The following is a 551,449-nucleotide window of genomic DNA, read 5'->3' as shown; positions in this document are numbered from 1 at the left end:
AGGTGTTGATGCTTCCCTAAAACATAGCAACGGCTGCACTGTCTCTCCCCCTCTCACCTCCCCTCCCCCCTGAGCGGACACCCCAGCCCACACGCTGGACGTGGCCAACATCTTCTCCGCTGACTGATGGGGCTCCCCCTGTGCCCGCATATCGACACTCCCCACACACAACTAACACTGGCACCGGCGAACACGCCTCATTTTAATTACAATCTGGACCCCTTTTCGGTTTTCAATTACCTCTCCTCCGCCTTGTACGCCTATAGAAGACTTTTTTAGTCATTCTCCCTCTTCTCTCCCCAGAATTATCCCACCCCCCTGTTTATACGATGGTTCCGTTACTGAAACTAGGGTACTATCACTGTTGATAAGACTCTTCTAAAATTTGCATATGTGATATTGGTAATTGCACTTCATCTGGCACTCAGTACCTTCCCACAAGCTACAGTGATGCATGATCCATCACGCATGGACAGCAAGATATACCCAGGAAGCGCGTCACACTGAGTAACACAAACAGACCCACACCTCAATCTGCTGTTATGTCCTTCTTAATGCTGTCCCCAACCACAGATGACACCACAGGTGCACAAAGACAGGAGACAAGCCGTATGCAGCCTCAATAGCCTAACCACGGCACCTACACGATACGTGAATACTCTCCCGAAATTTATAAGCAAACTACTGTTGAATGAAGCAATCACAATAATGATGTGTAGAGATTATAAATGCGGTATAATTTCTTTCTATAGTCTTCAACTGCTTCTTGTCATTATATGTACTGAATACAACTGCCATTGATTAAGAAATGCTAATAAAATATATTCAAACAAAAAATGTGTAGTGGCCACATCGAGGCGCTCCCTCATTGGGCTGTGTTGCGGATTGGTGAAATGACGTGCATGGAGCACATCTGTCCGGACCAGTTAATGGATTGGCTCTCCCTCGTATTCGTTGAACTCAACAACGACGTACTCCTGGAACTTATTGCCCAGGAAGCTGCACTTGCATTCATGGAGGAGTACCTACATTCCTGCAGCCACAACAGATTGTAACTCAGAGCACAGGTCCCAACACCTTGTTGCATCTTGGAGGAATGGTCACATATCCCACTACAACAGTGGACATGTCTGCATTCGCCTGGACTCAGGATGCATGCGCGTGCACCTACGCATGTTGACCCACTCCTGTGCAAGGTGAGGCAGTCCCATGGGCGGAGCTGCACAGCGTCGTTTGGCAATGTTCCTGAATCTGACATACTGCTGTAGGGAAGAGTACACACATGGAAATGTATTACAACATGTTACCTTGTTGAAACCTTTCACCTGCTCACTGTCAGTAGAGCACACAGTCAGCGCAGGCTGGTGGTACAGCACTATGCAGATCCCATGGGCAGTGAGTCGTGTCTCCTGACACAGGGCAATGAGCAGACGCCAAACATCACATGACTCATCCAGCGAGGCAAGGTGGGCTGAGAAAGTTGCCATCCGTAATGATTTGTGATAATTTTTGCCACCCCATTTCTCGCACCTCTACATGTTCCTATGCTGCCTGTTAGTGTCTGAAGCATTGGTCTTCATGTTGTGGCCCTTGTCTTGCCCGTACTGACACGCAAATGCTAATAAAGTCTACCCAACATCACAGGTGTTCAACTTCGATGAGTGATGATTAGAATGACAAATCGTGTGCCTCAATGAGCATTGTCCGTACAGGAGGGACTGACTGACGCATTTCACTTGGAGGGAGTCCCTATTGCCAGCTCCACCTCTGTGATCCAGACATTGTGGTTGGGATAGTTGCTGGTAGACCTGCGCTCTTACGTTTCTTCAGCAATGTGAGTATGGTGTCCAACTTCTTGTCATGTGGATCAATGTGATCCATCAAAGCAGGCTGTGTCCACACAGTTGAGTGTGAGTAGGTATGCGAAGAGATGTTCTGTTGTCACATGTGATGGGGATACTACTTTGGGCCTGCTACCGAATTTGACAGTTTTACACACAACTCTATTTAATACATGGACGTGGGGCTACATTGGGGGGTTGCGAGATTGTTGTTCATGAGCAATGAGGCCCCAGCTAGTTCACACCTTCACAGTCATCTAATTGGCCATGTGGGTCAGTGTCAAACATGCGCATTGATGTCATTTCCCCGGATGTACCTTTTTGTGAAATCAATGTCCCTACATTCATCCATACTTCTATACTTGATTGAACATAGACATGACACATATTTGTGATTTGCAATGTTTTATTCGCATTCTGTGGAGTGTCAGAGCTGAAGCTGTACATGGCCATGCCAATCCCACATTAGATGGTGTCCCAGGGGCGGGCGAACCAGAGTCCTTTTGGGAATGAAATGTTAATCGGAAGACGAAGAGTTCAGTCCGCTGCCTGATTGCTGTGTCATTGGTAACCAGAGCCGATATGGCAGTCCATGTCGGAGCCCAGGTGAATGTCGCAGAATGTTTCGGGGGACATTGGAAGGTGTTGTTCCAGGGTATGATGCAGAGGGCTTAATCAGGCAGGGAAAGGCCATATGGCGGGGATGAATGCTACAACCTCCTTTCTCACGCAGTCATTAGCATCCACATCATACTCCTCTGATATGTCTTCTGTGTCCGGTGTGTCAGGTGTATGTGGTGATGTTATGGCTGCATCACTGTGTGCCACTGATACATCAGGGGGTGGAGATGTGTGTTTCGAAGTTCCTGTAGCAGTCATCTGGGACAGGCTCTGTGGCAGCAATGGCAAGATGAGGATCTGCCGGGCATGGAAGATCCCAGCTACATCTCGCTGGTGTGCAGCCGTAGCAGCCATCCTTCCAGCCTGCATCCGCTCCATGTTCTCCATTATCATCCGCAGCTGTGCCAACTCTGTGCTGTCATCGCGGGAGCCTGTCTGACTAGACAGTTCTTGTATTCGAGTAATGGCTCCTGTGAGGTCAGCCAAGAATTGTTGTAGAGCATGGAACGGACTGTGGGTGTCCGTTAGGGACTGAAAGTGGTCCCTGATGGGACTTAGACACCCACGTATGACATCTAGTTTAGCTGCCATGAGGTCGAAACCCACCCGCACCTGTTCAGCCAGCTCCTTCTGGCAGTCTAACACACGGAGTTGGAATGCCATGTGTCTTTCCGTGAGGTGGTGTGAGCCAGTCATGGTGGTGGGTGCTTCCTGCTGTGTGGTCTGTGCAGGGGGTGGGCTCACCTCGATGCAGCTGGGCTGCCCTGCTCTTGGAGGTGGGGTGCAGAGGCTGTCCACGAGCTGTTGGAAGGTGTCGGTGCAGATGGCCAGGGGGTACTCTTCATCATCACTGAAAAGATACCTGGTCTGCTCTTCAGTAGGTGATGATTGTCCCCTTGCAATGTAAAGGGGAGATGCAGGTTAACATTGTGTTCCATGTATGTTAACGCATTGTGCATGTTTCCAGACAGACATCATGACAATGTACATTGTGACTGTTTTAGAGGAGCTGGCTATTTGATGGGAGACAGCAGACATTTCGACTACATGACGGATGTGAGGTTGTAACCGTACATTGTCACCTCACAGTTTCCTCCTTTGCCAGATTTCTGGCTAGTTTCTACGCATCAGCGGCACCAGTTGTGTCCTCTGTCATGTAGTGAAAGTGTTACACTTTGTACCACATTGTCGTCAATGTTGATGTGCTGTGATTGCTATGTGTGTGTGCTGCATTGTGGGAAAGTCGCCCCTGCAGCTCTGATTTAGGGGCCCCTTATCCCTTTGAGGCGGTGTGGCTTTGACTTGTGTGCTTTTACGGTGCTGAGATGTTGGCGACTTGGGTCATTTGTACTCTTGGACAGTTATTGTACTCTTGTGCATTCTTTGTCTGCAGATGTGTTGTTGACGTCAGGGGTTGTTTGTGCACGGGGATGTGTCAGAGTGTGACCTGCTAATTTGAGGATGTGATCCACACTGGGCCACCTCAATGTCGTGTCGTGCGCCATGTCATGTATTTTGACTGCAGCCATGCTATCCGTCATGCAGTGTCAATTGCATTGTCAGTCTGGTTCACAGAGCCGCTGCTTTGCTGGATTCAGCACATGTGCATTGGTAGGTTGTGGGATTGGTGATAGGGAGGGGGGGCCCTTTGTTCACATAGTGGACGGGAGCCTACTTGGTGTTTCTATGTGTGCTGCAGTGTGCCAAGGGTATCAGGGACATGTTCCACAATCATTGTGGGTGTGCAGTGTGCTACACATAATTGTGCATGTGTGCCATTGTGCCCATTTGGAAGTTACTCACCCTGTTGCTGTTGGGTCAGTTCATATCGAGCTGTGTCTGGGCTCCAAACTCCTTGCACCGTCTCCACACTGATGACTGTGGCCACCATTTCCTACAACTCATCCAGTTCCTCCTGCGACGCAGGACTCCCACCTCCAGTCGCCGTTGCTGCCTTCCTGTTGGCAGCGAGTTTCTGTTTGGTTTGGCTCTTCACATCATGCCAGCGCCTCTTGACCTCCTTCGTTGACCTCCTCAACACTCCGACTGCATTCACGTTGTTCACGATGGACTGCCATATTTCCGTTTGTGTTGCCAATGACACAGTGGAGGTTACGAACAGTTGTTGGTAGTCTTCTATCACCTCCGTGACGATGATCCGATCTTCCTGCAGACTGAACCCCATCTTCCTCTTCTTCTTGCCCTTCCCCGATCACGGGGTTCCTGGCTGTTTCTCCATGGGGCTTGTGGGGTTCGAGTTGACCTCTGCACTTGGTCCGGATGCATCCATGGTGCTACACAGTTTGATTTGATTTTGGTGTGCTTTTTTTGTTGCTTTTATAGTGCATTTTCGTGCATGACGTGTGGGAATTGCAGGCCTGTCGCTGATTTTTGTATCGCGATTTGGGGCATCGCAACTTTTTTTGTTTTCGTGTTTCGCATTTTTCCGGTGATGTGTTAATTTGTACGCGGTCATGTGAGGCGTGATCGTGGGACTATAGCATAGTGCCGCCGGGTTGGGAATACAACGTTAACATGCTGTTATTTTGTCGAGATAGACCCCGATTTGCAAAGTTGAGTTAAGCTAATTTTCCAATGATTATATCACGTTCTTGAGAATATCCCCCTTTGTGTATATCCAGGCTGAGTTGAGTCGCAGAGTGGCGTAAAGCGGACAGTGGACACATCTAGCGAGCCAGCCACTTTTAACCCTGAGAAGCATAAGTAGGTGGCACAATAGAACTGGGAATTGTTCAAATGCTGGTACGCTGTGATGTATTAGATGGAAGCGCGCATCACAACTATAATTGCATAATATTATCAAAGTGCAGGATCCTAGGTGGGCGCACTGGGTGTGTACTCTCAAAGCCTTTAACTCAAATGCTCAGCCTGGCCCTCATTCTGAGGCTCATTTTATGAGTTACATTGAATTAGACTCTAGTCTCTCTCCGAACTTGTGCTCAAGGTTTTTGGTGTCCACAGGTGCCCCTACGGGGCCAGGGCTCTCCCACTGGGAGCGCAGGCTTCCCATTGCAGCTTAGGGTGTCTGCTGTAAATCGTATGCCATGGTTCTGACGGCTCCAGCGGAGGACAGCTGTACTGGAGCACATGATGAGGGGCAGTCAAGGGTCTGGTGAGGGAGGAGAAGCACTGATGTTCCTTAGGAAACAGAGATATGGGTGGCAACGAAGTCAGAAGGGGTGAGTTTCATTTTCAGGACCGTCCTCACTGCTGTATCATGGTCCTAGGCACACACTACCAGACTTCAGCACCGGTCCACAGGCAGGACAGTCAACGGGTCAGGAGGCTCACAAGAAGCCACAGTCATCTCAACCCACTCAGGGTGGAAATTATACCTTGGCTTGTAGGTTTTTTCGAAGTCAGCGAGGCTGTCATTCCTCCAGGTCAGAGTCTAGTCTGGGCCCTGATCTAGGGGTCTAGAAGACAGTGCAGCGCCTTGCCTTCCAAGGGATCTTGGGTGGCAGCAGAGCATAGGGAGGTCTGCCCCCCAGGATGTTTGGGGAATGGGAGCGGCTCAGGCGTCTGCTCCACCCCTTTTGGGCTCATTGGTCTGGTTGGGCTATTTTATATCCCAACGGATATTTATGTCGCCATTTTGGTTCAACGTGGCTGGTCGTAGGCAGAACAGAGTTTTTTCTGTTTCTAGTTAGTGAGGGATTGTTGCTTTCTCTTTCGTGTCAAGGCACCCTCACGTTGGCCGTGCCTGTCAGTCCCTGATTCCATTCTAGTTGGGCGTCTAGGCATTTGCCGGGTGTCGTTGAGGGCAGGAGAATTCCACAGGGAGGCGAGTCTCGGCAGCTTGCATGTGATGCGGGAGATCTTCACAGGGAGGAGAGCATCATCGCTGAACCTGCTTGTGTTTGATCCTCGCCGGTACTCGACCGCATGTGAGAATCGGGTTGCTCTCGTCTTCAGGGAGCGGCCCTGATGCGAGTATTTTGGCGCAGCCCCCTCCCCTGTTGCCTGCACACCCCTTTTCAGGAGTGTATGAAGGCGTTTGAGGCCTCTGGTTATAGGGGGAAGGGGAGAGAATTTCCTGTGTGGGGGTAGAAGGGGGGCAGCCTGTTTTGGGCTCCCAGAGGCGCATCTGGAGCCAAGTGTTGTGCGGGGGCAACACGATCGGGGTGGGAGTTTTGCTTCTTCCATCGTCCTACAGAATTCAGAGGCAAGGGTTCTAAGAAGGGGTGAAAGGTGGCAATGCCTCCTTACAGGTAGATGGTGTTTTTAGGACCGGGGCAGTATTTGAGTTCGGCTATGCGTTGGCACGGGCAGTTGCCCCTGCCCGGACTGTCACCTTCAATGGAGAGGGGCAGCGCCCCCCTCTGGAGCACATCGGGCGAAACGCCCGATGGGTTCTTGATTCTGCCCTCACTCTTCCTTTGAGATTTATTCTCGGGTAGCTGCAGTAAGCAGAGGTTGGGGCTTTTAGGAGCAGGGGGCTGATAGTGCTATGCCCCCCCTCTCTTTAATTTCCTAGCTGGCAGAAATACGGCATGTGTCAGCATTTCACTCATATCTCATTACTCTGGGCATTACATCATATCATGTACGGGGGTCAGCTCCTTAGCTTTTCCTTGGAGCAGAGTGGCATTTTCTCGCCCACTCCCGGGGCACTTACCGGAATGCCCCCTTTTTTGGAGGGTTAGTTAGGTAGGAGAGGTCGGGTACATTAGGATAGTTCTGGGAGTGGCACGATCCCAGGGTGGCATAGGGAATATGAAGAGGCGTATGATTTGTGCAAGCGCGAAGGGGGGGTTCAGGTATTTTGGGAGGGGGGTAGGTTTTTCCGAATGGTATGCCGGGAAAGGGACAGATCGGGATACAGGCAGGGACCAGCACACCGAACCATGTATTTGCAGCGGGTTCACTTCTGCAGCTTTCTCAACACGGGAGGGCACTGTTCGGCTCCATTACCCCGTGGTGAGGAGAAGGCTGGGCCCAGTTCGGCCAGGCTGGAGCGTCGGGGTACCGCAAGATTACTGTCCTGCGTAGGCACCTTACGGCTTCCACGGTGCACCAGGCAAAGGGGGACGGTATTCCCCCTGGTGGATATCTACTCGGAAAGTAGCTTTTAGGGTATCGTATGGCTGGAAGGTTTGTGTACCACAAGACCACTGCCCTACGGAGGCCCCATTTGGCTTTGGCGGTGCACCAGGCCAAGGGGGAACGGTACTCCCCCTGGCGGCAATCGACTCGGAAAGCAGCTTTTAGGGTATGTTATGGCTGGAAGGTTGTGGACCACACGATCACTGCCCCACGTAGGCCCCGTACGGCTTCGGTGGTCTATTCGGAAAGCAGCTTTTGGGTATGGTACAGCTGGAAGGCTATGGTATGGGTTTTCAAGGTAGGCACGAGGATATATGGATAAAGGTAGAGTGCTTTGGAAGGAGCTACGGCAGAAATGGTAAGTGGTGTGCCGTTTTGGGTCACAGGTTCAAAGGATAAGCGTTGGGTTCCTGTTGATGCTGTCAAAATGTTATAAGGATTGGCAGTTATGTTCAAGGTAGGCAAAAAATGCAGCCACTCTTGGGCAGACACATGGAATATCACGACCTGACCTATGAGGGAGTGTTAAGTTGAAGATAATTAGGTGGAGGAACTGAAGGGGGGTGGGAGATCTCACCAATTTGTTTATGAAATTTTCCAGGTTTATTCAGCAGGCAAGCAGTGACAGAAAGGACAGTGGTATTGGGACAGCCGTGGAGACCCATCAAGAGGAGAACAAATGGGGACAACAGGTGGGATACAGAATGGACACCGGTTAGCATCAGGTTTAAGTCCACCAGCATACCTTGGGTGTCGAGTGTAATTGAGGGAAAAGCGTTGGAGCAAGAGCCAAGATGGGTTTAGGGTATGAGGGTAGGAGAATGCTGAGGTGGGGACCATAGGATTACACTACAGGAAGGGCCCGTAGCTGTGGATATACGGCATAGGCTGGCAATTATAGAGAAATACTGATACTGCAGTGCTGGCGGGAGCCTTAATTCCGGAGAGCACACACACAAGGATTTTGTAGGTAGGCCTACAGGCTAAAGGTCCAGGGGAACACCTTCTATTACCAATTATTATGGCGGAAGGCTGCAGGACACAGCCACACAAACATGCGTATGGGGAGCAATTTCTAATACCCGTAGTAACTTGGACCTGTATATACTTTGGAGTGTGGAAGTATATTATCAAAAACTGACGTCAATGACCAGGGGGTTATGGGAAACTGCTCACGCGTGGTCTGGGTATTCTCAAGCATGGAAGAGTCAACATTGGTTTTCAATCCAAGGGGTAACTCGCTTGGAAGTGTCGCACTGGAGGAGGCATGTGTTGCTTAATTTTTCAAAGTGTAATGTCATGGAGGACAGGGCATTTTGGGGTAACATGCCTCTTGGGGAAAAGTTTTCATTGTGGGGTGGCTGGTTTCCCAGGGATGGCTGGATATTTTGGGGCATTCAGGTGGGTCTTGGGGGTTTACTTTGGCATTAGTCCCACTATGCTGGATTCGGTGCACAGTGAAGCCTGTTTACTATAGTTATACAGCCAATACGATGGGGGATGAGGAGTGATTTGGGGTACATAAAGTACACGAGGGCTGTAATCTTAGGACATTGAGGTACATACGGTGGCCACGGAGGCCTTTGTTATGGTGGTGATAAAGCAACCACAAATGGGGATTATAGGTGATTTGGTGTGCATTGGGCTCTCGAGCAGACAGCTGGACCCAGGTTGGGGGCTGTCAATACATGGCGGTGAGATGGAACCTGAGGCCATGGCGGCCTGGTTACTAATGGTGATAGAGCAAACACGATTAGTTACGAGGGCTGCCGGAGGACGCTAAACATGCTTAAGCAGACTAGACCTTTGGGTGCCATTGGCAGTATAAAAGACCCCCTCACCGCCAAAACTAAAATCCACGAAGGAATGAAAGCTGTCGCTGAGTGGATGAAGAACAGCCGCCCGAAGCTGAACTCGGACAAAACGGACGTCCTCATCCTTGGCCCCACCCCCTCAGCCTGGGATGACTCCTGGTGGCCGACCGCACTAGGAGCAGCACCAACACCTATGACCATGCACATAACCTGGGGTTTATCCTCAACTGAATACTCTTCATGGCCAAGCAAGTCAATGCCGTCTCATCCTCCTGCTTCAACACCCTCCGCATGCTCCGCAAGATCTACAGGTGGATCCCCACCGAAACAAGAACGGTCACCCAGGCCCTCGTCAGCAGCAGACTGGACTACGAAAACGCCCTCTACGCAGGGGCCTCTGCCAAACTCCTGAAATGACTACAACGCATACAGAACGCCTCTGCACGCCTGATCCTCGACATCCCTCGCCACAGCCACATCACACCCCAACTGAGATACCTGCACTGGCTTCCCGTCAACAAGATGATCACCTTCAAGCTCCTCACCCACGCACACAAGTTACTCCACAACACCAGACCAGCATACCTCAACAGACGACTCACTTTCTACACCCTGAACCGCCAGCTCTGCTCCGTCGACTTTGCCCTCGCCACCGTCCCCTGCATCTGAAGAGTAACCACCGGTGGCAGATCGTTCTCCCACATCGCTGCCAAGACCTAGAACACCCTCCCCATCCTCCTACGGTAGCCACAAACCTACTAACCTTCAAGAGGCTACTCAAGACCTGGCTATTCGAGCAGTAGCACCCCCCCCCCCAGCACCTTGAGACCCTCACGTGTGAGTAGTGCGCTTTACAAATTTCTGATTGATTGAATGACTGACTGATTGAAAAGACAAGTAGACCAGTACGGCACTAGCACATGCTTGAGGAGCTTAGAGTTGACTTTGGTACCATTGGCAACCTAAAAGATACGTGGCCCAGAACGGCACTGGCACATGCTTGGGGAGCTTTGAGTTGACCTTTGAATACCATTGGCAACATAAAAGATACGTGGCCCAGAATGGCACTAATACAGGAACAGCACTAGCACAGGCTGGAGGAACTTGGAGTTGACCTTTGCGGCACCATTGGCAACTTTGTAGATACATAGCCCAGAATGGCTTTAGCACTGGTTTCAAGGAGTGTCAGAGGTTGTTGGGCATGCTCGAGGAGCTCAGACTGGACCTTTGGGGAACCAATGGCAACACAACAGACAGGTGACCCAGCACAGCAATAGCACATGGCACTGACATGCAGGGTATGACACTGAGTCTGTGACTATGGAGGGCATGTGTACGGGTAAGGATTAGACAGAATAAGCCCGGTTCCACGGACTACCAGAGGAGGTTGGGCAGTGCTGGGAGATCAGGGGCACACTCAGAGTACTTTATTTTATGACTCGGAGGTATTTTTAGGGGGTTGTCATGGTTTCCTTTTTCTCATGGGCCGGACTGTGTCTGGTGCCGGTTTCCCTTGCGGAGGCTCTATCGGTTCCTAGGTTTTTGGGGGCCAGAAAAAGGGGTAGTCCCCCTCCCTTTTTCTGGGTGGCCGTTGGCAGTCAAGTTGGCATGTTATAGCCAAGTTTATTCGTTATTGACAGAGGCAATCCAGGTTGAAAGGGAACGGGTAGACTAGTTTACGAGGTAGGATCTTTAAGGTGCTTTAGGAAGTTAGGTTAGTTACAGGCTAATAGTTTTAAAGGTTATGGTGGAAAGGTCAAAGGTGAAAGGGTAAAGTTTAAAGGTCAAAGGGCACAGTAGGGGTGAAAGGTTAAAATTCAAAGGTCAGAAGCTAAAAGGTCACTGTAGGGGGTACTGAATTGCAGGTTTTAGATGTTGCGTGGGGAAACCTTAGGGGTGGGGGTAGCGTAACATAGGTAAGAGTTTGTAAAGTGAGGTTGTAGTTTTGTAAGGCATCGGGCCAAGGGCCTTTTAATTGTGATGTGCATCTCTTTCAATAAAAGCGGCCTTTTTCACACTATTTCGGTGTCAGTGGTCTGTGCAGCTCCGCATATTCCTGAAGGGGGTTTTGGGGGGCAGCCGTGCGTAGGGAGGTCTGCCCCTGGGATGTTTGGGGAATGGGAGCGGCTCAGGCATCTGCTCTGCCCCTTTTGGGCTCATTGGGCTGGTTGGGCTATTTTATAGCCCTAGGGATATTTATGTCACCGTTTTGGTTCAACCAGCCACCATTTTGTGGTATTTACCGTGGCTGGTTGTAGACAGAACACAGTTTTTTCCCAGCCCCCCCCCCCTTTTTTACAGTTCTTTTTGGGGGGAAATCTGGGTTTTTGAGTTGGCTTTGTAGGTCATTCCAGGCCTTAGCCGCAAGGAAGCCAAAAGAGCTCCCACAGCCCGTGCCTTCCGGACCTTGGGCAATATCTTCTTGGATTTACTCAGGCCAATGTACAAAGCCATGGCAATTGTTGCACAATGCTATTGCATCACCTTGGCACATCTAGGTATGACCAGGTCAGCACATAGTATGTTTAGGAACAATGCTGTTTTGAAACCCATGGTACGGTACACTTCATCCTTATTGAACATTAGTGTGCCTTCTGGATCGTGCAATGGCCTTTATACCATTGGCATTCACCACAGTAAGATGTGCAATGTCTGGAAAGTACATGTATTGTTTTACAACTTAGTGTAACTGATATGGCAAGGACAGTATCAGTTACACATTGCAAACTATACTGAGCACTTGGCAGATATTATATGTAACAATGGACGTTGGAAAGTACCTCGCATCACACAGAGACATATGAATCCTTTCCTATTTGAACAGTTGGACGTCCATGGTGGACTTGCCACTCTCATTACATGCTCCCAATATCATAGAATGTGGAACTGACATGCACTCTGAATTGTTCACTTCCACGGCCATGTTCAGATGTTTATCCACTGCCACATATTTTCACATAGTCTGCCACTGTGATCATGGCGGCTCTGTTAAGCCTCTATTATGTGGTCCATCCCAGATTGGCAAGGTATTCTTCTTGACATTAGTCAGAGGCTGATACACATGCAACAATTAACATCCACCTTTCCTGACCTATTAATCACTACACAAAAGTTTATTTGTGATAGGGATGAGCAATAAATCTGGCAATTCATACAGCATCTGGAATCACACTTAGTCCTTGCACTACACAATTAGCATTGATTAAGGCACTCACTAGTGATGTTGGTGTGCTTGAAATCATCCACCTCATCAACTGTGTATGATGGTGGTCTACATTCAAGACATAACATGTTAAACAAATCAGTTAACTAAGAACACATATATTATATGCAACCGAAGCACATTACATATGAATCATTATTGGCTATGTAACCCTTCAGGTTGTAAGTAATCAAATGGCACAATTGACATGCCTGAATGATACATATCAGTAAGGCAGGCTAAAGTGTACATACATATGATGAGCCAAAACATGCAGCTGTCGGCCAATTTGCGTAACCAGTTCTTCAAACTCATTACTTCTATATTTCACTATGGTCGCTGTCTTTCATGAGTCTCTGCACCTACATAACTCCCATGCCATACTCAGCAAGGTATAGCAATACCCATGCCCTCTTAATTGTGACACCGGGACATGAGTACGTTACATACATCGCACATTATGCATATTTGTTCCAAAACTTAAATGAGTACTGTACCTGTTTGTGCTGCAGAGTGCCAGATATTGTTCAGACGTGTTCCATGCATTCCTAAGTATTTTATTGGAAAATTGTGCTATAAAAGTTATGGGATATGTTGAGATGTGTCATATTCAGGCAGGCATACCCTTACAGTACCATGTGAGTGGGCTCCCCTCTGACATACATTGATCCTCTTATACAAGAGGAATGTACAATGGGAGTCTCATGTAAGGACAGCTCCAGTGATTCTGGCCTCCAAAACACTTCCATGAGGCCATGCAGAGCCAGCATGCAGGATTTGCTATGCATTCAGAGGTTTGGAGTCAGGCAAGCCAGTGCAAAGCACAGCGTAGCCATAGTGGACATCAAGGAGCCATACCCTTTACATAGGACATGCTGTTCAAGAAAAGTGATATGTGTTTTGCCACATTCACAGGTTAGCTAAGCTGTGTAAGCCATGGCAGGTCTTATTAATGTATGACTACCGAGAGGAGGTTGCCAAGGAGGATCATCGGCACATCACTATGTGTCATTCAGTATTGTATGTGTGCTGCATTCCAATGGACACATATACAAAAGTGTCATACTCTTTGTGCTGAGAGCTGTCACTTCCAGTACAATACCAACCATGTCAACAATACACACACACATGTGCACTATAGGTCAAAGGTGCGTGTGTATACTAAGCACAACAAGGGGCTAAATTGCAAGCCACTGAGACCTCACTTTTTAACATATGAAAAGGGATGCACCTGCGCCGCTAGGGGCTTCTAAATAAACACCATTGTTTGTAAGGTGGTCCACTAAAGCTCAACGGACTGCTCCTTAATCAATGACTTCTGCCAATATCTGCATTTTCTCTGTCTTGCTGGCCAGCACAGGAGGAATCCTAGTTGAGCTGCGCAACACCATTATTTGTGAATTGCACTCCCAGAGTTTTGCAGACAACTTTGGGGCTTATTTACAAGGCCCTTATGCCGCAGGGGCATCACTTTTAATATGGGGAATACATGACCTCCCAGCAGTGCAAGGGGCTTATAAATAATCCCCTTTATGTGTAACATATGTTTTTGCAATAGCCCATCACAACTGTACCTGACAAATGCTTGTGGTGAAAGAAGCACTTCTGGAGCTGATCTGCACTACTTGGTTTGTCATTTAATGAGTTGTCTGGATGCGCTACTGGAATGTGCATCAGTTCAGTGCTTCCCTGGGACTCTTTTTTATAACCAAAAGGGACACTAACACTTGTGTGGCCCACCCAGTGTCACAAATAGCACTGGTGCACAGATCAGACCAGCGCTATTGCCGTGACATTGCCCTAATTTGCAGAGGGCATGGCTATTTTGTGCAAAAAGTCATGTGAGTCACACTTAATGTTACCACGATTCATCAATGGGTAAATGAGACACATAGGAAAACACACAAATCATATGTACTCCACCAACTTGGATGCCAACGTAGTCAAGTAGGTCTAACTCTGCCAACCACCTCGGCCCAGCAATATTTAAGCTAATGGACCGCCCGGTCAACTCCAAACAGAGTCTGCATCTGTTGCTGCACCTTCTCTCAGTGTTGCTTCCGCACCTCCACGGAGACGCCCAGGATTACACTTCCCCCAGTAGCTACCATGTTGGGCAAGTTTTAGGTCACCAGCCTCAGGAAGCTCCAAAACTCCTCATCACTCATGCGGCGAGCCCTACCCTTCCCAGGCAGGATCCCACCCAAACAACAAATGCCCAAACAAACAACCCCCCAAAAACCCACAACTAGCCCTATAACAACAGTACAGTACCCCAGAAGAAGAACACCAGACTGAACACAGGACAATACATAGCAAAACAGCACAAAAAGGACTTGAGGGACACGACAGGGACAGCAGACACAACTAGCCAGCTCAGAAGACAGCAAAAAAACTTCCCAGCACAGCAAAGACACAACCATTCAAAACCTCAGATAGTAAAACTGTGACTTAAAGTGAAAATGAAAGTATCTTCACATTTTCTGATTTGCAGCATGCATGATCCATGACATCACTTCCCTTTCTCCATAACATGACTTCCTGTGTGGATGCGTCATGTATTCAGGTGGTGCGTTGTTGTTTTTATGCTGCCAGTCAATATGTCGATTTTACACAGGCCAGACAAGGCACCATATGGTAAATCAGATGCGTCGGCTCGGATGCCTCATTTTTGGCTGACGCGGTGGCTGCAACATTTATGCTTTAGTCCCATGTGTCATTATTTTTGATGCAATAGGACAAATGTGTGTTTTTGTGTGTATTGCATGTAATCATTCATAGGGATTGCTGTGTTGGGTGTGAAAGGTAGAGTTGCCCTGCTCACTGTAACCATGCATGCTTTGGCGTCACCTCCTACGCGTAAATAACACCATAACTACACTCGGCATCAAGGCGGGGTTGCTTGTGCATTGCAGTGGGTATTCACATGCAATACTCATGTAGTTTAACATTGAGAATGCTGATGAGACTCGCATGGACCTGGCACAATCCAAAACTTGACAGATCCCCAGTAGAGCCTGAACAAGGATGTATCAATTGATGTAACCTTGGGTAATCTGTTTCCATGTGTCCTACATGCTGCTGCTCACATTGGCCATGTAGAACTATTCCATGAATGGTATATGTCAGGGAAGTGTTGAGAGAACCCACTATATCATGTTGTGTTTTTTTTTTTTTCGTCAGGGTGGTGGCTTTCTGTGTTTCGTCAGGGTGGTGGCAGCTCCTGGCGTCACTGGGGGCTTACGAGGCTTAGGAACCACAGTGCGCTCTGTGTTGGTTCTTGCCACTCGCTACTCGCTACTTCTGCATTCCGCATTTGCTGTTCCTGGCGCGCTGCACGACTAGGTGCAGGCGCCTTGTATTTTTTTATATATCCTGTTGTAATTTTTTATAACACTTTGCATATGCTGATCCTGGCGCACTGTACGATTAGGTGCAGGCGCCTTGTATTTTTTTTTAAAATTGTTGTTGCTCTCTAACATTCTGCATTGCTGTGGGCTTACCATCTTTTGTGGCTGCACACGCCCCGGTCCATCGCGGCTCCTCTGCCGTTGCGTGGAGGACGGCTCTTCCCCCACGGCTCTCTGTGCCGGTCGAGTGAAAGCGGGCGCCATCTTGGGAGAGCCTGAAGGACACGGAGACCAGACTAGGCGGTCTAGTTGTCCGAGGCTCTCCCGCATAAAGCGGCATACCTTGTGGAGCTTTCTGTGTTTCGTCAGGGTGGTGGCAGCTCCTGGCGTCACTGGGGGCTTACGAGGCTTAGGAACCACAGTGCGCTCTGTGTTGGTTCTTGCCACTCGCTACTCGCTACTTCTGCATTCTGCATTTGCTGTTCCTGGCACGCTGCACGACTAGGTGCAGGCGCCTCGTATTTTTTTATATATCCTGTTGTCATTTTTTAAAACACTTTGCATATGCTGATTCTGGCACACTGTACGATTAGGTGCAGGTGCCTTGTATTTTTTTTTAAATTGTTGTTGCTCTCTAACACTCTGCATTGCTGTGGGCTTACCATCTTTTGTGGATGCACACGCCCCGGTCCATCGCGGCTCCTCTGCCGTTGCGTGGAGGGCGGCTCTTCCCCCACGGCTCTCTGTGCCGGTCGGGTGGAAAGCGGGCGCCATCTTGGGAGAGCCTGAAGGACACGGAGACCAGACTAGGCGGTCTAGTTGTCCGAGGCTCTCCCGCATAAAGCGCACATGTGCTTCCGGAAGCGCAGCGGACGAGCGCAGCGGGCGCGACAATGGCGCACCGAAGTTGCGCCAAAGTTAAGCCCGTCTGCGCCCGTCCGCGGGCGACCGGGGCCAGGGGCACACCACTATGCTCGTTTCCTAACATACTCTTCAGCGCAATTGCGTTCCCTCCAATGTCACTGGCCGCTCAATTGTCTCGTGTTCAAGCCCTTGGTATTGTCCATTCCCTGCCCACCCTTCCCCCATCCCTCACCCCTCCACGATGGTGTCCTCCCCGTGCCCCTCTATCCCCACTTCCTCTCCCGTCACCTCTGTTCTCCTTTTGAACACAAGGTCTGCTGTCAAGCATCACATTGAAATATTTAGCCTCTTAGATTCCAACTCTCCAGACCTATTGTTTTTAACTGAAACATGGTATCGCCCAGACTCCTTACCCAGCGTCTTGGCGGCCCTCCCGCCCCACTATTCTATGCTCCGTGCTGACCGACTGGAGGGGAGAGCGGGTGGCGGGGTAGACCTGATTGCTCGCAAGGGACTCCATTTTCAGACACTTGCATCGCCTGCTATACCAGCAGCTGACTGCCTTGTAGTGCGCTCTGTTTCCTTCAAGACTCCAATTACATGTATGTTAATGTATCGGCCACCCCAGCCATCCCCTGGTTTTCTCACCGCCTTTCAGGACTTGCTGGCCACCTTGGCAGTCAACAGCGCCTCAGTCCTTGTTTTGGGAGATTTTAATTTTTGGCCTAATGACCCTGCTGAGGACATTATGTCCAAAGACTTTACCCAATTGCTGCTCAGTCTTAATTTTACCCAGCACGTCCATGGGCCTACTCACAACCGGGGCCACATTCTCTATCAGATATGGACATTAAATATCCCGATTTCCGCCCCAACTATTTCTCCCTGTACATGGTCTGATCATTCTCTACTGGCCTTTCTTCTGGACCTGAGTCTCACAAAAACACCTCTCTTCCCTAAAAACATCTGGGCAAGGAACTGGAACCGAGTCGACATCCCGTCTTTGTGTAATTCGCTAACTACCACCTGCCCTGATCTATCGGATTCGGCTCTACACTCCCAGGTTACCATCTTAGACCGCTGGCTTACCAAAGCCTGCGACCTGGTGGCCCCTCTGAAGCGGGTTACCATCAACCGCACCCACAATGCCAACAAGTGGTTCAGCCCTGGCCTTAAAGCCAAGAAACTGGAGGTGCGACAGGCTGAACGAGCTTGGAGGTTAGCATATTGCCCGACCCGCAGACAACACTATATTACCATCCTTAGTGAATATAAAAAAGACATCTTAGTAGCCAAGACAGAATACTTCTCGGGCGTATTCTAGCTGCGGAAAGCCAGCCACGTGAGATTTTTGCCACCGTCCACGAGCTGGCCTCATCGGATAGAACTTTGCCCAAGATCCCCCCATCTCAGGCCCTATGTGACTCACTCAATGAGCTTTTTATTGAGAAAGTAGTTTGCATTAGGGCCAATATTCCTCCCCCCTCGCCTACCTTCACCGATCCCCAACTACCTGGTAATAACCTGTCTCTTACGCACATTCCTGCACTGACTAGAGAATCCCTCCTCCCCCTACTTAGGCGTGTCAAGTCAGGCTCTCCAGCTGACATATGCCCGGCCCGTATTCTCTGTCAGATTTTCTCTGATTGCCCACCTCCTGCCCTCACCCTCCTGAATGATTCCCTCACACACGGCACTGTCCCTGCCCCCTTCAAAACCGCCACAATTATCCCTATACTAAAAAAGTCCGGGCGGATCCTGCCTCCCCAGCAAACTATCGCCCTATATCCCTTCTCCCGTTCTTGGGAAAGGTCGTTGAGTCACATGTCACTCAGGTGCTTAGCTCTTTTATAGAGGATAGCAACTACCTTGCACCCTGCCAGGTGGGTTTTCGTCCACGGCATTCCACCGAGAAGGTGATTATCTCGGTCATGGATCAACTCAGCGAGGGGCTCGATACCAACACTCCCCAGGCCCTTGTTCTCCTGGATTTGTCCGCCGCTTTTGACACGGTGGACCATTCAATTCTTCTGTCCCGTGTCGAGGCGGCGGGCATAGGGGGACCGATATTGGCCTGGCTCGACTCCTTCCTGTCTGACCGTACGCAAGCAGTCCATCTGGCCGAGTTCTCTACCCCGCCCCGCAGGGTGCAATGCGGTGTCCCTCAGGGTTCCTCCCTCTCCCCTCTTCTGTTTAACCTTTACATTTTTCCTCTTATTTTCGCACTCCAACAAATGAAAGTCACAATGTACAACTACGCTGACGACCTCCAACTCATTTTTATTTTTTCTTCCCTCACATCAGGTATCACTAGCTTCCAGTCCGTCATACTATTTATCCGGGATTGGATGAATGCGAACCATCTTAAACTCAACCCGGATAAAACAGAGCTGGTTCTGACTGGTGGCAGTGGTAACCCTTGGTCCCCCTCGTTCTGGCCCCCTTCTCTAGGTCTACCCCCCACTCCTTCACACTCAGTTAAAACCCTTGGCATCACACTTAATCATCATCTGACACTTCACTCCCATATTAGTTCTGTTGTCTCCTCTTGCTTCATTACTCTGCGTATCATTAGGAAAATATCTCGGTTTTTCTCTCCCCCTGCACTTAAACTTATCCTTATGGCCATGGTCCTATCTAAGATCGACTATGGAAACATCATCTACAATGGTGTCCCCGCTTACGCACTTCAACGCCTTCAACTGGTGCAGAATCAGGCAGCACGCCTGGTATATGGCCTATCCAAATCTCACCATTCCTCCCCCTTGCTTATTGCTTTACACTGGCTCCCTATTAAACAACGGGCCCTTTTTAAACTTGGATGCCTTACATTTCAGGCCCGGGCGGGCACGGCTCCCGCCTTTATAAACTCGGCCATTACTAACTACCGACCTTCTAGAGACCTGCGCTCGTCCACCAAATCTCTTTTGGTAATTCCTCGTTTTAAGAAACAAAGATCAGGAGGTCAGAAATTTTCGGTCCTTGCTCCTACTTTCTGGAATGCACTCCCGCCCCCTGTTAGACTTTACTCCTCCTGTATGGAGTTTCGCAAGGCCCTTAAAACTCTTCTGTTTCAGCAAGCTTTTAGCCCCTAGCCCCCTGTGCCCTTCCTGTCCTGTAAAGTAACCCCTAGCGCCAAGAAACTGCATAGTGTACGTGCCATCTATAAATTCCTAAAAATTCAAAATTCAAATTCAAATATCGGCTGTGTGACCTTGTGTCTGGAAGGATATGTGTGGGCCATGCACATTGTAATTGTGCATAGTCTTTACCACCAAGCATAGCCTATGATTTGTGGATCATGAGGCCAGTTTATCTAGGCACAACTAGTTAGTTGTGGTATAATCATGAATAGGTTTGACATTGGGACCCATCAGAATATATTTTTAGGTTGTGCGGTTACTTGAAGTTTGATGATGGCTATGCATTCAGACATGAAGTTCACCTGCGATTTTCCAACCAAATTCGAACACTATATATTGGGATGCATCAGTGCATGGCACCTTGGCTGTATTGACCTTGCTTTATGTGATTTCCGTTGCTCAATGGTTATGTATTCTGAATCTGGGTGTTGTGTCTTTACACTCACACTAAGGTAGTACTGATAGGAGCTAAGCTATTGTCTGTATCTGAGTGCAATACACCAACATGATAGGCTACATCACTTTGGTCCCATTGGCATATTAGCCTAGTGGGGCAAATGGGGCTACATTCTCACTGGGTAGACCCTGTTTCACTGGCAAAGTATAGTATGTTTCATTTGTATGTGTGATATGAGTTCTCCTAATGGGTTTAATATGTGGATACAGTTTTTGATGTATCATATAAAGACTGTAGGTTTGGGTCTGTGTTCCCATGCACATACTATGTTGACGACAGTCATCATCCTATGAGTGGACTCTACTATCGTCCACAAGTATGAGACTGTACAAATGGCTAGTTGTAGGAGACACATAGTCATAGCGCACTATCTACTTTACCACACCATTTTAATTGTGGTTGGCAATGGAGGACTATTTGCTACAGGTAGTTGGCATGCACCCTATTTGTTTGTACCAGATGTTGTACTATGGTGTTTTACACTATGCTACATACATTTTCTGTGGCAATTAGTAGCAGGTGTTATGTAATGTTTTGATGTTTACTGTCACTATGAAATAAAAATGCATGCACACTGGTAGTGCTCACATGTTTATTTGCATACATATGTACACAGTTTCATCTACACATCATTTTGTGACATGATACAAGTCACTCATGCATCAGTGAACAGATTGTGAATTATATGGTCCCTCTGCCGTGTTGCTGCTACTGATGGAATAGTATGATGTGGCTCCTCATCTTCCTCATCCTCATCGTTCAGCAGTTCCTGCTCCACATTGGCATCAGCCCATCGTAGATTTGTCTACATACAAATATTGTACCATTTGCAGCAAATAGGTGTAGTTTTGCATACCATGGGTAGCGAGTAGATCAATCTGCCCCCAGACATATTCAAACTCCTGAAGTGGGATTTTAGTACACTGAATGTTCACTCTACTATGGACTGGGTCCTCATTATGGCATGATTGTACCTCCAGTGTGGTTCTGTCTGTTTTTGTTCTTAGAGGAGTCATCACCCAGGGCATATCCTTGGTCAGCAGCAAAGACAGGAGGGGTAACATTTATTTAGTCATAACAAGGGATGGTCCCACATTCATGTACATTATATTATGTGTTCTGAATGACTCATGTACTTTGTATACTGTAAGACACATGCTATGACATTGTGTGGCATACATGCAAGTAGGAATGACTCTAAATGACTGACATTGCACTACACATAATGTTGTGCTGTCCTCTGTGATTCACTTACTATTTGTCATACTTTTGAGTGCCAATGTCATGAAGGTGATGATTTTTCAACAGTAAGGACAGTGAATTAGCCCTTAAATCAATCAGGGTTGGTAAAGTGCAGCTACTCACCCACGAGGGTCTCAAGGCGCTATGGGGGAGAGAGGTGTAGCTCCGTTGAGTGCTGAGGTCATCTGAAGAGCCAGGTCTTCGGGTACTTCCTGAACTGGAGCAGGGTAGGGACTTGCTGGAGGTAAAGGGGGAGGTTTTGGCTGCGAGGTAGGAGAAGGACTTTCCTCCTGTTCTGGTCTTGTAGATGTGTGGGATGGTGGCCAGAGTGAGGTCAGCTCTTGGGTGCGTGGAAGGAGAGGCGGTTGTTTAGGTATGCTGGTTCTATGTTGTGGAGGGCCTTCAAGGCGTGAGTGAGGAGCTTGAAGGTTGTTCTTCTTTTGATGGGGAGCCAGTGGAGAACGTGGAGGTATTGGGTGATGTGGTTGTGACGGTGTGTCTAGGTTCAGTCTGGCTGTGGCGTTCTGGATGATCTGGAGATTCTGAAGTTGTTTCCTGTTGATTCCGGCATAGAGAGCATTGCCGTAGTCCAGCCTGCCACTGATGAGGGCGTGCATGACCGTTTTTCTGGATTAGACTGGGATCAATCTGAACGTTTTTCGGAGGGTGTCGAAGCAGGTCTAGGATACAGCATTGATCTGGTGGTTCATCATGAGAGATGAGTCAAGTATGATGCCGATGTTTTGTGCATGGTCTGCCGGGGTGGGGGGGGGGGGGGGAGGGGGGGGGGGTGTCCGTGGGTGGGTGGAGCCAAGGATGAGAAATTCTGTTTTCTCTGAGTTAACGTTCAGGCAGCTCTTCTTCATCCAGGTGGCGACAGCTTTCATCCCTTCTTGGAAGTTGTGTCTGGCGATGTTGGGGTCTTTGGTGAGTGAGAGGATGAGCTGGGTGTTGTTGTTGGACTAAGAGACGATGTTGAGCCTGTGGTTTCTGAGGATGGTAGCGAGGGGGGCCATGTAGATGTTGAAGAGAGTGGGGCTGAGGGAGGATCCCTGGGTCACTCCACATCTGGTCTCTATTGGTTCTGAGAGGTAGGGCGGGAGCCTGATTCGCTGAGTTCTGCCTGTGAGAAATGAGCATATACAGTCAAGGGACTTGGATGCCGGCATCATGGAGTCTGGTGGCTAGTGTACGGTGGGAGACGGTGTCGAAGACAGCTGAGAGGGTCGGGAGGATAAGGACTGCTGTTTGGCCCTGGTCAAGGAGGGAGCAGTTGTCGTCATTGATGGCGAGTAGTGCGGTCTCAGTGTTGTGGTTCCTGCTGAATCTGGATTGGGAGATGCCCAGGACATTGTTGGCTTTGGTGAAGTTTTTCTAGCTGGGGGTTAACGGCCTATTCAATGACCTTGGCTAAGAATGTAAGCAGGGAGATGGGCCTGAAGTTCTTGAGGTCCATCAGGTCTGCAGAGGTTTTCTTCAGGAGGAGGTTGACTTCTTCGTGTTTCCAGTCATCGGGGAATATGGTGGTTTTGAGGGAGCACTTAATCATCTGGCGTAGTTCAGGTGAGATGCCGTGGTGGCTCTGTGGAAGATGTGGGTTGGGCAGGGGTCTGAGGGTGCTCTGGAGTAAATGCTCTTCATGGTCTTTAGGGTGTCTTCTGTCGTGAGTAGGGTCCAAGTGAGCAGGGTCTGTTGGGTGGCGTAGCGGGGTGGCAGCTGGAGTGGTGCAGAGGTCTTGGTTGTCGAAGTTGTCGTAAATCATCTTAATCTTGAGGTGAAAATAGGTCTATTGCAGAGGTCTTGGGAGGGTGGAAGTCTGTTGTTTTGCTGTCGGGTTAGGCAAATTCATTGATGATGGAGAAGAGTTCTCTGGTGTTGTGGGTGTTGGTGAGGATTCTGTCTTGGAGAAATTTCTTCTTTGTGGATCTGATGAGCTGGTGGTGTGATGTGGTGGCTACTCTGTAGGCGGTGCATGTTTCTGGGGTTCTGTTGTTCCTCCACTTCTTTTCGAGTCGTCGGCAGGAGTGTAGTGTCGTCCGGGCCTGTTGTGTTTTGTGGAGGGTGCTTTTGTGGACGATGGTGATGCCTTCCCCTGGGTGGGGAGGGTAGTATTTCCAGAGCATCTTGTATCCTCCAGGAATGGTGGTGTCGATGTCGGGAGCAGAGTTGGCATTGGTCCAGGTTTCTTTGAGGAAGGCGACGTCAGGCGTGTGGGAGGTCCCAGATTTCTATGGTGTGCTTGTGTAGGGAGCGTACGTTGAGGAGGATGCAGTTGAGTGGTTTGTGAGCTGTGATATCCTGTAGGCTGGGGGCTGCTGCTGGGGTCCGGAGGTGGGTGAAGGTGCAACAGCAGTGTCGACAAGAGATCGGGCCTTGGGTGTTGCTCAGCATTGATAGCTAGAAGCTGTTGCTGCATCTGGGGTTGAGAGCGTAGAGGATGCTGGAGTCATAGCAGAGGCAGGTCAGAGTTTCAAGGTCCCTGGCGCTGGCCGCGGTTGGGTCACGGAAGGGCACAGAATGGCTTGCTTTTGGTGCGGCCACCATTATGTAGGTGTCAGGGGAAGGGAGTTCAGCTGGGAGGTGGGAAGGACACACTGGCGTGGAGGGGCCGTGGGGGCAGCAGCAGCATGGACACCGTGGGAGCAAGAAGAGAACAGAGAGAAAAGAGGGCACGGAAAATCCAAGAGAGGCAGAACAGCATAAAATCAGAGTGCTCTCCCACTGGATCACCAGGCGCAAAGAGGAGCCTGTGGGTGGAGGAGGGCTCGAACACCCAGCAAACGGAGAGCTCAGGGGGCTCAGAGTGCAACACTTAGTGGTGGAGCTGCGTGGGGGGAGCAGTCACACTGACCAGTGCAGTAGTCTAGCTCATCTTGCAGGGCAGTGGGCGCCATTAGGTAGGGGTTGGGGGAGGGCAGTCAGCTGGGAGGTGGGAGTGGGAAGGACACACTGGGGGGAAGGGTCCGCATGGGCAGCAGTGGCGTGGACAACATGAAGAGCGAGAAGAGAAAAGAGAGCAGAGAGAGAAAAGAGGGCACAGAACAGCCAAGAGAGGCAGAACAGCAGAAGAGCAAAATGCATTCCCACTGGACCACCAGGTATGAAGCACAGGCAGAAGCCTGCAGGTGGGGTCGGGCCTCGAACAACCAGCAAATGGACAGCTCAGAGGGCAGCACTTAGTGGTGGAGCTGCACGTCAGTGGTCTAGCTCTTCTTGCTGCGCAGCGGCCGCCATTAAGTAGGGATCCGGGGGAAGGCGTTCAACTGAGAGGCGGGAGCAGGAAGGACACAATGGAGGGGGTGGGGCATCGGGGGCTGCAGCGGTGTGGACACGCAGGGAGCAAGAAAAGAACAGAGAGAGAGGAGAGAGAAAAAAGATGCAGAAAAGCTGAGAGGCAGAATAGCATAACAGCAGAGTGCTCTCCCACTGGACCACCAGTGATGAGGCGCAGGAAGGTGCCTGCGGGTGGAGGAGGGCCTTGAACACAGAGCAAATGGAGAGCTCAGGGGCATCAGTAGGCAGCACTTAGTGGTGGAGCTGTGTGGGGTGAGAGCAGTCACACTGACTAGGCCAGTGGTCTAGCATTTTTTGCTGCACAGCAGCCGCCATTAAGTAGGAGTCAGGGAGGGCTGTCAGCTGGGAGGCAGGAGTGTGAAGGATACACTGGAGGGGTGGCCATGGGGGCAGAGGCGGCATGGACAACACAGGGAGCAAGAAGAGAACAGAGAGAGGAGAGAGATAAGAGAGCAGAGAGAAAAAAGAGAAGAGAGGGCACAGAAAAGCCAAAAGAGGCGGAACAGCAGAAGAGCAGAGTGCTCTCCGACCGGACCACTAGGGAAGAGGCGCAGGCAGGAGCCTGCGGATGGAGGAGGGCCTCGAACACCCAGCAAACGGAGAGCTCAGGGTGCTCAGAGGGCAGCACTTAGTGATGGAGATCCACTGGAAAGAGCAGTCACACCGACAAGGTCAGTGGTCTAGCCATTGAATAGACAAATCTCTGACACTCATCTATGGTTTCTGTTACTCCAGAATTGGAGCTTTCATATTCACGTGCTTGAATCATTCCCCGTCCTCAAGACAGGAGTCTCCGGTATATAAAAAAGCAATGCTTAGTTGGATAGCAAACTGAAAAGAGGCCTAGGCCCATTTCCCTTTTGTAACTCATAACCTTCGTTATGTAAAAGAGACCAAACTTGTCCCTGAACCAATCAGAACTTCTCACCCTCTAGAACACTCCTGAGAAAACCTTTTGCCCCTCAGATTTCCTACCGCACGTTGTGCTAGGGAGTCTCCTTTGAGCTCTGCTCAAATTGTACTTTTTCAAGTTGATTTGAGAACTTTGTTTCTGAAAATTTCATCTGAATATATACTCTTCTTGGCTGCCTACTAGTTCATTCTTCTGCTCTATTTAGAGCATGTGCCACCTGTTCGAAGAAGAGGCTCTACACGGATGATCCTCATGCTGATTGTAGTTACTGTCTTTATCCGGATCATCGAGCTAAAGACTGTAAGGTATGTCGTACCTTTTCAAGTAAAACCCTGAGGGATCGTGAAGGACACTTTTTGATATGGCTTCAGAAGCTGAAGGCCAGAAAGGAGGTTATGTCCAGTGATAGTGATGAGGCATCCTCCTCTAGAAGAAAACCTCCTCATGCTCATTCCTCAGAGGAACGACCTGAGAATGCCCTCAAAAAGACCACTCAAGGGTCTTCTGGGCCCAGTCCCTCAAAATCTCCTAAGCTTAAAGAAAAGGAGAGTAAGGGACATGCTTCAGGAGAAAAACTACAAAAAAGACAAGTTCTGAGCTGTCAAAATCACCCCCTCAGGTCCAGTAACCCTTCAGAAAGCCATCATCAATGCCTCCTGATGTAAAATCTAAAAAACTAGCATCGTTGACTGGATCGTCAACGAGAAAATCTTCATCGTCGACGACAAAGATCAAGGTGAAGTTAGTTTCCAAGAAGCCTTCATTGACGGTTGGTTCACCGTCGACAGCGTCATCGTCGATGATGATTTTGACGCCTGTAACATCAACGACGGCGTCGATGATGACTTCTACAGCGAAGACAACAGTGTCGATGATGGGATCCTCGCTGCAGATGACAGGATCATCAACGGCAACAATGACGACGGTAACTAAGTCATCGATGGCGGATACAGCAGTACGCTTGGTGTCGACGGCTGCAGGGACGATGGTGTCATCAGCGATCTCGACAACAATCTTGTCGACGGCAAAGATCGAGGTGAAGTTAGTTTCCAAGAAGCCTTCATTGCCTGTGATGGTTGATTCTCTGTCGACGGCATCATCCTCGACAATGGTTTTGACGCCGTTAACATCAACGACGAGATACCAAAGTTGGCAGGGTATGTCCAGACGTGGGTCCCTTGCTGACTTTGCCACTGGATTCAAGCTATCCTGGCTGATGATGGTTGATTAGCCAGAAAATGGTCGCAGGATGCGTGTTTCCGGTTCAGGGAAGACATGGCTTGGCATTTCGGGCTGGATTGTTCCCATGAGGCATAGGGTCAGACTGATTTGCATATGGCCATGTCTGAACTGGGGTGGTGGAGCAAGCCAAAGAATGATGATGGTTTAAACCCAGATCAGTTGACCGGGGGTGAGTGTTTGATTTACTCCAACGCTCCGTCCATCATCCCCTTCGGTATCGCTTTGTTCGCCCTAAGATGGCAGGGTATGCCCAGACGTGGGTCCCTTGCTCACTTTGCCACTGGATTCAAGGTAGCCTGGCTGATGACGGCTGATTAGCCAGAAACTGGTCCTAGGATGCTTGTTTCTGGTCCAGGGAAGACATGGCTTGGCAGTTCGCGCAGGACGTTTCCCATGAGGCACAGGGTCAGACTGATTTGCATATGGCCATGTCTGAACTGGGGTGGTGGAGTGAGCTAAAGAATGATGATGGATTAAACCCAGATCAGTTGACTGGGGGTGAGTGTTTGATTTGCTCCAATGCTTCGTCCATCATCCCCTTTGGTATTGCTTTGTTCGCCCTAAGTTGGCAGGGTATGCCGAGATGTGGGTCCTTTGCTCACTTTGCCACTGGATTCAAGATAGCCTGGCTGATGAGGATTATGAACCCGAAACCGGTCCCACGATGCGTGTTTCCAGTCCAGGGAAGACATGGCTTGGCAGTTCGAGCTGGACTGTTCCCATGAGGCACAGGTTCAGACTGATTTGCATATGGCCATGTCTGAACTGGGGTGGTGGAGTGAGCCAAAGAATGATGATGAATTAAACCCAGATCAGTTGACTGGGGGTGAGTGTTTGATTTGCTCCAACGCTCCATCCATCATCCCCTTTGGTAAGATCAACAACGGCATTAACAAAGACTTCTACAGTGACGACAACAGTGTCGATGACGGGATCGTCGCCGACGACGGTATCGTCGATGGCAACAACGATGACGGTAACTATGTCGTCGACGGCGGATACATCAGTACGCGTGGTGTCGACGGCTGCATCTGCGACGATGGTGTCATCGGCGATCTCAACAACGATCTTGTCGACGGGCTCATCGACGAGAGAAAACACATCAGAAAAGCTGGAAATTACCAGGAAGAGGGGTATTACGCCAGAAATCACCTCCCCAAGCAAAATTACTCCTCTGGTGCCATCACACCTGCTGGAAGAGCAGGATTCAGAAGAGGAAGAAGATGAAGGACCCTTTGGCTACGCCAGTAGTCCCTCGCAATTACGTGTTAAGTGCCAAGAGGATGACTTTGAGGAGGGATACGGAGAGTATCAATATCCTCCACAGCAACATTATCACCAGGGCTACCAGGAAGAGATGGTTGGCATGCCCTATTCTTTAATGACGGATCTGCGGTTTATGCTGGTGGATGATAGAAAGAGGTTTCCACCAACTCCAGCATCTCAAGAAATACCTGCTCTGCACCCACGCTCCATCCCTACTCCTCCGATTAGAAGTAAGGAGTTACTGCCATATCCTGCACCTAGGTCACCTCAACCAGTACATCAACAGGATCCTGTCACCACTGATGATGACCAAGAGGAGGGAGAGATAACAGACCCTAAGAAGGAGTGGGATGATTACCTTATTCCATCGCCTTCATCTCCCTCACCCGTACCTATTGATTCTCCACCGGAGGACATCGGCGGTTTCCATAATTTGATGGAGAGAGCTGCAAAGAGGTCTGAGCTTCTGATGTCAATGACACAAACAGAATGTTTCTTGTATGATTTTAAGGAACCATACCAGAAATCAGTTTGGGCTATTCCGATTGTTAGCCATGTGTGAGAAGAAGGCTTGAAAGTCATGAAGACACCAGCGACAGTCGCACCTGTGCTCGCCAGACTGCAAAATAAATATAAAGCACCTTTAGACGCTCCAGGTTGTTTAGTGGACCATCCCAAGCCGGATTCGGTTATATCCCAAGCGACACAGCAGAAATCAAAAAATCCCTCAGCTCCTATAACAGTGCCTCCTGACAGAGAGGGTAGGCGTTTGGATAATGCAGGAAAAAGATTTTCGTCCATGTCTGCTCTTCTAGTTAAAGCGGCTAATGCCCTTGCCATTCTGGGCAGATACGATAGGCAGATGTGGTGTGACCTGACACCTTACATAGACCTCATCCCGGGGGATAATAGGCAAGAGGTAAGAAAGATCTTTCAAGAGGGAGAAAGGGCTTTGGCTGAAGTCATTGATTGCGCGATGGATATCGCGACCATGGCCTTCAGATCGCTTGGAGAAGCGGCTGTACCACACCGTTAGAGATAGTTGAGAGCTGCAGCTTTTGGACCAGAGGTCCAAAATAAGATTCTGGATCTTCACTTCGATGGGGAAGATTTGTTTGGAAAACATGTGGATGAGGCACTACAAAGTATCAAGCAGGATACAGACACCGTAAAGGCCCTAGGAACACTACAGGACCGCAAGGTGCCCTTTCAGGGAGCCCGAGGTAGAGGCCAATCATCATATAGAGGAGGATACCAACAGGGCATATACCGCTATTATGCCATATCTTCTCAGCCATACATCAGCAGTATGGTCAACGACAGTCAGGGGGCTATACAAAATCTGCTCCTAGAGGAAGAGGAGGTCGTCAAGGAAAGGATAATTCCAGAAGACAATGACAACCTTCAGGATCTGGCTACATGTATTCCTTTCCCTCCACAAGTTCCCCAGGGTGGAAGAATTGCTTCCCGTCTTCATCATTGTCAAAAAATAACAACGGACCGGTGGGTCCTCAATATAATACAATTTAGACATACTCTAGAGTTCCTTCAGTTTCCCCCTTGTACTCCACCGACACGTCAAGAGGTCGAGCATCTACATCAGATGAGTTGAGAGATTTGGGCAATGCTCCGAAAGGAAGCAATAGAACAGGTACCGATCTCCCTGAGAGAAAGGTGGTTTTATCCCCGTTTTTTCCTAGTCCAGAAGAATGTTCTCCAATGGGTTCTTATTCTGGACCTGAGATCTCTAAATACTTATCTTTAGAAGCAATCTTTCCGGATGGTGTCCCTCCAAGACATTCTGCTGCTCTTAAACCCAGGGGATTATATAACCAACTTAGATTTACGGGATGCATATTTCCACATCCCCTATTCATCCTTCCCACAGGCAGTATCTTCGGTTTGCAGTACCCAGAGACCATTACCAGTTCAAGGTACTTCCATTTGGCCTCAAATCAGCCCGAGAATTTTTACAAAATGTGTGGCACCAGTGGCGGATTTTCTAAGGAAACAAAGACACCAGGTGTTTCTGTACCTGGACGACTGGTTAGTCAAAGCGCAATCACGAACATCAGCCCAGTCGTCAACAGCGGCATGCATGCAATTGTTTGCCAAACTGGGTCTGACTCTGAATGCGGAAAAATCATCCATTCAACCTTCAAGGAACATCATGTTCTTGGGAGCGATTCTGGACACCACAGTAAACAAGGCATTTCCCTCCAAAGAGAGGCAACTGGGGCTAATATCTCTTTCCCAGGCGTTTGCAAGAAAAAATTATCTTTCAGAACGCTGTTACAAGTCGCTACTAGGAACAACGTCCTCTTGCAGTCCCCTCGTTCCTTTCCGCCGACTTTACAGGAAGAACTGGATCAGCAATGGCATCAAGCAGACATGGTGAAGATCACACCGACCATGGTCTAGGCAGTACCGTGATTCTGGACACCACAGTAAACAAGGCATTTCCCTCCAAAGAGAGGCAACTGGGCTAATATCTCTTTCCCAGGCGTTTGCAAGAAAAAAGTATCTTTCAGTATGCTGTTACAAGTCGCTACTAGGAACTACGTCCTCTTGCAGTCCCCTCGTTCCTTTCTGCCGACTAAAAATGCATCCTTTACAGGAACAACTGTATCAGCAATGGCATCAAGCAGAGGGATCCTTCAACGACATGGTGAAGATCACACCGACCATGGTCTAGGCAGTAGCGTGATGGACCCAAAAACAAAACATTTCAGTGGGCCTTTCCTTCCTTACCGAACAGACTCCACTGGTGATTACAACCGATGCATCCCTGGAAGGGTGGGGAGCATTCCTTCAGGACCTACAGGTCAGCGGCCGGTGGAAGTTACAAGAACAACTTTACATCAATTTGCTAGAGCTCAGAGCAGTGGGCTTAGTACTGCTGGCTTTCCTGCCAAGGATACAAGCATCTGCTTTACTAATAAGAACAGACAACACAACAGCGATGCATTATCTCAACAAACAGGGAGCTACAGGATCACTCTCCCTGTCTCAGGAACCTGAAAAAATATGGGAATGGGCTGTTCAACATGGAGTATCCCTAAAAGTGGAACATCTTCGAGGGGATCAGAATATCAAAGCGGACACACTGAGAAGACTAAATCAACCTGCCATGAGTGGGAGATCAACCAGGATATCCTGCAAAGCATCTTCTTCAGATTTGGAGTACCGACAGTGGACCTCTTAGCGACAGCTCAGAAAAAGAAATGCCAGTTCTTCGCAAGTTGGCGTCACCAACGGGGATCTTTGGCGAATGCGTTTTTGATGGCATGGTCAGGTGTCTTTGCCTACGCCTTTCCTCCGATTCCCCTCCTGCCACGCGTTCTTACAAAGATAAAGAAGGAACTGTGCAAAATAATACTGATCGTGCCGTGGTGGCCCAGACAACAATGGTTCACGGAGTTACTCCTACTGTTGGAGGTTCACCCAATTCGCCTTCAACCAATACCGTCACTCTTTTTTAAATAAATTATGTTTTTATTGATTTTCAAACACCCAACATCATTGTGAAGCATTACAGTAACAAGCGGATAAATGACAATATAATATACCACAAGTCGTTTCTCGATGTAACCCTCTACCAAATCCCTCCACCGGTGTGCCTCTAGAGGATGGTCGTTAAGCAATTAATGTGCATCAGAATGCAATACAATAGCAATCGTGAATCACAGTAATACATTACAGGGCTTACATATATCTTGAAGGTCACCTTTTATCCTGTTGATCGCGCCCTGGCTCATTCCCCTTGTGCTAAAGTGCCAGCTGGATCCTGACGGTCCTCTAAGTCCGAACGCTCCCCCGAACCTGGCTCTGGAGCTTACAATACTGCAACTAAGGCCTCCCATGCCCTTGCCGCCTCCTGTGCCTTGTCATTATTAATGCGTAGGGACTGCTGTAGCTGAAGAGTAACTTCGCTCCGCGCCCACTTGAGTAGCTCCGCCCGCCATCTCCCCACACCTGGCCCCCTCTCTGACCTCCAATGCATAGTGATTTCCCTCTTAGCTAATACAAGGCCCAGATCTAAAAAAGTACTTGTCACTTTTGTTTTAGCCGTATGTGGGAACCAATTCAACAAACAAGCGCCCGGGTCTAGTTCTATTATACGATCAGTTATATTACACAGTAGCTCCAGCACCTCCTTCCAATATGTTCTCAAACTCGTACATCCCCACATCATATGCTGGAAGTCGGCCCCCTCCAAACTACATCTCGGACATTGAGCGGACGCCGCACTGAAATATTGATTAAGCTTGGCTGGTGTCAAGTACGTCCTGTGCAGGACGTAGAATTGTACCAATTGAAATCTAGCATTCCTCGTGCTCTTCCAAGCTCTTCTGATCAATTGGGCCCACATCTTCTCTGGAATTTTCCTGCCAAGATCCACTTCCCACTTCTCCTGCAACAAGCTTAATGGCTCCAGGTCCTCCATCAACATGTGTTTGTAAAGGCACGTAATAGCCTTAACAGTTCCGCCGCCATTACCACATATTGGTACACCGTTGAGGCCCGCGGTTCTGTCAGACCATCCTTTGAACTCGGCAGCTCATGAAATTATCCCATGTATTCTAATGTTGGCGAAATCTAGTTTAGCCCATGCTTCTATTAAAGTGCATCTCGCTGCAATATCTTGATATAGAAGAACTTCCTCAGGACCATCGTTGTGGTCCGAAAGAATCATCAAACAATTTATGAAAGGATTATTTTGAACTTTTCCTCCCATAAAACCTACTCCACCTCTCTGGTAGGTGAACATCGTACTCTCGCAATTGATGAAGCAGCCCTCCAAACCAATTCACAGGGCGGACCTTAAATTCCTATTCTGGAAGGTAGCTCTTCTCATAGCGCTCACTTCAGCCAGGACAGTTGGGGAGATACAGGCTCTCACTATACAAGAACCTTTCTTACAAGTAAAGAGGACAGGATTGTTCTCAGGACTAATCCTAAATTAATTCCAAAAGTGCAGACAGACTTACATCTGAATGAACTGCTGATCCGTAAGAGATTTTTCCCTCAACCGTTCTCGGCAACGGAAAAAGCTCTTCACTCACTGGATGTTCAGCACTGTCTCTCAAGTTCTACCTGTAAAAGGCAAGACCTTTCTGCAAGTCTTCTCAACTGTTTGTTTCATAAAGTGCACCCAGTAAGGGTTTTCCTTTATCAAAACGGGGAATTGCCAGATGGATTTCGAGTGCAATACAATATTGTCAGCAGGCGGCTGGGTAGCCGTTGAATGCACGTGTTCGTGCTCATTCTACAAGAGCAGTGTCCACCTCCACCGCTTTGTTTGCGGGAGTACCTATCCAAGATATCTGTAGAGCTGCTACCTGGAAGAGTACGCACACCTTCACCAGGCATTACTGCCTGGTTGCAGCAGCTGAGAAGGATGTTGCAGTGGGACAAGCAGTACTGAGAAACCTTTTCCAGTGACAGTGAGACTTCTTTACCATCCCTCCTTCCTTTATTGGTTGCATATATACATTTTATTATTATGTATTTTAATATATGCAATTTTGAAAGATTCACTATATATGTGTATATATATTGTGGTCCGGCTCCTTCTTCGTCAGCTGAGCAGTTCCTGTTTGCTGGAGGTTGTCGGGAGTGCTTCGTTTTATATATATATATATTCACTGGAAAAACCATATGTTTCAGCCACGTTATAGTTAGGAATTAGCATTTAAAAAACCTTAGAAATTCACTGAAAAAACCATAGGTTTCACACATGTTATAGTTAGCTGGACATTTCACTCATACAAAGCCATTGAAATTCCCCCGTTATAGTTAGTTCAGCTAACTATAACTCGCGCGCCCGCAATGCACTGCTGATGACGTCACATATTACATCACTCATGACATGTTAGTTCAGCTAACTGTAACTCGCGCGCCCGCAATGCACTGCTGATGACGTCACATATTACATCACTCATGACATGGTCAGTGACATCACTCATGACATCTCAAATAACATCACTGATGACATCATCCAGTGAATGTGTGTCTCTCTGAAAAATAAATATTTTTTATATTTGTATATGTAAAGATCGATGGAAGAATAAATGGGTAAATAAGTGTCTAAATGGATAGTTTTTTGTAAAATGGATTGTATAACTGACTTATTAAGTGTATCTTAGTGAATACATGTATTAGCGAGTAATGTTTAAATATGTAAATATCTGTATCAGTGTCTCACTTTGTGTATAAGTGGCTGCATGGGTTGGTGAGTAGCTATAGGAGTGTTTATATGGGTTATTAGTTGTTTTTTTGAGTATCAGAATGATATGGTTTGGTGGGGGGTATTACTTAGCGCACAGATGCATGAATGACTGACTCACTGTTTGTATGCGTTTTGAAGACAGCATGTGTGCAGGACTGTATGGGTGGATGAGTGTGTGTATGGGTGTGTTAGTGAGTGAATGACTGTCTCAATAGTATTTTTATGAGTAATTACATATGTTTTAAACTAGTATATGTGAGTATTGATGTACATAAGTGAGTATATGTGAGAGTGAGAGATTGGAAAAGTTCCTGTATAAATAAGTATGTGTTTCTATAAGTGATTGTTTAAGAGAGTAAGTATGTGTAAGTTTCTGTAGAAGTAAGTGTAGTGGTGTGTGTATAGCTGTATATGCAAGTAAATGGATGTTTGATAGTTTATTTGCATGTGTGAGTATGTGTGTGAGTAACTCTATGGATGAGTATCGGTGTGTAACAGGATGTATAGGTGTATGAGTACATATGATGAGTGAGTACATGTATGAGTGACTATATAGAACTGTTGGTGAATGAGTGGATGTGTATGTAGATGTTGGAATTACTGAATAGGTTGTTGTAACTGGTATTGGTATCTCCATTTTTTTGAAAATGTTAGTTTCTATTTTTGAATGTGTGTATCAAAGGTTATATTAGGGTGAGAGGAGGTCTGCCACTCTTTCACAAGGATGATGTCATCAGTGATGTCATTTGAGATGTCATCAGTGATGTCATGAGTGATGTCACTGACCATGTCATGAGTGATGTAATATGTGATGTCATCAGCAGTGCATTGCGGGCGCGCGAGTTATAGTTAGCTGAACTAACTATAACGGGGGAATTTCAATGGTTTTGTATGAGTGAAATGTCCAGCTAACTATAACATGTGTGAAACCTATGTTTTTTCAGTGAATTTCTAAGGTTTTTTAAATGCTCATTCCTAACTATAACGTGGCTGAAACCTATGTTTTTTTCAGTGAATTTCTAAGGTTTTTTAAATATTAATTCCTATCTATAACGTGGCTGAAACCTATGGTTTTTTCAGTGAATTTCAAAGGTTTTGTAAATGATAATTTTTAAATGTATTAATTGTTATATTTTTTTATACTGATGTACTACATTGTTTTAAAGTATTTATTTTTAGATATTTTATTTTTACGATTAGAATTACTTTTCAGCATCAGTAGTGGGCTGAAAGATGCAGCACTGAGGTCTCTCCTGATAACAGGTGAGTAAATCAGAATTCGTAGTTCGGCTGATTTTAGAGGAATATTTTGCTCAATAGTGAAGGAAGGGGGCGGGGCCTGAGGTGACATGTGTGCAAACACGCCCTGTTGCGAGTTTTAAGTTGGGGAATTAAATCATGTTCAATCCTGAGGTCCCCTGTGAGCCAACTAGCCCACCAGGTACCTCCAGTATGCGCCAGGAAGCTGCATTGTAGAGAGGTGGTCAGAGGGCACGCCCCCTTTTTACAACACTCTGCAACGCAGCTCCATGGCGCTTACTGGAGGTACCTGTTGGGCTAGTTGGCCCCTAGGAACCTCAGGATTGAAGAGGAATTAATTCCCCAACTTAAAACGCGCCACAGGGCATGTTTGCACACATATCACCTCAAGCCCCACCCCCTACCTTCACCACTGTTCAAAAGCGCCCTGTAGAACGTTCTAAGTTGGGGGATTAAGTCCCCTTGCATACTGGGGGTCCCTGGGGGCCAACTAGCCCACCAGGAACCTCCAGTATGCGCCAGGAGGCTGCGTTGCAGAGAGGTGTAAAAAGGGGCGTGGCCTCATTACACCTCTCTGCAACACAGCCCCCTGGCGTGGTTACAGAGGGGGAACTAAATCCCCTTGAATACTAGGGGTCCCTGGGCACCAACTAGCCCATCAGGAACCTCCAGTATGCACCAGGGGGCTGCGTTGCAGAGAGGTGTGGGACCCCCTAAGCAGGCCTAGAGGGTCAGGGTGTATCTACCCTGCCCCCTTTGCGTGTTTTGCGCAGTTTCTTTCACTGCTTTCTTGGCTGCCAACACTTCCTGGTTTGGAGTGTTGACAGCCAATTAGCATAAAGCTTGTGCTCGGTAGGGTACGCATACGGTACTTCGTCTATAGATATATCCATGATTTTACTTTTGATTTTCTCAGGAACTACTGAACGGATTTACACCATTTAACAAAAAGCATAATCTGCGAACCAAATTCTACCTTTTTGCCAACTTTGGTGTAATTCCGTTCACCATTTCGGGCTGTAGCCGAGTCTAAAGGTCCCTAAGGAAAATTGCATGGGGAAAACACGTTTTGGGACCCCCCTTTTTTCTTGGCCCCCGCTTGACGAATCACCCCCAAACTTTCAGGGAAGGAGCAGAGCGTCCCATCTTCTTTGAGAATTTCGCGAAGATTCGTCAACCGGCGCCAAAGTTATTCCAAATAGAATGTTGCCGATTTCCTATGGAAAGTAGGTCCTAACTATAACTACCTACTGGCGACCGCCAGTAATAATAATAATCCACATTTGTAAAGAGCACAATCACTCGTTAGGGTCTCTAGGCGCTGGGGGCCATCGGGAAGATTAAGCAAGCTATTGCCCAGAGTCACATGGTGCTGGGCTAACCTGCCGCCGGGGATCGAACCGTGATCCCCAGATTCCAGCGTCAGTCGCCCTGGCCGCGGCGCCACACCTCTCCCCAGTAGGTAATTAATATATATATATATATATATATATATATATATATATATATGTCCAAACTATCTCCCCATGCGAAGAGAAAATGAGTCGCACACGGAACTTCGTTTTCAATTTTAAGCCATTTATTGTATTTGGACAGCAGGATTAGGACTTTTTCGACGCGTTTCGTTTCTTCCTGGAAACTTTTTCAAGATGTGTCCTGCACCTAAAAAAACATGCCGTACGTTCCCCAGTCCGATGTTTTAGCATTGTTTCACTTCCTCCGCTGGTATCTTTTTTAACCATTTCCTTTTTGCGCTGCATTATGGGACTTCTTTTTGCGCTGCATTGTGGGACACGAGGTTCAGACGGTTGTTACTTGGTTTGTAACCCTCCGGTGGGCGGTGATTAAAATCCTGTTGAACATTGTCCATACAATTCCAATATTTTTCGGCAAAAAGTTTATTGCTATTTTCAATGTTTCAATGTACATATGTTGCCTAGTTCCAGGTCTTAGGCGACAAAAAATGTGCTATGAAATACTGCTTGCTATTCTGATTCAGGCATGTGAATCTATGAAAGCTCCAATACTGGAGTAAGAAAACAAGTTACTTACCTGTAACTGTAGTTCTCCAGTATTGGAAGTTTTCATAGATTCACATGCGACCCACCCTCCTCCACTGAGAGGCTCACCTCGGGTTTAGCACGAAAGATGTCTAAGGCACAAGTGCTGGAAAATCTGAGGGGCAAAGGTTCTCACAGTAGTCTTCAAGAGGATGAGAGGTTCTGACTGGTTCAGGGAGAAGTTTGGTCTCTTTTACATAACGAAGGTTATGGGTTGCAAAAGGGAAATGGGCCTAGGCCTCTTTTCAGTTTACTATCCAACTATGCATTGCTTTTTTATATACCGGAGTCTCCCGTCTCGAAAGTTTGGAAATCATTCAGGCATGTGAATCTATGAAAGCGTCCAATACTGGAGAACTACAGTTACAGGTAAGTAACTTGTTTTCTTATTGACTACTATTGCCATTTCTGAACTGATACACGTCTGATTTTACAACCCGTAGATGGAGTTGGTGATGCTGCGTACTTCAGTCACACATATTTGGCTGTGAGAGTTGTAGTCAATGTTGTTAAATATGTGCTGCCATAGGGAAGGTAAAGAGTAGATATGTTATGTTATAGAAAGCTTGTATCGCGCACTAATACTGTAGAGTGTCATGGCGCGGAAGTGTACTAGGGCGAGGCAGATTTAAACCAATTAAGGGAGTTGACTGAAAAGGTGTGTCTTTAAGCGTTTTTTAAAATGTTGAAAATCTTGAGTAAGCTGAAGATCCGCAGGAAGCGAATTCCAAGCCACTGCTGTTTTAACACAAAGAGACTGGCCTCCCAAGCGAGCTCTGCGGAAACGTGGCATTACCATCCGGCATAAAGAGGCAGACCGCAGAGATTGATTGGGAACATACAGGGCGAAGCGTCTCCTGAGATACACAGGACCAGAACCATGAAGGGCCCTGTGCGCGAGGGTGAGAGCTTTGAATTATACTCGCTGGGCCACAGGCAGCCAGTGCAAATCCCGCAGATGCTGTCGGACGCTAGATCTCCTGGAGATGTTAAAAAGGAGTCTAGCAACAGCATTATGCATGGTTTGCATTTTTTTCAGAAAATACCCGGGATGCCAATGAACAGAGCATTTGCATAATCAAGACGGGAGAGAATCAGAGCACGGGCTACCGTCTCTTTGGCCTCTCTAGGGAGCAGAGGAAAAAACTTTCTGAGTGCCTTGAGGGTCCAAAAGCAGACACCAGTCAGTTTTTTTTTTTTTCACAACAAATTTTATTAAGTGATTAAGCAGCATAAGACACGTGGCTCCCCACAGTCAGGAGATCACCACCAAGCATCATGGTACATTTATATCACCAGTATTTGGTTCAATCAGTAGAAGGAGAAACAGGTCTTTAAGAATGAAAGCAAACAACCCCCCCCTCCCCTCCCCCACCACCCAACCACCTTCACCCCCAACTACCCTGCTACCCACCCCTTATCCCTCCCTAACCCCCTGCACGTGAGAATAGCAAGTACTGTACATTGTGGTTGTAGTGTGTTCGGCATGACACAGTTCATAGGCCCATGCGACATTCTCCTCCTACAGTTCTTCCTCATGTTCCACTGGGGGGTCCAGTTCCAACCCCCTATAGTCCGCCCGCCGCTTCCAAATCTTAAAATGTTTGCGGGGGCATCCTCTCGCTTCAAACACCGGGCGTTCCAATCCCATAAAGTAATCCAAGCCAGCCTTCCACGCACACAGGGGGGGGGCTCGTACTCCCTTCCATGCCCGGGCTAGGTCCCTCTTAGCCACGACCAGACCCAAAAACAGCAAGTGGCGTTTATATATATTTCCACCGACACCCTCCAGAATATGAAGCAGCCCTAGTCGAGGGGTGCGGGGAAGATCCCAGCCCAGCACTTCCGACAGGCAGCTCCACACGCCCCTCCAGAAACCAGTCAATCTAGTACACGACCATACAGTATGCAGCAGCGTACCTGTTGCAGCCCCACAACGCAAACACTCCGGAGATCCAATCAATCCCGCCTTCCACAGCCTCTCACGGGTGTAATAGGCTCTGTGCAAATATTTAAATTGGATGAGCCTAAGCCGCATCGCAACAGCAGTCCCTCGCGGGGACTCCAGGGCCTCCCTCCAATCATCCTCATCAAGGGGACCAACATCTGCCTCCCAGGTCTCCCTGAGGGGAAGTAGGGTGGACGAGCAGTGAGTGACCAGCGTCTGATAAATTCGAGAGACTTTCTTATCACCAAGATCCCCATAAAGACCTTAGCTTCAATCGGGCTAAATTCCGGAAGCGACTCTATGTCAGCGATGCTAGTTGCGAGCGCATGGCGAAGCTGCAGGTACCGGAAAAACTGGGTCCGCGGCATGTGGAACTCAGCACTGAGCTCTTGAAACGATTTGAGTGTAACCCCGGTCAGCACATGACCCAGTGACGAGATCCCAATTGCATCCCAGCTATCAAACCCCGCAAGGGAGGCCAGTTCTGGGAGCAACCCGTTGTTCCACAACGGGGTCTCCGCCGTCAGCTTACCCCACCAGCCCGTGTGACGCAGTGCTTGTCGCCATACCACTAAAACAATTCTCGTGACACCCGGCAGTGTCCGCCGCAACTGAGCAGAGTACAGTATCATGTGTAGTGCATTGTCCCCCATCAACGAGCGTTCCAGGGCGTACGCCGGGTCCCCTCTGTCTCCATACCACCACTCATTAAGCACCAACAATTGGGAGGCTTGGTAATAGGACAATAAATCCGATGTGGCAAGACCACCACAGTTGGGGACAGGAAGCATGTCCGCAGCGCAACTCTAACTGCCCCCCCGGCCCATAGGAATCGGCTTAAGACTGAGTTGACCTGTTGAAACCACCGGGGACTGATTTGGTGGGGATAGCTTTGCAGTTGGTATAGGAGACGTGGGAGCGCAACCATTTTGAATATGGCTGACCTACCAAAGATTGTGAGGGGCATCCGAGACCACGTCTTCACGTCTGTTTGAACCTTCTCCCAAACCAGCACTATGTTACGCTCCCAGGCGATGTCCACTGACTCCGAAAGGAATACTCCTAAATACTGCAAACCACCGGTCGCGACCTTCAACCCCAACGCCCAGGGATCCTCCACGACACCACCTCCCAACACCCACAGTGTGGATTTGCGTGTGTTCAGACAAAGGCCCGACACTTCCCCGAAAATCCGCATAATTTCCAACACCCGGGGCCCGGAGCGACACAGATCTGTAAGAAAAAACAGGACGTCATCTGCATATAGTGCAATTCTGTCCGTGAGGGTCCTGTTCCATACAAAGCCCCGCATCTGGGCATCTATACGCACCCAAGAGGCCAGCGGCTCCATCGGTAGGGCAAAGAGGTATGGGGATAGTGGACATCCCTGTCGGGTCCCCCGACCAATCTGAAACTTTCCGGAGACTGCCCCGGCAACGCGCACCGAGGCCGTAATGTCAGTATAGAGAAGTTTGATATACGAAAGGAACACCGGGCCTAGGTTAAGACGAGGCAGGAGCGCAAACAAGTACGTCCAACTCACGGAATCAAACGCTTTATCTATATCTGCTAACAGCAAAGCTGCCTGTTCCCCTGTGGCCCCCATCGCATCTACTGCCGCTTGCGCCCGCCGGATATTGTGTCTCGTTGCTCTTCGAGGCATAAAGCCGGCCTGGTCCGGGTGGACCAGATCCGTCACATATGGAAGTAGTCGGTTCGCTAGAGCCTTAGCCAGAATTTTTGCTTCTATATTTAACAAGGATATCGGGCGGTACGAGGCGGGGCTATCTGGGGGTCTGCCCGGCTTCTGAAAGACAACAACTTCGGCGTGTCGCCAGTCAGGCGGCAATCTGCCCTGCGTTCTCGCTTCCTCAAGTGCCCTACGGTAATGTGACCCCAGCTGGAGCTGAAACTTTTTTTATAAAATTCGCTCAGGAAGCCACTGGGCCCAGGTGCTTTCCCAGTATTGAGCTGTCCCAACGCATCGCCCAGTTCCTCCGCCGTAAGGGGGACATCAAGAGCCTTCCTGGTCTCCTCGGAGACCGCTACCGGGGGCAGGTCATTGATAAATTTAGCTACTTCATCCGCTGACAGACATTCTCTCGGAGCATATTGCGCCGCGAAGAATCTAGCAAAGTTCGCCGCCAGCTCAGCCGGGTCAGTAATCGCCACCCCATCTTCCGAAGTGAGGCCCGGCAGCGCAACCGGTTGGAACGCACGCTGACACAGCCGATGAAGCATGGTGCAGGACTTATCCCCCCACTGGTATACTCTGCTCCGCGTGGCCAGCCACGCCTGTCTAGCCTCATCAAGTAGTATAGTAGCGTAAGACTGCTGTGCCTGCAGGAGTAACCGCACCGCAATCTCGTCACCCCCTCCCCGACCGCGTTGTTCCAGGGATTCCACCAAAGCCGCAGCTTCCACAATCGCCTCCCGGCGTCGCCGACGGGCTGCCGCACACCACGCAATGTCCACACCCCGTATGGTGGGTTTCATCGCCTCCCACACCACCACAGCATCGATATCCTCCACCAGGTTTTCCTGCCAATAATGGGAAATCGCCCCTCTTAAATGCTGGACATAGCCAGGCTGCTGAAGGTGCCACGAGGACATCCTCCACCGGAACGGCTGTCGCTGCTTAAGCAGCTCGACTCTGATTGCCACTGGAGAATGGTCAGACAGCCCTCTCGGTAAGATCTCAGCCTCCCGCACCCTGCTCAGGTGGACACTGGGAACAAACATGTAATCCAGCCTCGAGAAGGAGCCATGCACTGCGGAAACATACGTGTACTCGCGCACCTTGGGATGCATATGGCGCCACACATCCACCCAGCCCATTCCTTCCACCATAGCATTCAACCGGGTTGTAGGGGCTGCTGTCTGCACTTCCTGCCGCCTCTGGCGATCCATACACACATCCATCACCTCATTCCAATCGCCCCCAACCACTGCCAAAGACTCAGGGATATCCTCCCACACCGTGAACAGCTTCTCAGACAAGGCCCACAGTAAAGGTGGAGGGGCGTAGACACTACCAAACACTACATGTTCAACCCCCACCATTCCTTTAATAAAGATATAACGACCCTGTGTGTCTGCCCACTGCTTCTCATGAACATAGGCCAAACTGCGATGCACCAGAATAGCCACCCCCCTGGACCCCCTAGAGAACCCGGCATGGAAGACTTGCTGGTACCCAAACCTCTGCAAGCTAAGCACCTTGGAACCCATCATGTGTGTTTCTTGCAGCAAGAGTACATCCGCTGCCTCCCTCTTCCCCCATCGTAGGATCGCCCCCCGTTTGATCTTATCGAGCATTCCCCTGACATTCCAGGTTATCATGCGTATGGACTCACCAGGGAGCCCTTGAGGAACATCAGCCATAGTCCAGCGGAACCAAACAGGTGGGACCTCTGCGTCACACCCACACACTTAGCACCAGTAGAATGTCAAAGTAAATCACGTGCAGCCCCCCCCCCAACTCCAGGTCCCCCCCACAACAACCTCAACTCCCAAACCTACCGCAACTATATGCAGTCCCAACTCACCCCCTACCACCCCCCCCCAACCCCCAACCCCCCACCCCTATACCTCATAGAACTCTGAAGTACCTGTCGCGGCATGGGTAACCTCGGGCCCAAAACTGAGGACCCAAGGCCAACCATACCAATGGATCCCAACCCCCCCAAAAACAGTGAAATCACCCCCCCCAGTCAACTCCCGATTTAACAGGAGGTCAGTGGCCCCTGAAAAGTAGCCACCCGGACCCCAGTCCACCATACCATACATGTACTAGGCACTATCTGGAACTGGTAGCAGAGGCAATCTTAGAGCTTCTGATCGACGGGTCCGTACGCCCCTCGTCAGCCGGAGTCCACAGCTTCCACAGACCAGAGCGGTCCCTCCCAGGTTCTCAACGGTTCGTCCCCGAGGGATCAGAGTCCATAGTTCCACTATCTCGTGGCACACTGGCGGATGCAGATCTCTTCCGCGATCTAGACCTCCGGTTTCGTCCGCCCCGGCCCGGAGGGTCTCCCCGGTCCTGCGATGAACCCCTTGAGCCACCCGGGTCCAGGCCCGGCTGGGCATGCGGCCTGACCCTCACCGTTTCGTCAGTCCATTTGAAGACGTCCTCGGGCGTGTTGAAGAAGTGTGTCCGTGACTGATAAATCACCCGCAGGCGGGCGGGATACAGCAGGGAATACTGGATCTTAAGGCCCCGCAGTTTGGCCTTGGCTGCTATGAAGGAGTGACGCTGTTGCTGCACAAGTTTGGTGTAGTCGGAAAATATCATGATCCTTTGATTCTCATATGTTATAGAGTCCCTAGCTCGTGCTTCTCGCAGGATAGTGTCGCGATCGTGGTAGTTCAAGAGTCTAGCGATCACTGGCCTGGGCCGCTCTCCCTCCGGCGGCCTCTGCGTCAGAGCTCGGTGTGCCCGCTCAATAACAAAGCAAGTAGAAAGAACCCCAGGGGGCAGCCAGCTCTCCAGCCACTGGGTCAGAAATAGTTCCATATTCCCTTTCTCGCACCGCTCCGGAAAGCCTACGAAGCGGAGGTTATTCCTGCGTGCGCGCCCTTCAGCGTCCTCCGCGCGGAGCGCGAGGCCTTTCTGAGATTGTTCCATCGCCGCCATTTTCTGCTTCAGGGTCTTAACGTAGTCTTCCACCACCGAAATCCTAGATTCCGTCTCCGTAATCCGTGCCACCGCATTCCGTAGGTCCTGACGTAGCAGGGTCACATCTGCGCCCACAGCCCCAATCTTGGCGTCCAGCATGTCCCGGGACTGGGTGATCGCCGCCATAAGCGCCGCGTTGTCCGGCCCCACTCCAGGACCTCCTCCGGAGGCCCCGGACCCTCCACTGGGCCCGGTGAATTTATCTATGGGACCATGCTTGGGGGGCCCGCCACCACCCCTGGTCATGGCTGCGGTCTGACCCCGGGGCCGCTACGCAGCAAGTGTACACACCAATGCAGGTTTTCGGACTTCCAGGAATGCCCAGCGTAGATCTGCCCAGCTGGTCCGCCACACCCAGGCGCCAGTGTCCTCAGCACCACTGTCGCTAGCACTAGGCTGGTTCCCCAGTCAGTCTCGGAGCAGATATCTCTAATTCGCAGCGCACTGGTCTCTGCACCGGTGACCCCTTGGCTCCGCTGTCTCGCGGTCCACCCACCGCCGGCCTCGCCGCTCCAGCTCGTCTAGTGTTGTGGGCACAGTCACAGCGGTGGCCGCCCTCCTCAGTACCACCGCCGACAGCACTGGCCCCAGGGCCCCCAAGGGGAACCACTAAGTGTTCGTAAGCCACCGCAGGGCCACGCCAGGCACGGGCACAGATCACGCCAGTCTGCTCGGCTGCCCACCAGTCCTCCTCACCAGGAAATGCCGGTACGTCATGTACAGTCCCTCAGGTAGGGCCCCCGCTCCGGATCTCAGCCTCCCAAGGTCCACTACTTCCCAAGGTCCACTCTTCACTCGCCTCCCCTGTGGTCAGTGCAGCAGCTCGGGACTCACACGTCGCTCCGCTGGTCTCAGGAGACCGCAAGCCCCCCGGGGAAGCCGCAGCACGGCCGACCCGCAAACTGGTCTCCACAGTCGGCAGCTCCAAAATCGAGACCCCGGCTTCACCGTCCTCTACCAGGCCGCCGGACGCCACCGGCAGTTCCGCCGCTTCACACCGCCCAGGGGCGCCACCGCCGTCACCGGAAGGCTCACTGCACCGTCGGACACACTCGCTCCCCAGTTGGTCAGTGGTATGGGTCTGGGGGCCAGGATAAATATACGGATGTCGATCGGGCCGGCGGGAGCTCTAGGAAGCTGCGACCGCCATCATCGCCCGCTAAGCCACGCCCCCCCACCAGTCAGTTTTTTAACATGGTCAGCGAACCGAAGATCCTCACTAAACCATACCCCTAAGTTCTTTTGCCGGGGCTCCCACAGAGTTAGGGCACAGGAAATCAGGGGGCCACAGAGTTTGTCCAAAGGTCAGAGGGAACTGGTTGTACAAGAGGACCTCCGATTTCTCCTCATTGCACTTCAGGGAGGCATGAGCAAGCCAGCGAAATACGGATGCAAGGCACGTCTGGGCGATGTCGGTGTCCAGATCCGAGCCCCTCCAGGTGAATAACAACTGGGTGTCATCCGCATACGCTATAATTTTTGCCCCAAGCTCCTCTGCCAGATAAATCAAAGGGGTCAAATAAACATTGAAAAGCAGAGGGCTCAGAGTAGAGCCCTGAGGCACCCCGTACCGAATTTCCTGACAGTGGAAAGACAGGGAGCCATGCAGACCTGCTGCGTGCGAGCATCCAAAAAAAAGATTTAATCCACTACCAAGCCAGGCCAGTAATGCCAATGGAGAAGAGCCGGGCAAGAAGCATCTGGTGGGGCACTGTATCGATGGCGGCAGAGAGGTCAAGTAAAATCACCCCCGTCATGGCACTTCCTAATCGCCTCCGACATCTCCACCAAAGCGGTCTCTGTGCTATAGGCAGTTCTGAACTCGGACTGGGCTGGATGCAAAGCTCCCAAAGATTCGACAAAAATCTCAAGCTGCCAAAACACAACCTTCTCGCAAACTTTGGCTAAGGCAGGTAGGAGAGAGATGGGCCGATAATTAGCTGGCACCAAAGGTTCCAGCAAAGGTTTCTTGAGCAGGGGTAACAGTTTGGCCTGTTTCCATCTCACGGGAACCGTGGTGGTCTGAAGGGAAAGATTGACAATCGCCATTACTTCGGGACAGACCTCCTCAGCCACCCCAGCAAGTACACGAGCCGGACATGGATCAATGGGTGAGCCAGACTTCAGAGATCTAAGAATGGCCAAGATGTTGGACTCAGCCGCAGGCGAGAATGAAGTGAGCCGAGGGATATGAGCACTAGGTATTTTGGGTAGACAAAACCAGGGGGGAAGCCAATACCCTGGCATGAGAACCCACACTGTCCTGAATCCCTGATATCTTATCGACAAAAAAGGTGGACAACTCCTCACACCATTGTTGGGATACAGGGAGAGTCTTTTGCTCCGCCCTCGGCGATAAAAAGCTCCTGACAATGGCAAAGATCTCCTTGCTGTTATTGCTAGCCATCGCAATCCTCCCCGCAAAGTAGTCACTTTTGGCTTTCCTAATAGTCGTATAATACTCCCTCTGAGGTATTCGCAGGGTTGCTTTGGTAGAAGAGCAATACTTCTGACGCCAACAGCGCTCCAGATTTTTGCACGCCAATTTCAGTTTCTTAAGAGCATTAGAAAACCAACGTTGTGAAGGAGGAGAGCGCTGTTTGCTACAACTTACTGGTTTAGTACAAACGCTAATGGCCTGGCTGATCCACCGATCAAAACTATTGATCGCCCCTTCAAGATCGGAGGCAGGGACCAGACGTAGCTGATGTGAAGCTTCCAAAAAAGCAGGTAGATTAATCTTCCCAGGAAGCAGGGTGGGAGGTGAGATATGACTTTGAGAGGACCTAACCAAGACCCAAGAGTACCTGATCAAATTCACATGCGACGCACCCTCCTCCCCTGAGAGGCTCACCTCGGATTTAGCACGAAAGATGTCTAAGGCACAAGTGCTGGAAAATCTGAGGGGCAAAAGGTTTTCTCAGGAGTCTTCTAGAGGATGAGAGGTTCAGACTGGTTCAGGGACAAGTTTGATCTCTTTTACTTAACGAAGGTTATGGGTTGCAAAAGGGAAATGGGCCTAGGCCTCTTTTCAGTTTGCTATCCAACTAAGCATTGCTTTTTTATATACCGGAGACTCCCGTCTCGACGATTGGGAATAATTCAGGCATGTGAATCTATGAAAACGTCCAATACTGGAGAACTACAGTTACAGGTAAGTAACTTGTTTTCTTATTGACTACTATTGCCATTTCTGAACTGATACACGTCTGATTTCACAACCTGTAGATGGAGTTGGAGATGTTGTGTACTTCAGTCACACATATTTGGCTGTGAGAGTTGTAGTCAATCTTATTAAACATGTGCTACTAACAACAAAAGAACCGGGGGTCTATAACGGAGCTTCAAGTACTCCGAGCTGCTGCAAAACTCCTACATAAGTGAGTTAGGCGCTAATAGAGCTACATAAGTCTCTATATCTGAATGTGTGCCAGGACAAACATGTCGAAGGACCTACTGAGATTGTTGGTAAGACCCGTACAGAGATGTGTTGGATTCCCATCAAATAGGTATGTAGATCAAATGTTCTCATTTGGTCATCCAAAAATGGGGTGGTATGTCTCTTGATCAATGAGACCCATCCATCGCCCTTACTCAATTGGGTCGCACCATCAATCGCTAAGGTACCCATGAACAAATGATAAAGATGGGATCGAGTGCAGTGCAAAAATCAAAAGATGTGTGAGTTTAAAACAAGGGGTAAAAGGATCAATAGGCAAAAAACTCTAATGTAATTTGTCCTTTCCCTCAAACAAACAAGAACAATGCAGAGGAAGCAGTCTAAACATATAACTGCATTTACAAGGCCAACATGTTTCAGCCGGTAGGGACAAGATCCCATGGCTTTCTTCAGGGCCAGAGTTGTAAGCATTAGCTACTGCATACATAAAGTGAACGTAACGACAATCTGTAAAGGATATACATAAATAGTCCAAAATCGTGTTCCTCTGTACCAAACGGTGTCTCTTACATCTGTTAACAAGAAACAAGAAATAAATTGTAGTAAGTCCTATCAAAACAGGAAAGACCTGGCACTGGCTTCTACTAATTAAGCCAATTTATTTTACTAATGTTACTCACCTGAATAGTACAGGGAGTGTACCTCACCTCTCCTGGAACCCAGCTCAGGAAGAAGGAGGCCCCGCTCTGTGAAGGCAAGGAAGGGGTAATGAACGGAAGGGTGGACAGTACTACTCTACCTCTCCCTCCAATACATAATATAGCCCCTATAACAGTCAAGCTTCACAAAGCCACAAAAAATCCTAAGGGTGGAATAAGTCACAGAGCCCATAAAAGTCCCAGGTTCCCAAGATCCATCACTTAATGTAAAAAGCTTTCCTCTAAATATGAGTGTCCTAAATAGGATGGAGCTAAACTGTAGCAGGTTTAGATCTAGGCTAGCAAAAGTTTGACAGACCAAGCCTGGTCTCATATCCCAGAAACATAGGTGAACCAGTCTATGCCAGCCCAAAAGAAAAAAGGCCAAGAATAAATCCTAATGAGCCACTAACCTGTCCGGCGTCGTCTCATCGCAGGACCCGAGCTTGGTGGAAGGCAAAAAATGGCTGCCCACAGGAAGCTTATAAAGGAGATAGGGGCGGAGTATCACGTACTCTCGCGGGATTCGATTGAACTACAGAGTGATGTCACAATCCACTGTGTTGTAGTTCACCCAAGAACTACAATTTGACATCATTACGGCCATCTTTTTAGTTTGAACTAGTTCAAAAATAAAGGTGCTTTATTTAACCATAGCGCAAGTGTTTGCAAGCGCGAAATAGTCGACCGAGCTGATGTCTATTTATAAAGATCCATCAAAGTGGTCTCTGATAATGATCCCCAAATGAACCCAAAGAAAGGTAGCCAATGGTGGGAAGGGGGGAGGAGGAAGAGGGGGGCTGAATCATCCGCCCCTCACTTCAAAAACTGAAGTGGTAGAGGGCTGTCAAAACAGTACAATATCGTGCTGTGCCTGCCATATCAGAATAATGATGTTGCTTGTTAGTTCAAACTCACATATAGGCAAACAGTGTGCCAAGGGTACATCTGTAGAGAGCCCTAAAGGACCAAAGTGAAGGTGGGTGACCCTAGACTCAAAGGAAACTGAACCTAATACCTCCCCAGGAGATTCAGTGGTGCAGACTAGAGCACACAGTGTCCCTAGCGAAAGAACTTCCTCCATAAAGTGTAGTCTAAGAGAAAGACCCGCAGCTGGCAGCTGCTCTAAACAGTAAAACACAAACAATTGAAGAAGGGTCTGAGGGAAATTTAAAGACCTGCCCAGTTCGTATCCCCCTAACTGTAATCCTAACAACAAAAGAACCGGGGGTCTATAACGGAGCTTCAAGTACTCCGAGCTGCTGCAAAACTCCTACATAAGTGAGTTAGGCGCTAATAGAGCTACATAAGTCTCTATATCTGAATGTGTGCCAGGACAAACATGTCGAAGGACCTACTGAGATTGTTGGTAAGACCCGTACAGAGATGTGTTGGATTCCCATCAAATAGGTATGTAGATCAAATGTTCTCATTTGGTCATCCAAAAATGGGGTGGTATGTCTCTTGATCAATGAGACCCATCCATCGCCCTTACTCAATTGGGTCGCACCATCAATCGCTAAGGTACCCATGAACAAATGATAAAGATGGGATCGAGTGCAGTGCAAAAATCAAAAGATGTGTGAGTTTAAAACAAGGGGTAAAAGGATCAATAGGCGAAAAACTCTAATGTAATTTGTCCTTTCCCTCAAACAAACAAGAACAATCCAGAGGAAGCAGTCTAAACATATAACTGCATTTACAAGGCCAACATGTTTCAGCCGGTAGGGACAAGATCCCATGGCTTTCTTCAGGGCCAGAGTTCTAAGCATTAGCTACTGCATACATAAAGTGAACGTAACGACAATCTGTAAAGGATATACATAAATAGTCCAAAATCGTGTTCCTCTGTACCAAACGGTGTCTCTTACATCTGTTAACAAGAAACAAGAAATAAATTGTAGTAAGTCCTATCAAAACAGGAAAGACCTGGCACTGGCTTCTACTAATTAAGCCAATTTATTTTACTAATGTTACTCACCTGAATAGTACAGGGAGTGTACCTCACCTCTCCTGGAACCCAGCTCAGGAAGAAGGAGGCCCCGCTCTGTGAAGGCAAGGAAGGGGTAATGAACGGAAGGGTGGATATGAGACCAGGCTTGGTCTGTCAAACTTTTGCTAGCCTAGATCTAAACCTGCTACAGTTTAGCTCCATCCTATTTAGGACACTCATATTTAGAGGAAAGCTTTTTACATTAAGTGATGGATCTTGGGAACCTGGGACTTTTATGGGCTCTGTGACTTATTCCACCCTTAGGATTTTTTGTGGCTCTGTGAAGCTTGACTGTTATAGGGGCTATAATATGTATTGGAGGGAGAGATAGAGTAGTACTGTCCACCCTTCCGTTCATTACCCCTTCCTTGCCTTCACAGAGCGGGCCTCCTTCTTCCTGAGCTGGGTTCCAGGAGAGGTGAGGTACACTCCCTGTACTATTCAGGTGAGTAACATTAGTAAAATAAATTGGCTTAATTAGTAGAAGCCAGTGCCAGGTCTTTCCTGTTTTGATAGGACTTACTACAATTTATTTCTTGTTTCTTGTTAACAGATGTAAGAGACACCGTTTGGTACAGAGGAACACGATTTTGGACTATTTATGTATATCCTTTACAGATTGTCGTTACGTTCACTTTATGTATGCAGTAGCTAATGCTTAGAACTCTGGCCCTGAAGAAAGCCATGGGATCTTGTCCCTACCGGCTGAAACATGTTGGCCTTGTAAATGCAGTTATATGTTTAGACTGCTTCCTCTGCATTGTTCTTGTTTGTTTGAGGGAAAGGACAAATTACATTAGAGTTTTTCGCCTATTGATCCTTTTACCCCTTGTTTTAAACTCACACATCTTTTGATTTTTGCACTGCACTCGATCCCATCTTTATCATTTGTTCATGGGTACCTTAGCGATTGATGGTGCGACCCAATTGAGTAAGGGCGATGGATGGGTCTCATTGATCAAGAGACATACCACCCCATTTTTGGATGACCAAATGAGAACATTTGATCTACATACCTATTTGATGGGAATCCAACACATCTCTGTACGGGTCTTACCAACAATCTCAGTAGGTCCTTCGACATGTTTGTCCTGGCACACATTCAGATATAGAGACTTATGTAGCTCTATTAGCGCCTAACTCACTTATGTAGGAGTTTTGCAGCAGCTCGGAGTACTTGAAGCTCCGTTATAGACCCCCGGTTCTTTTGTTGTTAGGATTACAGTTAGGGGGATACGAACTGGGCAGGTCTTTAAATTTCCCTCAGACCCTTCTTCAATTGTTTGTGTTTTACTGTTTAGAGCAGCTGCCAGCTGCGGGTCTTTCTCTTAGACTACACTTTATGGAGGAAGTTCTTTCGCTAGGGACACTGTGTGCTCTAGTCTGCACCACTGAATCTCCTGGGGAGGTATTAGGTTCAGTTTCCTTTGAGTCTAGGGTCACCCACCTTCACTTTGGTCCTTTAGGGCTCTCTACAGATGTACCCTTGGCACACTGTTTGCCTATATGTGAGTTTGAACTAACAAGCAACATCATTATTCTGATATGGCAGGCACAGCACGATATTGTACTGTTTTGACAGCCCTCTACCACTTCAGTTTTTTAAGTGAGGGGCGGATGATTCAGCTCCCCTCTTCCTCCTCCCCCCTTCCCACCATTGGCTACCTTTCTTTGGGTTCATTTGGGGATCATTATCAGAGACCACTTTGATGGATCTTTATAAATAGACATCAGCTCGGTCGACTATTTCGCGCTTGCAAACACTTGCGCTATGGTTAAATAAAGCACCTTTATTTTTGAACTAGTTCAAACTACAAAGATGGCCGTAATGATGTCATCTTGTAGTTCTTGGGTGAACTACAACACAGTGGATTGTGACATCACTCTGTAGTTCAATCGAATCCCGCGAGAGTACGTGATACTCCGCCCCTATCTCCTTTATAAGCTTCCTGTGGGCAGCCATTTTTTGCCTTCCACCAAGCTCGGGTCCTGCGATGAGACAACGCCGGACAGGTTAGTGGCTCATTAGGATTTATTCTTGGCCTTTTTTCTTCTGGGGTGGCATAGACTGGTTCACCTATGTTTCTGGGATATGAGACCAGGCTTGGTCTGTCAAACTTTTGCTAGCCTAGATCTAAACCTGCTACAGTTTAGCTCCATCCTATTTAGGACACTCATATTTAGAGGAAAGCTTTTTACATTAAGTGATGGATCTTGGGAACCTGGGACTTTCATGGGCTCTGTGACTTATTCCACCCTTAGGATTTTTTGTGGCTCTGTGAAGCTTGACTGTTATAGGGGCTATATTATGTATTGGAGGGAGAGATAGAGTAGTACTGTCCACCCTTCCGTTCATTACCCCTTCCTTGCCTTCACAGAGCGGGGCCTCCTTCTTCCTGAGCTGGGTTCCAGGAGAGGTGAGGTACACTCCCTGTACTATTCAGGTGAGTAACATTAGTAAAATAAATTGGCTTAATTAGTAGAAGCCAGTGCCAGGTCTTTCCTGTTTTGATAGGACTTACTACAATTTATTTCTTGTTTCTTGTTAACAGATGTAAGAGACACCGTTTGGTACAGAGGAACACGATGTTGGACTATTTATGTATATCCTTTACAGATTGTCGTTACGTTCACTTTATGTATGCAGTAGCTAATGCTTAGAACTCTGGCCCTGAAGAAAGCCATGGGATCTTGTCCCTACCGGCTGAAACATGTTGGCCTTGTAAATACAGTTATATGTTTAGACTGCTTCCTCTGCATTGTTCTTGTTTGTTTGAGGGAAAGGACAAATTACATTAGAGTTTTTCGCCTATTGATCCTTTCCCCTTGTTTTAAACTCACACATCTTTTGATTTTTGCACTGCACTCGATCCCATCTTTATCATTTGTTCATGGGTACCTTAGCGATTGATGGTGCGACCCAATTGAGTAAGGGCGATGGATGGGTCTCATTGATCAAGAGACATACCACCCCATTTTTGGATGACCAAATGAGAACATTTGATCTACATACCTATTTGATGGGAATCCAACACATCTCTGTACGGGTCTTACCAACAATCTCAGTAGGTCCTTCGACATGTTTGTCCTGGCACACATTCAGATATAGAGACTTATGTAGCTCTATTAGCGCCTAACTCACTTATGTAGGAGTTTTGCAGCAGCTCGGAGTACTTGAAGCTCCGTTATAGACCCCCGGTTCTTTTGTTGTTAGGATTACAGTTAGGGGGATACGAACTGGGCAGGTCTTTAAATTTCCCTCAGACCCTTCTTCAATTGTTTGTGTTTTACATTAAACATGTGCTGCCATAGGGAGGGTAAAGAGTGGATATCAGTGTGGGACATGACACTGTACACATGGCAGTGCACTGTGTCCACTATGTTGACAGTACACAAGGTCTTACGCAGTACAGTGCAACCGGTAGACTAACCACACTACTTGGGGACAGTGTAGGACATATTTTCCACATGATTCAGTGTCCAGGGTTTAGTGCCTGCGCTGGCAGGAAATGTGCAGCATTGCTCCAAGACAGGCACATTCTTCCCAAAATGACTGTGTTGTTGGCTGTCATGGGAGATGTAGTTTGTGCATGAGGCTGTACCTTGCTGCACAGTCTGGAGCTTAAGAGGACTGATAGAGTGGTTTGTGCATCGAAAAACGATGTGCACATAGGATAGAATGTCTGTATATGGTGAGTAAAGTAATGTAGCATGTTAGACATGACCATGCGAGGTTAAAATATGACTAAATTTCTGTTTCACTGGTCTGGGATAAATCACATGTTTCATGACCATGGGATTTACCTGTGGTCACACAGACTAAAGGAAGGGAATCCCTTACTTTTACATGGAGTTTGGACATAGCATTTGACATAGTGTTGCATTAGTTAGGCTCTTTCAAACAATTGAATGCACACACACAGCTTCATGTAGCAGTTGTTACCACAGGGCAGCATTGGATGTCATCTGACTGTGCTGACGTGCATTCAAAGTGAAGGGCTGGAATGTGCCATATTCCTAGCATACAGCCAGCCATTGGTTTATTTGCATACATACCATCACATATTAGTAACTAGTGCCAACACCCACTCCTTGCACCATGGTGCACGTGTGTCAGCGTTGTATCCTCAAATAATGTCATGGTCTCAGGGACACATTCCTGCACTAAAAGCAAAAGATCTATGCAATTTTCTCATTCTGTGTGTCCTGTGGAATGCAGGGCACAGTAATTGGACATGATAAACAGACATGTAATTATGTATCCTCATGTCAGCCTACCCTCCGGGGAGGCACACTATTTGCAAACAGTCCCAGGTTCCCTGATCCTTGGCTATGTGGATATGTGTTAGCTCTTTATTGGTGTTGCACGGGAAATGCCACTGCAAGGTCCATGAAACACATGCTGCACTTTGCTTTGGCTTACCTTACTGCATATCTATGAGGCTATGCAAGGGCAGGAGGATAGATTTGACATTGCCTCACTGATATGAGTTGGAGACCTGCTCCACCAGAGCATCACGACCAGTAATGCTCCAGCAGCGCAGTTCTATTGTACATGTGACCCACAGTGGCGTAGGCAGTCTCAACGAGTGTGACTTGTAGGATTGTGTTGCCAATATGCAATGTACTATGGTGCAAGTATGAAGGCCCACACCAACTATGGGGCTTATTTACAAGCCCCTGGTGCTGTCAGTGTGTCTCTTTTAACATGGGAAAAAGCGACGTACCGGCAGCGCAAGGGGCTTGCAAATAAGCCCCTAAGTATGCATTATCTCATCCAGCCCAAGACTAATACAGCAACGTATTCCAACATACTTGATTGTCATGTGGTCTGTGATGTGCTTGAGAAGTACTTACCAGCCAGTAGGCCATTCCCATATGTCCCATTCTGGAAGCGCTCATTGATGGAGGAATGACGGAAGATGAAGGCATCATGAGCACTTTGCGAGGAAATTGATGAAGAGGTTTAGATGGTCCATGATTGCCTGCACGTTCATGGAATGCATGTGTTTCCTATTGCCATACAGCTGTGATGTCGCTGCTTGAGGCACAAGTTTCATATGTGTGCAGTCCATTGCCCCCAAGACATGTGGAAATCCTGCAATGGCATAACAGCCTTGCTTGTTTTACTGTTGTTTTGGGGAATAGAAGTACTGGGGTGTGAGGCTTATGATGGAATCCAGGGAAGGAGGGAAGGAATTTAGAGAAGGAGGCCTGGGATACTCCTGCCACTCTTACTGTGATGGGTTGGAAATTTCCAGACATCAGCATGTGTAAGACAGCCAGTAGCTTGGCCTGCAGAGGGGTGTTGGTGCACCGCTGCGATGTTGTCTTAAGTCTTGGTGCAATCTGATGCAGGAGTCAGACAATGGACTCCCTCCTGAGCCTGTAAGGGACAATGACCTCCTCCTCCCCGAGGTCCATGAGGATAATCTCTGGCAGTATGTCCTCTCCCTTCTCCTGTGTTTCTTTGGTGGTAATGGGGGGTGGTGATAGTGGAGGTGCTGACGGTCTTCACGGTGCTCTGAGCTGCTGTAGAAATAGGCCCATGTTGCCTTTGAGCTTGCTAGAGTGATTTGGGTATATTCTGCTTTCATACCAGTGGACATGAATCATTGTGTGCCTGCTTTCCATAGCGGTAAAATACTGCACCTCTTTTGCCAAAGTAGCACCATTTTCCAAAATTATCAGTTTTGTGTGTGTTTTTTAAGGGAGAATGCCTACCTTGCATATCATTATTGCTATCTGCCACAACCAGAGCTGGCACTTAGACAAATTGGCCTTGGAGTTGAAAAAGTGACGTTAAAGAAAGTCCTCTAGTGTCACTTTGTAGATATAGCAATATATAAAAAGCTGACACAGCATCAAAATAATTAACGCTGAGGTGGCTCCTGCTCCTGGTCATTATGCTCCACATTAGTAAAAATGATAGAAGGCGTGGTCATGCAAGATCAGAATAGGCGTTTGAACCAGAAACTCCTGCCTGTCTGGATAAATCTTTCATAATCAAGCATACATCTTACACCAATACCTAGATGTGGGGCTAACTGAAAGACTATTGCACTCATTGATTTTCTTCGCAGACAACTGCTTTTACAGAATCTTTTTGGCCAAGGAGAGTAGCCTGTCTGAGCATACAGGTACAGCAAAGCCAAGGGACCTGCTGCTTTGCATGAGCAGAAACACTGAGCAGAGACACCCTCCACTTCTTTCCGGAGGAGGTGGCCTGCGACTGTAAAACAGAATGGGAGTATGGAATCAACTGCTGCACAAGTCCTGGTAAGGACCCTTGGAGCACCAGCCCTGAGCTCCCACCATCCTTGTACTGGGACTGACCATTCCAAATACAATGACAAACTTGATGAGACATGTGGGGTCAGCAAGATGCTTTGATAGGGCTGATCCTGTGTAATAATAAGAAAGTTAACCAACTATATATTTTCAAAGGGAAGCTGCTGAATTGTAGCAGCACCTTATCACTGAGGTAACCAATGCAGGTGGTTCTCACCCGCCAAACACAGTTGACAGCCAGTAGGCTCTAAGGAGGTAGACCCAGTCTCTGGTTTAGATACTGAAGTGTCACACTCCAAGATTGACTACTATGGTAAGGTGGTCTGACTGAGTACTAACTTCTGTCGTACTGGCAGTCTCTATTTGGTGGTGAGGAACTGGCTAGCCCTAGTGCCTCCTTTTCCCGGAAGAGTATCTCACTAGGACAAAGATGGGTATACCTAGGTCGCTGAGGCCCAAAACTATGATCCTAAAGGTACCACCTCATTTTATGTGCCTGGAGGTACCTCTCAGCTGTACAAGCTAGACATAATCCTGACGGCTGTCGGGGAGACGCATGAGGCCCTAAAACTAAAGATAAACAGTGTTCAGTGTTCACAGACCTTAACCTCATCAAAGCAGTAAAGCAAAATATATTAGGCAGAGATACAGAGGGTGAAACTGTGCTGATGACAGTAAAACTATTGATACAAGAATTGCAGAAACAAGTCACAAGATCTGACAGAATACGTCTGCTACCTGGAGTACAATGCACATGACGCAGAATGGCGGCAATGAGGATAATCTGACTTCCAGAGAAAGCTGAAGGGCCAAATATTGACCTGTGTCTTGAGAAATGGTTCAGCACTCTAGTTGCACCACAAGGGCTCTCCTATTTCTTCTCCAGCAAGAGAGCAAATAGGGTCCCAGTACCGTCACCAGAATCCACGTCTAAGCTGCATTCAATGCTGGCTAGATTGCTTAATTAGAGACACTGTGATCACCTTCTGCAGGCAGTATGGTGAATAGGACCATATGACATCCATGGCAGCAAGATATTCTTTCTGGATTTTATGACTGTGGTACAGCAACAATGCAACCTGTTCCAGGAGACTACAGAGCACATTAATTAATATTTCACACAATGCAATGCACCAAGGGAACTTTCTGTGCCATGTTCTGCAAAGGTGAGAGAACATAAATGCTCTATATTTACAAAGATATGGAGCTTTACTGCTCTCTCCTTGCACTGGTGGCACTGTGCTGGCTAGCGCTAACATAGGCACGCTTGTACCATAATACAAGGGTATCTGCCATGGGCAGGGTTGTTTTCTCCAGAAAGACATATCTTTCTGCACAAAGCGAATCCTTAGAGGTATTCTGCAGCACACATCGAAAGAATAAGTAACCAGGTGAAATAAGGATAATGTTACTTACCCAGTAATCATCTGTTCTTGGCATGTAGAGTTGTAGATTCACATGCTTTGCATACTCCTGCCATCTAGTGATGGGTCTGGATGTTTGCACTTTGTTTTTCTTTGACGAAGTCTTTCCAGTCACGAGGTAGGCGACTCTTCCTTTCGGTGATAGTGCACATGGACATCGACTCCATTGCTAGATTGTTTTCCCGCAGAGGGTGAGAATGGAGTTAGTAAGAGTAGAATAGAGATGTCCATGTGTATGTATATAAAGTATGAGAGAATTGCAACAGCTATAGGTACCAGGGAAGGCGTGTGGGCGCAGGTGAATCTACAGCTCTACATGCCAAAAACAGATGCTTACTGGGTAAATAATATTATCAGTTTGAGGCATGTGAGCTGTAGATCACATGCTTTGCATAGACTATACAGCAGTATTCTCCCAAAGGTGGATAACCTGTAGCTGTTGCAGTTGTCTGAAAGAGTGTCTTAAGTACTGCCTGGCCTACGTTAGCCTGTTGTCTGGTGAACACATCTCCGCAATAGAGCTTGGTGAATATGTGCGGTGTGGACCATGTTGCAGCTTTGCAGATGTCAGCTATGGGGATATTTCCTAAGAAAGCCGTAGTAGCCCCTATTTTGCAGGTGGAATGCGCCCTAGGGGGTATTGGTAAAGTCCGTTTTGCTTTTGTATAGCATGTTTGAATACATTTAACTATCCACCGAGCAATACCTGAATTAGAAATAGGATTGCCTTTGTGTGGTGGAGCAAAAGCCACAAAAAGTAGTTTCGTTTTACGAAATGGGTTTGTTCTTTCTATGTAATACAATAATGTTCTTTTAACATCTAACGTGTGTAGAGCTCGTTCTGCCACTGAATCTGGTTGAGGATAGAACACAGGCAACTCAACAGATTGATTGATATGAAAGACAGATACCACTTTGGGTAGGAATTTGGGATTGGTGCGAAGGACCACCTTGTTTTGGTGGATTTGACTAAATGGCTCCTCTATGGTTAGTGCCTGAAGCTCACCCACTCTCTTCAGTGATGTAATAGCAGTGAGGAAAGCAACTTTCCAAGTGAAAAATGTATTCATTTTTGTACAATGGCTCAAAGGGTGGACCCATTAGTCTGGTAAGGGCAATGTTAAGATTCCACACTGGGGCAGGTGGGAGTCTTGGTGGAATAACTATTTTGAGTCCTTCCATAAAAGCTTTAAAAACGGATACTCTGCAAAGGGACAGGTGCTGTCTGTTTTGAAGGTATGCAGCCATTACAGCAAGATGTAATTGTATGGATATGTAAGCTAATCCTGACTGCTGCAATTTAAGTAAGTAACAAATTATATTTTGAATGGAAGCATCTAGGGGATTGATATGGTTATTATTACAGTATATAACAAACCACTTCTATTTAACTACGTAGCAAGCCCTTGTAGTAGGCATTCAAGCCTCTTTAATAATATTCATACAGTCTGGTGGAAAGTTCAGGTAGCCAAACTCTAAGATTTCAGGTGCCAGATCGCTAGGTTGAGATCTTTGGGATCTGGATGCCTTATCTCTCCATGGCTCTGTGTGAGAGACTGGATGCGAGATTTAGTTTTTGATGAGGAACTACTGAGAGCGCCAACAGGGTAGTGAACCCAGGATGAGGGGCCCATGTGGGAGCTATTAGGATCAATGTGAGGCATATTTGTTTAAGCTCCCGAACCACTAGTGTAATGAGTGGGAGAGGCAGAAAAGCGTAGGCAAATATCCCTGACCAGTTCATCCATAGTGCATTGCCTTTAGACAATGGGTGTGGATTCCTGGAGGCAAAGTTTGGGCATTTTGAGTTTTCGTGTGTTTCGAACAGATTTATGTGTGGAAAGCCTCACATTTAAAAGAATGGGAAGAGAACTTGAGGGTCAAGTTCCCACTCGTGAATCTGCTATCTGCCTGCTGAGAAGATCTGCGAACTGATTAATCACTCCTGGGAGATGTTCCGTCAGGAGATAAATTCTATGATGTATGGCCCACTTTCATATGGCTTGTGCAAGGCACAACTGTATGTAATACTTAGCTGTCATGTTGTGGGTGCGTATCAGGACAGCTTTGCCTGCAAGGTGAGTCTGGAAGGCTTTGAGTGCTAGAAATACTGCTAGCAGCACTATATGATTCATGTGAAGTTGTTTTTGTTTTTGACTCCACAACCTTGAATGGTGTGAGTCTGGAGATGAGCTCCCCAACCAGTGAGCAATGTGTCTGCTGTTAGCACTGTTTGTGGAACAGGGTCAATAAAGGGCAGCCCTTTGGATAGGTTTTCTGGATTCAACCACTGCGGAGAGGAAAGGGTGCGGCCGTCTACCAACACTAGACATGACAACTGACCCTGAGACTGGTTCCACTGACGTGCTAAACATTCCTGAAGGGGACGCATTTGAAGTCTTGCATGGGGAACTATTATGATGCAGGACGCCATCATTCCCAGTATTTGCATATACACTTGAGCTGGTAATGACAGGTTGGTCTGAAACTGGGAAATTAGAGCCTGAATATTTCCGATTCTGACTGCATTGGAACAGGCTAGAGCTTTTTGAGTATTGAGAGTGACTCCCAAATATGTATGTGTGTTGGAGGGTTGGAGATGGGACTTAACACGTTTACTGTAAATCCCAGATTGTGCAGTAATTGCAGTGTTATTTGAGTGTGTTGGAGACAGTTTGAGTAAGAGTTGGCTTTGATGAGCCAGTCGTCCGAGTATGGGAAGACATGAATCTGCTGTCTTCGCAGGTATGCAGCGACTACTCCTAGGCACTTGGTAAATACTCTGGGGGCAGTGGTGACTCTGAATGGAAGCACTTCGAACTCGTAGTGTTTTACCGCTACCACAAACCTGAGATATTTGCGTTGAGCAGGATGTATCGGAATATGGAAGTATGCGTCCTTTAAGTCTAGATTAGACATTAAGTCACCTTGCTGTAGGAATGGCAGTACTTGTTGAAGTGTCACCTTGTGAAAGTGATCTGAATGAATATATTGATTTAGCTCTCAGAGATCCAGTATAGGTCTGAGAGAGCCGTCCTTTTTGCGTATGAGAAAATATAGAGAGTACACACCAGTCCCTTGATACTGTAAGGGCATGGGCTCTAAAGATGCTTTTTGCAGAAGAGAGTGAACCGCCTGTGTGAGGAGATGTAGATGCTCTGGTGACATTTTGTGTGAACGTGGAGAAATGTTTGGGGGATTGTTGGTAAGCTCCAGGCAATAACCAGATTGGATAATTCCTGGGACCCATCTGTCTGGACATGTGTGTAAGTCACCCCTCTGGCAGGCCTACTGAGTCCTAAAGGCAGGATGCAAAATATGGCAAAGGCAGGACATGTACTTTACATGTACGGACAGTAAAACACATGAAACAACTGTCTTTACTATTAGTGCATTTTGTACAGCGCACAAATGCCACGGGACGGATTGCCGCTAGGACTGATGGGTAGGCCTGCCAGAGGGGTGACTTACACACGTCCAGGGGAAAAGGTGGCTTTGCCATTGCTCTCAATGGCAATGTTGGGCTAGTAGTGCACATCTGCTCTACTAATCTGCAGTGGGGGGCTGGGCCACCTGTTTTACTTGAGGGACATCCAGGGTGGCACAATCGGTGCTGTAAGTCCTGGGATACCCCTCTAACTTACATACTCTGGGATACCATTTACTAGGGACTTGCAGTTAAGTTAGCCATTTCTAATTGGGTAAAGCCAATTCGACATACACTTTAGGGTTAGGGCACTGGCAATTCGGTCTGGTTAGCAGGCCTCTGTGCACTCTCAAAGTAGAAAAACAAGCAGCATCAGTCGAAAAACTTCGGGTGACCATACAAATAGAGGCATTTTCTTACCCCCAGGTTTACAAGTTTTTGTATATTTGGGTTTGCGTCAAATACATGGGTGGAGGTATGAGAACGCCATGCTCTTCCCATGTAACACCCAACAAATGCAAAGTAAGGCAAGGCAGCGCTATGCGCTGCCTTGCATTGCTTTACTTTGTATATATTAAACCACGCAAAGCCAGGCAAAGAGTCTTTGAGTGACTAGTAAATGCCAAAAATTATTTTGCAGTGAGCTGCACTACGAATGTGACACAACCACGACGGAAAATCATGGTAAATTTGATTGCTGAACTTCGAATACATGCTTACTCCAAGCCAAACTGAAAAATCCTTAACAGGAAAAATGTGAACTTCTTTACACACCCAAAAGCAGCTAAAGAGTGAACCAACAAATGGGCAGCGGTCGACAAGGTGGTGGTGGGGTGCACGAAGAGACTCAGGTGCACAAGAGACACAACCAACAAATCGTGAGCCCTACATAAACCCACACAAGAACAAGCGTTAGCTAAACACAGGGAGATAACGCCACTTCACATCATGATGCCCAAAACATTTAAAGAAATCATAGATTCCTCCGAAACATGCACACTGACACTAGAAATGACAAAATAGGAAGATGTGGGCCAAGACTCTGACCAACCCCCATCCCTAAAAGTCATTATTGTGAATATAAACAATTTACTATAAACGTGTTGGCAAAGAGGAACCACGCTACTCTTTGAACAGAAAGCAGTGGTGATTTGTGAAAGGCAGATGTTAAGTGCCCGACCCTGATAGAAGCTCTCTGCAAAGACACAGTGGTTGGGAGGAGCACATCACAGTAGCAACTGATTCCCGGTAGTTGACTGCTAGCAGAGTTGCACTAGGAGAGACTGGGGTGAAGCAGGAGCCACACATTTGCATAATTGCCTTTGAAACTGCACGAGAGTCTGTCAATGCTAAACTCTGAAATTTGTTCAGTTGAGTGGACTTGAGCAGTTCATGAGCAAACACAAGGGATACATTTATTAATGTTTGCAAATTCTCAGACAGCAGAAGATTGATTTTCGGATACACAACCATCATTATCTGTGGCTGTTCTTTTGAAGATCATGATTGGCAGAGTGCTAACAACATTGTCTGGGGCACAGTAGCTAGCATGCATACAACCTGCAAACGATGAACATAGTAGGGCTGGCCAAATACACACTCCACGCTTGGATTGTGCGGGGGTTTGGGGCATTTAATGGAGAACTACAAAGAAGCTTTTTGCCTATGTGCGGTGCTGATATTGCATGTCTATAAGAAACTCACCTATGAAAGTCTTAAAGATGGAACGAACAATACTAATATAGGACATAATCGCTGCATTGGTGGTACATCATGACACAACTGACCCTGGCGGCAGGTATGTCATAGCAGAAGGCATGCTGGACAGATGACGCCCTCCACTGCCTGGAACAGTGGTGATGAAAAACGTGAAGGGATTCACATTTTGGCAGCGCGATTGGAATGTGACAGATGCCTGGAATGCGATGAATTCAGTGATGCAGCAGACACATATGATTCACCCATACACAAGCTAAACTCCAGGTTATATATCATTTTACACTTTGAACACATACATAGGTCCATAGACTGGGTGCACAACCTCGGATAACAACCCAGTGCTTGTACTCCTGACATGCAGAAGTCAAATACGAGGATCCCAACATGAAAACTGCAGGTGTCATCTTCACAGGATGCACTGACCCAAACACAAACTGAGAGACTCACTAGGTGAGAAACAGTGAAAGTTGCACCTTTCCAAAACTACGGGGTTAATCTGCACCTGAGCCTAATCACTCTTGATGTTGGCCTTAGAAGGGAACCATCTAGACCACAAGTAGGAAACCGGGGCCAACAGCGGGAACAGGCACAGACATTCTCCAGTGTCCAGGACACAAAAATTGCATCCTGTGCATTCTGTGTTCTAGTGTGTGTTAAAGTACTCTTTGTCCTTGAAAGTCGAGCACTCACAACGGTTGAGGTCCACGAGCTCCAGATAGACCCCCAAACATGGTCCTACAAAGATAAGCCACCTGGAAATACCAAGGAAGTGGGAACACTGTTAGACCAGCATATACAATCTGAGGGGGAGGGGCCTATTTACAAGGATCTAGCGCTGCCATAGCATCATTTGTTTTTTATGCAGCCGGTGCGCAATCAGTGCTCCACACTTATCCATATTTACAAACTGACACATTGGGCCCAATTCGTCATTTTATAGAGACCCGCATTATTCATGCTCCAGGTATAATTTATGCAGGGTAAGCACTCCCAGGTTAGGCCAAATAGATCGGACGCAGTGAAATGTACAACTTTTCACTGCGTCACTCTACAACTTGACTGCATCAAAATCCATACGCCTTTTCAAACCAGGCATAAGGATTGACGCAGGACTTTTAATATGGGACTGCACCAGTCTTGCGACCAACTCCAATAATGCGTTACTTTAGCACCAAAAGATGAGTCAAAAGTTCTAACACATCCATAAATCCTTGCACCATGGAGCACTATATTATAAATACAGTACATCCATGGCATCGTTACGGCATGTGTGGCAGGCACAAAAATGTGGCGCATCAATGCTGATGCGTTAGTTCTTGTAAATATGTCCTCCAATGTCTTATTAGGGTAATAGCAAGCAGCTCTTGGGACAACAATTCACTGACAGTCACCACACAATACCTGCACAAGTTGGAAAGCATAGTGATATCTCCCATGCTGACAGAAGAGTGCTCTTTTCCCCTTCGACCCAATAACAACAAAGATGCAATTAGTGATACCCTACATCAACTGCACCAGACATTAGCTTTGGCAAATATTGGGAAGACACCACAAAACTGGACAATCATTGAACTTTGTCAAAGTATTTAAACATCTTGTACATTCTTTAATGTTCTGTTATAAACCAAGAGGTGCAACATCGAAACATGGGTTTCTGTAATTGATCAATCTTGCTAAATGTTTGATTGCATAAAATACTAATAAAAATATGTAGCAAAAAAAGTTAGTAAAGGACAAGTTACTTACCTTCCATAACGATATATCTGTAAGAGGCATATATTAGTTATAGATGCCTTACCTTAGAATTACCCGCAGGCGTCAGACTGGATCCGGAGAATTTTTCTACAGCAGTACAGTGATCGCCGGAACGAGGTCGCGGTATCTACTTAGACGACGCCCCTGCACGCTGATGTCAGTTCTTCACACGACATTCCACGCCAGAAGCGCAGAGCCATGCAAGACACTGACCACTGGTGCACAAAACTAGGCGCTTGAAAGGGATTTCCTTACTCTAGAAGTCAGTTCGCAGAACGGGGAGGATGGGTGGGGCGTTATGGAATCTAGAACTAATATATGTCTCTTACAGATATATCGTTCCCGAAGGTAAGTAACTTGTTCATCTGAAAGAGACCATTAGTTCTAGATTCCTTACCTTAGAATAGATACCCCAGCAATAACAACCCCGGAGGTGGGTCTGCGAACTAAGTTCACACCAGAATGTCCTGGAGAACGGAGTGGCCAAAGAAGCAGTCTCTCCAGACTTGACTGTCCAGGCAGTAGTGTTTAGTGAAGATGTGCAATGAAGCCCATGTGGCAGCATGGCAGATGTCATTGAGGGTGACTCCATATCCCAAAGCAGTAGTGGCTGCTGTCGCCCTGTTGGAATGGGCGCGCAACCCTACTGGAGGCTGCTTTTTCGCCACGGATTATAATGCAAAGAAAGACCCATCGAGAAATGGTTTATTTTTGCATGGCCCGACCTTTCTTGGTACCCACATAGCTAACAAAGTGCTGATCATCCACCCGGAATTGTTTTGTGTGATCCAGATAAAATTGAAAGCACACGTTTTAGATCCAGACAGTGGAGCCTCTCCTGCTCTTTAGAAGGATGCGGGGGTGGGAAGAAGGTAGGCAAAGTGATGGTCTGTTCTATGTGGAAAGAGGTAACCACTTTGGGAAGAAAAGAAGGTCTACCTTGTCCAGATGAACAGCAGGGAGAGGAGGTTTAGAAGAAAGAGCCTGAAGCTTGCTCACTCTGCGAGCAGAGGTGATGGCAACCAGAAAAGCAGTCTTTAAAGTCATGAGTCTGATAGGACAATTATGTAGCGGCTCGAAAGGAGCACACATAAGGTAAGTCAGAACACGGTTCAAGTCCCACTGGGGCATTACGAAAGGGATAGGAGGAAACAGGTGAGTAATTCCCTTAAGGAAAAAATTTACAGTAGGGGACTTGAAAAGAGCAGGCTGATCAGGAAGGCGAAGAAAGGCTGAAATATAGCCCTTGAGGGTGCCCAGAGCAGAACCCTTCTGGGCCAAAGAAAGTAGGAAGAGAAGAACCTCAGCAAGGGGGAAGAAAGGGGATTCACAGCCTTTGCTGCACAACATGCCACAAATTTGTTCTATCTACAGGTGTATACTGTTTTAGTAGAGGGACGCCTGGCTGCCAAGATAACATTACAGACTTCAGGAGGAAGGTCGAAGGCTGTCAACTGTAACCACTCAATCTCCACGCAAGGAGGAGGAGGCTGGACAGATTCGGGTGGAGGACCGTCCCCTGCTGCTGCAACAGAAGATCCTCCCAAAGAGGCAGTTGGATCGGAGGATCGATGGCCATGTTCAAGAGCTCGGGATACCAGACTCCTCGTACCCAGTCTGGAGCAACAAGAATTACATAGACCCTGTCGCACTTGATCTTCTTCAGCACTCTGGGCAGAAGTGGTATAGGCAGAAAGGAGTATAGAAGACCGCAACTCCACTCGCGATGAAAAGAGTCGTCTAGCGAGTGCTGCCTTGGAAATTCCAACACGCAGAACTGCTAACATTGCGCTTTTTTTTCAGTGGCGAATAGATATAACCAAGGCTCTCCCCACTGCTGAAAGAGACCTTGCACCACCTCCGAGTGAAGACGCCATTCGTGATCCATCAAGCACTGTTGGCTAAGTTTGTCGGCCCTGGCTTTCAGGGAACCTGCCAGGTGTTGAACCACCAGGGACATGCCCTGATTTTCCAGCCACTTCCAGAGACCAAGGGCCTCCTGACAGAGGGTTCACGACCCAGTTCTGCCCTGTTTGTTGCAATACCACATGGCAGAAATGTTGTCTGTGAACACCTGCATCACTCTTCCTTTGACAGAAGGAAGGAATGCCTTCTGTGCTAGACGAATCGCCCGACGGGTGTGCTGTCCCCGTCGAGATCTAGACAACATCAGACAGATTCCCCTGATGCTGCGCCCACTGGAACTTCAGGTCTCACTGCAGAGCCCGCATATGCCACCTTGCATGATCCACCAGAAGGATGCAGGAAGGCATGAGGCCTAGCAGCCTCAGGGTCATTCTCATCGAAATCCGGGATAGAGGCTGGAACATCGGTATCATAGCCCAAATATCCCAGTCTCGCTGTTCGGGCCGACAGGCCGGAACTGCACTGTGTCCAGAACTGCTCCGATGAAAAGGAGCTTCTGAGAAGGGTTCAGGTGCGACTTCGGCACGTTGACTTTGAACCCCAGCGAATGCAGGAGGTCCACCATAGTCTGGAGGTAGGCGACAGCCTGAGGCAAGCTCACCTTCAACAACCAGTCGTCGAGATGGGGGAAGACTGGAAGCCCTGATCTGCGCAGATGAGCTGCGACCACTGCCATCACTTTTGTTAACACCCGAGGGAAACTGGTAAGGCCAAAGGGGAGTATGATAAACTGAAAATGCTCGTGGCCTACCATGACCATAGGTAAAGCCTGTGGGCCGGCAAGACAGGGATGTGGAAATAAGCGTCCTGCAAGTCCAACGCTACCATCCAGTCGCCAGGGTCGAGGGCAGACAGGACCTGAGCCAATGTGTTATGTTATGTGTAGAGCGCTGAGACAGACAGGTGGCTACCGGGAAGGACATAGCTCCAGGTTAGAAAAAAAGCCAGGTTTTAATCAGTTTCCTGAATGCCCAGTGATCTTGTGTGCCCCGAGCAACAAGGGGGGGCAGCGTTCCATAGGGTGGGTGCCATAGCCCTGAAAGAGCACAACCATGCTCTCAGCCTGCGCACTCAGGGGTGTACAGGCCAAATGCACGTCTGCGGAGCGCAGGTTTTGGATCAGAACATAGGGTAAGCACAGCTCTTGTAGATTTTGGGGGTGTTGACCATGCAGCATCTTGTGCGTAGTACAGAGGGTCTTAAACTGGACTCTGTTCTTTCGGCAGCCAGTGGAGATGATGAAGCATGTTGGAGGCATGGTAGTGGTTCGGGAGGGCAAGAAGAGTACGAGCAGCTGCGTTCTGTGCGCGTTCGTCTTTTGGTTACGTTCTTGTTCACGGCGAGTAAGAGCCCATTGCAGTAGTATTGTCGGGACTGCACCGCCGATTGGACAATTGTTTGACGGATGGATGCATCAAAAAATCCCAGAATGGGTTTCAGGCAGCGTAAGAGACCGAAGCAGGTGCCTGCCACTTTTTGGGCATGACTCAAATGAGAGGGCACTGTACATCTGAACTCCTAGGCTCTTAACCACAGTTTTCGTTTGGGGAGGGGTCCCACGTCCGTAGGCCACCATTGGGTGTCCGAATGATGGGCATCGCGGCCCACCAGAGCAACTCCGACTTGGTGGGGTTCAGTTGCAAATAATTATCACCATCCAATCCGAGATGGCCAAAAGATCCTCTTGAAATTTGGCTTGGTCCTGTTTAGGATTGTAGGAAAAGGTGAATATCAATTGGGTATCATCAGCGTATATACCATCTCGATGTTCCGTGCTTTGCCCAAGAGGGTCAATGGACGTTATATAACGTGGGGCTTAGGACAGAGCCCTGGGGAACACCACAATCGAGAGGGTAGACACTGGGAAAAAAAGGGAGGGTCAGAATTGAAAGGATCATCGGGAGAGCCTGATTTTACCTTGCCAGACAAGACGTCGATATCTTTATGGTTTAAATCTTTTTATTGATTTTCACACATAGCAAAAAGAACAGGACCTCCTGCTCCATAAAGACAATGCGGTACAGACATCAAGTGTCAGCAGTAATAGCAATAATGACTATATGCTGGGAGCGGGTCAACAAGAGAGAATCTCAGGTAAAAAGAAAGGGGGGAAGGGAATCCAACAACAAACCCTTCCCTACTCCACCCCCACCCTCACCCCCTGTCCACAAACCATAAGATAGGAAGGAGAAATTGAAGTTAATGCCAGCTTTATGTGAGTCACCGTGGCACCATGGACGCTTCTCAGGGATCTGCGTGTCCACTAGATGGAGGAGCCTTAGGTATCAGGGGCAAGTCAGTTCCCTGAATACCGCTGTGAGCAAGGTCAAAAAAGGGCACCATAGTTCTGGAAATTCGTCCCCCCTACCCGCTAGTGTGAGGGATAACTTCTCCATACCCAACACCCTCCACAGCCTCTGGAGCCAGCCCGAGTGTGGGGGAGCCTGAGAAGAGCGCCAATGTGCAAGTATGTTCTGAGTGGCTGCCCCTAGGGCAAGGTGATAAGACGGCCCCTCTGGGATTTCAAAGGGTATGTCAGCGGGTTGGGTAGCCCTAGGATGATGTAAGCCAGAAAGTTGAGTGTCCAGATGAGAGTCTATGTCGTCGAGAATCGGAGCCCAGTATGGTTGGATTCGGTCACAGCTCCACAACAGGTGCTCCAAGGTGCCAACCTCCCCGCACCCTCTCCAGCATCTGTCGCTAATGTATGGGTCGAAGCGGTGAAGGCGCTCCGGTGTATAGTACCAATAGGTGGCGACTTTGTTTAGTGTCTCCATGAGCCCTGCGTGGTATGCCGAATGTCGGGCCCTATAGTATATGCCACTCCATTCTTTGTGTGAGAGGGTCCTGCCTAGCTCCCGCTCCCAACGCACCCTCCCAGCGTTATATGTATGGGTTGAAGCCACAAGAAGGTGTTTATACGGGTCTGAAATTAGTTTCTTGTCTGAGGATCGGGTAATCAGCCACTTCTCATAAGGGGTTAAGAGGCGCTGATCTCCAGGTTTGATTTGCGGCTGAAGTGCCCAGTGTTTGAGTTGTAAGTACTGCATTCTGTCCAATTCAGGGATGCCGTAATCTGTTCTGAGACGTGGGAACGGGATGATGCCCTCTAAGTCAAATAGGTGTCCCAAGGATCGGTAAGGGGAGGGGCGCCAGCTTGTAAACGCTTTGGGATCTAGCCCTGGAGTAAAGTCCGGGTTATTAAACAACAGAGTCATTGGGGAGGGGAATGTCGTCAGCTCGTGTGTGGTAGCAGTGCGATCCCAGGCTTCCAGTAATGTACTTGTGATGTAAGATGCGTAGAGGTTGGGTGGTCTGTGTTTCCTCCGAAGGAAGGGGATACTCTGTAAGGGCATGCCTGCAACCGCCTGATCCTGGAACAGCCAGTGTTTTTCGGATTCTAGGCGGTGCCATTCTACCAATTAGCGGAGTTGTACCGCGTAGTAGTAGAGCTGCAGATCTGGGATGCCAACCCCTCCTTGTTCCGGTGTAAGGACGGCGACTGCCTGCTTGAACCACGGCTTGCGACCTTGCCAAATGAAGTGCGACAGCTCCGACTGAGTCTGCTGGATCCAGCCTGTGGGAGGGTGCAACGGGAGTGTCTGGAAGGTATAAAGGATCTAAGGGAGAATCGTCATTTTGACGGCTGCAATTCTGCCCAGCCACGAGAAGGGGTAGTGTCTCCATCTGCCCAGTTCCCTGCGGATTTGAGCGCGAAGCCTATCATAATTAGCTGCGATGGTGGCTGGTATGGTGGGGACCAGCTGCACTCCTAGATAATGAACCATAGTGGTGGACCATTGGATAGGGTGCTCTTCCTGTAAGTGGGCTAGCGTAGCCGCAGATAACAAGATATTAAGGGCAACCGATTTGTCTGTATTGATCTTGAACCCCGAGGCCTGAGCGAACTTATGTAGCTCAATGAAAAGTGCCCGCAGAAACTGGGCGGGGTCAGTGATGGAGAGCAAGATGCCGTCCGTGTATAGGCTAATCTTGTGCACGTCCACCCCGAACTTAATCCCTGTGATTAGGGGTGGTGTCTAACTCTTCGTGCCAGCGGCTCCATATAGAGCGCGAAGAGAATGGGGAGAGGGGGCACCCCTGCCGAGTGCCTATACCTATGAGGAAACGGGAGGATGTCTGGCCATTGACCTGCAACGTGGCCCGGGGCAGGCGATAACAATTGAGAATGCGGGTGCACAGGATGTCTCAGAAGCCGAACCGTTGCAGGACTTGTTCTAAGTAGGGCCAGTGGACCCTGTGAAAGGCTTTTTCAGTGTCAATGGCCAACAACATATAGTCTCCTTGAATGCGGGACGCTGTTTCTATGAGGTGTAATACTCTCTTTGAGTTGTCACTTGTTTGACGCTGGGGAATAAAGCCCGCCCGGTCCGGCTCCACCAGTTGGGGCATATAAGGAGCTAATCACGTCGTGAGGATACTCGTATATAGCTTGATGTCAATGTTTAAGAGGGGAAATCGGCCTGTACGCACTGTAGCTAGTGGTGTCTTTCCCGGGCTTTGGGATAACTATGATTGACGCCTCCAGCATTTCCTCCGGGATCGCACCGGGCTGGGCAAATGTGTTAAAAAGGTCACGAAGCAGGGGGGCCAATTGATTGCAAAAGGCCTTATAAAAGGCTGCGGAGTAGCCATCCGGGCCAGGGGACTTCCCGAGTTGGAGGCGTGAGATGGCCGCGATAACCTCTTCTAGCCCTATAGCCCTATCTAGGTGGGCAGCCTGAGCGGGGTTCTGAGGGAGAAGCTGCGCGCCGTCTAGGTATTCTAGACTGTGCAACCTGTCCAGGGAGTCACCAGAGTACAGCTTAGCGTAGAAATCTCAGAAGATTTCCGCTATGGCTACATCGTCAGAGGTGAGATCGCCTCCGGATGAACGGACGGCTTGTACCCCTTGGCGCTGTCTCACTTCTCGCAGCTTATGAGCTAAGAGACGGCCACATCTATCACCTCCGGTGTAGTAGGAGTGGCGTAAACAGAGGGCAGCATACTCAGCCTTGTCCTGGTACAACGCCGTGAGCGGTTTGTGTTCTGTGCAGAGTTGGCGCCAGGCCCTGGCTCCGCCGGTGCGCTGGTGCATCTGTTCCGACTCCGCCACTCCTTGTGTAAGCTCCGCTCGCTTCAGGCCACGTTCTCTATTAATGGCAGAGGAGATGGCTATGAATCGCCAGTGAGGTATCTGGGTTAGCATTAAGGGCCAAGAAGTTCGATATGGCGGTTTTAATTTGGTCAGTAATGGAAACCTGGTGCAAAAGCGAGTTGCGGAGACGCCAGTGCCGCTGTGGTGGCTGCGTGCAAGGTAGTAAGAAAGAGGCCATGACTGGGGAGTGGTCAGATAGAGACGCGGTGAGGATGTCAGCATCAGTGGCTAGGGCCAGCAACGGGGTAGAGCACAGAAAGTAGTCTAGTCTGGCATAGGTCTTGTGGGCCCCCAAATTATAGGTAAAGGACCGGCTGTGGGGGTGAAAGTGTCGCCATACATCAACCAGTCCCAGATCCCGGATACATGTCAAACCGGACTGTGAGAGGGCCCCTACTTGAATAGTGCTCTGGCAAGAACGGTCGGTGAGGTTGTCAAAGACAAGGTTTAGATCTCCCCTTAGGAGCAGGTGCCTTTCGGAGTTGGCAGTGGCTTCTGTGAGCGCGTTGTGCAAGAATTTGTCCTGGCCTTCATTGGAAGCGTACACCGAGCCTATAATAAGGGACGTTCCAGCCACTAGGAATTGGTATATGAGCAGGCGGCCCTTGATCTCAGCCTCCCTCTGGAGTACTGTGCAGTGGAAAGGGCGGGAAACTAGGATCTCTACCCCTGCAGTCTTAGTGGAATGGGAGGAGAACAGCTGTATGGGGAAGGATCGGGATTTCATCCTATGGTGGTCTTTGTGCAATAAGTGGGTCTCCTGTAGGAGGCAGATATCGGCTTTTGAGTGTTCAAGGTAATTAAGGACAGCCCAGCGTTTGATGGGGTAATTCAGGCCCTGGACATTGAGGGCCAATACCTTAAGTGGACCGGACGCATCTATTGTGCGATATAAGGTGGAGTTAAAATAAATGCCAAGCAGCCAGCGTGCGGGGGGGGGGGGTGAGGGGAAGCTGCAGTGACGTGTCCTCTGAGGTCATATGCTCTGGTGGTTGAAAGGGAAATGTGGACGAAGGGGGACCCATCCAACAAAATGCAAAAAAGGAAAATCTAACAACCCCTTAACTAGAAAATCCCTAAAACCTGTTCCCAACTAGGGAAAGTGCCCAGCCCTCCCTAGCCCATGAACAACTTGAGCAAGAACTGATCGTGAAAAAAGTCCGACGAATGGTAAGACAGTCGTTCGGAGTCCATAACGTGGCCAATGGGAAGGGGTACTCTTCCCCCTGCCGCCCACTCAGACCAGCAAACATGCAGAGTATGGGTTCAGAAGATAGGATAGGCCACAAATCCCTCACCTATTCTCAGAGTTTCCCCCTGCGAGGGCCTCTGTGGCTGCAGCCAAAGCGTCCTGCTAGCCCTTGGCGATTTCCAAGGTGAGAGGCCTCCGAGGGCGCCTTCTTCTGCGTTGTCGTTGCCAGCCCGATGGGGAAGTCTCCGGCCCGGACCCCGAACCACCGGCATCCTCTTCCTCGCTTGGTGGGGTCAGGCCCAGTAGGCGACAGGTGTCGATCAAAGAGCGGAGTTGGTGGAGTTTGCCATCGTACCGAAAGATGAGGCAGAACGGGTGTCCCCAGGAGTATGAGATCCCCCGTTGCCGCAGGTGATCGGTCACTGGGCGAAACTGTTGACGTCTCTGAAGAGTGGTCAGTGGCAGATCCTGGTATAGGACCGGGGAGTGCACCTGGAATGAGATAGGATGGAGAGTTCTTGCCTTGGAGTGATCTCAACAGATCTGGCTGTCAAGACATTAGTACTTTGTGAACTTGTGCACTCGCACCCTCGTCGCAGTCTGATAGATGTTAAGAATAGTAACCCCTTATGTTATTGTTGTCATGTGGCTGTAGAGGTAGTGGTGGGAAGGCATGCAGGAATCCTTCTTTCAATTCCAGCAGCAGTGACACTGAGCAGTTGTGGTGGAGAGATCCAGCCAGGGCTCACCCCATTGATCGAATACATCCTGTGCCAACTTGGGATACAAACACCATTCATGATATGTGTTGGACTTGGCCCTTTTTGGCTGGTTCACCCCTAAACGTTTTGCCTTTTCTCTGACATGGTATTGGTGGTTTTAGGCCTCTGGGCACTTTAGCACTGTGGTCCAGTGTAAAGTGCGTGCGCTCTCTGTGTTACATTTGTAAGGTTGGCCTGTCTTCCCAAAAGAATGCATTGGGGATTACCTGATCAGAGTGTGTCAGTGGTAATTCCTGTTCTTCCTGTTCTGAGAAAAGCAGTGTGGTCAAGTCTGGTATGTATGAAATTGTGAGAAGAAATGCTGAGCAATGGTGTGCGCAGATGTATTGTGGTTATTTTAGAAATGCCACTTTTAGAACTTGGCATTTCTGTGTGCTGTGTCTGCCTGCCTGATGTGAATTGCATGTCTGGCTTGTGAGTGACAGGAGCTGGGAGGTGTGTGTGGCTCTAGGAGGGGCAGAGTGAGTCAGTGCTGGGCTGAATAGGACATCTGGGCTGGGAGTAGTGGGAGGGGTAATCCCCTGACTCTGAAGGGATGGTGCCTGCCCTAGTGAATGCTGACTCCGCCCCCTGTGGTATGTCTGATCACCTAGCCCCCACCTGACAAAAGGGGAAGAGGAGCTTGAAAAACAAAGTGCTCCAAATCCCCCCTGAACCAGTTGCATCTGGTTCCCCAAGCCCTGCGCTAAAGACAAAGAGATTGTGTGATATATATATAGGGGCTGTGACACCATGATGTTGTTCAGTTCTTGTTCCAGAATCCTGCCGGGGCGTGCTGCTGCTGGGGCCCGGGGGATGGGGGGCTTCCATGAGGGCTTGTCCTCTGGGCGCTGCATGGCCTCTTCATCTCTAAAGACTTTTTGGGACCTTTTACCTTGCTTGTGATCCTCCAGGACATTGGAGGAGATTGTTCTGCATTGCGTCCTGGGAGCGCTGTGCTTGTTTTCCTTTTATTTTACCAAGAAGAGGAGCGGGCTGCGCAGCGTTGAGCTGCCGCCCTTTTAAAGAGAATCCCCTCGTAGGGATTCCCCCACATTGCCATGGTAATTGGCGGGTGTCCACCCCGCTTTGATGCCACATTTACTTTCTACTTTAATAGCGGGTGCCCACCCCGCTTTATATATTTAATTTAAGAGGGAGCCCACTCCTCATTTCTGCCATAAAGAGATAACCGCCGCAGCCCGATCATTATTCCTGACCCGGAAGCCAGGCAGAGTCCGCCTGACTCCGGGCGGGTCCTAATCTGGAAGCAGCTGGCCAGCCAATGGCAGCGCGGCCCGCTGGAGAAGCCGCCCGGAGCTTCGCATGCTCCCTGTTGAAGTTCCGGTCCCAGGAAGGAGGACCGGGTGAAGGAAGAGATCGCCACATAAGCAGAGGTGCAGCAGCTGATTGGCGGAGCTCCCGTGAGCGAGGGAAGCCCCGCGCCGCGGGAGGAGACAGAGTGAAGCTGCCCGGTGAGTGGGGGCTCAAGATGTGTGGTGTGGTGCCAGTGAGGGCACCGTGCCTGTTTTCCTGAGCAGACCCACCGTTGCGGGCCGCTCCAACGTTGGGCATGTTTAGTTTACGAGCCTGTGTGGCTTTAACGAGTGGCATAATTATTGTTGAAGGGCCAAGAGGGGCCCGTGCTTCCCCCCACCCCCATTTGTCTACAGCTGCCCTGCTTGCGAGAGGGCAGCTGCAATATTAGGAGCATTTCGGTTGTAGAGCCCCAGTGGGGGCCCAGAAGGCACCGTGATGCCAGGTCCCTGTACTTTGTGGATTCACAACTGCACCACACCAGTGCGGGCAGCTGCAACCTTTCTGGCATAATTGCATATTTGTTCAAAGGGCACAGTAAGAGCCCAGGCCACGTTCAGCTTCCCAGCTGCCTAGCAAGTAGTGGGCAGCTGCAACGTTTAGGCCTTTATTTGGGGGCATTTTTGTGAATGAGATAGGAGTGAGATATACTCCTTTGCCCCAGCGCAATTGCGCACATGGATTCTGCTGCATTGGCGGCAGCCCTGACATTGTGGACACAGGGCATTTGAGCCCTTTTGAGAAGGCCAGTTGGACCGATAAGTTTGTAGGGCACTAGGCCCTAATGTGATTCATGTAGGTGCGCAGGAAATGTAATTCCTGTACTGTTTTATGCACCGCCATTTATGCCTCTAATGTGGTTTCACGATTATGAGGTTTTGCATACTGTGTTTATGTTTGAGTTATTCTCTACTGTGATTTATGCCCCTAATGTGAGTTATGCTCAGGAGGTTATGGTCTGATATGTTAGGCTTAGGAGGTTGGCGCAGAATATATTTCATGCCTAATGTGATACTGTGCATAATATGGTGTACAGGATGATGCGGAGTACAGTATTTGCCAGTAATTACTGGTTGTGTTCTACGTTTATTATATGTTCTACATTTATTATGTTCACTTTGTGATGGTTCTGACAGTGGTCCTAGTGGCCCTGTCATGTGCATATAATCCCCTGTAAATATTGCCCAGAGCCCGATGGCACAGTGTATATTGTGTGATTACTATTCTAATGGGTTTTATGATAATACAGAGGCTATTTTTTTTTTAAAAATGTAAAAGCTTTATTTTGTTTTATTAAAGAAAACAGAAGAAAAAAAGAGCGACAATCTCGCACATCGTCCCACGCAGGGGGCAATCATAGAGGCAGAGAGCAAGGGCGCGGAATTCTAGAGAGCGACCACAATTCAGCTTGGAAGGGCAGCCCAATGGAGTTAGAAGACAGTCCAGGCAGTGGACACCGCTGGACCACAGTTCAAGAGTCTCGGTGAGGTGGGAAGCTCTGCGAGGTAGGAATCGCGATACAGATACACCTCGCCTGTTGCATAGGCCCTTTCCATGCCTCATTTATCATTGAAGGTGCCGCAAGAAGACGAAATAACAAGAACATACTCCCCCCCCCCCTCCCCTCCCAGTGGTGGTGACAACGTTGACTCATTCACGCGTCCTGAACACAACACTCAGACCTGAAACAGATGGAGAGCCCGCACCGTGGATGGGCAGACTGCGGACGGTAAACCCCTGGAAAGGAAACGGACCAAAGGGCCCCAGCGGAACATAACGTTTTTGAAGTTGCCCAGGAAGATGTCCGCTACCCGTTCCATGCTCAGCAGTTTACACAACCTCGCATGCCACAGGGAGATCGCCGGAGCCTCCGGTTTCTTCCAGGCTGCAGCTAGAGTGAGTTTGGTTGCTCCGATACACAGCCACATGATCTTTTTGTTCGCTCGGGTCTGGCATTCGAGCTCCGGATCTCGAAAACTCAGCAGTACATGGGACATTGAGTCAGCTATAGGGTATCCAAGAACCTCCTTGATATGGGATAGGATCTCTTCCCAGTATGGGCGGATGATCGGGCAGTCTCACCAGATATGGCGGAAATCCCCAAGCAAACCACATCCCCTCCAGCATCTGTCGGAGGAGGACGGGAAGATGCGATGTAGCTTGGCAGGGTACAAGTACCAGTCCATGAGGGTCTTAAGGTGGGCCTCCCTTAATTCCACCGAGTGATTATGCGCAGCGATGTCCCGCCACAGGCGCGACCACTCCCTGTCCGAAATATCTCGCCCGAGGAGTTCCTCCCAGAGGCGTTCATCACCGGACACTGTGTCCCAGACCTTCAGGGTAGTGCCGGTGGGGGTACTAATGTATGCGTTCTTGGGCCGATCACCTTTGGGTTTCCACGCCAAATCCCAGATCGATCTCCCCGCTACACTTCTGTCCATATGCAGCCAATGTTTCTCTGAGAATTGTTGGGACCACTCCACCAAGACCCGTAACTGTGCGGCTTTGTAGTATAAATGCATATCGGGGAGGCCCACTCCCCCCTCCCCCCGCGGCCGACGTAGAGTAGCGAAGGAAAACCGCGCCCGGCCCCCCTGCTAGACGAAACGAAGCATCTGGGTTTTGAGGCGCCGGAAGAAATCAATCTCCAGTGGTATAGGGAGCGTCAAGATATAAGAGCTTGGGGAGAAGGACCATTTTAAGCGCGTGAATTCTACCCAGCCACGATATGTACTTCGCCTTCCAGCGCTCCAGGTACGCCCGAGTCTTTGCCAGCAACGGGAGGAAAGTTCGCGGAGTACAATTTCCCTATCGATGGAGTCAGCCGGATCCCCAAGTACAGGATGGAATTGGAGGCCCACGGCAGCGGCGTGAGTGGCCGCACTCGGTCCACCTCCGCTGAAGAGAGCGTAAGTTTAAGAACATAAGATTTATCGTAATTTACCTTGAAGCCGGCCACCTCTTCGAAGCGCAATAAAACCGTCTGGACGTGTGGGAGCGAATGAGCTGGATCCATAACAGATAGGAGAACGTCATCAGCAAATAGGGTAATCTTGTGCTGCTCTCCCGTAAAGGGGAGACCACGTATCTCCTCGTGCTCCCGCACAGCTAGCGCCAATGGCTCAATACTCAGGGCGAAGAGCAGGGGGGAGAGGGGGCAGCTCTGCCTGGTGCCTCGGGACATGCAGACAGGTGGCCATTCACCACCACTCTAGAGCGGGGGCTGCTGTAGTTCGCTCTCACCATCGATAGGAACTTAGCCGAGAAGCCGAAGGCGGCCAAGGTGTGAAACAGGAAGTCCCAGTCCACCCGGTCAAAGGCCTTTTCTGCATCAAGGCCCACCAGGACCGCCGGTATTCGGAATCTGTTGGCCTTCTCTATCAAATGGATGATCCTCCGTGTGTTATCATGGGTCTGGTGCCCCTTAATGAATCAAGATTGGTCCGGATGAATGAGTGCCGACATCAGGTCTTGGAGCCTACCGGCAATGATGGAGGAGTACAACTTGGCGTCAACATTGAGGAGGGCTATCAGTCGATAGGAGGAGCATTTGGATGGGTCCTTCCCTGATTTCGGAACAAACGAAATCACGGCTTCGGCCATTGATCCCAACGTTTCCCCAGCCTCTGCCATGTCATTAAAAAGGGAGACCAGAAAATCGCACACCTCCGTCGCGAATGTCTGGTAGAAGAGAGCGGTATAGCCATCTGGCCCAGGCGCCTTATGGGGCTTCAGAGCTTTAATGGCATCCAGCACTTCTGCTCTGGTGAATGGGGCTGCGAGTAACCCATTCCACTCCTCAGAGACCTGGGGCAGAGGAAGACCGCCTAGGTAGTCCCGTTGGTCCTCAGGGTCAAGGTCCTCCCCTGCATAGAGCGCGGCATAGAAGCGTCCAAAGAGATCATCTTTGACCTCATCCCGATGCTGCAGAGTCCCCGCTGCATCTCGGATACCCCCTGTATAGTCCCTTTCCCTCTTGTCCGGGAGCTGGCGAGCCAGGTGTCTCCCCACCTTGTTCCCCTGGGAGTAGGAGAGGTGCCGTAGTTTCAGCAGGGTAAACTCCGCTCTGTTGTAATAATGGGCCCTAAGCTTCCCCCTAACCGCCGTCAAGGGGCGAAGGGTCAATCTGGAAGGATTCAGTTTATGCGCTTGCTCAAGAGCAGTGAGTTCCCCTTCAATCTCCTCTCGTTCCTTCCGCCGCAATTTGTTAAGGTTATCATTGAGGGCCAAACAAGTGCCCCATAGTGACGCCTTAAAGGCGTCCCAGGTGGTGAATACCGATGTATCGGATATGGGATTGAGAGTGAAAAATTCCCGAATGGCCTTACGCAGCTCCTTACAGGAGGCCTCATCCCGGACAAGGGAGGCCAGGAAGTACCACTTGCGCTGCCCGTCATTCCTCGCCGACCAATGCAGACCGAGTACGAGCAGGCTATGATCAAACACCGAGAGCGGGAATATACTGGCGTTGCAGACATCTCCTCTAAGGGCTTGACTCAAAAAAATGTGGTTCAGGCGGGAATAGGAGTGGTGGACATGGGAGTAGAAGGTGTAGTCCCGAGAATGGGGATGGAGAGAGCGCCATCCATCCACCAGACCCAAGTCACCTATCAGCCGTTGCGTCTCAGTGGAGAACAAGCCAGTATCAGGTCTCTGATGGTGAGAGCTATCCATTTCCTTATGCCAAACCAAATTAAAGTCCCCCATCATAAACAGGACTCCCTCAGCAAAGTCCTCCGCTTTCCGCAGCAGGTCCTGGAGAAAGCTATTTTGGCCTGCATTCGAAGCATACACCACCACAAATCTTGCTGGTGCACCACAACGAGTACACCCACAGGGAGCATACTTCAGGAGAACATACGTCAACCAACACCCCGCCGACTCTCCCCCTCCGGAGATCTAAATTCTGCTAAGTGAGCCGGATCACATCCTGCTGGAGCTGGTGCACCTCCTCCGCCACACCCAGGTCGTGGTCCTCCAACGTGGTTCTCCGATGCTGTCTACGTCCCTCCTCACCTCACGAAGGTCCGAAGCAAGCTGGGAGCGGAGTTCAGAAATGTCCTCCTTAATGGCAGAGAAAAGTTCCAGCATGAAAGCCTTAGTGGCGGGCGCCTCATCATCTTTCAGTTTAGGCGAGCCGCTGGGACCGGGGGAGGCCGTCTGCTGGCTCCCCTTCGGTGGGGCATCTTTGCCCGGCTTCTCCTTACGGGGTTTGGTAGACATTGCGTCGCCTCCGACCTCACCCCCTCCAGATGGCGCGTTAGAGACGGATCCTCACCGTCGATGTGGATCGCCAATGGTCGCCCCGGGACTCCGCCGCTGTCGCAGTGTTTTAGAAGATCCAGCGCCGGCGTGGTGCAGACTAACTCAGGCGGCGCGGCTAGTCAGCGCCACTCTGGTCCAGCGCGTATGCTCAGCGGTTGGCGCCGGGTTCAAGCGGCCACAGTATACCACGAGTGTCGCGTCCCAGACCCGACTCGTCTCGCACTCTCTCTCCTCTCTTCGGCCCAGAGTAGGACGCAGGCTCTTAGAGGCGGTTCCCTCCTCACTCCACTCCTCCACATGGCTCTAGCAACCAGTTACTGCTCTTTTCTGTCAGGGCCGAGCGACCCCTGTGCACTCCCGCAGCACCGTAGGTGCGTTAAGGACCCCCAGACAGGGGTCGGCCCGTTCGCAGTACACCCCGGAGGGCCTGCTCCACGAGCATCAGCCGCCACCAGATCCGCTTCCAGGGGATGGGCGATCTGTGTAGGATCAACGGCCCCTGCCTCTTGCAGCATGCCTCGCCAGTCGTCTCCTCACCCCGGCCGGCGCCTGTGCTCCGCTCCGCTCTCCGCCAGGGGTCGCGTTCACTTACCCCTCGATCTGGGCTAGTCTCGTCCTAGGTCAAAACCAAGCGCTGGCAGATCCGGCCCGCATGCCCCTTCAGGGGCCCCCGGCAAAGAGGACCGCCGATGCCCCCCTGTGCTCCGCTCCTTACTTCCAGTCGGGGGGCTCCGTAACCAGCAACCCGCCCAACCGATATCCACAGCTCTGCCGAGTCAGGCACTGGCTCTGCTCCACCAATGGGCAAACAGTGGCACCCCGCAAGAGACAAGTAAGTCTGGGGACCTTGCCGTCGGGGTCTGCAATGAATCAGGGTCTCCCTCAGGACCGGGCAGCCGATCAAGGCCACCCGCAGCAAGAGATCGCAGTCCTCACCAGCTCACAGCGATCGGATGATAGACGGGCGGGAAAAGCGCCGCAGGGCCTCTGCCCATCCCCCAGTAGGCCGCCGATCCCCGGCCTTTCCTGCCAGACTCCCTCGTGTTCCACGTCGCAGTCCAGGCTTCCCCTCTGTCGTTCTCGGGGCAAGGAACAGCGTCGCTCAACAGACCGAGGGGTTGCTGTGCAGCGGGGCAGCCGCTCCGCCGAGGGTCCGGGAACCACGCCTCCTCGCCGCTCTCTCCGAGATCCACCGGTCCGCACCCGGCCGCGATGACCCAGGGCTACTCCGCTCAATCCAGACCGGGGATTCCTAGGCCTCACTACCCTGCAGGTCCCGCGGCCCGATTGCAGCAGCAGACTCAGCACTCCATCAGGGCAGATCGCCCCTCCGGACCTCGCTACACCGCCCTAGGGCACACCGCTGCAGGTGAGGCGGCGAATTCGAGCTAGTCAGAGGCTTTAAACAAAGCTAAGCAGATGGTGGCGCCGGAGGGACTCAGCAACACGTCCTACTCCGTCGCCATCTTGACCACACCCCACAGAGGCTATTTTTGATATAACCTTGTGTGGAGTTTCTTTTGTGGTGTGCCTAGTATGTTGTTGCTGTGTGCGTGTTGCATAAACGCTTTCCACATTGCCTCCGGGATAAGCCTGACTGCTCGTGCCAAGCTACCAAGGGGGTGAGCAGGGCTTATCTTTGGCGTGTAACTCCCTTGCCCCGACAAGAGTTGGGGTCTCTGCTTTAGCGTAAGCCTTAGCCAAGCAGAGATCCCATTTCTAACATTATGTGAGGCAGTATCTGCTAAATTAATCTTCCCTGGTATTCCTGGACCCCCGCCAGGTTGTTGGCGACTGAAACGATGTTCTGCTGCTCCAGCTACTTCCAGAGATGTAAAGCCTCTTGGCACAAGTCCCAGGACAACACTCAGCTCTGCTTGCTGCAGTACCACATGCTGATGCTGTTTTCCGTGAAAACCTGCACCAGCCTCCCCTTGATAGGCAGCAGGAAAGCCTTCATGGCCTAACCAATTGACTACAGAACGTGTCACCAAAATTGGTGGGAAACTGGCTGGGGGCCTTTTGTTAAACTATTATCCTGACAAAAGGTGGGAAGATCTTTGCAGACTACTAAGGTGGATAGGGCGGTGTCAAACAGGCATAGTTTCCAGGTGATTTGTGCATTTACATACTCGTTATAATTTTAAGGGCGAACCATTGACTCTGCTCTCATCAGGACAGGAAATTACTACGCTTGGCTGGAGTCCAAGAACCCCTATTGTTACCACCAGTAAGTTCCACACAATGAGATTGCTGAGAGCTAGTTGGAGCCCCCCCCTTTCTCAACCACTCTTCAAACGGGCCACCTGGCACACTACTAGTTAGGGGGATGAAGTCCCCTTGGCTGCGGATGGTCGTTATGGGCCAAGAACCTCTATTGTCACCAACAGTAACTCCCACACAGCAGGACTGCTGGGAGCTAGTTGGAGGCCATGCTGCCTTTTTCAACCACTCTGAAAACGCCCCTCCTGGTGCACTAGTTGTTGGAGAATGAAGTCCCCATGGATGCTGCGGGTCGTTGGGGGCGAGAACTCCTTCTGTTCCCAGCACTAAGTCCCACACAGTAGGACTGCTGAGAGCTCATCAGAGGCCCGTACCCTTTGTCAACCACTCTGCCACCGGGCCTCCTGGTGCACTACTGGTTGCAGGATGAAGTTCCCTTGGCTGCTGAGGGTCACTAAGGGCCAAGAACCCCTCCTGTTACCACAGGTAAGTCCCACACAGCAGGACTGAGAGCTCGTCGGAGTCCCGGACCCTTTCTCCACCACTCTGCAAAGGTGTCTTCTAGCGCACTGCTCGTTGGGGGATTAAGAGGGACAAAAAAACTCACTGCCCGTTCATGGGAGGGAGGGGCTCTCCTCTCCCGGACCAAGTTCGGCACTGGCGACCCCATCCCCCACCACCAAAATTCAATGGGGCAGCAAAACTGCACACCCCCTCATCTCCTAGGGCCAATTCCTGCCCTGGGGACCCAATCCCCCAGTGCCTGGCCCCTTGCTCCTGGATTACCTGGAGCCCACCCAGGGCACCTAGTGTACTACTTTGGGGACTGCAGGGTGAGTCTCAATGCCCTGCGGTCCCGGACGACTCCCCTCCTCCAGCAGGAGCCAGATTTGCTCCCACACATAGGGAGCAACCAAAAAGGCTGCCTGCATGTGGGAGCAATCCTTTCATATGTTTCCCTGCCCAAACAGACGAAACCTCCGCTTCCAGCAAGCAGGAGCAATTTGACAGCTCCTGCTTGCTATGAGTGGAGATAGTGTCTTATGTAGCTTGGCGGGAGCGGTCACTGCTCAGTTAAGGGAGTAAATGAGTAACTAACAAATTGCACATGCTTTCTATTGTTGAAAATTTTCAACCAACTGTTCAATACTCTAGTGATGCAGTCGCACACAGAATGTTATAGTGCTGTTGACTTACATCAAGGCACTTGTCTTTCTGTCTGTGCGTAAAAAAGCATTGCTTTGATAGGCTGTTCAATACTCTAGTCATGCCGTTGCACTAAGAATGTTATACTGCTGTTGACTTGCAGCTGGCATTTGTCTTTGTTCGTTAAAGGCCTTGTTTGACAAGTGTTGCATAGAGTGTACACTGCTGTTAGCAGATATCTTTTTAATACTCCGTTGTGTATTTCTCATGAGAGTTTCACTGTCTGCAATGTGGTACAGAGTAAACTCTCTACATCGAGGGAACACTGTTTACAGTAACCACTTTTCTATTAATATCAACTTCATATCTCAATGTAGGTTCAGTGACTGCGAGGGGTTTGATACAAATAAAAGCTTTCCATTCTAGGGCATTCATTTTGGAACTGGTGTGGAGTATCTTGAGGAACTTGGCTTTCACTGAATAGTTGTATACATATTGAACAGCGTGTGAAATGAGGATTTTCCATATATCTGTGATTGATTTTTAATATGAACTAGGCTAACAGTGACCTGTATGGTATAGGGAAAATGTTGCACAAAACACATGCTTGCTACACCTAAGGGAGTTGTATCTGTGATGGCATTAATAATGCGTCACATGATTCTGAGCTATTTAGTACTTACTTTCAGGCCTCTGATGCCATACTAGCTTGTAGAGTAATGACTACAAAAGCTGTTTTGATGATATTATCAGAGATGGGGTCCCTGATGCCATAGATCCCTCGACGAGGCTATATGCCCCCTCCCCTTATTCAAGATAGTGTGTCCCAGGGGGATGGGGTCCTCAGGGTCAAAAGATGCTCGGGGTGGGGAGGGGCGCACCCCTCCCTCATTAAAAGATCAGTCTCCAGAGGATGGAGCCCCCTTCCTATATACTACGTTTTTAAATGGTGTCTGCCATTTTTATTGTTTTGACGCAGTCCCGCAGGAGTCTCGGGTGGTAGCGGCAAAATGTGCTAATTTTTTTTTTATTTTGGCCCCAAGGGGAGTCCCTCTCTGTGCCCCGATGGGGCGGGGGGGGGCAGGGTATCTCTATCCTGTACCCTTGCATTATTATTATTTTTTTTTTAAGTTCAGTTACGAGGACTAAGTCCCCCAGGTACTGAAATTGTAATTGCAATTGCATTTATATAGCGCTTACTACCCCATACGAGGTGTTGAAGCGCTTTCCAGCGAGTAGCACGCTACTCCGGAACCCAAAAAGTATTAGTGGTGAATTAGTATAGGCAAATATGAAACTAATTTGAGCGGTGGGGTATGTGAGTCTGTTAGTTGAATTGAAAAAGATAGTGGAGGAACAAAAGAGGGAAGGGTCTAGATAGTGTTTATTTGGAGATCACAGCAGTAGGAGGTTTGGGATGAGTTAAGGAAAGCTGGAAGAGCATCTAAAAGTATATTAGGGAGAGAGATGAGGTATTGGATGAGGCTAGGAGGGATTCATAAAGGAAGGGTTTAGAAAGACTTGTTTGGGATATCTGAGTAGTAAAAGAGGTTGGAAAGGATGCAAGGAGGAAAGAGTCTAGAAAGGGTTATTTCGAAGAACATAATAGTAGAATGGATTTGGAATGAGTCAGAGAGTGGAGGTAGAAGATATATTGAGAGATGTATAGAGTGAGATATAGGGTAGTGCATTGGAGATGCTGTATTAGGAGCAAAGTAATAAATATAAAGATGCAGAAGTACATGGTAGGTATATATGTATAAGGAAGTAATATATCAAGATTTAAGTTGTATATAATAAACTCAGACTTTCATGTGTTGCTGTACCTTAAGCTAATTTGTTTTTAAAGTTTTCTTTCCATTTAATAATTCAATAGTGAAGCAACTGTATGTAGTTATGACAAAAATATTTTTGCAGTGACCTATATAATGTTAAATATAGAATGATATACCCATTTGTTGAGCAGACCTAATTAATATCTATATATTTATAAACATAGTTATTATACACATTTATACAAAGGAATAGACATATCTAGATACATACATATAATCGAAATACATTCTTATATACACAGGGATTTGCTGTACTTTATGTTTTTGAGTACAGTGGTTATTTGGGGAAGAGCCAACTCTTGAGTAGTCTTCTGAAGATAAGATAGTTATCCGTGGATCTTATGTTGGAGGAGAAAGAGTTCCATAGTTTGGCTGCTTGAAAAGAAAAGGATGTGTCATCTATGGGTTTTTTCATGTATGGTGGGATTTTGAGGTGAGATCAAGAGCGGATTTGGTGATTTAATTCCTGATGAAGAGAGGCCCTGTACCATGTGGGCGACACAAAGCAGCTTGAATGTGGGTCTTCTGGCAACCGGTAACCAATGTAGGACCTTCAAGGGAGGGGGGATGTGGGCTTATAGATTTAAATGTAAGAGTAGTCTGGCAGCAGAGTTTCGATTCTGCGGTAGTCTTCTCATAGTTGTTAAAGATGATCCGTGGTACAGGCTATTGGCGTAGTCAGGTTTAGACAGTACAAGAGAGATAGTAGCCTGGACCATGTGTGGAAATCCCATGTGGGGGGAAGATGCATCGCAGAGTGTTTATAATAATACAGCTTGAGCTTGTAAGTTTGTCACCATGGGCATTTATGGATAGCTTGGAGTCCGTGGTAATTCTGAGGTTTCGTACTTCCTTGGATAATTTAGGCAGTGTTGTCAGGTCACCAGGCCAAGCAGCGAGTGAGTCATATTTTTTTCAATCACATGTGAGTATTTCTGTTTTGGAAGCATTCAATTTGAGATGGCTCTATGTCATCCACTGATCCATGGTTCTGAGGAAACTGAAATGTTTTAGTTTCCTATGTCTTTTGGGCTTTTCAAAATAAGGAGTATTTGAGTATCATCTGCATAGTTACAGCATGCGAGGTGAAAATCATTGATCAGTGCCGGTAATGTCTTCATGTAGATGTTGAAAAGCATGGGTGAGATGATCGAGTCTTGAAGGACTCCTGCTTTTGTGAAGTATGATTTGGATGAGAAATGGGGAGGTATGGATGACATTTTCTGTTTTGAAGGTAGGATATGATCCAGTTGAGAGAAGTTCACGCTATGCCGACTTCATAGAGTCTTTGTATTAGAGAGTCATGGGCAACTGGGTCAAAGGTAGCACGGAGGTCCAAGAGAAGCAGTGCAGCAACCCCGTTAAGGTCAACTGTGTTCTAAAGGTCATCCCAGAAGGCAATGTGCTTCTTCCTGGAATGAATCCTGTACTGAAGTCTGAAAGAATGGAATTATCTTCAATGAGTTGTGCCTTCTCGGTGAACATTGCTCTTTCTATCAGTTTACCCAGGAAGGGTCCAATTGTAACTGGTGTGCAGCTGTAGGGGTGCAGCAGGTTCAGGTTGTTTTCTTTTGTAATGGGCGCATGAATGCCTTTTTTTTATATTTTTTTAGGTCTTCTGGCAATATTCCCATAGTTAAGGAATTGTTGGTTATTATTCTAACTGGTGAGGCAGCAGAGGTAGTTAGAAGACTTTTCTTGAAGTTTTGTGGTGAACATGAGTCAGAAGGGCTGCTGGCAGGCTTGTTTGCTTTGACCAGAGCCATGAATTGATTGTGTGATGTTTGTAAGAAGGAATGCAGAGGCCGTGCCTACTCTTGGAGGTTTTTAGGGGGGTGGGGTGAAGGGTCCGTGCTGGTGGTTTTCCTTTGTTTTAATATGGGTCATTAAAGTCTGTTCTAGTTCTGCACCTGCACACTGCCCTCACTGGAGGCTTAGGCAGGCTCATGTCATGACACACAAATCACAGACACACTTAGTTGGGTGGAAGCTCTCTAGGACAGAAGTCTACTGATTTGGCCCCTATGCCAGTGCCCACTCTGCACAGGTCTAGAACTGCTCTTGAAGAGGAGTGGAGCTTACAAGTCATGAAATAGGTGTTTGAAAAATGTGTGAGGTAAGCTAGTAATGCCACGAAGAAACTCCAATTTACTAGATCCGTATTCATTATCTTAACATAAAAACAGGCGTATGTGGATTTCAGTATCATTGCAAAATATACACTCCACACACCTACAATATACAAAGGTTCTGTACTTTGGTGTTAAAAGAGGATGCAGAAACGCCCCATACAGAAATAGGTTGAACTAGTTGAAAAAAAGGATGTACATTTTAATGTGTGTGTGCCTATAAATGTTTGGGTTCCCCCCTGGTAACCTGGAATAATGAAGGAAGCATCATTACAACAATGAATGCTATCGTAATCTAGCCATCTGTCATTAAGAGGAATTGAAAAGACATTCTTTTCTAGTCTAGTTGTCACATTCTACAATTTTGGGTTCACCTCACTTCTGGACAACCTTTGATCATGGAAGTAGTCATCCACGATCTTGGATCGGTACATTTCCGTTGACTTTCACTGGATTAGCGGTCATCTTGAAATAGAGTGCTTAATGTGTGAAGCCTGAGTGCAACAGACATGGTGCCTCAATGTGTTCCCCCAGGGAAGACCCTCACATTCCATTGCTCAAACACAGTTGGCGCAACTCTCCAACCGTTTCCAGATAACTGAATTTTGGTGAAAACATCCATCCTGGTGTATTCAGACCTGACACAAGTGAATCTCATTGGGAAGCAGATGTCAATCACAGCATGAGACTGAAGTGGGGATAGTTTGGGGCTCTAATAAATCTCTTCATCTGCCAAAGTAGAGGTAAGTTCTTCGAAGGCATATCTCCAAAGTAGAGGTACGTTCTTCGAAGGCATATCTCCATGCTTTAAAGGCTACTTGCTATGGAAAACCTTTCAACAGTATTTACAGCATGAAAAATACTACCTGCATTGTTAAAGAGGTCTAACGATCAAGCTCTTACAATGTACCTACAAATCTCAATAGTTAAAACAGAAGGGATGAGTTTCCTGAATCCCTTACCAAGCTAATGAACTGCCCAAGGTCAACCCACAATTTGTATAAAACCAGGTGGAGTGCTTTATTCCAATGTAAATGTTGCCAGCATCAGAAAAGTCATAACCATCTACTATGTTGCTAGCAGCCAATCATAGCGTCACTCCTGCAGGAGCCAATTAGAGTGCTTACTTCTGCCAGAGTCTGGTTCCCGCGGCAAGATGGTCCAAGGGAGAAAAAAGCACCTTGGGCCAATCGGAACGCTCTATTTTAAAAATGGCACCCCCTCAAGACTCTTCCAGACCCAACCGTCCAGATGTACAAATATTTTTAAAGCTTCATTTCTCATAAATTACTGAATGGATGTACGCCAAATCACAAACAGCTCAATCAGTGGATGTAGGAAACTGGGTTATTAATTGTCTGGACTACACAAGTAATAGGTTCACAACTGTCCTTACTGGGGACAAAGCATCCCATTGTAGCACTAGCACTAGACTCAAGGTAGAGAGGCAGAGCAGTCCAAGGCCTACTCAGGGGAGGTGGCATGGGCTAATATTCCCCATTTACTGAAACATAATAATAACACTCACTATATGATTGTTCAGTCAGTACTTTTTCTTTAGAAAAAGGATAAGTACCCTATTTACACACACTACTAAATACTACGCAATAATTTACAAATATATACATTGGCAGATGGAAAATACCATATATGGCATTGTATTATCTTTGACCCCACCCTAAAGGGGTCACAAACATATCAAGGGAGTCTGTTGTTTTTGGCAAGGGTTAACAACAAACAACCACATTTTAAATCATGATTGTGTAATTAAATGCAATGTCAAAAATAATACTATAGCACAAATGCAAGCAATACTGTAGAAACATATATACTGTAAGCATACATAATTGGCATCATTTAACCAATAAAGCATTTACAATCTCTCCATCCCTGTCCCAACCCTCCTGCACAGCATGTTGGGACAGTTCAAAATGGCATCATCCAGGAATCACTGGTCACATCAGCTCCTGGGGTCTCAGCTCCGCCCCTCACTGCCAGGGACTGGCACACTAGAAGTTGAAAGAGAGTCCCCCTATGAGTTGGCTCCAGTTGCCAGGGCTCTCTCCTTTGTACACCTGAGGGATTGATGCAGATCATTTGAATGTATATTGCGGTCGGGGAGGGAAATGAGTGAAAATTAACCTTACTGGTTGATGCCTGCAGAGTAAGACTTTCTGGGCTTCAAAGGTTTGAAGGCAATCAAAATTCAAAAAAATGTCCAGCACTCTTTAACAAAATGAAAGTGATCTGTTATTGTACAGTACAACCATAACAATTTATAATAAACAATATTGTAGCATGGTATTCCAATAATTACAGTCCCGGTCAATGACGAGTCTTCAGTGGAAGAGTGATAAAGTCTTTATTTGGTTCAACAAGCGATTCTTTCTTCATAAAAAACAGACTGTAGCCGATGCCTACGCGTTTCGTCCATCAAAGGACTTCTTCAGGGCTACAAATAACATATATTTACATTATTCACACAATATACATATTTTAATCAACACGACATCAATTTTAATTTTTTTTTTATTTTTTACCACAAATATCCTATACAATATATACAAGCTTTATACACAATTTACAACTCTAAGATTCATAAACACTGTTAAAAATTCCACTGAGACATTTTCTTTCTATACACTCTCTTTATGTATACACGTCCAATATAGGACCTTATTTATTTATATGATGGGACTATACAGTACTTCTAGAGTCTGGTGGGTTAGCATTCTTTCTCCAAAACAGAAATGGAAGGGTAGGTAAAAATGAGCAGTTTTACAAGAGGACTTTTTTTGATGTTGTTATAAAAACAACACCCTCAGAGGAAAGGTGATCCAAGCTCTTTTATTATCTCTATAAATCTCTTGTTTTCTTCATAGCTGATAACTATTAAGATTTTCTATTGTGAATTTAAACATCTATATCTAGACCATAAGTGGAAGGAGGGGAATATATATTAAATTCTTACCGAACTGATAACTGTCTGGAATTCTTGGTATATTGGAAGAAAAGTTTTTACTGATTCTTCTTGGGGTAACCATTCGTATTAGTTACTTCCTTGGCACATTAGGTGCAATCCTGGGTCGCTGATTTGCTATAGTAAAGGGAAAGTATGTTTGATTTGTATAAGTATCTTCCCTCAACTAAGTTGCAAGGGGTAAAAACGAGAATGATATCACTTTAATTGTCTGTCAGACACATCCATGACCAATTTGTAGTACATGATTTTTAACATACCTTATAAATTCAGAACAAAGTTTCTCCTGATTAATATCTCCTTATCTTTTCGATGATGAATAAACTGTGATCCGCTGGCTTTTTACAAGTCCATCATACTGAAAAAATCAATAAATAAACGAATTTGAATTTTATTCATAATCTATATTGTAGAACTAAGTTAGTACTTGTTTTAATCAAAAGGTGCTATAGCACATCAGCATTTTGTTGGAATAATTGTTGTTATCCGTTATGTACTTAATCAAGTTTAAAAAAAACCAAGACATTACATTATCTCCCTACCAAAACACTGGGGCAATTCAAATATTTATTAGGTACTAAAGGAAAGGGAAAACACGGCTGGTTCCTTGAAACTCAGTATTTTGGGAGCAGGGAGCAAAAGTATATAAGTCTTATGCACTATTGATATCCCTGACAGTATTAGCAATAAAATTGCGATTTTATTTGGACCAAAGGGTAAAAGGAGTTATATTTTGCTTTAAGAGAAAAAGGGATTCGAGGCAGAGTATCCCCTTACACTTACTTGCATTTCGTCTAGCAGCTTGCTTTCTGGCGTCGTATCCTGCCGCGGTTTGCGAGGATATACGCTATTCCCCAAGTTTAAATAGCCCGCTAAGGTTCACTGATTGAGAACAGCTGAATCTAATTGGTGTGCCGTCGAGATTTACATTCACGCGCGCACGCCATCTTTAAATGCCCAAGAGTGTAAGGTTTCATGCAGGTTTAAGATTATCCATGTGATTTGTTCTTAATTTTATCGGACAATCTCCTTACTTCTCCGTTTTTTCAATTATAAGGGTTATTATATCTATTATTAATAGTCGATAATTTCAACTCCCCATTACCGTTTACCGCTATTGTTTACAGCAGCAAACAGACGCCATCTTGGAACTGTAAATGTTGCTTTAGCTAATATCAAATGGGGGCAGAAGATCGTATAATTGCAAATATTTAAAGAAATCTTATGGTGCTACATGTTAGAAGTCATATATTCTTACAATTTGCAATCGATCTATTAGTTTCAAATATGATTTTAGCTCCGGGATTTTTATCATATTTAGCGTGCAGAAACTATTACTAATATTTTTAAAAAAGGGAAACAAATTTTTTCCAGCTTTCCCAACCCCATTGTACACATAATTATTTATAATACCATCCAAGTGATGAACATAAATTAGATAATCTAAAGATAGTTATCTTTGTTATCAAGTCTATGGCGGACGCCATCTTTGAAAGGTTCGGCTGTTATCATGTTGCAATATCCAACTGATAGTATATATAAGGTTTTGACAATAATTACAGTCCAAAAAAATATTTTTATATGGTCACTAATGATTTTTGTTTCATTGGATATCTTATTGGATATTTTTATGGGTCTTATATTAAGTTTTGTCGAAATAATAAAATAAAAGCAGTGCCTCGATATTATATATACCGATCAGATAATCTTTTATGATTTCTATAAAAGAAGCAAGAGGCTTAGATATTACATGATTATTTATCTCCAGTTTCCAGATGTAAAATAAAAAAAGAATCAATAGACCATGTTTGATCAACTGATTAGAAATCTAGCGCACTTATCACTCTATTGAAATTTTATGTTTCAATAAGAGTAATTTTATGTATTCTGGTCACCTTTGTATGATATTACGCCACCCTGCTAGTTGTCAATTCAGAATCGGGCAGGTTTATAGTGGGGTATATCATTTACAGCTACAAGTGTCATTTGGACCAACATGGTATTATGTTTATGTTTATTGGATGATGTCTGGATACATCATAGGAAATGATGCAGTTCATTATTTATATAAAGTCCTAGTGTTGTCGTCCGTAGTTGACAAATCCATCCTGCTTCAGCTTTTCTTAATTGTATTTCCCCGTTTCCTCCCCGTAATGGGCTTTTTATGTGTTCCAGGGCATGGAACCATATATCACTTTCCAGTGGGTGTTGTTCCTGTATATGGACAGCTACAGGATATTTTGCATCTTTATTTCTAATGGCTCGTACATGCTCTTGGATCCTAGTTTTCAAACATCGAACACTACTTCCCACATAGATCTTGCCGCAGGCACAGCCCAAAACATGTTATGTTATGTTATGTTATGTTAAAACTATATTTCTTGAGCGCACGGCTACCCAGAACGGGTGTCCCGGCGCTTTGGCAGAGTCCTAAACACAACCAAGAAAAACCCAGAGGCAGAAATACTGTAGACCCACTGGTTAGGCGGAAAAGAGGAACGTCTTAAGCTCCTTTCTAAAGGCCAGGAGATTGTTAGCCTTCCGGAGTGACAGAGGGAGCTCATTCCACAAACTAGCCGCCATGAACTGGAAAGACCGGCCACCCATCCGCACGCGTTTCATCACTGGTACCTCCACTTTAGCCAGGTCAGCAGATCTCAGACTCCTCCGGGGAACGTAAAAAGCAATCCGCTTCCTAAGGTAAGCTGGGCCAATACAGTGGAGGGCTTTAAATGCCAACGTGAGGACCTTGAACCTAATTCTGCAAGCGATAGACAGCCAATGCAGCCTGCCGCGCAATAGAGAGGCACTAGCTCTCCGTGGAAGGCCAAAGATGGCTCTGGCCGCCGAGTTCTGGACAATTTGTAGTCTGGATACCAGATATTTAGGCAGACCTGAGAAAAGTGCGTTAGCGTAGTCTAAACGCGAACCCACGAGTGCTTGCACAATGTTCTTGCGATATTGAAGGGAAAGCAGTGGGAGAAATTTCCTCACCATCTTCAAAATGCCGAAACATTTCCCCGCCAAGCCCGTGATGTGGGGACGAAAAGAAAGACTGTCGTCGAACACCACACCCAGATTTTTGACTTGGGCAGAGGGTTTCTCAGGGGGGAACATGTCGGAAGGCCACCACGATTTCCAGCCAGGGTCCTCCGCGCAGCCAAAAAAAGAGCAACTCGGACTTATCCGAGTTACATTTCAGGTTCTGGTGCTGAAACCATGCAAAAACAGCACTCAGGCAGTCTCTGATTCTGTCGCCACTAAAAACCTCTCCCTTCCTGCAAGTAAACAGGAGCTGGGTGTCATCAGCGTACGAGATGACCCGGGCTCCAAATGCCTCCGCGACCTTCGCCAAAGGGGCCATATAAATGTTAAATATGGTGGGGCTCAAGATAGATCCTTGAGGCACCCCCACCTCTAGCGAAGGCATTTCCGCGGAGAACGGTGGAGCCCAGATCACCTGTCGACGGTCGGCTAAGAAGGATTGAAACCAGTCCAACACCGTCCCCCGCAGTCCTACCTCCCTGAGTCTTAGGAGGAGGCCGGCGTGTGGGACGGTGTCGAATGCCGCCGACAGGTCCAGTAGGACCAACATAGCCTTTCCCCCAAGATCAAGCGTTTCCCTGATGGCGTCGGTCACCTCCACAAGAGCTGTCTCCGTACTGTAATTGGCACGGAAACCAGATTGGGAGTCATGCAGCAGTTTGTTCTTCTCAATAAAGGTGGTAAGAGTATGCTGAACATGTTTCTCCGCCACCTTCGCCAGAGCAGGGAGGAGGGAGATTGGTCTATAGTTGGCCAACTGTAAAGGGTCAAGCAGAGGTTTCTTAATGAGCGGGAGAATAAGAGCATGCTTCCATTCTTTAGGGACCACTCCAGAACTCAGAGACATGTTGAGCAGGGGGTTCAGCAAGTTGTTAATAGCTGGCGCCACCGAGCTCAGGCATTTTTGCCTGATACCATACCGTATGGTATGCGATACCCTACGGAGAAATGATCAGGGCCCGTAGGAATTGTAGCGAAAATCATAATTTTCAAAAACAACTTAGAACCATCAAACACAATTTCGGTGAGAGGGGATATTCTAAACAATGCCTTAAGAAAGCGGAATCCAAGGTACTTTTAGTAGAACGCAAAACTACACTTAAGTCCAAAGAAAATAGCTCCAAAAATAACAACAAAAGGGATGAGGTATTGTTCATAACAGAATATAATACCTACAGTGACCATATCTATAATATTCTCCGTAAGAATTGGCACTTAATCAAGTCTGGCTCTATGCCGGCTGGAACTGTTTCTGACAAACCCAAAGTGGTATATAGGAGAGGGGAAACCCTCAAGAAAAAACTATGCCCAAGCTATGTGACCAATACGAACAATAAACCCTCCTCCAAAAATTGATTACCAGTTAGGCCAGTAGGATTTCACATCTGTGGGTCGTGTATAGTGTGTAAGATTGGATTCAATAAAAAAATTGAGTTTAAATATAACACCTCCAAAAAATACAATATACGAACCTTTATAAACTGTAATACGACACATATGGTATATGTTTTGGGCTGTGCCTGCGGCAAGATCTATGTGGGAAGTAGTGTTCGATGTTTGAAAACTAGGATCCAAGAGCATGTACGAGCCATTAAAAATAAAGATGCAAAATATCCTGTAGCTGTCCATATACAGGAACAACACCCACTGGAAAGTGATATATGGTTCCATGCCCTGGAACACATAAAAAGCCCATTACGGGGAGGAAACAGGGAAATACAATTAAGAAAAGTGGAAGCAGGATGGATTTGTCGACTACGGACGACAACACTAGGACTTAATATTAATAATGAACTGCATCATTTCCTATGATGTATCCAGGCATCATCCAATAAACATAAACATAATATCATGATGGTCCAAATGACACTTGTAGCTGTAAATGATATACCCCACTATAAACCTGCCCGATTCTGAATTGACAACTAGCAGGGTGGCGTAATATCATACAAAGGTGACCAGAATACATAAAATTACTCTTATTGAAACATAAAATTTCAATAGAGCGATAAGTGCGCTAGATTTCTAATCAGTTGATAAAACATGGTCTATTGATTCTTTTTTTATTTTACATCTGGAAACTGGAGATAAATAATCATGTAATATCTAAGCCTCTTGCTTCTTTTATAGAAATCATAAAAGATTATCTGATCGCTATATATAATATCGAGGCACTGCTTTTATTTTATTATTTCGACAAAACTTAATATAAGACCCATAAAAATATCCAATAAGATATCCAATGAAACGAAAATCATTAGTGACCATATAAAAATATTTTTTGGGACTGTAATTATTGTCAAAACCTTATATATACCATCAGTTGGATATTGCAACATGATACAGCCGAACCTTTCAAAGATGGCGTCCGCCATAGACTTGATAACAAAGATAACTGTCTTTAGATTATTTAATTTATGTTCATCACTTGGATGGTATTATAAATAATTATGTGTACAATGGGGTTGGGAAAGCTGGAAAAAATTTGTTTCCCTTTTTTAAAAATATTAGTAATAGTTTCTTCACGCTAAATATGATAAAAATCCCGGAGCTAAAATCATATTTGAAACTAATAGATCGATTGCAAATTGTAAGAATATGTGACTTCTAACATGTAGCACCATAAGATTTGTTTAAATATTTGCATTTATACGATCTTCTGCCCCCATTTGATATTAACTAAAGCAACATTTACCGTTCCAAGATGGCGTCTGTTTGCTGCTGTAAACAATAGCGATCAACGGTAATGGTGAGTTGAAATTATCGACGATTAATAATAGATATAATAACCCTTATATTTGAAAAAACGGAGAAGTAAGGAGATTGTCCGATAAAATTAAGAACAAATCACATGGATAATCTTAAACCTGCATGAAACCTTACACTCTTGGGCATTTAAAGATGGCCTGCGCGCGTGAATGAAAATCTCGACGGCACACCAATTAGATTCAGCTGTTCTCAATCAGTGAACCTTAGCGGGCTATTTAAACTTGGGGAATAGCGTATATCCTCGCAAACCGCGGCAGGATACGACGCCACGAAGCAAGCTGCTAGACGAAATGCAAGTAAGTGTAAGGGGATACTCTGCCTCGAATCCCTTTTTCTCTTAAAGCAAAATATAACTCCTTTTACCCTTTGGTTCTCTCTGAAATGGTCCAAATAAAATCGCAATTTTATTGCTAATACTGTCAGGGATATCAATAGTGCATAAGACTTATATACTTTTGCTCCCTGCTCCCAAAATACTGAGTTTCAAGGAACCAGACGTGTTTTCCCTTTCCTTTAGTACCTAATAAATATTTGAATTGCCCCAGTGTTTTGGTAGGGAGATAATGTAATGTCTTGGTTTTTTTTTAAACTTGATTAAGTACATAACGGATAACAACAATTATTCCAACAAAATGCTGATGTACTATAGCACCTTTTGATTAAAACAAGTACTAACTTAGTTCTACAATATAGATTATGAATAAAATTCAAATTCGTTTATTTATTGATTTTTTCAGTATGTTGGACTTGTAAAAAGCCAGCGGATCACAGTTTATTCATCATCGAAAAGATAAGGAGATATTAATCAGGAGAAACTTTGTTCTGAATTTATAAGGTATGTTAAAAATCATGTACTACAAATTGGTCATGGATGTGTTTGACAGACAATTAAAGTGATATCATTCTCTTTTTTACCCCGTGCAACTTAGTTGAGGGAAGATACTTATACAAATTAAACATACTTTCCCTTTACTATAGCAAATCAGCGACCCAGGGTTGCACCTAATGTGCCAAGGAAGTAACTAATACGAATGGTTACCCCAAGAAGAATCAGTAAAAACTTTTCTTCCAATATACCAAGAATTCCAGACAGTTATCAGTTCGGTAAGAATTTAATATATATTCCCCTCCTTCCACTTATGGTCTAGATATAGATGTTTAAATTCACAATAGAAAATCTTAATAGTTATCAGCTATGAAGAAAACAAGGGATTTATAGAGATAATAAAAGAGCTTGGATCACCTTTCCTCTGAGGGTGTTGTTTTTATAATAACATCAAAAAAAGTCCTCTTGTAAAACTGCTCATTTTTACCTACCCTTCCATTTCTGTTTTGGAGAAAGAATGCTAACCCACCAGACTCTAGAAGTACTGTATAGTCCCATCATATAAATATATAAGGTCCTATATTGGACGTGTATACATAAAGAGAGTGTATAGAAAGAAAATGTCTCAGTGGAATTTTTAACAGTGTTTATGAATCTTAGAGTTGTAAATTGTGTATAAAGCTTGTATATATTGTATAGGATATTTGTGGTAAAAAATATATATTTTTTTTAAATTGATGTCATGTGTTGATTAAAATATGTATATTGTGTGAATAATGTAAATATATGTTATTTGTAGCCCTGAAGAAGTTGTTTGATGGACGAAACGCGTAGGCATCGGCTACAGTCTGTTTTTTATGAAGAAAGAATCGCTTGTTGAACCAAATAAAGACTTTATCACTCTTCCACTGAAGACTCGTCATTGACCGGGACTGTAATTATTGGAATACCATGCTACAATTTTGTTTATTATAAATTGTTATTGTTGCACTGTACAATAACAGATCACTTTCATTTTGTTAAAGAGTGCTGGACATTTTTTTGAATTTTGATTGTTTGAGACTTGATAGTCTTAGGGAGATCGAGGGGTCTTGGATCTCCAGTCCTTAGCACCTAAACTTCGTAGATATAAATTTGACACTAGTGGATAGGTGCAATCTCTCATAGCCTCAAACCCCTGTGCTTAGTGTGTATAAAAAGGTTTGAAGGCACACTAAAGATTTGCAACAAGGCCTAAGGACTCCTTGAAGGCCTCCATCTGCTGCTGGAGCGCTTGCTGACGTAGCTGCTCTGTGGCCGGTGACCTCGAAGGAGTATGACTTAAACCTTGATGCTAGCAAACCTTCCTTTTGGTACCAGAGTGGCAGACTGAGTTGAGTCCCACTAAGCTTTCTTAAGCTTGTGTTCCACTTACCTAATCTGACGATTTAGAGAGGAAAATAGAGCATTTGCTGCAACAGTCTTGTGATTAGGCCAGTGACTTGGAGCAAGACCTGTGTGAAGACCGCAACTTCTTTTTATGCTCGACTATCTCCCGTATGTAGTAGGACTGATTAAGTGACGTATGGAGAAATCCACCATGGCAATTTTAACAGAATAGTTATTATATATTCATCCTTGTCATTTGAGCACTAGACCATTAGATGATTTGAGGCCATGCCTTGCAGCTATTTATTTGATTGATTCTCATAGAACACCAGAATTTACCCCAACAATTTTATTAATTAATAAAACTGAAGTGCTCGTAAAAAATCGGGTGACTTTCACACAAGTTGCTTTCATATTTAAAAGTTTAAATCGATGTATTTTCTATCAATACAAGATGTGACCACAGTACTCATGATAAAAGGCCGGACTCCCTGCTGTACTAATACTGCTTAATTAAACATTTGATTTGATACAATTTCAGGTAACAGATTTAATACAGACGTTTGCTCGCTACTGCATGTTGTATATTTAGTTACTTACTGACAAACATGTTAGCAATATGTGTAGAAATAAAAGATGCTTTTTTTCACCACTGATGAAAGGTAGTTGTAGACTTACTGGTAGAACTACTACTAAAAGTAGTAGTGGGGCTTTATGTAGTAACAGTAGCTGTAAAATCCTAGACATAAACCTAGTAAAAATAGATTTAGTACTTTCAGTACTGCTTGTAGTAGTTTAAATGTGCAGTTGTAGCAGCACAATCTAGAGGTATGAGCAACTTAACTTTGATAACAGCAGATAAATTGCTAGTATTAGATCCACTACTTTCCAGTAGTAGCTCTAGTGTGAAATGCACTACTTCTAGTAAAGAATATGGGCTAGTTACATCAGTAGTAGTTTCAATATTTGCAGAATTACTATATAGACTACTACTGCACTAGTGGAGAAGTGTGGCTCACTGGTTAGAAGCAGCAGACCCTGAAGCAGAGGTCAGGCCCGGGACAAGGGTTCAAAACCCGACGTGGCAGGGTCTTGAGCTCAATGTCCGCGGACTCGATAATTCTTGCCTCGGTGCCTACTCTAATCATGGGTCCCACTCTGCAACTCTGGGCAATAGCTTGCTTAATCTCCACAATGGCCCCAAAAGCGCTGGGATGCCTGGCTTCACCTTGGGGGTGCCTTGGAGGGGGCATCTCACAGGGAAAGCCAGGATGGGTTCCACAGCGGTATACAGCGCCAGGATGCCCCGAGATGGGGCGGTAGTGCGCTTTACAAGTATACACACATTTACATTTACTAGTCTTGGTAGCATTGATGATAGTATTTGGACAATGTAGTACAAGTAGGTGTAGTCCTACTATTACTCCTAGTAATAGCAGTGAAATCAACACTGCTAGTATAAGTGACAAGGGACTACCTTAGCAGACCTGACATTCTCCATCGATATTTATATTGACTACCCAGGTGCTATTCCTTGCTATTTACTAAGTGCTCATCTCCTCTGACTTTTCTTCTCTTTTGCACAATATACCCATTTGTGTCTGTGTGTCTATGGGGCAGAATGAAACTTCAGCATTACTCAACTCGCCTATTCTTCTCTTCTCTATAGTAGCATCGTCCTCAGTAGTCATAAACTTAGAATATTCGTACCAGTGTGCAATGAGCCTAGACTATTTAATACCAAATAATAGAATGCTCACTTAATTGAGGTTAAAATTCAATGTAGAACAACAATGCTCTTTTGGGGATCAGGCGATAGAGTCTCTCCTCCTCTTTAGTAGGGTAGGGCGAAGCGAAGAAAATCAGCAGAGTGGTACTTTGGTTGACGTGAAAAGGAGTTACCACCTTTGGTAGGAAAGAGGCAAGCATGCAGAGAACCAATTTGTTTTGAAAGAAGTTGGTGCATGGAGAGGGCACAGAAAGCGTCTGAAGCTCAGAAACCCTCTTTGCAGATGTGATGGCCACTAAGAAGACGGTTTCGAGGTCAGAAGACGTAGCGAATAACTATGCATAGGCTCGAACGGCATGCACATCAGGAACGTTAAAACCAAATTGGGGTCCCATAATGAAGGGCTTTGGAAGGGCATGCATGGGTTTGGGTGTAGAACCCTGCTCTGTTGCTGCAACAAGAGATCCTCCTGAAGAGGCAGCCTGGTCAGAAGACAGACGCTCCTGCGCTGGGCTTGGCCCATGCCCGAAGCAGGCCTTCAGTGAAGGGTTTATTGAAGAAAAGGTTATGTGGGGGCAACTCCCGGTTGAAGCATCTGTGCCAAGATATTCATCTTGGCTGCCACAGAGGGCAGCGAAAGGATCTCCTCCTGATCAGCATGGCAATTGAAGCCCCTTCCTCAGTAGCCACTCTAAGAGGAGAGAGACTAGGCCAGTGTCTGGAGAGGTGTGGAGACCAATGGCATCTGCCAGTTATCTGCAGGCTCTTCCACGAGGTCGATAACGATAAGGGTCCTATGGTCCTCTCATTGTACCTCCACAGGGATCAGTGAAAGAAGGCACTCTCTCTGACTCAAAGGGTGGTGTTACGGCCGGCACTGGAGTCTACATTGGTCGACAATGGGTTATGCGCCGCAGTGGTGCTTCGGCAGCACTGGGAATGGTGCCACTGCAACAGGCTTTGAAGAAAGTTACGGTCTCGCGACCAGAACTGATCCGGATAGAGGAATTTATCCTGCAAGCAAGAATCCATTAGGGGCACCTGCCTAACTTGTGGGGCCTGAAGGTGCTCCAGAAAGGTTGGCCAGCCTAAGTATAAGATGGTGAGCAGACCCAGAAACAGGCTCTGCGGATGACGCGTGGGAGTAGGGCCGGGATGTGTGGAATTGTTTCCGAGCCTCCTCCGAAAACTTGAACCACACCTGCTCTTCAACTTCTTAGATTTCTTATGTGACTTACCAGACTACTTCAAACATGATGATGAGCACCTGGAATGGCTACATGAGTGGGCCCGGGACGTTCTGGGTGACTGGGACCTGGAGTTTGATGGGAGTCCAATGGCGTGGGGCGAACAAGCACTTCAAGGAGTGCTCCTGAAGCACCTTATGGTTCATAGGTCAACAGTCGGGGCATGCCTTGGAGTTGTGGTTCCAAGCACCAGAGGCAGACATGGTGGGTGTTTTTAACACAGATCTGCAGGTGACAACGCACAAGTTACTTACCTTAGGTAACGATATATCTGTAAGAAACAGTAGTTAGTATTAGATTCCTTACCTTAGAATATCCCCAGGTGTCAGACTGGATCCAGAAACTTTTTCGTAGCAGTACCCTTGCACGTCGGTAGGCGTCGTCTGCGGCTCCGCGTCCGGCGTCGTTGGCGCCAGAATGACGTCGCCGGAGTACTTAGACGCCGCCCTCGCGCGCTGACGTCAGTTCTTATACACAGCTTTTCCACGCCAGAAACGCAGAAGCATGATACAAACCAACACTGGTGCCATGAAACTAGGGCCCTCAAAGGGGACGACCTTAACCCTAGATATCGGTTCGCAGAACGGGGAGGATGGGTGGGGCGGTAAGGAATCTAATACTAACTACTGTTTCTTACAGATATATCGTTACCGAAGGTAAGTACCTTGTGCATCTGAAAGAAACAGGTTAGTATTAGATTCCTCACCTTAGAATAGATACCCCAGCAATACCAACCCCAGTGGTGGGTCTGCGAACCAATGATCACACCAGACAGTCCTGGAGAACGAAACAGCCTAAAAAGCCATCTCTCCGGACTTGGCTGTCCAGGCAGTAGGGTCTTGCAAACGTATGCAGCGAGGCCCACGTAGCTGCCTGACAGATGTCCTGCAAGGGGACTCCCCGGCCCAGAGCAGTAGTAGCCGCCGTGGCCCGAGTGGAATGGGCCCTCAGCCCAACAGGAGGCTTCTTCTTAGCCAAAGAGTAGCATGCCTTGATGCACAACATGACGTACCGAGAGATGGTCCGTTTGTGCACCGCCCGCCCCTTCTTAGCGCCTATGTAACCAACAAATAGTTGGTCATCCACCCGGAACTGGCGTGTGCGATCCAGATAGTATGAGAGCGCACGTTTTGGGTCCAGACGGTGGAGCCTCTCTTCCTCTTTCGAGGGATGCGGAGGCGGAAAGAAGGTGGGCAAGGTGACTGCCCGATGTGGAAGGCTGTGACTACCTTGGGCAGGAAAGAGGGTCTTGTCCGCAACACAACCTTGTCCGGATGGACAGAAAGGAAAGGAGGTTTATAGGAAAGAGCCTGGAGCTCACTCACCCTCCTGGCAGAGGTGATGGCAACCAGGAAAGCAGTCTTAAGTGTAAGAAGACGGAGAGGACAGTTATGAAGCGGCACATCAGTTAAGTCAGAACCAGGTTCAAGTCCCACAGGGGCATCACGAAAGGAACAGGGGGGGGAACATATCAGTGAGGCCCTTTAAGAATCTATTAACAATCGGGGACTTGAACAAAGAAGGCTGATCAGGTAGCCTCAAGAAGGCGAAAAGGGCAGAAAGGTAGACCTTGATAGTACCCAGAGCAGAGCCCTGCTGGGCAAGAGAAAGAAGGAAGAGGAGAACCTCAGAAAGGGGGGCAGACAGTGGATCCACAGCCTTTGCTGTGCACCTTGCCAGAAATCTGTTCCACCTGCAGGCGTATACCGACTTTGTGGAGGGACGCCTGGCTGCCAGAATCACATTACAAACTTCAGGAGGCAAGTCAAATGGCCTCAACTGTGGCCGCTCAATCTCCAAGCAAGGAGGTGGAGACTGGACAGGTTCGGGTGGAGGACCATCCCCTGCTGCTGCGACAGAAGGTCTACCTGAAGAGGCAGACGAATCGGGGGATCGACAGACATGCTGAGTAGCTCTGGATACCAATATCTTCGTGCCCAGTCCGGAGTCACAAGGATAACTTGGGCCCGGTCGCGCCTGATCTTCTTCAGCACTCTGGGCAGAAGTGGTATAGGCGGAAAGGCGTACAACAGACCACAGATCCACTCGCACCGAAAAGCATCTCCGAGCGAGTGCAGCCTTGGAATTTCCAACGCACAGAACTGATGACATTGCGAGTTTTCTTCTGTGGCGAATAGATCTAACCAAGGCTCTCCCCACTGCTGAAAGAGGCCTTGCGCCACGTCCGAGTTCAGATGCCATTCGTGATCCATTATGCACCGACGGCTGAGTTTGTCCGTCCTGGCGTTTAGGGAACCTGCCAGGTGTTGAACCACCAGGGTCACGCCCTGATGTTCCAGCCACTGCCTGAGGCACAGAGCCTCCTGGCATAGGGTCCACGACCCCACCCCGCCCTGTTTGTTGCAGTACCACATGGCGGTGGTGTTGTCCGTGAACACCTGCCTTCAGTGCAAACCGGATCCCTAGCAGCTCCAGAAAGTTGATGTGGAGCTGGGACTCCGCTGGAGACCAGAGGCCTCTGATCTCCGCCTCTCCCATATGGTCCCCCCAGCCCTGGAGGGACGCGTCCGTCACAACTACGTGCTCCGGCTGGGGTAGGGAGAGGGATCTGCCGCTGACTCAATCGCGGTCCGTGAGCCACCACTGCAACTGTCTTGCAGTGCCCTCCGAGATCAAGACATGGTCGGACAAGTTGCCCTGATGCTGGGCCCACTGAAACTTCAGGTCCCTCTGCAGAGCCCGCATCCGCCACCGGGCGTGATGCACCAGAAGGATGCAGGAGGTCATCAGCCCCAGAAGCCGCAGCGTCAACCTGACCGAGACTCGGGATAACGGCTGAAAGATCGGAATCAGAGCCTGAATATCCCGAACCCGCTGTTCGGGAGGATAAACCCAAAACTGCGACTAGTCTAGAACCGCTTCGATGAAGACAAGCTTCTGAGAGGGACACAGGTGTGACTTCAGCACATTGATGGAGAACCCCAGCAGGTGCAGGAGATCGGCCGTAGTCTGGAGGTGGTTGACGACTGTCTGGGGCGAGCCCGCCTTCAACAACCAGTCGTCGAGGTAGGGGAAGACTGAAACCCCTAACCTGCGCAGATGGGCTGCGACCACCGCCATCACTTTCGTGAACACCCCTGGGGCGCTGGTAAGGCCAAAAGGGAGCACGGTAAACTGAAAGTGCTCGTGGCCTAACGTGAACCGCAGGTAACGCCGGTGGGCCGGCAGGACAGAGATGTGAAAATAAGCGTCCTGCAAGTCCAACGCTACCATCCAGTCTCCCGGGTCCAGAGTAGCTAAGACCTAAGCCAGTGTCAGCATCTTGAACGTCTCCTTCCGGAGGAAGCCATTGACGTTCCGCAGGTCCAAGATAGGGCGTAGGCCCCCTTTGCCCTTTTTGGGTACCAGAAAGTAGTGGGAGTAACAACCACACCCTACTTCTGGCCCAGGAACGCGCTCAATGGCCCCATTGGCCAAGAGGGCCGTAACTTCCTCTTGTAGAAGCTTCAAGTGATCCCCCGACATGCGGTGGTACTGCGGTGGCATGGCTGGAGGGGATGCCTCGTAGGGGAGGGAATAGCCCCTTCGGACGATTTGCAACACCCACCTGTCTGATGTGACAGTGCGCCAGTGGAGTTGGTGATGGCGAATCCTGCCCCCCGCTGGCGTCACATCGGCCTGAAAGCTCGGACTAGGAGGGTTTTGAGGCGGATGCTGCAGGGGTAGGTGTGGACTGGCCTCGCCGTTGTCCCCGACCGCCGCCACGGCGGTTTCCACGTCCGCCACTGCGCTGGATGGTAGTCTGCGGCCCGTGGCTGGCAGGACGTGTGGGGGCGCCCCTTCCTTGGCCACGAAAGGGGCGGAAGGCAGCCGTTTGCTGGCGCAGGGCCGAATGGCCCAAGGACTTGGCCATAGCCCTGGAGTCCTTAAAGCGCTCAAGCGCATGGTCTGCCTTGTCGCCAAAGAGGTGACGGCCATCAAGCGGCATGTCAATAAGGGTGTTTTGGACATCAACCGAAAAGTTGGCAGACCTCAACCAGGCGTGGCGATGAATCGCCACCGTCGTTACCATCGCTCTGCCCAGTGAGTCCGTGGTATCCAGCCCACACCGGATGGAATACCGTGCCGCATCTCGACCCTCCGCAAGGTCTTGGGCGAGTTTAGTCTGGGCCTCCTCCGGACATTGTGGCAGCACGTCCGCTACCTTGTCCCACAGAGAGTGGGTGTAACGGCCCAAGAGGCATGCAGTGTTGACTGATCGCAACCCCAAACTCAGGGAGGAGAATACCTTTTTCCCGTATTGCTCATACCTCTTGGATTCCCGATCGGGGGGAGCCGTCGGGAATGTGGTCTGGGAGTTAGAGGCCTGGATGACCAGGCTCTCGGGGGTGGGGTGGGTGGACAGGAAGCCAGGGTCACCCGGAGCCGGGCGGTGGCGCCTGGCCACGTTCCTATCTACAGGCGGACCTGTAGCGGGCTTGGACCAAGTGCCCAGAAGAACGTCTGACAAGGCCTCATTAAAAGGCAGCAGAGGCTCGGCCGAGCTTGCCTGCAGTTTAAGGACCTCAGTGAAGAGGTTAGTCCTCAAGGCCGCGACGGGGAACTCAAGGCTCAAGGCCTTGGCAGCCCGCGTCAGCACCACACTATAGGCAGCCCCCTCCTCCGTAGCCACGGTAGGAGGGGAGACAAAACCAGTGTCGGGCGAAGAGTCCAGACCTCTGGCCTCCCCAAGCTCACCTGTCCAGTCCTGAGAAGACTGACACTCACGTGCCAGAGGGTCCTTGGACCCCTTCCAATCCTCCCAGTCACCCATCACCTGGTACTCAGGTTCAAAGGATGGAGCCGGGTCGTAGAAGTAAAAGTCTCCCATCGGCGTCGAGAGCGGCGCTGCTCCGACGCCGGACCCGAATCGAGGGTAGGACCGGGGACGGCGTCATCCTGGGACGGCGCCGGGGGCGACACCCTAGGGGCCGGCGCCGGCGAGGTCGACCGGCAACGACCCAGAGCCGGATCCGGCGGGGCCCTGCGGCGTCGGGACCAAAGTGGCCACCGGCATCGGTGCCGAAGCACCCGACGGCGCTGGGGCCGAAGCACCCGGCCCGCGTGGGGACCCAGTCGGGCCGCAGAACCCGACGGAGGAGCGAGCGACCTCATGGCCATGAGGAAGGACTATCTCCTCCGGCGTCGAGTTCTGGCCAGGGACCAGCGGGTATGGAGCAGGCCGCGACGCCTGCAGTGCCGGCGGAGCTGCAGGGGCGGTGTCGCCTGAACCCCCGGCCGCGTTGCGCGAGCGCCGGGGGGAGTCAGAAGAGCGATGGCGCCTCTTCGACTTCTTGTGCCTCTTACCTGAGGACTTCGAGCGCGAAGACTGATGACGACTCCCAGAACTGTGGTGACTCCGGCCCTGCGACCGGTCCCTCGACCTCCTTCCGGACCGGGACCTCGAGCGGCGCGGGGCTGACTGCCGGAGCTCGAGTCGCTTGCGGGACCGCTTCCGTCTAGCTTTGGACGTCAGGGCCTGGCAGTCGGAGCAGGACTTGTCGTCGTGGTCGGGGCCCATACAGTGAAGGTACCGGCGATGGGGGTCGGTAACCGTCATCAGTCGGCTGCAATCGACGCAGGGTTTGAACCCGGGCATCCCTACCGGCACCGTCGGAGTCGAGATACTTCGAAAGATGATCAAAAAGGATCGACAAAGTTAGTCAAAAATTGACTAGGGTACAACTTTTTCCGGATCGGCGCTTGCTGGTGCGGAAAAAAGAAGAACTGACGTCAGCGCGCGAGGACGGCGTCGAAGTACTCCGGCGACGTCATCCCGGCGCCAACGACGATGGACGCGGAGCCACAGACGACGCCTACCGATGCGCAAGGGTACTGCTACGCAAAAGTTTCCGGATCCAGTCTGACGCCTGGGGATATTCTAAGGTAAGGAATCTAATACTAACCTGTTTCTTTCAGATCACAGGGTTTAAACCCCACAGGGTACATCCCTATTTGCACACTGGGAGTAAAAGCTCAAAAGGATTCATCAAAACCCTTACAAAATAGTCCCAAAAAATTGTCTGAAGAAGCGCTCTCCGGACCTGCGCTGATGGCACGGAAAGTAAAGAATTGACATCAGCATGCTGGGGCTGAACCTACCTAGGCACCACGCACTTCACATCCAGTGCATACCCCACCGACTAGATTGATGCCACCTATCTGCACTCAGAGGTACTGCTCAAGATTTTCCACATCCAAACTAACATCTGGGGAATATTCTAAGGTAAGGAATCTGCGGCTAGAAGTCTATCACATTAGAGAATAGTTAGGGGGCAAATTATCTATGGATTATTTAAACTTGAAAAATGGTGACACTGTGAACCGTAAGAATTTATTGAGTTAGAAAACCATCGACCCCTAGGTTAACGTGTGTCAGGTTACAGAATTGTTTTTACAAATAAGCAACCCTGAAACTAAGTACTTTCAAAGAGCTACAGATCTAACACAATGCCAGAGTGTATGCATAATCACTCATCTGGTACCAAAATAATGTTTTTTCATTACTATGATCTTGACCCCTGGCAGGCAGTCTCAAAAGAGCAGGTTTCTGTTGCCTCCTATGAAGGCATAGAGTACAGCATGGAATTTAGAGAGAAAACTTCTCAAAAGACCCAGTAGCATTTACCTCTACCGGTACTGCACTTGATATACAGTGTGTTCTTTATCAAAGGTTTGACTATGTTGCACAAAACCTAGCTTATGCTGAAAATGGAATACATAACAATGCCCATACAGCATGGGCTTAAGCTAAGCAGGTGCAGACTGCCCAGACAAACTAAGAAAGCCATGCAATGGTTGGCCAAAAAGTGTGGCAAGACAAAAGCAATGAGGACCACAAAGACCTCAAAGTACTGCTTTAAACAGACAAACTGCAAATTTGGAGGAAAAAAAGTAAGCAAGGCCCTTAAAAATGGATCTTCTTTCTCTGTATATAACAAAAATAAAGGGAACAAATATTTGGAGACGTGAACAATTAGAAATTCAATAGCATATTGTATTTTTCACTGGTTCGGTGTAGACTGAAATTTAGGGTGTGGTGCACAAGTGACGGGAAACTGAACAGGCCAACGTTTGGTTGTTGTGATGTCCTTGCTGGCCTTTTCCTTACCATGAACAGCAGACCTTCACAAAAGAGAATCCAAGTTCTTGGGTCTCAACTAAATGTTACAAGTTTTACATGGAATATGCTACTTACCAGTATGCATCTGTTCTTGGCATGTAGGGCTGCTGACATTCATATCTGTGCATAGATCGCCGCCTAGTGTTGGGTCCGGATGATTGCACTTTGTTGTCCTGGAAGAGTCTTCGAAGTATCACGAGGTAGGTGACTCCTCCCTTGGACTACAGTGCGCATGGGCATCCTTTCCATGCTCAGATTGTTTTTCGCCATTGTAGCAGAGGTAGAGATAGGAAAGTAAGAGATGTCCATGCTAAAGATAATGCTGCAGCTGCGACAGGCGCCGGGGAGGACGGCGGGCGATATGAATGTCAGCAGCCCTACATGCCAAGAACAGATGCATACTGGTAAGTAGCATATTCCGTTCGAGGCATGTGGGCTGCTGAATTCATATCTGTGCATAGACTGAATAGTAGTATCTCCTCTAGCGGTGGCCACCTGTGCCAGCTGCAGCAGTTTGGAAAAGAGTTTTAAGGACAGCCTAGCCTACAGCAGCTTGCTGTTTTGCTTGCACGTCTACACATTAGTGTTTAGTGAAGGTGTGTATGGTGGACCATGTGGCTGCCTTACAGATGTCTTCTAGTGGAATATTTCCTAGGAAAGCCATGGATGCCCCCATTTTCCGTACAGTGTGTGCTCTAGGTGGAACTGTGAGAGTGCGTTTAGCTTTTAGATAACATATTTGAATGCACTTAACTATCCACCTGGCTATTCCTGACTTTGAAATAGGATATCCTTTGTGTTGTGGTGCAAGGCAACAAACAGTTGTTTTGTTTTTCTGAATGACTTTGTCCTGTCCACATAGTATAGTAGAGCTCTTCTGACGTCTAGCGTGTGCAGGGCTCTTTCAGCTACTGATTGTGGATTCTGAAAGAATACCGGCAGTTCAATTGCTTGATTAATATGGAAGTTGGATACGACTTTAGGCATGAATTTAGGGTTAGTTCGAAGTACTACCCTATTAGCATGTACCTGCATGAATGGCTCTTGAATTGTCAGTGCTTGCAATTCGCTCACTCTTCTGAGTGAGGTAATGGCAACTAAGAATGCGACTTTCCACGTTAGGAATTGCAATTCGCATGAGTGTAGAGGTTCGAAAGGAGGTCCCATGAGTCTGGTAAGCACTATGTTTAGATTCCAGACTGGGGAAGGAGGGTGTCTTGGAGGGATCACTCTTTTCAAGCCATCCATATATGCTTTAATAGCTGGTATCCTGAAGAGGGAAAGGTGTTGCCTGTTCTGAAGGTATGCTGCTATAGCAGCGAGGTGTAGTCGTATGGAAGAGTATTCTAAGTTACATCTTTGTAAATGCAAAAATGCAAGAGGTAGCATATAATGTTTTGTATGGAAGCGTCTAATGGGTTGATTTGGTTATTGTTGCAGTAAATAACAAATCTTTTCCATTTAGCGGCATAGCACGCGCGCGTGGTGGGTTTCCTTGCCTCTCGAATGATGTTCATGCAGTCTGGGGGCAAGTCGAGATATCCAAACTCTAGGACCTCAGGAGCCAGATCGCTAGGGGCATCTGATTGGGATCTGGGTGTCTTATTTCTCCACGGTTCTGAGTGAGAAGATGGGGTGCTAGGCACAGTCTTTGATGAGGAACCACTGAAAGTTCTAGGGACGTTGTGTACCATGGTTGTCTCGCCCATGTGGGGGCAACTAGGATCAGGGTGAGCGAGTGTTGCCGCAGTTTACGTGCCACCAGCGGGATTAGCGGTGCTGGGGGAAAAGCGTACGCAAATCTGCCTGACCAGTTCATCCATATCGCATTGCCCAGTGACTGCGGATGTGGGAACCTGGCGGCAAAGTACTGGCATTTGGAGTTTTCTTCTGTGGCAAACAGGTCTACGTCTGGGTGACCCCATTCCTCGAAGAATGGTTGGAGAACTTGGGGGTGAATCTCCCATTTGTGTATTTGCTGGCTGTGCCTGCTGAGCAGGTCAGCAATCTGATTGTCATTCCCTGGAAGGTGTTCTGCGAGTAGAAAGATGTTTTTTGGGATCGCCCACCTCCAGATGCTCTGCGCCAGATGGGACAGCTGTGGAGAGTGCGTCCCCCCCTGTTTTTGTATATAGTACATTGCGGTCATGTTGTCCGTCCGGATCAACACCGTCTTGTTGTACACGTACTTTTGAAAGGCTTTTAGGGCTAGGAAGATTGCTAGCAACTCTAATCGGTTGATATGCCATTTTTTCTGTTTGTTGGTCCAGAGCCCTTGTACTGTGTATTGGAGGAGATGGGCTCCCCAGCCTGTTAGTGATGCGTCCGCTTGTGGAACTGGCTCTTGGAACAGTCGCCCCTTGGAAAGGTTTTGTGGGTTCCACCAATGCAGAGTTGTGAGAGCGACTGTCCACCAACACTAGGTCTTTTAGTTGTCCACGAGCCTGGTTCCATTGCAGTGCAAGGCATTCCTGTAATGGACGCAACTGAAGTCTGGCATAGGGGACAATGAATATGCAGGAGGCCATCATGCCTATGAGCTGCATGAAGACTTGAGCTGTCAGGGAGTGTTGTGGCTGGAATTTGCGAATGAGTGTCTGCATGCTGGCTATCCTTGCTGTGTTTGGATACGCCTTTGCCACTGAGGTATCTATAGTGGCTCCCAGGTATTGTTGTATATGGGAAGGTTGCAGATGCGATTTTGCGTAGTTGACTGAAAAGCCGAGGCTGTGCAGCAACTGGATTTTTTTGTGATGTGTATGCTGCACACTCCTGGTAAGATTTTGCTTGCATTAGCCAATCATCCAGGTAAGGGTACATATGGACGTGTTGCCTCCTTAGATGTGCAGCCACTGTCGCTAAGCATTTTGTAAACACTCTTGGAGCCGTGGTAACCCCGAAGGGCAAAACCTTGAATTGGTAGTGTTGCCCCTGTATTGTAAATCTGAGGTATTTTCTGTGGGCTGGATGGATGGGTATGTGGAAGTACGCATCCTTGAGGTCTAGTGTTGCTAGGAAGTCTCCCTGTTGTAGCAACGGGAGCACTTGTTGTAGAGTGATCATGTGGAAGTGCTCCGACAGTATGTATTGATTTAGGGGCCTGAGGTCCAGTATGGGCCTGAGGGAACCGTCCTTTTTGGGAATAAGTAAGTATAGGGAGTATACTTCTAATCCCTGCTGATGGAAAGGGACTGGCTCTATGGCCCCCTTTTCCAGCATGCTTTTCACCTATTGTTGAAGTAGGGTGATGTGTTCTATGGACATAGGACGATGTCTGGGTGGTATGTTTGGTGGCGTAGAAGTGAGTTCTAGGCAATAACCAGACTGGATAATTTCTCTTACCCACCTGTCTGTGGTGATAGTGTGCCAGACAGGTAGGAACTGTTGAAGCCTGCCTCCGACTGGTGTTAAGTGTTCCGGAGGCAGCGGAAGAGAGTCACTGTTTAGAGGAGGCGGAGGCTCTGGTGTTATTGCCTCCACAACTCCTTCCCTTAGAATTGTTACCTCTGTAACCACCTCTGTTTGTGTTCTTTGTGAAGGAACCTTGTGTGTTACCTTTGTAGGAGGTAGAGGTTTGTGAAGCATTTCCTCGCGTGTTCGCTCTATATGAGGAGCGACGAAAGGAGCCCCTATGTTGCTGAAATTGCAGTGCACCCATGGACTTAGCTGTTTCTGTGTCCTTTTTCATTTTGTCCAAGATGGTGTCCACCGCGGGACCAAATAAAAAGTCGGGGTTAACTGGTTGGTTTAGAATGGTGGACTGGACCTCATTCTTAAAGTCGGAGACCCTTAGCCATGCATGTCTGCGAAGAAGGACACTAGTATTGATGGCTCGAGCTGCAGTGTCTGCAGCATCTAGTGCACATTTGATGGAGGTGTTGGAGATAAACTTCCCCTCCTGGATAAGATCATTGGCTTGTGCTTTAAATGGTTCTGGCAAATGTTGCATAAGGGTTTCTAGCTGATCCTAATGTGCTCTATCGTAACGAGCCAGTAGTGCCTGTGTGTTAGCTATTCTCCAAGAGTTGGAAGCTTGTGCAGCTACTCTCTTGCCGGAAGCCTCTAGGATTTTGGACTCCTTATCGGGGGGGAGGTGCTTCCCCCGTAGTTTGGGGTTGGCCCTTTTTCATGCGTTAGCAACCACTAGGGAGTCTAGAGGTAGTTGACCTTTGATATAGGTGGGGTCAGTAGGAGCCGGTCTATACTATTTTTCTATTCTGGGATTGATTACCCGTGCCCTGGCCGTGTCCTTGAAGATGTCAGGTGCATGTTTGAGGACGCCCTTTAGCATTGGAAGTGTTTTGCCACTCTTTTCTGCAGTTGTGAAAGTGTCAAAGAGGAAGTCCTCTTCTACAGGGTCACTGTGCATGCCCACGTTGTGGAACTGTGCTGCCCTGTCCAGGAGTTGGTAAAAGACTACTGTGTCGTCAGTGGGTGATGGTTTAGTAGGGTAATTGGGCACATCTGGTATAGGATGGGTATCATAGGGGTCTGTTCGCTCCTCCCAGGGTTCCTCTGGATCAGGATCCTGAGGAAAGTCATATAGGGGCTGTGGTTCATACCCTGTGTCCCCCTCATCGTCATCGTGGTTAGAAGGTGAGGTAGGTGCAGGTGGTGTGGAGGGCATGGTAGGTTGAAAAGGGAGTGAGGGCCTAGTGGGAGAAGTGCCAAAGTCCTTTTTCTTGAGTGGTATAGGTGAATCAGGAGCGAAGTCCAAAGGTCTCTTTTTCCTATGCAGGATAGTGACTTTCCCAGTATCTGGGTTAATGTAAATCTTTGCCTGGTCCTGGGATGGATCTGGGTGGAATAGTTCTTCCTCTACAGTCCTGGGTTGAGGCTTGGACCGTTTAGGGTCGACAGAGGCAGGTTTGTCGACGTCCTTTGGTGTTTTGCTTGATTTCTTGGGTTCGGGCCCAGATTTAGGCTCGACGTGTTGTTTCGGATGACGGGAACTTTCGGGTCGACACATTGTTTGTGCTCCGTAGGCTTTTTTGGGTGCGAGCCTTTTCCCGGGTCGACAGTCTTTTTCGGATCGACCGGTGTCTTTGGAGCTGTTGGTTTTGGGTCAACAGGTTTGTCCGGCTTTGATGGCTTCGGTACGGCACCGGATGCCGGGTCGACGTTTTTTGGAACCGGAGGCTTATTCGGGTCGGCGACCTTCTTCGGCTCGACGCCCTTCGGTTGCGTGCCCTTCTTCGGGTCGACCGATTTTCTGGGGTCGACGGATTTTGGCTGATCGGCCTTTGCGGGGTTGACAGTCTTCTTTGGCTCGACAGTCCTTGGCTGTGTGGCCTTCTTTGGATCGACGCCCTTCGGATCGACGATCTTAGGGTCGGTAACCTTCTTTGGCTCTGGAACCTTCTTTGGGGCGATGGCACTGGGCCCTGGGATTTCTGAAGGTTTCGGTTTCGGAGCCGGGCCGGGAGGCGGGGCTGTCGAAAGTCTTTTTTGATCTTGGCTAAGGCCTGTTGGCGATGCCTCGACCGGAGCCTTTGGAGACGGGTCAATAGGTGTCGGGGGCAGAGTACTCACGATTTGGCCCGACGGTAGTTCGTCGTCGGAGTCTGAGTAGCCCTCGACTGTGACGATCTCTAGGTCCGAGTCTTGAGCGTGGGCCAGCTCTTGGTCATCATCGAAGATGTTGTCCGGTTCCGGTGCCCGTCGCTGCATTTCTTGCCTGGCGGCCCTTCGGATCCGTATAGTCTTTTTCGATCGGAACTGGGCGCAGGCCGGGCAGGTTTCTTCCCTATGGTCTGGGGAAAGGCACTTGTTGCATACTGAGTGTCTATCAGTATGGGGGAACTTTGAATTGCATTGGGGGCACCTTTTGAAAGGGCTTCTTTCCATCGACGACGTCGACGACCGGATCGAGATGGAAAGTTGTATCGAGTAGAGAGGTACCGAACGGAACAATACCGACGAAGTCGAAGGCCTTTTGGCCTTTAGAAAAGTTTTGTTTTGATTCCGAGTTGGAGTATAGGAGTTTGCATCCGAACCCAATGGCGGAAAAAAACAATCTGAGCATGGAAAGGATGCTCATGCGCACTGTAGTCCAAGGGAGGAGTCACCTACCTCGTGATACTTCGAAGACTCTTCCAGGACAACAAAGTGCAATCATCCGGACCCAACACTAGGCGGCGATCTATGCACAGATATGAATTCAGCAGCCCACATGCCTCGAACAAAATGTTTCAATAGGAACAAACGGAGTAAGTTGCACTGACAATGACAACAGGTCTGTCTTTAATGTGCCAACACATGCAAATAAATACATGCACATGGCAGCCTTGTTGCATACTTGTGTTTCATGTGTTAAGCGCATAAAAGCCAGTCTCATCACTTACCTTGTCCTCAAAATGCAGACTGCTCCGTCTTCACTCACACGCAGCGCTCACACTACACCCAGAGATCACTCACGCTGCACTCACTTAGAGCGTGCACCCTATAATCACACAAGCATAGTGCTCACCCTTCACTCAAACAAAGACAGCGCTCACGACACTGCCAGGCACGGCAAGCACTGGACACTTACAAAGGCACCGTATTTGCCTACACTCACAGTGATCACCCTCTCAGTGTGACGCAAGCTGGAGAGGCAGAGTAGGGGGCTGGCGGGGAGGCAGCATTACAGGACGTGCCACGTCCTCAGAGCAGTGTGGCCTGGCGAAGAATACATAAAGAGATGGGAGGGCAGCATTGTGGGACCTATAAGGGAGGGAACAGGTGAGAGGTGGGAGATGGGGGAAGTTCAGGTGGAGGCGGAAGAGAGGGCTGATCGTGAAACCTGCAATGGGAGGAGGAGCAGCATAACCAGAGCTTCTGGGCCCACCCCGAGCAGAGCAGCCTGGCAAGGGAAGGAAGGGGCTGGAGGACAACATAACAGGCCTGCACGTGCTGCCGCACTTTTTGCGACAGAGCTGTATCACCACCTGGTTCCTGACTAATTCCCTTCTGGAACTCTGCAGCAAAGCCCAACACAATTAGCACAACGCAGAGTCTAACAACTGACCTAGGATGGCTCTGACAATCTTAACAGGCTGCAGACACGTGTAAATGCCATACCAATGAGCATTGTGGAATTCTGTACAGACTAGGTTTTATTGAGGTGACGATAATGCTCTAATGCTCAAGTGTATCAGTGTGATTTAATTACATTAGGGAAAACCCTCTTGGCCAATAGCACTGCAAATTGATGAAGGATTTATCTTGCATGCTGCTGCGTTATTAAGTTTTTAAGCAGTGTAAAAAGTGTGGGGAAACTGTCAGTGCAGCAAGTACTCATTTTTGGCACTAATTATTCTCAATTAAATCCTGTACTCCTGTCCACCAACATGTGGGCAAACCCAAAGCACCTCTCTTTAGAACCCCATAGGCTCTTTTTTTGGTTGATCACACAAGGTCTCGAGACAGCTGCAAAAAGCCAAACCTAAAAATGTGTACGTTTCTCCCATCTGTTCTTTTAATCACAGTATAGCACAAACAAGAAAATAAATGGCACTCGCTTGTACAAGACAAATAAAAAATTAAATATTTATTTGAATAACTGAGTTCAAGTTCGAACTGTAATGTTGGCAATGTAGAATTATGTTTTGAACTGATCACAAAAGCGTGCACAGAATGAATCTGAGCATTAGAAACAGCTGCATGTGTTAAAGAAACAAAAATAAACTCATGCTATCACTATACAAAATATAAAATGTTAAACACTTTCAATCACGGACCCGAATGTTTGTTATAGATCATATTTTAAAAAGATGTTACTATTCACATACTGAATGTTAAATGCACAGGAACTCTCTCCATCATTTGGTCGTCAAGATCTTTTTGCACTTTTGCGCACATTACAAGCAAGCAGGTATTTTATGGTTTACAATTTTGCTACTGATAATGAAAACATTAATAGTACGGTAAGAGTAATGTATAAAAGAGTTTCTTAAAACTAAAGCACTTCTCATGCAAAATCAGTGCTTTCTTTTTTAACAGAAGGCACCCTCGTAGCAATATTACGAATAAAAGATATACTTCTGAGATAGACTGACATTTATTGTGCAGTCTTTTACTACAGGAAATACTAATGTAACTAACTTTCTACAATAGCTACACAGGCATCAACAATTTAGCTTCATACTAATATTTCCAAGCAAATGTATTCTGCGTAAATGCTAGAGGGTGTACACAACTATAACCGCAAAGTATGAACATACCCCACTGTTGATCAAGTGGAAAGTATACGTCTAGTGTGCTTTTTACAGCCCCAAAAGAATTGGGCCAGTAGCAAAAGGACACTCACTGCTCGTTGACACTATAGTGATGTGTGTGAAAGAGAGACAACCCTTAAGAGCCACTGCAGCAAGAAAAGTGTCTAAAGATTCAAAATGAATCATCAGTATTTGATAACAATCTATTTCTTCAACTTAGAAGCTGCCTCAAAATTAGGTGCACCTTCAATTAATGTAACAGGAAAAAAGGCAATGAATCTTATTCAATTGTATTAATCATACCGGCTCGTAAAATGACCTAAGGCCACTGAGTGGGTAGACAACTAGATATATATATATATTTATATATTTTACAATTATTTCATTGTACTGTTCTAAGGAATAGATCTATTTAAAAACAAAAACAAAATGTTACTCGTTTCTAGGTTACGAAGTGGCTCCAGGCGTTGGGTTCACATTCTGTGTAGCCACTTGTGGTGCAACTTCAATAATTCGAGGTTTGTCTATAATTCTGGCGGTACGGTTGCCTTTTTCTACAATTCCAATTATCCATGCTTGATGGCCTTCCCCGTATTTTGGAGACTTAATTTCAGCGCAGAAACGTGCCGCCTGTTCACGTGGTAAACATATCAGTAGTCCACCTACATACAAGTTTAAAAAAAAACAAAGGGAAAAAAAGCAATATGTTACTTTTATAACATATTTCAAAGTCTACATTTTTTTTCACACGCTATAGACCTTTCAGTCTTTATTTCGGTCCTGGTCAATAGTGATCTTTCTCCCACAAAAAAAACGTTTAATTTCTCATAAAACGTGCTTATAGTTTGCTTCTCACCAATTTACATAATCATTCAAAATTATAAAGTTTTATTTCAATTAACGCATTTTGTAATTGCATATGTAACTCGCCAAGGACCAAGTCAAGTTGCCAGCAGCGTGTCACAAAATCAGAGATCCTTAACCCCTGCAGACAGTGCCAGGAGCCAATGAGAATCCAAGGATACACTGATGTCCATAGGACCCCTAGAGGGTGGGGCGGGTGTAGCTGCATTGCAAGGGCCTACGTAGCGTCTCAGAATATACTGTTATTAATTCTTAAGGTTCTCTTCAAACCATGGAGAATTACTTGCACTTAGGATGAGTGAAAAGTTGTTACCGTCTACCAAAGGTGAAAAAGTAAGGCACATCACACAGGGTGACAAAGCCTACAAATGCAGATTTTCCTTGTTTTCGACAGCCTCTGATCGAATGGATGTTAACTGAAAGAATGTAAAAGGAAATCGTATACGAAACATAGATCATTTTCAAAAGGAGCCTTGCATGGGATATGAACACTTCTTGTTTGGTAGAGACCTGCAGCCTTCCTTAGTGGATTAAAATGTAGGTGCACTGCACAAGAACAGCCAGCTCTGGCCACGTCATATCGTTTTTAGGTCGAGCATCAGCGCACATGCACTGTCTGCAATACCTTTTGTAGTCAATATACCAGGCATAAAACCTACTGCTGCTTACAATAGGCTGACTCCTGTGTCAGTCTTCTTTGCAGGCTCCTCAGTGGTTGGTGCTCCCGATACATCACTTCCGTGTTTCGCGAGGGAGCACCGGCCAAAGACAGTATCTTTACGCTGCAATTGTTAATAAATTCCTTTTGGGACTACTTTTTTATTTCCTCCTCCGGAAATGTGTGTTCTTCAGTGTCTCATGTATTTCAGTACTTTCACTGAATCAAACAAACAAGTTACTTACCTTCGGTAATGATATATCTGTAAGAAACATAGGTTAGTTATAGATTCCTTACCTTATAATTAACCCCAGGTGTCAGACTGGATCCATAAAGTTTTTCGTCAGCAGTACCTCTACGTGTCGGAAGGTGGCGTCGGTTGGTTCCGCGTCCGTCGTTGGCATTGTGGACGCCGGGATGACGTTGCGGTAGCTACTTAGATGCCGCCCTCGTGCACTGACGTCAGTTCTGTACACGACTTTCTGCGCCAGAAACGCAGAGCCATGCAAGACACTGACCACTGGTGCCCTGAAAGAATGTCCTTAACCCTAGAAATCAGTTAGCAGAACGGGGAGGATGGGTGGGGCGGTAAGGAACCTTAGAATAGATACCCCAGCAATACCAACCTCGGAGGTGGGTCTGCAAACCAAGATCACACCAGAAAGTCCTGGAGAACAGAACGGCCAAAGAATCTGTCTCTCCGGAATTGACTGTCCAGGCAGTAGTGTTTTGTAAATGTCTGCAGCGATGTCCACATAGCTGCCTGACAGATGTCATTTAGAGGGACCCCTCGTCCCAAAGCAGTCGTGGCTGCCGTCACCCTGGTGGAATGGCCCCACTTGAGGCTCCTTTTTAGCTCAAAAAAAAAAAAGGCTTTAATACGCAAAACGACCTATTTAGAGATGGTCCACTTGTGTACGGCCCGAACTTTCTTGGCGCCAACGTAGCCAACAAAGAGCTGGTCATTTACCCGGGACTGTTTGGTGCGATTCAGATAGAAGGAAAGCACATATTTTTGGTCCAGTCAGTGGAGTCGCTCTTCCTCTTTAGAAGGAGGCGGAAAGAAGGTGGGCAAAGTGATGGTTTGCCCGATGTGAAAGGAGGTGACCACTTTGGGAAGAAAGGATGGACTAGTTCTTAGGACAACATTGTCCGGATGTACAGCCAGAAAAGGAGGCTTGGTTGAAAGAGCCTGGAGCTCACTCACCCTTCTGGCAGATGCAATGGCTACCAGGAATGCAGTCTTAAGAGTTAAAAGTCGTAGAAGACAGTTGTGAAGCAGCTCAAAGGGAGCGCACATCAAATAGGTCAAGACCAAATTTAAGTCCCACTGAGGCATCATGAAGGAAATAGGAGGAAAGATATGAGTGATGCCTTTAAAGAAACTATTTACAACCGGGGACTTGAAGAGAGAAGGCTGATCAGGAAGCCTTAGAAAGACAGAAATGGCCGAAAGATAGCGCTTGATAGTGCCCAAAGCAGAGCCCTGCTGAGCCAAAGACAGGAAAAACAAGAGAACCTCAGAAAGAGGGGCAGAAAGGGGATCCACAGCCTTTCCTGCGCACCATGCCACAAATTTATTCCATCGGCAGGCGTATACCGCCTTAGGAGGGAGGCCACGCTGCCAAGATTACATCACAGACTTCGGGAGGCAAGTCAAATGACGTCAACTTCTGCCGCTCAATCTCCACGCAGGAGGTGGAGGCTGGACAGGTTCGGGTGGAGGACCGTCCCCTGCTGCTGCGACAGAAGATCCACCCAAAGAGGTAGTCTGGTCGGAAGATCGATGGCCATGTTGAGCAGGTCAGGATACCAGACTCTTGGTGCCCAGTCCGGAGCGACAAGAATGACTTGGGCCCGGTCGCGACTGATCTTCTTCAGCACTCTGGGCAGAAGTGGTATAGGCAGAAAGGCATATAGAAGACTGCAACTCCACTCGCGACAAAAAGCGTCGCCACACAAGTGCCGCCTTGGAAATTCCAACGTGCAGAATTGCTGACATTGCGCGTTCTCTTCGGTGGCGAATAGATCTAACCAAGGCTCTCCCCACTGCTGAAAGAGACCTTGCACCACCTCCAAGTGAAGACTCCATTTGTGATCAATCATGCACCTGCGGCTGAGTTCGTCCGCCCTGGCATTCAGAGAACCTGTAAAATATAATAGAGAGAGACCCCCTGCACCAGGTGAATAGGGTACTTTTCAACAGTAAAATCAAAAATTCCCTTGGCAAGATACTACGAAATAGAGCCCAAATGTTAGTATTGGACACTACTATTGTACAATTATGACAAAACATATATGTGTATATAAAAATTATACCAAATTAATTTGTATATTAAAAACAAACAATGCACAGCAAAAACAAATTAACATTCCATTGGCATATTATGCTAAAAATTGTCACTATCATAATTCATCTAAAAATGTTATATACTGCACAAATTCTCACATTTCACATATTAGTGTGAACAAAAAATATCGGCCTAAATAAAAACAGTACTATACAAATTGGCAATTATAAAAACACAAAAGGGGGGGGGAGACGAACAGAAGACAGTATGATTGTCATCAAGATTTGCACATCAAGTGTCAAAATTCAAAAGCTCAATTCTGGACACACTTAATTCTTGCAATACACAGGATGAGCTTGATTACTCGATTGTGCAATTTGTTGGCGCCAATGGAATGTTAATTTGTTTTTACTGTGCATTGTTTATGTTTTTAATATACAAATAAATTTGGTATAATTTTTATATACACATATGTTTTGTCATAATTGTACAATAGTAGTGTCCAATAGTAACATTTGGGCTCTATTTCGTTGTATCTTGCCAAGGGAATTTTTGATTTTACTAATCAGAGAACCTGCCAGGTGTTGAACCCTCCTGACGTAGGGTCCACAACCCCACCCCGCCCTGTTTGTTGCAGTACCACATGGCGGTGGAGTTGTCCTTGAACACCTGCACTACTCTTCCCCGGACAGAGCGAAGGAATGCCCTTAGCGGCCGAAGCCCCAGAAGGTTGATGTGGAGCTCTGACTTCGCCGGAGACCAAAGACCTCTGATCTCCACTTCTCCCATGTGGCTGCCCCAACCCAGAAGGGATGCATTTGTCACCACTGTGTGATCTGGTTGGGGAAGGGAGAGGGATCTGCCATTGACCCAATCCTGGTTTGTGAGCCACCACTGCAATTGTCGTGCAGTGCCCTCTGAGATCTAGATGCAATGGGACAGATTCCCCATATGCTGCGCCCATTGGAACTTCAGGTCCCACTGCAGAGCCCGCATATGCCACCTGGCATAATCGACTAGCAGGATGCAGGAGGGCATGAGGCCCAGCAGCCTCAAAGTCATCCTGACCGAAACCCGGGATAGAGGCTGAAAATCGGAATCATAGCTCGAATATCTCTGACTTGCAGTTCGGGGGGTTAAACTCAAAACTGCGTTGTGTCCAGAACTGCTCCGATGAATAGGAGCTTCTGAGAGGGAATCAAATACGACTTTGGCACGTTAATGGAGAACCCCAGCAAATGCAGAAGGTCGGTCGTAAACTGGAGATGGGAGACTACTGCCTGGGGCTAGCCCGCCTTCAACAACCAGTTGTCTAGATCGGGGAAGACTGGAACCGCTGATCTGCGCAGATGAGTAGCGACCACCGCCATCATTTTCGTGAACACCCAAGGTAAGGCCAAAGGGGAGTACGATAAACTGAAAGTGCTCGTGGCCTGCCGTGAACGGCAGGTAGCGCAGATGGACCGGCAGGATGGGGATGTGAAAATAGGCGTCCTGCAAGTCCAACGCTACCATCCAGTTTCCAGGGTCGTGGGTAGATAAGACCTGAGCGAGTGTCAACATCTTGAACTTCTCCTTCCGAAGGAAGTGGTTGACGTTCCGGAGATCCAAGATAGGACACAGGTCCTTGTCCTTCTTGGGTACCAGAAAGTAGTGGGAAGAGCAACCATGACCTACTTCTGGGGCAGGAACGCGCTCAATGGCTCCCTTGGGCAGGAGAGCCATGAATTCCTGTTGGAGAAGACCCAGATGATCCTCCGACATGTGATGGTACTGAGGTGGCTTGGCTGGAGGGGTAGCCTCGAAGGGGAAAGAGTAGCCCCTTCAGACTATCTGTAAAACCCACCTGTCTGACGTGATGGTCGCCAGTGGGGGAGGTGATGGCGGATCCTGCCGCCCACTGGTGATTGATGGGTCTGAAATGTCAGACTAGGAAGGTTTGGAGGCAAAAGCAGAGGAGGGGTTGGTGGACTGGCCCGGCAGCTGGCCCCCAGAACCACAGTGGTGGCTCCCACGTTCCCGGCTGCGCAAATGTTGGGAAACTTGCATCAGCTTATGACTCAGGTCGGAACGTAGTGGGGCACCCCTTCAGTAGCCACGAAAGGGGCGAAAATACGACTGCGCAGGGCGGCTGGAGAGGCCCAAAGAGTTGGCCATAGCCCACGAGTCCTTGAAACGCTCTTGAGCGTTGTCTACTTTGTCACCAAAAAGCGGCAGCCATCAAAGGGCATGTCCATAAGGGTGTCTGGACATCCCCAGAGAAGCCAGTCAATCTCATCCAGGCATAGTGTTGAAGGACAACCGACGTGGAAATCGTACGGCCTAGAGAATCGGTGGTATCCAGCCAACAGCTAATAGTAAACATAGCTGCATCCCTCCCGGCGGTAACAGCCTAGGAGAGTATGGTCCGGGACTCCTCCGGACACTGAGGCAGCACTTGCGCAACTGTGTCCCACACAGAGTGCGAATAACGGCCCAATAGACATGCGGTGTTTACCGACCGCAGTCCCAAGCTGGAGGAAGAAAAAATCTTCTTCCTAAGATGAACCAGCTTCTTGGATTCCCTATCTGGTGGAGCGGTACGGAATACGCTCTTGGAAGCAGAGGCTTGAACCACCAAGCACTCACGGGGGTGGGGTGTTGTGAGAGGAAAGTGGGGTTCGCCCGGGCGGTGGCATCTTGCAATCATCCTATCCCGGGAGCCCCAGTGTTGGGCCTGGACCAGGTGCCCAAAAGGACGTCGGTTAGGCTTCATTAAACGGCAGCAGGGGCTCCGAAGAGCTCGCTTTTGGTCGAAGCCCCTCTGTCAGGAGGGTGGTCCTGACCACCACTGTAGGGAGCTCGAGGTGGAGAGCCTTGGCCGCCCTATGCAACACCACTGCATGGGAAGCTTCTTCCTCCGTAGTCACGGTAGGAGGAGACTACATGCCAAGGTCAGGGGACGTATCAAGACTACTGGCATCCCACAGGTCCTCTATCCAGTCCTGGTCAAACTCCAACTGGTCTGTCAGAGGGTCACCTGACCTCTCCCAGTCCTCCTCCTCCTCCTCGTCCTCTGGGTGCCAATATAGCCTGAAAGGGACCCCAGGAGTGAACAGGGGCCCAAAAACCCCACTAGGCATCTGGTGACGCCGGTCCGCCTCCGTGTCCACATAAGGATGGGAGCCGGGGGCGACGCCGGTCGGAGACACGAACCGGCGTCCAGTGCGGGTGAGGTGCCGCGGGAAGCGGTGTCGGTGGAGATGTAATGAGGTTAACTGGTGCTGATCCGGAACCAGGCCTGGATCCATGGGGGGCCTGTGGCGCCAATGCCGGAGCCGCCAGCAGAGAAGGCCTTCGATCCCCAACCGGGTCCACAGGGCCAGAAGGCACGCCAGCGGTTTCGGGCTGCCCAAAGATGGCATGCATCGCCTCGTAAAACTGACGAAGCTGGGCAGGGGTCGTTCCGGGTCCTGGGAAAGGAGGGAACAAGTAGTAGGCCCTTCAGCGTCCGCACACGGAGAGGCAGCAGGGGCACCACCCGCATCCCTCGTTGCGCCAGCCAACCGACGGGGAGCAGTCGAAGAGCGGCTATGTTTCTTCCACTTTTTGCTGGGCTTCGACTTACCTGACCCCGAGTGTAAAGACTTGGATGACGAGTGGTGATGGCTCCGCGACCGGTCCCTCGACCTCCCACGCGGCCGGGACCTTGAATGGCAAGGAGCCGAATGCCTGCACTCAAGAAGCTTTCGGGACCGCTCCCTAAAAGACTTCGGAGCCATAGTTCGGCAGTCGGAGCACAACTCAGGGTCATGGTCGTGCTCCAGGCAAAAGAGGCACACGCGGTGCGGATCCTTGACAGACATTAGTGGGTTCAGGAAAAACAAGCCTTGAAGCCAGGCATACCTACGTGCACCAGGAGTCGTAGGACTCAAAAAGACGTCGACAAAAGTCTCTCAAAAAGTTCCGTCAAAAAATGACTGGAGGTACCGCTCTTTCCGGATCGGCACTGGCTGGTGCGGAAAAAGAAAGAACTTACCTCAGCGTGCAAGGGCGGCGTCTAAGTAGCTACCGCAACGTCATCCCGGTGACCACGATGGACGCGGAGCCGACCGACTCCACCTTCCGACGTACAGAGGTACTGCTGACGAAAAACTTTCCGGATCCAGTCTGACGCCTGGGGGTAATTCTAAGGTAAGGAATCTTTAACTAACTGTTTCTTTCTGATATGTGGAATGTTCATGCATTTATTAAACGTATGCCTGCTTTCGGTCTCTTACTACATTTTGTACACTAGATTTACACTTTAGGGAAAAAGTTGATGGACCTCGCCGGTTTTGTAATCCAGACAGGGCACTAAAATACAGAAAGGTTGACATAGACAGCATGCCCACAATCTCTCACCATGCTTGGCAATGCAATCAGTTCCTGGTGTTACAAATTTGACTTTTCCCCTCCTAAAGTCAATATGTTGGTGTGAATTGCTCACAAATCTGTGGTGCATTTTTGCTAAATCACTAAGCATACCAACCACATAGGAATTTATTTATTCCAGGCCATTTCAAAGCTGCAGGTGTGGGCAGAAGTATAAACCTGTGCCCAATAATATAACATGTATGGGATCAAATGAAACTTAGGTAACTGTATGAAACCTTCGGGTGCATAATAAAGCATAAAAAGACAGAAAGATGTGCAGAGTTCAAAAACACCATTGTGGTTTGATCACCAGAAATAAAGCATCCCTGTTTCGGAGAAGAGCGCATCTTATAGGTGACCGTTTTCACAGAGGACTGCTATGGAGCTATACCCTACTAAGATACATCAAATGCCCCAGAGACGCCGAAGCAAGCAGTACACACTCACTGTGCGTGTAATATGGTTCTATAGGGACTATAAACAATAGAACACTATGGAATTTTTAATCCCAGAAATTATGTTATCAGGCCTTAAGCTTTTCAGCCGCTGCCTCTGAGAAATAATTATAACACTCATTCTGTATTTGGAAAAGTGATGAGGTTAGCGTCCTGTTTGCAGCTGTTCATCTAAGACTGAGGGCTGTGGAGGGATTGCTTATGTCGGGTGTCTGTAACAGAAATTAGTGCACTACGAAAGATGGCAGGTCCATGCCAGGGCGCGCTGCCACGTTCATCAGCAGACACTCTAATGAGAAGTGGCACTGACTCTTGCTGGTGATGCTGAGCATTGCAGTTCTCCAGCCTGGCAGATCTAGGGCATATGCCTTTGTAATGCAGCAAAGAGTGCCCTGGGGAATGCGTCTCACTTGCTTTTAGTGGATTTTGGGTGAAAAGGAGGATATTTATATTCATATGCAAAACAGCTAGAAAAAAATAACCATTGGGTTGCAGAGGAGAACGGGTGGGGGCGTGGAAGAGGAAGAGGAGTACTGCTTTCCATTCAGTCAGGTTTTCAGGTCGAGAATCAGCATGCATGCACGGTCTGCAAGACCTTTTGAAGTCAATATATTGTGTGTAATCCCTCCTGCTGCTTGTCTGCAAGACCTTTTGTAGTCAATATACCTCCTGCTGCTTACCATAGGCTGACTCCTGAGACAGTCTTCTTTGCAGGCTCCTCATTGGTTAATGCTCCAGATACAACACTTTCGTGTTTCGCTTAGGAGCACCAGCCAACTACAGTTTCTTTATGCTGCAATTGTTTATATATTCCTTCAAGGACTATTTTTTTATTTCCTGCTCCGGAAATCTGGGGTCAGATTCCGAAAAGTTTTGCTTCTATTCATCATTTTAACCCCTTCGACGCTCATGACGAGCTGGGCTCGTCATGGCGTAGCCTCCTCGCACGCTCATGACGAGCCCAGCTCGTCACGTAAAGTGCGCTTTCGCAAAACCCAGCGTACGGGCGGAATTCCGCCCGCACGCATGCGGTTAAAACGTACTTCCGTGGAGGGAACAATCGCAAACGAACAGGCAGCATGGTTCAGCAAAACACATAGGCAGCATGGTTAGGCAATATCAAAGGAATGTTTGTGTACAAATTAGAGGGACAGTGGGGCTTTTTCCACTTGCATAGGAGTGGGAGGTCGAGCATAAATTGGGGTCCCCTTTTTGGACAATATCAAAGGAATCCCTTAGCCCTCGTGGGTGCAGTTTCAGCAGCACACCGGTTCTTGATGCTGATCTGCTGGTTACGGATGGGGCACGCCGACATGGAAGGTGAGTTCAGGGAGAACGAGGATTTATATTTCTGCGCTTGCGGACCAGACTGTGTGCATCACAGTGTGTCATGTGTGAACACAACACTGTATTATTATAATCTGTTCACAGCTTTATTTGTGTGACAATGTGTAGTGTAGTTCCAATAGTACCCTTTCATGCAGGACTTACGCTGTTTACGGAAAACATATACTGTGGGCTTGGTGGCATACTGACTCTGTACACCCCCACCGAATATGTCAGCTATGTTTTCGCATTAGCTAGCTCGCAGTGCTACTAGAATCTCCTGTTATCAGAGAGATTAGTTTTTGCAACTTTAGAGCACAATAGACCCATCGGAGTGTCATAAAATTCTTAAGGTTCTGAAGTCAGGTTCAGCCTCTGACCCTTGCCCGGCGAGGACACTGGCAGCAGTTGCCGAGGTCATTAACACAGAGGTGAATACCATGATCAATATGTCCCTTCAGGAAGGGGTGGTACCACAGGCTTGGAAGGAGGCCAAGATTCTTCCTCTTCTAAAAAAGCCATCGCTGGGACCCCTCTGCCCAGGGAATTACCGGCCTATTTCCCTCCTTCCTGCTGTGGCGAAGGTGTGCGAGAAGGTGGTCAATAAGCAGCTGACGGACTTTGTGAAAAGGGAGAGGCTCCTGCACCCTGCTCAATCATGGTTCAAGGCATCTCATAGTACAGAGACTGTGTTGGTGGAGGTGGCGGAGGTCATCCGGGAGAGCTTGGACGCAGGCGGGAGAGCAGCACTTATTCTGCTCGACCTCTCGATGGCGTTCGATATGGTCCCACATGCACTCCTTTTCTCTCGTCTGGCGAAGATAGGTCTGTCGGGCGCTGTGTGGGGCTGGTTTCGGTCCTTTCTGGATGGGCGTGTCGAGCAGATTTGGATTACGCCGTCCTCCTCCTCACCTCAACCGGTAACTACAAGTGTCCCGCAGGGTTCCTCCCTTAGCGTCCTTTTTTTTAATATCTATGTTACTCCGCTGATCTATCTGGCGGAGGAGTTGGGGGCTAAGGTGATGACATATGCTGATGATACTCAGTTGCTTTTTACCTGGGACAAAGACGTGGACTCGGTATTACCGGTGCAACACTGTCTGTACTCCATTTTCAAATGGTTGGCAGAGGCACAGCTTAAATGTAATGAAGAGAAGTAGGAGGTTCTGCTCTTTGGCAAATTCCCCCCCAATTTCAGAGAGCAGCTCTGGCCCCCCGAGTTTCCTTCACCTACTTCATCAGGGAAAGCAGCAAAAAAACTTGGGGGTATGGTTTGATGAATGTCTTTCCTTTTCGACGCACATTAATAAGCGGGCTCGATGTTACTTTGGCCTGCTTAAAACTTTTAGAAGATTTTTTCCCCCTCCTTCAGGCAACGAGGAAAACAGTTACCTGTGCGCTGATTCTGTCAAGGCTGGACTATGCCAATGCCCTTTATTCTGGTGTTCCTGGGTACCTGATGAAAAAACTGCAGGTGGTTCAGAATACAGCAGCCACACTTCTTCTGGGCATTTCGGCTAGAAACAGTGTCCACCAATAGCTCCGCTCTCTTCACTGGCTCCCCATGTTGGATAAAGTCACATTTAAATCCTTGACTCTGGTCCACCGTGCCCTTTATGGCCGTGGCCCTCTTTACTTACAGAGGCATTTCTCTTTTTATGTTCCCGCACGTTCTCTGCGGTCCTCGTCCCTTTGCTATGCTCTGGTCCCTCGTTTTAAGTTTCAGAGAATAGGGGGCAGTTTCTTCACTGTGAAGGCGACGACTGCCTGGAACGCCCTCCCTCCTGCGTGACGCTCCATCCAGGACCCAGTTGTGTTCAGGAGGAAACTGAAAACACACTTATTCTCCGGATAGTATTCAGTCTCCTCCTCTGCTAGGTGCCGCAATACTCATGAGTGGTACAAAAGGGGGTGGTGATGGACGGAGCATCTGAATCAATCAAGCACTCACACCCAGTCAAAAGATCTCGGTTTAATCCATCACCGTTCTTTAGCCCACTACCACCCCAGTTCAGACATGGCTATATGCAAATCAGTCTGACCCTGTGCCTCATGGGAACAGTCCAGCCCGAACTACCAAGACATGTCTTCCCTGGACCGGAAACAAGCTTCCGAGAACCGGTTTCTGGCATTCCAGCCGTCTTCAGCCCGGCTTGCTTGAATCCAGTGGCAAAGTGAGCAAGGGACTCACGTCTGAGCATACCCTGCCACACTTATGGCGGACAAAAGCTGTACAAAACCCAGATCTTTTGACTGGGTGTGAGTGTTTGATTGGTTCAGATGCTCCGTCCATCACCACCCCTTTTTGTACTGCTGTGGCCGCCATAAGTGTGGCAGGGTATGCTCAGACGTGAGTCCCTTGCTCACTTTGCCACTGGATTCAAGCAAGCCAGGCTGAAGACGGCTGTAATGCCAGAAACCGGTCCTCAGAAGCTTGTTTCCGGTCCAGGGAAGGCATGGCTTGGCAGTTCGGGCTGGACTGTTCCCATGAGGCACAGGGTCAGACTGATTTGCAAATGGCCATGTCTGAACTGGGGTGGCAGAGTGGGCTAAAGAACGGTGATGGATTAAACCCAGATCTTTTGACTGGGTGGGAGTGTTTGATTGGTTCAGATGCTCCGTCCATCACCACCCCTTTTTGTACCGCTTTGGCCGCCATAAGTGTGGCAGGGTATGCTCAGACGTGAGTCCCTTGCTCACTTTGCCACTGGATTCAAGCAAGCCAGGCTGAAGACGGCTGTAATGCCAGAAACCGGTCCTCGGAAGCTTGTTTCCGGTCCAGGGAAGGCATGGCTTGGCAGTTCGGGCTGGACTGTTCCCATGAGGCACAGGGTCAGACTGATTTGCAAATGGCCATGTCTGAACTGGGGTGGCAGAGTGGGCTAAAGAACGGTGATGATTAAACCCAGATCTTTTGACTGGGTGTGAGTGTTTGATTGGTTCAGATGCTCCGTCCATCACCACCCCTTTTTGTACCGCAATACTCATGAGTAGCTGTGCGCGTTATAAATTTATGTAACATAACATAACATAATAACGTCAGACTCGTGGAAACAATATACTACTTTTCACCCAGTCACCTTTGCTTGCTTGTTTTGCTCTCAGAGAGATACACAGAAGAAACAGTTGAGTGTGTTTACAATAAGAATTTATTGTACCGTAGTTCTTCTCATGTAAAATAAGTGCACTGCTACAACTATAATCCAGTAGCAGAGACATAGAACCAGCAGTACAGTGAATAGAAAATAGTATTGTTCTACCATTTTGCAATAGTCATAAACACATACATGAATATGAAATGCATTTATAAAATAAAGTGTGTACACCTAAGATGCCTGTCTAGATGTACTCAAGTGTACCTATCATGTGTGTAGGTGCGAAAGAGCCTAAGTCTAAGAGCCAAGATTCCTACTAGGATTTAGTCAAACCCTAATACCTGAATAGTGAGATTGTGGGACCTCGTCCTGGACTTGAGCTTGACACCCCGCAAGGGATCGTCAGACCACTGTCAGCTGGAGCAATGGCATGTCAGAGCTGCAGCGTCTCTGGTCAGTGTGTCGGCCATGAAGTCTCGATTCCCTCCTGCTTACTGATAGCAAGAGGTGCTGCATTTATGCAGTCTATGTGCGATGTTCCCCATTGTTTAGTATGAGAATGACGTTGGGGATTAAACCATGTGTGTCGATGGAAGAGATGAAGTGGACCTCCTGTGGAGTGTACTCATAAATTATTCATATGTCCTAAGGATGATGTCTTAGCAATATCGATTGGGAAAAAACCACCCTTGGCATGGAACTAGGTGAAAGGTTTAGTCCATAAAAGGCTACTGTCCTTATAAGGCGTTATGTCCATACAATGCAGTCTGTCCTTATTTGGAGTTATGACCTTATAAGGCTTATTCATATGAAATGATGGGGAGACGATGTACGGAAAGTGTACAATGTCCCCCAGACCTATATCAGGGTACCGATATGAAATATAACACCCACTCCACCTTATAATTAACAATGATGATACACATTTATAACGGTGTCAGTGCATAAAATCATCAAGCAGTCATTTAAAATGTTTCCAAAAACGTTAAAACTTCATTTAAAAACAGTTTAAAACGAGGAAATAAATGTTTTTGTGAAAGTTTGACATGTTTAGTGAAGTTCCGCAAATCACAGTTCTAAATGAGTTCGATCACACAAGTTGAACTACTGTAAGCGTACTAAGAAGGCCATGCTTTGTTATAGAAAGTGTCAATTTGAAAAAAGTTCTTTTGAAAAAGAAGGGGAAAGAAAAAACCGAATTTATTCCCAGCACACGGGGAGTCAGATTATATGTCCTGGCTGGGAGACATAACATTGTCGTTGCCTGCTGTCGTAGGGGACAACATTGTAGTACCTCGCAAGGCACTTAAAGTGTGCATAAATGAAAGTCCTCAGTGCTGCCAAGAGTTGTTGGTGAGGCAGCCGGTGCTGCATTTGATACCTCGGTGCCAAGGGTAGAGCTGAAATCCAACTCAGCCAAGGGCACCTGCGGATCCTCGAGGAATGCATGCGTTAAGATGGGAATACGCCGAGGACAGAGTCGAGCAAGGGACCGCAGTAGTTCCAGCCTGGAGTCTAAGTCCGCTGGCGTCTCCGTTAGAGGTGTCAGACAGCTGTCCACCCCGCCTTCTCCTCTGCAAAACAGGTATCGGAAAACAGGTACGATGCACTCTTCGAAGACTGGTCTGAATGACAGGAACCAATAAGCACTTAGTTCTCGAAGTCGAGGCGCACCCAGATGTTGTACCATGCACTCACAGTAATATCTTTCCAGGAGAGCTTTTTCAATCATGCTGGTGGATGGTCTGTCCGTTGCGAAACAGGTAAACGAAAATCAGGATTCCAGCAATAGCAATCAGGATCAGAGGTAGACTCACGAAAATGCTTCTGAATAAGGAGTGTATAAATCGTTCAGCATTAAGTAACTCCCATTCAAATGTAATTCAAACACTGGCGTGATCACGGCAGCTGGATTTCTTTTCATGTGGCAAGACAGATTCGAAACTGAACCACTACAGGCCCATGCAAAACGATACCTTGGCACATGAGAGAAACGCTTAAAGCGCTCTTGCAGTTAGTACCACTAAGAAACACTTCTTGATCCTCACTCCTGCATCAAAATCTATATGGTAAATGCCAGGATTTCTTAATGTATTCTTTACCAAATTTTTCATATTTGCCTGCCTGCCTGCCTTTGTTCAAGGCAATAGTGAAACTGAAAGGTCGTGACCGGGAGAGTGATTTAGCCGTGGATTGGCCATTCTGTGGATGGTAACTCAGCCACAGTGAATGGAAGCCTGTCCAGTTTCTTCAATTTGCAGCATTGCATATTTAGCTCCCCGTTGTGCCATTTCTATCTTTGTATCAGTTAGATTGTATTCTGAAAACAGAGACGTACAGTTTATAAAACGCCAAGGCACAAAGCCTGCACGCAAAGATTGTAGCGTCCAGCTCAATAACATAATAGAACGTAACTGTGATTGGCGGTGTTGTAATATCGCTAAATCCTGTTCCAGTAGGTCTATAGTAGAAGATACAATGTTGCCCAATAAATATACTCTGGAGGTCAAAGTTGTTAACCCATTATCCACCACAGCTAAAGCTTTTTCTAAGTTTATACGGTCTATTTCCTGTATTCTCTCTACAGCTTCTTGTTGGGAAATCTTCCAGATTTCCTTATAGGCAGCATAAATGCCTGCATATATGAAACGTTTTCGACGTTGTTTCCTAGGTCCTAGCAAAAAGTCCCTAAGATCCATGTCTTGTGAGAGTAAAGAGAAGTGTTGTTTAACTTCTGCAAGTGTTGAGGTTTCTAGCCATTCTAGGCACAACTTCCCAACACTATAGGATGTCACTACCACTGGATGTTCTCTCTGTACATATCGTGGGTCTGGCCTATGCATACGGAGTCCCTTGGTGATATGCAGGAACCGTTAATGGCATGGGTTTGGGTTTGTGTCTAAGGGCCAAACCACTCACTCCTTCCAATTTGGGGCTGATCTATTGTACTTTAGTATGTCGTCAATTGTTACCCCTTTCTCTGAAGAAGAATTCTACCACCCCTGTGATGGTGTAGGTAATTCTGGAGTGTTCAGGTGGTCCTTAGTCTTGGCTATTCCCAGACAGGATGTCTGTTGCACAGTATCATTTAAAAAGATAATCTGCTGTGGAATGAGGCATGCTCTTAATAGTGTCTCTGTACCCTGGACTTGCCAGTTCCATGAAACCCAAATCAATTTTCAGTCAATTTCGTCTTTCCATAGGTTTAAACCCTGTTCAGACAATTGGGCCAAAAAGGAAGCAGAGTAAACCCGTTTAGTGTTTGTCAGCATAATTTTCAGTGCTGATTTTGGTACACCCTTATAATAAAATGAGACTGGATCTGTGGTGTTGAACCATGAAAAGTATACACATTTCTGTGCAATCATTTGTGAACTACTTTTTGGTGGTGTTGTGCAATGTTCCCACTGATGATACTCAAATACACAATGGATTTGTACAAGAAATGATGACCACAATGTTGATAACAGTACAATTTTTCATAGTCTGAAGAACCCTCTAACATTTGATTATTAGAAAATGCAGCAGTTTTTTTCTAAATCAGACAACATGTTATTTACAGTTTCAGTGTACCAATCATCAGAAAATGTACTGGAGGTAATTAAATCACTTAATGAGATTTTAAATACATGATTAATTTTTAAAAGTTCGGTTGGTCCGAATATGTTGAAATCAATTTTGTCCCATACTATACCATCGGGTATAGGACCAGCTGTAATGTTCACTGATGACAAGTCTCTTTGTTCACGATGTGATGATGGCTGTGGCTTCAGTAGGATGTTGACCTTTTGGGTTGTTGAACCTTGTTGAAGAAAGTGTTCATTGATAAGCATACTAAAAGTCAATACTAAGCCTAGCCAGAAAATAAAAAACAATATCCCAGAATATACCCAGAGTTCAATCCAAGGAGATACCAGGTATGACGTTTGAAGAAAGAGAAAGAAGTTCTTTAATTCTTGCTTGAATGGTGTTTTGGCTGGCATCGTTTACGGCTCGCTTGGATCCAGGGAAAACGTATCCAAGCTAATAAAATAGCCAGAAGCTGTTAGATCAATTGTAGGAATTGCATCGGGATTAGTTGAAATGTCCCTTTTCTCTCGATGAGGCATGTTGATGTAGACGTCTGTATTTTGTCTAATTGCAACTTGTGAGTTATTCTGATTTTCATTACGTATTTGAATGTTTGGTTCAAGTGGAACAAGTTCCATAGCATTGCTGCTTAGTCCTGCATTCCTTTCAAGTGGCTCTTCAAACGTCATGAGTCTTTCAGTTTGAACTTCTTGGATTGTAGCTAGAGGAGGGCATCTGCTACAGCGGAGTCCACTAGGCCTACTGTTTAGTATCGGTCACATAGATACATTTTTTCTCCTTTTTTCTGGCAAGAGGCAGAAATAACACAGTTCTTGTTCCGTGTACTGTAAGGACTGGTACAGGTTTTCTGTAAGAAGGTCCAAATTCCTTTTTGTCAGCAATTTTCTCTCTGACCAGATCCCCGACTTTTGGGATCCAGACAGGTCTTGCCGTGACTACCTTGACTTCCTCAGTGGCGGTCTGCTTTAGATGGACATTGCTTTGTTTTGTCCTGGATTCATTTAGATTCTGTAAAACAGCCAAACGATTATGGATATCAAATGGTTTTTCATTCGCCACTGCGCCTTCCCAATCAAGATCAGGTACCCACATTTGTATCCCAAAGAGGACCTCATATGGAGTGCCCCCCCCCCCCTAGAGCGCTTCTTGGCTGGTTGTTTAATGCCCGCTGTACCACATATAGGTGTGTGACCCAACTACCGCCCTTGCCTAATACCCTAGCTGTTAAAGATTGCTTCAAGTCCCGTTTTTTTCTCTCCAAAACCGAATTTCCCTTGGGATGGTACGGAGATGAGAACTGCGATGCTACTCCCATTCCTTCCATGGCCCCTTTGTAAGCCCGAGAGTTAAATGCAGGGCTGCGGTCAGAGTGTAACGTGCTAACTGCATATGTACCGATAAAGACTTGCAAATCTTTTATAACAATTAGAGCGTCAGCAGAACATGGAGGCCATACCCATAGGAATCTCACGCATGATTCCACTGCTACTTTGATATATTTGTAGGCCCCGTCCGTTTATAAGGGGCCGCAGTGGTCCAAGTACACACATGCAAGAGGTTTGTCTGACTTCAGTAATGGCATCTGTGCCGGGAGTGCAACGGTGGAGCCTTTCATCGGCTGGCAGATGTCGCATTTCAAGACATAGTCTTTAGTTTGCTTAGTTAACCCTAGCCACCAATAGCGCTGTTTCAGTAAAGAAATAGTCGCTGTAACGCCTGTGTTCGCAGAGCCCAAACCCTTGTGTGCAGCTAATATTAAACCTTGCCTACAAACCATATTTGGTATTTCTCTATCCCCCACTCCAGGAATCTGAGCATATTGAATGTTTTGTGCATCTAACTTGTAGGAGTATTTGAGTGGAATTTTTTTAGGTACTGCTGTGCTTCCTTTGCGTGATGCGATGAAAGCTACCATTATTTCTCGGTCTATTCTCGTTTTTGAACAAGCCAGCGCAGCTACGGAAGCCGTGTGAACAACCCCCTTTGCGGCTTCATCATCAGCCAATGAATTCGCCTTAACGTGAACGCCATCACGTTGATGACACAGTGTATGGATCACGCGAGTCCTCGGTAGTTCAGATTTCAATTCCGCTACTTGTTCCCATAACATTTTGTTTAATTGTGCCACCTTTTGCGTTTTTAAACCCGTTTTGATCCCAATACTGTAAGTATTCATTGTATGACTGTAAACTGTAAAAAGAATCACACACGATTAGTGTGGGGAATTCTCGATCCATAATTACTAGTGCCAGTATGAGTGCTTTTAATCCTGCCAACTGAGTCGTGCAGTCTTCTAGAGATTGCGTTTTTGTGCAACTAAGATGGAACTTGCCATCACGCATGTGACCTTTAACGATAGCACAAGCCAAAAATTATTGCCGCTTACTTCCTATAGCCGGTTGCTCAGATCCGTCAGTATAAATAATATATTCATACTGATCTAGAGGCAAGCTTTTATTTGATAGAGGATATTCTTTTTAAAAAATATATTTTTATTTGCATTGTTAATAACTCAACATTACAGTCATGACATTGGCAGCATAAAATCCCCTAGTCCCTCTCCCGCCCCTCCCCAATGGTACTCTGCTTTTACGTCTTCATGTTGTACAGGTGCACTGTCCATCCATCCTAGTGAACAGGTAATTCTCAGCACTCTCTACCAACCCCTCCCTTTTGCCCATGTCAGTTCGTAGATTGTTATTGTGTACCTCCCCCTCCCAGCCCCCCATCCAGCCCATGATAGTGTCTCCACTTGGACCAAATCTTTTTAAACTTCCTAGGACAACCCCGTGACTTATAGGTCACCCTCTCCGCCGCCATGTAGAGATCTAGCCCTCTTCTCCACTCATCCACGTTCGGGGGGGGGGGGGGTCGATGATCCCCAGTGTTTTGCAATGCCTCTCTTTGCCACCACTAGGGCCAGAACTAGGAACACCAGGAGGGGACGTGGCAAGTCAACATCGTTGGTCATCCCTAATAGGACCAGTTTGGGCTCTTGTGCAATCGGTACAGCTAATACCTCACTGAGCTCCGTAAATACGTGGTTCCAGTAGGTTTGTATCACTTCACATGACCATATTATGTGATAGAAATCCCCACCTTCTCTGTGACATCGGAGGCAATTAGTGTCTGTTGCTTTCCCCATTTTGTGTAGTCTCACCCTGTCATAGTAGGTCCTGTGTAGCACGTTGTATTGGATGAGACGGAGCCTAGACTTAATCGCAACCTCACGCGGATGCATCAACACCACATCCCAATCTATGTCCTCAAGTACTCCGACCTCCTTCTCCCAGGTATCTCTAAGCTTCGCCAGGTCCCCCAGCATATTATTGGTTAACGTTTTATAAGTGAGTGAGACTGCCTTAGTTTGTATCTGTTCCTGCAGAAGCCTACCCGCTAGGTGTATATTTTGCGCCCTCCAAGCATGGCGCAGCTGGGTGTATTTGAAGAGCTGTGAGTGCTGGAGCCCAAACTCTGATTTCAGGGTCTGGAAGGGTTTTAGTTCCCCTTTAGCGATCACGTCCCCAATTGTGGAGATTCCAATATCATCCCACCGTTTGAAGCCTTGAAGTTTATGCAATTCAGTTAACCACTTGCAATGCCATAGTGGTGTCTGCCGGGTGGGTGTCTTTTCCCAGCCTGTGCGCTTCGTAGCCTTATTCCAGATCCGTAATGTGATGGCCATAGCCGGAAGCAGTGGCTTCCTTGCGGAGCCGCCATACAAGTAGAACAACAGGTTGTGTGGGGACAATTTATGTCGCTCCAGGGCATATGTGGGTTGATCTGCCTGTGCATGCAGCCATTCATTGATTGGGGCCATGTGTTCCGCCTAGTAGTAGGCTTCGAGGTTGGGGAGTGAGATCCCTCCGCTATATTGGTGGCGTTGGAGAGTGGTTAGTGCTATTCTTGGCTGTTTGCCAAGCCATAGATAGGTCCTGAGGTCTGAGTGAATTTTATTCAGTAGCATGTCTGGGATTAAGTAATACTCATTTTGCAGGGCATATAGATATTTGGGGAGTATGATCATTTTGTACATGGACGCTCTACCCAAGAGTGTCAGAGGTAGCTGCCGCCAGCGATCGATGTCAGCTGTGGAGTTTAGCATTATCCTCTCTAGGTTTTATTGCAGCGAGAGTTTCTTATCCAGGGTGATGTAGATGCCAAGATATTGGAAGCCCTCAGTGGTAACAACCAGTCGGTCTGGCAAAGTCGTCCCCCGGTCGCACCCTCTGGGGTCATACAGATTAGACTTTTGCAAGTTTATAGCATAGCCGGAATATCGGCCATAACGTTCCAGTTCCAGGAACAGCTCCGGGACAGTGGTGTCCGGGTTGGTGATGTATAGGAGTACATCGTCCGCGTAGAGGGATAGTTTCTCCTGTGTCAGGTCCGCATCCGTTACACGGAATCCGGTGATCTGTTGATTCTGTCGGACCCTAGCTGCCAGTATCTCAATGGCAAGTGAGAACAGGAGGGGTGACAAAGGGCAGCCTTGGCGTGTGCCTCTTTGAATTTGAATTTCGTGGGACAGTCTCCCGTTCACCCTCACTTTAGCACGCGGATTGGTGTAGAGGAGACGGACCCATGTCTGAAACTTTGGGCCAAAACCAAATCTTTGTAAAACGCCCTCCAGGAACGGCCAGTGCACCGAGTCAAAGGCCATCTCGGCGTCGAGTGAGAGAAACCAGTGCGGTGGCTCCCTATCTCTCACATCCTGCAGCCAGTTATGAGTGCGCCTAAGGTTGAGTTTCGTGGCCCTGTCGGGCAGGAAACCGGTTTGGTCCAGGTGTATTAGGTCCGGGATTACCGATCTCAGCCGCTGCGCCAGGACGGTCGCAAGGAGTTTCACTTCCGTATTTAGAAGAGAAATGGGCCGGTAGGACGCACAGTCCTCCTGTGGTTTGCCCTCTTTATGAATTGGGATGATTGTCGCCAGTGAGAGGTCAGCGGGGAGCCTTCCCTCCTGATATGCTCCCAGGAAGAGGTTCCTCAAGTGCGAGGCCAATATATCCGCCGTGCACTTGAAAAATTCCGCCGGGAAACCATTCGGTCCCTGGTAGAGGATATTATTGTTCATATTGCAGGAATGCTTGTGTTTTTAAACTTGGATCAAATCTGTATTCAACATCTGTTGCAGTAAAAGAATTATGTCACTGTATCCATCTCGGATGTAACGCTTTCGCATTTGGGATGCTGGCCTTTGTAACAGCTTCTAATGCCGGTACTGGAGTTACAACAATAATGCCTTTTCCCTGAGCCAGTGCTCTTTCTCTCGCTACAGCAGTCTGAACTGCTGTCAGGATTTTTTTTGTTGAAGTGAAATGCATTTCTGCATTTGTGTACAGGTGTGATTTGTAAGCGATTGGTACAGTTTCTCCTTCAATAAAGGGTAAATAAGTGTACCTACATTGACCCGCGATTATTCGGATCACTAAGTGGCGTACGTTTACGCGTGTTAGGAAGCAATCATGTCTTCCTGGATTAAACATAGAATATAAGTATGTTCATCTGTCCAATCTCTGGCTGAAAAGTCAGGTTTTATTAAGTCCTAGAAAGGTTTTACCCTTTGTGCGTGATCTAAAATGTATGTCCTGACGAAATTTAGGAATCCTGGTATTGATTGTAAATTTTTAAAGATTTTGGAGGCTGGAGCAGCACACATGCTTCTAAAAAGTTTGCTGCAAGACTTTTGCCTTCACTTGACAGATCTTATCTCAAAAATAGGACATTGAGGTGGGTTATTTTTTTTTTCCAGAACAAATTTTATTTGGTTTTAGCAGTTGACAGAATATAAAAGAAACACTGCTTCCATATTAGCAGGAGGACAGTGGAGGTGGGTTATTTTTGATTTTTTTTAAGTTGAATTTGTAGTCTTCTGCGGCAAATCCCATAATAATGGCGCTTTACCCTGGTCAAGTGCCTCTCTAAGTTGTTGTCTGTCACATAAATATCATCCACACAGGACAACACTTCATCAAATTTCTGAAGTAATTCTGTTACTCTTGCTGAAATGCACCCAGGCTGTTTTTATACCCTTGTGCTAGACGACAAAATTGTGGCTGGGACCCCAACGCACTGAATGCGGTTAGATACCTGCTTTCAGAAGCTATATTTTGGCAGAAAAATCCATTTGAGATATGAAGTGTGGCTTTGTATTTTTTGCACACAATGTTATTCATTAATGCGGCACTGTGTGCCTTTTGGATAGCAAATGTCTTTGTGCATGAGTTTAAATGTCTGTATTCTAAAACTATACAACATGTATTGTCTGGTTTAGCCACTGGAAACAAAGGATTGGTCATTGGAGAGGTACATTTTCCAACGAGTCCCTGGTACTCAAGTTGATCTAAGATCTCCCTGATGTCTTTTTTAGCTTCTTGCTTTATTGGCTATTGCCTCCGAGCATTAGGTGAAACTTTTAACGGGATCACGTGGTAGGTTGAGTTCTCATCCCACCCTGCGTGATTTTTGTACAATGCCGGAGCTTGGGCTACTGCCCACTCCTGTGACTATGTATGTTTAAGGTGAACGGGAACGATGTTGGAAAATGCATGAAAAATTATACTTTCTCCCCTGGGGCACTCCATAACGAATGCAGGCGGCCAATCTTGTTCTGCTAACAGGATGTCATAACCAGATGATACGTTTTTCCAAAAAAGACCTTTTACTTTCCTGGGCTTGTCCCCCTCCAACTGGAGTGTTATTTCGTATAACTTTTGTGGGACGCTCACACTGGTGTCTGGTGTTTCCACCGTGATGTAATCATTCAACTCCGCTGTCACCAGAAATTCCTTCAGGGTTCAGGCGAACTATTGTTACTTCTACCGCACGGTCTGGAATCATCAGAGCCCATTCCCCGTTCAGAAGTTGTGTCCCCAGAATTCTGTGCATGTCTGATTTTCAGACCAGCAACTTTCTTTTTCTTAAATTGAGGTTTTAGATTTTGCTTAAGTAAAGTCTTGAGCGCACTGCTGGTCTCTGGACTGTGTGCGCTCCACTCTATTTTCTGATTGTCCTTTTCTTTCTGAGCTTTTCTTCGAGCCCTGAAAGGAACGAGAGGAATGTGTATCAGTATCCTGATACCCGTCAGGTTTCCTAATGTTATCTCTATTCCTAAGGTTATACCTCTTTTCAGAGAGCTCCTGTGGAGGAGACCTACCTCGGGACTGAGATCTCTTGTCTTAAGAGTTTTTTTTTATTATCCCCCTTCTTTTTAGAAGAAGTAGATGTCTGCTTAGAAGTGTCCTCTTCGGGACTGCCCTGTAGTTGAGGTTTTAAAATTCTCCCCCCCCCCCCAAACTATCTCTGCCTAATTCTGCATACTCGGTACAAAAGGACGGAGCATCTGAATCAATCAAATACTCACACCCAGTCAAAAGATCTGGGTTGAATCCATCACCGTTCTTTAGCCCACTCTGCCACCCCAGTTCTGACATGGCTATATGCAAATCAGTCTGACCCTGTGCCTCATGGGAACAGTCCAGCCCGAACTGCCAAGCCATGTCTTCCCTGGACCGGAAACAAGCTTCCGAGGACCGGTTTCTGGCATTCCAGCCGTCTTCAGCCCGGCTTGCTTGAATCCAGTGGCAAAGTGAGCAAGGGACTCACGTCTGAGCATACCCTGCCACACTTATGGCGGCCAAAAGCGGTACAAAAGGGGGTGGTGATGGACGGAGCATCTGAATCAATCAAATACTCACACCCAGTCAAAAGATCTGGGTTTGGCCACCATGAGTGTGGAAGGGTATGCTCAGACGTGAGTCCCTTGCTCACTGCACCATCAGGATTCAAGCAAGCCGGGCCGAAGACGGCTTTAATGCCAGAAGCCGGTCCCCGGAAGCTTGTTTCCTTTCCAGTGAAGAATTGGCTTGGTAGTTTGGTCTGCCCTGTTCCCATGATGCACTGGGCCAGGGACAGACTAATTTGCATATAGCCAGGTTCTGAACTGGGATGGTGCAGTGAGCTAAAAAACAGTGATGGATCAAGCCCTGATCTGTTGACTGGGTAGGAGTGTTCTGATTAACTCAGATACTCTGTCCATCACCACCCCCTTTTGAAAATATTTTGGCCACCATGAGTGTGGAAGGGTATGCTCAGACGGGAGTCCCTTGCTCACTGCACCATCAGGATTCAAGCAAGCCGGGCCGAAGACGGCTGTAATGCCAGAAACCGGTCCTCGGAAGCTTGTTTCCTTTCCAGTGAAGAATTGGCTTGGTAGTTTGGTCTGCCCTGTTCCCATGATGCACTGGGCCAGGGACAGACTAATTTGCATATAGCCAGGTTCTGAACTGGGATGGTGCAGTGAGCTAAAAAACGGTGATGGATCAAGCCCTGATCTGTGGACTGGGTAGGAGTGTTCTGATTAACTCAGATACTCTGTCCATCACCACCCCCTTTTGAAAATATTTTGGCCACCATGTGTGTGGAAGGGTATGCTCAGGCGTGAGTCCCTTGCTCACTGCACCATCAGGATTCAAGCAAGCCTGGCCGAAGACGGCTGTAATGCCAGAAACCGGTCCCCGGAAGCTTGTTTCCTTTCCAGTGAAGAATTGGCTTGGTAGTTTGGTCTGCCCTGTTCCCATGATGCACTGGGCCAGGGACAGACTAATTTGCATATAGCCAGGTTCTGAACTGGGATGGTGCAGTGAGCTAAAAAACGGTGATGGATCAAGCCCTGATCTGTTGACTGGGTAGGAGTGTTCTGATTAACTCAGATACTCTGTCCATCACCACCCCCTTTTGAAAATAATTCTGCATACTCGGTTTCAATTATTGTGGGTAGTTCAGCCTCCTGAGTTAACGGGCTGACCTCCCTTAGAAGTTGGCGGATTGCCACAGATGCTTCTTCCCCTTTAATATTAGCTAGTATTATGGCTGATACCTGGTCGTAGTTATTTAAAAATGTCATCCCTAAGTTTAGGGCAGGTTCTGCTCAATAGTCATTTTGTATTTGTCTTAATACATCTGGTATTACTGATAATGAAGGGATACCATGAGTTCTTGTATATATGGCAGCAAAGACTGGACCCAGAAAGGTGTACTGTGGTGTAATCCCCATGGGCAAACAGATTGTTAACATTGTTTTTTCAAATGGTGTTGTATTTGGAAATACTGCTTCTAACTGGGTTATTTTCTGAGCTACCCAGAAAGGAATTTGTTCACGTTTTGTGGGCACTTTGCCCATTACCGCGAGTAAGGTTTGTGGAGTAATAATTTTAGTACTAGTGCTCTGTGTAAGAGCTGCAGTAGGTGTAATTACTGTAGGTTGGACCGCTAGTGTCCTTAAGACGAAGTGTGTCATGTTTCTGTAGAGTTTTATCAACTCTTTGAGTTGAAAAAGTAGTTCATCACCTGGCATTGTGTCAATGTCTGGATGTGGTGCATCGGTCGCTAATATTGGCCATCTTGCTCCAGGTCTTCCTAAAGGAACAAGCCTTGCTCTTGCTCTTATGTGGGGTAGGGCACCATTAAACCAGAAATTATGTTCCTGGAAAGTAAGCGAAATCTCAGTCTCCTCAAACGGAGTGTAAGCAGCTGGAACTTCTTCATGTTTGTAATAATGAAAAGTATTTGTTACAGCATCCGCTTCTGGGAATATAACCCATGAGTAGAATACCTCTGTTTTGAAATGTTCGTGTGCCTCTATCACGAATATTACTACACCTCCTCTGGGTGGTAACCTATGTTTGAGTAGTTTGACTGTAAGAGTTTGTCTTACTTTGGGTGCAATGTGTATTGCAGCTGCATCTTCCTCTTCATCAGGAAGTGGTTGCTCTAGAGGGTTTAGTTCTCTGTTCTCAACAGACATTGCGTTTAAGACACAAAATAACTGTCAAGGAAATTAAGAAAAGGTTTTATGCAAAGGTTTCATGCACAATTTTTGGAAATATTCCTTCAAGCTTGATTAACCAACAGCTCTCGCCTACTCAGCTGTGGCGGAGCATTTTCCCACCTACTCCAGACGTCTCTGGGTATTGTAAGTGGGGTCCCTGAGAATAAGCACGACTGAGCTACTCAGATTCTACTGTTGAGTAAGTGCGCCATGTATTTACCACATTGGGCAAACCATGTTTGACACGTTGGGTGCCATTAGTCCACATTGGGCGCCATGTAGTGTGGTTCCGACAGTACCCTTTCATGCAGGACCTACCCTGTTTACGGATAACATATACCGTGGACTTGGTGGCAAACTGACTCTGTACACCCCCCCCCCGAATATGGCAGCCTATGTTTTCGCATTAGCTAGCTCGCAGTGCTAATAGAATCTCCTGTTATCAGACAGATTAGTTTTGGCAACTTCAGAACATAACCTCAGACTCGTGGAAACAATATACTACTTTTCAACCAGTCACTCATGCTTGCTTGTTTTGCTCTCAGAGAGATACACAGAAGAAACAGTCAAGCGGGTTTACAATAAGAATTTATTGTACCGTAGTTCTTCTTATGTAAAATAAGTGCACTGCTACAACTGTAATACAGTAGCAGAGATATAGAACCAGCAGTACAGTGAATAGAAAAATAGTATTGTTCTACCATGTTGCATTAGTCATTAACACATACAAGAATATGAAATGTATTTATAAAATAAAGGGCGTAGTCCTAAGATGCCTGTCTAGATGTACCTAAGTGTACCTAGAATGTGTGTAGGTGCGAAAGAGCCTAAGTCTAAGAGCCAAGAATCCTACTAGGATTTAGTCGAACCCCCATACCTGAATAGTGAGATTGTGGGACCTCGTCCTGGACTTGAGCTGGACACCCCGCAAGGGATCGTCAGACCACTGTCAGCTGGAGCGATGGAATGACGGAGCTGCAGCGTCTCTAGTCAGTGTGTCGGTCTTTAAGTCTGGGTTCCCTCCTGCTTACTGATAGCAAGAGGTGCTGTATTTATACAGTCAATGTCCATATGTTCCCCATTGTTGAGTATGAGGATGACATTGGAGATTAAACCTTAAGAATAATTTATGAGTACTCTCTACAGGCGGTCCATTTCACCTCTCCCATCGATGCACATGTGCTAAGGATGACGTCTTAACAATATCGATTGGGAAAACCCACCCTCTACATGGATTTAGGTGAAAGGTTTAGTCCATAAAAGGCTACAGTCCTTATAAGGCATTATGTCCATACAAGGCAGTCTGTCCTTATTTGGAGTTATGTCCTTATAAGGCTTTTTCATATGAAATGACGGGGAGACGATGTAGGGAAAATGTTTGATGTTCCCTAGACCTATATAAGGGTACTGATATGAAATATAACAAAATTGGGTGAAGCATACACTACTATACTGAAGCATTGTGGTCCGTGGCCCTCAGGGTCAAAAGCTAGTGATGAAAGGTAAGCAAGAATGCTGCAACCACCCCCACAAGTTACACACTACTTCACACTCATTTAAGAGAGACAGAAACGAGCCACAATGGTGACTAGCTTGCAGGGCTGCAGTAACACTGTAGGCACTGACACAGGTCTGTATACTCACATTGTCATCCGCACCAAAGACAGGCTAGGACCCAGAGCGATGAATGCACTTGGTGAGACCATACCTGAATTCTTCCTAACACCCACTTTCTCTGCAGGTACCCACTTGAAGTGTTCGGAACTGGATGCCTACCTCTAGACCCTCCTAATTAGAACGCTAGTCAGTGCTGGACCTCCAAATTCCCCTTTGTGGCAGGTGTTACCATCTAGTCAAACCACAAACACCACGGTTTCCTAAAAAGCAGAGTCGCCCCAAATGAAATGCACAGGCTGCCATGTTTAGGTCTCGCTTAGGTAGTGCTTGTGGTGTCTCTGCGAGAAATACTGTATTCAGGATGTGGGCTTTGAAAGCTCTGCCCATTTTCAAGGACTGCCCCTGTTACATGTGTCGATACTCAAGAGCTTGTGAGCATTATTTCTTTCTTTAAGGTGGAGCACTGGAGACCAGTGCTCCTGGTTTACAGAACTCTGTTGTAAATAGAGCTGTAAATCTTGCTCTTATCTTGCCACGTTTGCTGTGCATTGAAAGACCGAGGTCTGATTTGGCTACAGCTGCCTCTTCCTTTTGAAACGCATGGCCTGGCGTCACGGTCCCTGCCTTCCTATGGCTGCAGCCTCCTCTGTCTCAGAACTCAACAAGAATTTGCAATGCAATGGTCTCGCATTTGCGAGAGTTTGAGCTATTGACATTGTAAATGACAATGCCTTTTATTTATATGTTTTGAAAACCTGCAAGCGGTGTGTAAACATGTACTTTGTACTTATAGTGCTTGTTTACGAGAAGCAAGGTTGGCAGTAACAGCTCCCCTTTTACTGCCAGTCGTGCTTTTTATTTTAAAACACTAGAAGGCGATCTATGCAATAGTGTGTAATCTGCAGCTCATATGCCTCGAACATACTTTTCCAAAAACAGAGAACAGCATGTAGTGCCCGTGTAAACTCACGACAGCACCACGATAAATCGCATAAATGTGCAGGAGACTTCCTGTAGCTTAACCACTGCCTGACAGCAGGACTGATGCGCATGTCACATGACACAGCATGTGCAGGAGCTCGTGGCAACAGATAGAGTTACTTACAATACACTTTTAATAATTGCAGACTAATAGCAAGTCTCTGGCTTACCCTGCATTCAGGGTAAACATCTTCACTTCGCCGCCCGCTTTTCTAGTCAGACACGACAAACTCAGTCGAATGCGCCTCACAGGGTCTTTTGGATGCCCTGCTCCCGGTCCAGAGTGGGTCTGTTTCTCGTCAGAAGAAATGCATCCTCAAGTCATGAAGAACATGATGTGTATAATGAAGGCAAGCTCTTTATTCAGAATACATCCAGACCGGGAGGAAGCCCGTTAGACCTGGCCTCCTTGTTGTGGTATCCCCTGACTTTTTGCCTCTACCTCCTGTATTTTTGACACTGCTGGATTTGGTTTTTGCTGATTTAGATGCTTTGGGCACTTTGCCACTGCTGATCAGTGCTAAAGAGCAAGTGCTCCCTGGTTAAATTGTTTAACCATTATTGACATATTTGTTTTACCAGTAGGTCCCTAGTAAAGTGCACTGGGTGTGCCAGGACTGGTAATTCAAATGCTACTAGTGGGCCTGCAGCACTAATTGTGCCACCCACCTGAGTAGCCCTGAAATGGTGTCTCAGGCCTGCCACTGCAGTGCCTATGCGCAGTATGTGAACTGCCATGTTGTCCTGGCCGTGTACACACTTGCCAGGCCCAACCCTTCCCTTTTCTTACACATTGCACACCCATATGGTGGGCCCAAGGTACCCCCCTGGGCAGGGTGCAGTGTATGTGAAAGGTAGGATATGTTTCAGTGTGGGTAACATGTCCCGATAGTGAAATACTGCCAATTTAGTTTTTTTCACTATTGAAAGGCTATCTTGCCCATAGATTAGAATGGGGAATGCTGTGTATCATATTTACCTGCGTATCTTCCCATAGAGGCAAGATAGACATATGGAGTGTGGTATTCCTGAACTCAGAATTTTAGAACGCATCTTTTAGGAAAGAAGGTTTTTAAATTCCGTGTCAGAAAGTGGCTATTTTCCTGTTCAATCTTTCTGTGTGCCTCTGCCTGTTTGTGTATTGACTGTCTGGTTTCTGAGTGACACGGGCTGGGAGTGGCTGCGTCAGCACTAGGCTGAATAGACCTATCTGCACTTAGAGTGAGTTGCACCTGGGCCTAAAAGGACTGTGCCTACCTTTCACAATGCTGGTTACACCTCCTGCGGTGTGTCTGATGGCCCTGGCCTCCCCTCACAAAGGAAGAAGACATGCCCTGGCAGAGGGCACCTAGAACTGGTTTGGACTGGATCCTTGACCCCTTACACATGTAAGAAGGAGTAGTTTCTTACCTGTAACTCCAGTTCTGTAGTAGGGGTATCTCTGTTATAGTCATAATCTAGTGAATAGTCTCGCTCATGTGCGGGGACCCCGGAGCAATCAAAAATAATCTCTTAAGCGGTCTGCTTTGCAGTCCTGCATAGACACTTAAGAGAGAATTAAAGACAAATAATGCAGCCTGTACATGCAAGGCTACACTGTCCAGTACTTCAACTAGAAATGGAAAGGATATTCCACCAATATCACATTTAAACCTGTCTGCCAGGTTTCACCATGGAAAACACTTCCCCCCTTCACCAAATCCTTGGAATGATAGAGAGGAAGGGCAGGACAGACAAGCCCCCATAGGCTGCCATTATGTGGCTTAAAAAGGGATACCGTGCCTTTAAGAAAACTTTCCAGAATTCTCCTGGTATTCCAGAATGCACAGCAACTCCCTCCACGTTCAGTTCTTTTTGGAGGTGTATACAGCTAGACCTGTAGCATTCATCATTGTATCCTTTTCTCCACCGGGGAGGAGGGCGGGCGCTTATGACTATAACATAGATACCCCTACTACAGAACTGAAGTTACAGGTAAGAAACTACTCCTTCTGTAGTAGGGGATCTCTGTGTATAGTCATAATCTAGTGACTAGAATGGCAAGCCCATCCAAAAAACAACCTGGCGGTGGAGAAAAAATAAGGCAACACCACTACTGTGCAAACAGATTTCTCAATGAAGCCTGCCCAACCTGAGCATCTGCCCTGGCATCCGAATCCAGACAGTAATGCTTAGCAAAGGTATGGACCGACTTCCAAGTGGCAGCCTTGCAGATCTCTGCAATGAGAACGTTACGAAGCAAAGCTGTCGTAGCCGCTTTGGCCCTGGTGGAATGAGCCTTAGGCTTACCTCCTACGGTCTTATTAGCTTTCTGATAACAGAGCTGGATACAAGACACAATCCACCTAGAGATGGACTGTTTCGAAGTAGCCAGACCAGTCCTAACCGACCCATAGTTAACAAACAATTGGTCGGATCTGCGAATGTCTTTGGTTTTATCCAGATAGAATTTCAACACCCTTCTGACATCCAGAAAATGAAGAGACCTTTCCGCTGGAGTAGAAGGATTCTGGAAAAAAGTTGGTGAAGTTATAACCTGATTAACATGAAAATCAGAAATCACCTTGGGAAGGAACTTGGGGTGAGTACGCATAACAACCTTAGCAGCATGAAATACAGTATAAGGTTCCTGGCAACACAATGCCCTGCGGGCCGAAGTAATGGCCACGAGGAACGCCGCCTTCCAAGACAGGTGCTGCAGTGAAGCATTGTGAATAGGCTCAAAAGGCTCCTTCATCAGCCTGGACAGCACCACAATCAGTTCCCATGCAGGCGAAGGAAGCCGAACAGGAGGGAACACCTTCTTCAACCCTTCCAAAAAATCCTTAATCACAGGAATCTGGAAGAAGGATGTCTGTGGAGGGCATTTTCTGTACGCAGTCAACGCCGCCAGATGAACTTTAATGGAATGGAAATTAAGTCCAGACTGAGCTAAATGCAGAAGGTATGGAAGGATGACATCTTCCTTGCAGGTTGTCGGATCAAGGTTCTTAGACATGCACCAGATGCAGAATCTCTTCCATTTGTAAGCATAAGAGGTCCTAGTAGATGGCCTCTTAGCCTCCTTCAATATGTCCATGCAATCCTCAGGAAGATTCAAGTGGCCATACTGCACTATCTCAGGAGCCAAGCCGCCAAACTCAACGACGAGAGGTTGGGGTGCACCATCTGTCTCCCGAACTTCGTGAGAAGGTCCGGCCTGCACGGCAGTAGCATGTGACGAAGGAGAGACCGGTGCAGCAGGTCCGTGAACCACCACTGTCTGGGCCATTCCGGAGCAATGAGGATCATCTGCGCCCTGGACTGGGACAGCTTGATGAGCACTGCCGGAATCAGGGGAATGGGTGGAAAAGCGTACAGAAAGCTGTTCGACCAGTTGATCCATAACGCATTCCCCAGAGTCCCCTGCTGATAATACCTGGGTGCGAAGTCTCGGCATTTCCTGTTTTCGGCGGTGGCGAACAGATCTACGTCTGGAGTGCCCCACCTTGCGGAGACGTCTTAGAGTACTTCATCGTTTATGACCCACTCGTGGTTTTCCTGAATCAGTCTGCTGAGGGCGTCCGCCTGAGCATTCTGCACACCTGGCAGATGGGTGGCCGTTATCGTCAATCCTCTGGCTAGCAGCCAGTGCCAGATCGCCTGCGCTTCCTGTGACAGAGTGCGCGATCTCGATCCCCCTTGCATGTTCAGATAATACATTGTGGTCGTATTGTCCGTCTGTACAAGCAGAGAGTTGGTCTGGAAGGACGGAAGAAAAGCCTTCAGTGCCAAGTGAACAGCTCTGAGTTCCAGGAAAGTATTGTGGTACGTGGACTCCGTCTGGGACCACAGTCCTTGGATCTGTAACGGTCCAGAGAGAAGCATCCGTCACGATAGTCTGAGAGTGAATGTCCTTGTGGAACGGAACCCCCTTGAGGAGCTTCTCCGCCGAACACCACGACCTCAGGGACTGCTGAGCATGCAGAGACAACTGTATCCTATCGCCCCAGGTCCCTCGTCTCTGGTCCCACTGATCCTCCAGACATTCCTGCAGCGGCCTCATGTGCAGGCGTGCATGCGGAGTGAGGAAGATACAAGAGGCCATCGACCCCAGTAGGGAAGACACCGTCCACACTGTTGTAGATCGAGCAGTCGTGAGAGTCTGAGCCTTCCGAAGGATCGATAAGCGTCTCTCCTCCGAAGGACACACGCTTGCTGACAACGTATTGATCGATGCCCCCAGGTATTGTAGGCACTGGACAGGAGTCGGGACCGACTTGGACATGTTGATATGCAAACTCAACTGTCTCAACAGAGCGGCCTTCCTGTTGAAGTGTAGTTGCGCTTCCTGGAAAGTCGAGGCTTTGATCAGCCAATCGTCCAGGTTTGGGTAGACAAACACCTTGTTCTTTCTCAGGTGTGCCGCCACCACCACCACATTGCACTTTGAAAAAGTCGTTGGAGCAGACTTCAGTCCAAACGGCAGTACGGTGTACTGATAGTGATTGGTGCCGACCAAGTGTCGCAGGAACTTCCGGTGTTTCCGTGTGATGGGCACATGGAAGTATGCATCCTGCAGGTCTATCGCGCAGAGCCAGTCTTCCCTTTGCAGCTGAGGGTAAATCTGGTGCAAAGATAGCATGCGGAACTTCTCCCTGAGAATCCATTTGTTTGCTTGTCGCAAATCCAGAATGGGCCTGAACGAATAGTTTTCTTACCTGTCGGTGTAGTTTTGCAGCTTGAAGATCTTTCTGGATTCACTATGCTGTGCATTATTCCGCGGTCTTGTGGTTGGGTCCGGATTCGTAGTCTTTTCTTTGTTTTTTGTTTTTTTTTGTAGCCCAGGTGGGCGTCGGCGTCACACTTCCTGGGTGTATTTCCGGTGACGTCGGCATGCTTCCTGCGGAAGCTCCCACTCTTGGGCGCCATCTTCGGGTTCTTTTTTTCCGTGTTTCTTTCTTTTCCGAAGTAATGGCAATGTTCTATTTGGGTGATATTTTACCGCTTTATACTCATAAAGTCCTTTCTCTTTTAACCACCTCTTCTCTCTCCAGCCTCATCTTTCTGGCGGAGGTGGGTGGGTTCGCTAGTGAATCCAGAAAGATCTTCAAGCTGCAAAACTACACCGACAGGTAAGAAAACTATTCGTTTTGCAGCGTGAATCTTTCTGGATTCACTATGCTGTGCATAGATTTTGTAGCGGTTTCTCATCTCTGTGGCGGCTGGGTGGAAGATGAGCGTTGGTTATTGAATATGTGCTGGAGCACCTTTTGTCCGACTTGTGCTTCCTTGTTCATCTGTATGTCCACACAGTAGTGCTTCGTGAACGTGTGCACCGAAGCCCATGTTGCCGCCAGGCATATGTCCTCTATGGGTGTGTTAGCCAGGAAGGCTATTGTAGCACCCTTTTTCCTAGTGGAGTGGGCACGTGTCCCCTCTGCTAGCTCTTGTCCTGCACGTTTGTGGCAGAGTTGAATTGTCTGTGCGATCCACCGTGCAATAGTCTTTTTGGTTACTGCCTTTCCCATAAAACTGTTTGCGAATGACACGAAGAACTGTTTTGATTTCCTGTGTCCCTTCGTCCTCTCAATGTAGTGCATGACTGCCCTTCTGGCGTCTAGGGTGTGCAGAGCCCGCTCTGCGCTATTTGTTGGTTTTTGGAAAAAACTCGGTATCTGTATAGACTGGTTCATATGGAATTTGGATACCACCTTCGGCATGAAGTGTGGGTCAGTCCTCATCACAACCCTATCATTGTGTATTTGTATGTAGGGTTCTTGTAGCGTTAGCGCCTGAAGTTCGCTTACTCTTCGTAAGGACGTTATTGCAACCAGGAAAGCTGTTTTCATAGTTAGCATCTTTAGGGAGGCCCTGTGAAGTGGTTCAAAGGGTTCCTTCATGAGTTCCGTTAGAACTATGTTTAAGTTCCATGCAGGTGGCGGCACCCGCTTGGGTGGTGCGATCCTTTTCGCTCCTTCTAGGAATCTTTTCACCACCTGTGATGTGAAGAAACTCCTGCACGTTTCTCCCCTTGTGTAGGCGACTATCGCTGCCAAGTGAACTCTTAAGGAGGATGAGCTAAGGTTCTTTTCCAGCAAGTGTGTCAGGTACTTTAGCACTGTGGAATCCTTCTTCATTTTATTGTGAAGTCTTTCTTTCCTGCACCACATTGTGAATCTTTTCCATTTCGCAACGTAGCACTTCCGAGTGCTGGGCCTCCGTGCCTCCCGAAGGACCCTCAGGGTGCTTTCTGGTAATCTCAAATGTGCAAACTCTATGTCCTCAGGAGCCACGCTACTAGGCTCAGGCTCTCTGGTTCTGGGTGTAGCACCTCTCCGTCCTGCATGGAGAGTAGGTCTTTCCCCTTGCCGAATCTGTGGGGTGCACACTGTGTCATCTCCATGATCTGCGACTACCATGTCTGCCTGGCCCACTGTGGCGCGACCTGTATCAGGGTCATGTTGCTCGCTCTGCACTTGCTCAGCACTCTGTGCATCAGTGGTATCGGGGGAAAGGCGTAAGCAAATGTTCCGGACCAATCTATCCATAGGGCATTCCCCAGTGACCCCTCCTCGGGCTGTCTGGATGCGAAGTTTTGGCATTTTGCATTCCGGCGTGTGGCAAACAGGTCCACTGATGGTGTTCCCCATCTGTCGAACAGCCACCTTGTCTCCTGAGCATTGAGCTCCCACTCGTGGGATGCCGATGTCTGTCTGCTGAGCCAATCTGCCTGTATGTTGTCCTTCCCTGGTAGGTGTATGGCTAGCAGGTCTATTTTGAGAGGGATGGCCCATCTCCATATCTCCTGCGCCAGCGTTGAGAGCGGGGCCGACTGTGTGCCCCCCTGTTTGTTGATGTAGAACATCGCGGTGGTGTTGTCTGTCTGTAGCAGCACCTTGTGTTTGTACAGTCTTGTTTGGAAAGCTTTCAGTGCAAGGAAGATTGTCTTCAATTCTAGGTAATTGATGTGCCTTGTCGCATCTGTTGGCGTCCACAGTCCCCTCACCTTGAGCTCCTCCATGTGAGCACCCCATCCCTTCAGGGATGCGTCTGTGGTGATGGTCACTGTTGGCGTTGGGGGTGTTAGAGGCTTTCCCCTTGTTATGTTCTCCATGGTCCACCATGTCATCTCCTTCTGCACTGCGTGCGTCACAACCACTAGATCCTCCCAACTGCCTGTAGCTTGTGACTATTGTTCCTGTAGCCATTCCTGAATGGGTCTCATGTGGAGACGTACATTGGGTACCAGGTGGATGCATGATGCCATCATCCCCATGATCTTGCTCGCAGTCCTCACTGTCCGAGCTTGTCCCTTCCGGTAGAGGCGAGTTTCCTTCACCAGCGCCCTCGCCCTCGCTGGGGAACACCTTGCCCTGTAAGGTGTTGATCTGTGCTCCCAGGAAGATCTTCACTTGTTCCGGCTCCATTGATTATTTCTTCCAATGGATGGAGAACCCCAGGCTTATGAGCGTGCTCGTCACTGTAGGTGCGTGCTGCTTGCATTTCTGGTATGAATTTGCTTTCACCAACCAGTCGTCGAGGTAAGGGTATACGTGTATTCCTTGCCTTCGCAGGTGCGCTGCGACTGCAGCGAGGCACTTTGTGAAGACCCTTGGTGCCGATTTTAGCCCGAAGGCTAGTGTTGTGAACTGGTAGTGGCTTTCTCCGATGGTGAACCTGAGCATATGCTTGTGCTTTCTGTTCATTGGGATGTGCAGGTAGGCGTCTTTGAGGTCTATTGTGACCATGAAGTCCCCGATCTGCAATTGCGGGAGCACCTCTTGCAGGGAGGTCATTTTGAATTTTTGCGTTCTTATGAATTTGTTCAGGAACCTTAGGTCCAGAATGGGTCTCATTGTCTCGTCTACCTTTGGCACCAGGAAGTACGTTGAGTATATTCCTATGTTTCTTTCCTTGAAGGGTACCCGTTCTATGGCCTGCTTCCGCAGGAGTTCCTTTGCCTCTTCCTGAAGACACTCTAGCTGTTTGCTTGCTAGTTGTTTTCTCCTTGGTTTTCTGCTTATTGGCCTCCCCTCCAACTCTATGCAGTAACCGAATTGGATGATGTTGAGGATCCATTTGTCTGATGTGATTTTTCTCCATTCCTGGAGGTAAAATCTTAACTTTCCTCCCACTGGTGTTATGTGGTCGTAGATGTCTAGCTTGTCTTGATCCCTCTGTACGCGCTGCCCCCTGGGATCCTTTCTGTGTGAGGGCACACAGAGTTTTTTGAAGTCACTTAGAGGTGGGCTGTTGTCCCCCTCTTCTATTCTGGCCACGTCCATTTCCTCTCCCTCGAAAGGACTGGCCTCTTTGTTGGTATTGCCAGGACTGCTTCTGCTGACCCTGCTGGGCCTGCGAGTCTGTCTGGTGCGTTTTTTGCAAAGCCTGGTGTGATGTACCTGGCTGGTTTCCACCTCTCCCGCCAGGCCTCTGTGACGGGGTGCCCCTTTTGTTGCCTCTGAACTGCAATGCTCCCATGGACCTTGCTGTTTCATTATCTTTCTTCAGTTGGCTGAGCTTCTCATCCACTGATGTTCCGAAAAGCGTGTCGCCGTTGAACGGTGTGTTCAGAATGCTGTGTTGCACCTCTGGTTTGAAACCTGAGATCCTCAGCCATGCGTGTCTTCTTTCAGTGACACCTATCATCATGAGCCTGCTGGAGGTGTCTGCTCCATCCAGGGCCGTCTTAAGGCAAGAATTTGCCGCGTTCTTCCCTTCTTCAACCAGTTTTTCGGCCTTCTGCCTGGCCTCCTGGGGCAGGTCCTTCACCAACCTCCCCAGCTCCTCTATGATCTGGTACATGTGTCTGTTTATCAGGGCGTTGGAGTTCGCCATGCGCCAGTGGGTCGCGGCATTCCGTTCGATCCTTCTGCCCAACAGATGCATCCTTTTGCTCTCCTTATCCGGTGGTGGTCCAGAGGTAGTGGGTACGTTGGCCCTCTTCCTTGCTGTGGCCGTGATAATGGAGTCTGCGGAGACCATCCCCTGAATGTAGGATGGGTCTTTTGAGGAATGTTTGTATTTTTTCTCTGTCTGGGAGTTACTGCCTTGCATGTTGCGGGCTCCCTGAATGCTTCCTTCCCCTGGGCCAAGACGCTGTCGAGCATTGGCAGGTACTGGCTCCTAGTTTGTGTTGGGAGCAATGTCTCCAGAAGGAAGTCTGCTTGCTGCTTCTCTTCATCGAGCTTCAGCTTGAATGCCACTGCGGCGGACCTTATTACCGAATTGTAGGCCCCGATGTCGTCCGGCGGCGAGGGCCTCGAGGGGTACGTGTCGACCGCCTCCTCCGGGCTGTCGGTCTCGACATCCATGTAATCCACCTCCTGTAGGTCAGAGGGGGCCGACTCTGCGTTCGTCCTGCTGTCCTCTTCCTCCCCATAGTTGTAGCTATCGTAGGGATTCTCGTACTCTTCCTGGTCGTCGACCACCTCGACGTCCGGGTCTTGTTCTTGTTCTTCGGTGACCTCGTCTTCCTCCTCGACCACCTCCACCACCGGTGGCTTGGTCTTGTGAGGGATCGTGAAAGCTTTCATCTTTGCGTCAAATTCTTTCTTCCGCTGCACGATATTTTCCATTTCGGCTTCAAGGCGCCTTCTCTTTTTCTCCATCTCGGCCGCGTGTTCCGCGTCGGATGGTTCGGCCGCTCTTTTCGGCGTCGTGCTTTTCGGTGCCGAAGTTTTCGACGTCGACGCCGAACCGGATTTCGGGTCTCTTGTCGGCGTCGGTAGTTTACGGTCCTTGTCCCTCGGCGTCGATCGATCCTTTTCGGGGACGATTTTCGACGACTTCTGCTGTTCAACAGCTCTCGGCGCCGGGGACTCCTTCTCAGAGGATCCGCTGGGCCTGTGAGTACTCGCGGACGACCTGGTGCTTTGGCGTCGGCGCTTTCGAGGCCTTGTCCTCATTTTTTCGAGACTCAGAGTCTCTCGGGTTCTTGGGGGCCGGAGAGTCTCCTACCTTATCAGAAGTCTTCGTGTAATCGGTCTCTACGACCGTGTAGCTGTCGTCTTCGGCGGCAGCGTTGTCCTCTTCCTCGGAAGACATCCCCAGGTCGTGGAGGGACGGAGTCGGGGCCTTCCCCTGCAGGGTGGCGTGCGCTACCCTCTGTCTCTCTCTCACACGAAGGGTCTTCGGGGTGAAGGCGGAGCAGGCGTTGCAGTCCTCGCTTTCGTGATTCACTGGTAGACAAAGGTTGCATACCGGGTGCTGGTCCTTCTGCGCATACTTGTGGTGGCAGTTACGGCAGAACTTGAACGGTCGTCGAGGAACTCTATGAATTCGCCTCTTCCTTTGCTGACTATTCGTCGATGAAGTTCTCTGGAGTCTTCTGATGACCTTCCTTGGTGATTTCTGTCTTTTCTTCTCTTCTTTCTCCAAAAATGTCTGGAGCCCAAACGGGAACGATCCAGACCCGACCGCGGAAAAAAAGAATCTGAAGATGGCGCCCAAGAGTGGGAGCTTCCGCAGGAAGCATGCCGACGTCACCGGAAATACACCAAGGAGGTGTGACGCCGACGCCCACCTGGGCTACAAAAAACCAAAAAAAAAACAAGAAAAGACTACGAATCCGGACCCAACCACAAGACCGCGGAATAATGCACAGCATAGTGAATCCAGAAAGATTCACGCTGCAAAACTCGTTCTTGTCTTTCTTGCGGACCAGAAAGAAGCGCGAGTAAAGACCCTTTCCCCTTTGAGACATAGGGACGTCTTCTATCGCCCTTTTCCTTAACAGGGTATCGGCCTCCACCTGGAGCTCGCATAGCTGGTACTGCGAGCAAACCGGTAGAATCGCTGGAGGCGGGCTGATGAAACGAAGACTGTATCCATTGCAAACAATATTCAGCACCCACTTGTCCTGAGTAATGTTTCTCCACTCTGCCAGGTAATGTTGGATGCTTCCCCCCACCGGAGCGGGTAACGGACGAGGGGGAAGTAGCACCACAGGGCTTAGACCCGGCCGGGCCCTTATTCGCTGCGGAGGACTGTTGTCCACCTCTGCCCATCTGGCGCTTCTGGAACGGTCGCTGCTGGTATTGCTGCTGCTGTTGTTGCTGCTGACCAGCCTGCCGACACCTGTCCTCTGCCCTGTGCCCCGTACCGCTGTTGGAACGGGCGGTAGGTCTTCCTTTGCTCCTTCGGCTTCTCTAACCCGACAGCCTTCAGGGTCTCAGCCTCTGCCTTCATGCGGGCCATCTCCTCATCCGCATGTCTGCCGAAAAGGGTCGCTTCAGAAAAGGGCAGATTGGCAACCCTCTGTTGAGCTTCGGGCTTCAGCGACGTCAGACGAAGCCAGGCGTGTCAGCGCAGGTTAATACCGTGGCAGTACCCGTGGGCTGCCAACAGCGAGGAATCTGCGCGGAGCTGATTATCTGGTTAGAGACCATCATCCCCTCCACGATGATCTCCTGGAAGTCCTCTTTGTGTTCTCTGTGCAGATGTTCTGAGAACTGCTGCAGGGACTCCGACAATGCTCTATCGTACCGCCCCAACAACGCTGAGGCACTGGCGGCATTCATGGACGTGGAGGCCGTACCACATACTCTCCTGCCCGCTGAGTCCATTAATCGACTCTCCTTGTCAGGAGGCACCGTCGATTATGGCGCGGTGGAATGTTGCTTCCTTGCTGCCGTCACTATCACTGAGTCCGGTACAGGATCCACACACAGAAAAGCAGGGTCCAACTCAGGGGCCTTGTACTTCTTTTGTAGCCTCGACGGTGCAGACTTCGTAGAGGCAGGCGTAAGGAAGTGGTCCATTGCTGGTTCTTCTAGCCCTGGCACCAAAGGTAGTAGAGGACGAGACAGCTGCTTTTTATGTAGGGTCTCGAATATAACGGAGGTTGAGGGCGTAGGAACCGTCAGCGTGATGCCCAGTTTTGCCGCTCCTCGCAACAAGACCTCCTGAAAGGAGGCAATGTCGTCCACCGGAGACACCCTCGTGCAAGGGGAATCCGAAAGAGTCGGGGAATAGTCCCTGGCACTAGATGACTCCGTGCGGCGGGACCTGGACCTGTCTCTCCTGTGACATTGTCTGGATCTAGTAGATGACCGCCTATCATCTCTGGACCTGCTCCGTCCGGAGCGGGACCTCGGTCTCCTTGGTCGTGGCCGATCCACTGGCCGTACAGGCACGGGTTGTGGAGGCTGAGGCAGCAGCTTAGGCCTTGGAGGGCCTGAGGGTGGCATAGGTAGATGTAATGAGTAGGACCTCGGAGGAGGAGGAGTTGGAGTCCTCGGAAGAGGTGTAGTCGTCCTCAGAGGCGGAGGAGGTGTAGGTATCTTCGGGGGAAGGCCCCTAGGTAACGGAGGAGGCGGTGTTCCATGCCTAGAGGGTGAGTAGGCTTGTGAGTACCCCGAGCCCGGGAACTTCTCCACCCTCTGTCTCTTTGGCTTCCGTACCCTTGAAGGAGACCTTGAGGCCGACCGTTTCCTTGACGAGCGACGGCACCGCCGCGACTGTGAGCTCTTGGTCGAAGAAGAAAGGCTGAAAACGGAGCCTTAGGACTCTGTCCTGGCCTTAGACCGTCTTCGGGACCTGGACTCCCTTCTTCCTGCCTCCAATCTGGTTCTCCACGTCTAACGCGTCGACCTCTTCGACGTCGAAGATCTCTTTTTCGACGTCGAAGATCTCTTTCTCGACGTCGAGGAACGTCTCCTCGACGACGAACGCCTCCTCGACGACGACCGGCGGTATCGCCTCGACGGCGAGCGCCGGCGTCTGTGAGACCCCTCTCGACGTCGGTGGTGCCTCGACGACGAAGTTGTCTTCGACGTCGACCTCGTCGGAGGTCTCGATGTCAATCCCATCGACGTCGAACGATGACGACGCTTCGACCCAGAGCTCTGGGGAGACGGGGAACACACCGTAGTCATGCCTCTCGACGCAGACGTCGAGGCCATCAACGTCGACAGAGAACGATGTTGTTTTCTGGCCTTTTCCTTACTGGGGAGCCCCCCAGAGGCCTCAGCACGGGCAGAGGAAGGAGCACCTTCATGCCCAGACCCACCTTGGTCACGCTGTCTTCGCTTCTCCAATCCTTGAAGCCGAGTCTTCTCCCTGTCCCTCAGGGTCCTGTTGGAGAACTGTTGGCAGATCTCGCAATCCTCTGGGGCATGAGAAAGGGGCAGACAATGAATGCACCCCCTGTGCTTGTCTGATTTGGCCTTCTTTCCAGCACACTCTGGACACCTATCAAACAGGGATGGCATATTTGATCTAGAGTGGCTAAACTTACTAGAAAAACACCAGCAAGAGCAGAAAGGGCCAAAAGACGTCGAGTGAAAACACTCTGAACACTTTTAAAGTGCAAAAAAGATTAGAATAACACCCAAAAAGGGAGAGCTCAATGCTCCAGGGTCCTGCTAGCAGGAGCCGGAAAAAAGAACTGAAAGTGGAGGGAGTTGCTGTGCATTCTGGGATACCAGGAGAGTTCTGGAAAGTTTTCTTAAAGGCACAGTATCCCTTTTTAAGCCACATAATGGCAGCCTATGGAGGCTTGTCTGTCCTGCCCTTCCTCTCTATCATTCCAGGGATTTGGTGAAGGGAGGAAGTGTTTTCCATGGTCAAACCTGGCAGACAGGTTTAAATGTGATATTGGTGGAATATTCTTTGCATTTCTAGTTGACGTACTGGACAGTGTAGCCTTGCATGTATAGGCTGCATTAATTATCTTTAATTCTCTACTAAGAGTCTATGCAGGACTGCAAAGCAGAGAGCTTAAGAGATTATTTTTGATTGCTCTGGGGTCCCCGCACATGAGCGGGACTATTCACTAGATTATGACTATACACAGAGATCCCCTACTACAGAAAAAAAAACTTTTGGGGTACAAGTAGCTGTGCTGAAACCCCAGTAAAATTTGACTACTTTTGCCAACAAGAGGAATCCCTGCCAAAGAAGATCAGCTGAAGAGACTGGAAAGGAAGACTGCCCTTGCTGTGTGTTCTGGGGCTGACCTACAGGTTGCTGTTACTACTAAGGAAGGGTACAGGGGACTTTGCTGTGTTCCCTACTCCTGCTTCAAGGAAGGACTTTGATGTGTGCTGTGTCCAAGAATAAGAGTCTCCAAGGGCCTGAGAAGTGCTGCCCTCCTCATAGCAAACTCAGGGACACAAAGGTTTGCAAGAAAGAACTATCGAGTTGGTGCTTTGTGCCTGTTACCTGCGCACTGCCTGGGGCTTCGTGAACTCAGCCTGTCTGCCTGCGTGTATTTTACTCGGTGTACGATTGGCACACAGTGGTGCTCCGTGTGAGATCTGTCGCGCTTCCTGAGCAATTGACGCTGTGCTCGGGAGCCCGTGCCCGTGCACTACCCAATGCCGTCACATAAGAAAAAAGGGCCGAGATCACCGCCGCCAGCCCAGTACAGAACAGAAGCAAAGCGCTGTGCCTGGAAAAAATCACAGCCGCCGGCCCGGGAGCTTTGTCGGTGTTGTTCTCCCTGTCCCCGCCTATGTAGAAAAGCCACGCTGGGATTGGTTCCAGCCTCGTGGATTCCCCCCCCCATCACCCGGAAGGCTCGTCCCGGCTGAGCTGCGCTACAGAGAAGGCAGCGCGAGGCGTCCCCTAGCTACCGGGACTCCCCACACTTGTGATCAAGGGCAGAGCCATACCAGAAGCCAGGGAACGTGGCCGAGGAGAGAGCTGCCCCACCGGAGAATAGTACGAACTGCTTAGCGCCTCTGCATTTAAAAGGTAACTGAAGCCTGCCCCTGGGGGAAACAGTGTTTTAACACGCTGCTGGTGGCCTGCCTTAGGGACAGTTAAATCCCTTTTGGGCAGCTGGCGCACGCCTGCACAGTCGCGAAGGAGTGATCTCTCAAATAAAAGTCGAGCACGCAAACGGAGTACCTTCCGTTCTAAGGTGGGGGCGAGATTTCATGACAAAGTCCTTTTTGTGATTGGCGCGATCCCACGTATTCGCTAAGGGGGGACTTCTGACAGGAACTTAAGCAAGCCCCAATAGCACATTCTGTGCTAAGAGTACAGCTGGGGCATTTATTTGATAAGGGCACCGTTTTTGAAGTAACTTCCCACCTGTTAGAAACCAGATTTTCACAGTCATAGGGAGCTTACAAGTGCCCCTATGTTTACAAATATGTTCTGTTTATAAGAGAACATTACCAAAGTGAACATTTTTCAAGAGACTAGTTCTAAAGAAGGAGTAATTTATGTATGTGCATTTTTGGACGTTTTTGATCTGACCTAAATTATAAAAAGATATTATATTTTTATAATACCTGGTGTAGTGTCCATTTGTGGCGATTCACTGTATTACTGTGAGTGTAGGTGCAAATACTCTACACATTGCCTTGGGGATAAGCCTGTTTGCTCGTGCCAAGCTACCAAGGGGGTGAGAAGGTGTTCTTAACAGTGTGTACCCCCTTACCCTGACTAGAAGTCAGGGTCCCCTAGTTGAACAAAGGTACTTACCTATGCCAACTAGAGACCCCCAGATCTAAAAGCCTTCCTGCAACTGCCGCCTCACACTTTCCAGATCGGAAAGCTCCCTCCTCTACCTTCCAAAAGAGGCTGGATGCAACACTGATCATTAATCTCAATGGGGTAACCCAGTAATGCACGAACAGTGGTTCTGCTACCTTAAACAAATTTTCACTCTTTTTATAGTTACAATAGGGGTGGGACTTTCAACAAATGATATATTGGCACAACACTGAAACAGGAAGACAAACAGTTTGCAAAATATATAGATGTATTGAAAAAATCATGTACTTGAAGAGACAACTTTACAAAACACATATCCAATATACACAACAAACATAGGTGATTAAGTACAATAGTGACATACAAAAGTTATAGATTGTGACTGTACACATCACGACACTACAAAATTTAAACAGAGAACGTTTCGACCCCTGTGCTGTTTGCTGTCTGGGGTTGGCCTGCATTGGATACTTTCTCCCAAGACTTAGCTGTTTTTTGTGTCCCCTGCTTGAGGAAGATCTCCAAGGGCTTTAAACTGAGCTTGCATCCTGTTCTGAAGATACAGGAACACAAAGACTTCACCATCAGCTCCCCTGAACTTCCCCCCTGAACTTCCTTGCTGGGAGTTCTGACCTGCTGTTGTTTTGGACCACTGGAGGCTGTTTGCCGCTGGGAGCTGGAAAAGTAACGCAACTTCAAGAAGCGTGATGCATCCGCACCCATTTCCGACGCCGAAGAAATCGACACATCACCTGCCCACTGCTCGAGAAATCACCACACTCCGCATCGAGTGCACCGATCTCCGAAGTCCGAGATCACCGCACCAATTCCGACGCAAGCCCTGCTGTGCGGCTGCAAGAACCAACACATTGTCCCGGATCGTTGCATCACATCGAGGCAGCCAGGTCTGTCGCATCACTGGAAGACGCAGTAAGAAACCGACACATCACCTCCCCACGCAGTAAGAAACCGACACATCACCTCCTCTTTGGTAAGGAACAGACGCATCACCTCCCCTGTGCAGCAGTAAGGACCCGACGCATCACCTCCCCCGGAGCAAGGAAACGACCCATCACCTTCCCCGGAGCAAGGAACCGACACATCAACTTCCCTGAGTATAAGGAACCGACGCATCAACTTCCCTGCGGCCCTTTTTGTTTGTGTGCGTGACGCATCCAGGGTACTTTGTGTGAAAAGTGTTGCATCTGCAATTTGCTTTGAACTGAACTATTTCTACAATTTGAAAGTCATATGTTTAATAACTTTATTGTGGATTTTTGTCGTTTTGGTCTTGTTTGGTTTAGATAAAGATTACTTATTTTTCTAAACCGGTGTGGTGTCCGTTCGTAGTGTTTTCACTATATTACTGTATGTGTTCACAAAAGCTTTACACACTGCCTCAGAAATAAATCTGTCTGCTCGTGCCAAGCTACCAAGGAGGTGAGCAGGGGTTATTTTAAAAGTGTATCCCTTTACCCTGACTAGAAGCAACAGTCCCTATTTAGACAAAGGTACCAGCCTCTGCAAGCTAGAGACCCCCATTTCTAACAGTTGACATATCCAGACAATAATCACGCGTGAAAGTATGTGCACTCTTCCATGTAGCGCCACAGCAAATCTTGTCCAACGGGATGCCAGCAAAAAGAGCAGCAGAAGAGGATACTGCTCTTGTAGAATGAGCCTTGTTCTTGATCGTAAGCAGTTTACCCGCCTTAGAATGACAGAGCTGAATAGTAGTAGCAATCCATTTGCAATAGTCCTTTGTGACAGTAGCACCAAGTCTTTGAGACTCATAAGAGACGGAGTTGGAACCTTCGGGATGAATTTAGGATTTGTTCTCAGTAAAACATAGTCCTCTGTAAAACTGAGATAGGGTTCTCGTATAGTGCAAGCTTGGATTTCACTTCCTCTCCTTGCGGAGGTAAGCGCGAGAAGCAATGCCACTTTCCAAGTGAGAAACTTGAGCTAAAGTTTTGTGGATTGGCTCATACAGTGGTTTCATTAGTTGAGATAGGACCACACTGAGCCGCCATTCTAGCGGAGGAGGCCGAATGGCCGGAAAAGTTCTGAATAACCCTTCCATGAATTGTTTGATGATGCGAGAGGAACAAAGAGAAGACGTATCGGAAGTGTGCCTGTATCAGGAGATAGCTGCAAGGTGGACCCTCACTGATGCATTAGCAAGACCTGACTTCAAAGAGCGTAGATAAGGCAAGAGTTGTTCCAGAGGTGAGAGAAGAGGGTGAATGTTGTTCCAAAGGCACCAAGAGCAAAAACGCTTCCGTTTTAATCTGTGCATTTTAGTGGTTGACTCAGCTCTAGCCTTGGACAATACATCCCTACAGTCCTGCGCAATGTCTAAATCTTTGAATTCATTGAATTCGGGTGCCAAGCATGCAACTGGAGAGAGGCTGGGTGTGGGTGCCGGATTTGTCCTTTACTCATTGTCAGTCCTTATTACTGGCAGGCGATAGGGCTTGGACTCAGACAGTAGGGTTAGCTCCGTGAACCAATGAGAATTATTCCGCATGATTCCCTTTTCATTTAAATTCTGGAGATGAGAGGGCATGGGGAAAGCGTAAGCGAAAATTCCAGACCATTGTTTCGAAAACGCATTCCCTCATGACCCTCTCACAGATTCCCTGCTGGCGAAGAAGTGGCATTTCTGGTTCTCTTGGGACGCAAAGAGGTCTAAGTTGGGTGTTCTCATTTCTGGAAGGTGGAGTCGAGAATAAATTGATCTAGTTCCCACTCGTGACATGTTTGACCTATTCAAGTTGGGTGTTCTCATTTCCGGAAGATGGAGTTGAGAATAAACTGATCGAGTTCCCAATCATGACATGTTTGACCTATTCAGCTCAAGGTGACTACTGGATTGTTTCTCATTCCTGGAAGATGTTCTGCCTTGATGATGATGTGATGCAGTAAAGCCCACTCCCAGATATTTTGAGCTTCCAAAGATAAAATCTGAGACCTCATTCCTCACTGCTTGTTGAGATGAGTGCATGCAGGTGGTATTGTCTGTACGAATGAGGACTGAGGATGCTCGTATTCTTGGGAGAATTAACCGAAGAGCCAAAAAAATTACCTTCAAATCCAGGAAATTGGTGTGCATCTTGGAGAGAGAGACTCAATTTGCCACTTACTTGAAGGTCCTGAAGGTGGGCCTCCCAGTCATCTAATGAAGCATCCATGGTCATAACAAAGGAAGTGGAGAGAGGAATGACAGGCCAACTCAGAGATTGCTGGCAGACTGCCACCAAGAAGTGTTTTTTTTATGATCGGAGTAATCTGAATAATATCCTCTAATCATCCGGTTATCTGAAGCCATTGCCTGTCCAACTGCTCTTGATAAGGTCTCATCCGTAGATGTGCGTGAGGCACCAAATAGGATGGCAGAGGACATCATGCCGAGAAAGAATTTGAGAAGACTGACAAAACCGAACTCTCCTTTGGATAGCCTGTAAGCCAGATATAGTATGATGTTCTGTCTTTCTGTGGATAAGAATGCCTTGTTCTGGAGGGTATTCAAAGTTGCTCCGAGAAACATTATACGTCTGGAAGGTGTGAGGATGGAGCCTTCACTAGCTAATCATCGAGATATGGGAAGATCTGAAGGCTTCTTAATCGTAGGTATGCTGCCACGGAAGCAACACACTTAGTAAAAACACAAGGAGCTAAGGGGAGGCCGAAGGGAAGGACTTTGTACTGAGGGGGCGGGGGGGAGCCTGCCACAATGAAATGGAGGAATCTTCGATAATTGGGATGGTTAGGAATATGGAAATACGCGTCCTGTAAATCGAGGCTGGCCAGAAAATCTGAATGGTTCAGAAGCTGTAATATGGAGAGTTACAATGCAAAAGGATTATTTTTGCAAGCAAGTATTTGTTGAGCTTTTGGAGGTCCAGAATGGGACGCCATTCTCTCAATTTCTTCTTCAAAAGAAAAAAGTGGGAGTAGAAGCCCCTTTCTCTTTCAGAGCGTGGTACAGATTCTATTGCTCCTTTTTGTAGCATGACCAATGCTTAATTCTTTAGCAACTGAAGATGGGATGGTAGAGATTTTTGAGATGGGTGAGGAGGTGGTATTGTGACAAACTCCAGAGTATGACCATATTTTATTATATCAACGACCCATCTGTCATTGGTAATTTTTTGCCATTAACGGAAATAGCGTGAAATGTGAGCTCCTCTGGTTGAAATGATAGTGGGAAGAGCAGCAGGCGCCGAGACCTCGTCATGGTTTCCTAACAGTATCACTGGACTGCACTGGTTGTTTCCGTCTGGGTTGCCTGGAGTAAGCAGCATGTGGTGGTGTACGATATGTTTGTTGATGCTGGTAGGAAGGGCAACATAAGGTATAAGTCTGAGGTTGGTGTTTTTGGGAACCTCCGCAAAATGAATAAGTACATTTACCATATGCTCCACGAAAGAGGGTTTTCCTGTATTGGAGCGTACATAAAGCCTAAGCCGTTTTGTTGTCTGCCTTAATGGTCTGAAAGGCGTCAGCAATATGCTTACCAAAAAGCAAATCGCCATCAAAAGGGATATCTAGTATTTTGCTTTGCACCTCAGGGCGAAATGTTGATGCTCTCAACCCCCCTTGTCGCCTAAGGACAGCAGCTCCAGCGAGCTGACAAAAGGCTAGAGAAGCCACATCAGTGGAGGCATCGATGATCTCTGATGCAGACCTCTCACCTTCAAGAAGAATTTTTCTTGCCGCTAGTCTTTTGTCCTCTGGAAGGAGGTCCACGTACAGAGCGATATTGGACCACATTTGGCAGTCTTTTTTTCCCAATATTGCTTGCGCGTTAGCCACGTGCACAGTAGTGCCTGAGGTGGTGGTAAACCTCTTGCCAATCTTATCAAGGAGCCTTCCCTCCTTGTCAGGTGGAGCAATGATCGGCGCTGAAGGATTCCTTAACCTTCGTTTGCAGCATGTGTTATAACAATCTGGTTGTGGATGTCCTATCAGACAAGCTGGCGCATAAGCAGGAGCCTTATATTATTAATTTATTCTATAGTAGGTATTGCTCTCACAGTCTTCCGAGATAAATCTTTAAAGTCATAAAGAAAGCAGTCAGACTACTCAACAGACATTAATAATTGAAAGGAAGATGCTGCTTTTTCCATCAATGCGTGGAAACCGCCAATGTCCTCTGGCGGAGAATCCGCTGAGATAGGGAAGCAGGTTTTGAGATAACGTAGTCTTCCCACTCATTGCCCGCTGGTCTTGCACCTTGAGGTTCACCTTCCTCTGTCTCCCCATCATCAGAGGTATCATGCTGCTGTGAAGGTTAAACACTATTGGTCATAGGCGATGTTCTAGGTGAAGGCTCAGACATGCGTGGCAGAGATGTCCATGGAAGCCGCGATGGAGGGGCACTTGATGACGGAAAAACTAGTATGATAGTCCTGCAACATGTCTAGCAATTCTTGACTAATGCCACAGGAAGGTGGACCATGGGTTAAGGAACAGGCTCCATGTATTGCATCTTTGCTTGTGGAGTTTGAAAGTCCTGTGGATAATAACCCTCATAGTCGTCTTCATCATCGTTTTGATACTTGATGAGAAGCTCAGAGGGACTGTGAACAGGGCCAAACATTTCATCTCCATCAGACTCCTTCAAAAAAGCTGAAGGTGGCAAAGGCGAAACCAATGAAGGATTTTTGGAGAAAACGTCTCGTCGACGGTGTCGTCGACAAGAACGTCGTCAACAGGTATAAAGGTGTTAGTTGTAACGTCGATGGTCGCTTGAAGCCAGGAGTAGCATACAGCGTCGTCAGCTTCGTCGATGGCAGAGGTGTTTGTTTCATCGATGAGGACCTAATAGGAACAGAAGACGAAATAGTCGTTGCTATCGCCGACGATGCAGGAAGAGTCGTTGCAGTCGCAGTTGAAGAAGAGGTAGTCGTCGACGGAACAAACATCTACGAGGATGTAGATGTCGACGAGGAAGCAGTCGTTGTCGTCTGTGAATACATCATCGAAAAGGAAGTCGCCGGCGGAGATGGACCTTAGCCTTTTGACAGCGCAGCAGTATCCTTCATCGACGATAAGAGTTTGACGACGAGACCATCGATGATGATGAAGGGGAAACATTCCCCAACGATCTCGACGGGACCCACAGGATGGTGCAGTCGAAGATACAGGGACCGTAATATTTATAGATAGCTCTGAAGAGGTTTTCTCATGCTTAGAGGTCAGATGGCTTTTCTCCTCAGTGTAAATGAATAAGGAGTAGTTTCTTACCTGTAACTCCAGTTCTGTAGTAGGGGCATCTCTGTTATAGTCATATTCTAGTGAATAGTCCCGCTCATGTGCGGGGACCCCGGAGCAATCAAAAATAATCTCTTAAGGTGTCTTCTGTGCAGTCCTGCATAGACACTTAAGAGAGAATTAAAGACAAATAATGCAGCATATACATGCAAGGCTACACTGTCAGCACAGTCTGCCAAGTTTCACCCATAGAGAAACTTCCCCCTTCACCAAATCCTTGGAATGATAGAGAGGAAGGGATGGACAGACAAGCCCCCCATAGGCTGCCATTATGTGGCTTAAAAAGGGATACCGTGCCTTTAAGGAAACTTTCCAGAACTCTCGGTATCCCAGAATGCACAGCAACTCCCTCCACTTTCAGTTCTTTGGAAGTGTTTAAAGCTAGACCTGTAGCATTCAATATTCCATCCTTTTCTCCTCCGGGGTGGAGGGTGGGCGCGTATGACTATAACTGACTGGTTTGTGAGTGACACGGGCTGGGAGTGGCTGCGTCAGCACTAGGCTGAATAGACCTATCTGCACTTAGAGTGGCTGGGAGGAGTTGCACCTGGGCCTAAAAGGACTGTGCCTGCCTTCCACAATGCTGGTTCCACCTCCTGCGGTGTGTGTGATGGCCCTGGCCTCCCCTCACAAAGGAATAAGACATGCCCTGGCAGAGGGCACCTAGAACTGGTTTGGAATGGATCCTTGACCCCTTACACATGTAAGAAGGAGTAGTTTCTTACCTGTAACTCCAGTTCTGTAGTAGGGGTATCTCTGTTATAGTCATAATCTAGTGAATAGCCTCGCTCATGTGCGGGGACCCCGGAGCAATCAAAAATAATCTCTTAAGCTGTCTGCTTGGCAGTCCTGCATAGACACTTAAGAGAGAATTAAAGACAAATAATGCAGCCTGTACATGCAAGGCTACACTGTCCAGTACTTCAACTAGAAATGGAAAGGATATTCCACCAATATCACACTTAAACCTGTCTGCCAGGTTTCACCATGGAAAACACTCCCGTTCCCCCCCCCCCTTCACCAAATCCTTGGAATGATAGAGAGGAAGGGCAGGACAGACAAGCCCCCATAGGCTGCCATTATGTGGCTTAAAAAGAGATACCGTGCCTTTAAGAAAACTTTCCAGAACTCTCCTGGTATTCCAGAATGCACAGCAACTCCCTCCACTTTCAGTTCTTTTTGGAGGTGTATACAGCTAGACCTGTAGCATTCATCATTTTATCCTTTTCTCCACCGGGGGGAGGAGGGCGGGCGCTTATAACAGAGTTACCCCTACTACAGAACTGGAGTTACAGGTAAGAAACTGCCTGGACAGCACCACATTCAGCTCCCACGAAGGCGAAGGAAGCCGAACAGGAAGAAACACTTTCTTCAAGCCTTCCAAAAAATTCATCACAGGAATCTGGAAGAAGGATGTCTGCGAAGGGCATTTGCTGTAGGCAGTCAGCGCAGCGAGATGAACCTTAATAGAATGGAAATTAAGGCCAGACTGTGCCAAATGCAAAAGGTATGGAGGGATGACATCTTCCTTGCATGTCGTCGGATCATAGTTCTTGGACGTGCACCAGATGCAGAACCTCTTTCACTTGTAAGCATAGGAAGTCCTAGTGGAAGGACGCTTAGCCTCCTTCAGTATGTCCATACAATCTTCAGGAAGATTCAAATAGCCTTTTTGCACTATCTCAGGAGCCATGCCGCCAAACTCAAAGAAGAGAGGTTGGGGTGCACCATCTGCCCCCCGAACTTCGTGAGAAGGTCCGGCCGGCACGGCAGCCATATGTGAGGAAGGAGAGACTGGTGAAGCAGGTCCTTGAACCACCACTGTCTGGGCCATTCCGGAGCAATGAGGATCATCCGCGCCCTGGACTGGGACAGCTTGATGAGCACCGCCGGAAATCAGGGGAATGGGTGGAAAAGCGTACAGAAAGCTGTTCGACCAGTTGATCCATAACGAATTCCCCAGAGTCCCCTGCTGGTAATACCTGGATGCATTTGCTGTTGTCAGCGGTGGCGAACAGATCCACGTCTGGAGTGCCCCACCTGGCGAAGACGTCTCCGAGCACTTCGTCGTTTATGACCCACTCGTGGTTTCCCTGGATCAGTCTGCTGAGTGCGTCTGCCTGAGCATTCTGCACACCTGGCAGATGGGTAGCCGTTATCGTCAGCCCTCTGGCTAGCAGCCAGTGCCAGATCGCCTGCGCTTCCTGTGACAGTGTGCGCGATCTCAAGCACCCCTGCTTGTTGAGGTAATACAGCGTGGTCGTATTGTCCGTCTGTACAAGCAGAGAGTTGGTCTGGAAGGACGGATGAAAGGCCTTCAGCGCCAAGTGAACAGCTCTGAGTTCCAGGAAACTGGTACGTGGACTCTGTCGCGGACCACATTCCTTGGATTTGTAACTATCCGGAATGCGCTCCCCAGCGGTGGAGAGAAGCATCCGTCACAATAGTCTGAGTGGGAATGTCCTTGTAGAACAGAACCCCCTTGAGGAGGTTCTCTGCCGAACACCACCATCTCAGGGACTGCTGAGTGTGCAGAGACAGTTGTATCCTGTCGTCCCAGTTCCCTCGCCTCTGGTCCCAATGATCCTCCAGACATTCCTGCAGCGGCCGCATGTGTAGGCGTGCATGTGGAGTGAGGAAGATACAAGAGGCCATCGACCCCAGTAGAGAAGACACCGTCCTAACTGTTGTAGATGGAACAGCTATGAGAGCCTGAGCCTGAGCCTTCCGAAGGAGCGATAAGCGTCTCTCCTCCGAAGGAGACGCGCTTGCTGACAGCGTATTGATGGAGGCTCCCAAGTACTGTAGGCACTGGACCGGAGTCGGGACAGACTTGGACATGTTTATGTGCAACCCCAGTTGGGTCAACAGAACGGCCGTCCTGTTGAAGTGCAATTGCGCTTCCTGGAAGGTGGAGGCTTTGATCAACCAATCGTCCAAGTAAGGGTAAACAAACACCTTGTTCTTTCTCAGGTGTGCCGCTACCACTGCCAAGCACTTTGAAAAAGTGCTGGGCGCAGACTTCAGTCCAAACGGGAGTACGGTGTATTGGTAGTGATTGGTGCCAACTTGGAAGCGCAGGAACTTCCGGTGTTTCCGTGCAATGGTCAAATGGAAGTACGCATCCTGCAGATCTATCACGCAAAGCCAGTCTCCCCTTTGCAGCTGAGGGTAAATCTGGTGCAAAGACAGCATGCAAAACTTTTCCCTGCGAATCCATTTGTTTGCTTGTTGCAAATCCAGAATGGGCCTGAACTCGTTCTTGTATTTCTTGCGCACCAGAAAGAAGCGTGAGTAAAGATCCTTTCCCCTTTGAGACAGAGGGACGTCTTCTATCGCTCTTTTTAGGTCTCGCTGGAATAGCATCCGAAGGATGCGTCCAGCTGGAGACGTATAGCTGGCCATCTCGGGGGAATTAGGGACAAGAGGGTGTTACGAGCTTTGCCGTGCACACTGTCTTAAACACGGGCACCCGCAGGGAGGGAAAGCACACGGGGGCGCGGCCACCGGCAATGTGCCCCGACGCACCCCTCTGCTACCAGAACACCGGCCCCACTTACCGGTAGGCTGCCGGTCTGCTCTGGAGCTCCCGTTCTTAGGGGCTCCTGCGGCGGCATCTCCTCATGTAGCGCGGGGCTCGCTCAATCATGCAGGAGCCCCGCGCAGCACCACCGGCTTCCCCTTCACCCGGGCCCCCTCGTGGGACCCGGGGCTTTCTGCAGCAACTCCGGTCTCCCTCCACCGCATGGGAGACCGGCAACGACAGCTAAAGTTTCCCCCAGGCAGGGGGAAGCGGAAACCTCGATCAGGCCCCGCCCACATCTCCTCCGTGTTTGCCTGTCTTCCTGCCTCGGCGGCCGCCAATAACAACGCAGCCCCGAGCAGGGAGGCGGGCACAGCGTCTCCCGTCCACAGTACAGCGAGGTAGGCTCTCGCTTAGAAAAATCAATTGTTTGGAAGGCATTGCACCGGGGATCTGTTTGTAATTACTGCAGCTTGCGTTTTTGCTGTAACGCAGCCCTGGCATCGGGAGGCAGTCTGTCCAACACCCTGGTGGCTGGGATCTGTTGCTAGGCAACTGCTTGTCGGTGTAAAATAAAACCTGCTCGGTGACTCTGGAAGATGCTATCTGCACAAGAGGATCCCGCGCGGATCCAGCAGCAGCTACAGGAGATCCGACAGCGAGGTTACACGTTTCCCTTCAGCAATCTCCTCACATATGAGGACGTGCTGCAAACTCTACTCCTTTCTCGTATTTTCTGATCACGAAAATGAAATAATTACAGTCAATTCGATCTGGTTTGATTTTATCCGGGTGTTCGGCCAGTTTTCTTTGCTGACCGTGAGGTGTGTGCTTTTCATTAATATTTCACATTTCGATGCGATTGGAAATCTCAAACTGCTCCCTTGTTTCTAGCACAGCGGGACTGTTGCTTAGAAATATGTTCTCCTGAGCTGTTTACCCACGTAAAAGAAAACAAACAAATGCACAGCAAAGCGAGATGAGTGCATGTTCAGGATATGTGCCTGCAGAGTCAGCAAACATGCTATTTGCCGCCTCCAACTTTATTTCTCCGAGTCCCCAGTGGAGGATGGATTGCATGGACGCTCTGCTCTGTTCATTGTGCCACTGCGCGCGACTGCTAAAATACCTGATTATTTTTAGAGGCGTATTTCAGAGTAACTGAGCAAATTTAATGGGAAGTGTCTCTAAAAATAGCCAGGGCGCCGTTTGAAACGAGGGATGCGCAATCCTTTTAGTTGATATTGCTGACTAAAAGAATAATGCTAAATTGGAAGCAAAGCCGCCTCGTGGGGCTTGAAAATATTTGTGTGAGACTTTTGGAAACGGAGTTGATGGGCAGCACTTTAACATTTGAATGTGTCGTGTAAATAAATAGACTTTCAACAACACAAGCTGTAACATAGGCTGGACAGTTTGCCAAATCAGATTGGCCCTCGAGTTTGGTGTGTGTGAAGGGGGGGGGGGGGGGGGGGGGGGGGGCGGGGAGTGGCATTCCAGGCCTCTTAGTGGCGCTCTGTAAAAACTACATTTCACATGACCTTCATGTTTTCACTACACTTCGTCGATTTGTTTATTGGTTTGGGAAACAGGGTTTGCGCGGGGTAACGTTACTAGTATCTTGGCTGTGTTTGGCCTGGAAATATGGTTCCTGTTTTTGTTTATTTCAATATCACCCCCTGTGGTGCACGGGCCACTCACGCAACGAGACCGCGTTTAGAACCCGTTAGGAGCAGGCCTAGGCGCTGGCTTGTTTGACCAGCTCTATGGTGGCCTGACTGAACATGTGTCCTTGAGTGTATACGGTCTGTTGCAAACCCTGCCTGTATAATATTCGGAGTTTTCGTTTATTAAAAATCTTTGACCTGGAGGGGGTTGTGAAAAATGACACTGGATTTGCAGTTGTGTGTAGGAGACTTTGCCTTCTTTTTAGGTATGTCGTTACCGCCACTTTTCAATTTAACTAAAACTATATATATACTTTTTACTTACAAAAGCTTGTTCAGCCAGCCCTCTTCATTCATTGGTCTTCTGTTGTGTAAGCCATATTTGCTTTCCTCACGCTGCAGTACGGGTCAAAGGGTCAGCACACTTTAGGCATTGGCTAAGTGCACTTTGAGAGACTGCACCAATGCCAGACTGTCTGGCTTTACCATTGCTAGTTACTAGTGCGTCGGCCAAACAATAATAAAGACATGTTGTTGTTTGTGGTCGGTTGCTTGTGACTGGTGTCTTATTCGTCCTCCCGTCTGCTGCAGTGAGAAAACACCCAGTACCCACCCAGCTGCTCGCTCTTTTACAGCACTGGCAGCAGCCTCGGGCCCACTTGCCCCTCCCTACCCTAGAGTAACCACTAAACACTACATGGCAGGCTCCATATGTCAACGGCAGTATTTCTTCTCTTTCCTTACCCTTCAGTGATTGAACATTTGGTGACATGAAGAGTATTCTGAGTCGCACTGCGCTCAACGCAACATACACTCCAAATACCACTCAATGCCACATCATTACACACCACATAATTACACTCTACTGAATGCAGCACACACTCCACACAATACCACTCAATGCCACATAATTACACGCCACACAATTACTTTACTGAATACAACATACACTCCTCATAATACCACTCAGTGCCACATAATTATATGCTACATCATTACTGCGCTCACGCAACATACACTCCAAATACCACTCAGTGCCATATAATTACACGCCACATAATTACACTGCACTCAATGCAACATACACTCCAAATACCACTTAGTGCCACATATTTACATGCTACATAATTACACTGCACTCAATGCAACATACACTCCAAATACCACTCAGTGCCACATAATTACACGCCACATAATTACACTGCTCTCAATGCAACATACGCTCCAAATACCACTCAATGCCACATAATTACACTGCACTCAATGCAACATACACTCCAAATACCACTCAGTGCCATAAAATTACAAGCCACATAATTACACTGTACTCAATGCAACACACTCCACACAATACCACTCAGTGCACATAATTATATGTTACATAATTACACTGCACTCAATGCAACATACACTCCAAATACCACTCAGTGCCACATAATTACACGCCACATATTTACACTGCTCTCAATGCAACATACACTCCAAATACCACTCAATGCCACATAATTACACTGCACTCAATGCAACATACACTCCAAATACCACTCAGTGCCATATAATTACAAGCCACATAATTACACTGTACTCAATGCAACACACACTCCAAATACTACTCAGTGCACATAATTACACAACACATAATTACACTGCACTCAATGCAACATACACTCCAAATACCACTCAGTGCCACATAATTACACGCCACATAATTACACTGCTCTCAATGCAACATACGCTCCAAATACCACTCAATGCCACATAATTACACTGCACTCAATGCAACATACACTCCAAATACCACTCAGTGCCATAAAATTACAAGCCACATAATTACACTGTACTCAATGCAACACACTCCACACAATACCACTCAGTGCACATAATTATATGTTACATAATTACACTGCACTCAATGCAACATACACTCCAAATACCACTCAGTGCCACATAATTACACGCCACATATTTACACTGCTCTCAATGCAACATACACTCCAAATACCACTCAATGCCACATAATTACACTGCACTCAATGCAACATACACTCCAAATACCACTCAGTGCCATATAATTACAAGCCACATAATTACACTGTACTCAATGCAACACACACTCCAAATACTACTCAGTGCACATAATTACACAACACATAATTACACTGCACTCAATGCAACATACACTCCAAATACCACTCAGTGCCACATAATTACACGCCACATAATTACACTGCACTCAATGCAACATACACTCCAAATACCACTCAGTGCCACATAATTACACGCCACATAATTACACTGCACTCAATGCAACATACACTCCAAATATCGCTCAGTGCCACATAATTACACGCCGCATAATTACGCTGCACTCAATGCAACAATACACTCCAAATACCACTCAGTGCCACACAGTTACACGCCACATAATTACACTGCACACAATGCAACATACACTCCAAATATCGCTCAGTGCCACATAATTACACGCCGCATAATTACGCTGCACTCAATGCAACAATACACTCCAAATACCACTCAGTGCCACACAGTTACACGCCACATAATTACACTGCACTCAATGCAACATACACTCCTAATACCACTCAGTGCCACATAATTACACGCCAAATAATTACACTGCACTCAATGCAACATACACTCCAAATACCACTCAGTGCCACATAATTACACGGCACATAATTACACTGCACGCAATGCAACATACACTCCAAATATCACTCAGTGCCACATAATTACACTGCACTCGATGCAACACTACACTCCAAATACCACTCAGTGCCACATAGTTACACGCCACATAATTACACTGCACTCAATGCAACATACACTCCAAATACAACTCAGTGCCACATAATTACACTGCACTCAATGCAACATACACTCCAAATACCACTCAGTGCTACATAATTACACGCCCCATAATTACACTCTACTAAATGCAACACACACACTCCACACAATACCACTCAGTGCCACATAATTATATCTATCTATCGCCCTCACTCTATCTATCGCCCTCACTCTATCAATCTATCAATCTATCTATCTATCTATCTATCACCCTCACTCTATTTATCTATCGCCCCCACTCTATCCATCGCCCCCACTCTATCTATCTATCGCCCTCACTCTATATATCACATCGCCACAACATCACTCAGCACCACCACAGCATCACTCAGGGGCACCACAACATCACTCAGCGCCACCACAGCATCAATCTGTGCAGCCATTCAACAACAACTAATTCAAATATGTTCTATCAATGTTTCAAGTTTTATTATAAATGTCACAAAAAAGATGTTAATATTTCACATCTATTCTTGGATTTTCAGCACAATAAAATACACTGAACATAATCTTCACAAAAGTTATTTACAAAACTTTAAGCTATTGCCATTATAAATTACAATAACTTTTATTTAAGTATTAATTATTAAAAAATAAATAAAAGCCATTTATTTGTAATATCAATACATGTAAGTCACGTACATAAAACACATATTGCATTACAAATGCTATAGGTGTCACATTTGCGAAAGCTATACCTATTAGCATTGTAAATGACAAAGCTATTCATTTCGCTATTTTCAAAACCAACACAAATACAAAATTTGTCATTTACAAGACCAATAGCTCAAACTTTTCTAATGCGAGACCTATTGCATTGCAAATGCTTGTTCTTAACAGGGTATGTGCCTCCGCCTGGAGCTCGCGCAGTTGGAACTGCGAGCAAACCGGTGGAATCGCTGGAGGAGGGATGAGAAAATTAATACTGTATCCATTGCAAACAATATTTAGCACCCACTTGTCCGGAGTAATTTTTTCTCCACTCTGCCAAGGGGGAAGTAGCACCTCAGGGCTTAGACCCGGCCGGGCCCTTGTTCGTGGAGGAGGGCTGCTGACCACCGCTGCCCCTCTGGCGCTTTTGGAACGGCCGCCGCTGGTACTGCTGCTGCTGCTGTTTCTGCTGTCCAGCCTGCCGACCTTGCCCTCTGCCCTGCGCACCGTAAAGCCTCTGGAACGGGCGGAAGGTCTTCTTCGGCTTTTCCAGCCCGACAGTCGTCAGGGTTTCAGCCTCCGCCTTCATGCGAGCCATCTCCTCATCCGCATGTTTGCCGAACAGGGTCGCTCCTGAATACGGTAGGTTGGCAACCCTCTGCTGCACCTCTGGCTTCAGTGACGTCAGACGCAGCCAGGCGTGGCGTCGCAGGTTGATCCCATGGCAGTACCCGTGGGCTGCCAAGAGCGAGGAATCCGCAGCCGAGCTTATCACCTGGTTGGAGACCATCATCCCCTCATTAATGATCTCTTGGAAATCCTCCCTTCTGTCCTTGGGAAGGTGTTCCAGGAACTGCTGCAGGGACTCCCATAAGGCCCAGTCTTAACGGCCCAACAGAGCCGAGGCACTCGCAGCCTTCATAGAAGTGGAGGCCGTACCGCAGACTTTCCTGCCGGCCGAGTCCATCAAGCGGCTCTCCTTGTCAGGAGGAACCGTCGACAACGGGGCGGTGGAGTGCTGTTTTCTCGCCGCCGTCACAATCACCGAGTCCGGTACAGGGTCCGAGCGAAGGAACACTGGGTCCGAGTCCGGGGCCCTGTATTTCTTCTGCAGCCTGGAAGGTGCCGATTTTGTAGAGGCAGGGGTGAGGAAGAGCTCCATGGCAGGTTCTCCCAGCCCTGGCACCAAGGGGCGAGACAGCTGTTTCTTATGCAGGGTCTCGAACATGACTGAAGTCGATGGCGTGGGCACCGTGAGTGTAATGCCCAGTTTCGCCGCCCCACGTAACAACACCTCTTGGAAGGAGACGATGTCGTCTACTGGAGACACGCTCGTCCAAGGGGAGTCCGACAATGTAGGCGAATAGTCCCGGGCACTGGACGAGTCCGTGTGGCGGGACCTAGACCTGTCCCTCCTGTGGCGCCGTCTGGACCGTGTGAAAGAACGACAGTCACTTCTGGATCTGTCCCTCCGTCTGGAGCGAGATCTCGACCTCCTTGGCCTCGGTTTGTCCACTGGCCATAAAGGAGGGAGCCTAGGACGTGGACGCCCCGTAGGTGGTGTCGGGCGATGAGGCAAAGAGAGATACCTTGGTGGAGGTGGCGGTGGAGGAGGAGGAGGTTTATGGGGAGGGACAGGAGGCGGTGGAGGCGTAGGATTACGCGGGGGAGGGTCCTTGGGCAACGGGGGAGGTGTAGGCGTCCTGGGCCGTGAGGGAGAAAAGGTCTGGGAGTACTCCGAGCTCGGGACTCTACCACTCTTCTTTTCTGCGCCGGCCTTGATGGGGGTGACCTAGAGGCCGACCTCCTCGTGGAGGAGCGACGGCGCCGCCGCGACCGTGGGCTCGTGGAAGCCGAGGAAAGGCGGACTACAGAGCCCTGGGACTCCGTCCTGGTCTTAGAACGTCCCCTAGATGTCGATTTTCTCCTTCTCGATGCTGACCTCCTCTTCGGCGTAGAGCGTCTCGGCGTCGATCGTCTTCTCGACGTCGATGATCTTCCTCTTCTCAACGTCGAAGATCTTCGTGTCGATGATCTCTGTCGAGTAGACGCCGAACGGCGGTGTCGCCTCGACGACGAGCCCCGTTGTCTTCCAGACCCTTCACAACGTCGATGGCGTCTTGACGATGAAGCAGTCCTCGACGTTGACCTTGTCTGAGGTCTCGACGTCACTCCCCTCGACGTCAAACGGCGACGTCGCTTCGACCCGGAGCCCTGGGGAGACGGGGAGCAGACGGTGGTCATCCCTCTCGACGCCGATGTCGAGGCTATTGACGTCGACAGAGACCGGGGTCGTTTTCTGGCCCCCCAGAGGCCGAAGTGCGGGCAGAGGAAGAGGCCCCTCCATGCCCAGACCCACCTTGATCTTGCTGTCTTCTTTGCTCCAGTCCTCGGAGCCGAGTCTTCTCTCTGTCCTTCAGGGTCCTGTTGGAGAACTGCTAGCAGATCTCACAATCCACAGGGACATGAGAAGAAGGGAGACAGAGGATACACACCCGGTGTGGATCAGATTTGGCCTTCTTCCTGGCACACTCAGGGCATTTGTCAAATAAGGAAGGCATATCTGACAAAAGAGTGGCCAAACTCACCAGAAAACTCCAGCACAGGGAAGAAGGAACAAAAACACGTCGAGTGAAACACTCGAAACACTTGAAAAGTGCAAAAAATTAGACAAAACACCCAAAAAAGGGAGCGCTCAATGCTCCAGGGTCCTGCTAGCAGGAGCCGGAAAAAAAGGAATTTCTTTTGCATTTCTAGTTGAAGTACTGGACAGTGTAGCCTTGCATGTATAGGCTGCATTATTTGTTTTTAATTCTCTCTTAAGTGTCTATGCAGGACTGCACAGAAGACAGCTTAAGAGATTACTTTTGATTGCTCCGGGGTCCCCGCACATGAGCGGGACTATTCACTAGATTATGACTATACACAGAGATCCCCTACTAAAGAATTATCTTTTTGTGAGGGAACTGCTTGCTTCATGACGGAAATTTTTGGAAGCATTTTTACTAGAAACCTCAAGAGATTCTTGAGATCCAATCTCCTTTGAGATCTTTCCTGAGAGGTATGTGAGGCAGAGTTCCCCTCATCATCAGAGACATCAGACTTATTTTTCAATCTCTGCAGCCAAATCAATAACTTACCTTCGGTCTTTAAGGGTTTTGGTTCAGAAAGTTCTACAAATCTTGCAGTCCATCACTTTATGCTGGGGGTAGAGACAGTAAGGAATATGCTACTTACCAGTATGCATCTGTTCTTGGCATGTAGGGCTGCTGACATTTATATCTATGCATAGATCGCCGCCTAGTGTTGGGTCCGGATGATTGCACATTGTTGTCCTGGAAGAGTCTTCGAAGTATCACGAGGTAGGTGGCTCATCCCCTGGACTACAGTGCGCATGGGCATCCCCTCCATGCTCAGATTGTTTTTCGCCATTGTGGCAGAGATGGAGTGTGATAAAGTAAGTGATGACCATGCGTTAGAATGAGTGTGAATGCTACAGCTGCGACAGGCACCGGGGAGGAGGGCGGGCGATATAAATGTCAGCAGCCCTACATGCCAAGAACAGATGCATACTGGTAAGTAGCCTATTCCGTTCGAGGCATGTGGGCTGCTGAATTTATATCTATGCATAGAATAAATAGTAGTACCCTCCTTATTGGCGGTTGCCCGTGCCAGCTGCAGCAGTCTGAAAGAGAGTTCTGAGAACAGCCTGACCTACAGCAGCTTGCTGTTTTGAGTGTACATCCACGCAGTAGTGTTTGGTGAATGTGTGTATGGTGGTCCATGTAGCTGCTCTACATATGTCCTCTAGAGGAATGTTACCTAGGAAAGCCATGGATGCCCCTAATTTGCGTGTGGAATGCGCTCTTGGGGGGAACTGTTAACGTGCGTTTAGCCTTTTGATAACATATCTGGATGCACTTAACAATCCATCTGGCTATACCCGATTTAGAAATTGGGTTGCCTTTGTGTGGTAGAGAGAAGGCAACGAACAGTTGTTTAGTTTTCCTGAAGTCTTTAGTTCTGTCTATGTAATACAGGAGAGCCCTTTTAACATCAAGTGTGTGTAGTGCTCTGTCTGCCACTGAATAAGGATTTGGGAAGAATACAGGTAGTTCGATAGTTTGGTTAATGTGGAACTGTGAAACTACCTTGGGCATAAATTTGGGGTTGGTGCGTAGCGCAACCCTGTAGGCATGAATTTGAATGAAAGGTTCCTGAATAGTGAGGGCTTGCAGCTCGCTAACTCGTCGTAGTGACGTAATTGCGACCAGAAAAGCCACTTTCGACATGAGAAATTGTATCTCACAAGAGTGGAGAGGTTCAAATGGTGGGCCCATGAGCCTGGTGAGGACTATGTTGAGGTTCCAGACTGGCGTAGGTGGGTGTCTTGGAGGAATGACCCTTTTCAGTCCTTCCATAAATGCTTTAATGGCTGGCACTCTGAAAAGGGATAGGTGCTGTCTATTTTGAAGATAAGCCGCTATTACTGCTAAATGTATCCTGATGGAACTATACGCTAGGTTACACCTGTACAGGTGCAGCAAATAACATATGATGTTTTGCGTGGAAGCATCAAGTGGATTTATGTTATTATTGGAGCAATAGATAACAAAACGCTTCCATTTTGCCGCGTAGCAGGCCCTGGTGGTAGGTCGCCTAGCCTCCTTTATGATGTCCATACAGTCAGGAGGCAGGTGTAGGTAGCCAAACTATGACCTCAGGAGCCATATTGCAAGGCTCAACTGCTGCGGATCTGGGTGCTGAATGTCTCCATGGCTCTGAGTGAAAAGACTGGGTGTGAGTCCTAGGCGCTGGTGGGGCACCACGGAGAGTTCTAGGTACGTGGTGTACCATGCCTGTCGTGCCCACGTTGGAGCAACCAGGATGAGCGTCATGGAGTGTTGCCTCAGTTTGCGTGCCACCAGCGGTATGAGTGGTGCTGGAGGAAAGGCGTACGCAAATTTGTTCGACCAGTTCATCCATATCGCATTGCCCTGAGACTGCGGGTGTGGGAACCTGGCGGCGAAGGCGCGGCATTTTGCGTTTTCGTGTGTGGCGAAGAGGTCTATCTCTGGATGCCCCCACTGCTGGAAATATGGCTGGAGCACAGCGGGATGTATCTCCCACTCGTGCATTTGATGGCTGTGTCTGCTGAGCAGATCCGCCATCTGGTTGTCTTTGCCTGGGAGGTGTTCCGCCATGAGGAACATGTTCCTCTGAATGGCCCACTTCCACATGCACTGTGCTAGGTGTGACAATTGTGGGGAGTGTGTCTCTCCCTTCTTCTGGATGTAATACATCGCAGTCATGTTGTCCGTCCGGATCAACACGACTTTGTTGCAGAGATGCAACTTGAATGCCTTTATTGCCATGAAGATTGTCATCAGTTCTAGTAGGTTGATGTGCATTTTCTGCTGTTGCGGTGTCCATAGTCCCTGCACTGTATACTGGAGGACAAGCGCTCCCCAGCCCTGGAGAGATGTGTCCGTCGTCAGTACTATCTGTGGCACAGGCTCTTGGAACGGTCGTCCCCTGCAAAGGTTTTGTATGTTCCACCAATGCAGAGAGTTGTATGCACGACCGGTCACCAACACTAGGTCTTTCAGCCGTCCTTGAGCCTGGTTCCACTAGCGTGCTAAGCATTCCTGAAGCGGACGCATGTGTAGCCTCGCGTGGGGGACTATAAAGATGCAGGAGGCCATCATGCCTATCAGTTGCATGAACACCTGCGCCGGGAGTGAGTGTTGTGGCCTGAATTTTTGAATGAGCACTCGCATGCTGTTGACTCTCGCTGAGTTTGGTTGCGCTGTGGCAGCGAGCATGTTTATTTCCGCGCCTAGGTACTGCTGTACATGTGCGGGGTGAAGATGGGACTTTTGGTAATTGAGCGAAAATCCCAGACTGTGTAGGAGGTGAATTGTGCGGGACATGTGGTCGGCACACTGCTGGGCTGACTTTGCTTGTACAAGCCAGTCGTCCAGATACGGATAGACATGGATGTGTTGCCGCCGAAGATGCGCGGCTACTGTCGCTAAGCACTTCGTTAACACTCTGGGGGCTGTAGTGACCCCGAAAAGCAGGACTTTGAACTGGTAATGCTGGTTGTTGATGGTGAACCTGAGATATTTCCTGTGACTGGGGTGAATGGGAATGTGGAAGTAGGCATCCTTCAGATCTAATGTTGCTAGGAAGTCTCCTTGACTGAGCAACGGCAGAACTTGCTGTAACGTTAGCATGTGAAAGTGTTCTGACAGGATGTATTGGTTCAGAGGTCTGAGGTCTAGAATGGGCCGTAGAGACCCGTCTTTCTTTGGGATTAAGAAGTACAGTGAGTACACCCCTGTACCCTGCTGTTCTAAAGGCACGAGTTCTATGGCGCCTTTTTGCAGCATGGATATGACTTCCTGCTGCAATAAGTGCATGTGCTCGGCGGACATAGGACGGTGCCTTGGAGGTATGTTGGGTGGAGTGGAGGTCAGTTCTAGACAATAACCGTGTTGTATAAGTTGTCTCACCCACCTGTCCGTGGTAATGCTTTCCCAGACTGGCAGGAACTGCTGGAGTCTCCCCCCGACCGGTGTTATATGGTCGGGGGGCAGTGACAAGACGTCACTGCTTGTTAGTGGCGGAGGATCTGGTATTATTATTTCCACGTCCTCTGCCCTTGCTGCTGTTCCCACGGTATCCACCCCTATTGTTCTCGTTATAGGTGGTTTGTGTGCCCCCCTTGGTGTATTGGGCTTGTTGCGAAGCTTGTCCTCTTGAGGCTCCCCTGTTACCGGAGCGACGAAAGAAACCGCCCCTGAACTGCTGAGACTGCAGAGCTCCCATGGATTTCGCAGTTTCAGTGTCCTTCTTAATCTTTTCAAGAGTGGTGTCCACCTCCGGACCAAACAGTAAGTCAGGGTTTACTGGCTGATTGAGCAGGGTAGTTTGGATCTCCAACTTAAATCCAGAGATGTGGAGCCAGGCATGCCTTCTGAGCATAACGCTAGTGTTTATGGCCCTAGCTGCTGTGTCGGCTGCATCCAACGCGCTCTTAAAGGACGTGTTGGAGATTAACTTCCCTTCTTGTATAAGCATTTCTGCCCCTTCCTTATAAGCATCTGGCAGGTGTTGCAGTAACTGCTCTAACGTGTCATAGTGTGCCCTGTCATATTGTGCCAACAGGGCCTGGGTATTGGAGATTCTCCAAAGATTAGCAGCTTGAGCTGCCACACGTTTTCCAGAGGCCTCTAAGATCTTGGACTCTTTGTCCGGAGGAGGAGCATCACCCGTTGTCTGAGAGTTCGCTCTTTTGCGAGCATTAGCCACCACTAAGGAGTCCAGTGGGAGTTGGCCCTTGATGTAGGTAGGATCCACGGGCGCAGGCCAGTACTTCCTCTCAATTCTTGGGTTCACCACCCTTGCTTTAGTGGGCTCTTTAAAAATGTCACTTGCATGTTTGAGCACACCTTTGAGCATAGGCAGAGTTTTTATAGACCTTTCTGATGTGGAGAACGTATCAAAAAGAAAGTCTTCCTCCACTGGGTCAGCGTGCATATCTACGTCATGGTTATGTACCGCCCTCTCAATCAGTGCATTGAATGCAGCAGTATCTTCAGTAGGCGAAGGCTTCATAGCATATGAAAGAGTATCAGGGGTGGTGTGTGGCTCAGCAGGGTCCACAGTGTCAGCCCACGGCTGGGACTCATCTTGATCAGTATCCATGGGATAGTTAAACTGGTCCTCATTGTCCCCTTCCTCCACATCCTCAGTGACATTTGTGGGAGAGTAGGTATAGTCCTGAGCATATGATTGCATGGGCTCATAAAGAACAGGAGAGGTGGTAGAGTCTCTCTTTTTCTTCAGTGGTATCCTATAATGTTCCATAGGCGCTTCAGGCCCGATCTTACGCTTGTAAATGGTGAGTCGACCCGATTCGGAGTCGATGTAGAGTTTTGACTGGTCGTCATGGGACGGTGGCTGGAACACAACGTCTTCCGACCGAGGCTGAGTGGTTGCGGCAACCGACGTCGACTTGGAGGAGTCGGTAGCCTGAGTATGTTGAATAGGTTTAGGCCGTGCTGTTGGGGGTAGTCCGAACTTTATCGGCGTCGTAAGCATCGGCGCCGGACTGATCTTCTTCGATGGAGTCGGTGTTTTTGATTCGACCGACTGCGACAGCTCAGCGCGTTTGAGGGCGCGCGTCGATTCGAGCCGTTGCTGCGCAGCAGGAACGCCCTTGGGCTTAGACGCGGTAGTGTCTTTCGATCCAACTTTCGGCTTCGGGTCGAAGGCTTTGACCAACGGTGGCTTTTTTGTTTTCGGATCGATGGTCTTCTGGGCCTCGAGTCCTTCGGAAGAGCCGCCATCTTTGGAACCGGAAGTCGACGGGAGCGTGATGTGTTTTACTGCAGACACAGGCGCAGTCGATCCGATCCTTGTTCGGCGCCCCCTTTCGATCCAGAGGGGTCGAGCGCACGTTTCGACTTGGAATGTTCCGAAGTCGTCGAGCCAGTGTCTGTTTCGATGTGGTGTCTTTTGATTTCGGTTTCGATTTCTCCACTGAGTGTGGTCGATCGACCGATGGCTCTTTGGAAATGTTCTTAGTCGGGCCTTGAAGCGGGACTAGAGAACGGTGTTGAAGATCTTGGCTAAGGCCTTCCGGCGATGCCTCGACCTGAGCCGTGGAAGAGTCTTTATGAGGCCCCGCTACTGCGGTTGGGCCTAGCTCCTCGCTTGAGTCGTCATCGACGGCTCCGATAGGTTGTACGTCGTCTCCTACCTCGACGATGTCTTCATCATGGACGTAGAGTTCTTCCTCGTCCTCGTTGTAGGTGGAGTCTGGCTCCGACGCAGGATCCGAGTGCTCCGGATCCTCTTCTTGTACATGTTCTTCGTCGTCACCCCGAAGATGTTCTCCGGGTCTGGCGCCGATTCCCGTGCCGACTGTCGTGCAGCGCGTCGAAGACGGAGAGTTTTCTTTGACCTGAATTTCGAACAGGCCATGCAGCTATCTTCGTCGTGGTCCGGTGAGAGACATTTGTTGCACACCAGGTGCACGTCGATGTGTGGATATTTAGAGTTGCAGACGGGGCAGCGCTTGAACGGACTCCGTTCCATCGTCAATCGTCGAGGGGCCTTTGGTGTCGAAAGGCAAAAAAACTTCCGAAGTCTAGTTCAAAGAACTAGAAGGTAAAAGGCACCGAACTAAAGACAATACCGACGCCCTTAAGGCCTTTTGGCCTCGAGAAAGAATAATTAGTATATATTCCGAACTTGAGTTAAGAAGTACATCCGAACCCAATGGCGGACAAAAACAATCTGAGCATGGAGGGGATGCCCATGCGCACTGTAGTCCAGGGGAGGAGCCACCTATCTCGTGATACTTCGAAGACTATTCCAGGACAACAATGTGCAATCATCCGGACCCAACACTAGGCGTCGATCTATGCATAGATATAAATTCAGCAGCCCACATGCCTCGAACATACAGTTCTTATGGGGGTCTTCAGCATGCAGCCTCTTCTTACTGCATTTAAGAATCCGATATTTTCAAGATATATGGCAATTTTGAAGAAAAAACTGAGTAAAACTCAGGGAGACTCCCTGTAGCACGACGTTCAGTAGAAAATCTTAGGAACTCAGCCTCTCTTGGGGGTACTCTACAGAGTGCTGTCACCTGATTGGCTGTTACTTAAGTTTTGTTCAATTATTTTTTTTTTTTTAACAAAAGGAAGTAGATACGCTATTGCAGTGACAGTTCATTGCGTTGTAGCCTAGGATATTATCTACTGCTTTTATAGGCATACCGAAGGGACGCCCACTACGAAAACATGGATGATTCAAGCATGTGAATCTATGAAAGATCCAGTACAGGAGAAGGTATTTTTTACCTACTTCAGTAAAAACTCTTTATTGCAGTCCATAGTAACAGTAACTGAGTAACACTGGGACCTCTTTAAAAAAGAGAATACAGCAGTCAACAGCTGAAAGTGTCCTGTTAACTTATATAAAGCGTTCCACACAGATTTTCATCAAGCATGAAAAAGATTTATAATGAAACCTTCAAAGTATGCTGTACCTGGTAGACTATGTGTAACGTAATGTTGGGTAGGTCCTACTATTCAGGAGGATCTGCGAATTGTTTGGGCAACTTAAACTAAGGGCTTGGTGTCTAGACTGATTCTGGACACCCCAGCAGGATGTGTTGGCCTAGGGACCAGCTAGCTCACAGTGCCACTATAAGTCCCCCTAACCTACCAGGGAGCGAACGGTACAGAACATTTCGCTCAGTCACTCATGCTCACTTATTCTCAGAGTAATATACAGAGAATACACAGTGGGACATTTTCAATAATATTCCTTAAACCTTCGTTATTCTAGCATAAAATACATGTTCTGCAATGATTAGTAGACAGAAGCAGATACACAGGATTGCAAGCACCAAAAGTGTAAATAGTAGATATAGTTCTACCAAGGTGCTAAACAATTGTATATATGCAGGCATATGGCCAAAGGAGTAATTTATGTGAACCCTACTCTAAGTGTACCTAGAGTGTGTGCAGGTGTAGACCCAAGAATCCCTCCACCTTGGTCATGAACTGGACACCCCTCATGAGAAGTCAGGTTGCTGCGTGGTGATTTCTCAGCATGCAAGGACCCTCTGTGTCAGTGGAAGTACCCCGTCTACTAATCTATTGGGATGTTAATCTTTTATAATAAAAGCAGGCTTGCGATGCGCACATAGATTAGTAATGTTATGGATATTTAGATAGCTCTGTAACCTGTGGATGAAGACAGTGAGGACATTTGTACATAGGGCAAAACAAGACTTTGTACATGATGTTCAGGGAGTTGTGATAAGGTTGCATGAAGCTGGATGTGAAAACAAGTTTAGTTTCAGAGTAACTAATCCAACATTGTCGTGCATGCAAATATGCGCAAAAGGTCACAGCGGGAAATGTTATTTGTGAGGACAATGTAAGAAATAAGCTGCTTTGCTACATGGACCTAACTCGGGAATAGAACAGTGATGCAGTGGAATAGTTAGGAAAACATCAAGCTGCTGTGGACCTTACGAATTACTGTGGCCACAAGTATAATGCACAAGCTCAAAGCAGGAGTAATGCTGCCAAAAAATATTGACCATGTAAAATCATCATTTTCTTGTCCTTCATAATGGTTATGGGATGACTAGTAGTTCTCACCTGATGTTTCAGGACATGTTCCATGCATGAGGCCAAACATGTTTCCACAAGCTTTGCTCACCGCAGCCATTTTAGCTAGTACAGGCAGATTATGAATTACAAACGAAACTTCGTTCCTCTGCTGTTTGGCTAAATTCTGTGCATGTCCAAGAATACCAAATCCTGTGATATCCGTAGCTGCATGTGCATTAAATGTATGCATAAGTCCAGCAGCTGAAAGAATTACATAGAAAAAAACAAGCTTTAAAATACTTTATAGTACAATCGTAGAAAAGAATGCATTAGAATAATTACCAACTTCCTTAGTCATTCATTAGTTTACGTTGTAGCAACAATGGAAAAGTGAAGCACAGCAGCGTTTTGTTTTAATAAGCACTTGTCTAGATTTATTTTACACTGTCCTCCCCTTAAAAGAATCTACAAAGGTTTGTAGAACTGTAGTTTTAGTAAATCCAGTGTTTCCGACACCACTGTGTCACTGTCTTATTTATATACAGGCAGAAGATGTAACAATTTCCTATTATATTGAAACCTTTTTCCCTGTTAATAGCCAACGATAACCGAGCAGAAAGTGTAGATTACAAATATCAATTTTCACTTGCATGTTTGAAGGAGTCCATTATTAAAAGAGGAATACTGAATTACATATTGTATCAGCTTCTGGGTCTCCAAATTCACAATCTCAGTCTGAGCTACTGAAACAGTGCCAACATTACAGTTAATAGGAATTATGGGTGTGGCTAGTCATTAGGTGAGACTACACATTTGGCTACAGAGGATCTATTAAAATATCTAGCTAATGCATTCTATCAGGAACGCAGAAGGAGGCTTTTAGTAAAAAAATAGTATGTTACTTACCCTGAAAGCATCTATTCGTAGTGAGTAGTGCTGCAGATTCACAATCTATACACACTCCTGCCATCTAGTGTTGGGCTCGGATTTTACAAATTATTTTTCTTGAAGAAGTCTTAATTGCTGATGTGACGTCAAGTCTCCTCCTTCAAAAGAAAGTGCATGTCCAACAGCTCCATAGTTCGATTGTTTATTTTTTTCCCTGCCATGTTGGCGAGTGAGGATGGAGTGATCAAAGATAGTTTTTGGTGTTGAACATGCGTGGAACAAGATCTTATGTGTATGTAATGATCCATACGTGTAAATTTGAAACCATCTTATACCTGACAGGGGGCAGGAGGGAATTTTTGAATCTGCAGCACTACAAGCTACAAATAGATTCTTACAGGATAAGTAACATACTCCATTCGTAGCACGTGTTGGCTGCAGATAGACATGCTATCCATAGACTGTAAAGCAGTACTCCTCTCGTGGTGGCTCTAGGCATTAGCTGGTAAAGATGCTTGAAATAATGTTTACAAGACTATTTGTCCTAGAAGTGCCTATTGTCTGACGTGGAGATCCACAAAACCGTGTTTTGTGAAAGTGTGTGAATTTGACCAAGTAGCTGCCTTACTAATGTCTGTTAAGGGTTTTTTTCCTAAGAAAGCCATTGAGGCATCTTTCTTTCTGGTAAAGTGGGTTTTTGGACTGGTTAGTCAAGATCTTTTAGCCTTTACATAACAAATCTGGATACACTTTACATACCATCTTGCAATTCCTGCTTTAGAAGTAACACGTTACTTATCCTGTAAGCATCTATTCATAGCGTGCAGTGCAGTAGATCCATATGCTTAGCATACTCCTGCCATCTAGTTTTCGGCTTGGATGTTTGAAACTTGTTTCTCTTCAAAGAAGTCTTTCGAGTCAAGAGGTAAATTAACTCTTCCTATAGTCTGTATGGCGCATGCTCATCGGCTCCTTTATTAGATTGTTTTTGGCTCATCAGTTGAGCTCAGGATAGGAGCAGTAGAGAGGTAGTAAAGATTAACATGCATGTTATAGTTTGATAAAGATAAGTGTTTAATTACAGTAGTGTGTACGTCAGTCATTAGATTCTGGGGAGAAGGGTGGGCGCATATGAATCTACAGCGCTACACTCTACGAATAGATGCTTACAGGTTAAGTGACAAGTTCCATTCGTAGCATGTGCTGCCGTAGATACATATGCTTAGCATTAAATGTAAAGCAGTGCTCCTCTAATGCGGTGGCTTGCTCGTGGGTGACGTAGATATTTGAAAGAAAGTTTGTAATACAGCTTGACCCTCTCTAGCTTGTTGGGTAGCCAAGACATCAAACCATAGTGTTTTGTGAATGTATGTGGGTTATTCCATGAAGTTGCATTACAGATATCAATTAACGGAATGTTTCCTAGAAAGCCATTGAGGCTCTCTTATTTTACATGTGGAATGAGCTCTTGGAGCTGCAGGTAGCAATTGATTAGCTTTGTACTAGTAAGTGTATTTGCATTTTACTATCCACTTTGCAATTCCTGCTTTAGATATTGGTGAGCCCTTTCGAGAGTTTGAAAATGCTACATAAAGTTGTTGAGTTTAAAACAAAAGAAAATCCTGCTGATGTAGTATATTACTGTCTATTAATATCTAGTGTGTAGAGCTCTTTCTGCCGCTGATTTAAGAAAGAAGACTGGGAGCTCAATGGCATGTTTATATGAAAAGATGAAACTACTTTAGGGTGAAATGATGGGCTGGTTCTTAGTAGCAATTTATCTGGGCAGATGTGGAAGAAGCTTTCTTCTAGAGTGAGCGCATGAATTTCACTTATCTGTCCGAGAGATGTTATAGCCACTAAGAATGCCATCTTCCATGTGTGGAACTGTATAGTGCATGAATGTAGTGGTTCAAACGTAGGCCCCATAAGCCTGGTGAGAACCTGGTGAGGAATTACTCTTTTTAATCATTCTATAAAGGCTTTAATAACTGTAATCTTATGCCTGTTTTGCATGTACGCAGCAAGTGCTGCTAAGTGTAACCTAACAGAGGTATAAGCAAGACCTGCTTGTTGTAAATGGAGTAGGTAGCCAATAAGGTCTTTACCATAGGGGACAGTAGTTGGATTTGCTTTACTAAACAATAATGCACAAATCTCTTAAATTTAGCTGCGTAACATGCCCGTGTGGTAAGTCTGCAAGCTTGTTTTAGAAAGCTCAAATTCTTGTGGAAGACTGAGGTACATGAATTCTAAGACATCAGGAGCCAGAACGCTAGATTTAATTGTTTGGGGTGGGTGACCCTTCCCTGGTCTGGAGTTAGAAGATGTGTCCTGATGGGCAGCATCTCGTGTGGCAGAACTGATATTTGTAGGGTTGTGACCCATGCTTGTCGAGCCCATGTTGACGCTATCAGAATTAGTGTGTGGGATGTTTGCGTGAGCGCCAGACCCATGTAAGGAATGAGTGGGAGGGCAGGGCAAGCGTAAGCAAATATCCCTGACCAGCTGATCCAGAGGGCATTGCCTTTGGATTGTGGGTGAGGAACATGGTGGCGAAGCTTTGGCATTTCGAGTTCTGGTGTGTGGCAAAGATCCATCTCTGGGGTTCCCCACTGTTGGAAGTATGAGGGGAGCAGTGTTGTAACAATTTCCCACTTGTGCACCTGCTGTTGCATTCTGCTGAGCATATCTGCTAAGTCATTGTTCATCCCTTGTAGGTATTTTGCTAGGAGGTGGCAGTAGCGATGTATGGCTCAGTGCCATATGAGCTTCGCTATACAAGAGTGCTGTATACTACACCCACCTTGAGGTGGAGATGTTGAAAAGCTTTGAGAGAACTGAATTGCAAGAATTTCTAGATAACTGATGTGGAGACATTTCTGCATTGAGGACCACTTGCAGCGCACTGTAAGATCATGCATATGTGCACCTCAACCGTGTCTGTATGCGTCTGTCATAATGGTCACTAGCTGAACAGGAGCTTTGAAGGGCCGACCCTGCAACAGATTTTTGCTATTGCACCATGGCAGCGAGCAATGGGTTGCTAGCCCTAACAACACTAGATCTTGTAGGTGCCCCTCCGCCTGAGACCAGTCATTGAAAGCATGGTTGTAGCGGGTGCATAGAGATTCATGCGTGTGCTACTATGGAGATGCATGAGGCTTATCACTGTTTTGACTGTGAAGTGACTATGTGGTTGAAAAAGAGATAATGCAAGCTGGAACTTTTGTACTCTTGCAAGACTGGGGTAAGCTTTTGCTGTGATAGAATCTAGGGTTACGCAGAGGAACAGGTGCTCTTGTAAAGGTTGGAGGTGGGATTTTGTAGCATTGGTCATTATGCCCAGCTGGTTTAGAAGGTTGATTGCCTTTGGAGTGTCTTCCAGACATTGTTGTTTGCTTGCACACTTGAACCAATCATCTAGGTATTGGAACATGTGTGTGCCCCCTCTTTTGAGATTAGCGGCTACTACTGTATGCCATTTTATGAATATTCTTGGTGCAGGAGTCACTCCAAATTGCAACACTTTAAATTGATGATGAAGGCCACTTACCTGAAAGTGTAGATAGCGTTGATGGGCTGGATGTATTGGTATGGGAAAGTAAGCATTGTTGAGGTGTATGGCTGTCATGAAATCTCCTTGCTGCAACATGACTTCTTGGAGCGTTAGCATGTGGAAGTGCTCCGACAAGGTGTACTTGTTGAGTGGCCTGAAGTCTAGTATACGCCTTAAGGTGTCATCTTTCGTAAGGAACGAGGAAATACAGTGAGCATACCGTGTCCCTGGTGTTGCTTTGGGACAGGCTGTATGGCTCCCTTTTGAAGCAGAGCTTGAATTTCCTCTTGTATGAGTGTTAGATGTTCCCTTGACATTGCTTGTGCTCGCAGTGGGATATTGGGTGCAAGAGATGCAAGTCAGAGACAATATCCATCATTTATTTTTGACAGGACTCACTGATCTGATGTAATGAGTACCCACTCTGGGGGGTAGTTCAGCAGTCGTCCCCCTACTATTGTTGAGTAGGGGGGGATAGAGAATGCAGATGGTCTCATTGTTTAGTGGAAGTGGTCCCCTTGAAAGGGGATCCACAACCTCGACCTCTGTATTGTGCTTTATAGTATGCTCCTTGGGTGCACTAAAGTTGGTAGGAGCTGTGTGGCTTTTGAGAGGTGGCTGGGTCTGTGGAGGTGGCAGTTTTGAATGCCCCTCTGTATTGGCCTCTCCGAAAGGAATCTCTGTGCTGATATGATTAAAGGGTGCCCATGGCTTTAGCAGTGTTGGGGTCCTTTTGTTTTTTTTCCAGCATTTCGTCTACTTGTGGCCAAATAGGTATACCCCATCGAATGGTAAGTTGAGGAAGTATTGCTAGACATCAGGCTTAAAACCTGATACTCTTAGCCAAGCATGGCACCTAATGATAATGCTGGTGTTATGTTATGAAATGTGTAAAGCGTCTGGTTACTACAAGGGAGTGTCCACATGCTAGAGATAAAGAGCACGGAGCTCCAAGTATCTGTCAGTCAGGATCTGCTGCAAGGGCTAATCAGTCCTGTGCTATTTTCCTAAATAGCCAGGATTTGAGATTTTTCCGAAATTGTACTTCTGATGGTTCCGATCTCATGTCCCAGGGCATAAACTTCCATAGTTTAGCTGCTAAGAGTCTAAAAGAGCTGCCGCCCCCAGGCGCATTGTATTCACTCTAGGGACCACCAACAGCATCGCCCCAGAAGATCTAAGGTGTCTGGTAGGTGTGTAGGCTTGAATCAGAGGAAACGCATATCTTGGGTCCCTTCAATTGAGTATCCGAAGCACAAACCAAAGTGCTTTGAAGGAGACTCTATGCCTGATGGGGAGCCAATGAAGTTCGGTAAGTTCCGTAATTTTAAAAATTGTCGATACGCAGCATTTTGAACCCTTTGAAGCATCCCCAGCTTGCCTTTGGAGACCCCAAATAAATAAAATGACAGTAATCAAGGTGGGATACCAGTAGGCCGATAATACGAGGCGCAAGAGGAGCAGGGAGGCCGAATAGAGACAAAGAGATGGCGAATTGAAAAAGACCGCTCACAAGAACACTTGAGGGAGACTACGCTAGTATTGAAAAATCCAGTCACACGCAGTCCCCTAGGCAGAATCCCTGCTTTTAAGGAGAACGTCAATAAAACCCCCCCAATTACGGTGGCTCCCTTGCCCTCAAATCAAAAGAATATACCGAAAAACCCAAGGTATCGGTGTCGGAATATATACATCTAAACTATAAGGAGGTACCCTGAAGGTTTATGAAAAGCCCCTCGAATTGATGACAGAGGAACATATTTCAAATTTAAAGAAATCTTTTAATTAATAAGGTATATACACTGAATAAGTACATCTAGGAATATGCCCTTGTTTCTATATTATTCAGCTAATGTATTTTTGTAGCTGTTGTTTGTGACCTGACATAACTCAAGAATCCAGAAACCACCAATATAATGTGCCCTGATATACTGCTCAGCTTATGAGATGTTCTCATCATGATATTATGATGTTTTTCAAACAATACAGATAGAGAAATAAATATGTAAAAAGAATTATATAATCATTGTTTCTAATTTTATGTTTTCTTTATTGAATAGAACCTTGTCCTGATGAAGGTATAATTACAAAAACCGAAACGCTGTGTCGACAACTTGTTTTTAATTGTCTCTTGATAACGTGTTATTCAATGTCTCTTGATAAACTGTATTTTATTATTATTGATGTGTATTTACACATTTTTTAATCTCTTTTTGTGGCACTATGACTTGTAAATGAGATTTTATATGAGATGTAATAAATTGCATAAATTCTATTAGACCATTTTTGTTTTTTTGCATATCTTGAATCTATAATGTGGTTTGCTTTTGTAAGGGTCTGTTGAGTTATGGTGGTATATAAATAACAATCCATTGTGTGGTACTATTAGGGATTTGTCCATTTCTTCGGGATACCAGTAGAGCCTGAATAACCATTTTCTTAGCTGATTCCGGTAAGAGTCCCAGAATCTTTCGTACAATCATTAATGCACCAAAGCAGGTAGCGACCGTAGCCGAGATCTGCTTATCAAAAGATAGTACTGCATCGAAGGTGACGCCCAAGTTCTTAACTTTAGGATTAGGGACCGTAGTGGGGCCCAATGCTCAAGGCTACCAAGCAGACCATATCTAGGGCTGCTTCCCGACCTCTGTTGTGCTGGTGTCTGCTGCATCTGAGGCACATTGAATTGTTGCATTTAATATATCCCTCCCCATCTCTACTAATTCTGAGACTCTGTTTGTATTGGTCAGGAAGGTGTTGTTCAATTGTGCCTTGTTATACTTGGAGAGGAGGCCTACATAATTTGTGATCCTAAAGTGGTTTGCTGCCGGTGCCGACACATGCTTACCTGCAATGCTATATTTTTTGCTTTCCTTGTCAGTAGGAGGAGCATCCAAGTAACTTGAGAGTTGGCCCTTTTCCTGGCCATGAGCACCACTAAAGAATCAGGTGGAGCAGGCCCTTTGATGTAAGTGGGGTCAGTTGGTGATGGTTTTTGTTTGTAATCAACCTGTGGTGTTAAGAACCTAGATTTTACAGGTTGCTTAAAATTCTCTGTGGTGCGTTTCAGCATGTATTTTAGGATTAGTAAAAACTGGACTGTGCGTTGAGTTTTAGATAGGGTTTCAATGAGAAAATCGTGATCATCCTCCAGAGTGTGCATGCTGTCTTTATGATACCTTGCAGCCCTGCGCAGTACTTTATGGTATGTAGTGGTGTTATCAAGTGGGGACGTTTTTGAAGGGTATAGATCAGGTTCGGTATCTCCTTGTAGATCTAAGTCAGTCATCCCATGGTTGATCTATATTGTTGGGGTTGCCCTGCGGGACAGCAAAATATGGTGTCATAGGGGTCAAAAAGATTCCCTGTACTATGCTCCCCTACCAAAGATGTAGTGGTTGACCCTTGTGGGTGGGTTTGAGGGAAGGGTTGTGGTGAAGTTGGAAGTGCAGAGGCATAGCTGGTACAGGCAGCAGAGGAAGATTAGGAGATGGAGGAGAGGGTATAGGTAGCGGGTGGAGTAGGTGGAAGAGAAGGTGGAGAGTGTAGTGGAAACTGGTTGCGGCTGGTACCTCTATACATTCACTTTTTATGTGGGGGTTTTTGAGGTTGAGACCCCATGATTTTCTTCTAAAAAGTATTTTTCCTCTTTGGCAGTGTCTCTGTAGGTGGGAGAGGTGGTTTGGTTACCACCTTTTCTGTATCCAGGTTTATAACCATGATTTTCTGTTTCTCATCAAGCTTTTCCTGTAATTTTGTCAGGATAGGCTAAATTGTGCACTCCTTTGGCTCTGTGGCAGTGCCTGGTGTTTTCTGTGCCAAGGCGTTTTCGGCATGCCTTGGACTTCTGCCGCCTCCTCGATAACATAAGAAACAAAATTCCACTTGACCTGTATTTCTTCTTTTGTATCTAAAAAGCACTGTGTCTTCTGACCCTGAAAAACAATACACAATATACATGCTTTGTAAAGAAAATGTTACTTACCCAGTAAACATCTGTTCTTGGCACATAGAGCTGTAGATTCACATGCTTTGCATACTCCTGCCATCTAGTGTTGGGTCCAGATGTTTGAAAGTGGTTTTACTTTGAAGAAGTCTTTCCAGTCACGAGGTAGGTGACCCCTCCTTTCGTTGATAGTGCGCATGGGCATCAACTCCATTGTTAGATTGTTTTCCCGCAGAGGGTGAGAATGGAGTTAGTAAAGGTAGAATAGAGAAGTCCATAAGTATGTATGGAAAATAAAAAATGAACTGCAACAGGTATAGGTAACCGGGAAGGCAGCTAGGCGCATGGGAACCAACAGCTATACATGCCAAGAACAGATGCTTACTAGGTAAGTAGAATTTCCCGTTCAAAGCATGTGAGCTGTAGATCACATGCTTTGCATAGACTATACAGCAGTATTCTCCCAAAGCGGTGGCTAACCTGTAGCTGTTGCAGATGTTTGAAAAAGTGTTTTAAGTACTGCCTGGCCTACATTGGCTTGATGCTTCGGTACACATCTACACAATAGTGATTAGTGAATGTGTGCGGTGTAGACCATGTTGCTGCCTTTCAGATGTCAGCTAAGGGAATATCACCAAGAAGGCCATAGTAGCCCCTATTTTGCGGGTGGAATGCGGTCAAGGGGGTATTGATAATGTTCTTTTTGCTTTTGTATAACATGTTTGTATACATTTAACAATCCAGCTTGCAATACCGGATTTAGAAATGAGATTGCCTTTGTGTGGTGGAAAAGTAGCAACAAAGAGCTGCTTTGTTTTATGAAAATCTTTTGCTCTTTCTACATATTATAGTAGAGCTCTTCTAACATCAAGTTTGTGTACAAGTTGTTCTGCTACAGAATCAAGTTGAGAAAAGAACACAGGTAACCCAACTGATTGATTGATTGATGTGAAAAGTAAAAACCACGTTTGAAGAAATGTGGGTTTAGTTAAAAAAACACCTTGTCTTTGTGAAGCTGAACGAAAGGCTCTTGTATAGTTAGTGCCTGGAGTTCACCAACTCTCCTTAAGAAAGTGATTGCAATAAGAAAAGCAACCTTCCATGAGAGAAATTGTAGTTGACACTTGTGCATTAGTTCAAAAGGTGGTCCCATTAGCCTTGTAAGGACTATGGTCAAGTTCCATACTGGTGCAGGTGGAGATCTTAGTGGTATTACTCTTTGTAGCCCTTCCATAAAGGCTTTAATCACTGGTACTCTGAATAGAGAGAAGTGTTGTCAAATGGATGTATAAGCTAATCTAGCTTGCTGTAAGTGTAATAGATAACAGATGATGTTTTGTACTGACGTTGCAAGGGGATTGATATGATTATAGTTACAATATATAACAAAACGTTTCCACTTTGCTGCATAACATGCCCTAGTAGTAGTTCTCCTGGCCTCCTTTAGGATATTCATACAGTCTGGTGGTAATTGTAAATAACCAAACTCTATGACTTCAGGAGGCAAATCGCAAGGTTGAGTTCCTTGGGATTTGGATGCCTGATTTCTCCATGGCTCCGAGTGAGGAGACTGGAGTTAAGATGCAGCTTTTGATGTGGAATTACTGACAGCTCCATCAGGGGGGTGAACCAGGGTTGACGTGCCCATGTGGGAGCTTTGAGAATCAGTGTGAGGGATGTTTGCCTGAGCTTCCGAACTACAAGCCGATTGAGTGGAAGAGGCAAAAAAGCATAGGCAAATATCCCTGATCAGTTCATCCATGGGGCATTGCCTTGGGAGAGCGGGTGTTTGAACCGGAGGCGAAGCTTGGGCATTTTGCATTTTGAGCTGTGGAGCATAGGTCTATGTGAGGAAATCACGATTCCTGAAAATAGGGAAGAAGAATTTGGGGATAAAGTTCCCACTCGAGGATTTGCTCTCTGTCTGCTGAGAAGGTCTACAATTTGGTTGTTTACTCCTGGGAGGTGTTGTTACAGGAGATACATTTTGTGATGTACGGAACATTTCAAAATAGCTTGTGCTAGGCGTGACTGTTAGAGAGAGTGCCCCCCCCCCCCCCACCCTCCCGTTTTAGTATGTAGTACATAGCTGTCATGTTGTCTGCGCGGACCAAGACAGTTTTGCCTATAGGTCAGTTTGAAAGGCTGTGAGCTCTAAAAACACTGCTAGTAGCTCTAGATGATTGATATGTAGGCTCTGTACTTTAGAGTCCATACTCCTTGGAATGTGCGAGCCTGTAGGTGAGCGCCCCAACCAGTGAGCAATGCATCTACTGTTAGCACCGTCTGTGGAGCAAGGCCGAGAAAGGGCTGCCCTTTGGATACATTTTGTGGGTTCCGCCACTGCAGAGAGCGATGGGTTAGGCCATCCACCAACACTAGATTGGTTAACTGACCCTGCGACGGGTTCCACTGACTTGCTAAGCATTCTTAAACGGGACGCATGTGAAGTCTTGCGTAGGGAACAATTATAATGCAAGACACCATCTTGCCTAGCACTCTCATGAAGACTCTTGCTGGCAATTATTGGCTGGGCTGCAATTGAGTGAGAAGGGACTGAATACTGTGAATCCTGGCTGTATTGGGAGAGGCTAGAGCTTTGTGAGCAACTATCGTGGCTTCCAGATAAGTTTGTGTGTTGGAAGGCTAGAGATGAGACTTCAACGCATTCACTGTAAACCCTAGTTGGTGAAGTAAGTGAATAGTGGTTAGAGTGGGATGGAGACACATTTGGTAAGTACTGTGGAGCCAGTCGTCCAGGTATGGGAAGAAATGGATTTGTTATCTCCTCAGATGGCTGCGACTACTGCCAGGCACTTGGTAAAATCCCTGGGAGCAGTGGTGACTCCAAACGGTAGTACTTTGAATTGTTAATGATGACCAGCTATGATAAATCGGAGGTCTTTGCGAAGAGCCAGATGAATTGGAATGTGGAAATATGCGTCTTTTAAGTCTAGAGTAGACATAAAATCGCAAAGCTGTAGAAGCGGGAGCACTTGTTGAAGTATTACCATGTGGAAATGCTATGACAGTATGTAGAGGTTTAGTACTCCGAGATCTAGAATAGTTATCAAGGAGCCGTTCTTTTTGGGGATGAGACAGTACAGGGAGTACATGCCTGTCCCTTGATGTTGTAACAGCACAGGTTCTATGGCTCCTTTGGAGAGGAGAGACTGGACTTCTTGTTGAAATAGATAAAAATGTTCTAGTGACATTTTGTGAGAACGTGGTCGTATGTTTGGAGGATTGTTGGTAAGCTACAGGCAATAACCAAGATGCCTAATACCCTTTGTCTGTGGTGATAGATTGCCAAATGGGGAGGAATTGTAAATGACGTCCCCTGGCGGGTGTTAAATGATCAGAGGGAAGTGTAAGCAAGTCACTGCTTGATGGGGGAGGGGGAATTACGCGGTGTGGAACCCTTGCCTCACCCTTTGTTGTTGTTACCTCTATATCCTTCTCTAAAGAAACCCTTTGTAGAGGAAGATTGACTGATGCCTTTGTAAGAGGTCACAGTATTGTCAGAGGACATGGTTTTCGACCCTCCACGGTAGAAGGAGCAACGAAAGGAGCCCCGATTAGAGGGATACTGCAGAGCTCCCATAGAATTGGCTACCTCTGTGTCTTTTTCCATTTTTTCTAATGACTTATTTACTTCTTTTTTTTTAAGTTTCAAAAACCTTTATTCACGTAGTGAGCATATCACACGGCATACAGCCTACAACCCGGAGGCCGGCAGCATATCATAGGCAACAAGGCATCATCATCTGATCACATCATACACAGCCAATAAGCGGACACCCCGGAGGTCCGGCGGCAGTCAAATAACATGTAAGGTAAGCATCTCCAGGTTATCTACCGCTCCGTCGGTCTGAGCCCGCCTTACTGCCCTAGCGTATAAGTGTTTAGTGTCTAGTCAACAATTGCTGCGCCTACCCCTCTACGATGCAGGCCTAAGGTCAGAGCTGGTGGTAGGTCCTTCGAAGTTGCAGCAGCCAAGTTGTGGAATACCCTTCCGCTGGAACTCAGGCAAATCAGTGAACTCCTCCAGTTCAGGAGGAGGTTGAAAACATGGCTATTCCCCACACTATAGCCTAGTCTCAGCAGTTGTGTCCTGTGGTATTGTCATTTCTGATCCCTCGGTATCACCGTCCCACCCTTTCTCTTGCGCCAGGATGCCTGTCAGGTGATTGCGCGCTCTATAAATTCAATAAATTAAATAAATAAATAAATAAGCTAAGGTCTGATACACAAGAATACAAATTCTAACCCCAACAGCCCTCTCCCCCTTAACTCGCCAGATATTAGCCTCCTTATCCCATCATCTTGGAAGTATATGAACTTACCGCCCCACCTATCTCACCTCAGGAGCCAACCCGAACCCACTATGTTCTGTCCGTCTAAAACGAGCAAGTCAGTGCAATGCAGCTCTCCCTTCAGCTCCACGTCTCTGTATAGACACTAGGTTAAATCCAAGGACCCCGCCACCGCCCTCCCTACATACATACATACAGCCGTCCTTGCCTGTTATGTTCAACCTATACACTATATCTCTTAAGTTCAGATAACCACCCCTTTAAGCCCGCCCAATCTCCTCTTCAATCCGTCCCTGTCCATTATTACCTCGCTCTGTGTTGTTCCCTCCCAGTCCCCCGTGTGCGCTCCCTGTCCAACAGCCGCCTCACCCCGAGGTAGCTCCTCACTATCCCCAGTGTGTAAATATGTCCGATACAGACTCCAAAAATTCTTAGGGCGGCACGTAGGTGGAAGCAGCTCACTGTAAATTTCCGATTGTGTGCAGCAATACAGCATATCTCTTGCCCATCTCCTCTTAGATGGCAACGGTCCCCTCATCCAACATATAGCGACCAGCCGCCTGGCTATTAAGAAGCCCATATCTGCCAGTCGTCGCAGTGTAACCGGAAGTGGCTTGGAGTAACCCAGCAGCGCCAGTGCAGGGTTAGCCGGCATCTCAATTTCTAAGATCACGCTCATTTCCAAGAACACCTCTTTCCAAAAGTTGTTAACACCAGGACAGCTCCACGCCATATGCATGAAATCTGCTTCCTGCGCATGGCAACGCTCGCATTCAGCCGAACGCCGAAGCCCATATCTATGCAGTCTCTCTGGTGTGTAATAGACACGCTGCAAGTATTTGAAATGGATCAGCCTATGCCTTCCATTGAGAGACAGCTTCCTCGTGTTTGTGCAACAATAGTTCCACATTGTGTCATCTATCGGTATTTGTAAATCGCGCTGCCACGCCGTTCTAGCCTTCGAGTCATGTTGTTCCTTTTGTTGCCGTCCTATCTTAAGTAAGTTCGTGACCAGCTTGCGAGGAGTCGCAGTTCTAATCACATAAGTGAGTTCCGGGATTTCCGGCTGTTCTGTGAGATCTGCACCCAATAGCTCCAACAGCGCACTGCGCACCCTGTGAAACTGAAAGCGTAACAGCAGGGCAGCTTCAACGCCCGGGGAAAGGACCTGTTCCCATGTTTTTACCACCCCGTCTGTAAATAGGTCCTCCATCTTTGCGATTCCTAGTTTATGCAGTGCACCTGTGATTCCCTTCTCTTTCAGCGGGGCAAGCCACACCGGCCACTCTATCGGCATATGTGGGGAGTATAGCAGCTCACAGTCCCTGTTCTGTAGTAGTGCATGCCACCCGTGATTCGTGGTCTTAATCGAGTCCAGCTTACCAACACTGCGATCAGCCGGGTAAAACACAGTGGCCGGCAAGGGGGTCGGGTCTGCAAACAAACGCTCTAGGATCACATGGGGTATATCAGAATTCCCGTGTATCCACGTATGTAGGTGCGCTGCCTGGGCAACTCTGTAGTATTTCTCCATGTCCGGTGCACCCAGCCCTCCCATCTTGTAGGAAAGTATTAAAACTTTCCACTGGACTCTGGGCTGTTTACCGCCCCAGGCAAGTTTAACTAGAACCTGCGTCAGGCTTTTGAAAAAGGCCTTGGACAGGACTACTGGGATAGTATTAAACAGGAACAGGAATTTAGGTAATACAACCATCTTCATGATGGCAATTCTTCCCATTAAGGACAGGGGTAGATTGCACATGCATCCACATCGTCGACCAACTTCATAAATGCAACCCCATAATTTTCCAGTATCAAAACGTCGGGGCCCGTATGGAGCTGAATCCCTAAATACCTGACCGGTTCCGTCGTCCACTCTAACGGGTATTCCATATCAAATTGTGATGTCACGGGTGTTAATGGAAACGCAACTGATTTGTTCCAGTTCACCTTTAGCCCTGATAGAGCCCCAAATCTTACTACTTCTCTTAGCACTGAGGAGAGGTTTGTTTCCGGGTCCCGGACATATAACAACATGTCATCTGCGTATGTAGAGATACCAATTTGGTATGTTGGAAAGTTTATTCCCTCGAACCTATGGTATTACCTAATTGCGCACGCCAGCGGTTCTGCCACCAGCGCATACAGTAAGGGCGAAAGGGGACAGCCCTGCCTAGTTCCTCTACTTATCTCAAAAGCTTCTGTAACACGATCACCCATTCGCAGTCTTGCTGTGGGTTTGTAGTGTAGTGCTCCTATCATCTGCAAAAAGGGTTCCCCCAGTCCAAATTTACGAAGTACTCTCAGCATGAAGGGCCACTCTGCAGAGTCGAAAGCCTTCTCCATGTCGAGGAAAATTGCTAACGCTTTGTTCTCCTGTCTTACGTGTTGCATGGCCCCTAGCACTGTACGGATATTATAAGTGAGGTTTCTGGCAGGTATAAATCCTGCTTGCTCCGGAGCAACCATTCCCGGAACGAGCAACGCCAGGCGCGTGGCCAATACTTTCGCGTACAATTTAGCATCTACATTTATCAGGGAAAGCGGTCTATAAGAGCCACAGGCATTCGAAGGCTTCCCAGGCTTCAGAATTGTGACAAGAAGTGCCTCCCTCATAGATCTAGGCATTCTACCTTCTACACAGATGTCGTCAAACAGAGTAGATAGATGTGGAACTAGTTTATCTTTAAAAGCCTTATAAAAACCCAACGTCAGACCATCCGCTCCCGGCGCGCTACCAGATCGCATCCCTTCCAGTGCCTCCATAATCTCATCTTTTTGTATGGGCATCATCAAGAATTCTCTTTGGGAGTCAGTCAGCAGGGGCATTTTAATGTAGCTAAGATAGTCATCTATTTCCTCTTCCACTCAAGAGGATCTGGACCTGTAAAGTCCCGTATAGTAGTCTCGGAATTCCTCGAGTATTTCCAGCTCCCCTGTGAGTGTCTCTCCCGTGGACGATATCAACTCATCTATCACCTGAGGTCGTCTTTCGTTCCGCATTATTCTAGCCAGCAGAGAGCCGGGTCATTCCCCCTCGCCATATGTGCGTGCAGTGGCGTATTTGCCCATGTGTTGTACTTCCCTGTCTGCCTCCTCATTATATTCAGAGATTAGTGTCTTAATTTGCTCTGCAGTGTCAGCCGCAGAATTACCCTGCTGTTGCTTTCCCAGGGTCGAAAGTTGTGCTTCCAGATGTTTCAGTCTTTGCCTTATCGCCTTGAGAACACTAGAGTGTTTGGACATTGCAATACCACGGATATACACTTTAAATGCATCCCACACTGTCTGAAAACTATCGACTGACCCCGTATTAATTTTAAAAAAACTATCTATATTCTCCGCCAGTTCACCTCTAAATACTTCATCCAGCAAGGAGTATGGGGGAAAGCGCCACGTAAATGGGGGGGTTCTCTTTATCGGTGTTTCCAAGACTAGGAGCAGAGGGGAGTGGTCTGATAGGGTACATGGTAGTATCGTACACCTCTTAATGTGTTTGACACTAGTCCGGGATGTCAACCAGTAGTCTATCCATGTATGTGTATCATGGTAGGCAGAGTAGTGCGTATATCCGCCCTTCGTCGTGTTTCTATGTCTCCAGACATCAACCATGTCTAGTTTAACAAGCTCCGCTTTCATATGCAAAGCCGCACCCGCCGGTCGTCTGGGTGGCCCCGTGGACCTGTCCAACTCCGGGTCAAACACTAAATTAAAATCATCCCCCCAAATCATACTGGAGCTGACATAAGGCCAGCAATGCGTGGCTAGGTCATCATAAAACTCTGGGGAGTCGTAGTTGGGTCCATAAACATTAACCATTATAAGGTCGTGTCCCTTACCTACACACCATGGCTATCAAGTACCGGCCTTCTGAGTCAGCGTTGATTATGGTCAACTGCAATTTGGATCTAGGATTCACCCAGACAAGCACTCCCCTGGAATGTGTGGTAAACCCTGCAGCCACACTGTTACCCACCAGCCCCTTAGCCGATAGCATCTTGCTTGTAGTTGGGAGGTGTGTTTCTTGAATAAGTGCTACGTCTATGTGGTGTCTGTGTAAATAAGTTAGTACCTTCCTGAGCTTGCGGTAATTGTTGAGAACTCTCACATTCCACGTCAACGCTCAGACTCAGTGGCACCCTCTTCAGTCATTCCACTACAATTAGTCATCTCCAAAGAGAGGTACAATTGTCATCTTTCGGGATTCTCCGGCTCCTTAGGGCCGCACTCCAATGCACATCAGCTATCAGGACTACTCTTCGACAATTGGAACTAAGAAGCACATTGTCTGGCATAACAAACAGCTTTCCCTTCCCCGGAACAAAACACCCCCACCACCCCCTTCTTTCCCTCCCACAGCAGACCACCCCCAACCTGGCCTGGCAGCTCCCAATCCCTTCCCCCACCGGAACCGTTCGGAACAACCCCAAATCTGGCCACCCTAGGGACCAGAAGAGCCAAAAGCGCTAGGGCAGAGGTTGCCAGAAAAAAAACACACAACAGTACGACAGTACAGTGTACCTTGCATTAGTTTCAGCGCCAATGCCCCCCAAGTGTCTATCAACGTGAGGCTAAGTATGTGCTTAGCGAGTTTCCTAAGGGCATCTCCCGTTCCCCCCCCCCCCCCCCCTCCACGGCACATCCAGCAACATCAATGTTCAATAACCATCTACATTGTGATGTATGGTGGAAACCACGTCTGCAAATAGTCTATAAATGTCACCAGATCGCCTTCTGGCGCATATACAGTGTAAAGATCTCACCCAACCATGGCACCGTAGTCCAGTCGCAGGCCTCTTCATGCCCCGGTGCAGCGCTTCACCGCTCACCAGATCCTTGCACAGCGAGGTCCCATTGTTACAACTCTTTCCAGCCTCCCTCAAGTCCAGTAGTGAGTTGACCTGGGTGTCACCAGTCCAATTATTCCTGTTCATCCAGATGACTGTTCTCATCCTGCTCCTCATTGGGACTTCTCGGGCTATTCCTCTGCTCCTTGGACCACACTTTCAAGGATTTTTGCAGTTCTCTAGGGTCCGTGAAAAAGTGTGAGTGACCTTGTCTATTTATACGTAGTTTCGCCGGTTACAACATAGCATAGTCTAGTCCAAGTTCCCTGAGTTGCTTCTTATATGGGGCGAAATGCCGACGCTCCTCCTGAACTTTCGCAGTGAAATCCGGGTACAAGGAGACATCCATACCTTCAAACTGTAGCTTCCCCTTGTCCCTCGCAATCCGCAACGCCGTATCTCGGTCCCTGTAGTTCAGCAATTTCGCTATTATCGGTCTCGGGGGCGCCCCTGTGCGCGGACGAGGCCCCAATGTGCGATGAGCTCTCTCCACAATAAACATCGGCGAGAAGACATCATCTCCCAGGAGAGTAAGAGTTTTTCTACAAAGAGTTCCATCTTCCCAGTTTGCGTCGTCTCCGCAATTCTCGTGATGCGTATGTTCGAGCGCCTCGAGCGGGCCTCCAAGTCCTCTGATTTCTCCTGTATAACTTGGAGTTGTCTAGTGAACTGTTTGCGGTCTTTGTCCCATTCAGTCTGCGCTTCCTCCACTTCGGTGAGTCGTCTCTCGGACATGTCGAGTCGCTCCGCATGTTTGTCCACCCGCTCTGCCATGCGATCCATGCGGTACGTGAGGGCGTCAATCTTCGAACCAATAGACATCATGCTGTCTTGCAGTCCTTTCTCCATCGACACCAGCATATCCTTTATATCCGCATACATTGAGCCCTCTGGGCCTCTGTCCCTCAGTGGTAACTCAGGTGCTGGTGATTCCGGAGCCTTATTTCTCCGTTGGTCGAATGTTAACTTGGACTGTGTTTTGTCGCCTTTGCCCATAATGATCAGTCCAGTTCCGAGGCGACTCGCCCCCCAACACGTGGACAGTGATGATTCCTACAGAGATACTCCAGTAACCGATTCCGCGCAGACAGGCCCTGCGTCACAGTGTGGTTCCCACTCCACAGCACCTTCCGGGACCAATCGCTAGTGGATACAACGCCCACCACCCCAGTTCACAGTGTGGGCCGGTGTAGGCCAAAGAGCGCTTTACCGTACCTCGAGTGTGTATAGGCCGCAACACTGCTCCCCTCTCGATCCGCCGCCGCTCGAGCGCTGTCGAGGACGCCCCAACAGGGTTCCGGTGCCGCTCCTCCAGGGGTTAATATACAGCCAATTGCCTCCGCTGGTTTAGGCCTGCTTCTGCAGCTCCAGAGCAGCATTCCCCATTCCGCCAGTAGCCAGGCCCTCCCTATAGTTGTCACCGGTAGCAGTGGCCACCGAGAGCCCTCAGCAAAGTCTCCTCCTGCTCGTCTGGAGTGGTCAGGCAATAGTGCAGATATAGTCTTAGTAGGCAACCTGGCCCGTTTTGCCCTCCAGAGCGTCCCTCAGTGCAGGCCACCTGACCAACTCTCCAAACACGGGAAGCCCTTCCTGCCAGTCTCCCACTCTATAAACTCGCCGGTGTTACGCTGGGCGGGCTGGTAAAGGCCGCCGAGATGGCGCTGGTGCTTTGGTTTTTGCCGCGGTTTTTCGGTTCGCGCCTTCTGTCCACTCAGCCACTCGGTGCCTGAGAGGGGGCGGGGGTCCCCCTGTTCCACCGCTGGCGTTAAGTCCATGGCTGAAATATCGCAGGCTGTTTGACGGCTGCAATCTCCCCCGGTCAGCCCCCACGCCCTCAGTCTCTTATTGGCCTCACTCCACTCAGGAGCTGTGCGTCCAGACTCGTTCTGCCTCGCAGTGCAGACTGTACAGGGGGGATGGCAGGGGGGGGTACAGTCCCAGCAAATCGGCCCTCAAGTGTTTATCAAAAGCCTCGGCGGTTGCCTCTTTTGGATGCACAGGCCGGCTCTGGTACAGTTCAATTCGTGTTTGGGGCTAAAGATCGGATTTCTACTCCTTACTGTGAGTCCGATGCCAGCCGGCTCCAGGATATTAATACGCAGCTCCGAGTCCCGCTGCCCCCTCCTCCGCACTTCGGGGTCGTTAGACGTTGCTCTCGCCTCCTCCAAGCATTTCTCTGGGCTGCCTCACCTCCGATCCCTTTGCGCCCTTTCCTCCTCGACGGCCAAGTACGGGCTCCGGAGACGTTCCGGTGTTCTCAGAGCTGCGGCTCCCTCACCAGCCGCACGCAGTGTTACGTACGCCGGTCAGCTATCCAGGCGAGGCCGTGGTTACGGGCCCAGTCCGCCAGAGAGCACGCACGCGGTCCGACTCCTCTGTAGCGCTTCAAATTACAGCAGGCGGCGTCCCCCACATTCCTCGCTGCTTCCGAAGAGTATGCCCTCACTTCAGGAGTATTTAATCTCCGTTGATCAAGGATATTTAACAGGATTTTGATGGCATTAGCGCGGCGCTCCGCTGCCACGAGTCTTACATCGGCGCTGGCAAGCTCTGCCCCCCAATGACTTATTTACTTCTGGCCCAAAGAGATGTTCCTTGTCAAAAGAAGTATTAAAAATAGACTGTTGTACTTCTGGTTTGAAACACACTAGTGTTGATCTCTCTGGTCGCAGTGTCTGCAGCATCTAAAGCTCATCTTATTGAGGAATTGGATATAAGCTTCCCTTCCTGGGCTAAATCCTTGGCTTTTGCTTTGTGCTCATCTGGGAGGTATAGTAGTAATTGCTCCATTTCGTCCCAGTGTGCCCTATCATATCTGGCTAGCAGGGCCTGGGTGTTGGCAATGCACCAAGGATTTACTGCTTGGGCGGCTACTTGTTTACCAGAGGCGTCTAATAGTTTTGACTCCTTGTCTGGAGGGGGAGCATCACCTGTAGTCTGTGAATTGGCCCATTTATGGGCATTAGAGGCCACCAAAGAGTCTAGTGGTCACTGTTCTTTAATAAAGACTGGATCTAAGGGAGCAAAGTTGTATTTTTTATCATCCTGGGGGTGAGAAAGCGATCCCACACTGGATCTTTAAAGATATCGTCAGCATGTCTCATCATGCATTTAAGCATAGGTAGAATGTGACTAGCCCTTTGTGTGGTACTGAGCGTTTCAAATAGTAAATCTTCCTCTAAAGATTCCTTGCGTAACTGTACGCCATAATATTCTGCAGCTCTAGCAAGTAATTCTAGATATCCTACATTGTAGTCAGGAGGGGAAGGCTTTGTAGGGTTAAGATCTGGGCCGTTATCTGTAGGTGACCGTGTGATAATCCATCCAGGGGTCTATTGGTAAAAAATTGTCTCCCCCCATCTCTATCATCATCATAGTCAGGTGGTAGTGGTGGAGAGTTAATTGGTGTAATCAGTAAATGACGCAAAGGTGGAGAGGTTGGTGTGGGGGAACTCTGATTCAGAGACGACCAAGATATACCCTTAACTGAAGAATATAGAAGGCACAGGAAAAGACACTTAAAAACAATCATATACAGGAAGACCTAGTAGAAAACATATATTATTACCTAATCTACCTCAGGACATTGTTTATTCACTGTAACCTTGTAATCCTCGTTAACGCTTTTTGGTAGTATACCTAACCAAAATTGTCTACTGTAATCTCGCTACATGTTTTACAAGATTGACTCTATTATAACCCATGTAATGTTAAGCGCTCTGATACCCAAGGGTCTTGTTTGCGCTATAGAAAACGTTTAAATAAATGAATAAATAAACGTGGTAAAAGAGGAGGGGAAGGGTTAGTACCCACATTCTTCCTCTTAAAAGGAATAAAGAAAGGTTTGTCCTCCGACTCAGATTTGCGTTTCTGAAGTGACTTAGTAAGAACACGTCCTGCATCTGGATTTATATAGAGTTCCTCATGTTTTGAGTCAGATATTGGTTTTGGGGCGTCGAAAATCGGATCCTGCAGCTGCGGAGGAACATTTTTAGGTTTTGCGCCAAGGATTTCAGTGCCAGGGTAGATTCTCTTTTCGGCGCTGGAGGTGTCAATGCCGAGGAGGATTTATCTTTAGTGTCAATGGTTTTGGCTCCAAAGCGGATTTCGGCTTCAAGCCTGAAGCTTTCGGCTCAGTGGCAGATTTCAGCCAACTCTATCACAAGCCAGAAGGCTTGGAGACGTGTTTCGGTGCCAAGCCGGAGGGCGGGGCGTCGGAAACACCTTGTCGGTGTCAAACATGTCCCGCAGGTGGGGGGGACCAAAGTCTTTTGTTTTGGCTGAGTTGGAGTTTGGGTTAAGGGGCGTTCGGTACTCACGGTACGTTGACCTTGTGGCAAGTCTTCTTCCAACTCAGGGTCCGATTCTGGAATGGAGACAAGTTCCTCTTGGTCTTCCTCGGCCAATTGTGTGTCAAATTCATGCTCCGAATCGGATGGCTGAAAAAAAACAATCTAACAATGGAGTAAATGCCCATGCGCACTATAACCGAAAGGAGGAGTCACCTTGCTCATTACTGGAAAGACTTCTTCGAAGAAAAACAACTTGGAAACATCCGGACCCAATACTAGATGGCAAGAGTATGCAAAGCATGTGATCTACAGCTCACATGCCTTGAACAAAAGATTTTTTATTTAACATATTTTGGTCTGCTTAGTACCATCAATAAATGTATTAATCTAATATGCCTAATACTTTTACAATATTTGTGCTATCATATCATGAACATCTGATGTATAGCACTGGTTTAACAAAAACTGACCATGAAACATAATACACAAAAAAGACTTATTCCTCCCATCCTGCACTTACTTATACATACTACAAGCGTACCACTCATACTATCCTTGCATACCACATCCCAGCACCGCCACACCTACACAAAACAAAAAACAATGGGGAAGTGTTCTCTTTCGCCTATGTGGTGTTATGGGCCGGGACCACTTCTAAAAACAGTTAAAGTGTGTTTCAGTGTGGAAATTGCTTTTATCCAGACACCTTCTTCAGGAACTCGCTAATTGAGAATAATTTTAAAGGTGGCGAAGAGGGGTTATACTGTGATCCCACTCAATGAGGGCACAAGTCAGAATAAAGTTCTTTTTTTGTAGAAAAGTCATGTGCTCCTCCATTTTATAGGGGTTGCTCTAGCCGAATGTAGATAATCCTGTAAGAGCCGCTTTTCTTGAAGTATACCACTGCACAATAATGAGATATCCTTATTCTATATTATTTAGTTCTCCGGACTCATATTAGCTGAATCCTTCTTCGCGGGGAGCAGGTTTCCTTGGGAACGTTAGTAGACGACTACCGAACTGGCGACAAGGCTTGCATTGGAGCGATGCGTTAAAGAAGTATTTCTCAATGTCTTCCACAGCATGGGGTGTTGTGGATGGTCCCCAAAGATATCTGCGCATTTTCAGCTCGGTGTGCCTGCATTGTACTATGGGCCCAACGCCAATCTTTTTGTTGACAAAGGGTTTTCTTCGAGAGGAAGGACAAGCACGCTTTTCATGACGTTGTGGGCTTGTGTTCTGGAGACAGGCAGAGGTTGCAGACTGGATGGTGGTCTTGCCTGGAATATTTAGTGCTATTATATGAAGAGACAGTGGTTCTAGTAGACACAATAAATGATAATATAATGAAAGACTGCACAATGCCAATACATTTGTTAGGGAAAGGGATAATGCAAGAGGAAACCAAAGAGACCTCTACACAGTAAAAACTTGTTAAATGTTTGTATTCACAACAAAGGACATTGGTATGTAAGTATTTATCATTTTTAAATTCAAACGTCTGTATAGTTTGTGCAGTGCATACCCAAGTGAATCATGGATGATTAAATATATACAGTGAATTTGTGAAAAAAGGTTTCCATATGTACAGGAAGAGACCAATTGGTAGAGTACAATAACAGCAAGAATGTCTCATAACATCAGCTATATTCGGTCTTTTTTGTACTCGTGTCGATGGCGTTTCAACCCCTCTGTTGGATGTGGGGGGTCTTCAGGACGATCGGTATTGGGGATATCTACACAAGAACGCATGAGCGTTAGGTTGCAGGCAAGTATTGGAGGAACGAGAAGGTAATTATATTGTGGACTAGGTCCAAGGAGGTACCTGAATTACGAGGGAGCAGCCTTAGTGAAGGTGTGGTGTCCCGTGATAGTGAAACAATTAGAAAAGCACTCACGTGAGTACCCGGCCGGGTGCTGCGTGGCGCGTGTAAGGAAAGAAACAGATTAGTGGTAAATTACATGTAATTAAATTAAAACATTGCTCATTGCATGTTTAGGATCAAAAATCATTTCTTAAAAACCTCTTACCTCACAATGATGAGGTGTGAGCTGCCTCCTATGGATGGCGGGTAGTAAATTCTGCCTTTAGGGCTAGTCGGTAGGAGACACGCAATGGTGTCTTGTGACCTGAAATTACATGAGTGGTGGGTATGGGTTAGGAGAGGATTGCGGGGATGCTGCATTAAGGGTCGGCACTTAATTCAGGCCAAGGCGCTGTAAGCACTTACTTAAGGGCAGTCTGTCAGACTGGCGGATATCAAGTCTCCTTCAATGAGGTATTGGCGTGGTGCCGGATCAGACTCTTCCCGGTACGATGACAGCTTGTACCAGTCTCGAGTCCTCCTTATTAATGCATACAGCCCACGAGAAGCAGTTTGCCAGCCCCGTTGACGAGCGTTGAGACATCGCTCAATCTGTTGCTCGGTGCTGCGTTACTATGAAAACCTCTCTCAGGTCTGCCAACTTCCACGTTCCTGTTCCAAGTCTCGCGGGCCTTAATGTTATGAAAGGAATGCTGAGACGTCAGGCACTGTGCCGAGCCGCTATAGCAACCCGTGTCAGGTCTGTCGGCGCCTGTGTTATCTTTGTGTGCCACGCCTCCCGCAGTCATAGCGGCTCACCCGCAGCATGTATCGGGGTGCCAAGAATGGCTATCTACAAGAATAATGCGAAGGATGTAGTGCGTGATTACATTTTTCCAAATACATCATGCATGCATACGTGATTTTGAAAGGATTGAGTAATGAAGTAAATTGAACATTCGCTATACTGATAATGGTAAATCAGACATGCACATTTATAAATGTAAATGTAACAATATAGCAACTAAAATAAATGTTAAACTGATAGAGAGAACATTTACAAGATCATGTTGTGAGCGTTTCCATTGCCAATTTTTTAGGCTACAGCGGTCATGGACCGTATCCACGCTCACATTCTTGTTCTTAATCATGTTCTATACAGAAGGGAGTTATTCCAGTTCAGATTTTTGGATTAGTGCAGATTCGTTACGAATACCCGCCATTCATCGGCCGTGTTCAGGCCCACTTCAATAGAATTAGCTCTATCTATCCACATGCATTCTATGCGTTGGAGGGTAGTGCTAATGTCTCCACCTCTTTCCGAGAGGGTAGCGATCGCTATTACTTGCCATCTTATTTGGTCAGCCGTGTGCTGTTTCTCTGTGTAATGAGTGACCAGTGGTGCATTTGGGACCGACCTCCGTATGCGACTCCTATGCTGGCTGATTCTGGCTTTTACAGGTTGTTGAGTCTGGCCTATGTAAGCTAGATTGCACGGGCACCAGATACAATACACCACGTTACGTGTATTGCAGTTTAAAAAGCTTTCAAGGGTATGCTTAACGTTACCGTGCTCGAATGTAGTTGTGTTGAAGGTGAAATCCCAGCACACGCAGTTGCCAAATTTGTGATGTCCTTTAATGCTGGGTAGACCCCATGCACTTGTAAGGGTGTTTGGAGCCTTTATTTTAATGTCGGTGACTGATCAAACCAAGTGGTCTTTTACATTTTTCCCTCGTTTGTATGCAAAGAGGGGCAGTTCTATGGAAGCATCTATACTTTTAATGATGTCCCAGTGTTTCGTGATCAGCTTACGTATTTAATTTGTGTGACTGCAGAAGGTGGTTACACAAACTATTTTGTCAACAGACTTTTTTATGAGTCTATTGGGATAGCCTCTAGATGTCAGCTTGAGTCTCAGTATCTCCGCTTCTCCCATATAGTCCTCCTTGTGTGTGCAGTTTGAATATTTTGTGCGGCACTTGGGGCCGAAGCTGAAGGGAGTCTTTTGCATCACTCCGCGTGCGTCGAGTGAACAAAAGTGGCAGTAAAAATTTGGAAGCTAGCGTCATACTGGGCATGAACCCTGGCTAATGGAAAAAAGACTATTGTAAAAACAGTAGATGGTGGTTTTTGGATGATGTCCATCGAAGGGTGATGAATCGGTGGCTAAAAAGGCTGCCGTTGCGCATGTCAAAGCTTTGATCCCGGGGCTCCAAGACAGACGACCAAACCTGATGGCAGAGAAAAACAATCTAACAAAGCAGCCGATGACCATGTGCAATGCAGACTACTGGAGGTGTCAATTTAGCTTGTGACTCGAAAGACTTCTTAGAAGAAAAACAGGTTCCAAATGTCTGCACCCAACATTAGATTGCAGAAGTATGCTAAGCATATATATCTACGGCCAACACATGCGACGAATGTGGCGTTACCTTCCCTTGGATATGAGAAAGCTGTAAAAAGCTGTTGAGTCTTTCTAAAAGTTTTTGTCCTTTCTATATAATACATTAGTGCTCTTTTAATATCAAGTGTATGAAGAGTCCTCTCTGCTACAGTTTCTGGCTTATGAAAGAAGACTACTAAATCAAGTGTTTGGTTTAAGTGGAAGGGAGAGATGACTTTTGGGAGAAATGTTGGATTTGTACAAAGACAAACCTTATCTAGGAAACTTGAAAATAAGGCTCCTTTCGGTTAGAGCATGAATTTCACTAAATTGTCTCAGGGACGTTATAGCAATAAAGAAAGATCCCTTCCAAGAGAGGAAATGCACTGCACACGAATGTAGTGGTTCAAAAGGTGTTAACATTAACCTTGTAAGAACATTATATTTTAATTTTTTAATTTTTCAAAATCCTTTATTGAAAATTGTGCACTTCAGGTTACACGGTAATCATACAGTACTTACTGTGACACATGACAGGAAAAGATAGAGACATCGCATCAGTCATAAACATCATGAAGACAGTGATACGATAGCGGCACACCGTGGGATGAAAGATAAAGTGGCAGGATGTGGAACATGAGAGGGTAGCAAGGGGCATTCAACGGGGTGGAAAATAAGCGGGAGGGGCGTGTGATGACAGCAGTGAGAAGGGGGAGGAGGATTCCTATGGACCAGCGCCAGCGGCCGCTGCGAGCTGAGTGCCGGCAGGGAGCGCGGGAGAGGTCGCAGAGGGGGAGGCATTCCGGGAGAGGAAATACGAAATGAGAGGACCCCAGATATCACGCGGCCAACCAGTAACTGGTATTAATTCCCAAACGTTTGATAGAAGCGTCTGACACCACGCAGCATCCTCCAGCCAGGCACTTGCCTTGGGTGCGGGCCTCCGACCCCAATGTATAGCAACTCTACAACGTGCGAGAACGAGCAGCATAGCCGTGAGTTGACGGGAGGCGTCAGGGCAGTGTCTCACCAAGCCGAGTAGGCAGGTCAGTGGATCCGGTAAGACAGGTGAGGAGGTTATCTCTGTAATAATATAAAAAGGCAAAGCTCTCGCAACCACAATTTAGTATAATCAAAGACAGAATGTCTAAACAAGGTAGGTAACAGTTCAGTAATAAGCAACAGCAAATCCGTGTGTCTTTATGTCTTGTCCTTCAGGAAGGTTGTTTATTCCCGGTCCGTCTTTTGAAACACGGCGACCGGGAACACACAGAGGAGGGATACCGCAACTTCGTTCGCAATCCACAGAGGGATCGAACCGTAACTGATTTCTGGAAACCTTTATTTTGGATCCCCTCCCGGTAGGGTCTGGTACGCACACGTATCCAGTATTCCCTTGCGTGCATTCACCATACTTGGTTGGAACTTACTAATACTGAAGACTAATTAATTGCTCTAAATCCAGAGCGGAAAATTACTACCTATCTCTGAGGTTTATTATCCTCATATACCGAACTGTCCACCAGAAACGTCAATTAAATCCGACCTACTGACCAGTGGGTCTCTCCACTAGCCCTGAAGAGTCGTGTTGACTCAACTCTAACACGACGAAACACGTGTTGGCTGAATGTGGATTTAATAAACAACCTTCCTGAAGGACAAGACATAAAGACACACGGATTTGCTGTTGCTTATTACTGAACTGTTACCTACCTTGTTTAGACATTCTGTCTTTGATTATACTAAATTGTGGTTGCGAGAGCTTTGCCTTTTTATGTTTGAGAGAGTCTTTGGGTTTTCTATTTGAACGGTTAAGGGCTTTTCCCGTTCGCTCTTTACGCACCGCACCCTTATTTGTTTTAAATGTACCTTAACGTTGACTCTAGGTAGAGCGCCCTACTTCCTCTGAAACCAAAAAAAACCCTGTATGGTTTATCTCTGTAATAATAGTTCACACTTCGCACCAGTATGTAGAGACCAAAGGGCACAGCCAAGCAAGATGGGAGAAGTTCACCGCAGGAGACGAGCATCGGAAACATCTGTCGCTGGGGACGAGACCCATTCTAAAATAACTGAGTGGGGGAGTGGTATAGTAAATATTTAAAATGTATGAGGCGCAGGCGGTAGTTTGGAGATAAGCGTTTGGTCTGCTTACAACAGTACAGCCAGTCCTCTTGAGAGAGATTGATGCCCAAGTACTCGCTCCAAGCCATGCGGGCGCAATCAGCAGATATTGAGGATGCCGCTAGCATGGTGGCATAGAGCCTAGAGACCAGTCTGCGAGGAGTGGTGAACGTTAAGTCAAGGGCATCCATTGAAAGAGGGGGCTGCGGGAACGTAGGGTGCAAATCCCGACAAGATGCTCTAAGTTGATAATAGAGCAGGGTGTCCATCGGGCCAGATTCGTCCGGCAGCGAAAAGAAATTGCCGTTGGGGTGGAGGTCACATAAGGTGGTCAGACCCATGCCAGCCGCAAGTTTCGCCATTCCTGCCCTGTGCAGCGAGGAGAACGCCGGGTGGTATGCGACAGGCATGGCACCGGCGGAGAGCAAGTTCGAACCAGAATATTTCCTAAGACCGTCCCAGGCCCAGCGCAGGGTCTCTACCGTGTCGATTTCCCCACGTGGTGGCTTGAGAGGAGCAAAGATCGCAGTCTGTAGGGGCAAGAGGGCTGCCAGGTCAGCCTCAAACGCCAAGTGAGGCTGGAATGGCGTCAGGTGCAACCAGAAGTGAAGTAAGCTGGCCTGGGCACTTAGGGCGTATAATTTAAAATCCGGGGCACCCATCCCGCTGCACGCGAGGGGAAGCGTGAGGATGTCATACGCGATTCTGGGCTGAAGCCCTGCCCAGACAAGGGAGATGATAAGAGAACGGAGAGTGCGGAAGAAGTGAGCTGTGAGAGGAACAGGTACTGTAGGAGAGTAGGGTCTGCAATCCTATGATCACCCAGATTTTTGCTTTTTGCTTCCCTGGTTTACGACTTTCCCTGGCTGTGGGCCTGCTAATCAGACCCACAGCCTAGCTGTTCTCGCTATTCCAAATTGTACCCAGGTACTGAATTGGCACTGGGCCCTCTCTTGTGTCCCTGTAACCAGGGCAGAGGTGTACCCAGAAGTCTCCCAGGGGCTGCAGCATGTATTATGCCACCCCTGAGCTGACTAACTAAAACAGACACAACTGGCGGCTTGACAGCTGGGGCAAGGTGGTGTACACACCCTTTGCTTTAGATATAGTATTCCTATATCTAAACCTAAAATGGACACATATATTCCTATCAGTCACTCCTATGGCAGGCCTTCACAATCCTGAAGGCAGAGTGCTTGGAATAATGTGAAATGGTGCTCTGGCATGAGCTGAGTCCGTTTGCAGCTTGCGGAACCAAGTCCTAATAGCTGTTCCATGATAACGCATACCATATACTCTTAAGTGCATTATAATCCTCGCGGTTATATGCCAACTCTGGTATCGCTTTATCAAAACATGTCGAGTAAGGTGTCATACGAATTGGAATACTAACCCCTCGCCAATTCTGGCGACGGGGTTAGCATTCCACCCTTCTAGAGGGACACGACATGTATGTAGCTGTAACCCCGGTTAAAAGTTAACTCAAGCCTCAGCTCCACAAAACGGATGCTGCCACCGAGACACAAGTCTGCCCTCTTGCTGCTGGGAGTCCTTCCAGCAACGGAGGCCTGGACAAAGGGTTTCCTGTCAGGGGCGGTGCCAGCACCATCCCAGACAGGGTTTTGTGTATCCCAGGTAGGCAGGGCTTTAGAGGAAGGTGACTGCAAGTGGCACCCCGGTGCTCACTGTGCATAGGCCGGCTTGAACCAGTTCCAGGGGCACTCCAGCCCCTGATCTGGGGAAAAGCCCGCCAAAGGAGAGGGGTGTAACCACCCCCCTCCTAGTCCCACCCATAGGGCAGGACTTAGTCGCGTGCCAGCCCCCTTTCCCAGGATAAAGGTAGGAGCAGGCCCCCTTCCAAATTAGATCATCTTTGAATCCTGAAACGACTTTCCACGAAAGGAACTCAAGACTCTTCTCAAGATTTCTCCCTTGTGACTAAGGAGTAGTCACCCTGCAGCAGCAGGCACCAACCAAGCATCGCGGTCTGCTGTAAGTCTCTCCTCCGGATCAAGACTGCCCAGCTCGACGAGAACCGGCTTCCCTGGCACCTCTGACCTCTACCTGCATCATCAGCCCAGCTGAGATTCGTGGGTGTGACGAGACCTCGAGGGACCGGCCATCTTCAAGACTGCACGACGCTTGTCCAGCACGACCACCGAGTGACCCTCGCCTAAGTGCTTTGGGGTCCGAGAAGCCCCAACCCTGAGCAGCTCCAGCACCGAAGTCCAGCTCCCTTGCATCCACGAGATCTGCGTTGGGCCCTTCTGCTCTTTGCTGCTCACCGCGTTGTCCAGGTCACTTGCCCGCTGGCTAGTGGCCCTTTTGACGACGAACCACGATGACACCACCGCTGGTCTGGTTGCTCCAGACTGGCCCTTGCTCCCCTCCAACAGAGGAGCACCCTGGACCCTCCTGGTCCACTCCAGACGCCATTTTAAGTCCACCGCTTGGGCTTGCATTTGCCAAGAGTTGTTGCCCCAATCCTGGGTCCAGCGACGTCGACAGCAGATACCACCGTGGGACAGCTCGCCCCTCCATCCTGGTCGCCGACAACGCCTCCTGGTCCGAGAGACTGCAGAGCCCAGCGTCGCCCACTCACCTGGTCGAGGTGACTTCGTCCGGTGCCATCCTGGTGCCCACCTAATCACTGGCTAGTGATTCAGAACTTGGTCCCCTCTGCTTACAGGTATCCATCTTCATCGATCCAGGCTTGGATCACCACGAACTTCTTCACTGGTCGCCTGCCAGCAACTCCTTTCTTCAGGCTCCATAGACTGCAACGAGGATCTCCGACGTCTTTTCAGCCCTATGCAGCCGCAGCCCCTGGGCTAGGTAACCTGAGCATTTCGGTGCTCCAGCATAGTTTAACTATCTAAGTGTCAGGATCCTTTGACGTTTCAGCTCTACCTAGTCGGGTTCGCCCGAGAACACTAACTTTGCTTTTACTAGCCTCCATAGACTTTTTCCCGCCTTACGCGTGAGAGTTCCCACTCTGCACACGACGTCCCTAGGCCTCCTGCTTGTAATCTAAAGGTTCAGTAGTCCAGTCCTAGCGATCCTAAAGCCTATGAGAATAGTTACTTACCTGCTAGTAATTCGCATTCCACTTTTGTAGTATATGGTTTTTCGTGCCCCTCGGGCATTTGTGTAAATTGTGCGACTTTAAGTATTTCCTTAAGAGTTGTGTTGTGTGCTAAGCTCCCTGTCTCATAAAGAGCCAGGGTAGTCTTGTTATAAATAAATATACTTTATTTTTCATAACAACTTGTGTGGTGTCCTTTCACTTGGTGTTCAAGGGGTAAATGTGATGGTAAAACAGCTGGCTTAACACGCCCTCTAGAGTTTAGCCTAAAGACTGCACATGTCCATGCTACTAGGATAGCTGGTCTATCAGGTTGACTTACAACCAAACATCAATAAGGGTTGCTTGGACTGATACAAAGTGTTAACTAGAATAGTGAACATTATATATCAGGCCAACTTCTCACAGGTACATTCAGAAACAAATATAAAAAAATTCAGAAGCACTACCATCTTAGCGACGGCGATACTCGCCGCCAGGGATACAGGTAGGCGCCGCCAAAGGGGACTCTTGGTCTCCAGCCAGTCAACCGCCCGACCGAAATCGGCTTTCCAAAGTTCATCCACATCCCTACTGAGCCAGACGCCCAGATATCTGGTGGGCCCTGATGCCCACACGAAAGGGTAGTCCGGGGTGAAAGGAATCGTGGCATCCGTCAAAGGAAAAGAATAGACTTGCTCAAGTTGACCTGGATGCCAGATAAACCCTTGAGTCGCACCACCTCACGGATCACGGTGCCGAGGTTCTCTTGAGGGTGGCGAACGTAGAGTGTGACATCGTCCGTGTAGATGGAGACGACCAAGGCCCAGGCCGCGAAACCCAGGCCCCTCTGAGTGTGATGTTGTCTGAGCCTGGCTGCAAGGGGCTCCATGGCCACAGCGAAGAGCATAGGCGAGAGTGGGCACCCCTGCCTAGTGCCCCTAAATAGGTTCTGATATCTCACCATTGATCCAGAGCAAGCAATAGGGAGGGCGAAAGGAGATGGACTTAAGGCAAAAAAACAGGCTAAAGTCGAGACGGGGAGGAGATAAAACAGGAAGGGCCATTCAAGAGTGTCAAAAGATCTGGTGAAGTACAGCAAATATTATGCAGAGGTTATGTGACATTCGCGCCAGGGAATGAAACCAGACTGATCCGGGCGTGCAATCATGTGCATGAGGGGCAGAAGGCGGGAGACCAAGAGCTTGGTGAAGATCTTATTGTCGGTGTTGATGAGTGATAGGGGGCAATAAGAGTCCAGAAGATTTGTCTGGTTTCAAGAGCAGTGTTAAACGGGCCTTGCTAAGTGAGGGGGTAAAGTGGCCTGATTCAAAGGAGTCATTATACATGGCTGCAAGGTGCGGGATAAGGATGGACGCAAACGCTTTATAAAAGGAAGCGGGCAGATAGTCGGAGCCAGACACCTTATTCCCGGGTAGACTATTGATGGCAGCTAGGATCTCTTCCTTAGAAAAGGGTTAATCGAGATACTCCTGATGGCCATTGCTCAGCCAGAGGAGCTCAAGAGTATTGAAGTATTGGTCCAGGAGATCACACGATGGTGCAGCCCCAGCGGCGTAAAGTTGAGTATAAAAAGCGGTGACCCGTGAAATGACCTCGTTGGGAGGGGTAGTGCGTTCCGTACCACTGTCTTGCATTGCTGTGATGTAGAGGCAGCGTGGGGCCGTCACAGGAGATTGGCTAAGGTCTTACTGGGGCAGTCGCCCTTGACGTAACGGTGCACCCTCGCCTCCCTACCCAGAAAGGAGAGCTCCCTTATCAGCTTCTTGTTCGAATTTGGAGAGTTTAGCTCAGAGCTGTGCGAGGGTCTTGGGGTGGGGGCTAACAGAGTGCAACAAGTCGAGGGCCCTAATCTCTCCCTCTAGTCGCTCAAGAGTGCCACGAATAGAACGCAAGACACCCGACTGTTTACATTCGCCCCGAACCACCACCTTAAAACCCTCCCAGAGTGTGGAGGGAGAATCCACTGAGCCGGTATTAAGTTAAAAATAGTTCTCAATTACAGTTTGAATCTCGGCGCAAAACACCGAATCGCGGCGTGCGTTGGGGGGCAGACGCCAAGCGAACACACCCTTAGGGGCATGCGGGGGGAGCAGACCCCTGCGCAAGGAAGTCGGGGTCATCAGAGTTAGGGCCATACATCACTGCGAGAATCGGGGGCTGGGCTAGGAGGGTACTGAGCAGGATGACGAAGCGCCCTTCAGGATCGGCAAAAACCTTAGTGGTGCGCCAGGGGAGCCCTTTACATAAAAGGAGGGACAACCCATGGGAGCAGCTGGAATAAAAGGAGGATTGGATCTAGTCCCAATGCAGAGATTGGAGCCTGGAGGTGGCGGCAGGGAACAAGTGCGTCTCCTGGAGGAAACCGATGTCAACTTTGTGGTAATTGAGGTGTGCATGTACAAGGCGGGCCTTCCAATGATCATTTAAGCCGCGGACATTCCAAGTTCAGAGTGTGGTGGCCATCATGAAGCTATGTCAGGAAGGTGAATACCGGATGAGGCCGAGCGCGAAAGGGGAACCTGAGATAAAAGATGCGATGTGCAGTACAAAAGGCAGTGCATCAGCCAGCACTGTGTAGATTAGGTCAAAAAACAAACCCCAACAACAGGCCTTGGAGGTGACCCCTCCCAATATCCCTCGTCACCCATCACCTGAAATTCAGGTTCAACGGATGGGGCCGGTTCGTGGAAGTAAAAGTCTTAATACGACTTCGAGAGCGGCGCCGCTGCGGCGCCGGAACCGAATCAAGGGCAGGATCGGGGACGGCGTCGCCGGGGGCGACACCCTAGGGGCCGGCGCCGGTGAGGTCGACCGGCGACGATCCGGATCGGGAACCGGATCCAGATCCAGTGAGGGCCTGCTGCGCCGGGACCGAAGTCGCCGGCGGCGCTGGGGCCGAAGCACCCGACGGTGAGGGAGCCGAAGCACCCGACCCGCTAGGCCCTCCAGCCGGGACCTCTGAGCCCGAAGGCACCACGGAGCCCGGCGGCGGAGGGAGAGACCTCATGGCCATGAGGTACCGCTCAATCTCCTCTGGCGTCGCATCGTGCCCAGGGACCGGTAGGTATGGGGCAGGTTGCGACGCCCGCGACTCTGTCGTAGCGCGTGGGTGGTGTCACCCGAACCCCCCTGCCGCTTCGTGGGTGGGTCGGAAGAACGATGATACCTTTCCGACCTCTTACCTGAGGACCTGGATCTTGAAGATCGATGCCAACTCTCGGAGCTACGAGGGCTCCGACCCCGCGACCGGTCCCTCAGCCTCCTGTGGGACCGGGACCTCGAACGGCGCAGGGCCGACTGCCGGAGCTCAAGCCGCTTGCGGGACCGCTCCCGCCTAGCCTTAGATATCAGGGCCCGGCAGTCAGAGCAGGTTCGGTCGTCGTGGTCGAGGCCTAGACATTGAAAACATCAGCAATGGGGGTCGGTAACCGACATCATTCGGCCACACTTGGAGCAGGGTTTGAACCCGGGCACCCCTACCGGCACCGTAGGAGTCGTAGCGACTCGAGAAAAACAGATCAAAAGATCAAAAAAGTTTAGTCAAAAAGTGACTAAGGGGTAGAGCTTCTCCGGATCTGCGCTAGCTCGCGCGGAAAAAAGAAGAACTGACGTCAGCGCGCGAGGGCGGCGTCTAAGTACTCCGGCGACGTCATTCCAGCGCTAACGACGCCGATGACGGACGCGGAGCCGCGGACGACGCCTACCGACGCGCAGGGGTATTGCTACGCAAAAGTTTCCGGATTCAGTCTGACGCCTGGGGATATTCTAAGGTAAGGAATTTATCACTAATGCGTCTCTTTCAGATACAGTGTTTGCATATATGTGTTAGTGGACCGGCCTGGGAAGGCCCGGAGGTTGCTCTATAACTTGCAGTGGGGGCTGCAGACCACCGCTGCCTATGTGGGGCTCCTGCATACGGCGCTCACAGGCCCACCCAGCCGTGCAAATAAAACTGCTTCCCCAAGGCTGATAAGCCAGAGCACTGCAAATTGATGGCCCTGCTTTTCTTGTGAGACAGACCGGGAAAATGCACTTGTGTCAGATGGAAATTGGGCTCAGTCTACACGAAGCTGCAAGAAAAGTCCTCGAGATCGGAGAAGTTCTGTACAGATGAAATGTTCAGTCCACAGCTTCAACCGAGGGTACGTACCTGGCAGAAATTTAGCGAATTGCAAAGCAAAACTACAAGACAGTATGTGGAGGGTGAAACACGCCCTAATGTAACGTGCTACAGAGTTCTATGAGTGTGCATCAGAGGAATCCCGTCAGAGAAATAAGTAATTCCAGTCGCACACGTCGCCCTCCCGCGCCCGGCCCCAGGATGCATAACTCGGCATGCCACGAGCCGGGGGGAGATCTGACCCCACCGACCAAAGTTATCTTCCATTTTCAGGGATCAAGCCTCGGCCTGGACTTGTATAACAATCAGAAGTTGTCGCCATTGCGCGAATGAAGCAAAAAGTGCTCACCGACTAGTTAAAGGAGGCCGTGTAACGCCGCAAGTAAACTATCCTGTCCGGATGGGCCATCCAAAAAGGAGACAGGGCGGTAACAAAGAAGCCTCATTTTGAATCAGAAGCCAGCGTTTAGCATAGACGATGCCAGCCAATCAGAATGATGGGCGGGGCTTCAACTCCACTTCGGAAATCTCCTGGATTACAATAAGCTTCGCAGAGGGTGCAGCGCATGCGCGCAGCAACGCAGGTCTGCGAGACCTAAAAACAGCCAAGCACTCCACACCGCCAATGCTGATTTTGTTTTTGTTTTTTAATTAACACAGGCTCAGTTTCTAGGGTTTCCATGGTTTGGGAAACTTTTAAAAACGTATGCCAAAGAATATACAGTACATATACAGTACTGCGTCCTACAGTCACTGAACTACACTGAAATACCTCAATATTACCCTTGCAGACCAAGAACGCAAGTTTGAGAAGATCACAATCCCAAAGTTTAGAGCCTTAAATGAAACTCTTATCGAATATAAAGAGACTGCCACCAGGAATGATATTTACTGAATAAAGAGACTAACACGCACTGATACGGAGAAGGTGAAAGCCCAAGTAAAACGCAGGACTGACTTATCAAACATTGTGTGAGAAAGTGCCATCTTTCTTGCATTGGTATGCCCCCACTTTTTTCTGAACTGCTGATGTGCTTTGACTGAGTGTGCCCTGGGTTCCTTCCCTAAAACTATGCTGAAACAAAAGACCCATTTGGAATCTCTGGCCACCTGTCAGCCCCTAGTAAATGGTACCCTAGGTACCCATGGCATGGTAATTAGGGAAGACCCCTGAGGGCTGCAGCACTTACTGTGCCACCCTTAGGGGCCCTGTATCCTGGCACCCACACATTGCCTTTGCAGGCTGAGTGCCTAAGTACCGAACTAAAACAAGAGTGGACATGGTACACATCCCTGTGTGCCATGCCCCCAGAACCCACTGCCCAGGCATACTTCAGCCACCCCTCTAGCTGGGTGCCCTATGCCAGAGGTGAGGGCACAGGTGCATGAGCCCTGTGCCCCTACAGTACCCAGGGCCAGTCCTGGGCACTGTAAGTGCAGTGATGCCATTAGGAGTATATGGTGCAGGGAGGTTGTCATTACGAACTCCACAGCACCATAATGGCTACACTGAAGACTGACAAGTTTGGTATCAAACTTCTCAGCACATTAAACACGCACGGATGCCAGTGTGGGATTTAATGTAAAATGCACCATAGGGCATCTTAGAGATGCCCTCTGAAACCCTAACCTACAATCCACGTCTGGCTGAGTGGCTGCAGAGGCTGCCACACAACACACATGTTAATGGACCCCTGGGTAGGATAGCCCTAGCTCTCCTTGGCCTGCAACAATGCACATCCTGGGCGAGGTGCTAGGTCTCCTCCCTCAAGATGGGCAGGGGGAAGCTTCAAAGGCATGCCGCCTCTGTGAGCTTCTCCAGACCGTTTGCTGTAACGAGCAACCAGCCCCCACCAGTCCTGCCCCCCACTCTGGCAGGAAGACTGGTGGGAAAAACTACGTCAGGAAGGGGGGGGGGATGCCAGCCAGTGCCAACCCCACCCCTCAGGTGTGGGAGACTAGGTGAAGCACGACCCCGGGCCCTGACCATCTTGAAGATGGGGAGCCCTGCCCTATCACAGCTAGGCTCCTGCCCCCCCCTCCCACAGGAGAGGAGCAGGCTATGGGGTGTACCCACCCCAGGGCAGGGACCCATTGGTCCCTGCCCTTGCCCTACTTGTAATGTTCCTAAATTCAGTATTTAGGGGCTCCATGAACCTTCCTGCCTCAGATCCCGATACCAAAAAGAAGAAAGAAGATCAAGAAGAAGAAGACCCGTAGTGCAGCTGCTAACAACAACAACTGACTTGGCCCCAGCCCTACCGGCCTGTTGATCCTGGAACCTGCTCCTGCTTAAACCCGGCGACCCCCGCGGACAGCAACCTTGGGACCCCCAGAGGACCTGCCTGCCTTGACCCTCTTGAAGATTGGGACTCCCATCAGCAGAGGCTCTGCTGCAACAACCCACCTGGTGCCCACCAGGAAGCTCCGGTGCCCACCAGGAAGCTCCGGACCAGCCCACTCTGCACCAGCCAAGCCCGGGCCGGTCCAACCCGAACCAAGACCATGAGGACGTCCTCCCGGTGACTGGGACCCGAAGTCCAGTGCTCAAAGACCCTCCTCAACGAACCAGCCGACGCCTGCAGACTCAGAACCAGGGGCCTTCCCTACCGCAACCAGCCGAGGGTAAGCTTTTCAGACACACAAAGACACCCCTGCACCCGGCACCCTACAGCCCCCTGTGCCTACCTTTGGGGTACCTACCTGTGCTCCAAGATCCCAACTTACCTCTCGAAGTGCTGGTCGCCTCTGGAGAGTCTCCGTCCCCGAGCCTGCAGCCTTAGTTCCCTCTTCAAGATCCTCATTGGATAAGATTGAGCGCCCGACGGCTCAAAAGCACCCGGCACCCAGCCGCCCGAGTGCCGCTCCCAGAGCTGTGTGGCCTGCTAGCCAGCAGCCACCAACCGAAGGCCCCCTTTCCCTCATTGGAGATCATTGGGCCTACCTACCTCTGCACCCGGCCGCTCCTGTGCCGCTGGGACTGAACTAACTGTACTCACCTGACCCTGGGGGACCCCTGAGTCTATACCCAGAACCTTAACTTCACCAACCAAGTACTCACCTGGAAACCGGTAACTCACTTACCTGCCTTTGGATAACATTGACCCATTTTTGACTCGAAAATGTACTAAGTGTGAAGTTTTGAAAACTGAAAATATTCCTATAAAATCAGCCAAAGTTCGAATTCCAAAGTACTCACCTGTGATCAGGGGAGAAGCCAGTACTGTACCTTTCAGCCCAGTACTGAACCGCAAAAGTAATCCCTAGCGGGTTTACTAGTAATCTGTATTTTCTCCATAGGAACCCATTGTCTGCTTTTCTATGAAATTTCTTCTAAGTGTCTACTTTTGAAAACTGCAAATGTTCTTTAAAAATCGTACGAAATACTGAAACGCAATTACCTACCTGTTTTGAGTTAAGCCCCCAGTGCTGGCCCTAGGAGACCAGTGCTGGGTTACAAAAGTAACGCAATCGTACTTTACCTGCAACCTGAATTTCTTCCCATTGAATAACATTGTCAGTTTTACATTGAAAGTTTTCGAAGTGTGAATTTTTAAAACCGCTTTATATTCATGGAAATTCATCACTGTAACTAAAACGTTTTTGCTAATCTGGTTTCAGCTTAGACCCCAGGACTGAATCTAAGATCTGGTCCTGGAACTACCAAAGTAATCCATAAAGTAATCAACTGTCCTTATCGCTGAAACGCCCATTGAACTCAATGCTAGAGTGTGTTTCAGAACTGTGTTGCTCACTATCTATCCTGTAATTATTGTGTGCACAAACTTTATTGCTCCTTTGCAAAGTATTTACATGAGAGTACTCATAACTTGAAAAGTATATTTTTATAACGGTTGGTTCTAAAAATAAAACAACTATATCTGAGGATATAACAACCATTGGCCTAGAGTTCAGTTCTTGAGTGTGTGAAACCTTTTGCTGACTGAGTGTGTACAACAAATGCTTTACACTGTCCTCTGGTACCGGCTTTCTGCTCGACAAAGCTACCACTTTGGCGAGTAAGGTCAGTTCTGACTTTAACCTCGGTTATACCTCTATGGTTGGTGGACTCTATACACACTGTACTTCATCCTAGTCCAGTATATATAGAGCCACTTTCTCACACATGCATAAAGACACACTGTGATATATGTGCTGGCAACTGACTCGTGAGATGCTGTCGATGGTAAAACAAACATGTTTCCAACTTTTAAATCATTCTATGCGAAACTATACACTTGCACAAATGTGGCAGACCCAAGAGACATCTAATGCTACATAGGTAGCTTTGTGCTTGCCTAAATAGAGTAAATGTGCGCACACTTACTCAGAGTCGATTAGTACACATGAATTTATCACTGCAATAGAGAATATGCCAGGTAATAAATCCACAGGATGAGACGGTCTAATGTTGAAGTTCGGCAAAGAATATTAAGCGGTACTGGCTCCATGCCTGGATGATATGTACCAGGAGGCAGTGCAACAGGATACTCTGCCCTTGGCACCAGGGAGGCGGTTATAACTGCTCTTGTGAAACCAAGAAAAGAAAATCAGATTCTTATAAATTCTATAACTCTGGAACCTTCTTTTAGATCTTTTTCGTTGTGGTGTATACAAATACAGTCTATTTTTATAAACTGGTGTCTGATTTCCTTGGTGTCTTGTTGATTTCTTCTTCAGTTGTTTTGGTTCTGTTTAAATGCTTTACAAGTGTTCCTTTGTGTAAGCCTTGCTGCTCAGAGGGGTTAAGTGTATTACATGGTAAGGTCACACAAACGCACCACCTAATACAATTTATTCGCTCACAAGGACAACATATGAAAATGCATGTCCTGCAGGTTCAAAGGTGGCAACCAGACACCCAGGTCAAGGGCAGACAGGATATGGGCCCGCATGAGCATTCAAATATGTCCTTCCGCAGGAAGGCATTTTGAGGTCAGAGATCCATACCTCTCTCCAGCTTCAGAATGAGGCAAGAGAGAGCGTCTTTCCAAGACTTGCATCCTCTAGATAGCACTCTTAGAGAATAATGCATACACCTCTTGCATTGCATTGGGCAGATGCTCATCTGAAATTCACTCTGATGTGGGGTTACTATCTAATGGTGCAAAAAGAAAAGGCAGATGTTTGAATGGCCATGTTGAATTGTTAATAAGACCCTTCTGTGCGAAGCGATGAAACACAAGCCTGGAAAGAAACAGCAGATCCTGCCCACTTCTGGATGGGCATGTGTCACTAGGGGCAAACTAAAGTGGCTTGCTGGATTAGGTTGACAAATACGCAAGTGGTCAAAGAGCAAACAGAATTTCTAGTATGGAATATGCTACTTACCAGTATGCATCTGTTCTTGGTATGTAGGGCTGCTGACATTTATATCTATGCATAGATCGCCGCCTAGTGTTGGGTCCGGATGATTGCACATTGTTGTCCTGGAAGAGTCTTCGAAGTATCACGAGATAGGTGGCTCCTCCCCTGGACTACAGTGCGCATGGGCATCCTCTCCATGCTCAGATTGTTTTTCGCCATTGTGGCAGAGATGGAGTATGATACAGTAAGTGATGACCATGCTTGAGAATAATTCTGAGTGCTACAGCTGCGACAGGCACCGGGGAGGAGGGTGGGCGATATAAATGTCAGCAGCCCTACATGCCAAGAACAGATGCATACTGGTAAGTAGCATATTCCGTTCGAGGCATGTGGGCTGTTGAATTTATATCTATGCATAGAATAAATAGTAGTACCCTCCCTAGCGGCGGTTGCCCGTGCCAGCTGCAGCAGTCTGAGTTCTGAGAACAGCTTGCCCTACAGCAGCTTGCTGTTTTGAGTGTACATCCACGCAGTAGTGTTTGGTGAATGTGTGTATGGTGGTCCATGTGGCTGCTCTACATATATCCTCTAGAGGAATGTTACCTAGGAAAGCCATGGATGCCCCTAACTTGCGTGTGGAATGCGCTCTTGGGGGAACTGTTAATGTGCGTTTAGCCTTTTGATAACAGATCTGTATGCACTTAACAATCCATCTGGCTATACCTGATTTTGAAATTGGGTTGCCCTTGTGCTGTGGAGAGAAGGCAACAAACAGTTGTTTAGTTTTCCTGAAATCTTTAGTCCTGTCTATGTAATACAGGAAAGCCCTTTTAACATCTAGTGTGTGTAGTGCTCTGTCTGCTACTGAATCAGGATTTGGGAAGAATACTGGTAGTTCAATAGTTTGGTTAATGTGGAACTGTGACACTACCTTGGGCATAAATTTAGGGTTGGTACGCAGCACTACCCTATTAGCATGAATTTGAATGAAAGGCTCTTGAATAGTGAGGGCTTGCAGCTCACTAACCCGTCTGAGCGACGTGATCGCCACCAGAAAAGCCACTTTCCATGTGAGAAATTGAATCTCACAAGAGTGAAGAGGTTCAAATGGTGGACCCATGAGCCTGGTGAGGACTATGTTGATGTTCCAGACAGGCGAAGGCGGGTGTCTTGGAGGAATGACTCTTTTGAGTCCCTCCATAAAAGCCTTAATGGCCAGCACTCTGAAAAGGGAGAGGTGCTGTCTATTTTGAAGATAAGCGGCCATTGCAGCTAAATGTATCCTGATGGAACTATACGCTAGATTGCATCTGTATAGGTGCAGCAAGTAACATATGATGTTTTGCGTGGAAGCATCCAGTGGATTAATGTAATTATTGGAACAATAGATGACAAAACGCTTCCATTTCGCCGCATAGCATGTCCTGGTGGTAGGTCTTCTAGCCTCCTTGATGATGTCCATACAGCCAGGGGGCAGGTTTAGGTAGCCAAACTCTATGACTTCAGGAGCCAGATTGCAAGGCTTAACTGTTGCGGATCTGGGTGCTGAATGTCTCCATGGCTCTGAGTGAGGAGACTGGGTGTGAATTTTAGTCGCTGATGGGGCACCACTGAAATTTCTAGGAACGTGGTGTACCAGGCTTGCCTCGCCCACGTTGGAGTAACTAGGATGAGTGACATGGAGTGCTGCCTCAGTTTGCGCGCCACCAGCGGTATGAGTGGTGCCGGAGGAAAAGCGTACGCAAATCTGTTTGACCAGTTCATCCATATCGCATTGCCCTGAGACTGCGGGTGTGGGAACCTGGCGGCGAAGGTGTGGCATGTTGCGTTTTCTGGTGTGGCGAAGAGGTCTATCTCTGGATGACCCCACTGCTGCAAATATGGTTGGAGCACCGAGGGATGTATCTCCCACTCGTGCATCTGATGGCTGTGCCTGCTGAGCAGGTCCGCCATCTGGTTGTCCTTGCCAGGGAGGTGTTCCGCCATGAGGAACATGTTCCTCTGAATGGCCCACTTCCACATGCACTGTGCTAGGTGTGACAATTGTGGGGAGTGTGTCCCCCCCTGCTTTTGAATGTAATACATCGCAGTCATGTTGTCCGTCCGGATAAGCACGACTTTGTTGCAGACATGCAACTTGAATGCCTTCATCGCCATGAAGATTGCCATCAATTCCAGGAGGTTGATGTGCAACCGTTTCTGCTGTGTGGTCCACAGTCCCTGCACAGTATAATGGAGGACATGAGCTCCCCAGCCCTGGAGAGATGCGTCCGCTGTGAGCACCACATGTTGTACAGGCTCCTGGAACGGTCGTCCCCTGCAAAGGTTTTGTGTGTTCCACCAATGCAGAGAGTTGTATGCACGACCGGTTACCAACAGTAGGTCTTTCAGCTGTCCGTGAGCCTGGTTCCACTGGCGTGCTAAGCATTCCTGAAGCGGACGCATGTGTAGCCTTGCGTGAGGGACTATAAAGATGCAGGAGGCCATCATGCCTATTAGTTGCATGAACACTTGCGCTGGGAGTGAGTGTTGTGGCCTGAATTTTCGATTCAGCACCTGCATGCTGTTAACTCTCGCTGAGTTCGGTTCCGCTGTGGCAGTGAGAGTGTTTATTTCTGCGCCTAGGTACTGTTGAACAGGGGCGGGTTGAAGATGAGACTTTGGGTAATTGAGTGAAAATCCTAGACTGTGTAGGAGGTGAATCGTGCGGGACATGTGGCTGGCACACTGCTGGGCCGATTTTGCCTGGACAAGCCAGTCGTCTAGATACGGATAGACATGGATGTGTTGTCTCCGAAGATGCGCGGCCGCTGTCGCCAAGCATTTGGTAAACACCCTGGGGGCAGTAGTGACCCCGAAAGGCAGGACCTTGAACTGGTAATGCTGGTTGTTGATGGTGAACCAGAGATATTTCTTGTGACTGGGGTGAATGGGAATGTGGAAATAGGCATCCTTCAGATCTAGGGTTGCTAGGAAATCTCCCTGACTGAGCAATGGCAGAACTTGCTGTAAAGTGAGCATGTGAAAGTGTTCTGATAGGATGTATTGGTTTAGGGGTCTGAGGTCTAGAATGGGCCGTAGAGACCCGTCTTTTTTTGGGATTAAGAAGTACAGTGAATACACCCCTGTACCCTGTTATTCCAAAGGCACGAGTTCTATGGCCCCTTTTTGCAGCATGGAGATGACTTCTTACTGCAATAAGTGCATGTGCTCTGCGGACATAGGACGGTGCCTTGGGGGTATGTTGGGTGGAGTGGAGGTTAATTCCAGACAATAGCCGTGATGTACAAGTTGTCTCACCCACCTGTCCGTGGTAATGCTTTCCCAGACTGGCAGGAACTGCTGAAGTCTCCCCCCGACCGGTGTGGTATGGTCGGGGGGCAGTGACAAGACGTCACTGTTTGTTAGTGGCGGAGGATCTGGCATTATTATTTCCACGTCCTCTGCCTTTGGTGCTGTTTCCACGGTATCCACCCCTATTGTTCTTGTTATAGGTGGATTGTGTGCCTCCCTTGGTGTATTGGGCTTGTTGCGACGCTTGACCTCTAGAAGCTCCCCTGTTACCGGAGCGACGAAAGGAACTGCCCCTTAACTGTTGAGACTGCAGAGCTCCCATGGATTTCGCAGTTTCAGTGTCTTTCTTAATGTTTTCTAGAGTGGTGTCTACCTCAGAACCAAACAGGCAGTCAGGGTTAACTGGCTGATTAAGTAGATTAGTTTGGATTTCCGACTTGAAACCAGAGATGCGGAGCCAGGCATGCCGTCAGAGCATTACGCTAGTGTTTATGGCCCTAGCCGCTGTGTCAGCTGCATCTAACGCACACTTAATGGACGCGTTGGAGATCAACTTCCCTTCCTGTATAAGCATTTCTGCTCCCTCCTTATAAGCATCTGGCAGGTGTTGCAGTAGCTGCTCTAACGTGTCATAGTGGGCCCTGTCATATCTTGCTAACAGGGCTTGTGTATTGGAGATCCTCCAAATATTAGCTGCTTGAGCCGCTACACGCTTCCCAGAAGCTTCTAAGATCTTGGATTCTTTGTCCGGAGGAGGAGCTTGACCAGTTGTTTGAGAGTTTGCTCTTTTACGAGCATTAGCCACCACTAAGGAGTCCTTTAATATACGTAGGGTCCACTGGCGCAGGACGGTACTTCCGTTCAATTCTGGGGTTCACCACCCTCGCTTTAGTGGGCTCTTTAAAAATGTCGCTAGCATGGTTGAGCACACCCTTGAGCATAGGCAGAGATTTTACAGATCTTTCTGATGTTGAGAACGTATCAAAGAGAAAGTCTTCCTCCACAGGGTCAGCGTGCATGTCGACATCATGGTTAAGGGCTGCCCTTTCAATTAGTGCGTTAAACGCAGCAGTATCTTCAGTAGGCGAAGTTTTGACCGCATATGACTGAGTGTCAGGGGTGGTGTGTGGTTCATCAGGGTCAACAGTGTCAGCCCATGGCTGGGACTCATCCTGATCTGTGTCAATGGGATAGTTAAACTGGTCCTCATTGTCCCCTTCCTCCACATCCTCAGTGACAGGTGTGGGAGAGTAGGTATAGTCTTGCCCATAGGGCTGTATGGGTTCAAAAAGTGTAGGAGAGGCAGTAGAGTCCCTCTTTTTCTTTAGTGGTATCCTGTAAGACTCCATCGGAGTTTCAGGCCTGATTTTTCGTTTATAAACGGTGAGTCGACCTGATTCGGAGTAGATGTATAATTTCGACTGTTCGTCGTAGGACGGTGGTTGGAACAGAACGTCTTCCGTCCGAGGCTGGGTGGGTGCAGCTACCGTTGTGGACTTGGATGAGTCGGTAGCCTTTGGGAGTTGGACAGTTTTAGGTCGTGCCGTGGGGGGCAGGCCATATTTTATCGGCGCCGTAAGCATAGGTGATGGACCTACTTGCTTTGAAGACTTCGTCTTCGATCCGACCGACTCCGACAGGTCCGTGTGCTTGTGGCTCTTTGTCGTCTCGAGCCGTTGCTGCGCAGCAGGTACGCTTGTGTGCTTCGACGAGGTCGGTTCCTTTGGGCCGAGTTTGGATTTTGGCTCGAAGGCCTTGACTAACTGCGGCTTCTGAATCTTCGGATCGATGGCTTTTTGTGCCTTGAGTCCCTTGGAAGAGTCGCCATCTTTGGAGACGGACGTCGACGTGAGCGTGACGTGTTTAACTGTAGACACGGGCTTTGTCGCTCCGATCTTCGGATCGACGCCCCCTGTCGACTCCGAGGGGTCGAGCACACGTTTTGACTTGGTGGGTTCCGAAGTCGTCGAGCCGATGATAGTTTTTACCACTTTCGGTTTCGATTTAGTGTCTGTATGTTTAGGTTTCTGTTTCTCCACTGATTGTGGCCGTTCGACCGATGGCTCATTAGAAATGTTCTTAGTCGGGCCTCGAAGCGGGACTAGAGAACTTGGATGAAGATCTTGGCTAAGGCCTTCCAGCGATGCCTCGACCTGAGCCGTGGAAGAGTCTGTGTAGGGGCCCCGCTACTGCGGTTGGGCCTAGCTCCTCGCTTGAGTCGTCGTCGACGGCTCTGAGAGGTTGTGCGTCGTCTCCTACCTCGACGATGTCTTCATCATGGACGTAGAGTTCTTCCTCGTCCTCATTGTAGTAGGAGTCTTGCTCCGATGCGGGATCCGAGTGCTGAGCAGGATCCTCCTCTCGTACACCCTCCTCGCCGTCACCCCCGAAGATGTTTTCTGGATCGGGTGCCGACTCCCGCGCCAACTGTCGTGCAGCGCGCCGAAGACGAAGAGTTTTCTTCGATCTGAATTTTGAACAGGCCATGCAGCTGGCCTCGTCGTGGTCCGGTGAGAGACATTTATTGCACACCGGGTGCACATCGATGTGAGGGTATTTCGAGTTGCAAACGGGGCAGCGCTTGAACGGACTCCGTTCCATCGTCGATCGTTGATGGGGCCTTTGGTGTCGAAAGGCAATCTGTCTTCGACGTTGTGTTCCAAGAAACTGGAAACAAGTAGAAGGCACCGAACGAAAGACAATACCGATGCCCCGAAGGCCTTCTGGCCTTGAGAAAGAGTATTTATATATATTCCGAACTTGAGTTAAGAAAGTACATCCGAACCCAATGGCGGAAAAAAACAATCTAAGCATGGAGAGGATGCCCATGCGCACTGTAGTCCAGGGGAGGAGCCACCTATCTCGTGATACTTCGAAGACTCTTCCAGGACAACAATGTGCAATCATCCGGACCCAACACTAGGCGGCGATCTATGCATAGATATAAATTCAGCAGCCCACATGCCTCGGACATATATTATTTATTTAATGTACTTTCTACTAAAATTACATTGATGGCTTTTCACCTAACTTATTTTTTCTTACCTGTTCTGTTCAGTCTTGCCATATTCATCATTGCTTCCTGGTATGCCAATTCCACATCTTCTTGAGTTACCACCAATTTAATTTTATTCCATTTTTCTGGCTGATGTTGAAAAACAAAATATCAGCTGTGAATTTTCATCCTTGACAGACACAGGTCAAAACAAGATCACAAGTAATTCAATTTATATAGTAAAAGACCAATTTAATAAGACTGTATAAAAAGAATGCGTTGACATGGCACTCTTGAACCTACCCACGGGAAGGACAAAGGCTATAAAGTCTCTAGCTGGCTAAACTCTGAGAGGATATCATTTTAAAAAGCCTCACACATCATCCGATAAGAAAACGCCACCTCTCCTCAAGTCACACCAATCAAATCAGGTGATTCATATGATTATTAATGAACACATTCTTTTAGGAACCATCCCTTCTTGGCACCCCAACTCCTAAATTTTGTTTAATAGAATACAGCAGATTTCTATACAAAACCTCTCCGAGCACACATGAAGTAGTAAATGGTCAATAACAGTCTCATAGTATCTAATAATCTAGTCCACTTCTAATCCGTAGACATCCGTTCAGGGACATTATTTACTCCATATCCAATTTTCATTTGTACAGCTTCATCAGTAGTATGGCTTTAGTTTATCAATAGTTCAACTTGATATTGTCGATTTATAAACAAAGCAGTTTCCTACAGCCAACACATCTTTCATCGTGATCCATACTGCCCCAGATGTTGCCACGCCCTGGTGGATTTCCCGCATATGGTGTGGACCTGTTTGATAATTCAAACGTACTGGAAGGCGGTTCTAGAGCACTTGACTAGGATTACAGGGTGGCAGATTAACATGGCTCTGCGCCCTTGTCTTTTGGGTCTGATTCCCCGGGATCCTAAACGAAAGACAAGTAGGCGGTTTATGGTTCTGGCACTTGTTATATCTAGACGGCGCATCGCGATTCACTGGTTAACCCAGCAGGGGCCCTCACTGGCGAAATGGAAAACTGACTTAAGGCAGTGGGCTCTGGCCGAAGAGGGGCGTATGCGGGCCACTAGCAGGGATGATACCAGTGGTATTGCTGGTGTGGGGGGGTGATGATTCAGGAAGTTACTGGACAGGCCTCACAATCCACACAGGGATCACAAGGGGGGACAACTGCCAGTGGGGGACTAGCCCCCAGCCAAGAGAAGAGGAATGTGGAGTTACCGAACGAGCATTGAGATACTTGGACCTCTACTTAGACCTGGCGGAGGGGAAGGGGAGGGGGTAGTTTTTGAGGGAGGGGGTTTGGGAGAGTTAGGCTGGTGGTGAGGGTTAGGATGGTTACAGCTAAAATAATATGACAATACCAAAGCAACAAAGTCATCAGTGAAGGCTTGGACAACGTCCAAAGGACTGCAAATTGGGATACATTTCTGAGTTTATTGCTGTTCTGGTTCAATACCTCGGCTGAGGTAGAAGTGTTATGTAATTGTTTCTGTATATGGAAAAAGGCCTTTTTCCATTGGTCTGCTTCTGTTTTTCTTGTGCCAATTTGTACCGCATTTGAATTTTTGTACACCATCTTTATAAAACTTATGGTTTGAATAGAATTGACTGTTAAATAACCATTTGAGTGGGTTACTCCACCGAAATTACTTTTGTGATTTTTGTTGAATTTACAGCAGACCGTTTATACTTCCCATACTGGTATATTGAACTATCAAGATTATGGGAACTATCTTTTGTTTGAATGTTTGAATGTGAGTGGGATGACTGTGATATGCGTGATTATTGAAGTGGTGATTGTGATTTTATCTTATTGTGTCCTATTTTTCATTCTTGCGCTTGCAACTCTTCAATTTAAAATGTACTAAGTACCACATTTGACATTTTCAAATATATATGATTAAAATAAACAGCTATTAAATAGCAATACCCAGCTTTGAATTTGATTTCTTCTTTGGATGCCATTAGGTGTGCTAAATGATTATATCAGTATTGGCATATTCCCTTGTTATGTTAATTGTTTGCTCTACAGCACATTTCTAGCCAAGTCGAAAGACTGAAAAATATGAGCATGTCCCTGAAAAAAATACCTTAAGTTTTTATTGCTGAACAATTTCAGCCGGGGTTCCAAGGCGCTTAAAACCTTCTACTAAAGCAATAAGTTCCTTATAACTTCATGCAACTGAGATCGACAGATCTGAAAAGATGCGAAATGTGAAATTGTCAGAAGTAGCAAATGATTTCTGCCTCGTTGTGCATTATAGAATTCGTTCTTCGTTTGGAAGTACCCAAACTTCGACAGAATTGCTCTATGATAGTTGCCGCTTGTAGGACTAATAGCAGGGTCCCTCTGGGCACGAGTAATAGTTAAGACCATTCCTTCTGACCCTTTGTCCCAAAGGGCATGCCTAAAAACCAGCTCTAAATCAGCAAAGAGATGGGTTGGCCTGCCTTTCGATCCTCCGGTATTCCTTGGGATCGGAGATTTACACACCGGGATCCTGTTCTCTGTGTCAGCTAATTTCAACTGCAGTGCCTCTAATTCGGTTTGCATTTTCATATTAATTCCTGCCTGGTCGGTACTCGAGTCTTTCAATGCGGAGACCCTCTGCTCCGCCTGCGTCAAGGGGGAAGTAAGTTGCAGCAGACTGTCGGAAATTTGGCCCAATTGCTCACTTGTTTTTCTGCTAGCATCTACCTGTGACAGTTTCACTTCTCATAATTAGTTTAGAATCAAATTAAGTGATTTCTCCAAGGAGGATATTTGTACTAGAGATGGTACCTCAACCTGAAAAGCCAGTGTGTGATTTAGACTAGCGTCTGCCCACAGAGGATTTTCATTTCGTGTGAGAGTGAGCTCCGCAATATCGCTTATATCTTCGTCCTGCATCCTTTCTTGTGCTTTCTTACTCTTCTCATGAACCTTCTGGCTCACTTTGGGTTTTGCTGTAAAAAACAGGGGGTGAGAGGTTTTCACAACTTTTTCTTTCTTATTATCTAGCATGTCTGTTGTGAGAGCGGGCTGATTAAAAGGTTGCAAATCTCTTACCAACTGGCCAAACTTCCTGGCACCAGGACTGAGAATTGACTCATTCAAGTAGTTCAACAATAAGGCTGTGGATTGAGATGCTTCTTCCGATGCTGGTGACTGCTGCATGCCTGGTTGTAGGCAGTGACTGTTCAATATATATAGAGGAAGATTCCTCCAAATCTTGTAGGCTTTTGAGTTCTTTGCAGCGTGGGTTTTCATTGATGTATCCCTTGAGCTGCTTTTCGTTGAGGCGTCCTCAAGCTTTTCAAGTTGAGCTATGGTACTAGAGTTTCGCCCCAAAAAAATGCAACCCACATCTGTACTACACAGACCGCTTCTGCGATCTTCCTGGCTACTCCTCCACCTACGAAGAGACCTAGGGTATCTCCGCAGGCTGTGCCTACTTATCTGCCGCTCTCTTTTTGTTACCAATCTGGACTGATCCCTGCGACTGGTACCCCCACCAGCACCCAAATGCCTTCTGCTGCGGCATAGATCGCGAGCATCAGTTTCTCTCATATGCGCCCAAACTAGAGTGGAGAAGAAGGGAAAGAGAATCACCAACTGCTTAATTGCATCTGCTGGGTCGCTTGGGAAGTCGCTTCTTTCAGAAGACCAAATGGATACCAGATTCCAACGTGGCTTGATATGGCCCATTATCTCCAGCAACATTTCTCCCGACAGGGAGTGGGTTGGAGCGAAACCTCCCAACACTGCGATCATCCTGGCAGGTGTCCTCAACCTGGAAGCAGATTCAACCCTGGAGCATGATGGGAGCTCACAAGATGTTTTTGGACTCCTCCCCAATGCCTTTTGCATGATTACACCAATGCCATATTTTATCCTGGCTAGAGCAAACAGCTAGGGTTTTATGCGGATAGTGAGCGATATGTGTGTTTTTGAAATGTGTCACTTTTATTACTTGGATTATCTGCAAAATTCTCTATATTGTGAAGTCTCTTAAAATGTTTCTTTAGAAGTCTAAAACCATAAGATAGCCAAACCTTAAGCCAAGGATGGCTTCAACACTGTTGCCTTAATTCTCCTTCGAATACTTCTATTGTTTCTAAAACAACTGAATTAATTACTTGTGATGACATACATGTGCCTTTGCATTGATTGAAGTAACACCCAAGTTCTTCAACTATGGGAACATTAATGTTCCAATCTGATGAAAAGTAACAGCTGTACTTCCACCTTTGGTGATCAATAAGAGCTGCAATATATTGGTCTCATCAACATAAGCCTATGGTTTTTCATTTGCAAATAATCGCAAACCAAACGTACCTACCACTTTACACACCAATATTGGCACTTGTGCTCATTTTTCAAGATTTGCAGTAATATTTATTTATTTATTTATCCATCCATTTATAGAGCGCATGGTTACAACGCCGGTGCGTCCCCGCGCTAGTAGCCAACGATCAGATAGCAAGAGTTGAGAGTAAAGCAAATTAAACACTCAGCCCCAAGGCATGTGTCAGGAAGTCTCATGGGATTATTTAAATTTACTGGTGGGAAGAGCCATGTCTTCAGCTTTTTATGAAAGGTTGTTTCAAAGGGCTCTGTTCTTATTACAACAGGTAGTGTATTCCAGTGCTTAGCTACCAGGTATCTAAAGGACCGAGCACCCATCCTAGCCTTTCTGATTCTTGGAACCCTTGCTAACACTTTAACCTCGGATCTCAGGTTTCTGCTGAGTGTGTAGGCTGTTGTTTTAAGGCACTGTGGACCTTTTTTAGCCAGGATACATGGCAGTGGTACATTGTCTTAACCCCTTCGGGGCTAATGACGAGCTGGGCTCGTCATCGCGCTTACCTGTCGTGCGCTGATGACAAGGCCAGCTCGTCATCAGCCCCACCCTCGGGGGGAAGCGCTGGCGCTCCCCCCGAGGGTCTCTGATCTTTGTTTTTTTGCTGGGGACGGCAGTGGAAGAGCTTCCGCTGCCGTCCCCGCCCCCCCATGGGAATCCCTGATGACGTCAGCGCGCACAGCGCGCGCTGACATCATCAGGGATTCCCAGCGCTCGGGAAGCCATTTGCTTTCTGAGCGCTGGAGAAAGAGGTAGGTTTTTCGTGGCTGGCGGGGGTTTGGGGCAGCGAAGAGGCATCAGGGGAGAGGAAAGAGATTTTCCTCTCCCCTGATGTCTCTTTGCAGGGCATTTCTGCCTCACGATCGCACACAGCGTCGCGATCGTGCGGCGGAAATGCCCCCACTAGACACCAGGGATTTCATTTTAGTTTTTAGGAAGCGACCCCTTGGGCCAGGGTCGCTTCCAGGCTGGGTCTCATTATGTTTTCGTTTCTCTGCCCCCCCCTCCCCCCGGGGGAAATCGGCCCGTTTTTTCGGCCGTTTTGCCCCCAGGGGGGCAGAAATTCCCCACTAGCACCAGGGTTGTGTTTAAGAGCCAAGATGGCGGGCATCTTTTATGTTTACGTTTTTCTGTCCCCCCTGGCTGCAAATCGGCCCGTTTTTTTGCCGTTTTGCCCCCAGGGGGGACAGAAAATGCCCACTAGATACCAGGGATTTCATTTTAGTTTTTAGGAAGCGACCCCTTGGGCATGGGTCGCTTCCAGGCGGGCAGCAAATATGTTTTCGTTTTTCTGCTCCCCCTGGGGGGAAATCGGCCCGTTTTGCCCCCTGGGGGGGGGGGGGCAGAAATTACCCACTAGCACCAGGGATTTTTGTTGGGGCAATGTGTTTGTTTTGGGAAGCGACCCCTTGGGTAAGGGTCGCTTCCGGGTGGCCATGATTGTGTTTTTGTTTTTCTGTCCACCCTGGGGGCAAATCGGCCCGTTTTTTTTTGCCGTTTTGCCAGCACCAGGGTATATTTTGTTTTTAGGAAGCGACCCCTTGGGCAAGGAGTGCTGCTTGGCTGGCGGTGTGTGTGGAGTGGCGCTTGGCTGGTGGTGTGCGTGGAGTGGTACTTGGTTGTCTGTGCACGGAGTGGCGTTTGCTGGTGGTGTGTGTGGGGAGTGGTACTTGGCTGGATGGTGTGCGTGGAGCGGTGCTTGGCTGGCGGTGAGTGGCGCTTGGCTTGCGGTGTGCGTGGAGTGGTGCTTGGCTGGCGGTGTGTGTGGAGTGGTACTTGGCTGTCGGTGTGCGCTGAGTGGTGGCGGTGTGCGTGGAGGGGTACTTGTCTATCTATGCACGGAGTGGTGCTTGGCTGGCGGTGTGTGTGGAGTGGCGCTTGGCTGGTGGTGTGTGTGGAGTGGTACTTGGCTGTCTGTGCACGGAGTGGTGCTTGGCTGGTGGTGCTTGTGGAGTGGCGCTTGGCTGGTGGTGTGCGTGGAGTGCTACTTTGCTGTCTGTGCACGGAGTGCTGCTTGGCTGGCGGTGTGTGTGGAGTGGCGCTTGGCTGGTGGTGTGCGTGGAGTGCTACTTTGCTGTCTGTGCACGGAGTGCTGCTTGGCTGGCGGTGTGTGTGGAGTGGTGCTTGGCTGGTGGTGTGCGTGGAGTGCTACTTTGCTGTCTGTGCACGGAGTGGTGCTTGGCTGGCGGTGTGTGGAGTGGCGCTTGGCTGGTGGTGTGCGTGGAGTGCTACTTTGCTGTCTGTGCACGGAGTGCTGCTTGGCTGGCGGTGTGTGTGGAGTGGCGCTTGGCTGGTGGTGTGCGTGAAGTGCTACTTTGCTGTCTGTGCACGGAGTGCTGCTTGGCTGGCGGTGTGTGTGGAGTGGCGCTTGGCTGGTGGTGTGCGTGGAGTGGTACTTGGTTGTCTGTGCACGGAGTGGTGTTTGGCCTGTGGTGTGTGTGGAGTGGTGTTTGGCTGGCGGTGTGTGTGGAGTGGTGTTTGGCTGGCGGTGTGTGTGGAGTGGTACTTGGCTGGATGGTGTGCGTGGAGCGGTGATTGGCTGGCGGTGAGTGGCACTTGGCTTGCGGTGTGCGTGGAGTGGTGCTTGGCTGGCGGTGCGTGTGGAGTGGTATTTGGCTGTCGGTGTGCGCTGAGTGGAGTTTGGCTGGCGGTGTGCGTGGAGGGTTACTTGGCTATCTATGCACGGAGTGGTGCTTGGCTGGCGGTGTGTGTGGAGTGGCGCTTGGCTGGTGGTATGTGTGGAGTGGTCATTTGCTGTCTGTGCACGGAGTGCTGCTTGGCTGGCGGTGTGTGTGGAGTGGTGCTTGGCTGGTGGTGTGCGTGGAGTGCTACTTTGCTGTCTGTGCACGGAGTGGTGCTTGGCTGGCGGTGTGCGTTGAGTGGCGCTTGGCTGGTGGTATGCGTGGAGTGGTACTTGGCTGTCTGTGCACGGAGTGGTGCTTGGCTGGCGGTGTGTGTGGAGTGGCGCTTGGCTGGTGGTGTGCGTGGAGTGGTACTTGGCTGTCGGTGTGCGCTGAGTGGTGTTTGGCTGGCGGTGTGCATGGTCTTATTCTTATTCATCCTTCCTCATTGATCCTCTGCTAGCCACTTACGAGGTCCCCTCTGTTATTACCAGCGCTTTGACGCCTCTGGGTAGCAATTCGCGCTCTATAAATTTACCTCCATTTCCATTTCCATGGTGGTGTGGGTGGACTGGCACTCGGCTGGCGGTGTGTGAGTAGTTACTTTCTGTTGGTCACTACACACACTGCTAGTTGAGTGACACTCTACGCAGTCCAACATTTTCTGAAGTTACTGTGTCAGATTTGTGGCCGTGTGAAAGTGATGGGCCCTTGAATGGCGCTGGCGGCTGGCGGTGTGAATGTTTTGTATGGGTCACACGTACAAAAGGTGTATGAATGTCCTTACTGCCCCAGTGTGATGGGGGTACTGGTAGGAGCAAAAGACTGACTGGCACCAAAGGGGTCAGGCAGTAAAAAAAAAATCAAAAAGTTATTCAGTGTCTTGATGTTAAACCTCATCTAATCTCAATTGGTCTAAGCCCTATTTGATGGCCCGTCTGGCCGAATTTAAATTTGGGGTGCAAATTTGTGTGTTGTTGTTTTAATTGTTATATTGTTTGTGAAATGTGGTAGTAATTTTTTTTTCTTCTCTATTTTTGTCTTGTACCAGGCTTTTGCAGATTGGATTGTTGTAGGTTGCGTGTCTGTTTGCAGCTTGTATAGTTGCTTGTGCTTGGTAAGTGAATGTATTTTGTACTACTTTCCCTTGATGTTTGTCTTTTTGAAAAAGGTTGTACTTCTAGCAGTTTGTGTGGCTGTGTTTTTTTTTTTTTTCCGGCATTAGTGTTTGATGTGCACTTTGTTTTCTAATCTGTCATTTCTTTTTTTTCTTTCTAGTGGGATATCATTTCTTTTTGCTGTGTCTCAACAGGTAGGTGCTGGTGAGTGTAGCTATATTTGGTAAGAGTGAAATTGTTTTGGATTGTATTTATCTTTTTGTGAAAGCCTTACCTTGTTTACTTCTTACTTTGCACAGTGTAGATTGTTGTTCACTTGTGTGTGCAGTCTTCTTGCTTTGTAAGGATAATGGCTAGTCGCAGGATTACTGCTCAGCAGATTCTTGGTTTGCTTTTTGAGTCTTCCTCTGACCATGGTTCAGAGTCTGAGTCCGATTCGGACTCCCAGGTAGGGGCAGAAGATTCAGGCAGTGAGTTTTCTCTTCGCATGGAATCATCATCATCGGATGATGAATCTTCTTCTAATGCTGATGAAGGGCCTATGGTAGAGGACATTGAGGTGCCGGTAGTGGGCCAAGAGGCACCTGTGCTGCTGCCTAGGGCCGCAAGGTTTCCTTTCTTTTTACGTCGGCAAGAGGCATCTGGGCTGGAGCCTGCACCCAAAAGGCTTCACATTGCTGTGGTGCGCAAAGAGGCATCTGGTGCTTTTCGTCTTCCTGCTGGTGTAGTGCAGCAAGAGGCATCTGGGGCTGTTAGGCTTCCCATTGGTGTAGAGCGGCAAGAGGCATCTGGGCCTGCTTGGTTTGCCGGTGGTGTAGTGCAGCAAGAAGCATCTCAGGCTGCTGGGCTTCCCGTTGGTGTAGTGCAGGAAGAGCCCTCTGGGGATGCTATGTCTTCTGTTGGTGTTGTGCAGCCAGAAGTATCTGTGGCTGGTAGGCTTCCCATTGGTGTAGAGGGACAAGAGGCATCTGGGTCTGCTTGGTTTCCCGGTGGTGTAGTGCAGCAAGAAGCATCTCAGGCTGCTGGGCTTCCCGTTGGTGTAGTGCAGGAAGAACCCTCTGGGGATGCTATGTCTTCTGTTGGTGTTGTGCAGCCAGAAGTATCTGTGGCTGGTAGGCTTCCCATTGGTGTAGAGCTACAAGAGGCATCTGGGTCTGCTTGGTTTCCCGGTGGTGTAGTGCAGCAAGAAGCATCTCAGGCTGCTGGGCTTCCCGTTGGTGTAGTGCAGGAAGAGCCCTCTGGGGATGCTATGTCTTCTGTTGGTGTTGTGCAGCCAGAAGTATCTGTGGCTGTTAGGCTTCCCGTTGGTCAACAACAGCAAGAGGCTTCTGGGCTGCAGGCTGGGGTGGCTGCTCCCCCCGTTGATAGGGATGGCCTCTGGGTTCCCCCTGGCTTGGTGCAGCCGGCATTGCCAGAGTTCACTGGTGTTCCTGGGTGTAGAGTGAATACTGAGAATTTTCTGCCAATTATTTTTTTTCAGTTGTTTTTTGACGATGTGTTTTTACAAGAGATTGTTGAGCAAACCAATTTGTATGCAGAACAATTTTTGAGGGCCAACAGTGCCAGCCTTAAGCCCTATTCTAGAGCAATCCGGTGGACTCCCACAAATGTTGAAGAGATGAAGAAGTTTTTGGGATTAACTTTTTTGATGGGCTTGCTAAGGAAGCCATCAATGACTTCATATTGGTCCACTAGTCCGTTGATGGCAACAGCTATATTTCCAGCAGTCATAAGTCGTGATCGGTATATGCTTCTTCTTCGGATGATGCATTTTGTTGATAATAGTTTAGCGTTGTCACGCGATCACCCTGATTGTGACCGTTTGTTTAAAATTCGGCCTGTCCTTGATCACTTTGTTGATCGTTTTTCTGAGATCTTTGTCCCTGGTAAAGAAATTACAGTGGATGAGTCTTTGGTGTTGTTCAAGGGCCGCTTGGCTTTTAGGCAATACATTCCTAGTAAGAGGGCACGCTATGGAATCAAACTGTATATGCTGTGTGACAGTGAGACTGGATATGTCTACAATTTCAGGGTGTACACTGGTAAGGAGCCCAGCATTAACCCTCCTGGTTGTCCTTCTACTTTTGGAGTGACTGAGAAAATTGTGTGGGAACTAGGTAGAGGATTATTTAACAAAGGCCATCATTTATATGTAGATAACTTCTACACTGGTGTGCGGTTGTTCCAGGAGTTGGCCAAAGTGGGCACTGTTGCTTGCACAATGCGCAGTAACCGTAAAGGTTTCCCAAAGGAACTTGTTTGCAAAAGGCTTGTGCGGGGACAGTCTACGGCATTGCGATGTGGGGAGCTTCTAGCTGTGAAGTTTTCAGACAAGAGAGATGTGTACATGCTGACTACTATCCACGATGAAAGTACAGAACCTGTGCCTGTTTGGGGTCAGGGTGCTGAAGTGCGTAAACCTGTGTGCATTTTAGCTTACAATAAGTTCATGGGTGGTGTTGACAGAGTAGATCAGAGGTTGGAACCTTATGTTGCTCTTCGAAAGGCTTACGTTTGGTACAAGAAGTTGGCTATCCATCTGTTCCACTTGGCATCCTTTAATGCTTTTGTTGTGTACCAGAAGTCTTATCCTGAGAAGAAGATGCCTTTTGTTAAGTTTCAGGAGTCTTTAATAGGCAGCCTTGTACTTGTGGAGCAGGCAAGTGTTCCTAGATTTGGAGTGGTGGAGGAAGTGGCTAGATTGAAAGATCGCCACTTTCCTGAATCTATTCCTTCCACTACCGCAAGAGACTTTCCGACTAGAAGATGCAGAGTCTGTTGGCGAAGAGGCGTGCGGAAGGAGTCTCGTATATACTGTTCTGACTGTCCTTCTAAGCCTGCATTGTGTCTGTCAGCTTGTTTTAAATCGTACCACACGCAAAAGAAGTTTTGGGAGGTTTAATGAGCTGTAAAGTGAATTGCCTGGTCTGCATTCTGTAAAAAAAATTTCGTTTGTTTCAAGGATTGGCATTAGTGCAAAGTTTTTATTTTAATAATTTGTGTTAGCTGATTTGTAGGTACTTCCATTTGTTTAGTGGTATTTTCAAAAAAAGAATTCTAAATGTGTTTGTGGTGTGTGCCGGCTGGCGGTGTGTGTGGAGTTGCGCTTGGCTGGTGGTGTGCGTTGAGTGGTACTTGGCTGTCTGTGCACGGAGTGGTGCTTGGCTGGCGGTGTGTGTGGAGTGGTGCTTGGCTGGTGGTGTTCGTGGAGTGGCACTTGTCTGTCTGTGCATGGAGTGGTGTTTGGCTGGTGGTGTGTGTGGAGTGGTGCTTGGCTGGCGGTGTGTGTGGAGTGGTGCTTGGCTGGCGGTGTGTGTGGAGTGGTGCTTGGCTGGCGGTGTGTGTGGAGTGGTGCTTGGCTGGCGGTGTGTGCGGAGTGGTGCTTGGCTGGCGGTGTGTGTGGAGTTGCGCTTGGCTGATGGTTTTGTGTGGAGTAGTACTTGGCTGTCTGTGCACGGAGTGGTGCTTGGCTGGCGGTGTGTGTGGAGTGGCGCTTGGCTGGTGGTGTTTGTGGAGTAGTACTTGGCTGTCTGTGCACGGAGTGGTGTTTGGCTGGTGGTGTGTGCAGTGGTACTTGTCTGTCTGTGCACGGAGTTGTGCTTGGCTGTCGGTGTGCGCTGAGTGGTGTTTGGCTGGCGGTGTGCATGGTCTGGTGCTTGGATGGTGGTGTGGGTGGACTGGCGCTCGGCTGGCGGTGTGTGAGTAGTTACTTTCTGTTGGTCACTACACACACTGCTAGTTGAGCGACACTCCACGCAGTCCATCAATTTGTGTAGTTGCAGTGTCAGAAATGTGGGCGTGTGAAAGTGATGGGTCCTTGAATGGCGCTGTTTGCTGGTGTGAGTGTTGAAATGTGATGGGTCCGCGGCTGGCGGTGTGAATGTTTTGAATGTGTCACACGTACGAAAGGTGTATGAATGGCCTGTAAAGAGGTTGGTGCCTTGACGTGGCTTTACAGCTCATGAGCTGTGAGTCAGTGGTTCAGTTATTCATACTTTCAATTATACGCAGTGTATTTCATTTTTTGTGAAATTACTTGCGATTACAATTGTATGTACTGAATCATCACTCACCCTCATGCCAAATCCAACCAGTATGTGTGTGTGCTTGCGGATTAGACGGCTGTGCAGTAATTTTTTTTTCTCTTTCTGCAGTAGGGTGTACCTTGTCCCTTATTGTGATTGTTGTAATGTGTTGCTTTTCTTCCAGATGGTGTCAGTGGTCTTGTTTGTATCAGGTATGAAAGGTGCGTGAATGGCCTGTAAAACGGTTGGTGCCTTGTCGTGGCTTTACAGCTCACGAGTTGCGAGTCACTGGTTCGGTTTTTATGCATTTATTTATTAACAGAGCATTTCATTTTTTTGAAATATCATGTTAATAAAATGTTATGTACTGAACCATGACTCGCCCTCGTGCCAAATCCAACCTGTATGTGTGTGTCTTTGAGGAATAGATAGCCGTGCTTGATTCTTTGTCTTTTGAGTAACTCAGTTATGGTGTATATTATAGCTATAAATAACTTTCCAAATTTAGATATTATTGGCAATTCATGGCAGTATATGGTCATGTCTTGTTGGTGAATTCTATTGTTGTTTTTTGTGCACAATCACTTGCAAACTTGAAATTGTCTGTCACAATTTTCATGCGATATTGTCCCCTGAATCGCACGTTCTCCATCTGAAAACTTAATTCATTCAAAACAATTAGGTTTTGCAAGGGGGTTCCCATGAGTTTTTTGGTCCGGGGCTTGGCGGGCATCTTTGGAAACTACCAAACCCAAACAGTTCTGAGAACTAGACACCCGGGGGAGTCCAGGGAGGTGTGGCATGCATGGGTCCCCCAATGTTTTCCTACCCAGAAACCCCCGCAAACCTTAAATTTAGGTCAAAAAACCCACTTTTCCATACTTTTTTGGGTGGGATCTTGCTGCCGGCACAAATGTCCTACCACCCAGCGTTTCCCTTGTTCTCCCGAGTAAAATGATACCTCAATTGTGTGGGTGGGCCAAAGGCCTGTGACTAAGGCAGGGGGGCTTAATTTGTAAACCGTAAATACTACTTTTTTCAAAATTCATTTTTGGCCGGTTCTGCTTTGGGGCACCCACACAAGTGAGGTATCCTTTTACTCGGGAGAACAAGGGGAACGCTGGGTGGTAGGACATTTTTGCCGGCACGGCGATCCCACGCAAAAAAGTTTGGAAAAGTGCTATTTTTACCTAATTTTAAGGTTTGCAGGGAGTTCTGGGTAGGAAAACATTGGGGGACCCACGCATGCCATACCTCCCTGGACTCCCCCGGGTGTCTAGTTTTCAGAACTGTTTGGGTTTGGTAGTTTTCAAAGATGGCCACCGAGCCCCGGGCCAAAAACTCAGGTGCCCCCCCCCAAAAATCAAGGTTATATTGCTTCAGGGTATTTTAAATTCACCACCGTACGATTTGGACCTTTTCCTGTTGCAGCCACTATGCCTACCCACGCAAGTGAGGTACCGTTTTTATCGGGAGACCTGGGGGAACGCTGGGTGGGAGGTAATTTGTGTGAGCCCAGTGATGCCACGCTTTCCCACACTAAAACGTGTGAAAAAACTGATTTTTTTCTGCTAAAATTGAGGTTTGCAAGGGATTCTGGGTAAAGGAACGTTGGAGGATCCATGCAAGCCATACCTCCTTGGAAGCCCCCGGGTGTCTACTTTTCAGAAATGTGTGGGTTTGGTAGGTTTCCCTAGATGGCCGTCTAGCACGGGGCCAGAAACCCAGGTAACCCCTCTTGCAAAAGCTGGTGGATTTGACAATGGTGACAATGTCAAGTCCACCAGCTTTTGCAAGAGGGGTTACCTGGGTTTTTGGCCCCGTTCTAGACAGCCATCTAGGGAAACCTACCAAACCCACACATTTCTGAAAAGTAGACACCCGGGGGCTTCCAAGGAGGTATGGCTTGCATGGATCCTCCAACGTTCCTTTACCCAGAATCCCTTGCAAACCTCAATTTTAGCTGGAAAAAATCATTTTTTTTCCACACTTTTTAGTGTGGGAAAGCGTGGCATCACTGGGCTCACACAAATTACCTCCCACCCAGCGTTCTCCAAGGTCTCCCGATAAAAATGGTACCTCACTTGCGTGGGTAGGCATAGTGGCTGCTATAGGAAAAGGCCCAAGGAGACCAAAAAATTACCTTTAGCCAAACAATCTTATTTTTTGAGGGGGTCACCTGAGCTTTTGGCCCGGGCCTTGGCGGGCATCTTTGGAAACTACCAAACCCAAACAGTTCTGAGAACTAGACACCCGGGGGAGCCCAGGGAGGTATGGCATGCGTGGGTCCCCCAATGTTTTCCTACCCAGAAACCCCTGCAAACCTTAAATTTAGGTAAAAATACCCTCTTTTCCGTACTTTTTTGGGTGGGATCTCGCTGCCGGCACAAATGTCCTACCACCCAGCGTTTCCCTTGTTCTCCCGAGTAAAATGATACCTCACTTGTGTGGGTGGGCCAAAGGCCTGTGACTAAGGCAGGGGGGCTTAATTTGCACCCCGTAAATACTACTTTTTTCAAAATTCATTTTTGGCCTGTTCTGCTTTGGGGCACCCACACAAGTGAGGTATCCTTTTACTCGGGAGAACAAGGGGAACGCTGGGTGGTAGGACATTTTTGCCGGCACAGCGATCCCACGCAAAAAAGTTTGGAAAAGTGCTATTTTTACCTAATTTTAAGGTTTGCAAGGAGTTCTGGGTAGGAAAACATTGGGGGACCCACGCATGCCATACCTCCCTGGACTCCCCCGGGTGTCTAGTTTTCAGAACTGTTTGGGTTTGGTAGTTTCCAAAGATGGCCACCGAGCCCCGGGCCAAAAACTCAGGTGCCCCCCCCCCCAAAATCAAGGTAGTTTTGCAATAGGGTATTGTAAATTCACCACCGTACGATTTGAACCGTTTCCTGTTGCAGCCACTATGTCTATCCACGCAAGTGAGGTACCATTTTTTTCGGGAGACCTAGGGGAACGCTGGGTGGGTGGAAATTTGTTGATCCACGCAGATTCCTGAAGTCCTGACGAAAGCCCAATCCAATTTCTTTCTGGGTTGAAACATGTAGACCTACTACAGATAACTACAAGTCAAATCACTCTATTAGTTGCGCTCTTGGATTTTAACATATCCTGGGCTGCCACAAACAAACACATTTGGCAAGGATTCCCAGAGATATTTTAACCTGCACATTATCACATCACACTAATACACCACACCAGCTCCGCTGTAATCAGGCGTCATAGCACATCCAGGCGGCATTCGGCCACCCAGTTGGGACCCCAATGATGAAGCATGCACCAACCAGGTTGGTGTGTGAGGGGTCTTTTAATAAAACCTAATGGTTCTACGGCACTGTTTACTACTACAGTGAGTCCATAACCTTTTCCGCATCTAGTGGGTACGTCCACATTGTTTGTATAATTTCCAAAGAGTGCCAAACATTGGAACAAAATTGACCAAAAGCTAAATGAGATCGCTGATCTACTCATCAAGTAGATTACCCAAATCATGTTATTAGGTACATGGGCAACACAGATCGAACACAGTTGGCTCTGGGGCAAAAAGGGTACCTTCATATCAGGAACAGCTAATGGATAAGGACTTCAGTAGGATAGCGGAACAAGAAATATGTAGGAGTAGACTCTTGGAAGGCGATCTCGTCTTCTTAAGAGACTACTTTGCTGTGAAGCTTTTTGGGGAGAAGAGAGTGGTAAAGTCTCAGGTATTACCAGGGCTGCTCCCACCCAGATATTCTTTGCCCTTGCAATGGAGCCAGTGGCCAGCCAGGTGCATCTGATCGGGGAAATCAACAGCCTGAAAATAATAGGATAGGAAAGCTCCATCTTGCTATAAGTGGATGATGTCTTGCTATACTTAAAGGACTTTCAAGATTTTCAATGCAATTTGACTTGATGTGCCCTGGGTCCCTGCCAATCTGGTTCCCAGGGCCTGTGTTTTTTCCCCTACAAATGTACCTTTGTACCCTCAATTGGCACCTCTATGACCACCTGTAAGTCCCTTATAAAAGGTACCATGGGTACCAAGGGCACTGTGACCAGGGAGGGCCTCTAAGGCCTGCAGCACATATTGTGCCACCCTTACAGGTCCTGTACCTTAACACACACACTTCCGTTGCATGCTGCGTGTTTTGCTGCAGACAAAAGAGAAGAATGGACATGGCACACATTCCTGTGTGCCATGTCTAAAACCCACTGCCTCTGGCACAGGTCAGCCTCCCCTCTAGCTGGGTGCACTGTGCCACTGTTGAGGGTACAGGTGCATGAGCCCTGTATCCCTACAGTGTCTAAGTACATTTTCAGACACTGTCGTAAAGCCATAAAGAGTATATGGTCTGGGAGTTTGTCATTACGAACTCTGCAGCACCATAATGGCTTTACTGAATTCTGGGACGTTTGGTAGCAAACTTCTCAGCATAATAAACCCACACTGATGCCAGTCTGGGATTTATTATACAATGCACTCAGAGGGCATCTTAGAGATACCCCCTGAAAAACGACCAGCCTCTGGTGGGTTCCCTGACTGGTACACACCAGCCGGCCACCACAAGACGTATTTCTGGACACATGGGGTGGGAGCCTTCACTCCCTGAGCCCAGAAACAAAGTCTTTCCTGGGTGGAGGTGGTCACACCTCCTCCAGACCACGAAGAGCCATCTGTGCAGGGGAGCTTCAAAGGCATTGCCGCCTTTATAACGCAACCCCCAGCCTCTCCTGTTATGAAGAGCAGGCCCCTTCTCCTTTTCAGCAGAAAGGCAGGCGGGAGAATTAGCCAGCCAAGAAGGTGTGCCCACCTCTGCCAACCCCAACCCTCAGGCGGGGGCGGTGAGGTGAAGCCCACTCTTCTGTGCCCGCCATCTTGCAGATGGCAGACACTCTCCAATCAGGATTAGGGATTGTGCCTACTCCTCCACATGGGGTGAGCACACCAAGGGTGTAATCACCCTAAGGTCATTAGCCCATTGGCTACTGTCCTCAAGGCCCCTAAAATGCCCCCTAAATACAGTATTTAGGGGGCAGCCCTGAACCAAGAAGACAGATTCTCGCAACCTATGAAGAAGGATGAAAGAAGATGCCCAGCAGAGGAGACGGTAGAGAAGGAGTAGTTTCTTACCTGTAACTCCAGTTCTGTAGTAGGAGTATCTCTGTGTTTAGTCATAATCTAGTGAATAGTCCCGCCCATGTGCGTGGACCCCGGAGCAATCAAAAATAATCTCTTAAACTGTCTTCATTGCATAGAAACTTAAGAGAAAATTAAAGACAATAATGCAGCTTGTACCTATAAGGCTACACTGTCCAGTACTTCAACTAGAAATGCCAAGGATATAACACCAATAATACATTTAACACAATCTATCAAGTTTCACCCATAGAGAAACTTTCCTCCCCTCACCAAATCCTTGGAATGATAGAGAGGAAGGTAAGGACTGACAAGCCTCCATAGGCTGGGATTATATGTCTGGAAAAGGGATACCGTGCCTTTAAGGAACTCTCTAGAGACCCTCGGTATCCCAGCATCCACAGCCCCTTCCTTTTACTTTCAGTTCTTTTTGAAGGTGCGTAAAGCAAGGCCTGTGGCATACATCACAGTACCATTTTCTCCACCGGGGAGGAGGGCGGGCGCTTATGACTATAACAGAGATACCCCTACTACAGAACTGGCGTTACAGGTAAGAAACTACTCCTTCTGTAGTAGGGGATCTCTGTGTATACTCATAATCTAATGAATAGAATGGCAAGCCCATCCAAAAACAACCCGGCGGTGGAGAAATATAGACAGCACCACTATTGTGCGAACAGATTCCGCAGTGAAGCCTGCCCAACCAGAGCATCTGCTCTGGCATCTGAGTCCAGACAGTAGTGCTTAGCAAAGGTGTGGACCGACTTCCAAGTGGCCGCCCTGCAGATCTCTGCAATGGGAACATTTCGAAGCAAAGCTGTTGTAGCTGCTTTGCCCCTGGTAGAATGAGCCTTAGGCTTACCCCCTAAGGTATTATTCGCTTTCTGATAACAGAGCTGGATACATGACACAATCCACCTAGAGATGGACTGTTTTGAAGTAGCCAGACCAGTCCGAACCGACCCATAGCTGACAAACAATTGGTCGGATCTACGAATACTCTTGGTCTTATCCAGATAGAATTTGAACACCCTTCTGACATCCAGGGGATGAAGAGACCGTTCCGCTGGAGTGGAAGGATTCTGGAAAAATGTTGGTAAAGTCTGATTAACATGAAAATCAGAAATCACCTTGGGAAGGAACTTAGGATGAGTACGCATAACAACCTTAGCAGCATGAAATACAGTATAAGGTTCCAGGCAACACAATGCCTGAATTTCACTCACCCTGCGGGCAGATGTAATGGCCATGAGGAACGCCGCCTTCCAAGACAGGTGAAGCCTTATGAATAGGCTCGAAAGGTTCCTTCATCAGCCTGGACAGCACCACATTCAGTTCCCATGAAGGCGAAGGAAGCCGAATCTGGAAGAAGGATGTCTGAAGGGCATTTTCTGTAAGCAGTCAATGCAGCCAGATGAACCTTAATGGAATGGAAATTAAGGCCAGACTGAGCTAGATGCAAAAGGTATGGAAGGATAACATCCTCCTTGCAGGTCGTCGGATCATAGTTCTTAGACATGCACCAGATGCAGAATCTCTTCCACTTGTAAGCATAAGAGGTCCTAGTAGATGGACTCTTAGCCTCCTTCAATATATCCATGCAATCCTCAGGAAAATTCAAGTGGCCATATTGCACTATCTCAGGAGTCATGCCGCCAAACTCAACGGTGAGAGGTTGGGGTGCACCATCTGCCCCCCGAACTTCGAGCCGCCGATTAGGCTGGATCGACCGGTGAAGCAGGTCCGTGAACCACCACTGCCTGGGCCATTCCGGCGCAATGAGGATCATCCGCGCCCTGGATCGGGCCAGATTGATGAGCACCGCCGGAATCAGGGGAATGGGTGGAAAAGCGTACAGAAAGCTGTTCGACCAGCTGATCCATAACGCGTTCCCCAGAGTCCCCAACTGGAAATACATCGAGGCGAAGTCACGGCATTTGCTGTTTTCGGCAGTGGCGAACAGATCCACATCTGGAGTACCACACATGGTGAAGATGTCGTCTAGCACCTCGTCGTTTATGACCCACTCGTGGTTTTCGTGAAGCGACCTGCTGAGGGCGTCCGCCTGAACATTCTGCACACCTGGCAGATGAGTTGCCGTTATCGTCAGTCCTCTGGCTAACAGCCAGTGCCAGATCGCCTGCGCTTTCTGTGACAGTGTGCGCGATCTCGAGCCCCCCTGCTTGTTGAGGTAATACATCGTGGTCGTATTGTTCGTCTGCACAAGCAAGGAGTTGGTCTGGAAGTACGGATGAAAGGCCTTCAGTGCCAAGTGAACAGCTCTGAGTTCCAGGAAATTGATGTGATACGTGGACTCTGTCGGAGAACACGTTCCCTGGATCTGTAGATGGTCTGAATGCGCTCCCCAGCCCAGGAGAGACGCATCCGTAACGATAGTCTGAGTCGGGATGTCCTTGTGGAAAGGAACCCCTCTGAGGAGATTCTCTGCTGAGCACCACCATGTCAGGAACTGTTGGGCGTGAAGAGACAACTGAATCCGGTCGTCCCAACACCCTTTCCTCTGGTCCCACTGGTCCTCCAAACATTCCTGTAGCGGCCTCATGTGTATGCGCGCGTGCGGAGTGAGGACGATACAAGAGGCCATCGATCCCAGTAGATAAGACACCGTCCTCACTGTTGTAGATGGAGCAGCTATGAGAGCCTGAGCCTTCCGAAGGATGGATAAGCGTCTCTCCTCCGAAGGAGACACGCTTGCCGACAGTGTATTGATGGAGGCTCCCAAGTACTGCAGGCACTGCACAGGAATCGGGACAGACTTGGACAGATTTATGTGCAACCCCAGATGGTTCAGCAGGACGGCCGTCCTGTTGAAGTGCAATTGCGCTTCCTGGAAGGTGAAGGCTTTGATCAACCAATCATCCAGGTACGGGTAGACAAACACCTTGTTCTTTCTCAGGTGTGCCGCTACCACAGCCATGCATTTTCCAAGTCCTGGGTGCAGACTTCAGTCCAAACGGTAGTACGGTGTACTGATAGTGATTGGTGCCGACGAGGAAGCGCAGGAACTTCCGATGTTTCCGTGCAATGGGCACATGGAAGTACGCATCTTATAGATCTATCGCACACAGCCAGTCTCCTCTCTGCAGCTGAGGATAAATCTCGGCACAGAAAGCATGCAAAACTTTTCCCTGCAAAATCCACTTGTTTGCTTGTCGCAAATCCAGAATGGGTCTTAACTCGTTCTTGTCCTTCTTCTGTACTAGGAAGAAGCGTGAGTAAAGACCCTTTCACCTTTGAGACAGAGGGACGTCTTCTATCGCCCTTTTTCTTAACAGGGTATCGGCCTCCGCCTGGAGCTCACGTAGTTGGAATTGCGAGCCGACTGTTGGAATTGCTGGAGGCGGGCTGGTGAAACGAAGACTGTATCCATTGCAAACAATATTCAGCACCCACTTGTCCTGAGTAATGTTTCTCCACTCTGCTAGGTAATGTTGAATGCTTCCCTCCACCGGAGCGGGTAACGGATGAGGGGGAAGAAGCACCTCAGAGCCTAGATCCAGCCGGGCCTTTGGTCGCGGAGGAAGACTGATGACCACCTCGGCCCCTCTGGCGCTTTTGGAACTGCTGCTGCTGTTGTTGCTGTTCAGCCTGCCGACCTTGCCCTCTGCCTTGCACCCCGTACCGCCTCTGGAACGGGCGGAAGGTCTTTTTCTGTTCCTTAGGCTTTTCCAGCCCGACAGCCGTCAGGGTTTCCGCCTCCGCCTTCATGCGGGCAATCTCGTCGTCCGCATGTTTCCCGAAGAGGGTCTCGCCCGAAAAGGGCAGGTTAGCAACTCTCTGCTGCGCTTCGGGCTTCAAAGATGTAAGACGCAGCCAGGCGTGGCGCCTCAGGTTGACCCCATCGCAGTACCCGTGGGCTGCAAAGAGGGAAGAATCCACAGCCGAACTTATCACCTGGTTGGAACAGATCCACAGCGAGGATCTCTTGGAAATCTCCCCTTTTTTCCCGGGGAAGGTGTTCCGAAAACTGTAGGAGGGACTCCCACAGAGCCCGATCGTAACGTCCCAACAGGGCTGAGGCACTCGCGGCCTTCATTGATGTGGAGGCCGTCCCGCAAACCTTCCTGCCTGCCGAATCCATCCAGCGGCTCTCCTTGTCAGGAGGCACTGTTGATGATGGGGTGGTGGCGTGTTGTTTTCTTGCTGCTGTCACAATTACAGCGTCAGGCGTGGGATCCACCCGAAGAAATGCTGGGTCCAAGTCAGGAGCCTTATATTTCTTCTGCAGCCTTGAAGGTGCCGACCTCGTGGCCGCAGGGGTGAGGAACAGCTCCATGGCCGGTTCTACCAGCCCAGGCACCAAGGGCAGCAAAGGGCGAGATAACTGCTTCTTGTGCAGAGTTTCGAAGATGACGGAAGTCAATGGTGCGGGCACAATGAGCGTGATGCCCAGCTTAGTTGCCCCTCGCAGCAACACGTCCTGGAAGGAGACTATGTCGTCTACTGGAGACACCCTCGTCTGAGAGGAGTCCGACAGGGTAGGTGAATAGCCCCTGGCACTGGAGGAATCCGTGTAACGGGACCTCGACCGGTCCCTTATGTGGCGCCGTCTGGATCTTGTAGAAGAGCGACGGCGACTCCTGGATCTATCTCTCAGTCTGGAGCGAGATCTCAACCTCCGCGGCCTCGGACGGTCCACGGGCCGCAGCGGAGGGCACTGTGGAGGCCTAAACGGGAGCCTAGGTTGCTGTGGTCCCATAGGCTGCGTCGGGAGATGTGGTAACGTGGCAGACCTCGGCGGAGGTGGTGGTGGTGTAGGAGGCGGAGGACGATGAGGAGGAACAGGTGGCGGAGGAGGCAGCGGGATACGGCGAGGAGGGTCCTTGGTTAACTGAGGAGGTGTAGGTGACCTCGGCTTGGAGGGTGAATAGACTTGTGAGTGCTCAGAGCCCGGAGCCTCTTCCCCTCTCTTTCTTTTCTTCGCCTGACCTGAAGGGGGGGACCTAGAGGCCGTAACCCTGGCAGCCGAGCGACGCCGCGACCGTGGACTTGGCTTTGGAACGCCTCCTGGGGGACTGCCTGCCTTCAACAAAGACTGGATCTCTTGTGAACAGCAGCTCGGTTCAAAAGAAACAGCCAAGAAAGACTCTGAGCCTGCTGAGGACAAAGAAACCCGATGCCCGGAACCACTACAGCACCCAATGCCTACGGCCAGAGTGGCCCACCAGTCCCAGTGAGGTACCCCAGTGCTTCAGAGTCCGAGCCCACCGTGGTTTGACCCCTCTAAGACTCACAGATGTCACCTGCAGCCTCTGCATGGAGACACTCCCCCCCCCCCTCCCCCCCCCCCCCAAACCGCGAGTGGCTGGTAAGGTGAAATCCGACCTCAAAAGACACCCCTTCATGCAGCAGCTCTGTGCCCTGGAGAAGAGAACCCGAGGTGCGCCTACTTACGTGACCATCTGTTGGTTCCTCACGGAAGTCTTCCTGGACCGAACCTGCAGCCAAAATCCAAAACCAGCAACTCACATTGAAAACAACAGGGCACCCGACGCCAAATTAGCACTCTACACCTGGCCGCCCTTGGGCCGCTGTGGGTGCACTTTGTGTGCTAAATCGGATCCCCCCTTTGCCCTGAGCCTAAGACTAGGAGCTTCGCTCCCACAACCTTGTGATCTGCTCATAAGTAGCCACCAACCAAAGGCTCCCTATGCCCCATTGGATAACATTGGGCCTCAGCACTCTGCATCCGGCGGCCCTAATGCCGCTGAGGGTCCTTTGACAGTGCATCCTCGACCCTGGGGGAACTCTGGTTCTAACCCCAGAATACCAACTCCAAAACCAGTACTTACCTTAAAACCGATAACACTGTTTTCCCTCATAGGACACTGACTGCTTTTCTGTGAAAAATCTTTTAAGTGGGGAGTTGGTTTGTATAAAAACCTAAGAAACTGCAAATGTACAAAAACTGATTTACTTACCTTTTCTCTAGGAAATGTCGCAGTATGATATCTAGGCATATCACACTGAGTAGAAAAAGTAACTTTAAAAGTAATCGGAAAAATAATTCAACAGTTTTATAAACAAATGACTTACCTGTAACCCAATCCAACTGCATTCAAATTGTAGTTCACTGCAAAATGTTTGCAAAGTATTATTTCACTTACCTGCAAGAGGCTTGCCTTGGTGCTAGAAATAAAATAACTAAATAATATTTTTTATACAAACAAATTGGTTTGAATTCAGAGTGTGCACAACAAATGCTTAACACTACCCTCTGATAAAGTCTTACTGCACGCCCACACTACCACAAATAGAGAGTTAGGTGCTATCTACTTTTACCTTTGATCGCCTTTGGGGTTCCACTGGACTCTGCATTACTTTTATATGGTATATACAGAGCCAGCTTCCTACACTCCTGACAAGCTATTTCTGCCCATAGACATTGGGGGCTTTGTGGTGCCTGACTGAGAATTATTTGCCTGCACAACACCAACGAGTCATGACTTGGACTGCCACGACTGCATCCCCAGAAGTTCAATGTCTATGACAATCCTTATAGGACGCAACTATTTTAGAACAGTAGGTACAATATCACTTAGGCCCTTTCTCCGAGCAGCATGAATCTGCTGGTTTAGGAACCTTCAGGTGACAGAACAGCAGGTGGTATATTCACAGGATTTACAGCTGTAATGCTTGCCCAGATTTAAAAAAGGCAGGGATGACAGCAAACCGAGCACACTGGTCTAAGGCTGCCATCCCATTGTTGGACAAGTGCACGATACTGGGACACTCGAGAGTTTACCGCCTTTGTGCTGGGCAGTTCCTAACGCATGCAGCACTATCTAAGGCTGCAACTGCTACACAGAATAATTTAGACAATGAACAAGAAACTGATGGCACTCTACACATGCTGCTAATATGGGGTGCTCACTGCCATAGAATAACACATATACAATGCGCTGAAGAAGAAACCAAATGTAGACGTATCAGCCCTCATAGCCAAATGGGTATACTGAATTGCAAACGACCAACGGCAACCACAGGGCAATCTGTAGTCATGTTGCTAAGGTGTCCAGAAATGCATGCCTTAAGTAGATGCAATTAAATTATGTGCACTGTGCGTATCTCACATTACACTAGATCATGGGTACTCACAAGCTTTTGCTCGGGGGCCAAATTTACAGTGTGGCTTTGGGGCTGAGGGCCGCACCAGTGGGGGCAGTGTCAGTGGGGAGGGGGGCGGGGCATGACCAAAAAAGAAACTGTGACCATGAGGTTGAACACAGGCCCCTGCAGCGAACGCCTTAGTCCACTGAGCCACCAGACCCGGCATACACACATCTTTCTCGGTCTCTCTCTCTCTCTCTCTGTGTCCCTCCCTCTATCTCTCCTTCCCTCTCTCAATCTATCTCTCCTTCCCTCTCTCAATCTATCTCGCCTTCCCCCTCTCTCAATCTATCTCTCCATCCCTCTCTCAATCTATCTCTCCTTCCCTCTCCATCCCTCCTTTCTTCTCTCCCTCTGTCTCAGGCACTGTCTGTCTCCCTCCCTCTCCCTCCCTCCCTCTCCCTCCCTACCTCTCCCTCTCTCTCCCTACCCCTCTCTCCCTCTCCCACTCTCTGTCTCCCCCTCTCTCTCTGTCTCCCTCTCTCTCTCTGTCTCCCTCTCTCTCTCTCGCTCTGTCTCTCTCTCTCTCTCTCTGTCTCCCTCTCTCTCTCTCTGTCTCCCTCTCTCTCTCTCTGTCTCCCTCTCTCTCTCTCTGTCTCCCTCTCTCTCTCTCTGTCTCCCTCTCTCTCTCTCTGTCTCCCTCTCTCTCTCTCTGTCTCCCTCTCTCTCTCTCTGTCTCCCTCTCTCTCTCTCTGTCTCCCTCTCTCTCTCTCTGTCTCCCTCTCTCTCTCTGTCTCCCTCTCTCTCTATCTGTCTCCCTCTCTCTCTCTGTCTCCCTCTCTCTCTCTGTCTCCCTCTCTCTCTCTGTCTCCCTCCCTCTGTCTGTCTCCCTCTGTCTGTCTCCCTCTGTCTGTCTCCCTCTGTCTGTCTCCCTCTGTCTGTCTCCCTCTGTCTGTCTCCCTCTGTCTGTCTCCCTCTGTCTGTCTCCCTCTGTCTGTCTCCCTCTCTCTGTCTCCCTCTCTCTGTCTCCCTCTCTCTGTCTCCCTCTCTCTCTCTGTCTCCCTCTCTCTCTCTGTCTCCCTCTCTCTGTCTCCCTCTCTCTGTCTCCCTCTCTCTGTCTCCCTCTCTCTCTTTGTCTCCCTCTCTCTCTTTGTCTCCCTCTCTCTCTTTGTCTCCCTCTCTCTCTTTGTCTCCCTCTCTCTCTTTGTCTCCCTCTCTCTCTTTGTCTCCCTCTCTCTCTCTGTCTCCCTCGCTCTCTCTGTCTCCCTCGCTCTCTCTGTCTCCCTCGCTCTCTCTGTCTCCCTCTCTCTCTTTGTCTCCCTCGCTCTCTTTGTCTCCCTCGCTCTCTATGTCTCCCTCTCCCTCTGTCTGTCTCCCTCCGTCTGTCTCCCTCCGTCTGTCTCCCTCCGTCTGTCTCCCTCCGTCTGTCTCCCTCCGTCTGTCTCCCTCCGTCTGTCTCCCTCCGTCTGTCTCCCTCCGTCTGTCTCCCTCCGTCTGTCTCCCTCCGTCTGTCTCCCTCCGTCTGTCTCCCTCCGTCTGTCTCCCTCCGTCTGTCTCCCTCCGTCTGTCTCCCTCCGTCTGTCTCCCTCCGTCTGTCTCCCTCCGTCTGTCTCTCTCCCCCTCTTCCCCTCTCCCTCTCTCCCTCTCTTCCCCTCTCCCTCTCATTTGTTGTACATACTTAGTCAGCAAATGAATTCACAAACTCAAAGACTGAACTTTAGACCAAGTGTTTTTGTATACATCTTATGTATACATCTTATGTATACAAATATGTATCTTTTAGTTATTTTATGTTCTAGAACAAGCAACCCTGGCACAGGTAAGTGATAAGTACTTTGCAGTACATATACAGCTGTAATACAGTTTGTATTGGTAATAGTATATGCACTTTGTTTTGACTTACAGTATGGCTGCAATACTTTGTAAATACAGCACATATACTTGAATAGGCTTTTCGGTAAAATTACAGGTAAGTTACTTTTGAGGTTACTTTTCTTACTCCGAGTAGTATACTTGGATACTACTCTGGGACATTACCTGTAAACAGATTAAGTAAAATTGTTTTAGTTAGTTAGTACAATTTTAAAGAATTTCTTTAGTTTTTCAAACTCCACACTTAGAAACGTTTCCAAGAAAAACAGTCAATGTTATCCTACGGTGGAAAATAGTGTTATCAGTTTAAAGGTAAGTATTTGGTAGGGGAGTGGAGGTTCTGGGGTAGACTTAGGGTCCCCCAGGGTCAAGGATGCACTCTCGTTACACCCTCAGCGGCGGCTGGGTGCAGAGTGCTGAGACCCAATTTTATCCAATGGGGGATAGGTAGCCTCAGGTTGGTTGTTGCTGACAAGCAGGCCACTTGGTTGTGGGAGCAAAGCTCCAGGACTTTAGCTCAGGGCAAATTGGGAAACAAAGTAGCACCAAAGGTGCACCATCAGCGGCACTAGGGGGCCGGGTGCAGGGTGTTGTTTGGGGTTCGGGCACCCTGTTATCAATGGGGAACCTCCAGTTTGCAAAGGCAATGCAGGCTTGGCGTCTTCCTCTTGTTAGCTGCTCCATGGCTGTTCAGTCCTTCTTCTTGTAGTTTCTTCTTGTCTGAGCAAGCAAGGTTCAGGGGTGCCCCTAAATACTAGATTTAGGGGCATTACAGGTAGGTAAAAGGTAAGGACCAATAGGTCCCTTCCCTGGGGTGGGTACACCCCCTATTATGCCATCCTCCAGTGGGAGGGGGGCATGAGCCTGTCCCTGGTTGGCTGAGTCCCCCATCTTTAAGATGGCGTGGACTGAGAGTTGTGCTTCACCTCGCCTCCCCACCTGAGGGGTAGAGTTGGCAGAGGTGGCACACCTCTCTTCCTCACTTGTTTTTCCCACTGGTTCTCCCATCCAAAGTGGGGGTCAGAACCAGTGGGGACCAGTTGCTGAAAGCAGCAAGTGGTCTGGGGAAGCTCACAAAGACGGCAATCCTTTGAAGCTTCACCTTTCTGAACCCTGCCCATCCTGGGGGACATGGCTTGGCACCTCGTCCCAGGATGTGCATTGTTTCAGGCACCAGAGAGCAGCTGGCTCTCAACCCAGGGGTCCAGAAACATGTCTGGTGGTGGCAGCTGAAAGCAGCCACTCAGCCAGGACAATACTGGTAGGGTTAGCTTTCAGGGGGCATCTCTAAGATGCCCTTTGTGTGCATTTTTCATTACATCCCACAATGGCATCAGTGTGGGTTTAATGAGCTGAGAAGTTTGATATCAAACCTCTAAGTTTCCCGTGTAGCCATTATGGTGCTGTGGAGTTCGTAATCACAAACTCCAAGCACCATATACTCTTAATTGAGCACTGCACTTACAATGTCTAAGAATTACATTAAACACTGTAGGGTACAGGGCTCATGCACTTGTACCCTCACCACTGGCATAGTGTACCCAGCTAGAGGGGTGACTGACCTATGCCAGGGCAGTGGGTTGTAGGCATGGTACACAGAGATGTGTGCCATGCCGACTCTTCACTTTGTTCTGCACCAAAACACGCAGCCTGCAAAGGCAGTGTGTGAGTGTAATGGTACAGGATCTCTAAGGGTGGCACAATATGTGCTGCAGCCCTCAGAGGCCTTCTCTGGTCACAGTGCCCTGGGTACCTGTGGTACCACTTACTAGGGGCTGACCTGTGGACAGAGATGCCAATTTGGTTTAGGCCTCTATGCAGTTTTAGGGAAAGAACATAGGCCCTGGGTAGGTTATGTTATGTTAAAATTATTTTTAGAGCGCACTTTCACCAGGCGGTTTCATGGCACCGTGAACGGGGGGGCAGCAGAGGGGTGAAAGGAGGGCATTGCGTTACTCGTAAGCCTGACAGAACAGCAGAGTTTTCAGACGGGATCTTAAGTGGGTATAGGATGTAGTTAATCTAAATTACAGGGGGAGTGAGTTCCAAAAGAAGGGGGCAAGAAAAGAGAATTTAAGACCACCGGGTTTCTTACGTTTGAAGGTGGGGGTGGTAAGCAAAGCCAAGTGGGAGGAGCGAAGATTGCGACAGCGGAGATAGCGGTGGATCAAAGAGGAAATGAAAGCTGGGCTAAGGCCGGCCAATGCTTTGAAGGTGATGCAGCCTAATTTGAATTTGCAGCGTGTGGCCACCGGGAGCCAGTGAACACTCTTAAGCAGGGGGCGGACATGGTGGTGTCTAAGTTGGTGGAAGATGAGCCTTGCGGTCTGGTTCTGCACCAGTTGCAGACGACGGAGCTGGTAGGCAGGGATGCCAACGTAAAGTGAGTTGGCATAATCAATATGGGAGATGACTAGGGCCAGAAGGTTAAGGCCTCCGTGGTTAAGAATCTAGAGATCTTTCAAATTCTGCGGCGGTGGAAAAAGCAGGAGGACACCACTGCGCTAATCTGGGGCTTCATGGATAGGTCTTTGAGATTATAACCCCCAGGCTTTTTGCAGATTCTGCAGGACAGGGAGGAGTGCCTAGGAGGGGAGCCAGAAGTTAGAATTCCACGGGTTGGAGGGGCCTCCAGTCAGGATCAGCTCAGTCTTGTCGGGGTTGAGTTTTAATTGATTGGCCACCATCCAGTCGCTAATGAGGCACATGGTGGACTGGAAGTTGTTGACTGAGTGGTCCGACGAGTCAATGTCAAACACCAGCTGGATGTCGTCTGCGTAGTTAAAAGCAGCGACCTTACTTTCGCGCAGGGACCGGATAAGGGGAGTCAGGTACAGGTTAAATAGAAGGGGGAAAGGGAGGATCCCTGGAGGACACCGCAGGTCAGCCTAACTTTCTCAGCAGAGAAGTTGGAAAGGCGGACGGCCTGGTGTCGGTTACTGAGGAAGGAGGAAATCCACCTAAGAGCCGACCCCTGGATGCCGGCGTCACAGACACGGTCGATCAAGATGTTTTGGTCGACCGTGTCAAAAGCACCCAACAAATCCAGGAGCACCAAGGCCTGACTGATGTTATGGTCAGCCCCCTCCTCAGTTCATCCATGACTGAGAGAATGACTCGCTCGGTAGAATGTGCTGGCCTAAAACCTGCTTGTTAGGAGTCAAGGAACTGTGAATGTTCAATGAAAGAGCTAAGGAAATTGGTGACATGAGCTTCAAGCAGCTTGCTGAGGTAAGGGAGCAGCGAGATGGGGCGAAAATTGCTCATCAGAGAAGGGTCAGCATTGGGTTTTTTCAGAATAGGAACGACTTCCGCTATCTTAAAGGAGTCGGGGACAGAGCCTAGTCTGAGAGAGTTGTTGAGTAGTGCAAGAGGGGGGTTAGGGCAGGTGGCAAAGACTTCTTGTAGGATGTGGGATGGGCAGCAATCTGTGGGGGAGCCTGAACCAACCTTTTTTAATAGAGCGATTAACTCATCCCTGGATATCAGGGGTATTTGGGCCACTACCTGGGGGTTTTTAAAGGTGGTAACAGGGGTGGTAGAGGGTATGGGGGAGGGAATGCTGCTTTGGATTGTGGCAATCTTTTCCGTGAAGTATAGGTTAAGCGAGTCACAGAGTTTGAGACGGGAGGGGCTTAATTGTTACCCTGTCCGGGTGTGAGAGCTCCTCAACTATCGAGAATATGTCTTTGGTCTTGACAGCAGAATTGGTGATCTTCAGGGAGAAATATGTAGTTTTGGCCTGGAGAATTGATTTTTTGTAGTCTTTAACCCCTTCGATGCAGATGACAAAGCCAGCTCGTCATGGGCGTTACCTGCGCTACGCGGATGACGAGCTGGCTTTGTCACAAACTGCGCATTTTTGAAATTCCAGCGCACAGCGGGAAAACGCGGTAGCGCGGTAGTGGTTAAGCAGCCCATCAAATGGAGCTTTTTTTCCTGGGGCGTAGTCTCATCTCCAGCTACGTTCAGCTTGCCTGAGTGTAAGTTTCTTATTTTTTAGTTCGTCCGAGAACCATCGCTGGGCGTCATGGGGGCGCTTAAGTTTGGTTCGCCTATAGGGTGCGACGATGTTGCTGGCTGATTCAAGCCAATGCTTAATGCTGGTAGCCTGACTATCTAAGCAGTCCTGTTCGGTAGGAGACGAGGCGTTAAGTAAGGTGCAGAACTCGCGGAGGTTGGCCCGGCTCCAGTTTCTTGCCATATGGTTCCCTGTGAGGGCCTGTTTTATGTGGGGGACGCAAGCCAGTGAGAATGTAATGGTGTGGTGGTCTGACCAAGGGCACGGGGAGATTAGGGGTTGGGTGATTTCTAGCGATTCCAGTGATTAGCAGGCGCCCAGGGCACACTCAAAGTACATCAGCAATTCAGCAAAAAGTGGGGGCAACCATGCAGAAAGAGTGCACTTTCTCCCAAATATGCGAACAGCTGACGAGAATGACCCATAAATGACACATCTAAACAACAAAAACCTGCCTCTTAAGGTTCATGACTCAGCCGTAAAACCAACAAAGCCAATAGGAAATTCATCGACTTAGCGATGGCCATTGTGAAAAAGAACCATGATGCCAAGCAGAGATCCCCAGTCACCCCAGTAGATCGAAGTCTGGAAACCAGAGCTACATGAGTGGGCACAGGCTGAATAGGATGCCATTAGGCACTTGAAATACAAGACATAGGAGTGTCATCACTACAACGGGGTGCAACTCTATCATGCTGGAACATTCACCCAAGTCTGAAGATATGCTGCCATAAAGTCAAAAAAGGCACAACTACATCCTTCAAGATTTTATGTACTGCTATTCAGCTAGCCCAGCACATAAACTGGACACTAGTACTTCCGGTTATGTGTACTTCCTTAGAAAATAAAAGTGGCTACTCTGCCGCTCTCCTAGATAATCACAGGTGTATTTATCTAAATCCAAAATGGATTTTCATGTGGAAGTCATCTTGTCCAACTGGCCATCACTCTTGTCTTCAGGATTACTCCTTCATGTAAAGAGCATTGCAAAATGTAGTGACATTATACTGATTGTCCTGATATATATATAAATTAACCCAACAACAATAATTATAATAATAAAAATAACTGAGTTATTACTGGAGGCTTCAGTAGATGAGCAGATGTTCAAGGAGCTGGAGACGTTGGTGGCACAGAAGAAAAATGCGGAGAAACAGGTCTTCTCATGACTCAGTAGAGGAAAGATGAATCCCAGAAGTGACCTCTTGTGTAGGGGAATTAGATTCTAGTATTGATAGCTTACTTTTCTTTAAATGATGAAGCCATTCAAATTGTTGATTGTAGTAAGCTGGCTCTGTATTTGGTATGCCACTAAGTGGGAATACTGTGCACAGAGTCCAGGGGTTCCCCAAAAGTGTACAGGGCTCAATATAAAACCCAAAGTGCTCTATTAGTGGTAGTGTTGACGAGCAGTCTTAAGCCCAACACAACTCGAAAAGGAGATCCACACCAATTTTAGAAAAATAAGCATTCCTTGTACTTCGTTTAAGACCAAGATCTTAGCAATAAGTAAGTTTTTTGCTAAAAATACTTTTCAAAGTCGACAGTTAGTGGAATTTGATAGTTCAATGTTATCTTATGGAGGCAACCAATAATGCGGTTACATAGGTAAGTATGTAACTCGCAATTACAGTCTTCAAGCCCAAAGGTCAGAAAGGAGCAAGGGTCAGGTAAGTACCAATACTGCACCGCCCGTGGCACGGGGGTTCCAGGTGCAGAGGTTAAAATTGGAGTTCGGCACAATGTGTTTCAATGGAGACTGGGGAAGTTCGCAGCTACACTGCTTGTAGATTAGTTGCAGGGGTCAAGCTTTGGGGGTTTGAGCAAGCCCAAGAGGGGACCACAAAGCAGTACCAAACTTACACAACCTGCAGCACAGGGGCAGCCGGGTGTAAGGTCAGCATTGGGCGTCCAATGCATTTCAATGGAGACTTTGCTTTTGACAAACAGGCTGCAGCCGAGGCACCAGAGGTTGCAAGAGGGAGAACAATGACAGCAGAGGTAAGTAGAGATGTAGGGGGTTGTACCATCGGTTCACCTCACTAAGGCCCCCGGGGCATCGGGTGCAGGATGCCTTTTGTCATCGGATTCTTCTTATCGAAGCAGGTTGCAGGCAGGTGGAGAATCTAGATTCAAGCTATAAGCGTCGTCGTGGAGTCCAGGAGGGGTCAACCAACGCTGGACTTTAGGTCAGGATCGCTGTGGAACCTGTTCTGGATCGATGCTCCACCTGGGCACAGGCCGGGGGTGTCGGGTGCAGATTGGGAAGGACTCGCGGATCCGCAGGACACAGGAATCCTTTGGGTTGGATTCCTGGGGACAGAATCCCTGTCCTCTGGAGTTCTGGTCTTTTTCAAAGTTTGGCAATCTTCCTTGGGTTTCTGGAAGTCGCTGGCTGCAGGACAGGTGCCGTCTTGGAAGCTGGAGACAGGCTGGAAGAGCTGGGGCCAAGTCAGTGGTCTTCTTCAGGCTTCGCTACACTGCGTCTTCTTTGTCCTTCTTAGGTCGCAGGTAACTAGTTTCTAGGTCTGGGGGAGCCACCTAAATACTACATTTAGGGGGAGAGTTTAGGGGAATAGCAGGTAGGGCCAATGGGCATTTTACCTGAGTTGACTACACCTGCTATTATTCCACCCTCCTGTGGGAGGGGACATAGACCTAATCCTGATTGGAGGTGTCCCCTCATCTTCAAGATAGAGGGGGTTGAAAAGTGTGCTTAACATTTACTCCTCCAGCTATGGGGTGGAGTTGGCAAAGGTTGGCACACCTAGCCTTTATAAATGTTCCCGTCAGTTTTCCTACCCAAAGTAGGGATGCAAACAAGGGGCTGCCATCTGCTGCTAGCAGCTGAGGCTGGGGGTTACATTACAAAGACAGCAGGCATTTGAAGCTTCCCTTTGAGCACTGGTCACATCCTGATGGAGGATGTGTGACACCTCTGCCCAGGATGTGCATGGTTTCTGGTCCCAGAAGGCCGAGGTTCTAACCCAGGGGTCCAGAAACATGTTCGTGTGTGGCGGCTGCCTAAAGCCAGTCAGTATCGGTAGGCTTTCAGGGTGCCCACTGAGTACATGGTTTAATAAATATGACACTGGCATCAGGATGGGTTTATTACAAGAAGTGGTTTGGTATCAAACACTCCTGGTTTCGTTGAAGCCATCTTACAATATTTAAGAATTGGCTTAAGTATTTTAGGATCATATATGCTAATGCAGATATGCCCTCACCTGTGGTATAGTGCACCCTACTTAGGGATATATAGCCTGCTAGAGGGGTGGCTTACCTATACCTTTAGGAAGTGTTGGCTGGCATGCCACCCATGCAGGGTGCCATGTCGACTTTGTTGTTTTTCACCTCACAGGGGCATGCAAGCTGAAAAGGCAGTGGCATGGTCCTACTGAGGGGGTCCCAGGGCACCCTCTTCAGCTCCCAGGCTCTAGATAACCATGGTTTCACTTAGTAGGGACTTACAGGTGGCAGAAGTACTAATTGGGGATATATTTTCAGGGAAGAAGCACTGGCGCAGTGGACCTGGTTGGCAGGGACCCTTTGCACTACAATCGAAACCACATCAATGTCCAGGCAAAAAGTGTGGGCTAACCATTTAAAAAGAGGCATTTTCCCACAATGTTGCAGCAATCTCCTCAGTGTGGATGTCTTCCTTGAATGAGAAAGCCAGCAGTCGTGATCAATGGTGATGTTGATGGTGAATGGCCTTGTGTTGAACGTGGTTCTTCAACATTGACAAAAGCTTCGACACTGAAAGGTGCTTTAACCTCAAATGTCTAAGCAGGGTGTTAGCCTTAAACAGTGAGCAAGTTGCAACTGTATCCTTTCTCTACCAGAAATGACAGCTCCTCCTGTGCAGATGCCTCTTTCTGACTCCAACTCTCAGGTTGTCTTTGAAGAGTGATGGAGTTGTGGCAGAAGGTCCCTCTTTCTCCTCACCCTTCTCTCCTCCCTGAAGCAGGGCCATGAAGCTTCTTTTGCTGGCCATGAAGCCTGGTATTTTTCCTGTCTTTTAATGTCTTTCGGGACGACTTCAGGTAGTGACAAACAAGTTACTTACCTTCAGTGATGCATTTTCTGATAGATACTTCTAACAATAGATGTGTTATCTTTTGAATATCCCCTAGGCGTCAGATTGGATCCAGAACATTTTAAATAGAAATCCTGTGCGCTGGTAGGTGGCACCGTGGGACTACCCAACACCACACGCTCACTTAACAAAATCCACTCCGCTGTAAGCAGATGTCGTAGCACACCCGAGGCAAACTCTGTGCCCTGGGTGGGGCCCAATGATGAAGCATGCAACTAGGTTGGTGTGTGAGGCCTTCATAAAAAACAAATGTTTTTCTTGATTCTGAAACACACACTTTGAACTTCTAACCTATAGCTAGTTCTCTTTGATTTCTACACTCCCCATTGACGTCATTCCACTGCAGAGGTGACATGCAGAGTCACATGTAAGCCCACCAAAGCAAGCAGATGTCTGTCGTTTTCTAGGCTGTACGTGTCCCCAGATGCAGACCCCACCAACAGATTGGTTTGGACCAGTGTGTAGATTACTAGACTTGGGATCATGTTAAGTGAAAAAGAGTCCAGCTCTCAGAACGGGGAGTACGCGAGGGAGGTGAGGAATCTGCGGTTAGAAAATCTCTCTACCAGAAAGAGCGTTACCGAACGTAAGTAACTTGCTTTCTTGATAAGAGAGTACCAAACACAGGTTCTTCATCTTTTAAATAGATTCCAAAGCAGTAACTCCCAAGTGGTGGGTCTGTGAACGGATTTAAACCAAAAGTCCTACAGGACCGAATGGGCAAAGTGCTCTCCGACAGACCTGATTGTTCACACAATAGTGCTTTTTGAGAAGTATGGAGGGAGGGAACGCCCCTGTGGCTGCGCAATACATGTCCAGGAGAGGCACCCCACGTGCCAGAGTATTGGTAGCAGCCTTGGCTCTGAAGTAAGTGGAACCAGATAGGGCCCGCTCGGACACCGCGGGGCCCGAAGGAGTGCCAGAGGGGCCAGGCCGCTCAAATACAAGGCGCATGGCTTTGTAAAATTCTTTTACCTGAGCGGGGTTCGCTCCAACTCCCGGAAAAGTTGGGAGTCTCTGAGTTGGCCCTGGCATTGACGACAAAGAACCGTGCCTCCCATGCCGATGCTCCTTCGACTGCTTATGCTTCTGCCCAAAATGGCCTCATGACTTGGAATGGAAAGCGAGGACTTGGGTCTCTTGGAGCGGTCCCACAAACTCCATCTTAATCGGGACGAGGTCACCAAGAAGTTGTGCGATGCAGCGTCGCCCGCATGACCGCTAGCAGCTTCAGGTACCACTCCCTTAAAGCCTTCAGGTCCATGGCCCGGCAATCCGAGCACGCCACAGGCACACGAGGTGTGGGTCTGTAACCAACATGGTGTGATGACAGGTACCACACGGTTCACACCCCGTCTTCCTCAAAGACATCCTAGACACAACCAGGAGGAAGAATTCCTCAAAATAAAGTCATTGAGAAAATGTTGAATATATTTTGTCACAAACCAAAAGAGGGGTATTTCTTTCTCGGGATCAGCGCTAACTGGTGCAGAAAGAAAATAACTGATGTCAGTACCCAGAGGTGGCGCCTATACAGGTGACAGACTTCTGGCGCTGATGCACCGAGTGGAGCCGATCAACATCAACTCCTGGCGCACAAGAGTGATACAGTTATCACTGTATTGAATCTTTTATTGTCCACTTTTCTTTTCTGGATTTATTTTGTGCAAATCCTAATAAAGACTTTTGATTGATTGAGTCCTTGTCTTGCTCTTCTATGTTGAGTTATGCTTGCAACATTGTGGTGTGTAAGGGTTATTGTGTACACTGCTTACCTCAACCCAATAATGCTCCACGCCGCAACACAAGGAAATGATTACCACACGTTTTGGATTAAATGAATCCATACATACTTAACTGATAACTGCATGTTCACATTACTGAGAGATCCAGGTCCACTACCAACACCTCAAATTATTAATCATAAAAATATAATGGTTCAGCATCCTGGGATTTAAGTTACATCAGGCTTACGGATGTAGCTGAAGAAGGTTTTTGTCTTCAAAATATACTCACAATATCTAACCACTGGTGGACAGCTACACCCACTTGTGTTCCGAGGGGTTTCGTCAACACAAGCACATCTCCTGGAACCGCATTATCTGGCCTAGACAAAGAGAAGGAGGAACACACATTAGCTTTATGTGAAGTGAAAAGGAAATCATGTGCTGGAGTTCCCAACCCACTAACATCCTTCTAAAATTACCACACTCAGACTTCTGCCTACCTTTAGTTATTGATTTACCATACAAATCTCCTGAGGTCCTCAAGCTTTTTAATAAAAATATTCTACCACCAGATTTGAATGAAACTCCTCAAATTTAAAGTACAAATGACAATGATAACCATTTAGAAGAAGGATTGGAGAGAAAGAACTGTCTGATGATGATCACCATTACCATGGTCAAAATACAGTAGAGAGCCTTAGCACCACCACCAATTTTAACAGAGAAAAACACGCACTCTGCAAAAGTTACATATTCCTCACAACTGACAGTTGACTGATGGGCTGATTACAGTGAGCAACTGCTTTAATACACAGCTGTTTTATATTGTCTCGTCAACAAGACACCAAACTCTATCCAAGGTGTACAACAGGCTGGTAAATCGACAATGGTGGTAAGGCACTGATGTCAGTATTTGCTTATAAAGCTCCTTTAACACAGCTACACAACAACACTGCATGCACCATCATGAGTCAGACAGGTGTGCCACACGTGCACGGTTTAAAACTGTACGCAATCATTTGCCATGGTGAGTTAAATGTAAATAAACAACAAACTATTATCCTTCACTGCACAGCTACATTAACAATCTGAACGAAAAAAGGGAAACTACCAGTAGTAAACCTCGGCATGCTTCATGTCCTTCGTATATAGCCTATAACCACAACAAAGAAACAGGCAGGCTGGACCAACGAAGAGTCAGATACAGCTGTAACAAAACTTTGAAATGTCATCAATGTGGGAGAGACAGACTAAGAAAGACTTATCTGCATTTAGCCGGTTGTGGTCTAATAGATTTTAAACAATCACGGACAAAGCCAATCGATCGCACTCTTAGGACATATTGGCTTTGCCAATTGTGATATATCTATATATATATATATATCTATATCTATATAGATATAGATATATATATATATATATATATATATATATATTCCAACCTGTCCCTCAGTGCACTTCCTGTGCAGACACGAACGGGGACACCAAATAACGCCACAGCCAGACTAGATTCACAGGTGAATTGCTTTTATTTGTGCATACAGGGCGCGAAGCCTAGTCAAACGCGTTTCGGGTACCGGCTGTGCCCTTGCTCACTGACAGTTTTACTTGATTACTCCACTGATATAAATACACCTGGATACGAAATTATACACGCCAAACATCCATTTCAGTAGTCAACATAGTTGAAGGACTAATCACATCGAAGACTGCACAGGTTATGGGAAACAGATCCGCCATTTTAAAACGGTGCAATATAAATAGACCCAATGTTGTCATAGTGACTATGTAACTTCACACGTGTCCTTCAAAACAAGAAACCATTAACAAATGTATTAAAGTGCATATTATTCATATAACATATTATGAAAATTTGAACACAGTATGCAACAAATGATTTGTGTGTTGTCCAGATAATAGAGGAAAATCATGAAAGAATATATAAAACAAAGTAATGTGGTATGATTTCTAATGGCATGTTGAGCTAGGTTGGATGGATTAGATCCCTAAAATATATGAACTCACCAGTTCGTTCTGTGCAAATACGCTATGGTACTATCTCAATTGTAACCATATAGCAAAGTATAACGTGTGAATATCACGGCATAATGCCCGTTATATCTTTTAAAGTGCAAACGTGTTGATTTCATCTTTACAAATGTAAACATTAGACATGTGCAAATACGACCATATATACTATGCACCAAATAAATGAAGCTCAAAGCGAACATATATATAAAGGGACCTTCAAATGAAATTAAACATGCAAATATATACAAAACCACAGGTACATTGAAATATCCCTATAGACATCTGAACAAAGGCTAATTACTAATGGTAACATGATATAGTAATACTCAAATGCTGGATAAGCCCGTGAAGTGTAAACATACAATACATTGAGGGTCGCGTAACTTGAAAGTTAGAATGCTGTATTCGTTGTGTATATATTTGTCAATATCTGTAGTGGAGAACGAGGTTATACTAGAGGCTTTACAAAAAAGAGGACATTCCTTGCCATATACTATGACAAGAAATAAAAGTGCATAAAGTGATTTTGTGAATGAAATTTCATTGAGATTAAAAGACCTACATACAAAAATACGTAACGTAGGTCGTATAAAGGTTACATAAGATTCTCAAAATGCCCTCCGAAGGCCGGAATAAATTTACAAATAGTAAGTTATAATAGGCTGTAACATGTCAACGCACTGCTGAATATGGTCCCCAAGCCTGGAGTCCATATGGCCCTAATGGCTGGATTAGAGAAAATTGCGGAGATCTTCCCCCATGTTGAGGCCCCCTGGAGTCTTGCTATTAAGTTTCATAATATATTTGGACTCAAGTTGGCGAAGTTTTTTGTCTGTATCACCTCCCCTTTTGCTCTGCTCAATTGCGTCAATGACAAAGTATTGGAGATTGGTTAGATCTTTGTTATGAGTAGTCGCAAAATGTCTAGCCACGGGGTATGTTATATCCGTGTTGACAATTGCTCTTATGTGCTGCAAAATGCGGACGTGGGCTGGATGTTTTGTGCTGCCCACGTACATTAGATTGCAAGAGCATTGCAGTACATAAACTGCGTTTTCTGTGCGACATGTAAAATGAGCTCTGAGGGGGACTGAGGTGTTGTCAAACGGGGTGGTATAAGATGTAGTGTTCACCCCAAAAGTGCATGCCCTGCATGAACTGCATTTGAAGAAACCGTGTTTGGGGGGACAACCAGTTTTTTCCTTTTTTGGTTTTTGGGCTGCTGGTGACCAACTCATTGTGCATTGAAAATGCGCGCCTGAAGGTGATAGTGGGGGCTTTGGGCATGATCTCTTTTAGCACCAAATCAGACATAATAATGGGCCATTCGCGTTTGACTATTTGACTTATTTGTTTTTCCTGTCTACTGAAACCAGTGATGAGTCTAATCTGGTTATTGTCTGTATCATCAAGTTCAGTGACATTGTCTTTTCTGTTGGGATTGAGGAGGTTCAAGCGGTTCAGAGTGTTCGCCTTTTTCATGGCGATGTCTAACAAGTGAGGTGAATAACCCCTGGTTATGAGTCAAGATTTGGCTTCTTCTTGCTGGAGATCTCTGAGCAATGGTGAACTGCACGTACGATGAATTCGCAAAAATTCACCGTAGGGTACGCTGGCTATAGTGTGTTTCGGATGAAAGCTCCTAGCATGGAGGATTGTGTTTCCTGATGTGATCTTTCTGTAAATACTGGTGGTTATCTGGTTGTTAACAATTGCCACGTGTACATCAAGGAAATCTGCCTCAATTCTACTCAGGTTAGCTGTAAATCTTAGATTAAGTTGATTGTCATTGATATTACTGACAAAGTTCTCCGCTTCTTGTGTTGTTCCCTTCCATATGATGAAAACATCATCAATATACCTCCAATATTTGAGTATATGTTCAGAACAGGATGTCGCAAAAAGGACCCTGAGGACATGTTCCTCCCACCAGCCTACGTGGAGCCCCGCGTAGCTGGGGGAGAAACATGCCCCCATTGCCACTCCTCTAAGTTGTTTATACAAGTTGTTATTAAACAGAAAGATGTTGTTATTTAGACATTTCTCAATCATTTTGAGTAGCATGCAATTGTGCTTATACATTTCTATGGGTCTCTTACTTAGATAAAACTTCACTGCTCTGAGTCCATCAATGTGCTCAATGCTCGTGTAGAGCGTTGCAATGTCCATAGTAATGAATAACAGATTGTCCGACCATTCACATTGGTTCAACAAAAACAAAAAATCAGAAGTATCCTTAAGGTACGCAGGCAATGCAGTCACAAACTCCTGGAGATAGTGGTCAATGTATTTAGAAGTGTTCTCGAATATGCCATTAATGGAGGATACAATGGGTCATCCCGGCGTGGGTAAAGTTTTCTTGTGGACCTTGGGGATGAAATAGATATTTGGAATAGTGGGATGTTCCTTACACAAAAACTTGAATTCATCCTTTGTGATGAGGCCCTCACGTCTCCATTGATTGAGTTCATTTTTATATTGACCATGGATGTTGTTCACAGCCTTCATGTCTACCCTAGTATAACAGTCCCTGTCATCGAGATGCCCGTGTGCTTCCGCCATATATTCCGCTTTGCCCCATAGAACTATGTTCCCTCCTTTGTCGGATTGGTTTACGACAACAGCACTGTTTTGTTTCAGTTTCTGCATGAGATTGTTGTAATCCTCGTTCTTGGATCTCCGGGGTTGATGTTTTCGAGCGGTTTTGATATGTAACAGCTTTATTTCCTCTGTTAAGCGGTCAGCATAGATGTCAATGGCATCTCGCGGCATATTGGGGATGAAGATAGAAGATACTTTGAAAGGACTGTTTGATTCTTGGCCAATTTCAATGTCCTCCTCATTGGCCACTTCCGGAGTGCGGATTCATTCTCGGCTCCTTGCAGTGATCTCATGGTGCGCATGAGTGGGATATCTTTAACTAAAAGACCACTGCGGTCTGTCGCTTTGGTGGTATTGATTTTCTTTTTGGCATCCATGTTCATTTTGATAGAGTCATATTTTTTTAATTTGATTTTTCTGATGAACTTAAAGATATCCACACGTGTGTTGCAATAATTAAAATTACTCTCTGGGCAGTATGAGAGACCTAAGGAGAGCAATTGTTTTTCAGCCATGTTCAACTCGATATCAGTGAGATTCACAATGGTATTTTCTTCTACTGTTTTTTGTTGTTCTTCCAAAAAGTTTTTTCTGCTGCTGCCCTCCTTTTGGTTTTTGCACATTTCCTGCGTTGCCTTCTCCTGGCGTTCTTTGTTTGCTTTGTTGTTGGTTCTGGTTCCTTGGGCGTAAAGTGGATTTGCATTGGGCCCGAATGAATTCTAGTTCTTCGGCCAAAGTGAGTTGCCCCATATCCCCTTGCTTTGCACCTGGGTCACTTTCGTCGGAGTCATCGCTGCTATATATCCAAGTTTGCCCCAGCAATGAGCCGCACTCAAATTCAAGTAAATAGCGGAATGCTTTATTTGGGTATGAATGTCCTCCGTCTGCCAATGCATTCCGACAGCCTTTTCACCACCTTGCCGGACGCGTTTCGAATCACATTTCGTCAGAGGCTTAGTCGGTTGCAAAATGGTGCGTGCCTCCGATTCTTTTGTATCACAGTTTGAGATCCCGCCTCCAAATGGGCTGGCCAATTGACAGTGGGGCATGCTGGGAACTGTAGTCACCGGAGAAATGAAACCTTCATTGGTTGCACTAATTCTTGTCCTGCAAACGTTTCAAGTCCTCAAATGTACCTCGCGAGACAGAGTCCATTCTCAATCCCTTACTTGAAATCCACAGTAGGTATGGTAAATACCACACCGGGTGGCCCCCCTAGATTCACGGGATGGTGAGAGCTTGGTGGCGGGACAGCTGCCTTTACATCACGCTCCAAGTTTGCCCCCAGCAATGAGCCGCACTCAAATTCAAGTAAATAGCTGAATGCTTTATTTGGGTATGAATGTCCTCCGTCTGCCGATGCATTCAGACAGTCTTTTCACCACCTTGCCTGACGTGTTTCGAATCACTCTTCTTCAGAGACTTATTCGGTTGCAAAAAGGTGAGTGCCTCCGGTTCTTAAGTATCCCAGTTTGAAATCCCGCCCCCAAATGGGCTGGCCAATTGACACAGTGGGACAAGACAAGAATTAGTGCAACCACTGAAGGTTTTATTTCTCAGGTGACTACAGTTCCCAGCACATGATCAAGCTCGAGTGATGCGAACGAAACGCGTCATGGAGGACATTATGCCTGGTTATCTGGTGGCGATTTTGTTTCAATAAACCTTCACTGCTTCACCAGTATATTTGGTCCTGATCATCTGCTGATTTGAACTGAGCGAGCTGAGGTCCGTGTCTGTTTTGGCGAGACTGCAAAACCAGGATCTGAAGTCACAGTCACAGTCACAGTCACACACACAGTCACAGTCACAGTCACACACACAGTCACAGTCACACACACAGTCACACACACAGTCACAGTCACACACACAGTCACACACACAGTCACACACACACAGTCACAGTCACAGTCACAGTCACAGTCACAGTCAGTCACAGTCACACACACACACACACACACACACACACACACACACACACACACACACACACACACACACATATTTTGTATTGTACATGATTCTCAAAACTAAAAGGCTGAGCTACTGAGTTTTCCAAGGCTTGTATGGTACATGTAAGCTGAGTCGCATTAAGATGTCTGGGTGAGTTCTTGTTGCAGAATGGTGTTCATAGTGGGGCACGCCAGAGCGCTCAGGAGCCGAGGCTGAAGGCAGTATGAGTCAGTGGGCTATAACATTGCTAAGATTACACACACATTCCCTTCAGTGTGCATAATGCAATGATAACACATGTACCATTTGTGTATGAAGGTAGGATCCTTCTTGCATGGTTACCCCCACTTTTTACCTGGTATCAATGTTTTTTTTTTACCTAGTCCGCTGGGATCCCAGAAACTGTGCCCTCTCCCCAAATTTGGTTCTAGTAAGTACTTTGGTACCTCCAAAATTGGCTACTGGGGTACCCTTATAAGTCCCTAGTACATGGTACGAAGGTATCCAGGGCATTAGGTACACTAGGGGTCTCCCATGAGCTGGAGCATTTATTGTGATACCCCCGGGAGTCCACTTAAACTGCGACTACAGTCCTGCAATTGGAGCCTGTGGGAGTTGGTGCTTGCCACTCTCACAAAAGATATACGTTTCCTTATTTCTTAGGTCACTGCACTTAAAACTTATAAGTCATCCCTATGGCAGGCTCTTCAGTCCTGAGTGCAGGGTGATTGGTTATAAGTGTGAGGGTGCCCCTGCATGAGCAGGACATCCCTACAAACCCCAGAGTCGATTCTCCAGGCTTGTAAGTGCAGACAACCATTTTAAGACATACAATGGACATCAGTCACTACGAGATGTTTAACTATACATTTGCTTCACCAAACCTAGCCATGTTTGGTATCAAACATTTTGGATTCATATCACAACACTGATTCCAGTGTTGAAAGTATGATCCCATGTACTGACCCCACCCCCTGTACTCCCGGTAACAGGCTTTCATGGTCTGCAAGCAAGCTAGGGCTGCTGCCGACCACAGGCCCAATTCGGCCCTCCTGCTGCTGAGCCAAGCTGGGGGAGGGAAAGGTAGAACAATATGTTTCCTGTCACAGGGAGGTGTGACCCCCTCCCAGACAGGATTTAGTGTATTTGGTTGGGGAGGGGGCGCTTGCCAGCACCACCAGACTGCTTTGAAGGGCTTATTTTGTACCCACCTTGCACACTACAGTTTGAACCAGTTGAGGAACCCTTGGTTCCCACTCTGGCGTGAAACTGGATAAAGGACATGGGAGTATCCTCCCCTCTGTAGAGCTCCTCCTCTGGGGGAAACCCTCCCAGAGTCGTCCCAACTCTTTCTAAAGCGTACTTAAGGTCTCCCCAGTGGGTGGGCTCTCCGATTCGCCGTGGGACCAGACTCAACACTGAAACGTCGTCACTCTTCAATCGTCTAAACACTTGGACTTCGAGTGGAAGTGAGACTGCACCTAGGAAGACCCCTACTGCTCTTGGTCTTGTTGTTTTTTTAACTCTTCTACGTAGTCTGTGTCTGTGCTTTATCCAGGTTCTCCAAAAGGCCTGTGGGCATCAAGGACACCCAAAGACATCTCCCTTGGAGTGAAAGAGTCACTCCCCTTCATTTGCAGGCACAGCAACGAAGTTGACCAGTCTGCTGCTCCTGATGTCCCATGGACATCCCGAGGCTCAGCAACAAAGGTGGGGGTTTTGTTGCTCCCTAGTGGCCTGACCATCTTTCCTGCAATTTGGAGGACAATATCCCTTGTCGGGGCTGCTGGGACTGGACCCCTGTGCACAGTATCAGCTTGCCGTTGCCAAGACTTGTTGGCTCTGTACTCGAGAGATCTGCACCAGAAGCTTGTGGCGCGAGTCCAAGTAGCCCACCTGTCCTGTGAAGGTTCCCCAGTGCTTTTGAGCAGGAGTCCACCGTGGGCTGACCCCTGCCGGGCTCTATCTCAACGCCAACAGCCTCAACCTGAAAAACTCACCATGACACGACCTGCTCGGTAAGTTGTTTTCCGATGCCTAAGGCCACTCCTGCACCTGAAGCCCCTGGGCCTTGGGAATCCTGGCTGATGGTGTCCTTATGTTCTCTTGCATTACTGCTTACCTGGGCAGCTGTGGGTTTTCTTCGTTCGGCCTTCTGGCCTGAGCCTACAGTCTTTCTTCAACCTCAATCTCCACCATTGAATTGCATTGGGTGCTCAACACTGTGTTGGAACTCTGCACAAGGCCGCCCCTGTGCTACTAAGAGTGATAGTTTGGTGCTGCCTTATGCCCCACACTTGTTCAACCCTGAATCTGACCTCTGCACCCGGCTGCACCTGTGCCGCTGGTGGTGCAGTTTTGGTGCCAATCTGAACCTTGGCTGGTGGTGACCTGAAATCCGAAGCCTATAACTGTAAGCGTGTACTTACCTGAAAAAACGCATTCTGGTTTTTCTACACAGGTCACCATTGCAAAGCTTTACAATTGCACTATGTATCCACTTTTTAAAGTATTTTGTATTTTTCCTAAAAAAGGTACTTACCTGTTTGCAAACATCTTGGTCTTAAAAGACATCTTGAAAGAAGCCGTTTTTTCTAAAACTGGTGTGCATCTCCTTTTTGAGTTGTGTGTCATTTATTAATTACTGTGTGCGTAACTCACAAGTTACTACATGTGTAAAAATATATCTGTAAGAGACATTAGTTACTGATAGATTCCTTACCTTAGAATATTCCAGGCATCAGACTGGATCCGGAACGTCAGTAGGTGGCGTCGTATGCGCCAAGATGACATCACAGAGACTACTTAGGCGCCACCCATGCGCGCGGACGTCAGTTCTGTACACGGATTTCCGAGCCGAAACGCAGAGCCATGCAAGAAACTGACCATTGGTGCATAAAACTAGGGCCCTGAAATGGATGACCTTAACCCTCGTAATCAGTCAGCAGAATAAGGAGGATGGGTGGGGCGGTAAGGAATCTATCACTAACTAATGTCTCTTACAGATATATCGTTGCACAAGTAGTAACTTGTGCATCTGAAAGAGACACGTTAGTGATAGATTCCTTACCTTAGAATAGATACCCCAGCAATACCAACTCAGGTGGTAGGTCTGTGTTACACCAAAAAGTCACTGAGCGGGGGGCCGTGGCTAGACGAGCCAGCATGGCGGACGTGTTTTAGCTGTGCTCCGTCCAGCCCGATAATCATCCTGCAATTATCCTGACTCCCTCTATACATCTGCAGCCCCGGGGGTGACATTGATGTACCAGTAGCCTGCCGCACCGTTCCGCCGGTGTTTTTTGATGCCTGGAAGGTTCAGGGGCGGTGCTGAGGTTCCCCCGCGTGGTGCGGCCTGGCAGTGAGCAGTGGAGCCGGGGCATTGAGTTTGGCGATTCCGGTGGTCGCACTGGGCAGGCAGATCGGAGACTGACCCTCCGCTCTGTAGGTCCCCGTTGTAGCGGGCCCAGCGGAAGGAGGTCGGGGGGCATATCGGCTTCCGGGGGTCTCCAGCGATACTACCGGAGTGGAGCGACCCGAGGCAGACACAGTGGTGGGTCCCTCTGCCCGGGAGAGATCGGACGGCAGGAGGGGCGACGGGGGCCCGTAGTAGCAGGCTCAGCCGACCGGCGTATTTCTCTGCACCGAGGCTTCTCCGGATTTCTCTCTGCGTCCCTGCAGTCCTTCGGGGGGGACGGCGGGACACTTGCTGCCGGATACGACGACCCATCAGACACTTGGCTGGCTGGCGAGACAGAGTGTCGGAGTTGAGTCCCCTGCGAGGTGAGGCCTAGTGCGGAGCAGGGGAGCTGGAGAGTGGATTTTGGTGCACCCCATGAAAGTGGAGGGCTGACGCCTCCGGGACCAGTGTTCGCCCTGTGAGTACCCGAGGCGGTGGACTTGAAGACCAGAGGTCCGGGGCATATCGGGCCCCTTGGGGGTCCTGTGGCATGGCCGGAGGAAAGAGGCCCAGGGCAGGCACAGGGCCTAATCACGCGGCCTGGGGGAGATAAGACGACTAAGGCGGAGATCGGGACCAGGGGCTGCGGGCTTGGATAGCCGAAACATCCTCCCGGGATGTGGCTGCAGGGGATTTGGACAGTCAGCGGCTCCGGAGAGAAAGGCCCCCTCCTCTGGCGCTGTTACCTCCCCGCAGATCGGCGGCGGGGTCGCGCCACGTGGGGAAGACTGCACGACTCCTACTTGCTGGGCCTGGCGCCGCCCGCTGCGATGGGCTTTGGAGGTTGAGTTGCGGAGCCCGGTGGATCTGGCTGCATTGGAGATAGCGACCTCTCTGGTTGGCTGGGCCGGTGAGGTGCCCACGGAGTCAGGTGGCTTCGGGACAGTGACCGGGGCCTAGTGGTGGCCGCGAGGCGGCCCTGTGGGTGGCGTTGGCCTAGAGAAAGCCCTGGAGCGACGGGGTCGGGCCACGCAGGTGAGGAGGGGGCGGTGGGGCTCGTGCGGTGTCCCGTGGCCCCATTCCGGCGCCGGTGTCATCCTAGCAGAGTGTCAGGCGAGTGAGGTGTGCCTGGCAGGGATATCGGAAGAGCTGGCAGACAACAGGTGGATTGCAGGCCCTTGATCGAGGGTGCCTTCCAGTGGAGAGCGGTCAGCGTTGCACTGGTGAGATCTGGTGGGACAGCATACCGGACTTGAGTCGCGTCAGTGCGGGGCCTGCTGCAGGTGGACAGGACGAGGGACAAGGGCAATAGTGGAGCCACAAAACATGGGCCCATTGATAAATTTACTTGTCCTGGCGGCGGGGCTGCAGCAGCGGGGGGGCAGCAGGAGCCCAGACCGGATAGTGCGGCATTGATGGCGGCGATCACTCAGTCCAGGGGCATGTTGGACACCAAGATTGGCGCAGTGGGCTCGGATGTCATGCTACTGCCTCAAGACCTACGGAACGCCGTGACCCGCATTACGGAGGCTGAGACGCGGATCTCTGGGGCGGAGGACGACGTCGCGGCCCTGAAGCGTCAGGTGGCCAGTATGGCCAGTACCCAGAAGGGCCTGGTGCTGCGGGCTGAGGATGCGGGGGGGGGCGGGCACGGCGGAACAATCTGCGCTTTGTCGGCTTTCCGAAGGGCTGCGAGAAAGGCAATATGGAGAGCTTCTTGACCCAGTGGCTGGAAAGCTGGCTCCCCCCTGACGCTATGTCCTGGTGTTTCGTGCTAGAGCGGGCCCACAGAGCTCTTATTCAGACACCTCCGGTTGGGGCCCGTCCGCGGCCTGTGATCGCAAAACTTTTGAATTACTATGACCGCGATGCCATACTGAAACAGACCAGAGTCAAGGAACCCTTGCTGTATGAGAACCAGAGCATCTTGATTTTCCCGGACTACACACGCCTAGTGCAGCAGCAGTGCCAGTCGTTCATGGCCGCTAAAGCCCGTCTCAGGGATCTCAAGCTTCCTTATGCCTTGCTGTTCCCGGCCCGCCTGCGAGTGGTGTTCCAATCACGCACCCACTTCTTTGATACTCCGGAGGAAGACTTCAAGTGGACTGATCAGACAGTAAAGGTGAGGGCGCACACGCCGCCGGGGCTGGACTCAAACTCCTCGGTGGGCGAGGCACAGTCGAAATCCTCCAGGGGATCACACCAGCGGGGAAACTGGCGATCCCGGCAGCGCTCTGTATCCGGTGAGGCCTCTGTCCGTGGGGCCCCGGATACTGGGCAACAAATAGCAGACCTTTGACTCTTGTTTCCTACTGTTAAATGATGTCTGGTTGTTCCTCATAGGGGGCCGATCTCTATGTCTGCTATCTCTGGATGGAGGGAGTTATACTATGGGCTGATTTCCCTTCAGTCTGGTACTTGTGGTGGTGGGCCTGGGAGTTATGGGCTGTAGAGTGGGGATCCATTGGCATGGGTGACTTTGGGCCCCGTGTTGGGGGTAGGGAGCCAACCTTGCCGCGACAGGTACTTCAACGGTTTTGAGGTATGGGGTGGGGGGGGGGGGTGGCGGGTCAGTTGTTTGGGGGGGGGGGTTGTTCTGGTTGGGCAGGAGTGTCGTACTACCACGAGGGGTTCCCTACATTTGTTCTGTGCACGCCCGCATGGCCTGATGCTCGTGCGGTGACCCTGGCCGTTTCTTGATGGTGACCCATGCAGATAAGGTCTCAGGGTCCCACGGTACCCTTCGGATCCTCAGCTGGAATGTGCGAGGAGTGTTAGATAAAATCAAGAGGGGAGCGGTGTTGCGCAAGGTGAAGAGAGCTGGGGCCGACATACTTTTGCTACAAGAAACCCACCTACTAGGTACTAAGGCCCTGTGCTTGCAACGCTATGGCTTTCAACAGGTCTTCAATGCGGGATTTGCGAGGGGCTCCAGGGGAGTGGCCATACTAGTGCATCGTAGAATTCCCTACATCCATTCAAAACAATGGGCCGACACACAGGGGTGAAATCTGTTCATTAGGGGCATGGTTGGGGAGGACCCTCTAGTACTGGGCTGCGTCTACGCTCCGCCCCCCCATGCAGTGGTCGCTGGTCGAGAAACTGTTTGTGATCTGGGCGGACATCCTGGACGCACTGTTGGCAGTGGGGGGAAGACTGGAATGATGTTCTAGACCTTACCAAGGATATGTACAGGCCAGGGGGAGGCCCGAATGCAGGCCATTACACAAGACTGAGGGACATGGTGGTGGGGTTGGATTGGGTGGACACATGGTGGCACCTACACAGGGATAAACAGGAGTACACATTTCTCTCTGCCGTCCGCAAATCCTTTTCTAGGTTGGATTATATTTTTGTCCCTAGGGAAGTGGCGGGAAGAGTGGAGTCAGCGGCGATCCTCCCGCGCGGCCTCTCGGATCATTCGCCTATTTCCATTGCTCTTCAGATTGGAAGGGGAAGACAGCATTTCATTGGCGTCTTTCAGTGTGGCACTTGCAACAGGAAGACTATGGGAGGCATATGAGTGAGGCAATAGCTGATTATTTGGTCAAGAATGTGGGCTCCGTCTCTAGTGCCGACGCTATGGGAGGCACTGAAGCCCATGCTACGGGGGGTAGATATCGCTTGGTGTGTGGCAGCTCGAAAGCAGCGTCGGGCGGAACTAGTGCGCGCTGAGGCGGAGATTGAGGAGCTGGAGCGCCGGAGTCGGGGGGGGTGGGTCAGCTCCTCCTGGCGCAACAGTCATACGCGGCCCTCCTACTGGATGAGGCACGACAAATGTGGCTTACAACGCACAGCAGAATATGTCAGTGGGGGGATAAGTCTGGCAAAATGCTGCATTGGCTCGGTCAAGGGGCCTTCCATGCGCAGACTTTACCGGGGATACTCGATGGAACGGGTCCCCACTTACGGATCCGGGGGAGTTGGCGGAGAGCTTCGCTGCGTACTAGGCAGACTTATATGCCCCAAAGGAGTGCCTACCGGAATATATGGCGGACAAGTTTATAGTTGACTTGCCCCCCTAAGGCTGTGTCAGACGAGGTGCGGGATCGATTGGAGCTTCCCCTGACAGATGAGGAATTGGGCACAGCCCCGGGCGAGCTCAACTCGGGGAAAGCCCCCGGTCCGAATGGATTCCCCTGTGAGTTCTTCAAGAAATATCATCTACAGCTAGCCTCTCATTATCGGGCGGCGCTGGAGGTGGCCAGGGATCAGGGCATACTCCCCCCGGACTAGAGACATGCAGAGGTAGTAGTATTTCACAAGCCGGGCTGACCACCGGAAAATCATGCCTCCTATCGCCAGATTTCACTCTTGAATGTTGAAGCCAAAGTCTTGGCCAAGGCGTTGGCCAACCGGCTCCTCCGTCATATTGCAACGCTTGTACACCTGGATCAGGCCGGCTTTATGCCCCAAAAGGCGACTAGACACAATATTCGACGGGCGCATGTGGCGGTGGAGGCGGTCCGATGCACAGGGAAAGGGCTGCGCTTCTTCTCGCTGACATAGACAGGGCGTTTGACTCGCTGAGCTGGGTCTATCTGTTCGCGCTACTGCCGTGGCTCAACCTTGGGCCTCCCTTCTTGTCCTATCTGCGTCTTCTCTACACTGATTTGACAGCTTCGGTTCGAGTGGCGGGAGCGATTTCATCCACCTTTCCCATTCGGCACGGCACCCGGCAGGGATGCCCCCTCTCGATTTGCCTTGGCTATGGAGTCGCTGGCGGCGTGGGTACGCATAGATGCGCAGTTGAGCGGGTTTGAGTGGGCGCAGGGTCCGTCCAATAGGATTGCATTGTATGCAGACGATGTCCTTTTCTTACGGATCTCAATAGGTCGGGCCACGTCTCCTAAGGATAATGCAGATCTTTGGCGAGTCATCGGGGCTCTACATGAACCCTCCCAAGTCCACGTTATGGGTGCTGGGGGAGCAGACACGGGTGGGTGATTGGGCAACCTCTCTTCAGGTAGCAGTGGGGGTCTCAAGTATCTGGGGTGTTTTCTGACGGAGGTCCCGGCCGTATCATGGGAGCGGAACCTGGCGCCGGTGTGGGAGCGGGTTCGGGCAGATCTCAAAACCTGGTCACGTATGGCGCGTGGTGGCACTCCTCCGTCTGTGATATCACCTGCAAAATCACCCGTATCCAATAACACCCGGATGGTTCCAGCAGGTGAACTCCGTCCTAGGGCAATTTTTGTGGGGGGGTGTATCGGTGCGTGTGGCATTAAGCACATGCTTCCTCTCCACTTATTGTGGAGGGTTAGCGACGGCGGACATCCTTTCCTACTACTAGGCCTCCCACCTTCTGGTCCTGAACGAGTGGTGGTATGGTGACAGGGGGGATCCGGCATACACCATGGAACGCTATCTTATGGGATACCATACACTACACACCATTCTCTACACGGCGTCGGTACGGAGTGCGTTACCAGCGGCCACTCAGCTGGTGTTTCGCATCTGGCGGCAGGCTTTGCGCCGGATGGGATGGTGGAATACCCTGACTGGAGAAACCCCCTTGTGGAACAATGGGCGGTTACCCAGCCTTGCGACGTTGCAGGGCTTTAGGGGATGGGACAACATAGGCATCTTGACCCTGGGCGATGTACTGAGGGGTACGACTCTTAAGTCCTTCCAGGAACTTCGTGAGGAATTTGATATGCCTCGTTCCAAGTCCTTTCAATACCTCCAGTTTTGGCATGCACTGTCCCCCAGCCTGGAGGGCTTAGAGTCCCTGCCTGAGTTTAGCCCGTTGGGAGCGAGAGTATTCATGGGGGACTTGGAGACAAAGAAAATATCCCGCATTTACCAGTCATTGGTCACACACTGTTCCCCTACACTGCAGAAGCTCCGGGAGCTATGGGAGGAGGATGTTGGTGAGCTGGAGGAGGGGGACTGGAGAGAAGCTCTGGCCGCCCCCAGGGGTGCAGCCATAGCAATGCGTCGCCATCTCATCCAATTTAAATACTTACAATGAGTATACTTTACCAGGGTTCGGCTTTGGCGGGCAGGACTGATTGCCTCACCGGACTGCCTCCGCTGTAACAGGGAGGACGGGACGTTTTTACATACAGTTTGGAGTTGTGGATCCCTGGCTCGGTTCTGGAGGGGGGTCCTGGCCTGCTTATCTGAAGTATTGGGATGGGTGCTCCCCCGTACGCCACAGTTTGCCCTGCTGCATGTTATGGAAGGGGTGGGGAGCAACCTCTACAAAAGGCACCTGATGTTCCTTGCCCTTACATTGGCCAAAAGAAACATTGCTAAAGGGTAAAAAGATTCACAGGCCCCGTCGGTGGCCGTCTGGAAGAAGGGGTTTGATTTTTGTATGGGGTTGGAGAAGTCTATCTTCGTGGCCAGGGGGTGCCCGTGAAAACATTATAAAATCTGGAAGCGCTGGGCAGACTATAGGGGTCTGTGGCTTGAACCCCCTGTGGAGCAGGTGGATCTTCCTGGGGAAGGATGATGTGTGCGGGTGGTACTGGGGAGAGGGGCATAGGGGTTTGGGAGATGGGTGTGCATATACAGCTATTATGTGTTTCCTGTGTACTCACTGTTGTGTGTGGGTAGAACCTGGTGGATTTTGTGCGACTCTGGGGGGAGGGAGTTGGGGGGGCTGGGGTTGTGGGGAGAGGGAGGGGGAGGGTTTAAGTATTGCTTGCAAAGTAAAAAGTCGATTGCCTTTTAGATGCTGTAATGTTTTTCACCTGCAGAGGTCCCTGGAGTACAGGGCCCTGCATCGTATGTGCAGCCTGACAATAAAATCAGTTTAAAATAAAAATTAAAAATAAATCACTGAGCACGGAAGGGCCAAAGAAGCCGTCCCTCCGGACTTGAATGTCAAGGCAGTAGTGCTTGGTAAACGTGTACAGCGAGGCCCACGTAGCTGCCTGACAAATGTCCTTCAAGGGAACACCGCGTCCCAAGGCAGTAGTGGCTGCAGTTGCCCTGGTGGAATGGGCAAGCAGCCCTACAGGAAGCTCCTTCTTGGCCAAGGATTAACACGCTTTGATGCACAGAACAACCCACTGGGAGATGGTCCGCTTGTGCACAGCCCGACCTTTTTTGGCACCCACATAGCCAACAAAAAACTGATCATCCACTCCCTGCAGATAGAATGCTACCGCACGTTTAGGGTCCAGATGGTGGAGCCACTCCTCTTCCCTGGAAGGATGCAGAGGCGGAAAGAAGGTGGGCAAAGTGATGGCCTGCCCGATGTGAAAGGGCGTGACAACCTTTGGCAAGAAAGAAGGACGGGTACTTAAACCACCTTGTCCGGATGAACAGAAAGGAAAGGAGGTCTGGAAGAAAGAGCCTGGGGCTCACTCACTCTTCTGGCAGAGGTGATAGCTACCAGGAAAGCCATTTTCAAGGTGAGAAGACGTAAACAACAGTTATGAAGGGGCTCAAAAGGAGCACACATCAGAAAAGTCAAGACAAGATTCAAATCCCACTGTGGCATTATGAAGTGCACAGGTGGGAATGCATGCGTAATGCCTTCAAGGAAAAGATTAACAACTTGGGACTTAAAAAAGAGAAGGCTGATCTGGAAGCCGTAGAAAGGCGGAGATGGCCGAAAGATAACCCTTGATAGTGCCCAGAACAGAGCCCTGCTGGGCCAAGGAGAGAAGGAACAAAAGAACCTCAGAAAGAGGGGCAGAAAGGGGATCCACAGCCTTTGCTGTGCACCATGCCACAAATCTGTTCCACCTGCGGGCGTATACCGTTTTGGTGGAGGGACGCCTGGCTGCCAGAATGACATCACAGACTTCGGGAGGAAGATCGAAAGGTGTCAACTGTCACCGCTCAATCTCCATGCATGGAGGTGGAGGATGGACAGGTTTGGGTGGAGGACCGTCCCCTGCTGCTGCAACAGAAGATCCTCCCGAAGAGGCAGACGGATCGGGGGATCGACGCTCAAACTGAGTAGCTTGGGATACCATACTCTTCGGGCCCAGTCCGGAGCCACAAGAATTACTTGTACCCGGTCACGCCTGATCTTCTTCAGCACTACGAGCAGAAGTGGTATAGGCGGAAAGGCGTACAATAGACCGCAGCTCCACTCACGACGAAAAGCGTCTCCGAGCAAGCGCCACCTTGGAAATTCCAATGCGCAGAACTGATTACATTGCGCGTTCTCTTCGGTGGCGAATAAATCTAACCAAGGCTCTCCCCACTGCAGAAAGAGACCTTGCGCCACGTCCGAGTTCAGACGCCATTCGTGATCTACCATGCACCGGCGACTGAGTTGGTCCGCCCTGGCGTTGAGAGAACCTGCCAGGTGTTGAACCACCAAGGTAATGCCTTTATGTTCCAGCCATGTGCAGAGGCACAGAGCCTCCTGACTCCATCTCACCCTGTTTGTTGCAATACCACATGGCGGTGGTGTTGTCCGTGAACACCTGCACTACACTTCCTCGGACAGGGAAAGGAATGCCTTCAGTGCAAGCCGGATCGCCAGCAGCTCCAGAAGGTTGATATGGAGCCTGGACTCCGCCGGAGACCAGAGGCCTCTGATCTCCACCTCTCCCATGTGGCCTCTGCATCCCAGGAGGGACCCATCTGTCACCACTATGTGCTCAGGTTGGGGAAGGGAGAAGGATCTGCCACTGACCCAATCGCAATTCATGAGCCACCACTGCAACTGTCGTGCAGCGCCCTCCGAGGACTGGACCTGATCAGACAGGTTGTCCTGATGCTGTGCCCACTGGAACTTCAGGTCCCACTGCAGAGCCTGCTTTTGCCATCTGGCATGTGTCACCAGCAGGATGCAGGAGGCCATCAGGCCCATAAGCCAGAGGGTCATCCTGACTGAAACCCGGGCTGGAGGCTGAAAGAGCGGAATCATAGCCTGAATATCCCAGACTCACTGCTCGGGAGGATAAACCAGAAACAGTGTCGAATCCAGAACCGCTCCGATGAAGGGGAGCTTCTGAGAGGGACTCAGGTGCGACTTCGGCACATTGATGGAGAACCCCAGCAACTGCACTCCAGACTATAGTCTGGAGGTGGGTGACCCCTGCCTGGGGTGAGCCCGCCTTCAACAACCAGTCGTCGAGGTAGGGGAAGACTGACACCCCCCAACCTGCGCCGATGAGCTGTGACCACCGCCAACACCTTTGTGAGCACCCGAGGAGCACTAGTAAGGGCTGAAAGGGAGCACAGCAAACTGAAAATGCTCCTGGCCTACCATGAACCGCAGGTAGCGCCGGTGGGCCGACAGGACGGGATGTGAAAATAAGCGTCCTGCAAGTACAACGCTACCATCCAGTCTCCAGGACAGCCAGGACGTGAGCCAGAGTCAGCATTTTGAACTTCTCCTTCCGGAAGAAGCGATTGAAGTCCCGGAGGTCAAAGATGGGGTGCAGGCCCCCCTTATCCTTCTTGGGGACCAGAAAGTAGTGGGAATAACAACCACTCCCACATCCTGACCGGGAACGCGCTCAATGGCCCTCTTGGCCAGAAGGGTCGAGACTTCCTGGTGGAGAAGAGCCAAATGATCCCCCGGAATTTGGTGGTACCAAGGTGGCACGGCCGGAGGGGAGGACAGAAAGGGGAGTGCGTAACCTTGGCTGATTATCTGCAGCACCCACTTGTCTGATGTAATTTCGAGCCGGTGGTGGAGGTGGTGACGGATCCTACCACCTACCGGCATGGGGTGCTCCCTGAAGCTCGACTTAGGAAGGCTCAGAGGCAGAAGCAGCAGGTGTGGAAGTGGACTGACCCGCGCACTGGTTCCCAGACTTGCTCCTGCCGAATCCACAGCTGTGGCCGCGCTGAGGCTGGTTCGGCACAGGTTTGCTGGAAGAGCGTGCCTGGTTGCCCCTGCCTTGACCACGGAAGGAACGAAACCCAGGCGTGGCAGGGTTCTTTGTGGAATGACCCAAAGACTTGGCGGTGGCACGAGAGTCTTTAAAGTGCTCCAGGGCATTTTCTGCCTTCTTGCCAAAGAGGCGGGAGCCATCAAAGGGCATGTCCATGAGCGAGCTCTGGACATCGGGCGAGAGCCCAGTGGGACGCAACCAGGGGTGGCGCCGCAACGCCAGTCGTAGAAATTGCTCTGCCCAGCGAATGCGGGGTGTCTAAACCACACCTGATGGCAAACTTCGTCGCATCCTTACCCTCCGCAATTGCTTGGGAAAGGACAGCCTGGACCTCCTCAGAACACTGAGGCAAGACCTGAGCTACCGAATCCCACACTGCGTGGGAGTAACGGCCCAAGAAGCAGGAGGTGTTAACCGATCGCAACCCCAAGCTAGCTGAAGAAAACAACCTCTTGCCAAATTGATCTAGCCTTTTAGAGTCCCTATCCGGCCAAGCCGTGGGAAAGGCACTCTGCGACGTCGAGGCCTGAATGACCAGGCTCTCAGGCATGGAATGAGTGGTCAAGAAGGCAGAATCACCAGGCGCCGGGTGATGACGCCTAGCGACGTTTTTATCCACCGGCGCCCACGTGGCGTGACGCAACCAAATACCCAGGAGGACTTCGCGGAGGGCCTCTTTGAAAGGAAGCAGCGGATCCGACGACGTAGACGCTACTGGAGCACCTCCGTAAGGAGGTTGGTTTTAAGGGCCACCGTAGGGAGGTCGAAATTGAGAGCCTCCGCAGCACGACGCAGCACCACAGTGTAGGAAGCATCCTCCTCCATAGTAGGTGGAGGAGAGGCAAACCCCGGGTCAGAAGACACATCAAGTTTGCCCGCATCTTCGAGGTCATCCACCAAATCCTGCTCAGAGTCACACTGCCGGGCAAGGGGGTTCTCGGAGCCATCCCAGTCCTCGTCCAGCTTCGGTGTAGATGGAGCCGGTCGCGGTGGCAGGGCCGGAGCCAAAGGGGGGACAAGCGGCGTCGGAACCGGCACCGTAAATGGCGCCGGCCGGTGGCCGAGCCGTGTCCCAATTCGCATCCCAGGCCGGAATGAAATGGTCCGGGAACCGGGGCAGGTGTGGGAGAAACGGCACCCAGTGCGGCGCCTGTGGTGGAGCCAAGGGCGGCGCCTATGGCAGAGCCAAGGGCGACGCCGGAGCCGGTGCACCTAGTGGCACCGGGGCCGGAGGCGCAGAATCCTGTGGCCCCAGTGGCGGAGCTGCCGGGCCAATAGGATTTGGACATGGGACCGCGGGGCCCAAAGGCGCGCCGGCGGGAGCCCGGGGCCTGAAAAGGCGGTCCATGGCAGCAAGAAACTCCTTCATCTGTTTAGGAGTCGCCGACGGACCCGGGTATAGCGGGTAGGCCACGGGACTCCCCGGCTCCAGAGCAACCGCAGGGGCGGAGCCCCTGTCCCTCTCGTCCGCTTCCGGGGAGCGACAGGGGGACGCTAGAGTGTGAACCCGCTTCTTCGACTTCTTTTTATGGCATCACTTACCGGAATCTGAAGGCGAAGACTTGGAGCCCGAGAAGCGACAGCTCCAGTCCCGCGAGCGGTCCCGTGAACGGCCCCTAGACCCGGAACGGTGGTTAGAGGAGTGCCGGGCCTCCAGCAACTTCCGTCGCTGCTCCCGCAAGGCCTTCGGGGCCATGGCTCGACAATCCCGGGAGTGGTGATCAGTCTCCAGGCAGTAGAGGCACACATCGTGGGGGTCTGCCACCGACAGTTACGGCGGCACGACTCACAAGACTTAAATCCGGGGATCCCTACGTGCACCAGGAGACAAGAAAAGGAGACACAAAGTCTCAAAAAAGTAGTCAAAAAATTACTGAGGTACGTGCTCAATCCGAATCTGCGCTTTCAGCACGGAAAAAGAAAGAACTGACGTCAGCGCGCATAGGTGGCGCCTAAGTAGTCTCGGTGACATCATCTCGACGCATGCGACGCCAGCGACGGACTGAGCCACACAACGCCACCTACTGACGCAGGAGTACTGCTGAGCAAAACTTTACGGATCCAATCTGACGCCTGTGGATATTCTAAGGTAAGGAATCTATCACTAACGTGTCTCTTTCAGATAAATGTCTTACACTACTCTGTGTTAGGCCTAAGGCCGCTCGCCCACACTACCACAAATAGAGCACTTTGGGTTTATATTGAGCCTGGTTCACTTCTGGGGAAATCTCTGGACTCTGTGCACGATATAACCACTTAGTAGTATACCATATAGAGTGCCAGAGTCCTACAACCTGCAATTGTGAGAATGCTTTACGTGGTTACTGCTGAATGATTTCAGTAGGTCAACATTCTCCATTAGTAAGGCATTGGCAGCTGCTTCTCAGAGGGGTATGATTAAGCAGCAATACCATTTTTTATATCATGACACCAAGGCAGCATATCAGTAGATTCATACAAGATACGTTTTTACCCTGAAAATACTTTTTTTATTGGGGTTACTGTACATCTGTTAGTGAATAGCAACACGATCAATGAATACTGGAAACAAGAATTTAATGAAATAAATTGTTTGGCACCACTCTGCTCCCTAGCCGTGTTGTTGGCTAGATAAAGACATTAACAATCTGAAATGTCATTTGTGGATTACAGCATTGGGCTGTGAATAATTTAAATGATTCTCAAGTTGACACTGTTGTGCTAATACAGATGATTTTTTTCCTAATAGTGATGGATATGAAGATTTGCTAAAAAAAATTGAATGACGATTTTTGTATAGAGTTTTGTACTACCTGGTATGAAATTCAGCCCCTCTCCAAGTGAATCTGGAACAGACAGAGTGCTTTGTAGTTGAGTGTTCAGAGAAAAAGATTACTTCTTCAGCATCTGTCAACAGGTTTTCTAGAGTGGTAGAGGAGCAGGCTTCAATCCACACTTTGTACCTGCTACTTGAGGACGAAGAGACACGCTCCACTCTAGAGAAACACTGCAAACCTTGCCAATACTGCCTTTTATAAACTCTGTGTCTGTGATGTACGCTCTATGAATACATGGTGAAAATGCCTTACAAAGGGTCAGATACAGGCAGAAATTTCTGTAACAAAAGGCATGTCACACAGTTACAAAGTCACGTAGTGACAAACACACACAGTTAATTGTGATCAGCAAGGGATTTCATAGGACAAAGAAATAAACAAATGCTACATAATAAGCATAAAACGGACTACAGCAGATATCCTTTCTTTAAGCAACAAAATTTAAGACTCTTTTCTCAGTATACGCAGGTATATCAGAAAGCTTAAATGTCATACTCTATATATTATAGAGTATTTTGAATAACATTGCCTCCCCATTTTTCGTAAAGTTATTCCTTCTAAAAATTATCCTTCAAAATGTAAATGAATGTATAGTCACAAAGCGCCTCACCTTAGACTAATTTATATTAGTCAATTTGTTTCTACATGACGGCAAAGAATTTTGCTTGAGACTTACATGATGAACTCATTAGGCTGGCAAACTGTTGTTGCAACTCCTCCAAGAACAATCCAAGGATTTAATACGGTCTGCCCACCCGTAACAGATGTTCCAGCCTCTTCTGCTGCATCTTTAAATCCCTGGATAATAAGTGGCATTACCTTGTCCCGCTCCTACAGAAGAAAGATGTAATAAAAAAATGGTAATGTCATATCTACATTTCAATTAAATTGATAGGAAATATAGTAGAATGCACCCTGGTGATATAACGTTTGCAGACTACAATATAGCATAGTATCAGTATTTATATGGAGATCATTACCCCTGTCAAGGAGCTGAAGTGATTTGAGGACAGGTAGCAAACTACTCCACTGTATTATCACAACATTAGCTGCATGACATGTTTAAGGAATTCGTTTTTTATTATTGTTCACTTTCTTATGTATTTGGTTACTTAAACTTCATGGATTATTATGGAATTTCTATTGTGCCATTTGAGATTTTATATATATAATGAGCAATAAAAATTAATTGTCAAACAATACAGAATAGGCAGCTATGATGAATATGTGATTGAAATGTACACTAATGCCCAATGTAGTAAACACAAAGAAATATGCACTGTCACTTTAACACTGCTACTAAAAAGAGAAAAAAAGTTGGTACAAAAGTAGTCAGGTGACTGACTCACGTGTCATGTGATCAAGGCACTCCGGTGCCGAAACGCGTAATGGCCGACAGGAAAGCAACTAAATAAAAGATTATACTATGCACTGAATTGGGTCTGTGCTCCATGTTCTTTTGGGAAAGGAATTTGCAAGAGGCCAGCTGGCAGTGGAGTTTTTGGGACATTGAAACCGTTTTTTTTCTTCTCCGGTTTTACACGGACCCCCTTTCAAGATTAAGAGCGGACCTTCGCAACAAAGAAGAAATCTTCTGGAAACGGACAACAAACGCTGCTTAAATTCAGGAGGATTACTGATGCAAAGAGCCCCCAATAGCGCAAGAAGTGCAGGAATCTTACAGAGTAAGTGGGACAACAGAACCTGAGTCAGAGGACCTGGGGAAGCTGTCGGGAGCTGAAGGTAGGATTGTATGCGCTGCGTCTAAGATTGGGTGAAAGGAGTGCTAAAGCTTAGTTGCGCGACCTGTGTAAAGCATAAAAAACACACTCTGGTTCCGGTAACAGCTAAGCAGAATACACCCTTATATTGAAGTTGCAACCATGTCTGCTGACACGTTAAGAGATCGCGAGGCAGCTGCGTTAGAGATGTTTGATGACATGACATCACCGCCAACAAACTACAAAGCCCAGAATGCACCAAGCGGAGCAAAAAATAGCACGCTCAGGGATAAATTTCGCACCTTGGAGAAATTAAGTAAGAACGAGCAAAGTAAATGGTGGGAGGGCAGGTCCCTTCAACGCTATTTAGATGTAAATCGTGTACCGAGGGGGATGCGCATATTAATTGCGCCAAGCTTTGAGACGCCCGACCCCATCATGTTAAAAGAATGGGCAGAAACAAATTTGGAGTCATCCAGAAAATAATGACAATGTTGGTGAAATATGCGGAAACAGACCGACAAAAATTGCAGACACAGATTGATTAATTAAATGAGGACATCAAGGCAATGGGAAAGTGTGAAGAGGAAAGCAAATTAAGGAAAGAAATGATATCCCGCCTAAAAAAAGAGGAGGATAAAATAAGAGAACGGAAGACCTACAAATACCACCGAGATAGGGCAGATTATGAATGTGGCCGAATCTTTACTTTCGCTAAAAAATATAAGAGTATGAAGATTTCCAAATTCAGTGGAGTGTCCAAAAACGCAAATAAGGGCAATCAAAGAAACAAACCAGGTGAATCACCAGCCTCAGATCTAAGTTCGGCAATAGAAAGTGAAACGGAAGATACAAGAGATGGAAGAGTTCCAACTGCAATATCACTAGTTGAAGAACTGGATTTTTTAGAGGGGAACAAAAACAATCCCTATGCCCAAAACGACAAATAATAAAACAACCAGTAAAAACAATACCCTCAAACGCCGACAAAGGCGAAGGAAGGGCAAGGAAAAGGAGAAACCACCAGGCGATATCAAACGCGACGGTGGAATCGGAAATAAACGGACAAGAAATGGTGCAACAGTCAGAAAGTACTACCATCACAGTAACAAATCTGTCAAATGAAAGCTTGAATACAGCCGAATTACAACTACTATCACTGGGTCTATCTTTTGCACCAGAGAGCTCCTTTGACTATGCCGCCACAAGAATGGATATCTACAGAGGCATAAGGAAACTAAAACTAAAAAAGTATCACCTGCTACGAGGCAATGCTGAACAAGGGGAATATGCTACACCGATAGGCTTATCACCATCGGTGGAAGCAACAACATGCTACAACTTCAATACCCAAGATAGGACACTACTAAAGGACTTGGAAACCCTTGCCACTATAGAACCACTGGATACAAGGGAAATCAATGAAAGCAATATAAGCAATGTGGCAGGCAATACAAAATTCAAACCTCAGTCCACCTTTGTCCCAATAATGCCAAGAGATGGGATAGATGTCTATCATGAACAACTAATCAAAGAACTGAAACAGCTAAACTATAGAACAAACAAATCAGAAAAGAGAAAGAAAAATAAACAAGAAATCAAATATCAACAACTGATGAGCAAATTATCCAGCAACAAAGAAATTGTAATATGCAATGCGGACAAAGGGGGTAATTTGGTAATCTGGAGTAAATCGGATTACATAATCGAAGCCCAAAAACAGCTCACAGACAAGGAGCGCTATTGTCGTTGTGATCAGATTGTATTAAAAACTACATTTGAAAAGTTTTATACAAAATTGCTGGCCTGGAAAGAAGTGGGACTTTTAAGTAAAGAGGAATATTTGTTTTTAAAGAACAATACACCAACTACACATGTACTTTATTTTATACCCAAACTACATAAAAATCCAGAGAAACCTCCAGGTCGCCCTATCATCTCGGCAATGAACAGTTTAACAGAACATGCCTCCCAGTATATAGATCATTTTTTGCAGGACTTTGTACAAGACTTGCACACTTTTCGAAGAAAAGAAGAGAGGCCATGCGGGGAGTGAGGACAGGTAACCGTTTATTTCAGGAGTCCGGTTAATGGCGAATGCATTTCGGCTTGAGAGCCTTCTTCAGCGCCTTCCTCCTAAACGAATCAGTCCCAAATGAGTTCCTCCTGTGAATAAGTGTCAGTAGGTACTGAGTTCCCTCCCCCTAATGTACTTTATTTTATACCCAAACTACATAAAAATCCAGAGAAACCTCCAGGTCGCCCTATCATCTCGGCAATGAACAGTTTAACAGAACATGCCTCCCAGTATATAGATCATTTTTTGCAGGACTTTGCCCAGAAACTGCCCTCATACCTGAAAGACATCAGTGACTTTTTGGCTAAAATAGATAATTTTGAGTGGCACAAAGACTATCTACTAATTACGATGAACATAACATCTTTATACACAAGTATCAGCCATAAAGATGGAATGAGGGCAACAGAATACTATCTTGGACAGAGACCTCACATACATAAACAACATAGTAAAATGATTTTAGATATGACTGATTTCTGTTTACATAATAACATTTTTCTTTTCCAGCATACATTATACCAACAAATACGTGGTGTTGCTATGGGGGCCAGTTTCTCCCCCAGTTACGCCCGTCTCCATATGGGGTGGTGGGAGGAGCTGGTCCTCCATAGAAAATTTGGGAACACCTTGAATCAACATGTCAAATGCTGGTGGCGGTATATTGATGATTTGTTTTTAATTTGGGATGAATCAGAAGCAAATGTTTTTATTCAAGAACTAAACCAGAATGACATTAACTTACAGTTTACCTCAGAAATTAGTGCACACCAGGCTATCTTTCTGGATGTGGAAATATATATATATCTAGATATATATATATATATATATATATATATATATATATATATATATATATGAAGACGACTATTTCCTCCCAATTCGAAGAAAATTGCACAGACTACTCACGATGCTTCAATGATTTTATTAACACGAAGTCAGCAGCTCCCTACCGACGCGTTTCGCCACTTAAGGCTTGGTCACGGTAAATGTGATCAGTTACAAGCTTCTATTTACATCTTAAATCATTAACACAAAGAAAGGACTTTTCGTGTTGGTTTACACAGACTAACTTATAGTCGCCATCTTGGAGTGTGTCTTAATGTCGTTTTTGCCACCAAAATATACACAAATTAAATTTGCAGCAGTTTAACAGTTTATACATATTTGCATTGCGTTTGCTTTATATCGCCCAAGTGGGCAAATCAATTTAATTGATACACTGATAAATTTATCAATAATTCCTAACACTTGGAATTTTATAACGCCTATTTGGGAATTTATAACAAAGTATACACACTATTAATAGTTGTGTTTCCACAAATCATACAGTCCAAAAGTTTATCGCCTGATCTGGCATAAATCATGCCCCAGTGGGCTCGTGTACCAAATCGCAATGCCTGAACTGATTCACTCCACAATTTACAAAAAGTCTTGCCCCAGTGGGCTGATCATGAGTGGCTCTCCTTGTCTCCAAAATAATGTTACGTTTGTCCTCCAGATCTTATTGCACGTTCCTGCATGAAAAAGATGTAATCATTTAAAATTATGTATTCAACATATGTACATTTTAAAAACTAGAGAGAGATATCAGGACCTTATTGCATTTTCATAGGTGGACTGCCATTTCTTCACTACAATTCATACCATTTGGGTGTAAGGTCTCAAAGTCAATGATATATTTAGACTCGAGAATTCTCAGCTGTCGCAGCCTATCACCTCCCCTTACATTTTCTTTGACTGCATCAAGTACCACAAATTTCAACAAATTATCATTTTGGTTGTGGTGTGTCTTGTAATGTCGGGCAACCGGGTAAAGTTCGTTGTTATTTCTAATTGCCCGTTTGTGTTCTAATATCCTAATTTTTGCCCTGTGTTTGGTGCTTCCGATGTAAAATTTCCCACAGGGACAAATTAAACAATACACACAATACTCGGTGTTACAGGCAAAGTTACCCATGATGGAAAAAGGCCTGGAGCTGTTGGGCATCTGGATTTTCTTACAGTTCGCACTTCCTTTACAAGCCTTGCACTTCATACAACACTCAAATCCTGCTTTATTCCTGGCTGCGGTTTTCTTTTTTGACGAAACCATATTTATACTTAGCTCGTCTTTCAGTGATCTTCCCTTGCGAAAAGTAATCTGGGGGTTCTCTGTTATGTGTTTGCTTAAGAATTTATCGGTAGTTAGAATTGGCCAGTTTTTTGTCAATATCTTCCTCACCTGATATGCTTGCCCAGAGTAGGTGGTAATGAACCTTACTGTCCCCTCCTCCTCACTCAAATTTCTTTGTTTGGGTACAAGTAATTCCGTTCTTGCCATGCTATCAACTCTGACTATTGCTTGATTGATGGTTTTTGCAGGGTAACCTCTCTCCTTAAACCGGTCTATCATCACTTGTTTTTCTTTCTCAAAGTTGAAGCTATCACTACTATTGCGTTTGGCTCTTAACAGCTCTCCAAAAGGTATACTTTGGATGAGACTGTAAGGATGAGCACTAGTCGCAAACAGCAAGCTGTTCCCCGCTGTATCTTTTCTGTGCAGGCTCGTGGACAGTTTGTTATTTCTGACCTCCACTATGGTGTCAAGAAAGATGACCTTCTCACTGCTTATGTGAGAAGTTAGTTTGATGTTCATCTCGTTGTCATTTAGACTGGCAATATATCTCCTGGCACTCACTTCATCTCCCCTCCAGATACAAAAGATATCATCTATAAAGCGAATCCAGAGTATCACTCTTTCCCCCTGGTCGCCTTGGCTACTGGACACCTGCTCCTCCCACCAGCCCATGAATAAATTCGCGTAGCTGGGGGCGAAGCAGGTGCCCATCGCCGTGCCCTGTATCTGCCTGTACAGTTGATCGTTTAAATAAAAAAAGTTGTTAGATAGACAAAATTGTGTCATTTTGATTAACATATCACTGTGTGGCTGGGCAGTAATTGATCTCGCTCTAAGGAAGTGTCTGACTGCCTGGATGCCAGTTTCATGTTTAATTGATGTGTATAAACTGGTCACATCCATAGTTATTATTAAATAGTCAGATTCCCAGGTTAGGTCATGAATTAGGTTTAAGAAGTGCATGGTATCTCTGAGGTAAGCAGGTAGGGACATTACAAAAGGTCTCAGGAAGTAATCTATATATTTAGATGTTACCTCCAATTGTGACCCCATGGATGACACAATAGGTCTCCCTGGTGGACATAGTGGGTTCTTGTGTAATTTTGGCAGTAGATATAAGACCGGTGTTTTCGGGTGTTTGCATTTCAGTCCTAGATATTCTCCCTTTTCCAAAATTCCCTGTTCATACCAGTTCAATAGCATGCCATCATATGTCACTTGAGAGTCATAATTCCTCCATAGAAGCTTTACAATAACATTGTGTGTCATCAAGTTGTGATCGACCTTCTCTCAGATATTCAGTCTTGCCCCACACCACAACATCCGATTCGATTGTAATCCGCAATTCGGATAAGGGAGGAAATGTTGTGGTGTGGGGCAAGACTGAATATCTGAGAGAAGGTCGATCACAACTTGATGACACACAATGTTATTGTAAAGCTTCTATGGAGGAATTATATGACTCTCAAGTGACATATGATGGCATGCTATTGAACTGGTATGAACAGGGAATTTTGGAAAAGGGAGAATATCTAGGACTGAAATGCAAACACCCGAAAACACCGGTCTTATATCTACTGCCAAAATTACACAAGAACCCACTATGTCCACCAGGGAGACCTATTGTGTCATCCATGGGGTCACAATTGGAGGTAACATCTAAATATATAGATTACTTCCTGAGACCTTTTGTAATGTCCCTACCTGCTTACCTCAGAGATACCATGCACTTCTTAAACCTAATTCATGACCTAACCTGGGAATCTGACTATTTATTAATAACTATGGATGTGACCAGTTTATACACATCAATTAAACATGAAACTGGCATCCAGGCAGTCAGACACTTCCTTAGAGCGAGATTAATTACTGCCCAGCCACACAGTGATATGTTAATCAAAATGACACAATTTTGTCTATCTAACAACTTTTTTTATTAAAACGATCAACTGTACAGGCAGATACAGGGCACGGCGATGGGCACCTGCTTCGCCCCCAGCTACGCGAATTTATTCATGGGCTGGTGGGAGGAGCAGGTGTCCAGTAGCCAAGGCGACCAGGGGGAAAGAGTGATACTCTGGATTCGCTTTATAGATGATATCTTTTGTATCTGGAGGGGAGATGAAGTGAGTGCCAGGAGATATATTGCCAGTCTAAATGACAACGAGATGAACATCAAACTAACTTCTCACATAAGCAGTGAGAAGGTCATCTTTCTTGACACCATAGTGGAGGTCAGAAATAACAAACTGTCCACGAGCCTGCACAGAAAAGATACAGCGGGGAACAGCTTGCTGTTTGCGACTAGTGCTCATCCTTACAGTCTCATCCAAAGTATACCTTTTGGAGAGCTGTTAAGAGCCAAACGCAATAGTAGTGATAGCTTCAACTTTGAGAAAGAAAAACAAGTGATGATAGACCGGTTTAAGGAGAGAGGTTACCCTGCAAAAACCATCAATCAAGCAATAGTCAGAGTTGATAGCATGGCAAGAACGGAATTACTTGTACCCAAACAAAGAAATTTGAGTGAGGAGGAGGGGACAGTAAGGTTCATTACCACCTACTCTGGGCAAGCATATCAGGTGAGGAAGATATTGACAAAACACTGGCCAATTCTAACTACCGATAAATTCTTAAGCAAACACATAACAGAGAACCCCCAGATTACTTTTCGCAAGGGAAGATCACTGAAAGACGAGCTAAGTATAAATATGGTTTCGTCAAAAAAGAAAACCACAGCCAGGAATAAAGCAGGATTTGAGTGTTGTATGAAGTGCAAGGCTTGTAAAGGAAGTGCGAACTGTAAGAAAATCCAGATGCCCAACAGCTCCAGGCCTTTTTCCATCATGGGTAACTTTGACTGTAACACCGAGTATTGTGTGTATTGTTTAATTTGTCCCTGTGGGAAATTTTACATCGGAAGCACCAAACACAGGGCAAAAATTAGGATATTAGAACACAAACGGGCAATTAGAAATAACAACGAACTTTACCCGGTTGCCCGACATTACAAGACACAACACAACCAAAATGATAATTTGTTGAAATTTGTGGTACTTGATGCAGTCAAAGAAAATGTAAGGGGAGGTGATAGGCTGCGACAGCTGAGAATTCTCGAGTCTAAATATATCATTGACTTTGAGACCTTACACCCAAATGGTATGAATTGTAGTGAAGAAATGGCAGTCCACCTATGAAAATGCAATAAGGTCCTGATATCTCTCTCTAGTTTTTAAAATGTACATATGTTGAATACATAATTTTAAATGATTACATCTTTTTCATGCAGGAACGTGCAATAAGATCTGGAGGACAAACGTAACATTATTTTGGAGACAAGGAGAGCCACTCATGATCAGCCCACTGGGGCAAGACTTTTTGTAAATTGTGGAGTGAATCAGTTCAGGCATTGCGATTTGGTACACGAGCCCACTGGGGCATGATTTATGCCAGATCAGGCGATAAACTTTTGGACTGTATGATTTGTGGAAACACAACTATTAATAGTGTGTATACTTTGTTATAAATGCCCAAATAGGCATTATAAAATTCCAAGTGTTAGGAATTATTGATAAATTTATCAGTGTATCAATTAAATTGATTTGCCCACTTGGGCGATATAAAGCAAACGCAATGCAAATATGTATAAACTGTTAAACTGCTGCAAATTTAATTTGTGTATATTTTGGTGGCAAAAACGACATTAAGACACACTCCAAGATGGCGACTATAAGTTAGTCTGTGTAAACCAACACGAAAAGTCCTTTCTTTGTGTTAATGATTTAAGATGTAAATAGAAGCTTGTAACTGATCACATTTACCGTGACCAAGCCTTAAGTGGCGAAACGCGTCGGTAGGGAGCTGCTGACTTCGTGTTAATAAAATCATTGAAGCATCGTGAGTAGTCTGTGCAATTTTCTTCGAATTGGGAGGAAATAGTCGTCTTCATAAATAGGGTGGCCGGCACCCGCACAGACTCGCCGTAATCAGAGACTGGGAACAGCCGGGAATGGTTGTCGTACATATATATATATATATATATATATATATATATATGAAATCCACTATTGCTGGTAGAAGGGGTCAGCTGTCACGGGCGGACCTGCATGAAGCTACCAGCCAGCCACATTAAATTCTTCAGAAAAACTCCACCAATTATGGAAAGATGCAGGACACTCGTAGTTCAGTGGTATAAGATTTATTCTGCAGATGAAAAAGTAACGACGCGTTTCGCCAATACGGCTTGATCACGCTCGTCTGCAAGTAAACACAGCCATTTTTTTATACATCCAACACCCTAGTGCATAGTTACCAACTTGGAAAATAAGCAGCCATTTTGGAATGGTAAAATGTTGATGGAAAACATATGCTAACCCATCCGGTTCGCACTTCCTGACATTGATATATTTCAAAAACATGTAACTTGAATTATGTACATATTAAATACAAAAATATATTAGTTGCTGTCAAAAGAGTTACGTATGATCAAATCACATAATTTGAACTCCCACAATGTTATCGACATATCAGAATCTAATAAATGCATAATTATATCATCATTACACATGTACTCCCAGATATATTCCTCGGGAGAAAATAACTAACCAGCGTGAGTGATAGTATTTCATTCGCTGCTCAATAATCTTCCGCGCCATTGGTTAGACGTTGTCCTAGCTACACGCTGTCAACAGTCGTAATGATCGACTATGTGAGAAAAAGTGCATATAACGCTGCCCCAGTGGGCCGTAAACCTCCCAAGTGTTCAAAGTCACGTGAAATCATATAAACCCCAGTGGGTAATGCATTTGAAAAATAATATTGCATTAATAGATTCTTCCAATAGAGTCCAATATCTTCTGCTAGCCCAAGTTGTGTGAAATCTAAAAACAATACAAAGATTGTGTTAAAATCAAGAAGACTACGGATACATTCTTACAATAGATTAACTCTAATCTCAATGTGCACATATATTCATTCATATAAATGTACGGCCAGTTCTTCACTCATATTAAATCCTTTAGGAGTAAGACACTCGAAATCCACAATATATTTTGATTCTAGTTTCCTAAGTGACAACTCACGATTGCCTCCTCGGATCCCCAAATCAACATTGTCAATAACCACTAACTGCACCAATTTCTCATCCTGCATGTGTTCTGAGAAGAAATGTCGCGCTATAGGGTATTGTCTGTTGTTGTTACGTATTGCGCGAAGGTGCTCCAGTACTCTCTTTTTGGCCTCATGTTTGGTACTTCCCACATACCATTTATTGCATGGGCAAATGAGCACGTATACACTATAGGGTGTGTTGCATGTTAGATGTTTGCGTATTGTGAAGGTCTTACTAGTAGTGGGCACAAGAAGAGTCTGGCAATCATGACTAAATTTACATGCTTTACAGCGTCTGCAGCATTTAAAGCCAACATCCTGATTAGTTGTACTTGCTGATGTAACATAATTCCTACTTAGTTCATCTCTTAATGATCTGCCTTTCCGGAAGGTTATTTGTGGGTTGTCACTCAAATATTTCTTGAGATGTATGTCAGTATGCAAAACATGCCAATGTTTCTCAAATATTTTACGCACCTCACGTGCTTGACCTGAAAAAGTAGTGATAAATCTTACTTGGTTTACATCATCCGATGTAACTCTCGGAATTAATAATTCGTCTCTGGTTTTCAATGCTACTCTTTCCTTGGCAGTGTTGATCATATTAGGACTATACCCCCTATTCTGGAATCTCAGACACATTTTCTTCTCTTCATCACGAAACGCACCCTCGGTACTGCAATTCCGTTTGGCGCGGAGTAACTCGCCATACGGAATACTGTAAACCAAGCTGCGGGGATGGCAACTGTTCGCATTTAAGATGCTGTTACCAGCAGTTTTTTTGCGAAACAGCTTGGTGACCAGCTGTTTGTTCTCAACCTCAACAAGAACATCGAGAAACTCAAGCTTTACATCACTGATATGTTCAGTAAATGTAAGATTCAAATTGTTGACATTTAGTTTCTGTATAAAAAGCTTCACAGATGTCTCATCACCGTTCCAAATAAAGAAAATGTCATCTATGTACCGCAGCCACAGGGCCACGTTGTCAAAGTCTGCCATCTCACTGACAACCTGCTCCTCCCACCAGCCCATGAATAAATTCGCATAGCTGGGGGCGAAGCAGGTTCCCATGGCTGTGCCCTGTGACTGACGGTACAAGATGTTGTCAAAGAAAAAAAAATTGTTTCTAAGACAAAAGTCAATCATAGATATGATCATTTTCGAGTGTTGCAAGTACGTACTTGCAACACTCGAAAATGATCATATCTATGATTGACTTTTGTCTTAGAAACAATTTTTTTTTCTTTGACAACATCTTGTACCGTCAGTCACAGGGCACAGCCATGGGAACCTGCTTCGCCCCCAGCTATGCGAATTTATTCATGGGCTGGTGGGAGGAGCAGGTTGTCAGTGAGATGGCAGACTTTGACAACGTGGCCCTGTGGCTGCGGTACATAGATGACATTTTCTTTATTTGGAACGGTGATGAGACATCTGTGAAGCTTTTTATACAGAAACTAAATGTCAACAATTTGAATCTTACATTTACTGAACATATCAGTGATGTAAAGCTTGAGTTTCTCGATGTTCTTGTTGAGGTTGAGAACAAACAGCTGGTCACCAAGCTGTTTCGCAAAAAAACTGCTGGTAACAGCATCTTAAATGCGAACAGTTGCCATCCCCGCAGCTTGGTTTACAGTATTCCGTATGGCGAGTTACTCCGCGCCAAACGGAATTGCAGTACCGAGGGTGCGTTTCGTGATGAAGAGAAGAAAATGTGTCTGAGATTCCAGAATAGGGGGTATAGTCCTAATATGATCAACACTGCCAAGGAAAGAGTAGCATTGAAAACCAGAGACGAATTATTAATTCCGAGAGTTACATCGGATGATGTAAACCAAGTAAGATTTATCACTACTTTTTCAGGTCAAGCACGTGAGGTGCGTAAAATATTTGAGAAACATTGGCATGTTTTGCATACTGACATACATCTCAAGAAATATTTGAGTGACAACCCACAAATAACCTTCCGGAAAGGCAGATCATTAAGAGATGAACTAAGTAGGAATTATGTTACATCAGCAAGTACAACTAATCAGGATGTTGGCTTTAAATGCTGCAGACGCTGTAAAGCATGTAAATTTAGTCATGATTGCCAGACTCTTCTTGTGCCCACTACTAGTAAGACCTTCACAATACGCAAACATCTAACATGCAACACACCCTATAGTGTATACGTGCTCATTTGCCCATGCAATAAATGGTATGTGGGAAGTACCAAACATGAGGCCAAAAAGAGAGTACTGGAGCACCTTCGCGCAATACGTAACAACAACAGACAATACCCTATAGCGCGACATTTCTTCTCAGAACACATGCAGGATGAGAAATTGGTGCAGTTAGTGGTTATTGACAATGTTGATTTGGGGATCCGAGGAGGCAATCGTGAGTTGTCACTTAGGAAACTAGAATCAAAATATATTGTGGATTTCGAGTGTCTTACTCCTAAAGGATTTAATATGAGTGAAGAACTGGCCGTACATTTATATGAATGAATATATGTGCACATTGAGATTAGAGTTAATCTATTGTAAGAATGTATCCGTAGTCTTCTTGATTTTAACACAATCTTTGTATTGTTTTTAGATTTCACACAACTTGGGCTAGCAGAAGATATTGGACTCTATTGGAAGAATCTATTAATGCAATATTATTTTTCAAATGCATTACCCACTGGGGTTTATATGATTTCACGTGACTTTGAACACTTGGGAGGTTTACGGCCCACTGGGGCAGCGTTATATGCACTTTTTCTCACATAGTCGATCATTACGACTGTTGACAGCGTGTAGCTAGGACAACGTCTAACCAATGGCGCGGAAGATTATTGAGCAGCGAATGAAATACTATCACTCACGCTGGTTAGTTATTTTCTCCCGAGGAATATATCTGGGAGTACATGTGTAATGATGATATAATTATGCATTTATTAGATTCTGATATGTCGATAACATTGTGGGAGTTCAAATTATGTGATTTGATCATACGTAACTCTTTTGACAGCAACTAATATATTTTTGTATTTAATATGTACATAATTCAAGTTACATGTTTTTGAAATATATCAATGTCAGGAAGTGCGAACCGGATGGGTTAGCATATGTTTTCCATCAACATTTTACCATTCCAAAATGGCTGCTTATTTTCCAAGTTGGTAACTATGCACTAGGGTGTTGGATGTATAAAAAAATGGCTGTGTTTACTTGCAGACGAGCGTGATCAAGCCGTATTGGCGAAACGCGTCGTTACTTTTTCATCTGCAGAATAAATCTTATACCACTGAACTACGAGTGTCCTGCATCTTTCCATAATTGGTGGAGTTTTTCTGAAGAATATATATATATATATATATATATATATATATATATATATATTTTTCCACAATTATCCAAGTTAGACGCGCACTCAGAGGTAAAGTGGTACACAGTGTCGCTTTATTGCTGTAACGCGTTTCGGAAGCCTCAACTCCCTTGCTCACACAGTTGAGGCTTCCGAAACGCGTTACAGCAATAAAGCGACACTGTGTACCACTTTACCTCTGAGTGCGTGTCTAACTTGGATAATTGTGGAAAAGTGATTGACTGGCGGGGCTCTGCCAGCCGTAAACGCGCCACCAGACTGTGGGAGGTTCCGCCGTGAAAGAGCCGTGGAAAGTAATATATATATATATATATATATATATATATATATATATATATATATATATATATATATATATATATATATATATATATATATATATATATATATATATATATATATATATATATATATATCCTACTGGCGGTCGCCAGTAGGTATATATAGTTAGGATTTTTTCTCTATGGGATTTTTGAAAATTCTATGTCGAATAACTTTGGCGTTTGAGGACGGAATTGGCTGAAATTTTCAGGAAAATGGCACATTTTGTTTCTGAGCAGCCCCTGAAAATTTGGGGGGTTTTCGTCAAGGGGGGGCCGAGAAAAAAGCGGGGTCCCAAAACGCGTTTTTCCCATGCAATTTTCCATAGGGCGGTTGGCCTCACTTTTAGCTCGAACGGCTGAATGGATTTCCACGAAACTTGGCAAAATTGTAGGGACTGGTAGCCCGATGTGCCTTTGCTAGGTCTCAATATATGTGTTCCAGTGGATTTTGAGAAATTAACGTTCAAAAAAATATATATATCTGTAAGCGCGCTCCGGGCAGCGCCCCGGTTCGCGTACCTGACGCGTAACGTTACTTCGCGAAGCGAAGCTGATTGGCTCTCTGGTGTCTGTCAACATTCTAAACAGTCCGGAGCGGCCGCCATCTTGTCTCTCGGTAGGATCGAGAGACAAGATGCGGTGAAAAACGAAGGGGGAAATGAAGGAAAGGGGGCAAGGTAGACCCCTCCTGACCCCCTAGGATTGATGAGGGGGATATTAAAGTGCCCCGCGGGGCAAAAAACAATTTTTTGCGATTTTTCGCCATAGAGGCGCGTCCCGGTACGCGAACCGGGCAGCTAACTGGCAGCGTAATGGGAGTCCGCCATCTTGTGTTTTTGGAGCCTCCGGTTCGCGTACCGGGTAGCGTCCCGGTAAGCGTAACAAGAGAAACAGTAAAAAAAAAAAATTAATGGAATAGATTATCAAGAAAACTTTGAAAAATTGTAGGGACTGTTTGTTTGATGTGCCTTTGCAAGGCCTCAAGATATGTGCACGTGTGGATTTTGTCTAATTAAGGTTAAAAAAAAAATATATATCTGTAAGCGTGCTCCGGCGCGCTTACGTTACCGGTTTTGTTTGCGCTGCAGAGCCGATACGTCAGTTATGCGACGCGTCATGAGGCGCCTCACGTGGCTACGTGATACGTCACGTAATAAAGAATATATTTTACAGATATAGATATTAGCTTTTAAAAAACCATTGAAATTCACTGAAAAAACCATAGGTTATAGACCATATATAGTTAGGAATTAGCATTTACAAAACCTTGAAAATTCACTGAAAAAACCATAGGTTATAGACCATATATAGTTAGGAATTAGCATTTACAAAACCTTATTTTACTCACACAAAACCATTGAAATTCCATATATAGTTAGTTGCACTAACTATATATCGCGCACCCGCAATCCACTGCTGATGATGTCACATATTACATCATTCATGACATGGTCAGTGACATCACTGATGACATCTCAAATGACATCACTGATGACATCACTGATGACATCTCAAATGACATCACTGATGACATCACTGATAACAACATCCAGTGACTGTATGTTTCTGTAAAGTTAAAATATGTCTTACATATTGAAGAATGAGTGGATTTATAAGTGTCTGGATGAAGGATTTAGTAGGTGCATGACTGACTGTATGAGTGAGTGATTAAATGTGTCTCACTGAGTGCATGGGTTAGTGACTAAACTGTCTTAATTTGTGCATCATTATATCTTTTGTTCTGTAAACTGCTGCATGTGTTGATCAGTAGCTATATGAGTAACTATATGGGTTATTGATTGGTTGCCCATGTATTTGTATGGGAGACTGAGTGTGTGTGTGTGGGTGTCTGGGAGGTGTATGACTGTGCATAGATGTGTGAGCAGTTGATTCACTAGATGTATGGGTTCAAAAGTGCATGTGGAAACAGCTGTATGGGCGGTTGACTGTGTGCATGAGTGTATTGGTGAGTGAATGGATATCTCAGTGCTACATGTCAAAGTAAGTACATATGTAAAACACAGTACATGTGAGAGTTGACATATATAAATAACTGTGCATAAGAGCCAGTGAATGTGTGAGTGGCTGTATGGGTCATTGTGAACTTGTATCCGGGATTGTATAAGAGAGTAAATATGTGTTAGTATGTGTTTGAATAAGTAAGGTGTGTCTAACTGTATAGTTGAGAAAATGGAGGTGTGATTGATTCTTTGCATGACTGACTAGGTGTGTGTGTAACTTCATGGATGAGTGACAGTCTGTGAGTGTCTGTTTACACTGAGTGTATCTAAGGTTATATTAGAGTCTGAAGAAGTTCATCGTATTATCACATGAATGATGTCATCAGTGATGTGATCAGTAATGTCAAATGAGATGTCATCAGTGATGTCATCAGTGATGTCATCTGAGATGTCATCAGTGATGTCATCAGTGATGTCATTTGAGATGTCATCAGTGATGTCACTGACCATGTCATGAATGATGTAATATGTGACATCATCAGAAGTGGATTGCGGGTGCGCGATATATAGTTAGTGCAACTAACTATATATGGAATTTCAATGGTTTTGTGTGAGTAAAATAAGGTTTTGTAAATGCGAATTCCTAACTATATATGGTCTATAACCTATGGTTTTTTCAGTGAATATATATATATATATATATATATATATATAGATATATATATATATATATATATATATATATATACATATATATTGCGGTAGGATTGAAACTAAAATGCACAGAAAACCTACTGCAGTCAATTCAGTACTACACGCTAGCAGCCATCATCCAAAACACCTGGTACAGAGCATCCCCTATAGGGAAATGCTACGTATAAAACGTATTTGTAGTACTAAAAATGAACTGAAGAAATCTCAACTGGAAAGTAAACTAAGGTTTTTAGAACAGGGTTACACGGCAAAATGTATAGATGCTGCAATACGGAAGAGTAACTCGGTAGACAGAAGTATGCTTTTATGTTATGTTATGTTATGTTATGTTAAGGTGAGCTTATAAAGCGCTCTGTCACCGTGGGTTTCCTGGCGCTGATCTAGTGCTGGGGGCGGGCAGGGAGGGGTTAGCCAGATTGTGGGAAGAGCCATGTTTTCAAAGATCTGCGAAATTGGAAAAGCGAGTTGGAAAATTTAAGTGAGGATGGGAGAGAATTCCAGAATTTAGGGGCCAAATGTGTGAATCTCCGACCTCCGATTCTGCAGAGCTTGAAAGAAGGGACAACCAGGAGGCGAAGATAAGAAGATCTGAGGTTGCGTGAGGGACAATAGGGACTGATAAGAGATTTCAAGAAGGCAGGGCAAGGACCAGTTAGAGATTTGAAGGTAAGGCAGCCGATCTTAAAGGCTACCCTCGAAATGACAGGGAGCCAATGTAAGTTGGTAAGAAGAGGTTTAGCAGATTGCCATTTCGGGATCCCGAAGGCCAGACTCCCCTTACCGGAAATAGAATCACGTGTTGGGAAGGATAGTGCTGCAAAGCAGATCAAAAAATTAGACCTACCCACCAGTGAGTTCAGAATGATAGTTGGGTATAGCAAACAAAATAAGGAAATCAGCCATATAATCCAGAGAAACTTGTCATTGGTTAAGAATGACCAGGTTTTGGGCGATAACCTACCATGCAGACCCTCAATTACAAATAGAAGGGCACCTAACATGAGAGATAGACTGGTGGTAAATAACTCAATTGAACAGCCAAAAATTAACTGGCTTAACCAAATAAAAGGACTCTATAGATGTAAAATCTGTAAAGCCTGTCAAAATGGAGTAAATACCACCAGTTTTAGAACTGCTTTCGGTAAAGAGGATAAAAAGATTAACAAAGCCCTGTCATTCAAAACCGGTTATGTAGTGTATATTCTGGAGTGCCCCTGTGAGCTTAGGTACGTGGGAAGCACCAAGCTGAAGAGAATTTTACAACACATAAGAACAATCAAAAACCGAGACTCAACTTACCCTGTTGCCCGCCATTTTAACGAGTTCCATCAAGGAGACCCAAAACTTCTGAAATACTATCTAATAGACAGTATACCTTCCAATAAAAGAGGAGGAAATAGGAAAGACAAACTCCGTAAAATGGAAACCAGGTATATTTTAGAATTGGATTCCAGACACCCCAATGGTTTGAATATCACGGAAGACCTATATACCTGTGTATAAGAGGGAATATGGGTCTACCCCACGTTATCAATTACTGTAAGGCAATTTAATTCCTAAAATGAAAATAATTACCAAGGGATGGGCTAAGTAAAGAAAAGAGAAATTATTTTGAATACCTTTAGAAAAGACCTCACAATCAAATCAATGGACTAATAACCAAGATAAAAGTTTTTATCTTGGAGGTTCAAATTTTAAATATGTTCTTTTAAAAACACTGATGAAAACTCACTTTTAGCATTTTTCTTTCACTATAACACAAATATATTACTGTCGATAGAAGCTTCTTTCGACAGATGTGGATCACTACAACAAACGGGAGGCGATTAAAAAACACTAAAACAACATGGCTGGGGAACATATGTGACCCCAAAAATACAATACAGACCATAGGTCTACATTGACTATATACAACCATAGTCAAATTAGACAGGGGTTCTAACATGATTCGAATGTACTGCGTTTTTTGCACAAAGTTTTAAATGTTCTTATATATATATATATATATATATATATATTACCTACTGGCGGTCGCCAGTAGGTATATATAGTTAGGATTTTTTCTCTATGGGATTTTTGAAAATTCTATGTCTAATAACTTTGGCGTTTGTGGACGGAATTGGCTGAAATTTTCAGGAAAATGGAACATTTTGTTTCTGAGCAGCCCCTGAAAATTTGGGGGGGGGTTCGTCAAGGGGGGGCCGAGAAAAAAGGGGGGTCCCAAAACGTGTTTTTAACATTGAGTTTTCCATAGGGCGGTTGGCCTCACTTTTAGCCCGAACGGCTGAATGGATTTGCACGAAACTTGGCAAAATTGTAGGGACTGGTAGCCCGATGTGCCTTTGCTAGGTCTCAATATATGTGCTCCAGTGGATTTTGAGAAATTAACGTTCAAAAAAAGATATATATCTGTAACAGCGGACCGGGCAGCGCTCCAGTTCGCGTACTTTTCGCGCAACGGAGCTTTGCGAAGCTGATTGGTTCTCCGGCGTCTGTCAACATTCCAAACAGTCCGTAGCGGCCGCCATCTTGTCTCTCGGTAGGATTGAGAGACAAGAGGAGGCCAAAGCGAAGGGGGAAATGACCATAAGGGGGCATAGTAGATCCTTCCTGACCTCTTAGGTTTGATGTACCATTTTGTCAAGTTTGGTGTAATTCCGTTCAGCCATTCAGGCTGTAGACGTATGTAAATGTCCTATGGAAAATTGCATGGGGAAAACACATTTGAAAGTGTTGAAATTTAGAACCAATTAAAATGTTACTTTGGTTTTGTATTTGTGTGTGATGAAAGTTAATTGGTTATGTATATATGTCAAATGAGAGGAAACCACAGCCATTTTGTGATACTACTGTCTGAGGTACATTTGTGAGGAATTTTTGGTGGTGAATTTCTGGTGTTTGATTTACACAGTACTAACACTTCTCCTACTTTTAAAAAGGTGAGTTGTTAATTTGTAAGGGGAACTATGTTGTACACTTGAAGATAATTTGAAAAATGTTTACTGTTATTTATTTGCAGTCCTTCTGTTATACTAAATACTTGATAAAGTTAGTTTTATATTATGTATTACTAAAAACGATAAATGAAAGTGATTATTTTTTTCTGCAATTTACAGCAAGCAATTTCAAAATAAAATGGCTCACAATGAAGAGACCGTGGCAATTTCTTTTGAATTGTCCACTACATTGATTGAAATTGAGAGCACCAATAATGAAATATTGTCACAAGGAGGACATGACTTGTATGATTCCATTAGATTGATTGAAATGGACAGCACCAAGAATGAAATATTGTCACAAGGAGATGACTTGAATGATTCCACTACATTGATTGAAATTGAGAGCACCAATAATGAAATATTGTCACAAGGAGGAGATGACTTGTATGATTCCATTAGATTGATTGAAATGGACAGCACCAATAATGAAATATTGTCACAAGGAGGAGATGACTTGAATGATTCCACTACATTGATTGAAATTGAGAGCACCAATAATGAAATATTGTCACGAGGAGATGACTTGAATGATTCCACTACATTGATTGAAATTGACAGCACCAATAATGAAATATTGTCACAAGGAGGAGATGACTTGAATGATTTTTTTGATCAATCTCTTGATGGTGAATTTATCGAGTGTTTGGAGACCATAGAGTTACAAGAATCATCATTGGAGACTTTTAATGAGGACATTGCTGATGAGGACATGTTACTAGTTCTTTCAAATTTAGAAAATTCTGAAGAATAAATTTATATTTAGAAATCAAAAATTGTTTGAGACATTATTCATTTTTATTTTTAATTTATGAGGTTGTAGCGAAGTGATTGTAGTATAAAATGAGACTTATAGTATAGAGTGCAACATTTTTATGTTGCATGGTAAGTTTACTCATATTTACTTCCCTTCTGCCACTATATTATCTCCAATGTGTATTTGACATCTCTTCTTCATCTCCGGCCTCCTTTCTCTCACTGTGTGTCTCCGATGCATCTTATCGCTGCTATTTTGTGTAATTACAGAAGAGAGTAAAATAAAATAGTTCGGAACGTGAAAAGGGGGCAAAGTAGAGTACTCCTCACCCCCTAGGCCTTTTTAGGCGGTCCCAAAAGGATCAGTTTCTGCTTTCCTGAGAGATTATGGTATGAGTTCCATATACCACAATAACTTGCATTACAACATGCAAGATATCTATCTCCTATTACCAACTTTTGGAGATATTCGCGCTAAGCGCGAATATCTCCAAAAAGTAACACCTGCCCTGAGCAGTCCTTAGCCATGTTATCCAATGGGAGGTGGATAACATGGCTAAGAGCATTAGCTCGGTAATGCATGAATATCGCTGAGTTTTTAGCGATATTCATGCATTGCGGCCGTTTATTATCGCATTTGCGATAAACCTTGATAATAGCAAGGTTTATCTTCGATAATTTCTGACGATGCTTAGTGGTAAAAAATTGGTTGGTAAGCATCGTTAGCGATAAATATCGCTTAACTTTGGTAATATGCCCCAACGTCTGTTAACGTTCGATTCGAAGGAAATGAGGAAGTGTTGAAAAACATTGTCTGCGCCATCTTGCCTTTTTTGAAATGCCACACTTTTGTCGTGCACGGCAGCCATTTTAGATGTCTTGACCAGACCCACTCTCTGCACGCTGTCGATTCGTAGCATGGCTCCTCACCCACGCAAGCATCTTCCCTAGGCACTGGCCACCACCGCTCTCTGTCTTATGCATGGGCAATAAACCTCCCCCCATCTGCGCTGCTCTTCCCTGAGAATCACACTCTGTGCCCGCCCGACACCTCCCTTTCGCCCTATTCACTACCGCACCCTCTGACACTCCTCTTTCTCTGTGTCCGATTGTCCAGGCTATCAGCTAGCCCTGCAGATGTAGTTTATGGCCCCAGCTGTAAAGAATCACCCCTCTTCAAAGGAGTTATAGTAGATCAAGGCCCACACCCGATGAGATCCGTCACACCACACGTGTTCCTACTATCTGAAAACCATCCTGTATTGTGATTGGGGAGGGGACCGAGCCTGAAGCGGAAGATTCCAGGAATGACTCTTTGTACATCAAAGTTTTTACAATTATGTGTCACATTAAAAATATATAGCACTCCAACAAAGTAGTAGGAATATAAAACTTTAATAACATATAAATATATACAAGAAAACAAAAACAGTAAAAACATTTAAACAACGAAGAGACCGTGGCAATTTCTTTTGAATTATCCAATAGATTTATTGAAATTGACAGCACCAATAATGAAATATTCTTGTCAGTAGCGGTCTGTTGTGCGAATAGTTCCAAGGCAGCAGAACGCGCTGAAATCTAGATGGCACGAAAGTGATGTCTAGTAAGTTGCCGCCCAGCAAAAAACGGCGTGGGGCGCCGCGGGGGTGAGTGAGTCCAGTAGGCACCACAGCTATTCTTACCGGCATTGCAGAATTACTGCTGGGGACAATGCCTGTGCTGTAGCAGGGTCACAGCAGAAACAAAAAGGATTCTGTTGAAGATGTTGTTGGTTTTCAATTTGAAAACAGTTCTGGTGTCAACTGCTATGCTAATGTAGTGGTTAATGTTTTGTTTTCTCTAGAAAATGTAAAAGAGGGGGAGGCAGTCCAAAGTTCCGTTAAAAGGGCAAAGGAAAGGATCGGTGGTTTGAACTATCAGTCAAAAAGGGGAGGGGGTGCAATAATTTTTCCTACCGGGTCACACTGTGCTTTCACCGGAAGTGAGGTCTGCAGGATTCTAGTAATTCAAAGTGAGGCTGGCGCCAGCATGGGAGCGCCGACGTCCCGCGGATACAGTTTCGTCACTCCACGGGCGATCATGGCAGTCATTCCCCATCGGGGGTCGGAGACTCCCGCGGCTCCTCTAGAATCTTCAAGGTCGTGGAGGACTACGGTGGTGGAGTCAACCAGTGACCGGGCCATTTCTTTATGCTGGGCCCGCTCTTGCCAGGTCGACCGCCATTTTGAGAGTTCGGCAGCTACCGGCGATCGAGGGGTCACATGAGCGGACGGGCTCCACCCTGCCGGGCGAGACGTTGCAGCATGGCCACAGTGGAAGAACCCTTTTCCGGGCGCCTGGAGCGCTGAGGGTGCAGCTGGGAAGCCTCCACCTGGGGAGGCGGGAGAGGCCTGTTCGCACCGTCTCTCCCTCCCAGTGCACCCCACGGCGTCTCGCTTGAGATTTGTTATGGCCGGACCAGGCGATGAGGACGAGGGGGGGGGGGTCGGAGGCATGTGCAAGACATCCCCCCCCAGTGTTGTCGCAGCCATTATAAAAGAAAGAAGTGTCCCGTCCGTCTTCGGGCCGGGCTTCCGGTGGATGTCGGCCGGACGCCCCTGGCTCTGGCCCCATGAACGGGTTTCTTGGTTTATCGGCTGCAGCCGGATCCCGTCGGCCTCGGCCCCCCGACCGTTGGTGGCCGGACCGGAAGAGCATGTGGCGGGACTACCTGCAACTCTCAAGGGCCACCGCGGCCGGACTGGGAGAGAGAGGGGAGGGTCGAGGAGACATTCCCCCCCCCTGCAACTGTTCAGCGTTGTAAAGGCAATCCCCTGGCCGGGTCCCGCTGGCCTCGGCCTCTCCTCCGGCTACACCCTACGTTAGGATCTCCTGGCTGAGGCGTGGCAGCAGGACCTGCCTTATATGGGCTGCTCCCGGCTGGGCGTAGCCGGAACCCTGCCCCACCTTGGAAGTTTCCAGAGTGGGGGCGGATGTTCTACTGACTTGCATTTTCCCTAGTCTATCGATTTTTTTGGCGTGGCAGGCGGTGGGACAGCGAGGGGTGATTTGGTTTCTCTTACTGTTTTTCTGGTCTCTCACCACTGGCATATTTTAACGTTTTCTTGTTTCTAGGACATTAATAGGTTTTATCATTACGTTATGTTATCGTTTCTTTGTTCGTTGTTTAAAAAAAGTTCATGTTCATCAGTGGCCTACTGATTTTCGTTTTCCTATTTTTTTCTTTCCAGGTTGTTTCATGGTAAAGTTTCTGTTAACAGGATACAGTGATCACTTCGTTATTATTGCATATGTCCTTTTCACTAGGGGTGCTCTCTGGTCGGGCCAGATGACGTATCTCTAGTAAATGGTCCGGGTGAAAAAGGTGCATCAATCAGTGGGGAGTAGATAGGCATGACAGATTACAACGGGGGAGAAAGGTCCGCATTACGTACCCTTCCACTACTTGCAAAGATTTTCCTACGTTTATTTGCAAACAGGGAATACCTCCAAAAAGAACTAATTCCCAAACAGTCAATGTTCGGACAATCAATCAATCAATGAGGAATGAAATAGGTACGACGTGTTAAAGGCTTGCGTTACCTACCCTTCACTATCTGCAAAGGGAGAGAGAATATTCCTATTCTTCCTCGTTTGCAGGTAGAGAAGATCCTTAAGAGAATTAACTTCGAACAATTCAATGCTCGATTGAAACAATCAACAAGGGGTACTGTGAACACAAATGAACGCCGCTTATGTACATACGCATTGCTATTTTCAACAGGTTGTTCCTAATGTTTCTATTTTAGCGAGGTCAAAAAGAGATCCCATTAGTGGCCTACTGATTTTGCTCGATTCCTTTTGTTTTTTTACACGATTTTTCGCTATCTGCAAAGACTAAACAGAGTATTGCGACTCTGTGCTTGTTTGTAAATAGAGAATGAACCAAAGAGAACAATCAATCAAATGGAGAGAGAAGCAGGCACGACGGATTACAAAGGGGGCAAAGGGCTGCGTTAACTACCCTTCACTATCTGCAAAGAGAGAGTACTCCTAATAGAAATGAGGGGTGGGGGGCAGCATTCAAAGCAGATCAGTGTGCATAAACACGAAAATGTTTTTACTTACCACGTACTTGACATTCGACAGCTTATGATATTTGCTATTAAAAAACCATTGAAATTCACTGAAAAAACCATAGGTTATAGACCATATATAGTTAGGAATTAGCATTTACAAAACCTTGAAAATTCACTGAAAAAACCATAGGTTATACACCATATATAGTTAGGAATTAGCATTTAAAAAACCTTATTTTACTCACACAAAACCATTGAAATTCCATATATAGTTAGTTGCACTAACTATATATCGCGCACCCGCAATCCACTGCTGATCATGTCACATATTACATCATTCATGACATGGTCAGTGACATCACTGATGACATCACTGATGACATCTCAAATGACATCACTGATGAGATCACTGATGAGATCACTGATGACATCATCCAGTGACTGTGTGTTTCTGTAAAGTTTAAATATGTTTTACATATTGAAGAATGAGTAGATGTATAAGTGTCTGGACGAAGGATTTAGTAGGTGCATGACTGAATGTATGAGTGAGTGATTAAATGTGTCTCACTGAGTGCATGGATTAGTGACTAAACTGTCTTAATTTGTGCATCATTATGTCTGTTGTTCTGTAAACTGCTGCATGTGTTGATCAGTAGCTATATGATTAACTATATGGGTTATTGATTGATTGTCCAAGTATTTGTATAGGAGACTGAGTGTGTGTGTGGCTGGCTGGGAGGTGTGTGACTCTGTGCAGATCAATGTGTACTTGTATCAATGATTGTATAAGAAAGTAAGTATGTGTTAGTATATGTTTGAAAATGTAAGGTGCTCTATGTTTAACTGTATAGACAAGAAAATGGAAGTGTGATTGATTCTTTACAGGACTGACTAGGTGTGTGAGTAACTCCATGGATGAGTGGCAGAGTGTAAGTGTCTGTATAGGTGTATGAGTGCATATGATAGTGTTGTAAAGATGAGTGATTGTATGTATGAATGATTGTATGGGTGAATGAGTGAATGTGTGTGTAGACGTAGGAATCAGTGAGTACGTATGTAGTAACTAGTATTGGTGTGTCAATGGTTTCAAAAATTATACTCTGTATTTAACACTGGGTGAAACAGAGGTTATATTAAAACGTGAGGAGATGCATTGTATTGTCACTTGAATGATATCATCAGTGATGTGGTCATTGATGTCAAATGAGATGTCATCAGTGATCTCATCAGTGATGTCATTTGAGATGTCATCAGTGATGTCATCAGTGATGTCACTGACCATGTCATGAATGATGTAATATGTGACATGATCAGCAGTGGATTGCGGGTGCGCGATATATAGTTAGTGCAACTAACTATATATGGAATTTCAATGGTTTTGTGTGAGTAAAATAAGGTTTTTTAAATGCTAATTCCTAACTATATATGGTGTATAACCTATGGTTTTTTCAGTGAATATATATATATATATATATATATATATATATATATATATATATATATATATATAATGTATTTGGATCTATTTATAGGAATATATTTATAAATTTCATATTTATTCTATTTATATATTTTGTTTAGTATGTATGCAGTATACTTGAATTTGCATTATTTTGCACAATTAATCAAAGTTTGCACATGTACATAGGCCAACAAGAATATTTGTAATGGAATGTATAACACTGTGTGACTACTCATACAGATATGGTATTTATACCGCAATTTTGAATTGCCCTAATGAGCAATAAAAATGAATTGTCAGTCAAACATTACAGAATAGGCAGCTATGATGAATATGTGATTGAAATGTACGCTAATGCCCAATGTAGTAAACACAAAGAAATATGCACTGTCACTTTAACACAGCTACTAAAAAGAGAAAAAAAGTTGGTACAAAAGGTACTCCGGTGCCGAAACGCGTAATGGCCGACAGGAAAGCAACTAAATAAAGGATTATACTATGCACTGAATTAGGTCTGTGCTCCATGTTATCTCGGGAAAGGAATTTGCAAGAGGCCGGCTGGCAGTGGAGTTTTTGGGAATATATATATATACACTATTAAGAGATCATCAATGTATCTCAGCCATTTCGCTATTTTGTTTACATGATGATCATTGCATGCTTTTGGATATGATTGATCTATGTCTCACCCAAAACATCTTTCTGTTCGGTGAAGAAATTTATCAGCAAGTGAAAGGATGCGCAATGGGCTTCTCTTTCAGCCCAGCCTACGCATGTCTCACCATGGGGTGGTGGGAACAACAAGTGGCGTGGCATCCGGACAATGATCATCATGTAAACAAAATAGCGAAATGGCTGAGATACATTGATGATCTCTTAATAGTGTGGGATGGATCAGCACAGGAATTTGAAACCTATTTTAAAATCTTGAACTCGACAGATACAAATCTAAGATTTACATACAATATAAGTCGGGACAAGGTAACATTCCTAGATACTGTAATCTACATACAGAACAACAAAGTAGAGACCACGCTATACAGAAAAGAAACATCCACGAATGCAACACTCCACGCGGAAAGTTTTCACAAGGTCTCGGTGAAGGATAACATACCGTATGGTGAATTTTTGAGACTACGCCGCATCTGTTCTCAAGAAAAAGAATGGACAACCAACAGTTGCGACAGGGCAAAAAGATTCCAACAACGCGGATACAAACCAGGAGTCATTGCAAAATGCTGGGCGAGAGCAAATGATAAGAAAAGAGAAGAGATCCTCCAACCAAAATCAAAAAAGCAAGAAGAAACGCAACCTGAAAAACAACAGGTGAGACTCATAATGGATCACTCAAGGGAAGCAAAACAGATTATGAACATCTTGAGAAAGAATTGGAAAATTCTACACTTAGATGAGAGTGTTGGCAAAATAATGGGAAAACATCCTGAAATAACGTTTAGACGGGCGACCAGCCTAAGAGACAAATTGGTGCATAGTCACCACCAAAATCTGGACCAAAAGAAAAAAGGCATTCAGTGGATGAAAAGCAAAGGCTTTATAAAATGTCAACAGTGTAAAGTATGCCAGATTGCCATAAACAAAAAAGAAGTAACTTTACCCAACAAGAAATCTTGGACAATCAAACAACTAATAAACTGCAAAACGGAATATGTTGTATACGTGATAGAATGCACTTGTGCCTTGAAATACATCGGCAGCACTAAGAAAGAATTGAAATTGAGAATCTTGGAACACGTAAGAGCGACGGTAAATAAAGATAGAGGGAATGCCGTCGCTAAACATATGAAGATTGCACATAATGGGGGCTGGAAACTTCTGAAATTTTACGCCCTTGAAACAATTGTGCCGCATGAGAGAGGAGGGGACAGAGAGCGTAAACTAAGATGCAGGGAATCACGTCAAATTTGGAATTTTCGGACTTTACATCCTGATGGTCTTAGCCAGAGTGAAGAACTTTATGTACATTTGTAAATATGATGAAAAAGAAAAATGAAAAAAGAACAATGCACGAAATTGGTGGAACAGTCATATAGGGAATATGAGAAATCTAAATACAATATAAAATTCAAAACTTTTTTCTTCTGTATTGTCATAGTACAAAAAATGATTATGGGTCACAGTTGTACACACATAAATAGAGATACATAGACATCCAATCCTCTTGTATAAAATGAATACAGTTTAAGGGGTGCGAATTGATGGGTCCCAAGTGCTCAAGCCCACTAGAGGGCACTATCTGCGACTAACATTCACTAAATAGAATGTGCCCACTGGAGGGCTTTCATCCCATAGTTACTCAGGCTTATTAATGATAACCGGAGACTCGCCCACTGGAGGGCTTTCATCCCATAGTTACTCAGGCTTATTAATGATAACCGGAGACTCGCCGTGATGGGTAATGAACAATAATGGCTTGTGATCATTATAAAACGATATAGTTTGCAGTCACAAGGGAGCATGTTGAGGACCCCATAACACCATTATGGTTATTGAAATATTGTGGATACAACATATACACAAAAACTGTTAAAATGTATTATGCTTGAGATAATATTATATGTGTACAAAAGAATGGTGAAATTTAAAAACTACAAGTCCCATAACTCTTAGCGAATTTGACAGGAAGTCATAATGCAATCACGTGACTTTGGTAACCACTCCTTAAAGGAAGTTAGTGGGAAATGTAAATATCTACCGTGAACAAGCCGGCAGTGGGCGGCGAAACGTGTTGGTATTTTTTATGCTGAGAACTATGGATCAATAAACATATTGGAAACGGAGTTCCTACAAGTGCGTTTTCATTCCTGAAGAGGAGGTGTGGATAATATATATATATATGTGTGTGTGATACAAAAACTAGCAAGCACATTGAGTTAAATTGGATGCTCACCAGGCATAAGGAAGTATACTCAGTCATGCTGTTTGTCAATACAATTGTATATAATTTGCAATTAGATATATACTGACATTACTGAATTGCCATTCAGTTAGAATTATATGGTTTTTCTAGGCTGTCAAGTCTTCGTGTACACTATCATGCAGCATATTGTGACGAGATTAAAGGTTCACAGTCAAGCACCTTCAGTGACTTTTAAAGGGAGACTGAATAATATTGATAGAATCTACTAACTAAAATACAAATTATTTAGACTAGCAGTTAAAATCAGCAATGATTAATGTAAAATTCAAAGCTAAATGACATGCATTTAAAAATTGCAAACTCCTTTGTAGCTAGGCCTTTTCCTCCCCTGTGCTAAGCCTTTTTTTAGCTATTTGGGGTAGTTCGCACTTAGGCCTGTGTAACGTTTTGTCCACTTAAGGTATCCGCATCAAATTTGCGTCCTTTCCTTTCAACATCTTGAGGATTCTAAAGGTCCCCCGGATTTGTGGATTCCCCTGGAGGGGACCACGATAGTGGCCAAAATAAAGCAAATTTTTGTTTTTTTGGGAAAACGTGGGGGGAAAGTGCAGCAGAAGAAAGCATCTGTTTTTTCCCCACAAACGATTTTAACAAAGTGTTTGTAATGCTAAAATCACCATCTTTTCAGCTTTCATGAAAAGGCAGCCTTTTGTCAGATAACTAAAATGTTCTATTTTGTGTTTTCAACCTTCTTCCAGTTAGTGGTAGAAATGGGTGTGAAAGCAATAATGGATCCCAGAAAACTGTACATTTCTGAAAATTAGACAAACCTGAATTCAACAAAGGGTCATTGTGTAGATCCTTCAAGATTTTTCTATACGAAATAACAATTGAAATAAAATAAATAATGAAATCGAGTTGGAAAAAACTGCCATTTGTGCCAACATTTACACAGGTAACTTCTTCTAAGTATGGCAGATTTTTTAAAGCGATATACCATTACGTCCGATGGACCCTTCTGTTTGCGGGGATATATAAGACTTGCAGGTTTACCAAGAACCCGAGGTACCCAGAGCCAATAACAGAGCTGCATCTTGCAATGTTTTTTCATTGTGTACTGAGTATATAGCAATTCATTTGGTAAAATATAAAGAGTGAAAAATAGGTACCAGGGAAACATTTATATTTCCAAAATAGGAATATAGAGTTTAGAAGCTGTGGTTATTTGCACATCTCCGAAATTGTGGGTACTCATACAAGCATGTGAATTAGAGGACATTTTTAAAAATTACTACTTTTTTTACACACGGTCTTACATTTGGAAGATAGAAATGTAAAGAAAGTCAATCGGTAATAACACTTGTTCTACTATTCTGAGTTCCCATAAGTCTTCCGATAAAAATTATACCTCACTTGTGTTGGTATGCCTAGTGCCTGCGACAGGAAACGAGTACATCACATTTTTCCAGTGAAAACTGACCCTTTTTTTGCATTGTGCCTAGCTGTGAATTTTGGACCCAAGCTCAGCCGGCAACTTGGGCACAAAAAGAAGTTTGGAACTTTTTCAAATCTTTTGATCCAGAGCTTCTAGAAGACTGACAGCGAAAAGTAGCTAACCTGAAGTTCATAGCGTTGGATCAAATGTCAGGTTTGTACCATGTGGAGAAGAGGTTTTCTTCTGAAACAAGGCAAATTCCCTTTTCAGATTAGGACTTGGAAACGTTTTCAAATTACCCTACTTCCAGGTCATAGAGGGGTCACTTTATTTCGTGTATCTGGTGCGCACTACATCACAGTTGGTATTAAATTGTGCCTAGGTTCGGGTACTTCACCACCATTGGCTACCATGGACACTATGCGCATTTTGGCGCTATTTTCACTTAATCCTTTAAAAAAATCATATCCATCGTTCTCCTAATTGGATCTTTTGTTGTTTTGGCATCCTATTGCTTCTTAAATTTTTTTCTATTTTTCAGATTGGGACTTAGAATCTTTATTACATTTTACTATTGCCAGATCCTAGCCGGGCCAATCTACTTGTACTTGACATGGCTCCTTTCGCACTTGGCCTCAAATCTGGTCTAGGTTCCAGTCTACCACAACCCTTTACCACAGTTGAAGTTTGTGATTCTAGTCGCTATTTTCTTTAAAATCTTTAAACTAAATTCATATCTGCGGTACTCACTATTGGATTTTTGATATTTTGGTGTCACTGTGTTCATTACATTTACTGTATTATAAATTGATGTGGGATTTTTTTGTTTTGTTTTCAACTTTTGAATTGTTTTGGTAATTCTAAATTATTTACAAAATGTCTTCAAGTTAAGCCTGTATGCTCTGTCCCATAGCTACCAGAGGCTGAGCTCAGGTTTAAATTATTGAAACTTTTGACAAGTTAGTGCCTTTAGAACTTGTGGCAGACCGCCCTCCACCAGATTCAATGTTACACTTTCTCCTAGACGTTATATAGCGTTATTTGAGTTAGTTGGTTTTACACATTACAGCTAGAATCCTCTAAAAAAAAAATCGTTCTAGCCTTCCTAGCTCAGCTGAATTAGGCCGCAGGTGTGCTCTCTATATATTTAAGCTCGCCATGTGCCCAACAGTCTATTTTGGAGTGTGATCCTTGTTTTTAATATGTGGTATTTTGTTGAGATTTACAATAGAGTTTAAAGGATTCTGGATATTGCTATGTATTGTTTCCTTTATCAACAAAACGTGCCAATTCATAAATAGACCCTGAGCTCTGAAACTCCTTCTGCAAAATAGGTACTGTACAAATAGTCGGAAACATAACGTAATGCTCATAGACTTCAGCCAGACTTGACATTTAAAATGGCAAGAATGTTTGCCATTCAAATACCCACTGACGAACAAAATATTTACAGTAGAAACAAATACATATAATTGTTCAAACATAAGCAGACGTTATCACAAAACAAAGAAAACAACAGCTTGTTATAAGTCCAGTACGGAAGCAATCAAAAACCAACAAGCTTTAAGGAATAGCCTTTAATCTTACCCGATCTGTGAGCTTATTACTAATTCCAAGAAGCATCAGCATATTATCACACTCTGTAACTCCCATGGCATAAAGGTCACTTAGCACGTTTGCACAAGCTATACGCCCCTGAGAATAAACACAGGAGTAAATATAAATGTAATGGATAACACGTTTTCATAGCCAAAATTATATTTCAGAACTGAACAACAAAAGGGCAATGAATAGTCTGCAACCTTTTTACAAATAAGAGCACCAGAGAGAACTGACAGCAATATAACTTGCAATGGTCCTAATGAAGTACACAAATACTTCTTAATGATTAGAAAGGTAGTAGGCTATTCGGTCTAAGATCAATACAATTTCAGGAAAAGCAATAGCATCATTCACAGTGATGCATTGTCAAAAACGTAAAGAAAAGCAGCATTAAGATTGTAGAAGACAGGACTTTGTGTACTGTTTGCATTCTAAAGTTAATCTTATGACCCCAACAAAATCCCAAATTACACACAACAGGAGGTTAATAGACCAGAACAATGGAACGACATTATTTACTTAAAGACACACACACACACACCAATGGACAGGCCATCTCCATAATTTTCTACTTTAGGTAAGATAACTTCGCCAATAAAAAGCACTGCAATGTATGCCCTATGAGACCTTCAATGTGTAAGGCATCTCTTCTTGCAATGAATACTGCATGTGTAATTTTAATCAATACCATGTCCTGACCAATTAGAGGCAGGGATACTTATTGAATGAATTTCTTATGGATATGTGATGTGTTACTACAGAAAGTATATATTAATTAGACCAACTGAAGGACTATGCATCTCTTGGTGTGATCCCCCATGTTATGCTCAATGGATTTCCTGGCACTTCACACTGGGAAACTGCTAACCATTTTCAATTGGGGGCGGAGCTAGCCGGCAACCGAGATGGCCGTCTGAGTCCAGAGCTCCTCCGCCCTGAACCACGATCCTTGAATAATCCTGCACATTTGGAACTGTACCTGCGCTCTTTTGATCCCTGAGGGTAGCACCATCATCGCGGCCCCACTGACGGCGGAAAGACCGACCTCTCTGACCAGAGGACGAATATCCAAGACCCGGTGTGGCGCTGAGGGGCGGGCCTAAGAGACCGCGGCCTCGATTGCGGTCCCGGCCGACCCGGAGGCGGCGCTCCCCGGTGCTGAGAACTACGCGACCACGCGCTGGGAGGCGGGCCACGTTCCACACAACCCACGGCGCGCAGAGGGGTGCGCTCATCGCGAGGGGGGGATCTCCCCGCTTCCCCCGCCTCAGACTCGCACTCGCCAGTTCCTTGAGTCGGAACAGGAGGGCGGAACATCTACGGCCTGCGAGGTGTGGGAGCGCTTTGGTGCGACTGGCCCCGGCGGGGCGGACCGCGCTGCCGCAAGGCTGCTGGGCTGCTGTCTGGAGATCCGTGATCGCGGCGGCGCCTGCTCCTGCCTCGATTTTACTTGCGGTGGCTGGGCGACCTACCTGGCGAGGACAGGTGCCGTTCCCCCACTACGGCCACCTCCCCGTGGCCTGCACCGGTGAGTCTCCTCTGGTGGGGCTACTTCGAGGGAACTGGTGCACCTGTGCCCCGAGACATCTGCGGGCGGCCTTCTCTGGAGACAGGCTGGGCCCTCTTCACGATCCGAGCCCCACAGACCGGATATAACGGGTGGTGTCTGGCGCTCTATAGACTTTGAGTGTCTTTGCCTGGTGCCCCAGGAGCTGAGACTGGCCGCTTGCCTCGCTGGCGCCACCGCTTGAGGTACGACAGACAGACCGCGTTGGGTTGGCGGTCGCCCCAGATTATTCTTCCGCACTGCCTCCCCCTCATACTGCGGCCATTACGCCTTTCTTGGCCTAGAAGCGACGGGTTCAGCGTGCTTCTTGCCCGTGGTCCCGCGCCGGGGGCCCGTTGCACCTCCTCTCTGCGCCATGGGGCGCTCTGATCGGTCACAACCGAAACTCTCCTTTGCGAGACAGAACCCTAAGACGGCGGATGGCGCTGGAAGTGGCGGCGCGACTGGTGGGGACCTGCCGGAGGAGGCGCAGCAACAGGACCTTAAGGAAATACTCCTGGCCATGGAGAAGAATCTTCAGGGAGGCATGACGGCTATCGGTACTAAACTGGACGCCCTGACTTACCGCATAGATCGCATGGCGGAACGATTGGATAAACATGCGGAACGACTGGATATGTCCGAACGCCGAATTACTGAGGTGGAGGAGGCGCACACCACGTTGGAGACTGACAATAGACAGATTGGCAGGGCTATGCAGACGCTCCTGGATAAAACAGAGGATTTAGAAGCCCGGTCTCGCCGCTGTAACCTGCGCATCACGGGCCTTCCGGAAAGCCCCTCTACGGGCAACATGGAGTTGTTTATGGAGGCCCTTTTAAAGAAATTGCTGGGGGAAGATGTATTCTCCCATATGTTCGTGGTGGAAAGGGCGCATCGATCCTTGGGCCCACGCCCCAAGCCGGGTGCGCCACCGCGACCCATTATAGCCAAACCTTTAAACTATCGAGATCGAGATGTTGCGCTTAAGCTGGCTAGAGAGAAGCAGCCATTGCAGTATGAGGGATCCACTTTATCCATCTACCCTGACTTCACGGCTCGTGTACAGGAGGCCCGGAAACAGTTTGCCCCTATGAAACGTCAACTGCGAGAGATGGGCACGGATTATGCGATGCTGTATCCGGCGCTGCTGCGAGTCATTAGACAGGGGAAGCCCCAGAATTTTACTGACCCTAAGGTGCTTCAAAAGGCCCTGAAAGACTGGCAATGTGAAAAACGCCAACCACGACAAGATGGTGCGGCGCTGAATGAGGGCTCTATGGAAGACCAGGACTGAATGGGACATTTTCTGAGATAGTTGCTGCCCGACTGGGTCCCCTCAGGTTTAATTAATGTTTTCTATACTCTTTACTGACGGGGGTTCTGACTGTCCAGAGAGGACTTGCTGCCCTGGAGGCGGTTGGCCCACTTGCTTGCTTCTCAGGTACTGCCAGCCTTTATTTCCTCGGAACTTGAGTTAACTTGCACTCCGATTTCTTGTGTGGTTGCATCCAGTGGAGAACTGTATATACTTGGGGCTGCCATTGTATTTGTTGATCTATTATTGCCAATTTGATATATTCTACCTTATGCCTTTGTTTGCTGCCTGGCTATGGCCACACTATTGCCCCCTTTGGGCGGGGCGATTCTTTCTGATGTACTACCTCTTGGCTACTTCTATTTTTTGTTCCCAAATGTGCTTGTTGTGGCAATGACGCCACGTTTGTTTTTATCAGGGTTCTGGGGTGGAGGGGGGACGGGGGAGGGCAATTATTGCACTGTTGCTGGATCTCCAAGGTACAAGCTAGATCGGCTACCTCTGCCCTCGTGTGATTACCACTGTTCCTATGGTCGTTGGGGGGGGTGGAGGCCGGGGTGGTTGCTTTGTGGGTGGCAAGGGGGTTTGCGACTGTTGTGGTGCTGAGGTTTGCTAGGGGAGGGGAGAAATGCGTGTTGGGGTGGATGGATGAGTGCGGCCTAGTTAAGGAAGGGCAAGCGTGGGTGGTGGGTTGGGAAGGTTTGGTTTTCGAGACTTTTTTGTTGTCTTGCGGTGCGAGACAGATGTTTCTTGAGGCATGTGATCTGGTGGGGAGGAACGACAGCGGCAGGTACCTACTCTTCCAGGTTACTGCACTGCATGAAATCAACACGAATTTCCTTTCTTTTCCATGGCGGGGGACGTGACAGATGGGGTGGAGGCTCCTGACACAATGCGACTCCTTACATGGAATGTGAGGGGCCTGAATGATCATCGCAAGGTCCGTAGGGTTCTTCAATATTTGGCGAAGCACAGGGTAGACATTGCAATTTTGCAGGAAACGCACTTAGCACCACACAGTCCCATCCTTGCATACAGAGGGCTCTGTGATAATATCCATGCTGCTGGTTTTACTTCCCATGCTCGAGGGGTTCTCACTTGGTTCAATCCTAGATCCTCCCTTTCTTGGACACCGGTGGCCGCTGATAGTGAGGGTCGATACACGATCACGATCTGCTCTGGTAAAGGTCTTGAGATGTGCATAGTGAACACATATGGCCCCAATTATGATCTCCCTAGCTTTTATACTTCACTGGCCCAGAGGGTCTCTGCGTTTGAGGACAGGGTTGTCCTTTGGGGAGGGGATTTTAGCCTCACTCTACAACCGGCGCTGGACAGATCGGTGGGTCCACCCCAGACGCCCTCGGCCTCTGCCCGTACACTAGATGCACATTTGACTCACCTTGACCTGGTTGATGGCTGGCGCCATAGATACCCGATGCAGGGAGGGTTTACACACTACTCGGCCCCCCACAATATCCATACGAGGATTGATTATTGGTTTGCGTCCTCGGCCTATCTGCAGAGTGTGCGATCCTGAAAGGTGCTTCCGCGGACCTATTCGGACCACTCGCCCATATTACTCACCTCCACAGTGCCAGCGCGACGGAATCTGCCTTTTTCTTGGCGATTCCCCCCCTCATTTAAAAAAAAAAAAGAAAATAAATAAATAAAATTAAAAAAAAAACATTTTCAATTGATGTATTCTGATCTTTCAACAGGCTGAGTAAAGCATAGCAACAAAGCGCAAAAGATGCACCATGGTTTAAAATACAAATCTTACACGTGGGCTGCGGTGCAAACTGGTGTCAACCACCTAATTGACTTAGTAGGAAGGCTGCAGGCCTTCTTCTGCAACCTGCATGACTGTAGCTCACTTGCAGATGTACCGGAAAAAAGTAAATCCACCATCCACATGTTGAAAAGCCTACATGCTACTTTCACTAAGGCACCATTAAAGAATGCACAATGAAGCACATAGCAAAGATGGCTTTATAAACAGTTAATTTCTACCTGAGCTACGTCAGCTCTGGAACGGAGCGTGCGAAGATGTCAAATACATTTCCTACTGTGACTATAACTAAACTTCCGTGGTTCAGAGCTGAGCTAGTTTAAAGGTGAAAAACCGCTTTTGGGTCCTTTTGAAGAACAAATGGGCCTAACGCGATGGAGGACTATGACAGCAAGTTGGGGAGAGAGAGGTCAGTCTTAAAGTTCTATCTATATTCTAAACCAAGAGAATGGATTCGACCTAGATCTGTGACTGGGGGGGGGGGGGGGGGGGTGTTTGAAACATTTCAGCGCTCCGTTCATTATCTCCGTGTGTTTGTTTTGTAAAGGATTTAACCAGTTAATTAGCTAAACTTTCTGCCATCTGATCACATGAAATGTCAGGCAAAATGTATCTTATGCCCTCTACCACTACCTACCTGCCTGACAACCAGAATCAGAGAGGAAAGAATTACTTTTTAACGTGAAACGGGAGAACAAGCTGGTAATGCGGCACAAAATGGAAGGAATGCTAGCTAACTTCAATGTCAAGTAAAGGAAATCTGTGTTTTGATGTAAACGTCTATATTATGTGCAGGCTCTTCTGCAAGCCGCGCTGGGCTGTGTACCGACGCCGTAATAACTCCAGGCACGGAACTGAGGACGAACCCGCAGGCGTGTTTCAAATCAGAGTGCCTTCTACCTCCTTGGTGCCCGAAGGTGCACCAAGGGGAGGTATGGACCGAAAAAGGATAAAAATATGCCTGCATATGGGTCATAGTCACCCCGCTCCAGGATAAGCAGGGACGTTCGGGATAGACTCCTGTGCTACATCCTCGGTAAGGAACGGGAGGAATCAGCAACCATATCAGGATGTTGTGAGACCGAAGTCCTCCATGACCTCGAACCCTTCTGATGGGATTTTCACAATTTGCGAGAGCAACGCCCACAGGAACGGCACCTTGTACAGTGCCGTGCAGGAACCTCAGAGCTGGAAGGAAACCGATGTTGCCTGGACTCAAGATCAGGACAGTCACGACCGCAGCGACTTCATTCGCCTTTCCCGCAAGGCCCTAGACTTCAGCCTCTTTGAGGGGTTGCACTCATCGGAGTCGTGGTGCTCTTCTAGGCACCATATGCAGATGAGATGAGGATCAGTAGACAACATCTGTCAAGTACAGGTCTTGCATGACTTAAAACCCAAATGCATAGGCACACTGTTCTCTGGCGCAAGAAGGCATTGAAGTAGGTCAAACGCAAGAGGCCTGAGGAACCGCTTCCTCGGATCCACGCTGCAGTGCAGAAAAGATGAAACGGACGTCTGCGCACCGGAGGGGACTTCTATGGCTCCAATGACGTCATATCCAGAGACAACGTCCTCACGGAGCCATGCAACGCCATCCCCTGGCGCTCAGAAGTACTGCTGAAAAATGTCTGGATACAGACTGGCGCGTGGGGAGAATTCAAAAGTTAAGTAATCTGCCGCTTGATGTCTGTATCAGATATACTTTGTTAACCCCACTGATGAATTTTTGTATCTGGATCTCTCCCAGTTCTCCATTTCTCATTTGCAACATATAAAAGAGGCAGTTGGACAACTGTTACAGCTGCACAAATTTGACCATATCGGTCATACTTAATTAGTGCCGGTGGTTGCAGTCTTTTTTGGGGACTGGGATATATTTTCCAAATCGGACTTTCACCCAGAGCAAGAAGTACGGCATGAAGAACCACCAGGGTTGTTCGTGCAAGTTAAAAGCGGAAATAAAATGACACTGCTTATATAGTTTCCATTTCTTGCAAGGGCTCAAATTAGGAAAAGTGATAAGCCAAGCATAAAAATAATTCAATTCACAGGCATTTTTTAGAAAGGGTAGCATCTGGATAATCTCATTAGCACAAAGAGATAAGTGAGCACTTCTTTCTGATTCCATAACGGAGTGTCCTAGCTTTCAAAATGCACTCAATTAAAAAAATTTCATAAACAAAAGTCATACTGTGTGTGACATTCAATAATGTAAAAGCTTTAATCAGTGACAACGAAAATGCATATACATTTTTTTTGTAAAATTAATGCAAAACAGTGTGTATGCTCATAAACTACAGGGAAATAAACATTTGCAGACCAGAACTAAAGTTCTTAAATCTTTCACATTACTCATGCAAAGGAAACTCGACTCACCATCATATAAGGATCATCTACAATTGGGTATATATAATCTGTGGTCTGGACCAAGGAAAGGCCACCATGACGTAAAGGAATAACACATGTGTCCATCCCAATTCCTGTTGCAACAAGAATCATCAATTAAAACAACCCATCTGGAATTTTTGCAAATATTTTTAAGTGTACATGATTGGTATTGCTTAAAATTCAATTATCAATCAGAACAAGCGCTGTCAGTTTTGCATAAATCCACTCAGAAAATAAGCCAAAGCTGACGCTACAACAGTGCATTCAAGCAAAGCTCATAAGATTTTAACTTTATAAGACTTCCTCAGGCGGGCACCACAGAAGACCATTTCTGCTTATAAAAATAAACACATTCAAGTGGAAGGGTCTTCCAGCGAAAATAGGAACCACTGACAACCACCGGGAATGACTATGATATTTGGGACGGGTGCATGCAGTTGTAGTCATTTTTTAACCCACCCCCTTTCTGTTTTAAGGATTTTTAGGATGTGGGAGGGTAAGTATTGGTTCACTTAAATTTGTGGGTGTTTCAGGGTGAGCAAGGTCCGGAGAAAGGGTTAGAACACACTTTCCATTTCGGGTTGCTTAAGTCAGGTGCATAGAAACACAAACCTTAGGCACTCATGAAAAGGAAAATGCTACTTACCCAGTATACATCGCGTCCTTTAAGTCAATTCAAAAGGATTATTTCTTTATTTGAATCAAAATCAGAATACCACAGCCAATGATGAGAAGCATTGAAAAGAATCCACTGAATAAACTGGAGAACAGTGAATAAAAAAAAGGAAGGAATCATTCTTATAACAGTGAACATGCTAGCCACAACACTTTTGAAAAAGTGCATTATGCCAGTGGTATTGGAGGTGCTGGAAAGTGTGTGCATAGAGTATACAAAACAGGTAGGATACTAGGTCTGCAAATGTTTTTGAATCTCTGAAGCACAGCGGGATGTTTTAAGTCAAATATTTCTGCCACTGAGTTCAAAGGAGCCCATTTTGTGACAGAATGGCAACTAGTTTATTCAGTTTCTCAAAAAACGTTTTTATCAGTATCTATTGGAGCCCATGGAAAGTTTTCAAACACACTTCGCGGATGGGGATAAAAGGGTATTCCATTACATTTCACTGTCTCCAATTGTGTTTACAAATATGTCTGGACAAGGGCCATTTAACAACAACTTTCATTAGTTAACATAAAGTAGGAGCCATTGTTCAGAAGTGTGTGCTGGGTTGGGATGAATGAAACAGTTGCACACTTTGTTTAAAGTCAAGGAATCGCACAGGAGGGAGTGGGGCCTCGAGTGTTTGAGCAGCCAGTTGTGCTTATGAATATCCAGAGTTAGGCAAGAGAATTCAAACAGTAACTCCCACACATGGTTGAGGAAAGAACTATGGGTTTTTTCATACCACCCCCAAGGCTTGAATTTTTGGTGTTCATGACAGCGTAAAATTGTAGTAGTCATCAAGTGGTCAGCTGATTTTCTGCTACAGAAAATAGACCTATACTTAAATGGGAATAGTGGCTTCTTTTTTTAGCCACTCTCTTTTGAATTTATGTCAAATTTGAGGTTCAAAACAGTGCACTGAGAAGCTGGCATGGTACTTTTCCAGACCATAATGTCTGTAATGTCCAATTCTGCTGTGCAGTCACTCGCAAATGAACCGGTCTGTGTTGAAGAAGACTTAAATTCTTCTCTTTCAGAAGATCAAGGGCTGGGGGCGTGGCTTGAGCCGCCACAAGAGACCGTCTGGTTAGCGGAACGGCTTATCCAGCTTCTTTACTCCATGGTTTGAAGGATATTGGAGCGCCGGCGCGGGGGCACAGGTAGCTGTTCTTTTTTCCATTTTTTCTGAAGCCATTTGCCTGTTTTCCCCTGCGTCGCGCGTCCCTCACGGGCGTCCATTCCGGTCGCCATCCAAGCTGCGGCGAGAGACGCTGGCTGTTCCCAGCGTTGTATGGCAGTTATTTCCCTGGTCTTTTTTTTTTTTTTTACTTATTGCCATGCCATGTCTTAAGTATTTATATGTGACTCAATTGTGAACAATTGGCGATATTGGATGAACATGCAACGATCTTTTCATTGTGGATCACCAACAGTTTGTTTCTATTAGTCTTTCTGGTATTGTAGGGCGCTGGAGTGGAAAAGGATCATTAAACAATATTCACAGCACCTCTCTTATGAGTTTATAAAAATAGTAGGATTCTCCTGTTAACGAACTGGATTTATCTTGGATGTTGTGCTGGCATTGTTAGTTTTGAATCAGGTGTCTGCTCAGGTTATGCTAAACTACGGCCAGTTGTTTAAACTAAGACTGATACAAAATGACTAGGAGACTTCTACTATAAATTCACGGCGGCTTGATCCTTTGGAAAAACTTGTTTGATAAAGGCTTGGATTGAGCCGCCACATGATAGCTGCAGTTTTGTGTTGTTACACTCTTTGCCAGAGATTGTTTCTACACCATATCGGCTTGTTTAGAGTCTTGACTACATGTCCTAAATATTGCTGGAACTCTGGTGCTGGGGCGCAGCGCCTTTTCTTCAGTGTCTTCCTGCCTTTTAACACAGGGTGGTTAATTTTCTGGGTTTTTTGAGGACTCGGTTCTGTAAGCATTCATAACTGAGGTCTGGTTCCACTTAACTTTTGCTCGCTACTTACACCTGTGGTTTGAGGTAACGCAGTGTCACTCTCTCTTGTTACATTTATGGACCCCTCCTCCCCATCTAACCAAAAGGGTGTTTCTGCAGGTATGTCTTCCCTTCGTAAGGACTCTCCCACTGCTGCTTCTCAGCATCCTAAGAAGGATCCTAACTCACCTACAAAATCTCCTCTACCTATCACGCTAGACTTATGAAACATTGTATCCTTGACACCAATGCTACCATTCAGCGGCTTGATGAAAAAAGGTCCAATCTTGAATCCAGGGTATCGGAGCAGAGGATCAGTGACGCTCAAGATGTTTCCGTTTCCTCAAAGATTGAAGCTATGTCTAAGGAAATTACTCTTCTCAAACAGCAGACGGAGGACTAGGAAAACAGTAACCAACATAACAACCTTAGGATTTATGGTATTCCTGAAGGGGAGGGGGACCCGGACAGGCTTATCTTTCTCAAACTTCATATACCTAAAATAGTTGGCCTCAAAGAAAATATTCCGCTTAACCTAAAACAAGCTCATTGTATTGGTCCCAGGCCTGGCGGACGTCCCTCTGCAGCGTCAGTCAGTCGTCCCAGAGGAATTATTGTTCTATTTCTGGAATACACTGAAATGTTAATGGTTTTGTCTGCAGCCAAACAGAGAAAGCAGATGTTGTGGTCTGGCCAAAAAGTCTTTTTCTCAGGAAGTATCTCGTGCCACCTCTGCTTGACGTAAAGAGTTCCTCTCCTTTCGTCCTGCTCTTCATTCCATGAATGTATTGGTAATAAGGTTCTTTAAGAGCCTTTCAGGATTTTATGAATAATGAAAAACTGAAGGAAGCACAGTAGAGATAACAACATTTCTTTAAGAAATGCTTGTGATTATTTAAAGGCGGTGCCTGACAGTTTTCCCACTGTGTGTAGTTGTAGATCGGTCAGGGACAACCAGTTCTGTGTATTTAATGGTGCCCAAAATGATGGTAGTAGTACATTTCTTTACGATTATCAACAATTAAATGAGGATCCACGTTATCAGGGGTTTTGTAGGCCTGAACACTCAATATCATATGTTTAAACGTTTTAGTGACCCATTCATCTGAAAAGGAGCCAGGTATTATTGCATCATCTATTGCAATCTTTCAAACGTAGGACATCTGCAACAGTTCAATGCACGCCATAGGATATGCAGTAATTTTCACAGCAAGGTGATCTAGTCCTACATGTGAAAAAAATGCGGCTGTAGTTCTCAGATTTATCAGGAATGTAAAGTTCATTTAACAAAAGTAAAACAATAATCCGCATGATGAGACATTAGAAAGAACACTACAGTAGCAATCCAAAACTAGGGCTGTAAGTGGTAGTAATTACCATAACAAACTATACTGTGTACAAAATCAATGGTGTTGGTTGACTAAGGATTGTATTGGCAAATAATCTATTTCTAGGTCTGAATCATTTTAATTAATAGTTATTTCTTGTAAAGGCGTCGTTTCAATTGGTGTCGGTTCATATAAACCATAACTGCAGTTGAGATTTGGAACTGCTGAACTTGTAGCATAAGGTACCTCTGTGGAAGTTGGAATTTGATGTAAAGCTGGAGGCACAGCAGGCTGTAAGGACCCCAAATTGAGGGTTAAATTATCAGCAATAGTGTAATTTTCTTTTGGTAGCTCCGTCAAAGTAGGCAGAGGTTGGGAAGCTCTACTCAGAAGGCTTGTTGGTGTCAGAGGTGGTCTGCTGAACATATTCGGACACATAATGCTTTTTAAATTGATCGATGGACACCTTTCTGTTTTGCTTAAACTGAAAGGCAAAGGAGGTAAAAATCACAGTTCTAGTCTCTTTTACCCCTAGAATTGCTGGTTTGTAGGATGGCCCAAATACATATTTAACTTTAATCCTTTCTTGAACTTGTTCTTTGACTGGTCTACTTTGTGGATCCACCCATTAGCACCTTTAAAGACTTCTCTTCACTTTTGGAGTCAGAAGGCTCTACGAGCGGTAGGGATGTGAGTAATGCAGACATACTCCCAGAGCCGAAACAGCACCCCTGAATGCCTTTGAGACAAATGCAGGAAGGTATACACTGTACCCATGGCTACTAGGTGCATTTCTTTAATAGCAGACTCCTAGTAATCAAGAGCATGAATCAATCGACCATCACTAGAGGAGGATCACATGTTTCTGCCAATTATCAACCTTCCAATGAGGTGACAGTTGGATTCAACTGGACACAGTTGTCCTCTTTGCTCAAGCATGTGAAAAACAAGGAAATATATCCTGTTTAAATGTTACTGAACTTATGCCCATCTCCAAATGATTGGTTGTAAGGGTATAGTGTAGAGACAGGTTTCCTGCATGTGGCACAGAGTTGCCTACGACTATGACAATACTAGCAAAATATTGAGGTATTGCTGGAGAGTATCATGCATAATCATGCTCCTACTAAACTATTACTTATAGGGGCTGAGTCTTATATACTCCTTCCTGTCCCCAATAAGATCAAGCGATTTATTGGCACAGCAATGCTCAGTTCCAGCCCAGTTCAGTGAGATCATTAAATGATGATTCAAAGGCCTACATGATTCCCTTTCAGACACTAAATCTCTCCATGCATCATCCTGCATTTCTATTTGACAGCAATTTCTGCCTAAGGAACTGTCAAACTGAAAAATAATTTCACTATCTGTGCTAAGCGTAAAACTATGTTAAAAGCTCACTTGACTGGAAAAGGGCGTCAGTTCTTGTGTTTGTGTGAATGGTCACAATGGCATAAAACAACTGTTGAACTACTGTGATCACACTATGTAATTTGCATACTGAAATGTTTCCGATCTGCTCATTTTTGTGCAGTTTCACTGGCAAAGTATAATTCGCAGTAAGGCATTATTGTCGATTAATCCATTTTAGGGTTACTTGAATTGAAATATAGGGTTGGAGTGCCCCTGTTTGTGTCATCAATATAACTGGTGGGAAGAGTAATCTGCAGTACTACCAGGTCTTTCACTGGAGCCAACAGTTCATGCTTCCTCCCGCTGTACTACCCCCTCACATATATCCTTTGGAATGCAAATCTGCCTCTCCTGGAACAACCCTAATAAAACATATAACTCATCAGATAATGCCTCCAACTACAAGCTATCATCTGTGTCACTTGGGTGATCTAATTAAGATCCATTCATTAGGAAATATATTTCTGACCATGTCAAGTGAACAGCATCCTTGGTATAAAGTGCTATCTACTGCCACTACACTTATGGCCTCATTTAGGTTTTGAGGAAGCAGGAGTTCTGCCCCAGACCAGAGGAACATCCATCCCACATCATACCAACGATTCCTATATTTCATTTAGAATCGCAGTAACCACCAGGTCTAAGACAACTCTGCCATCAGATATGCTTCAACAAGCAGCCTATTTGTCACACAGATGCCCTTATCTTTAAGGCAGGACTTCTTCCACTGATTTTTCATGTCAGGTACTACCATGCAAGGACCCGAGGTCCCGAGCAGGAAAATACCAAAATATCCCTGATGCACTGATAGAAAACTGCCTGCACATCTAACTCTGTGCAGCAGAAAGAACCTGGTCAGCCTTTTCCCCACTCACTTAAAGGGTTACTTTCTGCTGAAACAAAGACTACAAAGAAGGATGCAACATTATGGCAACTCACTCAGCATCCAGTTTTGACTAAATCAATGATTTCTCGGATACTGTACCGCTGGGCCTTTTGTTAAGGTCTGCAGATTGTGTTGGGACCATGCAGTTGGCCTTTGCTAACAATGTTCATAGATACAACTAATCCGCCAGGGTTTAGGCACAATAGAACAGGGTTTAAACCTAAACCTATTATTGGGTAAATACACTCCAGCTATGCAGGGGAAGCTATTCATGGCATTTGTGGATCTCAGCTCCACGTTTGATTGTGCTAGACACGACAAACTCTGGAGTATCCTTGAGGAAATGGGAGTGGAAATACCGCTCAAACCTCATGAGGCAGCTATGCAATGGTGCCTGTGCTAAGGTCAGTTATGGAAATATTGGAGAGTGCACTACTAGATTCCCAATAAGAAAAGGGGTGAGAAAAGGTTGTGTCCTTGCCCCTTTCTTTTTATATATTAACTGCCTCAGCCAAGTTTTAGTTATTCAATGACAGGATCTCCCACTCATTGATAAACACCCAATTCCTGCGCTATTGTACACAGACGACACGGTCTTAATGTCGTGTACCCAATTAGGGCTACAAAGAGTAGTGATTAGCTTTGCCACATACGTGCAAAATCTGGGTTTGCAACTTAACACTTTAAAAACAATTATAATGAAATGTGGAACAAATAGTGCGAAGTGCCGCAACATTTTTATTAATAATGCCAAGGTTGACTGCACTAACATATTTCCATACCTGGGTAGTCACTTTGATTGTAGAGGGACCAGGTCACATGCGTTGTGTTGGCCAGGAAAATGTTGTTTTCTAAAGCCACTGCCGCCCTAGCTCATTTCGCTAGTAAATTGGGCAGAAGGCCAGTTATGGAACTAATGCAAACCTACAAAGCTAAGTGTGTCACTACTGCCATGTACGGTGCAGGCATCTGGGGCTATGCTGACTCTCAGCCCCTGCAACTAGTTGAGAATGCCTTTTTCAGATATTTATTGGCAGTCCCCAACAACATGGCCTTGAGATCCCATGAATATCTGATCTAATTAAGATTCAACAGATTTTATTATGGCATAGAATATAGGCAGAAACACACCCTAAATCGGGATATTATAACTGACTGTTTAAAGTTTTACAGGAGGTCATGCATTCCTAGGCTAAACTTTATCAAAAAAATGTATGCCATATATCAGGCATCCTAAATATTTTACCAACTCGAATAGTATTATATTAATCCCAAGAAAAACACTGAAAGCTGAATGACTCTTAAAAGAAATTTGTCACGCCCATAGTTCTGGAAAATTAACTGTTATTGTCATGTTATGACATTCAGCCATATCTTTGTAAATAAAAGGGGGTTATGACAGGATGTTGCGGACTCTTTTTCGCCTGGGGATTTTTCATAGACTTACTAGTTTCCCTGTCAAGAATGACTAGTCTAAAACCCTGGGCACGTGCCCATGTGACGATTCCTCTAAACAGTCTACAATACACACGCTGCTATTTTGTAAATTGTATTCTGTTTCCAGAAAAAGATGGATCGTTCCCACTTTAAAGATTCTGGGCTGAGACTATGTCGCCCAGCATTTTTAACGTTACTACACTATGAAAGGTTTACTGGCCCTTTAGCAACATATCTGAAATGTGCGATCAAATCTTGGAAAGCAATGTGGAATATGAACCTGGCTTTTAATACATGATTTTATATCATTTTAAACTATGTAATATCAATATGCTTCGTCATTTAGAATCATATGTGAAAAATTGTGCATTTATGATTTTAATGTTAAATCGAATGAAGCTTATTTTGATTGATTGATATAACTAATCACTATCTTGATAGCACCAACCATTACAATATTATTAGAAGTTGTGTCCGTAGTCAGGAAGGAGCTAGAGACTTCTAGTTTTCTTTGTCTATCGTCATTGCATTCAGAGTATCTTATCTGTAACTTATCTTATGTGTATTAAAGGGAATTGCGACAGAGTCCAGTAACTTCCGACTACCCTTGGATTCCAGAAACTAGATCTCACACTTTCAATTGCTTTTGGGTATCCAAAAGCATTTCATCAGAGCGTCAAAGGTTAAATAAAGCATTTTATTTCCATCAACTTCCAACAGGCATTCACAGATAGCGGTTTTGCTACTCACCAAAAACATAGGAGGGGTTCATTAATCAAGAAAAAAATCAGGAAAGCTAATGTAATTAAAGCAATTCTCAAATCCCACCGAGGGACTGGTAAATAGAACAATAAGACCTTTGGTGCCTGAGTAATACAGTGTAAGAACAATCAATTATCATTTTGAGTAGGAGGTCTCATTACAGAACAACTAGCTCTCTGCTCGAGACAACTAGTACATTGAAAGATTTTCGCTTCTGCTCTTTCTGGGCAGACTGGTTAGCTAACATCTTGTCTCTGACCACCTGCACACTCATCACGAAGGTCAATGAGGATCAAATAGAAAATGGCACTGAAAATGAAGAAATTGGAGCAAGATTTATCAGAAGTGAGTACCCCAAGAAACAGTCTCGGAAATGTAAGAGTTTTTGCTACAGGTGTGGTTCTAAAAACACATGCAGCCATCAGAGTGTCTTGCTCAGCTTACTCTAAATCATGCAACAAATGGGAACTGGGAATTGTGCTGCACCTAGTTACAGCCATTATGTTAGTGCCGACAGCTAGCAACAACACTGATAACGTTAATATATATTATCTCTGACATTTTAAAACAAGTGCGTATGTGGAGGGCTATTTTTTAAATACTTTTTATGGATTTCGCAAAATAACAAAACACAGCAGCAGTCAGACAGTACATTAGGACAATCAAACTATTAGAATACTAGGTATCTACATTGTGCATCGCTCTCATCACGGGCGGGCTGTGCCCTATGATCCCCTCTCTCCTCCTCCCCCTTGTCTAGGCTGCTTTGCGTTCAAACCTTTACAGATCTGCGTCAAAAAACCATGGTCCTTCAGTACAGGGTTTGAGTTGAATTCCCTTGTATAGGGCCCATCCCCTCTTACCATCATTCTGAGGGCAGCCCGAGCCATATATATGGATCGCCTTAGACTAAGGCAATGGTCCAACCCTCTCTTCCATCCTTCTAGTAAAGGTGTCTTTGTATTTTTCCAGGCTTTACTAATATCACATTTGGCTATAAACAATCCCAGCCACAAGAGTGCTCTTTTAGATGTGGTGGTCTTTGAGCACAAAAATGACTTAAAATCAGAAGCACATATGCCTAAGGGAACATTCCTTTTCTAGTGGCCTAAGGTACATGTTGAAACCTCACTGACAACTCGTGGTGAGTGCCAATGAACCCGTGCAATCACTAAAATGGGTCACCCCAATTGCAACCTCAGGTCTCTAATCAACAATATCCTTGTGGATGGTCACCTGCTGCCCAAGATCCAAAAGATGTTGAGACAGCTTGGTGGAGCAAGGTATTTTTCATCGAAAGACCAGAGGAAGCCTACCATCACGTGGCATCAGCAGAGGAATCCAATGGACCAATTACGTTCAATACTCCGTTTGAACTCTTACTTCACCGTAACATGTTATTGGGATTTCATTCTGCAGCCTTATTTTTTCAAAAGCCAATAGTCAATCTATCTGATGTCTGACCACATCAGATGCTCTCTCAATGCTAATATACCATCTATGCTGGTGCTGCTGGACTTGTCCGCAGCATTTGATACTGTGTCTCATCATAGGTTACACAGTAGGCTGCATGAGTTTGGTATTCACGAACAGCACTAAAGTGGCTTTCTGATTTCCTCTCCAACAGGACTCAACCTGTTATTGTGGGCTTCTATAAGTCTCATACCAGGATGCTGGAAAGTGGGGTTCCTCGGGGCTCATGTCTCAGCCTTACGCTTTTTTACATTTATGTTGCCCACTTGTCACGGCTTTAACATAATGTCGTACGTGGAAGACACGCAGGTATTAATCTCCCTTGACAAAAATGTGGTCTAAATGAAAGACTTAGTGGCCCCCAGGACTTGGCATAGCTCCTTCACCAACACTGGTAGTTAAAAAATTAGGAGTCCGGCTGGATCAATCTCTTACCATGAAAGAGCAGGTTTTGTCCATTGTAGGCTCATGTTTCCATATGATGCGTTTGCTGAGAAGAGCCTTTGCTTTATTAGCACTTGCAGCAAGGAAAGCTTTGGTCCACGCTTTGGTCATCAGCCATGTGGATTATGGTAATGCGTTCTTGGCCTCAGCAAATGAAACGCTGCTATTTAAACAGGTGGTACAGAACACCTACCCTTGTCTCATTTGTAATCTCCCTCTGGAGCCACATCTTCCCCTCTTTTGCATGCATTACACTGGGTTCTGGTAAGGAACAGATTTATCTTTAAGGTCTGCTGTCAAACCCACAAAGCTCTGTTTGGGTATCTATTTTTAAAGCCTACTCACTATTCCCCTTCAAGACTTTTAAGATCTTGCAACAAAGCTCTGCTTACTGGGTCAGACAGCCCCGTTCAGGATGCAGGTCGTTTTTTTTCCTAGACCAGTTTTATTGGAATAAGCTGCCTCTTCAAATCCGAACCTGCATGGATCATTTCCACTGCAGGACATTGCCCAAGGCTAGTCTCCTCTAACGGTGTTATTTCTTGCATGTTATTCTTGTATTTAAGCAGAGATACCCCTCCCGGGTGATTCGGGAGGGTTATAAATTAAAATAACACAACCTAACATCAGAATGATAATCTGATAGGTGCCAAACCAAGGCAGAAGCACAATGGTATTCTAGACAAAGTTGTGTACATTTTATGCAATTTGGGTATGATAGTCAAAAAGGTAAAATAAAAGTGATCCTTGCACTTCAGAGGGAAAGAAGACCAAATCAGACCAACTGAAGTTCACCAATGGATGTTCTTCACCTGCAAAAGGAGAATCAGATGAAATTGTTGTTAGAGCTTTGTTAATATTATTCCGAGTTGTGTTTTACCCTTCTAAGAGAACTATTCAAATAACTTATGCACGAGCACAACATTTACTTGGGGGAAAGCCAAGGAAAAGTAATTCTATATTTTGCCGCTCATCAGTAGATATAAGTGCTAAACCAACTGCAGCAGTTTTTAGTTAGATTACTGGATGTAGAGATTACACTAAAGCCTTTGTTGCCAAAAGCTTTAGGATCACGTAAGGAATGCATAATTCCAATACATCACTATCCAAAGAGAAGCCCTTGCTTGTGCATGAGCAGTAAAAACTAAGACATTTCTTTGGAAAACTGATTGGGTGATTTGCACCGATTACAAATCTTTGGATTTCTTTCTAGGGTGCATGACATGGGGGAAAGTCTGAGATGCATACCATCACTCTCCACAATACAGGAATTTCTTTTTGAAATTCAAAATATTTTGGGAGGATGAAATTCCAGGCATTTTCTTTGAGTCATCAACAAAAAGAATTCATAGAAGAGGATATCAGGTGTATGTGGTTGAGAACACAAAGGATGATGAGTGGAAGATGGCCAGTTCACATTACCCTTTGGGTGATTTTGCATGGACTAAAAATTATGCCTCAGACGGAATGCAGTAAGGCGCAAGTGAGTATCGTTAGATTAATCATAAAGGTAAAACCAACTAGGACTGACATGGACAATTCCATCTGAATAGATGGGCTTGGTGCAGCGCGTCAGGCTTCTGACAACCATTAGGTAGTTAGAAAGACCCCCCCCCCCCCCTTTGCAACAGCTAGGTTACTTTATAAGAGTTCTGAGAAACATACTGTTGATTTTGTGTGTGTATTTCCAAGATGGTTGGTGGTAAGTAGTGTAGCAGGGTTTCTGTTCTCCCACAGAACTGTGCACAGAGGATTGGAACCTCAGCGAATTAGGGTGACCCAAAACTCACCTTAGTACCCAACAAACCCCTTACCGAGCTAGCTACAGTGTCTCATTGGTCATAACAAACTCCCAATGTTTAGACAAACCAGAACATGAGCTTACAATACCTCAGGTTACGTGGAACACATGAGCACTCTTTCGTTATACAATCATTTCAAACCAGAACATGGAGTCAAGAAGAACACGTGAACATTTGAAATATTTATTTACTAATGCCGTCTTCTCAGGCGCAGTATCTTAGATAATACAAGGAAACATATTATCAAAAGCAAAGCTATCAGCATAGTTACTAGTCCATAAAAAGCGAATGGTGACAGCATGTTAACATGCTGTAATGAATAAGAGTTAACAACACTTATTTCTCACCCTCCCTAACACACATAGTATATTAATAGCTAAGAAGGTCTCTTTGGGTTGAATTAGGGCGGGCCCATACCTCAGGATCCTAGAATGAAGAGATCACATCAGCATACAACAGCTCTCTCTGCATGCGAACAGCATCAAGTGTGTTATGTGTGCCTCAAGCAAAGCAATATAAAACCCTCCTTAAAGCCAAAGTTGGCAGAAGCTGCACTTATGTTATGTCTATGAAGGCGCGAAGATCAGACCTCATAACAATTCAGTATCTTGTTGTTCCTGAAGCTTCAGCACTCTCTGTACAGACATAGTTCATTGAGCAAAGCTGATATCAGAGTAATAACATATTATTCTCATGTAAATCACAACGAACTACTAGGTTGAAAGCTAAATCAACAATTAAGTGTCGTGTGCAGAAGTAGCAAAAGGAAAAATGGCGTTTAAACATGTAATGTGCCTATCCTAACTTAACGCATTATAAAGATATATAGTAGCTATATGACACCCCCCATGATCCGAGGACGGATAAGATGAGATAAGATAAGGGCAACTTCATGAAAGCAGAGTTCAACAACCATGAACAACCTTATAAGTATAAAAAACTGCAGGAACCAAATCAAAATTTAAAAAAGTCACAAGCACTCAAGCCAATAGGACTGGGAGGTGAAAAAATGCAAAAGAAAAATGAGGCATCATCATAAACCAGGAAGGCTTTTCAAGGCAGGACCGAATATGCAAAATATGCAGCTACAGCCTCCAACAAGAAATCACCGTCTTCATCCGAAAACAGTTCAGCCATCCAATTCAAAAGAGGAAAAGAGCAAACGTGTTCTCCCAACACTGGAGCCTCTATTACCATCAGAGGACAACTCGGAGGGTTTTCAAGAAAGCTCATTGCCAAGAAATCCTGCGCTGCTGTAAGAACGTTCCAAGGACCCATTAGTCCATGCATCGCTGCTAAGGCCATAATCCTGTCGCCAGTGCAAACCAACTCATGAATAACGATGGGACCCATCAGCTGATTAAAGTCGACTTCAGGCGAAACCGGTCCGCAGAGACACAAATCAATGGCCCAATCGAAGTCACAGCTTAGGCAGTGAAATACAGGCTGGGCACAGGTGAAGTAGGAAAATCGAAACGATAATCCATATGCCGTGCTTAAAATCGCAAGCGGCAGCGTGCCATAATATTCAAGCATTCGATCACGAAACAGCGCTAGGAGGGGCTGGGCGGCTCCTTCCACACGTGGGGCATCCATATTTAAGGAAGCAAACAACCACCAGAACGGCTGCCGCTATTGCCAGGATAACCGGGAATCCACCAAACAAACTCGAAATATGGAATGGAAGAAAGCAGGGATGACTCCAAAGCTTTTTTCAAATGAAGTTACAAGACCACTGCTAACAGATTTAAAAAAATGCGCCAGCCCATTTGTGGAGGACGCGTTAAAGATAGAATGTACCATTTCGCTGAAATGCAACGGTAAATCAGTATTTAAAAGGGCCTGAACCTCAGTCCGGGTGTTAGCTATGTGAAGAACGAAAGTCTCCCTAGCCGAACTCAAGGCCACTTCTTTCTGGGACAATAGCGCCCTTATTCTGCTCATGCCGCTGAATTCTGCTCTCAAGGTTGGGATGCGTGGCCAAATGGAAACCTCCCCATTCTCATGTGTGGGTGGGTACAGGACATTCCTGCAGCAAACGACACGTTCACTTACAGTTACCACATAAGCTACACCTTTAATTAACCCGCAACAATCTTCATTATTTAAAAGTAAATAACTTCCGTTCCCTAGTAAAGTAAAAGTCGGGGAGATTGCAGGAACTGGAGTCCCTTTTAAAACACAGGCCAAGTTCGGCCGGTCTTGGTTACAGGAACCGTGCAATTGTATATGCCTACACATTAGCGAATGATCTGGTGTTTCTGTACACTCCTCCCCATTTAGATAAACTTCCTGGCCGTCTTTCAAACATCTATAAGTGAAAGGAAGGGACCAGACTTCATGGAGAAATGCACTACCTAAGGGCTCATAGCGACCTATGGCAACATATCGCATACAATTAGTAAATGTATACAGAGCAAAAGGCAAAGTTATTAAACCGTGGATAAGCCACGTTGCATCGTTGGCCTCTGCCACAGAGAAAGGCAAGGACTCCAATTTCTCAATATGTAACATAGAAAATGAAGCATCTCGCATGGAAAGCAAGCGCTGCTTGTCAGTCAAATTAAAGGGAGCAAAGAGAGAAGAAACATTCATGTAGGTCCATGGCACCTTGCCAGCCTTCAACGTTTGAAGGGTCCATGAAAATTGCATGACAGAACGTAATTGATTCTGACCATGGTACAACACAGACACGTCATCATGCACAATATCCACGACAGAAGACACAATATTATCCAAAGTGTAAATGCGGGAAGAAAGCATGTTAATACAATTATCTACCACAGCAAGCACCTTTTCTAAATTTGCCTGATCTATAGCTCTAAGGCGTGTCGCAGCCTCAATCTGTGATGTCTTCCAGATTTCATTGTAAACAGCATAAATCCATCGTTTTGATCTACCACTAGCCGGGCCCTTTATGAAATCATTTAAATCTATATCATTATTCAGCTTTGCAAGATGTAATTTAAGTGCTGACAATGTTGAATGTTTCAGCCAATTCTGACACAATTTGCCCCCAGAGTAAGTTGTGACAGAATGCCCAGTTTCAAAACGTGGATCAGGTCTGACCTGTGTAAAGCCATCAGATAAACCCAGAAAACGGTGCTGGCATAAATCTGCACTTCTGTGCCACACTAGCCAACCTTTAGGATCCATACTGGATATGTTAAATGATGAATTCAGTAATAGGGTTTGTATTGTAAGTCCCTTATCGAAAACTGAGTATAATTACTCCAGCCAGAATATTCTTCTAACTCTGGGATGGTTGGAGAATTTAATTTTTTAGATGTAGCCAAACCAAAGCAAGTTGTCTGTGAAATAGAAGAGTTCAAAAACAACATCTGATTCGGGATGAGACCAGCACGGTGCAAAGCCGCAGTGCCTTGTACCTGCCAGCTTTTAGTACCCCAAACTGATTTTAGGTCAATAGTATCCTTCCACAATTCATAGCCGCCAACAGCCAGCTGATCAAGAAAGGACTTCGAATACAATAATTTGGTATCGGTAAGTCTAACCTTGGACATAGGCTTCTGTGTCATTTTAAAATAAAAGGACTCAGGATTAGACTGATTGAAGTCAGTAAAATAAGTGTACTTTTTCAAAAAAGTACTCGAACTGCCTTGTTTAGGAGCTGGGCAATGCTCCCATTGTGTAAAATTTACAGTATTCCTTCTGGAAGCTGTTTTATGTAAGAAGTGATTGCCAAAATGTTGAAAGCAAAACAAATCACCATAATTAGCAGATTCTAAGTACAAATCTTCCGCATCAAAGGCAGCATAGTATTTCAAATCAGATAACAAAGACTCTACGACCTGAACATCCCAATCATCAGAACGTATGTTTTGTTTCACCACATCCCCCATGTTAACTCTAAGCACATTGGGGACATTAACAACCTCGGTAGGGCCATGAATTTGAAACCTAACGGCATCCCACACTATCCCATCAAGGACAGGCCAAGCAGTGATGTTAACAAATGTCAAGTCTCTTTTCAATCTGTGTGCAGAATGCGATGAGGAAAGGGGGGCCAAAGTTCCATTTAGATGTCGAATGCAAGTTCTTTCTTCGACATAGTGTCCATTCATAAGACGGAAAAAATAAAAAACACAAACCCAATTGACATAAAAAGGTAAATTGAAAAAAGCACCAGCCAAATATATGTCCAAGGCGGAATTAAAAAATGTTTTTTAAACAAGCTGGCATAAACTGCAAAACGTGAGGGTTTCTTCGAGGCAATGGAAACAGAGTCAAATGAAAATCTGGATTCTGTGGCCAAACGGGCTTGCAGGTCAGGCATGGACAAGTCAGTGGGGTAAGTATAGTCTATTTCAGCAAGGTCTGTACCGGGCAAAGTACTTAATAAAGGACTGGAAATAGCAGGCAACTCGATAGCCACTTCAGTTTCATGATTAGAAGCAGTGGTCAAAACTGATTTTCTCACAATGGAAGGACAGGAAACAGCCGGTGTCATGCTAAGAAGAATCGGCCACTCTGTGTATCTTGACATTGTCAATTGAGATAAACCTGTTTCCTTACGACCTGGAAGTGGTGGTAAAATGACTGTTCTTGTGCCCTTCACTCCAAGGACTGGACCCGGAGCTCGATAGGAAGGACCAAATTCTTTCTTGTTGTCGATCTTCTCTCGAACCAGTTCTCCAACTTGGGGTAGCCAGCCGACTACCGGGATCTGCAACGCAACATCCGACGTGGAGGGCAAATGTTCCTTTGCAAGACTGTGTCTGGTCTTTTGTAGATTCTGTAAAACAGTACAATGTTCATCTACGTCAAAGGTCGTGGCGCGAGCCACGCAGTCTAGACCGTCAAGGTCAGGGACGAACATCTTGATGCCAAAGAGCATTTCGTATGGGGTCCGCCCACCCAGAGACCTTCTAGGGAGATTATTAAGAGCACGCTGCACGCCATAGAGGTGGGCTAGCCAGTTTCTGCCAGTGCCTATAACTCGAGCTGTCAAAGATTGCTTTAAATCACGGTTCATTCGCTCCACTACACTGTTACCCTCAGGTCTGTAGGGAGACAAAAACTTGACTTGGACCCCCATCGAATTCATGGCATCCTTATACGCCTTAGAGGCGAAAGCCGGACCCTGATCCGAATGGAAGGTACCACAGGCAAAAATCCCTACAAAGATGCGCAAATCTCTAATGACAGTCCGTGAATCAGCGCTGCGATGGGGCCAGACTCACACAAAGCGTGTGCATGAATCAACTGCAACTAAGATATGCTTATACGCAGTATCAGATGAAAAAGGACCGCAGTGATCTAAATAAACACAACCTAGTGGTTTATTAGCAATGTACAACTGAGACTGTGGCGGACGCGCAGCAGTCGAAGGTTTAATCTGCTGACATATGTCACAAAGAAGGACATAATCACACGTCTGTTTGTACAGTCCCCGCCACCAGAAACGTTGTTGTAATTGAGTTACAGCGGCTGAGACGCCCGCATGCGCAGACGCCACAACTTCATGAGCGGCTGTAATCAAGTTTGCCCTGCGATCCGAGTTGGGAATCAAACGTTCACCAACATCAGGAATTTTCACAAAAGGAACCTTTTCGGGACTTAAGTGGTATGTGTACTTCGAAGGGAACCCCGAAGGATGTTTACCTCCCTTCTCAGTGGCAGCAACAGCCGCCAAGATGTCACTATCAATCTTACTTTTGGACCGTGTAACTGCTGCAACTAAGTACGTAGACACCGCTAATTTCGCTGCTTCATCAGCAATCGAGTTACCGACAGCGTGGACTCCCACACGCTGGTGGCCAAGAGTATGAATTACAAAAACGAGCGGCAACGTAGCCTTAAGCTCCGCCACTCGAACCCAGATCATCTTATGTTTTATTGTGCTACCCTTGGAATCACGAAAGTCATTCTGAATCCAAAAGAACAAGTTTTTATTGTAAGACTGGACACAGTAGAAAGAATCACTTACAATAAGAGTAGTAACACCAGGATCTGCGTACTCCAACGCTAGTAAGAGAGCACGAAGCTCTGCCAATTGTGCGGTGCAATCTCCCAGTGGCAACGTGTGCACTTCCCTGGATATGAATTCATCGTTCAACATAGCACCTACCACAATGGCGCATGCGGAAACGTAGGCATGTTTAGAGCCATGCGCAACCTGCGCCGAACCATCAGTGTAAATGATGCAATGGAAGTCCTCCAAAGGTCGCATAGCTAGAGGAGCAGGATGAACAAACTCATACTACAAGTACTCTTGCGACCGCAACGAGGCGTAAAAAATAAACGTGACATCCGTGGACGTCAAGGACGCAGCCCACTGAATCCACCGAGGGTGCAAAGCTTTTAAATTTGGTACACTGGCTTTCGTGACTGCCTCCAAATGAGGACAGGGTGTTACAACCAACATGCGTTTCCCCTGTGACAGAGCTCGTTCCTTAAGAATTGCCATCTGCACAGCTGTTAAAACCTTTTCCACAGTGGGAAACCGCATCTCAGCCGAAGTGTACAAGTGTGACTTGTAAGCAATAGGAACTGTGTCTCCTTCATTAAAAGTGAGGTACGTGAAACCCACCGTCCCTGGAATTATTCTTATCACCAGGTTGGTATGGTTGTCACGAGTCAGTAAGAACTTAGAAGCGAGCAGATCAGCCTGCAAGGATTGCAAAATGGCTGAATGCTCAGGCAGCCGGCATGATTTTGAAAAATTTGGTTGTATCAAAGCATACAAAGGCTTGATACGCTGGGCATATTCCGGAATGGTTGTCCTCACAAAATTTAAAAAGCCCAGCAAAGACTGTAATTTTTTCAGTGTAGTTGGAGCGCGCAACTGTGCGCATTTCTCCAAGAAGTGAGGAGCCAAACCTCTACCTTCATTGTTGAGCTCATAGCCCAAAAACAACACTGTGTGCTCAGCAATGTGCCATTTTGCAAAGTTAAATTTGTAACCCATGTCTGCAAAGTTACAAATAACAGAATTTACACGACACAGATGCTCCCAAATATAGTCGTCTGTGAGATATATGTCATCCACATACGAACAAGCATCTGGGTCGAGTGCCTCCAGAATAGAGACAATGCGTGCGGTAAATATACCAGGACTATTCTTATAGCCCATTGGGAGATGCCGGAATTGTTTTTGGACCCCAGCGCATGTAAAACTGGTCCATTGGGAGCTAAAGCTGTCCAATCTGTGGGCATAGAAACCGTTGGATATGTCAAGCGTTGTCTTAAAACGCTTACGCACGAGACTATCCACAAGGGCAGAGCCGTGAGTATTCTGTACTGCACAGTTACGGCAATGCGAGTTCAAATGCCGGTAATCCAATACCAAACGATATGATCCGTCAGGCTTGGTCACAGTAAAAACAGGATTATTCATCGGTGACACACACGTTTCAATAACTCCCTGATATTCTAATTGTTCAAGGATGTCCGCGACGGAAGCTTTGGCTTCACGCCGAATGGGATATTGAGGTTGAGGCTGCGGCTGAGACCGCAACGGAATTTCGTGGCAAGGGGACAATCTGTCCCAACCACATTGGTTACGGTACAGAGCCGGTGCGAGAGCCCGAGCCCACTCTTCTGCAAAATGCTGCGCATGCTCTTTCGAGACAGTGTTCGCGAAACTGGGGAGGATTACCTCCTCCCCTCGCGGCGCCGCGAGCACAAAATGTGGGGGCCAGTCAGCCTCCGAAAGCAAAATATCATACGTAGAAGACAGATTTTCCCAAAACACCCCTTTTACGGTACGCTGTATGTCACCTTCAATTAACAGGACAATTTCATAAAGTCGTTCAGGGGGAGCAAGTCTCGTATCTGCTGTTTCTATTACAACGTAGACATCAGTCGCTGTCACCCTCAGTAGTGGACGCAGCGCCTCTCTCACTATGGTAATCTCCGCCGCGCTGTCCAGCAAGGTCAGAGCCCACGTCAGATTCCGAAGCCGCGTTCTCACTATCTGTGGCATATCGATGCGCTGTTAAGGCCGCGACTTTCTTATTTGCAAACTGTGGTCTTTTAGGCGTAGAATCCTCCTGCTTCGCCGCGCCGTCTGTCTGGCGGGACTGGCCACGTCCCTGTTGGCCACCACGTCCCCTACCGCCTCCTCCTCCACCGGTTTTCGGGGCCGATGAGTCCTGAAAGGAACGAGGAGAGCGTTGATCAGAAACCTGAAAATCGATCAGGCGATTTAATCATCGCGCGATCGCGCAAATCATAAACTTTTTCAGTCGGCGCAGGAACTTGTGTTGCAGGATAAGAATCCTGAGTCTGCTTTTGTTGCTTCCCCTGTGTCTGTTTTTTAGGCCAATTTTGTTTTTGGGACTTGGGCTGGACATCTGCCGCAGCAGACTGTCCTTGTGGTTGTTTTTTCTCCTTGACAGGAAAATATTTCAGACCTCTACTTGTGCGGCCAATCGTCTTATAGGCGGCCACAACTATCTTCGCTAACTGTCGGGGTTTATCGGCATCTGGCAGAGCAGCCAAAGCATTCGACACCTGAAAGTTCACCGCATCTCCTTTAATATTGGAGAGTATGAGATCACTTACTATCTCAAACGAACCACACAGGTGCATACCCAATTCAACCGCTGCCTCCGGTCCGTGATCATCCTGAACACGTTTAACGATCTCAGGCAGTGCGGTCATAGACGGGGTGCCGAAACACCTCGTATAAACGGCCGCAAAAGTTTTTCCCCAGCTTTCACAGTCAACGAGCTCAGGAGTTAAATCCTTAGGTAAAGTGATCGTCAACATTCTATGTTTATCAGCAGGAGTAGAATTCGGAAACACAGCCTCCAGTTGGTCAAACTTCTCGGCAAGCCAGAAAGGGAAGTCATCGTTATCAACGGGACGCTGACCAAAAACCGAATTTACCATAACCGTATTTAGGCGTAAACCGCCACGTTCCGTTTGAACGGCCGCACCCCCGGGGGGACCACCCGGGAGATGACGACCTATGTATTGCACTAATGCACGAATCACAGCAATCGAGACAACGTGTAGTCTGCGAATATCAGCAAGGGGACAAGCGCCGTGATTCGGGTGCGGGGTGAATCCACCCAAAGCAGGCCAATTTGTACCTGGAATGGAAAGTGGACCTAACCTCACAGCTGACAAAGAGTGGGGGAGGGCGCCATCAAACCAAACGCGATGCTGCCAATGATCAATAGGTATTTCCAGTGCCCTGTACGGTGTATATTCAGCCGGTACAGGGGAGGGTGTGTAGTGGAGGAACACTTGAGAATTCGCGTCCACCTCCGGAAATGTGACCCACGAGTAAAATAGCTCGAAAGGGTACGCCGGATCTGCACACACCACCAAAATCACAGCCATGCCTTCCAATGGGACTTGGTAAGTTTGTAAATGGTTGCGCACCGCAATGCGACTATGCTGCGCAATGGCCACAGCCATGATTTCGCCGGAAGCACAGAAAAACAAAGTCAACTTTGTAGCACAACTGGGTAGTAATTCAAAGAAACCGTTTTAGATAGAATCAAGCTTGAAAAGACCTATTTTCAAAAAATAGGTAGGTTTCACCGACACCACCGTTTTCCGGACACGATAGTGAAAGGGTTAAGGTTTGAACGATATACTACTCGAGTGTCATGATATAAGACCATCAACGTACGGGCGCCATGTAGCAGGGTTTCTGTTCTCCCACAGAACTGTGCACAGAGGATTGAAACCTCAGCGAATTAGGGTGACCCAAAACTCACCTTAGTACCCAACAAACCCCTTACCGAGCTAGCTACAGTGTCTCATTGGTCATAACAAACTCCCAATGTTTAGACAAACCAGAACATGAGCTTACAATACCTCAGGTATACGTGGAACACATGAGCACTCTTTCGTTATACAATCATTTCAAACCAGAACATGGAGTCAAGAAGAACACGTGAACATTTGAAATATTTATTTACTAATGCCGTCTTCTCAGGCGCAGTATCTTAGATAATACAAGGAAACATATCAAAAGCAAAGCTATCAGCATAGTTACTAGTCCATAAAAAGCGAATGGTGACAGCATGTTAACATGCTGTAATGAATAAGAGTTAACAACACTTATTTCTCACCCTCCCTAACACACATATTATATTAATAGCTAAGAAGGTCTCTTTGGGTTGAATTAGGGCGGGCCCATACCTCAGGATCCTAGAATGAAGAGATCACATCAGCATACAACAGCTCTCTGCATGCGAACAGCATCAAGTGTGTTATGTGTGCCTCAAGCAAAAGCAATATAAAACCCGCCTTAAAGCCAAAGTTGGCAGAAGCTGCACTTATGTTATGTCTATGAAGGCGCGAAGATCAGACCTCATAACAATTCAGTATCTTGTTGTTCCTGAAGCTTCAGCACTCTCTGTACAGACATAGTTTATTGAGCAAAGCTGATATCAGAGTAATAACATATTATTCTCATGTAAATCACAACGAACTACTAGGTTGAAAGCTAAATCAACAATTAAGTGTCGTGTGCAGAAGTAGCAAAAGGAAAAATGGCGTTTAAACATGTAATGTGCCTATGCTAACTTAACGCATTATAAAGATATATAGTAGCTATATGACAGTAGAACTTGATTTTATTGGTTGATTATCATTCGAAATAGGTGCATTAGCAATGTTCGCATACTTCTGACATATAAATGTTCAATTGAATGCAGTCTCAACACCATTATTTCAGATATGTGATATTTTCCTATGCTTTAGTTTCAGTTGATGTGAAAGCGTAACAGTGCTTCATTGTTTCTCAGAGAAACATGTGATAGTGCGCAAGAATGTCATGTTCCTCTTTACCTTGGGTTTCTCACATCTTATCCAAAATGAATATAGATTGTATTTGTGCTACAGAAGTTGCATTGTATTCCTCAGCGCTCTCACTGTCCAGCCAAAACTAGTCCTGATCGAATTTCCCACCATGTGGTTTCTACATGTGTATAAGTATCTCCCTCAAATGTCGAAGGTCAGCTAACTCCGGCAAACCCTCCTAGAGACTGTGTGGACCTGGGCCCACATGAATGTATAATAAAATACTTGGTAATGCTTGTTCGTATGACTACCTGGTCTCTGTGTATATGTGGACAAGAATGGTGTTTACCATAGGAAGATAAGCAAAGAGAATTTTCCTTTCCACAAATGGCACCCAAACAGGGACCTTTTTGAGGATGACCCACCAGACAAGTCAGGAGAACACCTGAGGCGGAGGAGTATCGACCCGAGATGGATGGTACTCAGGGGGCCCTGCAAAATAATTTGGTTTCTTGCAGCTGCCATCCCAAGCTTCGACCTGAGGCTCCTCAAGAAGAGGTCATCCCGACAGTAGTGCTGAAAGGGTCGTTTTGGAAAAGACTGCTAGGTCCCACAGCAGGTGGTCAGATGGAAACTTCAGAGAAGACAATTGGGTGAGATTGTTCCGACTTAAGCAGTTGTTTTGTCTGATAAATGATTTGCTAAGTCCACGGGCGATGAATTTGATCTCTGGTCAATTGGTTCTTTGTTTTGAGGTACAAGTCGACTTGATCGGTTTTGTAATCTGACATGCCAGGCGCCAGTAAGCTGTTGATGTGTACGTCTCGGTGTTGTGGGTGCTTTCAAAGTGGCAACTCCCGTTTAGCTCAAAGACAACTGGTTCCTGAAGAAGGGAGTCTGGCATGGGATATGAGGAGACACAAATGGTGGAATGCGGTTTCTTTCAACTCCCTATGGCACCAAAGCACCAAGAAGAATAGTGATTTACAGTGACCAAACAATGGTACCTTTGATTTGCAGAAAATAAATTATCTGTGGCAGTGTTTGTTTGAAAGAAAAGCCAGACAGGCAATGTTTGAGATGTTACGCCTCTGGGAGAAGGGGGCTACATGCAGAGATACAAGGCAACAGAAACAGTTGGAAAAGGAACACAAGAAAAGTATAGTTCAAAAGTCCCAGCAATATGCCTCAGACAAAATAGAACAGGAAATGCAGTGTTTAAATAGGGAACATCGCATGTATGTGGAAAAAACCTATGTGGCCAGACACACCAAAACTCGAAAGGATGAGGTAGTGGACTTTCTATTGGAGGGTCGTCCACTGCCCCATCACTTTATACTCCCTCAGCCCCACCACTATCTGTCACCCCTCATGTATCAACCTCAGCACAGCATCCTATTCCCCACGCCCAGATAGATCAGACACCACAGGAAACACCTTTAGCATCTACTAGTGTGCCCCAAGTTCGTGATTGTTCACAGTCTCGACAGTTGGAGTTGCGTTCAGCTATGACTTACTCTGAGAGATGGAAAATAAAATAAATGGTTGAGACCTGGATCACTAATGCCATCTATCAGTTGGGCCATACATTAGAAATAATCTTGCAATTGTCTTTGAATGGACAGAATCAGGTCCTTATATATATAGCAGCCAAATTAGAAACAGACTGGCAGGAGTCAACCACAACATTTTGTCCCCAGGCAGTTAAGGGCATTTGGAGAGAAGCTTCCGCTTCTTTGGTGGGCCAATCAGATGTCCACACGACCCTTCAACAATGTTTGTATTATAGGGATACTGTTACATCCTGCTTTTCTTTCTTCTCTGTCCTTCTTTAGTGTTTGTTATAACTTGCTCAGCATACATCTATGATGTCACATAGAATGCTGGTTGTGTATGCTTGAGATGAGAGTCAGTTACATCTGAGGCTGAGCAGCAGTCCAGCTGCTCCTGGTGGGATTATAATTGAATTTACTTAATACTTTATTATCATCTTGATCTAATACAAATCTTCAATAAATCAGATCTATTTCTATCAACTGGATTCAAGGTTCATCTTTTAAATGTTACAATGGCGACGAGGTACAGAACTTATGCATTAAGGAAAAGACTGAATTACTACAACTAAAGAATTTAAGGAATCTGCAACGGAGAAACTATTTGAAGCACAAGAAGAAAAGGTAAATTAAGAAAATCACCCTGGTTAATCCCACCAGTGTCCCTTATGATCTGGACAGCCTGTTTCCCCAGGGTGTTGGAATTTTACTGCATGATTTACGCTACATTGGCCTAAAATTTAATGTTTGAAGAGTGAACTTTTACATTTTTGGCTTCGGTTTTTGAGAGTGAAAATTTTGCTTGGCACCGTTGGATTATGGAAACCTGCTTACAAATGTGTCATTGAACCTGTTTCAAACATGACTTGGATGTGTGTCATGTTTGAGGAGAAACACGCACCTACCATCACCTGTGTGGGAGTGAATGTACATCATTTAATTATTATTCGACATTCCAGCAGTGTGAGTAGAAGAAAAGAAGCCCCTGCGGAAGAAACACTGACATTTATAAACAGAGCACATTAATCAGTTTAATGATAACAGCTGTGCTCGGTCTCTAAAAAAAAAAAAAAAAAAAAAAAAAAGGGGAATAAGTGAAAACTATGGATATACGGAACAAAGATTAGTTGCCTGCTTTCACGGAGTTGAACGCGTCAATTATCTCACAGTTTGTTACCATTTTTAACCTTTCTATCTGACCTCTGAAGAAATCGGATTCATTGAAAGCTGCGTGCAGGAAAAAGACATTTATTTCAATTTTGTTTTCAGTTGTTGACAATTTAACAACAGCAGCGCACACTTGATATAATCGGACTTTCTGTGTTTAAGTCAAGATTTAATGTGAGCCTCTTCCCAATTTTGTCATTTAATTTGTTTTTACTGCGCAAGAGTTGACAGTTTAACTCTCATAGATACCCTTAAGTTTACCTGCTGTCTTCCACGCGAAGAGCTTTCTGACGTCAGTGATCTGCTGCTTCATTTCTCTAATGTTTTTGCAAGCACAGGCGTACTGTGAGTCACCCGGGGCTATGTTAGATGCGTGCCTCCATTTTGAGTTACACACAAAATGTACTGAAGATTAGTCGGTGAGTTCGTTTTGGAAATCACCTTGGAAACTGACATGCCGAGTCACTACCAGTCTTGTGGTATATGTGCTGTGTTTTGAACACAAATGCAGCGTAATGAAGAGTAATTTTGCCAGCAATTTCTTGTGTTCTGCAACAGGTGACATTTTATGAATTATTAATTTTCTTCATCTCAGAACCCGGGTGAGAGATCGCTCACCGGAGTTTGTTTATTCATCTGATTACTTAAAGGAAATTAACAATTTATTGTATTTCATTTTCTGAGGGAGGTGGTATGCGTTTTAGAAGGAGTGCACATTTTATGTTGGAAATTTTACGCTATTGGTAATTCACACATGTTTGTTGCATGTGTGCTATAGTGCAAACATTTTCAAGTGTATAAAAGTGTGTTGGCTTTCTTTAAGGTAGTGAGCCATTTATATACTCAATTAACATTGAAGTGCTCAGTTGTTTTGAATTTTGCTTATATATTGATGATAATACTACAGTGAGTTAGTATCTTTAATGGAGGGAGCCATTCTTATGCTCAACTTAGGTTGAGGTGCCCCGTTGTTTTTAATTCAATTTTCTGGTATGTAATTTCTTTTATGAAATCAGCCATAGTGCTTTCTTGTGCAGAACCACCATTTAGGTGCTCAATTTCCATTGAGGTGTTCAAATTTATTATTTCTTACTTTTAATGAACCACATTACTCAGTACCCTAAAATTTTAGAGGGGTTCATATATGTTAATGAGAGGAGTCATGCATTTTCTTTTATTGTTGTGAACCATAAATGTGCTCAAATTATTTTGAGGTGTTCTTTTCAGAGAATTAGTTGTCCTAGTGTTAGATTTATTGGATGTGTATTATGCGGAGCCACATTTTGAGCTCAATTTTGAGGTGCTCCATTTTTTCAAGTTAGTTTTAAGAGCAGTGCTGTGTTCTATTTTGCGGAAGATGTTCATTTATACAAGGAGTTATGCAGTGTTATACGAGGAATTATACTGCTTCTAGATTTTATGTATAAGGTTTGCATCAGAGGATGAGCCGTTTTTCAGAAATTTCATTGTGTTAAAAGCGTTAGTGCTGTGCTGAACCACTATATTTAGTGCTCTTATATTTTAGAGGCGTTTGTTAAGTTTAAAGGAGCCGTTGGTGGCTCGATTTACAAATGTATTTATTTATCTAACCCATCCATTTTCATTCTTGTGGATGTTATTACGTATCAAATCCATATTTTCCATTCTAGTGGATTTTATTAAGTTATGCATCAAATCCATATTTTCCATTCTAGTGGATTTTGTTGTGGATGTTGTTATGCATCAAATCCATATTTTTCCATTCTAGTGGATTTTGTTATATTATGTATCAAATCCATATTTTTCCATTCTAGTGGATTTTGTTATGTTAAGGGTGACTGTACTTCTTTCACCAATTGATGTTTTAACCTTTTTCTATTTACTTTATTTATAATATTTACTGTGTAGGTGTGGTATTTCTATCTTCTCTACACTATTCATTCTTTCATTCTTGTGGATTTTGTGTTGCTGTGCATGATTGTATTTTCTTCCATGCTTTCACTATTTTAACTTCCTCCTTTGTATCTTTTCAATAATATTTGTTGTGTAGACATTGTATGTTCTTTCATCTACTTTTCTACTTTCTTTGTTTCTTATCTGTTTTTATTTCTATTAAAGGGGGAGATATGTTACATCCTGCTTTTCTTTCTTCTCTGTCCTTCTTAAGTGTTTGTTATAACTTGCTCAGCATACATCTATGATTTCACATAGAATGCTGGTTGTGTATGCTTGAGATGAGAGCCAGTTACATCTGAGGCTGAGCAGCAGTCCAGCTGCTCCTGGTGGGATTATAATTGAATTTACTTAATACTTTATTATCATCTTGATCTAATACAAATCTTCAATAAATCAGATCTATTTCTATCAACTGGATTCAAGGTTCATCTTTTAAATGTTACAGATACATTGCTGGCTCCGCAGAAAATGGATATTGCAGCATGGTTCACCTAAATAAAACCTATTTGAAAGCTGTCGGCCTACCGTTCAGAGAGTAAACAGATGCCAATGCGGGAAATATTCCTCATCATTCCTCCCCCTGATCTTGCTCATTCTGGCATTGCTGTGGAATCCAAGCCGCAATTTATTCATACCCCATGGAAAAGGGATGAAGCCCTCGCTATTAAGAGAAACACACAGGATGATGGACGGAATGTTGCGCAATGGCAAAACATTCACCCCCAGTCACAGATCTGGGTTTAATCCATGGTTATTTTGCTCACCAAGCCATCCCAGTTCAGACATGGCCATATGCAAATCAGTCTTGACCCTGTGCCTCATGGGAACAGTCCAGCCCGAATTGCCAAGCCATGTCTTCCCTGGACCGTAATCAAGTATCCTAGGATCGGTTTCTGGCTATCAGCCGTCTTCAGCCAGGAGAGCTTGAATCCAGTGGCTTAGTGAGCACGGGACAGACACTTGAAAAATGCTTTGTGTGCTGCTTCGGTATTAGGTAACCCGGATTACCGGAAGCTGTTTAATCTTTGTGTGCATGTAAAAGACGATTGCTTGGCACAGGAACAAAACGGAAGGAATAGGCCTTGTGCCTACTTCTCTTCCAATTTGGACCCTGTAGCTAAAGCTTTGCCAAGTTGTTGGTGTGGTGTGGCTTAGGCAGCAGTGTGAAGGATTTGTGTTATGAAAAGATCTCACAGTGATGATACTCCATGCCATGGATATAATATTGAATAAAACACAGACACAGCACCTCACCAGTGCATGTCTAACTGGATAAGAATTGATTCTGTTTAGCCCAAACCTTACCCTGAAGCGTTGGAATGTTTTTAATCCGGCCATGTTACTACCCCTCCCTTCGGGTGTTCAGAGAGTAGGCCAGGAGTGTCTTTTCACTACCAAGAAGGAAATGAAGGAACAGGTACATTTGACGGACACTCCCATATCTGACCCCCAAGGAGTGCTGTGCGTAGATGGTTCTGGCTTCAAACTCTCGGATGGCTGCATACTAAATAACTAGACTTAAGATAGTTGTGAAAATACATAGAATATCCTAAATTCTGTGCAAGCCGCGGAACTCGTAGCGCTAACTAGAGCCTGAAAATTGAGTAAGGATCTGACTGTGAACATTTACACAGACAGCCAGTATGCATTTGGGGTGGCCCACAACTTCAGGAAACTCTGGGCAGAGAGGGTTTTTAACATCTCATGGCACACACATCCAACATGGAGTCTTTATCTTGAGACTATTAGACGCATTGACACTACCAAAGAAATTAGCAAGTATGAAGTTTAGTGCACACAAAAAGGTCATGGATAACATAGGGAGGGGTAATGCATTTGCGGATGAGACAGCTAAAGAGACTGCACAGTCAAACACATGCCAAATGTATATAGCAGGATCTGCCAGATGGGTACCAGAGGTGGGAATGTTTAACAACACTATACAATGTGTGAAGGATATACAGGCAGAAGCCTCCCGGGAGGAGAAAATAATGTGGAAGTCACATGGGTGGGTGGATGAAGAAGGATGTTGAGTGAATTTGTTGGAGGAATAAAGGTGGATGTTACCGAATTGTTATGTGAATGCAGTGATGACCATGGTGCATGGGTCGGCCCTCATAAGTGCAAGGGGCATAGCGAGGGTACTGGAAGATGTATGGTATAACACTAACATAGCAAAAACTGCAACGGCTTTAGTATAAGGATGTATGATGTGTGCTTTGTACAATCCAGGAAAGGTCACACCTACCATGTCAGGACAAATTGCACACCCAGACGTATCAAAGTCCACTCAGATGGATTTTATAGAAATAGAGAGATGTAACAACTTGAGGTATGTCCTAGTTGTAGTGTGTATGTTTGGTAAATGGATAGAAACCTAATACTTCAGTAAGGATTGACAAAGTGTTGTTGAAGGGGTACTTTCCTTGTTATGGAATTCCAAGGGTCTTTTGGAGTGACAAGAGACCTCGTTTTGTTGGACAGGGAATGGAAAAGGTGTGTTCAGGACTACAGACAAGACAGAAGAGGCTCCCAATCACACGCAATCAGCGGGATTGATGGAGCGTTATAATGGGACTCTGAAAGTCACACTAGGGTAAGATATGTGCCTGTACTAGTCTTAAATGGCCAGACGCCTTGCCAACAGCTCTGTTATCCATTAGGACCATCGCGCATAGTACCATGGGCCTATCACCTTATGAAGTTGTGGTGGGCTGACCAGCTAATGTATTGGGTGTACCTCGACCAAAGAAGTTTTTTGATATTGAATATCTTTTGCTTGTGGACTATTGTGAACACCTGACTAAAGATTTGCATTTACTTCATCAACAGATCAAGGCCAGCCTGCCTCCTCGACCCGACGGACCAGGTCACATCATCAAGGTAGGTAGTTGGATCTTGACACGTAATTTTCAGAGGAAAAACTGCCTGGAGCCCGGTGGAAGGGTCCAGTGCAGGTGCTGCTCACCACTCAGACTGCGGTGAAGGATGCTGGGAGAACGAACTGGATAATGCATTACCAAAGGTAAGTAACGTGTTCATTTTTACACTTCTGCTGCAGACTCCTCACCTTTGAATTAGATACCCAAGCCACACCCTTCCGGCGGTGGGTTGCTGACCAATACTTCACACTAGGGCGTCCTGCAGGACAGAACGAGCAAAATGCCTTTCCCTGCGGACCTGACTGTACAAGAAGTAGTGCTTGGCAAACGTATGCAAAGATGCCCACGTTGCTGCTAGACAGATGTCTAGGACTGGGACATTTAAGTCAAGGCCATAGTCGCCGCCTTTCCCCTGGTGGAATGGGCTGCTTCTTAGCCAGGGCATAGCAGATCTTAATGCAGAGAACGACCCAGTGAGAAATGGTCATTTTCTGCACTGCCCGCCCCTTCTTAGCTCCAACGTACCCCACAAAGTTGGTCGTTCACCCGTAACTCTTGTGCTTTCAAGGTAGAACGACAATGCTCTTTTTGGGTACAGGCAATAGAGACACTCCTCTTCCTTTGAGAGATGCAGGGGAGCAAAGAAGGTGGGCAGCGTGATAAGAGTGACCCAGATGGAATGGGGTTACCATCTTTGGGAAGAATGAAGCACGGGTGCGAAGCACCACTTTATCTGGAAAGGACATCATGTAGGGAGGCGTACAAGATAGTACCTGCGCCTCATTCACCCACTGTGCAGATGTTATTGCCACTAGAAAGGCTGTCTTGATGGTAAGCAGCCAGAGTGGACAATTGTGCAGAGGCTCAAAAGGAGCATATATAAGAAAAATGAGGACCGAATTTAGGTCCCATTGCAGCATAACAAAGGGCTTGGGCGGAAACAAGTGAGCCAGCACCTTCAAGAACCTATTTACATAATTCGAGACCTAAAGAGAGAGGATTGGTCTGGCACCCGCAAAAAAGCGGATAAAGCAGAAAGATAACCCCTGAGAGTAGCCAATGCAGAGCCCTGCTGGGTAAGGGTCAGAATAAAAAGAAAAACAATAGACAGAGAAGCAGAAAGAGGGTCAATAGACCTTTCTGCACAGAACACACATTTCTGCCAACGGCTGGCGTATACCGTTTTAGTGGAGACGCATGCCTGGCAAAATAATATTGCATACTTCGGGAGGCAGGTCAAAAGCAATCAACTGCCCCCGCTCACTCTCCATGCATGGAGGCGAAGAGTTGACAGGTTTGGGTGGAGGACACTCCCCTGCGGCTGCGACAGAAGATCCTCCCGAAGGAGCAGCCTGATCGGAGGATCGATGCTCATTGCCAGAAGTTCTGGATACCAGACTCTCCTTGCTCAGTCCTGAGCAACAAGAATGACTTGGGCCCGGTCGTTCCTGATCTTCTTCCGAGCCCTGTGCAGGAGTGGTGTGGGCGGAAAGGAGTACAGCAGGCCTGAGCTCCACTCGCAACAAATGGCATCGCTGAGCGATAGCTGCCTTGGAAACTCCAGTGCGCAGTATTGCTGACACAGAGTTACCTTTGGGAACAGATCTAACAAAGGCTCTCCCCAGCGCAGAAAGAGACTTCAACAAATTAATGTGGAGCCCCGATTCCGCCTGAGCCCAGCGTCTCCTGATCTCTACCTCTCCCAGATGGCCGCCCCATCCCAGATGTAATGAAAATGTCACAACTGTAAGTTTTGGTTGGGAAAGGGAGAGGGGTCTGCTGTTGACCCAATCACGGATCACCACTCACCACTGCAGATCTCTTGTAGACCCTTCCAAGATCTGGACCTTGTCGATGAGATTTCCCTGATGCTGCGCCCAATGGAACTTCAGGTCCCACTGCAGAGCCCGCATACGCCACCTGGCATGCTATACCAAAAGGACACAGGAGGCCATGAGATACAACCACCTCAGAGTCAGTCTCACTGAAATCCAGGATAGAGGCTGAAACATCGGAATCATAACCTGAATATCCTGGACTCGCTTGTCGGTAGGATAGGCCTGAAACTGCACTGTCTCCAGAACAGCTCAGATGAAAGGGAGCATCTGAGAAGAAGTCAGGTGTGACTTTGGCATGTTTATAGAGAACCCCTTTGAATGCAGAAAGTTTGTCGTAGTCTGATGGTAGGAGACGACAGCATGGGGCATGGATGCCTTCAACAGCCAGTCGTCGAGGTATGGGGAAGACTGACACCCCTAACCTGTGCAGATGAGCTGCAACCACCGCCATCACCTTGGTGAACACCAGAGGGGCGCTGATAAGGCCGAAGGGGAGCACAGTAAATTGAAAGTGCTTGTGGCCTACCGTGAACCGCAGGTAACACCTGCGGGTCGGCAGGATGGGGATGTGAAAATACGCATCCTGCAGGTCCAACGCTACCATCCAGTCTTCTTGGTGTAGGGCAGACAAGACCTGAGCTAAAGTTAGCATTTTTAACTTCTCCTTCGTGATGAAGAGACTGAAGGTCCGTAGATCTAGAATGGGTTGCAACCCTTTGTTATTTTTCGGAATCAGAAAGTAGCGGGAATAACGGTCATTGCCTACTTCTGAACCCGGGACCCTCTCTATAGTTCCCTTGGCCAGGAGAGCTGCAACTTCCTATTGGAGCAATTTTAAATGATCCTCCACAAGCCGTTCTTGATTTGGAAGATTGGAAGAAAAAGAAAGGAAAGGTGGAGAATATCCCTCCTGAATGATCTGCAAGACCCACTTGTCCAAGGTCATGGACTTCCAGTGGGGGAGATGATGATGGATTCTCCCACCAACTGGACTGGCGTAGACTTACAGAGTCAGATTTGGAGTGCTTGTAGGCTGTGGCTGCCAAGGGCAGGGTGGCAGACGACTTCTGGCTTCCGTTCCTAGGTCGGAATGAGCCGAGTCTACGTCCAGGTACCACTTGGGAAGTCTGCGCAGGACAGTGGCTGAGCTAGGGTTGACGTGGCTGGAACCCCCTTGTTCCCATGAAAGGGGAAAAAGCTAGACTGGTCACTAAGTGTAGAAGAGAGGCCATAGGATGTGGCCATAGCTCGAGTCCTTGAACCGCTCTAGGGCCAAGTAGGACTTGTCCCCCAAAAGACGGGTTCCATCAAACTGCGTGTCCATCAAGTTTGTCTGGACATCACCCAAGAAGCTAGACGTTCTAATCCAGGAGTGATGCTGCAAGCCCTTTGTCGATGAAATCGCTCTGCCCAGCGAATAAGTCGTGTCAAGGCCACACACCTTATGTGAATTTTGCTGCATCTCTCCCGTCCTTAACCAACAGAGCACAGCCCAGGCATCTTCCGGGACTTGTGGCAGCACTTTCGCAACCATCTCCCAAAGGGAGTGGGAGAAACAGCCCAATAAGCATGTGGTATTCGCAGAGTGCAGTGCGAAGTTGGAGGAAGAAAACATCTTCTTCCAACTTCTTGGATTCCCTATCCGGAGGGGGAGGGGAGGAAAAGAGCCCTCGGAGGTAGAAGCCTGCACCACCAAGCTTTCAGGGGTGCGGCGTTGGCTGAGAAACTGTGGGTCACCTGGAGCCGGGCGATGGCGGCGTGCAATTGTCCTATGCACAGGAGCCACAGTGCTAGGCTTGGACCACGTACCTAGAAGAACATGAGTAAGTGGCTCATTGAAGGCCAAAAAGGGTTCAGACGTGGAAGACCCAGTCTGAAGCACTTCAGTCAGGAGATCAGTCCTGACCTGCACCGAGTGCAACTCCTGTCCAAGGACCTCGGCTGCCTTTTTCACTAACATAGCGATACAAAAGGGGATGATGGACGGAGCGTTTGAGCAAATCAAACACTCACCCCCAGTCAACTGATCTGGGTTAAATCCATCACCATTCTTTAGCCCACTCAGCCACCCCATTTCAGACATGACTATATGCAAATCAGTCTGACCCTGTGCCTCATGGGAACAGTCCATCCCGAACTGCCAAGCCATGTCTTCCATGGACCGGAAACAAGCATCCTGGGACCGGTTTCGGATTCATAATCCTCATCAGCCAGGCTATCTTGAATCCAGTGGCCAAGTGAGCAAGGGACTCACGTCTGAGCATACCCTGCCACACTTAGGGCGAACAAAGCGATACAAAAGGGGATGATGGACGGAGCGTTTGAGCAAATCAAACACTCATCCCCAGTCAACTGATCTGGGTTAAATCCATCACCATTCTTTAGCCCATCCTTGGATGCTTGATTCCGGTCTGGGAAAGACAGGGCTTGGCAGTTCGGACTGGACTTTTCCCATGAGGCAAAGGGTCAGAGCTGATTTGCATATAGCCAGTGTCTAACCCAGGGTGGTGTGGAGTGAAAAAAACGATGGATTTAGGCCCAGATCCTTGTACTGGGGTGAATGTATGACATTGTTCTACATTCTGTCCATCAACTGTGTTTTTTGTAATTTTCACCCAGAGTGGGCTGGGTATGCTCAGACGTGAGTCCCAGGCTCTCCACACCACTGGAGTCAAGCTATCCAGGCTGAATGAAGGCTGATAGCCAGAAACCGGTCCTTGGATGCTTGATTCCGGTCTGGGAAAGACAGGGCTTGGCAGTTCGGACTGGACTTTTCCCATGAGGCAAAGGGTCAGAGCTGATTTGCATATAGCCAGTGTCTAACCCAGGGTGGTGTGGAGTGAAAAAAACGATGGATTTAGGCCCAGATCCTTGTACTGGGGTGAATGTATGACATTGTTCTACATTCTGTCCATCAACTGTGTTTTTTGTAATTTTCACCCGAGTGGGCTGGGTATGCTCAGACGTGAGTCCCAGGCTCTCCACACCACTGGAGTCAAGCTATCCAGGCTGAATGAAGGCTGATAGCCAGAAACCGGTCCTTGGATGCTTGATTCCGGTCTGGGAAAGACAGGGCTTGGCAGTTCGGACTGGACTTTTCCCATGAGGCAAAGGGTCAGAGCTGATTTGCATATAGCCAGTGTCTAACCCAGGGTGGTGTGGAGTGAAAAAAACGATGGATTTAGGCCCAGATCCTTGTACTGGGGTGAATGTATGACATTGTTCTACATTCTGTCCATCAACTGTGTTTTTTGTAATTTTCACCCCGAGTGGGCTGGGTATGCTCAGACGTGAGTCCCAGGCTCTCCACACCACTGGAGTCAAGCTATCCAGGCTGAATGAAGGCTGATAGCCAGAAACCGGTCCTTGGATGCTTGATTCCGGTCTGGGAAAGACAGGGCTTGGCAGTTCGGACTGGACTTTTCCCATGAGGCAAAGGGTCAGAGCTGATTTGCATATAGCCAGTGTCTAACCCAGGGTGGTGTGGAGTGAAAAAAACGATGGATTTAGGCCCAGATCCTTGTACTGGGGTGAATGTATGACATTGTTCTACATTCTGTCCATCAACTGTGTTTTTTGTAATTTTCACCCCGAGTGGGCTGGGTATGCTCAGACGTGAGTCCCAGGCTCTCCACACCACTGGAGTCAAGCTATCCAGGCTGAATGAAGGCTGATAGCTAGAAACCGGTCCTTGGATGCTTGATTCCGGTCTGGGAAAGACAGGGCTTGGCAGTTCGGACTGGACTTTTCCCATGAGGCAAAGGGTCAGAGCTGATTTGCATATAGCCAGTGTCTAACCCAGGGTGGTGTGGAGTGAAAAAAACGATGGATTTAGGCCCAGATCCTTGTACTGGGGTGAATGTATGACATTGTTCTACATTCTGTCCATCAACTGTGTTTTTTGTATTTTTCACTAACATGGCATAAGATGCCGTCTCCTCCATAGCCACAGTCGGCGGAGAGAGCATGCCAGCATCTGGGGAAGTGTCCAGAGCACTGGCCTCCCCAAGTTCCCCATACTAGTCCATCTGCTCTTCAGAAACATCCTGGTGTTCCAAAGGGCTCACAGACCCCTCATAATCCTCTTCAGTGCATAAAACATCATCAAACTGTTCAGGCGACAACATAGAGCCCCTAGGTTCAGTCAACGTCGGAATCGGCATAGAGCAATACCGTTTTTACTCTGTGTCATCGGGGATAAGGATGGGGCTGGCACAGCGGGTGGGCACCAGCAGCCCTGGTAGCTTCACTACAAAGCTGCTCCAAGACATGTAGCAAGTGAAGGATAAGGTAGAAGATTCAGAGAATAGATCCAGGCAATTAAATCTGAGACTCAATGGGGTCTGGGGATCTTTGGGCTATAATCAAGTCTTGTCCGAGGATATAACTAAAATGCTGCCCAAATATGTCTAACTAGATTCACGTACAGATCTTTCCATTGCAAGGGCCCACTGAGTCCCCTATGTAACCCCTAGGGTTACTGCCAGACCTCTGACTTTTGTGGTCTGTTTTCAGAATTTCAGAGTACGGGGGGAGATGTGCAAAAGTGCCATACAGCTGAAAACTATGAAAGTGGTGGATGATTTCTCATTTAAAATGACATTAGGTTCTTGATTTATCATGCGGAAACAAACATCTATCCTCAATGGCAAAGCCCACAAGCATTGGGAGTACTCTAAACACGTTCTAACTTACACTGCTAAGTGTAGGGAAAGATTAACAAAATCGGTTGTTGTTCCACAGCCTTTAGAAAATATTACATTTTGCCACCGAGTTCTGTTTAGCAAAGATAAAGTACATTTCAGTTGATTCTGTGGAAATATTGTTAGAGCTTTGACTAAAGAATCTCCTCAAGATCAATACTATCTTCAATACTTACAAGATACTCCCAAAAAGAACGCCCTCCACGAAGATGGACATTTTCATGTGATTTTTGCATTGCTGGCATTTGGTCTTAAATTATTTCAATGCTAGACCTCCAGGAATACTTGTTAGCCCAAAATTAAGGCGTATGATGTCTCATCTTATCTTTATGGTGTGATGAAAGGAGGTTGCAGTACATACAGTCTACTATATGATGGTTTCACACACAAATTGGGTTACAATGCAATATAATCTCAGAAATGTCCTCAACTGGGGTGTGGCAAGGACTATAGCTTTGAGTTTTGGAGCAAAATGCCAGCTACTTACCCAGCCTTGGCATGACAGCCCCAAGAAACTGTTCATCTTCCTGAAAGTGATTTTCTTGCAATGATTCCAGCAGCTTTTGCAAAATTTCTTGGGGAACCTTACATCCATTTCCCTTAAGCTCAGTAAAACGGGTCAATCGAAAGCCCTTGTCCAGTTCATAACTTTCAGGGTTAAAGGATTCCCGGACAGACATGGCTTGTAAAGTTTCACCACGTTTGATTTATGGAGAAAATTGATTTTCTCCCTCCTCAATCTGGTAAAAAACACAAATAAATTTTGTGAACATAACATGCAGAATACCGTGTGCACAAATACGAGTTTAAAAAAGATGATCTGTAATTTTCTAATAATTAGGAATCACACATTAACAACCAAATTATGTACAAAATGTAAACTTTGCTACACAAGAGATCTGAAAACAAACTAAGACACTAGAGTTAACGAGGTAGGTTGTTTATAGATTGAAGAAGTAAACATGACAAATGTTTTAATCAATTTCACTCAAGTGCAGTCAGCTAATGTGTAAATTGGAGGTGCAGGTCTTAAATATAATTTTAGAAAGATGTTGGGCTTGTTAAGCAGAACACATCTATTTAACATGTTTACATTTTTACCATATCAATGTTATGAGTGACATTTTGCCTTCATAAAATCTGTATCCTTCATCAATATATAGATATATGGTAGATGTAGATTCTAAAAAAAGACTGAGTTGGTCAAAACCAGCATATTCTCTGAAAAAGGTAGTGAGAGAAACGCAATGAAAGAACACATTTATACATGGCAACGCATTTGTTTTGGAAAATGTGACACAGGAACACAGATCTCCAAAGCCTACACATCATATTCAAGGATCGACCAATTCTGAAGCGTTAAAGCAAAGAGATATCAGTTTTTCAGACAGAAGTGAAGCTTTACTCTAGAAATAAGAACAAATGGATCTTTTTGCAAAACGAAAAGTCACAATTAGTCATAACCACATAAAAAAAGAATTAAATCATTAGTCCCTTTACAAATAAGGTTCTACTTTACTTAAAGACAACAAATAACTTAATAATTCTATGAGGTGTGTTCATATTGCTGCAGCACTCTTCGTGATTTACTCCTATAAAAGATAAATGAAACAAGTCAATTTCCACTTCAAAAAGAAAACAAGTCAAGACTGTTCGGCAGCCACAAAAACATTGTTCCCCCTTAGATACAGTCTTCATTTCATGGCAGTTGCTATCTGTAGAGGAGGGTGGTGCAAAGTGAATGCTACTTATAGATGTGATGGTAGTTTATGATAAATAGCAACTTTCAGGCTAATTTGACTGGCAGATATCAGTCGACCAGATCCAGTTACAACAGTGCCTTATAAGGTACCAGCAACAGCCCGACCATAAAATGGCAATGTCATTTTAAGTTATTGTACATGATCTGACTTGTATTTTTGGGGTCAAAGAAGGTAAGTGTGTGCTGTCTCTTTACAGAAAGCATGGCCAAAAGAATATGCACTCAAACATCGCAAAACTCTTACTGATTGCCACCAGAAGACTGTTTCCGTCACAAGTTTAAAATAACCTACTACAGGGGACAGACTCCATGCATGGTTCACAAAACCGTATTCAAGCAAAAAGAGTCATTGAGACAGTTATTTTAGTTTTTACAGGCAATTGAAGTGGCTACTTGCTGGGTTTCCAGACCCTTGTGGGACCTAGCTCAAGCCATTTGTTAGTGATTCGATCAAATGGTTGGCTGGAAGGTATTTCCAGAAATCTCCATTTCTGGCTTCGTCCGTTTGTGAATGTCGTGCTTCTGAGTTTTTTGTTTTTCTTTTATTTGTTGAGTGACATGGGCTACTGGAGTGTAGGATCACCATTATTTATAAGCAAGAACTTGACACTGGGATAGGAAGGATAGGCCATAGCTGAAGGCCAACACAAGATTAAGCTCTTTCCAGATCTGTGAAGCTTACCACTTGAACAGTAATACTCGGACAGAGTAGTAGCCATTTTAAGCACAGAAATGTGATACCAATGTGTGCCTTTTTGCCAGACACAACACTTCAATTTTAAAGTTGATCTTGTTGTTAGTTGCTTATCAATCAATAAATAGGAGAGGGGGGGACTAGGAGCTAATAAAAGTTCAGTGTCCGTGCTCCTGGGGTTGAAATAAATGCAAAGACAGCAGTCACGGTTGCTGTTCCTGGAGAGGAAGGAAAGAAGGAGTATTTAAGAGTTGAGCAGACTGTGAGGGACAGTCAAAAAGACTGTTTTATGTTGCCCTCACACATCCTGAAGGATTTCCTGCTTCATCATAGGGCAGTTGCTCCTCGTCTGGCCAGTGCTGCAATGCCCTACGTGTTCCCCGAAAGGTCACTCTAGCAGAGATCTTTTGTTTATGTCATTTGATGAGTGCAAGGGATGTCTTGGTGGGGTGGTGTAAAGTATTGGTGTGGAGCAAACTAAAACAGATTAGTCAAGTCAATTTATTTATTGCACAGTTACTTAAAACCATTTGCAATATATCACACTTTAAAATACAAAAGATACCTCTATTCTTTCTATAGCAAAACATAAAACAATATAAAAGTTAACAAGTTAATTAAGTCTAAAAGGTCTTACCACCGCGGTGTCACTTCTCTATTACTGATCGAGAATCTTTTTGTGAAATTGTCTGATTCGTCAGCTTTCTCAAGTCTAGTGCGAACTTCCTGCATATATCTCCCTATTCTGGCCAGGTCCGTAGTTAATGTGCAAGCGAATATGGCTGTAACTGCCTCGTTTGAACACCTTTACGTAACCATATAGGTTTTAGTAGCTTCCGCCGGGATTGTAAGAGGCCAATACAACAGCACATCAAATGTGGCAATGATTCTGTTTCAGAATCGCATAATCTACATTGAGTTTTATTTTCCAAGGTTTTCCGGCCCGCATTTAGCTCTTTTATTGGGAGCGATACCAGTCTAGCCCACTGAATGTTTTTTAGGGCCTTTCTCCCAAGTGCTTGATCAAGATAGGGCTGAAATTTATGTTCATTGTAGGTTGCTATCACCCCAGATTGATATCTTCCTTTTTCCAGATTTATTAACTCACTTTCTCTTGACAGTTGATAGCAATGTTTATTTATTGCCTTTTTAACAATTGGATAAGATAAGCCTTCCTGGCTCCAGTTTTGTATTACCAGGCCCAAACCTTCTACAGCTTCCTGCAGATACGCCTGCCATGGGTTGGGTGAACCATCATAAATGGGTTTTAGCCTGCTCTTCAAGCTCCCTTCCGGCGCTCTAAGTACAGAAAAATAATATTTTGTATGCGCTTCTAGGCATTCTTTGCTCTGGTGCACCAAGCCAAATTCTAGGCAAATCCCGCTGTTGCGTATGTATTTCGGTAGTTTGAAAACACGTTTATATGCACGGCACTGTGCTTTATCCATCATTGTGCTCATTTTGTCAGGAAAGGCCTGGTGGGCGTATCCCGCCACTGCCCTTATTTGTGCTTGTAATACCTTTCTAATTAGAGTGTTAGTGGAGCTCTTCATTTTCTCTTGTAGTTTGCACCAGGCGTATATTGTTGATTCCACTTTGGATTCCATTTTATGAAAGTGCATATTAGCTTTTCCTGCATCGCTCAACCAACACCCAAGGTAGTTGTAGAACTTTAAGACCATTACTGCCTCCTTTCCACATGCCATTTTAGTAATGTTTTTCTTTTGCAATTCCCAAAGATCACAACTTTGGTCTTTTCTGCGTTTATCTTTAATTCATTATTCAGATTGTATTCGTTTAGAGCATTAAAGGCCTTTTGTAAACCTGTTTTCGTGTGGTCCATCAGCACAAGGTCATCCGCGTATTGTAGGATTTGAATTTTGCTGCCCCCAATTTTTGGGATTGTTAGATTTGCGCTTTGTATCGTCTTGCCCAGGTCTGCAGTATATAAATTAAAAAGGGTTGGGGCTAGTACGCAACCCTGTTTTAAGACCTGATTTGTAAAGCACTTTTTTGTTGTGATGTTTACCAGTTTGACTCTGATCCAAGTATTGCAATATAGAGATATAATAGCATTAAGGAGGTCAGAAGGAATTTGTCAGTTACGCAATTTGGACTAAAGCTTGTCACGTGGTACTCCATCGAACGCTGCTGAATAGTCTATGAAACAAGCATAGACTGGTTTCTTTTCGCTGCGATTGGCTTGCTGACCCAAATAGGATATTGGCGTAATGTTGTCAATAGTCGAACAGCCTTTGCGAAACCCTGTTTGATAGAAAGGTAGAATATCATTTTCTTCGACCTATCTGGTTAATTCTGTCAGCAGGGTATTTGCATAGGCTTTCCCTTAGATATCCAGCAGGGCTATTAATCTATAGTTTTTTGGCTCTGTGTTGTCCCCCTTCTTGAATATGGGTTGTAGGATTGACCCGCGCCACGAGTCTGGCACCTTGCCGTGTAGTCGGCATTCGGTAAATAGGCCGGATAGGACTTTCCCCCAATAATTTATGTCTTCCTTGAACATCGCAGCCGGAGACCGTTGGGTCCTGGTGCCCCGTCTTTCCTTATCTTTTTTATCACTTTTTCCACCGCCCTTACGTCCTGCTCTTTAAGCATGGCTATGTTTGTGGAGTTTATGGATTCTGCATTGTTGTTAGTGAACTCTGTGTGCATTCTGGCGCTTCCACGTTTAGTACTTTCTTCCTTGTCCACGAATGTTCATCAGAATGCACTCAGCAGGTCTATACTCCCCCTTTCACATCCCCTGCCAGACCACTCAAGTGGGGAGTTCCTCAGGGCTCTTCCCTGAGCCTGCTCCTCTTTAATGTCTATTTCACCCCGCTGGCTGAAATGATTGCTCAGGCTAGAGTTAAAACCACTTCCTATGCGGACGATATCCAGCTCCTTTTCACCTTCGAAGAGCCCACTGCCAAGGCATTCGATCTAATGAAAACCTGCCTCAGGAACATATCAAGATGGATGGACTCAAATTCCCCCAAGCTTAATGCGGGGAAAACAGAGGTGCTGTTTTTTAATACACCATCCCCACTGTCATCCAATCTGTGGTGGCCGGACGACTTGAGTCAAGCCCTGTACCAAAAGACTCAGTACGGAACCTAGGGGTTTGCTGGGATAACCAGCTTACCTTTGATGCCCAGGTGCAAACTGTAGCAGGATCCTGTTTTGCAAAGATCAGAACAATAAAAAGACTCATTACTTATCTGCCCACTGACTGTCGAAAAACAGTGGTTCACGCCTTGATAACCTCCCATCTCGATTATGCCAATGCACTGTATGTGACCAACAAAACAAAAATGCCAGTACTGATATGCATAATTTCAAAAAACTAATAACCACCAGAATCCTGAACAATGAATCAAAAATGGGGATTACTAATTAATAGTATTTTATTCAAAATATTTGCAGCATTTATTTCAGCTTTTGATACTTAGTACACAAAATATTTACAACAGCACACGTGGAACATGAAGGTATTAATCAAACATTCAACCATTCATTCAAGATGCAGGCATATCACAGACAACAAAAACATACATGCATACTTGGAGAAAAAAGGGATTTGCAAGTAAAACAATGAAACAAATACCATAGTCTACAGATATTTTCAAGACTATTTAAACTGACTGTTTTATGCATACATTCCTATATTTATACAGGGTCTATTTGGACTCGTTGGGGTTAATATTGTATGGTAATGTACAACAAATAAGCTCTGGGTTCAGCAAAATTTGATGCCCAGAAGCTTCGGTAGACTGATGGAATGGGGCCTACGCGTTTCGAATCCCACTGGAGTCGTAGGGGATTCTCTTCAGGGCCTTAAGAGTTCCTGTACTCAGTAGAAGGACGTATGTCCTTATGGTAACTATCCCAGTGCGCTAAAGCAAACGAGACTGCCCCTGCCTTCTTTTTCTTGCGTTTGGGGGCTTCTGTGAAGACTGACTGGGTAAGCGGATGAAACGGCGAAGAACACGGTCTAGCATTGAACCGTGTGCGTTTAAATACGTGGAGCCAAATGGTTAGAAACTAGTAAGCCGTAGTCTAGTCGGAATCACTGATGGATACCGCGATTATGGGGCACTGGAATTCGTGTTTTCGAGATAGGCGTCAAAGGGGGCTTCTTTTTAGTGATTTACATAATTAAGTTTATACATCCCATGCTCCATTTTCAGAAAAAGCCGGTATGTGTAGCCTTTCGGCAAGAGTCTCGGGCGGTATTTAGCCGAGGTGTCCGCACGTCTGAATGGCGTCTCAGTCTGCACTAATCGTTCGCGCATGTGTAAGGAACACTGTATGTAGGCATTACGGCCGGTCTGTGTAACAGACTTCAGACGGTCCAGAATGCGGCGGCTCGTTTGGTGGAGGGTATTCCTCCCAGACATCATATTACCCCGCATCTCCGTAAATTGCAATGGCTGCCCATAAATAAAAAACGTCAATTTAAAGCCATGACATTGGCATAAAGGGCTACGCAGGGCATAGGCCCGGCTCATCTTAAAACCTGCTGACGTCCCAATCACAACGCCAGATCACTGCGCTCAAATTCCCAGCTTCTCCTAGTCACTCCTAGGTTTAAGAGAACCCAAAAGGGAGGGAAAACTTTTGGAGTTTGCGCCTCTCAGCAATGGAATAAGCTCCCTTTATCCCTCCGAGCCGGTCAATCTGAATCTCTATTCCGCAAGGCCCTCAAAACCCATCTTTTTGATCTATAATCTGTTTCATGTGCCCATTGCTTCCAGATTCATTCGCGCCGGGACGCCCCGTTGGGGCAACTGCGCGCTTTACAAAATACACAAATAAAATAAAACAAATAAATAAAATGTTGCGTCTACGTGCCTCACCCATGCATCTGTGTGAACGGAATTACCCTGGACTACTCTATTGTTATCCAGCTTTGCTATATATTGCCAGAGTTGTCGTTGTTTATAGGGGTTTGTTAGATCATGGATTTTAATCCACTCTTCTTCAAGCCTGTTTTGCTTGATTGTCCAGAGCAGTTGTTTCTGTTCTTTGTGTAGTTTGTTGTGCTTGTCCTGTGTGTTTTTCGAGCCAGCGATCTTATATGCTCTTTTTGCCCTTCTTAAATTGCCAGTTATGTCTGCCAATTGATTATTGTTGTCTGTGGGTTGTGAGGGCTTCTTCCCCTTAGAATTGGGCTCAGCTGTCTTCAGGCCTATTTTAGGATAGTTTGTCCACTTTGTCCAATTTTCCCTATTGGGCCCTGCGCCTATGTTGTTCTTGTTTTTCTTTCCAATATTACAGAGCCGTCACCTGATGCGTGTTCCATTTTATTCGCCTCACCGGGGCGTGTTCTTTGGCGCCTATAGATTGAAAGACCGTTATTGTTCTTTCCCGTTCTTTGATAGTGGCATTAAGTTCAACCAGGAGTAATGCATGGTCGCTTGTGTCATCCGTTTTTATTTCGAAATCTTCAATTTTGGGGGCTAGCTGGTCGCATAGGAAAATATAATCAATTATGGAGCTGTTCTTAAATGTGGTTCTCCTTTAGTTGTTATGGTCCGGCTTTTTTTTTTTTAAAGTGCTCAGCTGAGGTTAATTTGTATTCTAGTAAAAAGTTATTGAAAATTCTCTCAGCGCCGGTTAGGTGATTCCTTTCGGACTGTTTTATTCCTAAATGGTGCCAATTAAAGTCACCCACCAGCAGTTTCGCCAGTATATGGATAGGATTTCCTGCAACGTTGTAATCACATATTGTGTAACCCTTAATTTCCATTGGGCTGGTATTTAAATATACATTGATTAAAAGAAAAGAGGCGATGTTTTCCTTGACACTTTTTCCTTCTATTAGCAGTGCTTGTAGCATATTCTAATTGGTGTTAATATTCCTGACACTAAATTGTTTTGCGTCTTTGACATAGGCCGAGATTCCACCTGATGGTCTTCCATAATGATTATGTTTGGTGGCGAGTTGGTAGAAGCCCGCGTACCCTTCCAAGTGTACCGGTTCGGTTGCCCAGGTTTCTTGTAGGCATACAATATCGCACTCTATCAATTTATTTTTTGCTGTCACTTGTCTAAGGGTTTTTTGTAAGCCAGCCACATTCCAGGAGACAAGTTTGAGACTTTGGTATGTTTTTTGACCTTGTTTACTAGTGTTTCCCTCTTTTGGCGAGTTTGTTCTGGATATGGAATTACGGTCCCCTGAAAAGTCCGCCTTGTACTTTAGCGTCAGGTATGACGAGTGTCATTGTAATTCCTATCCCTCCATGGAGATTTTTTGAGGTACTTCTTCTTTAATTATTCTTTGTACGGTCGCTTCCCCCTGGGTGCTTACAATGATGCTTAGGTTACTAAAATTATGTTAGATTGTTTGTTCAAAAAGTCTTTCAGTATGCTACACGTGTTTTGCTTTACTTTCTTTAGATCAGTTGATGATTCCAGTAAGATTTGCGGGTATTTCTCTTGCTCTGGTGTCATAACTGCTATACCCCAATTTTTGAAAGTTTCTGTTTCCAAGAGCACGGCTTCTGCAATATAATGGTATATCCAGGTCACTACCTTATTTTCCTGGTTGAGGTTTTGACCCTTGATTCGAAGTGAACACTCTCCATATCTGCGCTTGTTATGCTAGACAATAATGGAATAGGTTGTAGGAGTCTTAATAGGTTACCTCTATTTATGTCTGCCCTTTGATTTATACGATGGTTGAAAGACGCTTAGTCGTGCATCTCTTCTATCAGCCAAGTGAGAATTATTGGAAGTTACGTTGTGCAGGAGTTTAATTGCCTCGGATTAGTCTCCCTCAAAGGCTTAAGTATAACCCCATGTAGTTCGGTCTTTCCTTACCCCATTTTACTTTTGGGGATTTGCTGCCTCCGCTTGCTCGAGTTTCTTCTGAGTTTCTCTACGGGACCGATGTTCTGGTTGCTTCTGCTCTTCTCTGGGGGCTGATTCAGGTGAACTGTTCACTGTCGCCTGCTCATCTCCTGATTGTTTATTTACTTTTATCTGTTTGAGAAAAATTGAGTATGGTTTTATATTTGGTTTCTGATCCTCTTTCTGTTTTAATGTTATTTCTGGTGTGTTTGTCTCAAATGTTGGCTGTTCCCAACTTCTTCAGTTGTGTTGTTTTCTCTGCTTTTTTTTGTTTTTTTAGTTTTTTGTTCATGCTTCTGGTCATGGTTGATTGTGTTAAAGGTCCCTGTTTTTCCACCAGATTTAATACTTCTATAGTGTCTGTCGATTGATTGGCCAGGGCTGAGTCAGAAACTACGCCTAATTTATTCGGTTCCTCTTCTCTGTTGGTATTCTGAGGCCGTGCCGGAATATTGTTAGGCGTGTTACCATTAATTGCCCTGATCTTTAAATCCTCAATAAGGGTAGTCAGGACTTCTGGAATTGTCGCCACTTTATTTATTGTTGGGCAACAGGCACATTCGGTATTTAATGTAGTTGCGTAGGCCTGTGCTCGTGTGATTAAAGAGTTGAGATCAGCCAGTTTTTGGTCAATTCCTGAAATTGCCTTTGCAATGAGATTTAGCAGGTCAACTTGCACATCCATCTTGTTAGAATGATAGTTTAATGCCTCCAAAGTGAGTTGTGATGTTTTGAAGAAGATATCCCATACTGTCCCCGAGTCAGTTGGTGACGCTATTTTAGTTGTTAGTGCTGGCGCCAAAGTACCAAAGCTTTGGTTCAAATTTGCTCCATTGGGCGATTTTATTATTGGCGATAATTTTACAGATTGTGCGGATTCCTCTAGTGAATTGGTGTTCTGGTCTGCTTCCTCATTATATGCTTGCTTTGGTGTTTGATTGAGGATTTTTACCTCAACCTCTATTGGTTGTTGAGCCTTATTGCTCATACAATGATCATGTGCTTTTCGCCCAAGTATTCCATCCGGATCCTCATAAGGACCTTCTGTCACATGCGGAGATTGTTCTCTACATGTAATAAGCTCCAGATCTGTTATGGATCCCCATGCCTCATCTGGAAGTTCCATTGACTCTTTATGTAGCGTGTGCTCGGTTGGGCCCATAGCATTTCTTATGTCATATAAGTTGTCCAAGGCCGTTATACCATGTTCTCCTTTTGTGTCCCTTATTTGTGTATCCCTAGTATTCTTATTTATTGGAGTTATTGGTGGTGGTAGTTGGTTATCGCCCTCTTGTTTGGTAAGCATTATCCCTGCTGGGTCTTTTAAGAATTCCGTCTTACTTAGTCCATTATTCGAAAGATTGGCGATATTAGTGTTTGTGCCTCCCCCTGCGTTTTTGCTTTGTTGTTGTTCGCCGGTAATCCTTGCGCCTTTCTTTTTCTTTTTGTTGCAAGGCAAGGCGCTCCGTCTCTTCCAGACCTCATGTTTTATTAAGTTGTGATATGTTGTGTAGTTTTGTATTGTACGCTGCACAACGCTTCAACCCAGGCTAGAGGCCCGGAGGACAAACCAGGGCTGTAGTGCTCTGAGGACCAAGAGATACAATCCATGCCCTAGCTCCAGCTGGTCCGCTAGGCTGCTTGGCCTACCACACGGCCGCTGTAGCTCCCTCGGCTGGTTTGGTCTAGGCAGGGTGACAGGAGGCTAGAGCCAAGGTGCGGTTGATGATTCAAGCGCTTTTGCCAATTGCGGTGACCTTACTCGCTCTGCTCTGCTCAATAGTTCTGCATAAGCTACGGCGATAACAATTCGAAAGGACAAAAGATGCTAACGTTGATATATCTTTTCAACAAATGAGGCCACTGTGCATGAGTGTCTCCATTTTAAAGTGCCCAAAGCATAAAGCTGTTGCAAAAACTCAAGTAATTTAAACTGTTTATACGTTTTGGTTATTATGCGCTTATTGTGCGCCAAGTGCATCACGGCGCTAGCTGTAATCATGCCTTATCAATTCAAATGAGAACAGATTCAGTAATCAGTCTCAGCCTTCGCGAAGACAGTTCTGCTTTACCCCTTCTCACCGTTACCTTCAGTCGTCAGGTCCGGGCTTGGTGATAACCACAATGCCGTCAGATGTCACACCACCTAAACTCCGCTGGCGGATCACTGGGTTTGCGCTGCTTTTTCTCGCTATGGCGGAGATGAAGGTTCTCCTGTGCTGGCTCACCTTGCACCTTTGTCAAATGAGCATGTACAGCAGCAGCTGCTTTACTCCTGATGCTTTATTTCCAACGATGATGAAGACAGGGGTAGGGCTCTGCTCTGCTGTTCCTACTGCTCCTGCTCAGCCTTCTCTCTGCTTCCCCTCAGCCTTCTTCAGCCTTCCCTGGGCACGGAATAGGCTGAACGCACGTCGTCCTGGCCTGACGCCCTGAAAAACGGATAGCAAATGGCAGCTGGTCCCGCACGGAGTCCCGTGCGGGGAAGGGCCGGGCTACCTGGGTTCAAAAAATTAGACCGACCACAGAGGGCGGCAGGAGCAACATCTCGGCGTCCTCGCTCCCCCGCACCTCGCCTCTTGATCTCAGTCTCGATCTCCACAACCTCCTGGCAAACACGAAAACACCATCTGGATCAGGGGTCCTGAATCAGAATAGTGCGAAAGCACATTAATTTCCACGTTAATTTTCAGGTTGTTGTTAGGTTGCTTCCAAAGCCGATCTATCCCAGACAACAATTAGTGGGAGTACTGCAGTGAACCCATTTCGTCCTCACCTGCCTCAAAACTGCTCCTGTGGTGCTCCTGGGTGCTCCCGCAGTGCTGCCCACACTGCTATCTACCATCAGCCGTGGCAGGCTGTGGTAGTCTGTGGTTGTGGCTGGGTTTTCAGAGGTGCCCTGGACGCACAAAGGGTGGGGCGCCAGCCGATACAACACCAACTTGACCCTCCGCTGTGCATAGAGCAGCACCTCGCCTAAGGCAGAGCCACCAATCACGGGGTGCGAGAAAGCAGTTGTGGCAGTTTTCGGCGTCCTTCCTCGCGACGAAGCACACTGCAACCCTCCAAGCCGGGATCCGAGAGCCCCAAACCACGGAGGTGCGAGACAGTCTCGGCAGTCCTTCGGCGTCCTTCCTCACGTCAGAGCTCACTGCAATCGGCTGTCTGCAGAAAACGAATTAGGGAATATCGCTTAAACCTTTAATATATGGATTCCTGTCAGGTTAAAAAACCTTATAGGTTAGCGCTACTAGAGGAGTTATAATGCGCCCTCATAGTCTGGTTTGTTACCCTTGTAAGGGTCAAACTTTGCGTTTGTAGAGTGGTGGAGGTCTTGTTGGTCCCCAAGGACCCTCATCAGCGAAAGGGACTTCATCCCCCAACCAGGAGCGCATCAGGAGGCAAATTTGCAGAGTATTGGAAAAAGGGGATGGGGTCTTCGGTGAGTTGCTGTTTTATTTTTATTTTTTAGGAAGGGTGGCTGCATCGTCCCCCATCCCTGGATCATTTTGCACCCTGGGGAGCTTTCTCAAGGCGGAGCACACAGTTTGCTATGGCATGGGGGGAGCAGTGCTCCCACTATGCCATAGCAAACTGCAATGACCCAGGGGTGGGCATCCAGGGACATTTCTGGAGCCAGCCCTGTGGGGGTGACAGGCAACCAAGGGATCCTGCAGGGGGAGGTGGCGCAGGCTCCCTCCTTTGATCACATTTGCCTCGTAAAAGTGGTGATTGCCGAGGGAGAGGGGGGGGCCACAACAGATCCCCTTAGTGATTGCATTAGTGCCCCGGGGAGGTGGCATCCCCGGAGCAGTGGAGGAGGTCCAACAGCCTCCCCCGCATTACTCAATATAATAGAACAGTGTACCCCAGGGAGATGGTGGTCTCATTTTGCTGTCTCCATGCCCCTTCCCTAGCGTAATTGTGAGTTTTGTGTCATCCGCATAGGAGCATACACCAAGACCCCATTTTGTTCCAATTCGTGCCAAAGGTGATACGTAGGCATTGAACAGCGTGGGGCTGAGGGATGCTCCCTGCGGGACCCCACATTTCAGTTGTGTAGGCTTGGATAAGAAGGCTCCTAGTTGTACTGTTTGTGTTCTGTTATGTAAAAAAGAGCTGAGCAATTCAAGGGCTTTCCCGTTTATCCCTTTTTCTTGTAGGTTTTCTAGTAGGAGGTGGTGGGAGACCGTGTTGAACGCTGCCGACAGGTCCAATAGGATCAGGGCCACAGCTTTGCCCTGGTCCAGGGAATTTCCAATGCTGTCCGTGACAGCCAGCAGTGTAGCTTCTGTGCTGTTGGTGGCTCTGAACCCTGTTTGGGTTGGGTCCAATAGGTTGTTGTCCTCTAGATATTTCGACAGCTGTCTGTTAATCAGTTTCTCCAGTACTTTAGAGAGATAGGGACGTTGGGAAATAGGTCTGTAGTTGACTGGGTTTGTTACAATCGAGCCTGCTTTTTTAAGGAATGGGGTGACTATGGCTATTAGAGAGGGAGCCCTGGCGTAGACGGCCCTGAAAGGTACTATCCAGAACCGTAAGCGGACACAAAACGTGGTCACTACAGGAGACAGGAGACAGCCGACAGCTGTCGTGGCTGCATGAGCTGAGAGGAGACCTCCCGACAGACAACAACAACTGTGGCCGTGGAGGTCCTGCCCGACCTGGTGGATCAGGACCACGGCAGAGGTGGACAAGCATACCAGTACCGCAGCCAAAGCCAGGTGGCAGGTGAAAGCTACAAAATAAGTTGCAGCGGAACAGAGAATGCCACAGTGGAAACCCAGTAGCGGACTGCCTGGGGTCAATGTCCAGGAGTGCAGTCGACTGCAGGATACAGTGAGGGGCCTGGTGGCATCCACACTGAAGAAAGTCATTATAGTGGGGAGAGCGGTGTGGTTGGATTAACGACAGCCACTACTCCCTGCTTACCGACTGGGCCCGGGCCGCGGCGACACACACGCAGTGAGTGATACAGACAGTGAAGCACTGTAAGAAAATTGAGGCCTGCGATCGCTACCGCTCAATGTTACATGCGCTGCAAAAGCATCACCTTGAGCTACTGTGGCAGTGACTAACGCTCATTATAAAAAAAACTTACTAGAACTGAACTATTAGTCACATTACCTCTATATTAGCCCCAGAACACTGTGGTATATAACAACTACGCATCTCTGAAACAGAAACTCCTGAGTGAATAGGGTGGCATGGCCACGAGGGAACGAGTACTGGAACTGCACCCATATACAGAGAACGCAGAGGGAGAGCACAGTAAACCGTAACCTACTCCACATCTGTGAGACTGAGACCTTTAAGTTGCCTCAAACTCACATCTCACTGCAGGGGAGACATTGCTGGACCAACATACTTGCTATAGTGCAACTTTAAGAAAGAAAGAATTTGTTTCATACCATCACTCCTGGTATTAGTGCACTGCAAACACAGGGAAGGCAGATAAAACACAATCAAAGCTGCAATTTGAACAACGCAAGCTCCTGGGGCTGCAAAGTGAAGATCAGGAGATGCCGGGTGCAGACTCGTCTTCTCAAGAGGCGGAACTTGTGTCAAATCCTCACAGCAATGCAGGCTACTCTAACTGCTATTGATGGGAATTTAGATGTTCCGACATATCGGGTCGACAATGTCAGAAAGGATAGATAAGCAAACAGAGCGCCTCGACATGGTAGAGCGCAGGGTATCCGACACAGAAGACTCCCAACATTCAAATGAATATCAGAAAAAGATGGAGAAAGCATTTGCATCGCTTCAGGCCAAAGCTGAAAAAGATGTGCGCTCCCGGTGCAACAACCTCAGAATAACTGGAATTGCAGAAACCACTAACAGAGGCAACATGGAGCGGTTCATAGAAAAGCGATTCATATATTTGTTAGGGAGAGAAGCCTCCCCCAAATATTTATAGTTGAGTGAGCACACAGATTTTTTGCACCACAGGGCAAGGCCCCAGCCTATCATAGAGAGGATCCTCAACTATAGTGACCGAGATGCAGCGTTGCGCCATTCCAGGGAACTGCAGACTCTCAGATATGAGGGTGCGGAGATCTCAATCTACATGGACTTTAAGGTACAGGTCCAGGAGGCACGGAAGGAATTTCTACCAGTGAAAATAAAGCTTCAAGAACTGAGCATTACCACAGCGAGGAATAATCTTTTGGATTTCAGTAGCTTCCATCCAAGGGCTGTGCCAGAGAACCTCCCGTATGGCCAATTTCTGCTGCTAAGGCGGAATTGTAGCCAACTTGGGGATTTCAGACAACAGGCCACTGACCTTAAAACTAAGTTCAAGGAGCGTGGCTAGCCAGACATGATACTGACCAAGGGCTACAAAAGAGCAAGAAACCAACCTAGGGAGGTCCTCTTGCAAGAAACCCCAATGTTACCTTTAACATGTGTTACCACGTTCAGTTCAGCATCTAACGCTATGAAGAAAATAATCAACAAACACTGGCACTTCATTAATAGCAACAACAGGAGATGGGAAAAAACATTATTCTCCTTCAAAAAAGGCCGAAGCCTCAGGGACATATTGGTGAACACACGTCCAAGGAAAACGGTAGCAAGGGATTTTCAATCAGTTACTGATGCTTGGGGCCTACCTAAGGTAAAAGGCCACTATCCATGCTCCAACTGTAGTATCTGTCATTTAACTTCTCAACCAAAACGCGTGATATTGAAACAAATAAAGTATGGACACAGAAAGCCCATGCGAACTGCAACTCATCTAACGTGATGTACTTAATAACTTGCCCATGTGGGTTGAGGTACGTTGGTATGACCCCCCGCAAAGTAAAATTGCTCATCTGTGAACACCGAAGCAATGTGAGATGTGGCAGGGTGACAACCAAACCGAGTAAACATTTTCTCCAACACAACCACACCACTAATGATATGAGGTGGACTGTGATAGAACAGGTCAATAGCAAGAAAAACACCCAGAAAACCCTATATGAAAAAGAACAAAGGTGGGTCTACAGCCTTGGGACAAATATACAAGGCCTAAATGAAAATATCCCGTGGGCAACTGTCTTGCAAAACTGACAAGTTTTGATTATAACAACAGGCTCATACCCCTTGGGCTAGACTAACAGGAATTATGACTGCCATACACTAACCTTGCCTTGGCCTCATGATTGAGATTTATGACAACTCAATATCTCTTTTTGTTAATCTCCTTTTTTTGTTAATCTTGGACGATTGGACTCTTCTAACCTCCACATTATGCCTATGGTTTGATATCTGTGACTATACAGCCCTTTCTGTTAGGGCATTTCTCAATTGCAGAATACGGATTAGTCCTTTTGATCCACTCTTTCGGTGTACCATAAGACACCCAGGAACGATGGTTGACTGTACTATTCTGGGTATTTGGTGCTTTGCCCACCCTCAACCCACACACCCCGCCCTTTTTTTACTGCTTACTCTTTACTTTTTATCATTTATTCTTTAACCTTTCTTGGTTTCTGAAAATGTCCTAGGACGTGTTGTTTTGGGTATTTTAAGTATTTGTATGCCCCCATTGTTATATGTAGCGGTATCGCCCAATTAAATGATTTCGAACCTCTCCGGCAACCTTTTGTTGTCACCTTTCAGTTTTAGTTGTTTTTACCAACGCCTACTGACTGCTTCTTCGGCTTAGCGTCATTGCACAACGCCCGTGACTCACATTTTACATGTTTGTCCCCCTTTACCTTTGGTTGGTTGCCATAACACCAAGCACCTTCCCTGATTGGTCTAAGTAGACGTGCCCTTCCAGACGTGCTGAGCTACGTCTAGGCGTGTGATGTTTTCTATGCCTACAGGCCTCTGACATCTTACTGGCCAATCCTGTGACGACGTTCTCGAAGCTTGGGGTCTCTGGGTGGGTGCTTTGTAACCACCACACCCACTGCGAGCGTTACGCACGTTTCCGCATTGGATGCCTTTACCTTTTCTGAGATTTTTAAACACAGCTCGCCCTGCAGCGGACACACTTACGGGTCCGGTCAGAGCGGTTACGTCCAGGTTCCGAACGGGTGTCTGGCCGAAAGGGCGTGAGTTGAGCACTGAATACCCAGCAGATAAGTACCCTTTTGGGGATTTAGATTTATTTCGGCTTGTATCCCTTTTGTTTTGTTTTTTAGGGTGTGCCAAGTCACCATCACCCACCTCCAGAGACCTATGGTGCACTTAGTATTAGCACCTTCTGTAAGAAACTTTTTACGAACTATTGTTTGCATATTATTGACCAAAATCGCACCAGCCTGTGTTTTTGAATCGGTTCATTCATTTTTTACCACGCAATAGTCAGTAATTTTAATGAGTATTTTATAACGGGTATTGATTAACGCTCTTGAGCCCACGTTTTGGATTCTACTTTGTTAGCACTCACGTCACTTGGCTTGACGAGGGACTGCCATCCTTAGATTGAATATGGGATCCTTGCTAGTCGCATAGGAGCACGAGTACACCAGTTCTGACACTCGTGGATTTATAATGGTTACCAGAGCACCCCGTAGAGCACTTGAGCATTTTTCTTCAAAGTGGACATTTATTTAAGGCATATTCAAATAACCTTTTCGGTTTTTCTTTCTCTTTGCCCTTTTTATGTTTGTCTAACTGTTTAGAATAAACTTGGTTTCTCTCCATAATTGAAGGAATCTCTCTAGTGTTTTGAACTTTTTTACACTAGTAGCCCCAGGTTAGGGTGGGCCTTAGCACGCCCATACTGCCAGGGTTCTTCTCACATCACACTGGTCCCGATGAAAGCCTGACAAACTGTTCAATTAAAGGTAGAAACATGTTGACCAACACCTTTGAGATAAAAATAGACTTTTAATTTGGTCCTTTATCCCCCACCTTTTTTATCCATGTTCAATTGGAAAATCAAATAAAACACTTTTTTGACCTAATTGGACATTTTTAAATTCACTTAGATCACCCTTCACCAATCACTGAACCAGCTCCGCAGTAATCTGGTGTTGCAGCACACAAGGGTGGCATTCAGCGACTCCTGGTGGGGCCCGATGATGAAGCATGTCACCAACTAGGTTGGTGAGTGAGGGCCTTCATAAAAACCAAAAGTGGTTTCATTCACGAGTCATTGTTACAGTGAATGCAGATACATGCTTGCTCTTCTCGATACACTCCTTTGTTGTTGTTTGGCATTATACTTTTATGTTAATACTATTTACTACAAGATTTATAAAATCTCTTTAAACAAACCTAGATTAAAAATTGAAAGCCAAGTCTTTCCAATTAACAGACATTAACGTATGCTTTTTCTACAAATCTAACAAAAAGACTGCTTAACAGATAAAGATTACTGATCAATCAATCAATCAATCAGTGGATTTGTAAAGCGCACTACTTACCCGCTAGGGTCTCAAGACGCTTATGGGGGTTTGGGGGAAAGGCGCTGCTGCTAGTGGTCGAAGAGCCAGGTCTTGAGCAGTCTCCTGAAGGCCGGAAGGTCTGCGGTCTGTCAAAGGTGGAGGGGGAGGGCGTTCCAAGTCTTGGCGGCGCGGTGGGAGAATGATCTGCCCCCGGAAGTGGTTCTGTGGATGCGCGGGACGGAGGCTAGGGACGGGTCGGCGGAGCGGAGTTTCCTATTGGGTACGTAGAAGGAGAGTCTATTGTTGAGATAGGCTGGGCCGGTCTTGTGGAGTGCCTTGTGTGCGTGGATCATGAGTTTGAAAGTGATTCTTTTGTCGACGGGGAGCCAGTGCAGGTCTCTCAGGTGTGGGGTGCTGTGGTCTCGGCGTGGGGCGTCTAGGACCAGGCGTGCGGAGGCGTTCTGGATTTTTTGGAGTCTGCTGATGAGTATGGACGGGCTCCGGCGTAGAGGGCGTTTCCGTAGTCGAGTCGACTGCTGACGAGGGCGTGGGTGGCGGTCTTTCGTGTGTCCGCCGGGGTCCATCTGTAGATCTTGCGGAGCATACGGAGGGTGCAGAAGCAGGAGGAGGAGACTGCGTTGACTTGGTTGGTCATGATGAGCTTTGAGTCGAGGATGACTCCTAGGTTGCGTGCGTGGTTGGTAGGTGCCGGGGGGGGGGGGGGTTTCCCAGTGATGCTGGCCACCAGGAATCGACCCACGCTGAGGGGTTGGGCCCAGGGATGAGGATCTCCGTCTTGTCAGTGTTCAGCTTCACCCGGCTTGCCTCCATCCAATTGGCGACGGCCTTCATACCCTGGTGAAGGTTGGATTTGGCGGTGAGGGGGTCCTTGGTGAGGGAGAAGTTCAGCTGGGTGTTGTCGGCGTAGGAGATTATGTTGAGATCGTGAAGTCTGGTGATGCGAGCGAGTGGAGCCATGTAGATGTTGAACAGCGTCGGGATGAGGGATGATCCCTGTGGGACACCGCTGACGGTTTTGGTGGTTCCGGATTGGAACGGGGAGAGGGATTCTCTGGGTTCTGTCGGAGAGGAAGGAGGTGGTCCAATCCAGGGCCTTGTCTCGGATCCCTGCGTCGTAGAGGCGTGTGCGTAGTGTGTGGTGGCAGACTGTGTCGAAGGCGGCGGAGAGGTCCAGGAGGATGAGGGCCACTGTCTCGCCATTGTCGAGTTGGATTCTGATGTCGTCTGTGGCGTCGATGAGGGCTGTCTCGGTGCTGTGGTTGCTGCGGAAGCCTGACTGGGAGGGGTCCAGGATGCTGTTGTCTTCTAGGTAGAGGGTGAGCTGGGTGTTGACGATCTTTGAGGACTTTCGCTGGGAACGGAAGCAGGGAGATGGGCTGGAAGTTCTTAAGGTCGCTTGGGTCTGGCCTTGGGTTTCTTCAGTAGGGCGTTGATCTCGGCGTGCTTCCAGCTCTCAGGGAAGGTCGCGGTCTCGAAGGAGAGGTTGATGACGTTACGCAGGTGGGGTGCAATGAGGCTGTCAGCTTTGTTGATGATGTGGTGGGGAAGAGGATCAGACGGGGAGCCGAAGTGGATGGTGCTCATGGTCTTGATTATGTCTTCGGTGCTCACGATGGTCCATGTGGTAAGGAGGTCGTGGTCGGTGGGGTTCGGAGTGTTTGTCATGGCGGGGTCCGTGGGGTTCAGCCGGGGGTTGAAGCGATTGTGGATGTCGGTGATCTTGCGGTGGAAGGAGGCAGCGAAGGTGTCGCACAGGGCTTACGACGGCAGGATGTCGTTGGTGCAGGAGCTAGGATTGGAGAGTTCTTTCACGATGTTGAAGAGCTCTTTGTTGTTGTGGGCGTTGTTGTCGAGGCGGTCTTTGAACGAGGCTCTTTTGGTGGTCCTGATGAGGTGGTGATGGTTCGAATGGCGTATTTGTGGGCTGCGTGGTTGCCGTGGGTTCTGTCGTTGAGCCAGATGTTTTCAAGTTTCCGACAGGTGCGCTTGGAGGTCAGGAGCTCCGGGGTGAACCAGCTGGCTCCCTGGCTGGTGTCTCTGTTGGTGGGTTGTCTCACTGAGGCTAAGGTGTTGGCGCAGTCTTCCATCCAGAGTCTGAGGGCGTGGGCCCCATCCTCGGGGTCGATGGGGCTGGTCGGTGGGCTGAGTGCGAGGTGTGTTTCTAGTAGTTCCTTGGTGACTTTGCCCCAGCGTCGGCAGGGGATCTGTAGGGTGCGGTGATGTGTGACGGGTTTCTGGAAGGTGAAGTGGACACAGTGGTGGTCGGTCCAGGTGAGCTTGGAAGCGTGGCTGAAGGCAACGTGGGGGCTGGAGGAGAAGATGGCATCGAGCGTGTGGTCAGCGATGTGGGTCGGGAAGGTGATGATCTGTTTCAGTCGAGGGTGGTGAGGTTGTCGACCAGGGTGGAGGAGTTGCTGTCGTTGTTGTTTTCCAGATGGTAGTTCAGGTCGCCAAGCAGGATGTAGTCGTGGAGGTCAGTGCATGTTGATGAAGTCGGTGATGGAGTTGCAGAATTGGGGACGTGGGCCGGGTGGTCTGTAGACGAGGGTGCCTCTGAGGGTGGTCTTGGGGTCAGTGTGGATCTTGAAGTGCATGTGTTGAGGGTGTCGTCGGTGTTTGTGGAGACCTTGACGGTGTTCTTGTGGATGATGGCAATTCCTCCTCCGACTCCGTTGGTCCGGTCTCTGCGGGAGATCTTGTATCCGTCGGGGATGGCGACTGCGATATCTGGGGCGGAGGCTTCGTTCATTCAGGTCTCGGTCAGGAAGGCGACGTCTGGTGATGTGGTGATGAGTAGGTCCCAGAGCTCGACGGCGTGCTTGCGTGCAGAGCGGGTGTTGAGCAGGATGCATCGCAGTTGGTTGGGTCCCGTTGCTGTGGGAGCATCGGCGTCTTTGATGCAGGAGAAGTTGCAGTTCCGGCAGGAGAAGGGGCAGTGAGTGCGTTTGGGGGTGGCCTTGTAGCAGTTGATGATCCGTCCGTGGTTGAGAGCGATGAGGGTTTTGGCGTCGTAGCGGTAGTGGGCGTCCTGGGTGATGTGGAGGCCAGGGGATCTGGCGCTGTCCGGGCGCTAATGGGCTTGCCTTAGGCGTGCCTTCAGTGCGCCAGCGATTCAGAAAAGGGGGTGGTGGCAGACTGCACCAAGCCAATTCAAGCAAGCCGGGCCGACGACGCCTGAAATGGCAGAAACCGGTCCCCGGAAGCTTGTTTCCTTCCCAGTATAAGAATTGGCTTGGTAGTTTGGTTTGCCCTGTTCCCATCATGCACTGGGACAGGAACAGACTAATTTGCATATAGCCAAGTTCTGAGCTGGGATGGTGCAGTGAGCTAAAAAACGGTGATGGATCAAGCCCTGATCTTTGGACTGGGTAAGAGTGGTCTGCTTAATTCAGGCACTCTGTTCATCACCACCCCCTTTTCTGAATCATTTTGTCCACCATATGCGTGGAAGGGTATACTCAGATGTGAGTCCCTTGCTCATTGCACTATCAGGATTCAAGCAAGCCGGGCCGACGGCGCCTGAAATGGCAGAAACCGGTCCCCGGAAGCTTGTTTCCTTCCCAGTATAAGAATTGGCTTGGTAGTTTGGTTTGCCCTGTTCCCATCATGCACTGGGACAGGAACAGACTAATTTGCATATAGCCAAGTTCTGAGCTGGGATGGTGCAGTGAGCTAAAAAACGGTGATGGATCAAGCCCTGATCTTTGGACTGGGTAAGAGTGGTCTGCTTAATTCAGGCACTCTGTTCATCACCACCCCCTTTTCTGAATCCTTCAGTGCGCCAGCGGCACGGCAGCACAGCGGCCGCCATTTAAGGGGAGGTGGGGAGGGAGGATCAGCTGGGAGGCGGGTTGGCAAGGCAGCAAATGGGCACGGGGGGCGGGGCGGCAAGGGAGGCAGCGGCGGGAAAACGCACACAGCAGCGGGGGAAAAAAGTTAGGTAAACGGGCAGGGGGCACAAGTACACAGCAACGGGGGTACAGAATCAAGAAAGGGCTGGGGGCGCAGGGGTCCCTGGCACGCAGGCAGCAGCGGCGGAGGACAGCAAACAAAGTTGCAGGGGCACCAGGAGCACGAGACAGCAGAGCAAGGCGGCAGCAGGAGGATGGCACTGGTGGCGCTGCAGCGGAGGGGGAGCGACCTACCTACCTGATCTGAAATTGAATTTTGGCGTTTTTAGTCAATTCATGTGCCAGGAGGATTTAACATGGTTTTTGCTATGTTCATGATACGTACCAAATTATATCTCCGTTGGTGACAGCCGATCCTGACGGTCCAAGCATTACACTGCAGCCGCGCTACGTAGCGTACATCGCCGACAGCCTTTAATCAGCCACACGCAATGCACCGATGCAGGGTTTCATTATGATTCGGGCTTCTTACGTCCGCTCGAGCCGCCACCCTTCATTTCTTGTTGTTCAGTGCCTCGATTTTGTAGGATTATGCACAATAATTCAGGCGTTTCAGAGGAGCTCGCTTAAATGGCGGCCATCACTCTCAGTGGCTAGCTGCGCCCCCCCCAAACTAGACCAAGTTTTACGATTCGATTAAGCTTTATTCGATTTTTGTAGGATTCAAAATCATAAAAGCAACATCAACATACAAAAATGATAATACATAATGTACATAAATACAACATTACAATTGTGGAAGACTGGCTGTGGTTACAAAAGTTTTTAAGAACACGTTAAACCGCATGAGGACCCCTTCCCAACAGCAGGATATATATTATACTTTGGATAAAAGTCATGTAAGTCCCAGACGGATATGGGGCCGTCTCTATTTTGGGGCGGGTAAGATCGTAGAAGGGGGACGATGTTCTTGTTTTTAAATTTCACTAGGACCAGATCCCCACTAATGTCTTTGGTTAGCGACCCTAGCCAGCCCACCCTTCTAACACTTAGAATACCACCGTCATGATTGGGCGCGAGTGGTCTGTTTTTGGAAAGCCAGAATAAGACCTTATTTAAAAGTTCCTGTCGGCTTTCAAATTTCCCATGGCAGGGTGCCGGTATACCTGATAGAACAAGAACAAAGGAGCGGCTTCAGGAGGCAAGTGTATAGATGCTGCTCTACTTGTTACTCTATTTAGATCCGCTCTGGCAGCAGTGTGATTATTAGACCCAAATTTAGGGGCAACTTTGGTAATAACAGATTTTTTAGAAAGCTGTGGTGAAGTTTGGGCATGTTTGCTAGGGTTAATAGGCAATGGAACTTTTGAGGCAAAAAATAAGTCAGGACCGTTGGCTATAACCTTCTTAGGGGTAGAAGGGTTTACATCTTTTGTTATGGAGATAGCCTGCAGGGCTCTACACCCAATGGATGGATCATTATTAAGTGATGGGGGTTGGCCTGAATGATTCTCTCGATACCCGTAATTCTATCGCCAAGGGCATTAATTTTGTGAACCAGAGGTGATACGATAGAATTAAACAATAACTCTATCTGGGACAGTAAGAGTACTTGGTCTACGTAAGTTCCACTCTCTACCATGGTTAGGGGGGGATTGGTGACTGGTGATGAAAGACCAGCACATGGTGTGTTTAGATGGTTCCCACTTTCCATAGTCTCATCTTGCTTCCTTTTATTATTTGGGCCCTGAGACAAGGCAACACCATGGGTATTTTCTAATAAGTCACATGGTTTCCCAAATGGGGTAGAAATGCTAGAACTTTTTACGGGGGAAGGGGATGCCACTAGGACATATTTAGTGCCGCATAAAGAATTCATGTCCTCCCAAAAGGACAAGTTTTGCGAGTTAACAGAGTTGAATGGGGGTAATTGACTGGTGTCTGACGATTGTTGCGACTCGATCACGTCTTCACCGAAAGTGGACAGTGTTTGTTTGGTCACAGTAAAGTTCAGGGTCCCCTGGCCTGGATCACATATTAAAGGTAATTTATTTTTGGACCCCTTACGTGACATAGTCTTACAGGAAAGAGAAACACTGACCAGGAAGTGTTATGGGTATAAGTCAAACGATGTGCTTCCTCTGGTTGCAGAGCCAAGGGGGGTGGCCCGTCCCGGCCTCCTCGGTCCGTAGAGGGCCCGCCCTTTGTCCGGGCTTCGTCCCGGGCTATGTCCCGCGCGCGTCCCGCGTTTCGGGATTAGGCGCGAGATTATATGCACTGCGGGCGGGGGGCGGGAACGCCGAGGGAAGAGGCAGCAGGTGTGGAGCAGAGAGCCTGCTGGTCCTCGCAGTCCCTCGGCGTATGCAGCACTCCAAATCCTTGTCCCAAAGCACACCCCACACAGAGACACGAGCGCTATCCCAGCGCAGGAAATCCCACGTCGTCCTTCCCTGTGGCCTTCCCTGTGGCCTAATCTCCGTGAGCGGCACCCGCGGAGCGGGGGCCGCGATAGGTGTTTAAATGTTCAGGCGGGGGCGGGAACGCCGAGGGAAGAGGCAGCAGGTGTGGAGCAGAGAGCCTGCTGGTCCTCGCAGTCCCTCGGCGTATGCAGCACTCCAAATCCTTGTCCCAAAGCACACCCCACACAGAGACACGAGCGCTATCCCAGCGCAGGAAATCCCACGTCGTCCTTCCCTGTGGCCTTCCCTGTGGCCAAATCTCCGTGAGCGGCACCCGCGGAGCGGGGGCCGCAATAGGTGTTTAAATGTTCAGGCGGGGGCGGGAACGCCGAGGGAAGAGGCAGCAGGTGTGGAGCAGAGAGCCTGCTGGTCCTCGCAGTCCCTCGGCGTATGCAGCACTCCAAATCCTTGTCCCAAAGCACACCCCACACAGAGACACGAGCGCTATCCCAGCGCAGGAAATCCCACGTCGTCCTTCCCTGTGGCCTTCCCTGTGGCCAAATCTCCGTGAGCGGCACCCAAGTTTCTAAAGTTATTGGGGGTAGGGGAGTTGGGTCACCAAAAGGAACAGTCTCCAACACAAATGGGGTGCTTGAGTGGGAGGGGGTGTTACAGGATGGGGTTGGAAAACGTAGCCAATGGCGATAACCAAAATAGTAAGACTGACTCACTACTTTTTTGAGAATTTTACTAGATTGCACTACGGCGCACACCCTTAGACCACTGACGCTGCTCACATGGAACGTCAGGTGATTACATAACCCACGTAAGACTAGACAGATACTAGCCTACCTTGGAGTGGAGGTAGCTTGACTTCAGGAAACACACCTCAGACAGGTGCCAGATGGTCATCTATACCCATAGCATCCTCCTATTTGACATACGCACGCGGAATCCTGCTGTTGCTTAAAAAGGGCACCCCATTCACAATCTTTCATACAATCACAGACACATAGGGCAGGTATTTTATAGTTGAAGGACACTTCAGCAGGGCTGTACCGGTATTAGTAAATGTCTATGGACCAAACACCGATGATCTGGCATTTTATGTACAGATATGGGCGCAACAACACGAGCTGACACCAACTGAGATACTGGGGAGAGGAGACTTTAATACTTTCATTGACCCAACAGTGGACAGATCGACGAGCACTGCTAGATATGGCAAACAGGCAACCAAGGATAGACTTTTTCCGGGGTTCCATTCAAACTCGACACCATGTCACGACGAGCTTATCAGGGTATCGCCTTTCACTTCCCCTGCTGACTAGAAGATTACACGAACTAGGGACTTTATCCATTAGTGAGTCCATCATTGGGACAACCTCATCTTTACTGCTTTTCAAAAGGGACTCCACAAATACTTGGACTTTTTCAAGGCTCAGGAAAATGAGGTTCCAAGCGGACAAAAACTGTGTCGGCTGTTTTGGATTGAACAAATACTCTTCAAAACTCTACTTCCGAAGTAAAAACATTAAGGATAAACTCAACACCTTTTGATTGGATTTGATCATTGCCTCTGAATTTTATCAAGAATCGACTGTATGTCATTGACTGGACAGTGTGTGCTGGAGTACACTCTTTTTCTTTAGATACAGCCCTGCACTTTGGAAACAAGGTGCGGCTAATTAGCACCCAAGGTGGCTTGGTGCACAGCATGACAGCACCACCGTATGCTTGAACATTGAATACTGTATATTTTCATTATATATCGACGACTTGAAATATTTGCCATCTGAAATGTATTTATTGCGTGATTGATAAAAATCTTTGTAATTAAGCTGAAAATACTAAAGAAAGCACCTTTAAAAAAACCGCACAAAACTCATTTCATTACAATGAGGTTAGTTTAAGACCGTTTAAAAATGTAACAATGTGTTTATACTTTTATGTTAGTACTATTTACTACAAGATTTATAAAATCTCTTTAAACAAACATAGATTAAAAATTGAAAGCCATGAGTTTCCAATTAACGGACATTAACTTATGCTTTTTAGGTCGAGCCTAAGCTATCCCGTTAGGGATGCTTGGTGAGATTAAAGTAAGGGCTTTCAAAAGTGTAACCAAAGTACGGATCGAGTACTGTGCATGTGAGCACAACCAAGCGCATTGTGCACAGCTTCCATTTGCCACCAGACACTTTGTGCACGCTCCCTCGCCAATGTCCCTCCCACCCTTCCTTTGCTCTCCGCTTTTCTTTTAACTTTCGGCATCCCTGCTGGCATTTCCCCCTCCCTTCTCACCCAGTCCTTCTTGTCACCACGGTGTGCACTCACCCCTTCTTTCTCCCCTTTCGGCCGCTTTGATGTTCTCGTCTCAGTGAGCCGTGCGTGGGCATTGTGAGCAGCAGCAGCAGGATAGCTCTGCAATGATGTGCTGCCTGAGGGAGAAGAGGGAAATATACATGTGCATCTGGGCCCATTCAATCTCCCGGCCTCTTTACTGAGGCTGCCAAGGAAGCAATATGAATGAATGTATTTTTTATATTTGTATTTAGTCATTTGAAAAGTGTCCACGCGATTTGCATCCTCAGTTTCTTGAAGAGTAACAACTTTCTAGTATGTAAAAATCATCGCAGCATACAATATTAAAAGCAAAAATGTAAGTATTATTTTTGGCCCATGATCTGTGACTGCGTTATCTTGCTGACGAGACTGCCAACCCTGCAGTCTCTTGCACCACTTCTTAGCCTCCATATGTCCAGGTCTTCTCGAGGAATCTCGTCCTACAAGCACACCAACTGCGAAACGTACTAAACATTAGGTTCGACGGTCCCACTTGTGAACTAGTACTTCGAAAACCAGTCAAAGGAGCTGCTCGTCCCCACAAGTGCAAAGACTGATAGCCGGCGCAGGTCCACCCAAGTGCACACAATATAGCCAGTCAAGGCTCCGAGTGCCACTGCCTTACCCACTACAAATTAACATGGAAGCCAAGCCATTCCAAACGAACGCATACAAAAGCAGTATTTTCTTTCTGCCGCTCACCAGTCAGACTGCAGGAGTACAGACCAGCCCCCTCCACCAAAGGCAACCCGATAGGTACACATCTCATTAAGCGCCCGCAATCACCTGGCGGCGCCCCTTTGATGTCCTCAGTGAGCCGCGCGGTGTAAACATCAAGCCTTTCCATGAGCCCTCACAGAGCCCAGGTCTGCCCGCGCATGCCTTTGAAATGTCTCTAAAGGACAGACAGGCTGCCTACTGGGGTGAGCTAACCCTTTCAATGCCTCTTTGATAAGCCCAGTCACTGCATCCTGCAAGGGCTCCTCAAGACCCCCTGACATTTACGCCACTAATTAGTGCTCATTTAAAGGCAGCTACACAGACTGTTTGGCTTCTGGGTCTGGCTGCTCACTTCCTCTGCTCTTTCCCACATTGCTTTCAACCCCGAATTAAACCCAGCAAATGAAGCTTTCAACATCGCCAAGCAGACCCTGCCCACAAACATGGCTTCTTCTGATCTTTTTTTAATCACACACGTGTGCCCACTCCTTATGTACCCTTCCCAGAAGCAGTTCTTTTGTGCTATTTTTATCTGAGTATTGTGAGCAGCAGCAGCAGGACATGCTCTGCAATGATGTGCTGCCTGAGGGAGAAGAGGGGAATATACGTGTGTATCTGGGCCCATTCAATCTCTGGCCTCTTTACTGAGGCTACCAAGGAAGCAATATGAATGAATGTTTGCCCATCCAATTTTAGACCTTAGATCCTTTCCTGGGATAGACTAAGGGGCTGGTTAAGGTCAGTTGTATATTGTTGATCAGACAGGACAACAAGAAAAGTCCGCTTTTCTTGGTCTGATGACATTTCATCGAGCCTTCCAACAGTAGTGTAATTGAATAGCTGCCAAAAAATTCTCACTCTACCTGTAAGTCATTCATGAGCTGGTAAGCACTAAATGCCAGAGAGACCGACATGGTGATGGTTGGGTCTAAAAATAAATTTATTTGCAACGCTGGGAAAAACAGGTCTACTGAGCATTAGCAGGCAGTTGAATTATGGAAGTCGACTTTGACCAAAGGCTCGTTCTATAATGAACCTGACAGTTTTGACTCTCAGAGCGGAATCACCACTTTGCATGGTCTCGTTTTCTCTTACCTCAGCTCATTCAAAGGTGGAGAGGTTCTGCACAGATTCCCAGGTCTGGCCCATCCGCCACCACCAGGTAAGGGGCTGATATGGATTAGGAGGGGCGGGTTATTACGACACAAACGTGAGGGATATCCATCCGGCCTATTGCAAGTCTGAAATTATGCAATCCCTTGTAATTAGACGAATGAGACGCCCGTCACAAATTGTAAATCAGGCCCCTAATCACCAATGACGTAATTTCAGGCACAGATGACCAGCTACAAGAGATTGGGTAGGTCTACTGATTTAATTAGAAGTAGAACAGAACACTGAACAGGTTAGAACGAAAAGCTAAAAACAATCACCAACCCCGAAAATGTTTAACTTCGTGGCCCATATTTCACAGAGGAATAGGACAATTTACTCAGAAAGCCCACCCATCTTCTTATAGTGTTCAACTCGGTCAACTTGAATCCTTCCCCATAATAAATTTCAAATGTATTACAGTATTAACAGATATGTACTCTAAGAACTTCCATTTTCTTTTCGTTATATTATATTAAACCTAGTAACTCCACTATGCATTCTAGGTGGTTTACAAGGCTGTATATTTCTCCATCTATCTATTGCCCTCACTCTATCCATCTATCCCCCTCACTCTATCCATATATCAATCTATTGCCCTCACTCTATCCATCTATTGCCCTCACTCTATCCATCCATCTATTGCCCTCACTCTATCCATCCATCTATCGCCCTCACTCTATCTATAGCACACAAGCATATAACTATCTTGGAGTATGGCTTAGCGAAACCGGCCGGCCACATGTTCATCGATTCAAGCTCACGCAGAAAGCCAAAATGGTAACCTATGCCATCTGCAAACTAAACGCAACCTTGGAAAGCCCGACCACCATGGCCATCCAACGGGTTTTGAAAGCAAAATTATTACCTTCCGTCAATTATGGCATACAGGCGTTCCCAGGTAAACTGTGGCAAGACCTCGAAAAGATCAACTGCGCAGCCTATAAAAAGCTATTTTGTCTACCATCTTGCACAAGGAATACTCTAATTCGCCTAGAATTTAATCTCACCCGGCAATCCTTGGAAGAATTGGCAAGCATGGCAAAACATTACTACTTAGAGCACCAGAGAATTCGATGAAGCAAGTAATAAATAAAATATTCACAAAGTCAGGCAACCCGTGGTCAGCCAGCCTAACTCTAGCCAAAGAGCATCTGGAGTTAGCAATAGAAAACTGGGACCCTAACATAATAAAATATACAAACATCAAAGCAGTTATGAAAAAGCAAGTAAGAACTTGCTCACGAAAACTGGACATTGAAGCATTGACGGTCAGAGGCTTCCACGAGTCTCAAAGCTTTCCGCACATGCTAAATAGCCCGAAACCACATCTGGTACAGTTGTTGGGCAGGCAAGCCCTTCAAAGGATTCTGGCTGCTAGATTACAGGTGCTCCTCTTAAAACAGCTGTACCCTTCTGTTAAAGTTGGCCCAGAGATCGCAGAATGTCACCTCTGTCATTACAAGCGTGAAACTTTATCTCACATTTTATTATGCTGTCCTGCCCTGCTGTCAGTTCGTAGAATCCATCTAAGGCCCATTCTTCTCCAAATAGGAGTACGGATGGTAAAAGAGGCAGTTCTTCAATTATACCTGTTGGACACTGTGAAGCACATGGCTAACTTCGCCAAATTCATCTACCATGCGCGAATAGCATTAATGGACAAGATAACCACGGTTTAAACTGACTTTTAACGGCGGTATCTTCTATGCAGCACATGCTTCCCAAATATACATCATTTTACCTACATTTTAAATATCTTTTTACATTGATTGCTCTTTTTCACACCAATTGCTCTCTTTTGTATTGATTTTATCATTTATATTTTCAACTAGTAAAATTCTAGTTTTAGAATACAGAGTCTTAGCTTTTAAGGGAATATGAAATTGTGCTAGCTACGTCTTTTATTGTACAGACTGCTAAGATTTTAATTAATTAAGCAATAAAGATTACTACCACTCTATCTATACATCTATTGCCATCACTCTATCCATCCATCTATAGACCTCACTCTATCCATCCATCTATAGACCTCACTCTATCCATCCATCCATCTATCGCCCTCACTCTATCCATCTATCCATCTATTGCCCTCACTCTATCCATCTATCCATCTATTGCCCTCACTCTATCCACCTATCCATCTATCGCCCTCACTCTATCCACCTATCCATCTATCGCCCTCACTCTATCCATCCATCTATCCATCCATCGCCCTCACTCCATCCATCCATCCATCCATCGCCCTCACTCTATCCATCCATCCATCCATCCATCGCCCTCACTCTATCCATCCATCCATCCATCGCCCTCACTCTATCCATCCATCCATCCATCGTCCTCACTCTATCCATCTATCGCCCTCACTCTATCCATCCATCTATCCATCTATTGCCCTCACTCTATCCATCCATCTATCCATCTATTGCCCTCACTCTATCCATCCATCTATCCATCTATTGCCCTCACTCTATCTATCCATCTATCTATCGCCCTCACTCTATCTATCCATCTATCTATCGCCCTCACTCTATCTTTCGCCCTCACTCTATCTATCCATCTATCTATCTATCCGCCCGCACTCTATCCGCCCGCACTCTATCCGCCCGCACTCTATCCGCCCGCACTCTATCCGCCCGCACTCTATCCGCCCGCACTCTATCCGCCCGCACTCTATCCGCCCGCACTCTATCCGCCCGCACTCTATCCGCCCGCACTCTATCCGCCCGCACTCTATCCGCCCGCACTCTATCCGCCCGCACTCTATCCATCTATCTCCCTCACTCTACCTATCCATCTATCCGTCCGCACTCTATCCGCCCGCACTCTATCCGCCCGCACTCTATCCGTCTCTCTCCCTCACTCACTCTATCCATCTCTCTCCCTCACTCCCTCACTCACTCTATCCATCTATCTCCCTCACTCACTCTATCCATCTATCTCCCTCACTCTATCCATCTATCGCCCTCACTCACTCTATCCATCTATCGCCCTCAATCCATCCATCCATCTATCGCCCTCACTCCATCCATCCATCTATCGCCCTCACTCCATCCATCCATCTATCGCCCTCACTCCATCCATCCATCTATCGCCCTCACTCCATCCATCCATCTATCGCCCTCACTCCATCCATCCATCTATCGCCCTCACTCCATCCATCCATCTATCGCCCTCACTCCATCCATCCATCTATCGCCCTCACTCCATCCATCCATCTATCGCCCTCACTCCATCCATCCATCTATCGCCCTCACTCCATCCATCCATCTATCGCCCTCACTCCATCCATCCATCTATCGCCCTCACTCCATCCATCCATCTATCGCCCTCACTCCATCCATCCATCTATCGCCCTCACTCCATCCATCCATCTATCGCCCTCACTCCATCCATCCATCTATCGCCCTCACTCCATCCATCCATCTATCGCCCTCACTCCATCCATCCATCTATCGCCCTCACTCCATCCATCCATCTATCGCCCTCACTCCATCCATCCATCTATCGCCCTCACTCCATCCATCCATCTATCGCCCTCACTCCATCCATCCATCTATCGCCCTCACTCCATCCATCCATCTATCGCCCTCACTCCATCCATCCATCTATCGCCCTCACTCCATCCATCCATCTATCGCCCTCACTCCATCCATCCATCTATCGCCCTCACTCCATCCATCCATCTATCGCCCTCACTCCATCCATCCATCTATCGCCCTCACTCCATCCATCTATCGCCCTCACTCCATCCATCTATCGCCCTCACTCCATCCATCTATCGCCCTCACTCCATCCATCTATCGCCCTCACTCCATCCATCTATCGCCCTCACTCCATCCATCTATCGCCCTCACTCCATCCATCTATCGCCCTCACTCCATCCATCTATCGCCCTCACTCCATCCATCTATCGCCCTCACTTCATCCATCTATCGCCCTCACTCCATCCATCTATCGCCCTCACTCCATCCATCTATCGCCCTCACTCCATCCATCTATCGCCCTCACTCCATCCATCTATCGCCCTCACTCCATCCATCTATCGCCCTCACTCCATCCATCTATCGCCCTCACTCCATCCATCTATCGCCCTCACTCCATCCATCTATCGCCCTCACTCCATCCATCTATCGCCCTCACTCCATCCATCCGCCCTCACTCCATCCATCCGCCCTCACTCCATCCATCCGCCCTCACTCCATCCATCCGCCCTCACTCCATCCATCCGCCCTCACTCCATCCATCCGCCCTCACTCCATCCATCCGCCCTCACTTTATCGCCCTCACTCTATCGCTCTCTATCTATCCCTCAATCACCCTCTATCTATCCATCTATCTCCCTCACTCACTCCATCTATCCATCTATCGCCCTCACTCTGTGACTCCCTGCATCCTAGGTCTTCGGACAGGGCACCTACTGAAAAGGTAGCCCAGTATGTCGTGAGCCGCATCCGCCAGCCGTTAGAGACCACAGCTCGCAACTGTCTTAGGGTGGGGTGCCCTCGCCCCTCTTTAGATGGAAAGGTAGCTGCCACCCCTGACACTGCCCCGGGCATGGCGACATTCCTCCAAAAGTTCGTCTAGGACCCTAAGAAGGGTATTGACAGGTCTTGGCGTGCCTGCCAAGAGAAGCTTTTAGACGCTTTAGGCCTGATCACCAAAATATTTGACATGGCGGAAGCAGCCAAGTCATCAGGAACCCTAATCGCCCCAGAAACTCTCTCTTCCTGGGCCCAACGGGACGTGGTATTCCTCGGGAATGCCAACTGTGCTATTTCGACAGAGCGGCGCAGGTCCCTGCTGATTAAAATAGATCCCAAGCTTGGGGACCTGGCAGATTCAGAGGCAGGCTTGATCGCTCAGGGCGGCCACTTCGGAGAGCCCTTTATCAAAGAGCTCGGGAGGTTTATAAACACTTTTACAGCCTCAGACCAGGCACATCAAGCTGGTGTTTCCGCCTCAGGTTTTATTCGGGCCGGTTGAGGCAGGGGCTGCTTGTCCGGCCGCCCTAATCAGCACAGAGGCCACGGCTCCACTCAAGGGCCGTATCGGGATCAGGCCAGATTTGGCAACTTCTATCTGACAAGAGGACGTTGAGGCAAGAACAGAGGCAGCAGAGGTGGTGGCACCTTCAACTCTTCCAGTGAGTGTTTTCCCTTCTTCCGTTCTAAAAGTGGGGGGCCATCCCGAATGTTTTATCCAGGACTGAACTTCTATCACGAGGGACGCCTGGGTTCTGCAACCCGTTGAAGGGTTCCACGTAGTTTCTCGGCGAACCTTCACAACCGGTCCCGCCACATCCCCTCTCCTTTTCGTTGGCAGACGCCGCTTTGGTAGACAAAGAGGTCCAGTCCCTTTAGGACAAGGGGGCGATCGTAGAGACCCTACCTCATCCCAGAGGTTTCATCAGCAACCTCTTTCTGGTGGACAAACCGGACTCCAGCCAAAGGCATGTTACCAACTTACGCGAGTTCAACAAGTGGCTAGTTTACCACCTCTTCAAGATGGAGGGGATCCATCTTTTTCGCGATCTTCTCCAGCCCGGTGACTGGATGGGCCGATAGTACCATCAAGCACAACCGTCCTACCTGGAGAAGAAATCGTTGGAGTGTGCGACGGGGTCTCAATCCCGTGGCAGCAGATGTGACCTCCATTCTGAATATTTTGGCTGCTCTAGCGGAGGAAGGCTTGCCCTACAGAACCATTAATACCTTCCGCTCCGCCATCTCAGTGGGTCATACCATGGTGGACGGTTCTCCTGCGGGCGAGCACCCCTTAGTTTGTCGTCTCCTTCGAGGCATCCGCTTCTCCCTTCGCCCCCGAGGCTCGTTATTCTCGGCTCTGGGATGTTAATCAGGTTTTGAATTTATTTTTATCCTGGCAACCAAACAAATTCCTTTCTAGGGTAGAGTTGTCGGCGAAGTTGGCCATGCTCCTGTGCCTTATTTCCTGCAGGCGGGTTTCAGACGGTAGGCCTTTGGATGGTTCCAGCATAATGTTCTCCCCCAAGGGGGTTACATTCACGATCACGAGACGGACTAAGAGTGGGACAAAGTCTATCTCTTACACGGCCTTTCTGGATTCTCCGAAACTGTGTGTTGTATCTTGCCCTTAAGGTTTACAAGGAAATGTCAGAGGAGTTTCGTCCTCCGGGAGATCGACAATTACTTATTGTGCTCAAGAAGCCCCATATGGCGGATTCTTCTCCCACTATTGCCCAGTGGGTAGGGGGCTGATACAGGAGGCTGAAATTGATCTTAGAGCCTTTTGACGCTCATTCTACCAGAGGGGCAACGTACTCTCTAAAGCCTTTAATAATACATTTTTCTTTATTCGGTATTTCATAATAGAAATCCATAAAAGCAATATATTCCATGTTATTACAGAGTTAAAAAAACAATCAGTTATACAATAAAACCAAAGAAGAATGGTTAAAACTAAATCGCTTCACATTTCATTAAGTTCATTGTTCAATGTTTTGGGCATATTCCTCACAAGTTTTTTCTATGCTTTAAAAATACATTTCATAAAATTTACAACATGGTAACAGGTAGATTCAGACTCTAAGAACTGAAGACGCAACATAGCAGGACGGCACTGTCTAAAGCCCCACGATTTTAGCAGTGATAACAGCCACAGTTTGCGATGAGCGTGGTAAAACTTGCAAAACAGTACAGTATGTATAGTAGTCTGGACTGATTTATCATCGCAGGAACATAGACCTAAAATTGGCTCCCAAGTGTTCCTCATGGGAAAGGCTACCAACCGATGAAAAAGATTTAATCTAAATCTGGTTAGTAGAAATCGATCCAAAATACCAATTTCAAGCGTTCGATAAGGCTGGATTGTGACGGTAGTCTGAACCATTATTGCATGGTGGACGGAGGCTTTCCCTATTTCACTAACAAGCCTTAGTCATCTAAATGGCTCATGGCCATTGCTTTCAGATCCTTCTTAGATATCTCACTGATCTTAGCTGGTGTAATATAATATCTCTCTAGGCCCAGGTCAGTGAGAAAATTTCTAATGTAGACGAGCCATCTAATTTTTACCGAGTGATCTAGTGCCATTGAATCTGCCACAATCCCTTTGGTTAACATGTTTTTATCAGAGGTCCATATACGCCGCCACAGTAGCAATGGTTGGATTTTTGCCAGGTCCTCTATATATGGTATACCTAGATCAGTATGGCATGCGTATGTGGAAATTTGTCTAGGTGCTGCAAGGAGGAATCTTAAAAATGAGTTTTCTGCCACCTGTAGAGCACTAACGTCCACATGCCCCCAGACGCCAGCACCATACAGTGCTGTTGACTGACATTTAGCATTGTAGATTTTCAGTAGTTCCACAGGCGACTGTTTGCCCAGTTTTTGTGAAAAAGACATTAGGGCAGCTATTGCCCTCTTAAAACAGTGATTTTTAGCTTCAACTGCCGCTTTCCAGTTCAGTTTTTCATCTACTGTAATACCTAGATAAGGATACTGAGCCGTCACTTCAAGTTTTTGCTTGTTAAGGAATATATCCTTGGGCCATTTTCTCCCTTTGCCTGCCACCATTACAAAGGTCTTCTTAATATTAATGTGGAGGTCAAGACTGCCCATGAAATCCGCATACCTGATCAGCGCCTTCTGTAGTTCACACGGAGTACGTGCCAGAATGACGGCGTCGTCTGCATAGAGCAGAGCGGGAATCAGGCGTTGTTTTGCTTGCGGGAGGTCCTGGGCCCCCCTTAAAAGCTCATCCTCCAAGCTGTTTGTATACAAGGAGAATAAAAAGAGGGCCAGGACACATCCTTGCCTAACTCCACGCTCTACTCTAAAAGGTGCAGACAACTCGCCCCTCAAGCCGAAGCGTACTCTCGGGGACGCCTTGGAATATAATTCCCTCAAAAAATCTAAAAGTGGGGGATCCACTCCCATTTGTGACAATACTGACCAGAGCTTTGAATGAGACACGCAATCAAAAGCTTAGGACAGGACCACATACACCATGTAGATCTTGTCCTGTTTTGCGTGAATATATTTACCCAAGATCATGGATAAATGTAGGACCTGTTCTACTGTGCCGAAACCTTCCCGGAAGCTGAATTGTAAATCGGACAGGGCACCCCTTTCCTCCACCCACTGCTGGAGTCGCTCAAGGATGATCCTGCCAGCTACCTTGCCCAGCGAGTCCAGCAGTGAGATAGGGCGATAACAAGTAGGCTCCTGACGGTTTCCCCTTTAAAAAATTGGGACCATGATGGACTTGGTCCAAGACTTCAGCAGCCCCTCTTTTATGGCTGCCGTACATACCCTAGTAAGTATGGGGGCCCAGTGGTCCACATTATATTTAAAGATGTCCACCGGGACTCAGTCGGGCCCCGGAGCTTTTCCATTTTTGCTTAGTTTTAGGGCCAGAAGGACCTCAGAGATGTCAAATTCTATGGAAATAGGGTATACGGCGGTTTGGTGGATTACATCTTCGCTTCCTATGTGTGGTTCTTTCTGAAAAAACTTTGAGAGATGGGATACCCAGGCTCCTTCTATGGCCACTTCGATTTTAGGAAGATTATCGTCAGCTAGGAATGGGGACTTTACTATTCTCCAAAAGGGCTCACTATTTTTATCTAGGGCACTTTTATGTAATTTGTCCCACAGAGCTTGTTTTAGTTCGGCCTTTCTCTGGTTCCGCACAGACAGGTATTCTTTTCTAAGTCTTGCAATTAAGTGTGGATCTCTAGCATCGTTGTTCAGGGCCACTTTTAGCTTAGAGTGTGCCAAGGTACAGCCATGGTTGAACCAGCCTTTCTTATTTAATATTTCTGCGTTTGGCTTTACTGACAGGAGGCCGTTGATGGTGGCTAGAATTATGGAAAAATTTCTTAGAACTTCCTCCTCTGTGACTGTTAAATCCAGGCATTTTATAAAGTGGGGATAGGCTGATTTGATCAGCTCTTCAGTAATTGGCCCAGGATTTATCTTCCCCCATTTTAAAGTGTACCCATTTAGCTGGGCCATGTGTAATTTATTCTGGCTCAAAGCTTTTGCTATCGTTAGTGCAAGAGATTGGCCGAGTGGTCACTTATTATATTTGGCAGAACCTCGAAGTGCTTCGCCCTGTTTGACAGACCATCCGATAGAAGGATATAGTCGACTGTTGATTGGTAACCTCTCCCCACATATGTTGGCTCTAACTGCTTGGTATTAGGGTTTGAGTTATTGACTAATAGGAGGTCCAAGTCTGATAATAGATCGTTCATAGCTATACCCAATTTGGTATGACAGAAATGGGTAAGGGGGATATCCTGCTCGTTTGCCAACCCACCACAATTTTTTCCGACATGTGGGAGGGATGTAGATTAAAATCCCCCCCATAAGAAGAATACAGCACCTTTGCCTCCTTTAGCCGGTCTAAGATTTGAGAGTTTCTCATTAAGGTTTAATACCACCCTCAGGAATTCTCCTTCGTCCAAGTTGTTATAGAAATTAATAAGCAGGACAGTCTCGTTTTTGGCTAGGGAAAGGGAGAGAGTTTGAAAATGTATATCTAGTTCAACTGTAGTTATTTTTAGTTGCTGAATAGTGTTTGCTATATAGATGTTTAATCCACCCTTAGGCCTACCCATGGTCCCTACCAATGCTGGAGAAAAATACGTCCTAAATCCCAGGAGATGGAGTTCCGTTGATGACCATGTCTCCTGGAGGCAGATAATTTGTTGTCTACCTAGGAAACTCATGGCAGTCCCGTCTTCGATCTTAGGGCGAAGGCCAGCGATATTCCAGGAAACAACGCCTAAGTCCTGGGGGTCCTTATTGGAAACATCAACTATTTGTGGTTTAGGGTTGAGCTCTGGCTCTGCTGACTTGGGCCTAGGGTGGTCTTCTGCCAGTGGTAGTCAATCAACTGACTCAAGACCACTATATCTATTCATCATTGGAATACCGCTCCAGCCCTCCCAACACGGTAGCTCTCTATAGAAATCCCTCTGATGTTGTCCTCCCCACTCTTCCCTTTCTCTACCCCTATGTCGAGGACCCACTGTGTGCCAAGATTCATCGCAATGGTAACCAGAAAGAAAGGCGTTTTGTTCCTATACCGCTAGTTAGACTTGGGTGTTCCCATGAACAGATATGGTCAACCACTCTGGGATCTTCAAATGTAATAAGGACGCAGTCTCCCTGTATTGTTTTCCTGCCATGCCCTACCCAGGGGGCTCTTCTTACCATCAAAATCTTGCTTGAGCAATGGGGCAGAAGAGGCCGATTCATACTGAGCCAGTGTTGGGCCTTGTCCTTTAATGACCAAATTGGTTCAGAGTTTTGATCCGTCAGTTCTGGTACACCTGTCATTACGACTACGAAGGGACTAGCTTCTGGTGGCAGATTGACAGGAAATCTTCCGTCAGAATGTCCTCTGTCCCACCCTCTGTTCAATTGTGTTGCTGGTGTTTTTAAACCAGTGTTATGTTCCAAATTAGTAATGTTCCAAATTAGTATTAATGATGGTATTTGGGGTATTGCTTGATGGTTTCTCTGTTATTTTACTTTTAGCCACTATAGTTTGAATTGGTTTAGCTACTGCTCCTGGGGGAATAGATTTTTTGTTTTGGGCAGTGGAAGTAGAGGAAGTAGAGGAAGGCTGCTTACCTCCCCCAATCTTTTGTACCCCCTGATTTGGCTTAGCTTTTATAGAGGTTGTCAGATCGGCTAATACTTTTTCTATTTGGAACAGTCTAACTTCAAGTGGTGTTAATAATTGCTTAAATAGGTCTCCAATTTTTTTTAGCAGTTGGGTGTTAGAATTATCACCTGCCTCCATTATTTGTGGTGGATCAGTTGTAGTTTCTAGCCTGATGGGGGCCAGGGTATCATGTGGTGTTTGATGGATGATCACCCTGTGGACAGCCTGATCTTCCACTGACGGGGTACAAGGACGCTTCTCTCCTGTCTTATTAGGAGCTTTCTTGGCATTTTTTGATTAGATGGGCCTACGGGTTTTTTTTCCCTTATTGCTCCCGCTCTCCTCCCTCTTGACTGCCTTATCTCTTCTGGTGTGGTTTGGATCACTAGATCTGGGGTCTTTTCTAGGTCCAGAGTTAGTTGTGATTCAGAAAGCTGTGAGGCCGATAGATCGACTGTGTTTGGTAAACTATACCTATGACCGCAGCCTTCACTCCGTCCAGGATCCCCAAGCTGATCCGGCGTTCTTGCATCTGCCAGGTGACCTATGGAAGATCTTTTTGCATTAGCTAAATCTTGGGACACTCTGCGTTCGATGAGCGAAATACTCTGATCTATAAACGAGTTAGCCCTGGTGATAAAGCTATCTATGGGACCTGTAAGTTGCCCTTCCTTAGCAGCGGTTTTGCTTCTGCTTCCTCGTGTAGACATAATAAGAATTTAAGAAGTACTAGAGTTATAATAAAACAATAAATAGATAATTATAAATACCCCTAGTATTGGTTTAAGACAAAAAGAGAGTACATACAGTTTGGAAGCTGGTCATGGGTAGTGGAAATTTTTAGAGGGGGGGCCCGGCCCGGCCTTTAACGGTCTCCAACGGTCTCCAACGGTCTCCAACGGTCTCCAACGGTCTCCAACGGTCTCCAACGGGCTACAACGGGCCCGCCCTTGGCCCGGGCTTAGCCCCGAGCTGAGTCCCGCGCGCGCGTTACGATGACTCCTTTTGAGGGAGGAGACAGGAAGGGGCGGGAAGAGGACCAGCTGCGGCCGATCAGCGCCGCTGGGCAGGCTGGTCCTCGCAGTCCCGCCTCTGTCCGTGTGTGGGGCAGGAGTTCCAACAAAGTCCTCAGGGTCCCAGGGAGACAGGAAAAGTCAAGTTGCAAAGCAGGCGAGCGGCTCCCGCGGAGCGGGGGCCGCGAGAAGTGGCGAAGTGGCCAGACAACCAGGTAATGCGGTGATGTTCGTGTCAGCAGCAGCCCTCCAACCAGAGACCAAGGGCACCCACCGGATACACTCACTGCTGGATCTTTTGAGCAGGAGGGGGCGGGAAGAGGACCAGCTGCGGACGATCAGCGCCGCTGGGCAGGCTGGTCCTTACAGTCCCGCCTCTGTCCGTGCATGGGGCAGGAGTTCCAACAAAGTCCTCAGGGTCCCAGGGAGACAGGAAAAGCCAAATTGCAAAGCAGGCGAGCGGCTCCCGCGGAGCGGGGGCCGCGAGAAGTGGCGAAGTGGCCAGACGACCAGGTAATGCGGTGATGTCCATGTCAGCAGCAGCCCTCCACCAGAGACCAAGGGCACCCTAAAGCTCCTAAGCTCCTAAAGCGTTTACCCTGGGAGCTTGTCTGAAAGACATTCTGAACGCAACAGACTGGTCTATTTCAAGCCAGTTATTGACATGGCTCATTTGATGGTAAGCAAGCTTTAAACAAGCATAATCCTCGACTCTGGTACGGACAAAGAATGAAAAATGTCCTTGCCATCATAACGGAAAATTTCAATTCTATTAAGGACTCGGAGGCGAGGCTTATCCCACCCAGGGTACTAGGTTCTCTTTTTGACCTGCCCACCCGCGTACCGCGTTAAGTAAAGTGATTTGTTTGTTCTCTTTCCCTGTTGAGATTCTATTGCGAATGTTCCGTGACCTTTTCCCCTACAGGGCTAAACCTTAGCCATTGCTGTCGCTTACAATATCTCCTTGCTTCCACAGGCGAGTCTGGCAAACAGGATCCTTGATGCGTTGGCTGGCTGACATTGAGCGACAAAAGAGGGGGAATAGACAACGTTAGAGGACTACCAGCACCTAGGAGCTCCGTGATTGGTGCAGAGGGAAGGGGACACCATCTATGGGGACACTATTGTTTTGTCTGTGTTATTACAAATGTTTCATGGGAATAGTAGTTGGTTTACTTGACTTTGAAGGGCTGCTATTCAATAAAGTGGAGAAAGAATAGCATAATCCTCGCCTCAGAGTTCTTAATTGAATTGAAACTTTCTGTTACTATAGCTAGGAAAATGTTCATTATCTTCCACATGTCGCCATAGAAACAGACATATACCTGACTCCATTAGCTGCTCTCATACCACAAAAAGAGACTGGGTATGCCACGATCCGTGATAAATCCAGCACAAAGCATTATAGTAGCATGCGAACACTAGGGAGCCGTGCCCATAAGCTCCCAGTATATGCTCCTGCCCTCCCACTGTTGCATCTTCTGGAACGATCAGTAACACAAGAGCAAAAGGCACTGTGAATACTGGGCGACTGGGCCTCCACACAATGGGTGGCACGTTCCATAATGGTCAATTTGTAGGACCTTTGAATTTACTGCCAGATGGGGCTCACACACCACTAAGACTATGATCAGCTGTCAAGAACTTATATCCCGCATTTCCTCAGGAACCCCCCACAAACAATGCGCGGCAATAACTACTGACAGTGCCTAAACAACAGCGCCTTATAACTAAATTATACAATGCGGCTCAGCACAAACAATACAGACATGCAGAACAAGCGCTAGCGAGATGGAACACTATGCTAGACACACCTTTATCCAAAGACTATTGGGGTTTCTGTTGCACACTCACGTAAATGCTCACACCTAACTGCAATCTACGTATTATTCATAATTTTCTGCAACAAATCCATTACACACCGTCACAACGACATAAGTGCGGCTTACGGGGAGATGACAAGTGTGTGCGCTGCGGAGCCATACAGAAAGATTTTATACATGTCGCATGGGCCTGCCCCCCGGTAAGTAGGTATTTGGAGGAGATGACAAATAAACTGGGAACTATACAATCGGAACCAATTGCTAAAACCCCATAGATTAGTTTACTGTGTCGGATTAAAACACAAAAATCACCTGACCGAAAAACAAATGCCTATAGCCCATTTACTAGCAAAACAATGCATTGCTATGAAATGGGGTAGCAAACGAGCATCAAACACAAAGTGGTGTATAACATATGATAAATTGTACAGTTGGAAACATACGCAGAGGAGCTACCAGCGGCTTTGGGCCTAAGAGACTTCTGGAGTCCACATGTACAATCTGAAATTCTCAGGTATTCTCACCACGATCTGTGGAGGCTTGCCCCCCCAGCCAACAGTGGGCACTGCACACGTGCTGATATGAATGGTCATATGCCTATATGCCCCTCTTGTGGTTTTTTCCCCCAACCCTCCCCCCCCCCACGTTTAGCCACTGACGCTCCTGCCACGAACATTCGGGCGGGATTGATTAATGCCAGATCTGCAGTTAGGCATGCCGCCGAAATCTTTGATCTATTGGTGGATGATAAATTGGAGGTGCTGTTCCTTACGGAGACATGGCTGACCAGCACCTCCGCACCTAGTGTAGAGCTCGCGGTCCCTAGAGGGTTTAAGATCGCTAGAGTGGACCGTCCCCTGGGTAGAGGCGGTGGACTAGCGGTTGTGTTTAAGGAAGAGTGGAGCTTCGCTTCTGAGCCGCCGGTTTCGGACATAGGGGGTGAGGTTCTCCACTTTTCAATCACAACTTCTCCCCACTTCACCCTAGGAGGCTCTCTTATATACAGGCCTCCGGGTCTGGCTACTCGCTTTTTGGACTCCCTGGAAGAGTATCTGGTCCCACGGGCCCTGGGTTTTCCTAGATTCCTACTGGTCGGGGACCTGAATATTCATATGGATGTCCCTGATTCACCCGACGCCCATAGGCTCGGTGAAATCTTGGAGCTTGCCCAACTCAAGCAGTGGGTGTCTGCCCCGACGCACAGGGGAGGCCATCTGCTTGACCTGGTGTGTTCCAACTTCCCAATTCAGGCTGTGGCTGTTGAGGAAACGACCTGGTCAGACCATGATTTGGTCAGATTCAATTGGGAGACTGTGGAACCCTGTTCCCCACCTTTTATTCGTCACTCCCAAAAGATTAATATACCCGCATTCAGATTGGCTCTGGATAACACTCGCCCTACATCAGAACTGCCTCTGGACGAGGCGGTTTGCGAATTTAATGAGTGGCTACAGCAGGCGGCTACCGCCTCCACTAGGCAAACCACGCTTACGAGATCTAGACGCACCCCCTCCCAACCTTGGTTTTCCCCAGAACTAAGGGAACTAAAACTGGGATGTAAAAAGCTTGAACGAGCGTGGAGACGGGACTATAGCCCTGAGGCTAAATCCACTCTACGGCTGGCTCAAAAAGAATACTATATTGCCATTAAGGGTGCGAAGGGAAAATATTATGCTGGGCGCATTGCCAAGGCTGACAACAGTAGCAAAGAGATCTTTGCCATTGTAAAAAGCTTTGTGGCACCGGTCGCTGAGGCCGTTTCTCATCCATCTTCGTTGCAATGGTGTGAGGATCTGTCTTCCTTTTTTACCAATAAAATAAAGAGGATTCAGCAAGACCTTGCAGCTGCCCTCCCCACCGATCACTCAACAGAGGGACCCTTTCCCTCTTTTTGCCCTAGCCCGGAACAGCGGTTCACGATCTTTGAGCAAATTTCGGAGGATATTACTCTCCCGTTAATCCAGTCCCTGAAATCTGGTTCCCCTGCTGACCCGTGCCCTGCCCGGGTACTTTCGGAGGTGGCGGATCTGGTCTGTTTTGAGATCACGCAGATTGTGAACCTCTCCCTGAGGACGGGCGTGGTTCCTACTACTTGGAAACAGGCTAAGCTTCTGCCTCTCCTAAAGAAACCTAGTCTAGACTGGTCGGTCCCCGGGAACTACCGACCAATCTCCCTTCTACCGGCTCTCACAAAGATCTGTGAGAAGGTGGCATTTCAACAACTAAAGAGATTCGTCGAAACTTCCAATGCCCTCCACCCGGCCCAGTCGGGCTTCAGGGCTGCTTACAGCACCGAGACAGCCCTTCTGGAGATGAGCGAGGCCATCCGGGACTGCCTAGACGGAGGCGGCAGAGCGGTCCTTATCCTCTTGGACCTCTCTGCCGCGTTCGATACCGTCCCCCATGAGCTTCTTCTCGGCCGGCTGGCGGATATAGGCATTGGCGGGGTTGTGTTAGACTGGCTGTCCTCCTTCTTGTCTGACAGGACCCAGCAGGTCTGGCTGCCCCCTTACGCTTCCAAGTCCGAGCCTCTGCTTACAGGTGTCCCGCAAGGTTCCACCCTTAGCCCCTTATTGTTCAACGCCTACATTACACCTTTGGTTTATCTAGCTGAGCAGTTCGGGGCTAAGATCATAGGGTATGCAGACGATACCCAACTGCTGTTCACCTGGCCAGATGACAACCTCGATACCTCTACAGTTCATCTTTGTTTGTCCGCTGTATTTCGCTGGCTGACGAGGGCCCAGCTGAAGTGCAACGAGGACAAATCTGAGGTTCTCTTTTATGGCTCTTTTCCCCCCTCGTTCATGAGCACACTATGGCCGCCTGACATTCCAGGCCCTAAAGAGATGGGGAGACCTGCCAAGAATTTGGGCATCTGGTTCGGAGAGGACTTGAGATTTGAACACCATATCAAAACACTTACCGGCACCTGTTTTGCGACCTTAAAAATGCTTCGCAAATTCTTTCCCCTGCTTCCTAGAGAGGCAAGGGAGTCTGTTGCGCGAGCGCTTATACTGTCCAGGCTGGACTATGCCAATGCCCTGTTCAGCGGAATCCCTTCTTATCTGGTAAAACGCCTGCAAGTCATCCAGAACGCGGCAGTCCGCCTTTTATTCAACATTCCTAGATGGATGAGTGTCCGCGCGGAGATGCGCTCACTACACTGGCTTCCGGTTGCACAGCGCATCCGGTTTAAGTCGCTAGTTTTGGCGTTTCGTGCTATCCACCAACAAGGCCCCCAGTACCTGAGGAAAAGGTTTGTTAGTTACATTCCCACACGTACTCTGAGATCTTCCACTCTGTTTCAATTATCCCTTCCCCGTTTCAAGCGTGCCAGGCTTGGCGGCCAGTCGATTGCGGTGGTCGTGGCGCGCGCCTGGAATGCTCTTCCTCTTCCATTACGCTCCACACCTAATGTAGCCGTCTTCAAAAAACACCTAAAAACTCATCTGTTTAACAGTGCTACTTGAGAGTCCTTTTTCTGAAAGCACGTGGTTTCGCTGTTCTTTCCCCCGCGCCAGGATACTCCTCAGTAGCAGAGCGCGCTATAAAATGGTTTAATAATAATAATAATAATAATGTACAATACCTACAAACAGAGCGTGATATACAGTCAGCGGTGAAAATGGATAAGGACAATTACGAAACTGACAATAAAAATGTAATGAAAACATAGATGTCATAATACTCTGTAATGTGCTGCAAAGATGGATTGAGCAGGCGTGCAAATCTCCAAGGTTACAGTGCTGAAAATATATAGTTGTACTGCATGCCTTACTATCATTAAAACTATAAATAAATGTCTTACCATAGATCAGAGGTGAAGCGAGGTCTAAGGGATCACAGACACAGACCACCATTATACCTTGCACTTGTAAGCACCAATGAGCTAGAAATGCACAACACACGACAGAGATAACAAATTCTCTCTACTGAATTGTGAGTGGTTCCCAAAGAAATAACTATTTGAAATCCATCAAAAGAGCCGCCTATATGAAGACTAACTTCAAGAAAGGGACTTGGTAGGGTCTTGTAAGTTTTGGAAGGTTCAGCAAACACAAAACTATTTTGCTGCAGATAGCCATCATCTGGTGCTACTTTAGCATGTCACGTCAGATTGGATTCTGTAGAGTCCTCCTCCGGGCCAAACAATAGCTTATTCAGATGTGTCCAGTGCACGAGCGTGACATGCCCATGATGTGATACAAAAGGGGGTGGTGATGGACGGAGCATCTGAACCAATCAAACACTAACACCCAATCAACAGATCTGGGTTTAATCCATCACCGTTCTTTAGCCCACTCTGCCACCCCAGTTCAGACATGGCCATATGCAAATCGGTCTGACCTTGTGCCTCAAGGGACCAGTCCAGCCCGAACTGCCAAGCCATGCCTTCCCTGGACCGGAAACAAGCTTCCTAGGACCGGTTTCTGGCACTTCAGCCGTCTTCAGCCAGGCTTGCTTGAATCCAGTGGCAAAGTGAGCAAGGGACTCACGTCTGAGCATACCCTGCCAACTTATGGCGAACAAAGCGGTACAAAAGGGGGTGGTGATGGACGGAGCATCTGAACCAATCAAACACTCATACCATGATGTGATACAGCCAGACCAATAGTGTCAGAATAGACTCTCTGGAAACACTAAAGCTGCATGTGTTGGAATGCAAAGTCATCGGAGGCACCATGATTTCTTCCATCATCTTTTTGAAGAAGTACATATTTCTAAGCTACAGGTCATATATGTTCCCCGAACACAGCAGCCAGAATGAAGAGGAAGACATTTGCATAAATCAATTCCTTACATTTAGATACATGTTTCCCAGCAACACTGTGGGCAATAACCGCTGCTGTGTTTTTCAGGGGCTCAGTGAGCTTCTTTGGCAGAAGTGCTGAGGGAAGAGAATACCGGGTTAGCAGGCAGCAGAGAGATACAGAAAATGGATGCTGGTGTTAGGCCCGTGACTCCTGAGGCCAAGAGATAGCTGAGTAGAGTAAAAGGACACAGAAGTGCTCCTTTGCTCTGTAGCCGAGCGAGATTGAGATGCCACTTCCAATACTCATACACATCCTCTGCAAATATTCCATATATACTCCGAGGTACAGGTCCGGTTTAATGGAATTCAAGAAACTGATTTAATTGTTTTTGTATAGTAGCAAATGGAGCTCAGGGAATGCTCCAGAGATTTCAAGGTAAGAATCAGCTGACATACTGACTACAACGTAAAAGGATATTGTGGTGGCTGGATTGTCAACTGAGGTTCATGCCAGAATCCTGCCAAAACAGATGAGTAATCGGAGACTTCCTGAACTTTAGCAAGCGTTCTTTAATGAAAAAGAGATAAAGGAATAGAGTTCCAGAGGAAGTAGCCATAAGTATAAAATATATAATTTTACCCGATTCCCATCCCATTCGTTGACAGGTGGTTTAGAAGGAAGGATGCAAAAACTAGAGCGACCCAGCACAGTCATGGTCCAAGTTAATGGAGCACATTAAGTCCCACAGCAAATCTTAAACTCCCATGACAGCGAGTCCTTTTATATTGCTAGACCGTTTGCTAGGTCAGAAGTCCAACATCCGCAAAAACATTTTTCAGAGAAAAAACAAAGTTTTTTTACAACTCTAAACTTAGCAGCGAAGAAAACAGTCGAACCAACAGTAGTCAACCATAGAAAGGCAAAAGCACAGAAGGGGGCAAAAGAGAGAAAAATACTTCACTACCAGTCAGGACATGGCACGGGAAGCATGCCTTTATTTATATATAAAAAAAGAAAAGAAAAAAGATTGTGCCAATACAATCCCTGATATGGAGCACTTTAAAAGGGAACTCGGAGAAATAAAAACAATTATAGGAGCAGTTTAGCATCTGTATCCATGGTGCGAACCCATCTCAAGACAAAGACTGACTTTGAAGAGGAAACCGGAAGCAATGCTGCTCTCCAAGCTTGTACATTATCTGAGGTGTTTAAGTAGGATTATTCAGCTACTACCACCTGCCATCATGAAATGAAAAAGATCAATGTCAGATTGAGCATGTAAGTGTTGCCTGCCAGCATTAATAACTGCTGTGTTAACTGTACCTCCAGTTCAAAATCCTCCACGATGGTGAAGTTCACATAGTGCAATAAGGTGACAGCTACACATGTAAAGTCATAAAAAGATACAATAATTTGGGTTTGATCCGAATTAAGGAGAGTGTATAAGAGCAGGAATGTTAAAGGACAGCCACTATTAATCGGAGGTTTACTGACGTTTACATAGACTTTTCATTTGGCAATTCCTTATTAAATGATTTTAGAATAACCAGTAAGCCTTACGCATTTTTTCTATTAAGTATATTTTCGAGCTTTTACAAAAAGAAGAAAAATTCTTCCAGGCATTTTCACAACTGGCTTAAATGGTCGGAATGTCTCTCTGCGACTTACTGTAAATATATGGGTTTGACTGGCTCTATGGTGCATTACTGTGTAAGTGGTACACTTCTAAACTGTAATGTGAAATATTTCAAGCCTGAAACTTTTCACAAAGGCTTTCAGATTCAAACTAACAGATTCTCAGAAGGGGAGTGTCCTTTTGCCGATATCCATCTGGAGAGCTCATTACTCACTTTGATAATGATGATGGTTGGTTGACATACAGGGCTGAGTGGCAGTGGTGATGGGCTCCTCACTCAGCACGGGGACTCTCTAGAGCAACTGAATACTTTTCGGATGTATGTGCATGTGTGGGTGAACTACCAAATGGATGAAAAAAAGGAAGCATGCTCAACAACTTTGAACCTAGGAGGCCCAAGGGATTTAATGGGCCTAAGCTTACAGCTGGAGGCAGTCCACCACTGTCCATTAAAATGAGATCCTTCTATACCTCTCGTCCTTGTCATTTGACCAGCAGGCTATAAAACTGTCTGCCATCTGTTTCGGCATCCTCAGAGTCATCAGAAAGATCCTCCCTCTACTCCCCTTCGAAGCTAGAAAGATCGTGGTTCTGGGTCTGATCCAATCACGTTTAGACTGCGGGAGCGCTCTATACCTGGGAGCCCCTGATTTCACTCTGCGCAAGCTACAGGTGATACAAAACTGCGCCGCTCGGACTCATTTACAAATCCCCCGCAGGTCCTCAGTAAAGTCCGAACTAAGGAGATTGCACTGGCTCCCCGTCAGGGATAGAGTCAATTTTAAATCACTCTGTATTGCACAACAGGCCTTTTGGTCTTCAGGCCCAGTTATCAACTTTCCTCTCATTACACATTATCATCCGGCCAGACAGCTGCGCTCAACCGATGCCAACCTGGCTATCGTTCCAAAAATAAAGACATCAAGATCGGGAGGCCGCTCTTTTTCTTATAACGTGGCCAAGCTGTGGAATGCTCTCCCCCAGCTTATAAGGTCCAACCCCGATCTTAATTATTTCCGCAAACAGCTGAAAACGCTTTTGTTCACCAATCAGTAGTTGGGTAGATCACCTTCTCCCCAGCAATCCAAACCTCAGTTGGTAATTCATAGCGCTTGGACGCCTCAGGGCAGCTATGTGGCTCTATAAAATTCAATTCATTCATTCATTCATTCTTAGTGCAAAACGTATGCCACTCCATCAAATCTCTATTAAACCTGAGGGAAATTAAATAGACCACTATTATATACCCTCAGCAAACACATTTTCTGCACCATAGCAAAGTTTTAAACATAAAGTAAGGTGCAAACTGAAACCACAGGTCTATCTGTCGCATAAATGACAGCAGTAAACCTTTACTTTTAGACAACAGTTTCTAGAGTAGAGAATACGTTTCTCATCCACAGCCATATGGCTCACTTGGCCTAAAGAGCGGGACTGGTGTAGAAAAGTTACAAACAAGACTTCAGTTAAGCTAACATTTTCATTTACAGGCGACTGGGTGTTTTTCTGCTTTATTAGCAGAAGATCAGAGCTACGCATTTACACGCAATGTATTTCTCCATTTAAAATAGCGTAAAAAAGACACAAGTATAAACATCAATTTAATAAACTTGTCCAGCTTTACCATCTTCCGTCTGGATCACTGCATTTGGATTACACTTCACAGAACCATCCGCTGAAGTTTAAAAGACTAACTTCACGATAGCAGTTTTAGCTCTACCAACGACAAACTGAGCAGCAAAAGTTCAAATAAATGTTCACTGTTTTAGAAAATATCCAGGAGTTTAGGAAAAAAAAAAAACTGATTTTAACCTTGAAAATAAGTTGTTTTATAAAAATATAAATGTATCAAAATAATAGAACAACTGTAGTAGAACAGTTTTTTGGGTGAGATGCCAAAAGTTCTGAGCAGGCATACAGGTACTAACTAATAAAAACAACTCCCTTAAGAGTTCTCCATAGTACCTTATACATTCTGCAACTTCACATAACACAACGTATCATTCAACTCAGGAAAAAAAGAAGCATATAAAAACGAGACCCATACACTTTTAAGAAATTACAATGTTGCTGTGCTTCCATTGTTTTAGACTACGAACTGCAAAATCGTTTCATTTTGTATAACACTTCTTGAGAGAGAACACTGGTTTACTGATTCTTGCTTCTGAAACACCATATCCTAGTCTTAAAATTGTATCATCGTACTTCGAGACATTTCTTAATTAAATCATATATGCAGACAAGTGAGAGGGCTGCTGGATGTTACTCAAAGCAATCAAAAGAGCAGCCTGAAGAAAGAGATCTGGCGCTGCAAAAGTTTGTAACCTTGAACCACAAATGATAAAACGTGGAAGAGTAAAGAACAGATAGATCAATAATGGGTCAAGCAACTGAGAATAAATTGCTTTGAGGTGGGGCACCAAAGGTTTTCAGCATACATACAGCGACTGACTAATCAAACTTTATTTATTTGGCGTTGTCTACCATATCTTATACTTTCTGTAACTCCACATAATACAAAGTATAGAAAATCCATGTTCGCATTTTCTTTCACCGCCCTTCAACCAATAGCCTGAAATAAAATCATCTTGCAACTAATCCATCAAAAAAATGAAGCAATACACTAGACACTGTGGATGGAAGGTATTTGTTAATAAGGCATGGTGAGTCCTAACTGTTCATTCATATCAGAAACCAAGTGGAAGTGTGAACACTACTTCTAGAGTCAAACACCAGTCACAAAAAGACCAATTATAAATGTTTTTCTAGTCTTATCTCAAAGTAACCACTGTTCTTATCCTAGTCTGTGTTTTAGAGAAAAGACAGACAGCATAACATGGTATGCAAACATGAAAATAAAAAATGCAGCAAATCTTTTGCGGTCTCTAATTTACATGAGAATACCAATTGTTTCTACTACCCCTTAGTTTCCATGTTACAGCTCTCAAAGACATATTTCCCCCTCATATATAGATAGGCCTTTTAAGACTGGAAAGTAAACTCAAAACTAGCGATTTCATTAAGATGTTTATCTTAATTTAGTGACTGTTTGCATTATCATGGTTTTCACACATTCCTTGTTTTCTTACAATTTCCCTCATCACTTTCCTCCTTACACTTAATGGCTTTGCTCATGATTAACTTTTAGAGTTTGTACATAGCAGCTGATTATTTAGGAAGCTCTGCAGACTGCATGCAAACAAACACTTTTTTAATGCTCTATAAATTCTCAATTATATGGTGGTGTGCAGTTGTAGATTTCTGACTACATTTTGGGCAGGATCAGTAAACACTAAAATTGTTATGAGTGATCCCTTTTGTGGTTAGTGTAACAACCTAGTTTTATTACCATCCATATTTTCTCATAGTCAAGCATTTAGCCTAATTGGTAGTGTTTCAGTTTAGTCTACATGTGATTATGGAAGACTGAAGATACAGCTGTCAAACTGTGGTTTCTGTTGCATAAACCTCCAGCAAATGCCGCCAAATTACTTCTTCAGTCGTTTCTGTTTAATTTCGATTAAGATAACATTAAAGACTATGGGGATCAAGCAAAAATTGCTCACATCATAATGTATTACATATTAAACACTAGCAGCCACCCTACCTATGGTAGAATATGGACCAGCGAACTTTAAACAGGACTTTCCCTTATGCAAAAAAAATGTGCTCAGTAACAATTACAGAGCACTACAGACCAAAAGAGCATTGAAGTTCCTATGAAGGTTTTGACAATGTACGAGTTCAAACATGCGTGTTTGAATTTTGTATCGGAAATCCTCTGTCCCAATATTAATTTGTCTGACAACATATAATAATGCGAAAAAACACGCTAAACCAGAAAAAAGCAGTATATAAAGAAATTACACACAGTTCCCGATTAAAATGCTATTTTTCGGAATTGTGGACTGCAAGGTCATTCCAAAAGGAATACACTTGTGAATAAAGAGAATTGTTTTATTGCTTTATAATTTTTAAATACCGCGTCTTAAAATAATATAAACGTGATTTGCGACTTCCTTTCGCTAACTAATATGTGTGGGCAATAAATGCGGCTGCAATGCAAGTTATGGTAAACTGTAAATGTCTGTCAGAGATAACTCAGGGTATTTAAATACGGAATCTGTCAAAATGGCAATACTGACATGAGCCGCAACAAGTTTCTGAACTCGAACCAAATATGCTGTAACTAGGAGGGGTAGAAATTGTTCCCGCTGCAAAATTAAACCGTACGGCCAAATGCATCTATAACATTTTAACTTGCAGACGCAACAATGAAACAGGCAGATGCTGGAAAGCCCTGCTAAATCAATGCGAGTAAAGCGCAGTTCTGAAAATCAGACCCCTGGATGCTTTACTCATCGGAGATGCTGAGACTATTATCAAGTATCCTGCACGTACATGTAAAGATGGCATGTCCATGGAACAAATATATTGTGTTGGAAGCACGTTTAAACTCGCAGCGCATTAGACAAGGATTGCAGCTGCTTTAAAGGCGCTGGTGTAGCCATGTGCGTATATTGCTACAATGCCATAGATCCTGGATGATGCCAGAACCGATTTACATTAAAGCAACAGCTATTCTGTTATTTTAATCATATTAGTATCAACGCATGGCACAGGGAGTGATACAGCAAAGCCACAATGGCTCATCCCACATACGCGTCGTTTGAGACTACAGATGTTCTTCCATGCGGAAAATTAATTTTGCACAGAAAAGTAAAAGTGGAAACAAAAAACGACGGCGAAGAACAAAAGCTACATAAGTGCAAGAGCCTTTGGCAAGGTACAAGCAGAGCATAACCCGTTGCACTTCTGCAGTCTGAGAAGGTTGGCAGGTTTCACGGTAGAGAAAGTAGTGGTCTTTGAGGGGTGTTCAGTTGTACAGATGCCAGTGATGTATGGGCACACTAAAGCTCACTTGCACCCCTGTGAGTGAGCATTTCTCTTGAACGACAGCAAGCTTTCAGTGGACCTCTTTACATGTGCCGTCACCTTTAACGCGCGAGCACCGGCCCAGTGCACAGCTCTACTGACCAGAGCTTCACATGCACACAATGACTGGTGCATGTGAAGCCAACGTACACAGTGAAGGCCTTTCATTGGCATGAACATATATCCACCAGTTCGCGAAAAATACAAAAGTAAACAAAAGAATCACCGGTTTCCCTACCCCCAACAGCATCCCCTCAAGGGCCCCGAACCCACCAGCGCGGGAGGGAGACGGCAGAGACATATCCCATAGACACGACATTTAAACGGGCCGAGTCCCATTAAGCAGCTAAAAAGGGGTGGAGGGGGACAAATATGTCGGCGGTTGAAAAAATTAACCCATGAGAGGCCGGAGCTGCCACGGCTTTCTTAAAGCGGCCCGGCCTCCCCTACGACCAGGACGCCGACGTATCACGAGGGATTAAGACACGGAAAGAAATGTTTTACAAGAAACCAACCCAATCGCTGTTAAACAAAAAGCGAAAACTCAAAACGTTACATACATTCAAAAAAATAAAACTACAGAATCTAGTTCCCCTTTAAATGAGGCCCCCAGCCCCGCCTCCCCCAGCAACCTCTTACCGGCTCTCCCTGCATCACCTCCGGAAAACGGGACTCCCAGCTTCCCAGCATGCACCGCGAGCAGGGCTCCCCTGGCGCCGCCTGAGTCCTGGCTGAGGGAGAGAACAGCAGGCCTGCCTGAGGGGGAGGAGTTTTTTTGTTTCTGCCCTGCTGCAGTTTAAATCGTACTTGGAAACGAGAAAAGGCTTTTCCAGTCTTTATTTAAAATACGAACATCTCTAGGCAGGAGAGGTCCGACTGCTGGTCAATGGTGCTTTTAAAGTAGAATCGGGCTTGCCAAGACTGGTGCGCGGGTCCTTTAAAAGCAGGACGGCCCTACGCACCTGCCTTTAAGAACAGTTGTTGGCAGCGAGTTCACGAGAAACGCTGTGGACTGCACACGGATAGTCTTTTCGTGCAGCGTGACTTTGTTTCAAAGCCTCCAGGTTTTCCGCTTTTATTGTAAATAGTGCGCGTCAAGTTAAGAAATTAGGTATATGTATTATAACGTTGTTAGTTGCTTTATCGCACAAGTAGCAGTGGTTTCAGATCTAATCTTTCAGAGTTTCTGGGGTATCGTGGTACACGTCGTAAAGGCCTTCAATGCCTCGCCTATGTATAGGAAGCGCTATAAACATCCATTTACAGTACAGCGTTGTATACGCATTATTATCCTTATTTAGTAGATGTGACATAATTATGGATTTCTTCTAAAGGAGGCTTACACAGTCTGATTTCATCCCGCCAGTTTGTCTTCTGTATCGTGACAAGTAATTAGCATTTTTAATGACATGGCAGTGAGCGTTGTCGCGCCTGACTAATGAAAAAAAGCAATAAACGATACAAAATCGCACTAAACGTAAAATTGCACTAACGCCTAACTCAACTAATTTCATGGTCTACTAAAGCAGTGGGGTGACACTGAGGAGTCTAATATGCCTGAAGGGATGCTCCCTTGTGGAAGAATGGCATTCTAAAGCTTGCAAACGCGTCTTCACAGATAGCAGATCACTGGATGGAGTCACAAGTACTTGCCCTTCTCACCAGGTGGGGTTTAGCATGTATTTCGTTGCCCTACCCTACTCAGATTCCCATTCATTGAGGGAATTAGCTTGGTAGATGGGCAGTAATGTTTTCTCTGTTCTGTCGTTTTTTTTCTTCTGTATGTTTACGGACTACTAACCACCCTATGTTATGTGAACAAAAGAGGAGGTGACAGTGATGCCACTTTGAGGAACACCTTGTTGGTGTAGCGCCATAAAATGTTGTGCTGTGCAAGAACATGCTTCTCAAACACCTTATTTTTTCCCCTCATTTTTTGTTTAAATTAGTTTTATTGATTTTTAAACAAGCATCATAAATAAACATGTGCATACAGGTATTTCAGGAGATAAATACACATGGGTGTTATATAGTCTTAACATTTTTGGTAAATTTTCAGTGCGCAACATGTGGAATTGCGGGTGAGGTTTGTGGGAGGGAATTAGGGGTTAGAGTGAGGGTAATGATGAACGGGTGAGTGGGATAATAACATTTGCCCAACTTGGTATTCCGTCGTCCACCAGTGACTGCACTGCTTCCGCGTCTTTATGTAAGTAATGTGATAACTGTGTGATTTTGACCCCATTTTCTTGAATGATTGTAGTGTGCTCTGGATGTATATGTAAGGAGCATAAAGCTTGAGATCCTGCAGAGCACCAAGGCCTAGGTCACGCGCTTTTGCCTACATTGCTCTGTGTTAGCCTCTGGTGTTGGTGGCCTATCTGCATCCCGGGAAGTCTCACTCGTATCCATACTCTCCTGCCAGGAATTGTAGCTATCTAGTAATATCGTGTCCTATGCTGTCGCCATTGGTAATGTTCGCAATCATAGGGTGTCCTTTCGGTGTAGAGCTCCACTTTCCGCTTGGGCCCAGCACACAAGTGATTGAAACCAGGCTTTCTTAGCTGGAGGTTCTGAGGACTTCCAGTGTCTAGTAATCAGGCTTTTGGCCACGATTAGCCCGAGATCTGTGAATCGGGATGTCACTTTTTGCTTTTTAGATCTATGGTATAGGCCTGAGAGGCAAGTCTGTTTCATGGTTCGATAAGTGCATAGTGACTATTACCCAGTAAGAGATAAGGGCAGTACAGGTCCATATCATATGTACTAAGTCTCTGTCTACCTGTCCGCATTTAGGACAATGTGCATCAGCGCAGGCAAATTATTTGTTCATCTTAGTTGGTGTCATGTATGCATTTTGTATTATAAAATACTGTATTAATCTGAACCTGGCGTTCCTTGTGCTGTGTGTGGGCCCCTCGAAGAGAGCAGACCATTCGCGCTCCGCACATTGTCTGTGTATGTCAGTATCCCAGTGTTGCCCGAATGATATCAATGGGTGTACCGTGTGTATCCTTAATGATTCAGCAAACCATTTTGTGAGATGTCTACCGGTACCCATGACCTGTAGGTTTTTAATTGTAAGGTGTGTTGTGGGTTTTCGGGTAATATCTCCCCATATAGTCCGCAGTGTCCATGTCAATGAGGCTGGCAATAATTGGCCTTGTGGTAGTTCTTGTTCCTTGACTAGTGTGTCAAAGAGTATTAGTTGTTTATCATGATACAAATCTCCCAGTGTCTGTATTCTCGCGTCCTCTCATGTAGTGAGTTCTGATATGGTGAGTGCACAATGCTTTCTGGGCATGCCTAGTATCGGCAGGGAAGGCACGTATGGAACAACAGTTTTTGTGAGCTGTAAGCTGCGGTGTGAATAGCTGTAAGTAGCTACTGCCTGCATCAGTTGGGTAGGTGCTACTCCTTTTCTGCTAGGGTGAAATACATTTATGAGATGGGGATGGGTATGTCCTGGTTGTTGTGTAGTGGTATCTTTAGATACAGTCTGCTGATCCACTGGGCTACCCATTGTAGTTGTGCTGCTAGATAGTAGTGCTCCATGCCGCGAATGGCCAGCCCTCCCATGTCTATTGGCAGGTAGAGCTTAGCCAGCGCTATCCTACTTCGTGGGCCATGCCATATGAAGCGTCGCATATTGCGCTCGAGTAAGGGGAAGATTGAGGGTTTGATATATAGATGTAAAGTGGTCAAGTAGTCGCCGGAGTACTACCATTTTTAAGAGCGCTATTCAACCCATGGTGGCCAGGGGAAGAGTGCATCAATTGCCATCTGTGAACTGACCGCAGTTATAGCATGTGTGAGGTTCATTTCTAGGATGTCTACCGGTTGATGGTAGATACAGATTCCTAGATAATGGAATGCTCACTGTTGCCATTGCACCGATATGCCGTTGACTAGTAATGTTGGGTCGGAGGTTGTCTCGGTGAATGGGTACAGGCATAATTTCCCCAAGTTCACTCACAGTCCCAGCAGGGAAGTGAATTTCTACTGTGTTTGCAATGGCTTCACATGGCTATCGTATATCTCGGAGGTATAGTAGCAGGCCATCGGCATACAGGTAGACTGCATGCTTGCCTTCTCCCAAGGGTAGGGAAAACGATAATGGGGAGATCGGGCATCCCTGCCTGGTACCATGCCCAATTGGAATCGAGTTAGACACGTCTTGACTTTTGTAGTAGGTTGGGTGTGCAATAATCTAACGGGGCCCAGAAAGTGAGCGCCCAGTCCATGCCTGCCCAGGGCAGGTATGTCAAACGCTTTCTCTAGGTCGAGTACCAAGCAACCTGAGTGTGGCCAGTGTTCCTTCAAGTAGTGAGCCACTCGAAAGAAACGTTGTATGTTAAGGGATGTGCTGCGAGCCGGCACAAAACCATTTTGATCTGTGTGGACTGGTTTGGGTACTATTGGGGCCAGTCTGTTTGCTAATATTTTGGCCATTATCTTGTAGTCCGTATTCATTAGTGCTAGCGGACAGTAAGAGCCCAGTAATTCAGGGTGCTCTGTCTGGTTTAATCAGTGAGACTAGCAGGGATTCCTTCTTTTTCCCTTCATGTTTGTTCAGGAGCTTACTCTGCAGGACAGACCTTCTCCTAAAATGAGTCACAGTCATTCAGTTTGCAAGAATCCCTACTGATTTCAGGTCAGCCTTCCTCTGGGTCAACTCACTGGGTCAGAACAGTAGGAGGAGGCATGCAATAAGTTGTCACTGCTTAAGCTGCCTAATGTTTATCTGAAATTATACACCCTTAATGGGCTTAAACAACGCTATGCTTCAGCTCCGCTTTTCTTTATTCTTTATAGTTTGGATCTCTGACACACTTGCACAGAAATTGGATGACGCCCCAAAGGTAGCTTGTACCAGAATTCCTTTTTCAAACATTAGTTGATGATGTCATCCTGGCAAACTCTCGGGTAGGCTTTAAAAAACAAGAAGACAGAATTCAATCCTTTAATGTGGAAAATTTTCACATAAATAGTAGTAAAACTAAGGAAGTATCTTTTGCGTATTTTTCGGGGAGCGGGTATGGAGCTCTAAATACATCTGGATGATAGGCCTTCCAAACATAAAAGAGGTGCAAGATTATTGATACTTTGGAGTTACAGTAACAAATAAAAACTTGCATTGGAAAACCCACGTAGTGAAATTAAGAAGTAGAACCTCAAGTGCAATTGGAGCAATACAAAGGTTTACAGCAGTTTAGTGGGGTGGGGCGATCGGCCAATCACTGGATTTCAAGTATCATCCTAGCCCTCTTATATGGTTCTAGAAGAGCTAAATAATTCCAAATTTAGAAAAGATTTTAATAAACTGCATTAAGAGACGCCTAAAACCAAGGAAGTCAACCCCACAGTGAGGTCTAAAATTAGAGCTAGGTCTTACTACTTTGACTGCTCTGGTCTACATTAATCAAATGAACTACTTTATAGACTAACCAGACATGAATCAACAGACTAAAAGAAATCATTATCAACAACTTGGCTAATTGAAAAGTTCACCAGTTGTCGGAAAGCGCAGTCACAAAGCTGTTGTTAAAATACATCCTGCCCCACCTCCAGATTCAGTAAACATGTTTAGAGCTTTTCAAAGATTACTGGTAACCTGAATTAAAACAGCATCTTGTATTATTGATGTTGGTGGCACTACAAGGTACACGCAGAATAATTACTCCATTGAAACCTACACTTCACTAAACCATGGATGCCTCCTTACTTATCCTGATTCTGGCTTTCCACCAGGGTTGTCTTCTATTTGATGTTCCATAGATGCAGTACCAGCTTGTAATCCTGCTCTAATCAGAAATCAGTTTCAGGAGTGTGCTCAAAAGGGTTTGCTCTTATTGTGGGTCTCATTTATTCGAAGGGTATTCCAGTCCACCTGTATTTAGACAATTGGCTGATTGTTGCTTGTGTTAGTTGGTACAGGCTCATGCTGCTCAAATGTGATACATTTTACATTCCTTAGGATGGAGACTGAATGCCGAGAAGTGCCACCAGAGGGAATTCACCACGATTCCTTTTATAATGTAGAAAGTGATTGGGCTTCCTAGTGCAGGCATGCATACTGGGCACCGTTTGAGGTCATTTACCTCTCGTGATCCAGGACATGACTAGCTGATGGACTTAGAAGTATGTACCAAGTGTATCCTTTTCGCACTTGACCCTCCAGGATAGGGAAGCAGAGCAATTCAAGACTCACTCAAGCAGGTGGTGTGGGGTTACAAACTCAAGACTTAGCTTAATGACATCAAATAAATCACTGTCCAGCCAGTGCTTTATCTCTAACAAGAGAAAGTACAGGAGCATGGCTCACAGGAAGATATGCATGGCATCTTTTGGGTGAGCTCTGCTGGCCTCCCCTGTCCAAGCACTGCAGATGCTCCAGCAGAGATGCTAGCCCAGGAAGAGGTGGTGACAAACGCCTATGAATTGAGTGAACTGAAGAAAATGACAAAGCCTGGGCCGGTGAAGCACGGATTACTGTTCAGCATGATCAGCACAGATATATGACTGCGCCCGGAAGACGAGAGAGATGACCCACGGCGTTGCCGATATACAGTACAGCAACTGTTGGGGCTCTCAATACCCCATGCTCCCTCCCTGGCGAGTAGTATTGCTGGCTGCCCTCCGGGGGAAACAAAACTCCCAGCTATGGACTTTACCGGCTAGCACCCCCTGTGAGGTACGAGTGCGCTTGAGGGGGAGGGGCTGCGATCCTGACCCACGCCATACTAAGCGGCTGGACTCGCTTGAGGGACCGCACCCGCCGGGGCAAACGGACGCTTGGGACTATTTTCTGTGCTTCATCCCATACTGCTTTAGGCACATTCGGGAGATAACTCCCCAAAAAGATGGCGGCTCCTTGGGACGGAGCGTCCTCTCCACTGTCTGTTAAGAGGATCCAACCATGAGGCAGACAAGTCAGCGTGTGATGGGCAACATTGGAAGAGTGGTGGAGGAGTGGTGCCCCCCTGCTGCACTGCTTGAGCCTTGCGAGGGTGCCCTCGGCATGGCCTCCACACAAACGAGCAAACAACTAGGCTCCTACTTACTATTCCTCACTCTAAGCCCTTACACCACCCACCCCCTTCTCACTCCACCGGCCTGCAGCAAATAGAGAAGCCCCTCCAACCACACCAGACTCCATGGACTGGTTCATCGAGCTTCCACCAGCAAGGCTAGAGGTGCTCCCCCACCCGGCTCTCCCACCATGACATAATCTATGTGATCTTCCTCTGACAGTGGAGACCTAGCTAGCTGCCCGATGCCCGGTGGAGCCATCTGTTAGCTAAAGAGGAGATGGGCTGTGGACTTCCCCCTCGGCCGTCACCTACCCAGCTGGACTTTGGGCAGACTTTCCTACCCCTTTACCCTTCCCCCCCACCCCTCTACGCTCCATTTATCTCGCTTTCCTATGCTCTTTAAATGTTTCTCAGCCGAGACCTTGCTATTTGGTCGATGCCCGGTGGCCTTACCTTATAGTTAAAGAGGAGTTGGGCTGTGGACTTCCTAGGCCGTCACCTACCCAGCCGGATTTGGGACAGACTTTCCTTTTTCTCGCCGTCATTTCCCCCTTCACCCTACCCCGTACCCTTCTACTCTCCATTTATCTAATTTTCTAAACTCTTGAAATGTTTCCAAATGCCCACGAAGCAAGTACCCGTCGAGGGATGTAGGGACTCTGGGACCCCACTTCGTGAGTGTCCCAGCCGTCCTGGAATCGCCTCTACAAGCTGCCTGCTCCAGACCACGAGGACATCTTGGCACGCGCCGCCTGGCTGACGTATCGGCTCTGCACCCAGCCCGCCTGGCCTGGGTACCAACGAACCAGCTGTGCTCCCGTGGTCCTGAGGCCCTTGCAACCAAATCCCTTAAAGGGGGGGCTTGACTCATCTTTAAGCCTCCTTGTGCAGTGTGTTTCAAGTGGCCACCGTCTTCGTAGTGCACAACACAAGCTACCAACAACCTCCGCACCCTGCCGAATCCGGGACGCCCTAGAGAAACTGCTGGTGGAAAATTGGGCCTGGTCTTACTACTTGCATAAATCCAGAAGGTGAATCTTGAGATCCAACGATGTGATTTTTTTTTTTTATATATAATTTTTTTTATTAATCAGCTTGAAGAATACACAAAGCAAATACAGTAGCCAATGATTAAATCCAGGCAAACAAAGTTCCATTTACAAAACATTATAAGCAATAGAATCAAAATACTTTGAACAAAACAAAAAAGTGAAGACATAGAAAGAGAAAAGAAGACGAATACATTGGGAAAAGATGAGTATGGGTTGAACTAAAAAAGAAGGTATACAGGCATTAAAAAACAAATATCAGTAGTAACCCTACAAAAAAAAATAATTAATTGTTTAACCAAAGCCTAAAGGGCCCCCAGATGTTATGTTATGTTATTAATGGTTTTATATAGCGCTCGGCTACTCCGAAGAGTGTCCCAGCGCTTTAAAAAAAAAAAAAAAACAGATGTGGCTGTTGGGAGCGGAGGAGGGACAGGAAACTATTGAACAAAGAGCCAGGACTTTAACTCTTTCCTAAAAGTCAACAAATTAGGGACTTTCCTCAGGTGAGCAGGCAAGGAGTTCCAAAGCTTGGGTGCCAGAAAACGAAAGGAACGACCCCCGATCCGGGCCCGACGTATGGATGGAACAGATGCCAAGGCCAGAGAGGCTGACCTCAGCGTTCTGGCCGGCATATAGAAAGCCAATCGCTTCTTTATATATTTTGCTCCCGAATCGTGCAGTGCCTTGAAGGCGAGTGTAAGTGCCTTGAAAGCCACCTGTTTCTTAATAGGGAGCCAATGCAATTTTTCCAATAACTCCTTTGCACTGGTTCTACGATGGAGGCCATAGATGGCTCTAGCAGCCGAATTCTGCACTACCTGTATACGCGATAACAGGTAATCAGGCATGCCCAGGTAGAGGACGTTGGAATAATCCAGGCGGGAGCCTATCAAGACCTGTACAGTGGCATTTCGATGTGCCAGAGAAAGCATAGTAAGAAATTTCCTAAGCATTTTCAAAATGCCGAAACACTTTCCAACAAGACCTAGGATCTGAGGTTTCAGAGTAAGACCCTCATCAATCTGCACTCCCAGATTCTTAGCCCTGGTGGAAACAGCCGATGGAGGGAACATGGCCGGAGGCCACCAAGACTGCCATCTGGGATCGGCGGGACAGCCAAAAAACAGCAGCTCCGATTTATCGGAGTTGCATTTGAGGCTATGATATTCAAACCACTCAAACACTGCCCCCAGGCAGCCACTGATCTGCACGCTGTCAAAATCCGAGCCCTTCTTGCAGGTGAAGAGAAGCTGGGTGTCATCAGCATAAGAAACTATCTGGGCACCGAAGGACTCCGCCAAAGGTGCCAGATAGATATTAAAAAGGGTGGGGCTCAGGACAGAGCCCTGAGGCACCCCGACCTCCAGTGGCGGCATTTCAGCGGAGAAAGGGGGGACCCAGACCATTTGGCGGCGGCCAGCTAGGAAGGACTTAAACCAGCTAAACACCACTCCCCGTAGCCCGATCTCCCATAGTCTTAAAAGAAGACCGCTATGGGGAACGGTGTCAAAGGCCACCAACAAGTCCAACATCACCAGCAAGGCCTTTCCACCTTCATCTAACACCTCACGGATGGCATCGGTGACTTCAAGGAGAGCGGTCTCCGTACTCATGTTGGCACGGAAGCCCGACTGAGTGTCATGAAGGATGTTGTTACATTCCAAGGAGTTGGAGAGAGAGATGTGAACATGCTTCTCCATCACCTTTGCCAGTGACGGGAGAAGGGAGATAGGCCTGTAATTGGCATAAGCCAAAGCATCAAGATTAGGCTTTTTTAACAACGGCAGAATCAGGGCGTGCTTCCAGGCATGAGGGACCTCTCCCGTGCTCAAGGACAGATTGAGCACCGGATTGATCAAGGGGTTGATCACTGAGGCCATTTTCCCAAGATATTTTGCCGGGCAAGGGTCATAAGGTGATCCAGATTTGAGTTTAGAAAGAAGCTCCAAAGAAGAAGAATGAGATAGAGAGGGAAATTCCGATAGAAAGGGACCATCGCCGGAAAGGGACGTGTAAAGAAGAGAATTAGTGTCCGGGGGAGAAATCCGGTTAGTGGAGGGAAAAGAGTCTTGAATGGTTTTAATTTTGGTGATAAAGAAATTAGCGAGATGCGACACCCACGGTTCAGAGTGAGAGTGTTTGGGCAAAACAGAGCTAGGTGAGGTGAACTCCTTTACTATAAGAAACATTTCTTTACTCGGATCTGCGGCGGCCTCGATTCTTCTAGCATAATAGGCTTTTTTCTCTAGCATGATGTTACTATGATAGAGTTTGATGGCTTCCCTATATGCAGTTTTATCCGCTACCTCAGAATGCCTGCGCCAGGTACGTTCCGCTTTCTTGCACCTACGCCGCTGATCAAAGAGCGAGGCCGTAAACCACGGGGCAGATGCCCGACTATTGGCTTTGCGAGAAGATGGTCAAACCCTTTTCACGCCACCTCTTACCCGCTCTCAAAAACACTGCTGATTCTAAATTATAAAGGGCTAATACCCTAGCCTTCCAGTTTATGAAAGTGGGTGGAACTGAGTTGATCCATTCCGAGGTTATGCATAATCGAATAAGTGACAAAGCTACACAGAAGTGCTATCTCATGAGAAGGCCTGGACACAGACATATCTGACTCACACCCCATAATAACCAATTCTGCAGAAAGAACCACCTGTAGTTTGAGGGATATATTAATAAAAGATTGTACATCTTGTAAGAATGAGTCTAACTTAATACATGAGAAAAACATGTGTATGTCATTAGCTGCCAAAAGACCACATCGTGGACACCCCTGGGCATTAATACCGCCCTATTTCGATATTTTGGCAGGTGTGAAATACAAATCAAATAGGGCCATATAGCTTCGGGAACGTAAGCCCCCAGAAATTAGAACAGAGTTGGAGAGTTCTAATGCATAACCAACATCTAAACCACCCTTCCCTAACTTAACTTCTAATTTTGCATTCTGTACAACAAGGTCATCAGGAAGGGCCAGTATTAGACTTTGGTACAGATCACCAATGTGAGACCTCCTTAAAATCAAATCCATCAGTGAGCTTCTAGATAGCGCAGTTGGAACAGTGTAAAGAACCTGGGTTAAATAGCTACGAACCTGAAGGTACTTAAAAAATTCATGAGTATGCAAGCCATACTTATCTTTTAAAAATAAAAAAGAAGCTATTTTACCATCATAGGCTAAATCACCCAGTACTTTAATACCCAAGGAATTCCACCTAAATGTAACAGAGTCTTGAAAGATAGATGGCAATAGCCTAGCCGCAGTCAGCGGTGTATAAAAATTAATATTCGGAATAGAGCAATGACGGCGGACCTTCCTCCAAACTGAAAACATTGTTGCAATAACCTTAAACTTTGTTTTTTTATAGTAACTAGGTTCTAATGTTGAAAGAAGGGTTCCGTTGGCGTCTGCCCCTAAACCAATCTCAAAAATAGAGGGACAGCATGCCAATGGAAGTGGAGCTCGTGTGGCAAGTAGTGGGACAGCCTGATGTTGTATAAGAGCAGCCCAATTATAGAACAGTAAATTAGGAACAGACCACCCACCCCTATCTAATGGAAGACACATCCATTTAGCAGCCCTCGGCTGAGAATGATAGCTCCAGAGGAACCGATTGCAACATCTTTGCGCACTGGAAAGACTAGACTGGGAAAATTCCAAAGGAATTGTCCTAAATAACTACAAGAATTTTGGCAAAACCAACATCTTCAATACATTCCTCCGTCCGAATAAAGACAAATGAAGATTGTCGAGCCTTTGTAAAGTAGACTTCACCGTATCTATAATGGGCAGAATATTTAACTCCGGCAGATGTTCAATTACAGCGGTAATCTTGATACCCAGATAGATAGCACTTTGCACTATTGGGACATCAGAAATTGCCATAGCCGATGACTGAATGACCTGAGTTTTTTTAACATTACGTTTGTAGCCTGAAAGTTGTCCAAAGGCTAGCGCCAGAGTCTTAATAGTTGTAAACGAAAGCGACACGTTGCTAGTAAGAACTACAATGTCATCAGCGTATGCCAATGCTTTAAAGTCAACCATATTATTCTTGACCGATTGGATGTTCCCGGAAAGCTCAATCTTACTGATAAAGGGGTCAATGTAGAGGGCAAATGGGAAGAGTGAGCAAAGACACCCCTGCCTTGTTCCCCTGCCGATATTGAAAGGTTTTGAGACAGTCCCTGAGATTGACAGGGTTGCTTGGGGGGCAATGTACAGTGACTGTAAGGCCCAAATAAAGCTTGGGGAAAACCCCTTCCAGTACAGAACCTTCCAAAGAAAACCCCAAGCAACCCTGTCAAACGCCTTTTCTGTGTTCAGAAGAATTGCTCCGAGCGTAGACCGTGTAACATGGGCCCAATCAAAGAGAGCTATAACCCGGCGAACATGGTCCACAGTGGCCCTGCCGGGAATGAAACCATGTTGGCTGATAGAGACCAACTGGGAAACTACGGATGCAAATCTAGAAGCCAGGATTTTAGAGAAAATTTGGAATCAGTGTTGATTAATGAAATCGGTCGGAATGAGGCTGGATCTAAATCAGGCTTGCCTTTTTTTTTAAAACAGAATGATAGTGGTTAAGCGCCAAGAATCAGGAATCCTACCGAGCTGAGCATCCCTAAGAGTTGATAAAAGGTCCTGCTTAATCTCGGCCCGGAATGTATCCTAGAATTCCAAAGGAATAGAATCAGGACCTGCCGCCTTCCAGCTGGCCAGGGAATTTAGTGCTATGTCTAGCTCTTCACATGTAATAGGTGCAGAGAGAGCCTGATTGTCAGATTCTGAAATTTTCGCTGTGGTGAGGGCTTCTGTGTACGCACTAAACCCAAGATCATTTGCTTGGTCACTAACCTCAGTGTACAGAGATTGATAAAAATCTGAAAAGACTGAAACCACTCCTGTCGGGGTATCCTGGACATCCCCATGAGAATCCCGAATGCTAGTAATGCGATTAGCCTGACCACGCTGCTGGAGTTGCCTGGCAAGGACCCGACCGATCTTTCACCATACTCGAACATCATCGAGCGATACTGCAGATATTTAGACGCAAGGTCCTGGCCAAAAAACTCCAACAATGAGGCCTTAATACGGGCAACACGGGACTGACTAAGGAGTATGTCGCTACCCTCCCTGATCATGTTGATCAGCTGAACCTCAGCACAGCGCAATTCTTACATTCGCTCCAACAATGTGATTTTATATGCATTTTTTTTTATTTTCTCCCATTGACTTCAATGGTATGTAATTGTGCACAAAAGTAATTAATTTTGAGAACTTTGAAAATGTATATCTTAAAAAGTACTTACCGTAGAATTAAGTTGTTGATGTAAAAATTAACATAAACATTGATGTTATTTTTGCAAATGCTTAGCGCTGCCCTCTGATAAGCCTAACTGCTCGCCCACCTTACCAAAAATAGAGCATTATTATTATTATTAGCTACTTTTGCCTTTGTATAAAAATCTGGGTGTCACTGGACTCTCTACACAGTGTACTTCCTTTTAGTGCATATAGAACCTACACAAATTTTGGAATCAATATTAAAAAGAGATGACTAACAATGTCAATTGCAGAAGGGTAATAGAGGGGGAGGGTGTGCACGGTAGAAAACAAAAAAAAACACAAATTCTTGCATTACCAATTGCTATATTGTTCTCATGAAGTGCTGTAAATAAATACCAGCTCCTCTGTCACTCAACAGATCTCGAAAGAATGAAAATGAATGATGTGCGGTAATCAACTTCAGTTGAACATGAACGATTCTCCCATAGAAGAACTGTATTTGTTTATACACTGCACAGTTAATGCTAACCTCTGCCTAGTACAAAAGTGAAATGGGCAGGATTGTGAAAGGATTTTAATCTGCAGCTTCATGTTGGTGTGGGTACATTGTACCTTAGAATTTGCTGACTCCTTCAGAAAGTTGTCTTACCAAATCCTGTGAACATTCACATAAACCTGTCAAATATTTTACAAAAATTGCAGCAATCTATTATGGCATACTGGCAGGTGATTATATCACGAAGAAGGGCCTGAGGAGGTTTCAAAACGTGCCTGATTTGGCTTCCCTACTTTATATATCAAAACACAAAATGAAACCCTTGGGTCTATCCTCTTTGAATACCCTAAGCACAGATGACTCCATTGTGATCAAGCCGGCTGATAAAGTGAGAGCAATGGGCATCCTAGATACCACAACCTATAAAAAAGAATGCCTCAGACAAATGACGGTTAGGAGCCCTTTAAAAAGCGGCCCCACCAAAAGACTAATTACCACTATCATGTCTATGGTGGAGGAAGCCAAAGATAATGGTTGGCTTACCATAAAAAAAGCATACTTTTTGATAACCAGTGACCCGGTCACTCCATATTTCTGCTTACTCCCCAAGATCCACAAACCCCAGAGGCCCTGGGAGACTAATTATCTCCGGAATTGTTCTGTATTAGAACCTTTGCCACAGTTTGTGGATGTCGTCTTAAGACCTTTGGTTCATGACATGCCAACCTACCTCCCGGACAAGATGGCCTTTGCCATCTGAGTGATGTGATTTTTGAAGTGGAGACTGATAATTTTTTTGTCATTTGATCTTGAGGCATTGTACACTTGCATTCCACAGGACCAGACACCACTGTTGAGACCCTACTTCGGGAGAGTAATCTGGATGCTTTCACATCTATCTGTTTCATCATAGATGGTGCCACCGTGGCAATAAAAGAGCATTTCTTTCACTTTGGGCAGTGCCTGTATCTTCAGACGTCCAAGACTTACATGGGCAGTGCTGTCGCCACCAGTCTGGCGAATCTCTACATACATGCCTTCGAAACAGAACAAGTCTTGGTACCAGACAATCCTTACCGCTAACATATTGTCATGTGGAAGTAGTAAATAGATGACATTTTTGTTATCTGGCATGATGAAGCTATATCCATCACTTCCTTCCACCAATTACTTAATTTATTGAACCCGTATTTAGCAAAGAGAGTTTGCCTTATCTTGATTTACTCATCTTTCCCTCAGCAGGCATTTTGGAAACCGAACTGTATAGGAAACCAATGGTTCGCAATGCTCTGCTATCCTACACCAGCTTTCATCCCAAAGCACTGCGGGAAAACCTTCGATTTGGACAATTCTTGTGCCTTCAATGCAACTGTTCGAGTATTCAGAAATACAAGGAACACGCCAAAGTGTTCTCAACTCAGCTGCTTGAAAGACCATATCCATCCTCACTGATCAAGAAATTAGCGAAGAGAGCATGCAACAATAATCCAGATGCTCTATTTGACATTCAACAACCAAAAGAACCTTCTGGAAGATTGGTATGTGTGAATACTTTCTGTACTTTGTCCAACCTGATCCAAAAACAATTTGAAAGCTAGCCTGTTGCACACAAGACTTAGAACACCTAATACTATCAGACAAGAAACACTCTGGGGATGCCACCAGTGAAAGGACACTATCCATGCGGATCATGTAGTGTTTTCTCACAAACCACGATCACATCTGTGATTGACATCAGTACAGGAAGACCGTGGGAACTAAGATAGCGTACTAACTGCAACAGCGAGATAATTGCATACCTAGTCTTTTGTCCATGCGATCTTAGATACGTCGGTACGACGACGTGCAAAGTAAAAACCTGCATCATAGAGCATAAAAGTACCATTTGGTGCAGGATGCTGGCCTCAGAACTTACCTTTATTAACAAGGAGAGGGAACAGTTTGTGGGCTTTTAAGAGGTCCAGCGTACATGCCCTAGATACTTTTAAATAAAGAAGAATACGAAGTTCCTAGGTGAAATAGTGGTCACCATTGCACTTCCATGACTGGTGCTGCCTGACAATGTGTTACGGGGGGTCAGTAAAGGAGGGGGTAATTCTCCGTTCGGAACTAGGGCTCTCAGACACCCAGCCAGCTAGGTGTCATGCTTCATCATATGAGCCTGTTCCTCGTTGGGCCGGCGCTGCAATGCCCAACGGGTACCCTTAAAGGGGCTCTTTGCCGGAGACCTTTTGTTCCTTACCGTAAGGGTGCAGTGGGTGTGAGGTGCCTAGTCCAGTGTAGATGTGTGTTGTGCAGTTTAAAACCGGTCAGGGCGTCCTATTGAAGACTTTATTCTGTTAGGTACTGTTGGACCCGGTCCTTTGGGCAGGTTCACCCCGTGACTTTTTGCTTTTTCCTAGCCTGTTTTTGGAACCTGGGTTTGTGATTTTAGGCCTCTGCGCACTTTTTCACTGTGGTACAGTGTAAAGTGCGTGTGCTTTCTGTGTATGGATGGTGAGCGCCCTGCCCTCCCATAGGAATGAATGGGAAATATGTATGCCCATGGTAGATTCCTGATGCGTGGGGAGTGCAGGGGCGAGTTTGATATGTATGAACTCGTGAGAATGAATGCTGCAGAATGGTGTATGCGGCATGGCTGTATCTAGTCCAGAAGCGCCACTTTTAGAAGTTGGCATAATTGTGTAGTGAGTCTGCTAGCACGTGATTGGCTGATGGGCCTGGCCCAGGCATGCCTGGGCCTGTTGGTAGATGGACTGTCTGGAGGAGGGGGGTCTGAGTCAAGCCGTAGATGAAAGGCCCCCCATCTGCTGTTAGGAAGGAGTGGAAAGAGCTCTGGTGGTGCCAGGCTGTGTCTGTCGGCCCACCCTGGATGACTCTCCCTCCCGATGGCCCCCTGTCACCTCTGACCTGAGGCTGACAGGAGAGGGAAACCAGATACTCCCAGAGCTTAGGGCTCGCCTACACAAAGACTTCTAAAGACTTCAAAGCCTTTTCTGTGTATAAGAAGGGGCTCTGCCCCTTCCAAAATGTTCTTGTCTTGTTCTTACTTCGGACTGGAATCTACCAGGGGCGGGCGCTGCCCAGCCCCTGGATGCCTGGACCTCTGGGGGACCCCTCTGCCTGTCCTGGAAGGATGGGGGACTTTGCTTTACCCTGGAGGGACTTTGCTGCATCCCCCTGAAGGACTTGGCTGGACTTGTCCCTGTAGCGCTGAGGGAGCGCTTCATCTGCATCTAGCGCTGAGAGAGCGCTTTATTGCCCTTCTAGCGCTGGGAGCGCTGTGTTTTTCCTCTTCAGCGCCTGTGAGCGCTTCGCTGGGACAATAGCGCTTTAGAGCGCTTTATTTTGATTATTGCGCTGAGGGGCGCTTTGCCCGCCCTGGCGAGTGCCTACCTCGCTTACTCTTAACTTTATTTAACTTCGGCTGCCCACGCCGTGATCGCCGCTGCCCGGGGGCCTGAAGGTGCCCAGGAGCCGCCGTGCGCCTGTGCCCGGCCGTGGACGAAGCCACGAAGGGGCCGCGACCTGATTGGCCGTCCCTTGGCAGGAGCCACGCTCTGTTTGGCCGTGGCAGGAGGCCTGTCCCCGAGAGCCGCGACCTGATTGGCCGAAGAAGCTGCGCGTCAGAGGAGGAAGAAAGGCGCGGAGAATGGCGGCCGTGGCGGGGCTCCTCTCGGCTGAGGGAGCCCCGAGGAGACGAGGCGACCGATAGGCAGGGCTCCCGTGTGCCGAGGGAGCCCTGCAGAGAGAGAGAGGCGCTGTGACCTCATCAGGGGGCTCGCCCCAAACGCCGCGACGGGATTGGTCCCCGCCCTTGGGACCGCAGAATGGCCAAGTGATCACCGCCGGGCCCGAGAAGAGGAAGAAGGTGCCCAGGAGATGGCGGCTGGTGGCGCCGGTGCAGGGCTCCCATGCTGAGGGAGCCCTGGATGGCGGAGCGGTAGCGGAGGGGGCGCGAGGCACATGGTCGGTGCCTGCCCCCACCGCGAGCGAGGAAGAGCCGCCGCCCGGAGGAGCCCCGCCCCGGAGACAGCCCGGTGAGTTGGAAGGGCTGGGGGGGGCTCGATGCGGCTGTTGTTGGTGCCGGAGAGTGGCACCGGGGGCGAGAGCATTAGGGCGGCCCCAGCTGGCAGTGGGCCGCCCCAACGTTTCGGCGGAGCCTGATGCTCCAAAGGCCCCATCTGTGGACACGAGTCCTGAGAGGGCTCTGGGGGCATTTCCGTGTTCATGAGTCCGAGGGACTCCAACGAAGGGGGCATATCGGGGCAGATTGTCGTTGCCCGTCCCCAGCGGGCCCAGTTGTGTTTAGAGCCACGGAGGCTCTACGGGGCCCCTAGTTATTTAGAGCCTGAGAGCTCCAACGTTTGGCTATTTACAGTAGCAGAGCCTGTGTGGCTCCAGCAGTGGCGCAGTTGGCGCCTAAGGGCCAGTGAGGGCCCTGGCGCAGTTTTGTTGTTTCTCAGCTGCCCAGCACTTTGTGGGCAGCTGCCTCGTTTAGGCCTTTTGTACTTTTGGACTGGCGCTGCATGGCAGCGCGCCCTGACATTGGACACCGGGCAGCTGAGCCCCATCAAGGCCAGTTGGCCTAGGGACTGCCACAGGTGGTGGCTTATGTGAGTTTTTGCGCAACTGTATGGTTATTGCACCTCTGAATGTGTTCTCTTGCATCATGTGTTATTCCTGCACCTCTGAATGTTTTTAGACATCATGTGATTCTTGCGCTATTGTATTGCTCTGGCACCTCTGAATGTTTTTATGCATTATGTGTCTTTCTTTTCCTGCGCTGCACCTCTGAATGTTTAGTCATCATGTGTCTTCTTGCGCTGCACCTCTGAATGTATTTTATTTCATCATGTGCCTTATTCTTAACCCCGCTGAATGTGTAGGTTTATGCATTATGTGTTTTTCTTTACTACTCCTCTGAATGTGTTTCATACATCATGGGTAATGTGTTCTTTCTTAGACCCCTAAATGCTGTGTGATACTTAGGTGGTTGTTCTATTAGTACAGGTGGTCCTAGTGAGGTCCTGGTCCCCTGCGTGACAGTCTCCCAAGGAGTTCAGGGTTGCGTAGGTGGTACTTACCTGTTCCCAGTAGTTACTGGATGTGATCTATAACTGTTACTTTGTTTTACAGTGAAGTTTATATACTTTTATTCTAATTTCTGATAAGTATTTCTATATCTGCAAAGTGTTGATTCAGACAGGGGCCCATGTGGCCCTGTCTTGTAACTAATCCCTTGTGAATATTGCCGTGCCAGTTGGCACAATGTACATGTGTAATTTCTATCTGATATGTTTTGACAATACAAAAGTTATTTTAATATAACCTTGTGTGGAGTCTCTTTTGTGGTGTACCTAGTATGTTGTTGCTGTTGTGCGCTGACGCAAATGCTTTACACATCGCCTCCGAGTTTAGCCTAGACTGCCCGCGCCATGCTACCTAGAGGGCGAGCAGGGGTTATCTTGGCGTGTGACTTCCTTGCCCTGACTGGAATGGTGGTTTCTGCCTGGCTTTGGCATCAGCCTTAGCCTACCAGAAATAGCCGGTTTCCAACATTGGTGGGACAGCGGTGCGGATTTGGACTTGCGTTTGCCCAGTGCCATAGCGACAACTGGCTACATTACAAAAACTCTGCGTTTTTCAGATAGTCACATATTTGGGATTATTGTTTTTGATTTTGTTTTTCCTCAAAAGCGTCATTTTCAGATGGTGTTCTTGCGCTTTATGTTTAGGGGCAGATGAGAGAAAATGACAGGGCGGGACGCCAGTAGATAGGGGAGGTTCCCATAGGTTAGGAATCCCTTGCTGGGTCTAGTGTCCAATCCCTATTCCTGTCCCTGTGTGGGTAGATGGAAGAGAGGGAGGGTGGAGGAGAAATTGCTTACTCAGGAGGGTGGTTATTCCCTGAGTGTAGTGTGTGTGTCTGGATTCCCCAGTATGGTAGGATCCAGTGGTGGCAGCTTAAATGTGTCCAGTGCGCGAATTCCCATTCCCATTTCCCAGAGTATGGTGCCTGGTGCGCTCAGTAAGAGGGTGACAGGTTGAGAGTCAGAGGCAGTGAGGAACTGTCTCACCAGTCTGGAGGGGGAGTGTGTGGATGAGTGCTGTGTTGAACTGGAGGAGTTGGTGTGAGTTTTCTTTTTTTTTAAGGAGCTCGCACGTGAGGTGGATGTCTGGCGGTGTGCTGGATGTCGTGCAGAGACATTAGAAAGTGATTCTAAAAGTAGTGGCTTATGTATCTGATGATCCTGTGTAGATGAAGAGGTTCATGTGTAACCCAGCTATGTCCCATTAGGATGATAGGGGTGTAGGGGCTCACGTCCTGTCTCAGTGGAGGTGGAGTGAGTGTGGGACGGTGTGTCCCACGTTAGCCCGAAACCTTGTCTCAGGGCCTGGAGGATTCCCTAAGGGAGCGCCAGGTCAGGGGCCTAGGCTGTACTTACAAGTCATTTGAAGAGGATCTTCCTGTGTCTAGAGGACGGGGAGTTTCTGTAACCAGAACTCCGGCGGTCCTAGTGTTGGGCTGTACCGCTCCTAAGTGGAGGGTGCAGAAGTCCTGGCTCGCTGAGCATTTGACCGTCTAGAGTGCTTGACCATTTTTTTGGGGGCCTCTGGAGGTCATTCCCCGAGGAGGGGGGAGGCCAGGTTCAGGTTCAGCCTGACCTGGAGGGAAGGGCATCGGTAATCAGTGTCCTGACCGGTTGTTGGCTTCCAGGGGTACCGCTCCCAGGTGGGAGGGTGCAGAACTCTGGAGGGGGGTGCAGAGGGAGGGTGTCCTTACTTCTGACCCCGGTGGGAGGAGAGTGTGTCGCTGCTACGCCGCTGGTGTGTGCTCTGTCTAGCCTGAGACATACTGTACCTGTGATAGTGGAACTGGAAGGGGGTGCAGAAGGACGGTGTACTTCTGACCCCGGTGCAACTTAAGGGTGTAAATCCTAGGTTGGGAGATTAGGAAACTTCTAGGTCAAGAGGAGTCTCTACTAAGGGGGATCAGCTGAAGAGACTGAGGAGGCGGCCCTTGCTGTGTGTTCTGGGGCCCACCTGCAGTTTGTTGTTTCCACTAAGGTAGAGGAAAGGGGGCTTTGCTGTGTGCTGTGTCCCCCCACCTGCTTGAAGAGGGACTGTGCTGTGTGCTTTGTACCTCAGAAGTGGAATCGTTTCCAGGTGGTAGACCAGTGACGGAGTGAGGTCCTGATCTGGTAGGAGAGTTGTGTTCTGGTGAGTGCTTCCCTGTGAGGGTTATTCCTTCACCCTGACTGGAAGCAAGGGTCCCTACTTGGTCTAAGGTACTTACCTCTGCCAACTAGAGACCCCCAGTTCTAACATTGGTGGAGTAGAGGTCGGATCGGGCATTCTTGCTGTGACCTCTAGTCAGCCTGAGGGTGTGGTCCCTAGGGTGTAGGATCAGTGGTAGTGTAGCTACCCTCAGAGAGAGAGTGGAGATTGGCTATTGTGACCCCGGTGCAACTTAAGGGTGTAAATCCTAGGTTGGGAGATTAGGAAACTTCTAGGTCAAGAGGAGTCTCTACTAAGGGGGATCAGCTGAAGAGACTGAGGAGGCGGCCCTTGCTGTGTGTTCTGGGGCCCACCTGCAGTTTGTTGTTTCCACTAAGGTAGAGGAAAGGGGGCTTTGCTGTGTGCTGTGTCCCCCCACCTGCTTGAAGAGGGACTGTGCTGTGTGCTTTGTACCTCAGAAGTGGAATCGTTTCCAGGTGGTAGACCAGTGACGGAGTGAGGTCCTGATCTGGTAGGAGAGTTGTGTTCTGGTGAGTGCTTCCCTGTGAGGGTTATTCCTTCACCCTGACTGGAAGCAAGGGTCCCTACTTGGTCTAAGGTACTTACCTCTGCCAACTAGAGACCCCCAGTTCTAACATTGGTGGAGTAGAGGTCGGATCGGGCATTCTTGCTGTGACCTCTAGTCAGCCTGAGGTTGTGGTCCCTAGGGTGTAGGATCAGTGGTAGTGTAGCTACCCTGAGAGAGAGAGTGGAGATTGGCTATTGTGTGCCAGGGGCTTCTGCCCCCACTCTGTGGATTGGTTAGGACCTGTGATCGTTGGGTGGCCTAGGGCCTGGTCCTGGCTGTGGATGACTAGTGTGTACCAGTGGGGTATCCTAGTTGTGTCAGAGAGCTTTTGTGAGGGAAATCCCTGTGGGTTCAGAGTGGCGAAAAACTGTAAGGTGGCCCTGCCCTGCAGGCCCGTCTCCGTGGTTTTGTCGCCCAAAGCATTGAAGACCATCAGTGTAGTGATTGGTCTACCCTGCGTTTTGGCTGGAAGGGGGATGTGTTGGACCCGGTCCTTTGGGCAGGTTCACCCCGTGACTTTTTGCTTTTTCCTAGCCTGTTTTTGGAACCTGGTTTGGTGATTTTAGGCCTCTGCGCACTTTTTCACTGTGGTACAGTGTAAAGTGCGTGTGCTTTCTGTGTATGGATGGTGAGCGCCCTGCCCTCCCATAGGAATGAATGGGAAATATGTATGCCCATGGTAGATTCCTGATGCGTGGGGAGTGCAGGGGCGAGTTTGATATGTATGAACTCGTGAGAATGAATGCTGCAGAATGGTGTATGCGGCATGGCTGTATCTAGTCCAGAAGCGCCACTTTTAGAAGTTGGCATAATTGTGTAGTGAGTCTGCTAGCACGTGATTGGCTGATGGGCCTGGCCCAGGCATGCCTGGGCCTGTTGGTAGATGGACTGTCTGGAGGAGGGGGGTCTGAGTCAAGCCGTAGATGAAAGGCCCCCCATCTGCTGTTAGGAAGGAGTGGAAAGAGCTCTGGTGGTGCCAGGCTGTGTCTGTCGGCCCACCCTGGATGACTCTCCCTCCCGATGGCCCCCTGTCACCTCTGACCTGAGGCTGACAGGAGAGGGAAACCAGATACTCCCAGAGCTTAGGGCTCGCCTACACAAAGACTTCTAAAGACTTCAAAGCCTTTTCTGTGTATAAGAAGGGGCTCTGCCCCTTCCAAAATGTTCTTGTCTTGTTCTTACTTCGGACTGGAATCTACCTGGGGCGGGCGCTGCCCAGCCCCTGGATGCCTGGACCTCTGGGGGACCCCTCTGCCTGTCCTGGAAGGATGGGGGACTTTGCTTTACCCTGGAGGGACTTTGCTGCATCCCCCTGAAGGACTTGGCTGGACTTGTCCCTGTAGCGCTGAGGGAGTGCTTCATCTGCATCTAGCGCTGAGAGAGCGCTTTATTGCCCTTCTAGCGCTGGGAGCGCTGTGTTTTTCCTCTTCAGCGCCTGTGAGCGCTTCGCTGGGACAATAGCGCTTTAGAGCGCTTTATTTTGATTATTGCGCTGAGGGGCGCTTTGCCCGCCCTGGCGAGTGCCTACCTCGCTTACTCTTAACTTTATTTAACTTCGGCTGCCCACGCCGTGATCGCCGCTGCCCGGGGGCCTGAAGGTGCCCAGGAGCCGCCGTGCGCCTGTGCCCGGCCGTGGACGAAGCCACGAAGGGGCCGCGACCTGATTGGCCGTCCCTTGGCAGGAGCCGCGCTCTGTTTGGCCGTGGCAGGAGGCCTGTCCCCGAGAGCCACGACCTGATTGGCCGAAGAAGCTGCGCGTCAGAGGAGGAAGAAAGGCGCGGAGAATGGCGGCCGTGGCGGGGCTCCTCTCGGCTGAGGGAGCCTCGAGGAGACGAGGCGACCGATAGGCAGGGCTCCCGTGTGCCGAGGGAGCCCTGCAGAGAGAGAGAGGAGCTGTGACCTCATCAGGGGGCTCGCCCCAAACGCCGCGACGGGATTGGTCCCCGCCCTTGGGACCGCAGAATGGCCAAGTGATCACCGCCGGGCCCGAGAAGAGGAAGAAGGCGCCCAGGAGATGGCGGCTGGTGGCGCCGGTGCAGGGCTCCCATGCTGAGGGAGCCCTGGATGGCGGAGCGGTAGCGGAGGGGGCGCGAGGCACATGGTCGGTGCCTGCCCCCACCGCGAGCGAGGAAGAGCCGCCGCCCGGAGGAGCCCCGCCCCGGAGACAGCCCGGTGAGTTGGAAGGGCTGGGGGGGCTCGATGCGGCTGTTGTTGGTGCCGGAGAGTGGCACCGGGGGCGAGAGCATTAGGGCGGCCCCAGCTGGCAGTGGGCCGCCCCAACGTTTCGGCGGAGCCTGATGCTCCAAAGGCCCCATCTGTGGACACGAGTCCTGAGAGGGCTCCGGGGGCATTTCCGTGTTCATGAGTCCGAGGGACTCCAACGAAGGGGGCATATCGGGGCAGATTGTCGTTGCCCGTCCCCAGCGGGCCCAGTTGTGTTTAGAGCCACGGAGGCTCTACGGGGCCCCTAGTTATTTAGAGCCTGAGAGCTCCAACGTTTGGCTATTTACAGTAGCAGAGCCTGTGTGGCTCCAGCAGTGGCGCAGTTGGCGCCTAAGGGCCAGTGAGGGCCCTGGCGCAGTTTTGTTGTTTCTCAGCTGCCCAGCACTTTGTGGGCAGCTGCCACGTTTAGGCTTTTTGTACTTTCGGACTGGCGCTGCATGGCAGCGCGCCCTGACATTGGACACCGGGCAGCTGAGCCCCATCAAGGCCAGTTGGCCTAGGGACTGCCACAGGTGGTGGCTTATGTGAGTTTTTGCGCAACTGTATGGTTATTGCACCTCTGAATGTGTTCTCTTGCATCATGTGTTATTCCTGCACCTCTGAATGTTTTTAGACATCATGTGATTCTTGCGCTATTGTATTGCTCTGGCACCTCTGAATGCTTTTATGCATTATGTGTCTTTCTTTTCCTGCGCTGCACCTCTGAATGTTTAGTCATCATGTGTCTTCTTGCGCTGCACCCCTGAATGTATTTTATTTCATCATGTGCCTTATTCTTAACCCCGCTGAATGTGTAGGTTTATGCATTATGTGTTTTTCTTTACTACTCCTCTGAATGTGTTTCATACATCATGGGTAATGTGTTCTTTCTTAGACCCCTAAATGCTGTGTGATACTTAGGTGGTTGTTCTATTAGTACAGGTGGTCCTAGTGAGGTCCTGGTCCCCTGCGTGACAGTCTCCCAAGGAGTTCAGGGTTGCGTAGGTGGTACTTACCTGTTCCCAGTAGTTACTGGATGTGATCTATAACTGTTACTTTGTTTTACAGTGAAGTTTATATACTTTTATTCTAATTTCTGATAAGTATTTCTATATCTGCAAAGTGTTGATTCAGACAGGGGCCCATGTGGCCCTGTCTTGTAACTAATCCCTTGTGAATATTGCCGTGCCAGTTGGCACAATGTACATGTGTAATTTCTATCTGATATGTTTTGACAATACAAAAGTTATTTTAATATAACCTTGTGTGGAGTCTCTTTTGTGGTGTACCTAGTATGTTGTTGCTGTTGTGCGCTGACGCAAATGCTTTACACATCGCCTCCGAGTTTAGCCTAGACTGCCCGCGCCATGCTACCTAGAGGGCGAGCAGGGGTTATCTTGGCGTGTGACTTCCTTGCCCTGACTGGAATGGTGGTTTCTGCCTGGCTTTGGCATCAGCCTTAGCCTACCAGAAATAGCCGGTTTCCAACAGGTACCCTGCCTGAATAAAATAATGCAGGAGGGGTAACGTATTTTGTTTACTATGTGACAAATTACCTACTCTACTCCCACATGGTCGACCTGTTTCTCGCCCTAAATGTGTCATACAATGATCAGTGGCGATGCTTCAGGACCGTGAACAAACATATTATGATACAAACTATCTACAAAAAAAGGGGGAAACGGTGCGATGCTACCTGCCACTGGTATTGCCCTAGGGACTTGCCTGCTAGGAATGTGAAACCACCTGTAAATGGAAAGCACAATTAAAAATACAACCGTCCTGGTAGTATACAGTGTATGTCATGGGACGTTGTGCGCAAATTGCTTCTTGTTGGTCAAAAGAACACTGTGTTCGAAGGGGTTATCACAATGCTCAGTGATCACTTGCAAACCACAATGTAACTTTATTAAATGCAGGGAGACATATACAACACCATGTAAAACGTGAGGGAGCTACACCAAATCTCGTGAGTATAATGACAACTCACCTAATGTAGTATAAAGTGTGGCCTCATCTGGTGCAGCGGATTGTGTAGACACCCAAAAGTGGTGTCACTGTGGAAAAAGGAGGTTGAGAACACACATAAATGGAGATCAGCAGTCATGATCATGGAGGTACTGCACTGGTAAAGCCAACGTGAGGTGGGAAGGGCCACTGCCCCCCAAAAGGTACACAACGGTCACAGAGTGTTTGTATCAACAGCCTGCTATGTCTGAGTCCAGAGGCGCCCTGTGTAACTCAGAGCCGGTGCAGTCGGCAGGAGGAGTGCTGTGTCAGCGCCGCCTGCAAAACAATCCTGACGTTGCAGCAAAATCAGAGGCTGAGCGTAGGGGACCCGAGGAAGGCTAGGAGATATGGACATCGGAACAACCCAGCAATGTGGTACTTACCTCTATGAGGCACGAGGGCTCCACCGGAGTCAGTTACTAACATGTGGACTTCTGGGAGGTGTAGTTTAAATCAGCGCGACGCACCAAAAACTGTGTATCACGTCTGGAGCCAGTAGTACTCCCACCAATGGGAGGAGCCTTTAGAGTTTAAATACAGGTGGGACTTTAACTATGTTTGTTCAAGGCATCTGACGAAGGCAGTAATGCATCATGCCGCTTTTTATCTTTTATTAAAGCTGCCTTTCCTGAGGTCCCCGCTGTGTCCTTTTGGTTCCTTTTTTGAAGTAACCGGTCTGTTGGATATATGGATATATGGATATATATATATATATATATATATATATATATATATATATATATATATATATATATTTGCCGCTCCGAGGACACCAGGTAGCGAGTCACTCTGTAGACGGGTGCTGTTTACGCGTTGGTGCGTCGCGTTATATTAAAGCTTGAAAGTTTCTCCCATTTGCCAGGAAAAAGAGACCGCACTCGCGGGATGCTTGACAAAGCAGTGTTCTTTATTTCATTGACAGACGCGTTTCGGTAATTCCTTTCTTCTGTGTCTACGCGTAACGCACAGCGCGGTGCCATTTGTAACCCTTAGATTATGGAAACAAACATAGGACTTGACGCAACCCACAAAATTGTGAGCGCCATCTTGGAACATTGTCCGATTAATTCTTTGTATATTGCTTTTGTTTATACAGATATTCCAGTGTTTTCTTATGGTCCCTCTGAGCCAATCAACATCTGATGAAAATGTGGTTATCATGCGGAATCTTCCATCATCAACCTTCTTTTCTTTCTTCTTAAAAAGATCTTCTCTCAGTATCTCAGATACTCTCTGGAGAGTGGTTGTGAGCAATTTCGCATTGTAACCTCTTGCTAAAAATCTATTAAGGCTGTCCTTGGCTGCTGAATCAAAATCAGATCTCACTGAGCAATTACGTTTTAGCCTGAGAAACTCCCCGTATGGTATACTGTTGATCAATCTGCGGGGATGGCTACTTAACGCGTGTAAAGTACTGTTACCCGCTGTGGGTTTTCTATAGAGACAACAGTTTATCTTGTTCCCTTTGATCCTGACTTGGAGATCTAGGTAGTTTGCTGCCACCAAACTAACCTGACCAGTAAATCTTAGATTGTTCTCGTTAAGATTTAGAAACCTGATATAGTCTTCTCCCTCATGGACTGAACCATTCCACACCAAAATTAAATCGTCGATGTATCTATACCACGATACAATTTTCTCTGTTCATGTTTGATTCTCTGGTGCCCAGGCTACCTGCTCCTCCCACCAGCCCACAAATAAATTCGCGTAGCTGGGGGCGAAGCAGGAGCCCATGGCAGTGCCAGAGACTTGTCTGAATAGCCCCCCTGAAAAAGAAAGATATTATTGTGAAGACAATATTGGATTAATTCCAACAACAGTTTGTTATGTGTTGCAAATTTTAACTGTCTTTTTCTCAGGAAATATTCCACTGCAGACAAGCCTTGTACATGGTCAATACAGGTGTAGAGGCTGGTTATGTCCAGAGTAATCAAGCATCAGGAGTTCAACATCATCCGCCAAAGCTGGCTAAGGGGCGGGAAGAACAAATCCCCAGAGGAAGGAGGCAAACCAGACGCGGCGGGTGAAAGAGGAAGAGCAAAAGCGAATCAGACATCCAGAGTAACAAGAAGCAAAAGAGGGGCGAGATGGTAGTAACCAACGATCACCATCTAACGATTATAAATCTCTCGCACAAGAAATTAACAGCCACCGAAGAGTCGGTCCTAAAACTGGGTTTGACTTTCTGCCCCAACCACCGCCTAGAGTACACACAGACAAGAATTGACTTGTTCAAGTTCATACGCAAACTAAAACTGTATAAATTCTATAAAATCAAACCCACAACAAAAGAAGCCAAAACTTTAAAGTCCAATTGGAAGGACACGGATCTTCTAAGTGTTAATGATTTAACATCTTTTGAGGTACTTGAGGATTTACGAAAAGAGATTGCCATGGAACCACTCCATCAGTGGCTACATTAACGCAACGACTAAGAAGAACAGAAGTTGCACAAGAATCACCATCTAGTGGTCTCAAGCTACCATCAAAGTTTGTACCACAAATGCCCATGGACTCCATAGACACTTTCTCTGATCTAATCATCAAGGATCTGATGAAGTTCAGGGAGAATAAACAAATGAAAAAATGTCAAGACAATCTGACAAAACTACAGAGAGAAGCTGTCAAAGGCTTAGAGGACACAACAATTATCTGTAAACCCTCGGATAAGGGAGGCAACGTTGTCCTCACTAGAGAACAATATGTGGGAGAGGCGATGCGACAACTGGGTGATCGCAGTTGCTATGAATTGACCACCAAGACCCAATACAATGACAGCATTACTGAACTACATGAACTCCTAACCAAATGGCGTGGCAAATCAATGCTGGACTTGGACGAATATCTGTTTTTGAGAGTAACCAACCCGTACTGCCAACATTCTATCACCTACCCAAGGTGCACAAAGACATGAAACATCCTCCCGGACGACCAATCGTCTCTTCAATTGGTATTTGACTGAGAACCTTTCCAGATATCGGGATCATTTTCTATTTGAAGAAGTCCTGAAATTAAAATCTTATATCAGAGACACAACGGATTTCATTGAGCACATAGAGAAACTGGATTGGCAACCTACTTACTGCTTGATTACTCTGGACATAACCAGCCTCTACACCTGTATTGACCATGTAGAAGGCTTGTCTGCAGTGGAATATTTCCTGAGAAAAAGACAGTTAAAATTTGCAACACATAACAAAATGTTGTTGGAATTAATCCAATAGTCTTCACAATAATATCTTTCTTTTTCAGGGGGAGCTATTCAGACAAGTCTCTGGCACTGCCATGGGCTCCTGCTTCGCCCCCAGCTACGCAAATTTATTCGTGGGCTGGGGGGAGGAGCAGGTAGCCTGGGCACCAGAGAATCAAACATGGACAGAGAAAATCGTATCGTGGTATAGATACATCGACGATTTAATTTTGGTGTGGAATGGTTCAGTCCATGAGGGAGAAGACTATATCAGGTTTCTAAATCTTAACGAGAACAATCTAAGATTTACTGGTCAGGTTAGTTTGGTGGCAGCAAACTACCTAGATCTCCAAGTCAGGATCCAAGGGAACAAGATAAACTGTTGTCTCTATAGAAAACCCACAGCGGGTAACAGTACTTTACACGCGTTAAGTAGCCATCCCCGCAGATTGATCAACAGTATACCATACGGGGAGTTTCTCAGGCTAAAACGTAATTGCTCAGTGAGATCTGATTTTGATTCAGCAGCCAAGGACAGCCTTAATAGATTTTTAGCAAGAGGTTACAATGCGAAATTGCTCACAACCACTCTCCAGAGAGTATCTGAGATACTGAGAGAGGATCTTTTTAAGAAGACAGAAAAGAAGGTTGATGATCCCCACCGAGACCAGGAAGACCGTCACCCAGGCCCTCGTCACTAGCCGACTGGACTACGGCAACGCCCTCTACGCCGGTACCACCGCCAAGCTCCAGAAGAGACTCCAGCGGATCCAGAACGCCTCAGCCAGACTCATCCTCGACATCCCACGAACCAGCCACATCTCCGGACATCTGAGAGACCTTCACTGGCTCCCCGTCAACAAAAGAATCACCTTCCGCCTCCTCACCCACGCACACAAAGCCCTACACGACCAAGGCCCAAGCTACCTCAACAGCCGAATCAACTTCTACGCTCCCAAACGCCACCTCCGATCAGCCAACCACGCTCTCGCCGCCGTCCCCCGCATCCGAAGAGCGACTACAGGAGGAAGGTCCTTCTCCTACCTGGCCGCCAAGACCTGGAACTCCCTCCCGACCGACCTGCGCCTGACCCAAGACCATCTCTCCTTCAGGAAGAAGCTGAAGACCTGGCTGTTCGAGCAGTAGCGGCACCCCCCCTCCCCCAGCGCCTTGAGACCCTACGGGTATGTAGTGCGCTCTATAAATGTCATTGATTGATTGATTGATGATGGAAGATTCCGCATGATAACCACATTTTCATCAGATGTTGATTGGCTCAGAGGGACCATAAGAAAACACTGGAATATCTTAAAAACGGATAACATCATTGGAAATGATGTACCAGTGAATCCTCTGATCACATTCAGAAAGGCTCGCTCCTTGAGGGATGGCTTGGTCCATAGTCACTTAGAACCAATTGTAAAGAAGAAAGGCACATTGAATGATGCAAAAGGGTTTTTCCCTGTGGGAAGTGTCAAGCGTGTTCAGCCAGCAAACGCACCTTGTCTTATGAAGTTAAGGGCCTAAAAGATGGTAGAAAGATCAACAAATTCATGTCTTGCCAGACCACATTCGCAGTTTATTGTTTGAAATGCCCATGTGGGATGAGATACGTGGGTAGCACCATCAATTGTGTAAAGCTGAGAATTTTGGAGCACATGCGTGCCATTACAAATAGGGATTTTACGTATCCGGTGATACGCCACTTCTTCATTAAGCACAAGAGTGACAGGGACATGTTACAATATTTCTGTCTAGATTGTGTACCTGAAAACGCTAGAGGAGGGGACAGACCGCAAAGGTTGCGCAGACTAGAGTCCAGATATATTGTAGATTTGCAAACAAAAAGCCCGGAGGGCCTTAACGGTGGGGAAGAATTGGCAGTACACCTGGGCATATAGGAAATCATGAACTTTAGAAATAATGATTATTTCTTGTACTGGAAGACAAGTATTCTTGTACTACGAAAGTGATACTATTTTATATTGTATATATTCCTATGTGTTTAATCTTCTTTTTTGTTAGAGATGGGATATACCTGCAATTCAACTAAGACAATTGAGATATGGGTAGTTTAAATGTTTGGTACAAGTATTTAATAATTGTAACTCTTTTGTAAAAGGAAATCAACAGGACATGCAGGCAACCATGAGGGTTGCCATTGCCGATCCACGGCAAGATCACATCTGTCAAAATGACTGTTTGAATATACATGATAAACGAAAATGACACTCATATATAAATATATACTGTTGAATGTAAGCCATATATCTGTATAAACAAAAGCAATATACAAAGAATTAATCGGACAATGTTCCAAGATGGCGCTCACAATTTTGTGGGTTGCGTCAAGTCCTATGTTTGTTTCCATAATCTAAGAGTTACAAATGGCACCGCGCTGTGCGTTACGTGTAGACACAGAAGAAGGGAATTACCGAAACGCGTCTGTCAATGAATTAAAGAACACTGCTTTGTCAAGCATCCCGCGAGTGCTGTCTCTTTTTCTTGGCAAATGGGAGAACTTTTAAAGCTTTAATATAAATATATATATATATATATATATATATATATATGTGTATATATATATATATATATATCCAGAAATAACGGCGTGCCTTCGAGCAGTCAGTTCAAGAAATACACACGAGTCGGGTCTCTTAAGCCAAGATAGCGAGGTTTATTAAGTCATAAACCTTTCAACAAGGCTTATGACTTAATAAACCTCACTATCTTGGCTTAAGAGACCCAACTCGTGTGTATTTCTTGAACTGAGTGCTCGAAGGCACGCCGTTATATATATATATATATATATATATATATATATATATATATATATATATATATATATATATATATATATTAAATATTCTTGTAAATTGATTTAATCTGTTTAAAAAAAATCTTTTTATTAACATGCTTGGAATTTAACAATGCAAATAGATATTCAACACAGTATCTTACGAGTTGCATGCTTTTCAGATGACGTTTCCTAATCGATACACACAGTACTCCAGTACCGTCCATCCCTACCTCCCCCTCCCTACTTTTAATCTATTTATTTTTAATGTAGAACTACATTTTTAAAATGGTGTCTCACTATTAATCTAATTTTGAATTAAATAAAATTATTTTTCTAAAGTTTACATTTTTAAAGGAATAAGGTTATTAAAATATTTTAAAATTAACTCTCAACACTATCTAAGACATTGAGAATGGAGGCCACCCTTACTATTGAAGAAGTGAAAGAAGCGATCCTGGCACTGAACACTGAAAAGACTCCGAGATCAGACAGATTTCCCTCCGAATACCATCAAAGATATCGGGACATTTTGGCCCCACATCTGGCAGTATACCAAGTGGATTATGGTACTTGGACCTTTCCTGAAGGTATGGACTCCGCAACCAATGTTGTACTCCAAAATCCACTCACCATGACCCCCGATGTGAAGCCTTCTCCCACACCTCCTTGTTAAATACAGAACATAAAATCTTTGTGAAACTCCTAGCTCTCAGACTCGTCCAACTTCTGGACACACTCATCCACTCTTACCAATATGGCTTAATGCAGGGTCGTGGTTCCCGACACTGTATCAGACGGGCACACATGCCCGTGTGCTCTGCTACTTTTGGACTTTGAGAAGGCATTTAAATCTTTTTGACAAAAGAGAGGAAGGAAATATGGGCAGTCTGGAGGAGATGTCTTTAATACTTGTGTAATAGACCCGTCCGTCAGTCCGTTTGTGGTTGGTTAATTTATTGTGTGAGGCCGTATTGGTGATTGGCTAGCGCCACTACGAGAAATTGCAGATTACACTTTTTCACACGCCAGCCAATTTCACGTTAGTATTTGAAATGATGGCTAAGCAAACTTTAGCATAATTTTTCACCTTGAAGAGATTTGATAACCAATCATGCTACTGACAAGAACACAGCCTGATCAGCCTCACAATACAAATTTGAATATTTCAGCTGCCAGTGTCATGCCAGATTGCTACAATGTGTGTTAACAACCTGACATGATAATGTGAATGTTCTTTTAGAGCCTTCTAACCACATATTCCTCACCATAGAATATTCCCTCGGGCATCAGACTGGATCCAGAAATGCTTGAGCAGTACCACTGTGCGCCATTAGGTGGCGTCAATGGCTCAGCATTAACATTGTACACTCAGGATGTGACTCGTCAAACCTACATAGGCGCCACCCCAGCGTGCTGACTGTTTGAAATGGGGGTCTCTAGTTTGCAATGGTTTGCACCTTTGTCCAAAAAGGGGCCCTTTCTTCTAGTCAGGATAAGGGGGATACACTCCTAAAATAACCCCTGCACACCCCCTTGTTAGCTTGGCACCAGCATTCAGGCTTATTTTAGAGGCAGTGTAAAGTATTTGCACATAACCAATAGTAACACAGTGAAAACACTTCAAAGGACACCACACCAGTTTAGAAAAATATCTAAAACTTTATATATTCAAAACGATAAAAATTCAACATATAGTACTTAAAAATATGCACTGCAAGAATAACCTTAAAATGCACTTCCTTGAAGTCGGTAGCTCCGTCTGGTGCTACAGCGTTGCTGAAAACAACAGAATCTGGCTGTGGTGTCGGCAGACTCGTAAACAGTACCTTTTCATTGCGGCTGATGATGTTGGTGCGGGCCAAACATTGCAACTGTCGCAGTCGCGAAGCGTAGCGGCGCCCTCAAGTCGCGGTGTAGGCAGCGGATCGGTGACGGTCAGCCAGTGGCATCGGTGATACCAGGGCTGCGGTGTGAAGTGAAGTGAAGGCGGTGCTCGTGCTGTGCTGACAGATCACGGTGCAGGTAACAGAGCCGGTTATGAGGAGCTGCCGTCGGTCGGTCTGGACGGTGGTGTGGGATGGGCCAGTGCGTCGTGAGACTCCAGAGTAGTGCGCCCAAGCCACGGTGCGGTCACAGGTTTTGAAGTCGGCGGGAAAAGTGAAGCAAGGCTATGCGGAGTGCGGTGCACAGAGGTCAAGGTGCAAGCAGTAGCTCGGTGGCGGCGGTTGTTGATGGGACCAGGGTTGTGGTGCAAGATGTGGCAGTGCCCTCTGCGGTGTCTTCAAGACACGGAGTCGGTTGCTTTCCCCCTCCCTGGCAACTGAAACCATGGTTCCAGAGGCGGTACCCAGAGGTCGGAAAGTCTTTGTGGTCCCTGAGACTTCAGAACAGGAGGCAAGCTCTAATTCAAGCCCTTGGAGATACTCCACACAAGTTAAGAAAGTTCAGTCAAATCCTTTCACTGCCCAAGGCAGAAGCAGAAACTGCAGGCAAACCCAACAAAGCAATAACACAGCAATGGGCAGTACTCCTCCTAGTAGTTCTTCCAGCTTTTCATCTTGGCAGGTTCCTTGATCCAGCGAGTTCTGGGGTTTGGGCCCCCATATTTATACTGTATTTCTCTTCGTTCTTTTGGGCAGAGAGTGCCTGTGCCTAGCCCAAACCAGTTCTCTCCTCTCTGGCCCGGCTTCCTGGCAGCAGGTGGAGAAAGCATTGTCCAAGGCAGACCAGGCCCATTCAGGTGCAAGGAAATCTCCTCCCACTACTCTAAATGCAGCCTAGGTCTAGTCAGCCCAGCCCTGACTGATCCAGGAAAGGCAGGACACACCTTGATTCCCCCCCGCCCCTCTCACCCCCATCGCCAGTGGCTGTCTGAAGAGAATGCACATCCCCAGCTCCTGTTTCTCCAAAGCCAGACAGTCAATCCACAAACCCAGCAGAGGCACACAGGATGGCGAAGCAAGACATTTCTTATTTTCTAAAAGAGGTATTTTCAAACACAGAACATTAAAATCGTCTTTACTAAAAGATGCATTTTTAGTTCAGGCATACTAAACCCCATTTCTCTATCTTGTCCATATGGGAAGATATGCTTATGAGATGTTAAAGTAAACTCTCATTCTATCCTATGGGACAGATGGCCTTTACATAGTGAAAAACTAAATACTGTGTAATTCACTACCAGGACATGTTGCACTCACCAGTACATGTCCTACCTTTAATATACATGGTGCCCTGCCCACAGGGGTACCTTGGGCCTACATTAGGGGTGACTTACATGTAAGATAAGGGACGATTAGGGCCTGGCAAGTGGGTGCACTTACCAGGTTGCCATGGCAGTTACAAACTGCGTACAGACACTGCAGTTGCAGGTCTGAGAATCTTTTAGAGGACTGCTTGTGTGGGTGGCATAGCCAGTGCTTCAGGCCCACTAACTCCATTTGATTTACAGACCCTGGCACCCTCAGTGCACTTTACTAGGGACTTACTAGTAAATCAAATATGGCAATCATGGAAACACCAATCCATAGCACAATTTACAATAGGAGCACTTGCACTTTAACACTAAACAGCAGTGAGAAAGTGCGCAGCAAAAACAGAGTCAAAGCCAGGAGGATAGAAAGCAAAAAGACAGGGGAAATACACCAAAAGATGCAGGTCTAACACATTAGTTTTTCTTTTCACCCTGGCCACCTTTTTTCAATCTTTTGTCGACCCAGTGTGCTAGGGACATATCCCCTAATAAACCTATGGATTTCAAACCTTATGGGGACTGTCATAGGCAGATTTCTATGTCTGATCCCCAATTGGTCTGTCTCTGATGCCTGGTGTTGAATCATGACACAGTGGCCTGCACCGTCTGTCGGTTGATGCACCCGAAGGTGATCTGTGAGTGAGCAATGCAGGTCCTGGTGGCATGGCACAAGAAGCCCTAGCGCCATTTGCCGTCTTGCTCACAAGTAAGATCCCAAGTCCAATCTCACAAATCGTCTTCTTCAAAATCCAAAATTTTTATTGTCCAAGTCTGGCACATTGAAGAAGAACAAGAAAAAGAAATCAAAGTGGTGTTCTACTTCACCAAATAGAGCCTGTGCTTCTAGGACCTGCTCCTGTACTTCTCCCGCTGAGTCTGCAGTCAGGTCTACTCCGTGCCTTCCTGAATTCGCTGGAGCCAGAGCAACCCCTGTAAAACGTAGGGAAATTCTATAAATACATGTATTCCATCTTTGGGCCACTGACTCCCTCTAGCGTGCCATCATGCACTATAGAGCTTGGAGTTATCCCAGCTCGGTTACTGTTGACAGGTCTGCCCCAGATGGCAGCTGGACACTTTAGATGCTCTCTCAGATCCGTATTAACTTCAGTCCTTTCAATGCCACCCACAACAACACCGGCACCATCCGGTGACATGGAACCTATCCCTCTGTCCGACACTGATCCGGCACCTCCTCTGAAAAAGTGAGATTCCTTTCAGTCTCACTGGTGCAGGGACACCCTCTGGCTACGGGTTCAATAAATGAGGATCGACACTGGAGTGGAACAAAACACAGGTTTATTTTATCTCATGAGATGGCTTTCTGCTTCTTGATGCTATTTTTACTTAAACCTTTAAAAGTACATATCTCTGGGTTTACTGATATGATTTTTGTTGCTTTGGTCTCATTTTATTTATTAACTTGTACTCTATTTTCTAAATTGGAGTAGGATATCGCTTGTGTTTTGACTTTATTCCTGTTTGTGTGCTACATAAATATGTAAGTGCCTCTAAGTTAAGCCTGACTGCTTTTGTTCCAAGCTACCAGAGAGGTTAAACACAGGTTAATTTTGTGACTTTTATGGTTTACCCTGACCTGGATTGTGGTTATTGCTTGAGAAGGTTTGCCGACATAGACGCCCGCCCCTAAACTGAATGGCAGCAGGGTGCCCGCTATCATGTTCGCGGACGACACCCTGCTGTTGTCAAAATCCCCCATGGGAATCCAACGGGTGCTCGATGGGTTTCTAGAGTTTTGTATGGAGAGGGGCCTCGAGATCAATGCCTCCAAAACGAAATACATGATCTTGAATCCCTTGCCTTCAACACGCCCCAATCCCTTGCTAGGTTCAGTCCGATTAGAGAGAGTTTCCACCTTCGAGTATCTAGGGTTAACCCTAAACGAGTACATGACATGGGGGACTCACCAGACCAAGGCCAGCATGAAACTGGTGCAGATAGCAGGTGGCATCTCCAGGATGGTGAAGAACTCAACATACTGCCCACTTGCCCCAGTCATTCAAATTTACAAATCATAGGCACGGGGGGCAGTTACCTACGGGGGAGAAATGTGGGGCCGCACTTCCGCCCAGAACTTGACGACTGTGGAAAACAAATTCATCAGGCAGTTGACAGCCCTCCCCTTAAGTACCCCGTTGCTCCCACTGAGACTGGACTTGGGAATTAGGCCAATAGCTGATGAACTGGGTCTTAAACCACTAACGTTTTGGAGACGATTATGGAGCAGCCTAGATCTTACAAACTACAGGGCAGAGCTCCAGGACTTTCTAATCTCACAAAATGCTACCCATATTCCATGGTTAAGCTACATAAAAGGACATGTGCCAGCCTAGGCTTAACAGAACTTTGGATCGACCCGGCAAAGGCAAGGAGAAAGATCTCTTGCAAAGCATTGTCTAAAGCTTACTACGATCTAAAGCTAACCATTGCTCTGAACAGCACTCGCGAGGGATCTCTAACGAGCTTTTTCATCCAAAGTAAAGACTCTTACTTCATGGAACGTGTTTTGGACGGCATGACCCCTGTGCTAACCAGGAAGCTATTTCTCCAGTGGAGATATGGCACATTACCCTTGAGATCATTCACCAGTTCTTGGTCTTCGCCACCAACCACACAGCATTGCCCAGCGTGTGCGCACCCCAAGGAAGATGACTCACATGTGGTATTCTTTTGTAAAGCCTACCAAGCAAGCAGGAAATACTGGCTTGTCCCCCTTCTCAATAATCTGGGTCTTAAACAGTATCTTTCTGCGTATAGAATGTTAAAGACTGAGCTGTCCCCCCCAATTTTGTTTGCAGTAGCAAAATATTTAACAGCGACGTGGCACACTTGCACTCGCCTCATGAGGGTGGAGGCAGTTTCGTAACAATTTTATTTGACTAATGATTTTAAACCTTGTATGAAATGAACTGCCTTATACATTCATATTCAACTTTTTTAAATACTTATGTTCCTATCGATCTGTCAAACTATTTGAATGTTTGTATATCTTTTATGATCAAACAGATCGAAATAAAGATTGAAATTGGAAACATATTTCTTACATTTATTGGAGTGATATTAGTTTTCAAAAAGGAGACTTTTACCTTTTAAAAGGATTATTTTGGCAGGTCAGACTGCAGGTTTAAACTGCAGCAGTCAGACTGCATTTTACTTTCCATGCCTTGGGTGTGTTTTTGCATTTTATACCTTTGCCTTGTAGGAAAGTTAAATTTCCCAATTAGGAGTTAGCCATTTTTGCCACACTTTAGAGGTTAGAGCACATGCACTGGGGCCTGATTAGCAGTGTCCCAGTGCACAGAGTCAACCCAAACAAATGGGGGTGATGACATAAAAAAGGAGATTTCTCACACTATGGATTCCAATATTTTGTTTTTGCTTCTGTACAGAGCCCGTACATAGAACTTGTAATTCACTACCTTTGAAACCAATTATATAGGTATTACCTTGGTGTTTTCCTCACACAGCTATATATATGTGTGTGTATGTATATATATTTGCATATATATATATATATATATATATATATATATATATATATATTAGGTTTCTTAGGAGCTTCATTAAAAAAAATAAATTCTGCTCTGTAGGCGCTTATAATCGCAGTTATCAGCACCGTTATCCTACAACTATTGTGAGTACGCAGTACTGTTTTTTACTTGGTTTATATTAAGGTATGAGGAAACATCTTGTTATTAATAGAAACAACTTCACTCCTGCATACACGTTTTACAGGTTGTTAGACAGATGGCATCATTGTCCTGATGAGTCCCGCTGATTGATAATCAAAGGGCCGAAGCATCGAATAAACATCTTGGGTTGTTTTGAACTGAATTATTTGGAGCCCATGACTTTAAAATGGATTCACACGCTGAACTGTGATACAATCCTTGGCTTAATTTATTGGCTCTGTTGCAATTGTATATAATCTTTTCCGCAATATGAGCACTGTAGTCTGCAGTATTGTTTATTTGATGCCTTTCTGTGTACGTTTAGATGTTCAATACATTCTCATACATACTACGGCAGTACGCGCTACTGATCGAAGAGCCAGGTCTTGAGGAGTCTTCTGAAGGCCGGTAAGTCCTGAGTCTGTCGTAGGTTGGTTGGGAGAGCGTTGCGGGTCTTGGCGGCGAGGTAGGAGAAGGGACTGAGGCGAGGGCGAGGTTGGCTGAGCGGAGGCTTCGGGTGGGGGTGTGGAAGCTGAGTCGGTTGTTGAGGTAGGCAGGTCCGGTGTTGTGAAGTGCTTTGTGTGCGTGGATGAGGAGCTTGAAGGTGATCCTCTTGTTGACGGGGAGCCAGTGCAGGCATCTCAGGTGGGGTGTGATGTAGCTGCGGCGGGGAACGTCGAGGATTAGTCGAGCTGAGGCGTTCTGGACTCGTTGAAGTCGTCTCAGGAGCTTGTTTGTTGTTCCTGAGTAGAGGGCGTTCCCGTAGTCTGGTCGGCTGGTGACGAGGGCCTGGGTGACGGTCTTTCTCGTGTCGATAGGGATCCATTTGAAGATTCTGCGGAGCATTCGGAGGGTGTTGAAGCAGGACGCGGAGACGGCGTTGACTTGCCTGGTCATGGAGAGGGTGGAGTCGAGTATGACCCCCAGGTTGCGTGCGTGGTCCGTGGGCTCCGGGGCTGTGCCTAGTGATGTGGGCCACCAGGAGTCGTCCCAAGCTGATGGGGTGGGTCCGAGGATTAGGACCTCCGTCTTGTCTGAGTTCAGCTTCAGTCTGCTGTCCTTCATCCAGTCGGCTACGGCCCTCATTCCTCTGTGGAGGTTGGCTTTGGCGGTGTGGGGGTCTTCGGTGAGGGATAGGATTAGCTGGGTGTCGTCGGCGTAGGAGATGATGTTGAGATTATGTTGTCGTGCGACGTGGGCGAGAGGAGCCATGAAGATATTGAACAGCGTCGGGCTGAGGATCCCTGTGGGACGCCGCAGATGATTTGGTGGTTTTTGAGCGAAAGGGTGGGAGGCAGACGCTCTGGGTTCTGCCGGAGAGGAAGGATGTGGTCCAGGCCAGGGCCTTCTCTTGAATGCCGGCGTCCTGGAGGCGTGTTGATCGGGTGCGGTGGCAGACTGTGTCGAAGGCTGCTGACAGGTCCAGGAGGATGAGGGCGGCTGTTTCTCCTTTGTCCATCAAGGTCCTGATGTCATCAGTGGCGGCGATGAGGGCGGTCTCGGTGCTGTGGTTGCTGCGAAAACCGGATTGGGAGGGGTCCAGGATATTGTTGTCTTCAAGGTAGCGGGTTAGCTGTTTGTTGACTATCTTCTCTATTACTTTTGCCGGGAATGGGAGCAGGGAGATGGGCCGGAAGTTCTTGAGGTCCTTGGGGTCCGCTTTGGGCTTCTTCAGAAGGGCGTTTATCTCGGCATGCTTCCAGATTTCCGGGAAGGTGGCTGTCTCGAAGGAGCAGTTGATGGTTTTCCGGAGGTGGGGTGTGATGGTAGTGCTGGCCTTGTTGAAGACGTAGTGAGGTCAGGGGTCCGATGGGATCCGGAGTGGATGGAGTTCATGGTTTTGACGGTGTCTTCGTCGCTGATGCTGGACCAAGTGGTCAGGCGGCTGGTGCGGGTGGTAGTCGCAGGGGCGGTGGACTCTGTGGTGGGTGCGGGGGGGTCGGAGTTGAGGCTGTCGTGGATGTCGGTGATCTTGCGGTGAAAGAAGGTGGCCAGGGAGTCGCATAGGTCTTGTGATGTCGTTGGTGTTGGAGCTGGGGTTGGAGAATGCTTTCACGATGTTGAAGAGTTCTTTGGTGTTTTGTGCGTTGTTGTCTAGGCGGTCCTTAAAGGCGGTCCTTTTGGTGGTCCTGATGAGTTGGTGGTGTCTGCGGGTGGCGCTCTTAAGGGCTGTGTGGTTGTCTGGTGTTCAGTCATGGAGCCATTTCTTCTCCAGCTTCCGACAGGTGTGCTTGGAGGTCCAGAGGTCTTCGGTGAACCAGTTGGCTTTCTTGTTGGCGTGGTTGGTTGTGGAGGTCTTGAGAGGGGCGAGGGTGTTGGCGCAGTCGTTGATCCACTGTGTGGGGTTGGTTGCGGCGGGGTCTGGGTCGGTGGGGTCGGCGGGTGGTCTCCGGGCGAGGGTGGTCATCAGTTGGTCTTCGGTGACCTTGCCCCAGCAGCGGCGTGGCAGCTGTTGGGTGCGGTGGTGCGTGGTGGGTTTCCTGATGCTGAAGTGGACGCATCTGTGGTCGGTCCAGTGGGGTTCGGTGGTGTGGTTGAAGGGGGCTTGCGGAGAAGATGGGGTCCAGTGTGTGTCCAGCGGCGTGGGTGGGTGTCGTCACGAGCTGTTTGAGTCCGAGGTTGGCGAGGTTGGCGATCAGGGCGGTGGAGTTGGCGTCGTTGTTGTTCTCGAGGTGGAAGTTCAGGTCCCTGAGGAGGATGTAGTCCATGGAGGCGAGGGCGTGGGTGCTGATGATGTCGGCGATGGTGTCGCTGAACTGTGGTCGGGGTCCGAAAGGTCTGTAGATGAGTGTTCCTCTGAGGGTCGTGTTGGGGTCGGGCACCAGGATACTATGTTATCAAATTCATCAAGTGCATGGTTACTCATTTCGGAGTGTCCCTGCGATATGGATTTCATGCACCAAGAAAAACGTGTCTAGATCTAGGCTAGTCTAGTATCAGCACACACAGTAAGTTTGAACCCATCACTAGCCAACCTCACACCTCAAATTTGTGCATTGCTTCATGTTCTTTGGGCATGAGGATCCAGAGTTTTAGGGAAAAGAAACCAGAAATGGGACACCCTGATTTAATGCTTTGCCGTAACTGTATACAGTGCAAGAGTCTGCAGTTGACTTTGATTCTTCCTCTAGGAGCATGGTACCCTGTCATTAACCACCATTGGATATTTTTACCGGGGCCAGTCTCACAAAGGGTGTCATTTATGAAGCCCCAAGCTACCCTATCAAATGCCATCTTAGCATCCAGGAAGATCAGGGCCACACTTCTCCACTTACTACAAATGTCTATGAGGTAGAACGTTTTTATGGTGTTATCGTTGGCCTACTTCCAATTTAGAAACCTGGTGAATCGGGGTGTATTAACTCTTTAACAATATATTGTAAGCTGGATCTCACAATTTTGTTAAAGGATTTTTAAGTCTAAATCAATTAAAAAAGATTGCCTGTTGGAGGCACAGTTCTCATGTTGTTTACCTGGTTTTAGAATCATCTGTGAGATTGTAGAATCCACCACTGTGACTGTTAAATTTCTCTCTATGATTATTTTTTGCTAGACGTTTGACAAGAAGGAAAGTAGCTGTGCACTAACAGTTTTGTAGGAAAGAGCTGTTGGTCCATCTGGGCCCAAGACCTTCGAGGAGAACAAACCAGATCTTGATTGAAGCCATTTATAAAGCGCAAACTACTACTTCCAAAGAAGTGTCCAGCACTGATGGGGAGCCCAGTAGGGACAGTAATCCCAACACCATGGCCTACTCAACGATGGATACGCCTTCCAACAGTAAAACACCTGAAGACAACGTAGGTATGACAAGCTCACCACAGAACTACAGCTGCTAGAAAATATAAATAAAACAAGAATGTTTTAAGCGATTTCCTAAAAGTGAGAAGGTTTGATTGAGCATGGATGGCTAGTGGTAGAGATTTTTAAATCTTTATGGCGCTACAGCCAGAGAACAGACAACCTTGTCTGGTTTTCCTATATTTGGGGGTAATGACCAGAGATTGCTGTTTGGATCTTAGTTCTGAGAAGGGTACCTACCACGAAAAAAGGGTAGACATATAAGTGACTTGACTTGTGTTGTGGACAATTTTGTAGCACAGAGCCTTGAAAAAAACATGTCTTGTGTTTTCGGAGCCAGTGTAAATGTTGTAAGTGGTGTAAAGTGGAAGAAGCACTCTTTAGGTCCAAAGTCAGCCTAGCACTTGCATTTTTCAAGGAGCTGAAGGCGTTGATACATTTACGTGAACTAACTAGAAAGGAGGTGCACTAATCCATTTTGAATATAATGAGGGCTTGTACTAAGTCCTTTCTGACTGGGCAGAATTTTCCTGATTATGTATAACAAACAGAAACCTGTTATACTAATAGTCTTGGCATGTTCTGAGAAACTCAGCTCTTAATCAACGATTACCCCAAAATTCCGTGCATAGGTTGAAAGTAGCTGCAATGTTCCTAGGTGTTTCGGCCAGCACTCTGTGGTCCACATTATGTCCCGTCCAAAGAAGATGATCCCCATTGAGGAATAAGAAGTTGGCATCCATCCAACTTGCCAAATCTTGAAGGCAATTTGCCCCAGTGAAGTCTATTGTCTCTAGAATCTCCTCCTTAGAGATAGGTTTTTCTAACGCCTCACGATCCTCATCTGAGATTTTAGGGAGTTTAACACCCTCTAAATTATTTTTATGTTGCAGCAGGTCTGTGGGGTTTCTCTCATATAGATCTATATGGAATTTATGAAAATTGTTGAGTTTTTAAGCTTCCCTGATTGTTTTTGTGCAGGAAGGTATCCCTGGAAGAACAGAGATGTGACATATTCTTGTAAATATGTTGCATCTCGGTGCTTTCCAAAGTAACGCAGCACGGTGCAGCAAAATGACTTGCTGCACCGTGCTGCGTTACTTTGTTGTAAATCTGCCCCAAAGTTTCTCTACCTCTCCTGTTTTTAACTTAGTCAGTGGCGTAACAAAAATCCACACAGCTCCCGCGTTGCGGGGGGGGGGGGGGCGAGCTCCAGGGGGCCCCTCAGCCAAAGAGGTAGGTGTTGGGCAAAGGATAAGGCCCCCCCCCCTCCATGTATTTTGCAACTCCCCAACCCCCTAAGTTTCGTTATGCAACTGCTTAAAGTATGTGGCTTTTGGCCTGCCTAGCCCCGAGACTTTTAATCAAGAGTTTCCTGGGTTTATTAGCTAGCTCATAAAACTGGCTATCTAGCTTGGTTAACAAATAATGTGCCCCATCCATTTCCAAAGTGGTACAAAAGAGTGTGGTGATGGACGGAGCATCTGAACCAATCAAACACTCACACCCAGTCAACAGATCTGGGTTTGATCCATCACCATTCTTTAGCCCACTATGCCACCCCAGTTCAGACATGGCCATATGCAAACCAGTCTGACCCTGTGCCTCATGGGAACAGTCCAGGGCCGAACTGCCAAGCCATGCCTTCCCTGGACTGGAAACAAGCTTCCGAGGACCGGTTTCTGGCATTGCAGCCGTCTTCAGCCTGCCTTGCTTGAATCCAGTGGCGAAGTGAGCAAGGGACTCACGTCTGAGCATACCCTGCCAACTTATGGCGAACAAAGTGGTACAAAAGGGGGTGGTGATGGACGGAGCATTTGAACCAATCAAGCACTCACACCCAGTCAACAGATCTGGGTTTGATACATCACCGTTCTTTAGCCCACTCTGCCACCCCAGTTCAGACATGGAATGGCATGGTGAGCAAAAAAATGATGGATTTAGGCCCAGATCTCTGTACTGGGGTGAATGTATGACATTGTTCTGCATTCTGTCCATCACCTGTTTTTGCAATTGTCACCCCGAGTGGGACGGGTATGCTCAGACGTGAGGCCCGTGCACTGGAATCAAGCTATCCAGGCTGATGAGGGCTGAAAGCCCGAAACCGGTCCTTGGATGCTTGTTTCCAGTCCAGGGAGGACCTGGCTTGGCAGTTCGGGCTGGACTGTTCCCATGGGGCTCAGGGTCAAGACTGATTTGCATATGGCTGGGTTCAACCTGGAATGGCATGGTGAGCAAAAAACGATGGATTTAGGCCCAGATCTCTGTACTGGGGTGAATGTATGACCTTGTTCTGCATTCTGTCCATCACCTGTTGTTTTTGCAATTGTCACCCCGAGTGGGACGGGTATGCTCAGACGTGAGTCCCGTGTTCTCCATGCCACTGGAATCCAGCTATCCAGGCTGATGAGGGCTGAAAGCCCGAAACCGGTCCTTGGATGCTTCTTTCCAGTCCAGGGAGGACCTGGCTTGGCAGTTCGGGCTGGACTGTTCCCATGGGGCTCAGGGTCAAGACTGATTTGCATATGGCTGTACTCTACCGAATATACGCACAGAGGCTGTAAACCCATTATATAATATTCGAATATAGGATAAAAATTTGGGCCAAAATTAAGATGTTGCAGTAAAATGAATAGATATTTCCAACTGACCGAGTCCAACGTGCTGTCAATATCGGTCAATATAAGCGCCACTGGGCGACCAAGACGATCCACTGCAGCTATTGCATTGTGGGCTCGACAAATGTTATGCCTTGGGGCCTGTTGAGGCGTAAATCCTGCCTGATCTGGGTTAATAAGGACAGGGAGGTGCGTAACATCTTAGCTATAAGTTTGAAGTTTTATGTTAAATAAAGATATTAATCTGTAAGAAGCATGGAATTCCTAGCGGGCGCCCTGGTTTATGGAATACAACTATTTCTACATGCCGCTTATCTGGGGGCATAATATGGCTGTGGAGCAGTGTGGGCCAGTAGAGTTGTATGGCCTTATAAAAATCACACTGGAAGCCATCCAGGCTTGATGCTTTTCCCGAGTGTTAGTCTACTATAGCCTTGGTGAGTTCTTCTAATGTTAGTGGTGCATCGAGTGAGTCACGAGCTTCATCTGAGAGTGCTCGCGGGGGAACATCTACAAAGAACTCGTCAATGACAGAGGCATCCAGGGCCTCCTGTGCTGTATAAAGGGACTGGTAGTAATCCGCAAAACTATCTGCGAGTGCCTTTGGATCGTGCACAACCGCCCGGGCCGAATCACGGATCCCCTGGAGTGGAACGTGTGCCCGTGCCTGTTGGCATAGTTTATATAGAAGTCGACCAGACTTGTCGCCCGACTGATAATTCTAATCTGTGTAGCAAGCCATGCCATCTGCAACTCGTCTATCAACATGCTGTGGTATTGTTGCTGAACTAGATGTACCGGTCTGCATGCCACGGCTCCGTCTACACCTCTGGTTTGCTGCTCCATCATCATCATAATTTGAGCTTCTAACTGAATTAGCGATTGTCTATGGGTTTTGCGTGCTGCCGGGCAATAGCTAATATCTATACCACGTGACGTGGGTTTCATGGCCCTCACAGACGTGCATGCCGAGTTCACCGTCCCGTCATTATTGGAAAAATATTCTGTAGGTGTATGATGTAACTGGGTGCAATATGTTGAACTGTGTAAATTCCATGTCGAGACCCGCCAGCTGATGGGAGGCCGATCTGGACAATTAAAAGCTGAATAGAAATAGGTGAATGGTCTGAAAATCCCCTGGGTAGGATCGCTGCCGTGGGACCCTGTGGATAAACATACCTGGAATGAATATATAATCTAATCTTGAATATGAAATATGGGTATGGGAAAAGTAAGTATAGCTCTCCCTAGTGGGGTCTTGTACCCGCCACGTATCTACCCAGCCTAGCATGTTTACTAGAGACTGTAGTTTGGTATCAGAGGTCCATATAGCCACTCCAGCTTATCACCATCTATCCATGGTTGGGGATATGACGTTGATCCAATCCCTCTGATTATTGATAACATGGTAGCACAGCTGCAGAACTCCAACACAGTAGTTCTTATCATATAAATCATGTCTCGCCCCCTGGGGACAGGGAGGAGAATTCTATCAGTGAGACCAGTCCTAGAATGGAGGCAGCAGCCTTGCATAAACTGAGCCTACACCTATGATGCGGACCACCTAACTACGCACACCAGGTATGGAGTTTGTTGCTAATCCCAGAGATCACTAATATATCCCTGTGTTCACATAGTGAGGGTAGGCCTAGACAGATATATTAGTTGCCATGGTTGGGTTATTCATTGTATACAGCCTGCTAGTAATGCTGATTATGCTGCTGTGTTGTATTTGTTTACTTATCGCAGCACACCTGCTTCAAAATAGACTGAGATAGTTTCAATAAATATATTGTAAACTCCCTTCATATCTTTCTTTGTTTACTATGAACATGCATGAGGAAGAAATAAAAGGTGATGATCCGCTTCAAAGGTTCCCGTGGTGACTAGTGGTTCATTTTCTAGGTTTGCCAAAACGTACCTGCTATTCTGGAAAGGTTATGAGTTCAAGTGAGTCACTGTGAGCTTGTCGGATTTGTGCCCACAGGTACTGACGTGGTAAAGACTCTTCCTCGTGAAATTGACTAACCCCTCCTCCCCCATGAGAGCTACCCTTCTCAAGTACACCATACATCTCACAGCTGTCTAGCACACTGGGATGTCACAGTGCAGTTCCCCTGAGCCCAGACCCATGATTCATCCTGCCCTTAAAGTAATAAAATAGCACCTACCTCCCCTCGCCCCTTGTCAGTCCCCCCCAATGTTTGCTCCATGTTAAAAGTTTTGTTTCGCTCATGGGGGAGGTTAAAGAATGTAGTACTTACCACAGGGGCAATATAGGGCTTGTTGACTCGCTCCTTGTCATTGCCTGAAGTTTAATGCATTATTTTGATTCACCTGTTATGCCTCTGGACGACAACGGTATTTCCTATGTAATATTCTCTGATGCATTTGGTTATCACTTGTAATGGTACTATATCACAGAAAAACCCAATAAAAATATATATTTTTTATATAATACAAACTGAATGCCTCCAAAAACACTTGAGAAGAGAGAATGTAAAAAAGACTGAATCACTCCAAATACAGTCTGAAAAGCAGAAACAAATCCAGACCCAAAAAACAAAAGTGCACTATTACAGCGGTGTTAGATGCATTAAAAATGTGATGCACAGGTTCTCCAAAATGCAACGTCAAGTTAGTGTACAAGAGCAATTTGTACTTTTGAGAAAGCCCTGGCAACTTGGCGGTCAAAAGTTTCTCGGGCAGATGTTAGTGCCACGTCGTTTTGAAACAATATGTCTTTCAGTCAGCTTAACTTATCTAAGTTAATGTTAGAAATAGGGACTGTTGGCAACAAGATAACTTCCCCAGCAGTGTCTGTAGGTAGATATAATACATTCACACAGCACGGCACAACCTTGGAAACTGTTACAATGTAAGGGAAACCGGGCTTCATTCCACAGCAACCTTGGTCACTCAGAATTAAGTAACTTGCATTTGAAAGTAACTGCAATGCACACTCCCTGCGGTGTTATCTCTCTACAAAGTAAAGAATGGCTCAAGGAAACTCAACTTTTATTCCCACTAAGAAAAACCTAGTCACCACCCACATATTTTTAATCGAAGGGAAGAAACCAGTTTTCATGAAGAAAGTTTCAGCCTATCAACTCATATCTGCCTACTTGAAAGGGTTTCAGACAAGAGAAATTGAACTTTGAGATCCTTAAAGGAAGGAAACCATGAATTATCCATATATCTGACAGTGTTTCAGCTACAGTAAAGGGCAGTTTCTCTAAATGTTCTATATTAAGCATGGTATAGGTTGCATTTTTGTTTGCCATGACAGGTTGTATACGTGACAAGTTATATGGCAAAAACAATTCCATTGCAAAGTCCAACTCAATTGCAACGTCAATGTTAACTACAGACATGTCATTTTGTATGATATCAAATGCAGATGACACAATAGTGTTCAATAAAGAAGTAAAAACATGGGCTTCCACCCATGAAGGAGAACATGGCGGCCGCTAGTTGAGCTGCCGCTTGCCGCCGGACGCACTTACGTCCCGCGATCCATGTGAGAGGAGGCTGAGACCCGCGATGCTGTTATTTCCATGTCCCTGTTGTCAGATTTCAGAAGTCTCCTCCACTGACCCGGTTTCTTTTTCTTTTCTGTGGCATCCCTGAGCAGAGATTCAAGTTCTTTCACCCTCTTCTCCCTGGGGAATGTGCATTGGTGCTTCCCCTGACTTGCTGCGCTGGTTTGCTGCTGCCGTGGAGCTGACGAGGTGCCGCAGAGCAGCGGCTCGCGGGCTCCTCCGGGCCGACACGGGCAGAGGCAGCACAAAATTACTTTCTCCATCGAAGCCGTCAATCAAGTTATTGCCTCGTGAAGAAGGTAGTACTTGACCATTTTTGTTACAGCTGCAACAATGACAACTTCCTCAAGTGCAGGTGCAGGGGGCACTTAGGGGGGATTGACCCCACTGTAACTCCAGCTTGTGCCACGCTGACCACCGAGGGGGGTAAGCTAGTGTTCACTCCCACACAGCGCAGTCACAGTTAAACTCACTGAATCAGGCACCGGAGGGTCGGGGGACAGGGTGAACCCTATCTGTAATCTTGGCTATGAAACTTCCCCCATAGGGCCTACAGCAACTGGCAACAAGAGAGGCAAGAGGCGCGGGGGGCCACAAAGGCAAAGGCTGACAGCAAAAACAATACAATTGGCAATATAATTCAGGTGAAGGAGAGGAAGGGTAACACGTCCCCAAATGTAGAGGTGGGTAGGCGCCACTCTACTTTTCAGTACGGCGAGGTAAAGGGTGGGAGCATTAAACTAGGTAGGCCCAAAACTCATTCCCTGTAGTCGAGAATAAAGATCACGCCGTCCCTTACTTCAAAGTGCAACCATTAGAGCTGGACGTGGTTAGGGGAGGCGCTAGAAAGGACAGTTAGTCATTCTCAATTCCAGAAAGGATTGAGGCGGCGGCGGCCCTTCTCCGGCTTCGCAGACTCCTCCTGAAACGGTATCAGCAATCTCTGAATCAGCCATAACTATGGCCTTGGACACAAATAGCGTCTCCCCACAAGAGGTAAGCCCAGGCAGTTCAACCACGGTGAGCAATGACAGCATAGAGAGTGGTAAAGTTTCAGAGGAGCAGGCAATTGGTGGGTCTTAGGCAGCTTCTCTGGAGGCAGTTTTCTCCTCCTCATCAGTGGACATTACGAAGGGGTTTTCTGTTTCAGAGGCAAACCAAGGCGAGATCCGTCTTTTCTGTGAGTCGTGGGACAAAAAAATCGATCTCCTAAATTCTAGGACAGCGATTTTGGAGAATGCGGTCGGAGAAATCAGGGGAGACTTGGTTGCTGCCAAAACAGATATCACGCTGCTCAAGAAAGAGGAGGTAATTCTCCGGGACAGGCTCGAGATGTTAGAAAACAACTCACGGAGAAATAATCTGCGGCTTTTGCATTTCCTGGAAGGGAGAGAAGGGGAAGACATGAAGTCCTTCATTGTTACCCTCTTAAAAGAGTCAGTTCAGATTGAAGAATCAGAGGAGGACCTTAAGAGAGTGTGGCAGGGTAGGAGACAGGGACCGGAGACTGGATCGAGGTATGTAAGGTTGTATTTTTATAAATGACTTCTTTTTCGTAACAGATAGTCTTTCGCCAGTAAATCTAGCTGAGTCTCTTGTTGCAGCTAGTCCCGGGGTCCTTCTTCTGCTGGTTGCTTCCTTCGTGTGACGCCCTTGGGTTGGCTTGGTTTGCACTTCTCCACCATGCGACATACAGAGGAAAAAGAATATAGACGGCCGTCAGGCAATGATCCTTGTTAGACAAAGCCCAAGGGAACACCAGGGGGTGAGGGACCACCGCTGATAGTGTATATACAAATGCTATATACAAAAGGAAACAACGGTGAACATCGGTGCAGGAAGTGAGGTATGGGAAATAGGGTAGGGGAAGGAAGAAACCCGCGGAAGTGTGGCGCGGTATATACAATTAGTGCCCCAGGTACAGGTACTCTCACTTCACGGAGTCTCCCCGCCTCCCCACCCAGCTCGACACTCGCGCGAAGCGTGGGGACGGTGGCCTCCTGGCTCCTCGGCTTTGTTGGTGCTTTCATCTTCTTCCGACACTCGTTCCGCTCTGCTCCTCACTCGACTCCCGAACTTCGGCCGCTCTGCTTCCTCCTTGGTGATGTCACACGCCAAGTCTGGTGCCTCCTCTTTTTTGACAAATCCAGCCGTACCTACTTACTCCATGGGCGGGGCTTCACACGTGGAAGAGGCACAATTAAAGGAGCCGTCCTCCTCAACATCGCTTTGTGTTTTCCAAAACGGTTTTGTGTCCGAGGCCCACTCATTCTGCGATAAGTGGAGTGAGGGGAGAGTTGCATAATCAGCGACCCACCATTCCGTTGTTGAGGGGACAGGGGACATTTTCTAGGGATGGGGTCCCTTTGCTACAGAGATATATACAGATAATCCACAGGGACCCCTTCAGGAAACAACCTAATCGGTCAAAGCCGAGGAAGATCCTTATAAACTTGCTTACGTTCTCACTGAAAGAGAAGATCCTGAATTGCACCTTAAAGCAAAGGTTCTTAAAACCCAGAGACTTTGCCTATAAAATCCGTTCTGATCTGGCCTGTGCCACTCTGGACAACCAATGGGAGCTGGGCAGGAAAATGGATGATGTTAAGAAACTTGGTGCGGTTGCCCAGCTAAAATTCCGTCATTTTATGACCCGGCATGCTGACGGTAGACGCTGCATTGCTCAACGCGACTGATTAAAATTCTCACAACTACGCCGAGTGCTTTACGACTAGTTGTTCTAGAACCATTCACCAGCAAGCCTATATACGCCGTATTGCAGATCCCACTTCATTTATTGGATCCTTAGCTCTACATCCCTTGCTGCTCATTGAAACTAGAAGCAAGCCTTTATGGAAATTTCAGGGGATTTTCCCAGCAACTAATAATTTTGTCCTGATGATGGTCTTCATGACGACTGCATATTAGACCGAAACGTCGACACTTCCATCATCTCCAGAAGCGTTGCGTTGACACCAACATACGACCATTGTTTATTAATGAATTGGGTTGTCTGTGATAATTACCAGGAGTTGATGTTTAGTTGTGAACTGATGAGTAGATGTTATATATACCTCTGTTCATAACTGTTTTGCTTGAATTGATTTTATTGTATCTGTCTCCCCAGATTTTCATTTGATGCTTCATCACTAAATATACATTTTCTTTGAATAAGATTTATTTCCTCTGTGTGTTCTCTCTTTTCCTTCTCTTGATTTATTCTAACAAAACTTTCAAGTGTGATATTCTGTTGATACATTGGAGTGTGATACGTTTGTACAACTCCCAACTGAGCTTCATTGTTCTCTGAATTAAGTCCCTTGTAGCATACTTTGACCGTAAACATCTAGTGCCCAAGCCTACAAGGGTTTATTGGGTTTCCCCTGCCTATATCACAGCTAAAATTCCCGGCACTTTTGAAAATCATGCATAATAATAAGATGCATAACTTAAAACAGTGCGGGAGGCAGATGAGCTTCTGGAAAATCTTGCTAAAGCTACTAAATAGTCCAGTTATGGTACTATACACATACCTTTTGTATTAGGTTTTGGGGATTTTAGGGGAATGATTCAATCTTACCTTGGGACCTAAGATCTTCAAGATATTAGAATTCAGAGAGATAGGCATGATGCAACGACATGTTAGTTAAATCTTGCTAAACTTAAGCTTATGGGGCCACATCTGCAGAAGCAGACCTATAGGAAATTGGAGATGGGTGTTCTTTTTGAGTTTCAGTCTCTCACGTTCTTGTAGTATTCCTGAGTAGAGAGGGACAGGGCAGGTTGCCCCGGCAGGCAGAATCTGGACTAGTATTCCAGGTAAATGGGTGTAGGGTTCTCCGGGGGGAGGTGTGGGGGGGTTAAGGGCGGAGGGGTAGCACAGGGTGGGGAGCATGGGGGTTAAAAAGAAATAGAATTCTCATTTACCTTTTAGATTGGTTTGCTCACGTTTGTCATGTTTTGTCTGGGATCGATACTCTGGGAGGCCTGGCAGTTTCAAGGTTCTGTTGTTTAAACTGCCATGGGAACTATACAGTGTCTATCCTGGAACGTCAATGGCCTCCGAGTACAAACCAGAAGGGTGAAAAGTTTGCAATATCTTAAAGATTCCCCTGCCCAGATCATCATCTTGCAGGAAACTACTGAAAGAGGAAATGGGTGGCATTTTTGGGAAAGCTAAATGGGTGGAACATTGTGTTCTCTCCATTCAGAGTGCCAACATTAGGAGGGGGGGGGGGTAGCCATCCTGGTAAAAAAGCAAGCAAATTCTCAGGTTTTAAACTTGATGATAGACCCAGGTGGCAGGTGAGTCATCATCAAACTGTTGGTTCAAGGTTTTCTTCTAATGGTGGTAGGCTATTATGGCCCCAACCAAGATGACTCCTCCTCTTTGAAAATTATTTTTTCAAATCTGTTGGAATTTCCAGAACGACTCATCATGGCTGGTGACTTCAATATAGTTCTGAATCCTCTGCTAGATAAGTCCCCAAGCAGCAGGTGAATGTATTGTCCAAGTCTCAGACATATCTTCAAACGATGATGGCACAGACTGGACTGTGCGACTTTTGGCGAGAAAGGTCGGGTTTCCAATTGGGTGTCTCTTTTTATAACAGCAAGTATGGCCTTAAGTCAAGGATTGACTATATTCTGGTCAGTCATGACCTCAGAGGTAAAATCAAGGATATGGGCTACTTGACTCCCCATCTGTCAGACCATGCAGCGGTATGGATGGACTTAGTTTTGGCATGGAAAGAACAATCAAGGGTGTGGTAGTTTGATCGTTCACTACTTCTTGACAAATCCAAAATTATATACTTATCTCAGGAAATGGAGTCCTTTCTTAACACGAACATTGGTTCGGCTAGGATCTCAGTGGTGTAGGATGCTTGGAAGGCCTATCTGAGAGGGTTGGTCACAAGCAGGGTAGGCTATAAAAACCGGCAATATAGGGATGAGGTGGCACACATGGAATCTGAGATGAAGGCAGTGGAGCTGAGCCTGAATTGGGAGACTGTCCTTGCAAAACGTCAAGAGCATCTGGGGAAATTGAGGACCCAGAAGGATCAGTTGGACACCATCAACCAGAGGTAGATTACAAAAAGATGGGAGGCCAGCAAACTCGCCCATTTTAAATAGGGAGAGGGAGCCAGCAAACTCCTGGCATGGAAAGCCAAGACTGACAGGACATGCAATGTGATAAAGCAAATCGATAGTGAAGGTAACACCACCTGGGTATCTATCGATGAAAAGATTGGAGAAGCCGTTTTTGCTTTCTTTCAGGATCTATATGAAGAAGACAACGTACTGGATAGAACCCGTGATAGGGACTGGCTAAGTAGGAGTAAGCTTACCCCCCTAAACTCCCCACAGTGAGAAAATCTGGAGCTAAAAATATCGGTCAGGAAAGCCATTTCTGCCTGCAAAGGTGGCAAGGCTGCAGGCCCGATGGGCTCCCAGCGGATTCATTCAGATCTTTGGGAGAGGCAATAATCCCGACCATGACAGTTGAAGGTGCTAGACCTCCCTGCTTCATGCGGAGAAGCCACCATCTCATTTATGCTGAAAGCGGGAAAGAATCCGGCGAACTGTGGGTCTTAGAGAGCCATTTCTCTTTTAAAAACAGACTGTAACGTCTTTACTAGGATCCTGGCAGACAGGCTGGTAGTGTTACATCCCAATCAGAAGGGCTTTTTGAGATGCAGGAACCTATTCGATCTTACCTATGATTTTATTGGAGCTATCGACTTGGCTTCTGCCTGCTCACTACCTCTCGCAGCAATGACACTAGATGCCACCAAAGCCTTCAATAGGGTCAAATGGATATATCTCTCAGCAGTAATGGAAAAGTTTAATTTTGGGGAAAAGTTCTGTCGAGTTATTCAGCTTATATATTGTGATCCCTCGGCAAGACTCCTAGTTAATGGAACACTGACCGACCCTTTTAAGATCACTAGGGGAACCAGACAGGGCTGCCCCCTCTCTCCCCTCCTTTTCGACCTGTACATCGAGCCTTTTGCTCAGCATCTGAGAGATGAGTCAGGTATTGCACCTTTCAAGTTTGGAGCGTGGGAGAGGAAGGTAGCCCTGTATATGGATAATGTTTTGATTCTTACATTTGATCTGGAGTCGTCCTTTCCTCAGGTCATTAGGTTGGCACAAGACTTTGGGCAGGTGCCCAGTTATGAGGTTAATGCTGAGAAAGCAGAAATCATGTTGTGGAACCTGCCGAAGTACCGATACCAGACCAAGAGCGACATAAGAGATCTGGGGGTCAGGATTGTCCAGAACATAGACAAGATCGCAGGGACTAACCTGGCAAATGTCTCCAGGGAGAGCCAGAAACGTATGAAATCTTGGGCACACCTACCATTGACCATATTGGATATAATCCACCTGATCAAAATGGTTGTACTACCGAAAATTACTTTTCTTTTTAACACTATTCCTTTACATTTTGAAAAAAAGCCGATCGACAAATTTCAGCAAGCAATCAATTGATTTGTATGGGCCTACAAGGCCAGGAGGATAGCTTGGAAGAAGCTAAGGTGCAGGAGGGAGAAAGGGGGCTCACTCTCCCGACCTCCAACACTACGCCTGGGCCTTTCAGCTATCGCACTTAAGAAGGCTGCTGAAATCCCCGGATCACTCAGAGAGGGGGGTCATGTTCCTGTAATGTTAAAAGGAGTGGGGTTGTCACCCGAGGAGTTTCTTTTCAAATATGGTGATCACAAGTTTTTCATGAAGATCAGGCTGAAAGAACCCCTGGGGATGGCACGTACATTGGCTAGAATTAAGAAATGCACTGGCCTAAACTATTTTTCAAATTTGACTCCTTTGTGGGACTCTCCAGGGGCTCCAGACTGTCTGAAAGACAAATTGGCTACACCACTTAGAACAGCAGGGTTTAAGGTGTGGAGGGATTTGGCATCAGATGGTTCACTCTTATCATGGGTGTCACTTCACAATTAGCTACAGGAGGGAATGTCTAGGTTTAAGTATTTGCAGCTGCAGAGTTGGTTCCAGAATCTTAAAAAAGCTATAGGTATAGAGAGCACTTGGTGAAAAGGCCGGCGTAAAGGAAAGAGGTTTTGGTTTCTCTCTTTTATTGGTCTATAGAGGAAGTCATTGATGGTGATTTTAAACTAGCCGAAGAACTGTGGTGAGCCTCTATGCCAGATGAACACTGGGAAGACTTGCGGCAAACTTCCTTCAATACCCTGTTTACATTTGTAACACCAGCCTGGTTTAGGAGGAACCACTACTTCACTACACACAGGGCGTATGCATCTCCTTCAAGACTGTCTAAAATAGTAAAGCTCCCGCCCGTCATCTGTAAGAAGTGTGACCTAGTTAATGCTTCAGATGTACATATGTTTAAAGATTGTCCAGTGATTACTGAATACTGGCGGACATTTTGGGTACCCCAGTCCAAATTTTTCTCACCTTGATCATCTTAGGCATAGCTAGTGGAGTTACAGGTCCTGCTAGGGGGTTCTTATTCTATGTAATCCTGCTGGCTAGAAGAGAAATATGCAGGAGATGGGTAAAGGTTACAACCCCCACTCATTCAGAATGGCTGTCCTCTCTATATAATACCTCTAAGACTGATTTAGGTAGATTGCAATACCGTAAGAAGAAAGCACTATGGACTGTTTATTAAATTGGTCTCATTGTTAGTTCTGGGGTGAGCTTAGTTTAATTTAGGGGTTTAAACTGTTATTTTACCACTTTAAAAAATACTTTTTGGATCTTATGATTATGCCTCCCTGGAAACTTTCTGACTGTGTTGAACCCTTTTCTTCCCCACTCTCCACATCTGGGGGGCCAATACTAACAGTCATCGGTTACAATCCACCAGAAGAGAGTGAGACCACCCCCCTTTTTAAAAAAGGGGGTCCAGCGACATTTCGTGGGATAGTTGTCTACCGGTAGGCAGGCGATGTCCCCGGGTTCCACTTTGATTGCCTATGTTTCCTTGAAAACAAGTAACGGTAATGATACCCTACTTTTCAGTCAATTGGGGTCTGAGGGGAATGAGAAAAACAAAAAATATATATATTGTTCAATGAATAAATATGAGTAGACAATGTGGTCATGTCATCTACAACGGCTAATGCTTTTTCCAAACTTTTCTGATCAATTTGTTGCAACGTTTCAGCAGCTTTTTGTGAAATCTTTCAAAGCCCATTATAAGTTGAATAAAGACAACTTTTAAACCGGAGAGTTCTGGGACCTAATAAAAAATCTTGTAAATCCAAAGATTGGTTGGAATTAGCAACCAAACCACATAGGGTTTCAAAATTCTATACTGGTCCTGAAGAAAGCCAGTAGACCCTCTTGGCATTTAACAGCAGCAACATGTTGACCCCAGATGTCTGGGGCATCATTCCCCTGTGACATGTTATTGCTTTTAACTTTGTCAAAGGATCCCGCAGGCAATTTTAATACACTTTAAATCCCTTAAATGTAGTTTAGTGATCCGCTTACAAATGCTTTGAGCATGCCCACTCACACTAGGTGATGGGGGCGTGGGTCCTATGATAAAGCAGATCAGAGGTGTGACCTGTGGGTGAGGACCCAAAAAAAATGTCCTAAAGATGTGATGATGACACCAATTTACCAGGGTGTAGATCCCACATTCTTGTGAGACACACGAGTGGCTGCACAACTAACCTCATAAAGAACTGGATTTAAAAAAGACAGAATAACCCTTCATAGGGTAGTTACTTAAGACAGTTTGGGAGGCTGAGAGTTTCACCTTATCATAGCTTTCAATCCTTCATTGTGTTGGTCCAACTTTAAGAGATGCCACCTTTTCCCAAAGCAATTTATGCTTGATAGTGTTTCCTTTGGAGTTTCTGAATCCATTGAAGCGCCAATAATGCAAATGATCATTTTAGGACTGTTCGCCGTAATAGGAATCACACACAATAAGTGTCGGGAATTCTGGGTCCATATTCTGCAGTGCCAGGACAAAAGCTTTCAGTTCAGCCAGCTGAGCAGTATAGTCACCCAACGTTTCTGTATATGTTCTTTGGGCCTGAAATTCTCCAGCTTTCATGACACCCTTCACTACAGCACATGCTGCAGAGTACTTATGCTTATACCAACCGCTGGCTGGGCTGAACCATCAATATATACTATGAAATCATACTGATCTAGAGACAAAATGTAATTTGACATGGAGTATTCTTTTTTATTTTTTAAGTTTATTTTTATTTTCCAACTGAACAATTAGGGCAACATAGTTAAAGCATAATACAGTTGCAGGAATCAATCGCAAACCAGTACAAACAATGTCATCACCATTAAGGCCTTATCTCCCCCTCTCTCTTGATTCATGCAAATTAAGATTTGCCACCAGAGTCTTATCGTTCTGATCATGTATTGTCATTTTGAGCTCAGGAGTAGCAATGGATGGGTCACAGTGAAGTTGTGCACTCTGGCGTCATGCCAAAGACTCCTGTGTATTGGGTTGTTGTATGTCGTCACCTATGTCAAGTCCGAAGTATCTTCTCCATGGGCCCCAGATCTTATAAACAATTTTGGGGCACCCTCTACTATGGTATGTGGTTTGCTCAGCCGTCATGTAGATATCCATCTCCCTCGTCCATTCCTGAATAGTCGGTTTGTATCCAACCCCCCACTTCCTGGCTATATCCCATTTGGCCACCACCAGCCCCAAGGAGGCAAAAGTTAGCTGTAATCTGAAAGGGAAACGTTAGTGATAGATTCCATACCTTAGAATATCCCCAGGCGCCAGACTGGATCCGGAAAGTTTTCGCTAGCATTACCTCTGCGCGTCAGTAGGTGGCGTTGTGCGGCTCCGCGTCTGTCGCTGGCGTCGTAAGCGCCGAGATGACGTCACCCATGCGCGCTGACGTCAGTTCTTTCTTTTTTCGCGCCAGTAAGTGCAGATCCAGTTTAGAGCATGTACCTTAGTCACTTTTTGACTACCTTTTTTGGAACTTTTGTCTCTTGTGGTTCTTCTCTGGTGCATGTAGGGATGCCTGGTTTTAAGTTCTGCTGGGCCTGCTGTTGCAATATGTCAGTGGCAGACCCCATGACGTCTGTCTCTACTGCCTGGAGGGTGACCACGACTCCTGGTCCTGTTTGGACTGTCGGGCCATGGCCAGAAGGCCTTGAAGGAGTGGTGCCGGAAGTTGCTCGAGGTTCGGCACTCGTCCCAGCTCTGCTCCTACGGAACGCTTGCGGGGCCTCCATCATCACTCCTCGGGCTCCAAGTCTTCACCCTCGGATTCGGGTAAGAGACTACACAAAAAGAAGTCGAAGAAGCGTTGTCGCTCTCTGATGTCCCCCCGTCGGTCCCCGGATGCGGACGAGGGGGACAGGGGTTCTGCCTCTGCGGCTCTTTGGGAGACTGGGAGTTCCGCGAACTACCCACCTTACCCGGGTCTGTCGGTGACCACGACTCCTGGTCCTGTTTGGACTGTCGGGCCATTGCCAGAAGGCCTTGAAGGAGTGGTGCCGGAAGTTGCTCGAGGTTCGGCACTCGTCCCAGCTCTGCTCCTACGGAACGCTTGCGGGGCTTCTATCATCACTCCAGGTGCAAGAGTTTCTTGCTGCCATGGACTGCCTGTTTAGGCCTCGGGCTCCCACCAGTGCGCCTTTGAGCCCCGCGGTCCCGTGTCAGGATCCTGCCGGGCCGTCGGCTCCGCTGGCAGCTCTGGCGCTGCAGAATCCTGTGCGGCTGGCTCCTGCCGTGGTGCCACAAGGTCCCACGCTGCCAGCTCCGGCCTTAGCGCCACCCTCCGCTCCACCTGTGGCGCCGCAGTGGATGCCGTTGGTTCCGCCCCTGCCCCAGTTCCTGCACGGTTTGTCCCCACCTGGGATCCGAATTTGGAAGCGGCGCCGGTTCGGTCCCGGCCGGCGCCGTTCCCAATGCCGTTTGTTCCTTCCCCGGTCCCTGACTCGCCGCCGCGGTCTGCGCCACATACGGCGGAGTTAGAGGATGACAGTGTGACTCTGAGCAGGATTGGGCGGATGACTTGGAGGAGGCCGGCGGCCTTGACTTCTCCTCTGACCCGGGATTAGCCTCTCCTCCACCCACCATGGAGGAAGGTGCCTCGTATACACTGGTGCTCCGTCGGGCAGCTAAGGTCCTTAACCTTAATCTCCCTATGGTGGCCCTAAAGACTAATTTCCTCACTGAGGTGCTCCAGTCGGCGTCCACTTTATCAGAGCCACTGCTGCCATTTAATGACAACCTCTGACGTCTTGCTGGGCACTTTGTCGAGGCCGGCCACAGGGGCCCCTGTGGATAAGAACGTCGCCAGGCGTCATCGCCCGGCGTCGGGTGACCATGCCTTATTGACCACTCATCCTACGCCCGAGAGTTTGGTCATGCAAGCTTCGACGTCCCAGAAAGCCTTTCCCACAGCTCTGCCGGATAAGGATTCTAAGAGGCTGGAGCAGTTCGGCAATCGGTTGTTCTCCTCGGCCAGCTTGGGGCTGCGGTCGGTGAACATCGCATGTCTATTGGGCCACTATTCCCACGCGGTGTGGGATACCGTTGCTCAGGTGTTACCTCAGCGCCCTGAAGAGGTCCAGGCTGTGCTGTCCCAGGCTGAGGCCGAGGGTAAGGACGCAGCGAAATTCGTCATTCATTGTGGCTTAGACACCGTAGACTCCCTCAGTAGGGCAATTTCCACGGCTGTGGTGCTTCATCGCCACGCCTGGTTGAGATCTACCGGGTTCTTCCCGGACGTCCAGAGCTCGTACATGGGCATGCCCTTTGATGGTACTCACTTGTTTGGTGATAAGGCCGACAGTGCGCTGGAGCGTTTTATGGACTCTCGAGCTACAGCCAAGTACTTGGGCTTCTCCGCCACACGCCCGGCCACGTCTACTTTTCATTCCTTTCGTGGCCATGGAAGGGGTGCCCCTGCCCACTCATTCAGTCAAAAGACTGCGCAGAACCAAACTCAGCGTGGCCGTTGGCATGGAGGCCGCTGTGGCGGCTTCGGGGTCCAGCGTGAGGGTCAGTCCACCTCCACCCCGCGACATCCGCCTCAAAGCCTTCCTAGTCTGAGCTTTGGGACGCATCCCACGCCACTGGGTGGCAGGATTCGACACCACCTTTCCCATTGGCGTTCTGTCACTTCCGACTAGTGGGTGCTGCTCATCCGGCGGGATTACTCCCTCCCTTCGAGTCTACCCCCCCGGCCATGCCACCTCAGTTCCACTGCATGTCGGGGGATCACTTTGCGCTTCTCCAGCAGGAAGTTATGACCCTCTTGGCCAAGGGGGCCGTCGAGCGCGTTCCTGGGCCAGAAGTAGGATGTGGTTGTTATTCCCACTACTTTCTGTTCCCACAAAGGACAAAGGTTGCTTGGACCCCATCTTGGACCTCAGAAACATCAATCGCTTCTTGCGGAAGGAGAAGTTCAAGATGTTGACTCTGGCTCAGGTCTTGACTGCCCTCAACCTTGGAGACTGGATGGCAGCGTTGGACTTGCAGGACACATATTTTCACATCCCTGTCCTGCCGGCCCACCGGCGTTACCTGAGGTTCACTGTAGCCAGGAGCATTTTCAGTTTGCTGGGCTCCCCTTTGGCCTTACCAGCACCCATAGGGTATTCACGAACGTGATGGCAGTCGTCGCAGCTCACCTGCGCAGTTCAGGGGTGTCAGTCTTCCCCTACCTCGACGACTGGTTGTTGAAGGCAGTTTTCCAGGCAGTTGTCACCCACCTTCAGATGACGGCAGACCTCCTGCATTTGCTGGGGTTCTCCATCAACATGCCGAAGTCGCACTGGAGTCCCTCTCAGAAGCTCACCTTCATCGGAGCGGTTCTGAATTAGACACAGGTTCGGGTTTATACTCCCGAGCAGCGAGTCCGGGATATTCAGGCTATGATTCCGATCTTTCAGCCTCTATCCCTGGTTTCAGTCAGGATGACCCTCCGGCTCCTGGGCCTGATGGCCTCCTGCATCCTGCTAGTACAACATGCCAGATGGCATATGCGGGCTATGCAGTGGGACCTGAAGTTCCAGTGGGCGCAGCATCAGGGCAACCTGTCCGATCACATCCAGATCTCGGAGGGCATTGCACAACAATTACAGTGGTGGCTCACAAATCGCGATTGGTTCACTGGCAGATCCCTCTCCCTTCCCCAACCGGAGCACACAGTGGTGACGGATGTGTCACTCCTGGGATGGGGAGGCCACTTAGGAGAGGCAGAGATTTGAGGCCTCTGGTCTCCGGCGGAGTCCCGGCTCCATATCAACCTTTTGGAGCTTTGGGCAATCCAACTTGCACTGAAGGCATTCCTTCCCTCTGTCCGGCGAAGTGTGGTGCAGGTGTTCACGGACAACACCGCCATGTGGTATTGCAACTAACAGGGCAGGGAGGGGTCCTGGTCCCTATTTCAGGAGGCTCTGCGCCTCTGGACATGGCTGGAACATCAAGGCATTACCTTGATGGTTCAACACCTGGCAGGTTCTATGAACGCCAGGGCGGACAAACGCAGCCGCCGGTGCATGATGGATCACAAATGGCGTCTGAACTCGGAGTGGCACAAGGTCTCTTTCAGCAGTGGGGAAAGCCTTGGTTAGATCTATTAGCCACCGAAGAGAACGCGCAATGTCTTCAGTTCTGTGGGTTGGAATTTCCAAGGCGGCACTCGCTCGGTGATGCTTTTCGTCGTAAAGGAGTTGCGGTCTATTGTACACCTTTCTGCCTGTACCACTTCTGCCCAGAATGCTGAAGAAGATTCAGCACGACCGGGCCCAAGTCATTCTAGTGGCTCCGGATTGGGCACGAAGGTACTGGTATCCCGAGCTACTCAACATGGCGATCGATCCCCCGATCCGACTGCCTCTTCGGGAGGATCTTCTGTCGCAGCAGCAGGGGACGGTCCTCCACCCGAACTTGCCCAGCCTCCACCTCCATGCGTGGAGATTGAGCGGCGACAGTTGACAGCTTTCGATCTTTCTCCCGAAATCTGTGATGTCATTTTGGCAGCCAGGCGTCCCTCCACGAAAACGGTATACGCCTGCAAGTAGAACAACTTTGTGGCATGGTGCACAGCAAAGTCTGTGGATCCCCTTCCTGCCTCTCTTTCTGAAGTTCTTTTGTTCCTTCTTTCCTTGGCCCAGCAGGGCTCTGCTCTGCGCACTATCAAAGGTTATCTTTCTGCCATCTCTACCTTTCTACGGCTTCCAGATCAGCCTTCTCTTTTTAAGTCCCCGGTTGTTAACTGTTTTCTGAAAGGCTTTACGCACACTTCCTGTGCCATTCATCATGCCTCAATAGGACTTAAACCTTGTCTTGACGTTTCTGATGTGCACTCCCTTCAAGCCCCTTCATAACTGTCCCTTGCGTCTTCCTACTCTCAAGACGGCTTTCCTGGTAGCTATCACCTCTGCCAGAAGAGTGAGAGAGCTCTAGGCTCTTTCTTCTAAACCTCCTTTCTTTTCTGTTCATCCGGACAAGGTGGTTTTAAGGACCCGTCCTTTCTTATCAAAGGTTGTCACGCCCTTCCACATCAGGCAGGCCATCACTTTGCCCAACTTCTTTGCGCCTCCGCATCCTTCGAAAGAGGAAGAGAGGCTCCACATCCTGGACCCAAAACATGCGCTCTCGTTCTATCTGAAGCGCACACAACAGTTCCGGGTGAATGATCCGCTCTTTGGTGGCTACGTGGGCGCCAAAAAAGGTCGGGCCGTGCACAAACGGACCATCTCCGGGTGGGTCGTTCTCTGCATCAAGGCCTGTTACTCGTTGGCTAAGAAGGAGCCTCCTGTCGGGCTGCGTGCCCATTCTACCAGGGCAACGGCAGCCACTACTGCCTTGGAACACGGCGTTCCCCTTTGCAGGACACTTGTCAGGCAGCTACGTGGGCCTCGCTGCACACGTTTACCAATCATTACTGCCTTGACAGTCAAGTCCGGAGAGACTGCTTCTTTGGCCGTTCTCTTCTCCGTGACTTTCTGGTGTAATCCTGTTTGCAGACCCACCACCGAAGTTGGTATTGCTGGGATATCTATTCTAAGGTAAGGAAACTAACACTAACGTGTCTCTTTCAGATGCACAATTTACTACTTTTGTAACAATATATCTGTAAGAGACATTAGTTAGTGATAGATTCCTTACCAGCGACTGACGTGGAGCTGCATGACGTCACCTACTGATGCGCAGAGGTACTGCCAACAAAAACTTTCCGGATCCAGTCTGATGCCTGGGGATATTCTAAGGTACGGAATCTATCACTAACTAATGTCTCTTACAGATATATCATTACACAAGTAGTAACTTGTGCTTCTGGTGATGTCCACCTCACTTGGTATCCCAAGTATCACAAATCTCGGGTCCATCGGCACTGCCACCCCCAGGACTGTTCCCAACAAAACTACTACCTGTTTCCAGTATAACTATCTCGGACATGACCATACTGTGTGGAAAAAGTCGCCTCTAGCCAGGCAGAATGGGGATTCCGCCCTACCCATCTTATGCAACCTGTCTCTATCGTAATACATTTGGTGTAGTATCTTGAGTTGAATGAAGCGAAGTCTCGCTTTTATGGTGACTTCTCTGGGGTGCATTAGTGCCACCTCCCAATCTGTCTTCCATAGGCCCTACTTCCCTCTCCCACCGTGTACGGAGTCCCACCTGTCCGTCAGGGATGTTGTTATTAATGGTCTTGTATGTGAAGGAAATCTCTTTGTGTGTCAACTCTTCTTGCAAGAGTCTGCCTCCAGGGGTGCATATTCCTGGAGTAGTTCACAAGGGAGATTCTCTGCCTGCCAATTGTGCATATTTAAGGAATTAGGAATTGTGTATGTCGTAGTCCTGTTCGAGCTTTGCCCATGTTTTCAGGTTCCCTTTTATGAGGATATCCCCCACTGTGGATGACATGAAGTATTCTTGTTCCTACTGGAAAAATTCCTGTGTTCCAAGTGTAGGGTCAAAGAAAAACAAGGCAGAGTCCAGAAGAATTACAGGAAGTCTTTTGTGTCCCTGAAGTTCAGCTCTCCTTCAGCAGAGTCAGGGATCAGCAGGCAACCACGCAGAAAAGCAGTTGTCCAGAAAAGCAATCCAGTTGCTTTTGATATAGAAGGTGACTTCACAGTAGCTCTCTCAAGTGCACAAAGATCCCTTTCAACCCCGTCCTGTCGTCCAGGCTATCTGTGGGGCGTAAATACATGTTTTGTGTGAGGACAGGATACTGCCTATTGAAGTGTGTCAGCCCCTCCCTTTCCTCCCTGCCCAGAAAAAAACATTAGAATGCAGAGGAGTGCTCACAATGCAGATGAGCCTCACCTTCCTGTGTTTGGGGCAGTCTAGAGGGAATGCACAAAGTGTAGCTGTCACCCAACCCAGTCGTGTATTTGAGACAGGCTGCAGGCACACAGAGCAAAGTTAAGAATAAATAAATGTCCAATTTCTAAAAGTGGCTTTTCTGAAATAGTAATGCCAACTCCAACTTTACCATTAAAGAGGAATTATCCTTGCCATTCCAAAGATATGAAACATGATTTAGCTACATCTTTCTAATCAAGAATTACAGCTTAAAAGTGTTTTAAGGAATTGTCACTGCTGGCCTATGAGAGAAGTAGGCCTCGCAGTAGTGAAAAACAAACTTTGTAAAACGTAAACGTATGTGTCCTACATTTTACTTATACAGCACCCTGCCCCTAGGGCTTACCTTAGGGGTGACCTGTGTGTAATAAAAGGGGAGTTCAAGGCTCGGCAAGTGGTTTTAAATGCCAGTAAACTGCACACATGGACAGTGCAGTGTCAGGCCTGGGACAGGTTTGAAAGGCTACTTCTGTGTTTGACACAATATGTGCTGCAGGCCCACTAGTAGCATTTGAAGTACAGGCCCTAGGTATATGGTATACCACTTTATAAGGGACTTACCAGTACAACAAATATGCCAATCAAGAATACACCAATGTCATCATGTTTTGGGGAGAAGCACATGCACTTTAGCAGTGGTAAAGTTCTCAGAGTCCTAATGGTAACAAAAAGAATCCGCAAAACATGGAGGTAAAAGGAAAAAGTCTACGCAAAGACCACCCTAATGATGCCAAACCTAACACTGCATGAGTTATCTTTCAGTGGTTTAATCATCATAATGATTAGTGATAATAATAGAGTCTGTGGCTTTGACGAATAAGTAACTTACCTTCTGTAAGAATCTTTCTAGTGAATACTCTAACTGCAGATTCCTCACCTAGGGAATATTTCACAGGTGCCAGATCTGGAAACTTTCAGAGCAGTTCTCATGCATGCGGACAGGTGGTGCTGTGCGCCTCCATGCCAAAGTTGTTCCGCTCCAGAAGTGATAAACAGGAGCAGCATGTAAGCTCCACCTATGCATGCTGCCGTTGTTTGATTTCTAGGCTGTCCACGCCCTCAGACGCAGAGCACAGCAGAAGATTTCAATGACATATGTGCAGATCTATTGACTTGGGACCTCTCTTGCAGAAAATAGAGTCCATGTGAGGAATCTGCGAGTATCCACCTGAAAGATAGTTATCAAAGGCAAGTAGCTTGTCCTTCTAATTGATACTTGGAATCACAGAGTCCTCACCTTGTGTGCAGATACCACAGACGTACCTACCCAGGTCATGGGTCTGTGAACTGGCTCAGACCAATAAGTCCTGCAGAACAAAGAGGGCAAAATGCCCCTCGATAGAACCATCACGGCAGTAGTGTTTTGCAAATATGTCTGATGTCGGCCACCTAGCCACCGGACAGATGTCCAGGACAGGCACTCCACATAATAACACGTGGTAGGAGCGTTGACCTTGGTGTAATGAGCCTGCCAGAATTCTGGTGGCTGCTGCTTCACCATTGTGTAGCAAATCTTCATGCAGGGAACAATCCATCTAGATATGGCCTGCCTTTGCACTGCCTTGTCCTTCTTCGCTGTCATCCATGCGATGTTCCTTTATACGATCAACATCGAAGTTTAGTGCTCTTTGAGGGTCCAAACAATGGAGTTTCTCTTTCTCCTCAGAGGCGGAGCAAAGAATGCCGGAAGGGTGATAGCATACTGACATGAAAAGGAGTAACACTTTCATTGAAAATGTAGCGTTAGTCCTCAACACAAACCTATCTGGGAAGAATGTGGTATGTAATGTTATGTTATTTGTATTTGTAGAGCGCCTGGTTACACTGACCCAGTGTGTCTCCGCGCTAAGGTAACAGCCATAGAACCCAAACGCCACATCTAAAATAGCCAGATGACATATTAGATTAACCTACAGGAAACAAATAGGTCTTCAGACCTTTGCGAAAGATGAATTCAGATTACTCCACCCGGAGATTCTGGGGGAGGGTATTCCACAGCTGGGCCACCACATATCGAAACGAGCGGCCACCCATCCTAGATCTCCTAATCTTAGGGATATGCACCATTCCTCTCCCACTTGATCTAAGCAGTCTAGTAGGTGCATAGGGAGTAAGAAGGTTGTGCAAATACACAGGACCCTTCTGTAAAATCCTGTGGCTTACACACATGGCCTTGAACGTCACTCTCTCCCTAATGGGAAGCCAGTGCAGGGAGGCAAGCACTTTCTTTGCAGACGCTCTCCTTGCTAACATAAGAACAAGTCTTGCTGCTGCATTCTGGATACCCTGCAATCTCCGTATGCACTTGTCAGTTGAACCCAAATACAGGAGATTGCAGTAATCCAGGCGCAAAGTCACCAGGGCATTCACCATGATCTTTCTAGATGCAATGGGAAGGGTGTTCTGTGTCTTCCATAGACCTCGAAGGATGCCAAAACAGGCGCCTATCACCTGCCTGGTGCGGTAATCAAAAGACAGCTTGTTGTCCACCCATACGCCGAGGTTCTTTGCTTGTTCACACGGTGTCGGGGTAGAGCCCAATGTCTGAGGCAACCATGCCGATGACCAGACTGACGGAGCCTTCCCTATTACCAGTACCTCGGTCTTGGTACCATTTAGCTTAAGGCAATTACTTGCCATCCACTCAGCCAGTTCTTGCAGGCACGGCATGAAGTTAGAGGCAGCATCGGACCGAGCCTGAGTCAGGGAGACCACCAGCTGAGTGTCATCAGCATAGGACAGTGTGTTAATCCCAAACTTATCCGCTATTTTTGCCTGGGGGGGGGGGCGACAAAGATTGAACAAGGTCAGACTCAGGGTTGAGCCCTGAGGCACCCCCTGCAACAACTTGATGTTCCTGGAATAGTGGGCCCCTTGCATAACTTGAAAGCTAGGCTCGTCAGAAAAGATTCCATCCATTTCAGAGCTAGGTAGAGGACGACGGGGTAGTAGGTCCAAAGAGATCACTCCGTGTGTGAGAAGGAAAAAGGGGGGTTTCCCTTATAGGAACTAGGGCTCTCACATACCCAGCAAGCAAGGTGTCATGCTACATCATATGAGCTTGCCCCTCGTCAGGTCGGCGCTGCAATACCCGACGGGCACCCGGAACCGGGGCTCTTTGTCGGAGATCTTTTGTTCCTGCCGGTGGGTGCAGTGGGGGTGAGAGACCAAGTGTGTAAACGTGGAGTGTGGTGAACAATAAAATAGGTCAGTTAGTCTTAAACAACTTTATTGGGAAGGTAAACTGCCTAAAATAAAAGCGTGAGGGGGCACAGGACTAGTAATAATGTATCTAGTAGTGTATGTCCAGCTCTCCGGTGATCGACATGTTTCGTGCCATGGTTGTCTTATAGATCAGGACACTTCCTCAGGATGAAAATAAAATGCTATCTACACTATGATGGTAAGTAAAAGTAGTGTTTACGTACCCAGAACACAGGTAATTGACCTATAGATGGAGTAAAAACAACAAGGAAAAAGTCATATTGGCATGTGTGTTGTGACATAAAAAGGGCATATAGAGTTCTCATTAACCAACCAACCTATAGTGCTAATTAATAAAGAGTGTTAATTACAAAGCCACATTGGTCTAGGCTGTCAATGGTGCACTTAATGTAGTCCCTGGATCCCGCAGTGTGGGACAGTGAACTACATCGGATTACAGTTATATCCAGTGCCTCGGTGGTTTCTGTTCGTTACAAGGGTTACATTTTAAAGTTAAAACAAGGGTGGCAGCAACAACAAAGGATGCAGTCATGGGGACAAGTCACTGGACTCACCTGTTCAGTTGGAGAGATGAGCTCGCAACAGTGAGTCAGCGGTATAAAAAGGACACCAATTGGGTCCTAAGGAAGACATTAAAGCATTCAAGAAATTTCACAATGTGGTTAGAGGTAGTGCATGTCTGCTGATCAATAACCAGAAGGGGAGAGAGTATTACCGGTCGTTCACCGGTGAAAAACCTCTTAGGGAGCCAGTCAAAGGTACTGTGTTAGAGAGTGTGTGTCTCCATGGGGACGCGAGCACTCCCCCGTGCCCAGGCGATCACACCCGGGAAAGAGGGCTGCCCGGACAACAAAAAGACCGCTACGCGGCAGCAAGGGGACAACCAAGGTGCACAACACCACACCAGGGACCAGTGGGTCTCAACAGTAAGTACAAATCAGGGCAAAAACGAGTGCTGCAAAACGGGTGTCAGTCATTTGCCGGCGAGAACCTCTGGGGGACCGAGTCAGAAGTACTGAGAGTGAGCGTGTAGGTCACCCCGAAGATACAGACGTTCACACGTGTCCAATCAGTCACCCCAGGGGTGAAAGAACAACAGGTGGTGAACGAGCGCCGCGTGTCAAACAAGGAGGCATCCATCGTAGCCTGACACTCACACCAACGACCAGCTGGTCTCTGAAGTAGATTCGGGTCGCAGGAAAACGAGCGGCATCACGCTCACTCATCCCTAGACATTGAAGGGTGTCCAGCTACTCAACGGCGAGTTAACGCTCCTTTCTTCAAGACCTACCCCGCTGCCGACACTGAGATGGTGGCGAGCGGGAGGTCGGAGGCGTGTAATTAAGCCCGGTCCAGGAGCTGGAGGCAGGCTGTAGCGGTGACGTCAGGAGTCACGTGGTCTGTGGAGGGAGGGCTGTGACATGATTTGATGCAATAAGTAACGGGGAAGTACAAAGGGGCCCATCATGTAGTGTGCAAATATATAGCGGTTCTGAAGATCCTAGTGCATCAGGGTGTGTTCCGCTGTAGTAGATACACGTGATGTTATAGCCGGCCCGGAAGTCTGGTAGTGGCCGCATTCCTGTGCCCATTTGTAGTCAAGCACTGTGCCGCATTGTACCTCCAAAAATTAATTTGCGGATTCCTTTGCCCAATTGCAGTCGAACACTGTGTAGCCCGTGGGAAAATTAGAGGGTCTCAAACTAGGGACCAGTGGTAACCAAGCAAGGTGCTGATCAACCAACAGCGTGTTTGCCAGCCATATGGGAGTGTCTGCGTTTAAATGAATGTTGCCGGTTAGTTGGAGGTAAACTGTTGGATATACCTACTAAAGTCCACTTAGTTAATGGGTTAAGGGTACAGAGATACTACTAAGGCTGGACCATTAGTAAATAAATCACTGCGCTGCATCCTGTCCATCCTCTGTAGAGTGGATATTAATATGGTCAGAGTGGCTTGTATGACATAGCAGGACATATCATCCTGGGAGGGCGCCATTTGCAAGATTACATATGGAGCTGAGAAATGGCCTTCCTCGTTAGGGTATCCCCTTGGGATATAGAGGAGATAAGGAGACCCTAGCATCCATAGCAGTAGTGGAAACCGCCCTTAACTCTCTGGAGTGGCTATCACCCACGCCCAATGCCTTCATCATGGAAAGCGCTACTCTGGCTCTGACTGAAAATTTCTTTGAATTCAACTAACAGCTTTTCCATCAGAGCCAGGGTACATCTATGGGGAGCACTTTTGCTCCCAGTCTAGCCTGCCTCTATAGGGAAGCCTTTGAGAGGGACATAATTGACAACACTACTAATCCATATCGCAACAATTTGAAGCTATGGAAACGCTACATTGATGATATTTTGGTGTTGTAGCATGGCAGTTTATCCACTGGTGAGGAATTTATGAGGTGGATCAACATCCAGAACGATCACCTCACATTTACACACATGATCTCTGCTAATACTGTTCCTTTTCAGGATATAAACATCACACTGAGTTCAGGCAGCCTCATCACTTCACTTTATAGGAAACCAACTGACCGTAACACTTTACTCTTGTACAATAGCCACCATCCCAAAGCACTAAGGGACAATTTACCATTCGGGCAATTTCTGCGAATTAGACGCAATTGTAAGCTGGTCAGCGATTTCAAAAGAGAAGCAGATTCTTTGGCATCCAAACTCGAGGCAAGGGGCTAACCACAGAAACAGGTTAAAGAATCTGATGTATGACGTTACAACGCATGCTGTTACAACGCAAGTATTACAACGCAAACCTTTACAACGCATTACACTTGGGGGTGCTGGACACTGATCCCTGTAACCTGCGCGCCTGCGCTCCTGCGCACCTCTGTTCTCCCGAGCGCGCAGTGCTGTGTGTGAAGCGCGCACACACAGCACATCCCGATAGTCCTGCGCCGGAAGGAATAAAATGCTACTGCACTGGCTGCCTTTCTATTCTAAATAGTGCGCGGTTGTCATGCCGATTGTGGGCCTTTTGAAAGTATTTATGTTGATGACAGTGCCCATCAAGGGCTGCATTTAACATAAATACTTTCAAAAAGCAAACAATCAGCCCCACAGCTGCGCTCTATTTAGAAAAGAAATGAAGCAAGTTTACAATCAATCATCTGAAAGCACACGTTCGTGCTTTCAAACTTGCTGCATTTCTTTTCTAAATAGAACGAAGCTGTGGGGCTGATTGTTTACCTTTTGAAAGTATTTCTGTTAAATGCAGCCCTTGATGGGCGCTGCGATTAACAAATACTTTCAAAAGGCCTATATTCAGCAGAAATCACTTACTGTTGTTCTACAAGCTTCACACCCATTCGCATCACTCCCTGAACTGGTAATTAATTGACCACCCATTCCCTCCCAGGTTTCTACGCGCTCACTTTAAGGACCGTAGTGTCTCACAGGCGCATTCCACCAATGACGTGCAATTAACTGTGTTTATACCCAGTAAGGAAATGAGAGCAGGTAAGGCGCAAGGACAAAGCACGCCTACAAGTGATCACTTGTATCACTTGTAGTCGTGCTTTGTCCTCGCGCCTTACCTGCTCTCATTTCTTGATTAGAGTTCATAAGTGCTTCCATATCAGCGCAGCTGCGTTCAGAATTTTCCTGTCATTCTTCACAACAGCACCACTCCCTTTCCTGACGGTATCTAATTAATTATGAACTCCGAATGTTGCCCAGTTTGCAAATGCATTCTTAACTGTCAGATCTGGTTTACTCTGTTTTTCCGACTACTAATTATGACCCTCTGACACTTTTTCGTTTTCTTAATTACCTATTTTTTTAAATGACGATTTACTTCATGATATAAATTCTATGCATGCGCTAAATAGGCATATTTACTCAATAGAAGTAAATAGTTAATAAAATTAAATAGTGACTTAACTATGATAAATATATCCAGGGATCAGACTGTTATATTTATTATTTTTATCCTTTTCTCTCCCCCTTCCAATAATTTTAGATTCAGCTTGCTCACCAATGTTTGTCCTGATTCTGAACTCAAATAAATGAGTTCAAAACGCCGTCGACCCCCAACAACATGAACTCCTTTTACTTTGTATAACTTTTCGAAGGAGTTCGCACTACTGTTGTCAATGCGATGTTTAATTTTAATTTCACCTTCACTTTTCACACCTCGCTGTTTGTCACTTATTATATGAGCTCCTGAAAACTATTGTTTTTTAATAAATACCTGTATATACTTGACCCTACGATTCCCTCTGTATATTACTTATCTCTCCTTTTCCAATAATTAATTTCCCACACTCAATTGTTAGTGCCCCCCCCAGAGGGCCACTCCTGAATGGACCTTTAGGCCACATCAGAACCATTGTTTCCATAAACGGCATAGAGAGATGAGGTGCATTGTTGGTGAGTGGTGGTGAGGGAATTCATGTCGGAGGAGGAAATGGGGAGAGGGCGCTGTTGCATAGTGTGCGACCAGTACTTGGGCCAGCCTTGGCTGGGAGTGTGAGCGCCTCCTGAAGTTCGGGTCTAGTTGGTCCCCCTGATCACAGCATCCGTCATGGGCTGCATTTAACATAAGTGCTTTCAAAAGACAGCCCTGCATTTAGAAAAGAAATGCAGCAAGTTTTATATAGTGCAAACTCAACTTAAAGATATTGGAGCGATTTACATGATTTTTTATATTTATTTGACCCTTGGACTCAAAACCATCTATTAAGTCGGCAGCTCGAGTATTAAGCCACAACCTCTACCACAAGAGCAGAAGCATTTTCAATATTTTATACAGCTTTATGCCACAAACAACCATTGACAAAGCCAATAGTCCTGGCTTCTATTAGGTGTAATATTACTTGTATTATATATCTGGATGCAATGACAGAAGAAGCTATATATCAGTCGGGTGGCACACTATGCTAAGCACAGATTTTTAGCTTAATTGCTTTTAAGCCACGCCGTTAATTGAATCGGTCACGCCTCTTTGAGAGACCCCCAGTTTTTTCATCCTACTTAAAGCCCTGGTCCACAAGCACGGCCGGGCTCTTGGCGCACATAGCCTCCGCTGCAGTGCACAGAGACCATACTCTGCCGCACACAGAGGAAAAAAATTAGAGGGAACATTGGTGCTGGATAGTGAATAGTTTAATTTACTATTCCAACTCCAGTCCCCGTGGACACTAGGGAAGGTGTTGGATAGTAAATTAAAACTATTCCCTATCCTAGAGCGCCCCCCAGTGTAATGCGTTGTAAAGGTTTTCGTTGTAATACTTGCGTTGTAACTGCACTGCGTGGTAAAAGTTTCGTTGTAAAGGATGTTTCCCTAAAGAATCTCTAAAGAGAGCTAGGAACAACCCGAGAGAGTCCCTACTTGAAGTACACCAGAAATCTAGCACTGAGACCCTGACTTGCGTGACATCATTCACACCAGATTCCCCGCGGATCCAAAAAATCATTTTAAAACACTGGGACATCCTGAATACAGGTGAACTGCAACTACCAAAACCCAGGTTCGCTTACAAAAGAACCTGCAATCTTAAGGATACACTAATACACACAAGACCTAGGAGTAAAAATACTGACACACAGAGGACTCTGTGGAACCTCCCGGGAGTCACTGGTCATTATCCTTGTGGATCCTGCGCGGTCTGCCAACTGACTACAAAGGCAAAAGAGCTAAAATTCTCATCTAACTTCAGGTGGTCCTTGAAAAGACACACCAACTGCAACACCAAACAATGCATCTTCATGCTGACCTGTGCCTGTGATCTCCAATAAATTGGAATGACCATGCGTCCAGTCAAGACACGCATAACTAAGCACAAAAGCAACATCAGGTGCCAAAGGGTTACTATGAAATTATGCACACATTTCAAAGAGGCACAACATGCCCCAGACACTTTGCGCTGGATGGTTCTCGAAGCATACCCTCAGACCACTAAGACTGCATTATTTAAGGCAGAACAAAGATGGATACATAGACTATCCACCCATACCAATGGACTGAATGATTATATACCATGGGGTGCCCTGACCTGATTTACTAACACTAGGCCACCTATCCACTCAGGTCACAACTTTTCAGGTTCACCGGCCAGACCCTGGTATATTGACATTGGGTCTCCTTATCTCAAGGGGATACCCTAACGAGGAAGGCCATTTCTCAGCTCCATAACTACTCTTGCAAATGGCAACCTTCCAGGATGATATCCTGCTATGTCATACAAACCACTCTGACCGTATTAATATCCACTCTACTGAGGAGGGACAGGATGCAGCGCTGTAATTTATTTACTAATGGTCCAGCCTTAGTAGTAACTCTGTACCCTTATCCCATTAACTACGTGGACTTTAGTAGGTATATCCAACAGTTTACCTCCAACTAACGGGCAACATTTATTTAAACGCAGACACTCCAATATGTCTGCCAAACACGCTTTCGGTTGATCAGCACCTTGCTTGGTTACCACTGGTCCCTAGTTCGAGACACCTCTAATTTTCCCGCGGGCTACGCAGTGCTCGACTACAATTGGGCACAGGAATCCGCAATGTAAAACATTTCTTTGGGGTACAATGCAGCCACTGCCAGACTTCCGGGCCGGCTATAACATCACGTGTATCTACTACCGCGGAACACACCCTGATGCACTAGGATCTTTAGAACCGCTATATATTTGCACACTACATGATGGCCGCCTTTGTACTTCCCCATTAGTTATGGCATCAAATCATATCACGGCCCTCCCTCCACAGACCATGTGACTCCTGACATCACCGCTACAGCCCGCCGCTCCTGGACCGGGCTTAATTACACGCCTCCGATCTCCCGCTCGCCACCATCCCAGTGTCGGCAGCGGGGTATGTCTTGAAGAAAGAAGCGTTAACTCGCCAGTGAGTAGCTGGACACCCTTCAATGTCTAGAGGTGAGTGAGCGCGATGCCGCTCATTTACCTGTGACCCGAATCTACTTCTGAGACCAGCTGGTCGTTGGTGTGACTGTCGGGCTATGATGGATGCCTTCTTGTTTGACACGCGGTGCTCGTTCACCACCTGTTGGTCCTCCACCCCTGAAGTGACTGATTGGACACGTGGGAACGTCTGCATCTTCGGGGTGACATACACGCTTACTCTCAGTACTTCTGACTGGGTCCCCCAGAGGTTCTCGCCGGCAAATGACTGACACCCGTTTTCCCGCGCTCGTTTTTGCCCTGACTTGTACCTACTGTTGAGACCCACTGGTCCCTGGTGTGCTGTTGTGTGCCTTGGTTGTCCCCTTGCTGGCGCGAGTGGTCTTTTTGTTGTCCGGCCGGCCCTCCTTCCGAGGTGTGACCGCCTGGGGACGGGGGAGTGCTTGCGTCCCCATGGAGACACACACGTTCTAACACAGTACCTTTGACTGGGTCCCTAAGAGGTGTTTCACCGGTGAACAACCGGTAATACTCCCCTTCTGGTTATTGATCAGCAGACATGCCCTACCTCTAACCACATTGTGAAATTTCTTGAAAGCTTTAATGTCTTCCTTAGGACCCTATTGGTGTCCTTTTTATACCGCCGACTCACTGTTGCGAGCACATCTTTCCAACTGAACAGGTGAGTCTAGTGACTGGTCCCCATGACTGCACCCTTTGTTGTTGCCGCCACCCTTGTTTTAACTTTAAAATGTAACCCTTGTAACAAATAGAAACCACCCAGGCACTGGATATAACTGTAATCCGATGTAGTTCACTGTCCCACACAGTGTGATCCAGGGACTACATTAAGTGCACCATTGACGGCCTAGACCAATGTGGCTTTGTAAGTAACACTCTTTATTAATTAGCACTATAGGTTCATTGGTTAATGAGGGCGCTATATGCCCTTTTTATGTCACAACACACATGCCAATATGACTTTTTCCTTGTTGTTTTTACTACATCTATAGGTCAACTACCTGTGTTCTGGGTACGTAAACACTACTTTTACTTACCATCATAGTGTAGATAGCATTTTATTTTGATCCTGAGGAAGTGTCCTGATCTATAAGACAACCATGGCACGAACTATGTCGATCACCGGAGAGCTGGACATACACTACTAGATACATTATTACTAGTCCTGTGCCCCCTCACGCTTTTATTTTAGGCAGTTTACCTTCCCAATAAAGTTGTTTAAGACTAACTGACCTATTTTATTGTTCACCACACTCCACGTTTACACACTAGGTCTCTCACCCCCACTCCACCCACCAGAGGAACAAAAGATCCCCGACAAAGAGCCCCGGTTCCGGGTGCCCATCAGGTATTGCAGGGCTGACCTGACGAGGGGCAGGCTCATATGATGAAGCATGACACCTAGCTTGCTGGGTGTGTGAGAGCCCTAGTTCCTAAAAGGGAAACCCCCCTTTTCCCTTCTCACACACGGAGTGGTCTCTTTGGACCTACTACCACCGCCGTCCTCTACCTAGCCTTCTACCATCCTCTCACTGAGGAACTTCGTACTCTCTTTGTTTAATAGTCAATGAGGGGTATGTACTTTGGCCCACGTTAAACACACCCCGTGGTCACTCCTTTTGTTGAATAAACCATTTCAGAGCCCCATCAATAACGCCACCTCTCTTTAAAGCCTGCAGCAAGGTATGGTGGGCGACAGTGTCAAACGCGGCACTTAGATCTAATAAAATTAGTGCCGCTGTTTGTCCGTCGTCCACGTGCTTCCGAATGATCTCTGTGGAATACAGTAATGCAGACTCGGTGGAATGGAGGGCGCGAAAGCCAGACTGAGAGGGGTGGAGGAGATTGTTCTTACAAATGTGCGCTGTCAGCTGTATGTTCACAATCTTCTCTGCTACCTTAGCAAAATAGGGAAGCAGAGAGATGGGTCGCAAGTTGTCTAATTGCTCCATGTTAATATGGCGCTTCTTTTGCAAAGGAAGCACCACTGCCTCCTTCCATCTGTTAGGAACCACTCCTGAGCTAACAGACATGCTGATAAGATGTCTAATAAAGGGCTCTAATATGTCCAAACTCCTTCTAAGCACCCTTGGGGTCCCTGGATCCCTAGGTGACCCTTATTTGATAGTAATCGCTATCTTTTTAAAGGTGTCCGGAGCAAGCACTAAAAATCCATGAAGATATTGTAATATAGGAACATTCGCTTGTTCCCCCTCCCCTCTCACGCTTGCACGAGCAGAGTCGGGGAAAGAGGAGTAGATCTGTTCTACCTTCGTCGCAAAGTACGGGAGAAGCAATAGATGCCAAGGAGGAAATTTCTTTAAAAACCTTAAAGAGTTCCTTAGTAGAATTTTCAGCTGTTTGAATTCTCTCCTTAAAATAGGCTGACTGGTATACTGTAGATACTGTAGATTGCCGAAAAGAGCTTGAAACTCACTTACATGTCTAGTTGATGTAATGGTGATGAGAAAGACTGTCTTCAAAGTCAGATGTCTCAAGGGACAGCTGTGCAGTAGCACTAAAGGGTGCACATCAAGAAAGTGAGGACTAATTTCAAGTCCTACCAAGGCATCACAAAGGGTTCTGGTGGAATCAAATGTAGCAAGCCGTTAACAAATGTAATCACAGGTGATTTGAATAACAATTGTGTAGCATCAACAGAACACAAATGATACCAATGTATTATGAATCTATGTTCTTTTATTCATAGAGGCAGATCCCATCCAACCGTCCTCCCAGCTTTCCTCCAAGCACTTCTCTCCTCCCCATTCCATATTTCCTCATCATTCTGTATGACATACTTAACATTCCATACTACTAAATACCCAGCTACCACACACCTCCTTTCTTTAAAAAAAACAAAAAATATAAACATATACACAACAGATCCATACCATTACACATGACTACAATGTTAATAAATTCTAAAACGGGATACAAATCTTACTACTAAGAGACAAAACAATCTAACAAGCCTAACTAAATCATGTTTCTTCTTTTAACATAAACATACAAAAGAGGAAGAAAAATTATTACTAACATGAGATATTACTTGACGTAATCCTTCAAATACTTTGGCATTTGAGGTTTCCTAGTTACAACACTTTTTTCAGTTTTTAATTCCTTACCAGTTACCAACTCATTTCAAAAGCTTACCATTCCCTTGTACAAAACAATTCTATTGACTTTCCATATGCCATGGACCTGAGTTCTGACAGCATTGTTATGTGTTTTAATGACCTGTAGTGGTTTTGGAAATCCAGCGCCCTTTCCTACTGGACTTTTTATCATTACCCAGTCAGCCACCAATACGTCTTTTTTCAAAACTGCCTATTTTTATCAAAAAACTCTTACCTGGATTTTTCGTCTTCCCTTACACACTAGTCTTTATCTACGATATCCCTTCAATCATTGACCCAGGAAGGGTCTTTAGAAGTGTTTGGGTACCTTTCCTGGAATAGTTCAAATGGGGTTTTACCCATTGTGCTATGAGGTGTAATTCTGTAAACCTCAATTTTTTTTGTTTACCTCTTTCTTCCAATTTAATGAATTTGCCTTGACCAACCTTATGGTTTCCTTGGGAACTTTATTTAAAGTTCCCAAGGAAACCATTCCTCTTGTCTCAGGATGGTAGAGAGCACATTTCTTGAATTGTATTCCCCTTTTCTCAAGAAATTCTTCCTTCCATCCCTTTAGATACAAGATGAACACCATTATCAGTAAGTAGTAATCCTGGGAACCCTTCTCTCCCCATGAGTTATTCTAAAACGTTTGTTACATGTCTTGTCTCAATTCCTTTTGTGAAACATACTTCTGGTCATCTTGAAAACAAATCAATCACAATTACAAACGTTTTTTGTCCATCCTCATGAACTGGACCGAAGATATCCAGAACATTCTCTTCCCATGGACCTGTTGGACACTCCCTGATTATCATGGGTTGTCCCCTAGGTTTCTTGCATTTCTCACTTAGTGCACACGGTAGACAATCTTGCACCATTCTTTCTATCTGCAGGTCCATCCCTGGCCACCAATATGAGGATCGCAACCTTTCTTTTATTTCATGACACTCATGTGCTAAAGTTATCAATGCTTGTCTGAGTTTAGTGGGCAGAACTAGCCTTGTCCCCCTCACAATTAATCATTGTGTAGATAGCGAATCTTTTATGCACCAAAATTCCTTACAGCCAACTGTCAAGGGGCCGAAGTGAAACTCTTACCGCCTAGAACTTGCACAGGAACAGAGTCGCTATTTCCCAACTCCCTCCAAGGAATGCCCCCAAGTCCGTCACTAAAATACCTGACTCTTTGGCACTCCCCAGGGGGAAGGGGGAGTGGATAAAATAAGAAACAACAGAAGAGACCGCTCTGGAACTGTTCTTTCTGCTTCTCTTGTCTAGTCCGTTCCGCAGACATAAACTTCTGAGGAACCTAATTAGATTAAGAAACAACATTAACATGCATCCTACCTATACTATGCTCTTTTTCTATATTCTATCTATTTATACCTAATGTTCCAGATATCTAGCTTCTCTTATTTTTGGTTTATTAACTCTCTCTTTCTTCTCTTTCTTTCTGAAGACGATGTTTATTAACACACAAAATGTAATGGTTATTTCTGTGTTCCTATCAAACTGTCGTGTTAATTTTAATCTTATTAATTTTTTCCTTACCTATCGTCTTCTCCTTGTAGACCTTTAATCAACCAATGTTCTTATAATGAATTCGAAGTGACGTGGATTAGAGCCTAATTACCTAAATTGCTTAAGTAGGGATAACTGCCTATTAATATTTATATCAGTACTACCCATGACTAATTTTCTCTTTTGACCTTTTCTAAATTGCGCGCAAACTAATCTATCTAATTTCCTATATTGCCTATTTAAATATATTACAAGCTTAACTCTAACTATTCTAATTTCTATGTCTTTTGTCCTCGTGTCTTTAGGTATCCTAAAGTTGTTACACTCAGGTAAGTCTTTTCCTCCTGGTAGTTACTTGAGATGAATTTCAACTCTACTCGCATTAACATTGAATTTGACTTATCTCAATTGTTCTTTTCTTCTTACTAGAAACTGCTGCCGGTGGAGGCCTCTTGACGACGAAGACGCCTGAAGATGACCTTAAGCCAAGAAGTGTTCGTGAAGAAACGCTGGCTTCTTTTGACATGTTACGCTGAATTTGTCTTTCTCCTCTATTAAGAATTCCTAAACACTCACGCGGACTCTATGCGTGGTGAAAAGGAAACATTTAGCAAACCGCTACTTCTGGAACTGTGAAACTATCTCGGACAACAACGAACTTCCGTCCGTCTCAGAAAATCTCTTCAGTGAAGTGCGCATTAGTTTATTATCACACGCTTCACCTTAGCTCTTACACTGTGAGAGACACGCAACCACTAGACCGTTAACTCTTCTTTCACATCTGCGGCCATCTTGGAATTCCGCCGATGATTACGAATTCTCCAAACACTGCCAGATGGTCCGTTATTATTGTCAAACCGGTGCAATTTGCTTTTGTAGGTGGTCACTGCGTGGATAGCTAAATTTGGAGTTCTGACAGTACTCCCCAACAAAGAAGATCCTCCCATTCTTGGCTTAGCTGGGAACCTTTGGTGGAAAACCTTTACAAGTCTGGGGGCATGGACATCTGACCAACATTCCCAAGAGTGTTCCTCAGGCCCATAACCCTTCCAATCCACCAAGTAATACAATTGTCCCTAAACCTTTTTGGAATCTAGAATTTCTTTGACTTCATATTCTTCCCCAGACTCATTGGATAGGTTTTGGTGGTAAATTATTTCGTAGATTGGGTGACGCCTTTTTTTAGCAAGGAAACATGAAAAACGGGATGAATTTTCCATTTAATTGGCAGTTTCAATCGATAAGTTACAGGATGTACCTGTTTCTCAATTGGGTATGGACCTATAAATCTAGGTAAAAATGTTCTGTTCCCTTTTAATCTCAGATTTTTAGTACTTAACCAAACATCTTCTCCTTCTTGTAAACTAGGACCTTTTCTCCTCTTTTAGTCAGCATAAATCTTGTACTTCTTTTTGCCTGTTCCAAATTTTGAGAAGCTGCTTGATGTACTCCTTTTAGATGGGTTACTAAATCTCTCACTGCTGCTGACAGTAATATCAGTGTGGGTCACAGTTGAATTTGGATGTCTTCCATAATTCAGATAGAAGGGAGAGTAACCTGTAGAAACATTTTTTGCGTTATTGTGTGCAAATTCGGCTACCCAGAGATAATCAGACCAATCCCCTTCTTGCTTCAATAGAAACAATCTAAGATATTGCTCTAGTTCTTGGTTCACTCTCTCTGTTTGCCCGTCCGTCTCAGGGTGGTAACTGGTAGAATACCTAGCTTCTATTCCTAAACCCACCAGAAAGGCCTTCCAAAAACGGGACAGAAATTGAGACCCTCGATCTGAGATGATTACCTTTGGAATCCCGTGAATCCTGACTATTTGTGTACTAAAGTGATGGGCCAACTGTTTAGCTGTTGGAACTCCCTTTAAGGCTAAAAAATGTGTCATTTTAGAAAATGCATCTAATACCACCAAAATCGTATTTTAACCCTGGCTGGAAGGTAAGTCAACTATAAAATCTAACTTGATAGTATGCCAAGGGCCAGGGGGGTTGGCAGAGGTTGCAATAATCCTTTTGGGGCCTGTCCTGATTTTCCCTGAGCGCAGATTTCACAAGCTTTTACATAGTTCTCAATATCAGTTGCCATTCGAGGCCACCAATAATGTCTCTTGACTAGTTCTTCAGTCTTAGATTCACCCTTATGTCCAGCTAGGAGCCTGTAATGGCATTCATACATTACTAGTTGTTGCAATTTCTTAGTAGGCAAGTACAGAGCTCCTTTATGATAAGGTAGTTGATGTTGAATCTCTCTGTTGGGTTCTTCCTTAGCCCACTTCAGCATTTCCTCTAGACTCATGGCTTGAGCAATCTGTTCATTCACAGTGAGGTTTGTGGTGGCAAAAATGATCTTAGACTCTGGTATTATTGTTTGACCTTCTTCTCGTGGCTTATTGATTTCTGTTCCCAACCTAGACAGGGCATCCGCTTTTCCATTCTGAGCACCAGGTCGGTAAGTGATTACAAAATCATACTCTGAAAAATACAATGACCACCTACGTTGCCTGAGCGTTAAGGTTTTAGCTGATTTCAAAAACCTTTAGATTCCGGTGATCTGTAAGCACCGTCACTTGATGCCTAGCTCCCATGAGGTAATGTCGCCACTCCTTGAATGCGTCCTTAATTGCTAATAACTCTTTTTCGGTTATTGTGTAGTTCACTTCTGCTGGTGTCAATTTTCTAGCTCTGTAGGCGACTGGATGCAATTGCCCTGTTTCTTTGTGTCGTTGGGATAATACTCCACCAATAGCTTGATCCGAAGCATCTGTTTCCACGTAAAACGGTTCTGTGGTATCTGCATGCAAGAGTACTGGAGCCGAGGTAAACCCTTTCTTCAACAATTTAAAGGCTTCTTCAGCTTCTTCTGTCCATTCAAAACGGATTCCTTTCCTCAACAGCCTTGTGAGAGGTAGTATCTTCCGTGAAAATTCACTGATAAACCTCCGGTAGAAATTCGCAACGCCAATAAAACTCTGTATCTCTTTCACACTTGTAGGAGATTTCCAATTGACCACTGCCTTGATTTTTCCTTCATCCATGTTCATGCCGGTTGGTGAAAGAACAAATCCCAAGAATTCCACCTTGGAGACATTAAAGGCACACTTTTCCAATTTTACAAATAGCCGATTCTCTCGGAGCTTCTATAAAATTCTTCTCACTAGCTCTGGGTGCTTGCTTTTGTCACTGGAGTAAATTAAAATGTCATCAATATATACTATTGCACATTGGTCGATGTACTCACTGAGGATATCATTCATAAAGTGCTGAAAAGCTGCCAGGGCATTACACAACCCATATGGCATGACTTGGTATTGGAATAACCCAAATCTTGTTCTAAAGGCGGTCTTCCACTCGTCGCCTTTGCTCATCCTGATAAATGGTAGGCTCCTCTCAGATCTAATTTGGTATATATTTGGGCTCCTTTGACTTGATCCAATAGGACTGAGATGAGCGGGGGTAGGTAACGAATCTTCTTTGTGATTTTGTTTATCGCGCGATAATCTCCTTTTTTCGGCACAAAAAACAAAGGAGAGGACACCGGCGATTGGGACGGGCGTATAAACCCGTTTGCCAAGTACTTGTCCAAATATTCCTTCAGATGCTGATGTTCCTTTTCCGTTAGTGCATAGACTCGACTGCATGGCAGATTGGCACCAGGCTCCAGGTCAATTTTACAGTCGTATGCTCGATGGGGAGGCAATTGTTCGGCTTCCTTCTTGTCAAAGACGTCTGTAAAATCTTGGTATTCTGGAGGAATTTCTTGGGAGTCTATAATGCAAACAGAAGCACCTGCCATGCATAGGGAGTGAGCAGGATTAACCTCACAGCACTTCTCGTTTTTCTCAAAACAATTGTCTTTACAGTAAGTAGAATCCATAATTATCGTGTGTGCACTCCAATTGATGGTAGGGTTGTGCTCCGTTAACCACGGTAATCCTAAAACCAGCTGAAACTGTGGTGCATCAATTAAATTGAACTGGATTATCTCCTCATGACCATCTATCGAAATCATTTGTACCGGTTCTGTATGACTTATGATAGGTCCCGATGAGAGATTAGTTCCATCAACTGCTCGTACAGGTTCACTCTTGTCCTTTCGAATCACTCTCAATCCTATCATAGTCGCAAACTTCAAATCACAGAAGTTTCCTGTAGCCCCAGAGTCAATCATCACGGAAACCTCGGTCAAGGTGATTTGCCGGAATTTGATTACCATGGACAGAATCAAGTGGGGTGAAGAGGACTGTAAGGTATTTGCTAGCTGATGCTCTTTTAGAGTTGATTCTCGATTAGCATCCACCTGTCCAACTCCTCCTACAGGTGGTGCTGAGAGTTTTCCTTCGGTTTGAATGATGTCTTGGGTTTCTTTGGACAGTTCCTTACGAAGTGACCGTAAGAGCCACAATACATACTCAGATTTCCTGCCTTTCTTTTCTCTTTTTCCTCTTTAGTTAAAGGGACCCTGTTAGTTCCGATCTGCATTGGCTACGGATTGGATTGTCCATCCGTAGTTCGATTATTCTCCAACCTTGCTCTATCCAACCTTGGCGCCACTGGTTTAAAATCTTTTCTTTTCTCTCCTTTTCTCTCTCCCTGCCGAAAATCAATTTCTAACACTAAGTCCGCCAATTCAGAGATTTCTGTAGGTCGGTTAGGTATTTGGGCTAAGATATCCTTGAGTTCGTCGCAAAGCCCACGATAAAATACTGCAGCCCTTTTACTTTCCGGCCAATTTGTTTCAACTACTAATTTGTTAAATTGGGCCAGGTAAGCCACTAAATCACGATTACCCTGGCGTAGCTCCAATAGCTCATTATCAACCGCTTGGGAGATTCTTCGTCTGTCGAAAATTTGCAAGAACTCCTTTTTGAACTCGTAATTCTGCAAGATAGGGTCGTCTCTGGTGACCAATGGCATCGACCATGACGCGGCATCGCCACTCAGGTATGATAAAGCAAACGCCACTCTGGACTGCGCATCAGGGAAAATGGAAGGACGGCACATAAAGTGAAGAGCGCATTGGGTGAGGAATATCTGAGCCTTTTGGGGGTCCCCACTAAATCTTTCAGGAGGAGCTTGGGAATAACCGGGGTTAAAGAATGAATCACTTGTGTGGTTAGTCTATTGGAGCCTTCAGCTTGGGTAGTCACACTTTCTCTTTCTGAGCTAAATGGTCGTCCAACTCTCTCAGCTAACTCTGCGGTTTCTTTCCTAGAATTCATTATCTCTTGCCTAAGACTCTGATTATCTTCTCTAACTGCTACCAATTCCTTTTGGATAGCCTCTAAGACTGTTCCCAGAGTTTGCAAATTAATGCCCTCAGCCATTCTGTTCAGGTGCAAGTATTCACACGTGGGCACTTCACTCTGTCAAGGGGCCGAAGTGAAACTCTTACCGCCAAGAACTTGCACAGGAACAGAGTCGCTATTTCCCAACTCCCTCCAAGGAATGCCCCCGAGTCCGTCACTAAAAAACCTGACTCTTTGGCACTCCCCAGGGGGAAGGGAAAGTGGATAAAATAAGAAACAATAGAAGAGACCGCTCTGGAACTGTTCTTTCTGCTCTCTTGTCTAGTCCGTTCCGCAGACATAAACTTCTGAGGAACCTAATTAGATTAAGAAACAACATTAACATGCAGTCTACCTATACTATGCTCTTTTTCTATATTCTATCTATTTATACCTTATGTTCCAGATATCTAGCTTCTCTTCTTTTTGGTTTATTAACTCTCTCTTTCTTCTCTTTCTTTCTGAAGACGCTGTTTATTAACACACAAAGTATAATGGTTATTTCTGTGTTCCTATCAAACTGTTGTGTTAATTTTAATCTTATTAATTTTTTCCTTACCTATCGTCTTTTCCTTGTAGACCTTTAATCAACCAATGTTCTTATAAAGAATTCGAAGTGAAGTGGATTAGAGCCTAATTACCTAAATTGCTTAAGTAAGTATAACTGCCTATTAATATTGATATCAGTACTACCTATGACTAATTTTCTCTTTTGACCTCTTCTAAATTGCGGGCAAACTAATCCATCTAATTTCCTATTTAAATATATTACAAGCTTAACTCTAACTATTCTAATTTCTATGTCTTTTCTCCTCGTGTCTTTAGGTATCCCAAAGTCGTTATACACAGGTAAGTCTTTTCCTCCTGGTAGTTACTCGAGATGAATTTCAACTCTACTCGCATTAACATTGTAGTTGACTTATCTCAATTGTTCTTTTCTTCTTTCTAGAAACTGCTGCCGGTGGAGGCCTCTTGATGACGAAGACGCCTGAAGATGAACTTAAGCCAAGAAGTGTTTGTGAAGAAACGCCGGCTTCTTTTGACAGGTAACGCTGAATTTGTCTTTCTCCTCGACTAAGAATTCCTAAACACTCATGCGGACTCTATGCGCTGTGAAAAGGAAACATTTAGCAAACCGCTACTTCTGGAACTGTGAAACTATCTCGGGCAACAACGAACTTCCGTCCGTCTCGGAAAATCTCTTCAGTGAAGTGCGCATTAGTTTATTATCATGCGCTTCACCTTAGCTCTTACACCTGTGAGAGACACGCAACCACTAGACCATTAACTCTTCTTTCACATCGGCGGCCATCTTGGAATTCCGCCGATGATTAAGAATTCTCCAAACACTGCCAGATGGTCTGTTATTCTTGTCAAACCGGCGCAATTTGCTTTTGTAGGTGGTCACTGCGTGGATAGCTGAATTTGGAGTTCTGACACCAACAGAACCTTGCCTCCCATCACTCCATCCAATACACACAAACTGCATCATCTCATTAAGCATTTGGCCAGACTTCAACTCCTCACATCATCTTTCTACAGAAATAACCCTACACCCCACCTTGCATACAAATTCCTATCAAGTTGATAATTTCCTTCTTGTTCACAATTATATTCAGAAAACAATCTAGAAAGTGTGTCCGCCACTTTATTATCTCAAAATTGTATTCCTGCAATGCAATGACCTACTTGGTTATTCTTCCTGATACTGGCTTAATATCTTTTTTTGCATATATTTCACAAAGAGGTTTGTGATCAGTTCTGACTTCAAAGGTACCTCCCCATAAAAATGCCTTTAAATTTCTTATTGCTAGAAAATCAGCAACAGCCTCTCACTCGGTCACAGAGTATCTGGTTTCAACATCTTTTAAACTATGTGAAATGAACAGGATGGTATTCATGCCATTAATGTCCACTTTGTTGAAACACAGGCCCCAATCCTATAAAACTGGCTTCAGTTGTTATCACAGACTTCCTTGTAGGATCAAAAATCTTTAATTTGTGTGCCAGACTGAGTTCTTTTTTCAATATTTGAAACTCTTTCTCACAGTCTATGTTCCAAACAAATGCAACCCCTTTTTATAACAGACCTCTAATGTTAACACTCAATTCTGCAAAATTCTGAATAAACTTACTGTACAGTCATCCCCAGGAGTTTCATAAACTCCTCTCTTAAAGTGGGCGAACTCATACGCTTAATTTTGTTAACTAAATCTATTTTGGGTACAACTCTATCTCCAGTAATTGTATTACCCAAGCATCTATGGCAAGTGTAACAAACTAGCATTTCTTCAGTTTTATCGTAAGATTACAGTCACTCAATCTAGTTACAAGTTCTCGGACTTGAAAATTGTATTCATCAGGGGCCCTGCCAAAAAGAAGGATGTCATCCTGGTACACACACACTCCCTGTGCATGCTTCATAACCCTTCCATTACATGCTGAAACACCAATCCGAAAGGCAGCCTGACCTATTTGAATATTCCAAAAGGTTTTACAAAGGCAGTCATGTCTCTGGAGGCCTCCTCCAATTCAACCTGATGGTAGGCTGAAGTGAGGTCAATAGTGCTAAACACCTTTGCTCCTCCCAAAAACATCAATTCTGAAATATTCAGAAGAGGATATTTATCCACCACCACATTTTTGTTCAGCTGTCTTAAGTCTACACATAAACACAGACTACCATTTGATTTTCCTAGCTGCAACTGGTGTGAGCCAATCTGTTCCTTTAAATTCGTCAATAATTCCATTAGCATTTAATTTTTCTTCTCTCCACCTTCATCTCATATCTGAAAGCTATGGGAATTTTTTTTACATTACAACATACAAGTTGTGCCCCCAGAATTAACCGTATTCTTTGCTTATAGTCTCAAAAAACCTAGACCATCTCTGAAAATGTTAGGGAAACCTTTCTTTATTTTTCCAAGTATCCCCAATCAGGAAGTATATCCACCTAATTTTGATCTGCTTTATCTTCTAAACAAATTGGAGGATCACTATTAGGATTTAACATCACTCTGAGATCTCTTTGATGAAGCCAACGAATTATGCTGTCCCCTTTCTTAGCCACATAAACATTCCCTGCCACCAAACATTGCTTATATTAAATTACTCCACAAAGTACCCATTCAGCTTGATAGGTTCACCCCCATTAGCACAAGGTTTTATAACAGGTTTAAGTAACGTGACGGTACCTCCCGTTTTTTTCTCGATAAAACCTATCTAAAGTTATAACGATCATTGAACCTAAATCAAATAAATCTTTAGTATTCTCCCCTTGCGCCAATATAGTGTCAACAGGACTAGATTTCCCTTAATCTACTACCTGCAAAAGTCAGTGCTTTCACTTTACTGATCATCACTGACATCCACCTTCTTGACCTTTGCTTTAAGTTTTTTCATTTTGCACACCACCACAAAATTACCTTTCTTTTTACATGTCGTGCAAGAAGCTTTAAGCTAAGCGCAGGACACAACTTCTCATTTGCAAGGCAACCAGTTATGTCACATCTGTAAGATTTCCTCATAGTTACTTTTCTTTTCCATCTTAGTTTTGATTAATTGTTTTTAATTTGTCTCAAGCTGCATGTACACTTTGTTCCTGCCCATGATGTTTTTATATAACCTCAGCACATTTCATAGAATGCTCGATTTTCTTGGCTGACAGTAGAACTTCCTCAAGTGTGGATTCATCCTTTAACCCTAACTCTTCTCTCACTTTTTCAATATTGTATCCAAGCATAAACTTATAATGGATCCTTTCTTCCAAAAATCATGCAAATTTGCAGGAGGAAGCGAGTCTCCATAAATCAGTCACCTAAGATTCAACTCACTCTCCTTCCTTCAGCACTATCCTACCAAAGTGATAACCCTCTAATATAATGCTCAGTTTTTGGTAAGTGATGATTGTATAATTTTGTAATACATATCTCATATTCATTTAAATCTTCAGATTCAATATCAGAGATTTCTGGAAGATGGCCAAATACTTCCAGAAACCTAGGCAATGAAGAAGAGTTCAATTTTATAGGCAGTGTACCTGGTCTTGTTAAAAAGAAAGGTGGAGCAGTAATATTCTGTATGACTGTAATACACTATATCACACACATGAAAAATATACAGTCACATGTCCTTCCCTGGAAAAAAATACAAATGTATAACATTTCTATGATAAAATAATAATATTTTTTATTTATGCAAGTTTTTATGTGCCAATCACAGTGCACGGCCTCCTCGAATGTAATGTGCTAATCACCGGATCAACATCAAAATTGGCAAAATCCGGCAGTGTGCATGTAATTGTGAATAAAAAATGTTTCAATCATTATTATTCGAATTAGTGGAATCATATGCCACAACACAAGCTCCAATGAAGACATGCTGTTAAATCCGAAGTGTGCTTGTCACTTTGAGTCCTGTATTACATGCTACCCATGCTCCTAACACGGGAGGCGGTCTCACAGGTAAATGCTTCAGCAGCCCGAGCCCTGTGACGTCTGACGTCCAGAGAGAGAGAGAAAGAGATAAAACGTGATGACTCGATGCAGGCTTTCCAAGGGGGAGCATTCTAGAAGACTGCCCATCCAACCAGCACTCCCCAGGTGAGCCGCGAGTTGATCCAATGCCACAAAGACCACGCATGCAACGGCAGGGCCACTGTCAGGTGGAGAGCCTTTACAAGGCTACCATCCATACAGTTTTAAAATGCCACAATGGCAGCTAGGGTGACCAACTGGCATGGTTGTAAATTCAGGGTGGTGAGTGTAAAATTTCAGGATAAACGGTCAAAATTCAGGACGGAAGGTCAAAATTCAGGACAAAAATTCAGGACGGAAGGTCAAAATTCAGGACAAAAATTCAGGACAAAGGTACGTTTTCCAGACACTACGAAGGAGGTTGCACAATGGTATATTACAGGCAGGGCACCAAAAGGGCATCAATCCCGACCACACAGCCCTGAAGTGGCCCGATCGAGCACGTACCTCAGTGGCCCATAAGCTTTCCCTGCATGGTGGCCCTCACCCGCATCCTCCTCCGTCTCACCCCACGCTGCCCGTCACTAGGCTAGGAGGGCACCAGTAGTTCTTGTGGAGGGGGGGAGGGGAGGAAGGGAGGGCAAACTCCATAGGCGTCAACACACCACTGATCGTATTGTTGCTGTGGGCCCCAGGCTGTAAATATTTCAATTTAGAGTCCCCCACAACTCGTCACTTCCCAGCTCCTCAGAGCAGCGCCCCGGACTCACAGTTCGCCAACGGCAGGTGTCGTGGCCCCAGACCTGGTCCGAGGGTGTGTTCAAGGGGCCCAGCCGCAGTATCCTCGACACTCCGGGGGGCCTCCAGCAAGTGCCACAGTGGGCTTCCACTGCAGACACGGCCGGGCCTCGGACCCACCTCGATCTCATCTGGCACACTCAGTGCAGATTCAGACCGCTGTCCGCAGCGGAAGGAATGCCGTCTCCTGCACAGGCAGCAGGATTGTTTTCCCGGGACTTTAATGCGGGCTGTAGCTCTCTTCAGCGGGGTAATCCTCAAGACCCCATAACGTGCTTAAGCCCAGGCAGTCTCTCCGGTGGCAAACCCTGGCGGCGGGGGCCCACTCAGGTCGTTCAGTGTGATAGCGTTTCATCGCTAGGTTCAGCGGCAGCAGTATGTGCCTTTCAGCGCCACTGTACGGCCTCTGATGTCAGGGCTCATCGTACCGGCCCTCCGCCCCTCGTGCAGCTAGGCCCCACAGTGCACAGTCATTCTTCAGACGGTTTTTCTCCTTGCATTTATTGTGCTCCACTTTCTTAGTGGGCCTGCACCATACCGCTGTGCTCAGGGATCGGTGGCAGGGAAGAACAGAGGCAGCTGAACCCCTGATCCAGTGAATTCAGCAGAATTAAAGGATCCTGCAGCAGAGCATTCTTAGGGTCTTACCCAAGTTAAGAAGTAGCATATATAACCTCCCTATTGTTAGTCTTCATCCCTCAGCTTTTATTTGTATGCAATGACTGGTGATCCCCAAACTGTGGTACTAATTCCGCTTGCAGATTCTAGGTGCATTATTAGGGCTTATTCATGTGCTTTGTCATGCCTCTTGGTGTGCATTTATAAATTAAACTGCTCAGTGCAAGTTAGTGCCTGCTGTGTCTCAGCCTGTCCCCACATTTATTAGGCCCGAGACTGCTCGTCAAGTGCCAGCGTAATTATGTGCATGAACTTTGCCATTCTTGCTTAGTTGGTTGTATCAGTTTTGGTGAATTACAAATCTGATGCCTCCATGCAAGTTCTCAGTCTCTTGGCCTTAAAAATTGGGCAAAGCAACCGTTGTCGATCCTCGGCCAAAGTGGGACAGCAGCGCAACAAATGCAACTATGATTCTTTCCTGTATGAATATAACCTGCATGAGGCATTTTCTTAATTTTGCGCCCAAGCTGGGTTAAAATCTGTTATTCTTAATGCTATGAGCCGCATGAAGAGAATTGTCTTGCGTGCCTGAACTGACCATGCTTCACGTGGAGAGGGCTGGGCTTTCCCATAGATATATGTTGGGTCCAATGCCACAGTGATGGGTGTGAGCTGAAAAGTTCCCATATCCATTTCACCGCTTTTTTGTATGCCGATATCGGGATTGAGGGTAGGTGCAGGCTTTCAGCTTGTATCCTCAGGCTGCAGATTGCTTGCTCCAGCTCGAGACGCCACAGTGAATGTTCTTCCTTAAAGATCTTTCCCAAGTTATATTTGAGTAAGTTTTCTTTTCTTTTTTTTTTTTAACATGATTTTATTGTGGTGTTATCTGAGCAAACAAACACAGTTTATCCCGCTAAACAAGTCTGGACAAGAGTCCCAAATTGCCTTGCGCATCATACAGCCGTTAAACCCACATCCCGGAGGCCGGGCGGCGTTAGACTACAGGACTGCTCAGAACTTTACAATTGAAAACATTGCAGTGTCAGCGGACAGTTACATATACACCACCTTTTAATATAAACCACCCCAAACAAGAGGTAACTGCCTATCATATCGTGCCCGTTGAAACCTGCATTCCCTACCCATTGACATTCCCTATAATGACCCGTTGACTAATTAGTAATACGAGTTGGCCCTGGCTCAAGGCGGTCCCAGCCTGCGTCCATGCCGAACGCCACCCACTGAAACAGAACTAGCGCCCTACTGACCATGTGGGCATCAGCGGTGAGTATAATAGCGCCCCCGCGTGGAACTGCAGCAGGGCGTTCCAGGCATGTCTAGGTGAGTTTATGGAATCCAGCAGTCCCGTGTGACGATCTGCCGTTTCAAATACTATTGCTGGAAACGGCAACGGCGCGGCAAAAAGGGCTTCCATCTTTATGAACGGCGCCGTCCCTGCGTCATGTATCCAGCTATGTAGTAGCGCTCCTTGTGCCACTCGGTAGTATAATTCGAAATCAGGGGCACCCAAACCAAACATTTGGCATGGTAGGGTGAGAGTTTTCCACTTCACCCTCGCCTGCTTACCAGCCCAAGCTAGTTCGATCATTAGTGACTGTAAGCGAGAGAAGAAACATTTAGGCAAGACCATAGGTATGTTCATGAATAAAAACAACAGGCGGGGCAAGACCACCATCTCCATTATCGATATTCTGCCCAGCAGGGAGAGGGGTAATCCAACCCAAATAGCTACATTGTCTTCTAGGCGGGCAATGGCCCTGCCATAGTTCTCGCGGAATACCGTCTCCGAGTCAGTGTGGAGCTGTATCCCCAAATAGCTTATGGGGTCAGTGGTCCATTTTAGCGGGTATTCCATCTCAAATCTTAGTGGCCCCAGTGATGGGGAATGCTATGGACTTGGTCCAGTTTACTGATAGCCCGGACAGTGCGCCAAATCTCACCACTTCTTGCAGGAGAAGAGCCAAATTCCTCTCCGGCTCCCTGACATAAAGCAGGATGTCGTCTGCGTATGTTGATATGACTAGCTGGTAAGAGGGGAATTGCAGGCTCCTATGGGAGTGGTTTTCTCGCATCGCCCTCGCCAGTGGCTCCGCGACCCGCGCATAAAGCATGGGCGACAGTGGACAGCCCTGACGGGTTCCTCTTTAAATTTGGATAGGGTCTGTCACGAAATTCCCTATCTTAATTAGTGCCGCAGGGTCATTATAGAGTGCCGCCACCCTCTGCAGGAACACCGGGCCAAGCCCAAGTCTGGCGAAAACCGCTTTCTTAAAAGGCCACTCAACGGAGTACAAGGCCTTCTCCATGTCCAGAAAAAACTGCTAATGCCTTAGTCTCCGGACGTGTGAGCTGGATAGCGCCAAAGACTGTACGTAAGTTGTAGGTGATGTTCCCACCCATCATAAACCCCGCCTGCTCTGGTGCCACCAGCTCCGGAGCCAATAGAGCCAGCCTAGTCGCTAGGACCTTAGCGTATATTTTAGTATCAACGTTCAGTAGCGACAGAGCTACATTCCTCTGGGGGTTTGTCTGGCTTTGGTATTGCAACAATTAGCGCTTCTCTCATCGTTTTCGGCATCTGCCCCGTCTCGCCCATATCCGCGAACAAAGCTGAGAGATGCGGGAGCAACAGGCCTAAATACGTCTTATAGAAGCTAACCGTCAGTACGTCTGCCCCGGGGGCACTTCCCGCCCTCATCCCACCCAGGGCTTCTCTGATCTCATCATGTTCGATGGGGTGCATTAAAAATTCCCTCTGTACGTTAGATAAAAACGGGAGCTCTATGTGTCCTAGGTAGTCTAAGATGTCCGCTTCTCCCCCGACATCCTGGAGCTGTATAAATCAGCATAGTATTCCCTAAACCGCTGTGCAATCTCTACCTCTCCAGTGAGTGCGGCACCCTCCTTAGATCTAATTTCAGTGACAGTGATTTTCCTACGCTGCTGCTTCACCATGTTGGCCAGGATCGCCCCCGGTCTGTCCCTTTCTCCATATACCCTAGCTGTGGCATATTTCCCTAGATGCTTGATTTCCGCGTCCGCCTCGGTCTGATAGTCCGCTATGAGCTTTTTCATTTCCTCTCTGTCCGCATCAGAGCCTCCAGTCACTTTGCGAGCTTCACATTCCGCCAATTGCCTCTCCAGACTGGTCAGCCTCTGCCGGATCGAGCGGAGAACCCCCGAGTGCTTGCTCATGGCTATCCCCCTGATAAACACCTTAAACGCCTCCCACACCGTTTGGAAGCTGTCAACTGACCCGATGTTCTTTTAAAAAACATCTCTATCGCAACATGTAGCTCCTCTCTGAATACTGAGTCTAGAAGGGAGTACGGTGGGAACCGCCATAGGAATGGGGGGGATTACTGTCCTAGGCGTCGTTAGTTCGATCAATATGGGGGAATGGTCGGAAAGCGTTCGGGGCAACACTTGGCACCTGCGCACCCGTGTAAGCAGGCCCGACAGGCCAGCCAGTAATCAATGCGTGTAGAAATGTTGTGGAAAGCCGAGTAGTGTGTTTGTCCCCCCCTGCGTGGGGTGCAAGCAGCGCCACACATCTGCCAGGTCTTCACTAGTTAGTATTTTATCCAATTCCCTAGCCGGCTTAGCTTGTTGTCTGGGCGGCCACTCGAGCAATCCACATCAGGGCTTCGAATCACATTAAAATCCCCACCCCACAGGGTAGCCAGGCCTGGTAAACCCCGGGTGATTTCAGCGAACCTGGCATAAAACTCTGGGCAATCATAGTTTGGGCCATACAGATTGACGACTAGTGCCTCCAACCCCTGCCTGCCAACTTTGAAATTACATAGCGGCCTTCCGGATCCGCCCTAAGCAGTGTAAAGTCCGATTTTGGGTTCACCCATGTTGGCACCCCCTCGCATGTGTGGTGAAACCAGCAGCATTAATCTGTCCTCTCAACCCCCTGTCTCTCAGCCTAGGGCTCCCCTCGGGTAAGTGTGTCTCTTGGATTAAGGCCAAATCAATGTGGTGCCTAGTGAAATAATTTAGCACTCTACACAATTTGCGATGGTCATTCAGCCCACGCATATTCCACGTCAGGGCTCTCAGACCGCAGTCGCCTGTGCCCACTCCTGTCTCATGAGATGTGTCCTGCACGGTCATCGGAAGTCAACATTATTACGTACCCAGTAGCATTGTAGGGATAGGTAGCTGTAGGCATGTGCTGGCTGTTACCTCTAGACAGAAACAAAAACTCCTGTGTACCTCTCCCCCCACAGCCCTCCCACCCCAACCCCAGCCAATCTCCCACAACAAAAGCATATGGCAGTACATTGCAAACTCCCCACCCACAGCGGACCACCCCTAACTAGATCACGAAAATCTGACCCCAAACAAACAATAGACCCAAACAAGGTGTTACCACGTGTTGGCGAAGGTTGCTTCGAATCATTGTGAAAGTCCAATACTATCACGGTTCATACAGCTCGTCCCGGCCGCGCCAGCCGGCAGCTAGCTGCTCCTCGTAGCCAGAATTATCAATAAGGTCCCCGACCTCTGACTCCATTCAGTCCTGGTCGTCCAGACCTCCACCCGATGCTTCATCCAGCAAATCTCGGTCCGGGATTTCCTCCGCTCTATTGACCAGGTTTTTAGTGCTTTCGGCTCCGTGAAAATATGTGACTGCCCATTCCTGCTGACTTTCAGCTTAGCCGGATAAAGCATAGCGTAGTCTAACCCCAGATCACGTAGTTGTCTTTTCATGGGGACGAAGTGTTTCCTTGCCTCCTGGACTTTGGCCGTGAAATCGGGATACAGAGAGATGGTGAATCCCTCATACGTTAGCATCTGTTTCTCTCTAGCGACACGCAAGGCGGCGTCCCTGTCTCTGTAATTTAGCAGTTTAGCAATTATTGGTCTCGGGAGGGAGGGGGGGGACCGGGCTTTGAGCGTGAAGCCAATGTGCAGTAAATGTGGTGGAAAACACCCCCTCACCCAGCAAAGTGAGCAGCAAGCGTTCAATGAAGGGCTCCATCCTGCCAGTGGAGGTCGTTTCGGGAAGGCCAAGGATTCGCAGGTTGCATCGACGTGAGCGGGCCTCCAAGTCATCCGTCTTGTCCTGCAGTACCTGTAAGACTCTGCCAAGTTGCTTGTGCTCTGTGTCCAGATTGGTTTGCGCCTCTTCTACCTCAGTCAGCCTCCTCTCTGACATTTCGAGCCTCTCCGCATGCTTGTCCAGCCTTTCGCCCATTCTATCCATCCTGTACGTAAGCGCGTCCATCTTGGCCCCCAGCAATGAGATGCCCTCCTGCAGCCCCATCTCCATGGATTTCAGCATACAACGTATATCTTGCTCCTGTTCCGGTTGCGTGGCAGTTGCACTGTCGCCCCCGTGCCGCTGTCTTGTGTCTTGGAGCGCGTTTGGGAGAAGGGCAGGTTCGATTGATTCCGGTCCAGTTTTCCCATTTTGGATCGCAAGGGAGCCACTCAACCTCACCGTTGTATTCGAATGTGCTGCGTTCGGGACTGGGACCAAGGGCCCAAGGGCCTATCACCATACCTCTCTCCTCCGCCGCCAGCGGATGGAGACACACAGCAGTGTCAGAGCGGAGGCCACGGCCATGCCGCAATCCAAGAGCACAAACAGCTCCACTGTCCGGACTTCAGGCCAGCATTCCCAATGGTGTCGCTCTTCTCCTGTCACCAACCCCACAACCTTATCAGTGCCAGGTTCACCCGCGGGCAAGCCACCGCATCTCGCGCTCTCAAAGGAGCTGGGTAACTCTCCAGGATACTCATGGTTTGTATCCAGGGCCACTAGTCTGCCCCTTACACCACCACCCAGCAGCAGGACTCTTGTGGTACGTGGCGCCTCACCGCAGACACAGCGCCCCCGTCTCTCGCCGTCCGCCTGCTGTGCCACCGATGGGGGGGGAGCCGTCCCAGCAGCGCCCGTTCGCTTAGATTAGTGGGGGGGGGGGTGAGGCCAGTGATCCGCAGCCCAACCGTGTGCATCAATGCCCCCGGTCACTTCCGCTCAGGCCTTGACAGCTCCCTCCAGGCTTTGGCCTCATCCGCGGCAGCGCCCCCACGGCCCCTCTTCACACTCACCAGGAGCCCCCACTCAGCTCCTGTAGCTTCGGTCCCAGGATCTGTCCCCGCCGCGGGGGGGGGGGGGGAGGAGGGGTCTCGGTTCGTCTTCGACCTCCAGGCGGGCCCCCGCAGGGTCAGCCACAACTCGCCGGCCAGGTGCGGTAACAGGTGTCTTCAGGCCCGGGGCCGCAGCAGCGCCCGGGTTCGCAGGTCCAGCGGCGCGCCCCACCTGCAGCGCGCCGCACGCAAGGTTACGACGGTGAGTGGCACTGGTAATTGAGGACGGTGATTCTGGGCCTGCTGTTCTCTCCGGGCAGACCCCCGCCAGCCTCCAGGATCGTGCAAATTCAGCTGTGTCCCGCAGCTCAACAGGTGTCGGACTGTGGCGCCAGTGTCCGGCACGAATATTCAGTGATTCCAGCAACCGTAGGACCCAGGATTATGGAGGATAATGAGTCGGCTTGGCGGAGCTCGGGAGTTACGTGTCCATCTTGGACCCGAGCAAGCTCCGCCCCCCCCCCCCCCCCCCCTTGTTTGAGTGAGTTTTCTCAAGCTCTTGAAAATCTGAGGTAAAACTTAAGCTCCAACTCAGGACTCCCAAGCTCTAGCTCCAGTCTTAGCCTTGCTCTGCTGTCTTGCCGGGGGTCTAATTTGTCACTAATTTGTATGCTTTGGCCTGTACTGCTGTTATAAAGATGTTCAACGCACCAGGAAAGGTCAGGTGGCCGTAACTAATTGCCGGGATAAGTTTCACTTTCAAGATCATTGTCATTGGATCAGCTATAGGACTGGACAGTCATTGCCCCAGTTGCCTCAGTGAACGGATGGTTTGGTCCACCTTTCGGCTTAAGTGTTTCAGATGTGTGCCAGCTCTTGCATTCTCTGCAAAACATACCCTGAGGTAATTATAAGCTGTGGTTGTCCCAATTTGTTGATCATCCAGCTGCCAATGCGCAAGCTTCTTTTTTAGGTATTTTCCAAACACTATTAGCTTGGTTTCACCTTCGATGGCTCGCAGGTGGTTTTCCTGGTTGAAGCCATGGAGTGAATTTAGGACTCTCTGGAGGCCCAACCTTGCGTGATCCATTATTACTGTGTCGTCCGTATATTGTAGATTGGGAAACTCATCTTCCCCAACTTTGGAGCAACTAGATTGACTCCTTGCACGTCCACCCCCATATCTGTGGTGTACAGATTGAAGAGTAAAGAGGTCAAGACGCAGCCCTCCTTGAGCCCATTGTTAGTGGCCTGTCTGGATGTTACTGTAGTAGGGCTTGTTTTAACCCATGTTTCCTGATGTAGAGATATAAAGGTCTTCAAGAGTTTGGGCGGGATGACCCATGATGATAATTTCCAACAAAGTCTTCCTCGGTCAACCCTTTCGAATGCTGAACTATAGTTAGGATGTGGGGTTTTAGGTTTAAACCTATAACTGATAAAACCCCACTGAAAGATAAAAAGTCGTCACCGGTGAAAACATATAAACACTGAAAAACACCTGCACAACAACAAACTAAATGCCTTTCAAAGAAAGGAAAAAGAGTGAAAGAGTCATTGTTTTCTTCCTGAAGGTGTCAATACAATGTAACTTTGTTATACAAGCTAGCAGTAAGGAAGACTGGCTAACATTATTTGCTTGAGCTTTGTTCTTTAGGGATGCCACTAAAACATTGTTTCTTCTTCCTTTTACTTTTTTCAGTTTTGTGGCCTTTGGTCTAAAGATGCAGGGTTTAGTTTCATGTTTTAGGTCTAGTTTAATTATTTTATAAACTGAAGAGAATCAGAAAATATCAAACTCATATTGGATATTTTGGCTGCATTTGGGTCTTTCACGGATAGGTAAAATGGCTGGTTTCATAAAAATCTTTCCTAATATGTATCATCACATTTACCCACAGAGAATGGGGGAAAACCCTTAATACATCAGACCATAGTTTCTAGTGGGTCAGTATTAATAGTAGGTGAATTGCCAACACCTCAGGCTTTAAACATTCAATGCATGGTATAGTGACAAGTATATATATCACCAAGCATCTGGGATAGTGGTGAAAACATGACACCAGACTTTTGGAAAACATTGAACGCAGTGTCTCTTGTAATGCTCTGCAAAAAAAGGTTCTTTCCAAGTTCATCAAAAATTGGAGTGATATTGTTTGTATTTGCAGTGATTCAGCTACGTAAATAAAAAAGTTGTGTGATGACCTGTCAAAATTTATACCCGAGCTGAAGCGATTCCCTGTAGGAGATCCTTGCTACTTGTTAGATGGTATGCTGAAAGCATGTTTACCATGTTCAGAGTTAATGAGGGATGCTATTGACTTTTTAGTCCATTCTGGTGCACTGTCTTCTTATGCACAGGGACTAAAACGCAAATATTTATCATTTCGTGCTTTATGTGGCGTCAAAGAAAGAGTCATCCCAACTGTGTCCCTTAGCTGATGGTTTTCAGCCCAAGGGGCTATGAATGCTGAGAGGGCCTTTTCACAGAAGATTACATGGGAAGGAAAGAGCGAGCGCACATGACCCAAAGACTCATTGAAGAAGTATTGTATGGTGTACTACAATAAGATTAATTTGCAAAAATCTATTTGGACCTCATGTACACCATAAGTACACTGTCTATATACCATGTTCTTTCAGTGCAGAAAGCAAGTAATAATAAAAGCAAACCATTCCATAAACACCGGAAAAAAACGTTTTCTGTTTTCAATGGCGCGAAAATGTGTAACCACTGATAACTGTTTTTTAAGATATTGAAAACACTGAAAAAACCCCACCAGAATTTACCAAAAATAGAAACTGAAAACAGGAAAGCCTAACTATAGTCTATAAAACAGCATTAAAGGGGCGGTTTGCCTTTCATAACTGCTTGTTTTTTGTTTTTTAATATGCCAATGCCATGATAATGGTCATTGTAGAGCTTTTTGGCCTGAATCCTGACTGATTTATTGGGAGGATTTATTTTTCTTTTGCCCATGACTCCTTCTCCTTTAGTAAAACCCGGCCATATGCCTTAGCTTCTATGTCGAGCAGAGCAACCAGCCTATACTTAGCGGAGTTTGATCGTTCTCCCTTTTTTTTGTATATGGGGTGTAAGATGGAGCCTCTCTGGGACTATAGCATTGTTGTTGTCAGATAAGCCTGTTCAAATTGTGAGGTCAAAATCGGGGTGAAAAATGCCTGAGCTGTTTTAAATACCGGAGCTAGGATCCCATTGGGACCTGGGGCGCCATCATTCCTCATTTTTTTCGACAAGTTTCGTGACTTCGCCCTCAGTAATTTGAATGCCTTCGTTGTAGAGGGTAGCTGCTCCCTTGCTGCTGTTGTCGAGGTCGGTGGTTTCAACTTTCATGGTTTGAATGCCTTTGATGTTATGTCTGATTTCTTCTGGTCTACTCCCTTCAACAGTTCCCTCAGCGGATTCTCTGGTATATAGTTGTTTAGCATGTCTTTCCCAGTCCTTTTCGGCAACGCCGTTCTCCTTTGACCAACCTTGATTTTCCAGCCAATTTATATGCCTCCACATTCCGGTGTTATTCCTTTCTTTCTGCCTTGAAAACACTTTCAACCATTCTCTTTCCATATATTCCCTTTCATTCTACTATACATTTTATTGTATACTTACCTTGTGGCAGTTATGGAGAGGCCCTCTTGAGCTTTGCCTCCTTTTTTCTTTGCTCTAAACAGCTTTTGGAGGGCACGTTTGCTCTGAACTATACCTTTATGTTGACGGGGCCCATGATGTATCATTTCCACGTTCTTTCTCGGGGTCGACGAAGGAGGCAAAATTGTCCTGATTAATAAGATCGACTATGACAATGAAGTACTCTCACAGCTGAATGACTGTATGTATTACAAACGTCTTGACAGGAATATTAAGGTTTTTCCTTATACTTTTCATTACGGTACACTACTTCTTCTGTACTGCGGTCTCTCTTTTTAGGTCTCGCCTGGCGTGAGCAGTGCATGCGCTACTCTCGCCATGGCGAGGGCCTTTAGGAATCAATAGGGATTCCAGATGCGCACACGACAGACAGAATATGTGCACGCGGGGACTGGATGCCTAGCTCGCAGCGTGAGACGGACGCACTACATTTTTCACACTGGCGACAGCTGGGACGGACCCTTTTTGAAAATTCCATCAGGGGGCACTGTGTCTGCACCTACCCTTGCTTACTGTATGTGAGAACTATGAATGAATAATGAAAAGTCATCAGAGGTGTGACTCAGGCACAGCCCTCCCATTGGCCCTGCTCTCACACCCACTAACATGCAATACGGGAAGAAATCAGGAGGAAGCACAAAGAAAAAGATGTAACAGCAACCCCATGGCGTCCGCACTGTACGCCTTCAGGTTGTCCCTGGATGTGAGCAGGGTTTTTCAGGTCACTGCCTTGCTGTGTCTCTCCTTGTTTTATTCAGTGATTTGTTTAGGTCTTGAAGCCACTGGAGTTGACCTCAACCACTCGCGTTGGCGACGAGGCGCCTTAGAGGGAAAACAATAGCAAGTCAGACAAAGAGTGCTGGCGCCCAGCGGATCACCTCTTGTCCACAGAGGCTTCAGTCAGATCTCTGCCGTACGCACCTTCCGGTGTATCCCCACCTAGAGAGAGTGCTGGCGAGAGGGGGAGTTTATCTGTGTTTTTGCCCGTTTCTATCCATTCACTCTCTCATTCGCCTTCCTTACATCTCTCCCTATCACCCCATCAATATTTCCACCTACCTAAATCCTTGCCTCTCTCTGCATATATTCTCTGTCTGCAGTTTGATCATTCCTTACCACCTCTAACATCCCCTCCCCAATCTCTCTCCTACCATTTTCTTGCCAGCTGGTCCCCATTTCTGTCTTAGCCCTTTATGTCTTTCCTTATCCTTTTCACATTGTTTATCTTTTCCTCAAATTCCCCCTCCCAACTCCCCTCTTCCTCTCAGATTGGCATACCATCCTGCTGCCGTTTAGCTACAGATATCACATCTCATTTGCTATGTAAGCAAAGCTCCCTCCAGGGAGAGCGGATCAGTTCCCCCTCATTAGACACACACTGTCTTCTCTGGGATTTGGAGCCAATCCAAGGCCTGCATTCATCAGGAGCCTTCCCAGACACAGGCCGATGCTTCATAAGCACAAGCAGGGCCGTTGCAGAGTCAGCGAACTGTATCCTACCAGACCAATGCCTCTGGAAGAAGAGCTGGTGTGTGGCACAGTCATTGAACCTGACAGGTGCCTGTCCCTGCTGACTCTTTGCAACCCCCCCGCCTATTGATAAACAAGCATTTGCAATGCATTAGGTCTCACATTTACACGAGTTTAAGCTATTGGCATTGTAAATGACAATGTCTTTTATTTATGTTTTAAAAACCAAAACATAAATAAAATGCATTGTCATTTATAAAGCCAATAGCTCAAACTTGCGTAAATGCGAGACCTACTGCATTGCAAATGCTTGTTTTGATAATACTACTATTCCTGCCACACCACTTCTCTTTAATTTGGACTCTTTCCGAAAGGAGGAAGTAATAATAGGGCGTCTAACGCACTATGGTGACTATTGGTCATTCTCTATTGTTAGGCTACATTTTTCTAATACCATGTATTCATAATTTTACAGCCCTGAAGAAGTCATGTTATGACCTAATACCGACCAAACACGTGTTGGCTGTATCAAATTGAAGATATATATACTATTTATATAAATGGATCAATATTGAACTGTTATAAGGAATCTGCATTGCTGTGAAGAAACAATACAGACTACCCCGGACTGTACATTTTGGATTAAAAGTGGACTTATCACTTAACTTTGCACTGTTTTTGTTGTGATCGGATTGGTAAATTGATATAAAGGTTGTCCCCTTCTCTGAGGGTTAATGTTTGGGGTTACTGTGGTAATTGACCCCGACTTTCCTAGTAGCACCTTTAATAACGTGTCACATTGCAGAACGCCTGTAGCTGGTAATATACCGGTTTACAAACGAAATGGTGGTGTGGCACACCGAAGGTTCAAAGCGTATTCAAATTGGTAATGCAAAAAAGATTTTTGGTACTTTTATGGGCGCCTCAGGACTGTATCTCTTCCAGCTTGTAGAGACAGACTTGGAAACTATAACATAGGAGGCGTGGGAAGTCCCACGCGGAATCTTGAGGAGCACCTGAAGGTCTTAGCCTTAAGAATGTCAAACTTTACTCGGGTTTAAATCCAAAGATTTGTTATTCCAGTTTAATCCAAGTGGTTATATTACAATTCATATAAACAAACATGGAGGTATCATTTGTCTCAACATTTGGGTTTCAAACTGTGGTTGATCCCGTGGTTAATCCCAATGCATTTCGGGACTACCGTCCCTTCATCAGGGGATCTATGGGGAGATAAACATCGTATTAGGGGGGGGCCCTATTCTCAACACACATGTGAAGGTAAAGAATAAGTGACACCAGGCGTGGAGACAAGGAAAAAAGAAAAAAACGGACATGCTGATAGTAGAAAGTATACAGGTGAGTAAAGTGACCAGGCATTAGTATGAACCGGCAATTTCCGTGGAAGATAAGTCAAAGGGAGCGGGTATGCTGATGACTGAAAGTAAACCGGCGTTAGTTGGAACCGGCAAATAGCGTGAAGATTAAGTCAAAATGTAGTAGTGCTGATATTCAATCAACGGATAACCGGCGTGTTACGTGAAGGATAGGTGAGATTATCTGAGTGCTAAAAGTCGATAAAAGAATACGAGGCCCAAAGAGTGCAGGTAATAAATGTCGAATTGATGATCCAGTGCAGTGATCCCGGTTAAAAATAAACTCACCCGAAACCACGCGTTCTAAGAGTGATCTGGCGTTTCCGCGTTCAAGGTAAATGGTGGTGCACGGCTTCATGCGAGAAGGGTAATAACATGGAAAACGGACTCACGGGTGAAGTACGTCCGAACAACATAAACAAAAGACTAGGAAGTTGACGAACATTCATGGTTGCAAACATGGAAGAGGCCACGTAAATGGATGATTAAAACAGTGCAGAAATTAAGATGTGTCCACGGATAATATAAATTAAAGTTAAAAATAAAATAATAAACAAATAAACAATAAACAGGTGAAAAAATGATGAGCTGAAGTAAATGAATAATACTAGTTCAAATAAACAGGGGTAATGTGAAGAGTGAAGAATGGATATAGGAGATCAGATGATAAACAATATCAAAAGAAAATTAGAGAAACAACTAAAAAGGGAAAAAAAGAGGTAAAGAGCAGGGTAAAATAGAGGCACGGAAAGATGTTAGAAGTGAAAGGGGTTCAGGAGTAATCGGGAAGGAAGAAGAGGGGAGCATGAGGATGTTGAACAGATTATTATAAGAAACAACTATATTCTATACGATCATTAAGTCCAGTAGGCTGGCAGGAGGCCAACGTTTTCATCCATACTAGTTCACGTTGCAAAAGTCTCTTGTGGTTGTCAACCCCCGGTCTCATAGGGACAACCTCCAGTGCAAGGAATCTAAGCTGGCTGATGTTGTGAGAAGCAGATATGAAGTGTGCAGCTAAAGGAGACTTCAAATTCTTGGTTCTGATGGTGCTTTTATGTTCCGTTAAACGGATTTTCAATTTTCTCTCCGTTTTCCCCACGTATGGTAAACCACAAGGACACTTTAGTAAATACACCAAGTTCATGGAGTCACATGTGGCATTAGTTTTGAGAGGTATTACTTTACCAGTACGAGGATGATTGATGGAATTACCTCTGATTATATTATGGCAATGACTGCAGTTGTGGCATGGTTTGGTTCCAGAGAAAGTTACAGCTGTATTAGGTGGAGTGTGTTCTAGCATGTTTTTTTGATTCTTCGCTCTTTGGTAAGCGAACAAGGGAGTGCTGTTGAAGATTCCCTGAAAGTCAGGTTCTAATTGTATCATTGACCAGTTGTGTAAAATGATCTTTTTGATATTTGGGCTGGTTGATGAATATTTAGACACTAATACAGGTCTCTCAGGTTTCTTCTGGCGAGTACTCAACGTTAGGAGTTCATCTCTTGTTTTCATCTTAACACGTTCCTGAGCAGCATGTAGAATCGTGTCTGGGTATTTTCTGTCCCGGTATTTGAGTATGATGTTAGTTTCAAACTTTAGGTATTCATCTTGGTCTGAACAGATTCTTTTAGCCCGTAGTAATTGAGAAAACGGTAAATGCTTCTTCAAGGGAGTTGGGTGACAGCTGGTATACAACAAAGCATTGTTGCGATCCGTTTCTTTAATGTACAGAGAAGTTTTCAGTCTTCCATTGTCAATGGAAACCAGAATGTCTAGAAATGGCAGGCTGTTTGAATCGATGTGGTGGGTGAACCGAATGTGATCATCTACCTGGTTTAGGTAGGTTAGAAACTCAAGGATCTCTTCAGAGGGACCAGACCAAATTAAAAAAATGTCATCTATGTATCTCCAGTAGGTCTGAATTTTGCTGTACCATAGAGGATTTTCCAAGATATTATCAATTTCCAACCTATGCATAAACAGATTAGCATAGCTAGGAGCTGCACAATTTCCCATCGCTGTTCCGACAATTTGTAGGAAGAATTCATTATTCCAGCAGAAATAACTATGATATAGCATGAAGTGCATCAATTCCAAGATGAGAACTTTGAGATCTTCATCTATGGGATGAGATGGTAAAAATGATTCCAAAGCGTCTATGCCTCTGTTATGAGGTATAGAGGTGTATAATGCGCATACGTCGATCGTGACTAGAGTGTATCTTATGTTAGGATTCAAAGTCACTTTGTTCACTTTGTTCAAGAAGTCGGTTGAGTCACGTATGTAGGTAGACATCTCTTTGACAATTGGTTGAAGGTACATATTTACGAATTTCCCAATGGGTTCATGGATCGAAGTTTTGGTAGAGACAATTGGTCTGAATGGGGGTTGTTGTAGACTCTTGTGAATTTTGGGCAGCATGTGGATGCTGGGACATTTCGGATTGAATTGAATCAAATATTTCAGATCTTTCTGAGAAAGAGTTCCCATGAGTAGAGCCTTGTCTAGAATGGTTTTCAAAATTTTGACAAACGCTTCTGTGGGATCTGAAATCAATTTCATGTATAGTTCTTCATCTCTCACATGGGCTGTAACATTGGAATGGTAGTAGTCGTGGTCCAGAATCACTAAAGCACCTCCTTTGTCTGCTCTGCAGCAGGTGATATTCTTATTGTTGGTAATTTCTCGTAAAGCCATGTAATCTCTGGTACTAAAATTCTTGATCTTGGGTGGAGTCTTCTTATGATGATCTCGTAGAGCCTTAAGGGTTATTGTTTCATATGAGTCCAATATTTTGTGACTTATTGGGGCCACAAAAGTGCTCTTACATTTCAAATCTTTACAAGCGTGTTGTGTGCTTGGACCAGTAGGAGGGTTCACATTGGTGAAGAAATGGCGTAGTCGCAGACTTCGCATGAACTTATAGAAGCTGATTTCTGTCTCTAATTCGTTGGTATGATACATGGGGACAAAAGAAGTCCCTTTTTGTAATACTCTCATCTGGTTGGCTGATAGTTCCGTTTGTGATATATTTATGACAAGTTGGTTTTGCTCCTGGTTGCATGAGCTACCGGCGTGATTGTCGTGTCTGCGGCGGATTCCGCCCCGCCTGGATCTGCGTTGATTGCTGGGCCTTTCTCCAAAAAATGCACACCAGAGGTAGTGGGAATATTTTGTGGGTTACTCTCATCTGGGTAGACTGCTGTCGGAGGTCTGGTGATATTCGTTTGTTGGGTCATTCTGGATGGTCTGTTCTGTGGTGGGCCACGTCTTTGGTAGGAAGATCCATCAGATGAGGTTTCGTCGGATGATTGGTTCGTGGACGGTCTTTGTTGTCTGCGTTGGGCGTATACCTCTGCCCAGCTATACACTTCCCCCAGTTTATAATCCATAGTGTCTCTTTTATATTTTCAAATCTTTCTGTCATTGATCTCTTTAGTGTACTTATCCAATTGAATATTGATATCGTCTAGAGCTTTATCCAGTTCATCCTTATTCATGTTTTTTTCAAGATTCTTGTGAATTTGACCTATTTCTTTTTCAAGATCAGTGATGACCTTGGATAATTCTTCCACAATCAAAAGTATTAAGTCGAGGGAACAACGATTTAAGATGGCGTACCATCGTTCCGAGAACTTCGGGTTGTTCCTACAGAGAGTCGGTTTAAGGGCAATGCGTAATCCTCTAGGGATGCGCTGGTCTTTGTGGTACCTAATCAAAGTTCCAGCGTGTAAACGTTGGTTAATAATCCTCTTGGACATATACAATAGTTGTCTCAGCATACTCGGGTTGGAAAAGGTGCTGGTTGAGGTAGGGTCCACCTCTTTTACGAGTGAATAAATCCTATTGGTTTCTTCAATGTCGAATCCAAAGGTATCAGCACGGTTTGCTGTTATGTTCGAGATTTCTTCGTACGACATGTTTAGATAGGGTGCACACACTGGGTAGCCAGAAATTGTATACAAACGAAATGGTGGTGTGGCACACCGAAGGTTCAAAGCGTATTCAAATTGGTAATGCAAAAAAGATTTTTGGTACTTTTATGGGCGCCTCAGGACTGTATCTCTTCCAGCTTGTAGAGACAGACTTGGAAACTATAACATAGGAGGCGTGGAATCTTGAGGAGCACCTGAAGGTCTTAGCCTTAAGAATGTCAAACTTTACTCGGGTTTAAATCCAAAGATTTGTTATTCCAGTTTAATCCAAGTGGTTATATTACAATTCATATAAACAAACATGGAGGTATCATTTGTCTCAACATTTGGGTTTCAAACTGTGGTTTGAACAGCCCAAATATCAAAAAGATCATTTTACGCAACTGGTCAATGATACAATTAGAACCTGACTTTCAGGGAATCTTCAACAGCACTCCCTTGTTCGCTTACCAAAGAGCGAAGAATCTAAAAAACATGCTAGAACACACTCCACCTAATACAGCTGTAACTTTCTCTGGAACCAAACCATGCCACAACTGCAGTCATTGCCATAATATAATCAGAGGTAATTCCATCAATCATCCTCGTACTGGTAAAGTAATACCTCTCAAAACTAATGCCACATGTGACTCCATGAACTTGGTGTATTTACTAAAGTGTCCTTGTGGTTTACCATACGTGGGAAAAACGGAGAGAAAATTGAAAATCCGTTTAACGGAACATAAAAGCACCATCAGAACCAAGAATTTGAAGTCTCCTTTAGCTGCACACTTCATATCTGCTTCTCACAACATCAGCCAGCTTAGATTCCTTGCACTGGAGGTTGTCCCTATGAGACCGGGGGTTGACAACCACAAGTGACTTTTGCAACGTGAACTAGTATGGATGAAAACGTTGGCCTCCTGCCAGCCTACTGGACTTAATGATCGTATAGAATATAGTTGTTTCTTATAATAATCTGTTCAACATCCTCATGCTCCCCTCTTCTTCCTTCCCGATTACTCCTGAACCCCTTTCACTTCTAACATCTTTCGGTGCCTCTATTTTACCCTGCTCTTTACCTCTTTTTATTTTTCCCTTTTTAGTTGTTTCTCTAATTTTCTTTTGATATTGTTTATCATCTGATCTCCTATATCCATTCTTCACTCTTCACATTACCCCTGTTTATTTGAACTAGTATTATTCATTTACTTCAGCTCATCATTTTTTCACCTGTTTATTGTTTATTTGTTTATTATTTTATTTTTAACTTTAATTTATATTATCCGTGGACACATCTTAATTTCTGCACTGTTTTAATCATCCATTTACGTGGCCTCTTCCATGTTTGCAACCATGAATGTTCGTCAACTTCCTAGTCTTTTGTTTATGTTGTTCGGACGTACTTCACCCGGGAGTCCGTTTTCCATGTTATTACCCTTCTCGCATGAAGCCGTGCACCACCATTTACCTTGAACGCGGAAACGCCAGATCACTCTTAGAACGCGTGGTTTCGGGTGAGTTTATTTTTAACCGGGATCACTGCACTGGATCATCAATTCGACATTTATTACCTGCACTCTTTGGGCCTCGAATTCTTTTATCGACTTTTAGCACTCAGATAATCTCACCTATCCTTCACGTAACACGCCGGTTATCCGTTGATTGAATATCAGCACTAATACATTTTGACTTAATCTTCACGCTATTTGCCGGTTCCCACTAACGCCTGTTTACTTTCAGTCATCAGCATGCCCGCTCCCTTTGACTTATCTTCCACGGAAATTGCCGGTTCATACTAATGCCTGGTCACTTTACTCACCTGTATACTTTCTACTATCAGCATGTCCGTTTTTTTCTTTTTCCTTGTCTCCACGCCTGGTGTCACTTATTCTTTACCTTCACATGTGTGTTGAGAATAGGGCCCCCCCCTAATACGATGTTTATCTCCCCATAGATCCCCTGATGAAGGGACGGTAGTCCCGAAATGCATTGGGATTAACCACGGGATCAACCACAGTTTGAAACCCAAATGTTGAGACAAATGATACCTCCATGTTTGTTTATATGAATTGTAATATAACCACTTGGATTAAACTGGAATAACAAATCTTTGTATTTAAACCCGAGTAAAGTTTGACATTCTTAAGGCTAAGACCTTCAGGTGCTCCTCAATATACCGGTTTACCACATATTCTACTAACTCTTAAATAGTGAGATTGCTGCCATAATTTGTTTACACACTGCATGGTACCAAAAGAACAAGTGGATTTTGTTACAGGACACATAGATTTATGAAGCAACCTGTCCCATGGACAAGTAGATATTTTATTAAATTCCACACCCCTGTAGTCGTATAGCTTGTATCTCCGGTAATTTAACCGATATTTTATTGGCAACAAACTTGCAGGCATGTCTTACAAAGACCGATAGTCCGCCTGACTGGCACCTCCTTTGGTGGCTGTTTTCAGAAGCTTATAATAGCCTGTCATGGGAGTTGTTGCCTGTGCCCAGGTTTCCTGGAGGCAAACTAGGTCTCCAATGGCTAGATATTCCTGAACTAACTTGTTCCAAGTAATTTTCCAGATCCCAGCTATATTCCAGGAAATTATTGTCAATTGATCCTGTTCTGTGGGCACTCCCCTTGACCTGTCACTGCTGACCAGGTTTTGGCTGGTATTAGGGATGCCGCTTGGTAGCCCGTGCTCCTCAAATTCAGACTTGATTTGTCATATGTGTGCTTCCCTGTGATAGTATAAGTGACCCATATTTTCCTGGGAGCTCCTGTTCTTCGTAGGTTCATACTGTAATAGGTGTTTTTATTGTTGGTGGCCCTCGAGACCTAGATGGCCCCTTTTTCTTTATCGGTAGGCAAAAGCACAAGTGGATATTTCTTTGGCTGGAGAGGTTTAACGTTGATAGTCCATTTGGCTAACTGCTGCACCTCTTCTAGCACTGCAGGTTGGATGCGCTGTTACCTGAATCCTACTGAGGTTGAATCCACGTGGGTGTCACCCCAGAGTTTTAGAAATCTGACCCACACCAGTTCATCCGACTCAATCAGAGCTAGGGATGCAATATGTTTGAATAGTTGGAGAATGTTGGTCCTGTTCAGGATGTCATGGGGGCCATTTGATGTAGTACCTTGGAGTGAGCACTACCTTGACTTCTCATAATTTTTTCGCTTCCTACCTGGGCTTGTCTGCTTCCGGCCAGCGGACCACTGAGGCACTCTGGGGCTCAGAAGGGGCGCAAGGACGCGCAACGCTTGCTCTGTTGGTCTCCCCCGCCGCCGCTGCCTGCTCTAATCTTGTGCGCGGCCGCTGAGGGGGGAGACTGTATCTCCCAGTGACCCTTGCGGCTGGACGCCGCCCCCACGCGGATTTCACGCCAGGTGGCGCATTAAAGGATGCCGAAGTTGCGGTGGAGCGGGTGACTTCTCATAATTTTTTCGCTTCCTACCTGGGCTTGTCTGCTTCCTGCCAGCGGACCACTGAGGCACTCTGGGGCTCTGAAGGGGCACTCTGGGGCTCTGAAGGGGCGCAAGGATGCGCAACGCTTGCTCTGTTGGTCTCCCCCGCCGCCGCTGCCTGTTATAATCTTGTGCACGGCCGCTGAGTGAGGAGACTGCATCTCCCAAAGACCCTTGCGGCTGGATGCCGCCCCCACGCGGATTTCACACCAGGTGGCGCATAAACGGACGTCGAAGTTCCCGCGTCGCGGGACGCACGTGGGCGACGCCGGGCTAAGCCCGGACAAAGGGTGGGCCGTCTGTGGCCGGAAGAGGCCGGGCTGGGCCAATGCCCTAACATTCTTCAATTGGACTACAAGCGGTGAGTGGCGTGCTTTACTATTAGGCTCTGCTTGGAGATTAGGTTAAGTCATAATGGGTAAACGCAATGCCACCACCCCAGCGCGCAAAATAACATCTATAGACACTATGCTGGAACAGGCAATGAACTTGGTTAGCAGTGAAATCGAACTCACTGAAAGAAGATTGTCTTTGGGTCCCTTAAAACCGCAACGCGCAGATCATTCTGATATTACAGAATGAAGTGCGGCACAGATAGTGAGGCATAGAGCGACTGAACATTCACCACAAAATGCAATTGGAGAGAATATGCTGGAGATGGAAGGGCCTGACCCTACAGGATCAATTGACGATGTTGAAATTGGACAAAGTCCGACTGAATCTCCGATTACAGTAAACCCGGTCTTATCCCCTAATCCAGAAGTATGTGGGTCAAGAAAGAAGAGGAAGGTGTTGAAACCAGCCTGCCCCAAACCCAAACGAAGACAGCCCCCACGTTTGAACTCCCAACGTTCATCGTTAAACAGGTGGTTCAGGGGTAATACGAACCCTGTTGACCCAATTATTAGCAGCAATCCAAGTAGTAATCCCATTGTCTCAGTTGGCGCGGTTGATGTGGTCACCCAAAGTAATTCCACCCACATGAAGTCTACGTAAACTGCCTTTTCAAACTTCACACTTGGGGACACTGCTATAGATATTATTGTTGATACATTGTACAACCGTGTTAAAGGGCTTGTGGATAAAAGCTTTGATAAGTGATGGAAGCGTTTAGAATCTTTAACTTCCAAGGTTATACCACCCTGTAGGGAATGTAATGACAGAAACCGACAGGTAAACATCCAGGTAAACCCCCCTCTGTGCGCAACTGTCCCGCCAAGTCCCCCAAACTGTAAAATCGGTACCAACTATTACCGACCTTAATAAAACAACACACTCTGGTACCACCCAAAACGCAAACCCTAATGTTGCACAAAGTGATTCAACAGTTAGCATGAGTACTGCCGAAATTGGTCCCACGGGGCAAGTCGAACCAAATAAGGATACCCTACATTTACCACCTGCTTCCAGTCCATACGTGTTAATTCTCGCAGGGGTACCCCCACTAGAGAAAAATACATCAGAGTCCTGGGAACAACTGAGGAACAAATGTGTGGAATGGATGGCCAAACATAAAGGGTATAGGAGGTCTGACATGCACGAACTTTTAATGGTACGTATGGTGGGTTGGGTGGGACCTGCAATTAAAACCATTAAGGGGGACTGTATCGTTATTAATTTTTCACAGCCTACGGCTGTTGGATCTATACTTGCAGTCAAAGAAACTAACGGCCTTTTCTCAACAGAAATGTGTGCCTTACCCCTAGGGTTATTTTACAAACCACCACCCACACAGCATTCACTTTTTAGCCCCTCCTATCAGTGGGTACATTGTTTTTCGGCCATCTCTGACTTAGATACTCTCGATTGAGCCTCACCCAAAACTCACTCTAATAGATTGGCACTCACTGTAACTGAGGAGATTGTTAACAACAGCCCCGGGGTGATACAGTCCCACTTAATTGATTTTTCCGATTCAACATTGAAGGTTTTGAGCTGGAACGTGGCAGGCTTGGCCTCAAAATTAAACTTAGAAGATTGGGCAAATATGATAAATAAATTTGATATCTTCATGTTCCAAGAAACATGGGCCATTAAAGAGCTATACTTTGAAGGGTATGAGTGTTTTAACATCATCCCCCCTAATTCTAAACATGGCAGACCATCGGGGGTCTATCAATATGTGTCAGCATCGCCTCAGGTGGTAGAGCTAAATCAATTCCCTCAGGGAATATTCATTTTCAAGTCCTAATCTATACACGGGGTGTCTCCATTTGTTTTATTAATATTTATAATAATGATTTCTTAATCACACCAAATGTCAATTTTGTTCAACTTTTCAATTTTATTCAGGACCCGGATAATTTACTCGGAAAGTACAAACTGGCAGGGATATGTCTGGGGGTGACCTCAACGCAAAGATAGGAAAAGGATTCAATGGGAGTTCCCCCTAGTTAATTATACATAATCCATGCAAGAGAGGATATGAGTTACTAGATCACTTATCAAGTTGCAGCTTTCTAAATGTGATGGACATTGCTCCCATAAATACCATTGATAAAGAGAAAGAAAAAACCCACTCCCCACCTATAGAGGTTTAGGACGAGCTTCAACTATAGATTGTTTTCATATCCCCCCTCATTACAAGATCACCTACTTGGGGCAGAGGTTAGGCCTTCTACCTTTGGAGACCATAACCCCATCATGGTCTCATTAAGGGTAGCTTGGCGTCCTAACTTCAGAAGAGAACTGGGAGCGGGAAACTTACAACTCTCAACTGACAGCTTAAGAGTCAAATGGAGGGGCATGGACTACAGGGAGATTTTTATGAAGATGGTAAAAACATATCCTTCTCTCTGTGAGGCCTGTCTTACCCTGGCAGATTATTGGCATTGTTACCCTGGCAGACCCCAACCGAGAGGCAGTTTCCGCTTTTATTTTATTATGCGCAGGCATTAAAAATGTGATTTCTAGACCAGCAGCCGCACATAAATCCGATCCTAGATGGTTTGACAACACCTGCTCCAGAGCTAATAGGGACCTGAGAGCAGCCCTATCAGCTTCCCCTAGAGATCCCACCTTATTCGAACATTAAGGTGTAACTATAAAAGGGTAATAAAACATAGGCGTGACACGGTCTTAAAGGAACATTGGAACAATTTGGCCTGCGCTGCTAAAATTAATAATATAAATAATTTTTGGTCTGCCACCAAGTCCCTGAGAGCTTTTGGGAATCCATCCACCCCCCCTAAACTGCAATATTACTAGTGAAGCGTGGGTCGCCCATTTCTCAAAAATATATGCTTCCCCGCCCCATTGTGATGACTTCTTGGAAAATTTTCCGCCCACCCAAATCCAAATGTCTTTAAGTGAGGTCGAGGAGGCAATATTTCAGAGTGCGGGAAACAAAGCCCCAGGCCCGGATGGGCTGCCTATTGACCTCATAAAATCTAAGCCAGAGTTCTGGGCCCCTTGCTATTAAATGTTTTTAACAATTTAATTACAACAAAAATTCCTAGTACGTGGTCAACTTCTGTAATTATCCCCTTTTTTAAAAAAGGAGCTAGATCTGAGCCAAGCTGCTATAGGCCCATTTCATTAATTGATAATACTCTTAAAATACTGGGGAGAGTCTTATTTTAATAAGATCAGGGCTTGGGTAGAGGATGAAAACATACTAAATAAATGCCAGTTGGGGTTTCGTAGCCATTTAGACACAGTGGAACAGTGTCTGAACCTCAACTTAATAATAGGGAAGTATACCATTGCTCGACACAGTCCACTCTACCTGACATTTATGGACCTCTCGTCTGCCTTTGATTTTGTTAATAGATCAAGGCTCTGGCAACGCCTCTTGGATTATGGTCTAGATAAAGATTTGGTGTACTTTTTAGCTTACCTGCATAGAGATTTAAAGGCTCAAGTAAGGATAAGTATGGATGGAGCAGTGTCAGGAGACATAGTGGTCGGTAGAGGTGTTAGACAAGGGTGCGTTCTTGCCCCACTTTTACTTATTTTATATATTAATGAACTTCACAATGTCTTGTCTAACCAACCCCCCGACGTCCCGATAATCAATGGTACTAAACTGCCCGCCTCATTATATGCAGATGATGCTTTTTTAATGGGTCGTACACCAAATGCCTTGAGAATTTTAGTTAGGGGATTTGCAGATTTTATGAACAGTTTGGATCTCTGCACTAATTAAAAAAAATCTTTTTTAATGTGTTGTGGCCCTAAGAAACGTTCCATTAACAGGATTACTTTGGACCAAGACTCCTTGATATGCACCTACACTTTTCCCTATCTGGGCATACAATTCTCGGATAATGGGCCTTGGACCACACATTTAGCCTATGGACGGTCTAATAGCTAAAATTCAGTACTGAACCTCCCCAAACCAAAAAGAATAGAAGTGGTACTGTCACTACTTAAAATCTATAGGACACAATGCGTACCAATGATGACCTATGGGGCTGAAATCTGGGGACACATAAATTTGAAAAGTGTCCAGGTCGAGGAAAATAGATTTTGTAGAAGGCTCCTGGGTATACCAATTTCATCGTCCACTTTTGTATGCCATAATGAGCTAAGAATGTTTTATCTGGAGGACTATATTAGGTCCCACCCTGTTCTGTTTTGGTTAAAGGTTTGGAAAAATCTTGAAGCCACTCGGACTAGGGAATTCCTGGCTGATTGCCTAAAATGCGATAAGGGCAGCAGTATCCCCTGGTTGGCCCAAGTACAGGCGAGTTTGATTGCTGTTAACTTCGAGTACATCTTTAACAACCCTGACCAATTAGATGGGATCGATGGGAAGATTATTCCCCAAATTTTATATAAACACTATGGGGAAGCAAGATGCCCAGGAATCAGACAAAGTTTCTGTGAAACAGTATATTTCAATGACAGGCGATCGTGAACCCACTTCATGTTTACCCTTTAGCTATCTCCCAAAAGATATCACACGCAGGGAGCGCAGTCTTTTTTTTCGTCTTAGATCAGGATCAATACAATATCTGCTGTGTTTTCCCATAGGCTACCACCCCAATATTGAGAACCTGGCATGCCCATGTGGGAATTTAGGGAAACAGTCTATGTTACACTTTTTGTTCTTTTGTTCTTTTTACCAAAATTATAGTATGCAGTTACTGATACCGTTTTTCAGAGTTAAGAGCATAAGGATTTTAAGGTAGCATACAAAACTATTCTCCAGCTTAAAGATGATGACATTATATATCGTGTGTGTACCTTCTTGAAAATGGCTATTCGCTCATGTTCTTCTATGAATTGATGTTTATCGGATTAGACTGTACTATATGTATTTAGAGGTCTTTGTATGTACTCTCATTTGCACTATGCACAGTTGCACTTCATTTGATGCTGCTAATTGTAACCTATATGAGTTTTAGTAACTTGCTCATTTCTAGCTGCTGCAATGGGTAAACTTTGCATTTTGCACCTTATTTGACGCTGCCCCAAATGGGAAACTTTGCACTTTATTTGATGCTGCTAAATAGTAATCTGTTTGAAATTTAGTGACTTGCCCATTTCTAGCTGCTTTATTGGGAAACATTGCTCTCTGCACACTGTCACTTTAGTACTGCTGTTGTCATTAATTAAATGGATAACCTAGTGAAATTTTATTTTAATGTTGATTTTATTATTAATAATGATGGACCATGTACGTGATTATGTGTATATTTGTACTTTTATGGATAATGAATATCCGAATAAAGATTATTGACTTGACTTAATACCGACCAAACACGTGTTGGCTGTATCAAATTGAAGATATATGGCTGTATCCAAAATTGAAGATATATATACTATTTATATAAATGGATCAATATTGAACTGTTATAAGGAATCTGCATTGCTGTGAAGAAACGATACAGACTACCCCGGACTGTATATTTTGGATTAAAAGTGGACTTATCACTTAACTTTGGACTGTTTTTGTTGTGATCGGATTGGTAAATTGATATTAAGGTTGTTCCCTTCTCTGAGGGTTAATGTTTGGGGTTACTGTGGTAACTGACCCCGACTTTCCTAGTAGCACCTTTAATAATGTGTCGCATTGCAGAACGCCTGTAGCTGGTAATATACCTGTTTACCACATATTCTACTAACTCTTAAATAGTGAGATTGCTGCCACAATTTGTTTACACACTCCATGGTACCAAAAGGACAAGTGGATTTTGTTACAGGACAAGTAGATTTATGAAGCAACCTGTCCCATGGACAAGTAGATATTTTATTAAATTCCACACCCCTGTAGTCGTATAGCTTGTATCTCCGGTAATTTAACAGATATTTTATTGGCAACAAACTTGCAGGCATGTCTTACAAAGACCGATAGTCCGCCTGACGGGCACCTCCTTTGGTGGCTATTTTCAGAAGCTAATAATAGCCTGTCATGGGAGTTGTTGCCTGTGCCCAGGTTTCCTGGAGGCAAACTAGGTCCCCAATGGCTAGATATTCCTGAACTAACTTGTTCCAAGTAATTTTCCAGATCGCAGCTATATTCCAGGAAATTATTGTCAATTGATCCTGTTCTGTGGGCACTCCTCTTGACCTGTCACTGCTGACCAGGTTTTGGCTGGTATTAGGGATGCCGCCTTGGTAGCCCGTGCTCCTCAAATTCAGACTTGATTTGTCATATGTGTGCTTCCCTGTGATAGTATAAGTGACCCATATTTTCCTGGGAGCTCCTGTTCTTAGTTGGTTCATACTGTAATATGTGTTTTTATTGTTGGTGCCCCTCAAGACCGAGATGGCCCCTTTTTCTTTATCGGTAGGCAGAAGCACGAGTGGATATTTCTTTGGCTGGAGAGGATTAACGTTGATACTCCATTTGGCTAACTGCTGCACCTCTTCTAGCACTGCAGGTTAGAAACACTGTTACCTGAATCCTACTGTGGTTGAATCCTCGTGGGTGTCACCCCAGAGTTTTAGAAATCTGACCCACACCAGGTCATCCGACTCAATCAGAGCTAGGGATGCAATATGTTTGAATAGTTGGAGAATGTCGGTCCTGTTCAGGATGTCATGGGGGCCATTTGATGTAGTACCTTGGATTGAGCACTACCTTGACTTCTCATAATTTTTTCGCTTCCTACCTGCGCTTGTCTGCTTCCTGCCAACGACCACTGAGGCACTCTGGGGCTCTGAAGGGGCGCGCTACCTCGTAGATGTGACTCATTTCCTCATTAACCAGTGGGGCTTCTGGGCCCGGAGCTTGGGCTTTTGAGCGGGGTTGGTGGGCCTAAGCTTGATAGATCTTTTTCTGTGTTTCCGTTAGGCTATTGGCCGATAACCCTTGCTCGTGAGCGTAGTTGGCTTTCCGTCTTAGGTTCAGAATCCAGTTTCAACCTATCAGATGCCTGGGGAGCCTTAGTATTGCTGTGAGATGGCGTGACCTCTGGTCCTTGAGATTTTCTTCCTATTACTTCCTCTTGGTTTACCCTCTTTGTAGCTGTAAATATTGGGTAGAGCAACCTGGTTTTAGTTTTTTTTACTATGACAGGTAGTCCAGATCCTCTTTTGGCTTTCGCCTTTTTTTTGCTGTTTGTTCAATTTCTTCTTGGCTCTCCTGGATAATGGGACATCCGATAAGGCTGGGCCAAGCAGTTCTTCTGGGCTTTGGCAGGGCATTGTGGCCGCTTCACCTGGTCTGGTCCCCTTGTAGGGGCTGGAACTCTGGGATCTTGCAGGGTATGACCCTTAAAGCCTGACCTAATCTTCAGGCTTGAGTGGGACTCATCTTTTTCGCCTTGGTGTGTTTGAGTAGAACTCGGTATAGTTGGTCTGGAAGTTTCCCCAGCATCTTGGAAAATGCCCCACTTGCTCTTCGATGTTGTGACTATCTCTCCTAGGATCTTGGGGAGCCCTGACGATTTATTGATGATTTCTGCGCATCTGCAAGAACACTTGCTTGTGGCAAGGTTGCTGAGGATATTTGCTTCCATTATTTTCATCCTAGCACTTTGATTCACAAAGCGTTGTGCTATTGCTTGTAGTAGGTCTATTTGGATCTCAATTTTAGTTGACTGCCATAGCAGTGCCCTGGGTAAAGTGTTTTGTGCATCTCTTGTTGCTATCAAGCGGGGGTCTCCCATCTTATTCTTTGATCAACCCACGGTTTGTAATCTTTTGCCTCCTCTGTTTTTCCAAATAATTTAAGCTTGATCTCCTGTGTTCTTTCTATATTCTTCTCCATGTTTTGGAGCTATTTTCCTCTCCATGTTTTGGAGGAATGAGGCTGTGAGATCTTCTGCCTCAAAACTGGTGCTCCTCTGAATGACTGGGGCAGGGGATGATCTTGGGGTAGATATCCCACTCTCCAGAGTTAGTTCTTCAAGGTCTGCCTAACTTTGCCAGTTGATTAAGACAACTCGAATCCTCCTGAGGCTCAGCCGGGAGTAGTTAGACTGCTAATTTGCACATGTTGGTATTTTAAAAACTGCTGCTATTTTTAAATCACGAGCACCCACCTAGCTCCTTGCTCACTCGACCTTGCCTGCAAGCACCCCCTACCCAGCGGATTAGCTCTGACAGGGAGATCTCTTGGGCCATCTTTCAGCCGCCATCACCCACGCTGAAAGGAGGGACACGCCCACCTGAGGCCACGTCCCTCTCTGCCCCATAAAACATGTGCACCTACCGGAAGTGCAGCGGGCGCGACGTTTGCGCGCCGAAGGCGCACATAAGGCAAGCTCGTCTGCGCTCGTCCGCGCCGAGTCCGGGCCCAGGGCCATCTCCCCTACATCTCAGTCATCGGAGCCCAGATACTATGACGCTGACACCCTCCACAGCCTTAGGCCTTCTGCCAGCATTTGCACTCGGCATATTTATCAAGCCGACGCTTTGCCACAAGTCTGTCCCATATGCTCTTCTTCCCTCAAACCCAAACCAAGCGCTGAACCCACATATGACTTTCGCATGTTCTTACTGAACTGCCGCTCCCTGCCAAAACACAGGGCCGAAATGGCTCTTTTAATAGAGGAATACACTCCAGATATATTGTTGCTGACGGAAACCTGGCTTACTCCTGAGTCCGACCCTGCTGTTGTAGATGCTCTCCCGTCAGGCTTCCAAATCATTCAGCAAGACCGACCTAAAGGGAGAGGAGGAGGTCTGGCAATTATTCTTAAGGAACAGTTTTACTGCCGAGTTGCCTCTGATTCCATCCCGGATTGTGAGAGTCTTACCTTTAACATCGAACTCTCACCCAACAGTTGCTTCTCAGGCACTCTTATTTACCTCCCCCTTGCCCCCCCCGAAGCAGTTCCACGAAAACTTACCCTCAAGGGTGGCCGAACGAGTCAGTACCACTGCCAATTTTACTTTGCTAGGCAATTTGAAACTTCACTTTGACTCCTCATTAGACCACATAGCCGCCACCTTGGCAGACGATCTAGCAGCCCTGCAACTCACCCAACGTGTTACTACTCCCACTCACGTCAAGGGCCACTTGCTGGACCCTGTTTTCAGTAATTGCTCTGATCTCTCAGCCGGTCCACCAATCCCTCTGCCTTGGACAGACCACTTCCTGGTCCCTATCAGCTGGACCTCGTTCAAACCTTCATCAACTGTACCCACTACTAGGCTCATGCGAGCCTGGTCCCGTCTCGCGGTTGATAATTGGGCTACTAAACTTGCCAGCATTCAACCCCGTGATCACGAGGATCCTGGCCTAGCCAACCAGGCCTACGTTAACTGGATCACACAAACCCTAGACGCTACACTCCCAATAAGTAAGGTTACGCTGAAGCGCCCCCACAAAACCGCCCCTTGGTACACGGAGGCTCTCAGGGACAAGAAACGTCTATGTAGAAGATCGGAAAGACGATGGCGCTCAGACTACTCGGTAGACAATAAAACCCGCTACCGAGAATCTATCAGCGAATATAAAGCTTAAGTAAAAGCAGCCCAGGCCACATATTTCTCCAACAGAATATTGCTGGCCAAGTCAAAGCCTAAGGAGATTTTTCATATCGTGAAAAAGTTAACGAAACTCCCCCCTGCCCTGCAGGCCGTAAAATCCACCACCCACTGTAACAACGTTGCTGAGTTCTTCTATCAGAAAGTAAACCCCATCTACTCAGCCTTCCCCCCTAAATACATCACCTCTTCAATCCAATCTAATAAATCCCCAACTCCCTCCCCTTCTCTACCTCAATCCACTTTGACTCACTTTCCCCTACTAGACCTCACAACCCTTAAATCCTTAGCGCATAGAGTCAAATCCGGATCCCCTGACGACCCAGCCCCGCCAGACATAATAATGGCTGCCTCACAGATCACCCTGCCTATAATTAGGGAGGTATTAAATGCATCCATTACCTCCAGCACTGTCCCGTCCGTCTGGAAGCAGGCTATGGTCAGATCTTTACTAAAGAAGCCCAATCTAGACCCGACTGACCTGGGTAATTACCGACCCATCTCCCTGCTCCCATGGGTGAGTAAGATCTTGGAAAAATACATAAATCAACAGCTTGTAAACTTTTTGGAAGATCATCACTTACTCGACCCCACCCAGACGGGTGTCAGACCGAAACATTGGACCGAGACTGCCCTCCTCATGGTCACCGAGGAAGCTAGAAAAATCCTGGATCAAGGAGGATCAGTGGCAGTGATCCTCCTTGACCTAAGCGCGGCGTTTGATACGGTTAGCCACGACACCTTATTGCATCGTATGTCCTGTGCTGGGATTAAGGATAAAGCCTGGTCGTGTTTTAAGTCCTATTTAGAGGACAGATCTTTTAGAGTCTTTGAGGGTGAGTCCGTGTCCTCCAGCAGACCTCTGAAGTGCGGAGTCCCCCTCAGGGCTCCTCTCTGAGCCCCGCACTTTTCAACTTGTATATGAGGCCACTGGCTGAGGTCGTCCGTCCATTCGGGGTTGAGATCATCTCTTATGCGGACGACACGCAGCTGGTGGTCTCACTGGCGCAGGAAGCTAACCGGCCTGCGCCAGGTGGGCTCAGAGAATGCCTAGAAGAGGTGAAGACTTGGATGTCTTCATCATCCCTCAAGTTGAATGGGGACAAAACTGAGCTGATGCTCTTAGGCCCCCCAGATCTCTGCCTCCCCGCCTCTTTGTGGCCCTCGTGTCTGGGTCTCCCTCCAACTCCCAAAGACAATATCAAGAATCTCGGAGTTTGGTTGGATAGATCCCTATCTTTCAACGTTCAGGCCTCAAAACTTTCAGCCACCTGTTTTGGCATCATGCGGATGTTAAAGAAAATCTTCCCCCTCCTTCCCATGGAAGCCAAACAGGTGGCTATACAGGGGCTAATACAATCACGCCTTGATTTTAACAATGTGCTCTATCTCGGCGCCCCAGAGTACACCCTGCGCATGCTGCAGACAGTGCAGAACTGCGCAGCCCGCTTACTGCTTGAGATCCCTCGCAGACAATCAGTGAGGGCCGGACTAGTCAGCCTTCACTGGCTACCGGTACGTCAGAGAATTCTTTTTAAGGCAATGTGTATAGCCCATCAGGCTTTCTGGGACACGGGCCCTAGCATTACCCGCGACCTAGTCACTCACTACACTCCCAACAGAAGTCTTCGCTCCAGCCAGACCTTTCTAGCAGTGGCTCCTAGAATAAAAAGATCCAGATCTGGCAGCAGGACGTTCGCCCACAATGCCTCCAAGACCTGGAATACCCTTCCACTGCACCTTAGAGCCAATCCCAATCTCTCTGTGTTTCGCAAGCAGCTCAAGACCTTCCTTTTTAACTTACCCCTTTAACTTCAGCTAACCTCCCTTACAGCTCTCTGATGGTTCTGGTTATTTTTTAGCGCTTGGACGCCTCCGGGCAGCAATTCGCGCTCTACAAATTCACATCTAATCTAATTAATGCTTCAAATATGTGATGGCAGTTTTCTGTGTATTGAGCATACTTGTGATCCACTGAATATTGTGTGGTCTTGTTCTCTGAGGTCTCCTGGACATACCCTAGCAAAGTGGTTGTGTTGGTACTCCCCATGGGTCCTTGTGAACCCCTGAGCTTACTCGCTTTAGATGTCCCCCACTCTCCAGGGCAAGAATACAGTCTATGCTCTTGATTGGATTCAGTGGATGTATGGGTGATGTCCTTGCCTGGGTCTGTCCCTTGTGGGGACTCATTTGACTCTTCCTTTGCTCTCTCCAATGGACTGACAGATGTTGGGATTTGCCTGCCGTTTGAAAATATTGGGTAACGAGTCCCTGTTGGGGGGACCCCCGCGAAGTTATCAAAGTGGAGTGACTGGGTGATACTTCTTGTGATCATGTCTGCGATAGTAGAGGAGCCTTTTTAGTTTCTGCAGCTGTCCCAGGACTTTGCACTCTTCTTTGTGGGCACCATGTTTTGTTGGTGTAGTTTTCTGAGATGGAAAACAGAGGCTATTCAGATGTTATTGTGAATGGCTGCTTTTGTTACTAATTGTTGTCGAAAGCTCCCCTTGTTTCTCCTGGGATGAGCTGTTTGTCTCCTAGGTCCTCCACCTTCTTCAACCTGCTGTCTTTGCGAAAGGGTTCTAACCTCTATGCCACCATAACCCCACATCTTAGCATGCGCCTGTGGGAGTGAGGACGGATGGAGTCTGTGGCTCTGCTGTGAGCTTTACCGCGCTTACTTCTCCTCTTTTCCTTTGTCCAGTAATCCTGCTGGTCTGCGGGCCTTGTGTTTCAAAAGTTCAGATGGATTAGGCAGTCCTGGCTGTGTTAAAGCGGGGGTTCCACAGGGCTTCACAAGCCGCACCTAGAACTTTCTGGGCCGCCTCCGTGATGATCCTGGAGCTCACTCTCTGAAACGGCACACTAAGGCTGCCGCGCTCTTCTCTGTCTTGCTACTCCGCTCAGAAGATTCTCCCACCCATGTAATTCAGACAGAGAACCGCCTTGCAAAGAAATGTGTTGTTGATATAATTTTTCATTTAAAGATTTATCGTTCAGTAGTTTGCAGGAGGAGAAGTGAGGAGATTCAGAAGGTTGTTGAGGGAGGCTCCCGCCTTGACTTGCCTCTGGTCTGATTGAGTCCCTTTTCCACGGCCTCATTTTATACACTACACCACCTGCTCCCCCAGCTCCCGCTGTCTCTTGCCCCTTGCCTCGCTCTCCTATCGACCTCACTGCTCCGGCTCAGACTTCCAGACCAAGCGGGAAGGTAGAGGGACTGCAGTGACAAACTATCGAGCAACGAGACTCTGTGGTGTGGCGTGGTTCCCATGTGTCCCCTCCTCTTCCGAGTCAACAGGGAGTTCCACCACGATAATATATCAGTCTCTACTCCACAATCTGGTCACTCTGCCTTGAATCCTTCCTAAGATTATAAAATTGTTAAAGCTGCTTTGTTGATGATACTTGTCAGAGTACTGTGGATTTGCACTTGTGCGAGCGCACTTACCAGCGCGTAAAAACCTTTTACCACTCCATGCACAGTATTTCAGCTTAGGATTAGTAAAATACCATCCGAGCCAACCTGGGAGTGCCTGGAGACCTTCATGGGTGAATAGTCATGCTTTATAAGCCCACTGATTGATTGATTGGGATAGCATGAGCATCTTGAATTAGACCTTCCACGGGAAGGTGCTGAGAGGATGAAGATTTAAAATTTGACGAAGGCCTCCATCCTCCTTCGGTACATGGAAGAAGTGATAACACCCAGGTCCTATTTCCTAGGCTGTAACCCTCTCTATGGCTCCTTTGGCCAAACGGCCTGCATTTCCTGTCGTAAGACAAACAGAAGGCAGAAAAAAAGGAAAGGTAAAGCTGCAATGGACAATTGGGGGGGACCATTTATCGGTTTTGATGACCTGAAGCCCTTGGAGGATCCTGCCTCCAACAGGGTGGCATTGTGCTGGAAAAGAGACACTAACTACAGCTGCAGAAGGGGCGGGGTACTGAGCTGCACGTGGTTCCTGCTGTCCTCATGCTCTCTGAGAATCGCAGCCTCTGCCAAAAAAGAGCTGCTGTGTTAGAGGAGAGGTCTTGTGCTGGCAAAATGGATATCCTCTACTGTAGTAGCCACAGTGAGTGTGAAATTGCTGACTGAATTTCCTAGTGGGAGCTGAAGGACCCAGAGTATGAGCCGGTTGCTCTGCTCGCATTGAAACATTACAAGGCTGAGTTAGCTTAGCCGCCGAAAAGGAAGAAGTCATCAAACTGCATGGCCATTAAGGATGTATGGTCATTCGCATGGCGCATCCTAAACAATCAGTTGTGCCCAGTCGATATCTGAGCATACATTATGCTTCATTGTGGTGGTCTTGAATGGCCAGGATAAGGGAGGCCTTAAAGTCATCTGGAAAAGCCAGTACAATATAAGCTACCAGTCCCAAAGGGCACAAGAGTAGTGCCCGAGGAGACAGCTGGCATCTATTGATCTCAGAGCAAGGCTCCTGGAGGAAAAAAACTGGTAAATGTTTTTATTCGTTTTGCATCCTGATCAGCTAGAGTGACAGAGAAGGCATTGGGATTGACCTTGCTGGTGGACGACTGTACCACCACATTCTCTGCTGTCAGGTGCTGCGTAAGAAAGGTAAGGTCACCAGGATCAGCGCGATAGCAATGAGTAATCTGTCTGTTAACTGGTGGGCCGGAAGAACTCTTGGACCAAAATGCCTAAAAGAATCTGTAAGGCCATCATTAAAAGGTATTAGCGATTCTATGGAAGCCAGACTACGTTGCAAGACTTCTGTCACTACATTAGTTTTTACTTCCATGGTTGGTAGTTGTAAATCCAAAACCTTAGCCGCTTGTCACATAATCACAGCAAAATAGGCACTTTCCACATTGCCAGGACCAGGGGAAAACAAGAGGCCAGTTTCAGTCGAATGATCCTGAATGCCAATCCATTGACATCTTGATGGTCTCCCAGTTTTGTTCGTCAAACTCGGGAACATAGTCGTATGTTATCATATTTATTGTTGGCAGAATCTATGGCAAAATTACTTATAAAGTCTGGGCACTACCATGTGGTAAGGCCAAAGTATTGGAGTCTGAAGGGATTCTGAGTGGCTTTCTTCCAGTCTGCAGCATTGTGGTGGATTCAGTTGGGAGTCAGTAAGCACTAGGAGCTGTACATCCTCAGCCGGTGTTGTTGCCATCTGTCAATGTGAGAAGAGCTGGCGCAAGGTTTGGCACTGGGATCAAAGCTTGTACAGAAGCCAGTGCTGAACCCGATGTGGGTCCGATGGACACAGATGGCGGACCTGCCAGTTTAAGTCCAACTGGAGGTCCCAGTGGATCCTTGGGGCCACATGCCTTGTCAGAGGGAGCCGGTAAAGTGCCAAATATGGCCAGCATGGACTTCTTGAAGGCCTCTCTCTACCTTGCTGCAACGTCGCCAATGGACCTGGAAATTCAGAATGCGTTACACCAAACTCAGAATTAGCTTTGATTTAAACTGGGAAGCATATTGATGCCCTTGCACCCTCTCTCTGGAGAGTGGTGGGAATGCGCCGATTCATGCTTGGATTTCTTGACCTTTTCCTTTGATTTACCAGAAGGCTTCAACAACAATGTGATGTAGGAACAACTTTGGGAGTGTGAAATGGACCTTCATTTCGACTTGGACTGGTTGCAGCATGAAGTCTTTCTATGTTTGGCCTCAAGGACAAGTATGGCCCCCTGTCTCATCTTTTAACATTCGCAGCAGGCCCTGCAGTCGTGAACCAATGTGAGGTACCACAGGTTTTGTGAGGGTCCATCACACTCATCTGTTTGCAACAGTCCCTGTATGGTTTATACACTGTTGTTTTAGGTAGTGACAATTGCCTTGCACACTGGTAGGATGATTTTTTTTTAAGTCTGGCACAGACCAGGCAGAAGCTCCAATTCCACCTCTGAAGAAGCAGAAAGGAGAGAACCGATGTCAGCGTGCACGGGAGGTGCTTATTTGCAAATCTGTGGGTCACTTCTTGACACAGACATGTAGACGCACAACACCACCTGTTGGCGCTCAGGAGAACTGCTCAAAGTTTCTAGATCCAGTCTGACAGCTTGGAAATATTCACAAAGTAAGGAATCTGTGGTTACAGGTATTCATCACAAAGACCACTACAGGGAAGAAGACTTGTCTTTCTGTCCCTCCTCACTCAAACACTGGAGTATGCTTCCCTACCTTT

The 551,449-nt window shown here is 46.8% G+C and overlaps 1 protein-coding gene across 3 annotated transcripts; it reads right to left on the bottom strand.

Moving 5' to 3' along the window:
• Positions 1-116,756: 116,756 nt before the first annotated feature.
• On the bottom strand, positions 116,757-425,103 carry SEPHS1 (selenophosphate synthetase 1). Of its 3 annotated transcripts, none has more exons than XM_078674220.1 (9): positions 424,965-425,103; positions 370,855-371,107; positions 333,377-333,480; positions 326,327-326,434; positions 294,441-294,595; positions 271,435-271,525; positions 235,131-235,230; positions 188,162-188,374; positions 116,757-118,100 (listed from the first exon to the last, which is right to left on the bottom strand). In XM_078674220.1, exons 2-9 carry the CDS (start codon positions 371,045-371,047, stop codon positions 117,886-117,888), a joined length of 1,179 nt encoding a protein of 392 aa, XP_078530346.1. In that variant the 5' UTR covers positions 371,048-371,107; positions 424,965-425,103; the 3' UTR covers positions 116,757-117,885. The 3 variants fall into 3 exon arrangements, with proteins under 3 accessions (XP_078530346.1, XP_078530344.1, XP_078530345.1); XM_078674218.1 differs by lacking the exon at positions 424,965-425,103 and adding an exon at positions 424,599-424,698; XM_078674219.1 differs by lacking the exon at positions 424,965-425,103 and adding an exon at positions 424,564-424,672 and having other exon boundaries at positions 117,743-118,100.
• Positions 425,104-551,449: the final 126,346 nt, after the last annotated feature.

This window comes from Lissotriton helveticus, chromosome 1_1 (genome assembly GCF_964261635.1).
Source record: "Lissotriton helveticus chromosome 1_1, aLisHel1.1, whole genome shotgun sequence".
Lineage (NCBI taxonomy): Eukaryota > Metazoa > Chordata > Amphibia > Caudata > Salamandridae > Lissotriton > Lissotriton helveticus.
This window is presented reverse-complemented; position numbering and strand designations above follow the sequence as displayed.

What these genes read in the sequence shown, in the direction of transcription:
- SEPHS1 (XM_078674220.1), bottom strand. Translation starts at nt 371,047, where the DNA reads ATGTCTGTCCGGGAATCCTTTAACCCTGAAAGTTATGAACTGGACAAG. An exon ending in TCCACCAGTGGTTAGATATT is followed by an intron (nt 235,231 to 271,434) that starts GTGAGTATATTT and finishes TTTCAACATCAG; the next exon opens with CCAGAAAAATGGAATAAAAT. An exon ending in GGCAAGACTGAACAGAACAG is followed by an intron (nt 188,375 to 235,130) that starts GTAAGAAAAAAT and finishes TAATTCTTTCAG; the next exon opens with CTGCTGGACTTATGCATACA.